Here is a 576,716-nt window from a genome sequence, read left to right as displayed (position 1 = left end):
TGACTGTAAATCCTGACTCTGCCCTCAGTAGCTGTATGCTCTTGGGCAGGTCACATGTCTCTCTGACCTTTGTTTCCTTCTCTGGAAATGAGGGCAGTACTTCCTGCCTGTGTGGGAAACCCGACAGAACTTCTAGCCAAGATGTGGCAAGGGCTCAATGCAAGAGATGTGTGATTTCAGCAACACTGAGAAGGACTCTTGGGCCAAAATAAATCCTTTCCAAACCAGCTTTCTGAAATAGTCTGGCCTCATCCTCAAACAAACAAAATATCCTCACTCTGCTTCCTTGAATAACGCCACACTTTCTCCCACAACAGGCTATCTATACCTGCTATTCCCTCTTCCTCGAATGTTGTTCCCTTCATACTTCCTTCCTGTTCATCTGGTTAGCATCTGCCTCTCGATCTCCTTAAACATCTCTGCTGCAAAGAAATCTTTCAAGGCTTCTCTGGCTCGGCCATTATTTTATTAATGTTTATTTATCAGTTATATGACAAACTATGGGTGAGACAAACATTAAATAATAAAAAAACCATCAAGATGCCTGTTTTCCTCACCAAAAACAAACAAACAAAAACCCGTTGACGTCAAGTCCTTTATGACTCGTAGAGACCCTATAGGACAGAGTGGAACTGCCCCATAGAGTTTCCAAGGAGTGCCTGGTGGATTTGAACTGCCAACCTTTTGATTAGCAGCCTAACTCTTAACCACTACACATCCAGGGTTCCCTTTTACTCACTGGTGCCTGGCATATACTAAAAACCAAAAACCTGTTGCCATCGAGATGATTTCGACAAACGGTGATGCCATGTGTTACAGAGTAGAACCACTCCATTATGTTTTCTTGGCTGTAATCTTTACTGAAGCCGTTTGCTAGGCCTTTCTTCCATGGTGCTGCTGAGTGGATTCTAACCACCCACCTTTAGGTTAGCAGCCAATTGCAAACAGCTTGTTTGTGGGACACAGGAACGCCAGCACATATTGGGCTCAATAAAAATTTGGTGAAAGAATTAATGAAGGAAGGAATGAATGAAAGATGCATTCATTTAACTGAAAGGAGCATATTTCTTACAATGCTAGTGTCCCCCAAAATGTTAATAGTCATTCTGCGAGAGAAAAGAGGTCCATGGTCAACTATGTTTGGACACTTTGGGTAAAACAAAACTAGGCAGGCTTCTTCTCTTTGGGGCATCTCAGATACTGTAATATGCTAACGTGCATTTGAATTTCTGGTAGAGAAAAGGTCAAAGCTATCCTTTCAACAGGAGCCTTATTTGTCATTTACGACCTCACTGTAAATGAGTTTAATCAAAACATTGCCATAGAGTGAATGGTGGGGAAGTTGTAGGCTCTGAAAGGGAGGAACTCTGCCTGCCTCCAGCCTGGCCCCAAACGCAGAGCCCCTGGGCTCCTGAGAGCAAAAATAACTTAAATTTTGTATACTTGAGGCAGGTGGCCTGTTCAGAACACAACTCCTCCCCGCCTCCCCCCTACAACTAAATTTTGGCCCGGTGATCTCAACCCAGACCTAACTTCTTCTTACTGCTATTCTTACCAAAAAACATTTTACTTACATCAGCTATGGGGAGATTTTATCTAACAAAATTCACTGTCATCTTCAATAAAAAGTGACTCTGACCACATAGTGTAAGGCTGATGTGTCCCAAGAAACAGACCTGTTCTCTGTCTGGTTTTGTTTTCTTTTATTGCTTTTCAAATCCAGCGTTCCTCTTTTCATTACTGGCTCAGGCTACAGGGCAGTGCTGGTTTTGCTCAAGTGGAATATCTATTTGGAGTTGATTGAAAAAAACGAAGAAGGGTCAGGCCAGTTCTAAACATAATTACAATGGAAATAAAAGGGTGACACATAAACCAGACGGCATCCAAACCTGAATAGTTTCTATATTCCAAATATTGACTTCTGAGAATTTATGTTTGAATGTGACTATAGGGCAACACCCGAAACCTCAACAATGGTTGAAGTATGTGAATGAAGTTGAGCTGAAAGGTTGGCTGTGATTTATTGTGCTTCCGAGATGGTCCCATAGTAGCAGGGATAGTATTTATAAAAAAAAATTATAGGCAGGGCAAAATGGCTAAGTAGGGAAGGTTTGTCTCTAGCCCTTATTTCTCGTCTTCTGGCTGGGGAACTCACACTGCTCTGTCACTAAAGTTACCCTCTATTGCCTCCCACCTTGTTGTTGTGTGCCATCTAATCAATTCCAATTCATAGCAACCCTATATAATAGAGAAGAACTTCCTCATATGGTTTCCTAGGCTATATAATCTTTACCAGAGCAGATGCCCAGGTCTTTTCTCCTGAGGAGCTGCTGGTGGGTTCCAACCACCAACCTTTTGGTTAGCAACCAAGTACTTAGCCATTGTGCCCACCAGGGTTCATTTTGTCTCCCACCATAAAAAAAAACCATAGCTACCCAAAAAACAAACGAACAAAAACCAAATCCATTGCCATTGGATCAACTCTGACTCATGGCGACCCCATGTGTTAGAGTAGGGTTTTCGTGGCTGTAATCTTTTTATTTTTTTAATTGAGCTTTAGGTGAAAGTTTACAGAGCAAATTTGTTTCTCATTCAACAATGTATACACAAATTGTTTTGTGACATTGGTTGCAATCCTTGAGATGTGTCAACACTCTCCTCTTCTCCACCCCATTCCCTGTTTCCATTCGTCCTGTTTTCCTGTCCCTTCCTGCCTTCTGTCTTTGCTTTTGGGCAAGTATTGCCTATTTGGCCTCATTTACATGGTCGAGCTAAGAAGCATGTTCCTCACGCATGTTATTTTTTGTTTTATAGACCTGTGTAATCTTTGGCTGAAGGTGAACTTCAGGAGTGACTTCAGTTCTGAGTTAAAAGGGTATCTGGGAGCCATAGTCTTGGGGTTCCTCCAGTCTCTATTAGACCAGTAGGTCTGGTCTTTTTTTGTGAATTTGAATTTTGTTTTACATTTTTCTGCCTTTCTGTTCAGGACCCTCTATTGTGATCCCTGTCAGAGAGGTCGGTGATGGTAGCCGGGCACCGTCAAGTTGTTCTGAGCTCAGGCTGGTAGAAGTTGTGGCGCTTGTGGCTCATTAGTCATTTTGGACTAACATTTCCTATATGTCTTTGGTTTTCTTCATTCTCCTTTGCTCTGGATGGGATGGGACCAGTAGATGTATCTTAGACAGCCACTTACAAGCTTTTAAGACCCCAGCTGGTACTCACCAAAGTCAGATGTAGAATATTCTCTTTATGAACTGTTATGCCAATTGAACTAGATGTCCTCCGAGACCATATTCCCCAGTCCTCAGCCCAGTAACTCAGTCCTTCAGGGTATTTGGATGTGTCTATTACGTTTCTATGACTTTGCCTTGGTCAAGTTGTGCTGCATTCCTCTATATTGTGTGTGTTTTTTTTTCCTTCGCCAAAGTTAACACAAGTCTGTTATCTAGTTAGTGATTTCCCCTCCCCACCCCTCCTGCCCCTCTTAACCATCAAAGATTGTTTCTTTGATGTGTGTAAACCTTTTCTTAAGTTTTTATAATAGTGGTCTCATACAGTATTTGTCTTTTTTTGATTGATTTATGTCACTTAGCATAAGGCCCCGCAGATTTATCTGTGTTGTGAGATGTTTTGAAGACTCATCATTGTTTTTTATTGTTGCATAGTATTCCATTGTATGTATGTACCATAATTTGTCTATCCATTCATCTGTTGATGGGCACTTACTGTTGTTTCCATCTTTTTGCTATTGTGAGTAATGCTGCAATGAACATAGGTGTGCTCTTGGCTGTAATCTTTACAGTAGAGATGGCCAGGCCTTTCTTCCACATTACTGCTGGATTGGTTTCAACCATCAACCTTTAGAATCTAATTTATTCCCGTCCTATTCATTCAAGGTCCTGATCCTGCCTTTTAAGCTAATCTAATAAACCGATTCACTGGCTGATCGATTCACTGGCTGATGGATAATGATTTAAAAATGCTACTTCCTGCCATGTGAGTTATTTGAATTTTAACAGGAGCCTTCTGGAGATATAATGCCTGAAACCAAACCAGTCACTCTAATGGTGAGAAGTTAGGCAGTGGGTAGGTGCTTCAGGGTGAGTTTCCTTCAGTTCCCTTCAAATCTTACACAGAGGCAGCTGCCTGCTTTGGCTTGGGTAGGGCTGGCGCCATTTCAGATCTCTGCTGTGGAGCAAAGGTAGGTTAAAGGTCAGCAGTGCACAGAGTGGAACTGAGAATAGAAAACAGCACATGGAGATGGTATTCTGTCCATGGATCAAGGATTACTATCCTAAGCAACCAGGATTTTTCCAGTAGAGTTTTATACAATAAATGTGTTCTGCACTTTTAGTGTTTAAGTAAACACGGATGATTTATTTCTACCCATAATGTAAATTGGTGATGTGGTAAGTTATGAAAAGAGAATGCATGCTAAAACTTCAGACCTCCTGGTTTCTGTCACTGCTTCATGTGCTTAAACAACGTTGATTTCTACATAAATAACTCACCCTTCATAAAATAGTTTTAAGATATTTTACTTTAAGAACTTTCTCTTTAAAAAATGATGCTGTTAATGTGAACTAAGTTTATGGAAACTAATATAAGTAAACCAAGGGCAAAGTGAAAAAATGTATATATTCATTGTAGCTTTTGATTTTCTATATTTGTGTTTAAAATTACAATAGAGCACTATGGCCCAGAATATCTATTCCTAGTGTGTGTCCTAGAATAGTGGCTTTCCAACTTTTTTAATACTTTGACCTGCAGTAATAAATCTGATCTATATTGTGATCCAAAACATACACACACACACACAACTAAAATAAATTTTCATCAAATAAAGTTTACACTTGTTATATGCAATGCATGCTAGTATTTTCCTTTTTATTCTGTTCTGTTTCTTTTTCTTTTCTTATTTATTTTTTAATTGATAGTACTACCCACCTAGACGCAAACATACCAAAGATCATGAAGATGACTCAGGATTGGGCAACATTTTATTCTGTTATACATAAGGTTGTCATGAGTTGAAGCCAATTAAACAGCAACTGACAACGGCATTCTTATCCACCAGCAGGTCAGGACCCATGGTTTGATAAATGTTCAGAGCATTACTGTTTAAAATAACAAAAAACTAGGAAAATGTATATGGTCAATGGTAGACATTGTGTATAAGGTAATGGCAGGGAAGATAACCTGAACGAGGTTGTTAGGAAAGGGCTTTCTGAGAAAATGACATTTAAATTTAGACTACAGGCAAACCCAGGCAGAGCACTGCACACTGAGCAGGCTTTGAGAAAGCAAAGAGCTTGGCATGCTTAAGGAATTGAAGAAGGCTAATGTGGTTGGCCACACTGAGCCAAGGGTAGAGATACGTGATGAAACCGGGATGGTGGGTGGGAGGCAAATTGTACAGTGCTGTGTAGGCAATATTAAAGATAGAGAATTTTATTTAAGTACAATGAATAGCCATAGAAAGGCTTTAAGCTGGAAAAAAAAGTCTGTCTTGGAAGAAGTACAGCCAGAATACTCCTTAGAAACAAGGATGGCGAGACTTTGTCTCACATACTTTGGACATATTATCAGGAAAGATAAGTCCCTAAAGAAGGACATCATGCTTGGTAAAGTGGAGGGTCAATGAAAAAGAGGAAGACCCTTAATGAGATGGACTGACACTGTGGCTACAACAGTGGGCTCAAGCATAACGACAATCATGAGGATGGCACAGAACTGGGCAGTGTTTTGTTCTCTTGTACATAGGGTTGTTGAGTCAGAACAGACTTGACAGCACCTAACAACAATAACAACAACAAGTTGAGAAACAGCATGATCAAAATTATCTTTTTCAACCATTGCCCTGGCTCCCGTGTGGAAAATGGATGAGAAAAACCAGTTAAGAAACTATCGTAAAAGTCTTTAGTGGCTTGGGTTGTGGTAACAGTGTAAACAAAGAGAAGTGGATTGATGCAGGGAACATTTTAGAGGTATAAACTATAGGACTTCATAATGGCTTATTTGGGACTGAGAATGGGATTGAGGAAGGCGAGATGAAGGTAAAAGCTAAATCCTCAGGTTTCTAGTAAGAGCATACGGGTAAATAAGAGAGTGTCATTTATTGATGTAGAAGACCAGAGGGGGAGCAAATTTTCGTGGGCAAAGATGAGTTTCATTTTATAAATTTTTAGTCTGAGATTCCTGTGAAACCTCCAAATAGAGACAACAAGTTAGCAGTTAACTATGCAAGCCTGGAACTCAGCAGGGGGAGGGAAGAGGGTATGGGAAAGATTAGACTGGAAATACACATTTGAGTCAGCAGTTCTGTATAGATAAGATCATCCTGGAATGACAGAATGAAGCACAAGAAGAGGGAGGAGCCCAGGATAGAAATATGAGAAGGCCCAACATCCAGAAACAACTTGAGAAGAAGATATCAGAACAGGAGTCTGAGAAGCCACAGCCATAGGGATGGTAGGAAACTAGCAGTGTATTGTATCACAGAAATGAAGAGAATGGTTTAAGAATTGGTCAGTGGTTAACAGTGTCAAATGCTGCTAAGAACTCAAATAAAATGAGACTGAGAAGTAGTCACTGGATTCAGTAACATGAATTTCACTGGGGACCTTAACAACTGCTATTTTTATAGATTGGTAAGGGTAGAAGAGGACCCCTGGTGGCGTAGTGGTTAAAGTGCTCAACTGCTGATCTAAAGGCCTGCAGTTCAAGCCCTCTAACCACTCTGTGGGAGAACAACATGATGATCTGCTTCTGTAAAGACTTACAGCCTCGGAAACCCTGTGGGGAAATTCTACTATGTCCTATAGCATTGCTATAAGTTGGTATCAACTTGATGGTGGTGAGTTTTAGGGGTAGAAGAATGAAAGGAAGAAGAAGTAGACAGAGTGAGTGCAGATGACTCTTGTGACCTTGGCTGGAAAGAGAAGAAGGGAGATGGGGATATAGCCAGAAAAGAATGTATAATCAAAGGAGAGTTTTTGTTTGAGAGTGGGAGTTATAAAAGCATGTTTGAATGTTCTTTGGAAAGTTTGGGTGGAGGAGAAGAGGCTAAAGATACAAAATAGAATGACCGCAAGAGCAAAGTCCTCTGATGGAAGGCAGACCACATGTGGTGAAATGACCACACTGCCCTACTCTACAATATATCTAAATTCAAAACATCCCAATATAGACCAAATACATCATTTCTAAAACCATGCTTCACCCTAATATAAATATATTATAAAGACATACATCATGGGTTTATGGTGCATTCATTAAAGGAAGTTTCTCTGATATCAATTTTTCAAAATATCCCTTTGTTTAGTACACCAAAGCTTTACATCATGGTACAATGCACCATGGTAAGGTTTAAGAATAGTGAGAGAAACATGGCACCCTACACAGACACATCATGCCATCCTTGTGCAGTAAAGACCTGAAAAACTAAGTAAAACAGATACAAATGACAATCCTGGAACCCTAAGCATCAAATGAAGGGATAAAGAACTAGATCAAACACCAAATGGAGAAGAAACTCAATGAAAAGAGAGAATGAGGAGAGATATGGAGTGGAGGTCACCCACCAACTAACAAGGCACAGCTTTGCCATCCTGGAGCACAGCCAGGAATGACACCAGACAAGCAGTATGGGAAGGCAACTCTGTGGAGCTCCCAGGAGGAAACAGAGCACTTGGTAACCGGAGAAACACACTTTCTTACTGCTCACCTTTCTACTCTGTATGAGGGAAGCAAGCTGGTACGCTCCCCGTCTGACACCCCTGCCTCTCTGGTGAGGGGCTGTGAATGTTCCCACACCACTGGACCAACACCAGGAGGCAGGCAGCACTTTCTCAGTCTGCCCTCATTCACTTCACTGAACCGGTGTACAGTGAAGTGGGCTCACCCTGCCTGCTGCTGCCCTGCCCAACCAGACAAGGAGGCGAGATCTGTCGTGCCCACAGACAAGCAAGTAGCGAAGCACACCAGGCCTGCCTGCCCTGACATATCAAAACAAAACAAAGAAGCAGGACAAAACAAACACACAATCAATAAATACAGAAAATAGTACCTTAAAGCCTTGGAGACAGCAGACGATATCAACATATATAAAAAAGCAGGACAATACAGCTCCAGTAAGTGACCAAAATAAAGAAACAGATGACCTTCTGGTAGAAAAAAGACAGTGGAACTACCTGATATGGAACTTAACAGGCTAATATTTAGGGGTCTCCAACAGATTAAGAAAGGGATCAAGGAACACACAGACAAAGCCAAGAAAAAAAATAGACAAAATCATGGAAAACAGAGATAAACCAACAAAAACTTTGCCAAAATCAAGAATAACACAGGCAAAGAAATAGAAGAACTCAGGAAAATAATACAAGTACAAAATGTGAAAATAAAAAAACAATTAGAAACTATACAAAAACAGCAACAAGAAATCCAAAGGATAAAAAAAAAATTCAAAATGGGCAACTCAATAGAAGGTTTTAGGAACAACTTTGAAACAGTGGAAGACAGAATCACCAAGATTGAAGACAAACCAATGGACACCATTTTGTTTGAGGAAAAATTAGAGAAAAGAATAAAGAAAAGCTAAGAATTATGTGGGACACAATCAAGAGCAAAAATTTGCTTGTGATCAGGGTTCCAGGACGGGAAGATAAAATGGAAAACACAGAGAAGATTATTGAAGATATGCTGTCAGAAAACTTCCCAAGTATCAAGAAAGAAGAAAAGCTGACCATCCAAGAAGCTCAACAAACTCTGTATAGGATAGACCCCCAAAAGAAAGTCACCAAGACATATCATAATCACACTTGCCAAAATCAAAGACAAAGAAAGGTTCCTGAGAGGAGCTCAAGAAAAATGGAAAGTCACTTACAAAGGGGAAAAAATAGGACTAAACTCTGATTACTCAGCAGAAATTATGTAGGCAAGCAGGCAATGGGATGACATATATAAAACTCTGAAAGAAAAAAACTGCCAAAGAAGAATAACATATCTGCAAAACTCTTTCTCAAATACAATGGTGAAATTAAGACAGTTCCAGATAAACAGAAATTCAGGGAATTTGTAAAAAACAAACCAAATTTACAAGAAATATTAAAGGGAGTCCTTTGGTTAGAGAACCAACACATCAGATAATATCTTGGGGTCTAGGACACAAGAAGCAACAGCCAGATACCAACCTAGGTAAAGAGCTCTCCATAATAAAACAAAGCTAAAAGACTTAAAATAGAGAAATAGAGACACTAATTTATAAATGACAACAATGTCAGGGCAACAAAAAGGGGAATAAACTGTGTAGGCATAGAACTTTCAAATAGAGAGTAAGTCAAGATGATATTGAGTAATAAAAGACTGGTTCAAACTTAGGAAGATGATAAAGGTAAATTCCAAAGTAACCACAACAAAATCTGACAAACCTACTCATCGGAATAAAAAAGAAGAAAAACATGAAGTCTCAGTAAACACAAAATCTACATAGATATGTATAAAAGAAAAGAAAATCCACTAACAAAAGGAACTCAGCACAGGAGAGTAAGAGGAACAAAGAAAATGTCAGCACCACAAAAAATGCACATGTCAGCAATAAACTCATTGATAATGACAATGAATGTAAATGACTTAAATGCGCCTGTAAAAAGGCAGAGTGGCAGAATGGATAAAAAAAACACGACCCATCATTATGCTTTCTACAAGATACATGCCTTAAACACAAAGGCATAAATACATTAAAAAATCAAAGGATGGAAAAATATCTCAAGCATAGAGTAACCAAAAAAGAGTAGGAGAGGCAATACTAATCTCAGCTAAAATAGACTTTAAGGCAAAACCCACCATAAAAGACAAGGAAGGATATTGTATAATGATTAAAGGGACAATCCACCAAGAAGACATAACCTAATAAATACCTATGTACCCAACGACAGGACTCCAAAATACATAAAACAAAGTCTAACAGCACTGAAAAGAGAAATAGACAGTTCCACAATAATAGCAGGAGACTTCAGTACACCACTGTCAGTAATGGACAGAACATCTAGAAAGAAACTCATCAAAGATACAGAACATCTAAAGGCCAAAACCAAACAACTTGACCTCATAGATATATATAGAGCACTGCACCCAACAGCAACAAAGTATACATTTTTTTCCAATACATATCAAACATTTTCCAGAATAGACCACATTTTAGGCCACAAGACAACCCTCAATAAAATCCAGAACATCAAAATAGTACAAGGCATCATCTCTGATCACAATGTCATAAAAGTAGAAATCAATAACATGAAAAAAAAAAAAAATAACATGAAGAGAAAGGGAAAAAAATTAAATGCATGGAAACTAAATAACACCTTGCTTAAAAATAACTGCGTAATAGAAGAAATCAAAAAAGGAATAAAAAAAAATTCTTAGAATCAAATGAGAATGAAAACATATCATACCGTAACCTTTGAGACACAGCAAAGGCAGTGTTCAGAGGTCAGTTTATAGCAATAAACACACATATCAAAAAAGAACAGGCCAAAATAAAAATGTTAGCCCTACAAGTTGAACAAATATAAAGAGAGAAGCAAAAGAAGCCCACAGCCACCAGAAGAAATAATAAAGTTTAGAGCAGAAATGAATGAAATAGAGTATAGAAAAACAATTGAAAGGGTCGACAAGACCAAAACTTGGTTCTCTGAAAAGATCAACAAAATCAACAAACCACTGGCCAAACTGACAAAAGAAATACAGGAGAGGAAGCAAATAACCCAAATAGGAAACAAGATGGGTGATATCACAATTGGCCCAACTGAAATAAAAAGCATGAGCACAGAATACTATGAAAAATAGTGCTCCAACGACTTTTAAAACCTAGAGGAAATGGACAAATTTCTAGAAACACACTACCTACCTAAGCTAACACAAACCAAGATGGAAAAACTGAATAAACCCATAACAAAAGAAGAGATTGAAGAGATAATAAAAACAAAACAAAACAAACCTCCCAACAAAAAAAAGCTATAGGCCAGATGGCTTCACTGGGGAATTTTGGCAAACATTCAGAAAAGAGCTCACACCAGTACTACTCAAACTATTTCAAGAACATATAAAAAGAAGGAATACTCCGAAATTCATTCTATGAAGCAGTATAACCCTGATACAAAAGCCATGCAAAAACACCACACACACAAAAAAGAAAATTACAGCCCAATCTCTGTTATGATTATAGATGCAAAAATTCTCAAAAAAATTCTCACCTATAGAATTCAACACCACGACAACCAAGTGGGATTCATAGCAGGTATGCAAGAATGGTTCAACAGTAGAAAATCAATCAATGTAATCTACCACATAAGTAGAACAAAAGAAAAGATTCACATGATCATCATAACTGAAAAGACATTTGATGCAATCTAACACTCATTTCTGATTAAAAAAAAAAAAAACTCTCAATAAAATAAGAATAGAGGCGAAATTCTTCAACATAAAAAGAAGCATCTATACAAAACCAACACCCAACATTATTCTCAATGGACACTGAAAGCACTCCCCCTGAGAACAGGAACAAGACAAGGATGCCTTTTAACACCACTCCTATTAAATACTGTGCTGGAAGTCCTAGCTAGAGAGCAATAAGGCAAGAAAAAGAAATAAAGAGCATGCATATTGAAAAGAAAGAAGTGAAACTATCCTTTCACAGATGTTATGATCCTATACATAGAGACCCTCAAAGATTCCACAAGAAAACTACTGGAACTAATAGAAAGATTCAGCAGAGTAGTGGGATATAAGATTAGCATACGAAAATCAGCTGGATTCCTATATACCAACAAAGAGAACTTCAAAAAAGGAAATCAGGAAAACAATACCACTAATAATAGCCCTAAAAAGATAAAATACTTACAAATAAATTTAACTGGGGACGTAAAAGAAAAGCAAACTACTAAACATTGTTGCAAGAAACCAAAAGAGACTTACATAAATGGAAAAACATACCATGTTCATGAATAGGAAGACTCAACATTGTGAAAATGTCTATCCTACCCAAAACAATCTACAGATATAACACATTCCCAATCCAGGTACCAACAGTATTCTTTATCGAGATGGAAAAACTAATCACCAACTTTATATGAAAAGGAAAGAGGCTCTGGATAAGCAATGCATTATTAAAGAAAAAGAACAAAGTAGGAGACCTCACACTACCTGATCTCAGAACTTACTCTACAGCCATGGTAGTCAAAACACCCTGGTACTGGTACAATGATGGACCTATGGACCATGAAACAGAATCAAGAACCAAGATGTAAATCCATCCACCTATGGTCAGCTGATCTTTGACAAAAGAACAAAGTCAATTAAATGGGGAAAAGACAGTCTTTTTAGCAAATGGTGCTGGCAAAATTGGATGTCCACCTGTGAAAAAATGAAACAGAACTCATACCTCACATTATACACAAAAACTTAATTGAAATGGGTCAAAGATCTAAATATAAAACCTAAAACAATAAAGATCATGAAAGAAAAATTAGGGACAATGCTAGGACCCTGACACATGGCATAAATTCAGTGTAAACCAGAACTAACAATACGTGAACACCAAAAGAGAAACTAGGTAACTGGGAGCTCCTGAAAATTAAGCACTTACGTTCTTTAAAAGATTTCGCCAAAAGAGTAAATAGAGAACCTAGAGACTGGGTACAAATTTTTGGTAACAAAGTATCCCACAAGAATCTAATCTGTAAAATCTATAGAACACTTCAACACCTCAATAACAAAAAGACAAATAATCCAATTAAAAAGTGAGCAAAGGGTATGAACAGACACCACCAAAGAAGACATCCAGGCAGCTAGCAGACACATGAGGAAATGCTTGTGATCACTGGCCATTAAAGAAGTGCAAATCAAAACTACAATGAGATACCATCTCATCCCGACTTTACTGGCATGAATTAAAAAAACAGAAAATAACAAATTTTGAAGAGGTTGCAAGGAGATTGGAAGTCTTATGCACTGCTGGTGGGAGTGTTAAACGGTACAACCATTATGAAAAATTTTCTCCTTAAAAAACTAGAAATACCATAAGATCCAGCAACCCCACTCCTAAGAATGTACCCTGGGGAAATAAGAGCCATCACACGAATAGACATATGCACACCCATGTTCACTGTAGCATTATTCACAATAGCAAAAAGATGGAAACAACCCAAGTGCCCATTAACAGATGAATAGATAAATCATGGTACATACACACAACGGAATACTATGCAATGATAAAGAACAATTATGAATCCACAAAACATCTTACAATATGGATGAATCTGGAGAGCATCATGCTGGGTGAAATAAGTCCATCACAAAAGGACAAATATTGTATAAGACCATTATTATAAAAACTCATGAAAAGGTTTACACACAGAAAAAAAAAATCTTTGATGGTTACAAGGGAGGGGACAGTTAGGGAGGGTAAATCACTAGATAGTAGACAAGTGTTAACTTTGCTGAAAGGAAAGTCAATAAACAGTATAGAGAAAGTCAGCACAACTTGACCAAGGTAAAGCCAGAGACGCTTTCTAGACACACCCAAAGAACTTGAGGAACAAGTTACTAGGCTGAGGACTGGGGACCATGGTCTCTGGGGGCATCTAGGTCAGTTGGCATAACATAGCTCAAAAAATGTTCCACATCCTACTTTGGTGAGTAGCATCTAGGGCCTTAAAAGCTCTCGAACAGCTATCTAAAATACATGTCTTAGTCCCATCAGGTTCAGAGCAAAGGAGCATGAAGAAAACCCAAGACACAAGGAAAAAATATCAGTCCAAAGAACTAATGGAAAGCATTAACTACAGCCTCCACCACCCTGATCCCAGAAGAACTAGGCGATGCCCAGCTACCACCACCAACAGCTCTGACAGGGATCACAACAGAGGGTTCTGGACAGAGTGGGAGAAAATGCAGAACCAAGTTCAAATTCATTAAAAAAGATCAGACTTCCTGGTCTGACAGAGACTGGAGGGACCCCTGAAACTATGGCCTCTTCTGAGCTAGACACCCTTAAGGATAACTCAGAACTGAAGCTATTCCTGAAGGCTGCCTTTCAGCCAAAGATTAGATAGGCCTAGAACCCTGGTGGCACAGTGGTTAAGCGCTCAGGCTGCTAATCAAAAAGTCGGCAGTTTGAATCCACCAGCCCCTCCTTGGAAACTCTATGGGGGCAGTTCTACTCTGTCCTATGGGGTCACTATGAGTTAGAATTGACTCAACAGCAGTGGGTTTTTTTTTCTGTTTTTTTAAATAAAACAAACAATAACACATGTGAGAAACATGCTTCTTAGTTCAATCCAGTATAGGAGACCAAATGGTCAACACCTGCCCAAAAGCAAAGATGAGAAAGTGGAAGAGACAGGAAACCTAGAAGAATGGCCAAGGGGAACCTGAGGTGTAAAGGGAAAGGGGGAGAGTGCTGACACATTGCAGGGATTACGATCAATGTCACAAAATGATTTGTGTATAAATTTTTGAACAAGGAACTAAATTGTGTTGTAAACTTTCACCTAAAACACACACACACACACACAAGAATGGTGAGAGGTATAAATTTCTTCTGTAAAATGGAGGAAGAGCAATATTGAAAGGAGAGTTGAGAACAGAGAACCAATAGAGAGTGCTTTCAGGCATTATCAGTTTAGAAAAATCTACAAAAGACAGTTGAGGATCTTTGTCCACATTCCCTTGAAAAATTTTTGCATTCCTCTGAAGGTCACACAATACAGTTTAAAAACTGCTGGCTTAGCCCAAAGGTGATTCCATGTCATTTAAGTAAAATTAGAATTCTATTAACAAGAACAAACCTGCAGTGTTGGTGATGGGTAGTCTTCTGAGAGTGAGGAGAAAGGGAGTCAGGATTAGTTGTTGGACAGAATGAGAACTCAAGCTTTCTAGAGAACAAACATAAGATTGCTGGGCCATGAACACCACCCACTGAAATCTGCAATCGAAATTTTATTGTGATTCCAATCTGGATTGTTTTTGTGATTTTTCTGGCACTGACACAGAGGAGGTGGTTAGTGGGCTCATCCAGGGCTGAGATCCTGTAGGGAGATGCTGTGAGAGGAGAAAAGGCCAAGGAATCACAGCATTTTTTAAATACGGTGATTGTAGTGATGGGGCCAGGAATCTAAGCTGGCATGGGGGAAGTGAAGGTAGGAGCCAATCATGAAAAGTGAGAAAATGGAAGGATCCATGGATCAGAAAGCTTTAAGAGGCCAAGCAGGAAAGCTCAAAAGAAGGGTTTATGGATGAGGAATAGGATGATTGTGATTTCCAAAGTGATGAACTTCTGCAGGTGACAAAGACCAGGCTGTGTCCAGGGACATAGGTAGCAACAGAAGAATTGAGGCGATCATCACAAACGAAGAGGTAAAGGAGCTGAGATGCAAAGGTCAACTTCATATTGACGTATTTAAGGGTAATGGCAGGAGTTAGGTGGAGAGGAAGGCTGTGAGCAATCAGTGTGAGCAGGGAAGAAAAGGGGTGATCCCAGATCATTAGTCCAAGGCGGGTGGAAGGTGGTATAGCTGTACAGTCTGAACCTAAGAGGAGAAGTGATTTTGTAAGAGGGTGAGATGAAGAGGATGGGTCCTGAAGTGGCTCTGGAGAGCAAGAAAGAGAACACTTCTCCTAACCCTAAGGGGTATGGTGCATGTCAGATTTCATGAGCTCTTTGTGCACAAAACAGAATCCCACTTCCTTGTCTATGTACACCATGATTGTTTGGAGCTCTTATGGGTAGGTAGGGCTGACACTGAGATTTTCCATATGTAACATTGAGAAATAAAATGGAAAAGATTAAAAAATTCATATTTTCCAAATGTATGGAAATGTATATCCTCTGCTTGTTAACAGAGGAAACTTGAAGAGTCTCCCTATATTTTTAAGTTTTCAACCACCTCTTTTGTACTGCTTCCTAGATTTAGGCCTTCTCTGTCTAGGAAATACATTTTTTTTTTTTCTTCAAATCTACCAACAGAATAATTTTGGATTCAGTAGCCTGTATCACCATGTATTTTCCTATTCTGCCTATATTTAACTGAACATGTGGTGAGTACCAGACACTGTTACAGCCACAGATTCAATGGTTAACAAGACAGTCCCTCTTCTCAAGAAGGGTAATTTAATAGGGAAGATACTGCGCACTGTCTATTAGATGCCTCATTCATTCATTTATTCATCTACTCATTGATTTATCCATCCATGCTTCCATTCCTCACCAAACATTTAAGTGCCCAATTTGGGCACAGCATTGCTTTAGCAACTTTGACCATTGTGCATCTATAGAGATCCATAAACTGTAATTGTGGGTATGATCAGCAGGGGTTCCTCAGTGAGGATAAATTACGGAATTCCTTAAAATAAAAAGCACATTTTAACTGATGCTTGACTTTGGGTAAAGAGCGTGTGGATGATCACAAAAATGCTCTGAGAGGCAGTATAATGCAGCTAAGAACGTGGACTCAAATTTTGGCTCTAACAGTTTTTAGCTGCTTGACTTCAGGCAAGTTTAATTTCTATGCTCCCCAGTTTCCTCATCTGTAGAATGTGAATAATATCTGTCTCGTGGAGTCGTTGAAATTGAGGAAGATAACATCTGCATAGTGTCTCGCCAACAAATGCTTACTAAATAGCATGATACCATCGAAAAAAAATCATTATTAAGGCAAACAGAAACAGATAATACCGTATGGTAGCACTCAATCCCCTCATGCTTGCCTTCTGGTCAAATTCAGTAATGACCACTTTGAAAAGAAAGGGTGTAAACACACACACACACACACACACACACACAATTTATAACACAAGAATCAGCAGGTAGAGTGGAAAGACCAGGGGTCCATGAAACCTCTGTCACACAAGACCTTTCCATTTTACTAGCAAATGAGCTGTTCACAGCACCCACAGTAAAATCCAATTGTCTAACGGAATTAGGATTTCATTGGCTAGATGCTTTACTTGGGGCTGACAAAGTCACTAGTTCAGATCCGGTAATGTCAGAAATTTGCCATGGTTCTGTTGGTAGGTGCTTTGGCATAAGGTATCATGGCTTCCACCTGCTAATGATAATAATGAATGGGAGTTTGTTCATTTCAGTGGTTTAACCAATACATTAGAGCCCTGGTGGCGCAGTTGTTAAGAGCTATGGCTATTAATAAAAAGGTCGACAGTTCAAATCCACCAGCCCCTCCTAGGAAACCCTAGGGTTGCTATGAATCAGAATTAATTCTACAGCAGTGGGTTTGTTTGTTTGTTTTGGTTTCACAGGAAGGCATTCTCCCTTCCTTCCTTCCAAAATAGCACCAAAGATAATTTACACCCGTAGTGTCTGAATGCACAAGCCATTGATGTGCTTGGCTATCCCAGGAAGATGCAAATAAGAAGGCCCCAATATAAACTGCTGGGATGTTTTAAAAGAAGGACTCCTCTTCGTGAGTCTCTTCTAAGACAGCAACGGCCAAAGATATGCCCTGAGATGTCACTTGGGCTTGACTTGCTATTGTCTGGGCTATTTTACAACTCTGTATGGGCAGAGGTTAACTTGTAGGTTTTAAAGTACAAGGAGTAGATCTTAAAAATAAAGTACAGATGTTTTTAAAGTTGCCAAAGTATAAATTTTCCCCAAAAAGGCAGTCATGACTCTCATGCAAATATTAAATAAAAAAGTGCTACAGATTTTATTCGAATTAATAGTTAAGAAGAGAATCAATAAGGTGTTAAAACCTGTCCAAAGGGCGTTTGAGAAGCTAGTCATTTTAGATGAACGGGTAGCATAAGATTGCTGGGTGATACACAAAACTGGTTCATGTCTGCAGGGCCATCAACTGTAAACTTTGGGCTTATCTGTTCCACCAGACAGGAATTCTTTGCATCTCTACTGGACAAGAATCTACAAGTGTACCTCCACCTCTACAGAGTTGTAAAATAGTTCAGAAAACAGAAAGTCGATCACAGTCCTGCACTGCAAAAGTACCCAATAATCTCTTTTGCCTCTTTGCAACTTTAATAGTAAACCAGGAACACAAAAATGTGAGAAATAAATATAGTAAACATAACTCATCTCTGAGAATGGAATCCATGAGTGGTGCAAATGGTTAACACTCAGATGCTAACTGAAAGGTTGGCAGTTCAAGTCCACCCAGAGGCATCTCAGAAGGAAGGCCTAGCCATCTACAAAAAAAACCCAGTGTACTTCCAAAAAATCAGCCGTTGAAAACCCTGTGGAGCACAGTTCTACTCTGACACACATGGGGTCACCATGAGTTGGAATCGACTCATTGGCAACTGGTTTGGTTTGGTTATTTCTGAGAATCCATTTCTAGAGCCTGGGGTCTGGAGCAGGTTGTAGGGATATCAAGGGGTGTAGAAGCAACCTTCACAATATCTTAGGAGGTTAAGAAACAAGAATTAGTGTCATTATTTTACAATTGAGGAAACTAAAGTCAGTGACAGTCTCCAGGTCTTAAGCTTTAAATGACAGATTTCAAACACACAGGTAATTGATACAATCTTTTGGTTCTCAGTAGAATGTTTAGTATTGGGCAGACTGTCCCTGCTGACCAATCAACTGAACAATTGATAGGTACTCTGCTTTCCAAGTCAGCAATGAGGAGGGCTCAATAGGGCTTAGCCTAAAATCTTCCTGAGCAGCAGTTTATACCCAGGGGACTGAGTCAGGTGGCCTCATAGGCCATAATACAAAAGCGGAAATGACAACCCTTCACTCTCACTACACTGATATCCTAGGTTTCATTTAAAATTTGTTGGAGTCCTGTTTCTAGGCCAACAGTCCATGGAAAGCTTCCCCCCCCTCCCCCCGCCCCATCTCAGAGTCTTTTTGTAGGTCACCCAGCCCTATGGGGATTAGCCAGTTAATAAACAGGCCTTTTTGCCTGGCTCTTCATCACAGTGATGGACAGCCCTAATTCAAACCCAGAAGCTGTAACTTCAGTTTCTCTGTTGGCAGGTCCATGTCTCCCTCTTGGATTTCTCGGTCAGTACTGGGTGGGGGTGAAGAGATAGGAGAGGGTACAAGCACCAACTTGTTGTCAGTTGCTGAGTTGATTCCAACTCATAGTGACCCTACAGGATGGGGTAGAGCTGCCCCCAGGGTTTCCTAGGCTGTAATTTTTATGGGAGCAGACCGCCGGGTTTTCTTTCTCACAGAGCAATTGGTGGGTTCAAACCTCTGACCTTTTGGTTAGGGGCCAAGCTCTTTAACCACTGTGCCACCAGGGCTCCTTAGGCATGAAGGCGCTTCTTCTTGTGTACCACGCATCATGGCCTGCAGAAGGCTCTCATTCCCACTGTTCAAAGGCACAATTTTTCAAAGGCATGATTCTTGATTGTCTAATATCTCCCTTAGAGGAATTCCAAAGATCACATTTATTCATTAAGTAGTGATTCTGAAACCATACTTCTCATTGATAGTAAAATTTCTGAGATGGTTCAAGGTCTTAACTAACTTCTCTGCCCTTTAACTCTCACTTCAATGACCTGTTTCTAGAAAAGTTGAATTCTTCACCCACTAATCCCCAACACATAGACCTTTTTGTCAGAGTCTCGTCTCTTTCTTTTTTAAAAATTATAAACTATAGCATACACAACTGTAACATACACAGAAAGGAGCATAAAACACAAACGTACCACTGTTTAATGCAAAAATTGTACAGCCAACAACTGTGAAATCACCATCTAACCAAGAAAGAACATTTCCAGGCCAGAATCCTTTATATCCCCTTTCCAAACACAGCCCCCTGTCTCCTTAGCACCCCAGACGTAACCACTATTTTGACATTTGTGATAATCATGCCTTTGCTTTATAGTTTTACCAACTTTGCATGCATCCCTAAATGAGAGTTTAATTTTGCCCGTTTTTAAACTCTTGATGAATGGAATCGTACCATAGACCTTGTTTCTTTCATTATGTTTACGAACTTCATCCATTTTGTTGTGTCTAACTGCTTTGTTTATATTCACTGTATAAAATATTTATAGTGGCATTATTCCTATCCATCTCTGTTTTTGATTGATAGGAATAGTGCCACTATAAATATTTTCATACGTATTTAGTGGTACACATGTGCCAATAATTTCTCCAGGGTGCGTACAAAGGAGTGGGGTTTTTGGGTCATAGGGAATGGATCTCTCCACCTTTACTAGCTAACACCAAAGAGACTTGCCAATTTACTCTCCCACCAGCAGTTCCCATTGCTCCACGTGAGCAGTTGTATTTTGATAGTTCTGTTAGAAAAGCCTATGTGGCCAGTGATTTTTTACAGTGACGTCTTTTCCCTTTGGCCCTGTGGTCCCATGCACACCAAAAGTAGTCAGGCCACCTAGAACCCAGATTGAGTCTAACGGTGCTACAAGACAATGGGTGTCAAAGTCATCTACACTGAGTAGATGGATATATTGCCATAATATCACTAAGACATGCCAAAGAGGAGAGATAATTTTGAACCCTTGAGAAAATTTTGTAAAATATATGAAGTTTTATTTTTTTAAAAATAAAAATAGTTGTTGCATGAAGCTACATTCACAGAAAACAAGAGCAAAATACTTATTGACAGCTTTACCACTCCACAATTCATACTATTTCCCTGTTTTCTTTCCAGACCTGGTTCAAATGACTAGTTCAAAATAAAAAAAAAAAAATTTTTTTTTTTTTTTTTTTATAGTCACAGCACAGGTATAATTCTCTGTTCTTTTTTATTCCCTTAATAAGATATCATAAGCTTTTTTTTTATATACATAAACTTCCTAATAATTATTCTATTCACTGTATAATATCCTACCAACAGTGGTAGCTCCGGGGAGATAGTTGGGGTAGACTTTAGTACCTCCAACCCCATTCTTTGTAGTCCCTACTGACTGGACAGCACTAACAACAATAAACCTCACTCTACATACCCCCACCCCACAAGCAACCCCAAATAAACATTCAGTCTAAGTGCAGCTTCAAGTTTCTTGGTCTCCTTCCAACAAAATCATGTGCCCTAAGCTTCTCCCAGGTGGTAATGTTGACACTCTACTGACCACCAAGGGTATACCATAACTGACATAACTCTTCCCCTGTTGGTGAACCGTTGGATTCTTTCTAATCTTGTTATTTTAAATTAAATTATGCATTAAGTGAAAATTTACAGAAAGAAAATTAGATTCCCATTCGATAGTTTGTACATAAAGTATTTCATGGCCTTGGTTTTACTCCCCAAATGTGTCAGCATTCTTCCCATTTCTGCCCTGGGTTCCCCATTCCCTTTTGTTCTGAGTTTTGGAAAAGGATTTAATGAGTCAATGGAAATATTTTTCTGGATCTTGATATGTAAAGCACCTTACAAAAATGCTGTTCCAATTTATATTTGCAGCAAGAATATATGAATGTACAGACTGTACTAATCAGGGTTCTTTGCTGCAAACTAAAGAATGTCTTGGCCCCTCCAGAGGTCTAGGGAGTAAGTCTTGAAAGCTATACAGCCATGAAGAACACCCAGACTATACTATGTAACTGCTCCAAGAAGACTATGTTGTTGTTATCATCGGGGGACACCATCACAGCTCTTCTGCTGAGGCTGAACATTGGCTGATGCTAGAAACTCTGCTGTCCCTAAACCTACACACTACTGCTGCCATCTGCCCAGCATCTGCCTCCTCCTATTGTCGTCTTCTACACTGAAGTCTCAATTGGCTGTACTTATTAGTGGAGTCCAGGTTACATGTCTACAACCCTGTTGAAAAGGAGGCTGGGAAAATGAGTTCTGTATTTTTCCTTATGAGACAGGACTCGTGATTCATTAACTTCCCCAAATATAAGAAGAGTGTTCAAAAGATCTTGGAGGCCACAGATGTAATATATGTCTAATCTTACCTTGCATAACCCTGCCAGCTTTAGATAATCAAACTGCTTTTGCTAGTCAATCATAAGATACGGGTAGTCCCACACTTAAGACGGAGTTCTGTTCTGATGACTCCCTCGTAAGTCAGTTCTAAGCCGAACACCTCATTTTTGTTTTAATTCTCATTTCTATTGTCTTTTGTTATCAATATCTTTATAAATTCAATCTTTAATTCTCTTTTGGGGGTTGGGAAAATGCAGATATATTTTAATACATGCATCAGAAAATACACAAATCATAAAATTTACTCCAATGAGGAAGGAGAGTTGGAAGACACTGGTATCTTGTCAGTTGCAGTAGCAACTCCACCTGTGGAAGGTTCTGGATCATCTGGATTATCCCTGAGAATGGGGATGGCATTTCTAGTCAGAAAATTAGTGAAAGTTGTCTATACGATCCTTTTCTTGTTTTATTTATGTACAGGTAGTGCCTGACTTACGGTGGGGTCCTGTTCCGACGACTCCATTGTAAGTCGGTTCTGACATAAGTCCAACACCTAAATTTTTTAAAGTTTTCATTAATATTGCCTTTTATTATCAGTATCTTCATAAATCATAACAGTGAACATCTGGGAATGATAACATCAGCAAATTACGAGCTGCACCACGGCAGGTAGTAAATATTACTAATGATAAGATGTACCAAAAAAAAAAAAAGACACTTCTAAGTGCAGTTCATGGTGACTTGAACATGTCGTAAGTCGGGGACTGCCTGTAGTTCATTTTTTAAATTTATCTGGTCACTAATAAAATTTTCCTTCAAGTTTTTATGTACTTTATTTCCAGTCACCTAAACTGTCAGCTCATGTTCTCTGCCAATTTTTCTATTAAAATATCTGTGAGTGTATTTTTTAATATATTTCTTATGGCTGTATAGGAACTTTTATATACTGCAGAGATTAACCTTAGCTGAGTTCCTCGGTGGTGCCACTGGCTAACATGCCTGGCTGCTAACCAAATGACTGGAGGTTCATGTCCACCCATAGGAACCTTAGAAGAAAGCCCTGGCAATCTACCTTTGAAAAGTCAGCCATTGAAAACTCCGTGGCTTTTTGATTCAACAACAGCTGGTTTTTTTTTTTTCCAATCAACTTTTCAGTTTTCCAACATCTACAGGCCAGAATAATTTCTACGCGAGGCAACGGTCAGGTAGGCTCAGCTTGTCCACCTCTGGCCCTTGTGCCCTTTCATTACCGTGATGTCATTTATTCTAAGAAGTTGCTGTTCTCTTTGTTCCCATAATTTGATGAATGCCAAGAGAATTTCAAGTAAGTCCGAAGAGAAGAAAAGGCAAATTCAAAATCACAAATATTCATTTTGTGCCAGTGCACATTTCATGAATCTAGTTATTTTAGGACGCATAAGAGCATTATGCCTTTAAGCGACTGAGATAGATGCTGATGTCTCAGATGGTATTTTTTGAACAAGGCAAACGTACTGACCTTGACATTTTTCTCCCATTTTCATCCTAAATTGATGAAACAGGCAAGGGAAATAATATTTGCTTTTTATATCTACTTTTTCTTGCAAAGAATTCATTAGTTTATAAACATTGACCTCAAACTGAGCCCAAGCCCTAATTCTCCGCTTCATAAAGGGCCATTTTAAAAATGGGGGACAGAAACCAGCTAAGTAATTTTATCTTTATTACTTTATTATACTTTAGCATCTGATTCAGAAATTGGATGTTCGTCACTTTGGGTCCCTTATTGTTACTAGTATGCCCTTTATACAGAATTGTAACTGCCAAGTCACATTCTCAGGAGCCAGGACATTAGGCAGCATTCTTTGGGGCACCTGGCCGTGTTTCTTTCTCCTCTACCAATAAAAGTAGAAAAGGTGCAAGTTACCTAATAGAACATTGGGCAACTGCCTAAATCCTCCTGGAGCAATCTTCCCCGATTTTCTGACACGCCAACGCTGCCCGTGATTGTTAACATCTCTGGGAGGACTTGGACAGATGAATGGTACTTTCTTACTGCTTGGTGAATTGTGCTCCTATGGATAATAAAAATAAATTCAACCAACATGATTGCATTTCAGAGGAGGGGGTGGTAGAGCAGGGAGCAACCAATCAAAAGTATCCAAAGCACCAATTTTGCCCCAGAGGAGTCGTCTTGTATAGCCTTCATTCTGTTTCCATGGTAGTAAGGATTGCTTGGGATATTCAAAGGCAATTTAAATGCATTTAGGCCACAGCTTACAAGGGGATAATCTTAGGAAAATCAGAAGTGAGCAAACATTAACATCCAGTAAAATAAGCAGTATGAAAAAACTGCACTCCATCTTGCTTGCTTTTCTATTCAGTAAAAAAATATATATATATATTTTTGACATCTGGAAATTATGTCTGCTTCTAATTTGGGCTTAAAATGACTCGTTTTAAGATTGTGCTATCATCACTATATATTCTAGAATACATAAATTTGGGGCTGCCTATTTTTTTAAACTTAATTTTTAAGCTCAAAGGTATGAATTCATATTACTGTTCTCCCCAGGGCCAGCCTCAGGAGTGTGCAGACCAGGCATGGGATGGTCTCCACCATCTGAAAATACAACTCCTTGCTGAGCGGCAGCGTTAGAAAGTCATTTTTCTGTGCTGTAGTGACTTTTTAGCCTTTCAGTCTCCCGGACAAATTCCAAGGTTCCTTGGAGAAGGATGGGGGAAAGACGTGGCAGTCTGCTCCCGTAAAAATTTACATCCTTGGAAACCCTGTGGGCGTAGTTCTCCTCTGTCCTATAGAGTTGCTACGAGCCAGAATTGACTCTATGGCAGTGGATTTGGTTTTGGGTTTTGGAGAAGGAAGGTCTGTGGGTGGCACAAATGGTTTGCACTTGGCTACTAACCTAAAGGTTGGCTGTTCGAACCCATGTAGTGGTGCTATGGAAGAAAGACCTGCTGATCTACTTCTATAAAGATTACAGCCAAGAAACCCTAGGAAGCAGTTCTACTCTGTCACACGCGGAGTTGCAATGAGTCAGAACAGGCTCCATGGCAAAGGTGTTTTTTTGTTTGTTTTGTTCTGTTTTTTTGAGAAGGAAACATACGCTGGCATCTCTAACATCGCCATTTGCTATCTGCTAAAAAAAAAAAAAAAAAACACCCTAGTAGGAATTGGAAAGGGTGTTCAAGATGGACCTAGAAAAATGAAGAAGGAAAGATGGAAGCGAGAGTAGTAAAGACAAAAGCCTATTTCCCAATTTTTCCCTAGGGCAATGTTTGATTGTAATAATGAAACAAAGGCCTCACATTGCTTTATTTATTTTATAATTTTAACAAGTACTTTTATAGCACTTGCTGTGTATAAGACACTATTTTATGTACTTTACAGATATTAACTTATTTACTCCTTCAGAAGTAGGTACTGCTAGCATGCTCATTGTACAGATGAGGAAACAGACATACTCAGAGGTCGAGGTGAGGGTCCCGAGGTCACAGAGCAAATAAATGGCAGAGCTGGGATCTGGATCCAGGATGTCTGACCCCAGAATCCCAGCCCTTAACCACTCCACTCTGCTCATCTACAAACCATGGATGTTTTCAACACTCTTTGAAAGCTGTGGTATAAGGGAATATGAATGAGGAGAGAGATCAGTTTAACAGTAACGTCTAGGTCCCAGGATTTAGCTTTCGGTTGGAGAATTTATAATAGTGTTTATAGAGAACTTGGAGACAGAGTCCTGGAATTCTATTCCTTGTGCTGTTTTGTATACATTTTAGAGCGTTACAGCCACTCACTACCACTGTATTCATCTTTGAATGAAGATTTTGATGTTGATCAGATAAGAATTTTAATTTTCAAACAAAAGAGAAGTTGAACTCCCCCAGAGGGCAATTGAGCACTAGCTCAATGACCTGTGAGGGAAACTTCGCTTTTTGTTCATTTGAAGGCAGAGAATGATGGGATGGGGGAAAAAAGAAGGGGACACGAAATATTTTGTGGATCTGAAACTCTTCTACGTAGCTTAGCATCATGGGAATTTTCTTGGCCTGTGTCGTGGAGGTAGCATGACTCTCTCCCTAGGAGGGATGTGAGTTATTCACCGTTTCCAAGGGTACAATTGCTTCAATATGTCCACACCCTCATTTTTCTGTTTACGGCCGAAGAAAAGACCCATTGTTGATACCAAATCACCACCTAAAAGCAAAAGTATCATAATTCACCTAAAATATCATGGACTTTTCTGGGGAACAGTGTATTTCATTTGAAACTGGAAAGCACGCTTCTATCACCCCTTATTTAACAAAAGTTGTTGAATCTTCCTAGGTCTTAAAAATAACTCTTCACACCCTTCAAAACTGTGTTTTACTTTTTAAGATGTCATGTGTTTTTGCATATTAGTGAGTTTATCCACATAAACTGGGGTCTGCAGCCCTTGAGAATAGCAGAAGATTTAAATGATTGCAAGACATTGTTCTACAGGCCCTGGTAGCGCAATGGTTAATTGCTAAGCTGGTAACAGGTAGGTTGGCAGTTCGAACCTACCCAGTGGCTCCTTAGGAGAAAGTCTTGGCAATCTGCCCCTACAGAGATTGTTGTTGTGTGATGTCAAGTTTATTCGGACTCAGCGATCCTATAGGACACGGTTAAACTGCCCTATAGGATTTCCTAGGCTGTAATCTATGGGAAGACATATGGGTTCGAACTACAGGCCTTTTGTTTAGCAGCTGAGAGCTTAACCATTGTGCCCCTAGGGTTCCTTCCCATAAAGATTACCAAAAACCAGAACAAACCCATTGCCCTCGAGTGGATTTCAACTCATAGTGACCCTATAGGACAGAATAGGACTTCCCCATAGGGTTTCCAAGGCTGTAAATCTTTTATGGAAGCAGACTGCCACATCTTCTGCCATTTCTCCTGGGGAATGACTGGTGGTTTGAACCATCAACCTTTCAGTTAGCAGCTGAGTGCTTTAACCACTGTGCCACCAGAGTCCCTTGATTCGTAAAGATTAAAAAAAAAAAAAAAAGATTACAGCCTAGAGAATCCTATGAGGCAGTTCTGTTCTGTCACATGCGGTCACTATGAGTCAAAATCGACTGGATGACACCTAACAACAACAGCAAAAAGACATCTTACAGAGATCGTACCACTCTAAAGTTTCAACAGAGAGTGGTTTTGGTCTCCCAGAAAACATTTGACAATGTCTGGAGACATTTTTGAATGTCATAGTGTTCAGCTGCTAACTGAAAGGCCACTGGTTGGAATCTACCAGAGCTTCCACGAGAGAAAAGAGTTGGAGATCTGTTCCCATTAAGATTTAAAAAAAAAAAAAAAAACCCACCGGTTGCCATTGAGTGGGTTCCAACACACAGTGACCCTATAATACAAAGTAGAACTGCCCCATAGGGTTTCCATGGAGCAGCTGGTGGATTTGAACTGCCCACCTTTTGATTAGCAGCTGAGCTCTTAACCACTGTGCAACTACAGCCTGGGAAGCCCTCTGGTCACTACAAGTCGGAATTGACTCAGTGGTACACAACAACAACAATAGCCTTGGGATGAACTTTTCGAAGGTTTTTGTTTGAAAAATGGACACTACTCTGTGTTTCTCAGTTTAAATCATTGCTCTTTACCCTCTAGGAATCCTGAAGAATAAGTCACTTGTGGAGAAATTGTAACCTTCTTCCATTGCTGGTGTTAATGTAAAATGGTGCAGCCATTGCAGAAAACAGTTTGTTGGTTTCTCAAAGAGTTAAACATAGAATTACCACATGATGCAGCAATTCCACTAATACATACCAAAAGAATTGAAAGCAGGAACTCAAACAGATACGTGTACATTCTGCATTACGCACATCGTGCATTGCAGCATTATTCACAATAGTCAAAATGTGGAAACAATCCAAGCGTCCATCAACAGATGAATGGATGAACAAAATGTGGTATACCCATACAATGGAATATCATGCAGTCATAAAGAGAAACAAAGTTCTGATACATGCTAAGACATGGATGAACTTTGAAAACATTATGTTGAGTGAAATAAGTCAGACACAAAAGGATGATACATAATGTATGATCCCACTTATATGAAATATCTAGAATAGGCAAATACATAGAGAAAAAAGCAGATTAGTGGTTACTGGTGGCTGGGGAGGTGCGGAATGGGGAGTTATTGTTTAATAGATACTGAGTTTCTGTTTCAGGTGATGAAAAACTTTCGGAAATATTGTTGATGGTTGTACAACATTGTGAAAGTAATTAATTCCACGGAATTGTATACTTATAAATGGTTAAAAAAGCAAATTTTATGTTATATATATTTTACCATAATAAATTTTAAAAAATTATTTGAGACCAAATAAAAGAAAAGCAATAGAATAAGTGACCACTAGTTTTTTTAGTAGGACCTTTTGTTGGAAGAGTATGAAGTTCCATGAGGTGGTGGTAAGATGACAGGCTTTGAATCCAGGCTGTACTTTTGAATGTGTGGTTTCTCCTGATCTAATCCTTAGTACACTCATCTGAAGATACTGACCTCAAGACTTGTTTGAGTTATATGATATGTATATATATCCAAGTCACATGCCTCAGTGCTTGGCACGTAGTAGATATTCGATTAATGTTAATTATCTTCTCTCCACCTGTTTTTTTTAAAATAATTTTTATTGTGCTTTAAGTGAAAGTTTACAAATCAAGTCACACAAAAAACCCATATACACCTTGCTACACAATCCCAATTACTCTCCCCCTAATGAGACAGCCTGCTCTCTCCCTCCACTCTCTCTTTTCGTGTCCTTTTCACCATCTTCTAACCCCCTCCACCCTCTCATCTCCCCTCCAGGCAGGAGATGCCAACATAGTCTCAAGTGTCCACCTGATCCAAGAAGCTCTCTCCTTACCAGCATCCCTCTCCAACCCATTGTCCACTCCAATCCATGTCTGAAGAGTTGGCTTCGGGAATGGTTCCTGTCCTGGGGCAACAGAAGGTCTGGGGGCTATGACCACCGGGGTCCTTCCAGTCTCAGTCAGACCATTAAGTCTGGTCTTATTAGAATTTGGGGTCTGCGTCCCACTGCTTTCCTGCTCCCTCAGGGGTGCTCTGTTGTGTTCCCTGTCAGAGCGGTCATCCGTTGTAGCCAGGCACCATCTAGTTCTTCTGGTCTCAGGATGATGTAGTCTCTGGTTCATGTGGCCCTTTCTGTCTCTTGGACTCATAATCACCTTGTGTCCTTGGTGTTCTTCATTCTCCTTTGATCCAGGTGGGTTGAGACCAATTGATGCATCTTAGATGGCTGCTTGCTAGTGTTTAAGACCCCAGACACCACTCTTCAAAGTGGGATGCAGAACGTTTTCTTAATAGATTTTATTATGTCAATTGACTTAGATGTCCCCTGAAACCATGGTCCCCAGCAGACCCCTGCCCCTGCTACGCTGGCCTTCAAAGCATTCAGTTTATTCAGGAAACTTCTTTGCTTTTGGTTTAGTCCAATTGTGCTGACCTCCCCTGTATTGTGTGCTGTCTTTCCCTTCACCTAAAGTAGTTCTCATCTACTATCTAATTAGTGAATCCACCTGATTTTCTTAGAGAGAACACTTCCCTTCCTTTCCTAGTGTTCCTACTTTAGTTTGTAAAATGAAACTTCCACCATTTGGAAAGTATTAGGAAGGGAGCTCCTATCTTCCACCTGTTATATTCCTCTCCAAGGAGGTGGAAAGATTCACCTGATCAGTGAGATTTGAGGGAAGCATATTTATCAGAGCCCTGTGAGTTCACAGGAGCTTTTCTGCAAATGAGGCACAAGGTCAGCCTTTGGGTGGACCCTAGCCCTCTGATCGCAAGGCTTGATGAGCAGAGGGTATCTTCGTGCAACACAGCCTCTGATCAGTGTGCCCAGCTTGGCTAGTGAGGTGTAGGCTGTATTTCAGCCTTCTCCCTGGCAACTTAGTTGGGCACTCATGGTAGGCAATCTCCCACGTAGGCTTTCAGTTTTAGGACTACCCTGCCTGCAAAGAGCATGCATTTCCCTCTGACCTTGATTCTGTGAGGTAAACACACCTGGCTTAGGGCCCAGGATGGCCTTGCAGAGGCAGGCCTTTCTGTACTCTGAACTTGATGGTTATGGGACAGGCAGTGGTTTCCCCTGTAGGAAGGTGGCTACTCAGCAAATCTTTCCAGACTTGCAAATTCTAGAAGTCTAAACTTGGGGGAAGGAATAGAAAGCCTGATGCTGGCTGCAGGTCCAGGGCGTATTCTTCCTCTGACTTCTGGTTCCTGCTCAATTCAGAATCCATAGAGGAAAGGGGAGAGACTAGCATTTCCGAAACTCTAGCAACATAGTCATTCAGTCAACCATTCATTTATTCATTTAATTCCACAAACTGTTTTTCAGCATCTTCATGAGGCAAGCACGATGCTAGAAGTTGATGTTAAAACTTTGGATAAGATACCATCTCTACACTAAAAAGGCTTGCAGCCCAGTAGAAGCCAAATCACAACAACGCTGTGTGACTAGTGTTCTGTTGTTAGGTGCTGACGAGTTGATTTTCAACATGACCCCATTCGACAGAGTAGAACTGCCCCATAGAGTTTTCTAGGCTGTAAACTCAAGCCATGGTGTTTCCAATTGCCTTACATGCATGCGAAAGCTGGATGATGAATAAGGAAGCTGGAAGAACTGATGCCTTTAAATTGTGGTATTGGTGAAGAATACTGAATATATCATGGACTACCAAAAGAAAGAACAAACTTGTCTTGGATGCAAGAATGGTGAGACTACGTCTCACATACTTTGGGCATGTTATCAGGAGAGACCAGTCCCTGGAGAAGGACGTCATGCTTGTTAAATAAGAGGGTCATCGAAAAAGAGGAAGACCCTCAACAAGATGAATTGACACAGTGGTTGCAATAATGGACTCATGCATAACAACGATTGTGAGGATGGCGCAGGACCGGGGAGTGTTTCGTTCTATTGTGCATGGGGTGGCTATGAGTCGAAACAAACTTGACAGCACCTAACAACAACAACCTACAAGGAAGCAGACCACCAGGCCTTTTTCCCACAGAGCAGCTGGGTAGGTTCAAACCACCAACCTTTCAGTTAGTAACCAAGTGCTTAACCATTGTGCTACCAGAGCTCCTTGGACTAGTTCTCTAGTAGACGTGCATATGGGGGTGCTTCAGGAATAGGGTGGGTAGAACAAGAACTTAACTCAGTCTAAGAGGAGCAGAGAACTCTAGGTTTCCCAGGAGAGGTGACACCTGAACTGAGTCTTAAAGGCAGAGCAGGAGTTTTTCAATCACATGTGGAAGGTGAGCAGGAGAATAGAATCTGGAGTGATGCTCAGGTCTCCAACTTGGTGCATCTAGGTGAATAACGGTGACAGTAATTATGACAGAGGGTGGAAAGGGAGAGGAGATTTGGACATGTTGCTTGGAGATGGCCTGTGTGAGTCACCTGGGGTCTCCAGTAGCCAGGTGAACATAAGAGTTTGGAGGGAAGAAAGAGAGAAAAAAAAATTTTTTTTTTAATCGAGAACCTAATGTAAGCCAGGTACTGTGTTAAGTGATTGATACACTTTACTTCATTTAATTTTCCCGAAACCCTGTGAGTTATGTATTTTATCTCCACCTTACGGTTTTTTTTTTTTTTACGGTTATAGAAAGCAAAGCCTTTCTCACAGCCACACAGTGGCAGAGGTAGAATTCAGGTCTGTTTACACCAATGCCCATGTTCTTTCCATCATCTGAGCCTGTCTCTGGGAGAGGCGATGGAGGTCAGGGCTGGTGAATCTGGTCTTTCATACAGAAATGATACCTCACTTTGCATTTGCATTTGTCTTATTAAAATCCTAGCCAGGCATCCCCGTCACAGTGATTTACAGCATAGCATGTAGTTTATACTAGATAATCCTTTTTTTTTTTTCTATGTAAGAGCTAGTTATGCAATGTCGTTGCTGTTATTAGGTGTCGTCAATTCGATTTCAACTCATAGCAACCCCATGTGACAGAGTGGAACTGCACTACCCCATAGGGTTCTCTAGGCTGTAATCTTTACTGAGCAGATTGCCAGGTCTTTCTCCGGAGAAGCCAATGGGAATGCTTAACCATTGTACCACCAGGGCTCCTTACTCAGGCAATAAGTAGTATCTTTTAATTATTGATTATTTTTCCTTACCTTGTAAGTGACAATTTTTGGCAGATCTCAGTCAGCTTTAATGCTGTGACTGCGCCGTGTACGACGGTTTGCTGGCTGACACCCAGTTAACCACGTTTTAATCTTCTCTGATAGAAGCAAAACATTTTCACAGCAGAAGTGATCATCATAGACAACTAATTTCACAGCTTAAATTTTGTCTCAGGAAGATAAAAGTTTATCACATGAGCTAGAATTAGCATACTCATTATAAGGACTGCCGGTGGTGATGTCACAAAGAAAGCATTTACTGGAGTTTATTTTTGAGGTTGCCAAAGTAGAAAAACACCACTCACTTATTCTGATAATTCTCCTCTCTCTTTCTCTTCCTCTTCTTTCTTAACACATTGGAATTCTTTTTTAATTTATAATCCTCAAAACTAGAAAATTAAGGCTTCTTTTGGAGTTGTGGAGCCCTGGTAGCTAGCGGCTAAAAGCTCAACTGCTAACCGAAACGTCAGCAGTTCGAATCCACCAGCTGCTCCTTGTAAACCCTATGGACTAGTTCTACTCTGTCCCATAGGGTCTCCCTGAGTCAGAATCGACTCCACAGCAACGGGTTTTTTGGTTTTGGTTTGGGGGCGTAATAATTTACGAGATTAGGTCCCCGGGTTAGTTGGCTTTGGGGAATATCTGGATAGCTTGATGTTTTGGTTTCCATGCATCTTTCATTGAAATCAGGAAAAAATATCATAAGCTCTATTTTAATCATCTTGGACACAACTGTTGCGCAAGAAATACAAACTATCCAGTAGAGGGCAGTGCTGACTTACTCACGGATGCGGTCAATAGAAAATGCAAATTTAGTGATGAAAGACTTTTCTTGACGTAAATTGTGCAACAAACATGCAGAGCGGATGATTCTTAACGCAATAAACCATATTAATTCATAGTCAGTTGAATCAGGTTTTGTGATAATTTGCCCAGGACTAAACTAAATAATAATAAAAAGAGCACTGGATGGGGAATTAGGAAATCTGCTTTCCTGTTTCTGCTCCACTCGGTTTTATGGCCTTCAGAAAGCCTTTTAAACTCTTGGAGCCTCACTTTTCTCAGGGAAAATGAAGCATCTGATCCTGATAACTGCTAGTTTCTCTTTTGCTCTTGTTACTGTTGTGTGCTGAGTTGATTCTCACAGCGACCCTATAGGACAGAGTAGAACGGTCCCATAGGGTTTCCTAGGCTATAATCTTTAAGGGCTTGCTGAAAGTGAAGAGGACTTGAAGCACTTACTGAAGAAAGATCAAAAACCACAGCCTTCAGTATGGATTACATCTCAACATAAAGAAAACAAAAATCCTCACAATTGGACCAATGAGCAACATCATGATAAACAGAAAAGATTGAGGTTGTCAAGGATTTCATTTTGCTTGGATCCATAATCTTCACCCATGGAAGCAGCAGTCAGGAAATCAAAAGAAACATTGCATTGGGCAAATCGGCTGCAAGAGATCTCTTTAAACTGTTAAAAAGCAAAGAAGTCACCTTGAGGACTAAGGTGCACCTAACCCAAGCCATGGTGTTTTCAGTCGCCTCATATGCATGCAAAAGCTGGACAACCAATAAGGAAGACTGAAGAAGAATTCACGCCTTTGAATTGTGGTGTTGGTGAAGAATATTGAATATACCACGGACTGCCAAAGGAATGAAGAAATCTGTCTTGGAAGAAGTACAACCAGAATGCTCCTTGGAACCAAGGATGGTGAGGCTATGTCTCACATACTTTGGACATCTTATCAGGAGGAATCAGTCCCTGGAGAAAGACATCATGCTTGGTAAAGTAGATGGTCATTGAAAAAGAGAAAAACCCTCAATGAGATGGATTGACACAGTGGCTGCAACAATGGGCTCAAGCATAGCAAAAAGTAGCAGGACCAGGCAATGTTTTGTTCTGTTGTGCGTAGGGTCGCTTTGAGTCAAAACTGACTTGACAGCACCTAACAACAACAACAACAATCTGTAAGGAAGCAGATGCCCAGATCTTTTCTCCTGCAGAGCCACTGGTGGGTTTGAACCACTGACCTTTCAGTTAGCAGCACTTTTGCTCTAAGAAGCATTTATTCTCTGACAGAATATGTTGAGCCAATTGATTCTGTAAAAGTATTTACCTGGAGATATTTAAACTGGTAATTCCCAAGACTAGCTGATCATCCGAATCACTGAGGTAATCTGACTCCAAAGCCCTTGTAAGGCTTTGCAGGAAGTAAATGGGACCAGGGTGTAAGTGGTGTGGGGAAACACCTATCACTGGACCTCCTAGACCTTCAACCTTTGTTCACTTAAGAGGAAGTTCTCAGGCCATACTAAGAAAGTGGTTTGCGTTCAAGATAGATCAGTATTTCATTTCTCCAGTGTGATAAACATTACTAGTGCTCACATATGTGCTTCTTGTCTCCTTACTGGGTTGTGGAAGACTGTACCTGCCAGCCCCTTGCTTTCAATCTCACATAGATCAAGGGTCAGCAAACTTTTTCTGTAAAGGACCAGATAGTCAATATATTAGACTCTGTGAGTCATATGGCCTCTTTTGCAATGATTCAACTCTAATGTTGTAGTGCAAAAGCATCTATATTAGTTATCTGTTGTGTGTAACAAATTGCCTGGACATTTAGTGGCTTAAAACAACATGCATTTATTATCTCACAGTTTCTGAGAGTCCTCTCCTTCGTTGTCTATCACAAGGCTGGAATCAAGGTATTGGGTGGTATTGAAGTCTCATCTGAAGTTTCAACTGGGAAAGGATCAGCTTTCAAGCTCACTTACATGGTTGTTGGCAGGATTCAGTTCCTCGTGGATGTTGGACCGAGACAGTAAATTCTTTGTTGGCTGTTGACCAGAAGTAACCTTTAGTTCCTTGCCTTGTGGGCTTTGCCAACATGGCAGCTTGCTTCAGCAAAGCATGCAAACTGAGAAGACAATAGAGAGAGTATCAGCAAGATGGAATCACAGAAGTGACATCCCAGCACTTTAGCTGTATTATATTTTTAGAAGCAAGTCATTAGGCTGAGCCCACACTCAAGGAGAGTGGATTACACAAGGACCTGAGTAGCAGGAGGCAGGGATCATTGGGAACCATGTCAGAAGCTGCCTAGCACAGCAGCCATAGACAATACATAAATGAATGAGCATAGCTGTGTTCCAATAAAGCTTTCTTTACAAAAACAGGCCAAGGGAGTGAGATCAGCAAAAATGGAGGAGTAGGTAGCTCCAAGGGTCTGTCTCTTCACAGAAATAGTAAAAACTCAGGCAAAAACTGTGAGGATCAATTTTGTCAGAATTTTGAAAAACACTCAAAGTTTACAACAAGATAAGTAAACAATGAATCAAGAAAGCCAAAACCCATTCCCGTCAAGTCAATTCCAACTCATAGCAACCCTATAGGACAGAGTATAACTGCCCCATATAGTCTCCGAGGAGTGCCTGGTGGATTCAAACTGCTGACCTTTTGGTTAGCAGCTGTAGCTCTTAACCACTACACTACCAGGGTTTCCAAATCAAGAAAAAGACAATGAAAAACAGTAGAAAAGTTCTGTGGCATTTTACGTGCCCTTGCCCCACCCACCTCACTGGCTTGGCAGAGACTGTGAAGATGGTGGCCCACTTTCCCAGTGTGGGACCCTGGAATCTGGTTCTGGAGGGAGTAGAGCAGACTTTATTCTCAAAGATTTGTGTCTGTCTGTTCTAACCTGTCTGGGGGCTACCTGAAGGACTGACAAAAGGTGCTTGTCTTTGTTCTACGTAACTTGGGACTTAGGGCAGAAAAGTGGCAGGCATATCTCAAAAACGTTGTAAGACAAATGAACAACTCATAGCTGCCTGAGGCAAAAGATTACATGGAGGCAAAAAATAGAGTGCCAAAAGCCTGGGAGGAAGAAAGTTAGGGAGAGACCTTCATATGGAAATTAGGGCATTCAAAACACTCATTTATACTGGGGAATTTAGAAAACGATGTGCATGCCTAGGAGAGGACTTATGTTCCAAAAAGACGTGAAAAGAACCTAAGCTTTCCCCACTGGTTGATCTCTAGGCTCAGTGGTATGACTAGGCTAAGACGGAGTTGTAAAAGGCACGGCTAAGTGTTGAAGGATTGCTCTAGCCACAGCCTATCTGCAAAGACTAGGAGAGTTTTTGTTTTCTCCTTTCTTTCTCTCTCTCTGTGTTCCTGGAATTCAAGAAAACTCTGTCAAAACACTAACTGAAAGCAAGCTAACGGAATAGAGACTTAAGAGACCACACACAACAAAGAATATAGACTGTTACGGATTGAATTGTGACTACCAAAAAGATATGTTTAAGTTCTAATCCTTAGTACCCATATGACCTCATTCAGAAATAGCATCTTTGAAGATGTTATCAGTTAACATGAGGTCATATGGGAGTATAGTGAGTTCTAATCCCATCTGAGTGCTATTCTTATAAAGGAGGAAAATATACACAGAGACAGGAGACAGAGGAAGAACACCATAGGAAGATATATCTAAAAGTCAAGAAATGGCAAGAAACACTTGGGACTACCAGAAGCTGGAAGAGATAAGGAAGGAGCTTCTAGAGTAGACAGAAAAATCATAGTTCTGCGACACACAGATTTTGGACTCCTAACCTCCTTTTTTTTTTAACCTCCAGAACTGTGAAATAATAAATTTCTATTGTTTAAAGCCACCCACTTTGTGGCATTTTATTATAGCAGCCCCTAGAAAACTAATACACAGGACTTACGAAAATAGTTTAGGAAAGGTCAGTTAACAAACAAATAGCTACAGCCCACAGCAAGCAACAAAAACAAGCCCTGAGGGCTGTGAGGACCATGGTCTTGGGGAACATCTGGCTCAATTGGCACAACATAGTTTATAAAGAAAATGTTCTACATTCTACTTTGGTGAGTAACCTCAGGGGTCTTAAAAGCCTGTGAGCAGCCATCTAGGATACTCCACTGTCCTCACCCCTTCGGGAGCAAGGAAGAATGAAGAAAACTAAAGATACAAGGGAAAGATGAGTCCAAAGGACTAATGGACCACATCTACCATGGTCTCCACCAGACTGAGTCCAGTACAACTAGATGGTGCCTGGCTACCACCACTGATTGCTCTGACAGGGATCACAATAGAGGGTCCCAGACAGAGCTGGAGAAAAATGTAGAACAAAATTCTAACTCACAAAAAAAGACCAGACTTACTGGCCTGACAGAGACTGGAGAAACCCTGAGAGTTAGGCCCCTGGAAACTCTTTTAGCTAAGTGATGAAGTCGCTTCTGAGGTTCACCCTTCAGGCAAAGATTAGACTGGCCTACAAAAAACAAAAGAAAACTAAAGCAGCATACCAGCCCAGGGGCAAGGACTAGAAGGCAAGAGGGTAGAGGAAAGCTGGTAACAGGGAACCCAGGGCCGAGAAGTGAGAGTGTTGACGTGTCGAGGGGTTGTTAACCGATGTCATAAAACAATATGTGTACTAACTCTCTAATGAGAAACTAGTTTGTTCTGTAAACCATCTAAAGTACAATAAAAACAAAAAAGAATTACACAATTAAAAAAACAAAAACAAGCCCTGAGGTGAAGGAAGAATCTGTTTTCCAGAGTTATCACACTATAATATTAAAGATTCCCAGTTATCAGTTGATGCAGGAAAAGCATTTGACAAAATCCAGTATGACTTCGTGATAAAAAAACATTCAGAGAACTAGAAAGAGACAGAACTTTTTGCAGGGAAATGCAAATCAAAACCACAATGAGATACCACTTTACACTTACTTAGTATGGCTATTAAAAAAATGGAAAATAACAAGTGTTGGTGAGAATGTGGAGAATCCGAAACCCTCACACATTGCACTATTCACAATAGCCAAAAGGTGGAAACAACACAAATGTCCCTCAATGTGGTATATCCATACAATGGAATATTATTCAAGCATAAAAAGGAATGAAGCCCTGATACATGCCACAGCATGGATAAATCTCTGAAACACCACACTAAGTGAAAGACCCACAAGTGAAAGAAGCCAGACAAAAAAGGCCATACATTATATGACTCCATTTGTTTGAAATATCCAGAATCAGTAAATCTATAGAGATAAAAAGCAGATTGGTGGTTATCAGGGACTAGGAGAGGGGACACTGAGAGAAACTACTCTGCTTAAGAGGTGTATGTCCTTTTAGAGTAGTAAAATGTCTTGAAACTAGATTTATGTGGTGATTATACAACATTGTGAATATAGCAAATGACACCGAATTGTCACTTTAAAATCGCTTATTTTATGTTATGTGAATTTTGCATCAATTTAATAAAACAAAGACAAAACAAGTGGAGGCCTGATTTGGCCCATAGTTTGTAGTTTGTCAACCCCTGACATAGATTATAAACTCCTTGAAGGTGGGGGCTGTTATCGCTCCAACGCTCAGCACCTATTGGCGCAGATAAAGTGTTCGGGTAATGCTATTCGAGGAGTATCTGTGCAACCTCCTCTAACAGCCTTATCTTTTTCTAACAGCTTGCTGCTCTTAATCTGTTGTAAACCAGGCAGACAAGACAGAAAATCAGATTCAGTAGGAATTCTGTGCTTGTGTGTTTTAAATGCAATGTGATTAACATAAAAGAAAAACAAATGAACAATGGGCGATATTTTAGAAGCTGAAAGGTGATACTAATAATATTAAGTAGTTAGTCTCTTTTACATATTTTCTTCAGATTTGGAGCATTGTGTTTTAATTAAAGAAACATGGAAAGTCAGTTTTGCATCCCAAAATATTTAATTATTAAAACTGTATTGTTTTTAAGAATCCTGATCAAAAGAGGGAAAATGTAGAACAGAATTTCAAATTCTCATGGAATCCAGATTTTATGGAGCCATGGAGACTGGTTGAATCCTAAAACTATTCCACTGAGATAACCTTTAAACCTTAAACCAAAAATATCCCCTGAAGTCTTCTTAAAACCAAACATAGTTTAATTAGTAAAGAAGGTCTGCCTTGAGCATTATGCTCTTTCAAGAACTATCTAAACCAAAAAACCAAACCCAGCGCCACTGAGTCGATTCCGACTCATAGTGACCCTATAGGACATAGTAGAACTGCCCCATAGAGTTTCCAAGGAGCGCCTGGCGGATTCGAACTTCTGATCCTTTGGTTAGCAGCCGTAGCACTTAACCACTAAGTCACCAGGGTTTCCTTCAAGAACTATCTATGTGGGATCAAATTAACAACAGCAACTCCAAAGGTTTGATAGGAACCTTAGGGGCCAGTGAGTTTGTGTTAATGATGGAGGAACAACTCAGAAAAGGAGTATGAGAATGGTTGCACAACTCAAAGAATGTAATCAATGTCTACTGAATTGTACATGTAGAAATTGTTGAATTGGTGTATGGTTTGCTATACATGTGCTCAACAACAACAAAATAAGTAATTTAAAAACTATATTATTTTTAATAAACTGTACAAATAAGGGAGAAAACAAATGTATGAAGTTTATACTATTGCTTATCCGTTAATGCCAGATATATAGAATTCTTGAGAAGTTTTTGGGTTAGCACAATCTCAGTCTGTGTGGACACAAAGCGAACACTTGCATCTATTCATCCAGCGTGGTTTTGCCCCTTTCCTTCTGAGGCGAATGTGCAAACCCAGTTGTCTGCTTCTTAAAGCACATATTTACCTTCTTTAGCTTCCAACTGTCGGAGGAGGACCAGGACCATGCTGGTGGTGATTGATTTGGCCCGTTCTTCACGTTGGTTTCTTGGTGGCCCTGATCCACCATCATATCTGGAATTAGATGAATTTCTGTAGGCTCCTCTCTGTCTTTCACCTCCTGCTAAAGCAGAGCATTATTTTTTCCTCTAAATTTTATTTATTTTGTTGTTGTTGAGAATATACACAACAAAAAACCAAAAACCCTTTGCGGTCAAGTCGATTCCCACTCATAGTGACCCTATAGGACAGAGTAGAACTGCTCCACAGGGTTTCCAACGAGCGCCTGGTGGATTTGAACTGCCGATCCTTTGGTTAACAGCCATAGCACTTAACCATTATATCACCAGAGTTTCCGTACACAACGAAACATACACCAATTCAAAAGTTTCTACATGTACAATTCAGTAAGATGGATTATGTTCTTCAAGTTGTGCAACAATTCTCATCCTCCTTTTCTGAGCTGTTCCTCTCCCATTAACATAAACTCTCTGCCCCCTAAGGTTCCTATCTAATCTCTGAAGTTGCTGTTGCTAACTTGATCCCATATAGATAGTTTTTAAAAGAGCATGATGCTCAAGACAGGCTAAAGAAGAGTTTTGAAAACCACAAGCGCAATCTTGGCTATTCCCCAGGAAAAATCTATTATCCTTGATAATCTCCAGGGGAAACTGATTCCAGCTGTCCAAAACTTGTCCATTTGAATTGTAAAACATTTTCCTTTCTGGTTCTCCCTTTTTTTAGAGACTGTGTGCGAGTGTTTAAATAAAAAATCTGACTGAGAGACTAAAGTCTTCTGTGGAATAGGTGTTAGTTCAAAACTTTGTGATAGTTGATTTGAGTTAACAAAGGCCTTTTTGGTCTGTTTGCTTATTTTTTAGTTCCTTAGCTATGTTTCAAATGACTGAGGTTGAGATTGTTGAAATTCTGGACACCAGTGTTACGGATTGAATTGTGTCCCCCAAAAATGTGTGTCAACTTGGCTAGCCCATGATTCTCAGTATTGTGTAATTGTCCACCATTTTGTCATCTGATACGATTTTTCTAGGTGTTGTAAATCCTACTTCTATGATGTTAATGAGCAAGGATTAAAGGCAGTTATGTTAATGAGGCAGGGCTCAATCTATAAGATTATGTTGTGTTTTGAGTCAATCTCTTTTGAGATATGAAAAAAAGAAGCAAGCAGAGAGACAGGGGGACCTCATACCACCAAGAAAGCAGCTCCAGAAGCAGAGCGTGTCCTTTGGACCTGGGGTTCTTGTGTTGAGAAGCTCCTAAACTGGGGCAAGACTGATGACAAGGACCTTTCCCCAGAGCTGACAGAAAGAGAAAGCCTTCCCCTGGAGCTGGCACCCTGAATTCAGATTTCTAGCCTCTTAGACAGTGAGAGAATAAAATTCTGTTTGTTAAAGCCATCCACTGGTGGTATTTCTGTTACAGCAGCACTAGATAACTAAGACAACCAGATCAATAGGCAAGTACAGTAAACATGAACTTGTATGGTCAATATAAACTAGCATAAACATCTTATATCTTGGGTGAGTGACTTTAGTCTTATGTTTCCATTGCCATGAAATTAAAGCAATGGTGAGCCAACATTTTAGCCCCTAAATTCTAGCCCAGTCATTTATAATAGGAGCTGTGCCACTCTCCAGAGGGCATTCAGGGAGTCCGTGGAGGCTTTTTGGCTGTCACAGTGCTGTGAAAGGGGTGCTACTGGTGGATATCAGGCTAGAACCAGGGATGCTAGATGTCCTGCAATGTATAGGACAATCGTGTATAAGTCTTCCTCATCTAACAAACTACGTGGCTTTCGAATGTCCAATAAAGCCTCAGTGTAACTGAAAAACCTATTTATAATTATCTGAGCCTAGGCTCAAACTATGTTTTACACATAAACACAGTTTTTTTGGCATGGTTTTAATATACACTGAATTTTTCAGGAATGCGACTTCACAGTGTATCAAAGGAAGATTATATTTTGTTTTCTTAGGGTTTGCTCACCATTTCAAAAAATCATATAACTGGTGGTGACTCCGTTGGTGTTATTTAAGTCACCAACACAGACACCTCTGTATGGGTCTACATTTGCCATTGTCGCATTCACGGTGGTTCTATGTAAAAACGCCAGCATCTGCCTGTTTCATTATCTGTACTGATGTAATCCTACCCAGGTCTTTTCATACTGAAATACATTTTATTTAGTTATAAATCACTTTCCTTCGATTTCCCCTTCATATTACAATTGTGGCAATGATATTGATTTTTTAAGCAGAAATATGTATGAAGGTAGGTTATTTTATCCATGACTTTTATTTCCAAATAGTAAGGACTTCGCAAAATATTTGTTATAAAAAGACGGCATTACCTCACAGAAATAGGTATATGCACACCCGTGTTCGTTGCAGCACTGTTTACAATAGCAAAAAGATGGAAACAACCAAGGTGCCCATTAAGGATAAATGGATAAACAAATTATGGTATATCCACTCAATGGAATACTACTCAGCGATAAAGAACAAGGGTGAATCTCTGAAACAAAACATGGAGGAATCTGGAAGGCATTATGTGGAGTGAAATTAGTCACAAAAGGACAAATATTGTATGAGACCACTATTATAAGAACTCAAGAAAAGGTTTAAACATAGAAGAAAACACTCTTTAATGGCTACGAGGGTGAGGAGGGAGGGGAAGGGGTATTCACTAATTAGATAGTAGACAAGAATTATTTTAGGTGACAGGAAGGACAACACACAATACAGGGGATGTCAGCACAACTGGAATAAACCAAAAGCTAAGAAATTTCCTGAATACAACCAAACACTTCTAGGGACAGAGTAGTAGGGGCAGGGGCCTGGGGACCATGGTTTCAGGGAACATCTAGATCAATTAGCACAACAAAGTGTGTTACGAAAATGTTCTGCATTCCACTTTGGTGAGTGGCATCTGGGGTCTTAAAAGCTTGCAAGCAGCTAAGATTCATCAATTGGTGTCAACCTACCTAGAGCAAAGGAGAATGAAGAACACCAAAGACACAAGGAAAATATGAGCCGAGGAGAGAGAAAGGGCCACACAAACCAGAGACTCCGTTAGCCTGAGACCGGAAGAGCTAAACACTACCTGGCTACCACCAATGACTGCCCTGACAGGGAACACAACAGAGTCCCTGACGGAGCAGGAGAAAAGTGGGATGAAGACCTCAAATTCACATAAAAGGACCAGACTTAACGGTCTGACTGAGGCTGGAGGGACTGCAGAGGTCATGGCACCTGGACTCTCTATTAGCCCAAAACGAAAACCATTTCCAAAGCTAACTCTTCAGATAAAGATTAGACTGGACTATATGACATAAAATGATACTGGTGAGGAGTGTATTTCTTAGCGCAAGTAGGCACATGAGACTATGTGGGCAGCTCCTGTCTGGAGATGAGATGAGAAGGCAGAGGGGAACAGGAGCTGACTGAAGAGACACAGGAAATACAGGGTAGAGAGAAGCGTGCTGTCACATTTTAGGGACAGCAACGTGGGTCACATAACAATGTGTGTTTAAAGTTTTTGTATGAGAGACTGACTTGAATTGTAAACTTTCACTTAGAGCATAATTAAAAAAGAGGGCAATAGCTCTGATAGTTCTGGGACCTAGTTTCAGCTCAGCTCTGGCGGGAGCCTACTGTTTCTCATAAAGATACAGATGCAAGGCCTCCTGCTACCTAGTGCTTTAGGGAGACCAACAGGTGGCCGGCTACTGTGTGAACTTGTTTGCAGGGTTCCTCCCCTTGCTAGCATTTTAAGGTGTTATGGCTAAGCTTTTTTTTTATGGCTAAGCTATTCTTTTATTGCTAAGCTATTTTTATAAAGCTTATATTTTTTATATTTATATTTTCATGAAGGTTGTTAGGAAATAAAATGTGGCCATGAGGAAACCCAGATTGTGGTGAAAATAAAACTATATCCTTAATAAAATATGTCTAAATCTTAACTTTGCTTTTATAGGCTAAATTAGGTTATTCAAGCAATTCTAAACTGATTATTATTCTAACTTTTAACAAGTTTCATAGTTTGTCATTAGACCAGAGTTTCTATAGCTCTTGGTTGTGGTGTTACACATGGCAATTATCTTACCTTTTGAACACGGGTGTTCTTAAAGCTTGACTTATAATTATTTCACCTTGGGTATATAAAGAAGAAAAACAGTAAAAGTCTGCCTGTGTTTTGAGTTTCTTTCTATAGAGTAGTGTTAAGATTTTTCTTAGAAAAAGAATTGGAGAAATCATTCCTGGTGTGTTTACAGCTGGACATTTTAATTTAAATTATATGAAGAATGGGGTTAATTTTGGATTGATAAGCATGAACTTGATATAAGATTATTTTGACTTTCTAAATTTGTCTTCTTATTTAGGTAAAGCATAATAATTTGACCCTCCCACTTCTCTGATTTTGAGGGACCAGACCAATAACTGTCTGCTCTTACTCCCTTACTTGGGTGGATGATAGCAGGGATCAGGCTGGTGCCCTATGCGATGCCCAAGGCTGGTCACAGACTTGCTTCTAGGTGGCAGTTGCATCAGGCCTCCTAGGATAATGATCTGAAAGCCAAACCTCCTCCACTGGTTTTCCAGAACATCACAACATGTTGGGAAGCCAGTCCTTCCCCGGCACCATCAGCCACTCATACCCTGAGGAAAAGAAGGCCCAGACACCCAGGGTGATCCAAGGTGAGGCAACGAGGCCAGGCTTTGGGTACCACTTTCTTCTGTATGTAATGGATGCAAACTGAATTTCTTGGTAGCTGGCACCATAATTCCTCTTAGCGAGAGAGCTGCCTTTGTGTGGGAGCTTGATAAATAGGAGATCTTAAGAGTAAGAGCTCAATCAGTGCAAAGAAAAATGAGAAGAAGTTTCTCTGTCTTTCTCCTGAGATGTTAGGGAGAGAGAAGGAAACTGGGGACTGCAGAAGTCGGGAGATGTGTGGAGTGAAAAGTCAGGGAGAAATTCCTGGATGCTGAGAGGCTCAATGGCATTTGAGAACAGTTCCGAGGTGTGAATTCCAGTTGTTTTGGGGCCTGTACCTGCATCCCTGCATGCCCCACCACTCCTCAATTCAGGGTTGGCTCTCCTCAACATTTCTTCTGTGTGGGGTGTTTTTGTGGACACAGATCCAGAAATGGTCACAGTTTTCTAGCTGGATCTGGGCCATTTTTATGTGGCAGCAGGAGCCCTTGATTCCCACCCCTGAAAGCTTTGAGGGGTGTCTCAGGGTTTCCAAATGGAATAACAAATTTGAAAAGATCCAGGAAGCCCCAACTGAAGCTAGGTTATACTTATTCAATCATCTAGGTAGAAAAGCTTATTTTGACCTTTTGTTCAGTGCCTGGCTTATCGATACATTTGAAATAGGAAGGCGTATTTGGGTGATCTAGGCTGAAGTCGTGGCAACCTCTTATTCCTGCAAAAACTTGGGCAAGTGCACGTGTTTGGCCTCAGTTCCCTCATTCATAAATTATGGGTAATATGATTATCTAATTCACAGTGTTATTGTAGGGTAAGGAGTCCTGGTGATGTAAACAGTTATTGCATTTGGCTGGTAACCAAAAAGTTGGAGATTCAAGTCCATGGAGAGGTTCTTGAAAGAAAGGCCAACTTCTGAAAAATCAGTCACTGAAAACCCTGTAGAGCACAGTTCTACTCTGACACACATGGGTTGCTATGAGTTGGAGTCAACAGGAAAGCAAGTGGTTTTTAACAGACCATCTTATACTCCATCCTGTTTGCGCTCATCAACATGATGGGGTTGGTCCAGAAGCCTCCGGGCCTGTTTTCTTCTCTGGCTCCTTCCAGGCTCTGGGCAAGGAGGATTGAGGTGGGTCACCTGGAGTGACCTGCGCTAGGTCCAGTGTGTGAGCTGGGAGCTAGCCGCCTGCCTTTTCCCATCCTAGTGTGTCCAGGGCCATGTTGTAAGACCACATAGTTTTTTCTTTTTTTATTATTGTGCTTTAGATGAAGGTTTTCAGAGCAGCTTAGTTTCTCATTAAACAATTAAGACACATACTGTTTTATGACATTAGTTGCCAATCCCACGATGTGTCAACACTCTTCCCTTCTCAACCTTGGGTTCCCCATTTCCATTCGTCCAGCTTTCCTGTCCCCTTCTGCCTTCTCGTTCTTACTCCTGGGATCGTGTGCCCATTTAGTCTCATATACATGGTTGAGCTATGTGTATTATTGTTTGTTTTATGGGCCTGTCTAATCTTTAGCTGAAGGATGAACCTCAGGAGTAACTTCAGTACTGAGTTAAAAGGAAGTCTGGGGGCCGCAGTCTTGGGGTTTCTCCAGTCTCTGTCACACCAGTAAGTCTGGTTCTATTTTTTCTTTTCTGAATTTCAGGGTGTGCCAAATCAGGAGGAATTAACTCTCTGAGATCTGTGAGTATGTAATACTGTGTGAAAAACTATGAATGCTAAAATATATGCTGAGTTGATTCGAGTTGATTTCCATGACAACAAATCATTCATTTATTTGCAGATTTTTTAATTGAGATAAAACACACATAACAAGAATTTGCCAGTAGTGGCATTTAGTACATTCACAGTGTTGTGCAACCACCACCACTATGTAGTTGCAGAAATTTTTATCACTCTCAAAGGAAACACTATACCCATTAAGCAGTCACTCCCCATTCCTCCCCCATCCCAGCCCCTGATAACCACTGATCTGCTTCCTGTCTTTATGGATTTGCTGACTCTGGATATTTCATATAAATAGAATTATACAGTATGTAAACTTTAGTATCTGGCATCTTTCAATTAGCAAAATGTTGTCAAGACTCATCCATATTGTAGCATCAGTACTTCATTCCTTCTGGGTGTGTGTGTATGTGTGTGTTTATTGTGGTTACGTATACACAGACACACGTGAAACGTTTGCTATTTCAACATTTTTTATACATACAATTCAGTGACATTAATTACGTTTCTCATGTTGTACAACCATCACCACTATCCGTTTCCAAATTTTTCTATCACTCTTAACGGAAGCCCAGTACCTCTTAAGCAACTCCCCATTTCTCCTCCCTCCTGCCCCTGGCAACTACTAATAAACTTTGGTCTCTATACAGCTGCTTGTTTTAAATATTTTATGTAGGTGAGATCATACAGTATTTGTTCTTTTGTGACTGATTTATTTCACTCAGTGTAATGTTTTCAAGGTTCATCCATGGTGATGAATCAGAACTTCATTTCTCTTTTATGGCTGAATAATATAATATTGCACAAATATACCACATTTTGTTTATCCATCCCTTGATGGATATTTGAGTTGTTTCCATATTTTGTCCCTTGTGGATAGTGCTGCTACAAATATTCATGTGCAGGTTTTTGTTTGAACATCTGATTTCAGTTATTTTGGGTAAATACCCAGGAGTGGAATTTTGGGTCATATGGTAATTTTAACTCATTGAGGAATTGCCGAACTATTTTCCAAAGTGGTTGTACCATTTTACATTCCCACTAGCAATGCACCAGGATTTCAAATATTCCACATCTTTGCTAACATTTTTTATTTACCTTTTTTAAAAATACATATCCATTCTAGTGGGTGTGAAGTAATATTTCACTGTGTTGTTCAATCCCCCTGTATAAGTCAATGTCCTGATCCTGCTGAGCCATGCCCCCTTGAGATGCCCTTCTCATATGGGCCACTGTCCCCTACTCTTCCTGCCTTCCTGTCCCTGTCTGCTGCTCTCATTGTGCAGACTCTGGCAGTTGCCAGGTTGCCTTCCCACTAAGAAGGAAGGAAAGAAGGCAGGTAGGTAAATATCTTTATTTTCAGGAGAGGGATGCTAAATATTTAGAGATGATTTTTCATGATGTCATCAATTTGCTTTCATGATTCAGCAAAAAGAAATATGTATATATACGTGTGCATATATATGTTGCTGTTGTTGTTAGGTGTCTTCGAATCTGTTCTGACTCACAGCGACCCTATGTACAACAGAATGAAACATTGCCCGGTCCTGTGCCATCCTCACAATCATTGCTACGCTTGAGCCCATTGTTGCAGCCATTCTGTCAATTCATCTCGTTGAGGGTCTTCCTCTTTTTCGATGACCCTCTAATTTACCAAGCATGATGTCCTTCTCCAGGGACTGATCCCTCCTGATAACATGTCCAAAGTATGTGAGACAAAGTATCACCATCTTCCCTTCTAAGAATCATTCTGGCTGTACTTTTTTCAAGACAGATTTGTTCTTTCTTCACCAACACCGTTATTCAAAGGCATCAGTTCTTCTTCAGTCTTCCTTATTCATTGTCCAGCCCTCGCATGCATATGAGGTGATTAAATGCTTATGCACCTGCAAAGCTCTCTTTTTTGTCATGGCTCTTTTGCTGATGCCCTTGTGCAGCAGACAGCCAAATCTGGTGTCTTTCTTTTGAGCAGCCATGTGAAAGTTCTTAGGAGGGTTCTGAGGAGCCTCCACCTTGCCTAGTTCCCTGACATCAGAGATTGGATTCTAATTCAACCTCTTCTAACCCCTCAGCTCCATCCCCACCATCGTATTGCTCTGGTCCCTGTGATTTGCTGCCGGCCCCTTGATGCCATGGCTCAAGCCTTGTTACCTCCCATTCTTGACCCTAAGGAGATCCCAGAGTCCTGCCACACCCAGTGGTGGTCATACAGGCAGCCCCCTGTGGCTCCTTTGTCCACCCTTCTGCCTCGCTCCATTCTCTTTTTTCCCCAGTTCCAGTCTGCTGCCTGAACAGGGGGGTTGACAGGGGAATGAACAACCCTATGAGCTTCCTGTTGCTCATCTTGGAGGAGAAAACACTCTCTTTCCCTCTTCGTGGGGACGGACTGAAAAAAACCACAGCCCTTTCTAGTAGGCGCTTGGCTCAGAGACAAGATTTCCCACAACTCTGACAATTTCTACCTTGGACTGGTCAGAAGACGTGGAAGGAATTTGTTGGAGCAGCCAAAGAGGTTCTGTGGCCTATGAATAACCCCAGGGAAAATGTCTGGCTCTTTAAATGTGAACTGTGAAATATATCTTTTTCTTCTGAATTGGATTCTAGTTGCCAATTCTGAGGCCACAGGAAAAGTCCCACTCAACATCCTATTAGGGATGACTCTGAGGTTTGGGACCTGTACAAATGTGGTATCATTTATTAAGATGGGGAATACTCAGGGTAGAAAAATTTAGGGGTGAGAATGAAGAGTATGCTGGACATCTTAAGTTTGAGATGCATATTAGGCAACAGGTGAAGATATGAATTTGGAACTCAAGGGGGAGGTCAGTGCCAGAGACCCTCTTCTGGGAGTCACCAGAGTATAGATGGTGTATAAAACCACCAGTCTGAAAGAAATCACCAGGATATGCTTTTTAAAAAATATTTTATTATGGTTTTGAAGAAAATTTACATAGCAAGTTAGGTTCTCCTTTAACAATCTCTATACATATTATTCAGTGACATCGGCTATGCTTTTCACAATGTGTCGGCATTCTCATTTCCCTTCTGGTTGTTCTGTTTCCATTAATCTAGCTTCCTTGTCCCCTTTAACTTCTCATCTTTCATCTAGCATAAGTGTTGACCATTAAGTCTTGGGGGTTCCTCTAGTCTCTGACACTCCAGTAAGTTTGGTCTTTTTTAGGAATTTGAGTTCTGTTCTACATTTTTCCCCCATTCTATCTGTCGTGTCCCTAGTCAGGATGGTCAGTAGTGGTAGCGCCATCTAATTCTTCTAGTCTCAAGGTAGGTAAGGCCATGGTTTGTGTAGACTATTAGTCCTGTAGAATAGTTTCTTCTCTGAATCTTTGGCTTCCTTCGTTTTCTTTTGCTCCAGACATATAGAGACCAATAGTTGTACCTTAGATGGCTGCTCGCAAGCTTTTAAGACCCCAAACGTTACTCACCAAACTAGAATGAAGAACATTATCTTTATGAGCTATGTTATGCCAACTGACCAAGTTGCTCCCCTGAGACTATGGTCCTAAGCCCTCAAATCCACTAACCCGATCCTGCAATGTGTTTTGCTATGTCTAAATATCCATCACCTTTCCCCCATGTGCTGTATTTTATGTATGAATATATATGCAGTTGCCTACAGAAACACCTGTACATGCACACACACATATTCATCTTTGCTTCCAAAAACCAAAACCAAACCCAGTGCCATCGAGTCAATTCCAACTCATAGCTACCCTATAGGACGGAGTAGAACTGCCCCATAGATTTTCCAAGGAGCGCCTGGCAGATTCGAACTGCCAACCTTTTGGTTAGCAGCCGTAGCACTTAACAACTACACCACCAGGGTTTCCCATATGTGCTTACCTGTACACACATAAGCATACATATCTATGTATCCACACACATTTTTTGTTATTGCCATTGTTGCAGAATTGTATGCATTGTGGCTTTTACCAAAACCTTCCCTTATTCTTGTATACTTCTTAGCATCACCCTTTTCCTTTGTCAAGCTGTGCTGACTTCACCCTTATTCAGTATTGCCTTACCCATCACGAAAACTAACGAGTATCTATTTTCTAGAAAGTGGTTCCCCCATCCTCTCGCTCTCACCCCTGGTAACCACCAAAGAATGTTGCTTTCTGTATGTATACCTATCCTTGTCTTTTTATAATAGTGAGATCATACAGTATTTGTTTGTTTGTGACTGACTTATTTCACTCAGCATAATGTCCTCCAGATTCATCCACATTATAGTATATTTTGAGAACTCATTATTTATGGCTGCATAGTATTCCATTGCATGTATGTACCAGGAAATGTTTTAAATGTGTGCAGTTTACTGTACTTCAATTATACAGACTTCGGTAAAGATGTGGACGAGAGAGTGAAAGACAGAAGCTGCAATGTCTTTTATGACCTATCCTTGGGAGTCACTTACTATCATTTTTGCAGTATGCTATTGGTTATGATGACCAACCATGGTACGACTCGGGAGGGCACTACCTGAGGGTGTGACTACCAGGTAGTAAAAGTCATTGGTGGCCGTCTTGGAGCCTGGCTATCCCTCTAGGTAGAAAGAAGAGTATGTGCAAAGGCCCTGAGGTGGGCTGGCATTCCAGAAAGCCTTAACTGATTAACCTCATTCAATTCTTCAATGAAGTATACTAATACCTAGTTTTAGGAGTCCCTGCAAGGTGCAAAGGGTTCAGCATGCAGCTACTAACCAAAAGGTTGATGGTTCGAACCCACCCAGAGGTACCTCAAAAGAAAGGCCTGGTGATCTGCTCCTGAAAGGTCATAGCCATGAAAACCCGATAGAGAGTAGTTCTATTCTGCCACTCACAGAGTTGCCATGAGTCAGAACTGACTTAAGGGCAGCTGGTACTGGTAATATCTGGTTTTACAATATGTTACAACATATTGTCTGTCACATGATAGTAGGCTTCAGGGTCTTGCTGATTTAGGACATATCTCATTCTAAGCCATCTTCCAAAATTTTAGTCCCAAATCCTCCAAAGCCTTAATGGGTTAGTCTGATAAACTAACTCCTTTCAATATCTAAGTCAGGTTCTCCTATAACATAATGCCTTGGTTTATATTCTTTTCCAGACCCAATTATATTCTGCTCTGAATTTTTGTTGATACCATGTGTTTTCATTAATGGAAGCATGTTGAATCATTGAGTGTTGTTGAATTTTTGGTAGGCCATATGGATTTTTTTTCCTTGCCCTCCCCCCCCAAGCCTATCCTTAGAGTTCAGAGGGACAGACATTGTCTCACTAATTCTACCCACACTCCAACCCCCGTCTGAGTACATTGGGACATATGCATCCCCCAAAAACTTTCCAAAGTTTCTATCTTCCCTACCAAAAATACACACACCTGATACAACACCCTGTAGAAACAGTTAATTGCAACACAGATCAGTTTTTTCAGTTTCAAGCAGTCATAAAGCCCCTGCCTTGTGACCGCTTGCACTGTCAATGAGAAAGCAGTTTCCCCATGAACCTGAGAGGCAGAACATGGTAATGGGAAACCATATATCCCATTAGTCATGAAAAAGATATAGAGTGAAATTATGAACGGTGTCAGCATGTTTACAGGCAGATGGGATGGAGTATGCGGTGCCTTTTCTTATTTCTTAAAACCAAAAGCATTAACTGCTGTTCACTCTCCTCACACCCAAGCCTGGCCCTGGCTGGAGAGAAGAGACAAAAAAGAGGAAGGAGGGAAAAAAGTATTGAGCAATAGAAGAGTTTTAAGAAAATATTTGCATTTTTTAGAACTTTTAACCTGATTTTTTTTTTTTAACTTTTTACTTTAAAATAGTTCTAGATGCATTGTTGTTGTTGTTAAGGTGCCATCGATTCAGTTCCGGCTCATAGTGAACCTATGTACAATAGAATAAAACGCTGCCCAGTCCTGTGCCATCCTCACAATCACTGCTGTGTGTGAGCCCTTTTTGCAGCCACTGTGTCAATCCATCTCATTGAGGGTCTTCCTCTAGATGCATAGGAAGTTGCAAAACATAGTACAGAGAGGTTTGGTGTATACCCTTCACCCAGTGTGCCCCACTGATAATGTCTTACATAATTACAGCACAATAACATCAACAGCACTGGGTTTTTTTTAACAGAACCAAAACCCATACTAGTTGCCATCAAATTGCTCATGATGCATGGCAACTCCATGTGTGTCAGAGTAGAACTTTTCTCCATAGGGTTTCCAGTGGCTGATTTTTCAGAAGTAGACCACCAGGCCTGTCTTCCAAGGTATCTCTGGGTGGACTCGAACTTCCAACCTTTTGCTTAGCACCTGAGTGCCTTAACCATTTGCACTGCCCAGGATGTCCATAACAGAGGCAGGAAATTGACATGGTACAATTCACGGATTTATTCAGATTTCACCAGTTTTACATACACTTATTTGTGTGTGTGTATATATAGTTCTATGCAATTTTATTACCTGTGTAGATTCAAGTAACCACCACCTAAATAATTTACTGAGATATGTAAAAGGAAGTTAGAAACAACGTAACTGATGTGAACTCTTCATGATGAAATGAGTCAAGAAAATGTGGAATTGACTAATCTAAAGGAAGAAGTAACACAATGTCAAGGGAACTGAATTCGGTGAAGAGTGTAATGAGATATTCTTATTGAGGGAGTCCATGAGATTGTTAAAGATAAGGGAAAAACTTATGTAAGAGACACAAGACTCTTCAGAGAAGGCCTTGCATTTTATCAGAACATCAGAACACTAAACAATAACCCGGACACATGTGCATGGAGTACCACCAAGCAGATGCAGATGGGGGCGGGGAGGAATGCTTCCCTTATTCAGTAAACAGATTGTGCAGCTTCTCTGCACCACAGCTAGGGTGCAGTGTTTCTCTACAGGGCGAGATGGTCATTTGGAGCACGACAGCTCTTTGTTGGTTTTGTCTTCACATGCTTCCCAGATCTTTAGCACTCCTGGTCCCTGGCCACCTGGCACTGTGACAACAAATACATCCCACACATTTCCAAAGGCATCTATGGTTGATGATAATGCACCCAATGGAGAACTACAAACTTCTTATTCTTCAGAGAGAATAGTCTCTCCCAAACATCTTCAGTCTGTTGCCACCTCCTAGGGTCTTTCTCTTTTTTTCAACAACTGCCATTCTTGGAGGATCTGGATTTTTAAAGTTACTTTTTTATTTGCTTTCATTATAAAACACAAAAAACCCACTGTTGTCGAGTGGATTTTGACTCACAGTGACCCTAAAAGAAAGAGCAGAACTGCCCCATAGAGTTTCCAAGGAGTGGCTGGTGGATTCAAACTGCCAACATTTTGGTTAGCAGCTGTAGCTCTTAACCACTACACCACCAGGCTTTCCTTATGGAAGGTGGCAATTTTCTTACACATCATTGCCTCCACCCTGGCCTGATCCCATACCATCAAAAGCAGCCATTACCAAAGCAGGGAGGTGGGGGACCATTCTGTCACAGCTGGAATTAAAAATGTTTTTGTTGTTGGTGGTGGTGGTGTCAGCCCCAGAATCATGGTGACTCCATGCACAATGGAACAAAATACTGCTGGTCCTGAGCTATTCCCATGAACAGTTGCTGTCATGTAGAATTTCAATACCTTAGAAAATTAACAGAGAGATGCTCAGGTCTGACATGCATAAACTCGTTTAGTTTATTGCAAGGTAGTCATAACAAGGCACGCAAATAAGACCTCACAACATTCAATCAGAGCCAGAAATCAGAATTAACAATTACAATGTTAGTTCCGTGATTACAGTCCAAATCTTTAGACTTCAGGCTTTTACCCTTAATGAGAGGTCTAGGGAGGAAGGCTTAACCACGGCTTGGCTCAAACTAGGTGGAAGTCCTTCATAGCTAGTGTTTGAGATTGGTGGCAGTGGACAGAATCTCAGTTCCATCTCTGCCTTCTCTCAGTGAGTGAACAGAAATTCAGGGTTTACATGTGAATTTGTTGACTGGCTCCACACAAAAAGGGGCAATGTGATGTCGAAGGCTAGCATGTTATGTCTTTTCTCCAGGGTTAGAGACCAGCTGATTGACACATCTTTTCTTCAAGGTAAGAGATTAGGAAGGTTGTTTAGAGGTTAACTATGTTCAGTTTTCTTGTGTCACAGCATGCTCAGTCAAAGTGAACTTAAAGGTTGTTTACCTTCTTTACATACTTCACTTCTATGTCTAAATTCAAAAAATTTAAAATAACTTTCTAGTGACTTACAGGTTTCTACTGACTTAAAGTTAATGTTAGAAAGCCTTACAAAGGTAGACATTTTTATTTCGAAGTTCATATCATGTGCATCTATATATATGTACTTGGAAAGCGTTAAATGAAGTAAAAACGGAGTCATATGGTTGACGAAATGGTTTCAGCAGTTGAGTGAACAATGCCCCTAACACTTATGTTTACCAAAATGTAAGCCTAGCTTTCCTGTAAATCAGGCCACCTTCACTGACCAATGAGATCCTGACAGCACTTGCACCCTTTTTGACCAATGAAATCCTGAGAGCACTTCCATAGTAAATTGTATAAGCCAATCAGAAATAAGCTTCCTTGCTTCTGCATTGCGTTTTGTCAATAAAAGCCAGTCACTGTTGATACTCAGCAGGGTACCTTTTCACATTCAGTTTGGTGCTATCTGATTCACACAACTTCTGCCCACATAAACCTCATCTAATTAATTAATTTTATTATTTACTCAGTTTCTTTTGACAAAAGCATGATTTTGTCTTATATCTTATGAGGGTTGAGATCACTGTAGGAACACAGAGAACAGATGCAGAAACCCTCGTGGTCCACAGGGTTTTCAATGGCTGATTTTAGGGGCAGATCACCAAGCCTTTCTTCCTAGTCTGTCTTAGTCTGGAAGCTCTGCTTCAACTTGTTCAGCATCATAGCAACACGCAACCGTCCACTGACAGACGTGTGGCTGTGCATGAGGTATGCTGGCCCCAAATCAAACCCGAGTGTTTGACATGGAAGGTGAGAAGTCTCCCACTGAACCAACAATGCCCCTGGATTTAAAACTACACTACAGTTCTCAATTTTACAAAAGGTTTTGGGGCCTGTGTAGTGAAGAATTTAACTTTGCCCCAAAAGAGGTCGGGCCTTTGTCCTCGGCTACTGGGAAGTGATCTCTAGCCCCTTGGAAAGTTATGCCTAATAGATGTGTCTTTGTTTGCCTGGGGGCCTTCAGTCATGCTGGATAATGTAACACTGTGATTGAGAGTGGAGGCTGACAGTGGGGAGGGAAGCTGCTATCTCTTTTACTTCCATTACTATTTTAAAGTCATATTTAACTTCAGGTAAGGAAGATTCCCAGTAAAGTTGCTAAATTGGGGACGCTTACCTCCATCTATTAATTATCCATTAATACCTGACACCTGTTTTAGAGGTATTTCATAGACAAAAAAATCAAGGTGGTGGCCTAGGCCTTGTGTTTTATGAATCCACTCTGGCAGTGGACCAAGTCTCACTGATGCTGACAGCATTTCCTGATTTACTGATGTTCGTCAGCTTTCACTTTCCTGGTCCACAAAATTAACTATGGAGAGAAGACAGCCCTATGATCCCATCCATCGTTCTGTTTCCTAAATAATACTGTTCTAACTTTTGCGGGATGTGCCATTTCATCTAAACACGGAAGTTCACATTTGAACTCTTCAGACTATTTCATAGTTGTAAAAGTTTGAACATTCAAACGTAAATTTATCCCCCAAAGATTTTCTAATGCGCGAAATGCCTTCCCACACAAGAACAGACTCTGACAAAAGGTCAGAGGTAAACTGGAGGGCCAGGAAGGTCCTGAGATTAAAAGGTTCTCTTTCATCATGCCTGAAATTCCACCACCATTACGGATTCAGTTCTTAGACTTAATAATTGCTTTCTCAACTCTGGGCTTTAAAAAATACAAATAAAAAAACATAAGGGAGATATTAAAATGCTATATTAACAAAAGAGGCGTATTAGTAATTTGAGATTATGCAACCACCTTTATCATATATCAAGCTTAAAATAAAAAGTAAATCATGAAGAAAATTGATATTGACACAAAGTTGATAGACAGTTTGTAGGTGAGGAAATAGAGTAAATCATTCCAGCCTAGCTAAATAAATGAAAATGGAATCAATGTAAGATGTAATTATGCTGTTACAGAATAGGAAGAAATATAATTCACAAAACAGCATGCGAAGGTGGCACGAGAGTGTTTCAAAAGTTCTTTCTTATAAAGGGATGGTTTAGTTGACTCTTACATTTTCACTGAGAAGGTTGAATTATATAACAACACGTTTGGAAACATCTTAACACCTGTTTTTTTTTTCCGTATATGGTTTCTTTTTCTTTTAAAAAAATTTTTTTTTTTACTGTTGTAAAAAATATATATGACACGACATTTGACAATTCCAAATTTATTTCATGCACTATTCCAGTATACCAATTACATTACTCATGTGCAACTATCACTAGTATCTGTTGCCACATTTTCCAACACCATCAACAGATAGTCAATGCTTCCTAAACAATGACGCCTATTTTCCCACTCGCCCCCCCGCCCCCCACGATGGCCACTAATAAACTTTGGTCTCTATACATTTGCTTATTCTAGATATTTCATGTAAGCAGGATCATACACCACCAGTTTGCTGTGCTGTGGTGGCTTGCATGTTGCTGTAATTGTGGAAGCTATGCCACCGGTATTTCAAATACCAGCAGGACCATTCATGGTGGATAGGTTTCAGCAGAGCTTCCAGACTAACACTAAGAAGAACCAGGTGGTCTACTTCTGAAGAAAAAAAATAGGCTAGTGAAAACCTTATGAATAGCAGTGGAACATTGTCTGATATAGTGCTGATATAGGTTGGAAGTCACTCAAAATACAACTGGGGAAGAGCAGCCGCCTCAGAGTGGAGTCAACCTTAATGATGGATGGAGTAAAGCTTTCGGGACCTTCATTTGCTGATGTAGCACAACTCAAAATGAGGCAAAACAGCTGCAAACATCCATGTGATGATTAAGCTCGTGTGTCAATGTGGCTGGGCCATGATTCTCAGTAGTTTGGCAGTTAGGGTGTAGTCTGGCAGTTATGTAATGAAGAAATCACCTCCATGATGAGATCCGATATAATGTAATCATCTCCATAATGAGATCTGCTATGAGCAGCCAGTCAGTTGAAAGGGAATTTCCTTGAAGATGTGGCCTGCATCCAATATATATGGACTTTCTGGCAAAGCTTGCTGGCTTTTGCTCTGCTCTGGATCCTGCATTTGCCTCGTCATCAAGTGACCTTTGGTTCTTGAGACTTGAGCTGACAGACTGCCATCTTATCTGCCGATCTCGAATTTGTCAGCCCCTGCATCGAAGTGAGTCAGCAGAAGCCTCCAACCTGACGCCTGATGCACGGACTTGGGATTTTCCAGCCTCTACAACTGTGCTAGCCAATTCCTTGAAATAAATCTCTCCCTACATATAAATAAATTAAAAAATGTTATTGTTAGGTCCCGTCGAGTTGGTTCCGACTTATAGTGACCCTATGTACCACAGAACGAAACACTGCTGGGTCCTGCACCATGCTCACAATCGTTGTTATGCTTGAGCCCACTGTTGCAGCCACCTTGTCAATCCATCTTGTGGATTTTCCTCTTTTCCGCTGACCCTGTACTTTACCCAGCATGATGTTCTTCTCCGGGGACTGATCCATCCTGACAGCATGTCCAAAGTGTCTAAGACACAGTCTCACCATCCTTGCTTCTAAGGGGCATTCTGGTTGTACTTCTTCCAAGAAAGATTTGTTCGTTCTTTCGGCAGTCCATGGTATATTCAATATTCTCTACCAACACCACAACTCAAAGGCATCAGTTCTCCTTGGAGCTTCCTTATTCATTGTCCAGCTTTCACATGCATATGATGTGATTGAAAATACCATGGCTTGGGTCAGGCACACCTTAGTCTTCAAGGTGACATCTTTGCTTTTCAACATTTCAAAGAGGTCCTTTGCAGCAGATTTGCCCAATGCAATGTGTCTTTTGTTTTCTTGACTGCTGCTTCCATGAGTGTTGATTGTGGATCCAAGTAAAATGAAATCCTTGACAACTTCAATCTTTTCTCCTTTTATCATAATGTGGCTTATTGGTCCAGTTGTGAGGATTTTTGTTTTCTTTATGTTGAGATGAAATCCATACTGAAGGCTGTGGTCTTTGATCTTCATCAGTAAGCGCTTCAAGTCCTCTTCACTTTCAGCAAGCAAGATTGTGTCATCTGCCTAACACAGGTTGTTAATGAGTCTTCCTCTAATCCTGATGCCTGCTTCTTCATACAGTCCAGCTTCTTGTATTATTTGCTCAGCATTCAGATTGAATAGGTATGGTAAAAGGATACAACTCTCATGCACAACTTTCCTGACTAAGCCACTCAGTATCCCCTTTTTCTGTCTGAACAACTGCCTCTTGATCTATGTATAGGTTCCTCATGAGCACAATTAAGTGCTCTGGAATTCCCAGTCTTCACAATGTTATCTATAATCTGTTAGGCTCCACACAGTCAGATGCCTTTGCATAGTCAATAAAACACAGGTAAACATCCTTCTGGTATTCTCTGCTTTCAGCCAGGATCCGTCTGACATCAGCAATGATATCCCTGGTTCCATGACCTCTTCTGAATCCGGCCTGAATTTCTGGCAGTTCCCTGTCAATAAGCTGCTGCAACCACTTTTGAATGATCTGCAAAATTTTGCTTGCATGTGATATTAATAATATTGTTCAATAACTTCCACATTCTGTTGGATCACCTTTCTTGGGAATAGGCATAAACATGGGTCTCTTCCAGTTGGTTGGCCAGGTAGCTGTCTTCCCAATTTTTTTTTTTAATTAAAAAAAAAAAATATAGATATATATACACACACATATATCCCGATTGCTATCAAGTTGATTCTGAGTCATAACAACCCTAGAGGACAGAGTAGAACTGCCCCATAGGGCTTCCAAGGAGCGACTTGTGGGTTTGAACTGCTGACCTTTTGGTTAGCAGCCAAATTCTTAACCATTGTGCCACCAGTGCTGTCTCTCTCTCTCTCTATGTAGGCTTCACTGAGAGAGAACTCAGTCTAAAACAATCCATTAATAATCAAAATGTGAAATGTATGAAGTATGAATCTAGGAAAATTAGAAGTTATAAAAAATGAAATGGAATGCATAAAGATCAATGTCCTAGGCTTTAGTGAGCTGAAATGGACCAGTATAAGCCATTTTGAATCATATGGTGTACTACGCCAGGAAGGACAAATTAAAGAGGGATGGCATCACACCCAAGTCTCAAAATTTTATCACTGCATTTCATTGTGATGATTTTCCAATATGAATGTCTCAATCATTCCAGTGTATATACCTGTTGTAAACTTACACACAGAATTAAATATCCCATTTATTAATTTACAAGCTATAATAAAACCAGACAGCCATTTCACCTCACCAGCAGTCAAACACTGGAAAAGGAAAACAATACACAAATTTCAACATCAGAAATTTCATTTTACCTGTTTTAGAGGCATAATTATTTTTTTAATTCAATGATATGTTTAAAGAACCAGTTACTATAATCAGAGAGACAATTTAATTATAACTAATATCTTTACAGAGCAAAATTATCTTCATTTGTTCTACTCATCCATGAGAAATTCAACCTTAGAAGTTGCTGCTTCTAGTGAAGAAATTACAATTACAATGGAAGCAATAAATAATTCATAATAATGATTAACGAATACTAAAAATCACAAAAGAATAAATACAATTACTTGTACCAGGCCCTGTGCATTTCACAGGTGTTTTTCGTTTAAAGTTCCCCACATGGCTTATAAGATGTCAGTTTGATGACTAAGGTGAGCCTGACCCAAGCCATGGTCTTTTCAATGGCCTCATATGAATGTGTAAACTGGACAATGAAACTGGAAAACCCAAGGAGAATTGATGTGTTTGAATGATGGTGTTGGTGAAGAACATTGACTGGCATGGACAGCCAAAAGAATGAACAAAACTGTCTTGGAAGAAGTACAGGCAGAATGCTTCTTAGAAGCGAGGATGGCAAGACTTGTCTCACGTACTTTGGACATGTTATCAGGAAGGACCAAACTCTGGAGAAGGATAGCATGCTTGGTAAAGTGGAGGGTCAACAAAAAAGAGGAAGACCCTCAACAAGAGGGATTTACACAGTTGCTACATCTATGGTCTCAAACATACCTACTTCTGTGAAGATGGCACAGAACCCAGCAACCTTTTGTTCTATTATACTTAAGGTCACTGTGAGTCTGAGCCAACTTGAAGGCATTTAACAAGAACATCAACAACATATTGTTTATGAGTACTGATAGGGGTACAGATAAAGCAATTTACTTGAGGTTGCAGACGGCAAAGCTATTGACTCCAACTTGGGTGGGTGCAGCTCCTGAGCCTGCCGTCCTACCCCTGCAGTTCACCTACAAGGTGGCTGTAAGACAGGGAGCAAAGGCCCTGAGATCAGAGTGTGCCTGCTTGAAAAATAACGAAGAGACTGGTGTCGTTAGAGGAGAAACAAGTAAAACAGAAAGACCATATTATAAGGGAGGTAATAGGGCATTGAGTGTAGAACCTAGAGACTTAGTAAGACAAGGAACAGAGGGGACCCCAAAATCTGCAAACAAAGTAACAAGAAATAGGCCAGGGCACAGAAACAAAGCCATTCCCCAGAACAATGGGACAGGGTATCTAAATATAGCCCACAAGCTTCTTTACAGTTGCCTTTCAGAAGCAGCTGGAGAAAACCACGCCCAGGGACAGGTCCAGAACATCCACCTGTGACCACTGTGTGATCTCCCACCAGGGGCAGTGAGGGGCTACAGCCCCAGGTGGGGAATCGAACCCGGGGAGCAGGAGACTGCGCAGGCGCGACATCCCATAAGTCCTGCTATGTTTTTTTTTTTTTTTTATGAATCCCAGAGGCCTCCAGGACAGGAGCCATCTTAGAAAGCTGTTGGCCTGCACCTTAGTTAACATATCCCCGCCTGTGCCTAGGAATAAACTTGAATCTTCCTTGCCCCCCACCCCCCAACCTTTAAAAACTTGGGCCTTTTATTCTGTGAGATGAGGGTATGCGTTGCTCCAGGCCCTCTTCTCCGCTTGCAAGCCTCTTCAATAAAGTTTTGCTCATGTGGAAAACTAAGTGCCTTATCTGCTCATTCTTGACCAGTGAGAGGCAAGAACCTTATTCTGGTAACAGCTGGAGCAACTCTTTCTCCTCCATCAGTGGTCAAGTGCCATTTGCTTTCCAAACTTTAGTTGACAGAGGCCAACTCAGGGACTGAATTAATTCGATGGAGGGGGGAAAAAAAAGGCAATCTAATGGTTTGTTCAGTTCATCTAGCTAAAATAAGAAAAAGATAAGAAGGAAGCTAAAGAGAAGGACAAAGTGAAGAAGGCTTTCAAAGGTTGGAACATTTATGTTTCCCTTGGTTTGGTTTTGGTTTTTGGTTTATAGACCCAACCTGAGGCTTGAAAACACTGAATATTTGCCCTCACAACAAGTAGCTGTTACACAATCATTCTTGCCATTACAAATCCTGTGGTACTGTCAAAAGTAACCTCTTGCCATGGAGCGGATTCCAATTCATAGCGACCCATAGGGTTTTCAAGGAGCGGCTCATGGATTCCAATTTCTGTCAACCTTTTGGTCAGCAGCCAAGCTCATAACCACTGCACCACCCGGGCTCCCACTGTATAGCTAAATAATAAAGCCACGCATATGCTTTGTTCCTATTTGCAACCGTTCTTGCAAGGTCCAAGGATCGCCCCTAGGGCGGGGACTCCCTCACCGCGCAGCGCGGCCCCGCCGGCCTCTGGGGAGGATCCGGACGTGCCCGGGCCGCCCCCCTTCTTGCCGGCGCTCTAGGCGGAGCCCGGGCTGCGCTGCTCCTCGCTAGGCCGTGATCCCTACGAGCTGCTGCGCGGCTCAGGCCCGGCCAGTCTTCCACCGGAGGAGCTGCGCGAGCACTGCCGCCATGAGCTGGGAGTTGCTGCTCGGGCTGTGTGCGCTGCTTCTGCTCGTGGTGCAGCTGCTGCGCTTCCTGCGGGCGGACGGCGACCTGACCTTAATGTGGGCCGAGTGGCAAGGGCGACGCCCAGGTGAGGCCCCGCCGCGACCCCTCAGAGCGGCGACGCTGCGCCTTTCCCAGGGGCTGCGGATGGGGGAGGAAGAGCCCGGGGCTGAGGAGGCTTTTTGCCCCTTTGTCTTCTCTCCTGGTCGGAAGATGGATTAAACACATTCTATGTTTTTTCTATGTGCTAGGCAGTGTACTTCAGACACATCATCTCTGACCTTTACAACAACCTTTACAGAGGCAGCATGACTGGCCTTATTTTCCAGATAAGGAAACTGTTGCTTAGAGAAATTAAATGACCTGTCAAGCCAGGCTCTGGATCCATAGGGGCTTGAAGATGGGAAGAGATGGAAGGGGAATGGCTTTTCCTGGACCAAGTTTTTGTATGAAAATACCCAAAGCATGTGACGAGGTTTGCTGAAGTGCTAGCTAGTAGCTCCGATGATGGATGCTTTCTACAAGTGTGGGGTGAGGTGGGTGGGGTCGTGGGGACCTTGGGGATGATGGGGACAGTGGTGTATATTGCTTCCAAGGAGGCGAAAATTGGCTTTTGGGGACCGAAAAAAAAATCTTAAATACTAGTATGATTTGTGTTCTTCCAAAGCTCAACCCTACCTGACAAAATCTTATTTCTTAGTATTTCATTTCTCCTTGGGGTATCACATACATGAGCAGCACTGACATTGACGAGTTCATGGAAGTTAGACAAAATGTGTGCAGGATCAGTGCTGCCAAACAATGGCAAATAGATGGCTGTGATTGGTGGACTTTGTCTCCATCAATTGCTCCATCTGAACTGCAGTGCTTTTGTGTTAACTTGGACTTTGAGATGTAAGTAAAAAGTTTATATTTTATTATTTAATTCTTCAAAAACTATTCAACCATCATAAGTGCTGAAGAGGAAAAATGCTGACAATATCTATATGACTGTTGTACCACTAATTTTGCTAGAAAAATAACAGTTTGCAGATTTTTAAGAAAAGTTTGATTACATTGCCATTATTATTTAAAAAAAAAAAAACAAAAAACCGTTGCCGTTGAGTCCGTCGTGACTCCTAGTGACCCTGTAGAACAGAGTAGAGCTGCCCCATAGAGTTTCCAAGGAGTCCCTGGTGGATTTGAAGTGCCCATCTTTTGGTTAGCAGCTGTAGCACTTAACCTCTAGGCCACCAGGGCTCCATTATTATTTTAGAGTTATATAAATTGCTAGTTTGTATATGTAATTTAATACTTTATAATTTATATAAACCTGTTACCGTTGAGTCCATTCTGACTTGTAGGGACCCTATAGGACAGAGTAAAACTGCCCTATAGGGTTTCCAAGGAGCAGCTGGTGAATTCAAAATGCCAGCCTTTTGGTTAACAGCTGAGCTCTTAACCACTGCGATAAGTAAATAAAAGTTGCTCGAAACATACAGATAGAAAGTTAAATGTTAATAGCTTTTAAATTTTAATTTAACTTTAATTTTTTAATTTAGCCTATTTTAAAGCATCATGGAATAAAAAGAATAAGCTTTATACATACCCCTTTAATGTATAAAGCATATACATTATAAAGTATAAAGCATAGATATATATAAACAGATATACAGTATGTGTGGTATTAATGTTTGATGAGCCAGTGATTAGGAAAAAAGTGTCTAAAAAAGCCCCCTTGTATGTGAGGGCATTGATGAAAAAAGGTTAAGTGAACATGGGGATAGGCTGGAAACATGGGCCGACTTTATCAAGGTACAAAAAATTATCTTCCTTGACTTCTTTATAAGTTTATCCTTTTTTTGTCACTTAAGAAAATAGATAACAATTACATAATATAAAATATATTTTAAAAATATAAAATTTTAAAAGTACAAAAGGATATATAGTGAAAAGTAAAGCTTTCTTCACCCTTGTTCCCCAGCCACCCAGTATGTCTTTCTGGCAGTAATTACCATTTCCTGCCTCTTGTGTATCCTGTCCTTCTAGGTCCCTGGGTGACACAAGTGGTTTGCAATCAGCTGCTAACCTAAAGGTCGGAGGTTTGAACCCACCCAGTGGCACCTCAGAATGAAGGCCTGGTGATAAAACCCTACGGAGCAGTTCTGTCCTGTAACATATGGGTCGCCATGAGTCAGAACTGATGCAATGGCAATGGGTTTGGTTTGGTTCTGGGTATCCTTCTAGAGGAATTCTCTGCATTTCCAAGCATTTACTTCACTTGTTGAAATATCAAAAAAAAAAACCAAACAAACCAACCCAGTGCTGTCGAGCTGATTCTGACTCAAAGACCCTACAGGACAGAGTAGAATTGCCCCATAGAGTTCCAAGGAGCACTTGGCGGATTCGAACTGCTGACCCTTTGGTTAGCAGCCGTAGCACTTAACCACTACACCACCATATAAGGATGACTAATTTTAGATATTACACTTAGATCCAGAAAGTGTGTTAAGATTAAGGCACAACACACATCCAAAAAGAAGAAAGGGCCAAAATCAAAGAATTAACCTTACAACTCGAACAAGTAGAAAGAAAGCAGCAAAAGAAGTCCTTGGGCACCAGAAGAAAGCAAATAATAAAAATTAGAGCAGAATTAAATGAAATAGAGAACAGAAAAACTACTGGAAGAGTTAATGAGACCAAAAGCTGATTCTTTGAAAAGAACAACAAAATCATTAAACTGTTGGCTAGACTGACAAAAGAAAAACAGTAGAGGAAGTAAAAAACCTGAATAAGAAATAAGATGGGCAATATCACAACAGACCCAACTGATATTAAAAGAATCATAACAGAATGCTATGAAAAATTGTACTCTAACAAATTTGAAAACCTAGAGGAAATGGACAAATTTCTAGATACACACTACCTACCTAAACTAATAAAAACAGAGGTAAGAACAACTAAATAAACTTATAACAAAAGAAGAGATTGAAAAGGTAATCAAAAAACTCCCAACAACAAAAAAAAAAGCCCTGGCCCTGATGGCTTCACTGGAGAATTCTTCCAAACTTCCAGAGAAGAGTTAACACCACTACTACTAAAAGTATGTCAGAACATAGTAAAGGATGGAATACTCTCATTCTATGAAGCCAGCATAACCCTGATACCAAAATTAGGAAAAGACATCACAAAAAAAGAAAATTACAGACCAATATCCCTAACGAATCCAGACGCAAATATCCTCAACAAAATTCTAGCCAATAGAATTCAACAACATATGAAAAAAATGATATATCATGAACCAGTGGGATTCTAACCAGGTATGCCGGGATGGTTTAACATTAGAAAAACAATCAGTGTAATCTATCACATAAATAAAACAAAAGAATCACATGCTCTCATCAATTGATGCAGAAAAGGTATTGGACAAAGTCCAACACCCATTCATGATAAAAACTGTTAGCAAAATAGAAATAGAAGGGAAATTTCTCAACATAATAAAGGGCATTTATATAAAGCCAACATCATTCTAAATGGAGAAAGTCTGAGAGCATTCTCCTTGAGAATGGGAACCAGACAAGGATGCCTGTTACCACCACTCATCCAACGTAGTGCTGGAGGTCCTAGCTAGAGCAGTTAGGCTAGAAAAAGAAATAAAGGGCACCCAAATTGGAAAGGAAGAAGTAAAAGTATCTATTTGCAGATGATATGACTTTATATACAGAAAACCCTGAAGAATCCACAAGAAAACTACTGGAACTAATAGATTTCAGGAGAGTATTGGTATACAAGATAAACATACAAAAATCAGTTGTATTCCTCTACACAAACAAAGAGAACTTTGAAGAGGAAATCACCAAATCAATACCATTTACAATGGACCCCAAGAAGCTAAAATACTTAGGAGTTAATCTAAGCAGAGACGTAAAAGACCTATACAAAGAAAGCTACAAGACACTACTGCAGGAAACCTGAAGAGAACTACATAAGTGGAAAAACATACCTTGCTCATGCATAGGAAGACTCAACATTGTGAAAATGCCTATTTTACCCAAAGCAATCTATAGATACAGTGCAGTCCTGATCCAAAATTCCAATGGCATTTTTTAATGAGGTGGAGAAACAAATCACCAACCTCACATGGAAAGGGAAGAGGCCCTGGATACGAAAAGCATTACTGAAAAGAACAAAGTGGGAGGCCTCTCACTACCTGATTTTAGAACCTCTTATACCCCCACAATAGTCAGAACAGCCTGGTACTGGTACAAGGACAGATATATAGACCAATGGAACAGAATCGAGAATCCAGACAAATTCATTCACCTATGAGCAACTGATATTTGACAAAGGCCCAAAGTGCATTAAATGGGGAAAAGACAGTCTCTTTAACAAATGGTGCTGACACAACTGGATATCCATCTGCAAAAAAATGAAACAAGACCCATACCTGCACACCATGCACAAAAACCAGCTCAAAATAGATCAAAGACCTAAATATAAAATCCAAAGCAATAAAGACCATGGAAGAAAAAATAGGGACAATGCTAGGAGCCCTAATACGTGGCATAAACAGTATACAAAACGTTACTAACAATGCACGACCACCAGAAGAGAAACTAGTTAACTGGGAGCTCCTAAAAATCAAATACTTACGCTCATCCAGAGACTTCATCAAAAGAGTAAAAAGACAACCTGCAGACTGGGAAAATTTTTTTGACTAGGACAAATCCGATCAGCCTCTGATGTCTAAAATCTATAAGGTACTGCAAAACCTCAACAACAAAAAGACAACCTAATTAAAAAATGGGCAAAGGATATAAACAGGCACTTCACCAAAGAAGACATTCACGCAGCTAACGGATACATAAGGAAATGCTCACGATCAGTAGCCATTAGAGAGATGCAAGTCAAAACTACAATGAGATACCATCTTACCCCAACAAGCCTGGCATTAATCCAAAAAACACAAAATAATAAATGTTGAAGAGGTTGTGCAGAGACTGGAACACTTATACACTGCTGGTGGGAGTGTAAAATGGTACAACCACTTTGGAAATCGATTTGGTACTTCCTTAAAAAGCTAGAAATAGAATTGCTATACGATCCAGCAGTCCTACTCCTTGGAATATATCCTACAGAAATGAGGGCCCTTATACGAATAGACACATGCACACCCATGTTCATTGCAGCACTGTTTATAATGGCAAAAAGATGGTAACAACCAAGGTGCCCAGCAATGGATGAATGGATAAATTATGGTATATTTTCACGATAGAATACTACGCAACGGTAAAGAACACTGATGAATCTGTGAAACATCTGATAACGTGGATGAATCTGGAAGGCATTATGCTGAGTGAAATTAGTCACAAAAGGACAAATACTGTATGAGACCACTATTATAAGAACTCAAGAAAAGGTTTAAATACAGAAGAAAACACTCTTTGATGGTTATGAGGGTGGGGAGGGAGGGAAAGGGGTATTCACTAATTAGATAGTAGACAAGAATTATTTTAGGTGACAGGAAGGACAACACACAATACAGGGGATGTCAGCACAACTGGAATAAACCAAAAGCTAAGAAGTTTCCTGAATACAAACACTTTGAGGGACAGAGTAGCAGGGGAAGTGGTCTGGGGACCATGGTTTTGGGGAACATCTAGGTCAATTGGCATAACAAAGTATATTAAGAAAAGGTTCTGCATCCCTCTTTGGTGAGTGGCATCTGGGGTCTTAAAAGCTAGCAAGTGGCCATGTGAGATGCATTAATTGGCCTCACCCCACCTAGAGCAAAAGAGGATGAAGAAGACCAAAGACACAAGGAAAGTATGAGCCCAAGAGACAGAAAGGGCCACATAAACCAGAGACTCCATCACCTGAGACTGGAAGAACTAGATGGTGCCAAGCTACCACCAGTGACCGCCATGACAGGGAAGGCAGTAGAGAACCCCTGATGGAGTAGGACAAAAGTGGGTTGCAGACCTCAAATTCTAATAAGACCAGACTGAACACTGGCCAACTAGAGCTTATGCAGGGGGTATGAGCAGAATAGTGAGGAAACCTGATGCCATGTCATGTGAGGGAAGGTAGTAGAAATTGGAGGTGTTTATTTAGCCTCAGAGAAGGAAGAGATGAGAGGGTTTAGGGAGGACTTCACAGCTGTCTTCAAATACATGGGGGGTTGTCATGGTAAGACAGGATTGGTTTATTATTTTTGACTCCAAAAGGGAAAACTGCTGCTGTTGGCTGCTGTTTGGTAGACGTTAAAGGCCCAGAGTCTGGGTATAAATAATGCGCTGATAACTGTTCTGAATATGGTTTGTGTACACACTCTTTTTTTTTATTAGGTAGGAGATATTTCCTTAGGATATTTAAATGTTTAACTCCAGACATTAAACCAAAAAAAAAAAAAAAACAAGCCCAGTGCTGTGGAGTCGATTCCAACTCATAGCAACCCTATAGGACAGAGTAGAACCACCCCATAGAGTTTCCAAAGAGTGCCTGGCGGATTTGAACTGCTGACCCTTTGGTTAGCAGCCGTAGCACTTAACCACTATGCCACCAGGGTTTCCCCCAGACATTATGTCTTCATATTTAATGGTGTTTTTTAAAGCTCTCCGATCTTTGATTTATAGGTGTAGTCCATAATCTCGTTTCTCACCTTAGTCCCCAATCCTTTCTTCATAGAATGGGAGCTGACTGATATGGTAGTGTGGGTGACTGGAGCATCAAGTGGAATTGGTGAGGAGCTGGCTTACCAGCTGTCTAAATTAGGAGTTTCTCTGGTGCTATCAGCCAGAAGAGTGGACGAGCTGGAAAGGGTGAAAAGAAAATGCCTTGGTAAGTAAATCTAAAACAATAATAATGCTTCCTAGAAATAAATCCTGGGTAACCAAAATCCAAACATAAATACAGTTTTGGGAATTTTAGGGGTAGAAGTAGGATTTTCTTGGGGAGAACTCTCCAGCTCTTAACATTCTAAGTGATTTGCCTGAAACCCTCTTTCTTTTGTTATCTCTTAATTGCCTGCCCTTCCCTTTTTCTTCTTTTTTTTTCTGCCACTTTTCTGCCTTGTTGCGTTAACTCTTGGCCTTGGAAAATGGCTACTGGTTCTCTCAAATGCTGTTGGATTTTTAGTGGCCGGGTGACTTTTAACATTCTTGTCTGAGGGGAAGCACAGTCTGATTTTTATGAATGGCATGTATGTATGTAAACATAAAATTTAATTAGAAAGCATCCTTACTAATTTTGCTAAAATGTCAGATATTAAAGTGACATGGGACATTGTAGGATTTTTTTGTTACAAAGGAAAAAAGAGCAGGAACGGAATTAGATATAAAAAATGCAACTTGGGTAATATCATTCATTTTCATATATAGGGCAACATTGTTAATATTTTTGCTTGTTTGTGTTTGGTGTAGTTATGTTCACATTGAAAGTAGCCTCAAGCAATATAGTTATTACTTGTCATGGAACATTTAGTACCTAAACTGAGATAATTTTGAATTTTTCAGCAGACCATTTTTGGTCTTCCACCTACCTGTCATGCTTTTAAAATCTGCTGATTGATCTAACCACTCCGAGACGGGAGTCAGTTGCCAGATTATAACTCAGTAAGGCCACAAGGCCTCTTTCACAGCATTGCTTTCAAAAGCCTCTTGTGTCATTGTCCTGGGCCACTTCTTAGTGTAGTTGCTCCTCCACTGCTGTGACCTGCAAGTCCCACACTGGCAGAATAGATGAACTGTGTCAGCATCTCTTAGCTGGAATAAAGCTGATTGGTTTCCTTTTATCTGTCAGCTCATTGGTGCAAACTTTTTCATTTCTTTTAATACATTTGATGTTTCTCAGTCTACTCTTTTGCGCATAAAGCCCTTATACCTCTTATTTTTTCTCTACTTTCTTTGTTTTTCTTATTGGCATTAGTTGTATTATTTCAAGGGTGGAGGCCCACAAAATTAGTTTCAGTTGTTCTTTTGATGAACAGAAATAAAACAGGGCCAGTCTTAGGCTGGGTTCTCTAGAGAAGCAAAATCAGTGAAATGTATGTGTGTGTGTGTGTGTATATATATATATGGAGAGAGAGAAAAATGGCTTGTGCAGTTGTAGAGGCTCAAAAGTCCTAAGTCTGTGGGTAAGGCTGGAGGATTCTCCTCACTCATGTAGCTGTACAGGCTGGCAAATCCAAGATTGGCAGGTCAGACAGCAGGCCTCTGGCTCACAGGCTGCAGGGGCCGATAAATCCCAAGATCAGCAGATAAGATGGCAGGCTGCTGGCTTACAGGCTTTGGAGGCTGACGAATCCCAAGATCAGCAGATAAAATGTCAGGCTGCTGGTTCACAGGCTGCGGAGGCTAATGAATCCTAAGATCGGCAGGTAAGCTGCTAGCTCAAGTCCCAAGAACTGGAGGTCAGATGAGGAGCCAGCTGTGGTATCCAGAGCGTGCAAGAGTGTGCAAGCTTTGCCAGAAAGTTCACATATATTGCATGCAGGCCACACCTCCAAGGAAACTCCCATTCAGCTGATTGGCTGCCCATAGCAGATATCATCATGGAGGTGGCTACGTCATTGAATAGCTGCCAAACTACATCATAATTGCCAAACCACTGAGAATCATGGCCCAGCCAAGTTGACACACAACCTTAACCATCACATCTTCGTTTGCCTTTTGGAATCTTAACCTCTGGAGGGAAGCTTGTATATATCATTTAGCTGTCAGACTCTGAGCTTCTTACTGATTTTAAGCATAATTAGAGAAGAATGTGTGTAAAAGAACAACAAATATTTGTGAGTTGATCACAAAACAAAATGCACTTTATACTTCTAAAGAAATTGTTCTAAAATGTTCAGTTTTTTTAGCTTGTAGTATAAGCTTGATTTCTGCAGTCTGTTCCAAGGTTAGACTGTATATTTTCAAGTTGAAGCGAGCCATCTCACTTACTGTGAACTCAGTCAGCTTTTTGCCCGATAAGGTGCCACCATATTTCCGCCAGTCCTCTTCTTCATCACTGAGAGAAACTCTTCCTTAGGGTCACCCAGAAATGAGTTAGTTGCCAATTCTCATTAAATAACTTAATGTGAGTAGCAAGGAGTATGATTGAATGATGGCATGACTTTCACACTAATTTTTAAGTATCTTTGTTTAGAGAATGGCAATTTAAAAGGAAAAGATATACTTGTTTTGCCCCTTGACCTGACCAACACAAGTTCCCATGAAGTGGCTACCAAAGCTGTTCTCCAGGAGTTTGGTAAAGTAAGTAGCATTTGGATTGATATGGTCTTGCTTTGAAGTAGCTGCAGGAGATTCCCATCTGTGGTGCTGTCATTAACGGGGCTTTAGGCAAACGAGATCCATGCAGTGACAGCTGGCCCATGAGTTGGGCATCTTAATCTTTTGTGAGTTTTTGACTTTAGGTAATGAGTACTTTCTATACCCTAACAAGCTCTAATTTCTCCGTGTAGAACAAAGGAAGCTGAAAGTTCATTGTTGCTTTGATTTTTATGATGTTTGTTACCTTTCATAAAGTCACTTAAAATGGGAATTTAATTCCATAGTTAATTTTATTGATTCTTCATTTTTTTCCATTTAGTTGTTTTGCTTAAATTGCTGACTTCTGGAACTACACCATTGTTCTGTTGATTCTTCAAGTTATACCCAAAGTGTCTCTTTTCTGATTTTATTTAACTAGATTGACATTCTGGTCAACAATGGTGGACGATCCCAGCGTTCTTTGTTTGTGGACACCAGCCTGGATGTCTACAAGGAGCTAATAGACCTTAACTATCTAGGGACAGTGTCCTTGACAAAGTGTGTTCTGCCTCACATGATTGAGAGGAAGCAAGGAAAGATTGTTACCGTAAACAGCCTCATGGGTATCCTTTCTGTGTCCCTTGCCAGTGGGTACTGCGCCAGCAAACACGCTCTTCGGGTAAGGCTGCTCAAATTACACTCCGATAGAACTGATATAAACATGTATATCTCTTGTGAGGTATATGGCCATCCCTGCATGAGATTATTGGAACTGGGAAGTGATGTAGGGAGACAGGAAGACAGATTTTGGTAGAGGGTGTCCCCTGTAGATGCTAAAAAACACTTGAGCCACACATGCCTCTGACTTACTCAGCACACATCTATTGAGTACTTACACTGGAGTATGCACTGTAATGGACCATGGGGATATAAAGATGAGAAGATACGGCCCCTGCCCTCAAGAAGTGTACAGTCTAGCCAGCATGTCACCCTTCACCTTATCTCATTCCTACCACATCTTCATGGCAAATTGGGCATCTGCCCTGCTCCCTTCTACACACACTTCAGGTGTAACTTTTCTCCTCATTTCTGTGACTTTTTCTCTCTTGTCCTTGGTGTTTATCTTACCTGGTTTAATTACATAAGCATGCCAGGAATAGGAAGAGTCCATTGGATGATTTGCCCTTGGCCTCGTATCTCTCCTGGTACTAGCCCTGACTCTATTTACCCTGGTTTTAGTGGAAGAGAGGCTAGGAGAAAAGATTTGGATTGTAGAACTTAGATGTATTAGAAATGAAAATATTTTTAATGTTAGCTTAAGAGTAGATAAGAAGAAATGTTATTAAACTATTTGAAAAAAAAAAAAAAACTCACCATCGAGTCGATTCTGACTCGTAAGACTGTATAGGACAGAGTAGGACTGCCCAATAGGCTTTTCACGGAGTGGTTGGTGGGTTCAAACTGCTGACCCTTTGGTTAGCAGCCGAGCTATTAACCACTGCACCACCAGGTCTCCGTATAATATGGAACAAACTAAGTCATAAGGCCAATAGGAGGAGAATGATGAGAGGGAATACAATTTATAATTAATGCTGTTGAAAGTTAACTGAAGTAGAAAGTTTCACTGTTGGAATGATGAGGTGCAGTAGCTAGATGGGCATCATAGTTTCATGAAAGTTTGAAGCTTTGAAACATCTTTCTGTTGTGAGGAGCAGACAACTGCAGAAATAAATGAAGCAGAATGCACTGATGATTTCTTCATATTTAGTAACGAGCTATCAGTCACTTCCTGCAGAGCAATAAGGGAGGGTAGTCACCCTGTCTTTTTGGCAACAAGCATCTCTTACGACAGGCAGGATGCTGTCAGTAAAACACAGGCAAGTTGCGTGGTCTGCCTTCTGCTCTCACTGTTTTCTTACCGGACTTGATCCTCTGATAGGACGTGGCAGGTTGAAACACTAGTTAGTTATACCAGTATCTGAACACAGAGATGAAGAGGCTCTTTTTGAGGAGTACGTTTCCTTCCCAGCTTCCCAGAAAAGTATAGAGTGAACTTGTTTATCATTGAAGAGTTTACATACTGTACTAGAAGTGATTTCAAACAAGGAGAGGTTTTTGTCTGATGCATTGGTTTGCATGGTCCTCTCTCCTCTTGCTATAAAAGAGCATAAGGTTAAAGGTATGGGAATTCTTCATTCATTAACCAAGAATTTTTTTGGGGGAGGGTCCATTTCTGAGTCAGGCACTGTGTTAGGCTCTGACAGCGTGAACCTTCCTCATAGGCCCTGTGTTGGGAGCGGCATTAATGTTTAATGTTGATGTATCACATATGAACGTGGGTGAGGTATTTAGGCTTTTCAGTAGTTAACCCAGCCTTGTAGCAACAATGTTGCTATTGTTTTTTTGTAGCAACAATGTTGCTATTGTTGTTAGGTGTTGTCCAGTGGGTTCCCACTCATAGTGACCCTGTGTGCAACAGAATGAGACACTGTCCGGTCTTGTGCCATCCTCAGAATGGTTGTTAAGCTTGAGCCCCTTGTTGCAGCCACTGTGTCAATCCATCTCATTGAGGGTCTTCCACTTTTTCGATGACCCTTTACTTTACCAAGCATGATGTCCTTCTCTAGGGACTGATCCCTCCTGATAGCATATCCAAAGTATGTGAGATGTAGTCCTGCCATCTTTGCTTCTAAGGAGCATTCTGGCTGTATTTCTTCCAAGAAAGATTTGTTCATTCATTTGGCAGCCCATGGTATATATATTTTTTGCCAGCACCATAATTCAAAGACGTCAGTTCTTCTTTCATCTTCCTTATTCATTGTCCAGCTTTTGCATGTGTATGAGGCGATTGAAAGCACCATGGCTTGGGTCAGGTGCACCTTTCTTCTCAAAATGGCATCTTTGCTTTTCAACACTTTAAGGAGGTCTTTTGCAGCAGATTTGCTCAATGCAATACGTCCTTTGACTTCTTGACTGCTTGGTTCCATGGGTGTTGATTGTGGATCCAAGTAAAATGAAATCCTTGACATCTTCAATTTTTTCTCCATTTATCATGATGTTGCTTATTGGTCCAGTTGTGAGGATTTTTGTTTTCTTTATGTTGAGGTGTAATCCAAATTTAAAGCTCTGGTCTTTGGTCTTCATCAGTAAGTGCTTCAAGTCCTCTTCACATTCAGCCAACAAGGTTGTGTCATCTGCATAACGCAGGTTATTAATGAGTCTTCCCCCAATCCTGATGCCCTGTTTTTCTTCATATAGTCCAGCTAGCTTCTCAGATTATTTACTCCGGATACAGATTGAATAAGTATGATGAAAGGATACAACTCTGACTTGCACCTTTCTTGACTTTAAACCACACAGTATCTCCTTGTTCTGTTTGAACAGTTGCGTCTTGATCTAAATGCAGGTTATTCATAAGCACAATTAAGCATTCTGGAACTCCCATTCTTTGCAGTATTATCCATAATTTGTTATGATCCACACAGTTAAATACCTTTGCATAGACAATGAAACACAGGTAAACTTCTTTCTGGTATTCTCTGCTTCTAGCCAGGATCTATCTGACATCAGCAGTGATATCCCTGGTTCCACGTCTTCTTCTGAATCCGGCTTGAGCTTCTGGCAGTTCCCTGTCCATGTACTGCTGCAGCTGCTGTTGAGTGATTGTTAGCAAAATTTTACTTGGGTGTGATAATGTAGTCTTGGAAAATTTCCCAATTTAGGAAAAGAAATGAGGGGAAATAGAATCTCTATTTACTACCTACTGATTTAATGATGTTCAACAAACAGACAAAAAAAAAAAAAAAGAAATGGCCAGTGTCTTTAATTTTAGAAGGGCTAGCTGGTTTTTACTGAAGTCATTCAGTAGACAGTCGTATTACATTTTTAACTACCTTCTTATTACCCAAAAAAGATAAAAGCTTGGTACCTTATTTATCTACTGCTGCTGTAACAGAAATTTATTTCCTCACAGTTTAGGGAGCTAAAAGTCCAAATTCAGGGTGCTGGCTCTAGGGGAAGGCTTTCTCTCTGTCAGCTCTGGGGGAAGGTCCTTATTCCTTGTCTCCTTCATGATCTTCATGGGGCATTATATCTATCTTCTCCCATCTCTGCTCCCCTCACCTGCTTCTTTAATCTGTTTTATCTCAAAAGAGATTGACTTAAGTTATACTCTACCGTAATATAGTCTCATTAACAACAACAACAATTCCTAAATGGAATTATAACCACAGGTATAGGGATTAGGATTTATAACACTTATTTTGCGGGACTTGATTCAATCCATAACATTTGGTGACACTAATTCAGTCTGTTGAAATAGTAAAATAATGAATTGAAAAAAATTGAGTTCTTCATGATAATTCGTCAAGTACTAACCCCTTCCTGTTCCTCCTTACGCCAAATGTTGGCACTTTAGACCACTGTGAGTGATAAAAATAAACCCAACCTCAGTGATTTTCAATGGAGAACATACACATGCCCCTTTTGGAGTGGGGACATGGGGACTGGTGTGAGGAGGGTGTATCAGAATCTCCAGGTATAGTTTTTCACCTCTCTAGGGCCTGCGTACTGTAGAAATCACTAATGTCAGGAGCAGACACAACCAAAGGGTTGTGGGTCATTCATATCCAGACAGAGCTGAGAATGTCTGTTTTAGATTGCCTTCAGTCTTCAGGTTAAAAATGCCTAATAAACTTGCACAGTTATACTATCTGTCCTTTACTCAGGCATTTCAGAACATATTTTTTGATAAATGGGTTACTGTTGTCCACCTGTAGAAAACATGAGATCTGTATCTGCATTTAATTTTATTTCTTAAAAAAAAATTTTTTTTTGGCCCGTTAGGGTTTTTTTAATGGCCTCCGATCTGAACTTGGTGCATATCCAGGTATAACAATTTCTAACATTTGCCCGGGACCTGTGCAATCAAATATTGTGAAGAATGCCTTGACTGAAGAAGTGATGAAGGTAAACAGTTCTAGCTGGGAAATAATTTGAATGCTTTAATAGGTACATATTGGTGTTGTATTACTACATCTTAGGGTTTTCTTGTTAGAACTGCTTATGAATTATTCACAAAACTTAAAATCATGAAAATTGTGAAGGTTAGCTGAATGCTTTGGCATCCAGTTTTAATAAAGGTTAATGAAATTGCTAAGCTATCCCTTATAAGTAATCCACAATTATTTAGTATTTGAGAAACCCAGTTTCTACCAATTCACAAATTGTAGCAACATTCAAAGAGTCTTTGTAGCTGAATTTGAGTATATTAAATCTTATCGGGAGTTTTTGAGGGATTCTGTTGCAGGCACTTAGAAAAAGCCTGTTGAACTGTGATTATTTTTGGTTTGCCTCACCAAGGCCTGTGCTCCCCTCAGCTCACGGATTACACACGGTGATCTATCAGATGCTAGCGGGTTTCTTGTGAAGAATCCAGTATCACTCAGTAATATGAAATCCCTTTCAAGATCACGAAGCTTCTTCCGTGCAGATTCATTTTTACTAGGCAGAAATATGCTTCTATGTAAATGTTCACAGATAGAATTTACATTTTCACTTTCTCTAGACACTCCGAGGTAAAAATGGAAAATGCACCTAATTGGAATCAAGACAAGGTCTGTGAAATAGCTTGGATAGATAACTCAGCATTCGCTTTAATTTTTTTGATTTTCTCAGTCTGTAGGTAACGATGGAGATCAGTCCTACAAGATGGCAACCAGTCGTTGTGTGCGGTTGATGTTAATCAGTATGGCCAATGATTTGAAAGAAGTTTGGATCTCGGATCACCCTTTTTTGTTATTGGCATATTTGGGCCAATATATGCCAACCTTGACCTGGTGGCTAAGCAGCAAGTTAGGGAAGAGAAGGATCGAGAATTTCAGGAGTGGTATGGTAAGACCAACTTACATGTTCCTTAATAGTGCATGTCAATCTTGCAGGAAAGTACAACATTTTCTAGTGCTTAAAAAACTTTTACTACCCCTCTGCCAACCTCATGATATAAATTTTAAAGAAGTATTTTATCCCTAGGCATATCTGCTGGTGTACTATAAATTATTACTGGTCTTGGAAAAAGAAGTTTTTTACAAGGTAAAATCAAAGATTGATTGGAATCAAAGACTGCAGATTTATGCTACACTTACTGTTCGACCAGTGCATGTTAAAATTTGCTCGTGGAGTACCTGAAACAGTGCTCCATAAATTTTTCGTTCAGAGCCATTTAGAATTTTAGGAAGGAGAGCATCTGCTTTAATTCAGGGATTCTGCCTACACTCTGTCTTTGACCACTTGCATTGTCTATTTCTGACTTCCCTCAGATCTAGTCTGTAACAGATGGGATTCCCTCTGCCCAAAATGCTCTTTTCTCTCTCCTTCCTGCAAAGTTCTACCTAACCTACAATCTCAGCTCAGGTGTCCCCTTGGGGTGATACTGTGCCTCCCCTCCTGCTTCTGCCGAGAACCGGGTGCACCTCAGACCCCGTGTTTGCCACTGTCAAAGTATTTACTGCACTGTCGAAACAGACACATTACACTGAGTAGTACTGCTTCCTTTTACCTTGTTCCGGAAGTTCCCTGCACATCTAAGACGTGCCTGTGTCCATGTCCAAGAAAATACACTGAGTACTCATTCCTTCAGCACTCATTCTTACAGCAAACGGGGAATATTATTAACTATTTCTGAGAAAATTAGGACTATGAAAAGAGCTTAATGTATACACAGCATAGGAAATGTTGAGTTAAGCCAGAACTTACAGATTATGGTTATACAAAGAAAGTTCATTGTTGCTCATGGCTTTTATTGTTAAAGAATTTTTTTCAGTGATTGTTAGTACCTTTTTTAGAAACCAACCAATAGGAATTGATATATATATAAAAGAATTAAAAAATGGGATATCTTATGTACCATTATATATAAAAAAATATATATATATATTTATATATACTCTACCATTATTTAAGCAATCTACTAATGGTTAGAAATTTAATTGTTCCAACTTTTTGCAGAACAGGTTAAATGGCTGAAAATGAATTACAGGAAAAAAAGTGAAAAACAAACAAATCTCTTACAGAGATTTAAACGTTATAAAACTGTTCCATGATGCACTAAAATGTCCAGAGCTTGAAAAATCATGAAAGGACTATTCATTTTCTACCAGGTTGTCACGTGGACCAGTGTGCTGGTGAAGGTGGGAGTTGGTAGTGTGGGGCTGGTTCTAAAGATAGAACTTCATCAAAGATTGCGCCTGAGTTTTAAATTTGGAGGACAGCTGATATAGTGCCATCCATCGTGTCCAGTGATGGATAAGGGTTGGGAGGGAAGGCCAACCTACTAAGTGAGGTGACAGGGCATCCTGGTAAAGAACAGGGAGCCTGATGCCAGGCTTAAAAAAAACCTAAAAAACAAACCAGTTGCTGTTGAGTCGATTCTGACTCATGGAGACTCCATGTTCAAATCCACCTCATGACCATAGGAAAGTTACTTCTCTATAACTCAATTTCCCCATCTGTAAAATGGAGACTGATGATGATACGGTTGTTATGGGAATTAAATGAGTTAGTACAGTAAACGGCACTGGTTTTTTTTAGTACAGTAAAAGCTGTGAAAGCCAGAACCTCTGTAAGGTGGAAATCTGTCAGAAGGAAAACTCGGGGGTGTTTATGAGGTAGGATTTTTAATAGAGAGCGATAGAAAAGTGGTAGGACTGTGTGCTCCCTGTCAAAGGCAGAAAGCTTTCGAGACCTGGATAAATAAGGCAGTCCCATCGAGTTCCTGCTCTCATTGGTTTCACTGTATGTGGAAAGCTCTTAAAAAACACAGTCTGGAGTGTTAGGCTAGTTTACTGTTAGCTGTTATGCTTTTATTTGCTTTCTGATCCTGAGTTTGATGGTAGCACCATCATTTTATATAGATAGTGAAGATGAAAGACCTAAATAATATGACAGAGAAAGAATGCATTATAGAAATAATTGTTTTGGAAGGGGAAGTGGGCCAGGGACTAGAGAGTTTCAGTCCCACCGTAGTAGTTGTTGGAGTTCCTATGTGGTGCAAATGGTTAATGTGCTTAGCTGCTAACTGAAAGGTTGGAGGTTTGAGTCTACCCAGAGGTGCCTTGGGAGAAAGGCCTGGTTATCTACTTCTGGAAAATCAGCGCTTGAAAGCCTGGGGAGCAGAGTTTTACTTTGACACCCATGGGGTTGCCATGAGCTGGAATGACATGACAGTAGCTGATTTTGTTAGGGATCAGGAACACTAGCTGTACTGAATTTTGTTATCACGGTTTTTTTTTCCTTAGTGCAAATTCTTAAAAGTGGCAAGTGTACATCCTCCCAAGTGAAATGTCATCTTAGGGATTATTAACTTGCCTTATTTTACTCTTTAAGCAATATACTAAAAGTTCACAAATCATTTTAGAATTACCCATCAAATATTTCAATTCTAAATACTCTGACCTATTTTTTGTATTAAGGCAAGTCAGTGTAGGTAGTATACACTGGCCCAAAAGAGTAATAATAGAGAATTCAGCATTTAAGAAATGGCATGAGCAGATGTTAGTATTTATTTCCAGAGAGAGAGAATGATGCTAAGAGATTTTTTTTTTTGGTAGATCTAGAATTTTGGTTGATTTTTATTCTAACGTAAGCATTTTCCCAGGTTTTGTAAACACTCATAACATGGAGTCATAATGAAGGAATTGTTGAAACTGGAGTAAATATAAGAAGGGACTGACTCATGTTACTGCCACTTTATTACAGGATGCAGATTTCTCTTACTTTAAACCCTTGAAGAAAAAACATGACTGAAGGAACACTTGGACTCTTCAGCCACTGGAGAGAGATGGAAAACATGAAAACAACAGTCTCATAGTCTGAAGACTAATCTGTAATTTTCCTTTTTAATAGATTTAACTTTCCTTTCAACATATAATAAATAATAAAAGATTGCCATGCATCTTGCAGTAAAGATATTAGTACATACTACATTCTTGGATAAAAAGAGCATTTTAAAATGCTCCAGTATAAAAAATAATAAAAGATTGCCATGCATCTTACAGTAAAGATATTAGTACATACTACATTCTTGGATAAAAAGAGCATTTTAAAATGCTCCAGTATATATACTAAAAATCTAGATTAGCAGAATGGTAACCAAAGAATTCATTTATCATACATGTATGGACTATTTCTCACGAGGCAGAGTGCTGGGTCATGTGCAAATACAAAGAAGTTTCTGAAACAGTTGATAATTACACAAGTGACTGTAATTTGAAACAGTAGGCAGGACTTATAGTAATTATTATTGTTACCCGAATAGGGTCTGTGCCCTGGAGCTGTTGAGCCAATGAAACTTACTCTAAGTCAGAAAGTGAAAAAGTTTATTCAGGAGATGGATACATCACCAGTTTACATTATAGCTTATATAGAATCTTACAAGGGTTACAAGTGTCTTTGTAGTCCCCTGCCAGACATTTCTTTATTAAGGCTAAAGATATTCATATCAGATAACTGGGCTCTGATTTTCCTGTGGGGGTTGTAGGCCACAGGTGCTTGGATATAACAAAAGGTTATTTCCATCAGTTTAAAACAAAGAACAAAGTCATTAACATTTGGTCAAAACAAAGTCATTAACAGACGTATGTGAAGGAGGCAGGCAGAGCAAGAACTTAATAGGTTCATCATGGCATTAGTTAGGTCAAGCTCTCAGTCACCCATTTTGAAAAAGGAGAAAACATGCTGGGGAGTATTGGGGTCACGTATTACCCCCTTTGAAACTTGGATGACCATATATATCTATATCAAGTTTCAACTTATTCTTTATAGATCAGCATGTTTCAGGCGAAAGGATTGGGCCTTCTGGTTGTGACAGGTTTGAGCCATCTGTTGGACAGTTTGACTCGGGACAGAATGTCATCTCATATACAGGTGTAAATTGGAGACAGCAACAGATTAACAGTCCTGTAACAACCAATCTAATTCCACTAATGAATAAAGTTTTTAGCCAGGTAAAATCTGGCAGCCATGAGGTCAGCCAGGAAAAATCAAATCTTTCATGAATCATTACTTTTTGTAGCTCATCTTTTACATATTTCACCTTTTTAAAGTAAGTTCAGAATTCTCACTAAGGTTAAGATAACACATTCTTTTGACCTCCTGACACCCGTGGTTGTGTCATAGAAGCAAGCAGTCTATAGTGGCCCTGTTTTCTGAAACAGCTTTCCTGACTTGTCCTACAACAAAAGACAAGTCCTAGTTTCTGGTTAATGGCAGCTATATATAGCCTGTGATGTGGCATTCAGTGATTTTGTAGTGAGGCAAGCTAGATGTTCTGTGTCTTGATAAGTCCTAATCGCTAAACCTGGGACACCAACCAGCATTGTAGCAAGGGAGATATATTCAGCTGCACTTAACAAGTGTAGATCATCATTACAAGTTGAATCTATTATAAGTTCTCTAGTGTCTGTATCTGTATTGTGGAGGAATCTCTTTTGAGGCAAGGTCAGAGTTAAACGCCCCACTGAACATTGTCTGTAGCATTAGCAGGGATATAGGAATAAACATTCTGCATAATAGGAACCAACCTGAAGGGAGCTTGGTATGATTAATTGTTTATGTCACTCTGTTACTGGAAAATGGTCTCGGTTCTTGTCTTCGGTGTAGGAAAGAATTCAAACACCGAGACAAATAGTGCCAAGCGAGCAGAGGTTTATTAGCAAGCAGAGGGTTAAAAGTACACATGACTAAAAAAAAAACCCCACTTGACTAAAAAACCCATTGCTGTCGACGGTTTCCAAGGAGCTCTTAACCACTACACTACCAGGGTTGACCACTTGACTAAAAAAAAAACTAGGAAGTGTCAAATGGGCTACTCAGGTAAAGAAAGAATCTGAGTGCCCGGATAGTCGTTTTCTCAGGGTGTTATACTCCTTTTGTCTTTGATCTGTCCCTATTAACATTTAAAAGCCAGGACAAGGCCCCCCTATGAAGACTATTTCCTTGGCTTAAGGTTTAATCACCAAGTTAGAGATCTTATCAAGTTAGGGACTTTATCAAGTTAAGGGCTTTTATCAAATCAAAGACCCCTGTAAAGATCATTTCCTTGGCTTAAAGTTTATGTAGGGACCATCTTATTGAGGAATGTGACCACCCCCCCCCCCGTCTCTTCCTTTGTTGGGATTGTCTTATTGAGGAATGTCACCATCCCCCTGCCTCTTCCTCTTCCCAAGTGCAAGCTCTCCCCGTCCGGCTCTCCCCCTCTCCCTTACAGTTACATTCAGGCTATTTCATCTTGCCTGGAAACCCTGGTGGTGTAGTGGATAAGAGCTATGGCTGGTAACCAAAAGGTTGGCAGTTTGAATCCACCGGGCGCTCCTTGGGAACTCTATGGGGCAGTTCTACTCTGTCCTATAGGGTCGTTATCGACTGGACAACAATGGGTTTGGTTTTCTGGTTTCGGTTCATCTTGCCTCAGTTTTAGTAGCTACTGGCTTCTAAGGAATTGGACCATTTCTTCTAAACTGTCAAATTTATGAGTATAAAGTTGTTTGTAGTATCCCTTTTTAATGGCTGTTTCATCTGTAGTGATACACTTTATCTCATTCCTGATACTGGTGTTTATGTCCTCTTTTTATCGGTCTTCCTAGAAGTTTAGCAATTTTATTTTTTTTGAAGAACGAGTTTTTTGATTTCTCTATTTTTTCTTATTTTCAATTTTATTGATTTCTGCTTTTTATTGTTTCCTTCTTTTTGCTGGCTTTGAGTTTCTTTTGCTAGTTTTTCTAGTTTAAGATAGGAATTTAGGCTGTTTTGCTAAGCCTTTTCTTCATTTCTAATGTTTTTTTTTCCTTAGTGGCTCTGTGGGAAAGACCTTGTGATCTGCTTCCATAGATACAGCCAAGAAAACTGTGTGGGGCAGTTCTACTCTGTCCTATAGGGTTGTTATGAGTCGGAATCAATTTGATTTTTTTTTTTTTAACCAATCTAAGGGGCTACTGTAGATTTAATAGGAAATAAAGGGATAGAGGAAACTGATGTCACACTTGATGCAGATTCATTGCTCATCCTCCTTATAAATACCTACAGAAAGTTCCTAAGCAGCAAGAGAATGGTAATAAAATTCCAATCATATTATGTAATTTTTCTTCTCTTTCTACCTTTAGATCAGATACCTTAACACACTAGTAATTGGTAATCATACTGGGTATGGCACTTTTCAGAAGCAGTACCTTCAGTTAAAATGAAATGCATAAGGAGTCGTATCTATGAAATGGTGTCTAGCAATCATATTCAGATAACCCTAATATTGCTAGTCCCATCAGTACTCACATGATGAATGGATGAATCTGTTTCCTTTCACATATTTAAAAAGGCTATTTGGAAAGGAATGATATCTAAGATATTATTAGAAGAAATTTTATTTTTTGATCATTTACTTCATTTTCTTTATAGTTTTACTTACTACATGCTTCTCTAAACAGTATGATTTAATTTCTCCTTTTAGCTTCATATAAATGGAACATATAAATGTATTGCTTTCTCTTGCTTTTTTTGTTCTATATTAGTAAGATCCACATAAGTTGTTTTGTTTATAGTTCACTTATTTTAATTGCTGAATAATATTTAGTAGAATGACTTTATCACAATTTCTTTATGCACTATACTGTTGATGGACTTCTGAGATGTTTTCAATTTCTGGTTATTCTGAACAGAGCTGCTATGCACATTCTGGCCCATGTCTCTGCTGTTCATGTGTAAGCATTTCTCTAAGGAACATACCTGGAGTGGAAGTGCTAGGTCATAGAGTTTGTATAACTGCAGGCTTAAATCAGATGATGCCAAACTCTTTTCCTACGTGGTTTTTACCAATTTATACTCCCACCAGCAGTGTATGAAATATTCTATTACCTCACATCCTTGCCAGAACTTGGTACTGGCAGACTTTTGATTTCTGTCAATTTGGTGGGTATGTAATGGTATTTCTTTGTTGTTTTAATTCATGTTTTTCTTACTACTAATGAAGTTGAACATCTTTTCATATTTAATGGCAATTTGAATTTCCTTTTTTGTGAAGTGGCTGTTCAAGTCTTTTATCTATTTTCCTATTGGACTGTTAAAAAGTTTTCAAGGTTTTTGAACTAAAGAATATGAAAAGAAAATACATTCAGACAGTGTTGAACATTAAAATAAAACAGCACAAAGTTTGAAAACACTATAAAAATTAATTATATTTCAAATAAATATATATACACATTACATTTACCTTCAAGAGGATCCATTATCATTACTTACAAACACTGATATATATATCTGTAAGTATGTAAAAATTATATAGCAATGTAAGTCACCTATCATACATTTAATAAAACATAAAAAATTCATTATCTAATCTTATACAAAGGAGTCCTAGTGGTGTACTTGGCTGATAACTGAATGGTTGGCAGTTTAAACCCACACATCAGCTCTGTAGGAGAAAAGAACTGGCGACCTGCTTCTGTAAAGATAATGGCCTAGAAAATCCTATGAGGCAGTTCTACTCTGTCACGTGGGGTTGCTATGAGTCAGAATCAACTCCACGGCACCTAACAACAACAACAATCTTATACAAATGGTATATCTATTTTCCAAAGCCTACCACAATCCACAGGGCACAAATACTGGCCAACTAGTTTTAACTTTTATGTCAGGCATAATTTTTTTTTTAAACCATTAAGAAAGCTAAGAGACTAACTTTATGGAGCTTAGCTTTTCTCAGGCATCTAACATGGGGTAAAAAGTCCAAGGAGGTTAAAGGGATCACATTGTTACTTTTCTAGGATGAAAAAAATATAAACATCTCATTTGAAGATATTATGTTTACAAATCAAAGTGGGCTCTAATACAAATGTATATGGAGAGGCTTTGAAGAATAAATTGGATATCCCAGGGGAGGATCAGCTGCTTGTACTGTAAGATTTCTTAAAAGTAGTGGATGAGCTTGTATACTGTAACGTTCTTCATCATCATTTGTGGCATACAGCAATTCCCATGAAAGATTGGCCCACTGTCCTCTAACAGCCTCAGCATTCAACTTCCCAACTTGGATCAATAGATCTTGAAGGGTAAGTACTCTTCCAGTATAAACTCCCTTAAGAGTTAAAAAAAAAAAAAAAAAAAAAACCATGGGGGAGGAAGAAGGAGAGAAAAAGAAATTACATTCAGTTTTCATACTTTATTTATACATTTTTGTGAAAAAAATCTCACTGCAAACTTTCTCCCAAGATCAAAAAAGAGAAAGTGGTGTATTAAAATGTACACACAAGTTGCTTGTCTTTAGAATCAAGAATCACTTTTATTTCCCTAGTTATCTGAGTAAGTATGAGAAGAAAAATTCCCTGGAAGCAATTCCATTTAATGACCAGAACAGCATAATGCCGGCTACTTCTCTTCCTTTCCTTTTTCTATTCCCTCATTCCGTCTGGCCTCAGTGATACATAAACCATATATACTAGTCAGTGGACCATCATGCAATCAGCTTTTAAAAAAAAAAAAAAAAAAGCTTTAATGAGATATAATTCACGTACCTTATAATTTACCCACTTAAAGTATACAGTTCAATGTTTTTTAGTATATTCACAGGTATGTGCAACCATTACCATAGTCAATTTTACAACATTTTCATGCTTCTCTGAGTAACACCCTGCCATTAGGAGATGAATGCTTGGTGGAGGTGGGGAAGTAGCCTTAGGTCTTCCAGGAATGGAACCTCTGCCTTGCCAGCTAGGGTAAGGGTGATCAAGGATAGTGCTCTCAGTGGTGCTACACCCAAGGTAGAACCTCTGTCCCATGAATGGGCTAGGCACCAGCAACAGGTAGCTGGAGGCAGGATGAGAAATGCTGAAGTCCTGCCTTTCCTGGGAAAACAGTCCTTCAACTGGAGCTGGAGTGAGAAGGAGCCCTGTGTTCTGGGCTGTATAGTCTAAGTGGAGTTCCGTTTTGCTCAGCTGGAGCCGGGTGGGTAGGGTGGGTAGAGAGTGGGTCTTAATTCAAATATCGAAGTCTCTTGCTGCTGTTACCGAGCTTTTGTACATTTTCTTTATTAAATGTTACTTCATTTGTGGTATACCCTTAGGACCACTTGAGGTTTTAAACAGTTACTTTTAAATCATTTTCATCAATTTCACTGGGAAGTGTGTGTGCTGAATTTCCCATGCTGCCATGCCAGAAGTGGAACCCACACTAGACTCTTAACATTGAAACTTGTGTATTGTGCACACTGGATGACATTTTAAATGTGATAAGAACAAGAACCAAATCATAGAAAATTTATGCTCTATTCTGAGTCTCTCTGAATTTTCCCAGGTCAGATTTGCTTCAAATAAGGTTTGCTTTAAAATACAGATGTCAGTGAAATACTTTGCCATATATAAATTACTCTTCCAGGAGTCAAATCCAAAGTGATAATTCATACACTTAAACTGGGCACAGGAATACAATCCATTTAAGTAAATATGCTATAGCAAATTCTGGTTACTTGGCTAACTTATAGGTCAGTTGTTGTACAATGGCTATACAATATTTTTAATTGGCTCCTATTAAGTTGGCAAAAGTGATTTAATCAGCCATTCTAGGGTTGGACTATATTGGGCACAAAGTCATCACTACAAATGCCTTAAAATTGTAATTAATATATATACTGCTAGAATGTTATATCTCTATCACTTCGTTGAAATACTTTATAACTGATTTCCATCCTTTAAATTTAATATATATAAAAAATGTTTAAAAACACATTTCTCAACTTACCATATTAGGATCATACCCCAGAGAAAATAAGTATGGCTTTTCTTGTAAAACTGCTTCCTTCCACTTTTCATCAGATACCAAACCAATGTACCAGTCACTTTCATATTCTTCAAGGCAGTTGGTCAGCTCTTTAAAGTCTTCTATTGGACCTAAACTTGCCTTATCAATCATTAGTTTCAGAGTATACCTAAAAAAAAAAAAAAGAGAACCAAAAATTTTAGAATCTTTTTATCATTGTCATAGATGGAATAGATTTTGTTATATTAATATTTTGAAGATGTTGATCTGCAATTGCAAATATTTCAGATGAAAAGATCAGGGAGGGAGGAATGATGCAGTTAAAGCGAACAAATCCAATATGCCATATGAAAAACAGGTCTTCTACATAAACAAAACCAAAGGAAGTACAAACTAAAAGTGTACTCTGGAAATAACCGTAATACATATTAAGCATTTTTTCCCCAATTTTAGGACAATTTGTTTTTTTCAATTAGCAATAAAAGTCATCTTCTGGTGAACTAAAAAAGCCAACATTTTCCTGCCAATGTTAACACTTTTAAATAATCAAAGTGAATTACCTGAACGCTTTCAGTGCTAGCTGGAATAGTTCTGGTTTTTCCACAAGCCAATCCAAGGCAACAGACCAAGGCAAAACGCCATTGTAAACTCTCAGTATGTGACCTGGACTAGGAGCCATATTGTCTGTTCCAAATAAACTAAAATAACAAGTCATTACTACATGAACATAAAAGTCTTTTAAAACTTTATCCTTTGCAATTTCTTCCAGTACATCTGAGGCCTCTTCTTCTGAATAAAAAGATTCCAACTGCCTTAAAACAAACTGGTACCAGTCTTCTGGAAATAGTGAGCTCATCTCCTTCATTTTGGAATCAGGCAAACAGTTAGACCTCCACTCTTTAGGAAAGCTTAACAAGTGAGAATGTGAACAACTGAACTCCATTAGAGGGATATATGCCATGTCTTGTTTTCCTTTGTCAACAGCAGGGTATCCCAATATAACTGTTTGATAAAGACTGTTTTCAGGAAGTTTGCCTGGATCACCAACCTTCCCTAGTTCTACTGATCCTGGAAGAGACAAATTTGTATCTGGCAAAACTTTCAATTGATCTTTTTCTTCTTTCCCTTTCTTGATGGTTAGCTCATCATCAAAAATATTATCATCAGACCAGTCATCAAAAGTTTCTGAATTTAAACTATCCATGTCTTCTGGGCAGTGGGGTTGTGGTGAAGGATTCAAAGTGGGTAGTATTACTACAGGTTCCTTCCCTTTATTTTCAGTTTTGTGAACATTCTCCTGCACGCTGGACCTTTTGGAGCAGTCATGAACAAGTATCCACACAAGTACTTTAACAAGGTCATCTTTAAATTCTTTCAAGTTTTCATGAGAATCAATTATGCCAGATAGGACATTCCTGGCATCAGAATATAGTTTCACAGGCAAAACTGTACAGGGTGTCAAGATATTTCCAAAGTGCTCATTAAGGGAACAAACTCTTGCATATTCTTCTTGCTCAAAGGCACCTTCAAAAACTTCATCAACTCTTCGAGCCTCAGCAGTGTGACAGGATGTCTCTTGCAATTCTAACCCCTAAAGAGGAAATAAAATGTACTTGAGTTCATGATCATTTAGTACAGAAAAAAGCAACTAGTTTCATAAATGCCCATGGATTCTTACAATAAAAATAATGGAAAATGCAAAAGTGTCTTTTAACTCAAGAGTTATACACCTTAATTCAAACTTAGTGGCACTTAACACCTTTGGTGCTGAATACAGATACTAAAATTAATACTACCATTATTTTAAAAGTTATTATAGAAAGTCCACTATAAATTGGCAGAACAACTTTACTGATTATAAACTCTATAGTGAAGCTGAATTACTTACTAAAAACTTTTTAGAACTATAAATGTTTTTTGGAAAAAAGCAAAATTGAAATTATACAGTCTGTATAGCAGTTTTGTATCCTTTCCACCCCATTTTATATGAGATTGAGAGCATTATTCTATTGTATGGATGCACCAGAATCTATTTAACCATTCTCCTGTTCCAGGTTTTTACTGTGATGATAAAATAATAACAGATTTATCTGATTATTGTTTTTCTCCTCCAATTACAATGTAAACTTTGTAAAGCAAGTCTCTTTTGATAACTACTAATATCTCCAGTGCCTAAGCCAATCCCTGGCACATAGCTGTCTGCAAGAAATATATGCTGAGTGAATGAATTTATGAGTATGCTCCTCTATGAATTCTGAACACATTTTGATTACTTCCCTAGAAGCAATCACTTGAAGAGGACATACCAGGTCACTGTTTACTATCATTACTGTTATTTATTTATATATTTTTACAAAACTATCAGTGCCATCAATAAAAGGTAATGCTGTCAGATTGTGTTATGATCCAGGGGAAAGAATATGGGATGTGATATCAGAACACATTTTTAAGTTATGGCTCCACCAGGTGCTGGCTATGTAATCTTGAGTAGGTCACTTACTCTCTCTGAGATTCCTTTTCCCTCTCTTTTGAAGAAAAACAATTCTAGTACTTAGGGTTGTGAAGATTAAACTAAGTAAGTAATAAAAGTGCTTTGTAAACTTTAAAGCATTATATTAATGTTACTAAATGGCATAGCTAAGCCAGTTTTTGCCAAAAAACAAAACAAAACAGACTTACACCAAAAAGTATGCCTTTATCCCACGTATGCTACAGCACACAGAAAATCAATAAAAGAACCCATGTTTTAGATATTATAAAATGACACCATTTTTTAAAAGAACAAAATTAAGCAATAAAACATCCTCAGTATTTTGCATGATTTTATGCCTTCTTCTATTTGTACACGTTAGACTAGAACAGTGATTCTCAAACCTTAGCTGAGTCAGAATCACCTGGGGGACTTGTTAAAACATAGATTGCTTGGCCCCACCCCCAGAGTTTTGATTTAGTAGGTCCAGAGTAGGGCCCAAGAAATTCCCTTTCTAACAAGTTCCCAGGTGACATTAATACTGCTGGTTTGAGGACTATTCTATGAGAATCAATGGTCTAAAGAAACTGCTTTAGTCACCAATTTTATCCAATCTGTGCTAAGACAAAAAATTCGTTTGTTCAAATATTTATTAAGGGCCCAGTAAATACCAGGTGCTCAGGATATATCCCCAAACAAAACAAAGAGTGCTACCCCTGTGACATTTACATTAGAGAATGGGGGAAGATGGAAAATCAATCATAAAACTAATTAATAAGTAAATTACATAGTGTGTTGGAAGGTATCAATGCTATGACAATTAAAAAAAAAAAAGGTAAAGCAAAGGGGATTGGGAGTGCAAGGATGGAGGTGGGGGCACAATTTTAAATAGAATGGCCATAGTAGACCTCACTGAGGTTACATTTGAGCACAGGCTTGAACGTAATGAGGGAGTTAGCCATTTGGCTGTCTGAAGGAAGAGTGGTCTAGGCAGAGGGAACAGCCAGTAGGCTGGAGTTGAGTGAGAGGGTTAAATAGTAGATGAGGCCAAAGAGGGGACAGGGAACCTGACCATTTAGGACACTGCTTTTACTCTGAATGAAACAGAGATCTACTACAGGGTTTTGAGCACAGAAATGACATGATCTAAGTTAGATTTTTTAAAAAGATCACTCTGGGTATTGTGTTGAGAATAGACTGTAAGGGGACAGAGAAACAGGGGACCAATTAGAAGGCCATTGCAATTATCCAGGCAAGGGAGAAGGTGGCTGGATCTAGGGTAGTGAGAAGAAGTGGGATACAGGATATGGTTTAAAGATGGAGTTAACAGGATTTCTCGATGTGGGTAGAGAAGTAAAAAAGGAATCAAATATTACTCCAGTGTTTTTGGCCTGAGCAACCAGAAGGATAGTGTTGTCACCAAGGACTGGGCTCTGAGGAACTCTGATGTAAAGAGGTTGAGGAAAAGAGATGGAATCATCAGAGGAAACTGACAAGGAGTGATGTGTAAAACAAGTGAAGAGAAGGAAGGGATAAACTGTGTCAAATGCTGCTGACAGGTCAAATTAGATAGGTCTGAGGGTTCAGCATTGGACTCAACAATGTGACAGTCACTGCAGACTTTGACAAGACCAGTTTTGGTGGAGTAATGGGGTCAAAAATCTAAAGCTGAAGAGAGAATGGAAGGAATGAAATTGGAGATTTGATTATAAGCAACTATACTAAGGCATTTTGCTCTAAAAGAAGAGAAATGTGATGTAGTAGGTAGGGTTTTATTGAGAATATTTATATGTTAAAATGATTATTTAACTAAGTCACATTTTTGAGATGCTTATGCTTAGCTAGTGAGAGACAAAAAAGGACAGGGCTGGAAGAAAGGGTAGCAGTTATGTTTTGTTACTATGCTCTATTATTAGCAGGTATGTTTTATCACTTTGCTCTATTATACAATCAATACTAGTCTGCCTATCAATACGTACATACTGGAATCCCTAGGTGTTTTCATAGGTAATTAAAAAGGTATTCTTCTTTGGATTGAGCTATTAACTGTTTGATACATACACAACAAATAAAATTTTACGCATGTACTATAAAAAACACTAAAGAGGTTTCAAATGAACATTGACCTTAATGTTAATACAGCAGTAAGTATAGCCTCGTTCTAGAATCATTATCCATATTAAACGATCCTGAAAACGGCCCAAGTAATGAGACCCCGGTAAGAGGAGACCTAAAACAAATGAGAAAAAAAGGGAATCATTTTTCAAGATTGTTTTATTTTGTCATGTGAATCTTTGAAATTGACAACACATTTAGAACTGATTCACTGTTCCTTCAACCCTCCCAGTAGGTCAAGGATAGCAACTATTCATTGTGTGTTAACCCATTGCCATCCACTCAACTCTGACTCACACAATCCCAGTGAGACCACTCACTGGATATTGTTGTTGTTGTGTGCTGTCAAGTAGCTTCTGACTTACAGTGACCCCGTGGGACACGACAGAATTGCCCCAGAGGGTTTCCTAGGTTGTAATCTTTATGAGAGCAGACTGCCAGGTCTTTTCTCCTAGCCAATACTTGGTAGCGTCAGACTTTTTAACTTTTGCCAGTCAGATGTGTGTGAAATGATATCTCATTATTGTTTCCCCCCAGGAAGTACTTTGTAACTTGCATCTTGGCTAAGTGTAATTGATTTGATAATAAAATATAATTTCTGTACTATTACTAAAATACTTCTTATTTCAGATATGAGTTTAACCCCACAGGTGTTTTTAAAAGTAGCAAAGCATTATACGATGAAAATTAACTGGAACTGGATAAAAGTGTTAAAAACATAGAATATTTTCTATAAGAAAATGATTATTCATAAAAAATCTATACTACAAAGATAATTTTTTCCTAAATTATCTAACATAATAATAAACAATAATAAAAGTTCACCCTGGGTGAGCACTTCACTAACATTCTGATCTAAAATTGCTACTCTACCTGGAATCAGTTTTTCAGAAAGTCATCTGTCATTTCTAAAACAAGCATATGGTAGGCGATTATACACTACTGCCATCACCTTGCACCTTTCTAAAACCAATGTTGAGAAGTACAATATACTGTAGCTGAATGTGCAGTTAGCTTACGGCTTTAGTCTCTACACAATAACTAGTAAAATATAAACCAGTTCCCTTGCCTTCTTGAATCCGATATTATGTAAAGCTAGTTTTCACTCTCTATGGCTCTAAGCTTTACATCCACTTAACATAAACTCGTTATAATAAATTCACGGAAATTTGGGGGAAAAAGTTGTTTCATGTTTTAATGGTAGGACTGTCACCTGGTTTCGTTAAAAAAAAATGTGTTTTACATCTAAGTCAACTGGCATAATAAAATCTATTAAGAAAACATTCTGCACCCCACTTTGGTGAGTAGCGTCTGGAGTCTTAAATGCTAGCAAGTGGCCATCTAAGATGCATCAATTTGTCTCAACCTACCTGGAGCAAAGGAGAATGAAGAACACCAAAGACACAAGGTAATTATGAGCCCAAGAAACAGAAAGGGCCACATAAATCAGAGACTATGTCAGTCTGAGACCAGAAGAACTGGATGGTGCCTGGCTACAACCAATGACTGCCCTGACAGGGTACACAACAGAGAATTTCTGATGGAGCAGGAGAACAGTGGGATGCAGACCTCAAATTCTCCAGGGTCCTTCTGAGAATAGAAGGACCCTGGAGGACATGGTCCCCAGACCTTCTGTTAGCCCAGAAATGGAATCATTCCCAAAGCCAACTCTTCAGACAGCACTGGACTGGACTATAAGATAGAAGATGATACTTGTGAGGAGTGAGCTTCTTGGCTCAAGTAGACATATGAGACTGTGGGCAGCTCCTGTCTGGAGGGGAGATGAGAAAGCAGAGGGGGACAGAAACTGGCTGAAAGGACACGGGCAATACAGGGTGGAAAGAAGGACTGTGCTGTCTCATTAGGGGGAGGGCAACTAGGAGTAGATAGCAAGGTGTACATAAATTTTTGTATGAGAGACTGACTTGATTTGTTAACTTTCACTAAAAGCACAATAAAAAATTTTTTTAAAAATGCGTTTTAAAAATTGTAAAATCACCTTAATGAAAATTTCCCTGAGTGTCTTTATTTTATACCTTTACCTTAAGAAGCAGGAGGTATATTTCTATTTCACGTTTAGTCTTTCTGCCTACGCATCAAAGTACTGGAATATGTTTTATAGCCCATTATACAGTTGGATAAAAAGGGAATTTTTTTTTTTTTTGGCACTTTATACTTAGAATTTTTTAAGCACAACCCATTTACTTACCTAAACTCCCAGCTGCCATTGCAGACTGCAGTGCAGCAGCCAAACTTGGGACCATCTGGTAGTAATACACTGTATCTGCACACACACAGGCTGCAGTGCCCACTGCTCCTGGCCAACTCTGAATAGGTCGGGGAAATCCAACCAAAAACACAGGAAGGGTGAAGAGAGGAAGTAAGGGAGAAGAGAGTAGTGTAGAAAAAACTATGAAGAGCAACACGAACGGAGAGAAGACAATGTTGAATATACATAAAGTGGCAGCTGACTTTCGACGTTGTTTTTTTTCCATCCACGATGCCAAAAGTACAGTCACAGCAAACTGTAGTTTAGAGATGAACTGAATCAGGCGATCACGCGCAAGACCAACCTGCAGAGATGTAAAAATGATTTGTATTTATTCTTAAAGACTTTTCATGAATTTTCAAGTCTACATAAGGAAATGACGAATAATAATTTCATTCTTGACCCAATACTTTTTTGGGGGAAATAACTCTCATATGAAATTCTGTTATAATTCTTTTCCAACCTCACAATAAATGAGACTGTATTTTCAAGTTTGGGATCTCATTAAGAAAAAAAAAAAAGTAACACTAAAGAGAACCAGAAAAGAGTGTTATCTGCATCTTAAGGTTGACCAAAATTTAAGTTATGAGACAAGAAGTTGTAGTTAAGCAACAGGTTTCTCGAGAAAAGTACAGATAAACTTTGGAAGCTGTTTCATCATTCTGTGTCCAGTGATCTTGACTGAGTTCATGACATTTTGATGGGGACATTTTAATGCAGTCTGAAAAAAGAAGCCATTACCTTTTCAGCTTTTAAAAACTGCTAAGTCCCTTGTGTACGAAGTATGAATCTAAGAAAACTGGAAATTGTGAAAAATGAAATGGAACACATAAACATTGATATCCTAGGCACTGGTGAGCTGAAATGGACTGGTATTGGCCATTTTGAATTGGACAATCATATGGTCTACTATGCCAGGAATGACAACTTGAAGAGGAATGGTGTTGCATTCACCATCAAAAAGAACACTTCAAGATCTATCTCGAAGCACAACGCTGTCAGTGATAGGATAATATCCATGCGCCCAGAAGGAAGATCAGTTAATACAACTATTATTCAAATTTATGCACCAGTCACTAAGGCCAAAGATGAGGAAATTGAAGCTTTTTACCAATTTCTGCAGTCTCAAATTGATCAAACATGCAATAAGGATGCACTGATAACTACTGGTGATTGGAATGCAAAGTTGGAAACGAAGAAGGATCGGCAGTTGGAAAATATGGCCTCGGTGATGGAGGTGACATGATAGAACTCTGTAAGATCAGTGGCTTCTTCATTGCAAATACCTTTTTTCACTAACATAAACGGTGACTTTTTTTTTTTATATACATAGACCTCACCAGATGGAATACGCAGGAATCAAATGGACTACATCTGGGGAAAGAGACCATGGAAAGCTCAATATCATCAGTCAGACCAAGGCCACGGGCCGATTGCGGAAAAGACCATCAACTGTTCATATGCAAGTTCAAGCTGAAACTGAAGAAAATTAGTACAAGTCTACAAGAGCCAAAGTACGACCTTAAGTATATCCCACCTGAATTTAGAAACTATCTCAAGAATAGATTTGATGCGTTGAACACTAAAGACCAAAGACCAGACGAGTTGTGGGATGACATCAAGGACATCATACATGAAGAAAACAAGAGGTCGTTAAAAAGACAAAAAGGAAGGAGCAAAAACGGATGTTATAAGAGATTCTGAAACTTGTTCTTGAACATTGAGTAGCTAAAGCGAAGGGAAGAAATGATGACGTAAAAAAGTTGAACAGAAGATTTCAAACAGTGGCTTGAAAAGGCAAAGTAAAGTATTATAATGAGATGTGCAAAGACCTGGAGTTAGAAAACCAAAAGGGAAGAATACGCTCAGCATTTCTCAAGCTGAAAGAACTGAAGAAAATATTCAAGCCTTGTGTTGCAATACTGAAGGATTCGATGGGAAAAATATTAAATGACGCAGGAAGCATCAACAGAAGATGGAATTAATACACAGAGTCACTATATCAAAAAGAACTGGTCGACGTTCAACCATTTCAGGAGGTAGTATATGATCAGGAAAGGGTACTTAAGGATGAGGTCCAAGCTGCACTGAAGGCATTGGTGAAAAACAAGTTCCAGGAATTGACAGTGTAACAATTGAGATATTTCAACAAATGGATGCAATGCTGTAAGTACTCACTTATCTATGCCAAGAAATTTGGAAGACAGCTACCTGGCCAAATGACTGGAAGAGATCCATATTTATGCCAATTCCCAAGAAAGGCGATCCAAGAGAATGTGGAAATGATCAAACTATGTCATTAGTATTACATGCAAGTAAAATTTTGCTGAAGACATTCAAAAGCAGCTGCAGCAGTGTATCTACATGGGACTGCCAGAAATTCAAGCCAGGTTCAGAAGAGGATGTGGAACCAGGGATATCACTGCTGATGTCAAACGGATCATGGCTGAAAGCAGAGAATACCAGAAAGATGTTTACCAGTGTTTTATTGACTATGCAAAGGCATTTGACGGTGTGGATCATAACAAACCATGAATAACATTGAGAAGAATGGGAATTCTAGAACACTTAATTGTGCTCGTGAGGAACCTGTAAGTAGATCAGGAGGCAGCTGTTCGAATAGAACAAGGGAATACTGCATGGTTTAAAGTCAGGAAAGGTGTGCATCAGAGCTGTATTCTTTCACCATACCTATTCAATCTGTATACAGAGCAAATAATCTGAGAAGCCGGCCTATATGAAGAAGAATGTGGCATCAAGATTGGAGGAAGACTCATGAACAATCTGCGTTGTCCAGATGACACAACCTTGCTTGCTGAACGTGAAGAGGACTTGAAGCCCTTACTGATGAAGATCAAAAACCACAGCCTTCAGTACGGATTACACCTCAACATAAAGAAAACAAAAATCCTTACAACTGGACCATGGATTCCATTTTACTTGGACCCACAATCAACACCCAAGGAAGCAGCAGTCAAGAAATCAAAAGACACATTGCATTGGGTAAATCTGCTGCAAAAGAACTCTTTAAAGTGTTGAAAAGCAAAGATGTCACCTTGAAGACTAAGGTACACCTGACCCAAGCCATGGCGTTTTCAATCACCTCATATGCATGCAAACGTTGGATGATGGATAAGGAAGACTGAAGAAGAACTGATGCCTTTGAATTGTGGTACTGGTGCAGAATATTGAATATACCATGGACTGTCAAAAGAACGGACAAATCTGTCTTGGAAGAAGTACAGGCTTATGCTTCTTAGAAGTGAGGATGACAAGACTTATCTCACATACTTTGGACATGTTATCAGGAAGGATCAGTCCCTGGAGGAAGACATCACGTTTGGTAGAGCGAAAAAGAAGAAGACACTTATCGAGATGGACTGACACAGTAGTTGCAACAATGGGCTCAAGCATAACGATTGTAAGGAAAGAGCAGGACTGGGCAGTGTTTTGTTCTATTGCACACAGGGTCACTCTAAGTCGGAACAAACTGGATGGCACCTAACAACAACAACAAGACACATGCAAAATATATACACTCATCCCATTGTTATCCCCAGCTCCCAGGATAGAAACAGGACTAAATTGATCAAAATCCACTGCGGTCCAGTCAATTTGGACTCATAGCGACCCTATAGGACAGAGTCGAACTGCCCCACAGGGTTTCCAAGGAGCGCCTGGTGGATCTGAACTGCCAACCTTTTGGATAGCAGCCGAACTCTTAACCACTATGCCACCAAGTTTTTCCAAACTGATCAGGGACATTTTCTTTTCATATGTTATGTGATGACCAAAAAGCTTACTTTACATTCTGATGCTGTTAAGTCAAAATGTTCAGTTTCCTCTAACTAGTAAAGACAAAGAAATTTCTATCTTGGGCCTAAAAGAATTGAAAAACCTTCTTTAAGAGGAAGCTTATTTTCATGATTATAAATTTTAGTTTGGAATTAAAAAAAAAAAAAATTTACAATCTAACAAATGAATTACCTCTAAGTAACTTTTTTTTAAAACTTTAATAATCTATTTAACACATCCAAAATATTATTTCAACTTGTCATCAATATTAACAAGTATTAACAAGATATTTTATATTCTTCCTTTTATACTAAGTCTTTGAAATGTGGGGTGTGTTTTATACTCACCAGTTGCTGTCGAGTTGATTCTCACTCATGGCGAGTCCATATATGTCAGAGTAGAACTGTGCTCCAGAGGGTTTTCAATGGCCGATTTTTTGGGAAGTAGACTGCCAGGTCTTTCTTCCGAGGTTAACTTTCTCTAGAATTTTTCTACCTCAAGGAAACATGGATTTATGAACAACTAAAAGTAAGGTTATTCAGGGTCTCCTGCACTGACATCACAGATTAAAAAACCTGTTGCTGTCGAGTCGATTCCGACTCATAGCAACCATATAGGACAGAGCAGAATTGCCCATAGAGTTTCCAAGGAGCACCTGGCGGATTCGAACTGCTGACCTTTTCGTTAGCAGCCACAGCACTTAACCACTACGACACCAGGGTTTCTCAGATAGTTCTAACCAAATTTCTCTTTTCATTGGGTTTCCCCATTTTCAAAACACAAAGCATTCTCTCCTAGGAGATCTGAAAACTCTTTTTCCCTAATCAAACCATTCAATGTTATAAATTACTTTACATTTTTGCTCCTGCATTGTATAATTAGTTGTGAAAAAAAATTACTTGCTTCCAAAATTTATATTGACATATCTGGCTTCAATCTTCTGCTAGAATTATTATTTACTTCCCCAAAGTATGTGTATTGTTTGTATACATAAACATGTATACAAACATTATTATTTACTTCCCCCAAAGTATGTATATTGTTTGTATACATAAAAAAATGATTTGTATAGTACAAAAACGTGGATGGCCACCTCAATGTTAACTGCAAACCCCTCCAAGCATTGCTCTTTCCCATCACGAAAATCATTCATGGCTTTACCTAAATCTTTTGAAATTTGTTTTCATTTTGTGCTACCATGTGGGGAAATGAGATTCAATGGTTTACTGGCTGCACTGTGTGGAGCTGAACTACTTCCTCCTTATCTGCTTTTTAAAACTGCTTCAAATCAAAGAAGTGAACAATAAAGTGCCCTTAGAGAGAAATGGGCATCTTCTTAATACTGCCGATGAGAATATAAAATAGAACAATCTTTCTGGAGGGCCATGTGGCAACATGGATCAAGAGCCCTAAAAATGTCCTTAACTCTTGGCTCAGCAATTTTACTTCTAGGAATTTATCCTAAAGAAATGATGATGAATATGTATAGTGATTCAGCTACAAGGATAATCGTTGCCTCTTTTAGTAAATATGTAACAGTTATTTTAACATCCGTAGGGTAGCTAATTAGATTATGTATACGGGAACAATGGATTATAATGCAATCACTACATAATGCTGAAGAGTAAGAATGACTGAAAAGCTGTTCACAGTATGTTGTTACATATTACATAATAACATGTATAGTGTGTATGATCCTACTTCTGTTGATAAATGAACACGTGAATATGAACAAAAAGGTATACACGAAAATGTTAAACTGTGATTATCTCTAAATTTCTGGTAGAATTAGAGATGACAAAACTGATAGCACTTTTGTTGTAACAAAAAACCAATAAGCTATTAAAACACCCATTTCACAGCAAAAGAAAAACAAAACAAACAAATTCAATAAAGTTTCATCCTCCAGGTTGCTATATATCAATTGCTCGGTTTGTCAAAGGGAAGGAACATGTGACAGAAAGCAGACATTGCCTCCTTGTGCTGTTACTTAGCTTAAACGTTGTCCAGATAGAATTATTCATTCCAAAGGATAATGAAAATGTTTACACTGCAAGTGAAACGAGAAATTTTATTAATTGGTATGTGTGGAGGGGAGTTCTCTGGAGTTTAGAACTGAACCATTGAGCTTGTTTGAGATTTCTGATGCACCTTAAATCAGCTTATGGTGAAGAATGATGGCTTTGGGTCTGAGATCTTTTTGTCCGGAAGTATGGGAATCTTACACCTCCAACCTCTCCAGTTTTACACCTCAGCTGTTACTTAAACTACCAGTGGCAACAATGGTTTAGATTCCTTGAAGCCCTTGGAATTCAAATAGGAATGTCCGGTGGACATTCTGTCTCTATGGATTTTCCTAGTATGGACATTTCACATAAATGGTTTGACCATAGTTTGACTATCTTGTTAGATGATTAAAAATTGCCATCTTAAGCCAGTGGTGGTCAAAATCTAGTATGAGTATGTCATTCCTTAGATCATGAAGCTATTCCATTTTTTCCCCTTTTGTTCTCTTTTCTCATTTCACTCCCTTTTCCCAGTCTCCTACTCTATCACTGACCTTTTCTCCTTCTCCTCTTCCTATGTTTTACATCTAAAGTGAGTTGCTTTTTCAATAGATTAATTTAGCCCTACTAGTATGAGAAGTGTTTGATTTATGTCATTTCATTTACTACTTCCAACAGCCCTCTGCAGTGGAGATTACTATCCTTATTTTAAGCTTATTTTACAGAGTATTTTATAAAGATTAAGGAATGAAGTCATGCCATAAGACAAAAACCTCAACAGACTGGTCATACAAAGTATGCATAAAAATCATATAAAGTATGTTTTTCTACCAGAATGGAATTAAATTAGAAATCAACTGCAGAAAAAATTTGAGATATACACAAATATTTAGAAATTAAAAAACATATTCCTAAATAACCAATGGGTCAAAAAAGAAATCATAAGAATAATTAGAATATGCTTTGAGATGAATGAAAACAAAAACACAACACACCAAAACATGAGCTATAGCTAAAGCAGTGTTCAGCTATATATGCCTATGTTAAAAGAGAAGAAAGATCTTACATCAACGACCTAGCCTTCCATCTTAGGAAACTAGAAAACAGAGCACACTAAACCTAAAGCAAGCAGAAGGAAGGAAATGATAAAGATTAGAGTAGAAATTAACAAAATAGAAAAACAAAAAATAGTAGAGAAAGTCAAGGAAATCAAAAGCTGGTTCTCTGAAGAGATGAACAAAATTGACAAACCTTTAGCTAGACTGACCATGAAAAAAAAAAATACTAAAATCAGGAAAGAAAGAGGGGACATTACTATCAGTCTTACAGAAAAAAAAAAAAAAAAAAGTTTAAGGGAATATTACCAACAACTGTATGTCAAAAAATTCCTTCAAAGTATTAAATACGGTTACTATGTGACCCAGAAATTCCACTACCAGCTACATACCCAAGAGAAATGAAAACCTAATGTTCTTATAAAAACTTGTACACAAATGTTCACAGCAGCACTATTTATAACAGTAAAGAAGTACAGACCATCTAACTATCCATCAACTAATAAATGGACCAAATGTGGTATATTCACACAATGGAATATTATTTGGCAATAGAAAAAATTAACGACTGATACATGTTAAAACATGGATGAACCTTGAAAATATTATATAAGTGAAAAACTTCAGGTATAAAAGATCACATATCATACCAGGTAAATCCATAGAGACAGAAAGTAGACTAGTGGTTGCTGTGACTGGAGTGGGGCGTGGGTGGGATGGAGAGCAGGAATGGGGAACGACAATAAATGTGTACGAGGTTTCTTTTGGGGGTGTTGAAAATATTCTAAAATTAGATTGTGACAGTGATGATGACTGCAAAACTAGGAGCATACACCACTGAACTGTACACTTTAAATGGGTAAGTTTTATGGTATATGCGACATATCTCAATAAAGTTGTTAAAAAAAAAAAAAAAGGTTTACCAGTAAGAGTCTAATTCCTGTATCCAGGCTTCTATTCCACCACAAGTCTTTACTGAAGATCAATGAGTGCACTACTGATACTGTGACTATCTCTGATAAAGCATTTTCTGTATTCTGCCATACCTGCAGTACACAAATATCCATATTATATAAAATTTGATAATCTAAGCAAACTGTTAACGTAAACATAATCAAAATTAAACTTGGCAACTGGAAAATACTATTCAGTACATATTATGATTACCATTCTAAAGGCTCTTGTGAATCCAATGGAGACAGCCACTGACTGGGGCCTTTGTAAGGAACTGTCCAACGAAAGAAATGCAATCATAGCAAAAGGTGACACTAAAACAAAAAAGAGACAAATTTAATTAATGCAAAATAACCCCACCTCCTATGTTTTATTTTGGCAAAAATAAGAATTTTTTATGAACACATTTAAGCAATTAACTTAAGAAACCAATAAAACAAAAACCAAAACATAAAAGAACAGTATTTCTACGGAGTATAAATCAAAAGACCAAACCCACTGCCACTGAGTCTATTCCTACTCATAGCCACCTTATACGACAAAGGAGAACTGCCACATAGGGTTTCTAAGGCTGTAATCTTTTCGGAAGCAGGCTGCCACATCTTTCTCCCACGGAGCTGCTGGTGGGTTTGAACCACCAGCCTTTTGGTTAGCAGCTGAGTGCTTGACCATTGCACTACCAGGGCCCCTTGTATGTAGTATAATACCACACAAATATGAGAATTCCATATTTTTGTATACTTCCTAGATATGGTTTGTAATATAAAGTCAGATTTTATCTTCCTACCTAAAGTCAGCAAAATCCGTCTAACAACACCAATCTTCAGGAGCCTTGTTTGCTTCTCTAAGAAAACAGTCACACTTTGCACATCCTTTGGATAGAAAGGGTTTCGGAAAATTCCCAGGATATAGACACTTTGAATTTCTCTAAGTATCCATAGTATTATAAGTAATATCATCAAAATATAGCCAACAATAGCCTGAGGATTGCTTCTGGAAATCTGTGAGAAATCAGCAAAGTGATGCAGCAAACTAGTTTCTAAGAGAGCCAAAACTAACATAATGATGTAGAAAACGCATTCCTTCCACGTAAACTGTGTTTCCGAGCCATTGGGTAAAGTTTTAGATTTGGTTCTAACTCTCTGTCTGGTCACACTGTGTTTGAAGACAAAACCCATCTCACTTAGGTTAAGACTAAGTAAGAAGCCAAGTCCAGTCATGAAAAGAACCACAGCGACAGTGCTGGGAATGAAATACGATGTTACAGCTGCTCCAGCAGAAGCCATGAACATTGCTAGTAACCTGCAGAGAAAAAAGAAGAAAAAAGGATTTGCTTTAAAAGAAAGATGTCCTTTAGGAATAAGCTACATGTAACTTCGATGATTTAAAAAGTTACCGTAGGTGGGTTGACATGGGTGAACCTCCAAGGCCAAACTCTAAGACCTGCTCCATTGCCCATAAGAAAAGTGCGTCAGGTGGGGGCAGGGTTCCCAGTGCCCAGAGAAAAGGTAAGAATATAAACAAGATGTGTAAAATCTGATTCATTTGTTCAAGAGCTGGCATATTTACCATAAACCTATAAGAAAAAGAAAACATTTAAATAAGATATAAAAATATATAGAAGAGAATCTTTTCAGGAAAAGCAAAATAACACAGAATACACCCACCCTCTCCCAACGCCCCTGCACCATAACAAAAGAACTACTTACAGAAAGTCCCTGGTTCCAACTTAAAAAAAGATATCAACACATAAAAATCGTGACCCTTGTCCTTCTCCTCTAACTAGCAACTATCCCAATTCAACTTTGTAGAGCTTAGCATTTAGAGAATATGTAGATTCAAATGTGCAAAGAAGACATAATTAAAAGCCATCACTGACTAGAAGTTAAATTGAATTTAGGGATTTGTAAAACTGAACAACTGAGCCCAGGGCAAAAATATTCCTTCCATCAATGTTTAAATTACATTGGCTGAAATTCTACCAATGATTCTTTAGAGTTGAAAACTTTTTAATTTAAAATCGCAAGTTTAACTCTAAGAAAGCTAAAGCCTTACTGACATTTACACATCAGTAGCTAGCAAAGGGAGAAAGCTCTTCTCTTCCTCCTACTCTGTCCTGTACTGCCCTGTCCTCAGGCCTCAATTTAAAGTCAGTATTGTGAGCCCTGGTGGTACAGTGGCTGAAGTGACTGACTGCTAACCAAAAGGTTGGTGGTTTTTAGCTAGCAAAGGGAGAAAGCTCTTCTCTTCCTCCTACTCTGTCCTGTACTGCCCTGTCCTCAGGCCTCAATTTAAAGTCAGTATTGTGAGCCCTGGTGGTACAGTGGCTGAAGTGACTGACTGCTAACCAAAAGGTTGGTGGTTGGAAACCACTAGAGGCTCTGTGGGAGAAAGATGTGGCAGTCTGCTTCCACAGAGATTTACGGCCTTGGAAACCCTATGGGGTTCAGAATCGACTCCAGGGCAGTGGGTTTGGTTTGGTTTTTTGGGTATGCTTAGTATCAGAGGAAATCCTGGTGGCATAGTGGTTAAGAGCTAACCAAAAGATTGGCAGTTTGAATCCACCAGGTGCTCTTTGGAAACCCTATGAGGCAGTTCTACAATGAGTCTACTATGAATCTACTGTATGGCAGCCCCTCTGGTTTTTTTTTTTTTTTAGTATCAGAAGTCAGTAACATTATGTTAGAAATGTCTCTGCCAGTTAGTCTGGGGACTTAATTAGCATTTATAACATTATTTCTATCTTATATAAGCAGTGGTATGTATTTGACAACACAAATTTGTACAATACAATCTCATAATTTATGGAGTTGCCTCTACTTTAAATAGAGAAATTAGTATGCAGTACTACACTTACCATTTAAGCATAACATCATTAAACTGTTCCAAATAATAAAAACTTTAAAGCCCAGAAGGTAAACATTGATATGTTGTTAATTTTTTGGAGCAAGGCTAGCCACACACCTTGTCTGGAGACCAAAAAGGTCAGAGTAGTTAAGAAGTTCCAAAGAGAACTGTCAATGGAGAGAACTAAATCTCAAACCCTATAGCATAATTATACTTGAACACCTGAGCTCCTGGAATCAAAGTCCAGGAGAAAGACAACTTCTGCAACAATTACCCACTTAAGTGTATGCTGACAACCCAGAAGCGAATGTATAGCAACTATGGCTACAATAACGGCATAACGCGTTTCCTCACACAGATACCAGGACCATGCCAGCTAATGCACTTGGCCTCATAATGTATGTCCTTCAAACTTTTATAAACAGAGAATTACTGAACACAAGGTTAACATGAATGCTGAATTAGCTGACAATACTTTCTATAACATAGTACTGAAATAAAGTTCATTTATCTCTAAGAAGAAAACATTCGTAATAAAAAAAATCAAACCACATACACTAAGCCACAGGAAGGTCGAGGAAAATAAGATTTGCATAAATTTTTTCTTTTTAAGGAAATACTTCTCTTGCTGACATATTCAAGGGTAGGATACCCTATGCAAAAATAATGTATGCTTGGGAAATATTTTACCCAAATTTGATTTAGCCCTACATCTCTTTTTGTTCCTCAAGTAAACAATAAGCAATGGCACAGAAAAGTATTTATATATAAGGATATCATAAATAAAGCACAACATAACTGAAGTAACCACAGACACTGTGATTACTCTCCTGTGGCCTAAGACTCAGACCCAAATAGACGATTATCGTGGTTAGATCTTCATATGGAAAAACATTTAAATTCTATTGTTCCTGATAACATAACAGGGGCTTTTTGAGGGTAAAAAAAATCTCAGACTTCAAGGAGGAAAAAAAAAATTTTTGCTTTGATGCTAACAACTACAAAAATATTTCAAACTCTATACACTAAGATCCACATGCCAAAAACAAAAGACCTTCTTTTTAGTGGCTAAGATGATACAAATATGCATCATTCATTCAAACAATTCCTGATGGTCTATAAGCAAAGCATTTTAGATTTAATGCTTCTCTTTGAGAAAATAAAAACGTGCAAGAAAAAGTTGTTTAAAATTATTAATATAACTGTAGTGGGTAGTGTCATGGATTGAATTTTAACCAAAACCAAAGTATCTACCAACGGCTAGGCCATGATTCCCAGTATTGTGTAACTGTCCACCATTTTGTCATTTGATGTGATTTTCCTATGTGTTGTAAAGCCTACCTCTATGATGTTAATGAGGTGGAATTAGAGAAAGTTATGTTAATGAGGCAGGACTCAATCTACAAGATTAGGTTGTGTTTTAAGTCAATCTCTTTCGAGACATAAAAGAGAGAAGTGAGCAGAGACATGGGACCTCATATCACTAAGAAACGAGATGGTGCAGATGGGAGAAGCAGCAGCAGCAGAGCCAGGAAACCAGTGCAATATAACGCGGGAGCTGATCCACCGAGTGAGAAGGCTGTCTTTGTGCAGCAGGCTTCCTGGTGGAGTGAGGTGCCTCTGGGCTCTTATCAGTGGAGCTAGACTTGCAAATTCATGGAGCGGGAGAGTTGAGTGCCTTCTAGCTGAAGTTTACTGACAGAGTGGGGCGCCTCTAGGCACTTATCAGTGGAGCTAGGCTTGCAGACTCATGGAGCAGGAGAGTTGAGTGCCTTCTAGCTGAAGTTTACTGACAGAGTGGGGTGCCTCTAGGCACTTATCAGTGCAGCTAAAGAGCTCTGAAGCATTTGCCCCAGCAGGGCACATGTACCAAGGCTAAGGGGCCAAGAGTCCAAGGAAGCAGAAGCTGAAGAGACAAGGAACACAGGAAGCAGAGCTGCCTAGGTCTCAGATGGACTAGAAGAATGGTGCCGCCCAAAGCTGAGGGGCCTCCACTCAGAATCTGGAAAGTATGGCCAATACCTAGAGTCTGGAGGGCACGGCCATTACATAAATTGTCTCAGCTAACAGAGGATTATTTTCAAGCCTTGAGAGCTAATGTAATGTTCTGCTGACTTGCTTGGTGCCTGTTATCTCTTCTTTCTGTCCAATTTCTTCCGTTTGTAATGGAAATGTCTAGCTTGTGGATGTTCTATCACCATACTTTGGAAGCAGACAACTTGTATTCTAGATTTCACATATGAATTTTTGGATTCTAGACTTAGAGTTGAATTAAGACTTTTGCTGTACGATATGATGGGGTGAATGTGTTTTACAAGTGGCAAGGACATGAATTTTGGGGGGCTAAACTAGGTTTTAAAGGGTAGAATGTCACAGATTGAATTGTGTCCCCCAAAATATTTGCCAACTTGGCTGGCCATGATTCCCCCAGTATTGTGAGACTGTCCACATTTTGTCATCTGATGTGATTTCCCTATGTGTTGTAAATCCTACCGCTATGATGTTAATGAGGTGGGATGAAAGGTGGTTATGTTAATGAGGCAGGACTCAATTTACAAGATTAGGTTGTTTCTTAAATCAATCTCTTTTGAGATATAAAAGAGAAAAGTGAGAAGAGAGATAGGGGGAACTCAAACCACCAAGAAACAAGGGCCAGGAGAACAGTGTTTCCCTTGGACCCAGGGTTCCTGTGCTGAGAAGCTCTATGACCCGGGAAGATTGATGACAAGGACATTCCCCCAGAGTCGACAGAGAGAAAAAGCCTGCCCCTGGAGCTGCCACCCTGAATTCAAACTTCTAGATTCCTAGGCTGTGAGGGAATAACTTTCTCTTTGTTAAAGCCATCCACTTGTGGTATTCTGTTATAGCAGCAGTAGATAACCAGGACACATACAATAAATAATGGCAAAAAAGAGAGGAGCACTACACTATGGGACTTCCATTTCATTTTGTTTCTTTGAAACAAAACTATTATGGATTGAATTGTGTCCCTTCAAAATACATGTTGTAAATTCTAGCCTCTATGTCTGTGGTTGGAGCCCTGGTGACACAGCAGTTAAGAGTTCGGTTGCTAACCAAATGGTCGGCAGTTTGAATTCACCAGCCACGCCTTGGAAACACTAGGGGGCAGTTCTACTCTGTCCTACAGGGTCACTATGAGTTGTAAGCAACTCCATGGCAAGAGCTTTTTTTTTTTTAATGCTCGTGGTTATAATTTCATTTGGGGATGGGTTGTCTTTGTTATGTTAATGAGAAGGATTAGTGTAGGGTGTATCTTAAATGAATCTCTTGAGATATAAAAGAGATCAAATGAGCAAAGAAGAGAAGCAGAGATGGCAAAACACATGAAGACCGCTCAGAAGCTCAGCGACAAGAACTTTCCTTTAGAACTGAAAGAGAGAGAAAGCCGTCCTCTAAAGCCAGTGCCCTGAACTGGGACTTCTAGCCTCCTATACTGTGAGAAAATAAGTTTGTTAAAGCCACTCATGTGTGGCTTATAGAAGCAGTAGATAACTAAGATAGAAACTAAGACAGAATATGATGTATCAGACAAGTGTCCAAATTTGAAAGCTATATACATTTGAAAAGTGCATGCATTTCATAACTCATTTAGCTGTAGCATAGTGCCTACTGTATAAAGATCACTTGATTATTAGATTAACTACAAGCCAACATTTTCTCTAAGTGGAGTGGGAGGTAATTCTGCACAAATATGTCATTTTTTTTTCTTTATAGATTTGGAAGCTGCCTTCGTCTTTTCTTTATAGTTGAAAACGATCTTTCTGCAATTATCAAACTTTAAACACTAAAACTGTATTAAATCCAACTAGTGTCTAGTAAAAATCATTTTCATTTGTTTTGATTTAGAAATGAGTAAAGCAGAAAGTCAAAGCAACCAAATTATAAATTAACAGATTTTTTTTTTTAACATAAAGAACTCAGAATTTATCACTTTCAATGCAAAAATACATCAGGTATACAAATATATCAGGTATATAAATAGCAAAGTGAGATGGTAACTTCAAGAATATGTATTTTTAAAATAATAATCTTATAAACTTAAATCTTATAAAAGAGGTCATATGTATACATCCATATTTAAATTAAAATTTACTGCTAAATTTTAAAAAATCAAGCACTTAATTATATTTCAGTTAGTAAATTTTTTTTACTAAGAAACCAATTATAAATCAATCTCCTATAAATTAATTTTCCCCTTATTTATCTGCTTAGGTGAAGAACTACATGGGTAATACAGCAGCCTCTGGTCCATAATTGTAACACAACTGGAAAAGAGTTAAGGAATAGCAAACAAATATCCAAGAATAGGTCAGTTTCAGTATATAAGCTGGCTAAATATTTTTAAACGCCTGTACAGTTCTACCTGGACACTAACCTGGGAAAGAGAAAGCTGCAATCTATAGAAACAGAGAAAGAAAAAGAGATTTAGAAAAGGCAAGCAAAAAAGATTATCAAATAATTTTGCAAACAATTTTGTTAAAAAATGCTATTTTCTGGTTTTCTTCTGCAATGAATTCATTAAAGAAATCATTATTAGTTGTTACAACAAAAAAATTAGAAATAAGTTCTTCTACTCATCTAAATTCACTCTATCTGTACATAATATTTATGTATAAAAATTTTTTAAATTCTTCCTCCCCGCCATGTGAAAGTTCCATCTCTTTTCAGACTTCGGCTAAGCTCTCTTACAGATTCAAAGCTCCTTATTCAAAATGAAACATAGGATTGAAAAAAATTTACTTATTTCTCATAAAAAGGATTTTTAAAAAACTCTTCAGTAACTTTGAATGACTGCTTTAGTATGAATATTTAACAGAGATTAGTCCTAAAAGATTAATCATAAAATAGCCTATCATCCAGTAGTTTGGTCTTGATGATTTTTAATTCACAGATTCATTTTCTTAATACTAAGGAAAGCTCTCTTACTATGTATACTTAAAAACAAAGCAAGTTATAAAGTATCTGATAGCTTTTTACCTGTGTGCAAGATCCACAGAAACAAAGAAAAAAATATAAAGAGGTCTCATAAGAGGAGTGATTTCATAAGTATCCTGGGTTTGGAAAGTTGCAGTCTCTGTAGCTGTGTTTACAATTAATGAATATTCTCCTATACATAATGTCATCCAGCCAAAGACAAACAGTAGAGCAGTACCTCCCACACTGCCATACAGCAAGGTTATTCTGTTGGGGAGCAGATACCACGTCCCAAGACCACACATTACCCCAGCAAGGACAGAATGAAAAACTGTATTGGCTATATATTTCTTGCCAGGAATTAGAAATTTGATGGTTTCAGCACCAGCACAACTTGTAAATTCATGCTCATCTTCCTCTGCTAAGACATCTGTGGTCAGCATTCTTTCCACTGTCACGGATTTGTTCCTAGCATATACACTTGTGCACTGGATGACAAACGCAGCGAAAAGCATCAGTCCACCTGAAAGTGCTGCGGTATGATAGTCTTCCAGGATGCCTAATTGGTACAAAAGTGTTCCTATTCCCCCCAAAACCCATGGCATCAGAAAAAGGATAATCTGATTAACATATATATAAGGAGGGGCACAAAAGCCTAATTTGAGTCGAGGGCCTCCAAGCACAGTCTGTGGAAAGCGCTTCAGAAAGAAGTCCTGTTTGTAGTCATTCAGCAGAGGTACATCTGGACTCATCCTTCTCATTTAGGAGTAATCTGAAAGTTACATCCTTTTCTGTATCACAGCAGTCTCTAAGAAAAAGAAAAAAAGTCTATTTGAAAATGTCCTACTTAAAATATGGGTGGAAAACACATTTCTATTTTCCTCCACAGCTAGACTGTTAGTTCCTTCAAGGGCAAGATCTATAACTTCACTTTCTCTCGCTAGTCCTCAGTGTCATGTGCACACACACCCATTGCCGTCGAGTCGACTCCCACTGATAGCAACCCTAGGACAGAGTAGAACTGTCCAACAAGGTTTCCAAATCCTGGTGGATTTGAACTGCTGGCCTTTGGTTAGCAGCCATAGCTCTTAACCACTACGCCACTAGGGTTTCCAAGTATGTGCCTGCACATACTTGGTACTAAACAAATGCTTGCTCTGTTCTATCTTTTTTCATTTATTTTAAATCATATTTATTATAAATTTATCTAGAACATAATACCTGGAATTAGATCTTACACTATCTCACATTTTTAGATTTTCAGGTCAAAGGAAATTTCAGAAGCCACTGCTCTCAATATAAACTTGCCAGTGGTTTAACTGGTCATTTCCCAGTGAGTTTTTATTTTAAAAAAAAAATCTTTTCCTTTATTACAGGAGTTTGCGGAACTTTTCTGTGAAGGGCCAGAGAATAAATATTTTAGGCTTTGTGGACCATATGGTCTCTGTTGCAAGGACTGAACTCTACTGTTATAAGACAAAAGCTGCCATAGACAACACATACATAAATGAATGAGGGTAGCTATGTTCCAATAAAACGTTATTTACCAAAAGATGTGGTGGGCCAGATTTAGCCCATGGGCCGTAGTTTGCCAACCCTTGCTCTATAAAATAGAATATTCCCTATAAAGGGAAAAGCATGGAAATAGGAACACTAAGCATTATTTATATCATGTAACGATAATAGTAAATTTAAGATTTTTTTTCCCCTTTTGATAATTTAAAAAGTTAAATCCTGTTAAAATAAACAGCATTGGAATAAAAATCTACATGTCTATTGGCAACTCAACATTTAATAGGAAGTTCAGTGACCTGAAAAGGAACAAGACTTTAGGTAGCAGTAGATCCTTATTAACCACATTAAAAAAAAAAATTTTTATTTTTTATTTTTTTTTTTACCATGGACAATTTACTTACAAGCCATTTTTCGGTCTCTCTGTTTAGGTTCTCTCCAGAGTTGACCAGAACTGTGGAAGCATGAAACAATAACAGACTTTGTACATGCTTTAGTCTACATTATTTTCATTTAAGGGCCACAAAAAGTCTAAGTTTCAAGTACCATGGATTCTCTTCAACTTTTCCTGTTCCTGGGATATATTCAGCAACTTATTCTGAAAAACAGTTGCCTGATACAAGATCAGCTAGCAAAATATTACTTCGGTGGATCATAAGTTGGGCTAGAAAAGAAAAATTAAATTTAAGGTCATCTTAAAATAGCATTTCTTCTAGTCAGTTTAAAATAGTCTTTCCGCCAGTCACTTCTACCAAACTAATAGAAGCCCTGAAAAGAGTTTTGGATATCATGAAAGGTTTTTGGGTCACATTTAAGAATTACTATCTTAGTGCACCTCTCTTGTTATACTCTTAGAAGTTCTTCAAACTATAAACACCTATTCTCATATCTTCCAGCCACTGGCCTTAGTTCTGCACAAAACGTATCATAGCTTTTACTCACATGATAGCCTTGCAAGTACTCACAAAATAATAGAACCACAGGGCCAAATGGGACTTTACTGGTCTTATGGTTCAATCTCAGGGAATGAAAAGATTGCCTCTCTGCCCTCAGTATGAGTTTATCTCCTGTACTGATCTCAGGCTAAGGAAACTGTTCTAACATGACTGTCCTGTAGAAGAAGCCAGGGGGCTAAGTAAGGTCACTTTCCTAAGGGTGGGGTAAACATTTCTCATTTCAATTATCTATGCAAGATGCCTTCAGACAGGAAAATGAACTTGGATGGCTGGCCTGGGCTTTGAAGAGTCTGGGTGTGCCTGAAATTCCCCCAGGGAGTTTGTTGAAAGCTGGCCCCTTCTGCTCCACTGAGGCAAGCCAGGAACAAGGTGGGGTGGCTTACTTATAAAAAAAATCCACAAACTGAAGATACCTTTTAAACCAGATTATACAACTGTAATCTTACTCTACATACCCATTTCCCTTTTTGTTCTTTTGAATCCTTTGTAAAGTTTAAAGTTCTCATCCATTTGACAGAATACTCTGTAATCATATTTTAAAACAGTGGAGCATTCTGAAGATCTACAGCTGGTGTAGAAACATAGAAAAATGTCCATTAAGAAGACAAGAAAGAAAGAAAAGACCAAAATGGTTACAGAAGAGACTCTGAAACTTACTCCTCAATGTAGAGTAGCTAAAACAAATGGAAGAAGTAAAAGAGCTGAACAGAAGATTTCAAAGGGCAGCTCAAGAAGATAAAGTAAATTATTATAACGAAATGTGCAAAGACCTGAAGTTAGAAAACCAAAAGGGAAGAACATGCTTAGCATTTCTCAAGCTGAAAGAAATGAAGAAAACATTCTAGTTTTGAGTTGCAATATTAAAGGATTCTATGGGGAAAACACTGAATGATGCAGGAAACATCAAAAGAATATGGAAGGAATACACAGAGTCAGTGTATCAAAAAGAATTCGATGACATTCAACCCTTTCAGGAGGTAGCATATGATCAAGAACTGATACTGCATCCTAGTTTAGTTAGTAGCATCTGGGGTCTTAAAAGCTTTCCAGCAGCCATTTAAGATAGAACCATTGGTTTCTACTTGCCTGAAGCTAAGGAGAAAGAAAGAAACTGAAGACTCAAAGAAGAAACTAGACTACAGCACTAAGAGTCTACACGAACAATGACATCACCTACCTTGAGACCAGAAGAACCAGATGGTGCCTGGCTACCACTACCGATCGCTCTAACCAGAGACTCAATAGATGGCCCCGGACAAAATGGGAGAAAAATGTAAAACAAAATGAAAATTCCTAAAAAAATATGCCAGACTTACTGGACTGGTAGAGACTAGATGAACTACCAAGACTACTGCCCTGAGCTATTCTTTAAACTTGGAACTGAAACCACTCCCGGAGGTCGTCTTTCAGCCAAATGACAGACTGGCCCATAAAATAAGTAATATCACCCGTGAGTACTGTGCTTCTGAAAATATTCATCTAGATGAAACCAAACGGTAAACATTCACCCTAGACCAAAGATGAGAAGACAATGCGGTACAGGAAAGCTAGATTAATGGAAGCAGAACAACCAAAATGGAATTAATGAGAATGCTGATATATTGTGAAGAATGTAACCAATGTCACGGAACAATATGAATAGAAATTGTTCAATGAGAACCTAATTTCCTGTGTAAGCTTTTACCAAAAACACAGTATTTTTTTTTAAAAAGGCAGTAGGGGCATATTGGTCCTATATCAAAAGATTGACAAATAAATTTAATTAAGTAATTTAAAATATAATTTAAATAAATAAATTTAATTGCCTAAAAAAAAGAACCAAAGTCCAAGCTGTACTGAAGGCACTGGCAAAAAACAAGGCTCTAGGAATTGGTGGAACATCAACGGATGTATGTTGAAAAACAGATGCAACACTGAAAATGCTCACTTGTCTATGCCAAGAAATTTGGTAGACAGCTATCTGGGCAACCAAACTGAAGTGATCCATATATGTGCCCATTACAAAGAAAGGTGATCCAACAGAATGCAGAAATTATTGAACAATATCATTAAAATCACACACAAGTAAAATTTTGTTAAAGATTATTCAAATCGATTGCCCAGTACATTGACGGGGAACTGCCAGAAATTCAAGCTAGATTCAGAAGAGGACATGTAATGAAGGATATCATAGCTGATGTCAGATGAATCTTGCCTGAAAGCAGAGAATACCAGAAAGATGTTTAGCTATATTTTATCGACTATGCAAAGGCATTTGATTGTGTGGATCATAATAAATTACAGATAACAATGCGAAGAATGGGAATCCCAGAACAGTTAATTGTGCTCATGAGGAGCCTGTACACAGGCAGTCATTCGAAAAGAACAAGGGGATACTGTGTGGTTTAAAATCAGGAAAGGTGTGTTTTAGAGTTGTATCCTTTCACCATACTTATTCAATCTGTATGCTGAACAAATAATCAGAGAAATAATCCAATCAGGATTGGTGGAAAACTCATTAACAACCTGCAGTATGCAGATGACATTAACCTTGTTTGCAGAATTTGAAGAGGACCTGAAGCACTTATTGATGAAGGTCAAATACCACAGTCTTCAGTATGGATTACACCTCAACATAAAGAAAACAAAAATCCTCACAACTGGACCAATAAGTGACATGATGATAAAGAGGGGCAATAACTGAAGTTGTCAAGGATTTCATTTTACTTGGATCCAAAATCAATGACCATGGAAGTAGCAGTCAAGAAATCAAACAATGTATTGAATTGGGCAAATCTGCTGCAGAAGACCTCTGCAGACCTCTGTAAAGTGTTCAAAAGCAAAGATGTCACTTTGAGGAGAAAAGTGCACCTGACGCAAGCCATGGTATCTTCGATCACCTCATATGCATGCGAGGGCTGGAGAATGAATAAGGAAGAATGAAGAAGAACTGATTCATTTGAATTATGGTGTTGGCAAAGAATACCGAATATACCATGGGCTGCTAGAAGAAAGAACAAATCTCTCTTGGAAGAAAAACAGCCAGAATGCTCCTTAGAAGTGAGGATGGTGAGACTTCGTCTCACGTACTTGGCACATGTTATTGGGAGGGACCAACCAGTCCCTACAGAAGGACATCAGGTTTGGTAAATGGGGGTTAGCGAAAGAGAAGAAGACCCTCAAGGAGATGAACTGACACAGTGGCTGCAATGATGGGCTCAAGCATAGCAAGGATTGTGAGGATGACGCGGGGCTGGTCAGTGTTTCTTTCTGTTGTACAAAAGGTCACTAGGAGTCGGAAGTGACTCGAAGGCACCTAACAACAACAGAGTTTGTATACACAAAAAGTTTCAGATGGGATACTCACTAAGCTGTGTGTATGCATGCATGTGTGTGCTTTCAAAATACCAGATGACCTCCAGAACTCTAAACCCCGTAGCCCTGCACATACATTGGGCACTGTTCCTCCTGGATGCTTTTGCTCATGCCCTCTCCTTTGCCTAGGATGCCCTTTCCTCCCTTCTTCTGATTAGTAATCTCACCCACTTTCAACACTTGGTATAATCCTTTCAGAGATTTTTACAGAGTACCTTGGTCTAGCTTTGCCTCTTCTCTCCATATACCAAAAGCACTGCTTCTTCATACTACTCATCTTGTACTGTGCATTAACACAGGGCATTGCTTGTAGTGATCTTCTGTAATATTCACCTCTTTTTATGTTATCTTTTCATGCGTACGCCTTTTCTCTAATGATATTACATTATTTGTGGGTAGGAGCCAAATCTTAGATTCTTCTGATTTCTCATGATATTTAGCAAAATACTTGGCATGGACAGGAATGTAATACACTAATGGCATAGCTTAAATAAGATGATTAAAGGTAGAAAACATAAGATATTGCTGTTTTAAAGAGAAGGTGAGAATATTTACCATTTTGAAAACTTCTCCTGCATCCTCTGCCCCAGGAAAAACAATAAACCCACAAACTCCTTATTCCTAGTTTAAAAGATTTTGGGACATATTTTATTTTTATTATGATTTTATGGAATAAAAATGGCATCTATTCAGAGTGTTATTGGCTCAGGTTAGACTCTGCCTAGAATAATATATCCCAAAGCAGCACAGGAATAGAATAGGCCTGAGGGAGAAATATGGCTGGGTTTTTCCTGTGGAGAAGGAATCAGCTACAGAATTTAAAGATGTCAGAAGTCCAATTTTAATTTGTTCCATGTCCTATGCTATGCTTTAATATCCTCCCCATCAGGAAAGGAAGAGCTGGTTCATACCCGGAGAAAAGGCAGAGAGAGAACAGGAAGCAGAAGACAAAATAAGGAAGGAACAATCAAGAATTTAGTGAGAGCAGACAAGGAGTACCAAGAGAACAAATGCTCCCTCAAGAAGCCTCAGAACTATGGGACAGGACACTGGGGTGCTGATTTGAGTTCTCTTAATGGGATATGAAAAGAAAGGCTGAAGGGCACAGGATCATTTGTCCCATAGAATGTTTCTGGAAAAAGGGCTCATGGTTAAAGAAGTTTGAGGAACTGTACACTAAACTACCACATTGAAGAATCACACTGCATATTAGCATACTAAAGGTTCTGAGGTATCTTTGACATTAAAAACACACCACAAATCTGCTTAAAATATATCTTTTGAGTTTTCCAAACTCATTTGACCACAGAATTTGGGAACTACTTTGAGGATAACCCTAGGGGCGTAGTGGATAAGTGCTACGGCTGCTAACCAAGAGGTTGGCAGTTTGAATCTGCCAGGTGCTCCTTGGAAACTCTACTGGGCAGTTCTACTCTGTCCTATAAGGTCGCTATGACTTGGAATTGACTCGACGACAGTGGGTTTGGTTTTGGTGGGTTTTTGAGAAATGCTGGCCTGTATTTCAATCAGCACCTGATTTAGCTAAGCCAAGGAAAACTGAGAAGGTATACCAATAAAGAAAGAATGCTGTGACAGCTACCACCACTGATTGCTCTGACAGGGATCACAACAGAGAGTCCTGGACAGAGCTAGAGAAAAATGTAGAACAAAATTCTAACTCACAAAAAAAGACCAGACTTACTGGCCTGACAGAGCCTGGAGGAACCCTGAGAGTATGGCCCCCGGTCACCCTTTTAGCTCAGTAATGAAGTCACTCTCATGGTTCATCCTTCAGCCAAAGACTAGACAGGCCCATAAAACAAAACTAAAGGGCTACACCACCCCAGGGGCAAGGACTAGAGGGCAGGAGGGGACAGAAAAGCTGGTAACAGGGAACCCAAGGTCGAGAAGAGAGAGTGTTGACATGTCGTGGGGTTGGTAACCAATGTCACAGAACAATATATATACTAATTGTTTAAGGAGAAACTAGTTTGTTATGTAAACCTTCATCTAAATTACAACAACAACAAAAAGATTATAGCCTTGGAAACCCTATGGGACAGTTCTACTCTGCCCTATAGGGTTGCTGTGAGTTGGAACTGACTCAACAGAAGTGGATTTATTTCTGTGAGGTAGATGAATACTGAAAAAAAAAAAAAAAAAGGATGCCATGAACCAAGGTATGCAAAGAAATAATTACAAGGAAAATTTGACAGCTGGCACGTATATCAGATTGGTGAAAGACTGACTTAAAGCATGGATTTTTTTTTTTTCTAATACTTTAAGGATAAAAGAGCATCCCATGATGAATACTGGAAATTCTGGTACCATTTGAGTTATAATTTTAATTACAGATCCTTGAATATTTAAAAAATATTTTCTTAGTAGAACACAACAGTTACACGTACGTAGAGAAATCTTCTAAATGCTAAACTGGATTACTAGCATAGAAAATAAAATTAGAACAATTACAACTTACTCCCTGAGTGTTTGGCATGCATTTCTGAAAGGCTGATTATTTATATATGTCTGCTACCTCCAACATGCTAAAATGAAAAACAGCTCAAGACTTAGGAAAAGAAAAGAAAAAAAAAAAGCTGTGAAAAGAGAGCTTAAGGGATAAAGACAGCATTGCAACACTGATTTATGCCATATGTTTTCTTCATATGCTACTCTGGAAGTGGGCCAACAAAATATCTACAGAAATGTTGCTTTATTTAAAATCTGAGTCATGTTTCTTATGTACTATTCAGAAAGATAGGAAACAGGAATCAATTTGGCAATCTACTGGGAGGGAATTCTTAGTTACCAAAACTCTAACTCAGCAATCATACATGACACCAGACTAAAAATCCTCTAAAACAAAAAAAGAAATAACAAAAAGTGGCAGTTTGGGGGAATTATACAAAAAAAAATTTTTTTTTTATTTTATACTAAATATACAAACAACCAAAAAACCCACTGCCGTTGAGTCAATTATGACTCATAGCGACCCTACAGGAGAGAGCAGAACTGCCCCATAAAGTTTCCAAGGAGCGCCTGGCAGATTTGAACTGCTGACCTCTTGGTTAGCAGCTGTAGCACTTAACCACTAAGCCACCAGGGTAAAAAAAACAAACCAAAAAAAGCCACCAGGGTAGTTCTCTAAATTCAGCAAAAGGAGCCCTGGTGGTGCAATGGTTAAGTGCCTGGCTGCTAACCCAGAGGCTGGTGGTTTGAAGGTACCCAGCAGTTCCGTGGGAGAAAGACCTGGTGATCTGCTTTCATGAAGATTACAACCAAGAAAACTCTATGAGGCAGTTCTACTCTGTCATATGAGGTCGTTCTGAGTCAAAATCAACTTGATGGCACCTAAAAAAGTTTAGCAAAAAGAGTTCATAGAAATAGAAGTTTTAGCAATTGTCTGATTTTTGTTTGGCAAAAGTTACTCAATTATTTTTATTGGTTGACTTAATTCATTAAATTCATTAAATCAACAAACATTTACTGAGCAATTCTGCACTCAGGCAGTGTGTATTTGTTGTAATTTTAGTAAATTTACTTTGTGTTCTTAATAGATCTGTTGAATTTTATTAACTTTTGTTCTCATCTTTTTAATTTCTAAAAGCCCTTCCTTAATCTCTAATGGTTCCTTTGTATAGTATCCTACTATTGTTTCAGGAGTATGTTCTGTCTCTCTGAGGATATCCATGGTGTGCATGTGTGTGTAGATAAATGCTGTTTATATTTTTTTGTAAATTACATCTTTAGGTCATTTGCCTATTTTTCTACTGGAGTGTTATGGATTGAACTGTGTCCCCCACAAACATGTTATCAACTTGGCCAGGCCATGATTCCCAGTATTATGTGACTACCCACCATCCTGTCATCTGATGTGATTTTCCTATATGTTGTAAATCCTACCTCTATGATGTTAATGAGGTGGGATTAGCAACAGTTATATTAACGAGGCAGGGCTCAATCTACGAGATTAGGTTTTGTCTTAAATCAATCGTTTTTGAGATCTAAAAGAGAAGAGAGCAGAGAGACAAGGGACCTTATACCACTAAGAAAGTAGTGCCAGGAGAAGAGAAGAGGGTGTCTTTTGGACCCAGGGTCCCTGTGCTGAGCAGCTTCTAGACCAGGGGAAGACTGATAATAAGGATCTTCCTTCAGAGCCGAGAAAGAAAGCATCCCCCTGGAGCTGGCGCCCTGAATTCAGACTCCTAACCTCTTATACTGTGAGACAATAAATCTCTCTTTGTTAAAGTCATTCACTTGTGGTATTTCTGTTATAGCAGCCCTAGACGACTAAGACACGGAGTGTTCATCTTTCCTTTTAATTTGAAGGAACTTTTTATATATAAAGGATATTAAGTCTTTAACATATGCTACATCTTTTTCCCTTCTATGTTAACTTGCTCTTGTGGGAAGATATTGGTGAGGATTAAACATTACATTTTGATAATTGTTTATATAGGCCAACTGTGTTTCTCCTTTTATATAGTAATAGCTAAATATTGGCATTCTCCACAAATTAAAACTTTTGAGTTACTTTTTAGTACTTACAATGGACCAAAACCAAACGAAACCCATTGCCGTTGAACAGATTCTGACTCACAGCGATCCTATAGGACACAAGAGAACTGCCCCATAGAGTTTCCAAGGAGTGCCTGGTGGATTCAATGGACCAAGTGATGGTAACAGGGCTAGTCTCTAACCAAAGGTTACAATCTGGTAAAGATTTTCCGTCAAATACTTGTTATTGATAGAAGAAAACTCAAATTGTTTTAATTATCATTATCAAGAGATTAAGTAAAAACCAAAAAGGCAGTTTATTAATAACTTGTCAAGAAAAACTAGTTATGGCTTATATTTAAAAATGACGACATAAACTTTGCCAGTAAAGCAACAGAGTGGAGACATAAAGAATAGAAAGCACTCGTACATGTTTCTAAAAAGTACCGCACAAAATTTGAAAGGAAATATACAAAAGCCTTATTTTTGTAAGCATCACCACCTTCCCTAATTTGGTAAAAAACAAAACAAAACTTTATGCCTGCAAAAGAAACAAACTGGCCTACATCTAAGTACTCAAAAAGCATGATATGAAACAACTTAATAACCGAGAAGTTCTAAAAGGCTTGTACATGTGGATTATTTATTTATTTATTTATTTTTGCTAATCTAGTGCTAACTGTTGAAGATACCAGTAGGAATCCAGAGATGAAAATATAGCTGCCTCTATAATTCTTACAATACGCCGGGATCTTAACTGAATCCCATGGCATGGACAATGGCTCGACTTTTGAAGTCTTTTGAAAGAGGTTTGGTGCTTAAGCCAGAGAAATACATTTCATACTTAAAACACACTTAGGTTTATGAAATTATGTGGGAAGCACCATAACCCTCCAAAAAATAAAGGAAAATCTGCCCAAGTATCTGGAAAGAAAATCTTAACAGAAACAAGTACCCTAACTATCTCTTTGGATCTACAAAATGGTATTTATTCAAATTCAAGACTTTTGGAAGGTCTTTGAATATAACAATTTTCTATAAATTCAGAGGAACTGGTTTATAAAGAAACCTACCACTGCATGGGAAGGATGACTGGATAGCTCAAAGGATATATTGCAGGTACTGGCAGCACTTTACAAATGGAATGATGAGTTGTTGGTTCTACGTTTCATCCTTCCCAAATACATGACACTAGAATACAAACTAACAGCCTCTGTTACGTATGGAAAACTAAGATAGTAGGAAACAGCCAAGAGCACATCAGAGCAGCATAAATATGCAGCAGGCCCAGCTGATGCTTCTACTGCTATCACTCTGAGCCCAATCTACCCTTCCCACACCTCATACACCCTTACCCATTATAAATTCAATTGGGTTGACAAGCTTTTCTCTCAAAGTATTGAGTAAAATCTATTGCTTACATGAATTATTAGACATAAATCAACTTATTTCACAAAAAAGAAAATTAAGAACCAGCAACATTAAGTGACTTACTCAAGACAATGTTTGTTGGTGGCAAACTGAGTTTTTGGCTATTGCCAAATGAAATGGAATTTTGAGCATAGAGAAATAGAAAGATAATTTAGAAGAAATGATACGTAAGGGAAAATCAGGCTGAGAGGAATCTACAAAATGCCATAATAGGAAGCTTTTGATAACTAAGTCCCATGAGGACACTGGCACCTAGGACTCCCTGGTAGGGGACAATGAAAGATTATCGATAAAGTGTCTAAAAGAAAAAAGTCCTTACCATCAAGAAAGTGAAAAGACAACCTACCAAATGGGTGAAAATACAAGTCATATGTCTGAAAGGGACTTGTACCTAGAATATATAAGGCACTCTGACAACTCAACAATAAAAAGACAAATAACCCAATATAAAAACAGGCAAAGAGGTGGGGCCAAGATGGCTGACTATGTAGACGCTACCTCGGATCCCTATTGCAACCAAAACTCAGAAAAACAAGTGAATCGATCACATACATGACAATCTATGAACCCTGACCACCAAACACAGACCTGAAGAGTTGACCTGAGTGACAGGTGAGCGAAAAGCTGCGCCCTGAACCAGCGACTGCTTCTGGAACCCGCAACCCACTACAGAGCCTCGAGCCGTCGCGGTTCCCTGGTGCCGAGTAGTGGGGCTGATAGCAGCTTCCTGAGGCGGGGCAGGCACGGGACACAGCCCTAACCCCTAACCCCCAGGGGTAACCTCCGTAGAGACTCAGCCATAGCAAGCAGGCTGCACACTGACGCAGCTAATGAGAGAACAAACAACCACGGGGAAGCAGGGACTGTTTTCGGAGCCTGGAGCCAGCGTCCCAGTCAGAAAACCTTGGCGATGGGTGTTGGACTGGGCAAAGGGGAGCTGAGCACGGCATCCTGAGATGGTGCAAACACAGGACGCAGCCCTAGCCCCCTGAAGTGACCTCGGGGGAAACCCAGCCAGTGCACGCAGGCAGCGCAGTGACGTGGCTGACAGGAGGAGAAGTCACCGGGAGGCAGTGACTGGTTTTGGAGCCGGGAGTGTGGCGTCCCAGCCAGGGAACCTTGATGCTGGGCTTTGGACTGGGAGCGGAGGAACTGACCACAGCTTCTGAGACAGCACATGCACACGACGCAGGACTGACTCTCAGGGGCAATCTTGACCCAGCCAATGCACACAGGCTACACACCCCTCGGGAATCTCAGATAAAAACAGTCCTCACCAAGCAAGATAAGTAACTTTGTCTGTATTCCTGGGTGCTACTCTCTCCTATCTATCTGATCCCTCCCCTCCCCTTCCCAGGCGGCTTCATTAACATTGGAATTTCCTGGGCCAGAGAGTGAACTGTTCTGCGGGTTTTTGTTTGCTTGTTTGTTTGTTTTGTCTTTTCCTAACCCATTCTCCTGGCCTGAGAGAAGCAGCTACAAAAAACCCAGGGACCAAGAATCCTTCCCTGACTTCCTGAAATTGGACTAAAAATACAGAACCAGCTCCAGCCAAGCATATGAGATCCATAGTCTTGGGCTTTCATCCCTACAGGGAACAAGATGGCTATTATAATGCAAAGGCCATTCTGATAGGGATCTGACTGTAACTGTTTTAGCGGATTACTGGAAAGACAAGTTTCCCAGGTCTGATATCTCTACCTATTAAACAGAGCCCTCACTGACCCACAGCGGGGAACTGAGGGCTGAAGCTCCCCCCAGATCTCCTAGCCTCCTGCCTCAGGGGTCTGAGGAAGGTGACATCTACCAATCTGTAGAGGTACATGCATTGGGTGCCTAAGGTATAGCTGCAGAGCCCACCCACCAAAGTGTTTTAGGAATAGAGACACACCCACCTCACTGGCACTTGGGGGAAGCCTGTCAGTATCCTGTCCCCCCGGAATGTGACCCCCTGCTGCTACTAGAATCTGGTGCACACAACTATCACTACTCCTCCTCTAAGCGAATAGGTGACAGTCTACCCCACACACTTGGTGACCCAAAATCAGATTCTACTCCAGAATAGTGAATGGACTCTTAGGCTTATATTTCTGGTAACAGCCCAAACCAGCTGGTAAGAGGACATAAGTGATTCAAAGGCTACAACAATCAAGACAGCGCAATCTAGTAGCCTAATGACGTATATTGAAAGAACACAAAACAAGATAAGACTCAGTGAGCAAATATAAAATAAATCATTACAATATCTTATACATGGCTCAGAGACAGAAGTCAATATCAAATCACATAAAAAAGCAGACCATGATTGCTTCTACAACTCCCCAAATTAAAGAATCAAAATCTTTCCCAAATGAAGATACAATCCTGGAATTCCCATATGCAGAATATAAAAAACTAATTTACAGAATGCTTCAAGACATCAGGGATGACCTCAAAAATGAAATAAGGCAAGCTACAGAAAAAGCCAAGGAACATACTGATAAAGCAGTTGAAGAACTCAAAAAGATTATTCAAGAACATAGTGGAAAAATTAATAAGCTACAAGAATCCATAGAGAGACAGCATTCAGAAATCCAAAAGAGTAACAATAAAATTACAGAATTAGACAACGCAATAGGAAGTCAGAGGAGCAGACTCGAGCAATTAGAATGCAGAGTGGGAAATCTGGAGGACCAGGGAATTAACACCAATACAGCTGAAAAAAAATCAGATAAAAGAATTAAAAAAAATGAAGAAACCCTAAGAATCATGTGGGACTCTATCAAGAAGAATAGCTTGGTGTGACTGGAGTTCCAGAACAAGGAGGGATAACAGAAAATACAGAGAGAATAGTTGAAGATCTGTTGGCAGAAAACTTCCCCAACATCACGAAAGACGAAAGGATATCTATCCAAGATGCTCATTGAACCCCATATAAGATTGATCCAAAAAGAAAATCACCAAGACATATTACCAACAAACTTGCCAAAACCAAAGATAAAGACAAAATTTTAAAAGTAGAAAGCAGAATCAATAAGAGTAAGTTCAGACTACTCAGCAGAAACCATGCAGTCAACAAGGCAATGGGATGACATACATAGAGCACTGAAGGAGAAAAACTGCCAGCCAAGGATCATTTATCCAGCCAAACTCTCTCTCAAATATGAAGGAGAAATTAAAACATTTACAGATACACACAAGCTTAGAGAATTTGCAAAAACCAAACCAAAGATACAAGAAATACTAAAGGAAATTGTTTGGTCAGAAAATCAATAACATCAGGTAACAACACAACACAAGGTCACAGAACAGAACATCCTGATATCAACTCAAAAAAGGAAATCACAAAAACAAATTAAGATTAATTTTAAAAAGAAAAAAATGCTCAAAACAGGGACTCATTGAAGTCATTATGTAAAAGATCACAATAATCAAAAAGAGGGACTAAATACAGGAGGCACAGAACTGCCATATGGAGAGGAAAACAAGGCGATATAGGACGATACAGGTTAAGTTTTTACTTAGAAAAATAGGGGTAAATATTAAGGTAACCACAAAGACGTCTAACAATTCCATAACTCAAAATAAAAACCAAGAAAAACATAACGACTCAGCAAACATAAATTCAACCACTATGAAAATGAGGAACACACAATTTACAAAGAAAAACGTCTCAGCACAAAAAAGTAAGTGGAGAAACGAAATTCTCAACAACACACACAAAAAGACATCAAAATGACAGCACTAAACACATACTTATCTATAATTACACTGAATGTAAATGGACTAAATGTACCAATAAAGAGACAGAGAGTCTCAGACTGGATAAAGAAACACGATCCGTCTGTATGCTGCCTACAAAAGACACACCTTAGACTTAGAAACACAAACAAACTAAAACTCAAAGGATGGAAAAAAATATATCAAACAAACAATAAGCAAAAAGAGCAGGAGTAGCAATATTAATTTCTGACAAAACAGACTTCAAAGTTAAATCCACCATAAAGGATAAAGACACTACATAATGAATAAAGGGACAATTGATCAGGAAGACATGACCATATTAAATATTTATGCACCCAATGACAGGGCTGCAAGATAAATAAAACAAACTTTAACAGAAATGGAAAGTGAGATAGACACCCCCACAATTAGAGTAGGAGACTTCAACACACCACTTTCAGAGAAGGATAGGACTTCCAGTAAGAAGCTCAGTGGAGACACGGAAGACCTAATTGCTACATTCAACCAACTTGACCTCATAGACCTATACAGAACACTCCACCCAAAAGCTGCAAAGTATATATTTTTTTCTAGTTCACATGAAACATTATCTAGAATACATCATATGTTAAGTCATAAAACAAACCTCTGCAGAATCCGAAACATCGAAATATTACCAAGCATCTTCTCAGACCACAAGGCCATAAAAGTGGAAATCAATAACAGAAAAATCAGGGAAAAGAAATCAAGTACTTGGAGACTGAACAATACCCTGCTGAAAAAAGACTGGGCTATAGACGACATTAAGGAAGCAATAAAGAAATTAATAGAATGCAACGAGAATGAAAACACTTCCTATCAAAACCTCTGGGATACAGCAAAAGCAGTGCTCAGAGCTCAATTTATATCAATAAATGCACACATACAAAAAGAAGAAAGAGCCCAAATCAGAGAACTGTCCCTACAACTTGAACAAATAGAAAGCGAGCAACAAATGAATCCATCAGGCACCAGAGGAAAACAAATAATAAAAATTAGAGCAGAACTAAATGAAATAGAGGACAGAAAAACAACTGAAAGAATTAACAAAGCCAAAAGGTGGTTCTTTGGAAAAATTAACAAAATTGATAAACCATTGGCCAGACTGACTAAAGAAATACAGGAAAGAAAACAAATAACCCGAATAAGAGATGAGATGGGCCATATCACAACAGACCCAACTGAAATTAAAAGAATCATATCAGATTATTACGAAAAATTACACTCGGACAAATTTGCAAACCTAGAAGAAATGGATGAATTCCTAGAAAAACACTACCTACCTAAACTAACACAATCAGAAGTAGAACAACTAAATAGACCCATAACAAGAAAAGAGATTGAAAAGGTAATCAAAAAACTTCCAACAAAAAAAAGCCTTGGCCCGGACAGCTTCATTGCACAGTTCTACCAAACTTTCAAAGAAGAGTTAACACCACTACTACTAAAGGTATTTCAAAGCATAGAAAATGATGGAATACTACCTAACTCATTCTATGAAGCCACCATATCCCTGATACCAAAACCAGGTAAAGACACCACAAAAAAAGAAAATTACAGACCTATATCCCTCATGAACATAGATGCAAAAATCCTCAACAAAATTCTAGCCAATAGAATTCAACAACATATCAAAAAAATAATCCACCATGACCAAGTGGGATTTACACCAGGTATGCAAGGCTGGTTTAATATTAGAAAAACCGTTAATGTAATACACCATATAAATTAAAAAAAAGACAAAAACCACATGATCTTATCAATTGATGCAGAAAAGGCATTTGACAAAGTCCAACACCCATTCATGATAAAAACTCTCAGCAAAATAGGAATTGAAGGAAAATTCCTCAACGTAATGAAGGGCATCTATACAAAGCCAACAGCCAACATCATTCTCAATGGAGAGAGCCTGAAAGCATTTCCCTTCAGATCGGGAACTAGACAAGGATGCCCTTTATCACCGCTCTTATTCAACATTGTGCTAGAGGTCCTAGCCAGAGCAATTAGGCTAGACAAAGAAATAAAGGGCATCTGGATTGGCAAGGAAGAATTAAAATTATCTCTATTTGCAGATGACATGATCTTATACACAGAAAACCCTAAGGAATCCTCCAGAAAACTACTGAAACTAATAGAAGAGTTCGGCAGAGTCTCAGGTTACAAGATAAACATACAAAAATCACTTGGATTCCTCGACATCAACAAAAAGAACATCGAAGAGGAAATCACCAAATCAATACCATTCACAGTAGCCCCCAAGAAAATAAAATACTTAGGAATAAATCTTACCAAAGATGTAAAAGACCTATACAAAGAAAACTACAAAGTACTAGTGCAAGAAACTAAAAGGGACCTACATAAGTGGAAAAACATACCTTGCTCATGGATAGGAAGACTTAACGTAGTAAAAATGTCTATTCTACCAAAAGCCATCTATACATACAATGCATTTCTGATCCAAATTCCAATGACATTTTTTAAAGTGATGGAGAAACAAATCACCAACTTCATATGGAAGAGAAAGCAGCCCCGGATAAGTAAAAAAAAAAAGCATTACTGAAAAAGAAGAAAGTGGGAGGCCTTACTCTACCTGATTTTAGAACATATTATATAGCCACAGTAGTCAACACAGCCTGGTACTGGTACAACAGGCACATAAACCAATGGAACAGAATTGAGAACCCAGATATAAATCCATCCACATATGAGCAGCTGATATTTGACAAAGGCCCAGTATCAGTTAAGTGGGGAAAAGTTAGTCTTTTTAACAAATGGTGCTGGCATAACTGGATATCCATTTGCAAAAAAATGAAACAGGACCCATACCTCACACCATGCACAAAAACTAACTCCAAGTGGATCAAAGACCTAAACATAAAGACTAAAATGATAAAGATCATGGAAGAAAAAATAGGGACAACGTTAGGAGCCCTAATACAAGGCATAAACAGAATACAAAACATTACTAAAAAATGACGAAGAGAAACCAGGTAACTGGGAGCTCCTAAAAATCAAACACCTATGCTCATCTAAGGACTTCACCAAAAGAGTAAAAAGACCACCTACAGATTGGGAAAAAATTTTCAGCTATGACATCTCTGACCAGCACCTGATCTCTAAAATCTGTATGATTCTGTTAAAACTCAACCACGAAAAGACAAACAACACAATCAAAAAGTAAGCAAAGGATATGAACATGCAGTTCACTAAAGAAGATATTGAGGCAGCTAACAGACACGTGAGAAAATGCTCTCGATCATTAGCCATTAGAGAAATGCAAATTAAAACTACGATGAGATTCCATCTCACTCCAACAAGGCTGGCATTAATCCAAAAAACACAAAATAATAAATGTTGGAGGGGCTGCAGAGAGATTGGAACTCTTATACACTGCTGGTGGGAATGTAAAATGGTACAATCACTTTGGAAATCTATCTGGCGTTTTCTTAAAAAGTTAGAAATAGAACTACCATACAACCCAGAAATCCCACTCCTCGGAATATATCCTAGAGAAATAAGAGCCTTTACACGAACAGATACATGCATACCCATGTTTGCCGCAGCACTGTTTACAATAGCAAAAACATGGAAGCAACCAAGGTGTCCATCAATAGATGAATGGTTAAATAAATTATGGTACATTCACACAATGGAGTACTATGCATCGATAAAGAACAGTGACGAATCTGTGAAACACTTCATAACATGGAGGAACCTGGAAGGCATTGTGCTGAGCGAGATTAGTCAGAGGCAAAAGGACAAATATTGTATAAGACCACTTATTATAAGTTCTTGAGAAACAGTATAAACTGAGAAGAACACATACTTTTGTGGTTACGAGGCGGGGAGGGAGGGAGGTGGGGAGAGGGTTTTTTTACTGATTAGCTGGTAGATAAGAACTACTTTAGGTGAAGGGAAGGACAATACTCAATACATGGAAGGTCAGCTCAACTGGACTGGACCAAAAGCAAAGACGTTTCCGGGATAAACTGAATGCTTCCAAGGTCAGGGAAGCAAGGGCTGAGGGTTTGGAGACTATGGCTTAAGGGGACTTCCGAGTCAATTGTCATAATAAACTCTATTATGAAAACATTCTGCATCCCACTTTGAACTGTGGCGTCTGGGTCTTAAATGCTAACAAGTGGCCATCTAAGATGCATCAATTGGTCTCAACCCACCTGGATCAAAGGAGAATGAAGAACACCAAGGTTGCATGATAACCATGAGCCCAAGAGACAGAAAGGGCCACACGAACTAGAGACTTACAGCATCCTGAGACCAGAAGAACTAGATGGTGCCCAGCCACAACCGATGACTGCCCTAACAGGGAACACAACAAAGAACTCCTGAGGGAGCAGGAGAACAGTGGGATGCAGACCCCAAATTCTCATAAAAAGACCAGACTTAATGGTCTGACTGAGACTAGAAGAACCCTGGCGGTCACGGTCCCCAAACTTTCTGTTGGCCCAGGACAGGAACCATTCCCGAAGACAACTCATCAGACATGGAAGGGAGAGGACAACGGGTTGGAGAGAGATGCTGATGAAGAGTGAGCTATTTGTATCAGGTGGACACTTGAGACTGTATTGGCATCTCCTGTCTGGAGGGGAGATGGGAGGGTAGAGAGGGTTAGAAACTGGCAAAATGGTCACAAAAGGAGAGACTGGAAGAAGGGAGCAGGCTGACTCATTAGGGGGAGAGTAAATGGGAGTATGTAGTAAGGTGTATATAAGCTTATATGTGACAGAGTGACTTGATTTGTAAACTTTCACTTAAAGCACAATAAAAATTATTTAAAAAAAAAAAAAGGGAAAAGATGTGAATAGACATTTCTCCAAAGATGAGAAACAAATGTCCAACAAGCACATGAAAAGATGCTCAACATATTTCCTCATTAACGAAATGCAAGTTAAAAATATAAGATACCACTTCTATCCACTAAGATGGTTAAAATAAAAAAAAATGGACAATAACAAGTGCTGCTGAGGATGTGGAAAAATTAGAACCCTCATACACTGTACGATGTGCAGGTGCTTTGGAAAACAGTTTAGCAGTTCCTCAACACAGAGTTACCTCGTCGCCCATCAATCCCATGCCTATGTATATACCCAAGAGACTTGAAAACATGTCTACACAAAAACCTGTACAGAAATGTTTATAACTGCATTATTCATAACAGTCAAAAAGTAGAAAGAACCCCAATGCCCATCAATTGATGAATGGATCAATGTGTTATAGCCACAAAATGGAATATTATTTGACTCTAAAAAGGAATGACATGTAATGGCATACATGCATAGGGAACTGCTAGAAATTCAAGCCAAATTCAGAAGAAAACATGGAACAAGGGTTATCACTGCTGATGTCAGATGGATCTTGGCTGAAAACAGAGAATAGCAGAAAGACAGTACCTGTGTTTTATTGACTATGCAAAGGTATCCAACTGTGTGGAGCATAACAAATTACGGATAACATCAAGAAGAATGGGAATTCCAGAACACTTAATGGTGCTCAGTGCGGAATCTATACCCAGACAAAGAGGCAATCATTTGAACAAGATGAGGGGATGCTATGTAGTTTAAAGTCAGGAGAGGTGTGCATCAGGGTTGTATCCTTTCATCATACTTATTCAACCTGCATGCTGAGCAAATAATCTGAGAAACTGGACTATATGAAGAAGGAGACACGAGGATTGAATGGAGGCTGATTAACAACTTGCGATATGCAGATGACACAATCTCGCTTGCTGAAAGTGAAGAGGACTTGAAGCACTTATTGATGAAGATCAAAGACCACTGCCTTCAGTATGGAGTACACCTCAACATAAAGCAAAAATCCTCACAACTGGACCAAAAAGGAACATCACGATAAATGGAGAAAAGACTGAAATTATCAAGAATTTAATTTTACTGAGATCCACGATCAATACCCATGGGAGCAGCAGTCAAGAAATCAAAAGATGCATTGCATTGGGTGAATCTGCTGCAAAAGACCTTTTTGAAGTGTTGAAAAGCAAAGATGTCACCTTGAGGACTAAGGTGGTGACTGACCCAAGCCATGGTATTTTGAATCACCTCATATGCATGCGAAAGCTGGACAATGAATAAGGAATACGGAAGAACTGATGCCTTTGAATTATGTTATTGGTGAAGAATACTGAATATACCATGGTGAACATGTCTGTCTTGGAAGAAATACAGCCAGAATGCTTCTTTGAAGCAAAGAGAGCAAGACTTTGTCTCATGTACTTCGGACATGTTATCAGGAGGGACCCGTCCCTGGAGAACGATATCATACTTGGAGAAGTAGAGGGTCATTGAAAAAGAGGAAGACCCTCAAGATGGGCTGACACTGTGGCTGCAACAATGGACTCAAACACAGCAACGTTACGTTAGTGTTTTATTCTGTTGTACACAGGGTCACTATCAGCCAGGACCTACTCTATGGCACCTAACAACAAAGTAATGCTACGACACGGATGAATCCTGAAAACAATGTGCTAAGTCAAAGACGACAGCCATAAAAGGCCACATATTGTATGATTCCACCTATATGAAATTCCCAGAGAAAGCAGAATAGTGGTTGCCTATGGCTGGTGGGGATGGGGAGAATGAACAGTGATTGCTAACCCGTACAGGGTTTCTTTTTTTGGGTGATGAAAATGTTCTAAAATTGATTGTGATGCTGATGTTTGCACAACTGTGAGTATATGAAAAACCACTGAACTGTACACTTTAAATAGGTTAACTGTATAGTATGTGAATTATATCTCAATAAAGTTACCAATAATAACAAAATAAAGAAAAGGTGCCTGATATAGTATTGTTTTCTGCAGCAGTTAATAACTAGTGGCCAGGTCCTGAAATAGGAAATTTAGGAAGAGTTAGTAGGTGCTCTAAACAGTTAAATTACTAAAATAGCAATACCTAAACTCGGAGTCTGCCTCTGGATGCTATGAAAAGGGTTTGGGGTAGCAGATACCAAATAATATCAGGGATGGTCTTGCCCTAATTGATTTAACCGGAGGGGGACGTGGGGGGAATCACCTAATATTACACAGCAGAGTAAGTGAAAAATGACTGGTACACAGCAGATAAGCAATTTAAGGGCAATTTTTTTTTTTTTACAATTGAAGTAAACTTTGGTCCTTGACAGACAGAAGGGTAGAGAGAAGAAGCAGATCAGTGGGGAACCATCTATTCATGTTCGGGGGCCTGTGGATGGACTACTCTGGGACAAACAGGGTTTAGGTGGAGATAAGGCGGTAAAAAAAAGGCTATAGCACTACCTAAAGGGCATAATTTGTAGACTTTATTGAGGGTAACAAAGCCATCTAAATCAAGGGACAAAAAGGCCATTGTTCCACTTTGGAAGGGTGTCTTAGAAATAAAATGGTATAAATCAACAAGCTAAAGTAGTCTTTCGGAGAAAAGTTAAAATCCCACTGGATTAACACCTCTAAATACTGAGTTCGCTTTGCCTCTTAAAAGTGCAATAAACGTACTTAAGGGTTTTATAACGAAGAAGAAAAAATATGTTTTTTGTGGCAACTAAAACTACAAGAACGTGGCTCTGCACAGGCTTGGAAATTAAGGGGGCGAAGACGTCCCAAGGTAGGTGCTGGGGATCTAACGTACCTCGAAGTCACCCCAGAGAAGGGGCGATGCGAAGGCATCCCGGGGACTGTATTTTTGCAGGTAAACCCGGGTTGGGCGCTTCCGCCGGGAGACTGGCAGTGGCCGGAAAGCGACGGCAGAGAGCTGCGGCGGCTCGGCAACCAGCTCTCGGCGCTCCCACCCAGGCCCGCTCCTGGTTTCCATGGCTAACGTCAACTCAGGCGGGCGCCGCCCAGCGCGGAGCAGTACGAGCGCGCACTCGGCACCGGCGCCAGGTTCGCCCCGCCCCTCTGCTCGCGCTCGCTCCCGACGCGGCCCGTGCCGTCCTGAGGCGCCGCAGTTCCCGTTGGGTCGGCCAGGCGAGGCCGAGAGTGGGGTAAGAGGCGCGCCTTGTTCGCCCCGGGCCAGAGCCTCCGCTCTCCTGGCCGCAGTGTTGGAAACCGCGTGGGCTGTAGCCTCGCACTGCAGCAGCTGGAAAGGGTCGCAGCACCAGTCCTGAACTTTTACCCGGGTCGTGCCCCCACGCAAGAACGTCGTTGCCCTGGTGACGTGACGTTTCACCGCGGGGCAGTGATTCTTGGGCGGGCAGACGCGCAGCCGCCATTTTGCAAGTGTCAGTCGCATGGGGTTGGGTCTGTTTCGTCGCGGATTGGGGCCTGCAGTAGAGCTCCCCCTGCATAGGGCACCGGGACTTCCACTGATGACGTCCACACTCTGACTGTCACTGCTCAACACACCGGCAGTAGTACTTATAACGCCCTATTCGGTTTGGAAGCTTTGGAACTGCGTATACGTGCTCGCTGACATCCCTTAATTGAATTCTTCTTTCCATGAGTGGATTTGTGGCTGCGTTTTTAAAATACGAGGAGCCAAGATGCCCATCATTGAAACACGTTACTAAGGTATTTGTTTATCAGTAAGATAAGGCAAAGTTCCCGTGTTTTAAAAAAGCCGCAGCAACTGTTACCGGTGTCCCCATGTTCTGGATACCTTCCAGATTGCCGGTTCGAAATCCTCAAGGCGTCCTGGAGAGCTTTAACACTGATTAGTCTCAACTCATTTAGAGGTTCCTGTAAGACAACTTTGAGGCTTGTCAGTCGGTATCAAGATACTTGCATGTCCCCGTGTGATTGATACTGTAGCAATATTGCACACTAGGGACTCCTGAGTGGTTTGAGGATGGTCTCATTTGGATCTCTTACCCCAAAACCATAAATACTGACACCGTTTTTCTTTTTTGCTGGAAATTTTTGATTAGTTCTTAATCATTTAGGTTTTCAGGCTATAATGGGAAAAAAAAAATCCTTGTGTTGGTTTTAAAAGTCAAGTCTTAAAGAAGATAAAACGCCAGCCCAGTGCCGTCGAGTCGATAAAAACTATCCAAAAGAGAAGTGTTATTGAAAGCACATGGACAAAAACTGTGTAGTATCTATGCTGCACATATACTTGTCTTCAACGATACAATCTACAGATAGAAGTTTTCATGGTAGTGTCTTTACTATTTGACAGATGAAGGGAAAATGGGCTCTTGGTCAATTCTGAATGTTTCCCTCTCTTTTGGGGAAGACATGGGTGAGCGTACCACATTAAACATCTTTGAAGTATCTACTATTGTGGGGATGGCATAGGATCGGGCAGCGTTTGGTTCTGTTATGCATGTGGTTGCTATAAGTCAGAACCAACTCCACAGCACCTGACAACAACTACTGTTAGGAAGTCTGAGTATAGTGTGGTTAAGATTAGAGGCTTTGGAGTCAGGAAACCTGTGTTGGAACCCTACCACCACTGCTCACTATTTGTGTGATATTGTGATTAGCTAATTTCTTTCAGATAAGGGCTCAGTTTTCTTATCTCATAAAATAGGGCTAATAATAAAACTTACAGAGAGTTGTGCAGCTTAAATCAACTATAAATTTCTGAGCACAGTAGTTGGCAAGATACTTAGTAAGGATGAGCTATTCTCTTTATGTGGAAGGCTGTATTTATAATGCCTGTTCTTATCATTCTGAATTACATATAACCAACCAAAATTACATTTTTTTGTTGAAATGCCTGCTGTAGATATTTTTTTCAAATATGTCAATTATGTTCCTATATTGCACTTTTTAAGAAGAAAACTACAAGGCCTTTTATAAAGTTTTCATTCAACATTCAAGTAATAGATGTTATTTGCCAGGGATCACACTTACTGCCCCAGATAAAAAGTCAAACATGATCCTTGTCCTCAAGGAGTTTACCAGACTATAACCTGAGAGACCAACAAGGAAGTCAGTAATTACAGAGTATGATAAACAATATAAGAGATATACACTGAAAGCTACAGAAACACAGGAGTGGGACATAAATCATTCTGGGGAAATTAAGGATGGCTACAGTTCAGGTTTAAAGGATAGGTAGCTGGATGAAGATGTGGGAGAGAAGGTATACCAGGTAGGGGAACATTAACCATTCATTCATTTAATAATTTGAATATACATAGAGTCAGGTGCTTTTTGTACCTCATTTCAACTTAATCTTTTACGTAGCTTGTTGTTATTTCAAATATAAAGGAATCGTAGGCACAGAAAAGTAAAATAAGTGATGAAATTTGGAATTGAACCCATATCTGTATGTCTGCAAGGTTCATATTCTGTTACTCTGCTGATTCAGTAAAATGGAATAGAGTCAAGAAAACCTAGAGCCACTTCTTCAGCTAGAAAAAATGTTTATTCAGGAATTATCCTTTAGCACATGTGTTTGTGCAATGGTAATGCCAAGTTTTAGTTCATACCCATTTACTCCTTTTGCTAGGAAAAAAAAAAAACCCTCACCCTGTCCCATTGCCCAGAGCTGCACAGAAGCTCTTGAAAACACAGTGCAAGGGTGAGATGGGTCAAAGAAGAGGCAAAAATGGCCTCAGAGAATTAGAAAACTCAGCTTCCAGGGTGAGGAGGTAGAATTCTAGAACTTGGTAGATGATTGGATGGAGGTTGAGGAGGGAAGGGGACCTAAGAGGAAAAGATAAAGATGAGCCCAATCTTCATTCAAGCTGGGGGATAGGAAAATTTGAGGTGCCCTAAAATAAGCACAGGAGGAAAAATAAGTTTTGGAAGAAAGATAATGAGTTCAGTTTGGGATTGTATGTGTTTGAGGGGCTAGTGGGAGATTCAGGTAGACATGTCCAGCTAGAAATACGGAATTGCACCTTGGGAGAGAGGTCAAGAGTAGAGATTTGGGAGTATTCTACATTAAGAAAAAGAAAAAGACACTTAAAGTCACGAGTGAGATTGGAAGAGAATGCCAAGGTTTAAAATTTAGCAGGCGGGAGGTAGCTCACAAAGAAGAAAACCAGGAGAAAAAGGAAAACCCAGCTCGTAGTGGAGTCTCTTCCAACTGATAGTGACCCTACAGGACAGAGTAGAATTGCCCCAGCGAGTTTCCAAGGCTGTAAATCTTTACCGAAGCAGACTGCCACGTCTTTCTCCCCTGGAGTGACTGGTGAATTTAAACAGCCAACCTTTATGTTAGCAGCCAACCACTTAACCACTGCACCACCAGGGTTCCTGAGAAAAGAAGAAGGGGACAATAAAATAAGATTGACTTCTTACACGGCTTGTTGAAATTCTCTGATTGCTTTATATCACAGATGATGTGCATATGAACACAAAGACCATGTGGATGAGCATGTGGTAGGTTGAAATTTTAGTACGTTCCAGCATATTTACAGGTATGTGGATTGAGTGACATTGGATTACAAGAATATTAAAGACAGGGAATGACTAATTCTTAATTATGAAATTTTATGTTGAAATTTCCTTCAATATAGAAAAAGGTCATACCCCATAAACATTTATAAATAGAACCATCAAAGTAAATGTATAATGTAATCATACCTTTGCCATTAGTTGGTTTTAAACTTTATTGTAAGATACAGTGTATTTCTTTTAGGTTGTAATAATGAAAAATTAATACTGTATTAATGGGGAGTTAGAGTGAAAGGATAGAGTGTCTCAGATTCGGGTTCTGATCAAGGGTTTTGAACTTTTATATAGCCCTTAAATTTCATTATTTTCCACATTAATAACTTGACAGATTAAATTTCTAATTAATATTATTTTAGAAAGTTATTACCAGTGGACTTCACTGGATGGAATACACAAGAATCAAATTGACTACAACTGTGGAAAAAAAAAAAAAAGTTTTTTTTTTTTTGTGGAAAGAGACAATGGAAAAGCTCAATATCATCAGAACAAGAACAGGGGCCAACTGTGGAACAGACCACCGATTGCTTCTTTGCAAATTCAATTTGAAGCTGAAGAAAATTAAGTCCACAAGAGCCGAAGTACGACCTTGAGTATATCCCATCTGAATTTAGAGACTATCTCAAGAATAGATTTGACGCATTGAACACTAATGACCAAAGACCAGACCAGTTATGGAATGACATCAAGGACATCATACACAAAGAAAGCAAGAGATCATTAAAAAGACAAGGAAGAAAAAAAGACCAAAATGTTTGTCAGAAGAGACTGAAACTTGCTCTTGAATGTCAGGTAGCTAAAGCAAATGGGAGAAACGATGAAATAAAAACTGAACAGAAGATTTCAAAGGGCAGCTTGAGAAGACAAAGTATTATGATGAGATGTGCAAAGACCTGGAGATAGGAAACCAAAAGGGAAGAACACTCTTGGCATTTCTCAGACTGAAAGAACTAAAGAAAAAGTTCAAGCCTCCAGATGCAATATTGAAGGATGCTACAGGGAAAATATTAAATGATGCAGGAAGCATCAAAAGAAGATGAAAGGAATACACGGAGTCACTATGCCAAAAAGAATTGGTCCATGTTCATCCATTTCAGGAGGTAGCATATGATCAGAAAGCGATGGTACCAAAGGAAGAAGTCCAAGCTGCATTGAAGGAGTTGGTGAAAAACAAGGCTCCAGGAGTTGATAGAATACCAAGTGAGATGTTTCAACAAATGGATGCAGCACTAGAAGTGCTCTTTCGTCTATGCCAAGAAATTTGGAAGACAGCTACCTGGCCAACTGACTGGAGGAGATCCATATTTATGCCTATTCCAAAGAAAAGTGTTCCAACCAAATTCAGAAATTAGTGTGAATAACATCAATTCAAGTAAAATTTTGCTGAAAATCATTCAGAAGTGTCTGCAGCAGTACATCGACAGGGAACTGCCAGAAATCCAAGCCAGATGCAGAAGAGGAGGTGGAACAAGGAATATCATTGCTGATACCAGATGGATCCTGGCTGAAAGCAGAGAATACCAGAAATATGTTTACCTGTGTTTTATTGACTATGCAAAGGCTTTCAACTGCATGTATCATCATAATAAATTGTGAATAACATTTCGAAGGATGAACATTCCAGGACACTTCATTGTGCTCATGAGGAACCTGTACATAGATCAAGAGGCAGTTGTTTGAACAGAACAAGGAGATACTGTGTGGTTTAAAGTCAGGAAACTCATGTGTTAGTGTTGTATCCTTCCACCATACCTATTCAATCTGTATACAGAGCATATAATCTGAGAAGCTGGACTATATGAAGAAGAATGTGGCATCAGGATTGTGGGGAGACTCATTAACAACCTACGTTATGCAGATGACACAACCTTGCTTGTTGAAAGTGAAGAGGACTTGAAGCACTTACTGATAAAGATCAAAGACTACAGCCTTCAGTATGGATTATACCTCAACAAAAAGAAAACAAAAATCCTCACAACTGGACCAATAAGCAACATCGTGATAAACGGGGAAAAGATTGAAGTTGTCAAGGTATCTTAGTCATCTAGTGCTCCCATAACAAATACCACAAGTGGATGGCATCAACAAAGAGAAATTTATTCTCTCACAGTCTAGTAGGTTACAAGTCAAAATTCAGGGCATCGGCTCCAGGGGAAGGCTTTCTCTCTCTGTTGGTTCTGGAGAAAGGTCCTTGTCCTCAATCTTCTCCTGGTAGAGGAGCTTCTCAGGCAGAGAGACAGAGTAGAACTGCCCTACTCTTAGGAGTGGCTGGTGGATTTGAACTGCCACCCTTTTGGTTAGCAGCCGTAGTTTGCCATAGCTCTTAATCACTGTGCCCCCAGGCTTCCTTAGAAGCAGTAAGTCCTGTCTAAGTATCCATGGGCATATATAGAATTTGACTCTATTTACAAAAATTAACTTACAGATTTGAATTATTAAAATGATTTTTTTTGGCACACAATTGAGAGTTGACTATGAAGATTTAATGGTTTCTGTCTACGTGAGTGGAAACCCTGGTGGTGTAGTGGTTAAGTGCTATGGCTGCTAACCAAAGGGTTGGCAGTTCAAATCCGGCAGGTGCTCCTTGGAAACTGTATGGGGCAGTTCTACTCTGTCCTATAGGGTTGCTATGAGTCGGAATTGACTTGATGGCACTGGTTTGTTTTGTGTTTTTCTTGGTCTACATGAGTTGGACTTGAGGGCAACTGTTTTTTTTTTTTTTTTTATCTCCAGCATCTAATATTAAGATTGGAATATCAGTTAATCTCTTCCACTGACAGTGTTATCAATGACATTATGTCTTATTATGTATCCTTTTATGTGTTCTTCAGAAATAAACATACACAAAGAATGCCCATGCATTAGGCTCTGAAGACATTAACTGGACCTGGAGTTTGATGGGAAGGGGGCCTTTTACTGCTTATCTTACTCTTGTACTATTAATATATTTTTAAATAATCAATATGCATTACTTTAATAATTTTTAAGTCATACAAACAAAATTACAAACAATGAAAAACAAATTGGCAATCAAAAATACACCCCCTCCAAAAAGCCCCATCATGCTATTAGATTATTTAGCCACTATGCAACCAGTAAAATGGCATAATGGATTTTCATTTTCATAATAGTGCCTTTATCCAGAAAATAATTTGGAAAATATAGTTGTTAGTTTTTCTGAATACAGAAGTAATTACTGTATTGATGCTTTCTTAGAGAGAAAAATGCTATTTTATAGTGTTCTATTATGGTTGAGAATTACAATAAGTTATTTGGTATGCCGGTAAATTTTGAGCTGTGATTACCAGAGACTGCTTAGACCCAGGACCACTACAGTGTTACATCAGTAGGTCATCCTTTGGAATCTTTAAAATTAATTAGTTTTAAGAAAATGAGAACATATGCTGAATTTTTGTATATGTTCTTAAGATTGTTAGGATTTTTTCAGTGTTGCATATAAAATCCTAATTTTTAATATACATGTAGAATATATATGCATGTATTCAGGTATATGTACAGATGGGGCATATGTAAAATATCCATACATGTAAGCTATATGTTACATATAATATGTAAGATAAAATATATGGAAATCCTATTTTATCAAACCAGCAATGACTAAGTATAAGTCACTTTAAGAAATTTTAATAACTGGTTTGTCTTTAACAGTATAATTTTGTTAGCCACCATTTTAACAAATTTTATGTGAGTAATTAAAATTTATCAAAGCTGCTTTTGAGGCTCAATTTAAATGAAAACCATTGTATAGAAATGTATATTAGAATAATTACTCATCTTACTGAATTAAAAAATTCTCTTGTTTATGTATTTTAAATCAAATATCAGATTCATGTTTTTTTAAACAGAAATTTTCCTTCTAAAAGACTTTGTACATAGTAGAAAGTATGTAACAGTAAAGAGCAGCATGCAAGTAAGGAATGCATTTGCTTGCAGAGGTAAGCATATAATAAGGAACAAACAAGAAACATTTTTATGTGTAGTTTTTATATAAAACTTACCTATAAATTTTTTCCCTTGTAACTATCTCCTGCCAACAGTAAATAACGTAATGAATAAAATTTTAGAGGCAAGCTTTCTTTCAAGGACATATATACGCTGCTTAATGCACGCAATAAAACCAGACAGATACTCATACAATCTATTGCAAAACTCAAATGAAAATATTTTATTTATGAATGACTCAATTAGAAGCATATACTACATTCCATGTTTCAGTATCCATGGGCAACTTGTTCCTTTATCGCCCATCTGTCCAAATGTACTCTGGGTCACAACAGTGAACTCTGAAAACCTAAAAGTTACATGTACTCTTGTGAAAAGACTTCCTTTGTTTATCTGTGCTTCCTTTCCCCGGTATACAAATTCTTCAAAAACAGTATATTTTGAAAATACTAACCTGAATGTGATGTGGACACTTCCAGAAAGAATTTTTATTCCTTTTATCCTGATGCACAGGAAGAATAGTATTTGCCTTATGAGGCAGTAAATAAAGAACAACAAAGTGGGTCCTGAGCCAGTATTTCCCTCCTTTTGATACATCACCGATACCTCATCCACTAATGCTTCCTCCCAGAGAGAATGACTCTATCGTGCAGAAACAAAAGCAGCCCGACCTGAGAACACTGGAGTACTTTTTGTCCTCTTTTCATGATCTTTATCTACTAGCCAATATTTTCCTCACTCGTCATCAAAGCCTGAACCCAGTAACTGATTTCTTCCTTGTTGGATAAATGGACATGGGAACCTTACTCCAGGCTAAATAGTGGAAATTGAAGAAAACAGCGCTCTTAGTCTGAAAGAAAAAAACAGTGATTTTCATAGTGCAATGGAAAGCATATTTAATCAGAAATAATGAGATCTGAGTTATAATTCAATCTCTTCAAGAAACTTGATATTTTATACTGAGCAAGGCGGTTATACTCTCTAGACTTCAGTTTCCTCCTTAGTAATATTAAGAGATTGGGCTAAACCTCTAAATTTCCATTTAATTCTATATTTCTGCTACTGTATTATTTTTTAGTTAAATTTATCATAGTCTGAGTAGAAATAAATCAAAGGAGGAAATTAAATATTTTTATGCAAATAAGGTTTTTTTCCTACATGTATAACTTTTCTAAGTAAACTACTTAAACATAACAGCTAGCTTTATTTATTGCTAAGCAGATCAAAACAAAACCTGGTTACCATGGAAAATTAAACTCTGTTAGGTTCACTACTGACCATTGTCCAGAGGTAGTGATTTCTGTCAATGTTAATATGGGTGATGTGTTACCTTAATCAGTATTCATTAAGTACTAACAATTTGCCTTCTGAGATCTCTCTCTTTAAAGTCAGTTAAATACCTTTAGAGCCACTATTTCGAAAATGTCTGCTATGTAATCGTTCGATTATTTTGTTTAGCCTCTTTTTGATTAAAAACATTAGTCAAAGATGTTGAAGCCCTTGCAGGTGATTTTGAAGATGGAGAAGTGCTGAAGTGACCCAGGCAGCAATCAGAAATAATTAAGAAAAATAAACCAAATACTTCATTCTTTCTGTAGACTGTGTGGTAAATTACATTTAATATTTCAGGCTTGTTGCATTTTAAAATAAGGCCTTCAACTAAGCAATTTTCAAGACAACTCCAATCAAAAGATATTGCTTAAAATTTTCTTATTGCTATAGAAATGAAAAGAGTGATTTCTATGTTGATTATCCTTGAAGATTGCTTTGGGAAGAATTTGACAGTTCTAGTAACATTCTCATTATAATTTACAATCTGTGAAGAATTGAATACTACATTGACTATCAGGATAGATTTAAGTCTTCCTTTTTATATGCTATTTTTTATTCTCCTTTAGACTAAGAGGGGATTCTTGTAGTGTTTATATTTTGAGTGCATATATAAATTATTTATCATGATTTAAAATTATTCTGAATTAGATCGAACAGAAAATAAATATATAACATAATAAATATCCAAAATATTGATGCCTACTGTGTGCAACATTTTGTGTTCGTTATTTTAGGCAGATACAAAGATGAAAAAGAGACATCATTTAACTTCAAAAAGCTTACAGTTTAATAGAAAATTCACAATAAACAAAATTAAACAAGAAAAATTTAGAACCAATTATGCTTCAGTTCTGATCACTTGAGTATTTGCTTATATATAAATGCTAAATAGGGGTAATATCTACCTGATGGCAGAAAACTTTGCCACTTAGGAAAGTGATCCCACAATAATATTTTATGTTTAGAAAGAGGGGTTATAGCTGACGGAAATTATGAGTTTTTATCTGAACACTTCGTAGTGTATAGAGAAGACTTTAAATATTGAGAAAGCCACTTGCGCTGGCAAGACTCATTTTTTAATTGACCTTCTGGTCCAAAGACCAAATTTTTAATTGTTGTAAAATATACTGGCTGTCTTAACTTAGCAAACAAAGTAAGAAGATAATATCCAGTAAATGGTATTCTCATTCATTCATTCAATTAGTAAACATTTATTGTGTGTTTACTAGGTGGTAGGCAATTTGTAAAAGAGCTATTGATGCAAAGAAGAATAACGGTACCTCCTTTCATGGTTTCCTCTGGCAAGAGTGCCGGAGTATAATGTTCTACATCCTAGTTTGGTAAGTAGCATCTGGGGTCTTAAAGCTCACGAGCGTTCATCCAAGATACAACTGTTGGTCTTTTCCCATCTGAAGAAAAGGGAAGTAAAGGAAACCAAAAACTCGGGAAGCAATTAGTCCATAGGACTAATGACCTACACAAATCACAGCCTCCTCCAGCCCGAGATCAGAAGAACTAGATGGTGCCTGGCTACCACTAATGGCTGCTCTGACGAAGGACACAATAGAAGGTTCCAGTTAGGATGAGAGAAAAATGTGGACCAAAACTCATGAAAAAGACCGGACTTACTGGACTGGTGAAAATTGGAGGAACCCCCCCAGACTATCACCCTAAGGCACCCATTTTACTTGGAATTGAAGCCACTCCTGGAGGTCACCTTTCAGTCAAATAATAGATTGGCCTATAAAATAATAACACTCATGAGGAATGTGCTTATTAGAACAATTAACGATACAAGATCAAACAAAAATATTTGCCCAAAAGCAAATATGAGAAGGCAAGGAGAGGCAGGGAAACTGAAGAAACAAATGGGGAGAGTGCTAACACATTGTGGGCATAGCAACCAATGTCACAGAACAAACTGTTTATAAATTGTTGAATGGCAAATTGGTGAAAGTGCTGTGTGAACTTTCACCTATAACATAAGAAAATGTTTAAAGAAAAAGAGAAGATAGTGTTGTGGTTGTAAAAAAAAGTATTGGAGTAATACAAATCTATATGATTCCTTTAAATAGAAATCTATCGACGTTTATCAACAAGTCCATAAAAATGTGCATACCTTTTGGCTGATTAATACTTTCCTAAAGAAATTATTTCAAAGAAGAGGATTTATGTACATGTGTTTATTGCATATTTGTAATGGTGTAGAACTGGAAGCAGCTTGAATGTTCCAAGATAAGAAGATGATTAAGCAAATTATAGTATTTCCCCTTGGTTGAATATAACACAAACGTCAAAGTAGTAATTATATTGGCTATGTAATACCATGGAAAATGTTTAGATGCATAATGTGATAAAACAGTAAAATTGTATAAAATATAATTCTTTAAAAATATACAAATGAGAAAAGCCTTGGGGATTAAAAAAATGATAGTTTTATTAGCATGATGGTGTTTTAGGTGATCATGTCAATGTTTTCTAAACAATGTAATATTTTAAAATAGTTGATAGAACATTTTAATATATAAAAAGTGATCCCAAAGCTATGGTTTTCTGTATATCTATCAGAAGTAGAAAAAGGGGTTAGCTAGTAGAGTACAGCATAATGAAAAATGAAATGCATAAAGGGGTTGGAAAAATAATTCTAAAGATAAATATCACCAGATTCTATTCTGTATTAAGTTCAGATCGAGTCACCTAAATTTGTCTATGTAGGAACTTGTAGGTTAAGATAGAAAGGAGAATGAATAACTCTTTCCAATTCCTACAAAATAAACTACAACAACGGAAACAAGAAAAAATTCACCAACAACACCCAAAGAGAAGAGGCTAATTCTAAACTTCAAATACTGGCTACCAATAAAGAAACAGAACAATTCTAGAGTATGGCTAAGAGGCATAGTTAATAAGCTCCAAGGGTAAAGAATAAAATTCTTTAGACTCCCAGCTAAAAATAGCAAATTACATTCAATCAGGAAAAAAAGGTCCACAGTATAGTTGGGAGAGAGTGGGATGAGTCTGAGTTTAATTAACTGGGTGCAAAACACTACAGATTGCTGTGCTACGCAGTAGGTGTGGTGGTTTAGTCAGGCATGGTGTTAAAGAGACTTTTTCAACCATGAAAATTGATTTGTGCATATCATCCACAAGAAAATTCTTGTCTTAGTCACCAGTGAAGATTGGTTTAAGGACAGGTTTCTGGGCTGATATTACATCTAAATATTCTGAATATTTCTCTGGAAAAACATTCACAAGAAGTTACACAGATGTATGGTTCACTTTACCTATTCCTAGAGAAATTATGTCTTTGCAAGTTTGGCAGGGTTAATCTCTGATTACCCTTTCTTATGCTGAAATTCCCTTTCTTATGCTGAAATTGATTTCCAGAAAACAAAGTGATGGCCTGTATGACACTTTTAATAATGTGGAGTTAAAGACTGAATGCCAAAAATGTTTACATGATTTCAAACTTTATGAAAACAAACTAACATTGGTTAGTCTTTCTTGATACTGATAGTGCAAATGAATAGTTATACATGGAGTTTAGTGAATTTAAAATTAAATAAAGTGACATTGGAATACACCCACTCCTCTCTTATAGACATAGTTAGGTTCCAAAGACCAGATCATTATGTGAAAATTGGCATTATGCGAATATGGAGGATGACCATAGAATATGGTCATACGTAACTGCCAAATTACATCATTACATAACTGCCAAACCACTGAGAACCATGGCCCAGTCAAGTTGACGCATAACCTTAATCATCACAGCCAGTGTTTCTCAGACCTCAGAATTCGTTACTGCCAGACATACATCATTAATGTGCAAAATAATCAGTATATTTTTTACTATTGCCATAAATGTGAAATGTCAGATAACAAGATAGTCGATAAGTGAGGAGTAGGTGTGCCAGAATTCTACAAACATTACAGGCATATAAAAACTCTTGTGCAAAGATTTTATCCATAATGGAAGCTTCTATCTTTGTGAATTTGTTTTTTTGTTATGAGACTAATTGAACATATAGCTTCCAGAATTCAACTATATTCCATGTGGTACATCCCAGCTCCAACTTGACATTTAATATTTTGCTATAGAAGATGTCAGATGTCCAGTCCCAAGCCAGAAAATTAACGAATTACAAAAGAAAACAATGAGATATTTTAGTTTTTCCATTGTTAATTTTCTGTTTTGAATTTAAAATATAATCCCTAACCTCATATGCTTATGTCACGTTAGGTACTACATGTACTAGGGTCTCAGCACAGTCAAATGGGGACATTATGGAGTTTAATAAAGGGACCAATCCAAAAGTGTGGGTAGGATTAAAGGAAACTACCAAAGTTGGTGGAGCATTCCGGGCTAGCAACACCCTTAGGCCTGAGGCATAAGGGGAGGAGGAGTTTGTTAGAACTCATCGAGTTTTAGAACCCAATGGGAGTTGTGGTCCTTGTAGAAGAATACTTTGTTATTGTGTGCTGTTGAGTTGATTCCGACTCATAGTGACCCTATACAGCAGGGTAGAACTGCATCATAGGATTTCCTAGGCTGTAAATCTTTACTGGAGTAGATTGCCAGGTCTTTTCTTCTGTGGAATGGCTGGTGGGTTCAAACCGCTGACACTTCTGTTAGCAGCCAAGTGTTAAACATTGTGCTACCAGGGCTCCATGTAGAGGAATGTAGTTAACTGCTAAAGCCCAAATCTCACTTTTCTCCCACTTTTGGATTTACTGCCGGTGTCTCCCATTGGCTAAACCCAACTGCTAGGTACAGACACAATGGTTGATGTGGTCCATAAAGGCCAATCTATGGACAGACAGACCCATTGCCATCAAGTCTATTCTGACTCATAGCGACCCTATAGGACAGAGTAGAACTTCCCCCATAGAGCTTCCAAGGAGTGCCTGGTGGATTCAAACTGTCGACCTTTTGGTTAGCAGCTGTAGCACTTAACCACTAGTGTTTCCTCATGCCACCAGTGTTTCCTCAGTCTGTGGATTGACTAGAATAGATATCATGTTGAGTGTTTCCCTTGTTTTCGTTGGCCTTCTACTTTACCAAACATGATGTCCTTTTCTAGTCACTCCATAGAATGAAAAGGACATCATGTTTGGTAAAGTAGAAGGCCAACGAAAACAAGGGAAACACTCAATGAGATGGATTGACATAATAGCCACAATAATGGACTAAGACATACCAACAATCATGAAGGTGGTACAAGACCAGGCAACATATCCTTCTATTATAGTTAAGATCATCATGAGTTGGAGCTGACAGCAACTAACAACAACAGAGTCACAGAGCAGGAGGAGAAATGTGGAGAGTATCTGGAAGAACAAATGGAGATTATCTAGCACATCACCATTTAGTAAAAGAGAGACAGATAGGGTTAACTGTGCTGGTGGAACAAAAGAGCTGTTAAAAGATTACAATCTAGAAGTTGGGTAAACAGGAACCACACTCTGTCAACATAAGGTTGAAACAACCCTTGAATTAGTGTTTTTCTAGTCCCTTCCCCCTTTACAGGCCCCTGCATGTGCGGAAGAACAAAGTGTGACTTGCTGCTTAACCTTCCTTAGCCCTCTGAAGATTAGGATGTAGTGCCAAAGATCAGTGTGTTTGTGCTATATCCCATAATAAGTGATGCCAAGGGTTACCTAGAGGACTCCATCTTGAATATCACTGGGTTCCATCTTGGATTCCAGATGCTTGTGCAACCTAATTAACATGCACCATCATTCTGAGAAGTACCTGCCCCTTGAAAGAAGCCCACTAAATATTCATTACTGTACTGTCTCCACTGTACCCATGTAAGCTGGTAACCTTGCTTCCTTTTTCGAGTCAGCCTTTTGGAGACGCTTAGACCCCTGCTGACTCCTTTTGCTTGACTCAAGCAAAATAAAGCTTGCTGAAGATAGTTTGTCTTTCGCGTGTATCCTTACTCAGGAAAAGACAAGGTCCTTTTGTGTCAGATTGGCAATTGGTAACAAAAGTACAGTGGATTGCATTTTTGGCAGTTGATTTTCTTATATCTGACCGCCTTCATTTAGGCTATATGGCAGGTCCCTGAAGTCTAAGTTTGCAACTCCTGGGGGAAAGAATCTTGGAGGTATTGGGAGTTCTGATATTGTTTTCTCTGTTACACTAGTGTCATGGTTTGAATTATGTCCCCCCAAAATGTGTGTTATCAATTTGGCTGGGCCATGATTTCCAGCATTGTGTGGCTGTCCTCCATTTTGTGATTGTAATTTTATGTTAACAGGATTAGGGTGGGATTGTAACACCCTTACGTAGGTCATATTCCTGATCCAACATAAAGGGAGTTTCCCTGGGGTGTGGCCTGTACCACCTTTTATCTCTCAAGAGATAAAAAGGAAAGGGAAGCAAGCAGAGAGTTGGGGACCTCATAACACCAAGAAAGCAGCACTAGGAGCAGAGTGTGTCCTTTGCACCTGAGGTCCCTGCACCTTAGAAGCTCCTCAACCATGTGAAGATTGAGGACAAGAATCTTCCTTAGAGAGCTGGCAGAAAGAGAAAGCCTTCCCCTGGAGCTGACGCCCTGAATTTGGACTTTTAACCTACTTTACTGTGAGGAAATAAATTTGTCTTTGTTAAAGCCATCCACTTGTGATATTTGTTATAGCAGCACTAGATGACTAAGACAACTGGTGTATTCAAGTGACTGTAGTTAGCTGATTTTTTAGTCTCCCAGATGGTAAAGCACACATTTTATAATGTAAAATAACAGTAAAAATATGTCATGAAATAAAAGTGATCTTTAATTTATATCATTCTTTTTGTCTCTTATGTATCCTCTATTCTCTATTGTAACATTACTCATATTCTTACCTCTTTAATACATAGGTCATTTGGTCATTTAGTTGTGGTAAGATTGATCATACATACAAATGCATAAATGGGTTTGTATCAAAGGGATAGTATCAATTTTCAAAAAAAATGTTTAAGTCCATAAGTGTTTAATGTTTTTTATGTGATCTTATACCTCCAAATTAAATTAGTGACAAGTAAATTTGATTTTAGAATTTAGAACCACCTGGGTTCTTTTTTCCCTAAATACCATGAAAAAACTCATTATAATGCATAAAATTTTAAAATTCAGTAGAAAACAAAACACTATGTAGATATTAAGAACTGATCTCATGATAAAATAAACTTAAAAATTTATGATCCAGTAAGGGAGTTCAAGCTTATTATAACCAAATATGAATAAAAGTACTCTAGGAATCATGGAGATAGAAAAATACTAAATAGACAGTAGGTAAGTGGTAACTTTGATGAAGGGTAAGACAGTACACAATACTGGGAAAACCAGCACAACTGGTCCAAGGCAAGGTCATGGAAGCTCCATAGACACATCCAAACTTCCTGAGGGACTGAATTACTAGGCTGAAGGCTGTGGAGATCATGGTCTGGGGAAACATCTAGTTCAATTGGCATACCATAGTTTACAAAGAAAATGTTCTATGTTCTACTTTGGTGAGTAGCATCTGGGGCCTTAAAAGCTTGTGAGCGGCCACCTAAGCTGCTCCACTGGTCTCACCCCTTCAGGAGCAAGGGAGAAGGAAGAAAACCACAGACACAAGGGAAAGATTAGTCCAAAGGATCACAGCTACCACAGCATCCACCAGAATAAGTCCAGCACAACGAGATGGTGCCCAGCTACCACCACTGACTGCTCTGACAGGTATCACAACAGAGGGTCCTGGACAGAGCGGGAGAAAAATGTAGAACAAAATTCTAACTCACAAAAAAAGACCAGACTTACTGGCCTGTCAGACACTGGAGAAACCCCAAAAGTATGGCCCTCGGGTGCCCTTTTAGCTCAGGAATAAAGTCACTCCTGAGGTCCACCCTTCATCCAAAGATTAAACAGGCCCATAAAACAAAACAAAGATTAAGGGGGCACAGCAGCCCAGAGGCAAGGACTAGAAGGCAGGAGGGGACAGGAATGCTGGTAAAAGGGAACCCAAGGTTGAGAAGGGAGAGTGTTGACATGTTGTGGGGTTGGTAGCCAATGTCACAAAACAATATGTGTACTAATTGTTTAACGAGAAGCTAGTTTGTTCTGTAAACCATCTAAAGCACAATTAAAAAAAGGCTCTGCAGTATTTTACTCTTTCCATGGTATCTGGCTTCCCTGAGTGCTTTGTTCACTGCATTTTACTTGTACTCTGTGTGCATATATATATACACACTTCCATTCAAACCATAATCTAACAATGTAGTAATGCTTCAATTAATTATACATGAAAATATTAGAGCCTTCAATTAACTAAAAAAAAAAAACGATCGGTTTCATAGTAACTGAAGGAAGAACAACAACAAGAAAAGCAAGCCAGAAGACAAAAGAACATATCAGAGATCTTACCCATAAGTAGCCTCTTGGCTGTATCAGTATACATTCTACCCAATTTTCTTCATCTACATTTCTCTGAAACTGTAAATCATGTATAACTATGACACTGAGGCACTGTAAATCATTCAAAATAAAATTGTGTTTGTCTAATTTATTGTACTTACTAAAGCAGGGAAGTATATCGATACATTTAAGAAACATTTTCCCAAAGTGTAGAAAATAAGTTTTCTGATTGACTTCCAGTTAATAAAAAATTAAGCCACTTAATGAAATCATTTCAAAGTACTCTATTCTTTGAGCAACAGGTGTTACACAGTTTAGTTTTCTTTTCAAGTTTTTGTAATTGTACTCTTACAGCTTTGCCCCTGAATCTAAATTAGCCTTTTTTTTTTTTTTTGGAGGGCAGGATTATAGATATAGTATACTGATTAATATAGACTATAATATTAAAATTATATGACACCTCCATGTTGTTTTTATTTGCATGTGTACATAATACATACATGTGTATGAATATGTAAAATTCAGTCATTTTGTACAATATGTTGAAGTTTAAAGACTTCAGTGGTGGCAGTTTCAAGACCATTTCATTACTACTAATGGCTTAATGCCTAAAAACAGAACAGAGTTCTTCACAAGGTAAATTAACCAGAGAAATATGCCAATTTTGACTTCATTTCCATCCCTTTGAATGACTGGCATTCATTCTCTTTAGATTTAAAGCTCTTCATTGTACTGTTCCTCAACACCCTTTATAGAATTCCAGTTTGCTTTTCACCTATCTTTTAACAGTTTAACATAGACGGCTGGATCAAGTCCATTGTTCCAATTGTATGTAGCTTAAAAAGCTCTGCGGTATTTTACTCTTTCCATTGTATCTGGCTTCCCTGAGTGCTCTGCTCACTGCATTTACTCGTACTCTCTCTGTTTTCTAAACCCATTTATGCCTATTCTTTCTGGACACTTGTTCATCTACAAGCTTAAATTGACTTCTCTCCATTCTATTTCCTTAACTAAAAATGCACCATTAAGGTTGATTGAACCCTTTTAAAGCACTACATAAAATATGAAAGGCCATAAGAAAGTAGGCTACCAGTGTTTGTAAATATCTGTTTTCAACCAAACTGATAGAAAGGAATAAGGAATCATTGGAAACTTAAAAATGTTATTGATTTTTTTTTTTTTTTTTTTTTTTACAGTTTAGTATATTTTGCTTGTTCTTTGAGAGACACACAAAAAAATTCTTGCCTGGGGTTGGGGAAGAAGGTATACTATGCTATAACTAAAGATGGAACAAATAAATAAGAGCCAAATTCCTAAAATTATTTAAAACATTTTGTAGAAAAAGATAAACTAATGTTTAATAAGCAAGATATAAGACATGGCAAGTCCATGATTAAAATCTACAGCTTTCTAATCACACCACCTTAATTTTTTATTGTTTAAAATAGTCATTGTTATTTTTACAGTTTACAAAAATAGTAAGACCATCACTAATCTTTTTTTTCCTATTGTATAATGTTTAAAAATAGAACTGTGCTGGTATGAAATATTTTTAAATATTTAGAAGTTAACTAGAATTATAAGATTAAAGACCTGATGAAACGTGGAATACTATTTGTGAAAAATACTTCACATTCATTTCTCAATGTTTGATAAAAATGTAATTAATTTCAAACGTTTACCAAAATATGTTACTTTGATGGATTTTTATTCAGAGCATCTGTAAATATTCTTATTTTTAATGATACAATATAAGAAAAATTTTGTTCAAACTTTAAAATAAGCATTTTATAATCACAGAATCTTATACGGAAAATGACATGTTGATGAATTGGCATTTACAACTGGTTAAATTTCTGCTATTTTCTTGATTTACCTCAAAAAGCATATAGTTATGGTAAGGCCTGACTAAAACGTAAATGATAAATAATTTTATTTCAGGTAATAAATACTTTGAAAACTGCTCCTAAGTTCCTTTGAATATGCCATTCTATTTCTAGGTTACAGAATTTCATCTTTTTGCTATAAAATCATTCATTTTGTGTTAATTTATAAGAAAAATTCATCACCCAAACAAAAAGTTTAAGATCTAAATATTCATAAATTGAGTGTGACAAATATCTTTTCAGTGATTTACAAAACAATTTTATTCACAATTGAAAGAAAAATAAAAAGAAAGCAAAAGTAAAATACTATAGTTCATATTTTATACGATAAAAATTTGTTGAAACAGAGTATTACTAATAAAATAACTGTGTACTCCTTCTTCGCCTAGTTATAGAAGATAACTGTGAACTAAAACTGTAATTCATACAAATTTTTCTTTAAAAATATTTTTAACACACTAGATGAAAAGTATAGAAAGATGAATAAGACCAGTAGCTAAGCACTTGAAGTTCATTCAGAAGCTAAGTTTTGTAGCAGAAGTATTAGAAAAACCAGTTAGTTTCTTCTATCCCACAAAGAAGCTCTGATTTTTTTAGATTTCTTTGAAGAATCAACGGAGTCTGGCCAAAAGTGCTTGCTCCTACTTACACGGAACAAAAAATAATTTATTTCCTTTTACGTAAGTAACATTTAATTGAAGCTAAAAGCCTACAGTATAAGAGTAAGATCTAATGTTTTAAAACATTAAACACTCCTGTTAATGTATGATATCTTATGAATAAGTGCTGAAATGGCGTGTTACTTAAATATAAAGATTATTTCTAAATTAGTCACGAGTGCCTGCAAACACACACACAGTGTACATTAAATATGTTGGGCAAAAACATGTTCACAACCATAGTTAATTCTGTGTCAACAGTCAGAAAATTCAGGATTATAAAAAAGTAGATCATTAAGTTTTTATTGAACAATCAATTATAGTTCATTTCATATCATCACTTTAACTCATCTATATTCAGTTCAGCATTGCAGGTTCCTAATCTTCGTTAAGGTGCCTTAACTAATCAAGCTTTCCAGGCTTCCTGTGGAATTGTCGTTAATTTAAAACCAGCCATATATTCATGCATATCACTGCCTGCAAAATAAACCTGTCAAGACATTTTCTATTCATTCTTTCCCAGTGTATTTAGCAAAGAAATAATCATTTTATTTACATTTTCCCTCAGCTAAATACACTGGAAGAGAATGACCAGTTTGCAGTTTTTACATGCATTAGGGCTTTAAAATTTTTTAGGGCTTTAAAATAACTGATAATTAAATAGTTCATTTGTAGGCTTTTTAAGGATTATTTGTCAGTTCACTTATAATCATGGAAAAAGCAATGAATTTGGAGTCGGAAAATCTAGGATTTGGTGTGATATCTACTTTTTCTTAAGTTACAGCTTTGTTATGTATAAATGCAGACAGTATATATTATGTCTACCTCATGCAGTTGTTATAAGGATAAATTGTTTAAACTCTGAGCCAGAGGTTGTCAATTCAAAGCACTACCAATACCTGCACACCTGCCTGTTGTGTTGCAATCAGTTGTAATGTGTCACAAATAATTTTTAACTATAACTTAAACATGTTTATTATTCTTAGTGTCACTATCAAATCACATATTAGAAATTATTTTAACTTTCAAGAAGAAATTCAGATGTAATTAAAATTTTATAATAAATATAAAATATCTCAAAATTTGACAACGTATATATTAAAATCAAACGATAAATCTCAAGTCTATTTAAAAATGCATAGGAAAAATGGCTTAAAACTATGCCAAACATTAAATGGGCACTGGATAATGAGTTTTTTTTTTTTCTTTACACTTTTTATTCTTGAAAATTATTCTCTAGTGAAAATCTGTTACATTTATCTTCCCACCTTCTTTGTCATTTAAGACACTTTTTATTACATAAGTAACACATATGCAGTACTTCATTTATACATATTTAAAAATGGGAAAAAAAAAGGCAAATGATGTCAACTGAGTAACAGTGAAGAGTAGATTCTATCACAATATTGTAATGAAAGCGACTATAAAAACTAAAGGGCAACAAAGACATCTTCTGGACATCTTAAGAACTGCATAAAAGAACTGCATAGTTGTGTTTTAAAGGATCACCATGAGTCAGAATCAATTCAATGGCAACTGCCAACAATATTCCCATGTAAATGTGACAGTTGTTCAAGAACCACAAATTAAGAACTGCAAAATCAATCTGTAATTTTCTTTGAAATTTCAAATAATACATGATTAAAGACATACAGCATTTAAAGAAGAAAATTACAAAATTTTGCATACACATTGGAATTACACAGCTTCCAAAATATCTTTAAAACTATTTCCAAATAGATTATAAAGTAGAAACGTGTTAATACAAATAATTTATTACCATGTAAGAAACATATAAAGTGTATGAAGCTATATACAGTGTTGAACCAACATTTGAAAACATTTAAATAGAATATGAATTACTGAGACCTTTTATATTAAAATATGAATTTAGTCATCAATATAAAGAACTGTACTTAACAAATAAACATGCAAATTCAAAACCATATTTGATAGATATATCATATATCTTACTACTACACAGTGTAATAGGAAACCCTGGTGGTGTAGTGGTTAAGAGCTATCTATGGCTGCTAACCAAAATGGTCGCCAGTTGAAATCTACCAGGCACTCCTTGGAAACCCTATGGGGCAGTTCTACTCTGTCCTACAGGGTCTCTATATTTTTGTCATACAATGTAATAGTTTAGAAAAACTATTTCAAGTGAAACGTAATTATTAAAGGTCTATGCTTAGTCTGAACATGTGTTTGTTTTAACATGAAGCTATCATTGTGCGCATAATACATACAATAAGGATTTGTATATGAAATTGTTCCTTTTCCTCTTTTTCTTGGAGCATAAGTGACTGGGTGGCCAAATTCAGGAGCTACTACTAATGCCCACGATTTATGTTTTTAAACAATTTTGGGGGCAGACTGTTTGAGGGTATATATATTTTTAAGCACTGCACTAAAACCTAATCTCTAGTTCAAATAGCAAAAATCATCTAGTTGTGTTTGGTAAGAAATGTACGCTTCAGTTTTATGTAACCCCAAATGAACAGATATTCCACACATTTTCATATGACGGGCCATAATGAGATTTGAGAACCGTTTCCAATACCAGAACTAGGTTTCTGATTCTCTGGACTTTGTTTCACGACACTTTTATCTTTTCAAATTGCTGTATGATAAAATAAGTTCATTATTTTTCTAACACAGAAATTCAAAAGAATAATTAAGATAACCATAAAGAAAGCTTCAAAGGGGTGATTTTAAGTAGAATTCACCAGGGGTGATAGATATTATCTTCTAATGGAGCTGAAGTGCTTCAGTAACATACCAAACCCAAACCAAACCTGCTGCTGTTGAGTCGAATTCCGACTCACAGTGACCTTATCGGACAGAGCAGAACTGCCCCATAGGGTTTCCAGGGCTGTAAATCTTTACGGAAGTAGACCACCACATCTTTCTCCCGTGGTCACTAACATATAAGTGACATGATCATTTTATTCATTTTTTTTTCCGCCCACACCATCTACTAGTTTTTGCACAACTACTAAACAGAAATAGATATCTTGCTGTATGTTCATTTCTCTTTAGGCAGTTACATTTGATTTGATCTGGGAACGTTGTTGCCAGGTATTCTGTAAGAAATAAAATATTTATGAGTGAAATTATGGTGGCTGAATTTCTTAGTGGGTCGGCTAACGAGGTAATTTGCACTAAACACTTTACGTACTTTATATGTGTACAATTTCAAGAAAACACTAACAAAATGAACATGATCCTATTTTTGCTATTTAAACATGGGGTTATCCTGGGGACTCAGTGGGACACAACAAGTTATACCAGGGGAGTCAGTGCAGCAAGAGCCAGGCCTAAGCTCGATCTGCTGCTGCGGGAGGGCAGTAGCTGAGACAGGTCATCCTAACAGAAGCTGGGGCAGGTAACACTTGGAAATCTAGGCAGACAGGCACCGGAGTGGATTCTTAATGAGAAGTAGCAGGTTCTCAGGCACTGAGCTGGGCTATAGGGCTAGGTTACAAGATGGGAGGGGAGACCAGGTAAAGAGGAGCTTGAATAATTTATAAAATGCTTGGTTGGCCCTCACAATTTCAGAGATTTAAATTTACCCGCTGTTCAAAATATAAGTTAATTGCTTTGCATATTAAATGAGCAGAGTGAGTTTGGGGAGTATGCAATTGAAAGTAGTTCCCATGTAATCATCTCAACCTTTCCATTAGCAGCCAGGTGCTTAACCACTATGACGCCAGGGCTCCTCACGTAATGGGACTATTCTACTGACAGCAATTTCTAAGCCGTTTTGAATTATGATAGAAATAAACTGGACTTTGGGAAAGGTTAGGTCAATGTGGGAGAAGCTTTATGCTAGTGCTGACAGCTTTTTCCTACTCCTAGAGTAAATATATAATAGTTAATAACAGTATTTCCTATTTTTATAAATGATCAGCAAATGTGGGGAGAATTTTCACAATGTGATGAGAAATAATATTAAAACACAGGGTAGCTTTACCTTCCCTCTTCTTGGTTGCTCTGGTATATTTGAGCAGTTTGAGATGCGATATTCTGTTGTGATAATAGAGTTGGAGAAAGATTTGCCCCTTTCAGTTGCCGAAAAGTTATTTCTGCATGGATGCTCCGAGGATTATCTGTCACAGTCCCTGCATTCTTGTTTTTTTTGTCTGAAATTAGAAATTCAGACACTTAAAATTATGCAACAATGAGAAGCATTAAGTAATATAAATGTCTGGCTGTCCTTCAGCTAAATATATGCTATATATGTTCGCAACACAAACGTAAAATTTTAAATAAAAATATGTATTGGAATATATTCTTAGCACTTCATACTGCATAAATTTCTCTGAGCTAGTGAATACCTTTGATTCTTTCTAGATAACTTTTTTAAAAATACAAATATCCAGAGATTCAAGCCATAATAAATTGACAGATAAAATGACCACAATTTTGAAAATAAAAATTGAGGCAACATAGTCAGAAAATACAAAAGAAACTATAAGACTTTTCTGGGAAATCCTAAAAAAATAGTTGCACACGAATTTTGAAGAAAGATGCCTCAGAAGGAAGTTATGGAGAAGAATACAGAGTTGAACTATTGATGAATTACTGAAGATGACATTGTACTGTTAAGGAGACTAAAAAGAATTTAGCAAGTCCAATTTCCACCACTCGTCTGTCAGTCTGTTGTACAGTGGTGGCTTTAGTATTGGTGTGATGCTGGAAGCTATACCAACCGTATTTCAAATACCAGCAGGGTCAACCATGGTGGACAGGTGTCAGCAAAGTTTCCAGACTAAGACCAGGAAGAAGGACCTGGCTATCTGCTTCTGAAAAAACTGACCAGTGGAAACTTTATGGATATCATTGAAACACTGTTTGATACAGTGTCAGAAGATGAGCCTCTCAGGTTGAAAGGCACTCAAAAGAGCTGACTCCTCAAAGTAGAGTTGATCTTAACGACGTGGATGGAGTAAAGCTTTTGGGACCTTCATTTGCTGTTGTGGCATGACTCAAAATGAGAAGAAACAGCTACAAACATCCATGGAATGTATGAAGTACAAATCAAGGAAAATTGGAAGTTGTCAAAAACGAAATGAAACTCTTGAAGATCAATATCCTAGGCATGAGTGAGCTGAAATGGCCTGGTATTGGCCATTATGAATCACACAATCACATGGTCTACTCTGCTGGGAATGACAAATTGAAGAGAAACAGTGTTGCATTCATCATCAAAAAGAACATTTCAAGATCCATCCTAAAGTACAATGCTGTCAGTGATAAGATAATATCCATATGTCTACAACGAAGACCAGATAACATGACTATTATTCAAATTTATGCACCAACCACTAATGCCAAAGGTGAGGAAATTGAAGATTTTTACCAACTTCTGCAGTCTAAAATTGACCAAACATGCAATCAAGATACATTGATAATTACTGGTGATTGGAATTCAAAAGTTGAAAACAAAGAAGAAGGATCAGTAGTTGGAAAATATGGCCTTGGTGATAGAAACGACATCAGAGTTTGCATGGTAGAATTTTGCAAGACCAAAGACTTATTCATTGCAAATACCTTTTTCAACAACATAAACAGCAACTATACACCAGGACCTTGTCGGATGGAATACACAGGAATAAAGTTGACTACAGCTGTGGAAAGAGATAATGGAGAAGCTCAATATCATCAGTCAGAAAAAGGCTTGAAGCCAGCTGCAGAACAGACCATCAATTACTCATATACAAGTTCAAGTTGAAGAAAATTAAAACAAGTCCATGAGAGCCAAAGTATGATGTTGGGTATATCCCACCTGAATTTAGAGACTATCTCAAGAATAGATTTGATGCATTGAAAACTAGTGACCAAAGACCAGACCAGTTGTGGGATGACATCAAGATATCATACATGAAGAAAGGAAGAGGCCATTAAAAAGAAGAAAAGATCAAAATGGATGTCAGAAGAGACTCCAAAATTTGATCTTGAACGTAAAGTGAAAGGAAGAAACGATGAAGTAAAAGGGCTCAACAGAAGATTTCAAAGGGTGACCCGAGAAGACAAAGTAAAGTATTATATTGAAACGTGCAAAGACCTGGACTTAGAAAACCAAAAAGGAAGAACATGCTTGGCATTTCTGAAGCTGAAAGAACTGAAGAAAAAATGCAAGCCTCGAGTTGCAATACTGAAGGATTCTTTGGGCAAAATATTGAATAATGCAGGAAGCATCAAAAGAAGATGGAAAGAATACACAAAGTCACTGTACCAAAAGAATCTGTCATGTTCAACAATTTTAGGAAGTAGCATATAATCAAGAACCGATAGTACTGAAGGAAGAAGTCCAAGCTGCACTAGAGGTAATGGCAAAAAACAAGGTTTCAGGAATTGATGGAATACCAGTTGCAAGCGCTCAGTCGTCTATGCCAAGAAATTTGGAAGAAAGCTATTTGGCCAACTGACTGGAAGATCCACATTTGTGCCCATTACAATGAAAACTGATCCAACAGAACGCTCAAATTATTTGAAAAATATTAATACCACATGCAAGTAAAATTTTCCTGAAGATAATTCAAAAGCAGTTGCAGCAGTACATGACAGGGAGCTGCCAGTAATTCAAGCTGGATTCAGAAGAGGACGTAGAATGAGGGATATCATTGCTGGTGTCAGGTGGATTTTGGCTGAAAGCAGAGAATAGCAGAAAGATGTTTACCTGTGTTTTACTGACTATGCAAAGGCATTCAACTGTGTGGATCATAACAAATTATAACATTTCGAGGAATGGGAATTCCAGGACATTTGATTTGTTCATTCAGAACCTGCACATAGACCAAGAGGCAGTAGTTTGAATAGAACAAAGAAACACCGCATGGTTTAAAATCAGGAAAGGCGTACATCAGGGTTATACACTTTCACCATGCTTATTCAATCTGTATGCTGAGGAAATAATCTGAGAAGGTGGACTGTATGAAGAAAAATGCAGCATCAGGACTGTAGAACTCACTGACAACCTGTGATATGCAGATGACACAACCTTGCTTGCTGAAAGTAAAGAGGTCTTAAAGCACTTGCTGATGACGATCAAAGACTACAGCCTTCAGTATGGATTACACCTCAACATAAAGAAAACAAAAATTCTCACAACTGGACCAATGAGCAACATCATGATTAGTGGAGAAAAGATTCAAGTTGTCAAGGATTTCATTTTACTGGGGTCCACAATCAACGCCCATGGAAGCAGCAATCAAGAAATTAAAAGACATACTGCTTCAGGCAAATCTGCTACAAAAGAACTTTTTCAAATGTTAAAAAGCAAAGATGTCACTTTGAGGACTAAGGTGCGCCTGACTCAAGCTATAGTATTTTCAATAGCCTCATGTGAAAAGTGGATAATGAATAAGGAAGAGCAAAGAAGAATTCATGCCTTTGAATTATGGTGTCGGCAAAGAATATTGAATATATCATGGAATGCCAGAAGGAACAAATCTGTCTTAGAAGTACAGCCAGAATGCTCCTTAGAAGTGAGAATGGCGAGACTTTGTCTCATGTACTCTGGACATGTTATTAGGAGGGACCAGTCCCTGGAGAATGACATCATGCTTGGTAAGTAGAGGGTCAGCGAACAGGAGGAAGATTCTCAACAAGATGTACTGACGCGGTTCTCCAACAATGGGCTCAAACACAGCAACGACTGCGAACATGGTGCAGGACAGGGAAGTGTATCCTTCTGTGGTACACCGGGTCTGTATGAGTCAGAACCCACTGACAGTACCTAACAACAAAATAACAACAAGTCCAGTTTTGCTCAGAATTAAATCTACTGCACAAAAGCATAAAGATCCTTACTATGATAAAAGTTTGAATCCATAAAAATGTAGAAGTATGAAAAATAAGTTGAACAAACTAAAACATCTTAGCAGGGTAAATTATGCTGTGTTTCTTTTAACTAGGTTTCCTTTAAATCCTTAAACCACATAGAGCAATCTACTATTTTTACTAGGCTCTTAGACCATTTTGCAATTATTGTGATACTCAGGTTTACTGTCTAACAGTGGTCTAACAGTGGACAAAGTGAGAAGTTAAAAGAAATGGAAGAGGTGGGCCCTCAGAAAAGGAGTAGCAGTGTTGCAGCTATCCCCATTTCTGCCAAGATGATAACCAGTGAAGATGTAGAATTTGGGAAAAGTCTTGTTTTAAGCTTGAACAAAAATGCATATGAAAATCCATTTTTGTGTCCTGTCCTTTTAATATATCTCCTCCTTTAAAGCTCTTTCCCTTGAATCTCTTGCCTACTATTAGCTTCATGAATATTTACTAGTGGTTTCAAGGAAAAAGTCTGACCTCCTCTTTGTACCCCAAGATTTTACTATTACCAATATTTTTTAACCTCTGACTTCTACTTTTAGCAGGACATACTGATGAACTGGTTTTAGTAGCAGTTTGCTCTGAAATACACAAAACCAAATAAAAGCTTTGGAAATAAGTCAGGAAATAATTGAGCAAGTATCACAGGGTTCAAATTGTGAGCAAATGTTTAGTTACAACGTATCAGTAGTTGAACAGAACCCCAAAATACTATAGTCTCTTTGGAATCAGAATGACCACATAAAACTTGGATATGCGATTTTAGGAAATGTAAACTTAAAACACGCAATTTTAAGAAATAATAGAAATCAAAGAGATTTTTGTTTTGAAAGTTTTTTTTTTTACATTCACTCTGAAACTCTTTGTCAAAATACCTTCAACTTCAGGAGTTAAAGTGAAGTCAGATCCCAAGAAATGGTTAAATTCACCAGGCAGAATTACATTGGTTATCTTTATGGGAGGAGCTTTCACTTGGCCCAAAGATCCACCATCCATCAGAGATTTGGTAACAGGAATGAACTACATAATAAAATAAAAGTTAAAAATGCCTCACCTCCAAAACTCAAACCAATAAGTTTAGTCCTTACCACAAGCATCAGCTGATAATCAATTTAAATTTTTTTTTAGTCAGGAGTTAAATGCTAGCCTACACATAGAGTTGGTACTAGGCAAAGCTGGAAAATAGAACCTCTGGGGTCCTCAACCTCCCTAGGAAACTTCTTTCTTTTCAGATTGCGTTGTACTCGTTACTAGAATCTAGTGTTTGATGGCACCACCTTCTTTCCAAGTTAACAAGGGTAAGCGTGGAATTGAAAAAAATGAGAATTAAGACGTTTCTCCTTTTATAATGTTTCTTCTATTTTTATGACTAGGAGTTCTGATGGTAAAAGTTATATCTTGTATATTTTTGTATTCCTAACACTACCTTATTAGGTGCTGTGCAGTTAACTAACTGTTCAAAACAAACAATAAAATGGGGACTAAGAAAAACATTTAACAGTCACTTTTAATGAATGTGCTAACTCTCCAAACAGTATTTAAATCTTAAGCTAGGCAAGGATTAAAAGGCTTTCAAAAGAATTCCAGGAATTAGCAAATGGAGGAGAGAAAGATTTTAGGTCTCATTCATTCTCATAGCGACCCTATAGGACAGAGTAGAACTGCCCCATAGAGTTTCCAACGAGCGCCTGGCAGATTTGAAACCGCCGACCTTTTGGTTAGCAGCCATAGCACTTAACCACTATGCCACTGTAGGTATGGCACTAAATTTCCCTAGAAATTTATGCCTGCTCTGCCTTCATTAAGACTGACCTTGCTTATATTTTTAAAAATATAAATTCAAAACATATGATCGAGCTCATTCAGACATATAGGTTTTGCCATTTGTGTAAAACTGTCATTTTCCTTATACCTCATTGTTACCAAGAATGCAGCTTTGTTCTGAGTTCTAAGATCACCAGCATTTTACGAAAACTCATCAGTACCAAATTTCCTAATTCCTTTGGCAGTGTCTTCTCATCATGAACCTAGAATGCTGTCAAATTTTCTTCTGAAACTAAAGCACCAGAATGTTTTGGTTTAAAAGAAAACTTTAGATTTCATTTAGTCTTTATCTTCTGTTAAAAAAGAAAGGACAACAGCAACTGAAACGAAGAAAAACACTAGATTAAACTGATAAAATTGAAAAGTTTTCTGTTTGTTTGCTGAACAGCTAGAAGTAATGGCTCATTTTTGTTCTAGACATGAAATTAAAAATTATTATTGAATCTTAAAATAGAGTTTTCCAAAATAAAGACTTAAAATACTCCCTTTATTTTACTAACCATGTATAACCCCTCCCCTCGCCCACAAAAAAACCAAACCCATTGCCATTGAGTCAATTCTGACCCATAGCAACCCTAGAGGACAGAAAAGAGCTGCCCCATAGGGTTTCCAGGGAACGATTCATGGATTTGAACTGGTGACCTTTTTGGTTAGTATCATTTAACCACTGCACCACCAGGGCTCCAACCATGTATAGATGAATCAAAAATATAAATTTTAAATAAAATATTTCCATATAGACTAAGTGGAAACATGGTTAAATTCTTACACATGACACTGATTCCTTTACCTAAACTAAAGAATCTTTATTAACACTGTACTCTGTAGCCACTTTGACCTATAACAGAAGCCCTCTGGTTAATCAAAATAAGTCAAGGTTAACAAAAAAAGTGAGGGTTAATCAAAAAGTCAGGGAATCATTAAAATTTTATATATAATTCATATTCATCTTTATTTTTATTTAAAACATACAAAAGTGCAGGTATTCACCAATCTTTTGATGAAGGGCCAAGGCTTTTTCTCTAAGTAAGGATCCCTTGATTGGTATTTTATCTGAGTTTTCTTTTTCTTTGATAAATCATGCCCTTAAGAGGTTTTGCCTCCATTTCTAATTTTGGTTTCTTTAAAGCAGCAAGAATTTAAAGATGTGTAGGAAATTTGAACATAAGAATCAAATTTTTTTTTTTTTACAATTTTCCCACTATTTTGTCTGAGTTTTAATATATTTTTCCCCATATTTTACAGGTTTTTTTTTCTCCCATACCTTATTTGACAGCGTGTGTGCGTGTGTGTGTGTATGTGTGTGTGTGTGTGTGATCTTCATCCAGACCTTCCAAAATATCTTACTTGGTTTTTACAGAAACATAGATCAATAAATTTTGCACTTATGATTTATATTTTCATTTAAAATAACAAGAACTGGCGTTATAACAGGTTTTTGAAAAATCACAGCCACCTCTTGATAAGTATATGAATCTACTGTTGAAGGCAGAGTGGACTAGGGAAGAGCCTACTCCGGTCACCTGTGAGTATTAAGAATTCAGTGCTCTCGGGATCAGCTAGCTTGTTTTACAGGGGGAATGGAGAATGCCAGTTAGTGAGGCCGTAAGTGAAAGACATCAGGACAGCATCTACAGTAGGCTTCTCACTTACCTCTTAAACATAACTTTTAAAAAGTAAACTTTGTTCACTGACTCCAATGTCCTTGCTCTCTGGCTTAGGCTTACAACAGAGGTTCACTTACACTTTCACCGCCCCACCCTAGGTCAGGTCTTTATAACATCTCTCCTCAATTATTATTATTTTAATTCTTTAAAATTTTTATTGTGCTTTAAGTGAAAGTTTACAAATCAAGTCAGTCTCTCCCACAAAAATTTATATACATCTTGCTATATACTCCTAGTTGCTCTCCCCCTAATGAGACAGCATACTCCTCTCCACTCTGTTTCTGTGTCCATTCAGCCAGCTTCTATCCCTCTGCCTTCTCATCTCCCCTCCAGACAGAAGCTGCTCACATAGTCTCATGTGTCTACTTGAGCCAAGAAGCTCACTCCTCACCAGGATCATTTTCTATCTTATCCAGTCCAATCCCTGTCTGAAGAGTTGTCTTTGGGAATGGTTCCTGTCTTGGGCTAACAGAAGGACTAGGGACCAAGACCTCCGGGGTCCTTCTAGTCTCAGTCAGACCATTAAGTCTGGCCTTCTTACAAGAATTTGAGGTCTGCATCTCACTGTTCTCCTGCTCCTTCAGGAGTTCTCTGTTGTGTTCCCTGTCAGGGCAGTCATCAGTTGTAGCCGGGCACGATCTAGTTCTTCTGGTCTCAGGCTGATGTAGTCTTTGATTTATGTGGCCCTTTCTGTCTCCTGGAAACCCTGGTGGCATAGTGGTTAAGTGCTACAGCTGCTAACCAAGAGGTCAGCAGTTCAAATCCGCCAGGTGCTCCTTGGAAACTCTATGGGGCAGTTCTATGCTGTTCTATAGGGTCGCTATGAGTCGGAATCGACTCGACGGTAGTGGGTTTGGTTTTTGGTTTGGTTTCTGTCTCTTGGGCTCATAATTACCTTGTGTCTTTGGTGTTCTTCATTCTCCTTTGCTCCAGGTGGGCTGAGACCAATTGAGACCAATTGATGCATCTTAGATGGCCACTTGCTAGCATTTAAGATCCCAGATGCCACTCTCCAAAGTGGGATGCAGAATGTCTTCTTAGTAGATTTTATTATGCCAATCAACCTAGATGTCCCCTGAAACCATGGTCTCCAAACTCCCGCCTCTGCTATGCTGGCCTTTGAAGCATTTGGTTTATTCAGGAAACTTCTTTGCTTTTGGCTTAGTCCAGTTGTGCTGACCTCTCCTGTATTGTGTGTTGTCTTTCCCTTCACCTAAAATAGTTCTTGACTACTATCTAATTAGTGAATACCCCATCCCTCCCTCCCTTCCTCAATTATTCTTGAAGTTTCTTAACTGGTTTCCTGCCTCCAGTTTCTCCTTCCTCAAACTCTGCAAAGGTACAGCTCTAATAATGTCACTTCTCTGTTCAAAAACCATAGGTGACAGCATTTCCTAATAATACGTTTTTATGATTTCTTCTCTCTAATCTCTTTCTTTCTGTGGCCATATACCTTTCTCAAGGTGTATGGGCAAAAGGCTCAATTATTCTGCCAGTATACAAGAGGGGCACTTCTTCCTTGTTGGGTGAACTATACAGTCCAGAGAGTTGAGGTCAGAATTCCTTCCTTACTTTCCTATCTGCCTAAATGGGAACAGTTTTATTGTTAGTTTCTGTTTATATAAGTGATATTTTATAGCTTCTTATCTTTTAGCATCATCTGAGATATTGAAGAAGATGCACAAATGTATTAAATAATTTGCCTTATGTTAAAGTCCATTATTAGAAAAAGGAACTTTCCTGGCATGTGTGTGTGTTTGTGTATGTGTGTATGCTCTCTTCACCAGATCAAGCTTTCTTTGATAATTATCCCAAAATAAATATTAATATAATATACAGAAATGTCATAGCCAAGATTTAAACATTTAAGTCAAAATTCACATACTAATAATTTATATATTTCAAAAGGAAAAAATTAAATAATATAATTGTTACCGAATTTCTCTTTGCCTGTAGTTCAGAGAAGTGAAATTCAGCTTTTGCTCTATCATCTGAATTCACAGGCGTTCCATCTAACATCTGTAAGTTTGGCAGTCGAAATATGAGCAAGTGGCGGTGTAGCACTTTCCTACAAATCTGAATAATGTTAAAAATAACATTCCTTAAAAAAAAAAAAACCTTTTATTTCAAAGATTAACATTGACAGAGCAGGAAATTTAGCACAGGCAGCAAGGAGAACCGGTTGTCAACATTATTGCCCCATTGTCGTCAAGTAGATTCCGACTCATAGCGACCCTAAAGGACAGAGTAGAACTGCCCCATAGAGTCTCCTACGAGTGCCTGGTGGATTTGAACTGTGACCTTTTGGTTAGCAGGCGTAGCTCTTAAGTCAACAGTATTAAAATGCTACAAATATTAGCTCTCTTTTTGAAACATATTTCGATCTCAGTTCCCTGTCATGCTAAATGAGGATAAGAACTTTTTTATTTCTTTTCTTTCTTTTTTTTTTTTTTTTATTAAGGCTACCCATTTGGAAGTGTAGTCTCTTTCTGGAGTATATGGTATTGTTCATTAACTACAGGCAATACCCAACTCATGAACAGAATTATATTACAAAAGTTCACTTATAAGTAATTGATTTGAAATAAATAATATTTTCCCACAGGCACTATCCAGTTTAGTTCAATACCTATCTTTGACCATATTATCCATCAATTCGTAGCATCAGTCTACCCTAAAGATATTTGCACATGCACATAGGAAGGTATGCAGAAAAGAGTCAACATAATAGGCCTGAGGCTATTATCTTTGGAAAGTTCTGTTTGCAAGGTTGGCTTTTGACTAGTGTCTGGGTACTTGGATTCTGGGAGTGTTCCCACCATTCCTTAACTCATAAGGGTGGCTCACTGTGCTTAGAGAATATACCCAACAATATGCTTAACACCTTCATTCCTCCTAGGAGTCTGCAATTTAAGTACATAATAGACAAAGAATGCCTAAGCGATCGGCCCCCAATAAAATCCTGGAACACTGAGTTTCTAATGAGCTACCCTGGGCAAAAACATCGTACACATGTTGCTACGTTTTTGTTGCTGGGAGAAGCTGGTGCTCTGTGTGACCCTTCATGGAAGAGAAAGGGCATAATGAAGCCTGCTCATGGATTCCTCCAGACTCTTTTCCTCTTAAAAAAGTCCCTGGGTGGCACAATTGATTAAGTGCTCCATTACTAACCTAAAGGTTGGTGGTTCAAACCCACTCAGAGGCAACTCAGAAGAAAGGCCTGGCAATCTGTTTCTGCAAGGTCATAGCCTTTAAAACTCTATGGAGCAGTCCTGCTCTGCACCTGGGGTCACCACAGGTATCCTTACTACATCACTACAATAAATCTTAGCTACATAACTACAACGCTACACTGAGTCCCATGCGTCCTTCCAGCAAATCTCTGACTGTGGGATGATCTTGGGGACTCCCAACACAAAAGGTATGCACAAGAATGTTTATTGCTACATTGTTTGTAATAGCAAAAGAGAGAGAGAGAGAAAAAAAAGAAGAAACAAATCAAAGCCTGTCAAAAGGGAATGAATAAACATTTTAAGAGAATGTGATAGATACATATACACTGAGAAAGAGCTTTAAGACACATAAAAACCAAAAACCAAACCTGTTGCCGCTGAGTCGATTCCAACACAGAGCAGCTTTGGTCACATAATTGATTAAAAAAAAAAAAAAAAATGACCGTATTCAGGGCCACGAAGAAAGTTCCATAAATACCAAAGAATATATAGATAGACTGTCTCCTCTGACTAAAGCATAACAACGTTAGAAATCAATGACAAAGCGGTAACTAAAAATACCTCATGAGTTTGAAATTAAACACTCATACACAACTCAACAATTCATAGATTAAAGAAGAAATCCTTTGGAAAGTAGAAGATTCTAAGAAATAAAGAACAGTAAAAACACTCACCAAAAGTTTTAGGGTGCTGCTAAAGCAGTCCTTTGAAACCTAGTGCAGAGGGGAAGCAGAGTGACTTAACTGTTGAATCTGGGGAAGATTACACTGGGCATGGTTGGCCCTTCCCTTTCCTCTTTGGAAGGAGCTTATTACTGGAAGAATGCATTCTGCTCCTTCAGAAGAAACTCTCCTCCCGTGAAGAAAGGCCCCAATCTAGTACTTCCTGTTACTGGGTGATTATGATGGTCGTTTCTGGGTTCAGTTAGCAGGCCCATTTGGCTTTCACCTCTCCATCTGCCACTGTCTTATTTCTCAATTTATCCAGATATTAGGTTAACAAGAATGCTATTTATCGAATTCCTTAAACAACTCCAACATGAAAGGTGGCAAATTTCTCAAAAAATTAATTTATAAATTCAATGCAATTCCAATTAAAATATCAACAAAATTCTCATGTAACTTGAGAAGCTATTCCTAAAACTCATAAGAAGTGTAAAGAGCCAAGAAGAGACAAGACAGTGAAGAAAGAGAAGTAGAAAAAGAAAGATGAGGAGAAGGAGGAGAGGGAAGAGGAGAAGAAGAATAAGAGGAGTTACTCTACAGGGAGGAACTCTAGTGGTACAGTGGTTAAGTGCTCGGTTGCTAACTGAAAGGTCAGTGGTTCAAACCTACCAGCCACTCCGTTGGAGAAAGCTGTGGCAGTCTGCTTCTGTAAAGATTTACAGCCTTGGAAGCCCTATGCGGCAGTTCTACTCTGTCCTACAGAGTCACTATGAGTCGGAATTGACGCCACAGCAAGAAATTTTACTCTACCAGACATCCAGACTTAATAGAAAACACTGGTAATTAACACAGTGAAAGAGGACTTGGAGAATTTATCGATGAAGATCAAAGACTACAGCCTTCAGTATGGATTACACCTCAACATAAAGAAAACCAAAATCCTCACAATTGGATCAATAAGCAACATCATGATAAACAGAGAAAATACTGAAGTTGTCAAGGATTTTATTTTACTTGGATTCACAATCAATGCCCATGGAAGCAGCAGTCAAGAAATAAAACAAAATATTGCATTGGGCAAATCTGCTGCAAAAGACCTCTTTAAAGTGTTCACTTTGAGGACTAAGGTGTGCTTGACTCAATCCACGGTATTTTGAATCACCTCATATGCATGTGAAAGCTGGACAATGAATAAGAAGGACCAAAGAAGAATTGATGCCTTTGAATTATGATGTTGGCAAAGAATATTGAATATATCATAGGCTTCAAGAAGAATGAACAAGTCTGTCTTGGAAGAAATACAGCCAGAATGCTCCCTGAAAGCAAGGATTGCAAAACTTTGCCTCATGTACTTTGGACATACTATCAGGAGGGATCAGGCCCTGGAGAAGGACATCATGCTTGGAAAGGTAGAGCGTCAGTGAAAAAGCGGAAGACCCTCGATGAGATGGATTGACACAGTGATTACAACAATGGGCTCAAACATTACAATGATTGTGAGGATGGCGCAGGACTGGGCAATCTGTCATTCTGTTGGACATAGGGTCACCGTGAGTCGGAACCAACTCAACAGCACATAATAATAATACTGGTGCAGGGATAAACAAATAGACCAATGAATACAGTATGGAAAAATGATCTATTGCCATCTAGTTGATTCCAACTCAAAGCAACCCTACAGGACAAAGTAGAACTGCCCCATAGAGTTTCCAAGGAGTGTCTGGTGGATTCGAAGTGCTGACATTTTGGTTTACAACCAAGCTCTTAACTACTGAACCACCATGGCTCCTGGATACAGTATATATATAAAACCAAACCTGTTGCCATTGTGTCGATTCCAATTCATAGCAACCCAACAGGACAGAATAGAACTACCCCCTAGAGTTTCCAAGGAATGGCTGGTGGATTTGAACTGCCAACCTTTTAATTATCAGCTAAGCTCTAATCAGTGCACCACCAGGGCTCTGAATACTGTACAGGACCCTGAAATAGACCCTATTATATATGACAGTGGCAGTATTGTAATCAGTTGGAAGACACTAAATTATACTGGTTTAACTGGTTATGCATATGGATATGCATTAAATTCCTTTCTCATACCATATAAAAATAAATTATATACAACTATCAATACATTGACTAATAGAAAGGTAACATACTCACTGGATTACCATAAACGGTAAGCTCTCTGAGAGAAGAGATGACATCAAGTTTTTCCAGTTCTGCCATATCCTATTGAAAAGATAATCAATAAATTATTATTTGCTTAGTTTCAACATCTTCCAATCTAGATAATCTGAAGTAATTATATGTAACTTCTGGGTTGCGTCTAGCTCACACTTGAATCCTCTGAAGTGAGCTTGTGTGACAACCTTCTGCACTGTTGATTAAAGACAGACCTGTGTGCTGTAGATTCCAAATACGTGATTGACAAAGATGACATTCTAACATGGAAATGGGCTACATAGCAGTCTCTTACAAGAAAGGACCAAATTTTTCTCAGAATAACTATGATCTGTTGCAGGACTCAGATTATGTTCAGTTAATCTCCCAAAGTACTGACCCAGAAGTGTGTAAAACTTAAATCCAGCCTAAACAATTTCAAAGGTACACATCAAATACAATCTTAGCCATAAAGGAGCATGTGATTTGGAGTAGACTGCATCACGATACACTTGCTGGGAGCACGTTAGCTGAAAAACAACTGTAAATAGCTGAATTATGTGCCTTCCCTATGGGATGTGGTTATTATCGTTCATTTAAAATCAGTCAAAGTCTGCAAATACATTTTAGTTTCTGCAAAATTATTTCTAAAATGCTACTTCTGACAAAAAAATTAGCCAACAAGTTTAGCTAAGGTTATTCCTAATAAAACCAAGTTATCTGGGAAGGAAGGACCTGAGAAGCCCCTGGAATATCACAGACCCTATGTATCCTTGAAATTACTGGTAAAACTTGATACTCAGTGAGATCTCTAATTTGTGTAAGTCTTATTTGACAATCCTTTGTTAGCTCAGTTGCCATCACAGGAAAGATTTCTCATAAGATAATAATTTTCCTCATTTAGATTTCTTCTGGATAGAGCTTTGGAAGAATCATTGCCAGTTCTGGCAGGTTTTTCTCAGAGGAGGATTGTTTGAACCCGGATAAATTAGTTGTATACCATTTTTCTCTGTATGTACATTCCTTAGTTGCCATGCAGAAAAGGGCACTGCCCATGATTTCCTTCCATCTTTAGACAGGATTTTTATATCACCCCAGAAAAGGCTTTCTGAAATACAGCCACAAACAAATATTTATCGATTACCTACTGTGTTTCAGGCACTAAAGATACAAATGTGGACAGGACAGACTTGGTCCCTGCCCTTGGCGAGCAATCCACAGCTCAGTCTGTCTTCAAGGTTATCTTAGAGGTAAGGGCAGATGTAGTAAAAGTGGTAAAAGGAGGGCTAACAGACCATCACTAAAACTCTGAAAGAATATAAGATTATGTCTGTAATTCTCTTATCTGAATATTCTCTCAGGAGAGAGTTTGGACTGGTTCAGTTGTGCTCTGAGCAGGTAAAATTAGAGCAAGATTCTATCCATGGAGTCCCTGAGTGGGGAAACAGTGAATATTAAAGCCAAGTCAAAGTCCATTATCAGGTGTTGATTCAAATGTCAGGTAGATCAAGCACTATGCCAAGTCTAAAGTCTGGAATTGAGATGCAGAAACAGCTTTCACCAAGAGCAGTCAGGAATTGGTGAGATTTCTCAAAGAGCACTGCTGAGAAGAGCCTTAGAACATTTAGAACTCACCTTTATTAGTGCGCGGGTTACGTATGAGTTGGTCAGGTTTGTAAGTCTAGAAGTAGGGTAGACATCTCTGTATCACAGAGTATTTATATTCCCTAAAACTTACAGGTTATATAAATGATAAATAACACACTAGCAAAATTTTCATTGGTGTGTTTAGAAGCTTTCTGTTCAGAGCTCAGAGTAATTAAGGCGTGTAAATCTCATAACAAGAAAACAAAATAATGTTACCTGGATTTTATTATATCCTAGGAAGAGTTTCTCTAGTTTTACCAAAGGCTGTAATTTGCTCAGCTCTCGAAGTCTGTTTTCCTCCAGGTGTAGCGCCATCAGAGAGCTTGGCTTAGCAAAGGCACTGTCATTAAATGCTCTGATGCGGTTATGGTCCACTACCAGTTCCTGAAGGACTACTAAATTGTCAAGCCCTTCAACTTGACTGATTTCATTCCCTGAAAAAAGATAATCATGATATGTCAAGTAAGCTCAAGCTTCCTGAATTAAATTTTATCTTCATTTAAATATTTTTAATCAAATGATTATTTTTAAGCAATGAAAAAGCACATGCTGTATTTCTATGTAAATAATGCATGCCATCTACATTTTCCAACCGTGCCCTCCTCTGAGTGGGATTCTCATAAGCTTTGCTAATTTTTTTTGCATGTTGCTATACAAAATTAGCATAGCATGTTTACTAAAATACCCTGCAGGGAGGTTGGGGAGAGGGCGAGGCTGGCAAACAAATGTAGAAGGTGCATGTTATTTGCTTAAAAATACAATATTTCCAAGGACAAATGGAACTGTAACTTATAGGAAAGTAGTAGCAACATCAATTAATATTTGGTAAAACTTCTCATCTGTGTATGAAAGATCAGGATGTGAGATACACAACGTACTGAATTGATCCACTCTCTCTTTTCAGTGATTAAGTGCCAAAATAGTTGATATTGACAAAAGAAGATCTATAAAAGTCCTGCAAAAGATTTGTTTCCTGGGTATATCTGATTATTCTAAAAGGTGTAGAACTTATTTCATAAAATAAGGTAATTTGTTGGGTTGTTAAGTTGGAAGAATTTCTATTAATCATGGTGCTCTTTCTTCAACATAATTTTGCACTGGAATCATGTTAAACAAATGAGACTTCATATTATTCTTTAAAGACCTACTGCCTTATTTTATAATGTATGATTTCTCTTCACTACATTAATCAGTAGTTTCATAAATACTAATGACAATTTATATGAGGATACTTGAGTTTACAAATGCTATGAGAATCTCAAAATAAGACAGAAAAAAAAAAAAAAAAACAACCCAGTGCTGTCCAGTCGATTCCGACTCATAGCGACCTTATAGGACAGAGTAGAACTGCCCCATAGAGTTTCCAAGGAGCGCCTGGTGGATTCAAACTGCCAAAGAAGACAGAGAAAATATTATTATCTTTTTTTGATGACCAGAAAATTGAGTGGCAGAGAAGTGAAATTACTGGATCAAAGACATAAAAGTGGCAACACCAGGCCTATCTTAAATCTCTTCCATTTTAATTTCAGTGCTCTTTCTACTGTGCCATACTGCATTTCCTTCCATATTCATCCTCCTATGTGACATGTGATCTCACAATCTTGGAATTTTCCTCCTTGAAATTTAACACAGTTCATCAAATTTAAGACACCAACAATTGTGAGATGGGCTAATAGTTCATGTATACTAAGAAAGAAAAGAAAACCCTGCTGGGTAAACCATACATGCCATCAATTAAGACACCAGATTTTAGACACATTAAAGTATGAAAAGTGGGTATCTCAGAACTAATGAAATAAGGTAAATCTGCCACATTCTTTTGCTCTATCCTTATAGGAAAATTGATAACAGCTTAAGACAATCTTCAATAAAATTGGCCACGTAACTAAATCACAGACTTTGAAACCAGTATCAGTGCCTTAGAAGTTTATTAAAGTCAGATTGAGAAAAATGACTCAGTTGTGCTAATATATTACTTTCATGAAACTACGCATTCTGAATGCTACTTTTAACAATTAAAGATAGGTAATTTTTTTTTTTTTAGGCATAGTGGTATAGAAGCCATATGGGTTTTAGCTTCAAGTGCTGAATAGTGTGTACAGTAGCATATTTTTGGTCATTATTCATTTTAGAATGTCAACTATACACATTTAAGAAAGAAACACAACCTTGCCTGCTGAAAGTGAAGAGGACTCGAAGAACGTACTGATGAAGATCAAAGACCACAGCCTTCGGTATGGATTATACCTCACAACTAGACCAATAAGCAACATCATGATAAATGGAGAAAAGAGTAAAGTTGTCGAGGATTTCGTTTTACTTGGATCCACAATCAATACCCATGGAAACAGCAGTCAAGAAATCAAATGATGTATTACATTGGGCAAATCTGCTGCAAAAGACCTCTTCAAAATGTCGAAAAGCAAAGATGTCACTTTGAGGACTAAGGTATGCTGGATCCAAGTCATGGTATTTTCAATCACCTTATATGCATGTGGAAGCTGGACAATGAATAAGAAGACAGATGAAGAATTGGTGCCTTTGAATTATGGTGTTGGCAAAAAATACTGAATATACCGTGGACTGCCAGAAGAACAAACAAGTCTGTCTTGGAAGAAGTATAGCCCCAATGCTCCTTAGAAGGATTGCAAGACTTCATCTCACATACTTTGGACATGTTATCAGGAGGGACCAGTCCCCTGGAGAAGAACATCACGCTTGGTAAAGTTGAGGGTCAGTGAAAAAGAGGAAGACCCTCAGTGAGATGGACTGACACAGTGGCTGCAACAATGGGCTCAAACACAGCAACGACTGTGAGGATGGCACAGGACCAGGCAACGTTTTGTTCTGTTGGACATAGGGTCGCTGTGAGCCAGAATTCACTCCACGACATATAACCACAGCAACAATAACAAGAAAGAAACCCCAAAACAACTAAGCTGAATGTGACTTTAGGGCTATTACATTTCTATAACTAAAGCATTTATCATTGTTTGAAAACCTCCCACTTATTTAAGTAAATTTTTAGATAACTGTGACTTTTAATCCTAAGCATTCTCACTTAACCTCCTGTATTCCTGCTCCACCTTCACCAGACTCCATCTTCCTGACCCTCCATCAAATTTAACACAATAGCTGAAATGTAGGTCTATAAGTTCCTTCATAAGGAGCTCTGGTGGCTCAGTGGTTAAGCACTCAGCTGCTAACCCAAAGGTTAGCAGTTCAAATTCACCAGCCACTCCAGGGGGAAAGACATGGCAGTCTACGTCTGTAAAGATTATAGCCTTGGAAACCCTGAAACTTGCTCTTGAATGTAGAGTAGCTAAAGTGAATGGAGGAAATGATGGCATAAAAGAGCTGAACCCAAGATTTCAAGGGGTGGCTTGAGAAGACAAAGTAAACTATTATGTTGAAATGTGCAAAAGACCTGGAGTAGAAAACCAAAAGGGAAGAACATGCTTGGCGTTTCTCAAGCTGAAAGAGCTGAAGAAAAAATTCAAGCCTCGAGTTGCAATAGTGAAGGTTCTATGGGCAAAAAATTGAACAATGTAGGAAGCATCAAAAGAAGATGGAAGGAATATACAGAGTCACTACCAAAAAGAATTGGCTGATATTCAACCATTTCAGGATACAGCATATGATCAAGAACTGAAGGAAGGAGTCCAAGCTGCACTGAAGGCACTGGAGAAAAACAAGGCTCCAGGAATTAATAGAATACCAACCGAGATGTTTCAACAAACAGATGCAATAGTGTAAGCACTCACTCATCCATGCCAAGAAATTTGGAAGACAGCTACCTGGTCAACCAACTGGAAGAGATCCGTACTTGTGCACTTTCCAAAGAAAGGTGATACAACAGAACGTGGGAATTATTGAACAGTATCATTAATACTGGCAGTCCCCGGGTTACAAACAAGGGCATTTCCAAGCCTGTCTTTAAGTCGAATTTGTACGTAAGTCAGAACAGTTAGGTATGGTTTGTATCTAATGCCAGCTAGTCAATTGGTATTTTGTCAATTCCTGGAGCCTTATTTTTCACCAGAAACTTTGGTGGTGTACTGGTAAGAGCTATGGCTGCTAACCAAAAGGTTGGCAGTTCAAATCCACCAGGCGCTCCTTGGAAACCCTACATGGCAGTTCTACTTTGTCCTTTAGGGTCACCATAAGTCAGAATCAACTGAAGGGCAATGGGTTTTGCTTGGGTTGTTTTTCACCAATGTGAAAAACAAGTAGCTAAAGCGAATGGAAGAAATGATGAAGTAAAAGAACTGAACAGAAGATTTTAAAGGGTGGCTCAAGAAACAAAGTAATAGCTAAAGGGAAAAGCAGTTAAAGCTAATGGAAGAAATAATGAAGTAAAATGGCTGAACAAAAGATTTCAAAGGACACCTAACAAAGACAACGACAATCTCCCTCATGGACCTTGACATCACCTCATCTTTCATGGCCTACACTTCTGTATTTCCCAAATGCCACATAAGGTTGCTGTGACCATTAAATGTGAAAATGTACACAAACACCTTGCTCAATGACTAGTTTGGTCGGCACTCAATAACTGATAGCCATTACAGTAAATAACCTTACTTCCTGCCTAAGGCTGCCCCACTCTGATTTGCCACTCTAGTCATGGCAACAGACACAGTCCTTCTTTACATTATTAGATGAAAACAGACCTTCCACAGTTAGGTTATTTGTTCTTTCTTAGGTCAATAAATCTTTTAAAAGATCTATCATTGCTATGCTCATTTTCTTGTTCTTTTAAGGCTAAGTATCCATGCCCTTGACCCAATTCACAAGTACCTTTGACAGGCAAAAAGAGACATTAAAAATGAAAAAAAAAAACATGGTTTAGAAAAGCTGATCTCTCGTAACAATTTCGGGTTCAAGAAATACTTGTCAACTACTGTTTACTTTTTTGTTGTTTTTTTAGTTGGCCAAGATACAAAAGGAGCCCTGGGGGTACGGTGGTTAAGAGCTACGGCAGCTAACCAAAAGGTCGGCAGTTTGAATCCACCAGCTGCTCCTTGGAAACCTATAGGGCAGATCTACTCTGTCCTATTGGGTCATTATGAGTCAGAATCAAGGTGACAGCAATGGGTTTGGTTTTTTTGGTTTGGATGATATGAAAAGTAAATTATGATGTAATACTGCAGACAGTCCTAGAATGGTATATTTCCCTTCAAAAGCAGTTTTAAAAAATATGTGAATAACCCAAGAAAAACTCATTTCTTGATTACTAAAATATTTTTGCCAATGAATCTGTTTGAAGTGAATGTTGATGCTTTTACATCTGTTTATAATGAGAATAATAAGCAAATCAGTCTGTAATAATAAAGATTTATACAGTAACAGTATTGCTACTCACCCTGTAGAAACAGGAACTTTAAATTTCTTAGTCTGTTAAGCTGTAGCTGAATTAAATTACAAATTCCATTGTAGCCCAAATGAAGAACTTCTAAACTGTGCATTATTGGAGGCAAATCTTCACTGACCACTGTTTCTCTGAAATGCATAGGTAAGTCTGAGACCATAAACTTAATTTCAAACCAGCTGTATCATAAAAAGACATTCTGGTATGTACCTACTATAAGTTGAAGTTAAGAAAAAAAAAAAAATGAATTTACTAATAAATCAGAATTAACTACATAGTATATAGCTTCTTTGTATTCCACATAATAATCTTTTTTATTCTTTTAAAAATATTTGTATATGGTAAAAAAATAAGGAAACACAGAAGGAGTTAAAATGAAAAGCAATACTACCATAGCCAGGCAAAAAAAATAAAATGCATCCAGATTGGAAAAGAATAAGTGAAACTTTTTATTTGAAGATGACATGATCCTGTATTTAGAAAATCTTAAGGAATCCACCAAAAAACTACCTGAATAAATGAGTTCAGCAAGGTCACAGGGTAAAAGATTACAAAAGCCAGTTGCATTTCTATATGCTGACAACAGAAATTCTGAAAATTAAATTAAGGAAACACTTTTATTCATTATAATATCAAAAAGGTAAAATACTTCAGAATAAGTTTAACAAAAAATGTGTAAGATTTGTACACTGAAAACTATAAAACATTGCTGAGAGAAATTGAAGATCTAAATAAATTGGGAAATATTTACGGTTTATGAATTAGAAGGGTCATTAGTATTAAGATGGCAATTCTCTCCAAATTGATCAATAGAGTCAATGCAATCACTATTAAAAACCCAACAGACTTTTTTTTTTCAGAAAATGACAAACTGATACCAAAATTTATATGAAAATACAAAGAACCCAGGATAATCAAAACTATCTTGAAAAAGAACAAAGTTGGAGGACTTACAATCCCTGATTTTAAAATTTACTATAAAGCTACAGTAATCAAACCAGTGTGGTATGGGCAAAAAAAAAAAAAAAAGACACATACAGGTTAATGGAATAGAGCTGAGAACCCAGAAAGAAACTCTTTTATGATCAATTAATTTTGAACAAAGGTGCCAAAGGCAATTCAGAGGGGGAAAGGATAGTGTTTTAAACAAATGGTGCTGGGACAATTGGACAACCACATGTAGAAAGAATTTAGACCTCACACCTTATCTCACAATGTATACAAGAATTAAAACAAAATGGATTATAAACCTAAATGTAAGAACAAAAGCATAAAACATTCTGAAGAAAACACGGGAAAATCTTAGTTTTTGTTTTGTTTTACAATATGGTCATGGGATGGTGGAAGTAGGGGAAAAAAGCAATGACAAATGAATATTTTGAGTATCTTTTTATTTGTGAAGCTTATTTTTGACTTGTGGCTATTAAGTAGGCAGCTGGATGGTGCAAATTGTTAACAACTCAACTGCTAGCCGAGGCTGGCAGCTGGAACCCATCCAGAGGCACCCTCAAGACAGGTTTGGTGATCTGCTTCTGAGAGGTCACAGCCTGGAAAACCCTATGGAGAAGTTCTACTCTACACACATGGGATAACAACAACAAAGCTATTAACTATTAAATAAGCTAGACCTATGAACTAGAATGTTTCACTGCTATAATTAATGTGACTAATTGCTTTTGTAATTCCCAATCAAAATTATTTATAATTGTTAAAAAAAAAAAAAGTTACCTGTTTGTTTTTGAAGCTCCTTGCTGTCCATAACCACTTGAGGGGACTTTATGGTAGAGTAGTTGTCTGTTCGTTAAGTGAGTCTGAGGCGTTAGTCTGGGCATGATTGATTCAATATGATTATAGTTGAGGCATAATACCTACAGAGAGGATACCTTATTAATCAGACATTAAAATATAAGTGCTGCTATAATGCTCTTTGGTTTGAGATTATCAAATACTAGAAACTATTAAAAATAGCATGGATAAGATTTGGAATATATAACATGATTTCATAATTTGTTAGCATTACAAATGATGTGCAACCAGGGATATCATTGCTGATGTCAGATGGATCCTTGCTGAAAGCAGAGAATACCAGAAAGATGTTTGCCTTGTTTTATTGACTGTGCTAAGGCATTCGACTGTGTGGATCATAACAAATTATGGATAACATTGTGAAGAATGGGAATTCTGGAACACTTCACTGTGCTCATTAGGAATCTGATCAAGAGGCAGTCACTCAAACAGAACAAGAGGATACTGCATGGTTTAAGTCAGGAAAGGTATATGTCAGGGTTGTATCCTTTCACCATACCTATTCAATCTGTATGCTGAGCAAATAACCTGAGAAGCTGGACTATATGAAGAAGAACATGGCATCAGAATTGGAGGAAGACTTATTTACAACCTGCGTTATGCAGACGACACAACCCTGCTTGCTGAAAGCGAAGAGGGCTTGAAGCACTTACTGAAGAAGATCAAAGATCACAGCTTTCGGTATGGATTACACCTCAACACAAAGAAAACAAAAATCCTTACAACTGGACCAATAAGCAACATCATGATAAATGGAGAAAAGATTGAAGTTGTCAAGGATTTCATTTTACTTGGATCCACAATCAATACCCATGGAAGCAGCAGTCAAGAAATCAAAAGATACATGGCACTGGGCAAATCAGCTGCAAGAGATCTCTTTAAAGTGTTAAAAAGCAAAGATGTCACCTTGAGAACTAAGATGCCCTGACCTAAGCCACGGTGTTTTCAATTGCCTCATATGCATGCAAAAAGCTGGATGATGTATAAGAAAGACCAAAGAATTGACGCCTTTGAATTGTAGTGTTGGCGAGGGGTGCTGAATATACTATGGACCACCAAAAGAACGAAAAAATCTGTCTTGGAAGAAGTACAACCAGAATGCTCCTTGGAAGCAAGGATGGTGATACTGTGTCTCATATACTTTGGACGTGTTGTCAGGAGGGATAAGGCCCTGGAGAAGGACATCATGCTTGGTAAAGTAGAGGGTCGGCGAAAAAGAGGAAGATCCTCAACGAGATGGACTGGCATAGTGGCTGCAACAATGGGCTCAAGCATACCAACAATTGTGAGGATGGTGCAGGACCTGGCAGTGTTTCGCTCCATTGTGCATAGGGTCGCTATGAGTTGGAACTGATTCAAGGGCACCTAACAACATTACAAATGACGTAAGTTTTTATATGTTTGAATTTAGCTTTAAAAGATGTTTTTGTATTATTGGACATGCTGGGAAATTACATTTCAAATGAAATAATGATGGCCCTAGAAAGCTGTTCAATTTTCTCAGTGTGTACTCCTATTTCTCCAAGCCTGATACAGATGAAATATTTCTTAGTTGGAGGGACAACTATTTCCCTAGGTTAAAAGGCCTTAAAAAAAAAAAAAAAAGCCTTAGTAGTATACTAATACCCAGTGCCGTCGAGTCGATTCAGACTGACCAAGAAAAAAAGAAGATTCAAATTACCAGAATCAGAAATAAGAGGGAACATTACTACCGACTTTACAGAAATAAAAAGGATTTTAAAGGAATAATATGAACAATTGTATGCCAATAAGTTAGATAGCTGAGATGAAATGGAAAACTTCCTAGAAAGGTACAAACTACCAACTGACTCAAGAAGAAAAAGACAATCTGCATAGACCTATAAGAAATGAAGAGATCGAATCAGCAATAAAAAAAACTACCCATACAGAAAAGCTCAGGCCCAGATGGCTTCACCACTGAATACTACCAAACATTCAAAAAAGAATAAACAGCAATGCTTCATAAATCTTTCCAAAAATTAGAAGAGGACAAAACTTTCCAACTCATTTTATGAAGCCAGAATTACCCTGATGCCAAAGCAAGACAAAGCTATCGCAGGAAAACTACTGAACAATATCTCTTATGAATATAAACTCAAAAATCTTCAACAAAAGACTAACAAACTGAATCCAGCAATATATTAAAAAGAATTATGCACCACGATCAAGTGGGATTTATTCCAGGAATTCAATGCTGGTTTAATGTTGGAAAATAAATTAATGTAATAATATATCATATAAATAGAATAAAAAACAAAAACCACATGATCAGCTCAATACAGCAGTAAAAGCAACTGACAGAAATCCAACACTGTTTCATGATGAAAACACTCAGCATACTAGGAACAGAAAGGAACTTCCTTAGCCTGATAAAAAAAAAAAAAAATCCTACAGTTAACATCGTACTTAATGATGAAAGATTACATGCTTTCCCCAAAGATCAGGAACAAGACAAAGAATCCACTCTCCCTACTTCTATGGAATATTGTACTGGAGGTTCTAGCCTGGGCAATTAGCCAAGAAAGAGAAACAAAAGGTATTTACATTGGAAAGGAAGAAGTAAAACTCTGCTTGTAGATAACAGAAAATCCTCCAGAATTTACTAAAAAACTATTAGAACTAATAAATGAGTTCAACAAGATTGCAGAATATAAGATCAATATACTGATGCTGCTAGTATATAAACAAATGCCTCATGGGGTTTGTTTCCTTGGTTCAAAGACCTAGGGTCATTGTTTTGTGGGTCATTTCAGTCATTTGGCCTTATATTCTATTTCTGTGTCTGAAGTCTTAAAAGCTGCAAGTGGCCATCCAAAGTGTAACAGCTGGTCCCTGTTCACATCTGGAGCAGCTGAGAAAAGGAGAACCCGGTGTAGGAGGGACTAGACTCCATGTTTGATTGCCTCTATTAACAACTGTCTCCCTTGCCACAAGGCCAGAAGAATCTGATGGTGTCCTGCTACAATTATTGAACATTTTTGATCAAAGATTCTATGGAAGAATCCCGATCAAAAGGGGGAACCGAGAAATGGTTTTAATTCTCCTGAAATCCAGATTTCTGGATTTCTTGAAGGTTGGGGTAACCCACCCAGGATGTTGCACTTAGGTGTCCTTTCGAACCTTGAGCTTTGAAGAAAATGGTCTCCTAAAATTCACCTTTAAGTCAAACGATGGTCTAGACAAACTAGTAAAAACTGGTTTGGCTTAGGCTTTGGGTTCTTTTGAAGAATTATCTATGCGCAGTCAGTTTCGAGAAACAGAAACTCCAAGGTCAGGCTATAGGCTGTATTTTAGGGTAAATCGTTATTATGTAAACACTGTTCTGGCTCTGTTTCCCTGGCAAGGCTGATAAGATGTGGTATAAAAATTCTGATAGTTCTTTTCATCTTCAGAACATTTTTGACTCCCTAGTTGAAATGTTACCCTGATTTTTAATCATATATTAAGTAAACTTTGATCAATCTCTATTATTGGCTTAACATGATTTTTGTTTTAACAAATGAAAAGTAGAAATTGATGCTTAAATATTGTCTCATTCTAGCAATGTTATGTTCATCCATGAATACATAAATTACTTCAAAAAAAGCTACATACATTTCATTGAAATACTGTTTCAATAAAATTGTTTGCTAAGTATTTATTAAAATTTTAATATAGTCTGATCAACTGAGTAGTAATAATTTTAATGAAAACTCAATAAAAAGAATTTTTATTTTTCATACTTTAACATATACATACAAAAAAAATCAATATACAAAAATCAACCGTATTCCTATACATTTGCAATGAACAATCCAAAAATGAAATTAAGAAAAAAATTCTACTCAAAAAGAATACTTAGAAACAAATTTAACAAAGTATAAATCTAAAACTTATACTCTGAAAAATATAAAACAGTGTTGAAATTAATTGAAAAAGATCCAATAAATGGAAAAACATCTCATGTCTATGGATTAGAAACTCAACACTGTTAAGATAGGCATATTCCTCAAACTGTTCTACAGATGGGATTCCCAGGAGGCTTTTTTGTGGAAATTGAGAGGACAATTGTAAAATTCATGTGAAATTGTAAGGGGCAGAGAATAACCAAAACAATCCTGAAAAAGAATAAAGTAAGAGGACTCACTAATTCTCAGGTTCAAGATTTACTATGAAGAAGCCATATTCATGAGAGAGTGGTACTGGCACAAAGATCAACATATAGATCAATGGAATAGAACTGAGATTCAAGTAGTAAACCATACTCCTACGGTCAACTTATTTTCAACAAGTGTGCCAAAACCATTCAATGGGGGAAAAAATAATCTTTTCAAGAAATGGTGCTGAGTTAACTGGAGAGTCACACGCAAAAGAATGAAGTTAGACCCTTACTACATACCATATACAAAACTTAACTCAAAATGGATTAAAGACTAAGTGTAAAAACAAAAACTATAAAAGTCCCAGAAGAAAACTTAGGGTAAATATTCATGACCTTGGATTCTTATATATGATGTCAAAAGTTTGAGCAGCAACCACAAAAATAGATAAATTTAAACCTCATCAAAATAATAAAAAAAAACTTTCCTGCTTCAAAAGAGAAAATATTTGCAAATCATGTATTTGATTAGGGAACTGTATCTCAAATACTTAAAAAAAAAAAAAAAAAAACCCTTACAATTCAATAAAAAAAAAAAAATCCAATAAAAAAATGGGTCAAGGATCTGAATAGATGTTTCTCCAAAGAAGATACATGAATGGCCAATAAACATACAAAAAGATGCTCTACATTATTAATAATCAGGGAAATACAAATCAAAGCCACAATGAGATGCCCATTGTTGTTGTTAGTTATGGTTGATTCCAACTCATAGTGACCCCATGTGTGCTCCACAGGGTTTTCATGGTTGTGACCTTTCAGAGGCAGATTTCCAGGCCTCTCTTCTGAGGCACCACTGGGTGGATTCCAATCGCCAAGCTTCTGGTTAGCAGCTGAGGGGTTACCTGCTTGCACCACCCAGGGACTCTGAGATACCCATTAAAAAAGCCTGCTGCCATTGAGTCGATGCCAACTCATAGCGACCCTATAGGACAGAGTAGAACTGCCCCATAGGGTTTCCAAGGAGCGCCTGGTAGATTCAAACTGCCAACCTTTTGGTTAGTAGCCATTAGGATGGCTCAAATAAAAGTCAGATAATAACAAATGTTGACAAGTATATGAAGAAATCGGAGCCCTCATACAATGCTGGTAGAACTGCCCCATAGAGTTTACAAGGATCGCCTGGTGGATTTGAACTGCTGACCTTTTGGTTAGCAGATGTAGCAAACACTTCACCACCATTCCACACAATGCTGGTAAGAATGTAAAATAGTCTCATTGGAAAACAGACCAGCTGTTCCTGTGAATAAACACAGAGTTACCATATAACCCAGTAATTCTACTCCTATGTAGATACCCAAGAGAAATGAAAATCTATGTCCTCACAGAAATGGATGTTCATAACAGCATTATTCCTAACAGCCAAAAGGTGGAAACATCCCAATGCCTATCAACAAACGAATGGATAAACAAAATGTGGTATATCCATGTAACAGAGTTATTATTCAGTCACAAAACAAAGAAGGATTAATAACATGCTACAGCATGGGTGAACCTTGAAAACATTATGCTAAATCCTGTCACAAAGACTACCCAGTATATGATTCTACTCATATGAAAGTCAATAATAGGGAAATCTATAGAAACAGAAAGTAGATCAGTGATTGCTTAGGGCTGGGGGTGGAAGTGGGACAGGGAAGGTCAAAGGGAAGTGATGGCTAAAAGGTATGGGTTTTTTTTTTTTGGTTCTAAAATTGACTGTCGTGATGATTGCACACACCTGTGAATACTAAAAACCAGTTAACAGTGTACCTGAAATGGGTGAACTGTATGGCATATGGTTGAGTCAACGCAATAGGGCAGGAGACAACTAGGCTCCTTTGAAAACTTTGGCGTCCTCCAACTTCATTCCATACCTGGAAGCCTCCCATCCCACCTTGTACTGCAGAGTAGATTTACTGCAGTTAAGACAATTACATGAAACCAAGGGCAAGCCAAAATAACTTCAGGAGGTTTCGAAGGTAATGTTTTTCACGTTTAATTAAAAAAAAAAGACTAACTTCTTTTTAATGATATGGAAATACATTTTAATCCAAAGTAAAGACACTTAATTTGCATTGAAAAAGCTGGAAGAAAAAATGGATACTTGTGAGCAACTCACCTTCACGTTAGGCAGATAGATTAACCCACTGAAGGAGGTAAGGTTATTGTTCTGTAGATTCACATTAGACACATTACTGAACTGATCAACTGGAATCAAATCCACAGTTCTGAATTTAGAAAAAGCAAATATAGTTATCATTTTAAAAGAACTGGAAAAATATCGGAAATGTTAAGTCCCTCCATATGCAACCCCAAAGGCATTAAAAAAAAAAAAAAGGTATCTGGCAAATGCTATGAAAAATAATTGCCTTGATGTAACATGTATGGCTCAAATGACAGGCTAACCACGCAGTTTTTGAGCACATATGTAAGAAAATGTGGACACAGAATTTAATTGCTTGAAAATAATCATATCTGTTACCACATAAACAGAGCACTATTATAAAAGAAACTTATAAGATGGGAATCTTCAATTTCTTTCTAAATTCATATACGTATTCCTGAAACGGTAGTGAAATTGACATGGTCAGTCGTAAGGTTTTCATGTTATCAACTGCAGAGGATACATGTGAAAGAGATTAATTCTGATGTGCCAGGAAGGGATTAGAGGTGGGAAAGAAAAGCAGGCAAGAACTTGGAAAAGAAAGTTTTCTGTTGTTTTTCTTGAAAAACTTTTGTGGCATTCCACCTTATAAGGATGTTTTGGTAATAGCAGAATGCTTGATTCCTAGTTCATAGCTTCACAATGGTTTCACCTTCATTTGAGCATCACAGAGGTGCATATAGCTACATCTCCTTTCCCTATGATAGGATAGCCACTTACTTAAATGAATCCTATACGTGAGATAACAGTTATGACATACTTTTATCCACTAAATACATCATTCATTCAACATTTTCATTAGTGTTTCCAAAGTGCAGGCTACGTGCTTGGAAAGGCTACAACAGAGATGAGAAGACACTGTCTCTGCCCTCAAGAAGCCTCTAGTCTTGTGGGAGTCAGAAAAATTAAAATAAAAAAGGAAAATTGCAACAATAGAGTTAGAAAACCTATTTGGGAAGTCATCAATGACTTGACGGAGGAGAAGGATTTTGAAAGGAGACCTGAAGGATTTGTAGACATTTGTCAGGCAAATTAGGATGAAAGGCATTCCTGGCCATAGTGAGGAACTGCGTACACAAGCCAAGGGAGAAATATGAAATAGCATGTTGTAACTGAGACTGAACTAGAAGCAGTTCAGAATTTCTGGAGTATAAAGCGTTACAGAGCAGTAAAGGTAGGGTTCATAACAGATAAAAGGGAACTAAAGAGTCTTTTATGCCATATAAAGGAATTTTCAATGTTACTCAACAGACAATGGAAAGCCCCTGAACAATTCTGAGTAAGGATGTGATTTGATAAAACTTGCCTGTTAGAAAGAAGTAGGGATAATAGATGAGTTTCCGGGGGAAGGTTTATATGAGACAAAAGGCTAAAAGGTCACCAAAAAAGTTTCTACAATAGTTTACTCCCTGACCTTGGCCAATGGCAGTGATTATCAAGAGAAGGGGAAAATTTGAGACTTAACCCATGGGCTCTGTAGAACTTAGTGATTAACTGAAAATGGGGGACAGAGGAGAAAAACAAATAACTCCTAGATTTTTGACTTGGGCACCAGGAAGATGTTGTCTCTAGATGCTGAGTGTGGAACACAGGAAAACGAGCGGGGGAGGAGATCAAAGTGGAGTAGTGATAAGGCATGTTGAAATTGGTTGTAGTCTAATGATACATTCAGGTGAAGATATCTAGAGAGCAACTGGATATTTAAGTGAAAAGCTCAACTTTGGGATAGAGGTTATAAATCTGGGCATCATTCATTGTAATTTAAAAGAACGGCAAAAGAGAAGTTACTCCATGAAGAGTACAGAAGAAGAAGATAGGAAAGAAAAAAAAAAGAGAGAATTATAGGAGAAGAGAAAGGAAGACGAAAGAGGAGAGGGCTGAGGATAGAATTCTGAGAACATCAGAAGTTACGAATTGAAAAAGAACCTGAGAGACTTATAGAAAAATCAGGATCTGAAATTATAGGGAAAAAAGGAATAATAAGTATAAGGGGTCCCTGGGTGGTGCAAATAGTTAATACACTTGGCTGCTAACCAGAAGATTGGAGGTTTGAGTCTACCCAGAGGTGCCTTGGAAGAAAGGTCTGGTGATCTACTTGAAAAAATCATTCAGGCATTGAAAACCCTAGGGAGCACAGTTCTACTCTGCTACACATGGGATCACCATGTGTCAGAATCAAGTTGATGGCAACTGGTTTAATAAGTACAAGGAGAGAGGGGTCAGCATTGTTATGTGCCTCAGAGAGGTCAAGTTGGTTAAGAATTAAAAACCCACTGGATTTATTAACTACAGTGATGACATTCATGAGAAGGGTATCAGTAGAACGGTGGCAAGGGCAGGTGGATTGCATTGGATTAGAGTGATAAGATGTGAGGAAGCAAACTTAGTAAGTACAGTCTAATTTTAAAAGCTTGCTTGTGAAAGAAAAGAGAAATGCAAGGGCTGAGAAAGAGATCAATGACATCTGTAATTGCAGTTCACATAATAAAAATTATTAATGCATTTCAAAGGATGGTAAAGTTAGTATAAGATTTTGAAACAGAATAGATGATTTTCTGAAAATTACTGGTTGTATTTGGATAAGATGTATAAATGTATGAACCTTATAAAAGTGATAATAGTTACATGTTTACTTATCATGTCAAAAAACACATAATAAAAAGACCACACCTGATGGATGATGAAGTCCAATTTAGTTCTTGCATTTGGGTGAAGTTTGAATGTCCCTGTCGTTCTGCAATCATGTCGGAAGTAAGTCTGCCACCAAACAAATCTTTTGCAGTCTCAGTCTCTGGTGGTTCCTATATGAAGACATTTAGAAAGAGATGTCCTTTTTTACAGATGACTAAATCACATTAATTCTCCAGTTCCAGGACAAAATGGAGAGGGCTGGAGGGGGCTCACTTCACCCTATTCTTTCCACTGAGTAGAGTTAAAAGCCCTGGACATTATACAGAAAACAAACATAAGAAGACTGAACCAACCAAAACCCACTGCTGTCGAGTTGATTCCAACTCACAGCGACCCTATAGGACAGAGTAGAACTGCCCATTAGAGTTTCCAAGGAGCGTCTGGCAGGTTTGAACTGCCCACCTCTTGGTTAGCAGCCGTAGTACTTAACCACTACGCCACCAGGGACTGAAAGGTGCAGAAAAGAAGGCAGATCAGCTAGGTAACTTGGGACTGCGAAAATGACACAAAAATGAGGTCTCTGTTTTTTGTTTTATTTTTACCTCAGATATGCTGGAGAAGGTGGCACCCTAAAAATGTAAACAAGAGCAGAGGAAATAAAACAAAACAAAAAACCCAACTCATAAAAAAGTCTGCTCCCTCTATTCGAAATTTAGCAAGACACAAAAATGTTTAGACAATAAAAGCCCTATTCTAGCCAAACACTACATAAGAAACTGTGGCCCCAACCCCACTAGCAAAAGCAGAATGGGTAGCCCAGACATACACCTTTGCCAAGGTGTAACAAGGTGCCCCTCCGACACTGCCCTGCTGAGTGGGGAGCCTTCAGTAACACCCCCTCCAAGCAAATATTACAAGAGATCAAGTGGGTAGGCTGGACTTCCATCTGGTGGTAAGGAGGTGTCAGTGCAGCAGTAATGAGGCATTCCTGACCTTCCCACCCAGCAAGGATCAGGCAGCAGAGGACTATGGGAACATGAACTCCTACTCTAGCCTAACAGTAATGAGGCACACCCCCCCCCCCCAGGGTATCAACAATGAGTGGAAAACTTGGAACTCTGACAGCAACAAAGTGGCGCCCCATTTTTGCACCGGTGCAAAGTCAGAGGAGGCTTGTTAAAATAGAAGGTTCAAATAGGATCCGTGGTCTCATGTCCAGAATACAACTGAAAATAACTCGCCATACCAAGAACTGGAAAAATCTCAACTTGAATGAAAAAAGTCTATTAACAAACACTAATACCAAAATGACTCAGATGTTAGAATTAACATACATTTACATCCCAAACACTATATTATATTGCTCTTTTTTAGTTTCTGTGGCTTATTTTCTTCTTCACATTTACTATATGAAAGTATTAAAGTCTCACTCAGATTTCTGTATTTTCTCTACTTTCTTGCTCTTATAATAGCCTCCTATGGGTCTTCCCTCTATCACTGTAAACACTGCAGTTATATAAAATTTCTTAATACAGTTCTGAGTATGTTACTCTCTTACTCAAAAATCTTCAATGTTTTCCCATTACCTCTCATTTGAAGTCTATATTTCTCTCCTGACAAGACAAAGTCTTCATTACCCATTATTAATTAATATATTTGTGTTCTACAATTCCACAAAGAATTTGTGGCAGCTTACAGGAAACACATGTCTTAGTTATCAAGTGCTGCTGTAACAGAAATACTACAAGTGGGTGGCTTTAACAAACAGAAATTTATTTTCCCATAGTTTAGGAGCCTAGATGTCCGAATTGAGGGTACTGGCTCTAGAGGAAGGCTTTCTCTCTCTGTCGGCTCTGGAGGAAGGTCTTTGTCTCTTTTGAGCTTCTTTCTGCTCCTGGGGAATCTTCATGTGGCTTGGCATCTCTTTTTCCCTGCCCAGGCTTGCTACAAATAAATCTCTTTTATATCTTAAAAGAGTTTGACTCAAGATACACCCTACACTAATCCTGTCTCATTAACATAACAAAGAAAACCCATTCCCAAATGGAATTATGAACACAGACATAGAGGTAAGGATTTAAAAAACATATTTTTTGAGGTCACCGTTCAATCCATAACTCTCTACTTCTTGGCCCCCAAAATTCACGTCCTTGTAATGTGCAAGGAAACCCTGGTGGTGTAGTGGTTAAGAGTTCAGCTGCTAACCAAAAGTTTGGCAGTTTGAATCCACCAGATGCTCCCTGGAAACCCTATGGAGCAGTTCTACTCTGTCCTGTAGGGTTGCGATGAGTTGGGATCGACTAGATGGCAGCAGGTTTTTTTTTTTTTTTTTTGTCACATGATAAACACATTCACCCCATCACATCATCCCAAAGTCTTAAATCAATTCCAATTCCAAAATCTCATCTTTCGAATCATCTAAATCAAATATGGGTGAGACTTTTGGCATATTCCATCCTGAGAAAAAATTCCTCTCCATTGGTGAACCTGTGAAATCTAGACTGCAAGTTATCTTTTTCCAAAGCACAATGGTGGAACAGGCACAAGGTAGACATTTCCGTTACAAACAGGAGCAACTTGAGAGAAAGAAAGGACCAAGCAAGTCCAAAATCCAGCAGAAAAAATTACATTAGCTCCTAAGGCTTGAAAATAATCTTCTCTTCTCTGACACCATCTGGGCAGTGGCCTCCCCCTCCAGACACTGGGTGTTTCCCATGGCTTCTGGATTCTGGGTGGAGGCCCCTCAGTCTGGGACTTTAGCTTTTGCCTTCAGGCCTACTGGGATAACAACTCTGCTCCCTGAACTTTGGGCAGCCCTATTCTCTCTCCTAGTCCATTTGAGTGGTGACCTCACCTGCTGAGCCCTCAGATGCCCCATTCTTCTGCCCTTTGGGCATAGCATCCCTGGCCCCTAGCTTTGGGTGGTAGGTAGCTCCATTCTCCTGGCACATCTCAACAGCAGCTCCACATTCCAGAATTGAGTTGGTGAAGATCAGACTCTTTGAAACCTAGGCGGCTGTGGCCCCACCCTTTGAGATCCATGAGACCATGGCCCCACCATTTGAAACCAAGAAGGCCCTGCTTCCTGTGTTCCTTCCAACAGTGCTGCTGATGTTCAAGCTGCTCCAGGGATGGTACTTTTCTTTTCTTGGAGGATAAAAGACGTAGCTCCTTTGGTCTATTTCCTGCCTGTAGAATTCCAAGAGGCAGACAACATTCTTTCCCTTCATGCTTTCTCTGTTCCCTTCAGTGTAAGCTGATGGGTGTTCCGCTGTAGCAGTTGGTTAGATCCATCAGCCACGGGCTTAATCTCTTTAAGAAAAGGTTGTGTACCCACATCTTTGGTTAAAATTCTAGGACACATGTCCTTAGTTTATATGACAGAATTTTTCAAATCTTTAAGTTTTGTTTTCAATTTGCACAGTTCATTTTTAAGCCCATCTCTTTCCTTTTGTATTCTACTATAAGTGGCAAGGAGAAGCCACATGACCCCTTTAAGATCTTCCTTAGAAATTTCCTCAGCCAAATATCTAAGTCCATCACTTACAAGTTCTACCTTTCACCAAACTTTTGAACATAATTCAAACAAATTCTTTGCCACTGTGTAAAAAGCAATGTCTTTCCTCCACTGTCGAATCAGGTGTTCATCACTTCCTTTTAAAGTCTCACTAAGAAGCACAATTAATGTTCACATTTCTAGCAATATTCTGTTGCTGGTGCCATATGTATTCTCTAAGAGGACAGAGAGTTTCTCTATGGCCCTCCGCACTTCCTTCTGAGTCCTCGCCAGAACTGCCTTTGATATCCATAATTCTATGAACGGTCTCTTTAAGGTAATCTAGGCTTTTTATTAACAGGCACTTTAAAACTCTCCCAGCCTCTACCAATTACCCAATTCCAAAACAAGTCCCACATTGTAGCCATTTGTTAGAGCAGCATCCTCATTTCCCTGTACTAAATTCTGTCTTAGTTACCTAGTGCTGTTATAACAGAAATACTAGAAGTGGGTGGCTTTAACAAACAAAAATTTATTTTCTCATAGTTTAGGAGGCTGGAAGTCCGAATTCAGGGTGCTAGTTCTAGGGGAAGGCTTTCTGTCTCTGTTGGCTCTGGAGGAAGGTCCTTGTTTCTTCTGAGCTTCCGCTCCTGGGCAATCTTCATGTGGGTTGGCATCTCTCTTCCCCAGTCTCTGCTTGCTAACTTGCATTTAGTCTCTCTTTTGTCTCAAAAGAGATCAACTCAAGATACATCCTACACTAATCCAGTCTCATTAACATAATAAAGAAAACCCATTCCCAAATATGATTGTAAGCACAGATATAGGGGTTAGGATTTATAACACATATTTTGGAGGGGACACAATTCAATCCATAACAACATATAATCAATAGTAAAATATAAATCATAAATAAAGAAAAAGAAGACCAAGAACAATATAGGTTAGAATAGATCACATGGGATAAGTATAGGGGATAGGGATAGACAGACCAAAAGATCCTACTGGGCTTCTATTATTGAGCCATAAATTTCGCACTGAGCTGTTAGGTAGTTGTCTTAGTTATGTAGTGCTGCTATAACAGAAATACCAAAGTGGATGGCTTTAACAAACAGATTTATTCTTTTACAGTCTAGGAGTCTAGAAGTCTGAATTCAGGGCAACAACTCCTAGGGAAGGCTTTCTCTCTGTCGGCTCTGGGGAAAAGCCCTTGTCATCAATCTCCCCCTGACCTACGAGTTTCTTGGTGCAGGGATCCCATGTCCAAAGGACACGCTTTGCTCTCGGTACTTCTTTCTTGGTGGCATGAGGAGGTCCCTATCTCTCTGCTCACTTATCTCTCCTTTCATCTCTTGTAAGATGAAAGGAGATACAGGCCACATCCCAGGGAAACTCCCTTTACATTGGATCAGAGATGTGACCTGAGTAAGGGTGATGCATTCCGTCCTAATCCTCTTTAACATAACCTAATCTTGCTCATTAATCGCAGGCAGAGATTAGGATTTACAACACATAGGAAAATTAAGATCAAATTACAAAATGGAGGACAACAATACTGGGACTCATAGCCTAGCCAAGCTGATACACATTTTGGGGGGACACAATTCAATCCATAACAGTAGTCAAAGTGAAAAGGAAAATAGTTAAATAACACTCATTGTCAGTGAGGAGAACATACCTGTCCTTAGGGGAAAATGTTTTTCTAACACTTTATCTCTAAAAGTACTTTCTCAAGTGGCCCTTCAAATGAGGGCACTGAGAGACATGCAGGGTAAGATCCTCAACAGCATCATTAGAACAAATGCACTACTAGTTTTATAAGACTATTTCTAAAACATCCCTCATGAAAATAAAACCCAGTGTACTAGATTCTAGGATACTTGTATGTGCTGGGAGGAGGCTGTTTTAGAATTTCCATCCCTGAGAAGGATCCTGAAACAAACAGGCCAAAGATAAGCAATCTTCTCAGTGTACCTCAAAGTTCTGAACAATCATAAGCTGCTGCTTAATTTTCTAGAAAATTTTATGAGTTTTGGCATCTGATGGGTGTGAGGCAAAGGAACACAGGAAATTCTTATATTCTTTACACATTTGTTACACATCTGTCATGGAAGACAGGAAACCTGTATGAACTTGCTTGTTATAGGATCCAAGTTTCCAAGTATTGATTTCCTATTCAGTCCTATGTTCTGTGTTCATTTTTCTTTACAGTTTATAGCAATGTTCATACACCATTTGTCAGTTCAAATATAATTTTCTTAAATATAAGCAACTGTATTTTTCAAAGAATAGGAAGTTATTTTTGGCCCAATTGGATGGTAGGGCCCCAGAGCATAGTTTCTTCTATTCTGTCCTATAGAACTGTGCCCTACATTTTAGGCACTGAATTCAGTGGGTGCAAATGTGAGCAGCAGCATCCCTCCTCCGCCACCTCAATTTAGACAACTGAGAACTGGCCAGAGGAAAAAAATTTTAAATATGGTTCTAAAATCTGCTTTCGAGACTTACATTTTAATAAACCTAGTAAATTTGAGTATTATATTAGTAATAAAGCCATGGTCAAAATGCTTATGGCCTATGAATATGTGAATATATGCTGGAACCAAATGCTATGTGTCAAAAAACAACTTACGATTGAGATTCCATCCAAAGCTTTCAGTTCTGGAAGATGAAATATTACAAATAATCGGTAGTTTTCTTGATTCCATACAATAACATTTCCATACATGTCTAGAATGACCAGGTTGTACAAACCCTAGGAAATAAAAATACATACGTATACATACATACATACGTATATATATGTAGCACACCCTAACTAGTTATTTTTTCCTTTTAAGAGTTTAACCATCCTTTAACTTTAATATTTGCATTTACCATTCCATAGTGATTTAGGTGTTTTTAAGTGTACTTCAAGAAATTTGTCAAGAAATATGGAAGACAGCTTCCTGGGCATTTGACTAGAAGAGACCCATATTTGTGCCCATTCCAAAGAAAGGTGATCCAGCTGAATGCGTAAATTATTGAACAATATCATTAATAGCACACACAAGTAAATTTTGCTGAAGATCATTCAATAGCGGTTGCAGCAGTACATTGACAAGGAACTGCCAGAAGTTCAAGCCAGTTTTAGAAGAGGACGTGCAACAGGGAATATCACTGCTGATGTCAGATGGATCTTGGCTGAAAGCAGAGAATACCAGAAAGATGTTTACCTGTGTTTTATTGACTATGCAAAGGCATTTGACTATGTGGATCATGACAAATTATGGATAACATTGCTAAGAAAGGGAATTCCAGAACACTTAATTGTGCTCATGAGGAGCCTGTACCTAGACCAAGAGGCAGTCATCCGAACAGAACAAGGGGATACTGTATGGTTTAAAGTCAGGAAAGGTGCACATCAGGGTTGTATTATTTCACCATACTTATACGATCTGTATGCTGAGCAAATAATCCGAAAAGCTGGACTGTATGAAGATGAATGGGACATCAGGATTGGAGGATGACTCATTAACAGTCTGCAATATGCAGATGATACAACCATGTTTGCAGAAAGTTAAGAGGACTTGAAGCACTTACTGATGAAGATCAAAGGCTATAGCCTTCAGTATGGATTTCACCTCAACATAAAGAAAACAAAAATCCTCACAAATGGACCAACAAGCAACATCATGATAAATGGGAAAAGATTGCAGTTGTCAAGGATTTCATTTTACTTGGATCCACAGTCAACACACATGGAGGCCAAAAAAAAAAAAAACCAAACTCATTGCTGTGGAGTCGATTCCAACTCATGGCGACCTTACAGGGCACAGTAGAACTGCCCCATAGGGTTTCCAAGGAACAGCTGGTGGATTTCAACTGCTGAGCTTTTGGTTAGCAGCCGAACTGTTAACCACTAAGACACCACGGCTCAGCAGTCAGGAAATCAAGTGACATGTTGCATTGAGCAAATCTGCTGCGAAAGTTCTCTTTAAAGTGCTGAAAAGCAGAGGTGTCATTTTGAAGACTCAGGTTTCTCGGTAGACAGGCCTGGTAATCTGCTTCTGAAAGGGTTACAGCCTTGAAAACACTATGAAGCAGTTCTATTCTGCACACGTGGAGTTGCCATGAGTGGGAATCAACTCCATGGTGACTAACAACAATAGGATGGAGAAGACACTACCCACTAAAAAAAAACCCACTGCCGTCGAGTTGATTCCGACTCATAGCGACCCTATAGGACAGAGTAGAACTGCCCCATAGAGTTTCCAAGGAGAAGACACTAAAATTTAAGAAAGGCAATAAATGGACACAAGTTTTTGGTTGGAGAGCATATCCTAGCAATATGGTACCAGCAACAGGAAAGAAGCCAGAGTGAGACTCACAGTGGTAGGAAATGGCCCCAAAACTTTAGAAACAATGAAGTCGGACGTTGCATTTAAAACGAATTCTTATTCTGTGCTACTAGTGCTCCATTTTGTTCAAACCCTCTGTAACGCCTGTTACACAGCAGCCTTGAATTAGAAGTACTTCAGTTGGGGAATCCTTAAAAATGGTGAGGAAGGTACTAGTTAGGGGTGACAGAGGTTGGGCTATTTTATTTAAGTATTAAAAAAAGTTACAAGGAGGGGGCCAAGATGGCTGACTAGGTAGACACTACCTCGGATCCCTCTTGCAACAAAGACTCGGAAAAGCAAGTGAATCGATCACATACATGACAATCTATGAACGCTGACCAACAAACACAGATTTAAAAAGTTGACCTGAGTGACAGAGACCAAGAACGAACAACTATGGGGAAGCAGCGACTGTTTTCGGAGCCTGGAGCCAGCGTCCCAGTCAGCGGATTTACTGGAAAGACAAGTTTCCCAGGTCTGATATCTCTGCATAATCAACAGAGCCCTCACTGACCCACAACAGGGAACTGAGGGCTGAAGCTCCCCCGAGACCACCTAGCCTCCTGCCTTAGGGGTCTAAAGAGGGTGACACCTACCAATCTGTAGAGTTACTTGCATTGGGGGCCTAAGGTACAGCTGCAGAGCCCACCCACCAAGATGCTTTAGGAATAGAGACACACCTACCTCACTGACACTTGGGGGAAGCCTGTCAGCATCCTGCCCTCCCGGAGTGTGAACCCCAGCTGCTACTAGAATCTGGTGCATACAACTATCACCACTACTCCTCAAGGTGGATAGGTGACAGGGTGCATCACACACTTGATGACCCAAAATCAGATTCTATTCAAGAATAGTGAATGGACTCAGGCATATATATCTGGTAACAGCCCAAACCAGCTAGTAATAGGTAATAAGTAAGTCAAGGGCTACAACAATCAAGACAGCACAATCTAGTATCCCATCCACGTACACTGAAAGAAAACAAAACAAGATAAGACTCAGTGAGCAAATATAGAATAAATCCACTACAATATCTTAGTGATGGCTCGGAGACAGCAGCCGATATCAAACCACATAAAGAAGCAGACCATGACTGCTTCTACAACCCCCCAAACAAAAGAATCAAAATCTTTCCCAAATGAAGATACGATCCTGGAATTATCAGATACAGAATATAAAAAACTAATTTACAGAATGCTTCAAGATATCAGGGATGACCTCAGAAATGAAATAAGGCAATCTGCAGAAAAAGCCAAGGAACACACTGATAAAACTGTTGAAGAACTCAAAAAGATTATTCAAGAACATAGTGGAAAAATTAATAAGTTGCAAGAATCCATAGAGAGACAGCATTCAGAAATCTAAAAGATTAACAATAAAATTAGAGAATTAGACAACGCAATAGGAAGTCAGAGGAGCAGACTCGAGCAATTAGAATGCAGAGTGGGAAATCTGGAGGACCAGGGAATTAACACCAACATAGCTGGAAAAAAATCAGATAAAAAAATTTTAAAAAATGAAGAAACCCTAAGAATCATGTGGGACTCTATCAAGAAGGATAACTTGCATGTGATTGGAGTCCCAGAACGGGGAGGGATAACAGAAAGCACAGAGAGAACTGTTGAAGATCTCCTGACAGAAAACTTCCCTGACATCATGAAAGACGAAAGGATATCTATCCAAGATGCTCATCGAACCCCATTTAAGATTGATCCAAAAAGAAAAGCACCAAGACATATTATCAACAAACTTGCCAAAACCAAAGATAGAAAGAAAATTTTAAAAGCAGCCAGGAATAAAAGAAAGGTCTCCTACAAGGGAGAATCAATAAGAATACGTCCAGACTACTCAACAGAAACCATGTAGACAAGAAGGCAATGGTATGACATATATAGAGCACTGAAGGAGAAAAACTGTCAGCCAAGGATCATATATCCAGCAAAACTCTCTCTGAAATATGAAGGCGAAATTAAGATATTTACAGATAAACACAAGCCTAGAGAATTTGCAAAAACCAAACCAAAGCTACAAGAAATACTAAAGGAAATTCTTTGGTCAGCAAACAATAATATCACATACAGGCACAACACAGGGTCACAGAACAGAACATCCTGATATCAACTCAAATAGGGAAATGATAAAAACAAATTAAGATTAATTAAAAAAAAATGCTCAAAACAGGGAATCATCGAAGTCAATATGTGAAAGATCACAATAATCAAAAAGAGGGACTAAATACAGGTGGCACAGAACTGCCATATGGAGCGGGATACAAGGCGATATACGACAATACAAGTTAGGTTTTTACTTAGAAAAATAGGGGTAAATGTTAATTAAGGTCGCCACAAAGAGGTATAACAACTCCATAACTCAAAATAAAAACCAGGAAAAACGTAACGACTCAGCAAACATAAAGTCAAATACTATGAAAATGAGGAACACACAATTTACAAAGAAAAACGTCTCAGCACAAAAAAGTAAGTGGAAAAATGAAATTGTCAACAACACACATAAAAAGGCATCAAAATGACAACACTAAACACATACTTATCTATAATTACGCTGAATGTAAATGGACTAAATGCACCAATAAAGAGACAGAGAGTCTCAGACTGGATAAAGAAACACGATCCGTCTATATGCTGCCTACAAGAGACACACCTTAGACTTAGAGACACAAACAAACTAAAACTCAAAGGATGGAAAAAAATATATCAAGCAAACAATAAGCTAAAAAGAGCAGGAGTAGCAATATTAATTTCTGACAAAATAGACTTTAAAGTTAAATCCACCACAAAGGATAAAGAAGGAAACTACATAATGATAAAAGGGACAATTGACCAGGAAGATATAACCATATTAAATATTTATGCACCCAGTGACAGGGCTGCAAGATACATAAATCAAATTTTAACAGAATTGAAAAGTGAGATAGACACCTCCACAATTACAGTAGGAGACTTCAACACACCACCTTCGGAGAAGGACAGGACATCCAGTAAGAAGCTCAACAGAGACATGGAAGACCTAATTACAACAATCAACCAACTTGACCTCATTGACTTATACAGAACTCTCCACCCAACCGCTGCAAAGTATACTTTTTTTTCTAGCGCACATGGAACATTCTCTAGAATAGACCACATATTAGGTCATAAAACAAACCTTTGCAGAATCCAAAACATCGAAATATTACAAAGCATCTTCTCAGACCACAAGGCCATAAAAGACAAAATCAATAACAGAAAAATTAGGGAAAAGAAATCAAATACTTGGAAACTGAACAATACCCTCCAAAAAAGACTGGGTTATAGAAGACATCAAGGAGGGAATAAGGAAATTCATAGAATGCAACGAGAATGAAAATACTTCCTATCAAAACCTCTGGGACACAGCAAAAGCAGTGCTTAGAGGCCAATTTATATCAATAAATGCACATATACAAAAAGAAGAGCCCAAATCAGAGAACTGTCCCTACAACTTGAATAGAAAGTGAGCAACAAAAGAATCCATCAGGCACCAGAAGAAAAAAAATAATAAAAATTAGAGCTGAACTAAATGAATTGGAGAACAGAAAAACAATTGAAAGAATTAACAAAGCCAAAAGCTGGTTCTTTGAAAAAATTAACAAAATTGATAAACCATTGGCCAGACTGACTAAAGAAATACAGGAAAGGAAACAAATAACCCGAATAAGAAACGAGATGGGCCACATCACAAAAGACCCAACTGAAATTAAAAGAATCACATCAGATTATTACGAAAAATTATACTCGAACAAATTTGCAAACCTAGAAGAAATGGATGAATTCCTAGAAAAACACTACCTACCTAAACTAACACAATCAGAAGGAGAACAACTAAATAGACCCAAAACAAAAAAAGAGATTGAAACAGTAATCAAAAAAACTCCCAACAAAAAAAAGCCCTGGCCCAGATGGCTTTACTGCAGAGTTCTACCGAACTTTCAGAGAAGAGTTAACACTGCTACTACTAAAAGTATTTCAAAGCATAGAAAATGACGGAATACTACCTAACTCATTCTATGAAGCCACCATTTCCCTGATACCAAAACCAGGTAAAGATATCATAAAAAAAGAAAATTACAGACCTATATCCCTCATGAACATAGATGCAAAAATCCTCAACAAAATTCTAGCCAATAGAATTCAACAACATATCAAAAAAATAATCCACCATGACCAAGTTGGATTTATACCAGGTATGCAAGGCTGGTTTAATATTAGAAAAACCATTAATGTAATCCACCATATAAATAAAACAAAAGACAAAAACCACATGATCTTATCAATTGATGCAGAAAAGGCATTTGACAAAGTCCAACACCCATTCATGATAAAAACTCTCAGCAAAATAGGAATTGAAGGAAAATTCCTCAACATAATAAAGGGCATCTATACAAAGCCAACAGCCAACATCACTCTAAATGGAAAGAGCCTGGAAGCTTTCCCTTGAGATCGGGAACCAGACAATGATGCCCTTTATCACCGCTCTTATTCAACATTGTGCTAGAGGTCCTAGCCAGAGCAATTAGGCTAGACAAAGAAATAAAGGGCATCCGGATTGGCAAGGAGGAAGTAAAATTATCTCTATTTGCAGATGACATGATCTTATACACAGAAAACCCTTAGGAATCCTCCAGAAAACTACTGAAACTAATAGAAGAGTTTGGCAGAGTCTCAGGTTATAAGATAAACATACAAAAATCACTTGGATTCCTCTACATCAATAAAAAGAACATCGAAGAGGAAATAACCAAATCAATACCATTCACAGTAGCCCCCAAGAAGATAAAATACTTAGGAATAAATCTTACCAAAGATGTAAAAGACCTATACAAAGAAAACTACAAAGTACTAGTGCAAGAAACTAAAAAGGACCTACATAAGTGGAAAAACATACCTTGCTCATGGATAGGAAGACTTAACGTAGTAAAAATGTCTATTCTACCAAAAGCCATCTATACATACAATGCACTTTCGATCCAAATTCCAATGACATTTTTTAATGTGATGGAGAAACAAATCACCAACTTCATATGGAAGGGAAAGAAGCCTTGGATAAGTAAAGCATTACTGAAAAGGAAGAAGAAAATGGGAGGCCTCACTCTACCTGATTTCAGAACCTATTATACAGCCACAGTAGTCAAAACAGCCTGGTACTGGTACAACAACAGGCACATAGACCAATGGAACAGAATTGAGAACCCAGATATAAATCCATCCACATATGAGCAGCTGATATTTGACAAAGGCCCAGTGTCAGTTAATTGGGGAAAAGATTGTCTTTTTAACAAATGGTGCTGGCATAACTGGATATCCATTTGCAAAAAAATGAAACAGGACCCATACCTCACACCATGCACAAAAACTAACTCCAAGTGGATCAAAGACCTAAACATAAAGACTAAAACGATAAAGATCATGGAAGAAAAAACAGGGACAACCCTAGGAGCCCTAATACAGGGCATAAACAGAATACAAAACATTACCAAAACTGATGAAGAGAAACCAGATAACTGGGAGCTCCTAAAAATCAAACACCTATGCTCATCTAAAGACTTCACCAAAAGAGTAAAAAGACCACCTACAGACTGGGAAAGAGTTTTCAGCTATGACATCTCCGACCAGCGCCTAATCTCTAAAATCTACATGATTCTGTTAAAATTCAACCACAAAAAGACAAACAACCCAGTGAAGAAGTGGGCAAAGGATATGAACACACACTTCACTAAAGAAGATATTCAGGCAGCTAACAGATACATGAGAAAATGCTCTCGATCGTTAGCCATTAGAGAAATGCAAATTAAAACTAGGATGAGATTCCATCTCACTCCAACAAGGCTGGCATTAATCCAAAAAACACAAAATAATAAATGTTGGAGAGGCTGCAGAGAGATTGGAACTCTTATACACTGCTGGTGGGAATGTAAAATGGTACAACCACTTTGGAAATCTATCTGGTGTTATCTTAAACAGTTAGAAATAGAACTACCATACAACCCAGAAATCCCACTCCTCGGAATATACCCTAGAGAAATAAGGGCCTTCACACAAACAGATACATGCACACCCATGTTTATTGCAGCTCTGTTTACAATAGCAAAAAGCTGGAAGCAACCAAGGTGTTCAACAATGGATGAATGGATAAATAAATTGTGGTATATTCACACGATGGAATACTATGCATCGATAAAGAACAGTGACGAATCTGTGAAACATTTCATAACATGGAGGAACCTGGAAGGCATTATGCTGAGTGAAATTAGTCAGAGGCAAAAGGACAAATATTGTATAAGACCACTATTATAAGATCTTGAGAAATAGTATAAACTGAGAAGAACACATACTTTTGTGGTTACGAGGTGGGGAGGGAGGGAGCGGGGGAGAGGGTTTTTTACTGATTAGTTAGTAGATAAGAACTACTTTAGGTGAAGGGAAGGACAATACTCAATACATGGAAGGTCAGCTGAACTGGACTGGACCAAAAGCAAATAAGTTTCCGGGATAAACTGAATGCTTCAAAGGTCAGCGGACCAAGGGCGGGGGTTTGGGGAACATGGTTTAAGGGGACTTCTAAGTCAACTGGCAAAATAATTCTATTATGAAAACATTCTGCATCCCACTTAGAAATGTGGCGTCTGGGGTCTTAAATGCTAACAAGCGGCCATCTATGAAGCATTAATTGGTCTCAACCCACCTGGATCAAAGGAGAATGAAGAACACCAAGGTCACACAATAACTATGAGCCCAAGAGACAGAAAGGGCCCCATGAACCAGAGACTTACACCATCCTGAGACCAGAAGAACTAGTGGGTGCCCGGCCACAACTGATGACTGCCCTGACAGGGAGCACAACAGAGAACCCCTGAGGGAGCAGGAGATCAGTGGGATGCAAACCCCAAATTCTCATAAAAAGATCGTACTTAATGGTCTGACTGAGACTAGAGGAATCCCTGTGGTCATGGTCCCCAAACCTTCTGTTGGCCCAGGATAGGAACCATTCCCGAAGACAACTCATCAGACATGGAAGGGACTGGACAGTGGGTAGGAGAGAGATGCTGATGAAGAGTGAGCTATTTGTATCAGGTGGACACTTGAGACTGTATTGGCATCTGTCTGGAGGGGGAATGGGAGGATAGAGAGAGTTGGAAGCTGGCAAAATTGTCAGGAAAGGAGAGACTGGAAGGGCTGACTCATTAGGGGAAGAGCAAGTGGGAGTATGGAGTAAGGTGTATATAAACTTATATGTGACAGTCTGACTTGATTTGTAAATGTTTACTTGAAGCTCAATAAAAGTTAAAAAAAAATGAAACAAAATAATATTAAAAAAAAAAAGTTACTCCAGAAGGCTATCAACTAGGGAACATATGGCTGCACATATATATATGTCTATATGTATATTTAAGTTAAACACAAATACATTCTAATAGACTTTGCTACTCTTAATTTTTATATTTTCTAAATTATGTGCAGTGAACATGCATTACTTTTATAGTGTAAAGAAACAGTAAATATTAAAAAAAAACTTCCCCAAAATGACCACGCCAGATACTCACCTTTAAATTGTAGATCTCCTGGCTGAGAGAAATATAGTTATTGCTTACATATAATTCGATTAGAGTAAAAGCTTTCTGCAAACCAATCAATGAAGTGATTCTGTTGCTCTCAAGAGAAAGGGAGTGAAGATGAAGCATGTTATCAAAAGTATGCTTTTCCACACCACTGAGAAGATTATTATTCATGCTGAGTCGAGTTAATTTGGTCAGCTTTGATATGCCTAGGAAAATAAGCAAATTCAAGGAAAGGTTCAGACAGCATTGAAAGGTTAATTTAAAATATAACCTGCTTGTCATTTCACTCTTACTCTTTTTTTAAGTTCAAGTGGTTTTAAGGACTGTATAGTATTAACCATCACTGTTTTTTCTTATTTTTCAGAAGTATATTATCTGTGTATAAAGTTCTATCTGACACATTAAATTCCATTTTTTAGATTTCTAAGTAGATTCATTCTTCCCTAGGTAATAAGAAAAGGCAGCATATAGAAAACATTGAATTTTGCTTTCAATTCACCTTCAAATGATAAAATAAAGATTTTCACCACCACGACTACACAAATCTTCACACAAAGCTCAAGATAATCAACAGCTCTCATTTTAAAACCTCGAGGGTAAGGAACTAGCATATGCTGCTCTGGAAAATATTCCTCATTATGGCACCATATGGATGGAAAGAATGATTTAACTTGATTCTTTTACATTTGTATGCCTGGAAGTACGCTTAGGCAGAAGTTTAGAAAATGGCACCTCTTAAACCACAGTCTAACCCCTTACACACAGTGTGTACTGTAGGCATTTTATAACTTTAGGTAGAATGATGCAGTTGAAAAAACCAAGATATATAACCTGGTATATTTCAGAACATGTCCTCTAAACAATTTTTTTTTAGCTGCGGGTGAGTATAGACCCAGCCTCAGTTCCTCATTAATAAAACAGACATACTAAAATGTACTTCTAAGGGGTTATGGAATTAAATAGAATGAAGTTTGAAAAACATTAGCTATAAAAAAAAAAAAGGTTTTGGCAAATAATTGATCCTCGACAAATTTGATTCAGCTTCCTTTTCATACAAGCCCCGCCCAATGCTGAAAGTAAATCAATCTAGGCAAAGGTAGGATAAAATCATCAAAACAAAAATTCTTAAATGGATATTAAATCCTTAACTGGATATTATCCTTAAATGGATATTCACATCTAGAGAAAAATAAGAAAAATCTCTGTTCAAGTTCAGTGAAGTAGCTTCTATCCTATCCTCCCTAAAAAGCAGTGTAGAAAAATACACGTTGGAGCTTCCCTTCAGCAGGTTATAAAAAGAAAAAAAAAGCAGTGTAGAAAAATATGCGTTGGAGCTTCCCTTCAGTAGGTTATAGAGGGAATGAAAAGGAAATAGGTTCTCGACTGTAAATACCAAGTGAAAGGAACAACCTATTGCATGGGAATAGAATGGAAGACTAGGGACGATTCTAGACAAAGGTAACTAAACTACCCTAGGTTTTCTCAATTGAGATCTACAGAGGAGAGGTCTGTCAATCTGTATAATCAGCAAGTACCCCAAGTGATTCTTAGGATCAAGCAAGTTTTAGAAACATTGTCAACAGTTATTAAAATAAAATTTAACAAATGTTATACACATGGTTAAACTTTTTAAATACTTGCTTTTGTATATATAATTTTTTGAAATCAGATTTTCTATTTTAGGAAAAAAGGAGTAGATATATATGCTAAAAAACAATCTGACAATGCAAGAGTGAATAGTCTCTTCCCTGGCTATGGTTTCCAATTTTTACTTTCCCTCCTCAACGGCAATCATGTTATCAAAATGCATATCCAGAAATATTCTATACCCAAATAAGTATATATGTTTGTGTGTGTATACCCAAATCTGTGTATACGTATTCCCGTTTTCAATCCAATAATGTATACTTGTGGACTTTTTTTTTTTTTTTTTTTTAATTCCTAGAAGTTAGTTATCCCTTTGAGGAGAGGGAGAGTCAGAGGAAATTATCAGTAAGCCATGGAAGGTTGCTTTCAGTTTCTTTTCAGGTTCAGTGATTTAAATAGGGGTAAGAATAAAACAAAGCTGGGAGGGAGTCAGAAAATACTTAACTTAGTATATCCCAGAAAATGTCCTCTAAACTCATGTTTTTTTAAGCTGCAGGTGAGCATAGACTCAACTGCAGTGAAGGATCTAGGTAGCTTAAAAGGGGGTAGGGAGTGAAAGTCTGTCATTCTCCCTGGCCCAGAAAGATATGTTTTAATTCTGAACTTTAAAAAGCCAAATAAAATATATTATATCGGTCCCATTATTACTGAGAGTTAAGTAAAGCTGCTTAATTATACTTGTTCGTGGATCATATAAAAGATTATAGAGTATATTTGATTTTCAACTTCTAGTGAGTGTAAATTTTCATTTTCATTAGTTTTTAACTTTCAAATGTAACCTTAATTCTGTATTTTGAAAAGTGAACTGGGGTGCTTTATCTTTTTCAAAAGCACACCTCATTCATTCACCTATTCAACTCTACAGACATTAATGACTACCTAGTTTGTATGTGCTAGGTTTGGCAAGAGATGGTAACCACTGGCACAGAGGAGAGAAGAGCAGTGGAGGAGGTGAAAGTCAGCTAGCTGAACTCATTATATATAGCAATGAACCACTGATTCCACAAATAGGTGTTTAGAATACTCTGTCCCAAACTTCTTGAAACTTCCCTAGAAGTTTAGAAATTCTGTCTTCAGTTTTATTACGTTTTTGCTCTTGTTAATTTAGGCATTCAAAGTTCCTAAGTCCTTTACCTTCTATCTTTGAGATGAAGTTTCCATCTAACGTGAGCTCTTCCAAGTTAATACAAGATTCCAAGCCTTCCATTTTAGTGAGATTGTTGTTGCTGAATGATGCCCACTTTAGATTTTCCAATTTTTCTAAATTTGTAATTTCAAAGAGATTTTGCCCATCCAAATTTAGGGCAGTTATCTGTAGAATAATTTGCATTATATGTTACTTCTGAATTTCGCCAGTAAATACAATCAAGGTCATAAGATAAAAAGGCTAAAGAAACAATTCAAATGTGACAAGTAAGCATGAAAGGAATTCCTTCAGGAATTAAGGATATTGTACAGCTCTTACTTTTCAACAAAGTAAAATTTGACATGACTGTAATTCCAAAGAGGCACTTACATGGTGTTATGGACACTGTGATGTGCCAGTCAGATGCCCCTCAGTGAAGGACTTGTCCCAGCTTCTGAGGGTGATGTCAGCAACAGCCTTCAGCTGAGGGGCTGCCTCTGCTGCAAAGAGCCACCTCACCCAAGGTCATGTTCCTTTCCAGGGTGGCCCACATCCAATAATGGAGGGATATAAAAGCTTGGCCATCTCAACCCTACTTGGGACAAATTTAAAGAGCCATCGTGCTTCCAGAACTCCTCGTGGGGTCTGCTAAAACTATCATTATGTCTGCATCACAGCTCATTTTCTGTCTATATTCTATAATAAAAATAAAGACACTAATAGCTTTCATTTTCAAGGGTCATCTTTTCTTATTCCAGTTTCTATCTTTGTCAAGAGGTAGAATGGCTCCTTATGCAACAAGAATATGCTGTCATTCTATAAACTTTTCCCTTATCCTTGGCTGAATTCTGACCAGTTTCCCTATCTGCTTGCCAGGGTTCCTGATCCATTTTCCCTTAACACCCAGACTTGCTCTCTGGCTATGAGCCTTTAAATTTGCTTGCCTTTTTTGACCTATTATCAGACTCTATCCTTCGGTTTTGTGGTGCACCTTGCCATAAATCCCCAATTATATGGTGACCACCTTCCAGGCCTAGTTCTTGTGATGTAACTAATCACTACTTGACCTCTCTATTTTAATTTGGCTCTTCTACTTTTCTACCCTCTCTCTGTTTGTTCCCGCTTTATGATAAACAGATCAAAGCTAACTAAAAATTAACTGAAATTAAGCTTTTATATTAGGTTTAATAGAATTAGCCTTTACCTTCAAGTGCCAGTTTCCATTTAGATGTGAATATGGTCCTGACTTTGAAAACTGTGTCAGAATTTTGGCAGAAGGCCATGTACTAAGTACCCGTGGTCTTTCCTCTTTAGTACTAGAATGCCGTAAAAGAGAGAACTAAAAAAAAAAAACCCAAAATATATATACATATATATATAATGAATAAAGGAAACAAGATAGATTCGTTCATATGTAGCTAAAATATTGTATCCAAATATACTTTTAATATTTCACTTTTTATTGTTTTAGTGAATACCGAACCATACAAAATAATATTTATAAAACTGCGAAAGGACTAGTACAATACAAACACCCACATACTCACCCATGAAACCAGGCCAAGCTAGAGTATCACTAATCCCCTAGAAGCTCCCTATGGGCCCCACCCTAAATCCCTTTCACCTTCTTCCCCTCAGAGGCTATTTCTATCTCAAATTTTGTATCTACCATTTCCTTGCTTTATAGTTTTAATATCTATGTTTAAGCCCATGGACATTATATCATTTAGTCTTGCACACGTCTGAACTTTATGTAAATTGAATCATATTTTACTGCTGTATAGCTATCCCTTATCAATTCTCTTATCAATGGACAATGAGTTTGAGCTCAGTGTTTCGCTATTATAAACACTGTGACCTGGGAATACCTGCAGTTTAGAGTCTATGCCCAGAAGGAAAATCGCTGAGCTGCAGGGTGTACATATATTCAGTTTTACTAGAAAATACCAAATTGTTTTTCAAAGTGGTTGTACCAGTTTAACCTTTACTTCACATCTTTGCTAAAGCTTGGTATTGTTAATCTAGTGGCTATAAATTGGTAGGTCATTGTGGTTTTTATATTTCATTTCTTGATTACCAATATGGTGGAACATCTTTTCACAAGTTAATTCAATGTTCTGATTTCCTCTTCTGTGAGGTGTCTTTTCAACTCTTTTGCCCATTTTTTCTATTTGGTTGGTTGTCTTTTTCTTTATATATTCTGATTATAAAAGGATTTTTTTTTTTAATCAGATGTTGCTAATTTCTTTCCCCAATATGTAGCTTGTATTTTCACTTCCTTTATGGTGGTGTCCCTTGAGGAATGGCTATATTAATTTTAATGAAGACAAATCCAATTGCTTATGATTTACGCTCTTTGTTTCTTGTCTAGTAAATTCTTCCCTAACTCAAGGCATTGATGATAATCTCTGATATTTTCTTCTAAGACATTTTTGGTTTTGTCTTTTACATTGAAGTCCTTAACGCACTTGTCCCAGCACCTTTTAATGAATGGTTTCCCCTGATCTACAAATGTAGCTGTCACTTATTAGGTTTCCATGTATATGTGGGTCTGTTTTAGGTTCTTTATTCTGATCCATTGGTCTACCTGTCTAACTCCATGACAATATCATCTTAAAGGATTTTCATGGGTTTTGATTTTGTGTAAAGTAAATCCCTAACTCCTCATCAGAAGTGTTAGCTAATTTTTATCAACAAGAAACTTTCTTTCCCTCATTTTGAATAGATTCAGAATTAAACATTACGCTGTTTGAGGAATATTCAAATACCCCATGAAAGTTAAATATTTACGTAACTAGAGTAGAGATACTTACAATGTTGAAACTACTTTGTCCGAAGTGTGGGATTCTTAATATAAATGATATAGGTATGCTTCCCCTCTATGTTAACAGGTTTTGGTGTTTTTAGCCAGATACATACAATGTCGATGCTAGGAAAATACTTCACCTAATGCTTTTGCAAGGCCTCTAGCTTACCTTATCCACAGAAAGTTGCTTAATTTCATGTAGGTTCTAGAAAAGGATTCTGGGGAGTTCAGGTGACTAGGAGAAAAACAGCTACCCTAGAGGTATTTTGGAAGTAGTGTGCAAGGATGTATCTAGAGAATCCACATAACCAGTTGGTATTTATATAGGGTACATTTGAACAGAGAAAAAAATTCAAGTGATACGGTGGTTACACATTAATTAATTCTTTTTATTAACACTCTGAGAATATAAAATCTTAATAACAGAAAAGAGTATGTGAAGTGTTATTTGTATGTTATAAATAGCACAAGAAATATTAAACGGTAATATCCAACCTGAGTAATCTTTGTTCCATTAATAAATTTCATAGCTGCAGTTGTCTCTTCTTCAGAAATAAGGATTCCATCTAAATGAGTGAGAGTCTTTAATCTGCCAACAACACTCAGCCTCAATGTGGCTGGCTTGAGAAAAACAGGAAAAAGTTAATTTTTATAAAATATTACATATGTTTTGGCATGGAAAAGGAGTACTTCTTCATTCCTTTCCGTATAATTCAAAATTATGCATCTCTAGGAATATTATGCACATCTAGAAAAATTATGTGTATCTAGAAATAAAGGCTTAACATTTAAAACAACAGTTGAAATTAAAATTATATTTAAGAATTAATCTGTTATAGTTGAAGTTGGATGATTCTATTCTTAGGAAGGAGGGAATCCCACATGTTGTTATTGAAAAATGTGCCTTTGGTGAAAAATGTTAAAAGAACAACTGCAATGACTATACTGTTTATCCGGATCAGCAGTAAGCTAGCAGCTCCATGTGTGATTCAATATGGATCTGTAGCCCTTGACAGCCAATTTGGCAACTGGAAAATAGCTACACTGTGATCACCCAGGGAGTATGCTTTAGCAAAAGAAAAAATATTCTTCAATTTTACTGAGCAAAAAAGAAACACAACATAAACATAGTAGTATAGTCAATTTAATAGAACCAATTATGCTTTAGTCCCTTTTTAAAATGTTGAACGTGGTCTTATGTACATCTTTTAAAAGCAGGGAAAGGAAGATTCTGGAGACTATGAACTTGGGGCTCATTTTAAATACTTGAAAATACCCTTAGTTAAATTAATTGAATATTGAAATACTTATCATTAGCCTACATATTTTTGTGATGAGAAAAAATAATGATCAATTTCCTTTTATAACAGAATTCTAAGACTTTTATAATTCAGGTCTATGTGAGGAGGTAACTTTTGGACTTAAAGCAGAGAACAAATAATGCAAAATACCATTGTAAAAGTTGTTTTGTAAGTTGTTCACGAAAGTTGTAAAAAATGTTTCTCAATTACAGATTAGAGTATATTATAAATCAAATTATGTTTCCCTCTTAATAGTATGCTTCTCTCACTGTATTATTTTATTCTTGTTTCTTATGCTCATTACAGTACGGTTCTAGCACACTGAGCTATATAAACTCTCTGGGGGCTTACAAATGGCAATAACATTGAGCACCCTTAAAGCCATAATGTTCTTAAACTGTTCAAGTTTACAAAACATGAAATGTAATTATAACTTTTTATTATAGTAATATTTGATTAATTTGATCACTACACTGAATTCAACTTATGAGAGACTTAAAGGAATTCTAGGAAAACAAAGATAGTTCACCTTTTCTGAACAGTACAGTAAGAAAATTGTTAGGAAAGAAAAATGACTGTTTTTTAATAAACTTGTCTGGTGCCTACCTTTTGCCATGGATTATGGTGAATATCAAGAGTGAGAAGGCTTGTGGTTTGCTTGCATAATATATTTATTTCATCACCAGATTTTTTCAGTTGATTCCAGCTCAAGTCTAAGTGTTTTAGTTTCATCAGACCTCTGAAACCCTCAAGGGTTATCACGTGGTTATGACTTGCATCCAAATACTCAAGGTTATACTGCAATGCATACAAATAGAAATGATGCTACAATACCCATGGTTTGTACTTACATAGTTCTTCTCTCTAGGTTCTCTAAGTGCTTTACATGCTTTTTGGTATAAACAGTAGTTATCCTGTAATAATGATATCAACATGTGAATTTTTCTAAAGAGCTACAAGTATTTCATTTTAGTCATTCTCTTAATTCTCACCTCAACCTTGTAACATAGAGTGGCAATGTTTGCTTTCGTAGAAGAGAAGGCATAGAAAAACTGAGCAAGTTAATTAGTCCCCAACAAACAAGGAATATATTTGTTTATATCTAGTATTCTGGTTTATACCTTTAAACCCACAGCCTGGTGAAAAAAGGTTGATCTTCAAAAGTAGAAAGTAAGCTTATCAATTCTATAATTTTATTTTTTTAAAAGTGCATGATTTTAAATATTTTTTTAAATCATAAAAGTAACACATGTTCTTTCTTGGAAATTGGGAAAATACAGGAACTAAAAAGGAAAATAGAAAGCATATATAATCTTATCACTCAGAAAGAACAACCAAAAACATTGTTTTTTAATTATACGCACATATTCTTAATATAAAACAGATCATATTATATGAATTTTCTATACTTTTAACATTTTTACACATCATTAAGTATTCTTCAAAATTATTTTTCATGGCTGCATAATATTCTATTATGTACGTGACTATATAATTACTTTAAACATTTTACTATGGGCCTTTATGTTGTTTCTAATTGTTGGCAACACTGCACTACACATCCACGAGCATGATGCTTTAACAGCAACACTGATGACTGTTTTCAGAACAGCTTCTTGGAAATAAGATTACTGGTCTAAGGCTCTCTGTATTGTTAAGGCTTTTGATAAATGCTGCCAAACAGATTTCCAGGAAGTTGGTACCAATTTACTTTTCCAACAGTAGAATATGAGAATGCCCATTTCCTCAAATATCTACCCATCTACCTGACTTAATTTACATTATTTATTACCAGTGAAGTTGAACATCTTTTCATTTGTTTATATCCACCATTTTTAAAGTTCACTTTTTGTTTACTGCCCTTCTCGACTTTGGCCGTCTATCTATTAAGATGATAGGTTTACTTGTTTGTAATAAGTTATTAAAACTTTATTTTGTTACATATATTTGTTGCAAATAAAATTTGCTTTTGAGGTATATACTAACTCAGATACAGGGCAAGGAAGAAATAAAGAGAACTTTAAGAAGATATTTTGCAATACATTTTTAAAAATTAAAATATCACTATAGATTAAAAAGAAATTTGGTTTCTTCACAGCTTTATTTAAACAACTCTTAAAGTTTAGCATAGAATTAGTCACTCCTTTGTAACTGATAGTTTATACTGTTGGAATAGCACTTATCATAGTGATTCGGGTTTCAAGGGTTAGATGCACAGATCATTAAAACCTAAAAAAAAAATTCTGGAAACGAAAACAGGGCCACTAACTTTTCATTCTCAGAAATAAGCATAGGAAAACAAAACAAAAACTACCATCACCATTTTGAACAAAAGGATATTTGGCAGTAAAAAAGTCTGAAGGCCATAATCTTATACAGGACAGTCTTTTAAAGGAAATAAATTTAGCTTTATAAAAATTTACTACACAGTACCTCTTTCATAGACCCGTGAAAACTTGTTCCACAGACTGGCACTTGCCTGAAGCTAAACATTTGGGAACCATGTATCATAAAAAGATAACTCTCTCGTTCCCTTGAAAACAGGGGTGGGATCTTCACTTTTGTATTCCCCAGGATGTAAAACAGACACCATGAGCTCAGTAAATATTCATGGAACACTATTTTCAGTTTTGCAGCAGCATTTTCTATTTTAATATTTCTTCTTCTTTAAGTTCAAATTTCTCTTAGTCCAACTTAATAAGATTAAAATCCAGAACACATCTTTTAAATTTCCTTTTGGGATAATAGTTCATTCTCTAAATATGGATTAGCTGTCTCTAGATATCAAGAGGATTTTAACAACAGGTTTTGCATTCAAAAAGATAAGCCAGTGAAAAGTATTGCTTCAGTAAAAAGTTAAGGATGTAGAATAGATTAAGGCTGCAAATAGCCATACATATTTGTCTTTCCCTGATCAACTCTGAGTATGGTGGAACTATTTTCAGAGGAAAATATCTTTCCTACTCATTTCTCTCAGACATTCTCTTTTCCTGATAGTTCAGGTGGGTGAATCACAGATATGCTGCTGAATACATTTTAATTTACTTTTCATGTGGACTCCTTGCTTAGATTTTAGTCTTACCAGAGGGTTTAAGTCTGAGTCTGATCCAATTTCTGGATTCAGTTGCCTATTTGTAGGAAATACGGAGGATAGAGGGAGGGTTGTGTTTTAAGCATGCAAATCAGCAGGGTGCAGACTGTGGGAAACTCCTTGGGACAGGCGGCCCAAGAGTTTCTATAGATAAACAATGGCAAGTGGAAGGGGTAGAGAAGGAGTCTATAAATTAAGAGACTTAAAAGATACAGTAATTTTTTAAAGATGCAAAACCAAACTTGTGCTAGGGATGAACATTTGGATGATGGAACTATAAAAAAAAAAAAAAATGCTTAAGCCTGCCCAAAGAAACAGAGAAGGTTTAATCCTAGAATCTAAGGCTAATAACCAATGTAACAGCACCTACCAAAATGCAAGGACTTTGGTATGGCTGCAGGGAGACAGAGCAGAGAAGGAACAAGAGCTGAGTATGATGATAAATTCTGAAAAGGAATGTGAATGACCTGGGACCCATGGAAACAGGGGATACTAGGTTGGTGTTCTGGAACCCCATATGAAATTATTTTGTTACATGATATATAAGAAAGAAACTGTGAGTGAGAAAAAATTCATGCCTATGTGCACATATGCATTACTGTATTTTTCCTATGATGTATGAGAAGGTAAACACAAGTCAAACAAGATATATGTGTGTGAAGTCCAGGTAGAAAGAATAAGGGAGACAGAAAGAGAAATAATAATCTGGTTAATGAACAGATGGGAAGAACTGTCAACATTAGACATAAAACGGTACACCAGGAAATGAAGAAGAATTAAGTACTCATAAGACGGAGAAAAAGAAGGGTGGGAAAACAAGAGCAGAAGAAGAAAAAGGAAAAGACACTTTTCAATGGACATTTTAAAAACATACTGGGGTAATTTTAGCATATTTATTTTAAAGCAGGAATAAGCTATGACCACAGGTGTATATTTGGTCTGCAAATGGATTCTAAATCTATTTTAAAGAAAGTAACATAATAAAGTGGATGTATGCTTTGTTCCTGATTTGGGCTTGAATACAGTATGTATAAGGTCATACTTATACAAATATTTTATCCATTAAACTAGTACTTTTATTTTACTTAAGTAAGTAATTTTAAAAGGATACGTCTTACCAAATGGTATACATCATCTAAACAAGTAAATTCATTAAAGCTGATATTAAGTTTTCGAAGTCCTGTTAGCTTGGAGAGGTCTCTTAATTTACTCAAGCTGTTTCCATGTAGATTCAGACTCTGAAGTAAAATAAAATAAAAACAAAAACAAAAAATAATAAAAGCAAATACATTCTACCATATTTAAGTGTGGATATCTAAAATGTCAGGAACAGTTACTTGAGGCAATATAACAAAAAACAAGAAAGTATTTTAAATAACATTGAGAGAGCCAGTAAGAAAAAAAAGCTAAAACGCATGATGTTAAAAGGTATAAATAGTAATAATAGTATCATTGGATTGTATTCTCCGTTAATTTGACTTTCCACTTGGCTTAAGTTTATCAGCAATGGGCATGAAATTCTTTTCAAAATATTTATTAGGGCAGATCTATTTCTCAGGCTAACCAGTGAACAATGTAGGCCATGAAGAGTTCATGAACAGGCCAGGCATTCACAGGAGAGAGGATGGCAAAGATACACCCTGATTATAGGAAACCATAGGAGGGCACTGGGACCAAGGAAAAAAGACTGAGGGTTATACTACGGTGGGTACTGAAAGAGGACAGAATGCCAAAGAAGTAACTGGGAGAGTGTCTAAGATAACTGCTATAACAAAATTTGGTCCAGATTTCATCCTAGGCTATATAAAAACAAATGTTATTAAATTTTTATATTTGAGATCCTGATAAGTACATATTTTTCTGCTTTTAAAACTACAGCATTTGAATGATATCAAGTGAAGACTGTATTTATGTATAAGCTACAGTCTTCACAACACGTGGGATTATCGTGGTAAAATCGGGTGTCTACCTTACAACCATCTTCGTTTACCACCACCATTTTATACCCTATCCTATGGACACAGCCATTTCTGGCAAGCAGAAAAAACTGAATTTCTAATCATCATTAAAACTTAGCTAAAATTGTTAAGAATGGCCATATTTATGCATCAGCGCCTTAGTTCAGACTATTACTTCTCTGGACCTCTACAATCTTTTTTTTTTTTTTAACTGGGTCTTCCTACCACCAGTCTGACTTTAGTTAAATCCATCCACAAGTTGCCAGAGTTAGGGTCTTTAAAAACAGGAGGCTGTGCCTTAAGGAAAAGAATCCAAGTTTTTTTATTTGGCTTCCAAAATCTGTCCTAAAGTGGCTACAGCCTCCTATTCTTCCAGTTTCAGCTTCACCTACCTTCTTTGTATTCCAACCTACACCTCTACCTTCCAACATCGTGCATCCTGTTCCTGTCACTGACTCTCTCGGTGTTCCCTGAGGACACCAGAATCATTCAAAGCCCTGTGCCTATGCATAGTCTTTCTTCTACCTAGAAGAAGTAAACTAAATTTCTCATGTCTTCTAAAACTCAGGTCAAAACTCACCTCTTTCTCTGAAGCTCTTCCAACTTCAAGCTTCCTACATCTGTTTATATATCTGTCTCCTCCACTAAACTGATGTCCCTGAGGCAGGGAAAATAATTTACTCATTTTGAACCCTCAATACTTACCTCACTGTCTGAAACATACTAAGTTCTCTGTAAATGCTAAGTGAATAAATCACTGCAAATCCAGGTATATAACTGAGAACTCAGATTTTAAGTATTTAATTGTGCTATACGAGAATATAAAATTATATGCTATATACCCTGGGATTTTTATTCCTATATAATGTCCTCATAAAACTCTATTTATTGAAGAAAACTGATAACAATATAACAGGTGTGTATGCTGAATTTCTCTTATAGTAATAACACAAACAAGGGAGTACAAAGGCTGTGATGTCTAAACATTCTTGCAGTATCTACTAATCTTAGAAGCCCTAGAAAATTTGCTGGCTTTTAAACAACATAGGCAAATTAAAAAAAAATATTTCCATTCATATGTTATAGGTGTTGACTAATGAGAAGTCACCTAGGGGTCACAAAGCAGTGTTTGTGTTTTATACCTTACAAACTAAAAATGAATGATCAAGAGACCTGCCTTCAGGTGCTAGCTTTTTACTTTTATCCAATACCTTTAATCCTACAGGAATACATGGTGAGAAAACTTAATTTAATCAGAACATGCATTTCTTTAAAGTTTTCATTACTGAAATTTTGTTATTAAAAGCTATTACTCAAATATTAAATCTTGACATTATAGTGCAGAAAAAATAATTTCTCAGCACTGTCAGCTCCTGCAATCACTATACTGCACATTCATGACCAAGATGGGGTTACTATTACCATGTTACAAAGTTTTCCTTCCTGTCTAATGACCAGCTGAGGAAAAGACTTAACCTCCTGGTTACTTCCCGTACTTGAAGATTTGGTGAATTGTGATGATTTAGTTTCACCAAAGCGATCCAATAACTTCTTAAAGATGATGCTTTCTGAATATTTTCAGAAGCAGACTTAAAACTATTGACCTGAGTTATTATTTAAAAAAATTTTTTTTTGCATTCCCTTTGTTTCACATGATCACTTGAAAAAATCTGTCATTTTGAACAATCTAGATCTAGAAGAAGTATAACCAGAATGCTCTTTAGAAGCAAGGATGGCAAGACTACATCTTACATACTTTGGACATGTTGTCAGGAGGGATCAGTCCCTGGAGAAGGACATCATGCTTGGCAAAGTACAGGATCAGAGGAAAAGAGGAAGACCCTCAACGAGGTGGACTGACACGGTGGCTGCAACAATGAGCTTAAGCATAGCTAAGATTATAAGGATGGCGCAGGACCCAGCAGTGCTTCGTTCTGTTGTGCATAGGGCCGCTGTGAGTCGGAACTGACTCGATGGCACCTGACAACAACAACAACAGGTCTAGAAACATTAACAATGGGGCTGGGTAATTGACTTTAAAGGTAACAAAGATAATCTAAACGTTTATCTGTATCTCAGCTTTCAGTGTGCACTTAGAAGGAGGGCAGTATCTATTTGACAGGTGTCATGTAAGGATAACTTGTCTTCTAAACACATCAATTTGTTTACTTTTTCTGCAGGTTCAAGCAAACAACCCATTTTCTCTGCAAGAACCACTGGTTGTTTGTAAAGAATACATTCATTTTTTTCAACAAATATCTAATAAGTGTCAATGTGTGCCAGCTAACGTGGTAGGGTACTGGTACAGCTGATGCTAGCCTATAGAGTGCTTATGAGTAAAGCAGAAAAAGTCAACCTTTCCTCAAGACACTTTCTTTCTAGCTTTTAGAAAACTGTCACACAATACTGATTTTGTTAAACAAGAAATTTTACCAATAACTGTCAGAAAGTTGTAGCAGACATACTACTCAATGATGTCAAAGATGCCCCTTAGTTGTGGCCCTCTTGTGCAATGCACAACCTTATGTAATTCCCCTGATGCTGGTGACAGGAATGACTAAGAACAGTCATAGCCTCTGCCCCCATGGAATTTATAGCCTATGAAGAATACATAGTATATGACAAAGAAATCTGGCCTAGACTCCGAGGTCAGGAAAGTCTTTAATGCTTACGTATAGACCTAAAAGGTGAGTGGGTGTTAACTAGAAGAAGAGAGTCAGGAGAAAATTTCACGCAGAACAACAAGCTAGTGCAGAGGCCCTATGTAGGCAGGAGCAAGCATGGTGTATTTAAGAAACAGAAAGGAGGCTAAATCCAGAGAGCCAGAGGCAGAGTAACAGGAAAAAGGGTTGGAAAGGTAGGCCAGGTAGGCTTGGGACGAGGCCATGTGAAACACTGTAGGATATATTAAAGACTTTGGTTTTATTTTAAAAGCAATGGAAAACCTTTTGAAGATTTTAGGTGGGAGTTGTAAGGGGTGATAGAGGTAATATGATCAGATTTGAATTATGAAAAGATTAGCTTCAGTATGGGGTGTAAATTGGGGGCTCAAACTGGAAACAGGACAGGGCCTCTGTTCATAATTCTAGAAGGCACTTCCACCTTGTATTCAGTTATACAGTGAATAACATCCTAAGAGCACATTAACAGGAAATAAAATAAATGGTGCCTCCTGGAGTTGTGCAATTATGATGGCAAAGTGCAGGGAGCCCAGTTACAGGGCTATGATGGTGGTGGTCTAGGTCAGAGATGATGGTAGTCTGTATACAATAATAGCAGCAGATCTGAAATGGACACAACTGAGAGTTAGATAAGGACAAAGGTTTAATATCTCAATAGAACGGCCCCAGCGTAAAGTAAGTAGCTTTAAAAAGTAACTCAAATCCTGTCAGTTAATTTTGTAAAGATAACACTCCCATATTCTATGTCGATTAATCCTAGAAACTGATTTGAAACTTGTCTGTCTTCATCTTAATCATTTAAAGAGAGCTTAGTGGTTATTCAGGAATAAAATCCCTTGTAAGCTAGAAGGCTACCTCTAGCCCTGCACTGTCCTGCATAGTAGCCATTAGCCACATGTGGTCATTGAGCAGGTGAAATGTGGCTAGCCTGAATGGAGATGTGCTGTAAGTGTAAAATACACTCCAGATTTCAAAGGCTTAGTATGAAAATACAGGTAGTCCCCAAGTTACAGCAAGCTTCACTTATGACTGTTTGTTTTTTGGACATCTTATCATTAGTAATATGTACTACATACAATGTTGCAGCATGTATCTGTAATGTTTCCAACCTCCTAATACAAATAAAGATTGGATTTATAAAGATACTAATAATGAAAGCCAATAGTGATGAAAACTAAAAAAAAAAGGTATTCGACTTATGTCAGAACTGACTTAAAACGGGGTTCTGTTCTGATGATCCTGTTGTAAGTCAACGGAACCCTGTTGTAAGTTGGGGACTACCTGCATCTCGTTAATGAGTCTTCATATTGATTGTGTGTTGAAATGATATTTTGGATACATTGGGTTAAGTAACATATATTATTAAAATTAATTTCATGTATTTCTTTTTTAATGTGGCCACTAGCAAATTTAAAATTATGTACGTAGTTCATGTTGTATTACTATTGGACAGCACTGCTCTAGTCTCATGGAAGGAGAGGGCTGGGCACTTTTAATTTTGATAGTACAATACCTGGAGTCATCACATAGGTGATTTAATATCTTTAGACTTCACATGATAGACTCTGATTCCAAGCCCAAAGTCCCAGCCCCCAAATTTTATTCTTCATAATACTCACCACAATATGACTGTAAACGCTAGTTCTGGCAATAGAAAGTATGGTTTTATCATCCAAACTAATAAGTTTTGGTCTAGGCTTGATCCTGGGCTCCATTTTCATAACTTCATCATCAAGTTTCAAATCATGGGATAATATCAATCCTTCAGAATTTTTTTTGCTTTCTTCTAGAATAATATTGTTGAATGAAGAATATAAAGAGTGAGCCTTGACCTAAAAAATTTATCAAAAATGTTGAAAATTTGGTTGCTGTGTTTATCATTTTGAAAAAGAGATAGGCTATGTAGGTAAGATGAATTAACTTCTTTCAGTTACGTGGTAATAGCTATGATGATCAGAATCAAAATCTATTAGGATATATTAAGACTGTAGACTAAGCATGGGTGTGTCCATTCCCTCCCACTGAAAATTCCTTGAAAAAGATATTTTTTAAAATATGTCAGGTAACAGTAGAGAGACTGCCAACAAAGGGCTTGAAATTGTGAGACATAAAGTAGAAGGGACTAAATTGATGAAGAAATATGTGCAGAAATGTAACCTCTGGTCAAAATATATGCAGAAGATAACTACTTTGAGGCGCAGATCCAGAGAGACTCAACATTTCAGCGTGAACATGTAAAAGAGCAGGATGATGCACTAGGAAAGTATCAGGCAGTTAAATAATTACAGTAAGAATTGTGAATGAGTAAGCAAGAACTATATGAACAAACAGAGTAACTGGTTCTAGAAGAAACCAAAACAGTTCAGGAGAGAATTTTTAAAAATCGAGGAGAATAAAACATCTACAATAAAAGAATAGTTTGCTATGGAGAAGAATAAAGAACAGAGTAAAGACTTCAAAGTTAAAATAAAAACACTTATAGAAATAAAAATATTCCATAAATGATCTGAGAAATTAATGGATATGGCAGCAGATCAAATTAGCATTCTGGAAGATTATAATGAGGAAGTCCCCCAGAACAAAGAATTAAAAAATGGAGATGTAAATATGAAAGAAAAAGTTAAAAGAGGGGGAGGATCAATTCAGAATGTCCAACATTTAATTAATGAAGCTTCCAGGGGGCTTAATAGAGAATGGAAAAGAAGAAATAATCAAGGAGCTAAGAGAAGAAAACTTTCTAAAAATGGAAAGAACTGAATGAGACAGCAAGCAGAAGGATGATGGAGCTAAGCTCCTTGATGACATTAAATAGTCACAACACCCAGAGATTGCCCACCTCTATCCTTCTTGTTACGTGATTAAAGTGAAGCTCCATTTACTATTTGTCAGGGTTTCTGTCTCATGCTGAAAGCATATTGGACTAATGCAATCCCATTCACAGCAGTAATACAAAATATAAATGCTCAGAACTATACTTAAGAAATATTTAAGACCTATAGAAAGAAAAATATAACAGAGGATCCAAGTAAATGGAGTAACTTATCATGTTTGGATGAAAGACCCACTACTGCAAATATGTCAGTTCACTCAAATTAAGTTTTAAATTCAATATAATCTCAATCAAATCTTAATAGGATTTTTAAAATAGAACTTGATAACCTGATTCTAAAACTTATTTGGGAAAAAAAAAAGCGCCACAATAGCCAAGAAAAATTTAAAAAAGATGAATGTGGGCAGAGTAGGGGAATTTGTCTTATCACAGTTCAAAACATATCAAAAAGTTGTAATAACCAAAACAATGTGGTACAGGTCCAAGATTAGACAAGGAGAACAATGGAATAGAACAGAAAGATCTAAAAACAGGCCCATTGTATATGAAAATAGTTTTAATAATAAAGATAATATTTCCCAATTGAGCAAAAAGGTGATGCTTAGGTAACTGGCTATCCATTTTTAAGAAAAAAATTGTCTGATCTTCCATCAATGGGGAAAGAACAGTCTCTTCAATAAATGGTGCTGGTACAACTGTATCTCCACACATAAAGGGATGAAGTTGGACCCATACCTCACACCATATATAAAAATTAATTCAAAATGGATCAAAGACCTAAACAGAAAAAATAAAACATTAAAGTCTTAAAACGAAACATAGGGGTAATGCTTTGCTCAACAATGGATTCTTAGATATGATACCAGAAGCACAAGGAATAAAAGGCAAAAATAGATAAAATGGAATTCATTAAAATTAAGAACTTTGGTGCATCAAAAGGACTTTATCAGCAAAGTAAAGAGATAACCTACAGAATGGGAGAAAATATTTGGGAGCCGTATATCTAATAAGGGTTTAATATCCAGAATATATAAAGAAATAATACAACTCAACAACAAAAGACAAACCATCCAATTTAAAAACGGGCAAAGGAATTGAATAAACATTTCTCCTAGGAAGATATACAAAGGGCCTATAAACACATGAAAAGACGTGCAATGCCATTAGATTGCAAATCAAAACTACAATGAGATGCTATTTCATCTCCACTAGGATAGCTATTATCAGAACAACGGAAAATAACAAGTGTTGGTGAGGATGTGGAGAAATTGGAACCTTCATGCGCCGCTGGTGGGAATGTAAAAATGGTGCAACCACTATGGAAAACAGTTTGGTACCCAAAATCCATTGCTGTTGAGTCAATTCTGACTCATAGCGACCCTAAAGCACAGAGTAGAACTGCCCCATAGAGTTTCCAAGCAGCACCTGATGGATTCAAACTGCAGACCTTTTGGTTAGCAGCTGTAGCTCTTAACCACTGTGCCACCAGGGTTTCCAACAGTTTTGTAGTTCCTCAAAAAGTTAAACATAGTATTACTATATGACCAAGCAATTCCACTCCAAGGTCAAGTGACTTGAAAGCAGGGACTCAGACAGATTTGTTACACCAATGTTCAATGTTCATTCACGATATACAAAAGGTGGAAACAACCCAAGCATCCATCAACAGATGAATGAATAAGCAAAATATGGTATATACACACAATGGAATATAATTCAGCTATAAAAAGGAATGAAGTACTGATTCATGCTGTGATGGGGATAAACCTTGAAAACATTATGTTGTGTAAAATAAAGCAGACATAAAAGTGTATGATCCCACTTACATGAAATAGATATTTCATAGGCAAATGTATGGAGACAGAAAGTATGATGGTTTCTGGGGTTGGAGGTAGAGACAGATGGGAAGTTACTGCTTAGTGGCTACAGAGTTTATGTATGGAGTGACGAAAAACTTTTGGAAATGGATAATGGTGATGGTAGCATAACATGATGAATGCAATTAATATCACTGAATTGTATACTTAAAAATATTAAAATGGTAAACTTTTTGTTATATATAGTTTACTACATAATTGTTTTTCAAGTTATAGGTTTTAAAACAAGCTATTTAAGTATTGAAAACAATGAAGGGGAATATTTATATAAGCCTTCTGCAACAAAACATAAAATTAGGAATCCATATAGGAAAAGATTGAGAGGTTTGACCTCTTAGACGTTAACCTGCAAATTACAAATTAAAATGACAAATAGTTTTTTTGTTACAAATAACAAAATTAAGAGACAAGTGGGAGGAAATACTTGCAACACATGCACCAGATAAAGGATTAATATCCAGAATGTATATAAGGGTTTTTCTAGTCAATATGAAAAATACAGAGTCCATGGAAAAATGATCAAAGGATATGACTCACAGAATCACCATAAATTACAGGCGATTCACAAAACTATAATATATAAGCATATTAAAGAAAATATTCTTTCTTTTTTGCCCATCAGAGCAGCAAAAAAAAGATTGACAATGTCTAGTGCTGACAAGATGCAAAGAAACAAGTACTGCCATACATTGTAGGAAATTTGTAAAATGCTCAAGGATTTGTGGAAGGATATTTGGTAAAATCTAATAAACTTTAAAATGCACATGTCCTTTGTCTCTCCAACTCTTCTACAATTTTTTTCTGCAGAGAAACTTCCATATTTATATAAAGATGCATCTGTAACAATATTCACTACAATAACTTTTTAATAGTAAAAACCTGGAAACAACCTGTATGTTTCATCAGCAAGGGAAGAGTTAAATAAATCATAATATTACTGAAGAGTATGCAGCCACCAAAAGAATCAAGTGTACATCTATATGTACTAAAGTGGAAATGTGTCCAAAACATATTAAGGCCAGAAAGCTTCACAGAATACTCAGATCTTGATTCCATTATGTAAAATGATATGTGTGCTATATAGTAAAAGCTGCGGAAGCCAGAACCTGTGTAAGGTGGAAACCTGTTGGAGGAGGAAAACTCAAACATTTTCCACTAAAATGAGCGATAGAAAAACTGTAAGACTGCAGCCTGTCAAAAGCGGAGAACTTTTGAGACCTGGAAAACCAAGGGACTCCCACTGAGTTCTGGCTTTCGTAAGTTTCACTGTATACGTAAATACACAGAAAAAGGAATGTAAGCAAACCCACAAAGCTGTTAACAGTGGATGCCAGGACAAAAAGGAGTGGTGGTAGGGTTGAAGTGAACGCAGATTTTCATGTTTTCTTCTATACAGTTTTCAATGAATTTTGAAGATTCTTGAATCTTTTCTTATGAAGCTATAGCCATATATTACTTGTGCAATATAGTTGTTTAATAAAAATATTTAGGTGTCATAATGACTTGATTTGAAACTTAAGCCCTTCACAGAATATCATTATATATATGTATATACCCATAAAACAAAACAAACAAAAAAAAACACTGTCATTGATTCCAACTCATAGCGACCCTACAGGACATAGCAGAATTGCCCCAAGGCAATTATTTAAAGAAGCAGATTGTCACAGCTTTCTCCTGCAGAGTGGCTGGAGGGTTCGAACCAGAGAGCGGTTGGTCGCCACTCTAGCACTTTAACCACTGTACCACCAGGGCTCCTTTATAGTTTTATTAAGTTTGACATAACATTATTAGACTTCAAATTACTGTTCTGCTTCCATTTTAAAAACTCCAGTTTTAAAAACTATGTAACAACTCATACCATTGTAATATATTCAAATTCAACGACGTATTCTGGCAAAACAAGTTCATGATCAAAGACAAACCACTTGCACTGCCGAAAGCTGCAATCACAGTTTCTTTGTCCCACGACAGAATCTAGAGTACAAATAAAAACAAAACAAACAGAACTGAAAACATAATACACTTTTTTTTACTTTTACCTAGATTAATAAAAAACAAACTCACTAAGCTCTAATTATTATTGAGGTCCTATTTTCTTTTCTCTCCTACCCACCAAGAGACTTCTTAAGTGCAAATATTTACTAGTCATTCTTTCACTGCATAGACTAAGTAGGATTTAACTTTATTTATGTTCTTTTTCTTTTCATACTTTTTCACTTTTCTATTCAATGTGTGGGCATATATTTTTGACAGATTAATACATCAAAATATTTTTTGCTAAAAGTTGGGTGTTTTCTTCCATTCTTTGAGGACTAGTAATTATATATACGTAAAAAAACAACAAAAAAAACTTTTTTGTTTTTTTATGTGTATATATACATACATGCACACACAATTGATAAAATATAAACTAAAGTTTTGCAAAATAAAACATTTGTACATATACATCCATATATAAATATGTCATTAAGGTAGGGAACAGAGAAACAGAAGCTCATTAGTAGCTAGGAACAGATTTTTGTAGAAAAGTCTAAACCTTTGTTAAGCAGGGGCTAAAATATAAGCATCTGAATTAAATACAAACATTTTGTATTCCAAAAGATGAAAACATGTTTCCCTTTATGGTATACATACTTAGTAAATATTTCCGAGGAATGAACACTGAATTAACCATTGGATAGTTGGCTTGACTAATGGAGTCTACTTCCTGAGCCTGAACACTCCGACCAAGAAAAACCTTTGTAATGAGGAGGATGCCTAAATGTGAAAAAACAGAAATCATATTTAATATTAATTCATCTTAATATTTTATCCATATCTTTCTTTACTGGCCCCAGATTTGACTCTGTGTTCTGTAAAGGCAGAGATTCTAGCTATCTTGCTTGCCGCTGTATAGCCCATAGCATCTGCCTTGACCCAAAACAGGAACTCAAAAAATATTTGTTAATAAAATGAAATAGTTATAAAAAAGGATTCCACAGTGTCCTATGATTATACCAAGCAAAGCTTTAAAGAAAACAAAGAAGGAAAGAACACAACAATTTAGCAATGTTTTTCATTAAGTAGTTTAAAGTAAGAAAAGCTTTCTGTTGTTAACTGGGTAAATATTCATCTCTGTATCATCAGCACCTACTAGCACATGGCTAGGGAGGTACTCAATGCATGTCTGTAAATTGAATGAATATAAACACCTCTTCCCTTTTGATTCTTAGGGAACTTTAGTATTCATTAAATCCTAAGGATTTCTAGGAATCACTGATTTCTAAAAAATAACTTTTGGTGACTACACATAAAACATTTGTTTTTTGTTTTTTTTTTTTACTATATACAAGTTACAAAATGTAAATTGGGATATTGTGGAATATATCAATCTAATTATTTTTGAAAAACATATTCCGGAAGGATCTTATAAGCATCATGAGGTTATTCCTTTAGATGGGAATATGTAAGAACAAGAAAAAAGAAGCAAATTGTTTTTTCAAGTAATGAGCTCTTTCTAGATTCAATAGCCTGCTTAATTTCCTTAATTACCTGATAATTATTAATTAAATGGAAGATTCAAATTACATATAGCTTAGTTCCCCCATGTGTCTGTCAGTTTGTCATACTGTGGGGGCTTGCGTGTTGCTGTGATGCTGGAGACTATGCCACCAGTATTGAAACGCCAGCAGGGTCACCCATGGCAGACAGATTTCACCTGAGCTTCCAGACTATGTCAGACTAGGAAGAAGGACCTGGCAGTCTACTTCTGAAAAGAATTAGCCAGTGAAATGTTATGAATAGCAGCAGAACCTTGTCTGATATAGTGCTGGAAGATGTTGGAAGGCACTCAAAAGACAACTATGCCAGGGGTGACAACTTGAAGAGGAATGGCGTTGCATTATTGCCAAAGGAACATTTCAAGATCTATCCTGAAGTACAACACTCTTAGTGATAGAATAATATCCCTACGCCTATAAGACCTGTTAATATGACTATTATTCAAATTTACACACCAACCACTGAGGCCAAAGATGAAGAAATTCAAGATTTTTACCAACTTCTGCAATCTGAGATTGATTGAACATGCAATCAGGATGCATTGATAATTACTGGTGATTGGAATGTGAAAGTCGGAAACAAAGAAGGGTTGGTGGCTAGAAAATATGGTCTTGGTGATAGAAACCATTTTGGATAGCGGATGACAGAATTTTGCAAGACCAACAACTTCTTCATTGCAAATACCTTTTTTGCCAATGTAAATGGCGACTATACATGCGGACCTCACCAGATAGAATACACAAGAATCAATTGACTACATCTGTGGAGAGAGATGATAGAAAAGTGCACTATATCATCAGGCAGAACAAGGCCAGAGTCAGACTGTAGAACAGACCATCAATTGCTCATATGCAAATTCAAGTTGAAACCAAAGAAAATTAGAACAAGTCCACAAAAGCCAAAGTACGACCTTGAGTATATCCCACCTGAATTTAAAGACCATCTCAAGAACAGATTTTACTCATTGAACACTAATGATTGAAGGCCAGATGAGTTGTGCAATGACATCAAAGATATCATACATGAACAAAGTCATTAAAAAAACAGAAAAGAAAGAAAAGACCAAAATGGGTGTCAGAAGAGACTCTGAAACTTGCTCTTGAATGTTTAGTAGCTAAAGCAAAAGGAAGAAATAATGAAGTAAAAGAACTGATCAGAAGATTTCAAAGGGCGGCTCAAGAAGACAAAATAAAGTATCATAATGGCATGTGCAAAGAGCTGGAGATAGAAAACCAAAAGGGAAGAACACACTTGTCATCTCTCAAGCTGAAAGAACTGAAATTAAAATTCAAGTCTTGAGTTGCAACAGTTAAGGATTCTATGGAAGCATCAAAAGATGATGGAAGAAATACACAGAGTCACCGTACCAAAAAGAATTGGTCGATGTTCAATCATTTTAGGAGGTAGCATATGATCAAGGAAACCCTGGTGGCGTGGTGGTTAAGTGCTACAGCTGCTAACCAAAGGGTCAACAGTTCAAATCCACCAGGCACTCCTTGGAAACTCTACGGGGCAGTTCTACTTTGTCTTATAGTCGCTATGAGTCGGAACTGACTCGATGGCACTGGGTTGGCTTGTTTTTTTTTTTATGATCAGGAACCGATGGTACTGAAGGAAGAAGTTCAAGCTGCACTGAAGGCATTGGCGAAAACCAAGGGTCCAGGAATTGATGGAATATCAATTGAGATGTTTCAACAAATGGATGCTGCGCTGGAAGTGCTCACTCATCTATGCCAAGAAATTTGGAAGACAGCTATCTGGTCAATCGACTGGAAGAGATCCATATTTATACCTATTCCCATGAAAGATGATTCAGTTGAATGCTGAAATTATGGAGCAATATCATTAATATCACACGGAAGTAAAATTTTGCTGAAGATCATTCAAAAGTGGCTGCAGCATATAGACAAGGAACTGCCGGAAATTCAAACTGGATTCAGACCAGGGCGTGGAACCAGGGATATCACTGCTGATGTCAGATGGATCCTGGCTGAAAGCAGGGAATACCAGAAAGATGTTTACCTGTGTTTTGACTATGCAAAGGCATTTGATTGTGTGGATCATAACAAGCTATGGATAACATTGCAAAAAACGGGAATTCCAGAACACTTAATTGTGCTCATGAGGAACCTGTACATAGATCAAGAGGCAGCTGCTCAAACAGAACAAGGGGATACTGCAGGAAAGATGTGTGTCAGGGTTGTATTCTTTCACCATACCTATTCAATCTGTATATTGAACATATAATCCAAGACGCTGGACTCAATGAAGAAGAACGGGACGTCAAGATTGGAGGAAGATGTGTTAAGAACCTGCGTTATGCAGATGACACAACCTTGCTTGCTGAAAGTGAAGAGGACTTGAAGCACTTAGTGATGATCAAAGACCACAGCCTTCAGTATGGATTATACCTCAACATAAAGAAAGCAAAAATCTTCACAAGTGGACCAATAAGCAACATCATGATAAACGGAGAAGACTGAAGTTGTCAAGGATTTCATTTTACTTGGATCCACAATCAATACTCATGCAAGCGGCAGTCAAGAGATCAAAATATGCATTGCATTGGGCAAATCAGCTGCAAGAGGCCTCTTTAAAGTGTTGAAAAGCAGAGATGTCACCTTGAAGAATAAGATGCGCCTGACCCAAGCCATGGTATTTTCAATCGCATCATATGCATGTAAAAGCTGTACAGTGAATAAGGAAGACAGAAAAAGAATTGACACCTTGAATTGCAGTGTTGGCGAAGAATATTAAATATACCATGGACTGCCGAAAGAACAAACAAATCTGTCTTGGAAGAGGTACAGCCGGAATGTTCCTTAGAAGCAAGGGTGGTGAGACTACATCTCACATACTTTGGACATGTTATCAAGTGGGATTAGTCTCTGGAGAAGCACATTATGCCTGGTAAAGAGTCATCAAAAAACAGGAAGACCCTCAATGAAATGGATTGACACAGTGGCTGCAACGATGACCTCAAGCATAACAACGATTATGAGGACGATGCAGGACTGGGCAGCGTTTCATTCTGTTGTACACCGGGTTGCTACGAGTTGGAGTCAACTGGGTGGCACCTGACAACAACAACATAGCTTAGTTTAGCATGAATCATCTTAGCAGAGCTAGAGTCTGGAACCTAGTGCAATTCTATTATAGAAGTATGTTAACCAAATTTCCCACTGCCCAGTCTTCACTAGTCAGAATGGTTGAGACCAAAGAATAGGGTTCCTTATTGGCTCAATTAATTCTCCGTATTATACATTAGTGATCCTAAAGGACAGAGTAGAACTGCCCCTAGGGTTTCCAAGGAGCAGCTGGTGGATTTGAACTGCTGATATTTTGGTTAGCAGCCTGAGCTCTTAACCATGGAGCTACCAGGACTCACATTCTTTTTACTATTTATTAATACTTCAGCTTTGTAGTCCTTATAATAATTTTACATTTACCTATGTGATTAACTGTGTCTAGTCGTGCATAGACTGTACCCCATCACCTACCAAGTGCCTAGAATACAGTAAGCATTTAATATATACTTGTGGAATTGAAAAATGAATGGTGGAAGATGGTGAGGCAAGAAAGAATGTGATGAGCTTATCTTTTTCCACAGTCTGTGGGTAACAGAATCTTCTCCCAAAAGCATCGCACAAATTAGAATATTTATATCTATACATACAGTAAAATCTGTGAAAGTCAGAACCTGTTAAAGGCAAAAACTTACCATAGAAGGAAAACTCAAATATTTCCCACTAAAACAAGTGATAGAATAGTTCTAAGCCTGCACCCTATCAAAGGCAGAAAACTTTTGAAACCTGGAAAAACAAGAGAGTCTGGTCAAGTTCTGGCTCTCACAGGTTTCACTGTATAGATATATATATATATATTCAGGCTGCAAATAAGTTACTGATAATTATGAATAAATCAAAATACCAAAAGTTAATTTTTTTATATAGTTTATAAAGCAAGTCATACATTTCACAATTCATCTTTAGCCATTTTAAGCAATAACTGATTTGTCATACATTTCACAATTCATCTTTAGCCATTTTAAGCAATAACTGATTTGTGGCTACCAATCCATTATACAGAAGAAAGGCCTGGCAATCTACTACCAAAAATCAGCTATTAAAAGCCCCGTGGAGCACAGTTCTACTCTGTATGCACGCGATCGCCATGAGTCAGAGTCAACTCGATGGCGGCTAGTTTAATCCATTACATAGCTGTCGTCACAAACCAGGTTTTCTTATCACTTTATATTTATGACTCAGAACAAACAAGGCCCATCTTCCCAGGTGTTTTGTATGATTATCACATACATGGACCAAGTTCTTTTTTTCTCTTTCTTATGAATTTGGGGTGTGTGTGTGTGTGTATACATACATACACAAGGCCCCTAGTTGGCATAATCAGTTAGTGCTAAAGATTATAGCCAAGAAAACTCCATCCAGCAGTTCTACTCTGCAACATATGGGATCAGCATGAGTCAAAACTGATTTAAGGACAACCAACAACACACAACACATATACACATTTACGTATGTATATGTTAAGTTTATTTTTAGGATACAACATAATGAACAAAAGCAGACTCTGAAAGTATTTATTTCATATGTTAGATTAAATATCTGAGTAACAGACCAGTCTCTTTCTACTAACACTGACACATAATAATTGCTCCGTAAATATCTGTTGACAGCCTGAGTGAAGAAATCTGAAAGTTATATATCGCACAGTGGCAAATATTAAATAAAATGCTTTACAGAAAATCTCCTGGGTTGATAAAGCCAAGTATGAAAAATGATATGAAAATGATTAATGAATCTGGAGACTTAGAACGTAAAAGTCTAATTACAAAAATATTGTATTTTTATACTACCATGTCTGAAGAGCTCAGGATCAAGAGAATTTTTCTTCTCATTCTTGTACTTTTGCTGTAGAAATTCAATTCTGGGACACTCACACAGACTTAGGCTGTTAGTGAGAATAACAGCTTCTTTTCTGAGAGGCAGCTGCAAAGAAAAAACAGTCTGAGTATTTTTATAAAATTGACATTACTTCACCTTCGATACAGATGTTTTACTATTTTATGTTTATGTGTCTGGGCAAGAAATCTGCAAGCCAGACTCACTGAAAAGAAGTGGATAACCTTCAGGTGCAACTTCATTCCATAAAGTTTTATATATATGTATATATGTGTGTGTGTGTGTGTATATATATGGAAACCCTGGTGGCGTAGTGGTTAAGTGCTACAGCTGCTAACCAAAAGTTTGGCAGTTCAAATCCGCCAGGTGTTCTTTGGAAACTCTATGGGGCAGTTCTAGTCTGTCCTATAGGGTCGCTATGAGTCAGAATTGACTCGTCGGCAGTGGGTTTTATATATATATATGTAACTTATATGCAAATAGGTTTATGAAAAGTGACACAGAACAAAATTTGTTCCCAGAAAAGCAGTCAAAGTCAAGACTGAGCACTCTGTGGTTCAGAAGCAACAATTTTACCCATTTTTAGTAAGTATTCCACTTTCAGTCCTGCAAAATCCAAAAAGAAAATCCTGTGGCAATGAGATATTAGACTCATTCAGCATCAGTGATACTTCTTGTTTATATCGTAAATTTCTGTCTAATAATCTACATTATTATCCCGAAACAAAACATTACTCATTGAGCTAATGCACTGTGACTAGCTTTATTTCTTGAAAGTGTTGCATCAGTAATATCCATATTACCTGGTGTGAAAACAACTCTAAAAAGCAAACAAAAACCTCTATTTTATTGTAGCAAGAAAACTAGAGCTAAGAGAGATTATATGATTTGTTCAAGAACAGACTAGAACTGGTAAAGTCACGATTTGAACTCAGTTCTACTCTTCCTTGTTAGTATCTCAGAGCTGTGAAATTATCATTAGTTTAATATTAATAATCAAGTGATTTAAAAATGTCTTTCCTATAAATGCTAAATTGCCTACATATTTTTTCTTACTGAAATGTGTCACCCAAAAATTGTTTTTAAAAATTGAATACTGATTGATCGAAGATGGCGGACTAGGCAGACGCTACCTCGGATCCCTCTTACAACAAAGACACGGAAAAACAAGTGAATCGATCACATACATAACAATCTACGAACCCTGAACAACAAACACAGATTTAGAGATGGACAACAAACTAATATGGGGAAGCAGCGATTGTTTTCAGAGCCTGGAGCCAGCGCACCAGTCAGGTACGGCACAAGCACAGAGACCTGCTCCACCCCCCTGAACTAACCCCGGGAGGGGGACCAGCCGGTTCCACGGGCGGCATGGGACGCAGCCGGTAGGAGAAGTCCCCGGGAGGCCGTGACTGGTCTTGGAGCAGAAAGAGCAGCATCCGAGCCGGGGAACCGTCCCGCAGGGATTTGGACTGGACGCAGGTACGCCATAAACACGGAGAGTTGCTCCACCCCCCTGAACTAACCCCAGGAAGGGGACCAGCCGGGTCGCGCGGGCGGCGTGGGACGCAGCCGGTAGGAGAAGTCCCCGGGAGGCAGCGACTGGTATTGGAGTGGGGAGAACAGCGTCCCAGCCGGGACACTCGGTCACGGCACAAGCATGGGGAGCTGCTCTACCCATCTGAACTAACCCCGGGAGGAGGCCCAACTGGTTCTTAGGGGCGGCACGGCCACGCGGCTGGAGGGACGAGAAGTCCCCAGGAGGCAGCGACTGATTTTGGAGTCGAGAGTGCACCGTCCCAGTAGGGGAGCCTTGACGCTGGGCGTGGGGCTGGAAGCGGAGGATCTGACCGTGACTCCAGCGGGCCAGACCCCCTGGGGGCAATCTCCACACAGCCAGCACACATAGGCGGCGCGCCCACGGGAATCTCAGATATAATAGTCATTCCAAGCAAGACAAGCAACTCTGGCTATATTCTGAGGTGCTACTCTCCTATCTCTCTGTTCCCTCCCCCACCCTCCCCAGGCGGCTTCATTAACATCTGAATAGCCTGAGCCAGAGGGAGAACTCTGATAGGGATCTGACTGCATTTTTTTTTTAGCGGATTTTCTGGAAAAACTAGTTTCCCGGTGATGGCTCGAAGACAACAATCCATATCAAACCACTTAAAGAAGCAGACCGGGACAGCTTCTCCAACCCCCCAAACAAAAGAATCAAAACCTTTCCCAAATGAAGATACAATCTTGGAATTATCAGATACAGAATATAAAAAACTAATTTACAGAATGCTTAATGATATCACAAATGAAATTAGGATAACTGCAGAAAAAGCCAAGGAACACACTGATAAAACTGTTGAAGAACTCAAAAAGATTATTCAAGAACATACTGGAAAAATTAATAAGTTGCAAGAATCCATAGAGAGACAACATGTAGAAATCCAAAAGATTAACAATAAAATAACAGAATTAGACAACGCACTAGGAAGTCAGAGGAGCAGACTCGAGCAATTAGAATGCAGACTGGGACATCTGGAGGACCAGGGAATCAACACCAACATAGCTGAAAAAAAATCAGATAAAAGAATTTAAAAAAATGAAGAAACCCTAAGAATTATGTGGGACTCTATCAAGAAGGATAACCTGCGGGTGATTGGAGTCCCAGAACAGGGAAGGGGGACAGAAAACACAGAGAAAATAGTTGAAGAACTCCTGACAGAAAACTTCCCTGACATCATGAAAGATGAAAGGATAGCTATCCAAGATGCTCATCGAACCCCATTTAAGATTGATCCAAAAAGAAAAACACCAAGACATATTATCATCAAACTCACCAAAACCAAAGATAAACAGAAAATTTTAAAAGCAGCCAGGGAGAAAAGAAAGGTTTCCTTCAAGGGAGAATCAATAAGAATATGTTCTGACTACTCAGCAGAAACCATGCAGGCAAGAAGGGAATGGGACGACATATACAGAACACTGAAGGAGAAAAACTGCCAGCCAAGGATCATATATCCAGCAAAACTCTCTCTGAAATATGAAGGCGAAATTAAGATATTTACAGACAAACACAGGTTTAGAGAATTTGCAAAAACCAAACCAAAGCTACAACAAATACTAAAGGATATTGTTTGGTCAGAGAACCAATAATATCAGATATCAGCACAACACAAGGTCACAAAACAGAACGTCCTGATATCAACTCAAATAGGGAAATCACAAAAACAAACAAATTAAGATTAATTAAAAAAAAATACACATAACAGGGAATCATGGAAGTCAATAGGTAAAAGATCACAATAATCAAAAAGAGGGACTAAATACAGGAGGCATTGAACTGCCATATGGAGAGTGGTACAAGGCAATATAGAACAATACAAGTTAGGTTTTTACTTAGAAAACTAGGGGTAAATAATAAGGTAACCACAAAAAGGTATAACAACTCTATAACTCAAGATAAAAACCAAGAAAAACGTAACGACTCAACTAACATAAAGTCAAGCACTATGAAAATGAGGATCTCACAATTTACTAAGAAAAACGCCTCAGCACAAAAAAGTATGTGGAAAAATGAAATTGTCAACAATACACATAAAAAGGCATCAAAATGACAGCACTAAAAACTTATTTATCTATAATTACGCTGAATGTAAATGGACTAAATGCACCAATAAAGAGACAGAGAGTCACAGACTGGATAAAGAAACACGATCCATCTATATGCTGCCTACAAGAGACACACCTTAGACTTAGAGACACAAACAAACTAAAACTCAAAGGATGGAAAAAAGTATATCAAGCAAACAATAAGCAAAAAAGAAGAGGAGTAGCAATATTAATTTCTGACAAAATAGACTTTAGACTTAAATCCACCACAAAGGATAAAGAAGGACACTATATAATGATAAAAGGGACAATTGATCAGGAAGACATAACCATATTAAATATTTACGCACCCAATGACAGGGCTGCAAGATACATAAATCAAATTTTAACAGAATTGAAAAGCGAGATAGATACCTCCACAATTATAGTAGGAGACTTCAACACACCACTTTCGGAGAAGGACAGGACATCCAGTAAAAAGCTCAACAGAGACACGGAAGATCTAATTACAACAATCAACCAACTTGACCTCATTGACTTATACAGAACTCTCCACCCAACTGCTGCAAAATATACTTTTTTTTCTAGCGCACATGGAACATTCTCTAGAATAGACCACATATTAGGTCATAAAACAAACCTTTGCAGAGTCCAAAACATCGAAATATTACAAAGCATCTTCTCAGACCACAAGGCAATAAAACTAGAGATCAATAACAGAAAAACTAGGGAAAAGAAATCAAATACTTGGAAAATGAACAATACCCTCCTGAAAAAAGACTGGGTTATAGAAGACATCAAGGAGGGAATAAGGAAATTCTTAGAAAGCAACGAGAATGAAAATACTTCCTATCAAAACCTCTGGGACACAGCAAAAGCAGTGCTCAGAGGCCAATTTGTATCAATAAATGCACACATACAAAAAGAAGAAAGAGCCAAAATCAGAGAACTGTCCCTACAACTTGAACAAATAGAAACTGAGCAACCAAAGAATCCATCAGGCACCAGAAGAAAACAAATAATAAAAATTAGAGCTGAACTAAATGAATTAGAGAACAGAAAAACAATTGAAAGAATTAACAAAGCCAAAAGCTGGTTCTTTGAAAAAATTAACAAAATTGATAAACCATTGGCCAGACTGACTAAAGAAATACAGGAAAGGAAACAAATAACCCGAATAAGAAACGAGAAGGACCACATCACAACAGAACCAAATGAAATTAAAAGAATCATTTCAGATTATTATGAAAAATTGTACTCTAACAAATTTGAAAACCTAGAAGAAATGGATGAATTCCTGGAAAAACACTACCTACCTAAACTAACACATTCAGAAGTAGAACAACTAAATAGACCCATAACAAAAAAAGAGATTGAAACGGTAATCAAAAAACTCCCAACAAAAAAAAGCCCTGGCCCGGACGGCTTCACTGCAGAGTTCTACCAAACTTTCAGAGAAGAGTTAACACCACTACTACTAAAGGTATTCCAAAGCATAGAAAATGACGGAATACTACCCAACTCATTCTATGAAGCCACCATCTCCCTGATACCAAAACCAGGTAAAGACATTACAAAAAAAGAAAATTATAGACCTATATCCCTCATGAACATTGATGCAAAAATCCTCAACAAAATTCTAGCCAATAGAATCCAACAACGCATCAAAAAAATAATCCACCCTGATCAAGTGGGATTTATACCAGGTATGCAAGGCTGGTTTAATATCAGAAAAACCATTAATGTAATCCATCACATAAATAAAACAGAAGACAAAAACCACATGATCTTATCAATTGATGCAGAAAAGGCATTTGACAAAGTCCAACACCCATTCATGATAAAAACTCTTACCAAAATAGGAATTGAAGGAAAATTCCTCAACATAATAAAGGGCATCTATGCAAAGCCAACAGCCAATATCACTCTAAATAGAGAGAACCTGAAAGCATTTCCCTTGAGAACGGGAACCAGACAAGGATGCCCTTTATCACCGCTCTTATTCAACATCGTACTTGAAGTCCTAGCCAGGGCAATTAGGCTAGACAAAGAAATAAAAGGTATCCGGATTGGCAAGGAAGAAGTAAAGTTATCACTATTTGCAGATGACATGATTATATACACAGAAAACCCTAAGGAATCCTCCAGAAAACTACTGAAACTAATAGAAGAGTTTGGCAGAGTCTCAGGTTATAAAATAAACATACAAAAATCACTTGGATTCCTCTACATCAACAAAAAGAACACCGAAGAGGAAATAACCAAATCAATACCATTCACGGGAGCCCCCAAGAAGATAGGATACTTAGGAATAAATCTTACCAAGGATGTAAAAGACCTATACAAAGAAAACTACAAAGCTCTACTACAAGAAATTCAAAAGGACATACTTAAGTGGAAAAACATACCTTGCTCATGGATAGGAAGACTTAACATGGTAAAAATGTCTATTCTACCAAAAGCCATCTATACATTTAACGCACTTCCGATCCAAATTCCAATGTCTTATTTTAAGGGGATAGAGAAACAAATCACCAATTTCATATGGAAGGGAAAGAAGCCCCGGATAAGCAAAGCACTACTGAAAAAGAAGAAGAAAGTGGGCGGCCTCACCTTACCTGACTTCAGAACCTATTATACAGCCACAGTAGTCAAAACAGCCTGGTATTGGTACAACAACAGACACATAGACCAATGGAACAGAATTGAGAACCCAGACATAGACCCATCCACGTATGAGCAGCTGATATTTGACAAAGGACCAGTGCCAATTAACTGGGGAAAAGATAGCCTTTTTAACAAATGGTGCTGGCATAACTGGATATCCATTTGCAAAAAAATGAAACAGGACCCATACCTCACACCATGCACAAAAACTAACTCCAAGTGGATCAAAGACCTAAACATAAAGACTAAAATGATAAAGATCATGGAAGAAAAAATTGGGAGAACCCTAGGAGCCCTAATACAAGGTATAAACAGAATACAAAACATAACCAAAAATGATGAAGAGAAACCTGATAACTGGGAGCTCCTAAAAATCAAACACCTATGCTCATCTAAAGACTTCACCAAAAGAGTAAAAAGACCACCTACAGATTGGGAAAGAATTTTCAGCTATGACATCTCCGACCAGCGCCTGATCTCTAAAATCTACATGATTCTGTCAAAACTCAACCACAAAAAGACAAACAACCCAATCAAGAAGTGGGCAAAGGATATGAACACACATTTCACTAAAGAAGATATTCAGGCAGCCAACAGATACATGAGAAAATGCTCTCGATCATTAGCCATTAGAGAAATGCAAATTAAAACTACGATGAGATTCCATCTCACACCAGCAAGGCTGGCATTAATCCAAAAAACACAAAATAATGAATGTTGGAGAGGCTGCGGAGAGATTGGAACTCTCATACACTGCTGGTGGGAATGTAAAATGGTACAATCACTTTGGAAATCTATCTGGCGTTATCTTAAACAGTTAGAAATAGAACTACCATACAACCCAGAAATCCCACTCCTAGGAATATACCCTAGAGATACAAGAGCCTTCACACAAACAGATATATGCACACCCATGTTTATTGCAGCTCTGTTTACAATAGCAAAAAGTTGGAAGCAACCAAGGTGTCCAGCAACGGATGAATGGGTAAATAAATTGTGGTATATTCACACAATGGAATATCACGCATCAATAAAGAACAGTGACGAATCTCTGAAACATTTCATAACATGGAGGAACCTGGAAGGCATTATGCTGAGCGAAATTAGTCAGAGGCAAAAGGACAAATATTGTATAAGACCACTATTATAAGATCTTGAGAAATAGTAAACCTGAGAACACATACTTTTGTGGTTACGAGGTGGGGAGGGAGGGAGGGTGGGAGAGGGTTTTTTATTGATTAATCAGTAGATAAGAACTGCTTTAGGTGAAGGGAAAGACAACACTCAATACATGGAAGGTCAGCTCAATTGGACTGGACCAAAAGCAAAGAAGTTTCCGGGATAAAATGAATGCTTCAAAGGTCAGTGGAGCAAGCGCGGGGGTCTGGGGAACATGGTTTGAGGGGACTTCTAAGTCAATTGGCAAAATAATTCTATTATGAAATCATTCTGCATCCCACTTTGAAATGTGGCGTCTGGGGTCTTAAATGCTAACAAGCGGCCATCTAAGATGCAGCAATTGGTCTCAACCCACCTGGAGCAAAGGAAAATGAAGAACACCAAGGCCACACGACAACTAAGAGCCCAAGAGACAGAAAGGGCCACATGAACCAGAGACCTACATCATCCTGAGACCAGAAGAACTAGTTGGTGCCCGGCCACAATCGATGACTGCCCTGACAGGGAGCACAGCAGAGGACCCCTGAGGGAGCAGGAGATCAGTGGGATGCAGACCCCAAATTCTCATAAAAAGACCATACTTAATGGTCTGACTGAGACTGGAGGAATCCCGGCGGCCATGCTCCCCAGACCTTCTGTTGACACAGGACAGGAACCATCCCCGAAGACAACTCATCAAAAATGAAAGGGACTGGTCAGCGGGTGGGAGAGAGACGCTGATGAAGAGTGAGCTAATTATATCAGGTGGACACTTGAGATTGTGTTGGCAACTCTTGTCTGGAGGGGGGATGGGAGGGTAGAGAGAGAGGGAAGCAGGCAAAATTGTCAAGAAAGGAGAGACTGAAAGGGCTGACTCAAGAGGGGGAGAGTAAGTGGGAGTAGGGAGTGAGATGTATGTAAATTTATATGTGACAGACTGATTGGATTTGTAAACGTTCACTTGAAGCTTAATAAAAGTTATTAAAAAAAAAAATTGAATACTAAAATGTGGCTCATATGACCACAAATTCCACATTCCAGTAAGTAACCTCAGACTTCCAATGAACATCATTAAATATTCATTGGATACAACCTATGTGCATGGCACTGTGAGGCTATCCCATGGTCTTGGTTCTCAATTAAAAGAAAGAAAGACAGGAAATATACTCAATAATTAAAAATAGAGGCCATCAAAAGATGTGTTAAATACACTTTTTAACTGAAGTAAACAGGAAAGAGTTCGTAGTGACAACGGCATCGTGACTAGGCCTTAAAGATTAGGTATGATTCAAATAATCAGAAAATTAAAAGGAAAGTATTTTTAAGAGAAGGAAACATATGAAGGCACAAAAATAGGTGTGACTGTCATTATCCATCAACCCAACAGTCCATCCATTGATTCATCAGATTTCTAAAGAGAAATTACTCTAAAACAAAGTCCCGTAAAGAAATGCATACAAATGATTACATTTCAACATAATGAATGTACTACAATAAAAATTCTCAACTGACCTCTTGTAATCAACCTCCACTTAGCCAAATTGCACAATTGACCAGTATTTTCCATTCTCTCTATAACCCACAGTATGGTGATAGTTCAGGAAAAGGGTATTTTTTAAAACACTGACGTACTTCTATTACACCCAGTTGTATTTTATGCTTACCAAGAGTCAGTTCATTTTGTCCCCAAACTTGTTTAGGTTAGTCATACTTGTTGATGAAATTATGCACATTACATAAAACACGGAATATGTGAAAGAATAAGAGTTCTTTCTAAGAAAACTAAGTGGAAAACTTTGGTAAGACTCAATGAAGGCTAATCACTAAAAACTTCTGAGGATGTATGTCTGTCGTCGTCGTCGTTGTTAGGTGCCATCGAGTCGGTTCCAACTCATAGTGATCCTATGTACAACAGAATGAAACACTGTCCCGTCCTGCTCTATCCTCAATCGTTATGCTTGAGCCCACTATTGCAGCCACTGTGTCAATCCATCTCGTTGAGGGTCTTCTCTTTTTCGATGACCTTCACTTTACCAAGCACCATGTCTTTCTCCAGGCACTGGTCCCTCCTTATAACATGTCCAAAGTACGTGAGGATAAGTTTTGCCATCCTTGCTTCCAAGTAGCACTCTGGCTGTACTTCTTCCAAGACAGACTTGTTAGTTCTTCTGGCAGTCCATGGTACACTCAACGTTGTTTGCCAACACCATAATTTAAAAGCATCAATTCTTCTTTGGTCTTCCTTATTCATTGTCGAGCTTTCCCATGCATATGAGGCAACTGAAAATATCATGGCTTGGGTCAGGCATACCTTAGTCCTCAAAGTGACATCTTTGCTTTTCAACACTTGACTGCTGCTTCTATGGGTGATGATTGTGGACTCAAGTAAAATAAATCCTTGACAACTTCAATATTTTCTCCATTTATCATGATTTTGCTTATTGGCCCAGTTGTGAGGATGTCTGTTTTCTTTATGTTGAGGTATAATCCATATTGTAGTCTTTGATCTTTGAGTCTAAGTCTTCAAGTCCTCTTTGCTTTCAGCAAGCAAGGTTGTGTCATCTGCCTAATGCAGGTTGTTTAATGAGTCTTCCATCAATCCTGATGCTGCGTCCTTCTTCATAAAGCCCAGCTTCTCGGATTATTTGCTCAGCATACAGACTGAATAAGTATGGTGAAAGGATACAACCCTGACACACACCTTTCCTGATTTTAAACCATGTAGCATGCCCTTGTTCTGTTCAAGCAACTGTCTCTTGGTCTATGTGCAGGTTCCTCATGAGTACAATTAAGTGTTCTGGAATTCCCATTCTTTGCAATGCCATCCATAATTTGTTCTGATCCACACAATTGAATGCCTTTGCATAGTCAGTAAGATACAGGTAAGTATCTTTCTGGTATTCTCTGCTTTCAGCCAAGATCTGTCTGACATCAGCAATGATATCCCTCACTCCACATCTTTTTCTGAATCTGGCTTGAATTACTGGCAGTTCCCTGTTGATGTAATGCTGCAACCGATTTTGAATTACCTTCAGCAGAATTTTACTTGGGTGTGATATTAATGATATTATTTGATAATTTCTGCATTCTGTTGGATCACCTTTTTTTTGGAATGGACACAAATATGGACCTCTTCCAGTTGGTTGCCCAGGTAGCTGTCTTCCAAATATCTTGGCATAGACGAGTGGACACTTCCAGTGCTGCATCCGTTTCTTGAAACATCTCAACTGGTATTCTGTTAATTTCTGGAGCCACGTCTTTCATCAGTGCCTTCAGTGCAGCTTGGACTTCTTCCTTCAATACCACTGGTTCTCGATCATATGCTACCTCGATCAAGTGGCTGAACATCGACCGATTCCTTTTGGTTAGTGACTCTGTGTATTCCCCTCATCCTCCTTTGATACTTCCTGCATCATTCAGTATTTTGCCCATAGAATCCTTCCATATTTCAACTTGAGGCTTGAATTTTTTCTTCAGTTCATTTAGCTTGAAAAATGTTGAGCATGTTCTTCTCCTCTGGTTTTCTAACTCCAGATCTTTGTACATTTTACCATAGTACTTTACTTCGTCTTCTCAAGCTGTGTGTATAAAAAAGGCAAATGCAAAAGTTTGTTGGTAGCAGGGGGGTTACGCAAACTGGATCAATTCTTGCACTCAAATAAATTGCTTTGCAGGAATCTTTAAGTTCATGTTCAACTTTAAAGAAACCAAAACTAATGTGCAGTATACTTGTGGTTGATGTAAGAAAGACTACCCAGAATTCCAATATCATACTCAAAGGCTTTGGCCCTACATAAAGATGGACAAATGAATGTAAATTTATGATTTAAGTTATAATAAAAGGTTTGTTAAGTAAATCATTTGTTTAGAGTTTCACATTTTAATTGACTTTCTGATTAACCTGAAAACTAGGTAAGAGAGTTCCTAATGTTTACAAATTCAAGAAAGACTTCAAAGAGGAGGAACTCCTGGAGCTGAGTAAGTTTGCCACAGGGAAAAAGTAGGAGACAGCATTTCTTCAAAAGGAAGAATGGCATTGAGGTGTGTTTAGGAGAATCACATTAAGTACATACTTCATTTGGGACAGTTGGTGTATTTGGGAACGCGGAGTTAGGTGGAAGCTAGCTAAGAGGCCTTAAATGCCAGGCAAAGCAATTTGGACTTCATAGTTGTTTGTAATAGGGGAATTACTGAAGGTTTCTCATCATGGGCAAAACACAATGTGCACAGTGAAGGTAATATCTTAGGAAACATTCATCTGCCTGTACTGGGAAAGACAGAAGGAATAGAGAGTGGCCAAGGGCCGGGTTGCCTGTTAGGGAACTACTAACAAAGACTAGAAGGAATGTTCTAAGGGATCAATGTGGCAGCTGGCAATGAGAATACGGAGGGAAAGAAAGAGTTCAAGTGATATGGTAAGGGAAGAGTTGCTAGAAATAGTAAATGATTAGGGAGGGAATGACAGCATTGCTAGTAGAAATAAGAAAGAAGGTTGGGAAAGAGATGCTTATGGGCAAAAGATTAAAGGCTGGTTTAAAACATATGGTATAAGAAGATAAAACAGATGAGCCGTGCAGGAGTGGCAGCTGTGAGTGTTCGAGTAGGGATCAGGAGATACGCTGGCTGAAAATTTAGAGTCTGGAGAATGCCAAAGTCCTTGGGTATCAATGAAAATATTTGAAAGGTATAAACTTGAGCCACGTAAGAAAATTTAGTCAAGAATCCACACTCTCCCACCCTCAAAACTCAGGTTATCCTCCTCTTCAGCCTAGAGGTGGACTCAACTTCAAATGTCTTCCAGTCACTGCTTGCATTCTTCTTTTCCATCAGAACCCATATCTAAAACAATGCAGAACTTAAGTGTTTATCTTTACTCATTCTGTGAACATCATAGCATAGAAATTTAGCTTACCTGATCTTCTATATGCTACACAGTAGTTTTCTAGTCAATTATGTTTCCACATTTCTAGGATCTTAACAATGAGAATAATTGATGGTGTGTGGAGAAAAAAAGCACATAAAGAAGCCTTGGAAATCCTGGTGGTGTAGTGGTTAAGCGCTACAGCTGTTAACCAAAAAGGCTGGCAGTTCGAATCCACCAGGTGCTCCCTGGAAACTTCGGGGCAGTTCTACCCTGTCCTGTAGGGTCGCTACGAGTTGGAATCGACTCGACGGCAGCAGGTTTGGTTTTTTTTTAAGGAAACCTTAATTTGTGGGGTTCTTTTTTTATGTTTAGAGGTAAGATGAAGAACTAAAAGGAGACAATAACAGGACAATCAAAAACAGAGGAGAGTAACGGCAGCGCAATATCCTGGATGACAGGAAGAGTTTCAAAAATGAGAGAGCAGTCAATAGTATCAAATGTTTCAGACAATAAGGGTAAAATTTATTAAAATTTTCTATGTGCCAGGCATTGGTCTAAGAACTTTTTCATAGATTATTTCACTAAATCCTAACACCAGTTCTTTGAAGTAGATGCTATTATTATCTTTATTCTACCACTTACCAGCTTCACACAGCTGGTGCGTGGTAAAGCCAGGGTTCAAATGCAGTAATATCCTTTTATGTTTGCCATGATGTAAAAAAAAGGGCTAGGTAGTACTGTTCTATACCAGTGTTGATATGGTTGTTTCACCAAGAGGGTGGGACTAAGGAGAGGTTGATTGAATATTTTGGAGATCAAGAGTAAACAGGGATAAGTTACATCAGCAGCAAGGGGGGGATAATAAAGCAGAGAATAAAAAATGGTGGCAGTGAAAGGAAAGAGAAAAACAGGATGATAGCTAGAAAGCTCAGCAGAGTTAAATGAATGGATTTCTTCAAGATGGAGAAGATTCCAGAGAGTTTATTATGACATAGTAAAGACATATTTATAACAGATTAAAGAAGTAAATTTTAAAAATAAGATGTCAAGAAAGATTAAGTAGAGTGAGGCAAATAAAGTAATTAACAGACTTACCTTGGTACAGTCCAAAGAGGGAAGATACTATGCCTTCTACCATAACACTAAGCTTTTTGTAAAACAGCAGAAGTTTGCTATAAATACGAATAAAATGATTGGAAATCATGCTTAGCCAGTGGCAAGGAAGAATGCATTATTCTAAGAAATATTTTATGCTACCTTGCTTGTTTCACTGTCTTTGAATCCTTTTTCAAGTGTTTGCAGTAAATGCTTTTTCTTCACTGTAACTTCAGGATCAAAAACACAAAAAAGGCATTCCAGCATCTTTCGATAGCTCCTTAAAAAAAATTGAAATAGAGAAAATTTTAGAATTGATTTCATAATATCTTAACCATACTTAAGATGACCACCTGTCCTGCTTGTGGTATTTTCCATTTACATCAGATACTCCAGCATCATCATTAATACCGCCACCCCTCTCCACTCTCAAAAAGAGGCCCAGTGAGGTCATACTAGCCATGAGAGGTGCATGTAAAGGAAATGTTTTCAATGTTGTAAACTTTTAAAGCAGACTTTTTTTTTTTACAAAATAAAATCGAACTTTGTAAAGATGTTCCTTATAAAATTTAAGTTCTTACTCTGAATCATGCATATCTTCGTTGTCCAAAAACTTCTGGAATTTGTCTTCAAATTTTAGTCTCAGAATACGGTTGTTAACTTTAACGACACGCTTTACTTTCACTCCTGTAATGCCATACATTCTGAAGTCCCATGTACAAAAACGTGACAGAATTAATTCATAGCAGGAATTAAACCTATGTGGAAATACAGAACATACGCAAGGAAAATAACATATTTTCCTTAATATGTTGAAGAACACAAAGTTACACATAATAAAATTTAAAAGTTAAAGCTCAGATTTTGTGCTTTTACTGAAGATTTACAGTCATATAATAACTTTGTTCTGGTTCAAATGTTGTTGTGTGCCATCAAGTCTATTCCAATTCATTGTGATATACAGGACAGAGTAGAACTGCCCCATAGGGCTTCCTAGGCTGAAATTTTTATGAGAGCAAACTGCCAGGTCTTTTCCCCTTCAAATCATCCAAATAGGGAAGATTTATTCAATCACTAGAAGAGATGCTCAATTTTGAAACATAAAAAATAATGACCATTTTTATTATTTATTATATATTTATTCTGACTAAAAGATATGTTGGTTGAGCAATCCTCTCTACACTTTTTTTGGCTATAGTGAACCTACATATTCCTGGCTTTCCTCTTATTGGCTGCCCCCTCATGGTTTTCTTTATACCAGTTCTTTTTCCTCTGACAGACTTCTAAATGTTGGAATGACCCAGGGATCAACCTTTGGCTCTCCTTTTGTTTCCATGAATATGCTCCCCTAGGTGATTTCACCTGGTACTTTTGCTTTATCTATATAAATTTCAACATTTTATTTCCACTGTTGATCACTACTCAACTGAAAGATAGTTTTTTTTTTTTCTTGAAATACCGTTTTGATCCAGTTTTGAAGCCGAGCTAAAGTCCAGTCAGTCTACAGTTCAACCAGTTCTTTTATTGGGTTCTCACACTCTGGAGCTACTATGCACCTGTCCTAATTGCCCCAAGGCCTGGTACCAAACATCTAGGGACCGCCCCTATGCCCTGAACTGCAGAATTATTCAAAATACCCAATCCCCAGGAAGCTTGTGAAACCTATCTAGCCCCAAACTTCTTGCCATACAGAAGATGTCTCCCACAATTCCAGCTTGCTATTACCCTGTCTCTGGGTAAAACTCCCTGTGTGGCCCTGCTTGGTAGCATTCTCTGGTTTGGAGCTATAACTAATGAGCCTTCCTTTCATCTATCTGAGTGTGTTTACATTGTGTCCCACCAAACCAAGAACCTACAATCATACCTAGTATCATATGATTATAAAACACTTACTTAGCTGGATATAGCCAGACTTGAATATCCAACTGCCTATTTGATATGTCCACTTGTATATGTAATAGCCCTCTCCAACTAACTTATACAACACTTGTCCCCAAACCTGCTCCTCCTGAGTGTTCTCCATCACAGTCCATGGCACCATCATCTCACTGGTAACTTAGGTTAAAAAACCCAGGAATAATCCTTGTCTCTTCTCTTTCTCACCAATACCCAATTTTTCAGCAAGTCTATTTGGCTCTACATCTAAAATACTTCCTGAATACAGACATGTTTCATCAACGCCACTGTTACAACCCCAGTCCAATTCACCATCATCTCTCAGTTGAACCACTGCAATAATTTCCCAACTAGAGTCTCTGCTCTCATAGAGCCTAGATTCCAAGGGGGGTAGCCAAAAATAAAGACATAGAACAATTTCCAAACTTATAGGTGTTTTTAAGAAAGAGAAGGTTGCCGTAAAGAATGGAGTGGGGCTACTTTAGACAGGGTCCCAGGAAAGACCTTTCAGAGGAGATATTTGAGCTAAGAACTGGAGAAGAAGGAAGAACCAAGTATGCGTAGAACTCAAGAAAAAGTACTGAAGCACTGGGTTGCTCTCTGCTGCCTTCACCTGGCCATGCTCACAATAATTCTGGCCCTGTCTTAAAGTAGCATAGAATTTAGATTAAGATGAGATCAGAAAATGGATCAATTTGAGAACAAAGTGATTCTACACAGGAAACATTTGCCTTAGATAAAATGTCTAGGTTCTCACCTACATAATCAACCAGGGCCTGAATCTGGGTGTTAGCTATGATCACAGAGGTAAGCTTCCTGATGGGTGGTCTCTCTCTGAGTCTAGAATTTGAGCACCTAACTTAGAGCATCTGCCTTTTTCACTAGCAAAGGCTGAACCAGTACCAGTGCAACCAGGAGTTGTCCAATTACTCCTCCTTTAGAGCTGAGAGGAGCTCACAGTCTGATAGAGAAGACAGATATAAACACTGTTGCAATCCAGAACAACGTCTACTAGCTTGTTCAGAGCTATGGCTAAACAGCCACTTCATCATCTGGCATGAAGAACTTACTGTCCCTCCTATAGAGGGATCATCTGTTGGTGCTAAATCAGTCAACTGAGAAAACCAAACCCACTGCCATCAAGTGGATTCCAACTCATAGTTACCCTGCAGGACAGAGTAAAACTGCCCCATAGGATTTCCAAGGAGTGCCTGGTTAGCAGCCGTAGCATTTAACAACTATACACCAGGGTTTCCAAATCAGTCAAGTCTCCCTAAATAACACCTCCTGCAACCATTGGAACTCTCAGATAGAAATTAGTGCTATAGGCATTTTAGATAAGGTTTAAATTACATAGTGGACATTTTTGTAGGGTTTGAGAGCTCCCAAAAATTAGTGGAAATGATGAATGGACAGTGACTAGATTTTAGTACATTCCCCCGGGAATGCAGGAACCAGTAATGGGTACAGGGAAACTCCATGGGGTATGATCCTTCCACAGAGCTTTTCTTTGCCTAGGAATTCAGTAGGTACATCCTATATTACATGGAATTCGTGCTGTTGTTGTTGCTGAGTGCCACTGAGCTGATTCTGGTTCATAGTGACCTCATGAGACAGAGTAGAACTACCCCATAGGGTTTTCTTGGCTGTAATCTTTCCAGAAGTAGATCATCAGGTCTTTCTTCTGCAGAGCTCTTGGGTGGGTTTGAACTGCCAGCCTTTCAGTTAGCAGCCAGGTGCTTAACCATTTGTGCCACCAGGGCTCCTTAAGCCCTCCATATAGGAAACCCTAGTGCTAAGAGGGCATGGACTCTGTGCTATCTAAGGATGTAGAAGTAAGGTAATTAATCACTGAAATTCAGCTACCTGACCATACTGGGGGTGAGAATACATCACTCACAGGGAGAACTAGATTTATGCTGATAGAGATGCAGTGCAACTTTCAATATTATCAATACCTCACAGAGGATGACAACTTCCAACAGCACTGCTGAAAACTGTGCTAATTGAGAGCATGTCATTCCTGGCCCAAGGCATATCCAGTTTTTTAGTGTGAATCTTAAATGCTGACTTTCTGGGAATTATATAAAATAATATCTAAACCTGCCACGCCTTTACTTCAAAGAACCCCCTGTCTTTAAAAAGGCAAAATTCAAACTAATAGCCCAGCCCACCAGCCCTTAATAATCAGACCCCTCTTATGTGAAACTACTGGTAGTTCCCCAAATGTATTACACTATTTACATACCTTTGTACATGCTGTTTCCCTTCTCTGGGAAGTCCTTCCTCCAATTCTTTATATAGTTAACTGCTATCTGCTTTGGAGTCCCCACTTCAAAACTCAGATCCAGGCACCTTCCTCAAGTGTTCCCACTTCCATTAAACTTTCTGTAAACCCCTATTCTGCTTTAAATGTTCTTATTCTCCATACCTACAATTATCCTAGAACTTATAACTGTTTTGATGACATAGTCTCCCCCACCAGATTACAGACTCGATGAGGATAGGAACCATGTCTAACTTCACTTTTACCTCTAGCATGTAACATGGCATCTGGTCCATAATAGAAGCTTAGTAGATGTGTGCTCAGCAAATGAACAAACTAAAAATGTTAGTATCTATCTTCATTGAGTTTATAAACCAGTGGGGAGGAAAAGTAGTTGGACAAGTATAAGCAAAACTATAGTACCGAATAGGAGAGATTCAATTCAGTCTATGAAGATTCAAAAACAATAATAAGTATATCTGATGGAGATGATAAGAACATGCCTCACGGAAGAGTGGCTCTTGATGTGAGTCTTGAAGAAAAATAAGTTTTGACAGACAGTGATGGAATGAGAGTGAGGGATATAAAAGTATTCAGGGTAAAGGAAGCTGAACAAACAAAACCACTTGCGTGGTCAAGTACCAAGTATGTTCCCAGAGCAGTAAGGTACACACAGTTCAGTCAACTCTGAAGAGGCCTGAAAGGAGTTAGGGTAGTTTAGAGACCATAAAGTAGAGGACACTGAATGCTGAAGTGAAGAGTCTGAATGTAATTTAGAAGGTAACAGGTAGCTACCAGAGGGATTTTTGTCATTAACGCAGTGCTCTGTATAGGAAGCATGTCAGCAGGGATCATATGGGAGACCATTTAGGAACCTGTATTCATTAATTAATGAATACTAAGTGCCCACTACATGCAGGCACTGTGCTCGGTGTTGTACCAGTAGTCTAGGTGGGGATTATGAAGGCCTTGTGGAAGTCACAATGGACAGAAGGGAATGAATACAAGAGACATTATAAAGGAGAACCTGTGGGTCTTGGCACCTCCTTGGATGTGGAGATTATGGGAGAGAATGGAGTCAGGAATGGCTTCAGGGTTTATTGAGCCTGGACAGGAATAAGGGAATCAGAAGGAAGGCATGGTTTGTAAGCAGGAAAATGAAAACAAAAACATAAAAATTGAGAACTATTTAGTTTTATTTAACATTATTGTGTCTAATATACCAGCAACCTTTTGAAGTAGATTTTTTTTTCCCTCTCATTTTACAGATGAGGTTCATTCTGGTTAAATAATTGATTCAAGATCAAACAGTTTACACTTAGGCTTTCTGACTCTAACTCCATTATATATCCCATTACTTCACAGCTGAGTTCCCTTTTGAATGTGTTGAGTTGCTAGTTGGACATCCAGATAGAAATGTCTGTCAGAAATTCAGCAGTGAAGTCTAGGACAGAGGTTCTAACTATAAGCAATTTGTGAACGTGTAGAAGAGGCTGCCAAGGGAGAGCATAAAAAGAAAATAGAAAATGCAGAAGTACAAAAAACAAAAGAGGTGAAATTACAAGGAAGGAATGGTCAATAGCATCAAAGACTGCCTGATGTCAATGGGTAACTGAACTGGCAATACACAGGTAAATAATATGAATCTATAATGATAATGCTATAGTGGCAATAATCCACTCAACTAGCAAGTCTCTGTAAAATAACAGATTTTTTTTAAACTGAAAAATACAATAATCATTGAATTTCATAAAAGAAACAAAGAAATACCGAATGATATACAATTATAAATCCACAATGCTGTTTTCCTAAAGAAATAAACAAAGGCTGTTTTGATAAAAAACCTTTATATTTGAGTCCTAGCTCTATACACGAGTACTTTTTACTTTAATGCTAAACCCTTGGCTTTAAAAAAAATTAATAAAAGAGAAGTCAGTGTTTAAATAAAACTACTAGAAATGGAGCACACAGCAAATTAAAGCATTTCAGTAATTTCTTAACATACATAAAAGACCACAGCTAAGGTGGCCAGGCTCGTAAGTACACTAAAACTAAAACTAAAAAACAGTCCTTGAAATCCTGCCAACATACATTTTCTCCTTCAAATGGATCAAGGTTATTCTTATTAAAACCAAGTAAACAATTGTTAATACTTATCAAAGTCAATCAAAGCAATCTAGAAATTCACTATCAGGCTGACATAGTTATCTAAATGGATTTTTTAGTCATTTTGCTTTGATATATTTTTTCTTTCACTAATCTACTTGTTTCGTAAAGGGCTTCCTTTGCAATAAGTTAGAAAGTCACGAATAATAAAAAAACAATTCTGTTTAGATTGAGTGAATACAAATGAAAGACTGGAAAATGATCTGTGAACCCTACAGAGATAGAGAGACACCCTCCAATTTTTGCCCTTGAAAAAAGTCAAGGCCTTTACTTATTTACATGGGAACTGGGATAAATGCCTTTTATATCTTTGTATGTAAAAACCAAGTATTGTGGTAAGGCAAACAGTGGTAACTGCTTGGCAAATAAATGTATTGATACAAAAGAAAGTATTTTAAAAGATTTCTTTCTCTCTTGGGCAGTGCTTCTCACTCTTTTCCACCAAAGTACCCGCAAGGCCCTTGAGAAGCTTTTACTCACAGAGGTGAGTAAAAAGCCACATCTAATAGAAATTAGGGGGCTTGGTTTAAAGTAATCCATAACAATCACACTTTTTTTTTTCTAAAAAGTTAATGGAACTATTTCATTCTACTCCATAAAAATCAGTGTTTGTTTCAATACTGACTGAGTAAAGTTATTCTCCAAGGTAATGTGCCCAGTCCATTCTATAGCTTCATGTGACTCCTGGTGCACTCAAGTTCACAGTATGGCTCTAGGGCAATCTCTGGCTATTTCATGGGCTCTTTAATTTTGAGAAAATGATTTTAGAAAGGTGAAAGTCATAATTAGTGATTTTTCTTGGCAATGGTTTCTTTTTTTTTTTTTTTTAGGATGTTATTTGTTTGTGCTCTCTAGTTAAGGTAATACAACCACTTCTTTGTTTCTACCAGTAGGCCTTGATTCTGAAGTATGGACGTCTGCTTCCTACTTGTTTCTGGTAGTTCTCTCCATTTCTGTTTAAATAGGTTTTTGACTTGAATTCCTGATTTAAGGGTATACCTTATTCTAACCCACAGTATCCATGTTCATCCTGACTCTATGTAGCTCTGAACGACTGGTTCCACTTTGACCATGAACCCCCAGGGAGAGTTGCCAGGCAGCCTCCTTCTATGTCAGCAACCTGCTCTTGCCAATCCTGCTTTGACTTTCCTGCTGTCCTAGCTTCTCACCTCATATTCATGATCTACTGCTATACCGAGTCCAGAAACAGACAGTATAAGCACACATAATACTTGACCATGAACTATTTCTTTTTCTAAATTATACTCTGCTCTTAGGCTCAGGAAAATTGGGTAAAGAGCAATGAAATACCATTAGGACATTTTTAAGGTTAGCTCCGAGCAATGTAAAAACAGATATGTATAGCTCTAAAGCAGGTAACTATCAATTTTCAGTGAATAAATATTCTACATGAGAAGTGTTTTAAAAGTGGGACATACAAAAAATTTTATAAGTTGATATATTGGTTGATGATTCTAAGCACTTAAAATTATTTTTAACGTGATAATTAAATTTCAAACAGATTTACCAGTCATCAGATCGAGTGCCTTCTTCAAAATGGATATTTCCCACAGTCTCCAACTCAATTAACAAAAATGGGATCAATAAGCTATGACTTTTCTTCTTTTGCTTTCTTTCAATAAGATAAATGGCTTCAATCCTATTGAAGAAAAATACTTAAAGCCATTAGAACGATCTAAAGATCACAACATGAAAATTCACGATAGATTTTTTTTTTTAAACTTGTGTTGAAATACGAGGTTATTTCAATAGATAAAGAAAGTTTGATGTTTAACAATTAAACGAAGTAAAAGACATTCTATCTTTTGGCAATTAAAATCACTTCAAATTTTGTTAATCTCAGAATTTGTGAGGGTTAGAATACCATCCTGGCTCCAGCACTCCACCACTTATGGCTCTAAGATCTTAGACAAGTTACTTAACCTTTTTATGCCTCAGTGTGCTCAGTAAAATAATATTACCTACACCTCAAAAGGCTGTTTTGCGGACTGTATGCAAAATACACGTAAAGCTCTTAGCAAACAGTTTGGTCACAGAGTAAGAATCCAAGAAATATTAGTCATTATTACTGGTAGTATTATTACAGGGCTAACCAACTTACCTACTTAGTGCCTTAGTAAATAGAAAAATTCTCTGTACTTTACTAAACTTCCTTGCTGCATATTCCTATACTCAACTTGAACATGTTTCTACATGATTCCAGACAACAGTGTCTATGATTTGCTTGATCTCATTTATGTGGTCAGTTTCTGCACCAGCAGCAGCTCTAATGTTTTTTAGTTTGCAAGCATTAGATGGGTACTGTGACAGGAAGCCTCTCAGAGGTAAGCTTCTTGTTCCTAAATAAGAACTGTCTCTGTATAAACTATAAGCCAGCTTTGAATCAATGATGCCTATATGTAATAGGAAATTGGATTAGAAATACATTTGTTTTAGTTTACTGTTATCATACTATAATTAAAATTTACTCCTGTAAACAGGGACCTGAGCTCAACTGATAGGCCTCTTGCCTCCAATTTTAACTAGACCATCATTAAACATACTCATCTATTTTTTTGTTCCAGAATGCTATCCTTTCATTCAATGCATTTAGTTTTATCAACATCTTCTGTTGAAGACTTGGTTCTTCTGCAACGGTTTCACAGCTCTTTGAGTTTTCAAATTTAGATACTTTACTGTTACTGGATCTGTCACTGTGCCATTTGCCAGATCTCTTAAGCTCAGCCAGTTCTCGTTCCAACTGTTGAAAAGAAAGTACCAGAGAGCAAAATTAAAATAAAACATAGTAAAATCAAAGCCTGAGTTCATGTATTAATTTTTTAATGGAATCTATTATACATAATAAAAAACAAAACTCATTGCCATCAAGTCAATTCTGACTCATTGCAACCATACATATAAAAAGAAATAGTTAATTTAAATTAACGAATTAAAGATTTAAGGTAAGAAATAGACCAAATTTCATAAAAGCATGTCAAACAAGTGATTATATCTTTGGTGCAAGTTTAGTCAGCCAATTTCTCTTGATTAACCGATGATATTAAGTACTGCAAACATGACAATTCTCTCCACTTAAAATGAGAAAAGCTCATGAGTTTGCTTCTATTAAAGCCAGAACATAAAATTATACTAAATCCTGTTTTTGGTATAAATGGAATATTTAAATTTCAAGTAATGTTGTGACTTTTAACACATCTACATTTCATTTTTTCAGTAACTTTTCAACTAAAATGTTCTGCAAAAAATCAACCATAAAATATGCAGAAACAAATACATGGGGTGCACATTTTTCTTTTTGCCCCTGTTCCTCTATGGCTCAGCATAGCACTGGTCTTTATTTAAAATTTCAATATTTTGCTCCTCATGGATTTTTTTGCATTAATTTTTATTTTTAAAAATATTGCTTAAATATTATTTATCTTGATTACCGAGGTTTAGGACACTCCCTTAAATCCTGGGCTCAAGACAAGTGCCTTGACTGCCTCACCTAATCTCAGCCTTACACAATTTCAAGACAAACTGTATTGTACAATCAATGCCCACAGAAGTTGACAGTCAAGGTGTATATGAATATAAACTTATGAATTATGTGTACTCCTCTATAATGGCTACATATCCAGCTATTAAAAGACAAATTAACCATATTTATAAAAAAGTCTGTAGGTTCTTGTTGTTAGCTACCATAGAGTTAGTTCTGACTCACAGCGATCCGTGTTCAACAGAATGAAACGTGGCTGGGTCCTGTACCATCCTCAAATTAGTAGGTATGTTTGAGCCCACTGTTGCAGCCACTGTGTCATCTCGTTGAGGGTCTTCTTCATTTTTGCTGACCCTTTTCTTTAGCCAGCGTGACGTCTTTCTCCAATGACTGGTCCCTCCTGATAACATGTCCAAAGTAAGCAAGATGAAGTCTCACCAACCTCACTTCTAAGGAGCATTCTGGCTGTACTTCTTCCAAGACAGATTTGTTTGTTCTTCTGGCAGTCCATGGTACTCTCAATATTCTTTGCCAACACTGTAATTCAAATGTATCAATTCATTGGTCTTCCTTATTCATTGTCCAGCTTTCACACGCCTATGAGGCAACTGAAAAGATTATGGCTTGGATCGGGTGCACCTCAGGCATCAAAGTGACATCTTTGCTTTTTAAGATTTTAGAAGCCTTTTGCAGCAGATACGTTGTTTGTTTTCTTGACTGCTGCTTCCATGGGTGTTGACTGTGGATCCAAGTAAAATGAAATCCTTGACAACTTTAATCTGTTCTGTTTATCATAATGTTGCTTATTGGTCCATTTGCGAGGATTTTTGCTTTATGTTGAAGTGTAATTCATACTGAAGGCTGTGGTCTTTGATCTTCATCAGTAAGTGCTTCAAGTACCCCCCACTTTCAGCGAGCAAGGTTGTATCATCTGCATATCACAGGTTGTTAATGAGTTTTCCTCCAAACCTGATGCTGCGTCTTCTTCATATAGTCCAGATTCTTGGATTATTTGCTCAGCATATAGACTGAATAAGTATGGTAAAAGAATATAAGCCTGGCTCACACCTTTTCTGATTTTAAACCATGTAGTATCCCTTGTACTGTTCAAACAACTGCCTCTTGGTCTATGAACAGGTTTCACATGAGCACAATTGTTATGTAGTCTGTATAATCTATAGTTAGTATTTTTCATATTTTTAGATTTTATTTAATACATGGACTTGCATGTATTAAGTGGAAATCATTTGTACATCAAAATGACAGATATAAAATGATTTCCACATAATAGCCTCCTGTGATTTTAATTAAATGACTTTAATTAAAATGATTTAAATTTTATTAATTTTTAAATTTGAGAATCTTTTTTCTAATTATAATAGCAATTAAAACATGCTGATTTTAGAAAAATACTAAATATATTTCAAAAACTTGGTTTGTTAAATTGTGTTTTAGGTGAAGGTTTATACAGCAAATTAGTTTCTCATTAAACAATTCATATATGTATTATTTTATGACATTGGTTGCCCACCCAGTGATGTGTCAACACTCTCCCCTTCTCCCAAGAAAGAGAAGGCAAAAACTTGGTTTTTAATGGCTACCTACTATTTCATCTTAAGAATAAATAATATTTCTCCTGCTGTTAAACATTTAGATAATTTTCAATTTTTTATTGTTATCAATAATGCCGTGATAAACATCATTTTATATAAACCTTTATCCAAACCTTTAAAATAGAGTGCTGGTTCAAAGGCTGTGAATATTTTTAGGCTCTTGATATGTACGACCAAAGTTATACTTCCATCAGTGGTGTAATAGTGTTGCACCCATCTTCACCAGACTCAGCACTACCATGTGCTAAGCTTTGACAGTTCTATAGGTAAAAATGGTTTCCTGTTAATTAGCATTTGGAAATTAATAATGAGGTTGAATTCTACTCTCAAATGTTTATCAATAACTTTTTATTTCTACTTTGTAAAATGCTAGCTTATGTACTTTGCTCAATTTTCTTATTTGGATATTTGCTTTTTCTCTTATTTTACAAGAATAATTTTATACTAAGGACACCAAACCTTCATTTATCATGTTTGTTGAAAACAATTTTTTTAGGTTGTCAATTGTTGCTTAATTTTATTAAAAATTACTTTTTAGTACACAAGAGTTTATTTACTTATTGATTGACTGACTGATCAATCACAGTTAAATCTATCTACCCTATTCCTTTCTGATTTCTAGCATTTCTTTTTTCTGGCAAGCTGAGATCAGTTAGATATCCATCTATATATTCTTCAATTTTTTTAGGTTTTCATTTTTACATTTCATTCTTTTATCCAACTGGTATTTACTTTTGGTATAGTGTAAAGATTCAACTTCCCTACTCCCAAATAGTTGGACTATTTTTCTAATATCATTTGTTGAGTAATTATTATTTTCTCAAATCCCTCTTTTACAATATAAGTTCTCATACATACAAGTTTCTGCTCTGAACTAAATAATCTTTAGTTTTTCAGGGTCTGCTCTTAGTAAAGGAAATCCAATTTATTCTAAATAAACAAGCACACATAATATAGACTACTAAAGCATAGCTTCATTTAAAGTTTCCATCTATTAGTAAAGCTATATCTTAGGATTTTAAAAAAGAAAATGAATTTTGAGTACAGCCTGCTGGTGTCTAATAAAAATGCAGCTGGAATAAGTCTAACAGATCTCTTATAACTCTCTGACTGAATCACAGTAACTACACATCTTTTGAAAAATTTCATAAATATGGAGAAACCCCAAGAGTATATCCCCAGACATCCTTTTAACTCAGTACTGAAGTCACTCCTGAAGTTCAGCCTTCGGTCAAAGATTAGGCAGTAAAACAAACAATAACATGCATAGTTCAACCAAGTATATGAGACTAAGTGGGCACACCAGTTCAGAAGCAAGGACGAGAAGGCAGGAGGGGAAAGGAAAGCTGGACAAATGGAAATGGGGAACACAAGGTCAAGAAGGGAAGAGCGTTGACACATTGCGGGGTTAGCAACCAATGTCACAAAACAATATGTGTATTAATTGTTTAATGAGAAACTAATTTGCTCTGTAAACTTTCACCTAAAACAGAATTTTAAAAAAATCAGGAAGTTGACACTGCTATTAAAAAGAATTTCATAAATAAATATAGCCTACACAGTTTTTGAATTGTATATTTCTAAGCACAGAATGGCGCCCTGGTGGCATAGTGATTAAGACTTTGTCTGTTAACCAAAAGGTCGGCAGTTCGAATCCACCAAGCACTTGTGCAAACCCCAGGGGGCAGTTCTACTCTGTCCTATAGGGTTGCTACGAGTCCGAATCGACTCTACAACAACAGGTAAGCTCAGAACGTAGTTTAAAGTTAAGTTCCTAGAATCTAAACATTGTCTTGAGGGCATACTTAACTTGAAATTCAGTATTAATTTAAAAAAATTATATATATATACAAGTATATAATTTAAAAGACAATGTTACTTTATCTGGTAGTTTTCTTAAAAAGTGACCACTTAAATTTTACAATATTAACGCTTACATTTTTTCTAGCAAAGCTGAATAATTTTATTCGTTCTTCTGGCAACTTTTGCAATTTGGATTTTCGATCTTTCAGTTTTTCAAGGTCTTCATTAAGATGTCTCTGCACAGTTTTTATGCGCATACTGTAATACATTATTTTTTTCATTGTCGTGGTCTAGAAGTAAGACAAAACACAAATTTAGCTAAAACAAGCAAAATTATTTGTTAGTAGTATATGTTACTAGTGGTATTATTATGAGTGTGCCATGTCCTATATAACAATAGAAAGTTTTGCATGTTCAATTACTTATGATAATGACGGAATGATAATGGTTATACAAATTTCCGTATTTAAACTTAATTAGCAAAAAATAATATTCCAAAGATTTTCTTTATGCATAATATTTTAAATGTGAGGCATATTCTCATTTATTCCTAGGGTGACTGCAGAAAGAGACTACAGAAAAATTCAGTTTATACAACAGGATCATTTAGCTAATGAAACAGTATTACTAAAGCAAATATATAATTACATTAATCCTATTTGATCAACTTGGGGAAAAGTAAAGAAATTTAAAAATGTTAAAAGCAAATATAAGGTTACTTAATTCATTTCTTAAAAGTATGGCTAAAAAATAGCACTTAATGTTTCATGCTCCAAATGAATTGGCTTTAGACTGAGAAAATTACTAAATGGTCAATCTAATCTAATTACCTTGAATTTCTTAATACCAATGGATCATTCAAGTATTAATAGGTCTATTATAATAAACTGGTTAAATCCACCATTAAAAAATATCAGTTAACTAGTGCTTGAGACTTAGATAGTCAAAAAGAACCATACAAGGAGAAAACAAACATACCAGGTGCACTATAAAAATATGACCTAGTTTTATGCATTTATCTGAAACAATAAAGCCATTTCTCTTTATCAGGAAATCTGTACTTCAAATAAGTTATAAGGTTTGTACGCTGTTCTGGACATGTATTTTCAATAGATGCAGGCTCTATTTAGTGTTATCTATTTATTGTGATGATTTGAAATAGAGTGAAAAATCAAGCTCCCTCTGAATTATCTGGCATAAAATACTGAATAGAAACAAACATATGGCATGATGAACAAGCCAAATATAATTTTTTCCCCCATGTTCTGACTGCAAATTATGAAGTTCTGGAGCTGAAATCGCTAAGTTCCTCTGTCAAAAACAAGGAATTCATATTCATAGAACAAGTTAAGAAAAAAGTTTCTTTTAGGATGATGCAATATTTTAGGACTGACAGAAAAGTCTCTGATGAGGAAGAGCTTGATTTCTGAGGTGCAAATGAATTAGCTAAATGTAACCAAGGAAATGGCAAATGGTGTTTTTTGATTTTTTGCCTATTTGGAGAAAATGAAAAATCCAATTAAAAATGTTTTGTCAGTGACAACTAAAAAAACTTCTAATGAATTCTTAAATCTAAGATACCAAGAGAACACGGGGTGGAGGTAGGGTTGCCGGATAAAACACAAGATGCCAAGTTAAATTTGAATTTCAGATAAACAATAAGTAATGTTTAATATCATAGTTACTGAACTTACTTTTACTTACATACTTATACTAAAACATTATTGGTTGTTTATCTCAAATTCAAATTTAACTTGGAGTCCCCGAGTCGGGGGGGAACCCTTACTTTTATTTGTTTTTTTAATAAGTTATATAGTGACATGTTTAAAAAAAAAAATTAAAAGATATACAATGAGAAGTCTACTTCCCACACCACCTTCCCATCTCCCCAGTCACAGATAACCACTGATATTAATTTCTAGTGTGTCCCTCCACAGTGTCTTCCAATTTATTTTTCTATTTTATTAAGAATATACATACATCTGAATATAGAAACATAAGTTTTGATATTTTATTGAACTCTTCAAAACTACTTAGTGTGTTGTAGCAATAAAAGCAATAAATAAGGGGTTATCAATACGGGTTTCGGGTCCTTGTTTGAGGGTATATACTAAGATCTTGGAGAAATAGGGAAGAACTTCTTGTAAACTGTAGATATGTAGCAAATCAACTTTGTAGGTTGACTATATATTCCATTTGTGTGTGTGTGTGTGTGTGTGTGTGTTTGGACTTTTGAGAATTAATAATCAATAGAAAGTAATTGTCAAAGTCATTTTCAGGGACTTAGGTAGAACTACTTGCCTGTTTAAGTAGAAAAGTTTTTTATTTTTTTATCTTCAGCAAGCTTTATTTTGCTTGAGTCAAGTAAAAGGAGTCAGCGAGGATCTAAGCCTCTTTGAAAGACTGACTCAAAAAGGGAAACAAGGTTAGGGGTTATATGGGTTCAGGGGAGACAAGACAGTAATGAATATTTAGTAGGCTTCTTCCAAGGGGCGTGTACCTCTCAGAATTGTGGTGTATGCTAATTAGGTTTCACACTCATCTGGAATCTAAGATGGAACCCCCTGATATTCAAGATGGAGTCCTCTGTGCAGCCCTTGGCATCACTTATTATGAGATATAGCGCAAGCGCACTTGATCTTCAGCACTATATTGCCATCTTCACAGGGCTAAGGAAGGTTAAACAACGGTCACACTTTGTTCTTTCGTGCATGTGGAGCCTGTAAAGGAGGAGGGGACTAGAAAAACACTAAGAAGGAGATAGCAATGCATGGGTTGTTTCAATCTTATCTCATGTTGACAGGGTGGGTTCCTGTTTACCCAACTCCTAGATAGTAAAGCTGGTGGCATAGTGGTTAAGTGCTACGACTGCTGACCAAGAGGTCAGCAGTTTGAATCCGCCAGGCGCTCCTTGGAAACTCTATTGGGCAGTTCTACTCTGTCCTATAGGGTCACTATGAATCGGAATCGACTTGATGGCAGTGGGTTTGGTTTGGGTTTTTTTTTGGTTTGTTCAGCCACTGGCACATTTAACCCTATCTGTCTCAATCTCCCCTGAGAGATTTCATACTCATGATTCTTTACGAGGGTGTAGGGGTGGTGGTCTCTTCTATAACTTCTTCAAGCTGACACCAGGTTGTTGGCCTGCCTAGTAGAGTAGAAATCTCTCCCTATCCGGTCTAAAGTTTTGTAAGGACTGGCGGTCTCACTTTCAGGAATGGGCTGGAAACCCTGCATCATCTTGGAATTGTTGTAACCCAGAGGACACAAACTTTATCAGAAGCTTGAGGGGACAAGGCCCAAAAATCAGAAGTATAGCAACTAGGGGGCTCAAAAAGGGTAGAAACCAAGTAATTGCGGGGAGTGCCTCCCGCACTGTCCACCAAATATCTTGGCCTCCCCTTCTTTTGTTTCTCAATCTCACACTATTCTTTAAAAAAGTTTTTTTTAATTAGACTTCAATTATAATGCTAAATTCAGTTTCATGTTTGTACTAAGTTAAAACAAAATCTGATTCATTTACTTCTGTGATGACCAAAAAGAAATTATATTAACATTCAGATATAGAAATACACTCAACTACAATTACAAAAAGATTATTTTTTATAATACTTAATGCTTAAAATGAACTTTTATACATATTAATTCACTGGACCCCACAATAATCCTGTGATGAAGGGTAGGTACTATTACTGTCAAAACCATTTTAATAGTTCAGAAAACTCAAGTTCAGAGAAGTGAAGGACCCTGCCTACGTGATAGGTAGTGACAGATGCAGTAGGGCTTGAACCCAAGTCTTCTGATCTCAAACCCCATGTTCTTCCCTCTGTCCCATACTGAGTCCCTGGAGGTCCTCCTGGTGAGACCTGAATTTACTTGCCGTTTGCAGTTTACACATACTACTGTTTATACAGTCCCTGTATAGCATAGGGGGGAATTTTAAGAATCAACATCACTTTGGTCAAGGCTTCATCACATCAGAGAATTGCCACAACCTGTCATCTTATGAATAGCAATGAAGAAAGCATCCTGGAAGATTATACAAATTCTTAAATTAAAAATACTTTGAGTTTGAAAAATCACTTTGGTTTGAATCAAAAGTTGAGCTATATTATATAATTTTATTTGGACCTTAGAAGGTAAAAATAGGGTAAGCATTTTACCATGGAAAAACTGAAATATAATGACATATAATATAATGACATGAAATATAATGTCAGCAATTACATAACGATTCCTTATTTTGTTCTTTAAACTACACCACCCATAACAGATACATGACTGAGCCAAACACATGAGTATCTCAGACAGAACATCAGAAGAACTTGCTGCTTTTACTTATTTTTCTCAGTTTCCTCCCCTCCCCAACCTCTAACTCCCAAGTAACACACTTCTCCATCCACACCATTCCCTTGGTGATTCATCTAGCCCGTGACTTTAAGTACCATCTTTCTGCTTTCAATTCCCATTTTATATCTCCAACATGGACTTTTCAGCAGATGAGTATATTCAATTACTTACTGAACATCTCCATTTGGATGCTCAAAAGACCACTCAAACTTAACATGCTTAAATTTAGACAGTGATTCTTCCTCCTAAATCTATTCCCATGTTCTTCTTTATCTCATCAAATAGTAAATCTTGCCTTCAGTTGCTTTGGTCAGTATTTTGACATTACTTCTTTCCTCTACACCTCGCACTCAATCTATCAGCAAATCTGGAGGGGTTCCACCTTCTAAATACCATCAGGATTTGATCACTTCTTACCACCTCCTCTACTAACACCCTGTATTAAACCATCACATCTCCCATCTAAGTTACTAGAATTGTCTCCTAACTGGTCTCTGTGCTTTCACTTGTGTCCCTTTAATTGTCTATTTTTAATACATCAGCTGGAAGAATCTTTTTTTTAAAACATAAGGTATCTTGGAGGTATCCCTCTTTTACTCAGAATTTTCCAGTGGCTCCTATCTCACTTAGAGTAAAAGCCAATATCCTCAAAACATTCTACAGAGTCTCACATAATCTGAGCCCTGCCACTCCTGCTTTATCTCTTACTTCTCTCCCCTCACTCGGCTCTAACCACACTAGCCTCCTTGTTCTTCAAATATGGGATGGACTGTCCTGCCTCAAGGTCTTTGCATTTACTGATTCCTGAAAAGCAAGATATTCACATGGTTTGCTCCCCTACTTTCTTCAGGTCACTACTTGAATGTAACCTTATCAGTGAAGCTTTTTCCTAATAATTTTATATAAAATAGCCAACACCCTTCCCCTGTCCCTACCAACAATCCCCTTTCCTTCACTCTTGCTTTATTTTTCTCCATAGTATTTATCACCATCTAACATACTATTTACTCATTTAGTTGCCTATCTGTCTTCTTTCATTAAAATGTATGTGCCAAGAGAGCAGATCTTGTCTGTTTTGGTCATTCTGTATCTCTAGCACCTTGAACTGTGCTTCAGATCTAACAGCCATAAAATATTTGTAAGATAAATGAATTAATCAAATAACTTCTTGAAGCATGTTCACCCTGTTCACCTTCACAGAATCTTTGCTTGATATAAAACTACATAGATGATGATGATGGAAATTTCAAAAATATGGTTGTCACTGCAGAAATTTTGCCTTTAATTTTTTACTATTAGAGGAGATACTGAACCCTAGCCCGCCAATGACTTCGAACATCTGATAATAGACAAGACTCTAGCTCTTTGCTCAGTATTGCAAGACACTTCATTTCTTAGGCTGGGGGCGGGAGAGAGGACAATCTCAATCTTGGAAAAAAAAAAAAGGAGACTGAGAATAAATCCTCAGTTAAGCCAGCAAGAGAAGATAACCAAGTTAAGTTAAATGGACAGACATTCCTATCTATGTTAAGACGATGAATGAGCAACAGGAAAGGATGGGAGGACTTCATCGTAGCAGCATCCACATGCTTAAATGCTTGGCATATATTAAATACTCAAAAACTATTTATTGGGTAATGAACTGAATGAACACAACAAATGGGCAAGATGGGTGGCTCACTGGATTGGAAATATAATGTGGAAAGAATATTAATAAACATGGCGAAACCCTATGAACTCCATTTTGAAATTATAGATCTCTTGGTGATATGTCAACGTGGCCCCCTTATAGGGGTGGTTGGCTGTCAGTGGTAGCCCAGAAACAGCTCTCTTCCAGATTCCAGAGTTGTTATGGTAGCGTGGGTAGATCTACCTATACTTCCAGGGAACCCAAAATCATTAAATTAATAAATAATTAGATTAAATTCTACTTAATCCTCGGCATACTATCATCAATCGTATATATCCTCCTATTTTGATATACAGCATTCCAAATAAAAAGTTACTTGTTTCATTTCTATTTCTATTTAGGCTTAATTAATTTTTATACATGTAGCACCAGTCTAATTACTCTAAACATTGATGATAATTTTTCAGACTTCTTTGCTTTAGTTTTGTATAGATTATAAACAATGTTTTCTATTATTTCAGCTTCCAATACTACCACTGAAATTAAAATTCTAGTAATAATGTTATTATTTATATACTTTTATGTGAAATATGCAGCTCACTGAGACAAAAATACATTTGGTGATAAGAAGTGACAGATAATACTACTTAATTTATGTGGACACAGCCAGAAAGAAAGTTAATTAATTGAACTTCAGTCACAGATACCTGATTAAGGATGTACTTACATCTGCCAGTTCCTTGATTTGCTTTGATGACACATCAAATGTGTCAAGTCTTTGAAGAGAAGGCAAGTGATACAATATATGTGTGGAATAATTACACAGCAGACAAACTGGATTGGTTTTATACTGAGGATCATTCAGTGACAAATCCTTTAAGCGACGCAGCCTGGTTAAGTTAGTGAGGTCCTAAAACAACAGCAATGATAATGTTTAATTAATTAATTGTGACTGCCCATTCTGAAAGGAGGCATTTGAACACTTAAGATCATCTGTAATCTAATATAATGAGTTCTAATTATGAGCTTAAATGTATTAAAGTGATTTAGGTAGCTAAATGTTTTTCTTAATCAACACCCATGGAAGCAGCAGTCAAGAAACCAAATGATGCATTAAATTGGGCAAATCAGCTGCAAAAGACCTCTTTAAAGTGTTAAAAAGCAAAGATGTCACTTTGAAGACTAAGGTGTGCCTGACCCAAGCCATGGTGTTTTCAATCACCTCATATGCATGCAAAAGCTGGCCAATGACTAAGGAAGGCCAAAGAAGAATCAATGCCTTTGAATTATGGTGTTAGTGAAGAATATTGAATATACCGTAGATTGCCAGAAAAACAAATAAATTTGTCTTGGAAGAAGCACAGCCAGAATGCTTCTTAGAAGCGAGGATGGCAAGACTACATCTCACATACTTTGGACATGTTATCAGGAGGGATTAGTCCCTGCAGAAGGACATCATGTTGGTAAAGTAGAGGGCCAGCACGAAAGAGACAAGATGGACTGACAGTGGCTGCAACAATGAGCTCAAGCATAATAACAATTGTAAGGATGGCACAGGACTGGGCAGTGTCTTGTTCGATTGTACGCAGGGTTGCTATGAGTTGGAACCAACTGCACCTAACAACAGCGAAAAAAAGCTAGATACATAAAAAACAGATCAACAATAAAGAGCAAACTCTATCCAACTGTACATTTTAAACACAAAAGATTAAAAAATATTTGCTAAATCATGTATTCCAACCTTGAAGCCAGTCACCTGAGCTCATGTATGCGTGAAGACAACTTTGCCTCCTTTACACAATTCCTCCTGCTAACAATTGCCCCAGGGTACCTGTTGGTCTTCTGCTTCCTTCACCCTTAGTCCCCATACTTACCACCTAGGAGTACTGCTCTCCATTTTCCTCTGCTTCCATATCTGCTCTACTTATCAAAGGCTATGGGGCCCCTGTTCTATTTTGTACAATCACTATGTTATCTTCTCTGGGGACCTTCTTTCATCCCCCCAGGTTGGGGTAGATGCTCCTCCTATGAGCTGTCTTAGCCACTGGCCTTTAGCTTTGTTGCAGATTTATCATACCCTATTGACAAATGCTTGTGCATGCCACAGGGGTCTGTATGGGCTTTGGTCCTAAGTGTACCAACTAAAAACGGTTTTAAAATTTTTAACGTGTTCTAAAAACATATACATATATATGTGTGTGTGTATATATATATGTACATACACACACACATTCAACAGAGAGCATATGTGGCCCTCAAACCAAAAAACCAAACCCATTGTGAGTTGATTCTGATTCATAGCAACCCTGTAGGACAGAGTAGAACTGCCCCATAGGGTTTCCAAGCCTCTAATCTTTATGAAGTAGACCGCTACATTTTTCCTCTGTGGAGTAGCTGATGGGTTTGAACCACCAGTCTTTTGGTTAGCAGCCAAGCACTTAACCACTACACCACCAGGGCTCCTTGTATGTGGCCCACAACTCCTAAAATAATTACTATCTGGCCCTTTACAGAAAAAGTTTGCTAATGCCTGAGATAAACTAACCCTTGAGAGCAGGGCTAGTGTCTTGTATTAATATTGTACTCCCAACACTTATGACTCACATCACAGAAGGTACTAAATTAACATGTGAGTTGAATTGAAGGCTGAATGATTATTGCTTTCCACTAACCTCCGAGAATCCTTCCATCTTCCTCAATATTAGCATTACTGGGGTGATGCCTGGGGTAGGAGGGTGCTACGGTAGGGTTTAATTCGAAAAGATGCAACACCAGTTATGAGAGTCAGAATCAGAGTCAAGGTAAATCCAAAGAACCAGGAGGCATCAGTTTTGAAGATGAAGTACAAATGGAATGGGAAAGCGAGTAGTGAAATCAATGGCGCTAGAGTCAAGAGTAAGACAGGGACAAGTGGCTAATGTGTGTCCAAACTCTCTTTCTGTACCAGTGACAAGTTGGGTCACCGGACTGACCTGGGAGTAGGGCTGAATCCATGGCAACAGTGGGACTACACATAGTTGCTCTGAGAGGAAGATGTCTAGTCAAATTCTGTAGGGGTGAGGAAGATAAGTATAGAACTATTTGTAGCAGGAGCCCTGGTGGTGCAATGGTTAAAGCTATGTGAAAGGCTAGTGGTTTGAAACCATCGGTGGCTCTTTAGGAGAAGGATGAGGCAGTCTGCCTCCGTAGAGATTTACAGCTTTGGAAACCCTGTGGGGTCACTACGACTCAGAGCTGATTTGACAGGACAGGGTCTGTTTGTTTGTTTTCTGGCAGTAAAGTTGCTCTTTGATTATCAGGTGGATATGTTACATCTGACCATCAGTCTGGGGTAGGAGACAGTGAGTGTGAACTCTGAAGTCCTATACAGAAACCTCCCCCCACCTCATCGATACTTAGAAGTCACATGACACTGGAGTTATAGGCACGAAGTCTCTTTGAAAATTAGTATTGTGGTGCCTGGTGTCTATGGAAGGCTGGCACAAAAGTTCTTTCTTATCTAGTCTCATCATGGTTCTTTTCCTCACTCTGTCCCAGCCACACAGGATTTCTAGTTCTTTGAATTTGCCGTGCTCCCTTCTACCACTTAGGACCATCACACGTGCTTCACTTTTGCCTGGAATGCTCTTTCCCTAGGCAATACCCACTCGTGTTCCCTATGTTAGCTTTAACATTACCTCCTCAAGGATGTTTTGACCTGATCTCCCAAACAGGGCTAGACTACACTTCTAAATGCTAACACAGCACTCTGAATTTGTCTTTCATAGCTCCCTCTGATCTTTTCTGCAATTTAAACATACTTAAGTATAAAGCTTTGTTCAAATTTCACATTATTTTCTTGGGATAGATTCCTAAAAGGGAAATTGAGATCAAAGAATATAAACCTTTTTAAAGAATTTGGCATATACTGCCTAAGGAGCCCTGGTGGCGCAGTGGTTAAACATGTGGCTGCTAATCAAAAGTGCTCAGCAGTTTGAACGAACCAGCTGCTCCACTGGAGAAAGATGTGGCAGTCTTGGAAATCCCATGGGGCAGCTCTACTCTGCCCTATATGGCTGCTCTGAGTCGGAATTGACTCAATGCCAATGGGTTTATACATTGCCTAAATGCGTCCTAGAAAGCTCTACTAGTTTAAACTTCTATTGACAGCATATCAGTGTCTGTAACATCCAGTCTTGCTAGCACAGAACAGTATGTCCATAAAAATCCTTATTATTTAAAATATCACTAGTTAAAAGTTGAGTTAAAAGTTAGTTCATATTTATACTTTACTCATTTGCAGTAAGACTGGGAATTGTTTTACGAGTTTACTAGCCATATGAAGTTCAATTCTACAAACTATCAGCTCATTTGCTCTTTTTCTATTGGTGAATTAGGTTTTTTCTTTAATGGATTTAAAAGGACTCTTTCAACAGGATATTAATCCTTAGCTTACTGTATTCACTGAAAATGTAACTTCCCAGGCATTTTTTTTTTTGCCCTTTAATTTTATTATGTGTCTAACAGATCAAAGTTCTACATTTCTAAGCACTTAGTTTGACTTGAAGATTCAGTATATCATGATCTGGCAAAATTTAGAGGGAGAATACAAATATTAATTAATTATCTATTTATTTGTTTACTACTTAGTGATTCATTCATTCATTTGTCTATCACTGGCTATTACCTGTGCTAAGGACCCAGTCCTTGCTACTACTGTCTAAGTGTTTCCGGTTTCAATCATAGCTTATTGCCCACATGTCTAGTCTATGGTCATCTACAACTTTATCATTGCATCAATGTTGGGAGAGACAACTCATCAAGGGCCCTGAGTGTCCCTTCACTTTCTTGCTGGGTATGCTCTTTACCCATTTCTCAGGGTTGAGTTTGTAGTGAACAACCTATACGAATGAGGTAATGTCTCCCCTCACCCTTCGAAAAAGTTCAGGCTTGCTTCTGCTTGTTGTTAAAGAAGTAGATTCCCAAATTCAGTTTTCCTTCATTGTGATGCAAATCCACTTTATGTTCAGCACTTATCTAGGTCTACCAGCATCACCCTCATGGGACTTAGGGGGCATGAAGGATCAAAGCAAGTTAACATCATGCTTATGCTGCTTGTTATGTCATGAATAAAAAAATCCTTTGTCTCTTACTCAGGACTTGTTTCTTCTACAAACATCCATGAAATAGTAACAGGCTAGCTTGTTAGCTTACCAGTAGGGTGAATTCCCAGACCCTTCACAGTTCTTGGCACTCAGTATCTGCCTTTCTTCTTTCTCCATTCAGTAAGGAGCTCATCTACTTGCCTGAATAAGTGCTTGCTGGGTTCTGGGTTTAACCCAGTTTGCTAATTAACCAATCTGCTAAGAGTCAGCAAGCAATCTTGTTGCCCAGCAGATAGAGACCCATGACCATGGCTCTTCCTTGAGACATGGCCTGGCATAATCTTTTTCTAGTATTAACATCCAGTATTTCCATATATACTCTATACTCCAATCAAACAATAATGCTCATGTTACTCAAATATACCCCTTGCTTTCTTACCTTTATACCTTTTTTCATATTGTTCTCTCCTCTTAGAATTCCTAACCTCACCTACCCTTCTCCCCCGCTCCCCACCCGTCCCGGTCTAGAATAGCCTCCTACAATGTCTGTTGAAATTCTGTCTACCCTTCAAGGTTCAAATCAAGTATCTCCTCTTGAGCTGACAAAGAAAATAAAATTTTGTTTATATCTACTTTTAAGATACTTATAATAGTCTGCCTTGTTCTATAGTTTTTTGTTGTCTTCTTATGTTATTTCCTATGATACTGATGAACTAAAAATGATGTCTATGGTGAATTTATTCTTCTTCATTATTTTATAGAGGAAGTGTTTGAAGATGTACTTACAGTCTGAAACTATCAAAATTATGAATGCCATATTTTTAATCCACATTATATGCCATAACATTAAGCCATTTTGTTTTTTTTTTTTCTCTTTCATTCATTTAAAAAAAATATTTATTGACATTTACTACATCGAGTACTGTTTTAAGCACTGAAGATACAGCAGTGAACAAAACAGGCAAAGTTCCGTACTCATGGAGCTTGTAGTCTAGTAAAGGATAAAGATAAGTGCTAAGAAGAAAACTAAACCAGGGAATGATAGGGAGAGTTGCAAGTAGGGAAGAGTAGTGGGGGTTGTTGCTATTTTATCTAAAGTAGGCAGGGAAGGTGACACTAAGAATAGAACATTTGAACTATGACCCAAAAGAAATGAGGGAGTGATCTATGCAGGTATCTGGGACAAGAATATTCCAGCCAGTGTAAACACCCTATGATGAGTGGTGCTAGATATATTCAAGGGACAGTGAGGGGACCAATGTGGCTTGAATAGAGTAAGGAAAGGGGAGAGTGGTAGTTACAGAGACAGTAGGGGCTGGATGTTAGAGTCCTGTAGGCTACTGTAACAATTGGATTTTACTCTGAATAAGATGAGAAGCCAAGAGAGGGTTTTGAGCAGAAGAGTGACTAGATCTGATTTATATTTTAAAAAGATCAGCCTACTGTGTGGATAACAGATTGATAGTAGGTGTTATGGATTGAATCGTGTCCCTCAAAAATATATGTTGAAGTACTAACCCCTGGTACCTGTGAATGTGACCTTATTTGGGAATAGAGACTTTAACTCTATCAGTTAACATTATCAGTTAAGTTAACATGAGGTCATCCTAGAGTAGGTTGTGTCCTAATCCTATATGACTGGTATCCTTATAAAACAGGAGTAGATATACAGAAACAGACACACAGGGGAAAGAAGGCCATGTGAAGATACATCTATAAGCCAAGGAATGCCAAGAAAAGCTTGGAGGTACCAGAAGCCGGAAGAGACAAGGAAGGATCTTACCCTAGAGCCTTCAGAGAGAGCCCTGCTGAGTTCTGAAGCAGGCTTCCAGACTCTAGAACTGTGAGACAATAAATTTCTGTTCTTATAAGCCACACAGTTTGTGGCTTTTGTTATGGCAGTCCTAGAGAACTAGTACAGTAGGGAAGGGGTAAAGAGGGAGACCTGTTAGTAGGCTTTTTCAATAATGCAGGTTAAGGATGATGGTGTCTTCAGCTAGGTTGGTAGTGATGCACGTGGTAAGAAGTAGTCAGACTCTGGACATACTCTGACAGTGGTGCCAATAGAATTTGCTGATGGATTGGATCTGGGCTATGGCAGAATGAGAGAAGTCAAGAATGATTTAGATTTTGGCTTAAGTTACTAGAAACGGAGATGGCATTTAGAGAGGTGGGGAAGCCTGCAGAAGAAGGTTTGGTGCAGAGAAAGTCAGTTTGGGTTAGGACAGGAGATGTCTGTAGTTCTGGTGAGTCCTCAGGGAAAGCAGTAGTATCAATCAAGGGATAATCAGTAGATAAAGGACACTTAAAGTCAAAAACAAGATGAGATTATCCAGAGAAATGAGATAGAATGATAGAAATGAGAAGAGATCCCAGGACTAATGTCGGGAAATCTATTTGGGTGCTACAAGGGGACAAGAAATCAGGAAACTGAAAAATTATAGCCAGAAAGACTAGAGGAAAACTAAGAGAAAGCGGTGTTCTAAAAGCCAAGTAAATAGTTATTTACTTGGTTTTAATAGTTTTAGAACATCAGGACCAATTTAATTTGGCTAGCTCTAAAGCTTCCTAGAGGGTCAGGTATCCCAAAATAATTAAATTATTCCTTAAACAGGGGTTATTTAGTCCATTTCTTCAATAAGATGATTCACTACCTAGGTTGAAAAATAAAAATGAATTATTCCATTTAAACATACCTTGAAAGAACATATTTGGTTTCCAGAAAGGTTTAATCTTTCCAGTTGTTCATTTGGGTCAAGACATCGACCTTTAATTTAAAAATAACATTAAAGAAATATTAAATTTCTTGTTTTAACTCCTGTTCATATCCTGTCATGTTTGAGTTAGATATAATCATTTCTACATATGAATACCCCACGTGTCTGTCAGTTTTTCATCCTGTAGGGGCTTGTGTGTTGCTGTGATGCTGGAAGCTATGCCACCGGTATTCAGATAACAGCAGGGTCACCCATGGAGGACAGGTTTCAGCTGAGCTTCCAGACTAAGACAGACTAGGAAGAAGGACCCAGCAGTCTACTTCTGAAAAGCATTAGCCAGTGAAAACCTTATAAAGAGCAGTGGAACACTGTCTGATACAGTGCTGGAAGATGAGCCCCCCAAGTTGGAAGGCACTCAAAAGATGACTGGGGAAGAGCTGCCTCCTCAAAGTAGAGTTGACCTTAATGATGTGGATGGAGTAAAGCTTTCGGGACCTTCACTTGCTGGTGTGGCATGATTCAAAATGAGAAGAAACAGCTACAAACATCCATTAATAATCGGAACCTAGAATGTACGAAGTATGAATCTAGGAAAATTGGAAATTGTCAAAAATAAAAATGGAATGCATAAACATCGATATCCTAGGCATCAGTGAGCTGAAATGGACTGGTATTGGCCATTTTGAATCAGACAATCATATAGTCTGCTATGCTGGAAATGACAACTCGAAGAGGAATGGTGTTGCATTCATCATCAAAAAGAACATTTCAAGATCTATCCTGAAGTACAGCACTGTCAGTGATAGGATAATATCCATACACCTACAAGGAAGAGCAGTTAATACGACTATTATTCAAATTTATGCACCAACCACTAGGGCCAAAGATGAAGAAATAGAAGATTTTTTTATCAGCTGCTGCAGTCTGAAATTGATCGAACATGCAGTCAAGATGCATTGATAATCACTGGAGATTGGAATGCGAAAGTTGGAAACAAAGAAGAAGGATCAGTAGTTGGAAAATATGGCCTTGGTGATACAAACAATGCCGGAGATCGAATGATAGAATTTTTCAAGACCAATGACTTCTTCATTGCAAATACCTTCTTTCACCAACATAAACAGCGACTATTTTTTTATACATATGGACCTCGCTAGGTGGAACACACAGAAATCAAATTGACTACATCTGTGGAAAGAGACGATGGCCGACTGTGGAACAGACCATCAATTGCTCATATGTGAGTTCAAGATGAAACTGAAGAAAATCAGAGCAGGTCCACGAGAGCCAAAATATGACCTTGAGTATATCCCACCTGAATTTAGAAACCATCTCAAGAATAGATTTGACACATTGAACACTAGTGACCGAAGACCAGACAAGCTGTGGAATGAAATCAAGGACATCATCCATGAAGAAAGCAAGAGGTCACTGAAAAGACAGAAAAGAAAGAAAAGACCAAGGTGGGTATCAGAGGAGACTCTGAAACTTGCTCTTGAGTGTGGTTCAGCTAAAGCAAAAGGAAGAATACATGAAGTAAAAGAACTGAACAGAAGATTTCAAAGGGCCTCTCGAAAAGACAAAATAAAGTATTATAATGACATGTGCAAAGAGCTGGAGATGGAAAACCAAAAGGGAAGAACACGCTTGGCGTTTCTCAAGCTGAAAGAACTGAAGAAAAAATTCAAGCCTCGAGTTGCGATAGTGAAGGATTCCATGGGGAAAATATTAAATGATGCAGGAAGCATCAAAAGAAGATGGAAGGAATACACAGAGTCATTCATTATACCAAAAAGAACTAGTCAATATTCAACCATTTCAAGAGATGGCATATGATCAGGAACTGATGGTACTGAAGGAAGAAGTCCAAGCTGCTCTGAAGGCATTGACGAAAAACAAGGCTCCAGAAATTGATGGCATATCAATTGAGATGTTTCAACAAACAGATGCAGCGCTGGAGGTGCTCACTCATTTATGCCAAGAAATATGGAAGACAGCTTCCTGGCCAACTGATTGGCAAGATCCATATTTATGCCTATTCCCAAGAAAGGTGATCCAACCGAATGTGGAAATTATAGAACGATATCATTAATATCACATGTAAGCAAAATTCTGCTGAAGATCATTCAAAAATGGCTGCAGGAGTGTATCGACGTGGAACTGCCAGAAATTCAGGCCGGTTTCAGAAGGGGACGTGGAACCAGGGATATCATTGCTGATGTCAGATGGATCCTGGCCGAAAGCAGAGAATACCAGAAGGATGTTTACCTGTGTTTTGTCGATTATGCAAAGGTATTTGACTGTGTGGATCATAACAAAATTATGGATAACACTGCGAAGAATGGGAATTCCAGAACACTTAATTGTGCTCATGAGCAACCTTTACATAGATCAAGAGGCAATTGTTCGGACAGAACAAGGGGATACTGATTGGTTTAAAGTCAGGAAAGGTGTGCATCAAGGTTGTATTCTTTCACCATACCTATTTAATCTGTATGATGAACAACTAATACGAGAAGCTGGACTATATGAAGAAGAACAGGGCATCAAGATTGGAGGAAGGCTCATTAACAACCAGCGTTATGCAGATGACACAACCTTGCTTGCTGAAAGTGAAAAGGACTTACTAATGAAGATCAAAGACCACAGCCTTCAGTATGGATTACACCTCAACATAAAGAAAACAAAAATCCTCACAACTGGACCAATGAGCAAGAAAAGATCATGATAAATGGAGAAAAGATTGAAGTTGTCAAGGATTTCATTTTACTTGGATCCACAATCAACAGCCATGAAGCAGCAGTCAAGAATCAAAAGACGCATTGCGTTGGACAAATCTGCTGCAAAGGACCTCTTCAAAGTGTTGAAGAACAAAGATGTCACCCTGAACACTAAGGTGCGCCTGACCCAAGCCATGGTATTTTCAATCACATCATATGCATGTGAAAGCTGGACAATGAATAAGGAAGACTGAAGAAGAGCTGACGCCTTTGAATTGTGGTATTGGCGAAGAATATTGAATATACCATGGACTGCCAAAAGAACGAACAAATCTGCCTTAGAAGAAGTACAACCACAATGCTCCTTAGAAGCAAGGATGGCGAGACTGCGTCTTACATACTTTGGACATGTTGTCAGGAGGGATCAGTCTCTGGAGAAGGACATCATGCTTGGCAGAGTACAGGGTCAGCGGAAAAGAGGAAGACCCTCAACGAGGTGGATTGACACAGTGGCTGCAACAATGGGCTCAAGCAAAACAACGATTGTAAGGATGGTGCAGGACTGGGCAGTGTTTCATTCTGTTGTGCATAGGGTCGCTATGAGTCGGAACTGACTTGACGGCACCTAACAACAACAATAACATATGAATAAGATTAACAGTATCATTGTATAATTAATTACAAGTGATTAATGGGCAATACTTTCACATCGTATAATCAAAGGTTTAGAAACGCTTTGTTAAGATATCTTATAAAAAAGTCTAAAAGAAATCTAATTGGGTACTTTTTATATTGATAGCAAATGACTGCAGCATTATCACAGACTCCAAATGAAACAGTACATACCAATGCTACTTATTAGATTTCCAGCAAGGTTGAGATCACTTAACTTCTTCAAAGTTTGTAAGCCCTAAAAATTTAGAGGACAAATAGTTTAGGAAAAAATCATTAAAATCTGTAGTTACAAACCATCTGATCAATCTAGTTAGTTCACTGGCTGTGCTGAGCACTGGGTGCTGTGCACTTCACAAGCAAGAGGGAAGTAGGTGCCTCACTGAAGCCATCCTTGTTTCTCTATACTGGAACCTGGAGAGAATTACTGGAGGAGAAGGGAACGGGGAGGGGAATAGAGAGAAAAAGACGAGGAGAAGAAGGAAAAAGAACACACCACACAGCGTGTTGTATAATCTTTGGTAAGTTATAGTCTCTCTTAACTTTTTTAAAACCTGCAAAGCAGGAATAATAACGTCTACTTCTCAGATTTGGTGTGAAGAGTAAAGAAAATGATGTATACAAAGCCTTTTGTACCTTATAAAATGCTATATCCATGTTGGAAACCCTGGTGGCACAGTGGTTAGGAGCTACCTCTGCTAACCAAAAGGTTGACAGCTCAAATCCATCTGGGAAACTCTATGGGGCAGTTCTACTCTATGGGGTGGAACTGACTCCATGGCAACAGGTTTGGTTTTTGGTTTCGGTACATACATGTTATTATTAACGATAATTATAAGTCATGAATATTTCATTTCTTAAACATAATATGACGTGGACATTGTGGTTTAAACTCCACAATAGTTATTTACCTTACATATAAATCATTGAAATTATCTTACCTCAATATTTTTAATTGCATTGTGGTTTAGCCAAAGAACCTCCAATCTGATTAATCTCTCTAAATTTTCTATTTTGGAAATTTTATTATAATATAAATATAGTTTTTCCAAATTTCTACATCCTTGAAGATCTTCAATTTTCTGTTAAAAAAAAAAGGAGACTGAATAGTATTAGTTTAAGTTTCATCATTAATCCTTTGATTTTTAAAAGAAAATACAATTATAAACTTTTTTGTTAAAATAAACTATTTTACTGTACATTTTCTTTTTAAAATCACATTTTATTGCAAAATCAATATCCAGCAAAATGAACTAAAATTTTTAAAGGAAAAAATACAATTTATCTTCCTAAAAACAACTATTTTCAATTCGGCATATTCCCCTTCAATTTTAATCAACTCTAGGCGCATTTTTATATGGTTACAATCATAATGCATGTACAATTTTTTTTACTTAAGATCATCTAAAATGTTTTTATTTATTTATTTTTATTGTGCTTTAAGTGGAAGTTTACAAGTCAGTCTCTCATACAAAAATTTACATACACTTTGCTATGTACTCCTAGTTGCTCTCCCCCTAATGAGACAGCACATTCCTCCTCTCCACACTGTACTCCTCGTGTCCATTCAGCCAGCTCCTATTCCCCTCTGCCGTCTCAACTGCCCTCCAGACAGGAGCTGCCCACATAGTCTCATGTGTCTACTGGAGCCAAGAAGCTCACTCCTTACCAGTATCATTTTCTGTCTCATAGTCTAGTCCAATCCCTGTATGAAGAGTTGGCTTTGGGAATGGTTCCTGTCTTGGGCTAAGAGAAGGCCTGGGGACCATGACCTCCAGGGTCTTTCTACTCTCAGTCAGACCATTAAGTCTGGTTTTTTAATAAGAATTTGAGGTCTGCATCCCACTGTTCACCTGCTCCATCAGGGATTCTCTGTTGTGTTCCCTGTCAGGGCCTTCATTGGTCATAGCCTGGCACCATCCAGTTCTTCTGGTCTCAGGCTGATGTACTGTCTGATTTATGTGGCCCTTTCCGTCTCTTGGGCTCATAATTACCTTTTGTCTCTGGTGTTCTTCATTATCCTTTGCCCCAGGTGGGTTGAGACCCATTGATGCATCTTAGATGGCTCCTTGCTAGTGTTTAAGACCCCAGACGCCACTCACCAAAGTGGGATGCAGAATGTTTTCTTAACACATTTTGTTATGCCAATTGACCTAGGTATCCCCTGAAACCATGGTCCCCAGGCCCCCATCCCTGCTACTCTGGCCTTCAAAGCATTTGGTTGTATTCAGGAAACTTCTTTGCTTTTGGTTTAGTCCATTTGTGCCGACCTCTCTTGTATTGTGTGTTGTCTTTCCCTTCACCTAAAATACGTCTTGTCCACTATCTAATTAGTGAATACCCCCTCCCCCACTCTCCACCCTGTAATCATCAAAGAGTATTTTCTTCTGTGTTTAAACTATTTCGTGAGTGGTATCATACAATATTTGTCCTTTTGCACCTGACTAATTTCACTCAGAATAATCCCTTCTAGGTTCCTCTACGTTATGAAATGTTTCACAGATTCATGGTTGTTCTTTATCACTGCAAAGTATTCCATTGTGTGAATATACCATAATTTATGTACCCCTGCATCTGCTGTTGGGAGCCTTGGTTGCTTCCATCTTTTTGCTATTGTAAACAGTGCTGCAATGAACATCGTGTACATATATCTGTTCGTGCAAAGGTTCTTCTCGAGAATGTATTCTGAGTAATGGGATTGGTGGATTGTATGGTAGTTCTATTTCTAGCTTTTTAAGGAAGCACCAAATGGATTTCCAAAGTGGTTGTACCATTTTACATTCCCACCAGCAGTGTATAAGTGTTCCAGTCTCTCCACAACATTTATTATTTTGTGTTTTTTGGATTAATGCCAGCCTTGTTGGAGTGAGATGCTAGCTCACTGTAGTTTTGATTTGCATTTCTCTAATGACTCGACGGCACTGGGTCTGGGTTAATGGCTAATGATCGTGAGCATTTCCTCATGTATCTGTTAGCTGGCTGAATGTCTTCTTTGGTGAAGTACCTGTTCATATCCTTTGCCCATTTTTTAATTGGGTTGTCTTTTTGTTGTTGAGTTTTTGCAGTGTCATGTAGATTTCGGAGATCAGACGCTGATTGGAATTGCCCTAGCTAAAAAATTTTTCTCACTCTTTAGGTTGTCTTTTTACTCCATTGGTGAAGTCTTTGGATGAGCATAAGTTTTGATTTTTAGGAACTCCCAGGTATCTGGTTTCTCTTCTGGTGTTTGTGCATTGTTAGTAATCTTTTGTATACTGTTTATGCCATGTATTAGGGCTTCTAGCATTGTCCCTATTTTTTCTTCCATGATCTTTATCATTTTAGAGTCAGTATTTAGGGCTTTGATCCATTTTCAGTTAGTTTTTGTGCACGGTGTGAGTTATGGGTCTTGTTTCATTTTTTTGCAGATGGATATCCAGTTATGCCAGCACCATTTGTTAAAGAGACTGTCTTTTCCGCCATTTAATGCACTTTGGGCCTTTGTCAAATATCAGCTGCACATGTGGATGGATGGATTTATGTCTGGATTCTCAATTCCATTCCACTGGTCTATGTATCTGTTGCTGTACCAGTACCAGGCTGTTTTGACTAGTGTGGCAGTATAATATGTTCTAAATCAGGTAGTACGAGGCCTTCCACTTTGTTCTTCTTTTTCATTAAAGCTTTACTTATTTGGGTTGTCTTTCCCTTCCATATGAAGTTGATGATTTGTCTCTCCATCTCATTAAAAAGTGTTGTTGGAATTTGGATTGGAATCGCATTGTACCTATACATCATTTTGGGTAGAATAAACATTTTCACAATGCTGAGTCTTCCTATCCATGAGCAAGGTCTGCTTTTCCACATATGTACATCTTTTTTGGTTTCTTGCAGTAGTGCCTTGTAGTTTTTTTTGTACAGGTCTTTTACGTCTGGTTAGATTTATTCCGAAGTACATTATCTTCTTGGGGGCTATTGTAAATGGTACTGATTTGGTGATTTCCTCTTTGGCGTTCTCTTTGTTGGTGTAGAGGAATCCAACTGATTTTTGTATGTTTACCTCATAACCTGATACTCTGCTAAACTCTTCTATTAGTTTCAGTAGTTTTCTTGAGAATTCTTTAGGGTTTTCTGTGTAAGATCATATCATCTGCAAACAGAGATACTTTTACTTCTTCCTTAACAATTTAGATGTCTTTTATTCCTTTACCTAACCTAATTGCTAGGACCTCCAGCACAATGTTGAATAAGAGTGGTGATAAAGGGATCCTTGTCTGATTCCTGTTCTCAAGGGGAATGCTTTCAGACTTTCCATTTAAGATGATGTTGGCTGTTAGCTTTGTATAAATGCCCTTTATTATGTTGAGGAATTTCCTTTCGACTCTTATTTTGCTGAGAGTTTTTATCATGAAAGGGTATGGGACTTTGTCAAATGCCTTTTCTGCATATTGATAAGATCATGTGGTTCTTGTCTTTTGTTTTATTTATATGACAGATTACATTAATTGTTTTTCTAATGTTGAACCATACCTGGTATGAATCCCACTTGGTCATGGTGAATTATTTTTTTGATGTGTTGTTGAATTCTGTTGGCTAGAATTTTTGCATCTAAGTTCATGAGGGATATAAAAAACCAAACCCGTTGCTGTCAAGTTGATTCTAGCTCATAGCGACCCTATAAGGACAGAGTAGAACTGCCCCTTAGAGTTTCCAAGGAGTGCCTGGTAGGTTCAAATTGCCGACCTTTTGCTTAGCAGCCCTAGCAATTAACCACTACACCATCATATAGCTCTATAATTTTCATTTTTTGTGGTGTCTTTACCTGTTTTTTTGGATTGGGGATATGGTGGCTTCATAGAATGAGTTTGGGAGTACTCCATCCTTTTCTATGCTCTGAAATACCTTTAGTAGTAGTGGCGTTAACTCTTCTCTGAAAGTTTTGCAGAATTCTTCAGTGACGCAGTCAGGGCCAGGGCTTTCTTTGGTTGGGAGTTTTTTAATTACTTTTTTCAATCTCTTCTTTTGTTATGTGTTTATTTAATTGTTCTACCTCTGTTTGTATTAAAGTAGGTAGTGTGTTTCTAGAAATTCATCCATTTCTTCTAGGTTTTCAAATTTGTTAGAATACAATTTTTCTTAGTAATCTGATACGATTCCTGTAATTTCAGTTGGTCTGTTGTGATATTGCCCATCTCATTTCTTATTCGGGTTATGTGCTTCCTCTCCTGTTTTTCTTTTGTCAGTTTGGCCAATGGTTTATCGATTTTGTTAACTTTTTCAAAGAACCAGCTTTTGGTCTTGTTAATGCTTTCAATTGTTTTTCTGTACTCTATTTCATTTAATTCTGCTCTAATTTTTATTATTTGTTTTCTTCTGGTGCCGGAGGGCTTCTTTTGTTGCTCTATTTCTATTGTTCAAGTTGAAGGGATAATTCTTTGATTTGATAATTCTTCTATTTCTATGTGTGCATTTATTGCTGTAAATTAACCTCTGAGCACTGCTTTACCTGTGTCCCAAAGGCTCTGATAGGAAGTGTTTTCATTCTCATTGGATTCTATGAATTTCTTTATTCCATCCTTAATGTCTTCTATAACCTGGTCGTTTTTGAGCAAGGTGTTGTTCAGTTTCCAAGTGTTTGATTTCTTTTCCCTGCTTTTTCTGTTACTGAATTCCACTTTTATGGCTTTATCGTCAGAGAAAGATGTTTTGTAATGTTCCAATGTTTTGGATTCTGTTAAGGCTTGCTTTGTGACCTAATAAGTGGTCTGTTCTAAAGGATGTTCCATGTGCATTGGAAAAGAAAGTATACTTTGCTGCTTTTGGGTGGAGTGTTCTGTATACGTTTATGAGGTCAAATTGGTTGATTATGGTATTCAGATCTTCCATGGCTTTACTGAGCTTCTTTCTGGATGTTCTGTCCTTCACTGAAAGTGGTGTGTTAAAGTATCCTATTATTATTATGGAGCTAACTATCTCACTTTTCAGTGCTGTTAGAGTTTGTTTTATGTATCTTGAAGCGCTGTATTTAATATGGTCATATCCTCCTGGTATACTGTCCCTTTAATCATTATATAGTGTCCTTCCTTATCCTTTGTGGTGGGTTTTACTTTAAAGTCTATTCTGTCTGAAATTAATATTGCCACTCCTGCTCTTTTTTGATTGTTGTTTGATATATTTTTTTCCATCCTTTGAGTTTTTTTTGAGTTTTAGTTTGTTTGCATCTTTAAGTCTAAGGTGTGTCTCTTGTAGGCAGCATAGAGATGGATCATGTTTTTTAAATCCATTCTGCCACTCTGTCTCTTTACTGGTGCATTTAGTCCATTTACATTCAGCATAATAATAGAGAGGTATGAGTTTAGTGCTGTTATTTTGATGTCCTTTTTTGTGTGCTGTTGACAGTTTATTTTTTCTACTTAATTTTTTGTGCAGAGTAGTTTTTCCTTATATATTTTCTTTTCCTCTTTTTCACTGTCGTTGCTTTTGTTTTCGTTGAGTCTTTACATTTTTCTTGTATTTAATTTGATGTGTAGGATTGTTAGCCTCCTTTGTGGTTACCTTAATATTTACCCCTATTTTCCTAAGTTTAAACCAAACTTTTATTTCTTTATGTCATCTTGAGTTCCTTTCCATATGAAAGATCTGTGACTACATTTTTTAGTCCCTCTTTATTGATTTAATGCTGTCATCTTTTACATTATGACATCGCTGTTTCCCTGTTTTGAGTGTTCTTTTTAATCTTTATTTATTTTTGTGATTGCCCTATCTGGGTTGATATCTGGGTGCTCTGTCCTGTGTTCCAGTCTTGGGTTGATATCTGATATTATTGTTTTTCTAACCAGAGGACTCCCTTTAGTATTTCTCGTGGTTTTGGTTTGGTTTTTGCAAATTCCTTAAAATTCTGTTTATCTGGGAATGTCCTAATTTCACCCTCATATTTGAGAGACAGTTTTGCTGGATATATGATTCTGGGCTGGCAGTTTTTTTTTCCTTCAATGCTTTATATAAGTTATCCCATTGCCTTCTTGCCTGCATGGTTTCTGCCAAGTAGCCCGAGCTTATTCTTATTGACTATCCTTTGTAGGTGACTTTTTTTTTTTTTTTTTTTTTTAATCTCTAGCCGCTCTTAAAATTCTCTTTGGTTTTGGAAAGTTTGATTATAATACATTTTGGTGACTTTCTTTTGGGATCTACCTTATGTGGGGTTCGATGAGCATCTTAGATATCTTCTCATCTTTCACCATATCAGGTAAGTTTTTTACCAACAAATCTTCAACAATTCTCTCTGTATTTTTTGTTTTCCCTTCTTGTTCTGCTACTTCAATCACTTGTAGGTTATTTCTCTTGATAGAGTCCCACATGATTCTAAAAGTTTCTTCATTTTTTTTAATTCTTTTGTCTGATTTTTCTTCAAATATATTGGTGCCAAGTGTTTTATCTTCCACGTCACTAATTCTGTCTTCCAGCTCCTCAATTCTGCTCCTTTGACTTTCTATTGCGCTAATTCTGAAATTTTATTGTTAATCTTCTGAATTTCTGATTGCTGTCTCTCTATGGATTCTTGCAGACTATTAAATTTTTCATTATGCTCTTGAATAACCTTCTTAATTTCCTCCACTGCTTTATCTATGTGTTCCTTGGCTTGTTCTGTGTTTTGCCTGATCTCTTGAAGAGTTCTGTAAATTAATCTTTTGTATTCTGCCTCTAGTAATTTCAGGAAGACCTCTACATCCAGAAGAGTCCTTGACTCTTTAAGAGCTTGCTGATGTGATCATGGTCTGCTTCTTTATGTGATTTGATATTGACTGCTGTCTCCAAGCCATCTATAAGTTATTGCATTAATTTATTTTATGTTTGCTTACCATATCCTAGCTTCTTGCTTTGTTCTGTTTTGATATACCCAGATAGGCTGCTTGAGAGAGCACCTCTGAAGCTCTAGGAAACCTTGGTGGTGTACTGGTTAAGTGCTACAGTTGTTAACCAAAGGGTTAGCAGTTTGAATTCACCAGGCGGTCCTTGGAATCTCTATGGGGGAGTTCTACTCTGTCCTAAGGGTCACTATGAATCAGAATTGACTCAACAGCAATGGGTTTGGGGTTTTTGGGTTTTTGAAGCTCTACTGTCCTGTAACCTGGTGGCTATAGCTGTTTCCACATATATGAGCCTAGGAGTCCCTTCACTTTTATTTTATGGGTTCAGCTCAGGTGTCCAGGTAGTCAGTCACCAAGTATGTGGTGCAGGTTCTGTCCTACAGTCTTAGATGGGCAGGGGTGACTGGTGTAGGCACAGGTATCTGGTCGCAGCAGTGGATCATGCTCTGAACAAGGCAGGGGGCTGACAACCATCCCCCAAGCGTCTGTGAGGAAACCGCATCCCTGTTCCCTAGAGCACACAGGTGGTTGGATTATGCAGCTGAACCATGGGCACCCATTGCTTTTGGCTGTAAGGACTCCGACGCACCATTTATCCTTGGACCCCTGTCGTGGGTGGCTAGGTGGTATGGGGGGAGCCTCCAGCCCTCAGGCCCCTGATATGGGTAGGTGAGGACCCTGTTTAATAGGCAGAGCACTGTCAAATGTCAAAAACCCACCTCTTCACCACATAGCTGAAACAGTTAAAATCAGATCTCAGGCACATATAATGTTGCAGTCTGCCAACAAGGGTCTAATCTCCTGAAATGGGCCCACGCAGGTCCACGCAGGGGTGAACGGCATTCAAAGCCTGCGGATCATTTCTGCCTGGACTGCAGCTGATTCTGCCCTGAGTTCTTAGCTTGGGGAGCCAGCAGATTATCTTTTCACCCTGTTTTTAATTTATTCCTTCTCCAAGGCCAGGAGAATGGCTGAGGGCTTGTAGCAGGACCTATCTCAGGCCCAGGGAAATCGACCATCACTGAAGCTGGCTTGGGGGTTGGGGGTGCAATAAAATAGACACAAGTACTTAGCTTCTGCTGAGAGCGCTATTCTCTGATTCTGGAGGTGTGAGTAGACTGTGCAACTCGCTGTCTCTCCCTGAGGAACTCGTGTCCTGAACACCACCAGCCTCGCTGAGGTCACATCAGGGAATCGTGCCTGAGGCACTCTGGTTCCTGTCAAGTTAGGTCCAGCAACTCCTCACTGCTTCTGAACCATCTCTCCCTCTCCCTGTGGCTCAGTCTGATTTCCTAACTTTGCCTTTGATGTTCAGGGCTCCTAGCTTGACATATAAATAATTGCTTCACTTGTTTTTTCGGGTCTTTGTTGTAAGAGGGATCACTGGAAGCATCAGGCTACTCCACCATCTTTGACCTGCCTCTAAAATGTTTTTATAATTTTTAAAATTATAATATTTAATACCTCTAAAATATTTCATGAAGTTGATGACTTAAAGAATTACTTCACGTATGGCAAATACATTTCAAATTTTTAGCTATTATAAATACTTCTGCAACAAATACCTTCATGAACACAGTTTTTTTTTTTTTTTTTTTTTTGCTGTTGGATTAATTCTCTAGGATAAAATCTTAGACTAAGGATTTCTGAGTTAAAAAAAAAAATTTGTGGCTCTTGATATATTCTGCTTTACTGCTTTTCAACATAAATGTTCTACTATACTACATATAAAAGTCAACTCAAAATGGATCAATGACCTATCTAAGACCTAAACTTTAAATCTGTTAGAAGAAAACATAGGTGAAAATCTCCCTGAATTGGATTTGGCAGTGGATTCTTAGATATGACACTAAAAGCACAGGCAACAAAACAGAAAAACTGGACTTCATCAAAATTAAAAACTTTAGGGCATCAAAGAACACTATCAAGAGAGTGAAAAGACAACCCACAGAAAGAAAATATTTGCAAATCATGTATCTGATAAGGGATTAATACCCAGAATATATAAAGAATCCCTACAATTCAACAGCAACAAAAAAAAACAACATCAACAACCCAGCTAAAAAATGGGTAAAGGACTTGAATAGCATTTGTCCAAAAAAGATAAGAAGTGGCCAACAAGCACATGAAAAGATGCTCATCATCCTTAGTCATTAGGAAAATGCAAATCTAAACCACAAGGAGACATCATTTCACAACTATAGGATGACAACTACAAAAAAAGAAAAATAACTGTGTTGGTGAGGATGTGGAGAAATTTGAACCAAACACTGGTACATTACCAGAAGGAATTTAAAATGGCTCAGCCACTGTGGAAAAGAGTTTAGTGGTTCCTCAAAAAGTACAACATAGAATTACCAGATCCAACAATTCTACTCAAAAGAACTGAAAACAGGGACTCAAACATGTATTTGTACACTCATGTTCATTGCAGCATTATTCACAAGAGGCAGAAAGTAGAAACAATCCAAGTGTCCATCAACAGGTGTTAAGCAAAATGTGGTATATACACACAATGGAATATCATTCAGCCATGAAAAGTAATGAAATTCTGTAGAGGTTACAGCACGGATGAGCCATGAAAACATTATGCTAAGTAAAATAAGCCAGACACAAAACTACAAATGATTCCACTTACTTGAGGTATCTAGAACAGGCAAATTCATAGAGACAGAAAGAATAGTAGTTACCAGGGGCTGGAGGGAGGGGGGATTGGGAGTTATTGCTTAATGGGTATAGGGTTTCTGTTTGGGATGATGGGAATGTTCTGGAAACAGATAATGATGAGGTTTACACAACACTGTGAATGTAATTAATGCCAACTGCACCTTTAAAAAAGGTTAAAAGGGTACATTTTCTGTTATACATATTTTACCACAAAAAAAATTTTTTTTTTAAGTAGCATAAGATCTATACAAAGATTCCCTGAGAGTATCCACCTTGAAATAATCTTTAAACCTTGGACCGAAACTATTCCATGAGGACACCTTTTAGCTAAATAACAGATTGGCTCATAAAATAAACAATGACATCCATGAATACTGTGCGTCTTTAAAAAATCACTGATATGAGACAAAATGGTCAATATTTATTCAAAAGCAAAGACAAGAAGGCAAGGAGACAGGGAAACTAGATTACTGGAAACGAAACAACCAGAATGGAAATAACGAGAAAGTTGACATGCTACGAAAAATGTAACCACTGTCTCTGAACAAATTGTGTAGAAATTGTTAAATAGGAACCTAATTTTATGTGTCACTGTTCACCGAAAACACAATAAAACATTTTAATTTAAAAAAAAAAGATCTATACAAAGAAACTCTGTGAAAAAGGGAAAAAAGCTTATTTAAGAACCCTCCTGAGAAAAGAGTATATCAAAAGGCATAAAAATTATGATCAAAGTTTGGCAACAATGACTGAACATAAGGAAGTCACTACCATTACAAACATAAGACAAATGCAGAGATCCCAGCTCAGTCAAGAGGGCAAGACAACAAAAAGAGCTGAAATATAGGTAGCAGATCTCAGGAAACAAAAAATAAGTAAGAAACAGCAAACAATGAAAGAGTTTTCTTGTAAAGAAGAAAAATAATGAGATGAAGGGAATAAAGGGACTCTTTTTTCTCATAAGAATTCCAGAATGATTTAATACTTTAATGTGAATGTATAATTTGATTTCATAGAAGGCATTAAACAATTGAACAGCTTTTTGTTTTCTTTCATCTATCTCTTTTTTTTTAATTGTACTTCAGATGAAGGTTTACAGAACAAACTAGCTTCTCATTAAAGAGTTAGTACTGTTTTATGACATTGGTTAACAACCCCACGACATGTCAGCGTCCTCCTCTCTCAATCTTGGGTTGTGTCCCTTTAGTCTCGTTCTGTTTTATGGCCTGTCTAATCTTTGGCTGAAGGGTGAACCTCAGGAGTGACTTCATTACTAAGCTAAAAGGGTGTCTGGGGGGCATCCTCTTCGGGTTTCTCCAGTCTCTGTCAGGCCAGTAAGTTTGGTCTTTTTTTTGTGAGTTTGAGTTTTGTTCTACACTTTTCTCCAGCTCTGTCCGGGACCCTCTATTATGACCCTTGTCAGAGCAGTCAGCAGTGACAGCCAGCCACCATCTAGTTGTATTGGACTCAGTCTGGTGGAGGCCATGGTAGGTGCGGTCCATTAGTCCTTTGGACTAACCTTTCCCTTGTATCTTTAATTTTCTTCATTCTCACCTCACTTGCTCCCAAAGAGATGAGACCAGTGGAGTATTTTAGATGGCTGTTCACAGGCTTTTAAGACCCCAGGTGCTATTCACCGAAGTAGAAAGTAGAACATTTTCTTTATAAGCTATGTTATGCCAACTGAGCTAGATGTTCCCCGAGATTATGGTCCCCACAGCCCTCAGCCCAGCAATGCAGTCCCTCAGGGAGTTTGGATGTGTCTCTGGAGCTTCCGTGACCTTGCCTTGTACAAGTTGTGCTGGCTTCCCCAGAATTGTGTACTGTCTTACACTTCAACAAAGTTTCCACTTATCTATTGTCTATTAAGTGTTTTTCCATCCCCACCCTTGCCCTCCCTCGTAACCATCAAAGATTCGTTTTGTATGTAAACCTTTTCATGAGTATTTAAAGTAGTGGTCTCATACAATATTTCCCCGTTTGTGATTGACTTATTTCACTCAGCATAATGTCCTCCAGATTCATCTATGTTATGAGATGCTTCACAGATTTATCATTGTTATCGTTGCGTAATACTTCATTTTGTGTATGTACCACAGTTTGTTTATCCATTCATCTGTTGATAGGCATCTAGGTTGTTTCCATCTTTTTGCTATTGTGAACAACGAACATGGGTGTGCATTGTTTATTTGTGTAACGACTCTTAATTCTCTAAGATATATTCATAGGGTGAGATTGTTGGATCATATAGTATTTCTATTTCTAGCTTTCTAAGGAAGTGCCATATCGTTTTCCAAAATGGTTGTATCATTTTGCATTTCTACTAGCAGTGCATAAGAGTTCCGATCTCCCTGAAGCCTCTCCAACATTTGTTATTTCCTGTTTTTTTTGATTCGTGCCAGTAATGCAGGGGTGAGATGGTATCTCATGGTGGTTTTGATTTGCATTTCTCTAATGGCTTTTTTTAATGGCTAGTGGGAAACCCTGGTGGCGTAGTGGTTAAGTGCTACCTCTGAAAACCAAACGACTGGCTGTTCGAATCCGTCAGCCACTCCTTGGGAACTCTATGGGGCAGTTCTACTCTGTCCTACAGGGTTGCTATGAGTCGGAATCGACTCGACGGCACTGGGTTTCAGGTTAATGGCTAGTGATCGTGAGCATCTCCTCACGTGTCTGTTGGCTGCTTAAATGTCTTCTTTGGTGAAGTGTCTGTTCATTTCCTTTGCCCATTTTTTAATTGGATTATTTGTCTTTCTGTCGTAGAGGTGTTGGATTTTCTTGTAGATTTTAGAGATTAGACCTTTGTCTGGTTTGTAATAGCCAAAAATATTTTTCCAGTCTGTAGGTTCTCTTTTACTCTTTTGGTGAAGCCTTTTGATGAGCATAAGTATTTAATTTTTAGAAGATCCCAGTTATTTAGCTTATCTCTGGAATTTGTGTGTTGTTGGTTATGGTTTGTATCCTGTTAATGCCATTAGGGCCTCTAGCATTGATTCTATCTTTTCTTGTATGAATTTTGCAGTTTTTGACTTTATGTTTAAGTCTTTGATTCAGTTTGAATTAGTTTTTGCATATGGTATGAGGTATGGGTTCTGTTTCATTTTTTTGCAGATGGACATCCAGTTTTGCCAGCATCATTTATTAAAAAGACTGTCTTTTCCCCATTTGATGGACTTTGGGCTCTTGTTGAAGATCAGGTGACCAGAGGTGGATGGATTTACATCTGGGTTCTCAATTCTGTTCCATTGGTAAATGTATCTGTCATTGTACCAGTACCAGGCTGTTTTGACTACAGTAGCTGTACAGCAGGTCCTGAGGTCAGGTACTTACTGCAAGTCCTCCTACTTTATTCTTCTTCAATAGTGCTTTACTTATCCAGGGCTTCTTCCCTTTCCATATAAAGTTAATGATTAATTTTTCCATCTCTTTAAAGAATGTTGCTTGTATTTGGATCAGGATTACACTGTATTTGTAAATTGCTTTGGGTAGAACTGCATTTTCACAATGTTGAGTCTGCCTATCCATGAGCATCATATGTTTTTCCATTTGTGTAGATCTCTTGGTTTCTTGGAGTAATGTTTTGTAGTTTTCTTTGTATAGGTCTTTTACAACCCTGGTTAGTATTTTATTTTTTTAGGAGCTATTATAAATGGTATTGTTGTCCTGATTTCCTTTTCATCGTTCTCTTTATTGGTGTATAGGAATCCAAATGATTTTTGTATTAAATGGCCCTTTTTGAAAAAAATAAAAGCTCTAATTTCTACACAACCAACAGCGTCTAAATAAACCGGATTTCACTAAGTAAGGAATCAAAACAAACTAGTTGCTATTGAGTTGATTTCAACTCATAGTGACCCCATGTGTTGTAGAGTAGAACCATGTTCCAAGGGTTTTCAAGGCTGTGACCTTTTGGAAGCAGATCACCAGGCCTCTGGATGAGTTCAAACTATATACTCCAGTGCTCAACCTTTTGCACGACTCAGGGACTCCTACTAGGTAATACTGGGTAATTTGATAAAAAAGCAGAATATGTTTATGTTTTGGTTCCTTATTTATATTTTCTCCTTTGCATAAATCTGTTTCTATCTTTTGCCCACTTATCTGTTTTAACCTACGCCAAAGAATTCAGGATAAAAGCTTTCATGTAAGGTCGTATGTTTAGACTTACCTCTATGAAGCATTCAGCAATCCAAAGTTCTTTAAGTAGTAAACAAGTCTCTAACCCTGAAATTTCTTTTATATCTTGAGCAATAATTGTGAGACTTGTTAAATTAGGAAATAATGATAATCCAACTATACGGGGATACCCTGAGAAAAACATCTCCAGTTTTGTAGTATCTGATCCTTCTTGTCCAACCATCTCATAAGATAAACCATTGCATAAACACTGTTTGAAAAAAAAAAGAATTTGGGTTATTACCTATTTTAAAAAAACCAAAAATTATTTTTGCCATTAGAAATTATAAACTGTCAATTGCACTGATGCTATTTTTATACCCTGACTAGAGGGAGAGTTGTACCACACATATGACTTTCCTTTGCTTTCAAAAGCTATGGGATAGAACAGATCTCTAGATAATCCTTCCACTTCCGAAAAGATGTGCAAAAACGTTCCTTTTAATATCCTCACCACTGTTGTTGAAAGAAATTTAGCTTTGACTCACCAATTCTTTAATTATTTCTTCTTGGCTTAGGTTTTCACTTTCAATCATCTTCCATTAAAAATAACGGTCATAATAATAATCTGTTAAGGAAAACAAAAAATTACAATAACTACTAGAGCCATGTCATTCCAAGTTGAAAGGGCTCTTAAAGTTATTTAGGTTGAACCACCCAATTTTGAAATCTTCACACAGCACATTACCAAGTGCCTGTTTGGACCCTAAAGCTGTCCATTCTATCTTAATTTTTCTGTTAGAAAGTTATTTTTTATTCTGAGTTTAATTCTTTCTCCCCATAAGTCTTCTACATTTGTTGTTATTCTACTTCCTGGGTTCAAATAAAATAAGTGTAATTCCTCTTCCATACAATGGGCCTTTAATACTTGAAGACAGCAGTCATCTCCAGTCTACCCATTACCTAGCTCCCAGTTCCTGTCTTTTAATTCTCTCACTAGACATCCCTTGTTTCTCTCTTCTGAACAAGCTTCCGTTTATCCTTCTTACACTGTGATGTTCAAAAATGAAGAGCTCTCTACGTGTATTTACAGAGCAAAGAGATGATTCCTCAGGGCTTAGCAACATACTTGGCTTGGTAATAAATGTTTATTAAAATGCATTCACCAACTTTTCTTTCATTCTTGATGACATGAATTGATTAATATTTAAATAGCTGCAACACAATTTAACCAAATTTTTCATAATTTTTAGTACTTTCATTATATTATCCAAGATATATGCTATTTAAATATATAGCAATTACAGTTTTGACACGATGACATGACACGTTATTGCCAAGTTAGAAAAGCAAGGTGTAGTAAACAGTGTATACTGTGATCTCACTTTTTACAATAACAAATTCCCTGTAAGTCCCCTATACCAATGGTCATGAAGATGGTGCTGGACCGGGCAATGTTTCATTTTGCTATACATGATATGGGTAAGATGGAAAGCTATATGAAGGTTTTTGAGTGAAGGAGTAACATGAGCTGTCTTAAGCTCTGAAAAGGATTACTCTAGGTGCTATGCTGAAAAGAGATTATAGGAGTCAAAGGCAGAATCAAGGAGACCAGTTAGAGTGCCATTGTAATAATAAAGGTGAAAGAGGATGGTGGTTTGGAGTAGGGTGGTAGTAGTGGGAGTGGTGAGAAGTTGTGCATGATGGATCTATATGGAAGGTAATGTCAACCATTTCTTCTCCACTTCCCTTTGTCAAATAAATACATCTTTACCCCCATTCTTGGACATCCCCAAGAGATTAAAGTATAGGCTGCAGGAGAGGCAGGCAAGGGGGCATTTAGCAAGGAATAAACTTAAAGAATATAGCTATGCCATCAAAGGCCCATACACAGAGGTAGGCCTTAGTCTTAACCTCCCTTAATCCTGGATGGTACACAAGAAATAGGGGGCTTTGTAGCACCTCTACTCATGAAAAGGGGAGCCCCCACCTTCTTAGTTAATAGTCTGTGAGTACCAGAGGAAAGCCCACCTTCCCACCACCACACAAGGGGCAAGGCCTGCCCTCAAGAATGCCCAAAGCCGACTAATAGTTGTTCAAGTTATCTAGACTATGTCCAAGATATTTATTCCAGAAGGAATTAAACTGTTCCATTTATTGTATACTAAATTGCCATATATAAACCCTCGACTGTCCAGTCAATTCTGACTCATAACAATCCTATAGGAGAGGGTAGAACTCCCTATAGGGTTTCCAAGGAGCAGCTGGTGGATTTGAACTGCTGACCTTTTGGTCAGCAGCCGAGCTGTAACCACTGTGCAACCAGAGCTCCAAATTATCAAATACACGTGGGCCTAATTTTGGACTTTCTAATCCACGCTTTTCCTTAGCTCTATTACTGGACCAGTACCACCCTGCTTTAATTACTGTGATTTATACTATAAATACCCACATCATCTTTTTCAGAGATTGGTGGAGTGGTTAAAATTCAGCTTCTAATAATCTAAGTCAGAAACCTGGGACTTATCCTCAACTATCCTTTTACTCTTTCCCTCACATTCATTCGTTATGTCCTTCTGCACATACCTCTCAAACATCTACCAAAATTGTTTCTTCCTTTCCATCCCAATTGCGTTTGCTTTGGTTCAGGCCCTCATCATTTCACCTTAACTGGATGCCCAATCTGTAATTTCACCACCCTCCAATCTATCCTCTCTGCACTACTGACAGTCAGCCTCCTGAAAGATAAATCTGCTCACACTATTTCCCTTGAAAACTATTAATAACTTCCATGCTCTGACTCCTGCCTACCTCTCAAGCTCATTTCCCTCCACCTTCCCAGGGCACCCCAGGCTTCGGCCACTACTATATTTTTCTGAATGAGCTGGGATACTGCTGTACTTTGACATATATTGTTTCCCCTCCCTAAAATGCCTTTTCCCTTGACTTTATGGTATACTCCGTACATCTTTAAAGATTTAAGTCAAGAGTCTTCTCTGTGAAGACTTTAATTCCCTCTGGTAGTATTATATTCATTCTGTTCCTGTGACTTCAGTTAATGCTTGCACCAGTCACCCTGTATTGTGATGTTTGAAGGTCTTTCCTCCGTACTAGGTTCCATGTTGAGGGCAGGGACTATGAACTTATCACAGTGCCTGGGACATGGTAAGTGTTCAACAAAAGTTTGTTGAGTGGTTTGAATTGTCATACCACAGACTCCTATATGGAGTAACAAAAAAATATTTGCTCTACGTGACCAACTGGAGTATAACAATGATCATGTTTCTATTTGCCATAAGGGTTGGGTACAATGTCGCTCTGAGAAAAACAAATTTCTTTTCTGCAAACTAGAAGCCCTGTATGATTAAATTGTTTCTCTGCTTGGGTATAAAGGGATCAGAGTCCATCTCACCCATGGTCCAAACAAATGCCTTTCCCGCGTTTGGTTAGCAATGCTAGGTTTGGCCCAGGAGCATTTGGTTCTCTCAGCCCAGGACCTTTACGTGTTCAGTAAAGGCTGCACAGGTGGTTGTGAGTCACAGTCCTTTCTCTCCTCTTCTTAAGCTTTGCTCCAGTCACCCTGACGGCCTCAGAAAAGCCACATCACTGTCTCTCATTTTTATTTGCAATGCACCATTACAGGGATCCCCTGACCTCAATGACGCTTCACTCCTTCTTCCCAGGTTGGTTGGGAAGGGAGGAGAAGGGCACAAAGAGTCCCAGCCTGCCTACAGATGATGTACACCCGAAGGCCGCCAGGTGACAGATACTCACCTTATCCCCGAGAGAAGAGGGATTCCGGGGCCATCCGAGACCGGTCAAACCCTAGTCAGACCTCCCAATACCTGTCTTGTAGCAACAGGCACAACACCCTCTCTAGGCGCGGGCCTGGTGTGTACACACGGCCCGCTGCGGTTGCCTAGGAAACCCGCTATGCGCTTCGGGCGACCTCCGGGTGCGGAGGGGGATGAAGGGGCGGGGAAACGGACCAGTCTAAGTCACGTGGCAGCGACCTCCAGCCAATCAGTAGAGTCAGGGGTCCACCCGGAACATCCCGCTGGTGTTCCTGGGAAATGGCAAGGAGATTTTCACTGCCGGTTGGCAAGTCTTAACCTGTGCTCCTGTTTTACTTCAGACCTGCCTTTACTAGAGTCTGAACTGGAAGCAATGAGTTATGGGCATTGTGGCGGGGGACCTAGGCGGTTCGCTGCCTTGTCATTTCCCTGGCTGTCTGCCATTGAAAATCTTTTACTCTCAGGGCCTGTTAGCCCGGAGGCTTGCCAGACTTGAGCCCCAAAGGAATGGCGCTATGATGTCACAAGGTGCCCCGACGACTTGGATGGGCTCTGATCCCCCAGAGTCGCCTCCCTCCGGTGGCCCATGCACCGCGGTTTTCCAGGCCTCCCAGCGCCGGACCGCAGCCCGAAGCTGCTGTGCGCCGAGCGAGCCGAATGGAAGGACAGACCAGCAAACGCTCTGGTGCCCTCTGGAGAAGAGATGGACTGTTGACCTCTATGGGTCTACTCAGTGTTCGCGGACTGGCTTTTGAGTGGCATTTAAGTATTCTAAAATACTCGGGAAGCAAAATTTATTTAAGAAATAAACTAGAATTTAAAGGGGGAAAGGGAAAAACTTTTTGAAAGAGTGGGGAGAGGGATGGAGATATGAATTAACTTAGTAAAAAAAAAAAAGAAAAACCCGTTGCAGTGAGTGGATTCCAACTCAGCGACTCTATAAGGCAGAGTAGAACTGCCCCATAGGGTTTCCGAGGAGCGCCTGGTGGATTCGAACTGCTGACCTTTTGGTAAGCAGCCACTAGGCCACCAGGGTTTCCAACTTAGTAAAACGCAAACTAAAGTAACTGCAGCTTTTGATCCTCTATGTCTGCTCTGTCCAACATGGAAGCCCCCGGCCGCATGTGGCAATTGAATGTATGAAATGTGGCTAGCCGACATTGAGATGTGCTGTAAGATATGCATCGTATTTCAAAGACTTAGTATGAAAAAGTAGAATGTAAACACTTGCTAATAGTTTTTATACTGGTTACATGCTGAAATAGTATTTTTGATATTTTGGGTTAAATAAAAATGTATTAATTTCACCAGTTTCATTTGACTTTTTAAATATGGCTACTAGAAAATTTTTTATTACATATGGCTTTTTGCTAGAGCCTGCTCAATTTTTTTGTGGTTTACGCAGCAGTGTTGAATATTTATGACATTCCAAAACCAAAAACCAAACCTGTTGTCATGGAGTTGATTCCGACTCATAGCGACCCTATAAGACAGAGAACTGCCCCATAGGGTTTCCAAGGAGCGCGTGGTGGCTTCTAGCTGCCAACCTTTTGGTCAGCGTGGGTAGCTCTTAACCAGTGCTTCCAAGATTTTGAGTTCATGCAAAATAATGCCTGTAGTGCTTTTTTCCGTCACCAGATGGCCTCCTCATTCAATAGTTTTGAACTTTCTCAAGAAAAATACAGGAGTGCAGATTTTTAAAAAATATTTTCACTTATCTAACATCAACATATTTGCAATGTTTCAATTAATTTTGTTGTCTATAATATTAACTAAACATCATGCTTGCCAAAATACAGGGTCAGCGGAAAAGAGGAAGACCCTCGAGGTGGATTGACACAGCGGCTACAACAATGTGCTCTGGCATAACAACCATTGTAAGGATGGCGCAGGATGGGGCAGTGTTTCCTTCTGTTGTACATAGGGTTGCTATGAGTTGGAACCGACTAGATGGCACCTAACAACAACAACAAACATAGATAAACAGAAAAGTGTAAACTCTGATTTTCCCTCTACATTTTTATTTCTCAGAAATTTCAGGTTCCCTCTCTCATAAGTAAATAGATGTTAATTACTTGAATACTGTGGCTCAGGGGTTTAAAATAAATGCCAGAAAAGTCTGATTCATACTTGGAATTTTAATTTTATCCTCTCTGAAAATCTAGTTCAACAAGGATGACTTTTCTTTGGGAGAAATTTACTACATAGTGTATAAAGACTAATTAGAAGACAATAATTTAGATTTCTATACTTTTAGTTAAAGAAATTGGGTTAGAAATCTAGTAGATGAATTGTCTACATAATGCTCCTCATTTTGGGGATGCAACTCTTTTGGACAGAAGAATGTTGTTGTTGGTTGCCCTTGAGTTGGTTCTGACTCATAATGACCCTATAGGACAGAGTGGAACTGCCTCTAGGGATTCCCAGGCTATAATCTCTAGGGGAGCAAATCACCAGGTCTTTTCTCCCAGTAAAAGACCCTGGGAGAAAGCTAACACACAATGTTCTTCATATAAACATGTAATTTTTCAAATGTTACTATTTTTCAGTGAAGCTCAAGGATTTGACCAGTCAGTAATTGAGTCAGAGTTCTTGGATAGCTGTAGACTAATAACCATTGGTGTCTTGCCAAACTAATGCCTTTGTCCAGAGTAATTCTTAAAGGGATTAACATATTCCAGGTGATATTTAGAACAAAAGATGCTTACAGTTAAAAGCCCTAAGGAGAAATGCAAACAGACCATTTCTTTTCTCACTTTAAAGTTTCTTTATGATATGGTTTTGTGTCTATAAAAGAAGCAATGGAAACTGAAACCACTAGAAGTCAAGCAAATTAAATAAACATTCAAAGTGAAATAAGACCTCATTTCATTTATCCCTCTGTGCATATTCCTAGACAAAGGTCAAACCATATGCATTTAAATCGATTATTCATGGGTAAAGCCATCTTGCATCTGAAAATTATTGGGAAGATAGATGATCACTGATCATAGCAAACTTACTGCATCACTGACTGAATTAAAGAATTGTTTAACAAAATAGAGGTGACTTTTCAAATCCAAATGAGAAAACTTGAATTGCATAGTAATTTGTTAATCAAGATCTTTTGAATTGGTTGTTAAATTTATTTCTTAAAAAAGCCCTATCTTTGTTAATAAAGAACTGTGGAAACATCTAATCACGGTTCAGCTTTTTAATTTCAGTGAATTAAAGGCCTGGAAATCTTCAGTGCTAATGTGATTTTTGGATGTTTGTAGACATTTGATACTTAAGTAAATGAGTATTTTCAAGCTAATGATTTTATTAGATTGTTCTTGAAAAGCCACTTCCTGCAGTTGAATTTGATGTATCATAAAATCATGAATGCAGCACAACTTGGTATTTACTTTGCCAGTGGAATAGATAACCATGTGGCACTATAGTCATCAACAGAGACTGTTATTATTGTCTGGCAATGAACATATATTAAGGTCCAGTGGAAAGTTAAGAGTTGTTCTGAAGTAAAGTTTTACTTAGAACAACAGAATACTATTTCTGATGGTTCTATCTAAAAGGCTTAAGTAGCCTTTGTCCATGGCTTTATTTGTTGATATATAATTAATGGACAAGCTTTTCTTAAAGGGCAGCCAGGAAGGAATTGTAAAGAGGCCTCATTCTGTCTCAGATAATTTAATCCCCTTGTTTTACCATCCCAGTTATATTTACATTTGGCTCCCAAGCAGCAAATTGAGGGGCAGTGGATTTAAGCAGGGGCAGTGAATTAAAGCAGGAGTAGTACTCCTACTTCACTAAGATAGCTTTCCAATTCACTGTATGGGAGAATCTTTTCCTCCCTCCTTTCCTTTCTGTCTCATCTTTAGACGCCAGGCTCAGAAAGTTATTGTTTCCTCAGGTCATGGCACAATATCATCATTGTTCTGTACAGGGCTCTTACTTTACTTTATTTTCAATTTTTTATCCAGCCCCTGAAGCCTACTCCAACCATAGGCACAAATTCTTGAATTTTGCATATGCCTTTGGGGGGAAAAAAACTTGCTGTTTTGTGTGTTTGTATTTTTAATTTACATGATTGATATCATATGGTAAATTCTACTCTTTTTCATTTAGTACTATTTTTAAGATCTATCCATGTTTATGTATATCTAGTTCATTGTTTCTGTTCTCCGCACAGTATTTTTTAATATGATCTACCACATTTTATCTCTTGTTCCTCTTTTAATGGTTGACTTCAACAAACAACACTGTAATGGACAGCCTTGTCATTGTTCTCTTAAGGACAATTTCTCAGGGATATATACCGGGAATAGAATTATTGGGTAAAAGTCATACACATTTAATTTTATTAAATACCATCTGATTTCTTTCCAAAATGACTGTCCCAGATTACCTTCCCACCAGCTGTGCATGAGAATTTTCATTACCCATATCTTGGAGCTCTGTGAGGGCTGTCTCTCTCTCACTCACCGTTTTATTCCCAGCATTTAGCTTAGTGACTGTCACATAGCAAGTGCTCCAGAAATATTTGCTGAGTGTATGTAATGTGCTTAGTGCTTTCCACAAACTATTTCATATTTTTATGAATTTGTTGCATTGGGCCTCTAGAATGTTCAAAGAATCCTATTCCTCCATTTTCTTTGCAAAAGTAAGATGTTAACAGATAAATTTGTTTTCTGCAAACTTAGAGCAAATTCTAAGTTTCCTCCATTTTAGGCAAACTAAATACCACACAAAGATTACGATTTATAAAACCCAAATTGACAATGATGGTTTGTAGATGTCCACTTCCTCTTTCTGGAAGACGGTAGAGCTAGGGTGGACAAAACATTATTAAGTAGCCTGTATGAGGACAGTGTTTGGGGCCTACAATTGGGGCAAGTATTTACCTGTAGTAATTCAGAGTCAGAAAATCTGGAGCAGTATTTTAAACCAAAATTCACCAAGAAAGCTTCCTACCATACCCTGGGAAGAATAAATACCAAGACCAAGGATTTGTAGTCAAATAGGGAAGGGGAACTAGTCAGGAGAGTTCAGTGTAATGCAGTAAATATCTAAGACTGCCTACCTTATCTGTTAGTAAAATTGGTGTATGTTGTATGAATATGTTAGACTGGCTTAAGAGACTAGAGATGGACTCCCCCCACTTCAGTTCAGGTTCTCTTTGACAGGAATTTTTTAAGGACCTCTCACACCCTGTAACATTCTTGAGGAGGGTTTGTCACTACCCTTCCTATTGTTAGGTATAAAAGCTAACTGTGGTGTCAGTAAGGGCCTAGTACCTTGTTCATTGTGTACTCTAGGTCACTGTCTCTGACTGTTAAGGCTTCAGATGAAGGGCAAGGCTGAATGGATGGGGATAAATGGAAGCAGAATGCCACAAGGTTAATTACCTCAGGATGGCTTTAGGAAGTAATCTTCAGGAGTTTTTTTTTTTAAATAACTTGTTGAAGTAAAATCCACACAACATAAAATTAACCATATTAATTTTGTGCATTCACGATGTAGTGCAACCACCACCTCTTCAGGGTTTTTTGGCAGGGGCAAGGATTATATACATGTTGAGAGGTTAATTAGATTGTTGGACTTGCAAGAACTATATTAGGGGAAAGACCAGGAGAAGGCAGGAAGAGTCTTCAGGTCACAATGCAGATCTGATATCTATGGAAGGAGACAAGGAAGGAAGGAGGATTGATTGGAAAAATCAAGGACTGTTCAAAGAAATATTTCCCAGGTCAGTGGGGAGTAATTCAGCCAAAGTTGTCCGTTGGAGGAATCTTACATTCAACTTGTATTTTCTTCCTTAGTGCCCATTCTCAGTCACTGAATGTTTCTTTTTCTTCCTGCTGCATCAAAGCCTGTCCCACAGATCTTCCCTGTATGGACCAAAGCTGAGACTTTGGTGATACTCATTGATTCACAGAAGTAGCATCTACGGAAAACATTTTCTGTGTAATGCTTTGTTTGGGTTGGGGGGCTGGGATTCAGGCTGAATCTGCAGGGTAGAAGAGAGAGGGTAACAAAAAGGATTCTTGAGTGGTTCTATACATTTTTCATGCCTTATCTCAGAGCAACTCCGTGAAGTGTGTGTTATCACCATTTCTACTTCACAAACGAGGAGTGAGGCACGGAGAAGCTGAGTAACCTGCAGGAGGGTCACATCAATGGCAGCAGAGCGAGGTCCCAGGCCTTCTGACCCAGAGCCAGACTCTCAACCAGAAAAGTCCACATAACTTCTAATGAACAGAAGTATTTATCACTTTTTGGCCTCAGGACATTGTAAAGGATTCCTCGTAGGATTCCTCCTTTTTAAATAAATGAATCATAGCATCTGTTTAACAGTTGTTGGTAAAAATCAAGTAATGGGAATCATAGATTTTGACCGTAAGTCAAGGTTGCACAATTAGAAAGCAGACAGAACCAAAGAAATGTAAATATTTTTTTTTCTCTTAATCGAAATGGATCGAGGACAATTCCAATTCAAGTACTCCAAGTCAGGGCCCTGATGACATCTAAAGCACCTTTGTAGAAACTAGAAAAGAGAATTCCTTCTGGGAAGACACAGCTAAAGGATGGCACCTGTGAGCCAAGGAAAAGTCCCTTCCTCTTGGCAGATAAAGATCAGCTGTACAGAGAGAAATTGCTGAGTGCAGGCTAGTATCCACTGGATCCTTGGCCTAGACCCTTGCCCAGACTTCACAGGCTGTAGCCCTGTCCAGCGTGAAATGGGAGAGGTGACAACTGTTGACTGTACCAGGCACATGTGAGTTTCTGGCAACTTAAGAAGACCATGTGCGGGAAAGCCCATGTGAGGTATTGTTCAGGACAGAGGTGACTCCCAAAACTGCAGGGTTCACTATACTGGACACATTAGTCAGGATTTAAGAGCAGGTGGAGTAAGGCTGAAGACACCAGCATCTGTGACAACCAAGCAGACCAGTGAGGAGTCTCCTTTTGCCTCTACTATTGCCTTTCACGCGTTCTTTCCAATAAATGTAATAACCTTTTTTTCATGCATTTACATACCACCTAGGCGCTTTGATATGCATGTCATTCTTTAATAAAATAGTCAGAAGGGGTTAGAATATCCTCCTAGATTAATCTAGTTTTATTTTGTTTATCTCATTTCTAGCAGTTAAGGGGAAGACCCTCAGTGATATGGATTCTCACAGTGGCTGCAACATTGGGCTCAGATCTAACAACGACTGTGAGCATGGTGCAGGACTGGGCAGTGTTTTGTTCTGTGGTACATAGGGTTGCTATGAGTTGGAACCAACTCGATGGCAGCTGACAATAACAACATTTAACTAGCTTCTGTCACTTCAAAGTTGTGATCAACAAGTAGAAGAGTACAAATAATCTGAACCATTTTTATAGTGAGATGTAGATCTGAAATGCTCTTCTTCTTTGTCAGCTTGAGATGGTATTTACCCAGTGGAATGGACAGGGGTAGGGCTTGAGGAGGGTGGTAGTCACAATAGCCATAGGGGCTGCACTTCACATCTAGGTCCTGTTCCCCCTTGCCATTCCTCAGCTGGCCAAACTTTTTTGCCCATCAATAGCATCAGAGCCAGGTCCCAGGCCTTCTGACCCAGAGCCAGACCCTCAACCAGAAAAGTCTACACAACTTCTAAAGAACAGAAGTATTCATCATTTTTTGGCCTCAGGACATTGTAAAGGATTCTCTTTACATGAGGCAGATTAAGAATTATTAATACCTCCTCTTCACATACCATGACCACCCCTTTGACTTTTCTAGTCTAAACTCTAGCTGATCCAGCCCATCTCCTTCTGTGTTTCTACTACCACTGCCTTACTTTAAGGGGCAACACCTCTTACCAATAGCTCTATCCTCATTACCTCCAGGGTTAGCATCCTATTGTGCAAATCAATAAAGCCATGATTTTTTATAACACACCTCCATGGCATCAGTTTACATGTTGATTCATTTGTGCATTCAACAAATATTATTGAACTTGTACAGTGTGCCAAGCACTCTTTTAGGCACTAAGGGATATAGCAGTGAGCAAAAAAGGCAAAAATTTCTGTCTTTATGTAGCTTGCCTTGCAATGGAGAGAAGACAATAATTACGAAAAGTAAAATATGTAGCAGGTTAGATAGTGATAAGCATTAAGAAGAAAAGTAAAGCAGAAAAGGGGGATAGGAAGTAATGTATGTGTGAAGGTAGAACTTTAAATTGGATGTCCAGGAAAGGTCACATTCAGAAGATGATATATGATTAATGGCCTGAAGCAGGAGAGGAGTGAGTCATGATGATATCTGGGAGAAGAACATCAGGAAGAAAGAAAAGCAAGGGCAAATGCCCCATGATAGAGATGTGCTGGGCATTTTCCAAGAACAGTAAGGACAGCAGAGCTGGAGCTGAATGGTAAGAAATTGACTCATAGGAGATTAGGTCAGAGAAGAAATGGGAAGCCTTGTAGGCTGTAATATGGACTTTAGCCTTCACTCTGAACGTAATAGGGAGCCATTGAGGGATTTTGAGCAGAGGAGTGACTTGATCTGACTCAGTGTTAACATGATCACTCTGGCTTCTGTGTGAAAAACAGACTGAAAGGGGCAGCTGCGAATGGCAATGGGTTTGGTTTTTGGGCTTTAACAGGGGAAAAAAAAAAACATTAATAATTATGCCAGGACAAAGTGCATAAATTGGCTGTGCTTTTATAGGAAGCCTAGGATGTGGGGTCATTTTCGGTATGTGGCTATTGCAATAATCCAGACAGGAGATGTTGTTGGCTTGGACCAAGGTAGTAGCAACAGAGGAGGTATAAGGTGGTTGGATATATTTTGAAGGTGGTATCAACAGTTTTACAAGGGATTGAATGTGTGGCGTAAGAGAGGGATGATTCAAGGCTTTTGGCCTGAACAACTGGAGAAATGAGTTGGCATTTATTGAAATGGGAAAGCTGCAAAAGGTGCAGGCTTCAGGGGATAAGAGGGTGGGATATCAGGACTTAGTTTTAGACATGTTGAATTTGAGATGCCCGTTAGAAGTGCAAGTAGAGATGTTAAGGAGCAAGTTGAACTTACAAGTCTGGAGTTCAGGGGAGAGGGCCTGGCCGAAAATATAAATTTGAGTTTCATCAGCCTAAAAAAAAAAAAAAAGGTGATTTTAAACCCAAGATATTGGATGAAATTGCCGAAAAAGTGAGTATGGGTAGAAAAGAAAAGAAGTTGAAAGACTGAGCTCTGGGGGACTGTATTATTTAAAGGTGAGACAGATGATAAGGAACCAGCAAAGACTAAGAAGTAGCAGCAAGAAAAGTAGGAGGAAAACCAGGAGGATGTGGTCCGCTAGAAGTCTAATGAAGAAAATAGAGTGATGATAGGTCAAGGAAGACGAGCCTGAGAATTAAGTTCATGGATGCCACTGAAAAGAACAGTATCTATAGAGTGGGTTCAAGAAGTGTGGAAGGGAAAGAATTGGAGACCATGGGTATTATATAAAACTCTTTCAAGGAGTTTTGTTATAAACAGAAGAGAAATGGGGCATAATCTAGAGGAAAAGTAGGAAAAACGAGGTGATTTTTTTTTTAAGGTGGGGATAATAACAGAATGCTTTTATGCTAAAGAGAGTGATCCAGTAGGGAGCAAAAATTATTCGGGAGATAGAGGGAGAATTGTTAGGGCAATGTTCTTAAGGAGTTGAGAGAAGTTGGATGTGTACAACTAGCAGAATTAGCCTTAACTTATAGCTTGGACAGGAGAGAAGGTAGGGTAGTTGGGCACAAAGCAGGTAGTTGGATATGGGTGGTGTTAGAGGTATGTGGAAGTCCTCTCCTGATAACTTCAGTTTTCTCAGTGAAGTAAAAAGCAAGATCATCTGAGAGGGAGGATATGGGACGTGTTAGAAGTTTGAGAAGAGATGGCAAATATGATTTAGAGGTCCAGGACAGTGGACGAGTGGATGGGCTAGTGTAATAAAGTATGATTGCCTGGCAGCATTATTCTTTGTGAGTTTAGTGATGAATAATATAAGGTGAGATCAGTCAGTATGGTTGTTATTTCCTCCATCTACATTCATCTGATGTATGGTTGAAGGGAGGACAAGGGGAGTTGAATTTAACCACAGTTGTGATTTAGCCAAATATATGCACCACAGTGGAGTCCTGGTGGCGTAGTGGTTAAGAGCAAGGCTGCTAATCAAAAAGTTGGCAGTTAGAATTCACCAGCGGCTCCTTGGAAACTCAACAGCAACAGGTTTCATTTTCAGATATGCACCAAAGTAAAAGCAGCAGGGGCACAAGGATTGAGAGTATACTCAAAGGAAAGATAATAATGATTGGCCTTGGAGTCTTTGCTGGGTATGGAGGAGAGTGACTTCATGAGGAGAGCAGAGGGTAAAGGTGGTGGGATCAACAGATTATGTATGCCAGTAGAGTCACATGAAATACAAATCCCAAATCCTTAGCATTTCATAAAATCAAAGCCCAAATTATCCCTCTGACTTCCTCACCCTTCATTCTCTACCTCACAGCAATTCCTCCATCCGTAATAAACTTACAATTTCCAGAATATTCCAAGGCCTTTCATCAAACAACACTTTTGTATCCACTAGTTCCTAGGCCTCAAATGCTTATTTTCCATTCCAACTCGTTTATCCCTATAACTCCTTTTCCACTGTCTCCTATTTGAAATCTTCTCTCAATACCCCAGCAAAGTAAGCTAGTCTCTCTTCCCAACTTGTCCATCCAGATCTTGGTTCATGTTTCCTTAGAGACATAGCCCATTGCTCTGTAGTCAGTCCCTCCAACCAGGTTGTGAGCTCTTTATAAGTCACAGCTACACCTCATTCACAGTCCCTGGGTGGTACAAATGGTTACGCATTTGACTCCTAGCTGAAAGGTTGCAGTTTGAACCCACCCTGAGGCACCTGGGAAGACAGTCTTGGGGATCTATTTCTGAAAATTGACAACCTTGAAAACCTAGTGGAATCACCTCAATAGGAGCTAACAACAGCAACATTTCTCATTCATCTTTGCATACCCAGTGTCTGTAACAAAAGAGGAATCTAAAATTATTGACTGACTGAATAAATGAATGAATGAGTCCTATTAGCATGAATTACCTCTACCTTGGTCCAAACAAACACTTGGCAAAGCTGTCTGATTATTAGGAAGAGCTGCAAAGTTTTTTTAAGATTCTAAGGCCATGTCCTAGAGAATTGATTCAGTAGGTTAGGAGTGGGGTTCATAAATTTATGTTTTTAAAAAGTTTCCAAGGATACGGAGGCAGGGCCAAGATGGCTGACTAGGTAGAAGCTACCTCGGATCCCTATTGCAACAAAGACTCGGAAAAACAAGTGAATCGATCACATACATGACAATCTACAAACCCTGACCATAAAACACAGGTCTAAAGAGTTGACCTGAGTGACAGGTGAGCGAAAAGCTGTGCCCTGAACCAATGGCCGCTTCTGGAACCTGCCACCTGCTCCACAGCCTTGAGCCCCCGAGGTTCCCTGGTGCTGAGTGGTGGGGCTGATTGCGGCTTGCTGAGGTGAGACAAGCACGGGACACGGCCCTAACCCCTAACCCCCTGGGGTAACCTCCATAGAGACTCAGCCAGCCCAAGCAGGCTGCACACTGATGTGGCTAACAAGAGAATGAACAACCACGGGGAAGCAGCGACTGTTTTCGGAGCCTGGAGCCAGCGTCCCAGTCAGAAAACCTTGGCGCTGGGCTTTGGGCTGGGCACAGGGGAGCTGAGCTCGGCTTGCTGAGATGGCACAAACACCGGACACAGCCCTAGCCCCCTGAAGTGACCTCGGGGGAAACCCAGCCAGTGCACACGGTCAGCGCAGCAACGCGGCTAACAGGAGAAGAAGTCACTGGGAGGCAGCAACTGGTTTTGGAGCTGGGAAACCTTGGCGCTGGGCTTTGGACTGGGAGCAGAGGAACCGACCATGGCTTCTGAGACAGCACAAGCACAGGACACAGGCCTGACCCTCGGAGGTGATCTTGACCCAGCCAGCACACACTGTCTACACGCCCCTCCCCAGGAATCTCAGATAAAACAGTCATCACCAAGCAAGATAAGTAACTTTGTCTATATTCCTAGGTGCTACTCTCTCCTATCTATCTGATCCCACCCCCCCCTTCCCAGGCTGCGACATTAACATTGGAATTTCCTGGGCCAGGGAGTGAAGTGCTCTGCAGTTTTTTTGTTTTTGTTTTTTCTTTTCCTAACCCATTCTCCTGGCCTGAGAGAAGCAGCTACAAAAAACCCAGGGACCAAAATCCTTCCCTGACTTCCCAAAATTGGACTCAAAATACAGAGCCAGTTCCAGACAAGCATATGAGATCCACAGTCTTGGGCTTTCGTCCCTACAGGGAACAAGGTGGCTATTATAATGCAAAGGCATTCTGATAGTGATCTGACTGTAATTGTTTTAGCAGATTACTGGAAAGACAAGTTTCCCAAGTCTGATATCTCTACCTATTAAACAGAGCCCTCACTGACCCACAACAGAGAACTGAGGGCTGAAGCTCCACCCAAACCACCTAGCCTCCTTCCATAGGGGTCTGAGGATAGTGACACCTACCAATCTGTAGAGGTACATTCATTGGGTGCCTAAGGTACAGCTGCAGAGCCCACCCACCAAAGTGCTTTAGGAATAGAGACACACCTACCTCACAGGCACTTGGGGGAAGCCTGTCAACATCCTGCCCCCCCTGGAGTGTGACCCCCTGCTGCTACTAGAATCTGGTGCACACAACTATCACCACTACTCCTCTAAGTGAATAGGTGACAGTCTACACCACACACTTGGTGACCCAAAATCAGATTCTACTCCACAATAGTGAATGGACTCTTAGGCTTATATTTCTGGTAACAGTCCAAACCAGCTGGTAAGAGGACATAAGTGATTCAAAGGCTACAACAATCAAGACAGCACAATCTAATAGCCCATCTATGTATATTGAAAGAAAACAAAGCAACATAAGACTCAGTGAGCAAATATACAATAAATCATTACAATATCTTATAAATGGCTTGGAGACAGCAGTCGATATCAAACCACATAAAGAAGCAGACCATGATTGCTCCTACAACTCCCCAAATTAAAGAATCAAATCTTCCCCAAATGAAGATACAATCCCGAAATTGCCAGATGCAGAATATAAAAAACTGATTTACAGAATGCTTCAAGACATCAGGGATGACCTCAGAAATGAAGTAATACAGTCTACAGAAAAAGCCAAGGAACACACTGAAAAACCAGTTGAAGAAATCAAAAAGATTATTCAAGAACATAGTGGAAAAATTAACAAGCTGCAAGAATCCATAGAGAGACAGCATTCAGAAATCCAAAAGATTAACAGTAAAATTACAGAATTAGACAACTCAATAGCAAGTCAGAGAAGCAGAATCGAGCAATTGGAATGCAGAGTGGGGGAGCTGGAGGATAAGGCAATTGACACCAATATAGTTGAAGAAAAAATCAGATAAAAAAATTAAAAAAAATGAAGGAACCCTAAGATTCATGTGGGACTCTATCAAGAAGAATAACTTGCACGTGATTGGAGTTCCAGAATAAGGAGGGATAACAGAAAATACAGAGAGAATAGTTGAAGATCTGTTGGCAGAAAACTTCCCTGACATCATGAAAGACAAAAGGATATCTATCCAAGATGCTCATTGAACTCCATATAAGATTGATCCAAAAAGAAAATCACCAAGACATATTATCAACAAACTTGCCAAAACCAAAGATAAAGACAAAATTTTAAAAGTAGCCAGGGATAAGAGAAAGGTCTCTTACAAAGGAGAATCAAAAAGAAAAAGTTCAGACTACTCAGCAGAAACCATGCAGTCAAGAAGGCAATGGGATGACATATGTAGAGCACTGAAGGAGAAAAACTGCCAGCCAAGGATCATATATCCAGCAAAACTCTCTCGCAAATATGAAGGTGAAATTAAAACATTTACAAATAAACACAAACTTAGAGAATTTGCAAAAACCAAACCAAAGCTACAAGAAATACTAAAGAAAATTGTTTGGTCAGAAAATGAATAACATCAGATACCAACACAACGCAAGGTCACAGAACAGAACATCCTGATATCAACTCAAATAGGGAAACCACAAAAACAAATTAAGATTAATTTTAAACAGAAAAAGATGCTCAAAACAGGGAATCATTGAAGTCATTATGTAAAAGATCACAATAATCAAAAAGAGGGACTAAATACAGGAGGCATAGAACTGCCATATGGAGAGGAAAACAAGGCAATACAGGATGATACAAGCTAGGTTTTTATTTAGAAAAATAGGAGTAAATATTAAGGTAACCACAAAGAGGTCTAACAATTCCATAACTCAAAATAAAAACCAAGAAAAACATAACGACTCGGCAAACACAAATTCGACTACAATGAAAATGAGGAACACACGATTTACAAAGAAAAACATCTCAGCACAAAAAAGTAAGTGGACAAATGAAATTGTCAACAACACACACAAAAAGGCATCAAAATGACAGCACTAAACACATCCTTATCTATAATTACACTGAAGGTAAATGGACTAAATGCACCAATAAAGAGACAGAGAGTCTCAGACTGGATAAAGAAACACGATCCGTCTATATGCTACCTACAAGAGACACTCCTTAGACTTAGAGACACAAACAAACTAAAACTCAAAGGATGGAAAAAAATATATCAAGCAAACAACAATCAAAAAAGAGCAGGAGTAGCAATATTAATTTCTGACAAAATAGACTTTAAAGATAAATCCACCACAAAGGATAAAGAAGGACACTACATAATGATTAAAGGGACAATTGACCAGAAGATATAACCATATTAAATATTTATGGACCCAGTGACAGGGCTGCAAGATGCATAAAACAAACTTTAACAAAACTGAAAAGTGAGATAGACACCTCCACAATTATAGTAGGAGACTTCAACACACCACTTTCGGAGAAGGATAGGACTTCCAGTAAGAAGCTCAATAGAGACAAGGAAGACCTAATTACTACAATTAACCAACTTGACCTCATAGACTTATACAGAACACTCCACCCAACAGCTGCAAAGTATACTTTTTTTTCTAGTGCACATGGAACATTCTCTAGAATAGATCACATATTAGGTCATAAAATAAACCTTTGCAGAATCGAAAACATCAAAATGTTACAAAGCATCTTCTCAGACCACAAGGCCATAAAAGTAGAAATCAGTAAGAGAAAAATCAGGGAAAAGAAATCAAATACTTGGAAACTGAACAATACCCTGCTCAAAAAAGACTGGGTTATAGAAGACGTTAAGGAGGGAATAAAGAAATTCGTAGAATGCAACGAGAATGAAAACACTTCCTATCAAAACCTCTGGGACAGAGCAAAAGCAGTGCTCAGAGGTTGATTTATATCGATAAGTGTACACATATATAGAGAAAAAGAAGAGCCAAAATCAGAGAACTGTCCCTACAACTTGAACAAACAGAAAGTGAGCAACAAAAGAATCCATCAGGCACCAGAGGAAAACAAATAATAAAAATTAGAGCTGAACTAAATGAAATAAAGAACAGAAAAACAATTGAAAGAATTAACAAAGCCAAAAGGTGGTTCTTTGAAAAAATTAACAAAATTGATAAACCATTGGCCAGACTGACTAAAGAAATACAGGAAAGGAAAAAAATAACCCAAATAAGAAACGAGATGGGCCATATCACAACAGACCCAAATGAAATTAAAAGAATCATATCAGATTATTACAAAAAATTGTACTCTAACAAATTTGCAAACCTAGAAGAAATGGATGAATTCCTAGAAAAACACTACCTACCTAAACTAACACAATCAGAAGTAGAACAACTAAATAGACCCATAACAAAAAAAGAGATTGAAAAGGTAATCAAAAAAAACTGCCAACAAAAAAAAAGCCCTGGCCCGGATGGCTTCACTGCAGAGTTCTACCAAACTTTCAGAGAAGAGTTAACACCACTACTACTAAAGGTATTTCAAAGCATAGAAAATGATGGAATACTACCTAACTCATTCTATGAAGCCACCATATCCCTGATACCAAAACCAGGTAAAGACACCACAAAAAAAGAAAATTACAGACCTATATCCCTCATGAACATAGATGCAAAAATCCTCAACAAAATTCTAGCCAATAGAATTCAACAACATATCAAAAAAATAATCCACCATGACCAAGTGGGCTTTATACCATGTATGCAAGGCTGGTTTAATATGAGAAAAACCATTAATTTAATCCACCAAAATAAATAATAAAAAAAGACAAAAACCACATGATCTTATCAATTGATGCAGAAAAGGCATTTGACAAAGTCCAACACCCATTCATGATAAAAACTCTCAGCAAAATAGGAATTGAAGGAAAACTCCTCAGCATAATAAAGGGCACCTACACAAAGCCAACAGCCAACATCATTGTAAATGGAGGCAGCCCGAAAGCATTTCCCTTAAGAACGGGAACCAGACAAGGATGCCCTTTATCACCGCTCTTATTCAACATTGTGCTAGAGGTCCTAGCCAGAGCAATAAGGCTAGACAAAGAAATAAAGGGCATCCAGATTGGCAAAGAAGAAGTAAAATTATCTCTATTTGCAGATGATATGATCTTATACACAGAAAACCCTAAGGAATCCTCCAGAAAACTACTGAAACTAATAGAAGAGTTCGGCAGAGTCTCAGATTACAAGATAAACATACAAAAATCACTTGGATTCCTCTACATCAACAAAAAGAACATTGAAGAGGAAATCAACAAATCAATACCATTCACAGTAACCCCCAAGAAGATAAAATACTTAGGAATAAATCTTACCAAAGATGTAAAAGACCTATACAAAGAAAACTACAAAGTACTAGTGCAAGAAACTAAAAGGGATCTACATAAGTGGAAAAACATACCTTACTCATGGATAGGAAGATTTAACGTAGTAAAAATGTCTATTCTACCAAAAGCCGTCTATACATACAATGCACTTCCGATCCAAATTCCAATGACATTTTTTAAAGTGATGGAGAAACAAATCACCAACTTCATATGGAAGGGAAAGAAGCCCCAGATAAGTAAAGCATTACTGAAAAAGAAGAAGAAAGTGGGAGGCCTCACTCTACCTGATGTTAGAACATGTTATACAGCCACAGTAGTCAAAACAGCCTGGTACTGGTACAACAGACACATAGATCAGTGGAACAGAATTGAGAACCCAGATATAAATCCATCCACATATGAGCAGCTGATATTTGACAAAAGCCCAGTGTCAGTTAATTGGGGAAAAGATTGTCTTTTTAACAAATGGTGCTGGCATAACTGGATATCCATTTGCAAAAAAATGAAACAGGACCCATACCTCACACCATGCACAAAAACTAACTCCAAGTGGATCAAAGACCTAAACATAAAGACTAAAACGATAAAGATCATGGAAGAAAAAACAGGGACAACATTAGGAGCCCTAATACAAGGCATAAACAGAATACAAAACATCACTAAAAATGACGAAGAGAAACCAGACAACTGGGAGCTCCTAAAAATCAAACACCTATGCTCATCTAAGGACTTCACCAAAAGAGTAAAAAGACCACCTACAGATTGGGAAAAAATTTTCAGCCATGACATCTCTGACCAGTGCCTGATCTCTAAAATCTATATGATTCTGTTAAAACTGAACCACAAAAAGACAAACAACCCAATCAAGAAGTGGGCAAAGGATATGAACACACACTTCACTAAAGGAGACATTCAGGCAGCTAACAGATACAAGAGAAAATGCTCTTGATAATTAGCCATTAGAGAAATGCAAATTAAAACTACGATGAGATTCCATCTCACTCCAACAAGGCTGGCATTAATCCAAAAAACACAAAATAATAAATGTTGGAGAGGCTGCAGAGAGATTGGAACTCTTATACACTGCTGATGGGAATGTAAAATGGTACAACCACTTTGGAAATCCATCTGGCGTTTTCTTAAAAAGTTAGAAATAGAACTACCATACAACCCAGAAATCCCACTCCTCGGAATATACCCTAGAGAAATAAGAGCCTTTACACAGATATATGCACACCCATGTTTAGTGCACGACTCAAAATGAGAAGAAAGAGCCCCAAACATCCACTAATAATAGAAGCATGAAATGTATGAAGTATGAATCTAGGAAAATTGAGAGTCGTCAAAAATGAAATGGAACACATAAATTGATATCCTAGGCATTAGCGAGCTGTAGTAGACTGATATTGGCCATTCCGAACTGGACAATCATATTGTCTACTATGTCGGTGTGAAAAATTGAAGACGAATGGTGTCACATTCATTGTCAAAAAGAACATTTCAATGGAGAAACTCTGAGAGTATGGCCCCCAGACACCCTTTTTAACTTAGTAATGAAGTCGCTCCTGAGGTTCATTCTTCAGCTGAAGATTAGACAGACCCATAAAACAAAACAAGATTAAAGGGGCACACCAGCCTAGAGCAAGGACTAGAAGGCAGGAGGGGACGGGAAAGCTGGTAAAAGGAAACCCAAGGTCGAGAAGGGAGAGTGTTGACATGTCGTGGGGTTGGTAACCAGTATCACAAAACAATATGTGCACTAATTTTTTAATGAGAAGTTAGTTTGTTCTGTAAACATTTATTTAAAGTATAATAATTAAAAAAAAAAAAAAGGAAGATGTGGAGCAGAATTTAAAATTCTCATGGAATCCAGACTTTCTGGAGCCTTAGAGGCTGAATGAGCTCCTGAAATTATTGCCCTGAGATAATATTTAAAACTTAAACCAAAAATATCCCCTGAAGTCTTCTTAAAACCAAAGAATAGTTTAGCTTAACTAGTAAAACATGGCTGCCTTGAGCATTACGCCCTTTTAAGAACTACCTGTATGGGATCAAATTGACAATAGCAATTTGAAAGATTAGATAGGATCCTTAGAGGACAATGAGTTTATGTTAACGGGGGAAGAACAACTCAGAAAAGGAGGGTGAAAATAGTCACACAGCTCAAAAAACGTAATCAATGTTACTGAATTGTATATGTAGAAATTATTGAATTGGTGTATGTTTTTCTGTTTATACTGTCAACAACATCAAAATAAACAAAATTTTAAAAAAAGAACATTTCAAAACACATCCTGAAATACAATGGCCACTAGTGATAGGATAATATCCATACGCCTACAAAGACCATTTAATACAACTATTTTTCAATTTCACACACCAACTACTAATGACAAAGATGAAGAAATTGAAGATTTTTACCAACTTCTGCAGTCTGAAGTTAATCAAACATGCAACCAAGATGCATTGATAATTATTGATGGTTGGAATGCGAAAGTTGGAAACAAAGGAGGATCAGTAGTTGGAAAATATGGCCTTGGCAATGGAAATGATGCCAGAGATTGCATGATGGAATTTTGCAAAACCAAAGATTTCTTCGTTGCAAATGCATTTTTTTTTTCAAACAACGTAAACCGCAACTATACACATGGACCTCTCTGGATGGAATACGCAGGAATCAAATTGACAATATCTGTGGAAAATGAGACAATAGAGAAGCTCAATATCACCAATCAGAACAAGGCCATGGGTTGACTATGGAACAAACCATCTATTGCTCATATGGAAGCTCAAGTTGAAGCTGAAGAAAATTAAAACAAGTCCGCAAGAGCCAAAGTACAACCTTGAGTATACCCCACCTGAATTTAGAGACCATCTCAAGAATAGATATGATGCATTGAACACTAATGACTGAAGACCAGGTGAGTTATAGGATGGCGTCAAGGACATGATGCATGAAGAAAGCAAAAGGTCATTAAAAAGACAGGAAAGAAAGAAAAGACCAAAATGGATGTCAGAAGAGACTCTGAAACTTTCTGTTGCATGTAGGACAGGTAAAGTAAAGTGAATGGAAGGAATAATGAAGTAAAAGAGCTGAACAGAAGATTTCAAAGGGTCGCTCAAGAAGACAAAGTACTGTTATGAAATGTGCAAAGGCCTGAAGTTAGAAAACCAAAGGGAAGGACACACAGCATTTCTCAAGCTGAAATAACTGAGGAAATTCAAGCCTCAAATGGCAATATTAAAGCATTAAATGGGAAGAATATTGAATGATGCAAGAAGTATTAAAAAAAGATAGAAGAAATACACAGAGTCACAGTACCAAATAGAACTGGCTGATGTTCAGTCATTTCAGGAGGTAGCATAAGAGCAAGAACCAGTGGTACTGAAGGAAGAAGTCCAAGCTGCACTGAAGGCATTGCCCAAAAACAAGGATCTAGGAATTGATGGAATACCAATAGAGATATTTCTACAAATGGATGCAATACTGCAGGTGCTCACTCGTCTATGCCAAGAAAAGTTTTGGTGATTACCTTAGTGACTTTTAATATCACTTATTTTTTTCCTTAGACAATTCAGAAAAGACGAAAAATTTAAAGAAGAAAAGAAAAATTTCACAATCTTAGAGACAACTTCTGTTGCAGTATTGCAATCTTAAAGGATTGTTGAGCGTTGGTGGGTGGTGGAGCATGTTTAAAGTTTGTTGAAATATATTCAGTTCTGGGGAAGCTGAAGTATTTATTTCTTCTGGCTCTCAAAGACCTGCAATTACAATCAGCCAGGCCATCTTCCCTGGGCAAAGTACAGCGCTTTGACCTTTAGACTTTGCTCCTTATCAAAACCTAAGTTTAGCTTAGTAAAGCCGTCTGATAACTGACTGAGATATTAATGATTGTTAATGCCAAGTTACCTTTCCTGGGGATCCTGCCATTTTTTAACAGCACTGAATTAAATATATAAAATCAAAATGTTGAATTTCCAATATCAATGACAGGCTAGAGTAGGAACAATATTTGGCAGGAAGACCTTTCTAAAGTCCCTGAAATTAAGCTGCATAGGAATCCATGGTTGTTTAAGAATAGGGTCATTCCAGAGGATCATCTAGCTCTTTCTGCTGTATAAGGTAGCCATCCTATCGCTTTTTTTAAACAGAAAAACAGCCCCTGGACTGATGCTCTAATACGCTATCCCCAATCAAAGGTTAAGATCCTTTTTTCCTCACATTTCTTCAAGTGAAATGAAACAGGCCCAAAGTGTTTCTGTCTCTTTACTATGTACTAGGTATCCTGGAATATTTTCATACCAAGGACTTTTGTTTGGAATCTATTATTATCATCAGGAGCTTCACTTAAGTTGTTTTTCCAGTCATGATAGCTTTATCCTGATTTATCAATGTCTTACAGCTGTAACCAAATAGAACTATTGTGGGACAGATAACCAAATGCTGTACATTAATGCATACAAACCACTGCTTGTGTGGTCCTATCTGCTCTGTGACACCTGTGGTCATACTTGTATTATGGTGCATGTGGGCTATAAATACAGCTTAGCATGAACTCTTAAACTTTTACATCATTATTTCTCTCAATTATACTTGGCACTCTAAGGTAAACATAAGCTTCTGACCAGTATTGTTTCAGGACCCTATTTATAGTCCAGGTTCTGCCTGCTCCCTAAATTTGGATAGATAGGCAGCTTAAGGGGTAAAGAGCTTCAAGAAAGGAAAGAAAGAAAATAATTCTTTTTTTTGGATCAACCTAACCTCCTCCTACCAAAAACAAAACAAAACCTAGGGACATGGGATTTGAACAAAAAATTTATTAGGCCAGAAGATGAGGCCACATTTTCCCCAGAGTAGGCTGGGTCCATAGTAATAAGGCCAGAGATCTTTAAACTGAAATTACGCTCATAAATCTTTGTATCAAAGTTACCAACCAACCACCAACCTGTGATTTCAATGAGTATAGCTTGAGGTCAGCAGGAAAACCCTCGTTTTCCAGCCTAATGCGCTCTTTGAGCTGTCCAGGGTTCTGACCACCATGTGGAACGTCAGAATCTTTCCTATCCTTCGTCTTGATGCTGGCACTTTTGCCTTACATTCTGATACTTTGGATATAGCCTGTAATCACTGATCTTGACTACCTTTGTAGTTCATCTCGAGCTTCATTGAGCCAGGCTGTTGTTAATAGCATGCTGTGTACAAACGGAAAAGCTGATTATACTATGTTAGGAATTCTAAACTGAGAAGCATGATGCATAGGGTCAGAAGACTTAGACTTCAGTAACAGCTGTACCACATAGACTTTGGAGAAGTCTCTAAATTTTTCAGGACTTCGGTTTTCTCATCATCCCTAAGCAATAAAATGTGAAAAAATCTGCAATGTAAATGACAAAAATAAAATACAAAGAACATTTTAAATTATATGAGAAAAAGAAAAATACCTGATTAAACACAGAACACAAAAGGCAAATTGACAAACACAAATTACCCACACCATAAAAAAGTTAATTAAACTGGACAAAAGACCTAAATGTGAGACCTAAAACTATAAAGCACTGAAAATAAAGTACAGGTGTAAATTTTCATGACCTTGGATTATGCGATGGATTCTTAGATATGACAACAAAAGAACAAAGATTAAAAGAAAAAATAGATAAATTGAACATCAAAATTGTGCTGCAAAAGATACCACCAAGATAGTGAAGAGACAATCCACAGAATGGGAGAAAATATTACTAATCATATATATGATAAGGCACCTGTGTCTAGGATATATAAAGAATTCCTACAACTCAACAAATTACCTAATTAAAAATGGGCAAAGGATCTGAATTGACGTATCTCCAAAGATTATACACAAAATGACAAATAAACACATGAAAAGATGCTCTACATCGTTAGTCGTCAGGGAAATGCACCTCAAAACAATAGGCACTAGGATGGCTAACATTAAAAAAAAAATCAGATATAACAAGTGTTGGTGAGGATATGGAGAACACTTAACTGTGCTTATGAGGAACCTGTACACAGATCAAGAAGCAGTGGTTTAAAGTCAGGAAAGGTGTGTGTCAGGTTGCATTCTATTCAATCTGTATGCTGAGCAAATAATATGAGAAGCTGGACTATATGAAGAAGAATGAAGCATCAAGATTGGAGGAAGATGCATTAACAGCATGCGATATGCAGATCACCCAACCTTGCTTGCTGAAAGTGAAGAGGGCTTGAAGCACTTACTTATGAAGATCAAAGACCACAGCCTTCAGTATGGATTGCACCTCAACACAAGGAAAACAAAAATCCTCACTACTGGACCAATGAACAACATAACAATAAATGGAGAAAAGATGGAAGATGTCAAGGATTTCATTTCACTTGGATCCACAGTCTATGGAAGCAGCATTCAGGAAGTCAAAGAATGTGTTGCATTGGTCAAATCTGTTGCAAAAGACCTCTTTAAAATGTTAAAAAGCAAGGTGCACCTGACCCAAGCCATGGTGTTTTTTTAAAATAATTTTTATTGAGCTTTAAGTGAACGTTTACAAATCAAGTCAGTCTGTGACATATAAACTTATATACACCTTACTCCATACTCCCACTTAATCTCCCCCTAATGAGTCAGCCCTTCCAGTCTCTCCTTTAGTGACAATTTTGCCAGTTTCTAACCCTCTCTACCCTCCTATCTCCCCTCCAGACAGGAGATGCCAACACAGTCTCAAGTGTCCACCTGATTCAAGTAGCTCACTCTTCATCAGCATCTCTCTCCAACCCATTGTCCAGTCCCTTCCATGTCTGATGAGTTGTCTTCAGGAATGGTTCCTGTCCTGGGCCAACAGAAGGTTTGGGGATCATGACCGCCAGGATTCTTCTAGTCTCAGTCAGACCATTAAGTCTGGTCTTTTTATGAGAATTTGGGGTCTGCATCCCACTGATATTCTGCTCCCTCAGGGGTTTTCTGATGTGCTCCCTGTCAGGGCAGTCATCGGTTGTGGCTGGGCACCATCTAGTTCTTCTGGTCTCAGGACGATGTAAGTCTCTGGTTCATGTGGCCCTTTCTGTCTCTTGGGCTCATAGTTATTGTGTGATCTTGGTGTTCTTCATTCTCCTTTGATCCAGGTGGGTTGAGACCAATTGATGCATCTTAGACAGCCGCTTGTTAGCATTTAAGACCCCAGATGCCTCATTTCAAAGTGGGATGCAGAATGCTTTCATAATAGAATTAATTTGCCAATTGACTTAGAAGTCCCCTTAACCCATAGTCCCCAAACCCCTGCCCTTGCTCCACTGTCCTTCGAAGCATTCAGTTTATCCCGGAAACTTCTTTGCTTTTGGTCCAGTCCAGTTGAGCTGACCTTCCCTGTATTGAGTATTGTCCTTCCCTTCACCTAAAGTAGTTCTTATCTACTAACTAATCAGTAAGTAACCCTCTCCCACCCTCCCTCCCTTCCCCCCTCGTAACCACAAAAGTATGTGTTCTTCTCAGTTTATACTATTTCTCAAGATCTTATAATAGTGGTCTTATACAATATTTGTCCTTTTGCCTCTGACTAATTTCACTCAGCATAATGCCTTCCAGGTTCCTCGCCACGGTGTTTTTAATCGCCTCATATGTGCATGTGAAAGCTGGGCGATGAATAAGGAAGACGGGAGAAGAATTGGCACCTCTGAATCCTGGTATTGATGAAGAATATTGAATATATCATGGACCGCCAAAAGAACAAACAAATCTATCTTGGAAAAAGCACAACCATAATGCTCCTTAGAAGGCAGGATGGCGAGACTATGTCTCACATACATTGGACATGCTATCAGAAGGAATCAGTCCATGGAAAAGGACATCATGCTTAGTAAAATAGAGGGTCACCAAGAAAAAGGAAGATCCTCACCAAGATGGATTGACAGAGTGCCTGCAACAAGGGGCTCAAGCATAACAATTGTGAGGATGGTGCAGGACAGGGCAGTGTCTCTTTCTGTTGTACGTAGGGTTGCTATGAGTGGAACTGACGATGGCACCAAACAACAAAAACAACAATAACTAAGACTGATGAATAGTGGTCAGGAGTGGAGTGCTGTGGCCAAATCACCTCTGCGATAGCTCTGCCCAGCTGAGTGACATATCCCAGCTCTGCTAAGCTCTATGACGTTGGTAAGCCTCTCTGCTCCTCAGTTTCCTGAGGTAACTATCTCACGATATTATTAGGAGAAATGAGTTAATATACACTTCCTTCACACTCAATAAATGTTAGCTATTTTTATTATTGTTTTTCTATTAGGAAAATATTTTCTATTCAAATACTCTGATTATAAGATTTTTGTGAGAATTAAATGAAACCTATATTTGTATGTACTTTGTAAACTGCCCTTTGTAAACAAATAATCTCTATCATGTATATTTTGGTTTGTTTCTCAAGCTCAGAGTATCTTAAAAGGTGTTTTTATTGTTAGTCCAAAGGATGGATGCTTCAAGTTACAGATCTCCTAAATCATGCTTTGCCCAAAGGGAAAAAATAATGTTCACAGTTTTATTCAACTGTACAAATTACGTAAAGAAAAAATGAAACTGGGTTCAATAAAAGTGATCAACTCTTATCTTCCCACCACTCCTAGAGGACACTGGAAGCATCTGTTCTTTACCCCCCTGAATGGCAGACTAAGTAACAGAGGCCAGCCTCCACAGACAGAAGGAGCCTGGTGTGTTCTGAATGTGTGGTCTACTTTTGTGAGTGCTGTAGTGGTCTCATGGAGAAAATGCAGCTGTCTTGTGCACCAGCCTGTGGCCTCAATATATTAGTTTCAATCTAAACATTGTTTTACTGAAGTAGGAAATGGAGAACTCTTTTCCATATCAAATTCAAGAGCTTCCACACATTAAAAACCAAAAACCAAACCCATTGTTGTCGAGTCAACTCTGACTCATAGCCACCTTATAGGACAGAGTAGAACTATCCTAAACGGTTTCCAAGGAGTGGCTGGTGGATTCAAACTGCCAACCTTTTGGTCAGCAGCCATAGCTCTTAACCACTGCACCACCAGGGCTCCATTGTTGTTGTTGTTAGGTGCCATTTAGTCAGTTCTGACTCATAGCGAGCCCATGCACAACAGAACTAAACACTGCCTGGTCCTGTGCCATCCTCACAATTGACACTGTGCTTGAGCCCATTGCTGCAGCCACTGTGTCAATCCATCTTATTGAGGGTCTTCTCCTTTTCCATTGACCCTGTATTTTACCAAGCATGATGTCCTTCTCCAGGGACTGATCCCTCCTGATAACATGTCCAAAGTATGAGACATAGTTTCACCATCCTTGCTTCTAAGGAGCATTCTGGCTGCACTTCTTCCAATACAGACTTGTTCATTCTTTCAGCAGTCCATGGTATATTCAATATTCTTCACCAACACCACAATTCAAAGATGTCAATTCTCCTTTGGTCTTCCTTATTCATTGCCCAGCTTTCGCATGCATACGAGGCAATTGAAAACACCATGGCTTGGGTCAGGCACATCTTAGTCCTCAAGGTGACACCTTTACTTTTCAACACTTTAAAGAGGTCTCTTGCAGCTGATTTGCTCAATGCAATGTGTCTTTTGATTTCTTGACTGCTGTTTCCATGAATGTTGATTGTGGATCCAAGTAAAACGAAATCCTTGACAACTTCAATCTTTTTTCCGTTTATCATTATGTTGCTTACTGGTCCAGGAGTGAGGATTTTTGTTTTCTTTATGTTGAGGTATAATCTGTACTGAAGGCTGTGGTCTTTGATCTTCATCAGAAGTGCTTCAAGGCCTCTTCACTTTCAGCAAGCAAGGTTGGGTGATCTTCATAATGCAGGTTGTTAATGAGTCTTCTTCCAATCCTGATGCTTCATTCTTCTTCATATAGTCCAGCTTCTCGGATTATTTGCTCAGCATACAGATTGAATAGGTATGGTGAAAGGATACAACCCTGATGCACACCTTTCCTGACTTTAAACCTTGTGGTATCTCCTTGTTCTGTTCGAATGACTGCCTCTTGATCCATATACAGATTCCTCATGAGCACAATTAAGTGTTCTGGATTTCCCATTCTTTGCAATGTTATCCATAATTTGTTATGATCTACACAGTCCAATGCCTTAGCATAGTCAATAAAACACAGGTAAACATCTTTCTGGTATTGTCTGCTTTCAGCCAGGATCCATCTGACATCAGCAATGATATCCCTGGTTCTACGTCCTCTTCTGAATCCAGCTTGAATTTGTGGCAGTTTCCTGTCGATATACTGCTGCAGCCACTTTTGAATTATCTTCAGCCAAATTTTGCTTGCAGGCCATATTAATGATATTGTTCTATAATTTCTGCATTCGGTTGGAACAATAAATATGAATCTCTTACAGTCGGTTGGCCAGGTAGCTCTTTCAAATTTCTTAACAAAGACTAGTGAGTATTTCCAGTGCTGCATCTGTTGGCTGAAACATCTCCATATTCTGTCAATTCCTGGAGCCTTGTTTTTCGCCAATGCTTTTAGGGCAGCTTGGACTTCTTCCTTCAGTACCATCAGTTCCTGATCATATGTTATTTCCTGAAATGGTTGAACGCTGACCAATTCTTTTTGGTATAGTAACTCTGTGTTTTCCTCCCATCTTCTTTTGGTTCTTCCTGTACCATTCAATATTTTCCCCTTAGAATCCTTCAGTATTGGAACTCGAGGTTTGAATTTTTTTTTCAGCTTGAGAAATGAAGCACGCGTTCTTCCCTTTTGGTTTTCTATCTCCAGGTCTTTGGACATGTCTTCATAATACTTTACTTTGTCCTCTTGAGCCATTCTTTGAAATCTCCTGTTCAGCTCTTCTACTTCATCATTTTTTTCCTTTTGATTTAGCTACTTGATGTTCAAGAACAAGTTTCAGAGTTTCATCTGACATCCATTTAGGTCCTTTCTTTCCTGTCTTTTTGATGACCTCTTGCTTTCTTCATGTATGATATCCTTGACGTCATTCCACAACTCGTTTGGTCTTCGGTCATTAGTGTTCAACGCGTCAAATCTTTTCTTTAGGTGGGCTCTTAATTCAGGTGGGATATACTCAAGGTCCTTCTTTGTCTCTCCTCGACTTATTCTAATTTTCTTCAGTTTCTACTTGAACTTGCATATGAGTAATTGATGGTCTGATCCACAGTTGGCCCCTGGCCTTGTTCTGGCTGATACTGAACTTTTCCATCATCTGTTTCCACAGATGCAGCTGATTTGATTCCTGTATATTCCATCTGGTGGGGTCCATGTGTATTGTTGCATTTATGCTGGTGAAAAAAGGTATTTGTAATGAAGAAGTCGTTGGCCCTGCAAAATTCAATCATGTTATCTCTGGCATGGTTTCTATCACCAAGGCCACATTTTCCAACTACCAATCCTTCTTCTTTGTTTCCAACTTTCAAATTCCAATCACTAGTAATTATCAGTACATCCTGATTGCATGTTCAATCAATTTCAGACTGCAGAAGTTGGTAGCGATCTTCAATTTCTTCATCTTTGGCCTTACTGGTTGGTGGATAAATTTGAAGTACAATGCTGTCAGTGATAGGATAATATTCATATGCCTACAAGGGCTCCACAGAAGAGTGAAAATTATGTTCCAAAATGACCTGGATGCTACATAGCCAAATTAAGCCCTGAAAAAATCCCAAAAGATTTCAGAGAAATTGGAGGCCCCAGAGTGAGTCTCATTAGTCAATGGGAATGATTTCACAGTTGATTTCTATCCTAAAATGGCTCTCTAAAATGGAGCATTTTGGCAGAGAAGGCAAATATTTAGCACAGGTCTCCACGACCCCTTCAGTTGCCTGAGTGTAGCTATTGCTTATCCTTCTAGACACACAGTCTTTCCTACTGATCTTGATCATGGCCCTAGACTTTTTCTCAGTACAGCCCTCCAAGCATTCAATACTAATCAGTCAACAAACCTATTTGCCATTCCTGATATAAGCTATTCCAAGTTGAAATATATGTAATATATTTAGATTCAACTACATATAACAACCTTTGAGGCATATTTATCCTCATATACGGCTTGTCTTATATAAAAGAATGTAGAAATTACAAGTGGAAACAGCTCAGTCGCCACTCAATAGGGGAAAATTCTTCATCTAATCTGTTTTGACTGCCTGAAGTGGTTTCTACTGACTTTTGGGTTTACAAATATAGATACCCGGGCAGAGGTTTCACCATTATAAGCCATTTTTTAAAAATAATTTGGTATGTACTATTATCAGCTTGGAGCTCTGGTGGCACATTGTTTAAGAGATTGGCTGTTAACCAAAAGGTTGGCAGTTCGAATCCACCAGCTGCTTGTTGGAAACCCTATGAGCAGTTCTACTCTGTCCTATACGGTCACTATGAGTTGGAATGGACTCAATGACAACGGGTTTATGGGTATTATTAGCATAATTAATAACGTGCTTTACATATGTCAATCTGTTCAGTGCTCACCCAAACCTATGTAGGAGGTATTATCAAAAGTTCCAGGTCACACTTGAGGAAACTGAGATACTTTAATATTGTGGCTGGAAAAAACTTCATCTTGGTTGAAATTAGTTACCCCTGGTGGTCTTCCTGCATGTCCCCACTTTCCTTTCCCTATGACATAGGTTTGGCCCAAGTTAAGAAGCTAGTGCTAAAAGAAAACAAAACAAAAAAACTCCTCACCAGATTTCTTTCTTTTGACATGATGAACAAAACTTTTTTCCAAAAAAAAAAAAAATAGCTAAAGACAAAACCTGACAGTTTTTTTGTCTCAACTCTTCTTGCTAAGAATCCTTTAAAAGTGCCGACACCATTTTTTTTGTCTCAAAGCATTTTAGCGCAATTAATAACTTAGAACTATGCAAGTCCTGGAATTCCAAAGCTGACTGTGGGTTATGCACATAAATCTTCATATTAGTCAAGCCTTATTTTGTCAATTCATAGGAGTGCAAGTGCAAATGGAAAATAAATAATACTGCCAAACCATAGCATAAACCTGAAAACTTCCCCGAAATAGATAATTATTTGTATATATTCAAAGATAAAATCTAACAAGTAAATATAGATTTGAAAATGGATAAAGCTGAAACATTGTTCACAACTCTTTTCAACAGAGCAGAATAGAATAATTTATCAGAATGAAATTGTCAATTTTCTTTAACAAGTAAAATCTAAATATACTTTACTGGCTATTTCCCTGATGCTTTCTCAATTATTGATCAGCCTCTGATGAAACATGGAAAATAAACAGAATCATATCCCCAAACTCCATGTCTATATAAGCAACAGGGAGCTAAGAGGTTTGTATAGGTATTCCAATATTTTGATGATAACTTTCATTAGTTTTTCTTCAAGAAAAAATACTCTGTATTCTGAATGTAACATCCTCAACCATAGCAATTGTCAAATATTGAGTAGCCATCAATAACCGCTTAAAACTATATCATTAGCATTGTGTTCTTGGCATGTTATCAGTAATGAAACTGAAAAAATTTCATCTGGTATTTCTGATCCTTCAGAGGGTTCTAAACAATAATAAAAAAAAACCAATAGATTTGAAAAAAAGCTCAGAAGTTAAACAATAGGTTTAAGCTCCATGGAAAAAACAGCTGTGAAATAAGCCTTTTATCTTAAACGAGTTCTTAAGCATTCTTTTGTTTTCCCATGGAATAGATTTCAAAAACTATAAGGGTTCATGATACCCAAACAGTTTTTGTTGTTGTTGTTGGAGTTGGCATTTAAAAAAAAAAAAAGCTTTTTTGAGGCATAATTGACATACACTAAATTACACATATTTACAGTGAGCAATTTGATGAGTTTTGACATATGAATACATTTGCGAAACCATCACTACAATGAAGGTAACAAAAAAATCCATTATGGGAGACCATTTTTGAAGATACCAATAATGTGAAATGGTGAGCATTATATTCCCAGGGCATCTGGCACAAAGAAGGCCATATCTGTTGCGTACTGAGTGAACACGTTTTCTCTTGTTTATTGTAACAGAATATGTTTTGAACATTAGCACACTAGCAGGACTAAGGAATGGGCAGAATCTAGGCCTTTTAGTTTCAATATTTTTGAAGAGCATCTGAATGGTGCTGAAGCTGGCCTTTGAATATATACTTTAGTAAGTATGAAACCCTCAGTGAGCATACGATGGTTTAGAGTCCCACAAAGCCTCACAGTACCCTGTACACCACACCCCATATTTTCTAGAGAAGGAGCAGAGAAGCTTATTCTTTCACCCTGTGGGTTGAACTGAATCTTATTTTTTCAAGCCACATCATTTTATAGATGATTCAGGAACCCAGAAAACACAGGCTTGTTTGAAACTCCCGTTGCCATCCAGCCAATTCTGATTCATGGCGATCCGATCTGTGTCAGAGTAGAACTGTGCTCCACAGGGTTTTCAATGGCTGATTTTTCAGAAGTAGATTTCCAGGCCTTCTTGGCCAGCTACCTCTCCGTGGACTCCAATCTCCATCCTTTCTTTTAGCAGAGAAAAGTGCATTACATAACCGTTTGTACCACCCAGGGACTCCTTTGTTTGAAAACCCAGACCCAACCCAGTGCCCTCGAGTCGATTAGGACTCATAGCGACCCTATAGGACGGAGTAGAACTGCCCCATAGAGTTTCCATGGAGCGCCTGAAAAGAAGGGGCTAAATATGAGAATAATGCATTAAAAGGAAAGTAGCTTCCCTCCTATGAGTTTCAATTTATCCGTCAAATATCTTCCATCTTATCAGAGGCAGCTGTATACGAAAAAAGAAAATAAAGAAAACAAACAAAAAAAGAAGCTTCTTGGAATGTCCAAAGTTTCAAATAAAATAGACTCTGCAAAGACAGTTCATACTTTGCAATACCTTGGCTCAGTATTTCTGAAAGAAACCATAGCTCTGCTTTTTGTTCTGCCTATTTACATCCCGTTAAGCGCTTGACAACTAACCAAAGGTTAGTGGTTGGAATCCACCCAGAAGCATGTGGAAGAAAGGCCCGGTGAGCGCCCCAAACGTGACAGCCTTGAAAACCCTTTGGAATACAGTACTGCTTTGCACACATGGGGTCGCCATGAATCAGAATCGACTCTGCAGCAACTTTTTTTTTTTTTGGCGGGGGGCAGTTTATTTACATTCTATTTGCTCTCAGGGCTGGTAGGGATACGGCCTTTCTTTCTTTCTTTCTTTTTGAGGCTCTCAGATAGCTCTTTCCAGTAACTTCATTATTTTCAGCCTGGTTCTGCAAACAACAGTTTAAGGACGCAGGATTTAACCTCGGAGCTGCAGGTTCTCCTGTCTCTGTCTGCTACCAACACCCATCTCCACCCCACCTCTCCCACCCGCAGACCTATAGCCCTTCCACAGTGGACACTGGTCACCCTCAGAGCTGTGACCCTAAGGTCTCCAGCTTCCCTTCCTTGCCTCTGGTCCCGGGACACCAGTCAGGGTTTAACTTCGTTAGTTGGGAGGGCGGCTTTTGTCTGCTGGTCCTCTCCTTTCACCCCTCCACAAATGGGAGGAAGATTCAAGTGGACTTGGCACATCCCCCAATCGGGACCTGCCACTAGCAGGCCGGGGGCTGACGTGTGCGGAGAAGAGACCCAGACGAAGCAGGCCATTTTCACCTGCGTAATCACAGGCTTGGGAGCAGTGAGGCAGCAGTAGCAGCGGCAGCGGCAGCGGCAGCGGCAGCAGCAGCAGCAGCCACGACAGCGCCGGGAGGAGGAGGAGGAGCGCAGGCAGCGGCCGCGGCGGCGGGAGGAGGAGGAGCTGAAGCGGGAAGAGCGGCAGGCAGCGGCGCGGCCGGAGTTGCAGCAGCGGCGTCGGCGCCGAGACACCGCAGCCTCCCCAAGTCCCGAGCCCGGAGGGGGCAGCAGCAGGGAGCGCCCGGCCGCCCAGCCACCGCACCTCGGGCCCGCGAAGCCGCGCTCGCCGCGCTCCGGGGGCCGTCAGCCATGGCCACTCCGCCGGATCCGCGAGACGAGCTGCTGCCGCTGGCCGGCCCCGGGTCCCAGTGGTTCGGGGACCGGGGGGAGGGGGAGGACGAGGCGGTGACGCTGAAAGGGGGCAAGCCGACGCCGCCGGCGGGGGAGCCCGGCCGGGGCTCGGACGCCGGGGCCGGGGAAGAGGGGACGCTGGAACCGGGCGCGGGCTCCGCCCGGCCGCCGCCCGTTGCCATGGAAACTGCATCCACAGGTAAGGCAGGAGGGCGCCGCTGCCCGGCAAATGGCGTCGGGGACCCGGGTCCGCAGCTGGTCCCCTTCTCCGCAGCTCTGTGCACCTTCATCGCGCTCTACCTTAAGCACCAACCCCACCCCCCGCCCCCGCTTCGCCGTGGGCTGACTGGTAGAAAACAGCAGTGGTATTTTTCCAAAGACTCGGAAGAAGACAAAATACTAATTGATCCTGTATCTTATTATTTTCCCGTCTTTTAAAATTTTCCTCATAAGCAATCGCAGCATCTTGGTAACTGGCGCCAGGGTACAAGTTTCTTTCCCCCGCCAGAGGGTTGGGGGTTGTACGGCCAGCTTGCCGGTTGTGAGGATTTTTTGGGGCGTGTATGCGCGCAGCGCGCGCGACAGCAACAGGGGACGCTGACAACAAAGCGGCGGGCAGACCCGCTGGCTGTAGAACCAGCTTGGTACAGGGCGGAGATGTGGCTTTAACTCTCCCTTATCCGTTCCCTGCACGAATCGCCTCTCCCTTATTGCTCCAGCTCCCTCTCCCACCCTCCACCTTTCTCCTACCCACCCTTGGAAAACAGAAATCCCAAGGGGTGTGTTTGTTATTCAGGAGAGGCAGCGTTGCAAGCGGGTTGGGAGCTGTGGTAGCCCCCACCCAGAGCCTGTTTTCTTTCCAATTGCCCGGATGCCCCCATCCTGCAGAAAGCGTTGAAACTTGGAACCGCTAAGGGTGGCGGGTCTGCTGCGGTGTTAGAGGGCTTGGGTGGTGGAGAGCGGGAGACACAGTTTATCAGCCGCTTGGACCCCCCCGGGCATTTGAAAGTTGCCCTGGGGTCAGCCTGCTTTAGCCACGGTAGACTCCTCCTTAGGAGCCACGGCGTGCGGGTGCCTGGTGGGAGTCCGGGGCCCAGGTGCATCTCCCACACCCCACTCCCTGAGGGCTGGGAGAGGCGCGCTTTGAGGAATGGCTGGCTGCCTGGTTAGCTCTGTGTTTCCGGGGAGTGGGGTAGAGGGTGCTATGTTGTGTGTTATTCTCAGAGCTTTGCTGGGATGGGATGGGATGGGAGTGGTGTAGTTTTGGAAAGCTGGAAGGTCTGGGGTGGTGGGTGTGCCCTGAGGAGAAAGGGAGGGGGAATGAGACTGGCTTGAGTGCTCTTGGCCGCTGATTTAGGGGAACACCTTTCTTAAGGCAACGCCTCTATTGAAGGGTCGTATGGAGTGCCTTAGGCAATCTTAACTCTGCCCTTGTACAAAAGATCTGAGTTCTGGAAAGGAGGTTTGGGGAATGAGTTGAGTAAAAGATGGCAACATTTATATTGAAGGGGAGAGGAAAAGTGGGGGACCATATACAAAAAGAAAAAGATTCAAAAGCAGGAAAATCCCTTGGTCATATATTAAGTAGTATATCTCAGAGCCGGAAAGGATATAAATCTAAGGGTTGCTGCCCAGACTCTCTTTCAACTTCTGGATCTGAATAAACAGGAAACAGAACTCTTCATAACGGTAAAAGAAGATAGGTTTAATGAAAAGGAAGGTAGTTTTTGTCATTACTACTCTTTGTTGAGGGTAGCTCAAAGTTCAGAACCTTTACCCACTCTAAATTATCTCTTTATAAATGTTACCCACCTGCCATTAGTGTCACCAAGGTTAGGTGCACTAGGTAAAGGAGCTAGGTGCCTTGTGTTCAGTAACATACTATCCACTGTATGCTTAGAACAATTCCTGTCACTCATTAGGCATTTGCTGTTGTAAACATTATTATTAGTATAAAAGTTATTTTACTTTGTTAAACTGTTAGGGGATTGGTATCCTAGGCAACAAATACACTGGAAATATTAGGCATGAAGCTTAGTTTGGGTGGGAGGAGAATGAGGGAGAAAGGAGCACACATTTTGCATATTAATGTAGACATATTTTAGTTTATTATTGCTACTGGAAGGAATTTCTCACGTAGTTGAATTGTTTAATGTTTTAAATCTGAATGCTTCTTGTTAAGTAGGCTGGGAGGGCTGTTACAAGAGACTGAGATGCCAGAAATGATATCTAAATAAATAACTAGATCTTGGTAAATCAGAATTAAATCTGGGCCAGCTTCCTTATCTCTTACTTCAGCAGTTTTATTGCTATGTGAAAAGTCAGCAGGGGAATCCTTAAATTTGTCACAGACAGAACTCAGAGGAAGCCTGTTAAGCACACTGCTTTACTTTTTTAAAAAGAAAGATGTTCTTTGAGACTTAAGAAAAATTAAAAAATAACTTGGAATTTGAGGGCGATACAATGTAAGCAGGTTTTGTTTCTTTTTCATATGGAATATTAAAATGTAAGACAGATATTGATGTTTTAAAGCCTGTTTTTCTGAAAAATACCACCAACCGTGCCATCTGGACACAAGTTCTGTTATATTTTATACATTGATGGTAGTTAAAGTTCCCAAAGCAACATTTCCAAAAATATTTCTCAGTAATCTCCTGAAATGATATTAGCATCATTGAAGCAGCACTATAAAGCTCCATCCACACTGTAATTTCATTGCTTCTGTCTTTTTTGTGGAAGGGAAATTATCTCACAAAAAGTAACATGTTCTTCTAAAGCTATAGTATTTCATGTCTAAAAGTTATAATGGCCATGTGAAATGATGTCTGTTGCCAAAGGAATGTTTAATATACCATATGTAGGCTACAGCATGTTAGAGTTATTAATCATGAATCAGTGCCATCACCTAATAACTTTATACAAAGGATGTTAAGAACAATTGCTTTGTTTTTTCATGATCAGTTATTTTATTCCCGGAAACTATTCAAAAAGAGCATACAATAACAAAAAGATAGAAGAATGGCCCTCTGTTTAAAGAAAGAATTTAAAATAAAACATTTGAACAAAATGAAATGGGAAGAAATTAACTCCTTGGCTGCTTTGGAAGTTTAACCCATTGGCTACTTTGTGCATGGGAGGCAAAATAGAGTACAGAATGGAGAATGGTCTGGAGAAATAGGTCCAGTATGGTTTGCTTCACTAATCTTGAGTTATAGATAATTCTACTTAAATTCCTAGATAATTGCAAGAAAAATATTTTCCCAGTTTATTTTACTTTGCCCACAGGGCTTGCAATTATGCATTTTATCTATCTGTGTCTATATTATGGTGCCCTAGTTTTTTTTAGTGGTGCAGTGATGTGGCTGCTAAACAAAAGGCTGGCAGTTCAAATCCATCAGCTGTTCCTTGGGGATGCTATGGGGCCGTTCTGCTCTATCCTAAAGGGTTGCTATGAATTGACTCAACAGCAATGGGTGTATGTATATTATGTGTATTATCTTATATGTTGTAAGAGGCTAATGCTCTTTCTTACTGGAAAAGCTGTACTTAGTCTTTCACAGTTTCAATAACCTTCAGAATCATTTACATATCCTGTGTTTATTATGTTTAATATAAATCTACAGAGCCATAGCATCACCAATCATCCTATAAAGTCCATATGAAGACTAAATTGACTGTCTTCACTTCTGGGTGTGTTTGACAGATGTGTGCTCTTGTTGTTGATAGTTGCTGTCAAGTGGACTCCCACTCGCAGTGACCTTAAGTATAACCGAACTGAGTGTTGCCCAGTCTTGCACCATCCTCACAGTCGTTGGTATGTCTGAGCCCATTTTTGCAACTACTGTGTCAATCCATTTCATGGAGGGTTTTCCTCTTTTTTCGCTGATTCTGCCCTTTACCAAGCATGATGTCCTCCAGTGATTGGTCCTACCTGATGATGTATCCAAAGTAAATGAGATGAAGTTTTGCCATCCTCTCTTCTAAGGAACATTCTGGCTGAACTCCTCTGAGACTAATTTATCATGGTAATCCATACTATATTCAGTATTCTTTGCCAGCATCACGATTTGAATGTGCCAACTGTTGTTTGGTCTTCCTTTTTCATTGTCCACCTTCACATGCATATGAGGCGATTGAAAAGACCAGGGCTTGGGTCTGGTGCACCTTACTCATTGAAGTGACATCTTTGCTTTTTGAACTTTAAAGGGTCTTTACAGCAGATTTACCCAATATAATACGTTGTTTGGTTTCTTGACTGCTTCTTCTGGGGTGTTGATTATTGATCCAAGTAAAATGAAATCCTTGATAACTTCAGTTTCTTCACCATTTGTCATGGTGTTGTTTATGGGCCCAGGATTTTTGTTTTTTTTACATTGAGGTGTAATCCATACTGAAGGCAGCATAATGAGCAATGCTTCTCCAAACCCTCAAAATTAGAAGTAGATGGACAGCCTAGAAAAGATGGAAAGAGGAAACTGTAAACATTTTTTAAATTTAGAGTCATTTCCAGAAATTTCCTTCAGAAGTTGTAAATGTCAACCTTCTGTTTTCGTTCATCATTTGAGAAAGCTACAGTGCTACTTAAATAGGAAGAAAAGTACATTTTGTTTTACAATATTTTAAAAAATATATATAAAAAGAATAAAAGAGTTTGGAAACCTAATGTAATTTAGTTTTCTGGACATAGCTTCTGGATACAATAAATAACATTTTTGGCAGAGAGTAAGATATGTGTCCTTTTTTATACAAGGAATTCAAATTAGGTTAGACTAAAATTTAGAAACACTTACATACCCTAAAAATACATTCATAAATGGATTTTTGTTAAGGCTTTCAGCATAATTTTCCTTTCATGCACTTGCTGTTCCAGGAAACTCATCCCACTTATTGCCCCTCAAATACACCATAGGCTTGCCTGCTTGCATCTCTTTTCTAGGCTATCCATCTACTTCCAATTCTGAGGGTTTGGAGAAGAGTTGTTGATTACCTTGCTCATTATGCTGTCTGTTCTGGATAGCATAGGTTATGGAAAGTTTTTATTATCTGTAAAGTGAGAAACCATTGTGGTTCAATTCAACTTAGTAAGCATATATTGAATGCTTCCTTTGTGCAAGGATCTGTGTTAAATACAGGTTGCAGTTTCCTAGAAAAGCACGTTTCTATTTCATATTAATGGTTAGTTTAGCCAAATAGTTTCTTTTGTGTCATTTTTCATTTTCTTCATTCTCAAGTTATTGCTGGAAGCTTGACTAGAAGCGCATTGTAATAATCTAACCATATGGGTACAAGGGCGTGTGTTAGTTTTCTGAGGTCAACAAAAGGATAAATAAATGTGAGTACAACTTGCTGAGACTGCATAGTTGGGGGAAAATAAAATCCATCCATCTCTTTCTTTATATCTATGTATCTATCTACCTGCCCGCTTACCTCTTTCATTCCATGGTTCTTCACAGAAATAAATGCAGCTGAATATTACTCCAAGATCTTTGGATTAGTTGGTATTAGTTGATATTTTTTAAATTAGACTATTTCAATGGCGACTGAAAGAATTTGAGGGGGCTTAAAATGTCTTGTGTTTTTGCTGTCCTTCACATTTTACAGTACCTTTTTTTTTTTGAAAAAGGTACTGTAAAATGTGAAGGACAGCAAAAACACAAGACATTTTTAAAGAAAACAATACATCCCCTTAGGAGTGCTCACTAAAGTCATGGTAAAGAACATGGAAAAAAAAAAATGAAAGACAAACAACCAAGTTTTGTTTATTTAAATAATATTTAAGGGCAAAAAGAACAATGAGGAGAGCATGACCGGGAGATGCCCACTGCTTGTGGAGGATGCCATAGTGATAGTATATGACAAAACAGAAGGAAAAGCTTCTCCATTCAAATTTAGCCTGTATTATTTACACCAGGTAGTGAGTCTTAAGTTGGGAAGTCTAAAATTCACAAAGAGAGACTGCAAGCCCTGAGTTAGTAAAAACCCATTGCCATTGAGTCAATTCTCACTAATAACGACCCAAAAGGACAGAGTAGAACTGCCACACAAGGTCTCCAAGGCTGTAAATCTTTACGGAAGCAAACTGCCACATCTTTCTCCACAGAGCAGCCGGTGGTTTGAACCACCAGCCTTTCTGTTGGCAGCCGAGCACTTTACCACTGCGCCACTAGATGGTAAAATTCCGTATCACTGCTTTAATGATATCGGTTCTTGAGATCCAACCACTTTACATCTAGTGGTATTGAATGAATTTGCTGAGCAGTTTGAAAGTCATTGCCAGTATATTTTGAGAATAAAACTAAGGCTAGAAAAGTTGAAATGGGTAAGTGATTTCAAAAAAGAGGAAAATGGTGGATTCCTAAAACTCACAAGTCCAGCACGTTTGATGTGGATTACTGGTAGAATTTAGGAGTGTATTATTATACCAAATATTCGTAAGCCCTTAGAAAAGAATATGTTGATCATCAGAAATTCCCATTGGTTCACTTAAAAAAAAAAAAAATCCCATACAACATAACTTCCTTTTTTCCAGATTTGGAATGACCGATATATGTATAGCACTTACTATGCCCAGCAATTCTGTGAAGCACTCAACTTACGTAAAGACATAGAAAACATATGCTTTAGTTTTGAAAATGCACGAAGTTTCAAAGAATGGTTCATGTACCACAGAGAAGAATTGCTATTAAAATTTTTTGGTTTTAATGTTAATACAACAGATAACTCTCTTTTCATTAAAATAATTTCTTTCCCTAATTTTTAAATTTCCTTTTTGGAGTAGATAATATATACAGGTAGTATAAAGTTTAGAAGATACAAAAGGGTGTGTAGAGAAGGGCAGTCTTCTTCCCACCCTGTCCTCCCGCCAACTATTGCTCCTCCTCAGAGGTAATCATGGTTATCAGTTTCAGCAAGACAACATTACATTAATTCATTCACTCATGATTATACTATTATTTATTAAACCCCTGCTCTATACCAGGCATTGTTCTAAGCACTGAGGATGAAATAGAGAAAAAGACAGATAAACGCCTCTCTCCCATGAAGTTTATGTTCCTTTTTTGGGGAGGGGGGGAGGAAGAAGGGGAAAAGAGAGAGAGGACACAGAGAAAAAAAACCATATTGGGCGTGTAAGTACTATGGAGAAAGTGAAAACATAGTAACCAGAAAGGCAGTGGAGGGATAGTCAAAGAAGTCTTCTTTGATAAGGTGACATTAAAGCAAAGACATGAGAGAGAGCAGGTCATGAGGTCATGCAGATATCTAGGGGAAGACCATTTTAGGCAGCAGAAACAGCCTATGCAAAGGCCCTGGGCGAGAGTGTGCATGGCATGTTCAAGGACCAGCAGGGAGGCCAGTGAAGCAGAGCGAGCAAAGAAGATTGGTAGGAGAAGAGCTCAAAGAAGTTGAAGGTGATGGGCAGATTAGGTAAAGTCCTACAGGCTGTTGTAAGAACTTTGGAAATTCTTCTGCCTGCAGTGAGAGCCACTGGAGGGTTTTCAGTAGAGGAGGAGCATGGTTAGAGTTAAGTTTTAGTTTAACAAATCGATCACTCTGGTCACTGTGTTTAGAATCTAATATGTGGGTGTTGCTGGGGAGGGAGTGGGGCAAGAATGACTAACTAGAAGGCTGCTGCCATAATCCATGCAAGAGATAATGGTAGCTTGCACCGGGGTCATTGCACAGGAGGAGGTAAAAAGTGGTTATAAGCTGAATGTAGAACTAACAGGATATTTTAAAAGATTGAATGTGGGATGTGAGAGAAGGGAGTCAAAGATGATGCCATGATTTTGGCCTGAGCAAATACTAGAATGGAGTTGCTATTAACTAGTGTTGGGAAGACTCTAGGAGTAGTAGGTTTCAGGGAAAAATCAAGAATTCAGTTTTTAAATGCTGATTTTGAAATGCCTGTTAGACATCCAAGTGGAGATGTCAAGTAGGTATTGTAGAGTTTGGGAGTGGGGAGTAATCTGGTTTGGGTATATAAATTTGATAGTTGTTGGCATAGAGATGAGATTACCAAGGGAGTGGGTGTTGATGGTGAAGAGGCCAAAGAGTCCTGGTCCACTTGAATATTTAGAGGTACGGCTAAGGAGTGCCCAATAAAGTAGAAGGAGAACTGAAAGAGTGGGACCCCAAAAACCAGTAGAAGTGTATGTCAGGAGGGGTAGAATGATCAACTGTGTCAAATGCTGCTTGTATGAGAATTTGCTAGTATGAGATGAGGATTGGGAATTGGGCCATTGGATTTGACAGTGAAGAGGTCATTATGATTTTGATGAGATTGGTTTTTTTTTTTGTGAAGTGTTGGAGAAAAAACCTTGGTTGGGATGGGTTTTAGAGAAAATGGGAGGAAAGAACATTACAGACAGCTTCTATAAAAAAAAAATTAAATAGACGTAACAATTTTGAGGAGTTTTGTTATAAAAGAAACTGAAAAATGGGAAGTACGTATAGAAGGAATTGGGATCAAGGAAAAGGAAAGTTTTAGTTTTTTAAAGATGGGGGTAGTGAAGCACATTTGTAAGATAATGCAAATGGTTCTGTAGGATAGTGCAGGAGAGAACGGGGACAATTCCTGCAACTATGTCCCTGAGTAGGTGAGGGGAAGATGGATCCAGTGCACAAATGGAAGGTTGATGTTAGAAGTACAAACAGTTCATGAATATAATTGGAGCAAAGACAGGGAGGGAGTACAGGCTCAGGCAGGGCTGGATTAAGGCATGTGAAGGCCCTAAACACTGATAACCTGTGGTGCCCCTTCTCTGCTTACGCATTCAAACAGGACATGTGAGTTATACATGTATACACATACGTTGCTGTTAGGTGCTGTCAAGTCAGTTTTGACTCATAGTGACCCTATGTAAAACAGAATGAAACACTGCCTGTATAGCTAAGACACACACATATCTGTGTGTGTGTTTGTGTGTATGTGTCTTAGCTATACAGGATGTGACTTCTTTTTAAATGCGACTATAATAAAAAAAATTTTTTTTTTTATAATAGCGATTGTAAAAGTGGAGTATGCTGTTTTTGCAGAATGAAATAAACTGGATTATAAAATTTTTATTGGATGCAGGGTACTAATATTGTTGCTATATACCACACTTTCTACGAAAAGAATATTCCACATGTTCTACAACAATTAAAATGAGCCAGTGAACTTATTTGTTTCAACAATCAATGTGAAATTCTATTGATTTCCCACAGCAAAAAATTGACTTTCACCAATTTTGCTTTAAATGGTTCATACTTCAGTTTTGATGTTTATTTTGTAATAACTGTTATAAATGAACAAATGAAAGATGTCATAAAAAAATTCAATGATTAAAACAAATGTTACAGCAAATTACTATGTCTTTAGATAGATCTTTCATGCCTAACATGTTATAACTAAAAACATTTCTGTTCTTTGCTCTTATGAATTCTTCAATGATTTCATCACAGTTAAGCTGCTGAACAGCATCTACTTCCATATATAATAAGGATAATGAATCAAGTCTTTCTTGAATCATTGCTGTGCATTCACTTTTCCTTGTGTCCTATCTGCTTGGCATCTATGAGTTTTTGTTTGGATGACTGGTGTCCTTGTTTGTTGATGCCCTAAGCACATGCTTACCTTGCTTATTGGGTAGTCTGTCCCTGGGTGCAGGGAGTGGGCGGGTGTGGGGCTAAGAACTGGTGAAAATTCTCTTCTGACTGCGTGTATTTTACCAATGAAATAGGAACCAAGGTTAGAGTGAAGGCAGGAGTGAGGTTGTTGGAAGTTTGAGAAGAGGGAAGAAGGTATAAAATTGTTTTCTAGGAAATAGGGAGGCCAAGTCAAAATTGTAGGGCTTACTTGGATGAACTTAAAGTGAGGCCAGTCATCACATGTACGTATTGTTTTTAAAAGTTTCAGTCATGTTCAGCTGCCTGAATGTTGATTTGGAATAGGAGAATAATTGTATTGAACCATGGTTGGCTTTTTTTTTTTTTTTCCTTCCCAGAGAGTATGATACGAAGAGAGGTGTAATGGAGTTGAGTGTGTATGCAAGGTGGTGAGTATAGTGATGGGCCATGGAATCTGGCAAGGAGGAAAGGAAGACAGGAGCGGGGTGAAGCACAGTGAAAAGATGATAGGAATAGTGGACTGTAATTGCTGGTGGGGTTGGGGAACTGCTGTAGTAAGGGTGCTAGAGGGAGGGAGCTGAAAACATAGGAAGTGATGTTTCGAGAGTGTGATGTTTGAGATAGAGATCATGAGGGGAATGCAGTTATTGAGGGGAGTGGGAGACTGAGATGGGGTGAAGAACAAGGACATTGGGGGAGGGGAGTCCAGAAGAACGGAGAGGCCAAGGGTGAAATAATCACCCATGTGATTAATAAAATCACGAAGAACTATGACAGATATTAAAGAGTGAGTGAAGGTGCTACGATCTTTAGGAAAGAACATAATGGCAGGAACTTCAAAGCTAGGCCTTTGAGAGGGGAAGGAAGAACAGAAGCCTGTAAAATTAAAAATGTAAAATCTTGACTATAAATTCAGAAAACTCTATTTAATATGTACAGAATGTAAGAGACACAATTTAAAATAGTTCATGGTGGGGGATGGGAACTGGGAGGGTTGTAATTAATCGTAAGCTAGTGGTACAGTTAAATTACTAAAATATCTTATGTAATTTTAGGTAGTATTAATAGAAGTCTTACACATTTTAAGAGGTAATGTAAGAGTTCCTCTAGGTTCTGTTCTAGGCAGGCCAAATATGGAGTCTCATACTAAATGGTAGGTGCCTCAAAACAGCCTGGTACTGGTACAACAATAAATACATAGACCAATGGAACAGAATTGAGAATCCAGACATAAATCCATCCACAAATGAGCAGCTGATATTTGACAAGGGCCCACAATCAGTTAAATGGGGGAAAAGACAGTCTCTTTAACAAATGGTGCTGGCATAGCTGGATATTCTTCTGCAAAAAAAAGGAAACAAGACCCATACCTCACACCATGTACAAAAATTAACTCAAAATGGATCAAAGACCTAATTATAAAATCTAAAATGATAAAGATCATGGAAGAAATAGGGATAATGCTAGGAGCCCTAATACATGGCATAAACAGTCTATAAAACATTACTAACAACGCAAAAGAGTAACTAGATAACAGGGAGCTCCTAAAAATCAAACGCCTATGCTCATCCAAAGACTTCACCAAAGGAGTAAAAAGATTACCTACAGACTGGGAAAAAGTTTTTAGCTATGGCATTTCTGATCAGTGTCTGATCTCTGAAATCTACATGATACTATAAAAACTCAACTACAAAAAGACAAATAACCCAATTAAAAAAATGGGCAAAGGATATGAATAGGCCCTTCACTAAAGAAGACATTCGGGTAGCTAACAGATACGTGAGGAAAAGCTCACAATCATTAGCCATTAGAGAAATACAAATCAAAACTACAATGAGATTCCATCTTACTCCAAGAAGGCTGGCATTAATCCAAAAAACACAAAATAATAAATGTTGGAGAGGTTGTGGAGAGATTGGAACACTTATACACTGCTGGTGGAATGTAAAATGGTACAACCACTTTGGAAATTGATTTGGTGCTTCCTTAAAAAACTAGAAATAGAACTACCATATGATCCAGCAGTCCCACTCCTTGGAAAAATTCCTAGAGAAATAAGAGCCTTCACACGAACAGATATGTGCACACCCATGTTCATTGCAACAATGTTTACAATAGCAAAAAGATGGAAGCAACCAAGGTGCTCATCAACAGATGAATGGATAAAAAATTATGGTATATTCACACAATGGAATACTACGCATTGATAAAGAACAGTGATGAATCTGTGAAACATTTCATAACATGGAGGAATATGGAAGGCATTATGCTGAGTGAAATTAGTCAGTTGGAAAAGGACAAATACTGTATGAGACCACTATTATAAGAACTCGAAAAATAGTTCAAACAGAGAAGAAAATATTCTTTGATGGTTATGAGAATGGGGAGGGAGGGAAGGAGAGGGGTTTTCACTAATTAGATAGTAGATAAGAACTATTTTAGGTGAAGGGAAAGACAACACACAATACCGGAGAGGTCAGCATAACTGGACTAAACCAAAAGCAAAGAAGTTTCCTGAATAAACAGAATACTTCGAAGGCCAGTGTAGCAGGGGCGGGGGTTTGGGGACCATGGTTTCAGGGAACATCTAAGTCAATTGGCATAATAAAATCTATTAAGAAATCATTCTGTATCCCACTTTGGAGAGTGGCGTCTGGGGCCTTAAATGCTAGCAAGTGTCCATCTAAGATGCATCAGTCCACCTGGAGCAAAGGAGAATGAACAACACAAAAGACACAAGGTAATTATGAGCCCAAGAGACAGAAAGGGCCACATAAAGCAGAGACTACACCAGCCTGAGACCAGAACAACTAGATGGTGCCTGGCTACAACAGATGACTGCCCTGACAGGGAATACAACAGAGAACCCCTGAGGGAGCAGGAGAGCAGTGGGATGCAGACCTCAAATTCTCATAAAAAGGCCAGACTTAATGGTCTGACCGAGACTAGAAGAACCCCAGAAGTCATGGTCCCCAGACCTTCTGTTCCCCAAGACAGGAACCATTCCCAAAGCCAACTCTTCAGACAGGAATTGGACTGGACTATGGGATAGAAAATGATACTGGTGAAGAGTGAGCTTCTTGAATCAAGTAGACACATGAGACTATGTGGGTGGCCCCTGTCTGGAGGGGAGATGAGAGGGTGGAGGGGGTCAGAAGCTGGCTGAATGGACACAAAAATAGAGAGTGGAGGGAAGTAGTGTGCTGTCTCATTACGGGGAGAGCAACTAGGAGTATATAACCCACTCACCGCCGTCGAGTCAATTCCGACTCAATATAGCAAGGTGTATATAAATTTTTGTATGAGAGACTGACTTGATTTGTAAAGTTTCACTTAAAGCAACACAATAAAAATTATAAATAAATAAATGGTAGGTGGCATGCTTTGGGAAATATTGATGCGTTATAGTATGGTAAGAGAAGGATGACTAGATTGGAAAGGCTTCTAGAATGTTTGAGAAATTGTTGAAGAAGTTAAGGATTTTCAGCCAGAAAAAGACAAGAATTAAAGGAGATCTGAAAGTAAATTACCAGAAGAATTATTATGAAGCAAAGGAAAACCTGACACAGATGGTTTCACAGGGCAAAGTTGGGACTGGTAGGTAAATTGGAGAAGCAGATTTCTGCTTAATAAGGGAGACCATTCTAATAATTAGAACTGCCCAGTAAAGAGATAGACCACCTACCAGTTACTGATGTTCCAGAAAAAGTATGGTTGCTGTTTTAATGGGGGAAAAGTAGAAAGGAAGTGTTAGGTGTTCTAAGGTCCTTATCCCTTCCTAGAAGAGAACAAATCTTCTGCTTTGCGTTGTTGTTGTTATGTGGGTATATTTCTTAAAAATGAACAGCATATTAATGAAACCAGAAATAAAGTTAATCACAAAAACCACAGTTAACCCCAAATTGACCATCTGAAAGGCACTCTCCGCACAATAGTGACCTTCTTTAAATTCTTCTCTGGTTCTCCATTGTCCAAAGGAACCCATGCAACACACTTATTTTTTGTCACCTACATGGTTTTATCTAATTCTGGTTTATGAATCTAAACGTGAAACATATTATCTGCAAGTATCTCTTTTATTTCTTTATTTTCCCGAACTATCTTATTCATTTATTACTACTGGATCTAATTCTGTAAATATTCAGCATATTCTATAATATTTTAGGAGTTCATTAGGTAATTCTATAATGAGAAAAGCATCATGTGGTTATATCCTTAGTTCTCTGTTCCACTATCTATATATTTATGACAGATTATTTATTGTAAAACCATGTTTTGCTGGGTTGCTTAATGAATTGCATTTTTAACTGGAACAGTTCTATATTCTAATTTCCATGTCCAGTTCCCAAATGGATTTTCTAATTCCTCTACTGCTTGAGATTATTATAAAACTAGTTCATGGACCACATTCTTGCTTCTTGAATGTGGAGAATTGTTGAATATCTCACATCCTTCAAAATACTATACTGAGAATTTTGTTTTATGCATAGCAAATCTTCATTTATTGTTTTAAATAAGTCTTGAATAACAGAAAATTGTGTTTATTCAAGTAATTGCTGATCTAGTTAATAGGCACTTTTTTTAGTTAGAATAAGAATAAAAGCCAACGTCACACCTACCTTTGGTATGAATTATTCAGCTGATCCTGAAAAATCAGGCCTTTTCAAAATGTGATCTGTAGACTATCTGTGTCTAGATCACATGGGATGATTCATAGCCCTCAACCCAGGGAAACAAACCTGCCAAACCCGTGAAAACCAAGTTGGTTGCCATTGAGTCGGTTCTGACTCATAGCAATCCTAATGCATATTAACGTTTAAGCAGCACTGGTTTATTGAGTTGCTACCTTATACTCAGCATTTTATTAGGAGCTGTGGGAACAGGGGTATGAGCTATGCTCACTTTCCCCATTTGCTCTTGAGCTTACTGTCTAGTTGGGAGACCTGACTAATTCACACAAGAGTAAACAACCCAGGTCAGGGTGAAGTTCAATGTTGCATGTGTGGTTCAAGCTGTAAGTGCTGGAGGCATTTCATGATTTTATGGGGCCCAGGTCTTTTGAAAGAGGTGGAGTGTGAATTACATCTAAAGGACAGATAGTATAGAAATTGGCAGGAGTGAGCAGAAAGGCAGCCCAAGGGGAGGGGAGAAGCATGGGTAATAGCATGCAGATGAGCAGTAGCTAGAATGGTTTAACTTGCCTAGCCAGGTTGGGAGAAGACAGATGGGAGGTGGGCTTAAAAGCCCCTTATAGGACTCTAGACTCCTTTTACATCATTTGGGGACTGTTTAAGGTTTCTGCATGGGGGAGTAATAATATAATGCTGTGTTAAGGAAGATTAGTCTGACAGTGGCATAGAAGATGAACTCAAAGAGGATGATCCCGAAACCTGGGAATTATGCTGAAAGAAGCTTGACCCAATAACATTAGCACCAGGGCCTTGAATAAATAAACATGAGACTAAAGAGGAAGGTACAGATATAAGTGGCTTCCTAGGAACATTCAGTAAAACTATGTGACTGGCAGGATATGGGGGATGAAGGAAGGAATGAGTCGAAGATGAATAAAGTTTTGTGCCCTATGGCTGGGAGAATGTTGGTGCTGTAGAGAGGTGAGAAGGGAACTGGTTAGGGGATGTGGATAATGAATTCATTTTTAATCATTTAAGGTTTGAAATGATGACAAGGCATTTGAGTAGAAATCTCTACTTGCCAACTGTAGATTAAGAAATGGATTTTGGAGATGAAAACAGGATTGTTGATACAGATTTAGAAAATAAGGATAGAAGCCACAGAATAAGTTAGTTTTTGAAAGAGAGGTTATGTAGTATGGGAAGTACTGATGGCCAAGGACTGAGCAAAAGCTCCTTGCCTTTCACTAGACAAGGGACCTTAGGCAAGCTACTTAACTTCCCTGAGCCTCAGATTCTGTAGTGTGTGTATATGGTATTAGGTCTTATAGAGTGTCTGGCAATCAAATGGTAACTACCATCAGTATTATTGTATCACAGAAGCCAAGACATCATGGTATAAAATAAGCACTGACTGACACACCAGAAGATTTATTTAGTTTTGGCTTTGGCACCTAATCCCATGTAAATATGGCAAGTCATATGACTGCTTTATGTTTCAGATTCTTCATATATAAAATGAGCACAATACAGTTGTTCTGACTATCTTATAGGACTGCTGTGAAGATAAAATGAGATAATATGAGGAAGAGTCAGAATATGAAGGAGTATATGCAAATTGCAAAGAACTATGTATCTGCAAGGTACTATTAATAGGAAGCCTGTTCAGCAGTGTTAGATGCAGACGAGAGGTCCAGGAGAACAAAGTTGAAGGAAAAGTCATGCTACCTCAGCTCTAGATGTTTTAATGGAAAATGCTTGCTGTGCTTAGCTGGATCTCAGCCAAACATCAGTGGGGAATGGCAGGAGTGTGAGGAAGAATGAAAATGAGGAAGAGTCAGTTCTGGCATTCATATTGGAAGACATTTAGGCTAGGAGGAGTACAGTTGGAGTGGTGACTTACGCCATTTACATGCCCTAATGAATGATCTGTGACTGGGGCGGGGCTGAAGTGTATCCATGGGGGCCAGCTGGAGTGAGGGAGGACAGCAGATGGGATCTATTCTGACTCTCCTATTCAGTGGAAGGGTAACAAGTGTAGGAAGCTGTCCAGGTACACATGGGAGTTGGTCTGGAAGAGGCAGCTTCTCTACCAGAGAGCACCGCAATGAAGGTCAGCTCGTGCCACCCAGGAGGGCAGGGTTAAATCAGCTGGCCTTGTGGGCTTACAGCTATCTGCAGGATGCTCTTAATAGCTCCGAAGGTTAAGATCTTCATTTAAAAGGGAATAAATAGACTAATGCTTCCGGAAAGATAAAGTAGATATATTTTTCTCTATCCTACCTGCTACATCATACAGCTAAAGAACCCTGGACATTATATGTAAAACATAAAAAGACTTAAAGGTAGAGAGAAGAAGCAAGACTTACTAAGGGTTGGGACCTGAAGAACAACAGGTGGTGAGTTCCTTGGGATTTCTTTTTGCCTCATATACCCTAGGCTATGTACTGAAGAAGCTGGTAACCTGGAAAAACCAATGGGTACAAACAAAAAAACATCCAAGAAAAGCCTGATCTTTAGCCAAAGGACTAGGAAAGCGGCGGCCTAGCAAGACAGAACATTTTTAAACAATAACTGCTCTATTCAAGTCAAACACCACAGAAGAAACTGTGACCCCACCCCCACTCCTGCCAGTAAAGTTGGAGTCAAGAGCCTAGAACTCTACCCTGGGTAGGCTATAAGGAGGTGCCCAAGCCCTTTATCCCCTGCAGTACCAGTGGAGACCGCAAAGGAAGCCTGGACTTCTACCTCCACCCAGCAGTAATAAGGCTTGGACATCTTATATACCCACTACTTAGCATGGTGCCAGTGGAGAGTTAGGAGTTTCACCACTGCTCAGTGTAAAGAGACCAAGCAGAGAAAGTGGACTTTTACCCCACTTGGCGGACCTCTCTTCCCCCACTGGTATGATGTCATAGGAGGCCTGCTAAAACACAAGGCTTAAACAAGATCCAGGGTCTCATAACTTTATACCCAAAATGACCAGGTTTCATTTGAAAATCACTTGTCATACCAAGAACCAGGAAGATCTCAACTTGAATGACAAAATGCAATCAATGGATGCAAACACCGAGATGACACAGATGTTAGAATTGTCTGACAAGTACTTTAAATCAACCTTCATAAAAATGCTCCACTGAGCGATTACAAACATGCTTGAGACAAATGAAAAAAATTGAAAGTCTTAGCAAAGAAATAGAAAATATAAAGAATGAATTGGAAGTATTAGAACTGAAAAATACAAAAACCTAAATAAAAAGCTCAGTGGATGGACTCAACAGCAGAATGGAGAGGGCAGAGGAAAGAATTTGTATCTTGCAGACAGAACAAGAGAAATCATCAAACTGAACAACAGAGAGAAAATAGACTAAAAATAAAAGGGGGTAAATAATAAAATACTTCTACTCTGCAGTACAGGAATGTTTACAGGACTCATTCTGTTCCTCAAATGTCCACTGAATGTTTATGCCAACAGAATACAGTGAAAACTGACTGAGAGGAGTGTTGCCTCATGTTTGCTAAATCCATAAAATCTAAGCTGCATTGGTCTAGATATGGGCCTCAGGTAGAATAACCAAGTAGTGGTGCTTTAAGTTCTTGAGTTATTTTCCACACATATAATACTTACTAATTTCTAATCCTATTATACTTAGATAACTAAATATATGCAAAATAAATTAATATTTATTTAGCACACACTTATATGGTCTTTACAATGTGCTCTAAGCTCTTTACACATGATCCTCATAACCACCCAGTGAAGTAGGTATGGTTATTTCCCCCATTTTACAGATGAGGAAACTGAGGTAGAGAGAGGCTAAGTGGCTTGCCTAAGGTCTCACAGATGGTAAATGGCAGCACAAAGATTTGTACCTTGGCATTCTGACTCTAGAGTCCATGCCCTTTATTACCATACCCTGTTCTAGGCTTTTATTGTTTTTATTCTCTTTTTTTAATGATCTGTGCAGTAAAAATTGCATATGAAGTAAGGTGTTAACCAGCATGAAAAACTTTCTGAACTAGAGTGAGAAAAAGGTAGGTGCCATGGCTAAAACTTGAGTTGATCGAGCTTGAGAATCCATTAAGAACCTCAACCAAAAGGAACAGTTACATTTAAAAAGTAGAAATTTAACAGGGATAATTGAAAAATACTGCAAATGGATCCCCAAACTAACTGCATGAACAGAATGGGAGGGCCATGGATGGTGAAACTGTGGCACATATAGAGAAAGAACATAGGGGTTTTAGTTAATTATAAGTTCAAGTTCACTCTCAGTCAGTTGGGTGAAGCTGCTGCCTCCAAGATGATGCACTGCTAGTCTGTGTTGCCTAGTGATGCCCCGGGTGTGGATGTGAGGGTTGTGCTCTGCTCTGGGACAATTGGGCCACATGCAGTCCTGGGTGCAGTGAGTGCTAGGGTGGAAGTGGGAATAGAACCTTGACTCCAGTTGAAAGAACAGAGGATTTACAGCCTGTATAAGATAGGATGGGTTATGACAGCTCTCTAAAAATACATGAGGGGCTATCAAGTGGCACAGAGGCTGAGCCTGTTCTAAGTGACTCTGGAGGACGGAACAGTGACCAATCAGAAGTTACAGCAAAAGGATTTGGGGTTCAGTATTCATCAGAGCTGTGAAATATGAAAATAGCTGGGGCTTCCTCATATGGGAGTGAGTTTCTTGTCACTGAAGGTATGTAAGCAGAGTTGGGTTGGCCATTTATATAACAGAGGAAAAAGGAAAGAGGATACATTAGATTAGTAATATTTTTATCTTTTCAGGATCACATATCCCGTTTAAGAATCTAATGAAAACTTTGAAATCTCTGCCCAGGAAAATGCACTTAAACACACCAGCATGCACACAAATTCTGGGATTTCTCAGAGGGCTTACATGGGTGGGAGAATTAAATTAAATGATTCCAGACACTCTTATATAGGTTATTGTTTATACACGAGCAATAGTTTCATGGTTCGGTAAAATCGCACTGAATCATTATTTATTCAACATATATTTATTGCGCATTTGCATATGTTTGTATACACACACAAGGTATGTAGTTGATTAGATGATATTTAAACACATAACAAAAATATAAAAATAAGTTCTGTAAAATTCTGATATAAGGGAAAGGTCTATATTCCATAAATGCTATTTTGTTAATTTCAAGAATATACTGTAACTTGAATTTGTGACTCTCCAGGAGAGTAGTGCTCTTTCCAAACCAGCTACGGTGAAGTGAGAGAAAGAGCGTGGACTTGGAGACACGGTAACTGGATCCTAGTCCCAGCGCTTCCGTTAGCCAGTAGCTCGTCTCCACCTCTGTGGAAAACGCTAGATAGATGATGGGTGAAATCAATCTGTGATTTGTGTGAAACTCCAGTGTCCAGATAAATGATTTGCCATTTGTCTACTCACTTCTTCTGTGCATACTGTACGCACTTTAAAACCAAAAAAACAAACAAACCCGTTGCCATCAAGTCGATTCCACTCATGGTGACCCTATAGGACAGAGTAGAACTGCCCCGTAGGGTTTCCAAGGAGTGGCTGATGGACTCCAGGCAACATCCTTGTACTGTTATTATCAAGAGATGCCTGGAATGGGTTAGGGAGAGATGTTAATCCTCCCTGTAATAACCCTCCTCAGCCATCTAATATCGCACTACCTAAAAATCTGGATATTCTTCAGTATGAACAATTGATATTTTCCCAGTTTTGTGTAAAATGTGCATAATTTTTTTTTTTTTAAATCTGTGCTACTTTTATGTATCCGTGAACATGCCATCAAAGTAAAAATAGGAGGCTTCCTGTGCAAATGCTGCTTCAAAATGTGTCGCCTGGCTTCTCCTCCAACCAGGCTATGGCCGCTAAGCACCAGTATATAGAGAAATTTTGGAGTTGTCACTGCTTAATTCATGCTATTAATTTCTTTAGCAAAGCTTTTATTATAGATGATTCAAGGGTAAATTGCAACCCAGTATGTTTGAATTATCAGAATTGAACTTGTGGGAGTTTAGTTTTAAATTAAAGCCATGGCATTGAAAGGTGTTCCTATTTTATGTTGCTAGAGGTTTGAGAAAGAACAAATACCTGATATTGTTTCCTAGAAATTGTAAAATCTTTTAAAGCCAAGCAGTTCCTATGTATAATTTTAACGTTTGCATATCAGGAGTCTTGGAAGAATTGGTTTCAGTTCTGTTGATGATATGAAGGAGTACCATGCTAGAATTTTAAAAAGATATATTTTTAAGAAGAGAGATAACACACTTTCTGGAAAAACGAGCCCCTGAAATACCCTGTATTGAAAATAAATGTGTATTAGGAGTTGATAGTTGCTGCTGAGTTAACTCTGACTCATGGTGACCCCATGTACAACAGAATGAAATGTTGCCCTGTCCTGTGCCATCTTCATGATGGTTGTATGCTCGAGTCCAGGGTTGCAGACACTGTGCATTTTGAGTGCCCTCCAACCGAGGGGCCTCATTGTCTAGCACTATATCAGACAATATTCTGTTGTGGTCCACAGGGTTTTCACTGGCTAATTTTTGGAAGTAGATCACCTGTCTGTCTTAGTCTAGAAGCTCTGCTGAAACCTGTCAGCCATGGGTGAACTTGCTTGTATTTTAAATACTGGTGGCATACCTTCCAAATCGTAGTAACATGCCATTCACCACAGTATGACAGACTGAGGGATGGTGAGTATTTGGAGTAGGGAACAATTTGTAGCGGCCCATCAAGGCCATTTGTGTTACTTTTTAAAAAAGTGTCATAATCTGCTTTGTGCGTAGTACTAATTTAACCACTACAATAACTCCCAGGAACATTGTTCCTAAAAGGAATCTTTATCAATCTGTTAAAAACAAAAAAGTTCTGTCACTCTGCCGGAAGGGGACAACAGGTCAACGCTTAACTGTATTACGTAGCACGTAATGATTATGTTTCCACTGTAATTGTTCATATAAGAATTGTCTTTTGGATACTGAATGATATGATCCATTGTATAATCACTTATTATAAATCTTGTGAAGCATTATTTTTAGCTAATAAAGGAGAAAGCTGATATATAGATCTAGAGCAAAACCCTGGAACCTTTATTTTATTTTTTATTTAATTGAAGGCCTTGTCTTATAGGAAAAGTCAGCAGATGACTGTGTACAAGTAATTTCACAATCTAGTTTTAAAATTGTGCAAATAATGGTAAACAAAATGCTTGCAAAAGAAAAACTTATTTAGGATCCTACCGTCTTTGCACAAAACCAAAAAAAACCCAAGTCCACTGCTGTCCAGTTGATTCTGACTCATAGTGACCCTATAGGACAGAGTAGAACTGCCCCATAGGGTTTCCAAGGCTGTAATCTTTTTTAATCTTTATGAAAGCAGACTGCTACATCTTTCCCCCCTGGAGTACCTGGTGGGTCCCAACTACCAGCCTTTCCATTAGCAGTGAGTGCTTTAAGCACTGCACATCAGGGCTTCTTCCCACTTTGCACAAGTCTTTTTAATGTCTTTCCTGTAGAGTTTTTTTTTTTTTTTTTGTAGAGTGGCTGTGAGGAGTCAATGAGTTAATATTTGTTTGACTCATAGTAAGGACTATATAAATGTTTACTATTCTCTTTATTACTGTTAATTTTCTGTCAGTCTTTGTTCATTTGCATGATAATCACTAAAAAAAACAAAACAAAAACCCAGTGCTGTTGAGTCGATTCCGACTCATAGCGACCGTATAGGACAGAGTAGAACTGCCCCATAGAGTTTCCAACGAGTGCCTAAAGCCTAAATTGCTTTAGGGTGGATGAATCACTGATGTCATTTACAGAGTGGACCTCATTTTATAGATACAGGTTCTGAGCAAGACCAAAGCTGCACCTCTGGCTCCAAGTCTCATGTTCTCTCTGTTGCCCCACACTGGCTTCCTGCCTTTGAAATAAAACATAAGGAAAAACAAAAGTGCCTCACAGGACAGCAAAGCCAGTACATGGAATCAGCTTTGCTTAGCAGGAAGGGAAGGAAGCAATAGGAGTGTCAGCTGGAGAGGCTGGGAGAAGAGACACAAGGAGAAAAGGTGAACGTGGAGAGAAGAGAGGTGATGGGGATGGAGAGAGATGGGGTTGGAGGGAGGAAGCCTGACCTTGGAATGGACACAGATGAAAGCAGAGGGGAAGTGGAGAACACATTGAAAAGGAGAGAGTTAAGGAAGAGAGAAGTACACGGGGGTGGGGTGGGGGAGGCCCTTTGAAGAAGCAAAAGAAATTGAAAAAGGGATAGATTTGTAAAAAAGAGGAAAAAAAGAAACAGATAAAAAAGGTTTCCTAAATTCTAGAAACTAGAATAAGTATGAGTTGGAGTTCTTGGCTTTACTTTCCTTTCAAATTATAATTCATGTCTTTACAACTGCTTACATTTTTAAACCCTGGGGGACTTTTCTAAATGGAGTGACTCAGCAGGCTCCCGGGGCTTGGGGATGGTAGCTGTTCTCCTCCCTTCAGGGTTGACCAGAGCTGTCTCATTCCTTGGCTGAATGAAATCAGACTTCAGGCTATGTCAGCACTTGGGCAGGGTCTGGGTGATTTTCCAAAGGACTTGCATAAACTTTATCTAAATGGAGGAAGAATTTAGCTCAGGGGTTTCCCTCACATAGTAAAGGTTATTTATAAGCTTTTCTCCTCTGCACAACTTGTACTGAAGTTTCCAACTGCAGTGACTTACCTTGACTGGGGAATAGAGAGCAGTTAAGGAAAAGGAAGAGGGAACAAATAAAAATGAAGGAAGTTAACATTTATTTAGCACCTAGTGTAGAGCCCTGGTGGCACAGTGGTTAAGTGCTCAGCTGCTAACTGAAAAGTTAGTGGTTCCAGTGCTCTGCTGGAGAAAGATGGGGCGGTCCAATTCTGTAAAGATTACAGCCTTGGAAACCCTTTGGGGGCAGTTCTACTCTGTCCTATAAGGTCATGAGTCAAAGAATATTCCAGGTAATGTGATAAACAAGTTATATACTTTCTTAGATTAACTTTATGATCCAACTGAATAAAATCAGGGGATTGAACTATCATTTAGTTCATTTGAGTAGTGGTAACAAATGAAGAGCGAAGATGTCACCTTGAAGATTAAGGTGATTTTCAGTTGCATCATATGCATGTGAAAGCTGGACAATGAATAAGGAAGACAGAAGAAGAATTGACCCCTTTGAATTGTGGTGTTGGCGAAGAATATTGAATATACCATGGGCTGCGAAGAAATCTGTCTTAGAAGAAGTACAACCAGAATGCTCCTTAGAAGCAAGGGTGGTGAGACTGTGTCGTACATAGTTTGGACATGTCAGGAGGGATCAGTCCCTGGAGAAGGACATCATGCATGGCAGAGTACAGGGTCAGCGAAAAAGAGGAAGACCCACAATGAGTTGGATTGACACAGTGGCTGCAACAATGAGCTCAAGCATAACAACGATTGTAAGGATGGCGCAGGACCAGGCAGTGTTTCGTTCTGTTGTGCGTAGGGTTGCTATGAGTTGGAACCGACTCTACGGCACCTAACAACAACAACATCAACTGATTTGCATAATTCTTCCAGCCAAGGCCGTAAACTAGACATGGAAAAGGAGTTTTTCAGTGAGGCCCTCATTGGTGGATCAAAATGGGGCACCAGACATTGGGGGTCAAGTTCTAGCTGGTAATAAATGTGCATTTTCAGGAATGGTTGTTTTAACCACATTGTTTTCCTATTGAAATAGCCTGCTAAAGATTTGGGTCCTTCCTATCCTTTCATCAATTATGATTTATGTACATATACTTGTTCTTATTGTTTCAAGTGGATTAATGTTTGTTCCTCCTTGTCTAGACTGAAAGCCCTTTGAGGTAGATGTTCTGTCTCCAGGAGTTCTTAAAATTCCTAACAGAGGGTCAAATGATGTCAGAATTTCATCATTTGATGATTTGCTTTATTTTTTCTTTTCTTTGACTTCATTGAGCGGTTTTAATACCATGTTGGAATCACACCATAATTTCACAAGCTTTCAAAGTTCACAGGATCAATGATGATTCAAGGATTTTAAAAGTAGGTGTTGGATGTGTTATATGGCTTTACTGTAAATCACTGGAGCCCTGGTGGCGTGGTGGTTAAGAGCTACCGCTGCTAACCAAAAGGTCAGCAGTTCAAACCCACAAGTTGCTCCTCGGAAATCCTACAGGGCAGTTCCACTCTGTCTTATAGGGTCACTGTGAGTCAGCAATGGGTTTGGTTTTTTGGTTTGGACTGTAAATCATTAACCACAGGTGTAACTCATGTGACCAATAGTTAATCAATTACAGTGAAAATCCTTGCACCTATGTGTATGAGTTATAAGAATAATCAGCAAAAAATGCTTCACTCAAGTCATACCACTTAGAATTTCTTAAAAATTCTAGAGTGCTAACTTAAAAAATAAAAACAACTCTTGACAATTACAATTAAAAATATCTTATGATAACTGACTTCTGTTAACGTTTATAAAATTAATTAGATGGGTGTCCTTGATACAGTGTTCAATTATCCTGAGGATTTACATAATAAAATGCAATAGTTTGTGCTGAGATTAGTTGGCACAATTGCCATTAACAGCTCCTCCTTCTTAGCATCTCTCAGCTCGTCTGGCAGCTCTGCCCTTGAAACGGGGATGCTGCCTTCAGGTGGGGACCATTACAAGTTTGACACTCATTTCTATTAATAATAGGACTAATAATTGCAAATTAACCTTCCATTAGTTTGTAGGGAGAAAGACATTACTATCTTTTCAATTTAATTCTAGCCCTTTGAAATCTGAGCACTTAAGAAACTTCAGTGAAGTGGGGCTGAAAAAAGCAGGTTTGGGTCTGGTAAAAAGATTATCTTAGGTGCCCAGCAAAGATGGCCTTGCTAAAAACTTCATCTGGGATTTGTAAACAAAGTCAGGCCCTGGGCCCACTTCCTGACTGGTGGGATGGCTAATCAAATCCATGCCCACTTCCTCCATCTCTGCAGACCACTGCCTATATGTGTTGCTAACTCTTCATATGACAGGAAGAGTCTACAGGAGTTGGAACTATTTAAAAAGGAGTGTTGTATAAAGTAGGGCGTTCTCTGCCACTGGAATGGTTCAAGCAGAGACTGCATGGTCACTTAGGGTTGTTTAGACAGAGGCTTATTTCTTTGTGCGGGAAATTGAACTAGATTCCCTCAAATATTCTTTAATGCCTTTGTCTCAGGATTCCATGATTTTATGATAAAAGCAGGGAATGACTTCCTGTGAATGACTTTGAAATAGTCATATTTAAATGTGTTGATACTGAAGTTGTCAAAGATTTCATTTTACTTGGATCCCACAATCAATGCCCATGAAAGCAGCAGCCAAGAAATCAAATTACCTATTGTGTTGGGAAGATATGCTGCAAAACACACCTCTACAGTGTTAAAGAGCAAAGATGTCACTTTGAGGACTAAGTTGCCCCTGACCTAGACATGGTATTTTCAATTGCCCCACATGCACATGAAAGCTGGACAATGAATAAGGAAGATCGAAGAAGAATTAATGCCTTTGAATTATGGTGTTGTCGAAGAATATCGCATATACCATGGACTGCTAAAAGAATGAACAAATCTGTCTTGGAAGAAGTACAGCTAGAATGCTGTACTGAAGCAAAGATGGTAAGACTTGTCTCACATACTTTGGACATGTTATCAGGAGGGATCAGTCCCTGGAGAGGGATATCATGCTTGGTAGAGTAGAGGGTCAGTGAAAAAGAGGAAGACCCTCAATGAGATGGACGACACAGTGGATGCAACAAAGGGCTTAAATATATTGTGAGGATGGCACATGACTGGGCAGTGTTTCATTCTGTTGTACATAGGGTTGCTGTGAGTCAGAACTGACTCTACGGTGCCTAATAACAACAAACATTTTTAACAATACATTAATTTACACCTTTAGTTAAAACTTGTGTGAGCCTGTGGTATAAAGAATTTAACTTTACTGAAAGTAATGTGGTCTTGCCTTGTTTCCTGAGGGATAACTCTAAACCCATGGGATTTCCTGAGTAACTGAGGCACCTTTGTTAATCTATACAACACCTGAGGATTTCTACAAATGACTTGGGGGCTGGCCTGACCAGAAAGACCGATGCTAGCCTAATTCCAGGTGACCTCAGGAAGGGAGGGGAGCATGACTGAACCAGTCATATCTACATAATGAAGCCAATAAAGGCTCTGGACACAGAAACCCCGTGAATGTCCTGGTTGGTGACAGGCATCCATACAGGTGGGAGGGTAGTATGCCCTTTCTGGGACACCAGAGCTTAATGTTATGTCCCTTCTTTATGTTGATCTTGATCTGTATCCTTTTGCTATAATAAACCTGTAATTTTAAGTATAGTACTTCCTGTGAGTTCTGTGAGTTGTTCCAGTGAATCATAGAACCCAAAGGAGTAGTGGGAGCCAGCAGGGGAAAGTGAAGGCGTCATGTGGGCTCCTGAGCTTTTGGCTGGCATCTGCCTATTTGACAGTCGGAAGGATGATGTCCTTCTAACTTGTGAGTTGCTACCTAGCTCTGGGTGGCTAGGGTCAGAGATAGAAAGTGCTTTAAGGGTAGCTGGTGTCAGAGATGACTGAGGAGTAGGAAGGTGGAGGTTTGATTAAGCCTCGCATTTTGGGGATTAGATTTATGTCGATTTTTATCTGTGAAGAATCCATGGTCATCATTACTCCATATGAACAAACCAATCTAACAATCTAACTTAGTGAGTAATTTTAACACAAAATTTTTTCATTATTTTTATGCCGTGCTCAAATCAAATGTCTTTGATTAATGAAATGGGAACATTTATTACTCATTAGTACTTTAAAATGCTATTGATAAGCAAAAATATTTTATAGTGGTGCCCATGGGGGATGATAATAAAGGCTTGGGGACTAACTATTATTATTATACACTTATATGCCAGGTATTATGCTAAGTGCTATGGGTATACCATGTAAAAAGATGCTTTGCTCCAGAAGGCAATAATCTAATACCCAACCAAAAACCAAATCCACTGCTGTAGAGTCCACTCTGAGTCATAGTGACCCCATAGGGTTTCCAAGGCTGAAAATCTCTATGGAAGCAGACTGCCATATCTTTCTCCCACGGAGCTGCTGGTGGTTTTGAACCGCAAATCTTTCGGTTAGCAGTCAAGTGCTTTATCCATGGCGCCAGTAGGGATCCTTGATAGTCTAATGGAGGAGATAAATAAAGCAACAGTTATATTTTAATGTGCAGAAATATGATAGAAGTTAGTACAAGGTGCTCTGTCAAGCATCTAAACAGAAGAGGTCATAAAAAGCTTTTTATTGCAGGTGCTTCTGGAACTGAGTTTTAAGGGTGAGAAATTAGCCAGACTGGGCATGGGGAAGACTATTCAGACAGAGAGAACAGCACTGCTTAAAACCATATTTCTCCTTCTTGGCTTTTCATAAAAGACATTTTTTTTTTTTCTTGCCTCTCAGCCTCTAGGTTTCTAGAATGGTGCTGAAGAGGTACAGACACTTGATTTGCATCGGTCTTAAAATCCCCATGTTATTCCTGGTTCATAAAAAAAATTGGTCTCTTCAAAGTGTCTTCTTCTGTGTCTGTGCATACAGCTATCAGAATTGGACAAATACTCTGCATCTCAAACAGGTATGTTGAGACCTGGCTGAGAACCAAGGCCTCTCAAAGCCGTACTAGACAAAGTCAATTTTGTCTAGTCGTAAGCCTCTTAAAATTCTAGTTTCTTTTTACAATTAAATGGATGCATTGTGGAGTAAATTCACATGCAGTTTTAAAATGTGAGACTTTAAATAAACTTCCTGCATACCGTGCCAGGGCCACTCGGGGCTGTATCCAAGACCTTTGGGATATGCACTGTTGATTTTTCCGTTTTGCTTACTTAGTTGGAAACATTTGAGAAACACTGGCCAGAAAGGTATCTAGGTAGGTGCTCTGGGGTGAGTACTGAAAGCCTCGGGGACAAGGTGGCAGTTGAGTGTGAATGTGCGTGTGTGTATACATATGCATATGCATCTGCCAACTTTGACAGTTGGGTTCGGACAGCATGGATGTGATTGTTGGGATGAGAATTCTGAAACTGACTGGCGATACCTGCCATGGGTGCAAGGTTAGATGGAGAGAAGCAGCAGCTGGGCCAGGATTTATCATCTCAGATCATTCTGATTCTCCTTCCTCACAAAAGCACCAGTAAGCCTGTCACCAGGAAGGGGTAGAGGTAATGTCACAGCTCTGGTCCTGGTTCTCTCCTTTCACTATCCACGTTTTGCAACACCACTGACCTTTTCTCGTACCCCAATCTCTTTCACATTCCATAATGACCCATTCCTGGCTGGTTGTTTACAGGCATCAGGGCTGTAATTACAGAGTTCTCAGTTTTTCTTCATTTGTTTCAAGTTCAGATTTTAAATATAGAAACTTCATCAACTAAGTTTATAGTTCCCACTACGGTTGTTCCTATAATCTACTGCAGTACAGATATGTATGATGCTGGAACTTAGGAGTTTGTTTATTATTTTTCCCTCCTCTAGCAGGCCCTCTATAGAATTGCCTGTGGTAGTTGTCTGAAGTGGCTTCTTTTTTCTGTATTAAATGTGGCATGGGGGCAGGGCAGGTGGTGGTGGTGATGTTGTGACCATTAGAGGCAGGAGTATCATGACTGATTTACTGAAAATGTTGGAAAATTTACAGAAAAACTTCTCAGTTGAATCCTACCTGAAGAAGTTTCCTTCACGATGAGAAAGTTATTTACTTTGGGTTCACTTCAATCCTTAGGTGCAATGGCTGAGTTGTATTTTTGTTGTTGCCTTTTTTTTTTTTTTGTCCTTTTCAAGCCTACTTCTGTGTGGACTACATTTAAAACAAATAATGAATATACAAAGTGACAAGTTATGTGACAGAGACATTTGAAAAATGATATGGATGGGCAGTGAATTGAGGAACCAGCTCAACCAGGGGGATCAGGGAACCCTTCACAGAGGAAGTGATATTTCAGCTGGGCCTTGAAGGATGTCAAATGCTGGAAAATTCCTGGGAAAGGACCTAGCCAGGGTGTTCACTGAGTACAAATAAATAGAGTTGTAAAGGTGGCATGATTGGATTGTGCCAAGCAGTCCTGTGTGTGACTAGATTGTTGTGGTAAAAGAGAAGATGAGAATGAAATGGTGGGTAGGGACAGGATTGTAAAAAATTTAAAGCTGTTGGATGCCGTGTTAGGCACTTCATATCTTATTCTATGTTGACAGTGGAGAGCCATTTGAAGTTTTTGCAGCAAGATGGGAGCTGTCTCTGATTTGTGGTAAGAAAGGGCACTCTGGCAATGTGGATGGTTGGAGTGGGGTGCCTGGCAGGGCGTGGATGGTTAGTTAAGAGGCTTCCACCACAGTCCCAACAAGACATGGTGAAAGAAGCCTGAGCTGTGGTGTTAGAGAGCAGGAGGGTTGGGATGGAAAGATTTTTGTGATGTACAGTGGATAAAACTTGGAGATGAAAAAGACTTAAGAATGATTTTAGGTTTTGGCTCGGGAATGTGGGTGGATAGTGATACTGTTAAGTGATGCGGATGCAGGAAGAGAGAATCAATGCAAAAACACTTAAGAATATAATAGCACTCCATTACATATGTAATGTATTAATATTAAAATCATATTTCACTGAAGTTACCTTTAAGTTAATGGTCATCAACAGTATTGATTATGCAGACTTAGACCATTAGAAATCACAAAGCTAGTGCTTTTAAGACCTTTTACAAAAGATGCAAACCATGAGCCGTTTGAATTTAAATTTTTTAACTGATAGAGGTAATATGTCATGTTAAGTTCACTTATTAGGTGATTAAATTTTACTATGGCTATAGATTTTACTTTATTAGCACTTGCTGATAAGGAGAAACATTTCTACCAATTGAATAAGGAGCCCCAGTGGTGCAATGGTTAAGTAAGTGTTCGGTTGCTAACCAGAAGAGTGGTGTTAGAACCCAGCCAGTGGCTTCTTGGGAGAAAGACCTGGCAATTACAGACAAGAAGATCCTAGGGGCAGTTCTACTCTGTCAGATGGGGTCACTAGGAGTTGGAATCGACTCAACAGCACACAACAAAAACAACATCAATTGAATATAGGGTGAATACACAATTGCATTCATATCATCTCATTATTTATCTGTAATGAGACTACGCCTGAAACAGTTAAGTCTTAGAGAGCAAAACAAAGTTTGCTAAGTGCTAATAGGAAACCCTGGTGGCATAGTGCTTAAGAGCTACGGCTGCTAACCCAAAGGTCGGCAGTTTGAATCCACCACGCACTCCTTGGAAACCCTATGGAGCAGTTCTACTCTGTCCTATAGGGTCGCTATGAATCAGAATCAACTCAAAGGCAATGGGTTTGGGTTTGGTTTTGGTTAAGTGCTGATAAGATGTATCAAAAAGATCCCTGATTATATAGTAACCCATTTAATAATTTATTAAGTAAAACAACAGGAGGATTCACTATTTTTTGAGCAAAAGAAAATAATATGGTTTCTCTAGAACCTCTTATTGATTCTCTGTGTTGGCTCACGTGTAACTGACTGCATGGGTGGAATAACCTTTTAAAGGTTTGAAAGCAGCATAGTGCATTGGGCTTGGTAAGAAAGTAGTGCATCATCACTTTTGTACAAGCCCTTTAGATGCTTCTCAGTATAGATTGGGAACTAAGGGGAAATAACCAGGCTCCTCTGACAGGCAGTAAGTGAGAATAGTGTTTGAGAGCCTAGCTTTTGGGGTAGCTTTGTCTGAGTGTGAACCCTGGGCTACCATTTTCTAATTGTGCAACCTTGGGCAAGTTCATTGACTGAGCTCCCTGAGTCTCAGTTTTTTGATCTATAAATCAGTAAAACCTGCTTTACAGGATTGATGTAAGAATTCAACAAATTATTACATGTAAAAACGTTCAGAACAGAGCCTGGCAAACCGTAAGCATTGAATCAATGTTAATGACTATTATTTCTCAGATAAGTTGTTACTCCTGATACCTTGTATGTCAGTCTGAGCTGATCGGGGAGCATGATTGAACAACAGCTATGGGATATTTGAAGACCTTACCACAGTGCTTCTTGAAATCAGCTAGAAATGGAATGTAAAGTATGTTCGTAGCTAGTAAATTTTCTAGTGTTTTACTTTTGACCTAATGGAATAATTGACCTAATGTTTTAATTTTGACAATGGAAGTATGAAGTGTGAAAATTCTTGTGGTCTTAACATGGTGACTCACAACCCTGTATTTGTACTATCCAAAAAGATTGTGAATTAGATATCGGGACAAAATCTGTGCATGTGATAGATTGTGACTCCCGGTTGGGATTTTTCCTTTATGTTAATTGAAATGCACCACTACCACCTCTAAAAAAAAAAAAAAAATTGCCGTTGAGTCAATTCCGACTCATAGCAACCCTATATGAAAGAGTAGAACCGCCCCATAGGGTTTCCAAGAGCGGCTGGTGGATTTGGACTGCCGATCTTTTGGTTAGCAGCCAGAAACTTAACTACTGCACCACCACCCTCCCCTTAGTAGAAGAAATTGATTGCTCTGGTTGAAAACAAAAGAGGTCTTCTCCACCCCACTCTGTCACAATTTCTTTCCCATTCATGATTCACAGACTAAAACCAGGGTTGTTCTCGCTCCAAGAAAAGAAGTTTTGACCTCTATTTTTTCCCCATCTTTTCTGATTGACATGGTGAGGCAAGGAAGCATTACTACTATCTCAGTCATCTAGTGTTGCTATAACAGAAATACCACAAGAGGATGGCTTTAACAAAGAGAAATTATTTTCCCGCAGTCTAGTAAGCTAGAAGTCCAAATTCAGGGTGTCAGCTCTAGGGAAAGGCTTTCTCAACCCTGGAGGAAGGTTCTTCTCATCAATCTTCCCCTGGACTAGGAGTTTCTCCTTGCAGGAGCCCTGGGTCCAAATGACGTGCTCTGCTCCCAGTGTTGCTTTCGTGGTGATCTGAGGTCCCCACTCTGCTTGCTTCTCTTTCCTTTTATCTCTTGTAAGATAAAAGGTGGTGCAGGCCACACTCCAGGGAAACTCACTTTACGTTGGATCAGGGATGTGACCTTAGTAAGGGTGTTACAATCCCACCCTAATCCTCTTTAACATAAAATTACAATCACAAAATGGAGGACAACCATACAATACTGGGAATCATGGCCTAACCAAGTTGACACGTAGTTTTGGGGGACACAATTCAGTCCATGTCAACTACCTTAGCAACTCTGCATTAAGGAATTTGAGGTAACAACTCAGCTTTGAAGGCCCGATTCATTTGTGTGTATGTGTGTATATGGAGTCTTTATGTTTCCTGAGGGCTTTGTCTGATTCTCACTATTGTATCTCCAGTGCCTAGAACAATGTTTGGCATATACCAATAAATATGTTTTGAATACTCTTATATGTTTGGCATATAAGAGTATTCAAAATATATTTATTAAATGAAAGAATCAATGAATGATTAACGACTGGCCAGTTTTCTTTGGTAGAGTACCGGGGAAGGTACAGTTTTGTGTCTGGCTTTTTTTACTCAAGACGGTGTTTTTGAGATTTGTCTGTGTTTTTTTTAGTTTTTATTGTGTGTATCAATAGCTTGTTACTGTGTATTTAGAAGCAGAACATTTTAAGAAGTCCTAAAATTTCCAAGTGCTCCATATAGTTCTTCCATGTTCAGAGAAAGTCATGTGCTTCTTCACTGCACCTTGCCCATTTTATTTTTGTAGTTTTCTGTTTTAGAAACACTTTTTTTCTACATAATAATCACTCAGTCTTCTTTTTTTCAAATAGCAAGGCAACTATTACAGTCTGGGTTTAGTACCCCTTCTGTCTCCAAAATTGTGTTTATAAGACCTGTGTGATGGTGCTCATGAGAACACCCCACACTCCTTTCTTGCTGCTTCTGCTCAGACGGCACTCACTCTACTGCTAAACCAGCTTGTATTCTTGTGGAGAGACAGGGAGCAAGGGAGTCCCAAGAGGATGCTGAGACTCTCAAAGCAGCGTTTTTCATGGAGCAAATTAAGGACAAACACAAGTCATTTTGGGATTTCGACCTAAATCTTAACCCATTTATTTTCTTAAAATAAATCTCTTTTTTTCCTAGTACTTTTAAAATGTTTGTGATAAAAACAGCATGCTATAATTGTTGCTTTCTAAATTGAAAACTTTGAAAACAAAGGACAGTATTGACAAAACTGTAATGGCTATGTAATTTATGCAATTTATTATGTAATAATGTTTTCTAACGCTTATAGGACATGGGCTCTACGAGGTGTATTATTTCTTCCAGTACTTTAGTGAAATTTTTCTCACAGTTTTCCCCACTTGTTCACAAATGCCCTTCTCAAATCACATGTGCCTTCCCTTTTCAATTCATATTAGCTTATCTTTCAAGGGTGTACAGTTACACTTGTTTAGCAGATGTTCCTAAAAGGTGTTTGATTTAAAGTAACAACAATAGCTACAATTTATCAAGCATCACCATGCGTTAGGCTGATTCTATGATTTAACTTAATTATACCATTTATTTTAAATTGACATATAATTTACATATACAAAATTACAGGAATCTCATTTGTACAGCTCAGCAATACACAGCTTCTTAACCATCACCCAGATCAAGACACAGGACACTTACATTGCTTGGGAAGCCTCCATCATTCATGTCCCTTCTCCCGGTTAAACTCCCATCCCTGGAAGCAACCATTATTCTATCACCATAGGTAGTTTTAACTGTTTTTGAACATCACAGGAAGGGAATAATTTTCTATCTGGCTTCTTTTGCTCTGAATGATGTTTTTGAGATCATCCATGTAATTTTGTGTATTGATTGTTACCACTATTTTTTTTTTTTGTATCACTGTGTGATAGTGTACAATACGAAGTTTCACAGTTTGTTATCTATTCATTTGTTGATGGACATTTAGGTTCTATCCAGATTTTTTTTTAGATGTTATGAATAGCCTTGAACATATTATTTTGTGGATTGTGCAAGTATTTCCTGAGTATCTAAGTAGGAGTATGGTTGAAAAGTTGCCGTTTGAAGCTGTTTTATGTGAATTTTGCCTCCTTTTCAGAGCAAATAAGTTTTTTTTTGTCATTTTATTCCTTTTTTATTGTACTTTAGAGGAAGGGTTACAGAACAAACTAGCTTCTCATTGAACAATTAGTACATATATTGTTTTGTGACATTGGTTACTAACACCACAGCATGTCAACATTTTCCCCTTCTCTACCTTGAGTTCCATACTACCAGCTTTCCTGTCTCCTCCTGCCTTTTAGTTTTTGATCCTGAGCCTGTCTAATCTTTGGCTGAAGGGTGAACCTCAGGAGTGACTTCATTACTGAGCTAAAAGGGTGTCTGGGGGCATACTCTTGGGGTTTCTACAGTCTCTGTCAGGCCAGTAAATCAGGTCTTTTTTTGTGAGCTAGAATTTTGCTCTACATTTTTCTCCAGCCCTGTCCGAGACCCTTTGTTGTGATCCCTGTCAGAGCAGTCGGTGGTGGTAGCTGGGCACAATGTGGTTGTGCTGGACTCAGTCTTCTGGAGGCTGTGGTAGTTGTGGTCCATTAGTCCTTTGGACTAATCTTTCCCTTGTATCTTTGGTTTTCTTCATTCTCCCTTGCTCCCAATGGGATGAGATCAGTAGAGTATCTTAGATGGTTGCTCACAAGTTTTTAAGACCCCAGACACTACTCTCAAATAATTTTTTTTTAGTACTTAAATCTCTCACAGAACTCTAGTTCAGGAATCTGTTCTTTATCCTTATTACAGTTTGTCTACTTGTTTTACTGATTACTGAAAAAAGGGTTTTAAAATCCCTACTTATGATTGTAAGCTTTTTAAAAGTTTTATCCCTTTAGTTTTCTCAGTTTTGGCTTTATGTAGGTGAAACTCTCTTATGAATGTTATGTCTTTCTGATAAATTGACTCTTGTATCGTTACAAAAGTATGTTAATACTCCATGTTTTGAAGTGTACCTTGTCTGCTGGTTTTCTTGTGCTTATTGTTTGCATGTATATCTTTGTCCACTCTTAAACTCACAACCTAAGTATTTATATTTAATGTGTGTTTCATATAGATGACATACCATCAAGCCTTCCTGTTTAATCCAGTCTGATAATCTCTTCTTTTTAACTGGAGTGTTTAAACATCTACTTTTGTATTATTATTGACATGGTTTAGCTTAAATCTACCATCTTTCTTTTTGTTTGTCTCATCTGGTTTCTGTTTCTCTGTTACTTTGTGCTTACTTCATTTTGAGTTAATCAAATATTTATTACTATCCATTTTATTTCCTCTCTTGGCCTTTTAGCTATACATCTTTTATTATTTTTAATGGTTGCTCTATGGCTAACATAAGTAACTCACCAAATTCTACTTAAAGTGGAAATTTAGCACTTTATACTATTTAACCTTCACATCTTCACTATGGAGAATTATTATTCACACTTTTCAGATAGATTAAAAAACTGAAAGTACCAAAAGAGGGTAAGTAATTTGCTTAAAATCACACCTGAGGAGAAGTGGAGCCATCTAAAGAATGCTAGACACTCAAATGGCCCTGATAATATTTGATTTGGTGGTTCTCACTATATAGCGATAAACTTTACGAATGGCATAAGAAAAGTATTTGTGCTAAGGATTTTAGTGAAAGTTCCATGTGATTCAGTCATCAAATGTTTCTAGATAATGAAAGAGATTGACATCTCAGAGGCTACAAAATTAGCTGCTTTCTCAGTGAAAAATGTCCTAGTGGAAACATTGAGAAGGTTCCCAGGAGGAAGTCCATAAGTGAGGAATTACACAGAGAAAATGGTGAATGTTTTGAAGGATGGGGATGGATGGATATTTTAGCTTTGAATTTATTATGAGAGTAAAAGGCTGAAATGATATAAAAATAAAGGTTAACCAGCACTTATAGATCACATACTGTGTACTATGAGCTTTTCCAGCCACATGTGGTAAGTACTTTAAAAAAAAAAACTCCAATATGCAGATGAAGAAATTGAGGCACAGAGAAGATAAGACTTTTTCCCAGATCACATAGCTGGAAAAAAGTAGAAGTAGTCAGTTTTGAAAGCCTGGGCTCTTAACCACTATACAAACTAAAGGTGGAAAAAAGGAAGAGGTTGTTTAGTTTCTAGCTCTTCTGGACTCTGTATAAGCCTTTCAACAAGTTTCTGAAGTTGATAAGTACGATTCTCATTTTTCATGATGGGAGAATGGATGTGGTAGTTAGATGAACTCACCAACATCCAACACTTCTGTAACTGAAAGTCTGCATGTCCAAGTCTCCTCCAAGTGATCAGGATAGGCCAATTCTGGAGGGGAGGAGAATCAGAGGAAGCGGATCCATATGGGATGATGCCTAGAGCATGTAGTAGGTTCTGAAGGCTGAAAGTTGAAGAGTTTGGAAATGATTCTAGAAACTTATTTTTACAAGTTTAGGAGAGGAAAAAAAGAAAGCAGAACATGGAAATGAAGTCTAATTATAGAATACCAAGAATTGGGGTAATTTTAGTACAGAGAGGAAAAATTAGTTCATGAGAAGAGAAGAACCAATTTAAATGTTTTCATTGCATATTTAACACACACAAAAAAATCTCAATTAACTTTTGTGTGAATGATAATTCTTCAAAGGAAATTCAGTTAGATATATTAGAGAAAACAACAACAACAACAACAAAGTGAGTTTTCTATGTGGGTCAAACTGAATTTGTTAAAATTTTAGCCTTAATTTATGGAAAAGATTTCTGGCTTCACAATTGGAATTGGTAAAGATTTTGAATCACTTTCTATCCATTTGTATTGATTTTATTATAAATATGTAGACTGATACTTTGCAAAACCACAATAGATTTTTCTGAAGGTCTGAACTCTTACTTTTTTAAGCCTGTAAAACAAGTGTTGAGAGGTTGCCAAAGGTTGACTGTCAATAGGTAACCTCAGTTCCACAGGAGAGGGGAGTTGGGGTGGAGGAGGAAGATTATCAACTTTTGTTTTGTTTTCATCTTAGTTGCTTGACAGGTTGCAATAAGCAGACATTATTTTGAAATAGCAATAATTATAGCAACAATGAAAGAAAATTGTAATATATTTTATGAGTTGAAAATAAGACAAGATGTGTACTTTGGAAATTCTTAGAGGAAAAATAGGGTTTCTGTAATCAGAAAGTATTTTTTGAGTAATAGACATATAAAACTATGATTTCTAGTGTAAATTGGGTTTCATGCCTGCATGTGTGTGTTAGGGACATGAAAAAAATGAGAAAAAACCCCCCAAAACTAAAGATTACCCATTTAAATAAATTTAGTGATAATCCAACTCAGTCTGATTGATCACTTTCAGTCTTTCTTCTTGATTCATAGTGAGGATTTTTAGCTTGAAATCTGGAAGATTTTGCTAATAAGATAGTCTGGAGGAAGCTTCTCTTTATTTTGATCTAATGTTGCTTTTTTACTAAACTTTAGTAATACATACTATACTTGAAAGTTAATGGAAATGTCTAAATAAACAAAACTAACATTCTAGAGAGAAATGGCAATATTTGACATAAGCAAATACAGGCTCATAGGAGATTTTCTAGATTAGAAACACAGCTGCATTTCAGTAATTTTAAGCTCCTCAATTGTATGTACCTTTAATGACCACAATGTTACATTTGATTTTTTTCGCACCCTTTCAATTTTCATATGAAATGAAATCTTACGGTGCAGTGCCTGTGGTTATATACCCTGGAGAACTTCAGTAGATGAAGTAAATTAGTATTTTGTTGTATATCTTCTGAGTCTTACAGACACACACACACGCCAAAAACATTGGAGATCATCTTCTACATACTGTACTGTGACTTATTTTTTTCACTTTACAGGATATTGTCAACATCTGATATGATCATTTGAAAGTCTGCCTACTCTTCCATCCTGTACATCTACTACAGTCATTGTTTGTTTTCATTTTCCCCCTGATTAAAATACCCCTGATATTGGACATCCTTACACATGATCTTTGTGCACTTCTCTGGTTATTTCCTGTGGCTGAATTCTGAAAGGGGAATTTCTGGGTCAAAAGACTGTGAATGTTTTTAAGACTTTTGTTACAAATTATCAAATTTCCTTCAGAAATGTTGAAATACTGTGTATTCCCAACAGCACTATATGAGATTGTTAATCCTTAAAAAAGGTGTTGTCAATAACATAATCTATATAGATTTAATAGGTAAAAATATAATTGTTGTTTTCATTTTTGCTTTATAGTAAAACCAGATTTTTTTTTGTATGTTTGTTGCCATCTGAATTTGTTTATGAATTCTTAGTTTCCGTCTTTTGCTTAGATTTCTGTAGGAGTGTTTGTCTTTTTTTTTATTATCTTTTTATGTTTCATATACTTTACTAATATTCTTAGTTTTTTATTTGATGCTTTTAAGGGTGTTTTTAACATGTAGAAATGTTAGTGTGTGTGTGCGCGTGCGCACGCATGTGCATGTCCATGCCCGCCCGTGCATGATGCGAGCCTATGCTTAAATCTATCATTGGTTTCGTTCCTGTTTCTTCCTTTACTATTTTGCTTAAAAAAGAATTCCTCACCTTAAGGTTAAGAAATATTTACCACATTTTTCTATTTCCTTTATTGTTTTGTTTTTTTACATTTCACCATATAACAAACTTTGAATTCCTTTTATTTAATGTTTCCAAGTTAACCTATCATTTCAGCACCGTTTGCTCATCGTCTGTCAGCATCCTCTGATTTGAATTGCTACCCTTAAAAAAAAAAAAAATTTTTTTTTAGCACCTACTAAATACTTGTATTTACTTAATCTGTTTCTAGGCTTTCTTTTCTGTTACATTGATCTACCTACTACTATACTTGTTCCATGTTATTTTAATTATTGTAGCTTGATAATATATTTTATTATGAAGTACTATTGTTTCCCCTTAATTCTCATTTTTACCTCCTTATTCTTCTACATAACCTTAGAATTCTTTTCCTTAGGCTACAAAAAAAAAAAAAGTCAGCAGAGATTTTGATCGAAATTTCAGGCACATGATATGCTATTTATTCAAGTATTCTTATTTTTTTTTTTCAGAAAAGTTTGAGAGCTTTCTTCATATGTCTTCTGTACATTTCTCCCTCATCACTCCCCTTCTTTCCATATAGTACCTTCTGGATTAATTTGCCTAAAGCACTCCTATGATCGTGTCATCCCCAGCTCAGTGTTGGCTTCATTTCTCCCTGACTCATCTTTACCCACCTAAGTCCAACTCCTTTTCCTTTCCAGTATGGCTTCCTTCCCTGCTTTCCAGCCTTAAGCCAAAAAAACTAAACCCATTGTTGTGGAGTCGATTCCGACTCATGGCAACCCTACCTCCTATTAACTCCCCAACACACACCTTTTGCCCTGGGTTCCTTGTGTTTTCTAGAGGAATTTTTGCTTTCTTCCTTCCACCCTTTTGTTCATATTATTTTCTGTGTCTCGGATGTGACCCTTCTGTTTTCATCAGTTTCTCCTGCTAACAAGAAGTTGTATGTAGCAAATCTGTAGATGAAAACAAGAAATTGAAACCTTTGAAAATCATGACTCATATAGAAGAGTTGTAAAAACTAACAAAATTAGTTGTGTGACATGAGAAGTTCCTTAATATTCTGAGCCCCAGAGTCCTCATCTGTAAAATGGGGACCATAGGCCCTACCTCACAATATTGTTGGAATGATTAAATAGGATGATGCCTACAAAATACCTGTTTGACACCTAGTGAATACAGCAAACGCTAAAATTGTTAACTGCTGTGGTAGGCTGAATAACCCACATCCTCCCCGCCAAAAAGATGTCTGCTTTCTAATCCCTGGAACCTGTAAACATGTTACCTTACATGGCAAAAGGAACTTCGCAGATGTAATTAAGGATCTTGAGATAAGGAGATTATTCTGAATTATCTAGGTAAACCCGGTGTGATCACAAAGTTTCTTATAAAACAGTAAGCTGGAGGGTCAGAGTCAGAGAAGGAGATGTGATGAAAGAAGCAGAGATTGGAGAAATGTGAGAAAGGAATGGAGCCAAGGAATGCAGGCAGCCTCTAAAATCTGGGAAAAGCAAGGAAATGATTGTCTAAAAGGACTGTCGACATTTTGATTTTAGACCAGTGAGACCCATGTCAGACTTCTGACCTCCAGAGCTGTAAGATAATACATTTGTTTTAATCCCCTAAATTTGTGGTAATTCATTATAGTAGTAACAGGAGGCTAAAACAACTGCTATTGCTAATTTTATCATCGTCATTAGAATAGTTTTTATCAACCCTGGAAAAGAGAAGCCTTAGGACATGATCACTGTCTTAATACAATTAAGGAATTTTCACATGGAAGAGAGACTCTGGGTAGCCCAGGGTGCAGAACTAAGGTCAGTGGTTGGAAGTCACAAAGAAGGACATTTGGAGCCAATTTAAGAAAAAGCCGCCTGAAAATAAACTAACACAGTAAATTGCTGATAACATTGGAGGAGTTCAAGCGGGCATGGGGTGACCTCATATTAGATAAATTGAATATGTGTCTTGTAAAGTGTCAGGCTAAATTTCACCATCCTCCAGATATTAGCTTTAATGCCTCTGCTTTTATTATGTTTTCCATTATCATGTCAGCCAAGGCCATCTCTTATATATGCTCATTCTCTCTGCTTTATTCCCATTACTCTTAGCTGTCCCACTTCTGTGGTGTTATCTCATATGCCTTTGTGTTTAATATCTAGATTCTAGCTTTCTTGAGGACCAGGAACATGTCTTCCACAACTTAGTAGTTTAACACAATTTGGAACAGTTTCTTAAGCTCACCAAAAAATGTGTTGAAAGAAGGAATTAATTCATAACAGTTCAAGTGTGTAAAATATGGAAATTATTATTCATCTTCTTTTGAATAAGAGGAAACCCTGATGGTATAGTGGTTAAGCGCTACGGCTGATAATTACAAGGTTGGCAGTTCAAACCTACCAGGCACTTCTTGGAAACTCTGTGGGGCAGTTCTACTCTGTCTTACAGGGTCGCTATGAGTCGGAATTGACTAGATGGCAACGGGTTTTGAATAGGAGAAAAAATAGAGAATTATTTCACAGAATTAGAGACTATTTATGTAGTTCTTTCTGTGTTGATTCAGATGTTTATTTTGATGAAGTTATGAAATCCAAGATATACGGGTAATGCCTATTGAAAGGAATGCCTATTTCTCTGCCTCATGAGAAACAATTGCTTACTTCTCATTTATCTTTTATGTGATTTGCACATAGGATTTTTAAAATAAGTGGTCTCCAAGAAACCTGAATTCTATTTCTGATCTGTGCCACCCTTTAGACCTGGGACGGGGACTCTCTAGACTGGATCCTGTTCTTAGGAGGTCCTGCATATCACAAACATTGAGAGGCAAAGCCTTTTTTTCTCCTTCATCTTGTAAAACAAATGTTTTCTTCAAGTTCAGAAACTAGTGAGAGCAAATGAGGGGGCTGCTTGAACCTGTTTCCTTGGGCAAGGATACAGACGTGAGAGCAAAGGAGCACGTTAGCAGGAAGTTAAAAATTGAAGCCTCTTTTGCAGGACACCACGGAATGCCAAGTCAGACCTGAAACCATTGCCGTCTAGTCGGTTCCAACTCATAGCAACCCTATAGGACAGGTAGAACTGCCCCACAGGGTTTCCAAGGAGTGCCAGAAGAACTGCCGACCTTTTGGTTAGCAGCCATAGCTCTTAACCATTACGCCACCAGGGTTTCCGTAGTCAGACCAGAGTTCCCAGATAACTGCACTCTCGCCCTGCCCTCTGCTCAGGCAGTGTAATTTTTGGGAGACACCTTAGAACTAACTACCTGGAAATCCAGTCTGGAAAGTGAGGCCTGGGGAGGAGCATGGCCTGATCAGTCAAGGTTCACATAGGCCTAGCTTCTGCCGTGCCCCAGCCTTCTCATATCCTGGTTTAGGCTTTCGGGGGGGGGGGGCGGGGGGAGGGTTGGTCCAGGGAGAGCAGCTCCTGAGCCTCTGGTACATGGTGGCCAAGGAGCAAATGTGGGCTGTGCAGTGGCACTGCTTGATTTGTCCCTTTTATATTTCAAATATGTAGTGTTGGCTGTTTGTATTCTTGCCTCAAGTCTGGCACATGTTAGGAGAGGACCTGCTGCTGACTCTTCCAGTTTCCAGTTTTTGGGGGCGGACTTAAGAAAATAATTTCATCTGTAAAAATGGAGGTAATATTTTTATTTAGAGAGGACCACAGAAGGGATTTTTGTCTAGTTTGTTCACTATTGTATCCCAGTGCTATAATTTTGCCAGGCACAGAGCATTTGTTGAGTAAATAAATAAAATGATTTTTATTTCTTTTGAAAATCAGTTTGAAGTATAATTGACATACAATAAACTGCACATATTTAAAGAGTACAGTAAGTTTTGACATATATAAAGTTGTGAAACCATCACCACAATCAAGATAAGGAACACACCCATCTCCCCAAAATTTTCTCAGGTCTTTTTGTAATCTCCCTCCCTCCCCTGCCCTCGAACCTATGTTCTGTCACTGTACATTAGTTGGCATTTCCTAGAATTTCATCTAAATGGAATCATGCAGTGCCTTAGTTTCCTAGTGCTGCTCTTACACAAATACCACAAGTGGATGGGTTTAAAGAACAGAAATATTTTTTCACAGTTCTGGAGGCTAAAAGTCCAAATCAGGGTCTCAGTCGGCCATGTTGATTTCCTCCCCGTCAGTTGCCCTGGGTGTTCATTAGTTCGTTGGTGATCCTCACATGATATCTGTCTTTCCCCAGGTGTGCATATTTTTGTGTCTAATCTGCTCTTTTTATAACTCAGAAGTGAGTGGTTTCAGGGCACATCTTATGCTGATATGGCCTTACTAACATAACAAAGAAGACCCTATTTCCAAACAGAATTATACTGCAAGCATAGGGGTTAGGATTCCAACACAGATTTTGGAGGAACACAGTTCAATCCATATCATATGGTGTGTATTGTTTATCATCTAGGTTCTTTTACTCAGCACAATTACTTTGAGATTCATACACGTTATGTGTATCATTATTTCATTTCCTTTTGCCACTGAGTAGTATTCCATTGTATGGATATATCACATTTCATTTATCTAATGACCTGTTGATGGCCATTTGGTTTGTTTTAAAATTTTGACTATTACACATAAAACCGAAAAAACCAAACCCGTTGCCGTCGAGTCGATTCTGACCCATAGTGACCCCATAGGACCAGGTGGAACTACCTCATAAGGTTTCTGAGGAGCAACTGGTGGACTCGAACTGCTGACCTTTCAGTTAGCAGCCAAGCTTTTAACCACCGCACCACCAGGGCTCCATTACAAATAAAGCCACTATGAATATTATGTACGTGTCTTTATAATGAACACATGCTTTCATTTATTTTAACTAAATGCCTGGGAATAGAACGGCTAGATCATAAGGTAGGTGTACATCTAACCTTAAACTGTTTTCCAAAGCAATTGTATTATTTTTACATACCCACCACTAGTATATGATAGTTTCAGTTCCTCCATATCCTTATTAACACTTGATATTGTCAGTCTTTTTAATTTTGGTCATTCTAATAGGTATGTAGTGATATTTCATTGTGGTTTTAACTTAAATTTCTCTGATTGCTCATGAGCATCTTTTATATGCTTATTTGACAGCCATGTGTCTTCTTTTTTTTTTTTTTAGATTCAATGAGGGATTCTTCTGAATACTTTTATTATTTTAAATTAGCAAACATTCTCATTTTCAGTAAGAAATTGCTTTTTTAAAAATCATTTCCCACCAAGAAAAAATTTTTACTTTTTTAATTGGCATCTTTGTGAGCCATTCCATTTGGAACAACACAAGCTGAGATGGAATTTAACTGAAAAGGTAAATTATCTTGTAATAATGTGCCATATCAAACTTATAAGCAGCAGTATTAACATTTTACTTCCTTTTTTTAGTTGGATTTCCTAGGAATAATCTATAACCTTTGAATACACTTAAAAAAAATTATCCTTTGTTGTTTTTTGTCAGTGTGGCACTTTAGGAATTTCAGGAAGCCTGTAATTTTGGTGGGGAGCCCTGGCAGGGGAATTCTTTAACTCCTCAAAGGATGCAGTACCTCCTGGCTCCCGTTTCTTGGTGGTAGGAGGTCCCCCCAAATTCATGTCTTTGCCACATGTAAAATATATTCACCCCATTCCTGGTACCAAATTCTGTCTTAGTTATCTAGTATTGCTCTAACAGATACATAAAATGTGGAAGCAGTTTTGAAACTGTGAATGGATAGAGGCTGAAAGAGTTTTAAAGTTCCTAATAGTAAAACTTAGATTGTCTTGAAGAGACTTTTGGTGGAATTAGGGACATCAAAGACAATTCTGGTGAGGACTCAGAAGGAAATGAGGAGAGCTGTTATACCAGAGATGGCACAGATGGCAAGAAGCAGCAGCAGAGAAATGACAGCAGCAGAGAAATGTCAGCAGCAGAACCAGGAGACCAGCACAAGACAGTGCTGGAGCTGACCCACAAGCAAGAGAGCTCAGTGCCTTTGTGCAGCAGGATTCCAGGTAGAGTGGGGCACCTTTGGACACTTATTGGTGGAGCTAGGCTTGCTGACCCACGGAGCAAGAGAGCTGAGTGCCTTCCAGCTGAAGTTTACTGGCAGAGTGGGGTGCCTCCAGGCACTTATCAGTGGAGCCACAGACCTCTGGAACATTTGTCCCAGCAGGGCAGACTTGGGTGGTAAGGCCTGAGGAGCAAGAGGCCAAGAAACCAGGAAGCAGAAGCTGAACAGGCAAGGAGCACAGGAAACTGTGCTGCCTCAGTCTCGAAGGGTTAGGGCTGTGACCTCTGGGGTCTCAAAGGGTGCAATCAACACTCAGATGGACTAGGAGAATAGCGTGTCCTTTGGTTCTGGGGTCACTGTGCTGAGAAGCTGTTAGACCAGGGGAAGATAGATGACAAGGACCTTCCCCCAGAGCCAACAGAGAGAAAAAGCCTTCTCCTGGAACTGGCACCCTGAATTCAGACTTCCAGCCTACTAGACTGTGAGAGAATAAATTTCTCTGTGTTAAAGCCATCCACTTGTGGTATTTCTGTGATAGCAGCACTAGATAACTAAGACAGCTTATAACTTCCATATGATTCATGTGGATATAAATGTCCTATTTTCAGATAAATCTCTGAGTTATGAAGTGCTTCTCTATGTTTGTAGGTTCTGCTTCTTGGAAAATATTTATTCAACCTTCAGTTTGACAGTTACCCATATATGTCTTATCATTTATTTTTCTCCTCTTGTTGTATTCCCTTCCAGACATGCTTGTATGCCTCAGTTATAAATATGTTTCCTGATGTGTAATCTTTTTGAGTGCAATCTTGGTTCACTCTGCATAGCTCTTTTCTTGACTCCTCATGATCTAAGGGGAATGAAGAGAAAAGTGAGGAAGCGGATTCCATGACTATTTTCTGTTCTGGGAATTTATAGGTAAATAAGGTACAGTCCTCTTCATCCTCAAAGAGCACTGGGACAAATAATAATTGTAATTCAGGATATGAAGGGCTGATAGTGGTAATTGCACGTGCTGAAAACAGTGAAGAGGGAGTTCCTGTGACTAACCAGTAGATGGTAAAACGAAAGAATGAACCTAGGACAGTGCACATCTAGGCCCTGCACAGAATGAGGACACACTAAAAGTGTGTTTAAATAATGACACCACAACATCTCTATTTCTCTTTTCACAAGAGGTAAATGTAAAGGGGAAAATTACCCTCTGCCCCCCAATCTATGTGAGGAGAGATAGTGTGGTTGCTAGGCAGTACCTCTACTGTGCATTGCTAAACATTACCTCCACAACGCATTCTGGAGAATTTCCTTAAGCCATTTCATCCATGCTGTAGAAAGATGTAGGTTTCTCTATAAATGATGATGAAAAGTAAATGGATTGTCCTTTAGAAGCATTGGACCTCTGGCCTGGTCTAAGGGAGAAGAGCAGGTAGGTGCAGGTGGAGGCAGCTCCCTGAGGAGTACTCCCTGGCCCCCTTGCACTCCATAAACAGGCAAGGGGGAGCCTCTTGGGCTTCGACCAGGGATCCTGTGTCATGGCCATATTCTAGGATTGCCAGGAGAGCAGCGGAGAGAAAGAAAAGGAGATGTAGTGAGTTCTTTTTTTTCTTCAAATCTAGGAGATTATATAAGCGAATTATTTTTTAATGTGTTGTTGTTGTGTGCCATCAAGTAAATTCCGACTCATTCTTTAATATGAGGAGGGCTTATTTATTATATTCTACTACCTCAATCTCCCAGGTCCCAGGATCTGAAGACAATGTCCTACATAGAGCTTTTATTATTATTATTTTTTGTCCATATGTACTTAATTTTGAAAGTACAATATCCCAGGGAATGTATAACTAAACCCGGAGTTGAAAGTGCTTATTAACCCTTTTCAAGGATCCATCGTAGCACAGTGGTTAAAGCGCTTGGCTGCTAACTGAAAGGTTGGCTGTTTGAACCCACCAGCTGCTCCACAGGAGAAAGATGTGGCAGTCTGCTTCCATAAGGATTTACAGCCTTGGAAATCCTTTGGGGCAAGTTCTATTTTGTCCTTACGGGTCGTTATGAGTCGAAATCGACTCAATGGCAATGGGCCTGGTTTATTTGGTATTGACCCTTTTCAGATCACTGTAACCCCACTTTCAGATTATAATTGTTTCCATCTCTGCTCTTCAGGTGCCTGGAAAGTACTGTGACTCTCAGAAGCCTCTGATCTTGATTCCAGTCAGATCTGCCAGACAGTTGCAAGATCATGGGTGCGACACCAGGGAAATGTTGCCACAAAAGGTCCCAACTGTGGCAGGAGCATCCTCTGTGCCACAGAGCATGAGGGGTGAACAAAGCAGAGTGAGTTAGCTGCGGAAAGGCAGTATGGTCCTCCTTTCAAGTGTGGGTAGAGGAATTTGAATTTTATAATGGCAAGAAGCTAGCAAAATAATAATTTAACAACTTTTCTTTTGACTATAACCCATAATTTTAGTTTTTATCTTTTAACCCATACTCATTGGGAAGCTAACCTGAGACTGTCTTAGTTATCTAGTGCTGCTATAACTGAAATATCACAAGTAGGGGCTTTAACAAACAGAAATTTATTCTCTCACAGGTTAGTAGGCTAGAAATCCAAATTCACACACTGGCTATAGGGGAAGACTCGCTCTCTCTGTTGGCTCTGCAGAAGGTCCTTGTGTCTTCAGCTTCTATTCCTTGGCTCCTTGGTGATCTTCATGTGGTGTATCTTCCTCCAACTCTGCTTGCTTAATTTGTGTTTGACTCAAAACACACCCTACACTAATCCTGCCTCATTAGCATAACAAAGAGAACTCATTCCCAAATAAGATTATAACCACAGACATAGAGGTTAAGATTTACAACACATATATTCTTTTTTTTTTTAATTTTTATTGTGCTTTAAGTGAAAGTTTACAAATCAAGTCAGTCTCTCATACAAAAACTTATATACGCATTGCTATATACTCCTAATTGCTCTCCCCCTAATGAGACAGCAAACTCCTTCCCTCCACTCTCTCTCTCTGTGTCCATTCCATCAGCTTCTGACCCCCTCTGCCCTCTCATCTCCCCTACAGATAGGAGATACCAACATAGTCTCATGTGTCTACTTAATCCAAGAAGCTCATTCTTCGCTAGTATCATTTTCTATCCCATTGTCCAGTCCAATCCCTGTCTGAAGAGTTGGCTTTGGGAATGGTTCCTGTCTTAGGCTAACAGAAGGTCTGGGGACCATGACCATGGGGGTCCTTCTAGTCTCAATCAGACCATTAAGTCTGGTCTTTTTATGAGAATTTGGGGTCTGCATCTCACTGCTCTCCTGCTCTCTCAGGGGTTCTCTGTTGTGTTCCCTGTCAGGGCAGTCATCAGTTGTAGCCGGGCACCATCTAGTTCTCCTGGTCTCAGGCTGATGTAGTCTCTGGTTTATGTGGCCCTTTCTGTCTCTTGGGCTAGTAATTACCTTGCGTCTTTTGTGTTGTTCATTCTCCTTTGCTCCAGGTGGGTTGACACCAATTGATGCATCTTAGATGGCTGCTTGCTAGTGTTTAAGACCCCAGATGCCACTTTCCAAAATACAACACATATTTTGGGGGGACAGAATTCAATCTGTACCAGAGGCACACTTGTATCTTTTCATGAACTAGTGGAGGACATGGAGGCTGAGAGCTCTGAGTGTTGCTTTTGTGTCTTCCTCTTTGATTAATAATAGTAATAACAACAATAATAGATAGTAATTATTCAGCCCTTACTACATGCCAGGCACTGTTCTCAGGGCTTTGCATATGTTAGTTCATTTATTCCTTACAACCACCCTGTGAGCTAAGTCCTTTACTATCCTCCTTTTACAGATGAGGAAATTGAGGCACAGAGATGTTAACTACTTGTTGAAGATCTCACTGAGTTAGAGACAGATTTGTTATTCAAATACAAACAATTTGTCTCTTAATTATGAAGGGCTCAGGATGATCCAGCGCAATCCCTGATTTCAAAGATGAAGAAAATGAGACTTGGAGAGTGTAGGCTATTTGCCCAGAGCCACAGGACCTCTAGGAGAAGAGCTGGGATTTGTCCTTAAGCTTGTAATCCCCTCCTGGGTTCTTTCCTGGGGTACTGCCTCTGCTACCGTCTGTAGACCTGACTATAGCCACCTTCCCTCTGGGCTCCTCAGTCCTCATTCAGCTTTCCTTTATTGCTACCTTGGCCCAACTCTTTAAGCTTCCTTAATTTGATGAAAGGGTGCTAATGTTGCAGACTTTGGGGATGAGGGTATTTCATTAGGGCTTGGTGTTTGATAATCTTCGGTGTGTACTTGAAGAGTCAGCACAAAGCATCATCTTTAATGTTAGCACTGAAGATATTTGGCCGGCGCCCTGAATTCAGACTTCTAGTCTACTAAACTCTGAGAAAATAAATTTCCATTAGTTAAAGCCACCCACTTGTGGCATTTCTGCTATAGCAGCACTAGATAACTAAGACAACCACTTTAAAATCTAGACTCATATCCGATGTAGCTGGGATTGCTTTCTCTTCAGCATAGGGACTCTGTTCCTGTGTGGCGACTGTGTCCCTGTCTTGGCCAGCAGCATAAGCAAGAAGGGAAACATCATTTCTTTGTTGTTTTTCTCTCATTTACTTATTTAAACTTTTTAATGTTTAACTATAGATTTACGGGAAGTTGCAAAAATAGTACAGAAAGTTTCTATATACCCTTCACTCAGTTTCCCCTAATGTTTACATCTTAAACCAGGTACTGTGGAGTTGATTTCCACTCATGGCGACCCCATGTGGGTCAGAGTAGAACTGTGTTCCATAGATTTTTCAATGGCTGATTTTAAAAAGTAAACCCCGTGGCCTTTTTTCTGGGGTACCTCCGGGTGACTTGAACCACCAGCCTTTCAATTAGCAGTTGAGTATGTCAACCATTTATACCACCCAGGAACCCCTCTTAGGTAGTAACAATGGGAAATAAGAAGCTCATTTGGGGACCTAGAAAGAGTTAACTCTTAAAGTTCATCTCAATCCAGCTGCTTCCATATTGAGTTATGAGATCAACAAGGGATGTGGTGAAAGACTGGGAGGTTGTGTAATAAAATAGTTGACAGAATGGGGGAAGAGATAAGGCACTTACAACGCAGTTTCACTCCATTAGGTATGGAATTCTACCTTGTGCCATTTATAGGCCACCTTGCTTCCTTATTTGCCACATAGGACTATAGCTTTCCAGTGCCTTAAACATTTATCTGTGAACATATTTCTCTTTAGTGTCAATGTTTTCATTCTGAAATCATGACACTCCTCTCCCCCAGTTTTGCAACCATCTACCTTCAGGCCTGAGGGGGTGAAAAATTGCACTGCGAGGTGCAGCCAGGAGGGTATTTTCCCCCATGAGATGGCAATGAGCAGTTGGGCAGGTGTTTTATGGCAGAGACTCCTCTCCACCCCGTAGCCATATCTGCAGCAGGCCATTGTCTAAGACAAAATCTGGGGAATAATGGGACCACTGGTGTCTGGTTTTAAGGCTGTTGTTAGTTCCTGTGCTGCTGGTGTGCAAATGGACGTTCTGCAGCCTTCCCTCCTGCCGTACAATACCCACTCATCCTCATCAATCTCTTCTTTCAGGCCTCTGTCATCTTCCCTCTTTTCTCTGCCCGGTATTCTCCAAATCCTCTTAAGGTGGGTTTTGTCTAGCCTGGAAATGAGCACAACACTCTAGGGAGTGTCGGGCTAGTCTGAACACAATCCCTGGCTTCTGTTTCAGTGTTACCGCCAGTCTCGGTGTCTCTCTCTCTCTCTCTGCATCATAATGATATACTTAACCCCGTACTTCAATACTGAGAGAATGATTAGATCAGGGGTAGGCTTAATCATATTTGTTTAATTCTTTAGCTCCCCTTTTAGAGTAATACCCAAGGGCTAACGTTTGAATGTCTTCAGGAAACGATTGCAAAGATATACAGAAGAATGTCAACATCAAGAGAGATGATTCTCAGTTATCATTACAGATGTAAGACTGTACTGCGAAGCCAGATTCCAGTGTGAGGTGAACAAAAGTAAATAAATCTCCCCTGGAGTCACTTCCTGTGTGATAAATAGGGTGGTAACTTGTTTTTGTCCTGCATGGCTCATTAAACATGAAGTATCCTGTTCATCTGCTTGTATGGGGGATCTTAAATTAAATACCACCAAATGAATAGGAATAAACCTGACATAGGCTGCAACATCTGGGAGTATGTCCTACAGAAATATTTGAAATCAAAAGGTTTGTCCCAAATGTAGATCTATCTAGAGAGAAAACCCAGAGAAGTTTGACAGCAAAGGCGTAGAGAAGGACATCATGTGGTGTTGGACAGGGCTGTTCTAGGTCATTTGCATGGCTGACCCCAGCCTTTTATTGAAAGAAAGGTAGAAACTGGGTTGAGAAGGCCAAACTATTTGTGAAGGGTAGGCAATGACTGAGAATTTCTCCTGAGACAGGGCTGCCTGATTTATTTCCAGATACAGACGAATAGTCCTTGGAGCTGATGTAAAGAGTTATGGAGTCTATTGTTTTCTAAATAATGTTTCCATGACTAGTTGCTAGGATTGGGCGTACACTGACTTTGGACTGGTGAGTGACTGGGTGGGCAAGATAAAAAGCCTGGGTTGCTATGGTAGCCAGCAGGAGGGCAAGTCCAGCGAGGAAATGAAGCCAAGAGGTGCAGAGAAGAAAACCGTAAGAACTGCATATCCATGTGTCCTTGCTGACTGTGAATTCATTTAGTGCCCTGAATCTTCACCTGGCTGGATGCTCCTTGTCATTTAGATTCCAGCTGGAGTGTCCCCTCCTCCAAGAAGTCCTTTCTGACCACCCAGTCTAAACAGCATGCCCTCTACCTCCCATCATTCTCTATCAACCAAACCTATTCTGTTATCTTCTTTGCACTCATTATTAGCTGATTTTGTGTTTTGTTTATTAGTTTATTATCTTCCCTACCCTAGAATATAAGAATCATGAAAGCAGGGGCCTGTCCTTTTATCATGGCATCCCCAGAGCCTGGGATTGATCCTGGTACAGAATGGCTGCCCAATAAACATTTGCTAGGTGAAAAGCTGTATGCTGCTTGTGGTGAAAGACTGTATTTTATTTATCTTTGAATTTTCAGCTCAGAAATGTTTACTGAGCAAAAGTGGGCTGCCATAAAGCTGGGGGAGTACCTGGGTGGTGCAAATGGTTAACATGCTTGGCTGCTAACCAAAAGGAAAGGGTGTGGTGATCTACTTCTGAAACATCAGCCATTGAAGCACAGTTCTACTCTGACACACATGGGGTTGCCATGAGTTGGAATCAACTTGGCAGCAACTGATACAAAGCTGAGAGATTATCCCTGTGACCTTTTTCTTCCTCATGGCTTGTTCACAGGAGCCATTAGTCAATGGGAAGTCACAGGAAGGAACTCTGAGATTTCTAATGAGCGGCTCTAAATTATGGTGTTATATGGCCAGAATGGGACTGGAAACATGGGTTTCTGAAAATGGAGGTAAACCAGACACAACTCGTCTCTCTTCTCGTTGATGCTTTTTTGACCTCTTGACGTTGTAGTTCCATGCTTTCCTGTGAACTACTCCTTTTCCAACTATGTGTTGGGGAGGTAGAAGTCCACTCTGGTCTGTTTAATAATGCTAAACATGAGGAAAAGTGCAAATAGAAAAGTCAGTGCTAAAGAATGAAATGCATGAATTAGGATATTAAGAATGAGAACAATAAACTCTTAAGTGCATGCTCCCACCATGCTTGGAAGTAGTAGCATGTAATGAGGTTACAGACTCTTGCCTGAATTCAGCAGCTAAATAGCTTTGCGACCTTAGACATGTCATTCAGCCTCTGTAGGTCTCTGTTTTAGCCTCTCTAAAACTGACAGTAAGTTGGGGCACTGAGGCAGGTACGGTATAAAATTCTTGGTAATTGGAAGAGCACATGATAACAATGTTCTGTGTCCTTTTGTGTTTTGTGTGGTCTCAATGGTCTGATGCTGCACTGGCCTGTCTTTCCAGTGGAGGTGCTGCTGGAAACCAGAGGCCCAGATGTGGCACAGCTTCCCCCTTCTCAGACTGCTGGCTGCATAGCAGGCAGCTCCCCCTAGGGTTAATACAACTTTGGAAAAACAAAAACAAAAAATGCACTTTATTATTGTTTTACAATAACTTGCTCTGAGTTACAGCATTTTCCTGGACACCCTAGGCTTTGGACAGTAGGGGAAGGCTATGATAAGAGGGTAGATAAAGTATGATGGGGTAGAGGATCAAAGAAAAAGAAGACCCTCATCAAGATGGACTGACACAGTGGCTGCAACAGTAGGCTTAAACATAGCAATGATTATGAGCATGGTGTAGGACTGGAAAGTGCTTTGTTCTGTTGTACATAGGGCCACTATAAGTTGGAACCAACTTGATGGCACCTAACAACAACAATAACATGATAAGAGTAAGAATCAAACAAACCAACGACCCATTGCTGTCCAGTCGATTCTGACTCATAGCAACCCTAAAGGACAGAGTAGAACTGCCCCATAGGGTTTCCAAGGAGCACCTGGTGGAAATGAACTGCCAACCTTTTGTTTAGCAGCTATAGCTCTTAACTACTATGTCACAGGGTTTCCAAGATAAGAATAGTGTTTGCTTAAGACATGTTAAGGCTGGCAAGCAAGAGCCACTGATCAGGTAGCTCAGAAGTCAGGCTCGGAATGATTAGCTAAGATTTTCAACCAAGGGGCAGGGGCTGATTTTTCTCACCAGGGGACGTTTGTCAATGTTTGGAGACATTTTGGATGACATGACATCTAGTGGGTAGAGGCTAGTGATGCTGCTAAACATTCTGCAATACACATGACAGTACTGAAACAAAGACTTATCTGGCCCAAGATGGCAGTAGTGCCGAGGCTGAGAATCCCTTTTAAGGCAGGAGGAGCAAAGAGTCACATCTAGAAAATCCAAAGTCAGAGATCAGAAAGTAGGCAAGCATACTGAATAACAACAGTCCAGGCAGTTCAAGGTAGGACATTTGCACCTCAAAGATTCAGGAGCCCAACCAAGGATTAGAATTTAAGCCTGACATCTGGAAATAGGCACAGGGCACCAACAGCATGCAACTCCCAATGTGCCATCTGCTACCTCAAACAGAAGCTTTTTTTATTTTGAAGAATCTTTTGATGCTAGCTACTTGCTTGGAGTCAAATCTAACATCAAGAAATAGGCATACTTCTAACATCTGATTCTCACTACAGCTGTTCAAGATAGGCATGACCAGCATTATTTCTTTTGTTGCTGGACCCTCTGAGGCTGAGATGGGTTAAGTGATTGCCATATATTCTACAGTCAGTCAGTGATCCAGTCTTCTGACCTCGAGTCTTGGGCTTGATTGCTTGAGAGGGAGGGGTCAAAGTTAGATCATGTGATGGGAGCAGGGGAAGAAGAGAGTTAGGTTATAGGTAGTTCTCCAAAACCCTCCCCCATCAAAGCTGAAAGGCATGAAGGAAGTGGTTATAGAGGGGGTGTGTGATATATGCTTAGATTCTAGCACATAGGACTTCTAGAGAGTTTTGCCATTTTTTTACTGAACAAGCCTCATTCATGAAATCAGAAGTTTCACATATTATGACAACTTTAATCCCAAAGATATCTTGAAATCAGAGATCTAGACTTCACAGCTGGTGAATAAAAATTAAAAAAATAAAATGCCATCCAGTGGCTTTTTCAGCTGGTTGCCTGCCAAAACCTTTGTGTTGCTGTAGTCCCTAGATGTATATTTTGAAAAAAAAAATTAGCTATCTCTTGGATAAAGATGAAGGACTTCAGCACAGAGCTGTCACCACATCTTCCTGCAGGTGCTGCCTGATCAAGTGGAAGCAAGGGGGGTATTTGTCTGAACTACCTCAGTTTCAATAGGCTACAGGAGCCACCACAAATACAAACATTTCCATGGTAAGTAGTATACCAAAACCAAATCAAAGCCATTGCCTTTGAGTCATTTCTGATTCATAGCAACCCTACAGGACAGAGTAGAACTGCTATGGGGTTTCCAATGCTATAAATCTTTACAGAAGCCTACTAGAGCTGTTGGTGGGTTCAAACTGCCAACCTTTCAGTTGGCAGCCAAGTACTTAGTTACTGTGCCACTGGGGCTTCTTGGTAAATATTATGCAACACCTAAAAAGTAACTTTTTGGGAAATGATTGTGAACTGAAAAGTGAACTCCCTACTCCCCCAACCAAATTTAAGCCATCAGAACAGGTGTCACAGAATCCAGAAATTAAAGCTGAAATATCAGGCTAAGTCCACAGGTCCTCCTTCAAAATGTATTTATTTTACAAAGACTTCTATGCAATAAGAACAGGTAAAATTAAGATACTAACGAAAATCATAGAGTGGGAAAATATTTTCAATCATTTTACCAGATTAAAATATAGGAAGAGTAATAAGAGTACATACAAATATGGAAGAATATCACTAAATTGATAATGAGTAAAAAGAAAGAATATTTATCATCTAATGAATGTTTGGAAACCCTGGTGGTGTAGTGTTTAAGTGCTATGGCTGCTAACCAAAGGGTTGGCAGTTCGATCCACCAGGGGCTCCTGGGAAACTCTGTGGGGCAGTTCTACTCTGTCCTATAGGGTCGCTATGGGTTGGAATCGACTCGACAGCACTGGGTTTGGTTTTGGGTATTGAATGTTTACCGTATTTAAACACTGGGCTTAGCATTATAAGAACATTATTTCATTTGATTCTTAACTGAGGAGGTGGGTCCTGTTATTGCCCATATTGATATATAAGCTTAAAAACCAAAAAACCAAACCCAGTGGCGTTGAGTTGATTCAGACTCATAGCGACCCTATAGGGCAGAGTAGAACTGCCCCATAGAGTTTCCAAAGAGCAACTGGTGGATTCGAACTGTTGACCCTTTGGTTAGCAGCTGTAGCACTTAACCACTGTGCCACCAGGGTTTCCATACCAGCTTAGAGAGGGTAAATATTTTGTCCAAAATGATGAAAAAGAAAAATACAAATGACAGAGTAAGTCAGCTTTTGAAACTGTTTTAGCTTCACAATAAAGAATCCAGAATTAGGCACTGGCTTATATCTATTTGGAGCCCTAGTGGCATAGTGGCTAAGAGCTCGGCTGCTAACCAGAAGTTGGAATCCACCAGTTGTTCCTTGGAAACCCTACAGGGCAGTTCTGTTCTGTCACTGAGTTGGAATCAACTTGATGGCAACGGGTTTGGTTTTTTTTTTTAATATCCAATTGACAAAAATAGAGAAAACAATGAAACACACAACTGATATAGCTGTGGTCAAATTGGTCCACTCTGCCACTGTGCATTGCGGGGTCTAGAATAGCAGGATGTTCTGAGAGCATAGGAAATGGTTACAGTCTGCAACCACTACTTACAACCTTCAGAATTTTTCTTAAATGTAAAATAATCAAAAGGAAAATAGAGTTATCAATAGACAGATGCTTTAGCATATTAACAAAAGTTAAATACTGATAACCCATTAATTACAAGGTGGTTAAGGGCATTATGGCATATTTATTGGGAGGGATACATGACCATCTTTACAATCAAGAAACACGAAGATTATCTTGTTCATGGCACCCTCCTTGTCAGGATCATGAAATGTAAGGCTATTTTGACAGTTGGAGAAGACTTTAAGAAAGACATAGAGGACAACATGATAACTCTTAAGAAACAGATCCAAGTACATCTCTTTTGCTGCCATTTTTAAAATGCAATTTTCCCCTTAACAAACATCAGCTTACTCAGGTGCTCCTGTCTATGGGTTCATGATACCCTATACTTTTTCTTCATAACACTTATCACAGTTTGCAATTACGTTTTTACTTTCATTACTACTAGTTAATGTCTGTTTCCCCCACTAGACTGTAAGCACCACAAGGACAAGGACCATCACTGTTGTAACCCAGTGCTTGGCTCAGTGCCTCGCACATATAAGAACTCAGTATGAATTTTCTGAATAAATGGGTGCATACATATTTAGAGCTTAAACTCTATGTTTGACCATTGCCTTTAGAACAAGTGTTTCAGATGCCCTCTCCTGCCTTCTCTTAAGCTCACCATATACTGTTCATCACACTGAAAGAATTTGCCTTTAAACCATACATAAAACAACCCTATTGGCACTGGGAATTTTATAATTTAATCCTTCATAGTATTATTATTGGAGATCCTGGTGGCATAATGGTTAAGTACTACAGCTGCTAACTAAAAGGTTGGCAGTTTGAATCTACCAGGTGCTCCTTGGAAACCCTATGGGGGCAGTTCTACTCTGTCCTATAGGGTTGTTATGAGTTGGAATCGACTCGATGGTAATGGGTTTGTTTTTTTTCTTCCTTTGGTTTATATTATTATTGCATGACTCCCCCACCCCTCAAATCTTGGTTTTATCCTGAATGGTAGTCACAAGGAAACCCTGGTGGCATAATGGTTAAGTGCTACGGCTGTTAATCAAAAGGCCGGCAGTTCGAATCCACCAGGTGCTCCTTGGAAACTCTACGGGGCACTTCTGCTCTGTCCTATAGGGTCACTATGAGTTGGAATTGACTCGATGGCAATGGGTTTGGTTCTTTTTGGTTTGGTGTCACAACTAAGTGTGGGTCTTCATTCTCAAAACTCACTTCTGTGTGCTATAAACCTTTATTAAGTCCTCTACGCTGTGTCATGAAACTGTGTGAGATGCTGGAAATACAGAACAAAATCTTATTTAATTCTTGTTCCCTTACAGCACCCTGGGTATTGGGGAAGGCAGGTAATTAGGCATACTACCATGTGGTCAGTTCTAGGTAATAGAGAAACAGACAAGGTGCTAGTGGGGATGGGTGAGGTAGGCAGTGGCTTCCAGGAGTGGTTGTTTTGTTCTTTACACAAGGTCTGAGTCAAAATTAATTAACTGCCTCAGCACCTATTGTGTTTGCATATATGTGTGTGTTTGCGCACCTTTCTCTATAGCTATGCATGTGGCATTAAAGATAACTGTAAAAGTAATGAAACAAGGGCCCTACATTCAGAACCAGGGAGAGAAAAATTGTGCTGCTACGTGTTAGGGGATGTTGAGTAAAATAACCAGTGTGGGGATTAATCAGGGAAGGCTGGATGGGAATATTTCATATCTCGGTCTAAGAACAGGTGGTACAAGTGATTGACACAGTGGTGGGGACAGAGGCACTGCTAGCAGGGTAAGTGCCCTGAGCAAAGGCATGAAGGTTGGAGTTAGTAAACTACAAAGGAAATAGCAGATTAGCTCTGCAACTGGATAGGTTTACAGATATACCAGGGGCCCAGGAGATGAAGGCCCTTGGATGCTAAAATCTCAACCATTCTGAGAGCTCTGCCTTTACATTTAATCAGGCTAATCAAAGGACTGTTAATGTGGGACCCTGTATAGTAAGAAAATGTACTTGTAAGAACTCCAGAGCTTATTCAGTTCAGATACTTCTGTGTTCAAGGCATAAGGCTAGGAACTGCTGGGGAAGCAAAGGTGAAAAAGACTCCATCGTTAATCTCAAGGAATTTGCATCATAGTAGAAGAGTAAGATTAATGTACAAAGAAAACTTCTGTTTTGTTTAATCCACTTTTATGCTGTATTTTCCTGTTGCACGCAGCCAGATCTTATCCTAACTAACGCACCAGCTAAAGGAGAGCCACTGCGTGTGTGTTGGGTATGGGGGGGGGCGGTGGTAGTGAAGAGAGCAGGGGGTCCCTCAAGGTCTGGGATTCAGCAGTATGGAAGTAATGAAGGAAGGAGGACTCTAAGAAGGAAGAAATGGCATTGAAAAGGCAGACTGAGTTGGGAAGGGAGGAATATAAAGTCAGTATGGGAGAAGGGATAAAAGATGAAGAACTGGGATGAGGAAGGAAAACCCACCATGGAGTACTTTTGTGTCCCTATGAAGGACACAGAGGAATTAAGGTTCCATAGGTGCCATTGGTTGAATGATAAATGGATGGAGTGGAGAATTTAAGATGGCCAGCAGATGTGTGGTGAGAGTGGTAGTTCCGGAGGTGAAGACAGACAGTGAAGGCTACTATTTAAGAAGCATGGTGTGAAGAGAATGAAATAAAGAGACCGTGGCAACTGTGAAAGTACATAAGATTGAAGAGGGAATTTTTAAAGTGGAGAGAGAGATTTAAATATTAGAGGGAGAGGAAATGAGCAATGGCGAGAAGTCTTCCAGAAAGTGGTATAGAGGGCTCCCATATGCTGGAGGGAGACTTGCACCCTGTATTGTGAGGCCTCAAACACTGTACTTCAGTTCTCTAGAGCTGTTGCCTTCAGGATGCAAACTCCAAGAGGCAACATTCTATTTCTGTTTCAGGTGATAGAATGGAGCTTTACCCAGTGTCACGTGCAGGAGGGCAGAGAATAAACATCAGGATGGTCATCAGTGTCCATCACAGTGACCTTAAAGAAGAAAGCTCTCTGAGAAGAAATCATTTTTCAGAGTAAATAGGAACTGTCTTTCTCTAAGTGGTTGCATCTCAGCATTGATTTATTACAGGCCCTGTTTGCAGTAAATGAATAATGCATAAGACTTTTGAGTCTTCAGTAGTATAAAATTGCCCAGACACACTGTTGTGAAATATAAGTAATCTCGGCCCCAAATTTTACTACTTCTGCTGTTTAAACAAAGTGGCTGACTCTGCCTATTGCAGAGTAAAAATACTACTTTAGAGAAAATCAGGCAGAACATGAATCAGGTAACCTTTCCTGTTCAGGGTAAAATTATCCCAGAGAACTTGGCTGTTCTAACCTGTAGACATTCTGTATTTATTTGCTTAGGTTGCATCCTGTAGTAGCCTATAATCATTAAGGTTGTTCTTCATGAGTGAATGATTGAGTCATTCCGAGATTAATGTTCAGAATCACCAATCAGGGTTTTCCTGAAGAATATTTCAGAGTAAGCACCAATCTGGTTTTTAAAATTATAGATGCCCAGATATACCACTGATCACCAAATGAATTAAATTTTAGAAAAGAGAGCAAGTGGGACTTTAAAAAATCTCTTTTAGCTTTTTCTTTTCATAGTCTTCCCCTACATTGAGCTGATGACTCTTTCCAGAGAAGTTGCTGACTTTTTTCTCCAGAGCCTGTGCTTTCAGGTGTAGAGAAGGCTTCAGGCTACTGCATGGTGTGGACCCCTCCCCACACCTGCCCGGGCCCCAGTCTAGGGCAAGGTATACCTTGGCCCCTTACTGCCAATATGTAGCCAGCTAGCAATTGGGCTTTCTGCTTACTTCTCCATAGTAACTCTTGTTGATGTCCACCTTCAGACTCTGACTCTACTGCTTGCTTTTGATATAGATAGATAGATAGATAGATAGATAGATAGATAGATAGATAGATAGATAGATAGATAGATAGATAGATAGATAGATAGATAGATAGATAGATAGATAGATAGGTAGGTAGGTAGACAGACAGACAGACAGACAGACAGACAGACAGACAGACAGACAGATAGATAGATAGATAATTATTGTTGTTGTGTGCCATCAAGATGATTCCAGCTTATAGCAACGGTATAGTACAGAGTAGAGCTGCCCCATAGGGCTTCCAAGGCTATAATCATTACGGAAGCAGACTGCTACATCCTTCCCCTGTGGAACAGCTGATGGTTTTGATCTACCTACCTTTTGGTTTGCAGTTGAATGCTTCATCACTCCACCACTAGGGCTCCATGAGGGCAAAAGACATAAATTAAATAAGACTGTTTGAAAAGATGGAAGAGTCTGGGTCTTGCGTGAGTCCTGACCCTGGTCTGCCTGTATCTTGCCTTATTTTACATGAGAAAATTAATCCTCTATTTGGTTAAGGCATAAAGTGGAGTTTCTGATAACACATATTTGAACACAATCCCAACTGCTTCATCTCCTCATTGCCTCTAGCAGTAACCACTTTTTTTTTATCATGATGGCTATCAGTAAAAAAAAAAAAAAAGAACACATTGTATTTACATGTATTCCTTTGTATTTATTTATAAATTATACAGAAACCCTGGTGGCATAGTGGTTAATTATACACATTTACTAATCTACAGAAAAAGGTATGTTAAAGACAAAAACAAATTTTAAAATACTTTTGTATCTTACTCCATTAATATTAATGATATAAAATCTTTTTGGCTGTCAATAGTGAGCATAATAGGGAACAATGTGATGTAATATGTTTTCATGATTTTTTTCCAAAATTTTTGAAAATCTTTGCTTAATGCTCTGTGATGAAATGATCTGAAGGTCTGTCTCCATGGTTATAGTATATCTCTATGGTTGGTTTTAATGGCTGTCAAGTCTGAAAAAGATTTATATATATAGTGTATGTATATTTACATGCAATAAGTAGATCATTGGTTGAATTTACTAAGTGAACTAGGTGCTCGTTCTTCAATCCCATCCATCAATATTGCAAAGGAGTTGATTAAATTTGGCTAGTAAACCTCCATCTTTTCTGATGACTTTATCTGGCAACTAATTGGGAGTGATGCTTTTTATACTCCTAACAATTGATTTCAAAACCCACAAAAACTCTTCATGTGGAAGATTTTGAGATGCACTGGAAAATTCGGTCTCCAATTTAATGTGTCAGATATGAGCGTTCTCATATGTGACATATATCATTTTCAGCAAAAAATTACTAAAAATGGAATCCTTTCCAGTTATTCATTTTCAAAGTGCTCCCTCAACAGCCAAGCTCAGGTCTCTTTTGAAAAACCTTTACTGTCTTCCTCATGGTTAAAACGCCACCTTTATAATGAAGAGAGGGATTGTGTGTGTTCATTTTTACTAAAATATCTACTTGCCACAGTATTATATGGAAGACAATTGTTATCCCAGAAGAGGTCTGCAAATTTAGATCACTCATCTTTTTGTAAAAAAAAAGGAGGTGACTTAACTTGACGTTCAACAATTCTCTTATTTTTTTTGCGGTGCTAACTAGCAAAGCCTCATGTGCTGCAGAAGACTTTCTTACTCTCCATCTCATTGCAAATTATTGAAAGATTATACTGTATTTCAATTTGTTGTTTCTGTAATTTTAAGTACACTCAGTTGTCATATCAAGCCTGTTTTGAAAATGTGAGTCTCTTCCAATTGGTATTCTAGGGATATATTAACAATATATATTGATATATTAGGGATAACAGTTTGAGTATAACACAAACTTTGTGGTTGCTTATGCACAGTTTCATCCATTAGAAACTCTCCGTGAACCTAGGTAAAAGCAGAAAACCACAGCCAGGGGGATCAAGCCGCATAGAGATACACAACACACACACTTCAAACAACTACCAGCTACCTCATTTTATTATGTTTTGTTCATGTGTGTTATGAGCCACACCCATGTACATCTGGTGTTATTACTTCCACCACATTTCCAATAAGCCTCCCATGGCTTCACAGTAGCCTGCAACCTGCAACCCCTCCAATGCTCACTTCCACAAGCCTTTGGTCCTTTTTGAGGTACAGCGCCAAGTTTATTATAGTATTTACAAATTTCTTAATCATTTAACACATGTAAAACGGTGCTACCATTTTTTTTTTATTAAGCTCTGTTTCTTAAACATGTCACTGACCAGTGTTGTGGGTCCTCCCGGCTTCCCCCTCCAAGCCCAGTGGTTTTTGTTGCAATTTGGCATAGTGTGGTGATTTTCAGAAACAAGTATGTCATGTTATAGCAAAACCGACTCACATTATGACCTTTTTGAGTGCATTCCTGGCTTTGAACTTCTTTGTAGCAATGGCTTGCTTGTGATTTAGTGAATGGATTTCACACTGTGGTGCTGTTCCTGCAACCTTCCTTCCTTTTCCCTTCCTTGTGAGAGAAATATTTACAGCCATTCTCATTTAACTGGTCTGGGAAGGAACCTGGTGATTGACATGTTTTAAAGGTACCTAGTAAAGGAGCCCTGGTGGTTAATCACAAGGCTGCTAATAGAAAGGTTGGCAGTTCAAACCTACCCACCCACTCCATGGGGAAAAAGACCTGGTGGTCTGTTTCCGTAAAAATTACAGCCAAGAAAACCCTACGGGGCAGTTTTATTCTGTCACGTGGGGTCTCTATGAGTTAGAATCAACTCGACAGCACCCAACAACAAACAACAGTAAATCCTAATGTGCAGTGTTGGGAATCACTGATTTGGTGCTTTGCGAAAAGTTGCTTTTTGTGCATTTTATCATTGAAACAGATATTAGCAAATACCATAAGCTGAGACATGTTGAAACTCCAGCACTTTCATCCAACTGTGTAGCAAACCTCCCACATTGTATAATTTGTACTAATACAAATCTCCTTAAACTTGCAGCAATATTTTTTACGCATCTTCCAACAATATTTGCTCAATCAAGGCATATATAACTTTAAGCAGCACTGCAAAACTTGTAATGGTTAACAAGAAAATTAATTCCTATGGTCAAATCTAATTAAATTATTTTCACTTATGATGTGGCCGAAGAAGGGACCAGACTGGGAGGAATATTAGCTTTGCCATTTTTGGGTTGTTTGCTTATGTTTGCATCATTAGTGCTATTATCAGTCTGTGGTTCCTTTGCTGGAATCTTTTTAAGCCACTTATCTGTTTTGTGAATGTTGGTTTAATTAAAACTAGATAATATAATCTGCAAATATTCTTAATGTAGACTGGAATATCACAACATGTTAAAAGCTTACTAGTGATTGAGGGGCTTCCCACCTTTGTTTTAGGAATCCCTTCATATACATTGTGATACATAAGCATCAAAAATACGGATCAATCTATATATTAGATGATCAATAGTTGGATGGATGGATGGATAGCTAGTGTCGAGTTAACTGACTCATGGTGACCTTATGTATGACAGAACAAAATGTTGACTGGTCCTTTGTCTCCTCAGGATCGCCAGCGTGTTTGAGTCCACTGTTGCAGCTACTGTGCCAATCTGTGTCACCAAAGGTCTCCCTCACCCTCACTCATCCTCTACTTCAGCAAGCATGATGTCGTTCTCCAGCAATTGATTTCTTCTGATGACATGTCCAAAGCAAGCAAGTCAGACAGTGTTCTGTTCTGATCCGTAAGGTTTTCACTGGCTAATTTTCAGAAGTAGATCACCAGACCTTTCTTCCTAGTCTGTCTTAGTCTGGAAGCTCTGCTGAAACCTGTCCATCATATTTGACCCTGCTGGTATTTGAAATACTGGTGGCATAGCTTCCAGCATCACAGCAACACATGAGCCACCACCGTATGACAAACTGTCAAACAGGTGGTGGATATTAGATATTAGTAGAGTTAAATTATTTTTTAGTAAAACTTACATATAAATAGAAATTCCAGTGTATTTCTTCCAGAACCACAGTGAATTGCCTTGTATGCTTCCCTTTGGAGACCACTGGACTACAGCTAAAGTCCAGGCTTCTCTAGTGAGGTATGAGGGCTTTCATGATCTAGTTGCCATTCCAGCCCCACTCTGGGTCAGTTCCAGGTTCACACTTGATGCTGAAGTGTTCACAGTCGATGCTCCAGCATCAGTGAAACATTATTTTCCTGTACACACCATGTTGTTTTGCCGCCATACCTTTGCTTATGCTTGCCTTTTCTTCACCTGGCTTACTCCTACAAGTGCTTGAAGATTCTGTTCAGGTATCATTATTTTCTGGAAATCTTTCTTATCTGTCCATCCCTACTGATTTTGCAATGCTCCTTTAACACCTTATGCGTAGTTCTATTTCTCCATGTACCATATTGTTTTACAACTTTTTGTTGATTTTACCTCCCCAAAACACCTAGAGCTCTCCGAGGTAAGGGATTGGGTGTCAAGAACTGTGAAGATGCAGCATCATCCACAATAGCCGAAAGGTGGGAATAGATGAATGGATAAACAAAAATGTGGTATGTGCGTAAATGGAATATTATTTAGCTGTAAAGAGAAATGAAGTTCTGATACATGCCACCAAATGCGTAAACCTTGAAAACATTATGCTAAGTGAAATTAGCCAGGTACAAAAGGGTAAATATTGTATGCTCTCACTCATATAAAATATCTGGAATAGGTAAATACACTGAGACCAAAAAAAAAAAAAAAAGAGTGGTTACAAGGGAAAGGGGAAGAGGAGAATGAGAAGTTAAAAAAAAAAAAAAAGAAAAAGAAAAAGAACCGTGAAGATGTGAAGGTCTGAGATTTCACCTTATTTGCAAGCTAACAAGTAAGCCTGCCACAGTTTCATGGATGCTGGCAGAAGACACAGATACCTGGGTTAGAGACAAAGAACTTTATTATTCACGGCACAGTAATCTTCATGAGCTTCACGTTTGCATTGGTTCCTTTTGCTCCTCAGGTCCCACAGGGGTGATGCAGAGGTGTCCCGGTGGATGCTGCACACACAGTGGTTTGTGTCACAGCCCAGAAACCTGAGTTTCCTCCAATGTTATACAGGAATGCTAGCAAACCCGTTCAACCTTTGCCCCAAAGAGAGACATTATTAAGTTCTGGTCAGGGAACAAACCTACCCTCTGCCCAGGATGGAGAACTATCTCTGTCTTCCAAGGCTGTTTGTTATACTAACATTTTGAACATATAATTCGGAACAAAACTGTCAATGCCTCTTGATAAGACAAGCAGAAAAGCGAGACATCCATGGAGAATTATTTCCCAACATTAGGTCTTAATCTTTTTTCTCTCTGGCAGCCAGCAAAGGAGCAGAAACATAGGAAGTACTCAGTAAATACTTGTTGAATGAACTAATGGAAGCAGGTGGAAACTTAAAAAAACAAATCTTGAGTGGAAATTAGATAGTGCTCATTTTAGATTCCCTTCAAAGTCTCTGAACCATTTCCTTTTACAATACAAAAGCATGAAAATGAGCATGAAACTCTCTTACTACCTTAATTAGGGACACGCAGCCTTTATTTAGCTACTTTGAAGAGAGTATGACCCAAGGTAGTCAGATCTTCATAGGGAAAAACCTCTGACCAAACTTCTAGGCAGCCTATGGAACTGTGTTATTTCCAGTCCAGTGGATATGTTAAAGCTAAAAAAAAGCTAAGTAAGGAATTCTGATACTTGCAACGAGAAAGAACAATTAGCAGATTTATTAATTAAGCTTCTGTTTACCCTTCTATCCCACTAAGCTATTTATTTGTATAATTATGGCCTTTTGCATTGGGTCAGTGATATCAGCATAAGAAAGTGTTTGCTGAACCTGGATCCCTGGTGTGAAATGTTGCAAAATTCTAACATGTTCATAGAGATGAAAGCACTTTTATTTATTACAAGTAAGAACCAATTAATAGTATACTTTAAAGTATATCGAAGGAGCAGGACTCATAGCGTTCAAACCAAAGCAACTTTTTTGTTACCCCCTCAGTCCTTTTAGATCTGCTGTGTGGGACTTGTTCCTCCCTGCTTTTTGAATGAATACTAGAGTGGGTTCCATAAGTTGTCTGGTTATTGTTGGATAATGAAATGTCCTCCAGACAATTCAAGTGACAAAAACGTAATCACATTTCCCAAATATAATGTCATCTCCCCTATAAATTTCATCCCAATTACATTTGAAGTTAAAGCTTTGCCCTGCCTTGATTCAGGGTTACTCCAGGTGGAAAGCTACAGTAGAAAGGAGGGGCCGATCAGCTTTTCTGTTAGGTCTGCCGTGCCCTGGTGGCCGCTGGTGAACCTTCCTGGGTTGAAAAGGGGAAGGGTAGATAAAGGATCAGGAAAGGTTCCACCTGAATAGCACTGATGTCATAAGCTATTGACTTACTCTGAGTGTGGCAGATGTTTAAAGCTCATACAGGATATTATTAATTCTTTGGAGACTGCCCCCATCTTTATCTCCTATGGATTTTCACATCCTGCACACCAACTCCAGCCTCACTGTGCTGAGGTTTTGAAGAGGTTCTAAGCTGAATTCTGGGCCTGGATCTAAGACAACACCAGGTCAACTTTCCTTTGACCATAGTAGATGCAATGTATTTACTTCCCAAACTCAGCTCTCCACTTTGCAGCCACAAACTACCTCACTGGCACCCAGCCCTTTGGATTTCTTCGGCAGGGAGTCAGACACCAGCCCAGTGTGCTCCCAGGAAATAGAACATAAACCAAGCTTGAATAGTGTCTCACGGAAGGCCCTCTCATTCAACTTGAAGTCATCCATACACCTTTCTTTTTTGAAATCTTCCTTTGTCAATTCTCTCAATGTCTCCAACTTTAACACTTTTATCACATTGGATGAGTTAGGGGCAAAGAGTTGCAAAAAATTTTTTTTCCATTTCCTTTGGAATTTGGGAGTATTGGCTACCTATTGTTTGTTTTCAGTCTTCTGAGGCCTTAACCAAAACTGAGATAAAGAATCCCATTTCACAATTTAGCTCTGAAAGATAAAATATAAAAATATATTGTAATCTATATTTGTTCATTTTTTTTCTGCTGGATTATATTCAGACTTTTTTTCTGTAAACAATTATGTCTCCACAGAAAAATGTTCAGAAGAGAAATGTGTGATAGTGTGAAGAGAAAAAAAATAACATTTTATGGGCTGTGATTCATAATTTTGTCAACTCAAACATATGTAATTATTTAAGCTTTTAATTCATATCATGCATAGCAGACATCCTCTGGTCCCAGTGCTATGAAAGTTCCTCAAGTAGGATTGAAGTCAGTAAGCAAAATGAAAGGCATTATGGATTTTTGTCTTGTTCTCTTTCCTTTTTGGGTCTTTTTAATGTAATTTGAGAAAGTACCTAATAATGTGGGAATCATAACGTTCCCTTAAATTGTAAGAATTGGGAGTTATCGTCTAGGAAACCTGACTGATTAAGAATGAAGACCTTCAGTGGGAGAAAATTTTTACATTTAAGCCAAACTTCTGTGGAATAATCAAGGTTTATGACAATAGGTAAACCTTCTGGGGAAAGATCTCTGTATGATTAATTCTGAGCATCAGTGGTTTTAGTCTCAAGCTATTATATGGTCCTGTTAATGGTTAGTTCTTTAATATCAGGGCCTTGTGGAGAGGCAGGTGGACTGCCATGTTAGTGGTTCAGTCTCATTCAGTATTTTCAGAGGTAAACACTTGGCCAGACGTAGCTAGGTTCTTAGGTGCTCCAAGCTGGTGACCTCCCTCTCTTGCCCTACTTTGCTCAAGCCTGTGGTCCTGAATTCTGTGCCAAAACTACTTTGGAATTTGGGAACAGAGCAGTGAAAAAGGAAAGGTCCCTGCTACTATGGAGTTTACATTCTAGTTAGAAAGGGGGAGGAGTATAATAAACAAACAATGGCAGAGTGTGATAAGTGTCAAAAAGAATAATGACTACGATGAGATAGAGACTATGGCTTGGGGGTGCTATTTTTGATGGGTTAGGCTAGGAAGGCCTGAAGTGCAGAGTCCCTGAGAGAGGAATGGGCTTGGTGTATTTGGAGATCACCCTATGCAAATAATTCTCTGGCGCTGCCTTTCTGAAGACCTTCTGATCTGTAACCCTTAGGGAGTGGAGGCAGTGTCACTGAGAAAGTCATGGTCTGCAAAATCATCACCTCCACCTAAATGCCATGTCTTTAATTGCAAAATTAAGCACTAAGTAAATAAGCTGATTCATGCCAACATGCTGGCGGCTTGTCAAATTCATCTTTTCCTCATGATCAGAGCCACTAAAGCATCTTGCGCTTGTGTCATGTCTTGAATTATGTTCCCCCCTCCCCCCAAAATATGTGGATTAACTTGGTTAGGCCATGATTCCCAGCATTCTGTGGTAGTCCTCCATTTTGTGATTATAATTTTATGTTAGGATTAGGGTGGGATTGTAACACTCTTACCAGGTCACATTCCTGATTCAATGTAAAGGGAGTTCCCCTGGGGGTGTGGCCTGCACCACCTTTTATCTGAAGAGATAAAAGGAAAGGGAAGTGAGCAGAGAGTTGGGGGCCTCATACCACCAAGAAAGCAGCACAGGGAACAGATCACGTCCTTTGGACCTGGGGTCCCTGTGGCTGAGAAGCTTCTCGACCAGGGGAAGACTGATGACAAGGAATCTCCCTCCAGAGCTGACAGAGAGAAAGCCTTTCCCTGGAGCTGACAGCCTGAATTTGGACTTCTAACCACCTACACTGTGAGAGAATAAATTTCTCTTTGTTAAAGCCATCTACTTGTGGTATCTCTGTTATAGCAGCACTAGATGAGTGAGACAGCTAGCTTGGCACCCAAAAATCTGCTGAATTTCCGGGAGGAAATTTACCTCCTACCCAGTTTTGCCAGGGGCTAGCCTTCTAGTTTGTTTTTTTTTTCCCTAAAAATCTAAATTTTTCCATACAAAGGACTGCCTTCACCTTGAAAGCTTAGTCTTCATGCTTTTTTCTCTTTTAATAATTCATTGTGTTTAAAGTGAAAGTTTACAGAGCAATTTAGTTTCCCATTTAACAAATTGCACACAAAATGTTCCATGGCATTGGTTGCAGTCTGCATACGGCGTCAACACCGTCCTCCACTCTGGTTCCCTGTTTCTTTCGTCTGGTCTTTTTACCCCTTTCTGCCTTCTCATCTTTGTTTTTGGGCAAATGTTGCCCTTTTGGTCTCCGTATTGCTTTTTATAATAATTCCAATGACCCCCCGCCAAACACACACCAGACATTTATCAATACAATTTGTAAACCCAGGATGTGAACGAGCATTCATGCCCTCAGTGAGTTCTTGGGACTCTAGATTCACTGGATAGATAGGAGTTCTATAATTAAAAAAAAGAAAAATTTACTGTATTTATCCTTACGTGATTGACTTGTTTCACTTAGCGTTATATCCTCCAGATCCATCCATGTTATAATATGTTTCATGGACTCATCATTTTCTTTATGGTTGCATAGTACTCCATTGTTTGCATATACCACATTTTGCTTATCCATTCATACATTGAAGGGCACTTAGGCTGTTTCCATTTTTTTGTTATTGTGAATAATGCTGCAATGAACATAGGTGTGCATGTGTCTGTTTGTGTCACTTCTATTAGCTCTCTAGGGTACCTACCTAGGAGTGGGATTGCTGGATCATAAGGTAGTTCTATTTCTAGTTTTTTTGAGGAAGTGCCATAGTGTTTTCCATAGTGGTTGTACCATTTTACAGTCCTACCAGCAATGGATAAGCCTTCCAGTCTCCCTGCATCTTTGTCAAGATTTTTTGTTGTCTGTTTTTTTAATCAGTGCTATTCTATGATCCCATTTTTATTAGAAGACATGAATAGATATATATACAGAGACCCATATTCATTGGTGGTTACCAGGGATGAACGGGGTTGCGGGGTCCACTCTCTAGATTGTAGATACTTGTAATTTTTGGTGATGGGGAAAGTAGCACAGAATATGGGTGTAATGAACACAGCTTAATCAAAGTAAATGACGTCACTAAGAAGCGCATAAGAGGAAGGATTTTTGGCTAAAGAATATTAAATATATAATTTGGCAACAACACCACAATAACCAATAAATGAGAGTATGGTCACATATGTAGGTGTATAGGCATATATGTGTATAGGTAGGTACACCAAAAATCCCACTGCCATTGAGTTGGTTCTGACTCATACCGACCCTGTAGAACAGAGGAGAACTGCCCCATAGGGTTTCCAAGGCTATAAATCTTTACAAAAGCAGACTGCCATATCTTTCTCCTGCAGAGCAGCTAATAGGCTCAAACTGCTGATTTTTTGGTCAGCAGCCCAATGTTTTAACCACTGTGCCAGGTGAGAACATATGTGTACACAGACAGAAGTATCTATATGTATGTGTACATACAAATATGTGTGTGCATGCATATATATTCACAGAGAACACAGTTAAAGATACTTCTCAAACATAACCAAACACCTTACAAAAATGGTTTTCTGAGTTTGAAGGCTTAGGTCCTTAGTCTCGTGGGACAACTCAATCGGCACCACAAAATTCACATTCTGCCTCCTAGTTAGGTGAGTAGTGTGTGGGGTCCAAAGCTTGCAAGTGGCCATCTAAGGTACAACTATTGTTCTCTACTCATTAGGAGAAAAAGAGACAGAAAGAAACCAAAATCTCAGAGAAGAAACTAGTCTACCGGGGTAATAACCTACATAAGCCACAGCCTCATCTACCCTGAGACCAGAAGAACTAGATGGTCCCCGACTACCACTACTGACCGTTCTGATCAGGGCCACAATAGAGTGAGACAGAACAGGAGAAAAACACAAAACAGAGCTCAAATTCCTAAAAACTCCAGACTTAGTGGACCAGTTGACACTGGAGGACTCCCTGAGACTATCATCCCAAGATACTCTTTAAGCCTTAAACCAAAAGTATCCCTTGAGGGTGCCTTTTAGCCAGTTAACAGATTGGCACGCAAAATAAAGGATATCATCTGTGAGTACGGGGCTCCATTAAAAAACTTTCTATGTGAGACCAAAAGCTCAACAATTACTCTAAAGTAAAGATGATAAAATAAAGGACAGGGAAACCAGAGTAATGGAAATGGAACAACCAGAATGCAATTAATGAGAATGTTGACATAATGTAGAGAATGGAACTAATGTCACTGAACAACTTGTATCCCCCCCCCCAAAAAAAAACCCAGTACCATTGAGTTGATTCCGACTCATAGCGACTCTATAGGACAACAGAGTAGAATTTCCCCATAGAGTTTCCAAGGAGCTCCTGGCAGATTCGAACTGCCGAACCTTTGGTTAGCAGCTGTAGCACTTAACCACTACGCCACCAGGGTTTCTGAACAACTTGTATAGAAATGGTCAAATGAGGACATAATTTGCTGTGTAAACTTATCCTGAAAACACAATAAAATATACAATAAATTAATTAATTATTGTAAAGGAGTATTAAAATATATTTTATATAGATTGATATATATATATGTTTACAATCAGTGTGACATTAAAAGAGTTTCTATCAGTAACTTCATGGTGTAGTTACCTGGAAAACACTACCTCAGGTGATCAAGGCCAATATCACCAGTGATAACCCACTGCCATCAAGTAGATTCTTACTCATCATGACCCTGTATCTCTACAGAAGCAGACTACCCTATGTTTCTCCCGTGGAGCTGCTGGTGGTTTTGAACTGCTGACCTGCTGGTTAGCAGCCGATCTCTTTAACCACTGTGCCACCAGGGCTCCTTTACCAGTGATAAGCCATGTTGATGTGCATTCCTTGCGTGATGAGAATAGCACTTTACTAACGTTGGTATTTTTTCCCAAAAGTCCATAACCCCAGGTTAGTCATGAGAAAAACATCAAACAAACCCCAATTGATGGACATCCTGCAAAATACCTGACCACTATTTCCCAAAAAAACAAGGGAAGTCTGAGAAACTATCACAGCCAAGAGGCACCTAAGGAGACATAAGTAAATGCAGTGTGTTATCTTGGATATAGATCCTCATACAGAAAAATGACATTAGGTGAAAACTAAGGAAATCTGAATAAAGTAAAGACTTTATTTAATAATAATGTATCAATATTGGTTCATTAGTTGTAACTAATATGCCACACTCATGTAAGATGTTAATAACAGGGAAAACTGGGCGCGAGGTGTATGGGAACTCTCTGTATTATCTTTGCAACTTTTCTGTAAATCTAAGATTATTCTAAAATAAAAAGTTTAAATAAATATTTAATAAGCACATAATTACAAATAAATGCCTAAATGTAAAAAAATGAGTGTCAATCACATATAGATAATAAAGCATAGGGTTCTGGGGCATCAGATTTCTGAATCTCCAAGTCTAGAGACCTAAACAACTCAACTGCTTATTGCCTCATTTTCTATTTAGCACTGTTTCTTCCCCAGGCCACAGGTAGTCCAGCTTAGGAAAGTGCTGTTTAGAAGGTAATATATTCAGACAGAAAGAGCTGGAGAAGAGATGTTAAGTAGGTCTCATTAATACTCTTAGCTCTTGGCTTGTCTGAGGCAGGATGATCCTGACTTCTCAAAGTAAGAAAATGCTGGGCATCTTGATTCACTTCAATTATTTGGGTGACCAGGTTGCACAGGATCTTGCTATTTAACTTTAATAATTCAGGCCAGAGTAGATTTGGGTGGCCTGAATTGTGTGGATAGTTGCCCTAATTCTTTGTTTTGACTGTGGAGACCTGGCCTTTGAGGGAAGTAGGCCATTCATTCTGAGATACTAGTTCCTTTCCTAGAGGATGAAAACTTATTTAAAGGTCTGAAAATTTTTCACATGTGGATTGAATTATTTGTTTGTAAGGGGATTTTCTTGATTGTAAATGCCATGAGAGCAGAGACAAGTCATACACAGCTCAGTGTCTTGTGCAGAACTGATTGTTGCTATCTATTCAACAGATGGTCAAGTGAATGGCCAGAATCACAGCTCCAGGACTCTGATTAGATGTCCTCTCTCCAGCTGTTTTTAGTTAAATAAAAATAGAAGACAGCCTCTCCTTGTGACTGCATTTAGATAACAGCTATTTTCTGCCTGGTCTGTGTGTTTATTCCAGAGTATATGACATACTATATCAGTTGTACCAAAACCAAATGCTTACCTTCTATGAAATCACATATAAACATTAAGTGTAAGTAGTGTTTCTATTAACAGTCAGGATTTGAATTAACAGTTGTTTTCTAATAGTTATTGAAGCAAATGCACACTCAGACTCTTACAGCTCAGATTTGTTGTTGTCGTTGTTGTTAGGTGCCGTCAAGTCAGTTCTGCCTCAGAGCAACCCTGGTACAACAGAATGAAAGGCTGCACAGTCCTTTGCCATCCTCACAATCATTGCTATGTTTGAGCCCATTGTTGCAATCCACCTCGTTGAAGGTCTTTCTCTTTTTTGCTGACCTTCTACTTTACAAAGCATGATGTCCCTCTTCAGGGACTGATCCCTCCTGGTAACATGTCTAAAGGACATGAAATGAAGTTTTACGATCCTCGCCTCTAAGGAGCATTCTGGCTGTACTTCTTCTTGTCTGTACCACCACTCATCTGTCAGTTTGTTATACTGTGGTGGCTTGCATGTTGCTGTGATGCTAGAAGCTATGGCACCAGTATTTCAAGTACCAGCAGGGTCACTCATGGTAGACAGGTTTCAGTGGAGCTTCCAGACTAAGACAGACTAGGAAGAAGGACCTGGCGATCTACTTCTTAAAGAATTGGCCAGTGAAAACCTAATGAATAGCCGTGGAACAGCTCAGATTTAGATAGCTGATATATTTAAATCACATCCCCCTATGTATAATGACATACAGAAATTTATGCACAGTGGTTAAGCATTTGGCTGTTAACCAAAAGGTTGGCAGTTCGAATCCACCAGGCGCTCCTTGGAAACCCTATGGGGCAGTTCTACTCTGTCCTATAGGGTCACTAGGAGCTGGAATCAACTTGATGGCAGTGGGTTTGGTTTGTTTTGGTTTTATATCTCTTCATGTATAGTGTAATAACCTTATAAGAGTATACTTCTATTCCTTACTCACATCCTTTGTGCTATTTTGACTAAGAATACATCCTTAACTATTTTTGCTTCAGTAAATTATGTTTTAAAATGTCTTTTATATTTAACCTCATTTTTACCACTTCCTAAGCTCTTTATTGTATATACCTGAAATCGTATATGTCTGAATTTCCATCTTTTATTGTATTCCTTCTGCCTGAAGAACTTCCTATAACATTTCTTGTATTGCTTGTCTGCTGGCAATGAATTATCCCAACTGTAGTTTATCTGAAAAAGGCCTTACTTTTTTTTTTTTGTCTTCATTTGTGAAAGATATTTTTCCTGGTAAAATTTTGGGATGATAGCTGTTTTTTTTTTTCTTTTAGCACTTTAACAATATTGTTCTATTGTATTCTGACTTGCATAGTTTCAGAAAAAGATATCTGTTGTAATTTTTCTTTGCTCATCTGTATGTAATGGTCTGTTCTGTGTGTCTGCTTTCAGGATTTTCTCTTTCTCTTTAGTTCTCAGTGGTTTGACTATAGTATATCTAGGTGCATTATTTTGTTCTGTTTTTAATTTTGCCTTCTTGGCATTCCCTGAGATTCTTGGGTCTGTGATTTGTTGTCTTTTATTAATTTTAGAAGAATCTCAGCCATTATCTTTTCAAATATTTTTTTCATTCTGTCTCTCTCTTCTTCTGAGACTCTAATTACATGCATGTTAGACTATCTGAGGTTATTCCATAGATCTTGGAAGCTCTCTTCAGTTTTCTTTTTCTTCCTCAAACTACTACTGTTTCCTTCCTCTTGCTTCTTATTTGTCTTCTATAATTTTTTCTCTTTGGGTTTCAGTTTGAGTAGCTTCTATTTACTTATCTTCTAGTTCATTGATTCTTTCCTCAGTGTGTTCAATAAGCTGATGAGCTTGTTGAAGAAATTTTTAATTTTTTACAGTTTATTTCTACCTTTCATTTAAATGTTTTGTATTATTTCCATCTCTCTGCTAAAGTTTCCTTTCTGTTCATTGTTTTCTGTCACCTTTTCTACTAGATCCTTTATCATATTAATCATAGTTATTTTAATGTCCCTGTGTGATAGTTTTGACATCTGTGCCAGCTCTGAGTGTGGTTTTGTTGATTGTTTTATCTCTTGATAATGTTTTTTTAAAAAAACAATTCAAATTTTGTTGCCTACAAGTTTTGATTAAATGCCAGTCATTTGTGTGTAGAAGAATAGAAAACGAGGTAAACAGCATTTATGCTCAGAAGTGGGCATGCCTTTTGCTTTGTAAGGCTGTTGGCATGAGGGGGTTGAGTCAATTTCTTCAGTAGTTGAACTGAGCTAGGGATTTGTTGTTTCTATAGTTACCTTCATTGCCCCACAAACTTCAAATTCCTCTCACAGTGGGCTATTGTTACCTTGTTCTTACTGTGGTCCTATAGTGACAATTATTCCAATCTTATGCTTTTTTTTTTTTTTAATGCACTAGCCCACATTCACCCTCTATGAGTTTGTTAAAATTTTAGCTGATTTCTTCTTTTATGGTAGCTGTTCTTCATCCCTTGCTCTGCCAAAGGTGAAATAGTTCATGTCTCAGCTCTCCTTGGAGGAGTGTATTGGTTTCCTAGGGCTGATAAGCAAAATACCACAAACTGGGTGTCTCATAAGAAAAGAAATTATTGCCTTACAGTTCTGGAGTTGGGAATCTGAGATCAGAGTGTCAGCCATGTCAGCCTTCTGAGGCTTTGAGGGAAATCAGTTCCATGCCTTGCTTCTAACTTCTGATAGCTCCAGGCATTCCTTGGCATGTAGCTGCAGCATTACATGGCATCCTTCATATGTATCTCCATCCCTGTGTATCTTCTCCTTTTTTATAAGGACACCAGCCATATAGGATTAGAACTCACTCTACTCCAATATGTCCTCCTGTTAATCTAACTGATAACACCTGTCTTAGTCATCTAGTGCTGCTATAACAGAAATATCACAAGTGAATGGCTTTAACAAAGAGAAATTTATTCTCTCACAGTCTAGTAGGCTAGAAGTTCAAGTTCAGGACATCAGCTCCAGTGGAAGGCTTTCTCTGCCAGCTCTAGGGGATGGTCCTTGTCATCAATCTTCCCCTGGACTAGGAGCTTCTCTGTGCAGGAATCCTGGGTCCAAAGGATGTGCTCTGCTCCTGGCACTGCTTTATTGGTGGTGTGAGGTTCCCCATTTCTCTGCTTGCTTCTGTCTTTTATATCTCCAAAGAAATTGGCTCAAGACACAATCCAATCTTGTAGATTGACTCTTGTCTCATTAACATAACTGCTGCCTATTTCACCTCATTAACATCATAGAAGTAGGATTTACAACACATAGGAAAATCACATCAGATGACAAAATGGTGGACAGTCACACGATACTGGAAGTCATGGCCTAGCCAAATTGATACACATATTTTTGGGAAACACAATTCAATCCATGACATTCCGCCCTTTGGCTTCCCAAAATTCATGTCCTGGACACGTGTAAAACACTTTCATCCCATCATATCATAGCAAAAGCCTTAACTCCAAGTCCCAAATCCAAAAATTCTTCTCCACCTGTGAAATCTACAATACGAGTTATCTGCTTCTAAAGTAGAATGGCAGAACAGGCACAAGCTAGACATTTCCATTACAAATGGGAGAAATTGGAGGGAAAGAAGTCATAACAGGCACCAAGCAAGCTAGCAGAACACATTACATTAGCCCTCAAGGCTTGAAAATAATCCTCTGTTCTCTGAGACCATACACACAATAGCCCTGCTTCCTGACTCTTGGTATTGGCTATACTCTCTGGTTCAGAGTGGAGGCCTCTCGGCCCTGTTCTTCAGCTCCAGGCCCACTGGGACAGCAACTCTGCTTCCTCAGCTTTAGGTGAACCATTTTCCTAGTCCATCTGAGTGGCAACTTCACCCTTAGAAACACCAGAGGCCATGGCTCCATACTTTGAGACACCGGAGGTCGTGGCCATACCCTTTGAGACTGAGGTCGCTTGGGTTCCTGTGTTCTTTGTCTCTTCAGCTTCTGCTTCCTGGTTCCTTGGCCTCTTGGTCCTCAGGCCTCATCCCCACATCTACCCTGCTGGAGCAAGTGTTCCAAAGCTCTGTAGCTCCACTGATAAGTGCCTGGAGGCACCCCACTCTGCCAGTAAACTTTGAGTGGAAGGCACTCAGCTCTCTTGCTCCATGGGTTGGCAAGCCTAACTCCACCAATAAGTGCTCAGCTGCACCCTACCAGGAAGCCTCCTGTGCACGGGTACTCAGCTCTCTTGCTCTGTGGGTTGGCTGTAGCACTGCCTGTTGCTGGCCTCCTGGTTCTGCTGCTGCAGGTCCTCTGCCTCTGTGGGTCCTCTGCTGCTGCCTGTCTTCTATCCATTCACAGTTTTGAAACTGCTTCCACATTTTAGGTATCTGTTAGAGCAGCACCCCACTCCTGGTACCAAATTCTGTCTTAATCATCTAGTGCTGCTATAACAGAAATACCACAAGAGGATGGCCTTAACAAAGAGAAATTTATCCTCTCAGGCCTAGTAGGCTAGAAGTCCAAATTCAGGACATCGGCTCCAGTGGAAGGCTTTCTCTCTCTATTGGCTCTAGGAGAAGGTCCTTGCCATCAATCTTCCCCTGAACTAGGAGCTTCTCTGTGCAGAAACCCCAGATCCAAAGGATGCACTCCACTCCCAGTGCTGCTTTTTTGGTGGAATGAGGTCCCCCGTATCTCTGCTCGCTTTTCTCTTTCGTATCTCAATAGAGATTGCCTCAAGACACAATCCAGTCTTGTAGATTGACTCTTGCCTCATTAACATAACTACCACCTATCCCACCTCATTAACATTATAGAGGGAGGATTTACAATACGTAGGAAAATCACATCAGATGACAAAATGGTGGACAATCACACAATACAGGAAATCATGGCCTAGTCGCATTGATACACGTACTTTTGGGGGACACAATTCAATCCATGACAACATCTTTAACAACATGTTTCCAAACAAGATCAAATTTACAGGTACAGGGGTTAGGACTTCAGCGTATCTTTTGGGGGGACACAATTCAATCCATACTAAGGGGGGTATACTCTTTAAAATTCACTCCACTTGATTGCCTTGCGACCTCAGCTTCTCTGATGGCCTTGAGGAAAATAATGATTTTGTAGATTATCCAAATTTTTCTCACTATTAAAATGGGAGCATCTCTTGAAGCTTTCTACAGCTTAAGCAGAAGAAGAGCTTCCTCCATCACGATTCTTAGGTTGAATGGAATTTGATGAGTGTGGCTCATCAGCTTTCAGCTTCATTCCATAAGGCATTTTGTTTCTATTCAGACTGAGTCTACCATCCTTGGACTCTTCTGTAAGTACCATTTCAAAAGAATTTAAAACCCTTTTCTTTTGTCTCAAATCATGAGGTAATACCCTAACTAAAAAGCAAGTCATGTTTAGAATAGTATCATACTTATTTGTGTAGTCAAGTCATTCATTTGAACTCATTGGGATTAAATTAATACATTTTTAGAGAATTCAGACACACTGCTTGAAAAGGCTTGGATTTGTTTTCCAAGTGACCTTGCCAAAACTGACTGTAACTGGGAGCTAAGAATCCTTTGCTGTTATCATTTTAATAGCTTGAGTCACTTGTAAAGTTGCTAGTGCTTGAAATGTTTTATCTTTAAATTTATTAGTTTCAATATTGTGGTAGACAGTATAATGGCCCTCACAAAGTTGTCTATGTCCTAATCCATGGAACCTATGAATGTGTTGTCTTCCATGGCAAGAGGGACTTTGCAGATGTGATTTAGTTAAGGACATAAAAATGGAGAGATTATCTTGAATTATCCAATTGGGTCCAGTATAATCACAAAAGTCTTGTTAAGACTCAGAAGGCAAGAAGGTCAGAGTCAGGGAAGGAGATGTGTCTGTGGAAATAGGAGTTGTAATTAGAGAGAGCAATTTGGAGATGCTATGCTGCTGGTTTTGAAGATGAAATGTTCAGCCATGAGCCAAGGAATGCAGGCAGCCTCTAGAAGCTAGAAAAGGCAAGGAAACATTCTCTATGAGAGTCTCTAGAAGGATTGCAGCCGTGCTGACGCCTTGATTTTATGACTTCTGACCTCCATAACGGTAAGATAATAAATGTGTTTTGTTTTAAACAGCTATGTTTGTGGTGATTTCTTACAGCAATAGTAGCAAAATAATATAAAGATTCAGAATTTTAAAAGGCCAGAATCCAATTTGCTTTCACAATATAAAAAAAGAAATTATTCCATGTTTGTCATTATCTTAAAGGACTTTCAGTGAATGAGCATTTATTTGGTAATTCTGATTTTGGTGCTTTGTAATATCACTTGAGCCTTTTAATAGATTTTGTCCTGTGATTTTAGCAGATATAAATTCATGATAAAAATCCATTTTAAGAGGAGGAAAAATAGTTATGATATTTAGTGGCCTCTTATCCTGGGCAAGTGGATATTTCACCCTTTATTCCAGAGATATACTATGTTGCCCTGTTATAGCATGGATAATAATAGACAAAATTCTATCCTCATATGAGAAACCTATTTCCTAAGTTTTTCTGACCAACAGTGCAATATTTAATACATTATCTCTTTACTGCAGACCTTGTGGCCAAGATGAGTTAATGCCCCTCTCAAAGCTGAGCTATCAGTAGTAGTTATAGTAGTAGCAGTAGTAGTAAGTTTCCGTTCACTGTGAGCCATATAAGGAATCCTGGTGGAGCAGTGGTTAAGCTCTTGGCAGCTAACGGAAAGGTTGGCACTTTGAACCCTCCAGATGCTCGGTGGGAGAAAAATGTGGCGTTTGCTTCCTTAAAGATTTGTTGTTGTTAGGTGCCATTGAGTCGGTTCTGACTCATAGCAACCCCATGTACAGTAGGACGAAACATTGCCCAGTCCCGTACCATCCTCACAATCATTGCTATGTTTGCGCCCATTGTTGCAGCCACTATGTCAATCCCTCTTGTGGAGGGTCTTCCTCTTTTTTTGTTGATCCTCTACTTAATCAAGCATGATGTCCTTCTCCAGGGGCTGGTCTCTCCTGATAACACATCTAAAGTACATGAGATGAAGTCTCGCCATCCTGCTTCTAAGGAGCGTTCTGGCTGTACTTCTTCCAAGACAGATTTGTGAGTTCTTCTGGCAGTCCATGATGTATTCAGGATTCTTCACCAACACCATATTTCAAAAGCATCAATTCTTCTTTGATCTTCCTTATTCATTGTCCAGCTTTACAGCCTTGGAAACCCTATGAGGCAGTTCTACTCTGTCCTATAGGGTTGCTATGAGTAGGAATCGACTATAGGGCAATTGTTTTTTCTTGGCTTTGGTATGAGCCGTATATGACTAGAACTTATATTTGACTCATATAATCCTCACAACTTTAAAAGAAATAATTATTTCTATCCCATCTTACAGGTAATTGAAGCTCAGAAATCTGATGTAACTTTCCCAAGGTCATGTAAAACTAGTAAATGGAAGAGCTAAATTTGAACTCGGAGCCATCTGCCTCCAAACCTTGTGGCTAATCACTATAAAACACTAGCCAAGGATGGCACTAGGTAAAGCTACTGAAACAGGCAAAATCTTATCTTTAATATGACTCTTTGCCTCTACTTCCATGCAAGGAAGGAGTAGACCTAATGCTTTAACTTAAAAGAATGGCTCTAATGATGGAATATTCAGACCCTGTATCAGGGCATTAGGACATACATTTGGTAGCATTTAGACTTTTTGATATGTCTCTAATGTCATGCCATGTAGATAGCTGACTCTTTTGACTATTCTGAGAAGCATCCCTGGATTATTATTCTTACTAAATAGTAGGTTCTGCCTACTGGTTGCACAATGGACTTTTGAATAGCCAAGGAGAAGATCCTCCTGCAACCTTACCGGAGAGAAGACTCCCGGATGTTTTACTGTGTTTTCCAAATTAGAATCTTTGACTCTTTTCAATATTGATTTTTAAATAGCACAGTGGATTGTATTACCATTACAATGAGCCTCTTTGGATTAGGGAACCCAAGATGGTTGTTGAACAAGGAGATCTTTTTTTCCCATAGTAAATCACTATCTCATGCTCCTTTTGCTTGTAGAAGTTGCTCAGAAAATGTTGGGGAGTGATGGTGATGATGGTTTATTTTGCTTTTAGTAATAGTTTATTACATAGAATAAGAAGTTCAAATTGCTTCATAGACAATAATAATTTTTCCAAAAGAACCTTCCATGGAAGCCAAAATCTTGTGTTCATCAAAACAATGACAGGGGAAAAGGTTCAGAGAGTTCAAGTGACTCGAGTTTGAAGAAGTTACACGATACTTTGCATTGAGTTTATTTAAAACCTTAACACACTTGATGCTTTATTCAGTCACTCAACAAACTTTTATTGAGTCCCCTACTTTGTGCCAGGCACTAATCTAAGCACTGCTGATATGAAGGTGGATAGGATACAATCACTGCCTGCCAGGAGCCCACAGTCTAGTAGGGGAAGGAGGTCAGTAAATAAACAAAAATCATGCGATGAATACAACCAGAGAGATATTCAACTGCTTCTTTTGAAGAGAATTAGAACTCTTAAGGGGTTGGGAAAAACTTACTTCCCGGTAGAGGTGAAACCAGAGCTGGATCTTTAAGATTGGGTAAGAATTCATCAGACTAGGAGACAAACCATTACAGGTAGAGATAGATGTTTATATAAAGTCATGGAAGTGTGAAACAAGATGGAATGCTCGTGCAACTGCAAGTACTGATGTAAGAATGGGGTATAGAATGTTATAGAGAAGTGCTAAATAAACGGAAGCCAAGAGGAGGCGTCCTGTATATGATGCTAAGAATTATGAGTATTTTCCGCAACTGGGGGACATTGAAGGTTTTATATAAAAAAAATATGATATGGGCAATGTTATGCTGATGCTGGAAACCCTGGTGGGATAGTGGTTAAGTGTTACAGCTGCTAACCAAAAAGTCTGCAGTTTGAGTCCACCAGGTGCTCTTTGGAAACTCTATGGGGCAGTTCTGCTCTGTCCTATAGGGTTGCTATGAGTTGGAATCGACTTGATGGCAACAGGTTTGTTTTTGGTTTTATGTTGATACCTAGCATTGCCTGTGATTCTGGACTGAACACACTGTAGGGGCAGGGACCTTGTTTCATTCTTCCTTATCTGTCCCAGTGCCCAGTAGAGTACTTAGGACATGGTGATTAAGATATAATTTTTGATTGATACAGTTTATTTTAATGATCATATTTATTATAAAACCCAATTCTAGTCTCTTTCTCATCCTATATGCACATTACGTCCCTGAGTAGGGTTCTCACTGGGGCATTTGGATGAGACGAAACTCATCTTCTGTGACATTAATAAGCAACAGTTATATGTATATACATCTTGATCTGTCAGTCCAGGTACATATGTACTGAACATGTGTCCAACATTAATGTTCAGGTTTGGCCCTTCATTTTTTAGTGAACATGTTTATAAGTTGTTCGTTTTAAACCTTTAGCTATGAATGCAGTTACCCAGGTACTGGAAAGTTGTTTACAATGAATTACAAGGATGAACACTAGCAGATGATATAAACAGATATATTTTACATATTAGAAAAAGCCCAAAATTATATCATTGTCTACTATAAAAACTCATTGCCATTAAGTCAATTCCGACTCACAGTGACACTATCAAACCAAAAACCAAACCCACTGCCGTCGATTCCGACTCATAGCGACCCTATAGGATGGAGTATAACTGCCCAATAGAGTTTCCTGGGAGCGCCTGGTGGGTAGGAACCTCTGACCTTTTGGGTAGCAGCTGTAGCACTTAACCACTACGCCACCAGAGTTTCCAGTGACCCTATGGGACAGAGTAAAGCTGCCCCATAGGATTTCCAAGGAGTGTCTTGTGGATTTGAACTGCTGACCTTTTGGTTAGCAGCTGAACTCTTAATCACTATGCCACCAGGGTTAATCTGGTTATTTTGAAATGGTTCAAAGAACAAAGCATTCTTCCACTACCTAGGCTTAGAGAATCATTGCCTGCGGTGGTTAAAGCTCTTGGCTGCTGACGGAAAAGTTGACAGTTTGAAACCCACCAGCCACTTCGTGGGAGAAAGACGTGGCATTCTGCTTGTGTAAAGATTTATAGTGAAACATGTGGCATTTTGCTTGTGTAAAGATTTATAGCATAGAAAACCCTATGGGGCATAGTAACCTTACTATGAGTCAAAATTGACTTGACACCAATGGGTTATTATTTTTATTTAATGTTTTCAAATGAAAACAATTTGATCTAATTTGAATTTGTCCTCTCAAAGATTAAAATTAGTACAGAATATTGAAATTATCCAAAGTTTGAACTTTAGCTGGAATGCATACAAATATACACACAATATGGAGTTATTTTCATGTAGAACTCAGCAGATGGGATTGAAATTCTTCTAAATTGGTGTGGATATTAAATAGGTTTAAAAGAACAGATTCAAATGATTTGGTAGATGTTGGGAGATAGATTGTACCCATGTGGGACAATCTGTGGAAAGATCAGGGTGCTGAGGCTGCTGGTTGTCCTGCAGTATCCATTCTTCTCTTATCCTTTCAATGACCATTTCCACAGCAGAATGGATACATGGATGCCCAGATAAAGACTACATATCCCAGTCTCCCTTATAGGTATATGAGGCAGTGTAACTTTCCTCTGGTCCTGGAATATTGAGGTGATGTGTGCTACTTCTGACTCGTGCTCTTAAAACAAAAAGTTGTGTCTTTCCTTCTTCCTTTTCCTCTTCCTCATCCTGCTCCAAGAACAATGGCTTGGTGATGACCCACTTTCAACCATACAGATAACAAACAACCAAACTAGGTGTGACAGAGTAGCAAGATAGAGGGAACCTGGCTTCCAATATTACGGAGCTGTCATATTGGCCATGGACTAAATGCTTTTATTTTGGCTCTTTATTAACAGCAGCTAAAACTTTGTCCTAAGTAATTCAGTCGGCAAGTAGGAGGGAGATGTGTCCATCAAGTGTCTTTGTGTTGTAAATAAAAGAACCATGATTCAGACTGGTGAGAACAATAAGGAAATCTACTGGATGAAACTGGAAAGTCAGGCCTCAGGGGTGATTGATCCAGTGGCTCATAATGCATTCAGGGCTGTGATGCTTTTTGTCTGTAATTCCTTCCATATACCTTCATGTACAAGTCAACAAGATGCTGCAAGCAGCTCCTAGGATGACATATATTTTTGTTAACAACCAGGGAGAGAGAGAGCTTCTTGTCCCTCAATCACTGAAAAAAGTTAGTTTAATTTTGATTTGGACAATTTAGTTATATATTGTTTTAGGGTAAAAACATCACAAAAATTAGTAAAGCAAAAATAAAGTTTTATTTGGCATATGTTCAAAGAGGCAAAAATGGGATGTGGGACAAGCATGCTGCCAGAGCCGATGTCTGCTCAAATCCAAGGAGTATTACACAATAGACAAAAGCGAGAAAACGGACAAGCATGATGCTAGATCCTTGTCTGCCTGAGTCTGAGGGACATTACAGAATGCTCAGCATGTATTAACATTACAAATGGGCAAAACCATTGAAAACTTCACCGTTTCACGGACTGGCTAGAAACCCTGATCGTACATTTTGTATAGTCTTTCTTAACAATCACTGGTACAGGTTTCAGTAAAGACAGTCAGGAGGGTCCTCAGTGTTCCAAAAAAATCTTACTATTCACTAAACGCTAGTGAAGAAAGAGAAGAGTGGAAAGTCTGTCGGTCTTTTGTGCTTTGTTTTATGATTTGTTTATGTGAAAGCTTCCCTAAAAGATGTTTTCCAAAATTGTCCTAGCTATTATCTTTATACCTCAGGTCTCAGTTGATGTGTTGTTCTGAGTCCAGCTCCAGCTGGGTCACATTCTAGGACAGGGAATAATGGCTCCAATATTATCTCCTAAATCAATGTGTAGATCTGATTTAATCACTATAGCCATGATGGTGCCACTTACTTACTGCCTTATCTTTGGGTTATTGGTAATTGTGGTAAAGAAGATGGTACCATCCTGATTGGCCTAAGGCAGTCAGAATCCTCTAGCTCAAAGTTCAAGGCTGCTATTCTGTGGAAGGAGAGGAATGTAATGGATGCTGGGGAGGCATCCTGCATGCACATTATCCATTACTAAAGGTGAACAGACCTGAGGAGAGAGCATGGGGTTTATGTGGCATGGAGTGAAGTACATAAGCTGTGGTGTAGGGGCTATGTGTATGTTAGAGTTGGATGGGGCTGCTACATAAAGCATTTGAAAGTCGTGATAAGGATTTTGTAGATAGGATTTGGGCTAAGGCTAGAGCAGGTCTGGATGAAGGTGATTTTTGATAATGGCATAACAGTAAGTGCAAATTATTGTAACTCCTAAGATAGCCTATGGAATGTGTGTCTGGATAGCTTTTTGAACTCATCGCTCTGTGTGCATATATGCGTTATCTTGAGAAGATAATAAATAGAATTTTTGTGAGTTCCCTGATAAAAGGCCCTGAGCCCAGGAAATGCAACATATGTGATTAAAAATAGCTCCTCTGCCATATACATACTTACATACAGTAATTAATATTTTACTAGATTTATAAGATTATGGATTGGGTATTATTTTTGTTGTTGTTTTGGTTTTATCTAAATTATACAGGCAATTGACTTAAGTACTCATCTACTTTGCCTTGGCTGAACAGACTTGGAATGGAGCTCAGTGCTTCCGTACTTAAGAAATAAAAATTGTATGTATAGTTTAGCCTCACCTTTGATGCTCAGGACAGCTGGAGGCAAACGAGGAGACCATAGTTTACATATCCTGTAAATCCTATTAGTTACTTGGTTGGAGGAACATAAATGGATGATCAGTTTTTTGTAAAAAAAAAAAAAAAAAATCATAGTTTTGTGTAGAACAAAGTAAAACATACAGTCTGTCTTAATAAGTAGAGGCAGATGTGTTAATACCAAGTCTTTGTTTCTCAGTGGAATTACTATAATGTGAGCTCTTTAGATTTTAATTTTTTTACTTTTAATAGTTACATTCTGTTCCTAAGGTTGTCGTGGACACTGAAGTCAGAGTGGATCGATTGCTTGAAACAGTATTTTTAGCACCTTTAAAAAAGTATCAAGCTTATTATATGATTTCTGGGAAATTTTCATCATCTTAGTATCTTCCTCTTGACACATGAAGCACTATAGATCATTTCAATCCAACATGGCATAGGACGAAAAAGAAACTTTTCATTCTGTCTTAGTATCACTAGGGAATTTAAACCGGGTTTAATAACACCCTTTATTGCTCAATTCTGAAAGGGGAGGTGGTGGTGGTGCTGGTGGTCAAAATCCTCTATTTCATGTTTTCTTTTTATTTCTTGTCAGAGGGAGGAAAAGCATCAGGACTAACCTTTATGGAATTGACCAGGTAGAAAGAAAGCTGAGAAGAAGTAGGGAGTGACTGTTATTACCTGAGCTAATTATCTCCAGCACTAGTCAGTGGTTTAGTTGACTAGAGGATAAAGGTTAAAGTAAGACAGGCCCTTCTGAGAAAGGCAGAGGCCCAGAGGAAGAGACCATAGTAGGAAGAAGAGGGATGATGTTAGTGTGGCCAAAATGTACTTCTTTGTTAGCTGGGAAGAGAGTGGGATCTACTGTTAGGTAGACGAGGGTGAAGCAGAGAAAGTAGACACCTGGATAGGTCTAAACGAAGCTTCCTTGGCTCTGCCCTGAATTGGGAAAATCAAGATTTAACACCCCTTGGCAGAGGTTCTTCCCAGACTAGATGGTGTGAACCCAGACTGAGGACCTTTATTAAATAGGTGCTCAGATGGGAGAGCAGTGGCCAGGGCTACTAACCATAGCGGTCTATAGTCCGAGCGGAACTGACACCTGGATAGAACCTGAAATTCCCAGCCCTCAGACTGAAAATAAAAGACCAAGAGGTGTCAGATAATACGGAGGAGATGCAAGAAGCAATTATCTGGTCTCGACAGAACTGCTCAGGTTAAACATGGGTGAGCTGGAAAGAAAACACAAAGAAGCTACACAGCAGTAATGGAGCAAAAAATAAAAGAGGGGAGGATAGAATGCCAAGGAGAGATGAATTTTTTTCTGGAAGAAAACTAGCTATGAAATGGAAGTATATTACCTCAATGGTTGCTTTTTCTATAAGGAGCTTAAAAAGAGCACCAGTTCGGTGAAAAGGGAGAACAAAGACAAGATGATAAAGCTACAGTATGAAGTAAAAATGTAAGTGCCAGAGCCAAGGAGATGAAGTGAGGGACAAAACAACATTTTTACCAAAGTGTTAAATAAGTTAGAAATAGGAAGAAGAGGATAGAGATGGCTCAAACCAGTTGTAGTGACATAGAAGGAAAGTTAGGAAAAATCAGTGGATGTAAAAGGGAAAGATAGAGATTTAAGTATTAGAAGATAGGAACTGAAAGATGATATAGCAAAAAAGAAAATATGGTATAATTGAAGTAGAAAATAGAACAAATGGGACAGAAAAAATAAATTATCAAAAAAAAGTTTTTCTGAAATAACAGATTCTTCAGATCAAAAGAACTTACTGTTGTTCCAGAAAATTTGGTACAGCAGCCTCAGTGCCAAGACATACACCAGGTTAAGATATGAAGGTGGAGTTCTTCAGGCATTCACACATAAAAACAAGCCACCTACCAGTTGTCAGAATCAGGCTCACCTCAGATTTCTCCAAGGAAACAAAGCCAAAAGACAATGGAGCAAATTGTATAGAGTCCTGAAGAAAGAGAGTGACTCAAGAAATTCATGTTATTGTTAGTTTTAAATTTAAATATAAAAAATAAGAAAGAACACAAATCCCTCTGTCTTCTTGTTGTTGTTAGGTGCTGTCCAGTCGGTTCTGACTGATAGCGACCCTATGCACAACAGAACGAAACACTGCCCGGTCCTGAGCCATCCTCGCAAACGTTGTTATGCTTGAGCTCATTGTTGCAGCCACTGTGTCAGTCCACCTCGTTGAGGGTCTTCCTCTTTTCCGCTGACCCTGTACTCTACCAAGCATGATGTCCTTCTCCAGGGACTGATCCCTCCTGACAACATGTCCAAAGTATGTAAGATGCAGTCTCGCCATCCTTTCTTCTAAGGAGCATTCTGGTTGTACTTCTTCCAAGACAGATTTGTTCATTCTTTTGGCAGTTCGTGGTATATTCCATATTCTTTGCCAACACCACAATTCAAAGATGTCAGTTCTTTTTAGCCTTCCTTATTCATTTTTTATCCCTATGTCTACCACTCAGAAATATCTACTGTTAATGTTTTTGTCAAATTGTCACCACTTTTTCCTGTGTATGTCTGTGTATATCATACATACCAAATGGCTACATGGTTGCGATTTAAAGTTACAAGATTACAGGTAAAGTTAAACTCTCCCAAGACATCTAGACTGTATTACAAGTTTAGTATGTGTATCACTCCAGTCTTCATTTTCATACTTTTATATGATAAAAGTCATACAGTATTTTTATGTGTTTTCCTTGATGTATATAAATGGTATAATGCTGTGTCTTAGGCTGGATTCTCTAGAGGAGCAAAACCAGTGAGACATATACATATGAGAGAGAGAGATTTAATTCAAGGAAATGGCTCCTGTAGTAGTGGAGATTGGCAAGTCCCAAATCCATGGGTCACATGTCAGGCTGGAGGCTTCTCTTGACTCACATGGTTACAGGGGCTGATGAATCCCAGAAATGGCAGGTCAGGAAAGAGGCTGTCACATGCCAAAAACCAGAAGTCAGGGAATGATGAGTGGGGTGTAGGATCCAGACATAGTGAGCCTTGCTGGAACATCCATTTATATACTGGAGTAGGCCACACCCCCAAGGAAACTCCCTTTTCAACCAATGGCTGCTCATATCAGATCTCATCAAGGAGGTGATTATATTACATTATGGAAGAGCAATCTGTTCAATGTCTGCCAAACCACATGAATCATAGCCTAGCCATCTTGACACATAGCATTATCCATCACATGTTGTATGATCATTTTACAACTTACATTATTTTTTAACAAGATTTTTTTAGATATGTCCTCATTATTGTCTATCAGTGTTCTTTATTCTTAATTCCCTTAATTTACTGTGATTTTCATGACAACAACAGGTATTATGTAGATATTTAAATCATTCCCAATTTTGTTAGTTTTACAAATAAAGTTGCAATGGGCATCCTATAGTATCTCCTTGTGCACACATGTGAGTGTTCCTATAAAGTAAACATTAGAAGCAAAAGTTTTGAGTCACAGGATTTGTGTATTTTGATACAAGAATGTTATGCCCAGCCAAACTGTCATTGCCCTCTAAAGACAACAGAACATTTTCAGATAAGCAAGATCTTCAGACGTATAGTTCCTAGTTGTTGTTATTAGTTGATGTCTAGTTGATTCTAACTCATGGCAACCCCAAGTACGCAGAGCAGAACTGCACTCCCTAGGGTTTTCAAGGCTGTGACCTTTTGGAAGCACATTGCCAGGCTTGTCTTCTAAGTTGGCTCTGGGTGAGTTTGAACTGCCAACCTTTCGGCTAGAAGTTCCTAGAGAAGCATCCATTTCATCTAGGCTGTCAAACTCATTTGCATAAAAGTTTGCAAAGTGTTCTCTTATGATTCATTTTATTTTCCTTTGTCAGACTTTTTTAAGCATATGATCATTTTAATATATGCAAATGAACACTTGATTAAATTCAGTCCTGACAAAAAGGAAGATGTAACTTTTAGCAAAACAGAAAACATAGGAATATTTTCCTAACATTAGTTAAAAAAAAAAAATAAATAAATCTTGCAACACTAAATATTTTCCCTTTAAAATCATGAACAAATGCCATCTACCATAATTTTTTAGCATTTTCCAGTATTGGGATGAAATAAACAGTGGTAGAAAGGAAGAGGCAAAATCTTATGTATCAAGGAAACCTGAGAGAATCAACTAAGAAACTATGTGAGAAGAATATGGTAGGTGGCTGATTACATAATTAAGTTAAAGATATAAATAACAAAAAATCTAAAGAAGAGATTCCATTTATGATAACAACCAAATGATAAAAATATGTAGGAGTAAAATTAATAATAATATACAAGGTCTATGAAAAGTTAACAAAAATTTACCAAGGGATATAAAAGAAAACTTAAGTAAATGCAAATTTGTACCTTGTTCTTGACTAGGAAGACACTAAGATAAAGATGTTAGTTTTCTCTAAATTAATTTCTAAATTAAATACTAACGAGAAATCAAAGTACCCTTTTTTTTTTGGAACTCGAAAAAATGATAATCAACTTCACCTGGAAAAATAAATCTATTAGAATAATCAGAAGATTACAGAGAGGGAAGCAATTGGCAGTCAAGATATTAAACTATGAAGCCATCAATATCAAAACAGTGTCGTGCTGAAAAAGAAATTGATCAGTGGGAAACAGTAAAGTACCTAGAAGTAAACTCAAACTTATATAAATATTTCTGATTAAACACTGCTAAGAACTATGGCTGCTAACCAAAAGGTCAGCAGTTCAAATCCACCAGGCACTCCCTGGAAACTCTATGGGGCAGTTGTACTCTGTCCTATAGGGTTGCTATGAGTTGGAATCAACTGGAAGGCAACGGGTTTGATTTTGTGGTTGGTTATAGCAAATATTTGGTATTAAAACATGCAGCAATTTGAATTTGTAGAAAAAAAAGATGAACTGTTTGTCAGATGGTTTAGGGGATATTTACTAAACATTTGGGGAAAAAAGCTGAATCCCTATGTTAACTCATAAAACAACTCATAGACGAAAATAAATTCCAGAAGGCCCAAAGATTTAAACACACAAAAACGAAGCTGTAAAAGTACTGAAAGAAACAGGGGTGACTGTATTCAAAATTAATTTGAATTTATTCATATCCAGAAATCATAAGTAGTGAGTTTGGTAATATTGACTTTGTTAAAATATAAAACATTTGTTTAGCAATTAGCACTAAAATGAAAATAACAAAAACATTGATAGAGAAATTTTTAAAAAAATATGTGATAAATGGCCAATTAAGTGACAAAGGGAATGAACAAATCCTTTAAAAATAGAGAACTGGACAAGGAATATGAACAGGAATTTCATAGAAAGAAATGGCAAAGAAATGTGAAAAACAAACAAATATTGTGATTCATAATTAAAGAAATGCCAAATAAAATGAGATGTTACTTTTTGTGTATCTGATGGTAACATTTTCAGAGTTTGCTAATACTCGTTGTTGGCCAGGTTGAGGGGAAGCAGGAACTCTTATTCTGGCTGTAGTATTTCTCCACAGAGAAAAAGCACATACTCTTTAATTTAGCAGTCCCATTACTGGAAATTTGTCCTCTAAATAAACTTGCAACAACATATCAGTGTATGTGTCCAAGGATGTTTATTCAAGTGTTGATATTACAGAATGCTGGAGGAAAAAATTAAATGTCCAGTGATAGGAGTCAGGTTAAAAAACTTGAATGTATATTCATCCATTGGGATACTCATTAATCATTACAGAGAATGAGGCAGATCTGTGTTTGCAGATGTGGAAAGAGCTTGAAGATGTATTATTTAGTGAAAAAAAGAGATGGAAAAGATCACAGATAGTACAATCCCTTTGTATAAATAAGAAATAAAAAGTAAATAAAGAAAAGAATACAGATATAGTAATAGGAAATGATATAGCAATTGATTTAGGCTAATGTACCATGGACTGCCAAAAGAACGAACAAATCTGTCTTAGAAGAAGTACAGCTAGAATGCTCCTAGAGGCAAGGATGGCAAGACTGCGTCTTACATACTTTGGACATGTTGTCAGGAGGGATCAGTCCCTGGAGAAGGACATCATGCTTGGCAAAGTACAGGGTCAGTGGAAAAGAAGAAGACCCTCAACGAGGTGGATTGACACAGTGGCTGCGACCATGGGCTCAAGCATAACAACGATTGTAAGGATGGCGCAGGACTGGGCAGTGTTTCGTTCTGTTGTGCATAAGGTCGCTATGAGTTGGAACTGACTCGACAGCACCTAACAGCAACAACAACACAGATGGAAACCCTGGTGGCGTAGTGGTTAAGTGCTATGCCTGCTAAACAAAAGGTTGGCAGTTTGGATCCACCAGGTGCTCCTCAGAAACTCTACTCTGTCCTGTAGGGGCACTATGAGTAGGAATCAACTCGAGGGCAATGGGTATGTGCGGGTAACAGACACATACAATAATTTCTTAAAGAACACCCAAGATTATATAGCGATATGGGTTTAGGGATGGGCAGGAAACATTTTTCTTTTCATCTTCTGCCTTTTGTCCTGGTTTCATTCTAACCATGTGCATGTGTAAGTATTATACAAATAACCCAGTCTACAAGTGGCCCTAGCCCCATTAGCCCTGTTCTCCCTGTCCCGGCACTGTAGGTATGGACACTTTTGCCACATTCTTCACTTAATTCCTCCATGTCAGGAGAGTACAGTTCTTCCATACATGCATGCTTCTTTCTTTAGTTCTGACTTTGCACTGGCAAGTAAAAACTGCATACAAGAAAGAGAAGATCAGGCCTGTACTTCTGCTGTTAGACTAATAAAAACCAGCTGACATGGAGCTTATTGTGACTCACGGCCACCCTATGTGTGTTAGAGTAAAACTGTGCTCTTCCAATTTTTTGGAAGTAGATCACCAGGCCTTTCTCCTATGGTTCCTCCGAGTGGACTCTAACTGCCAATCTTTTGGTTGTCAGCCAAGCGTGTTAAGTGTTTGTACCACTCAAGGACTCCAGTTGTATTAATCCAACCAGTTTCCATCCAGTCAGTGCCACCTAATGGCGACTCCATGTGTGTCGGTTATAAAAACCAAACCAAACCCAGTGCCATTGAGTCAATTCCGACTCATAGTGACCCTGTAGGACAGAGTAGAACTGCCCCACAGAGTTTCCAAGGAGCGCCTGGCGGATTTGAACTGCCGACCCTTTGGTTAGCAGCCGTAGCAGTTAACCACTACACGTCAGTTATATAATACAAAAAAACCCACCCTGTTGCTGTTGATTCTGACTCATAGTGACCCTGTAGAACAGAGTAGAACTGCCCCTTGGGGTTTCCAAGGAGCAGCTGGGGGATTAGAGCTGGCAACCTTTTGGTTAGCAGCTGTAGCTTTTAGCCACTGCGCCACCAGGGATCCCAGTTACATAAAAAATCTCGCCACCGTCAGGTTGATTCCGACTCAACAACCCTACAGGACAGAGTAGAACTGCCCTGTAGGTTTTCCAAGGAGCGTCTGGTGGATTCAGACTGTTGACCTTTTGGTTAGCAACCAAATGCTTAACCTCTGTGCCACCAGGGCTCCCAGTTATATAATAGTCACTGTCATTTACCAAGTGTTGTCTAAGTACAGACCAAGTTCTGGGCATTGTGCTGAGCACTTCATAGACATGGTCTCAGTTACTACTTTTCATACAGACCCATGAGGTTAGGCCTATTTTTATGCCCATTTGACAGAAGAGTAACCTGAGGATTGTAGAGAGGCAGTTACTTGTCTAGCACCCTACATCTAGTAAGAGGCAGTTCAAGGACTTACACCCTGGTGGACCTAACTCAGAGCCAGAGCTTTTGACGGCTGTTTCATTACCTTTGTAGCACTCTCCATAGGACAACTCAGCTGTGTGGTGAGCCAAATAGGTTTTCCCAGGCCAAAGCAAGCCACCATTTATAACTTTTTTTTTTCTAGATGAGGAAATGTATTTCAGATTCCAAATAATGACTCAAAGTGGACTTTTGGGAATGCAACTCCTTTATAAGCTGAGGACCATTTAAAGTTAATGTTCCTTTTCTCTTCACTAATACATGTACAGCATTTGCTTTCCCCAAATAATTTCTGACTGCTCAATTTTATAGTTGTTAGGACTATTTTTGGCACTTCCAAGGTGTATTTTTGGTATTACACATCTTGCTGCAGTTGGGTTACTAAGTTCTGACATGATGACTCTTACAGCTGAACAGTCACAGGCAAGTTACTATTTTTCTCTCAGCGATGGTTGCAGCGCTAGCCAGAAGTTTACGCCAGTGTTGGGGTGTTAGCCTACGGATTCATCAGACCTTCTGAACAGAAATGAAAACAGTTTTCCATAAGTTCTAAATGCCCTTTTGTCTTCTCCTCACTTCCCCATCCTCCCTCTTTATCCCACCCACTTACCTTTTCTCCTGCCCTTCCCTTAAAATCCAGAACCTGAAAGCGTCTCTTACCAAGGTCAGTTATATTCCTTATAGAAAATAGTAATAATAGCAGTAACCGTTGCTGTTGTTAGTTGCTGTCGAGTCAGCTCTGACTCATGGTGATCTTCTGTTTAACAGAACGAAAAGTCGCCCAGCCCTGTGCTGTCTTCATGACTGGCTTGTTTGAGTCCATTGTTGCAGCTATGGGGTCAGTACATCTCCTTGAGGGTTTCCCTTGTTTTCGCTGACCCTCTACTTTACCGATCACGATGTCCTTAATAAAACAACAGCAACAACAAAAACCAAATCAGTTGCTACCAAGTTGATTCAGACTCCTGGTGACCTCAAGTGCTTCAGGGTAGAACTCCATTCCATAGATTTTCAGCGGATATGATCTTTCAGAAATAAATCATCAGGCCTTTCTTCTGTTGTGCCTCTGGGTAGATTTGAGCTGCTAACCTTTTGGTTAGTAGCTGAGGCTTAGCTGTTTGTGCCACCCATGGGCTCCTATGTCCTTGATATTTGTCGTACGTCCATTATAGGTCAGGCATTTTTGCAAGTACTTTGTCTGGTATTATTTATTTATTAAAGAAACTCTCTGAGGTGGTTTTATTCATCCCATTTTGCATCTAAATAAAGGCTCCAAACATTTGCTAGTACTCTACTCCATCTTGTTAGGCCTATCTGACTGTAAAACCTGTGTCTTTTCTATGTATTCTGGTCGAGATAGGATTTCAGCTGGACCACCTGAGACAAATAGGTGAGGGTCCTTCTTTCTACTGTATATGTCCTGTGATCATCACTGGGGCATTGATTTCTGTGGGCTATTGATGGGCTTTTCTACCTGCTAAGTCATGAAACATAGAGTCTTTCTATACCTTCCTGTTTTCTGATTGGAGGGAACGTTTTCTTTGACTATGTGGTCAGGAAGAGAAAGCACAGGAAAGGCTTTGGGAAGGAAGAGGAAAGGACTTGATTCTGTGGATACCCCAGCTGTTGTCCATGCCTGCTGAGGCTTCAGCTTTTAAAACTCCCTGAGACATACTTTCTCCTAAGAGGACTCCTGGAGTCGGAGTCAAATAACAAACACCATAATGACCTTCATGGATGAGTGGAAAGGTGAAAGTGTTGCGTATTGGAGGAAAGAGCCAGGGGGTGAGAAGCTAAAAGAGCCTAGATCAAGTTCCAGCTACACTGCTTAAAAATTGTATGACTTTAGGCAACTGCTTTACCTTTCATCAGACTCAGTTTCTTTGTCTGTATGATGGAGATAACAATAGTTATAGCCTAGAGGGTGTGGTGGAAACTTAGTAATAAAGTATGCAAAGTTTCTTCAAATAAAAATATTTGCCATTTGATACGGAAGCCAGATTAATTCTGGGAGAAATGTTAATTTACTTAAATGAGTTTCCAAACAGATGGGAGAGAAACAAATGTACTTAGGTAGAGACAAAGCACCAGATGACAAAATTTATCTTGGCAGTCAGATCTTAGGAGTTTTACTTTTGTTATAACATTTCTTATGGATTTTAGCAATGTAATTCCTTCATTAGACACTAAAATTAACTCTCATAATACAAAAAGAAACTTTTTTTTTAAGAAGGAAAAATGAAACCAGTTTTGGAGGAAGAATTCAGAAGAAACAGTTTGAGGATTGATGAGTTTCATGAATGAGATTAACATAAATGTTTGGGAAATACATTATTTTATAAATGCAGAAGTGTTCAAAGCAGAATCTGCATTATTAGGGTTGGTAAAACTCAGCTGTTTGGAATATAAGCCAGGATATTTACAGTTGTAAGTCACAGGCACTTCTCCATTTGAAGCGATTACTGCAGGATGTACCCAGTGAGGTAAACATTAGATCAACTTCTGCAGTGTTCTAGAATCTCTAAAAACAGGTTCAATGAGAAATAAAAGGTGACAGTCAGAAGTAGATCTAAATCTATCAAGTGGCTCAGGAAGCCTTTCTGTGATTAAAATATATTCATTAAGAATGGAACTACATAGCTTGACAAGTTCAAGAAGTTCACCAGTTCCCATATATTTGCCATCCTGGATCATAACAAATTATGGATAACATTGCAAGGAACAGGAATTCCAGAACACTTAATTGTGCTCATGAGGAACCTTTACATAGATCAAGAAGCAGTTGTTGAGCAAATAATCTGAGAAGCTGGACTACATGAGGAACGGGGCATGAGGATTGGAGGAAGACTCGTTAACAACCTGCATTATGCAGATGACACAACCTTGATTGCTGAAAGTGAAAAGGACCTGAAGCATTTACTAATGAAGATCAAAGACAACAGCCTTCAGTATGGATTGCACAAGAAAACAAAAATCCTCACAACTGGACCAATGAGCAACATCATGATAAATGGAGAAAAGATTGAAGTTGTCAAGGATTTCATTTTACTTGGATCCACAATCAATAGCCATGAAGCAGCAGTCAAGAAACCCAAAGACGCACTGCATTGGGTAAATCTGCTGCAAAGGACCTCTTCAAAGTGTTGAAGAGCAAAGATGTCACCCTGAAGGCTAAGGTGCGCCTGACCCAAGCCATGGTATTTTCAATCGCATCATATGCATGTGAAAGCTGGACAATGAATAAGGAAGACTGAAGAAGAGCTGACGCCTTTGAATTGTGGTGTTGGCGAAGAATATTGAATATACCATGGACTGCCAAAAGAACGAACAAATCTGCCTTAGAAGAAGTACAACCGGAATGCTCCTTAGAAGCAAGGATGGCGAGACTGCATCTTACATACTTTGGACATGCCGTCAGGAGGGATCAGTCCCTGGAGAAGGACATCATGCTTGGCAGAGTACAGGGTCAGCGGAAAAGAGGAAGACCCTCAACGAGGTGGATTGACACAGTAGCTGTAACAATGAGCTCAAGCATAACAATGATTGTAAGGATGGCGCAGGACCGGGCAGAGGACCAGGCAGTGTTGTGTTCCGTTGTGCATAGGGTCACTATGAGTCGGAACCGACTCGATGGCACCTAACAACAACAATATATGGCTGTGTGTTATAAATCAAAAGTACCATTGTTTACTTAATATTCACCCACTAAGTCACCTACCTATCACAGCAGATATGAATTTGCATATGGTATGTGGTTTCTTCTATAAAATAATCAAACAAAGGGACTAACTGCTTCACAAAAGTGATTTTTCAGTATGAGAAAGAAACACTGCTGAATTTCCCTCATGAAGGCAATACGAATGTACACTCACAAAGTATACTCTAAAGTATTAGAGTAATATTTCCCCCACACTCCACAGGAAACCGAAAGACATAATGGCAAAGATCTACATTTGACCATATACAAACTAAAACTTCTGTACAGCAGAAAATACTGTATTATCTTACCTCATCCATTTGCTTACATTTTGGCTCTTTATTGGTTCTTAATAATTAATTTAAGTAAGAGGCTTAGGATAAAAAGCTGACTTAACTTCTTTCCATTTCTGCAACTGTGTGCAGAGAAGTTTATTGATGTTTTAAAGTGTTCCTAGCGTTGTCAACCCAGGGGGAAACTGCTCGATCTAAATGGATAGAAAGTTATTTAATCTCTTCAGCTGTATCTCTGGCTCCTAGCTACTTTTCATTGCAAAAGAAAAGTTCAAAACCAAAGGATTAAAACACTAATCTACTTTCTCCATCTCTGACATAGATTTTGTTGGATATTGTTGCTGGGTAGCTGATCTTCCAATAAGAATGTCTCATTACCCATCTTTCTTTACTGTGAGGCTATCTCTCCTCTCCTCTTATCTTCAAGAAATGGTTATCTCTCATTCCAGGGATTTTTTAAAGCTGTCTTCTTATTTATTTATTTTTTAGATCTTAGCTAGCCTGCCAATCTACTCACTTCAGCATCTTTGCAGTATTAATCAAGTTATGTTTCCAAGGAACTCAATGTACAGGGAAAGTAAATTTTAAATTATAGGCACTTTAGGAAATCTTATAATTTGTAAACACCTCAAGGGAGAAAAAAAAGTGGGAACATGGGAAGGGTACATGAATACTAGATGTGGTTATTTGGAAAGAAACCAAATAATAGCCAGAATGGAGTAGTTTATGACCATTAAAATGACAAGTGGAGTGAACCATGTCAGAACATGGGGCCAGTTTTTGAAATAACATTGAGTAGGAAAAGCAGAGACTCAAAAATATATCCTGATTACAACTGAATAAAACATCAGCATATACAGTAACAGTAATTGGAAAAGAACAGTAACAGGAACATAAATAGTCATTTACTAAAATGTTAGAGATTCTTTTTGTTTCTATAAAGATAGTAAAAGTCTACAATGAAGTTATTAAAAAGAAAGATCTGATGGTCTAAGAGATCTGCTCTGGTCTTCATTCAGTGAAGAAAGGAGAAGGGAGTTGACTGGGTGATGGAGAGGGCAGGGGCTCAAATCCCAGCTCTACCATCCTGTTCCTGTGAACACCTCAGTTTTCTTATCTGAAAATGGGGTTATGATGCCATTTCCACAGGGTTATTGAGGGACTAAATGAAATGATGGATGTAAAAAGTGCCTTGGACACTATTATTATGTAATTACTACGTATTATTATATACTAATAAGTGTGCCTTCAATACAGGCACTTCTCCCCGGAGTGGCATCCAGTAATGGTGCAATAGGGAAGATGGGAGATGGAGTCAGAATTTGAGAGGCTCCCACTCTATTTCCAAGCCAAGTGCCTCTACCTCTAACATCATATTTATTGCTGTTACAAGGTGCTTGTGCAGTGAATAAATATTTATGTGATGAATGATACTGCAGTACCTTCCTGTGTTTACCTTTCTGTCTATGATAAAATTGGATTCACTGCTACCATACCAAAATGAACTTATGTTGTGGCAGTTTACAGTCTCCTCAGTTCTTTTTTTGAGATACAACAACAAAAAACAAATAAAAATGAAGTTGCCCTTAAATGGTGAAGAAACAAAAAAATGTAACAACAACAACTGGTGAAGAGCATGAGATCTGCACTAGACCCCAGCTCTCTACTTTCCATAGCTTCTTCATTCTGGCTGAAAATGGTTGTGTTCCATGTTTGCTTTCAAGTTCGATAATCACCAGCTTTGATTACTGCCTGGTTGGTCAGCACCACTAGGTAATGCTTCCTTCTGTTATGATTTTTTCCATTTCCTCCTATTTTCCCTCTAGAGCTTCCTCTTGGTTTCAAAACTATTCAGATATAAATCCAAGTTGATGCTGAGTTTTCTTAATATTGGTCATAGCCTCTCTTTCTTTTATTTGAATTTCTTTGCCTTCATGGTTACGTTTTCATGCTAAGAAAGTCAGGTTTCAGAACAAGCATTGCATCCCCTGAAAATCTTTTCCAGACCCCAGGATAGATAGAGTTCAACACCATTTCTCCATCCTTTGTGGCACCCAGCAAAGACCTCTTTCACAGCATAAATCAGTGTCTGCTAATTGTCAGTTTGCCAGGCTAGGCTCCCACCAGCCCAGGAGTTCCTTAAGGACCTTGTCTTTTCATTTTTTATCCCTGGCACTTACTGCACCTGTCACAGGTGATGAATGAAGGGCCAAGGCCAGAATACACAAGAAATGCCAATTTGTGCAGGGTTATCTAAGGATTTTTCTTTTAAGCTCTAGTAGAACTGAAGTGTAGGAAGGGAAACTCAATCATCCTGGGTTTAAATTCCTGCCCTGCTATTGACTAGTGATGTAATCCTCGCTAAATCATTTAACATCTTTACCTTAATGCTCTCCTCTAGGATGGCGGGGTCGAGGTAGGGGGAGGAAGAAAAGCAATGAGGTTATGAACAATAATTGAAGAACTTAGAAATATATACCCGCCTGCTATAGACAATTTAAATTAAATATGTATCCTCAGAGTTGGACTCTGTTCTCTAGAAGAGGTCAGGCAAATTTTCAGGATCACTAAGCAGCCTGCTACGAATGTGCCAAAACTCCATAAAAATGCCCAGAAAAGAATATAATGCATCAGGAGATGAGTATGAGTTTCCTTCTATGTTAGGAACAGTTTTCCATTTCTATTGTTTAAGATAAAATGGTGGAAATTGTCATGGATTGAATTATGTTCCCCTAAAAATTTGTGTATCAACTTGGTTAGGCCATGATTCCCAGTATTATGTGGTTGTCCTCCATTTTGTGATTGTAATTTTATGTTGAGAAGATTAGGGTGGGATTATAACACCACCCTTACTCAGGTCACCTCCCTGATCCAATGTAAAGAGAGTTTCCCTGGGGTGTGGCCTGCACCACAAGAGATAAAAGGAAAGGGAAGCAAGCGAAGAGTTGGGGACTTCATACCACCAAGCAAGCAGCATCAGGAGCAGAGTGTGTCCTTTGGACACAGGGTACCTGTGCCTGAGAAGCTCCTTGACCAGGGGAAGATTGAGGACAAGGACCGTCCTCCACAGCCAACAGAGAGCCTTCCCCTGCAGCTGATGCCCCAGATTTGGACTTGTAACCTACTGGACTGTGAGAGAATATATTTCTCTTTGTTAAAGCCATCCATTTGTGGTATTTCTGTTATAGCAGTATTAGATGACTAAGACAGGAATCTTTGTTTCCTTTGCTGGCTCCAGCTCCAGTCCACACCTTAAATGCAGGTTTGGTTCTTTGGCATTCTGCCTTCCCTCTCTGCAACCTCTCCCCATGACCTTATTCACAGCCATGGCCCACCTACCACCACCAGCTAAGTTTTGCCACAATCATTTTTCTAGCCCAGTGAGAAGCTCCACTCCTATCTCCCAGGCAGGCCAAGCTCAATGGACCCAAAATAGCACTTATTTTCTGTCTTCCCAAGCCTCTTTCTGACGTTTGTATGTGACAAAGTTATAGTACCATCTCCCAACCCGCCAAGCCCCCAACCCAGATATCACCATAGAATCCTTCCTCATTCTCAGTGTTCATACCCTCTGGGCATCAAATCCCATTGAGTTCTCTTTCTTAAACATTTTTTGTATCTACTTTCTCCCCCCCTCCCCGCCCCGTAGCCCTACTATGGTCTTTATCACCACTCCCCTGGACCACTGCTGGATCCTCTATGCTGATCTTTCTTTCCCAGACTTACCTGTCCCTAATCTGCCCAACGTTCTCTCCTTTCATGGTGAGTTCTTGAGATCTGATCAGCTATCCCTTGCTAAGGCTCTACTGTGACTCTGCATTGCTACAGTGTAATATTCAAAGTCTTTATGTGGCCGATAAGGCTCTCCATGACCTGACCCTACCACTCTCTCTAGCCTCATAACCTGTTCCTGCACCTCCAGTCTGCTTGCTCTATCTCAGGTGTCTCACTCTCAAGTTCTTCCATGCCTTTGCTCCAGGGCTCCCTCGTGCCTATTTAGTAAACACTGGCTTATATTTCAGGATTCACTGCCCTTCTAATTAACCTGCCCACTCTCTCCAGCCTGCTGTATTCTAGGAAAACATCCTAACACATGCAATATCTTATTTGACGCATTTGTTTACAAAGCTTTCTAGCTCAAATAGATGAAGAGCTCCTGAAAAGGACTGTGATTTATTTGTTGTTTTATCCCAGTGTCTGGTACACAGCAAAGCATGCTGTGGGCTTTCAATAAATGTGGGATGAAGGCATGAATAAGTGTGATCTCAGACTCTGTCATATACTGTGACTTGGGAAAATCATTTAACCCAGAAAACAGAGCTTCATTCATTCAGTAATTCAACACTTTTTTTGTGTGTGACTATTATGTTTCAGGCACTATGCTTACAATATCATGCTGAACAAAAATATAGTCCCTGCCATCACAAAATACACAGTTTAGTTAGAGAGAGAGAAAATAATTACAAAAATAAATATAAAGTATAACTCTGATCAGTACTTCAATGCCGCAAAGCAGAGCCACATAGGGCCAGGACAATCTATGAACAAGGTACTGACCTGGTCAGAGAAGTCAGGGAAGCCTTCCCAGAGGAAACAATGAGTGAACATATATCTGAAATACAAGGAGGAATTGTCAGGTGAAGAGGGAGGAAAATGTTTTTCCAGGAAAGGGAAAGCACATGCAAAAGCCCATTAGAGCACAGCACATTCAAGAAACAGAAAGTCAGTGTGTCTGGGATCAGACAGCAAGGGTGAGCATGGAGCAAGAAGAGGCTGAAGAGACAGGTGAAGGCTGTATCATGCCTGGCTTGGCACAGGAGAGATACGAAATAAATTGCTATTTCTCCTTGTCTTGCCTTTCCCCCATATTTGATTTCCAAAGACTTAGAAAAAACTGTATTTATGCCTGTTCCCAAGAAAGGCAATCCAACTGAACACAGGAATTACCAAACATTGTCAATATCACATGCAAGTAAAATTTTGCTGAAGATCATTTAAAAGCAGCTGCCAGAAATTCAAGCCAGATTCAGAAGAGGATGTGGAACAAGGGATATCATTGCTGATGTCAGCCGCATCCTGGCTGAAAGCAGAGAATACCAGAAAGATGTTTACCTGTGTTTCATTGACTACACAAGGGCATTCGACTGTGTGGATCATAACAAATTATGGATAACATTGGGAGTGGGAATTCCAGAACACTTAATTGTGCTCATGAGGAACCTGTACATAGACCAAAAGGCAGTGATTTGAACAGAACAAGGGAATACTGCATGGTTTAAAGTCAGGAAAGGTGTGTGTCAGGGTTGTATCCTATCACCATACTTATTCAATCTGTATACTGAACAAGTAATCTGAGAAGCTGAACTATATAAATAAGAACGGGCATCAGGATTGGAGGAAGACTCATTAACAACCTGCAATATGCAGATGACACAACCTTGATTGCTGAAAGTGAAGAGGACTTGAAGCACTTACTAACGAAGATCAAAGACTACAGCTTTCAGTGTGGATTACACCTCAGCATAAAGAAAACAAAAATCCTCACAACTGGACCAATAAGCAACATCATGATAAACGGAGAAAAGATTGAAGTTGTCGAGGATTTCATTTTACTTGGATCCACAATCAATGCCCATGGAAGCAGCAGTCAAGAAATCAAAAGACGCGTTGAATCAGGCAAATCTGCTGCAAAAGACCTCTTTAAAGTGTTGAAAAGCAAAGATGTCACATTGAGGACTAAGGTGTGCTTGACCCAAGCCATGGTGTTTTCAATTGCCTCATATGTATGCGAAAGCTGAATGATGAATATGGAAGACCAAGGAATTATTGACGCCTTTGAATTGTGGTGTTGGCGAAGAATATTGAATATACCATGGACTGCCAAAAGAATGAACAAATCTGTCTTGGAAGAAGTACAACCAGAATGCTTCTTAGAAGCAAGGATAGTGACACTATGTGTCATATACTTTGGACATGTTATCAGGAGGGAACTGTCCCTGGAGAAAGACATCATGCTTGGTAAAGTAGAGGGTCAGTGAAAAAGAGGAATACCCTTAACAAGGTGGATTGACACAGTGGCTACAACAAAAAGCATAACAACGACTGTGAAGATGGCACAGGATCAGGCAGTGTTTTGTTCTGTGGTACACAGGGTGGCTATGAGTAGGAACTGACTTGATGGCGCCTAAAAAAAAAAAAAAATTTTTTTTTTTTTTTTTTTTTAACAACAACAGAAAAAACTGAAGGGAAAAACTGTCACTCTGTTTTGCTGAAAATGTAATGTCAATCTCGTTAGGCAACACCCCCCCCCCCCGCCGCCCCGCCCCAAGAAAGGGAGACACTCCTTTGGTCCAAAGAGGGCTCCTAGAAAAAAAAAGCAAAAAGACTGGGATTCAGAGTCTACCATTAAAAGTTTCTTCAGCTGAGTCAAAGAAGCATTCATAAACTTATATTTTATTCCAGAAAGATTATTTGGAAGGAGTGCCTCCAAGTTAATGGCTAAAGGGAAGAAAGCATCAGCACAACATACTAATCATAATAAAAGGGCATTTCCACAACAAAGCCACAGGGTTGGCACAAACATAAAAGGAGGTATTGCTAAAATGGTATGTGGTCTCCTTATTTCAGCTTTAGCAAATGTCTTCGTTTCCTAGTGCTGCTGTAACAGAAGTACCACAGGAATTTATTTTCTCACAGTTCGGGAGACTAGAAGTCCAAAGTCAGGGTACTTACTCCAGGGAAGGCTGTCTCTCTCTCTTGGCTCTCAGGAAAGATCTTTATCTCTTTCAGCTTCTGTAGCCCTCACATTCCTTGGTACCTTGGCAGTCTTCATGTGGCATATATCTTCCTTTGTAGGCACTTGCTCCTGTGTCTAATCTGCTCTTTTATAACTCAGAAGTGATTAGGTTTACAATATACTCTAAACTGTTACATCATTAACATAACAAAGGAAACCTTATTCCCAGATGGGATTACATCTAAAGGTGTAGGGCTTAGAATTCCAATGCATATTTTTGGGTGACACAATTTAATCCATAAGAGCAAGTATAATGTACTGTATTTCCAGTGGATGAGTAACTAGTACTGGGAGAAGGAGAGTTGACGGGTATGAAGAAGTAAAAAGACTGGCTCAAGATGGCAGCCAAATAAACACAAAAATTAAGCAGACACCCAGGAAAAGGACTTAAGCGTATGTCCCTAAGCCAGGAGACAATGAGTGAATCATTGTGCCCATGATGATGGCATGTAGAGTTTGCTCTCCTCAAATAACTTGCTGTCAGACAAACGAGAGTACAGAGTAAAAGCTGCATACTTTGCTGCGTTGTGAGCAGGATTCCATGACTGAGGTTTCCAGGCCAGAAGGACCAAGTTTGCTCATGGTGACATGTTCACTCTTCCCAGGTGAGGTGCGTATCACCCCATATTTTCATACTCGCTCACTGTAGCATGTCAGCAATGGCAGGTGGAATATTTTTAGTTTGGGATCTAAAATTGAATAAATAATTTAGGATATATGTGGGAGTTTTAAAGTACTTATTAATCTCACTCCTTCCTCTCTGAGCTCCGAACCAATCCAGTTGGATATGAGTCTACTTCATTGCTTTATTTCTGGTAAATCTGGGTTGGAGGGCACAGCCTTGGCATGGTGCTGGTAACATGGGTTTCTTACTCTTTCCTCCTGAAATGAGTTTTTCCATTTGGTCTCCAGCAGAGCCTTCTACTTGATGGAGAGGAGTGGGTGAGAGAGGGAGGTCACAGGGGAAGGCAGATTGAAGCTCCTTTGCACCACCTAGCAGAGGAAAGAAAGGTCTGCCTCTTTTGTTGTTGGGTCCCTTCAAGTCGATTTTCAACTCATGATGACCCCATGTGACACAGTAGAACTGCCCCATAGGGTTGTCTACGCTGTAATATTTACAGAAGCAGATCACCAGGGGGAATTTCAATGAAGGCCTCGAACTGTTACTGAGACTTTGCATCTCCACCCATGGATATACTGAATCAGAATCTACATTTTAGCAAGATCCGCAGGTGACTCTTATGTATAACTTCCTGGGAACTTTTTAGAAATGCAAATTCTCGGCAGGGGTTCGAACCCTGGTTTGAACCATCACTCTTTCAGTTAGCAGCTGAGCACTTAACTGTTGCACCACGAGGGCTGCTTGCAGGAGTAGATGAGGTGGAAAAAAGGCTAAAGGTTTTTTTTTTCCCAAACACTTTGAAGATGAAGGAAGTTCCTGACCTATGTATGGGCCAAGTCAGAAACAAAGCAAGAGAAGAACAATGGTTCAGCAACATCATTGAACATTTTCTAAATAAATGCTTGTACAAAGTGCTTATTCTGAAAGATGCAATGGGCCTTTGGCTGTGGAATAAAAAGGAAAGTGATAGAAATGTGTTAACCTTTATTATGATATGGCCTCTTGTTTAATCAGATTTATTTCATTTTTCTATTATTGGATGTTATTTATATTGACTGATCTCTGTTACCCCTAATGGAAAATTTCTTATTTCTTCTTCAAATAGCTTCTCTTCTTCAGTTTTTTTTTTTTTTTAACATTTTATTGTGCTTTAGGTGAAAGTTTACATAGTAAATTAGTTTTCCGTTCAATAAATCATACACAAATTGCTCTGTGACATTGGTTGTGATCCCCGCAATGTATCAAGCCTCTCCCCATTTCCACCCTGGGTTCCCCATCTCCACTGATTTTATTTCCCTGCCTCTTGCTGCCTTCTCTTCTTTGCTTTTGGGCAAATGTTGCCTGTTGGGTCTTGTATGGTTGATTGTTCTAAGGAGCACCTTCCTCATGGGTGTTATTGTTTATTTTATAGGCCTGTCTATTATTTGGTGAAAGGTGATCTCATTTCCAGGAGTGGCTTCAGTTCCACGTCATAAGGGTCTCTTAGGGCCATAGCCTCGGTGGTTCGTCTGGCCTCTATCAGGCCACTAAGTCTGGTCTTTTTTATGAATTTGAATTTTGTTCTACATTTTTCTTCCACTCTTAACTGGGGCCTTCTATTGTGTTCCTGGTCAGAGCTATCAGTAGTGGTAGCCAGGCACTGCCTAGTTCTTCTGGTCTCAGTTTAGTGGAGCCTGTGGTTCATATGGGCCATTAGTCCTTTGGACTAATTGCTTCCTTGAGTCTTTGATTTTCTTCATTCTCCTTTGCTCCAGACGGAAAGACACCAATGGTTCTAGCTTAGCTGGCCACTCACAAGCTTTTAAGACCCCAGATGCTACTCACCACAGTAGGATGTAGAACATTATCTTTATGAACTGTGTTTTGCAGTTGACCTAGGTGTCCCCAAGACTATGGTCCTCAGCCTTCAATTCCAGTATCTCAGACCTGCAAGGTGTTTGGGTATGTCTAAGAACTTTCCTTAACTTCATCCCCTATGTGCTTTATTATATATATGAGTATACATGTAGCACATATAAATATGTATATAGAAATATCCACAACCATACTGATATTTGCACACTGGTGTACTCCTGTAGAACTTTATTTCAGTTTTTAGAGACAACTTACTGTTCCATGAATGAGTGGTCTTTGTAATAAGCCAGATTATTAGTTCACATTTTTTATAGCCTATCTGCAGAATGTATTAAAATATGCATTGAAATAGAAGACTTTGATATTTGTCATCCAAAATATAGAGTAGAAAAGCGCCTTATTTTTGGTTGAGAGATGCATCATCTCTTATCTGGTATTTCAGTTCAGTTTCTGTTACTGTGTGATCTCAACCTCATTGTGCCTCAATTTTCTTATCTGTAAAATGGCAATAATTTGTGGTACCCACTTCACATGGTGTTTTAAGAGTCCGGTGAGCTGATACCTGTAAAGAGCTTAGGATAGCATGTGACCACAGTAAGCAGTTCAGAAGTGTATCATCTAGTGAAGAAAGACCCCTAGAGAGAGACATCCTGTTCAAAATGCTGGCATATGATTTGCCTAAGAATAATGTAAAAGAATAATGTTAAAAAAAAAAAAAGAATAATATTAGCTACTATAAAAACAAACCAAAGATGTATAATTGCTCAAACACAGTAGAGGTTTATTTCTCATTCACATAAAGTCTAACATGGATGTTCCTAATCAGCAGGCAGCTGTCCCTCAAAAGGTGATTCAAGGACCCAGGTCCCTTCCATCTTTTGTTTCTAACATCATGAACATCAGGTTTTTAAGGTTGCCTGGGATAAAGACTTCCAACCAGTAAGCAGAATAGAGATGGCAGACATACTCTCTTTTTAACCACTCCAGTCTGGAGGTGACACACATTACTTATGTTTACATTCTACAGTCAAGAACTACCCAGAAAGGGAGCTGGGAAACATAGTCCCTGGCTGGGCAACTATATCCCAGCAATACCTATATAACATGAAGGGGCATCATGAATAGGTGGAGAGCTAGCCATTTCTGCCCTAGAGTTGAAGGTGGTTTCTGTTCATTATTGTAACAATTTTCCCCTGAAATGTTAATTCAGTAAATTAGTATAGAAGTGGTTGCTTGGCTCACTTAGCCTTCTCAGTTAAAGAGAAAAAGATGATAACTTAATTATCAGGAAAGTTTCTCAGAGGAAAGACTTCTGATCATATACCTCCCTGAGAGGGTGCTTTTAGGTGTGTTGGGAGTTGGCTCTTGCCTGATTTCACCGTATGATTCCCCAAATCTCAACCATGGTGGTGGTGAACTGTCATGACCAGATATATCTATGTTGATCATAGTTTATTCAGAAGGGACATTAAGAAGATATCTATAAATATAGAATGCCTAATGAAAATTACTTGAATTCCATTGACCTCACATATTTTTGTTGGTGGCCTTTGGGGGGAAAAATGTAAAGAATTGGACTATTGTGAACTGACTTTAATCGGTGTAGAGAGAGACTGCCAAATAGCGTCTTTCTCAGTCGTATTTTTGGCCTGAATTCTTTGTCTGGTTACTTCAGCTCTCAAATCTGCCCATTTTGACACATCTAAGATAGTAGGTGACACAACCAAAGTTGCAGAGGTTGAAAGAAACCAACCCTCAGAGCCAAACTGTAATGATCTATGCAGTGTTTTACAGAGACAAATCACTTTCACATGCTTTTTGTTCAGAGTTGATTCCACATTCTACCAAGTGGGATGCACAATACTTTGGGGGAAAATTCAGCAATTTTAAAAGTCATTTTAGTAAGAAACTTACATTCTCTGCCATAGAACAATAAAGAGCTCTACCATTATTAACTCAACAGCTTCATTAAGTTTTAATTATGCTACTTAAGGAATTTAAAGCTTCCCTATCATTTAAATGGAAATGATAGTTCAATAAGCATATTTTTTTACCATAGGATGTATATTTGCCCAAATTGGTAAATCTCACATTTTGAGTACCTGGGTGGTGCAAACATTTAACACACTCAGCTGACAACCAAAAGATTGGAGGTTTGAGTCCACTCAGACATACCTCAGAAGAAAGGCCTGGCTATCTACTTCCAAAAAAATCAACCATTGAAAACCCTATGGAGTACAATTCTATTCTGACACACACGGAGTTGCCATGAGTCAGCATCGACTTGATGGCAACTGGTTGGTTTATTTAGCCAACAGATTTATCCTGATCTTTCAATAATGGAGAAATAACAATAATTCTCCTATATTCACACAAAAGAGAGAAAAGAGGGCTTAGATGAGTCAGACCTTAAGATAATCTAAAACCCTCATTTTAGTCACCATATTTCATCATCCTCTTACTATATCCCTTCCTGGCAGTGCCAACAGAGAGGTACCAGAGATGGGCTGAACGATCTTTTCCTGTCTCCTGTCCTTTCCTTTCATCTTCTCTCAAGAAAAATAATTAATGAGATGGCCAAAAAGCTGGGTAGAAGGAAGAAAAAAACCAAAAGTATAAGGTCAATATAAATCTGGCTCTGAATAATTGAGAACTGACAGTGCTTTCACACGCTTTTAACCTCATGTTCTTGCCCCCATTAACTCCTAGATGTAGAGGTATGAGTTGGCAACTCCAGTATAGCCATTGCAGTGTCTTCAGGAGACTCTCAACTAGATGGAAAAACTACTTCTGATTCTAAATTATGGAAAATTTAGCTTTTATGAGACATTTGCAGGCTTAATCCAAAAGGAGAATATTTATCATCTGTAGATGAATGTTATTGGTTTAACATGAGTCTCTTTTTTTGTACTGGCTTATTTATCAGAAATTAGCTTTTGGCATCAGAATGCACGTAACAGATACATGATAATACTTCTTTTACACGTATTCATGTAACCACAGCAGTAAATTACATGATATGGCACTAATGTTGGAAACCCTAGTAGCATAGTGGTTAAGTGCTACGACTGCTAACCAAAGAGTCGGCAGTTCGAATCTGCCAGGCACTCCTTGGAAATTCTGTGGGGCAGTTCTACTCTGTCCTATAGGGTCGCTATGAGTTGGAATCGACTCGACGGCACTGGGTTTGGTTTTTTGGTTTTGGCACTAATGTTACTTTTTTCTTGAATAAACTTAACAAGATACTGTTTTTACCATAACAAGAAATGAATGAGGAGATTTTTAAAAAATATAACTAAATTTGGTATTAGTAATGAGAGAGAGTACCCTTTGATATATGCCTTATAGATTCACCCTTTACTGTCGTCAGGGATCTTAAGTGAGAAGCCACTTCAAATAAAATGCTGAGGGAAAGAATAATGCATTTAAGGTGTAATTTATGAACTACTTTAAGGTAAGGAATAACATCCTTAATTAACAAATTTGCCATTATATAAATTAACAGCAAACCATCTGAAATTAATTGCTTTGGAGTTTTACTATCACGTTATTCATTAGAGACAGAGTGCAGTACAAGTTGGGCATAAATTGTACCTCATCCAAAGGAGTGCAATGGCTGACGTGCCAAAGAACTCTACTATCAGGTGAGCCATTTACCTGGAGTTTATTCACAGGGACTCTGGAGACATAACCACAGGGTTTCATAAGTAACACACCTTTTAATTTTTTCTAAGTTCCGAATCCCGCATCTCTAAAATGGCACAAAGAAACCTTTGTTGATTAATAAGAATATTATCAGTGGGTTGCCCAAGTGCTTTGAGAACCAGAGATGCTAAGCAAGGGCTGCGTCTTAGTCTCATTCTTTTTTGTGGGGGGCAGGGGAAAGGGGGAGATGAGTGTTTTGCACAGCCCAGAAGCTCCCTAGAGTAGAAGGGGAATAACCTAAAAGATGCACAATCATAGTTTTGTGACTTAGCGTCATGTTAGCTAAGGAGTCAACCAGCAGAAAAAATTTCCCCTACTGCCCTTTTTTAAAATTTTTAAATCTTGAGAAGGAAGAGGGAAGAATTAGGTTGTAATGGTACTTTACTTAGAAAGATGTGAGCTTTTCTTCTTTTGACCTTCTTTAGCTTCTTCCATAGCCCTAAAATTACCTAATAAATGGTGAGCACACTTGTTGTTAGATGCCATTGAGTTGATTTTGACTTAGAGTGACCCATGTGACAGAGTAGAACTGCCTTATAGGGTTTTCCGGGTTGTAATCTTTATAGGGACCCTTGGTGGTGCAGTGGTTAAGACCTCAGCTGCCAACCAAAAGGTCAGCAGTTCAAATTCACCAGCCGTTCCTTGGAAATCCTATAGGGCAGTTCTACTTTGTCCTGTAGGGTTGGAATTGACTTGATGGCAAAGGGTTTTTGTTTGTTTGTTTGTTTGTTTTTAATCTTTGCAGGAGCAGATTGCCAGGTCTTTCTCCCGAAGAGCCACTGGGTGGGTTCAAACCTCCAACCTTTTGGTTAGCTGCCAAGCACACTAAAGGCAGTTAAATGTACCTGTTGATAACTTTAACACTGAAATTGGCATTTAATGAGCACATTTGTAAATCAGGGTGACTAAGGAGTCAAAAAAAGCGGATAACGTAACCCACTCAAATTTCGGAAACCCTGGTGGGTTATGGCCGCTAACCAAAAGGTCGGCAGTTCGAATTTTAAATCATCTCAGGGTTTTTCTAGAAGATGTAGAAACAACAGGTTGATTGGTACAGTTTGGCTTTTCCAAGGTCAATTACATGATATAAAAGCAAACACATTGTTTTAACGTTGTGTAGACAAAACACCAGTTGACTGACTAAAATTTTTATCTTTCAGCCATTTGTGTGTATCCTCACTCACCAGATACAAAATGTAATTTCAGAACAGTTGCCTATTTGCTCAGCTTTTATGAATTCTTTTATAGTCTGAGTATTCTCCCAAGTAATTGCAAAAGGCAATAACAATTAATAATGAATAGTGTAATCATGAGTATAAAATAAAATGGTTCTTTGGCAACTTAAATGGAGGCATTTTTTCTTACTCTGTATTTAATTGTCTTATAATTTGAAAAGGCAGAGTGCAAAGTGACATGTATCCGTACATGAGTAATTCTCCAGAGAATGCCTTGTCATAGCCACAAGAAGCAGAATTTGAATTGCATATAAGTCTTTTGTTTACTGATAAGGATAATTGAATATGAAGCACTTCAGTGAAGATTTCACCGTATGGAAGAAGTTAGAGCGTTCCACTGTTTATTTAAAATTCATGATGGAAATATTCGCAGCAAAAGAGTAATCTTTATGACCTCCAGCAGCAGTTTGGCATTCTATTATGAAGTATTTTCATGGCTGTGAAGATACAGCATTGCTAATGTACCTCACATACTGCCACGTGTATGCAGTGTGTGGGTGTTTAATAAATACTATTTGATGGTAAGACTTAATTTAAGCATGACATTTTATGAATGCTTATGATTCATATACCTCCATGGTGCTCACAGATGCACTTGGGTTTTAATTTTGTAGAAGAAGCCAACTTGGCACCTTAAAAAGTGATGCCTGCACTTCTTGCATATAGTTCTAACTGATGGATTTACCAGCAACCCTTAGTTATTCTTAGTTCATTTGTTAAGAAACCTGTTGATAAACACTGTTGAAGTCTGTTGTTCTGATTGATTCAGTGGTCACAGGTAACATGCTATTTCAAGTCAACCATTTTGCAAACATGGCGCCAAAATGTCATTTGGGGAACGAGAATGTAAATGGATCATCACAAATCCATCACAACAATTATGGAAATAATTCCAAATACATATCCTGTTAACGATGAGTGATTTTGCTAAGGGAAGGAAAGCTCACATCATTACATAATTCTTAAGTATTCAAGGCTGGCAAGTCTCCAGGGGAATAAACCTGGTTTGAAAATCTAAGTCTATTTTTGAATATCTGTAATTGATTTTGCCAAACCCATTGCCATCAAGTCAATTCCAACTCATAATGACCCTATAGAGCAGAGTAGAACTGCCCCATAGGGTTTCTAAGGAGCAGATGGTGGATTCCAACTGCTGACCTTTTGGTGGAGAGCTGAGAGCTTGGCTGCTAACAAAAAGGTCAGCAGTTCAAATCCATCAGCCACTCCTTGGAAACCCTGTGGGGCAGTTCTACTCTGTCCTACAGGGTCACTATGAGTTGAAATTGACTTGACAACAACAGGTAACTGATCTAATCAATATTAATTCCAATGAAGTTCTGGTTTATGAAAATAATTCAATCCTACGTATACACATACATACATACATAAAGCTTGACTATAACAAAGTTTTCAGTGATATGTTTTGGGAAAACCATAGAAACAGGTAGAGTTCTGTGAATATTGAATTGGCCTTGACACAGATCTGATGCATTTCCAAAACCCAGACATCTAAACAAAATGAAACTGTGAATTAGTCTTTGAAATCCCAAGTTCTGTATTGCTGTTAACTTTTGATTTGTTTATTTGTTTTGTGTTCCCTGTATGTAGTGTCAACTACACGGGCAATCTTTTTTTTCTTAGGACTTGTTAGACTTTCTCACAGCTTTGCTCGTTCATTCCGTTTTCTCTACTTGAGGAGGGTGGGGCTTCTTATCTCCTCCTGTTGCCATCGTATCCATCCACCCCAACACCAACTTTTCTGGGAAACTCCATCACATCCCACAAGTCACATATGAGGCCTCCCTCCTCTGCATGTCCACAACATTTTCTCCTTCATCTATATTTTGTTCCTTACCTTTCAACATAGCTTTAGCCAATGCATTGGGCAGGGAACTCTATCTTACCTTGGTATCATGATAAGTGTTTATTAATGTGGTCTCTTTGAAGATGAGCTCCCAGCGACCATGTAAGGAATTGAAGCAGTTGGTTCCCTAATAGAGCCAAGAGGTGCCTTGGTTTTTGATATTGCTCAGGATTATGTACTGTTGTGTGATAAAGGCAAAGAGGAAAAACGCTTTTGCTTTTTCTTTAATTCTGTTTCAGTTTAATCTTAATGCACAAGAGGCAAGCATGGCAGATCTCATAAGACTGCATTTCAGTGTTCTGCTTTCTCAGCCTTGTTCTGCAAGCAGCACAGTTCTCATCCTTTATTGTGGGGCTCCAGTGGCAAAACAACTCATTGCTGGGGAGAGTGTTCATGAAAAATGTATCTCATTTATAATGAGGCTTAGCAGTGAACTTTTTCATAGTCACGTTCTTATCATGGATACGCAAGTGCTTTAAGCCTCAGAAATGCTTGGTATGCATTGATATTGACTATCTCCAGGTGCCAAATCAAAAGGCATCTTTTTCAAAGTGCCTATGCTGATAGCATTTTGAAAAACACACTGATGGAGATTGCAGTGCAGAATGGCATGACCTCTTGTAAGAGACTTCCTGGCTATCACTGCTTTTATTTAACATTTGCCAGATGCCCTAGAGAGAACTTCTTTTTTTTTTTTTTTTTCTTTGTAGTAATGAACACTTAAAAAAAAATGAGCAGTGTAACAGAAAGATTAAGAGCAACTGCTTTCAAATCCAACTACCTAGGTTTAAATTCTTCTTCAGCTACTCATATGGTGAACAACTCATCCTGATTTGCCTGGAATTCTCCCAGTTTTAGCACTGAAAGCTCCCCGTCCTGGGAAACCCCTCGGTCCAGTTCACCCTAGAACTGTGATACCTTGTTCAAGGCTTTCACTTTCTCTGTTTCCTCACCTATAAAATGGGAATAATAGTAGTGCTTGCTTCATAAGGTTTTACAGAGCTGAAATAAGTTAATGCATGTGCCAAGGATTGAATTATGTTCCCCCCAAAATGTGTGTATCAACTTGATTAGGCCATGATTCTCCCAGTATTGTGTGGTTGTCCTCCATTTTGTGATTGTAATTTTATGTTAAGAGGATTAGGTGGGATTGTAACACCACCCTTACTCAGGTCACATCCCAGATTCAATATAAAGGGAGTTTCCCTGGGGTGTGGCCTGAACCACCTTTTATCTCTTAAGAGATAAAAAGAAAGAGAAGCAAGCAGAGAGTTGGGAACTTCATAGCACCAAGGAAGTAGTGCCAGGAGCAGAGCGTGTCCTTTGGACCCGAGGCTCCTGCACAAAGAAGCTCCTAGTCTGGGGGAAGATTGATGAGAAAGCTGGCAGAGAAAGCCTTCCCCTGGAGCTGACACCCTGAATTTGGACTTTTAGCCTATTTTACTGTGAAGAAATAAATTTCTCTATGTTAAATCCACTCACTTGTATTTCTGTTCTAGCAGCACTAGATGACTAAGACAGCATGTACAACAGTTAGCACGGTGTATGGCACATAACCAAACCCACTGCCGTCAAGTCAATTCTAACTCATAGCGACTCTAGAGGACAGAGTAGAACTGCACCATGGAGTTTCCAAGAAGCATCTGGTGGATTTGAACTGCTGACCTTTTGGTTAGCAGCTGTAGCACTTAGCCACTACACCACCAGGGTTTTCATGGCACATAAGGAATATTTAAATAAATATTCTCATTATTATTAGCTAGGATGGGTTTGTGTTTTCTTTAACAGGGAGACATATAGAGTTAAATGAAAGGAGGGGAAAAGAAACATATTAGGATGTTATTGTCAAAGTTCTAGGCCCTGATACAATGTCATCTTGTACCTAAAGCCACCCACATCCCTGAATGAATGATGGGACAGAAACTGGAGGTGGGATAATGGCGGCTACTGTGATTGCTTAGCCCTTCTAACCACAGTCATCCAGGGCTCTGTGACATGTGGCATTTTTGTTTCTTAAAATTATACTTTGTGCAGTGGTGACAAAAACAGACCAGCTCAAGAGCCATGATGCATCCAGCATTCTAGGGATAAGGCCACACCTCAGTTACTGCTAGTTGTCCAACCCAGGAATGGGCAGGGCAGAAGATCTAAATCCTGATTTTCATCATTAGAGCATTACCAAACCTTTGGAAGAGCTATCTTACACAAAATAGGTGCTATGAGGTCCTATCTCTGTGTTGCCAAAGGTCTGTAGCAAGATAAAGCCACTCACAGGTAAATTTATTCAAACATTTGCCAAATCTTACTTTGTAAACCTAACCAGTTGCCATCAAGCTGATTATGACTTATGGCAGCCTCATGTGTGTCAGAGCAGAACTGTGCTCCATACAGTTTTCAATGACTGGTTTTTCTAAGGTGGATCACCAGGCCATTCTTCTGAGGTGTCTCTAGGTGGGCTTGAACTACCAGCCTTTCAGTTAGCAGCCAAATGCTTAACCATTTGCACCATCCAAGGACTCCCTTGTAATCCTAGTAAATATTTATTGAACTTCTACTAAGTGCTAGGCATTGTGCTAGGGATACAGAGATAAATAGGACAATTCTTGCCCTCGGTTATTTCCTGGTCTAGTGTGACTATAACACAAGGTAGACAACACCATTCAGTAAGGTTTGTCACTGGGTGGTTGACTGACTTAACGCAGTTTTTCACATGGAGAAGATAGCCTTGGCACATTGAGAAAGATCAGGAATACCAGTAATGGTATTTGTACCATATACCATATACTCATGGGCAAGGATGAGAAGAACAAAACAGTCAAAACATAGAGAGGGAGCACGAATTGAAGGAAGGGACCATGGAAAAATACAAAAGTTGCGTATTACCTCTTTTCACCTTTTAGGTTTCAGCTTCAGTGTCACCTCCTCAGAGAGGCCTGAGCATCTTATTTAAAGTAATCCACCCCTTCCCAGTGATACCATTTTATTCTTTCCCTTATCCAATTGTTTGTTTCCTTCAGAGCACTTGTTATAATTGTCAATTATTTTATTCATCTGTTGTATTAGTTAAGGTATAGACTAAGCTCTTACAACAAACATGTAAAAATAGAGTGGCTCGAACAAGTTAGAAGTTTATTTCTCTCTCATGTTAACAGTCCAGAGGTAGGTGAGTGGTCAGGTAGGTGTCTGTTCCACGAGGTCATCAGGACTCTTTCTATCTTGTTGCTCATTAGGTGTTGCCCTCATCTGCATTGTTACAACCGGTTCACCAATACCATTTCATGTTCTGGCTCACAAGAAGGGCAAAAAAAGAGTGAAGGGCAAGTGGCTTCTTCTTTAAGGATGTGATTCAGAAACAGCACATCCTAGCTACGTGTCCACACCTAGGGGGAGGCTGAGAAGTATAGTCTTTAGCTGGGTGCTATATGCTAAAATGCCTTGGGATGGGGAAGTGTCTATTGCTAAAGGGAAAAAGGGCGAGAAGGACACTGGGAGACAGTTGGCTGTCTCTATTACATTGGCATGCTTGTGTGTTTGTATGTTTGTTAATTTGTCTCTGCCTTCCATGGGACCAGGACAGTGTCTATCTCGTTCACTGTTACATCTACAGAAACTTGAATAGTGCCAAGTACATGGTAGGTATTCAGTATACATTGGATGGATGAATGAATGAATAAATGAAGTTAAATAAACACTGAAAAACATCAGGCTTGTTATATCATTGTTAGGTTTGTCATGCCTTCGTAATTCTCACGGTATTACCAAATACCTATTTTAGAATTTCCACTTTTTTAGTGATTGGCGTCGTTGAGATTTTAAACACCTACCATGGTAATTACCATGTACCAAGTAAATGTTTTTAGTTTTGTGTCTTATAAAACAGTCCTTCCAAAGGCATGATAATGGTCCAATGATGAAAATCAGAAAGTAGTTCAATTTCCTTCCATTTCTTTGAACCTAGAACAAAAGATTCAGTTATAGGATATAAAAATATGTTGAAAAATAATATTGAAACTATTGTTATCTTTACAGCCAGAGAAAGAATCTGGAGTGTTTTCACGTAAAGACTTTCTTTAAAGGCTATCTTTTAAAAAAAATCAGCTCCCTCTGGGGTCATGTGACAAACAATGGCCAGCAGATAATAGGCAATTTGATAGCTTGGTTTTAACCCTTGGTTTCTGTCCAAATAGAGGAACTTTACTAACTCACAAGTAATTAAAAAAATAATATGTTGTATAATAGACATAAGTTTGGAGCAAAAAAATCATTAAAGAAATAGAAGTTATACATCAACCAAGGCCTATTTCTACACACTTAAGAAAGGAAAATTATTGATCCTGTTTTCTTTCCAACTGCTCTTTTCAAGGAGCATTTATTTTGAAAACCATATTGTGTTGACGGACAGATTAAAACTCCAGCTGATTGTTAAAAAAATTAAAAACGAAACAAAACACTTAAATAGAATTGACTTTTATTTGTTGCCGCATCTGCTCTTTCATTTCTTAACTAGAACAAAGTACAACCCTTAGGAACCATGATTTCGGGACTCTTAACACTTTTTTTTTTTTTTTTAACACTAGACATAATAGATAATAATAATAGTAATATAATAAGTAACAGTAATAGATAATAATAATAGATAATGTCCTGTAGATTGTTTTTATGAGTTTTTTTTAAAAAACATGAAAATTTAATGCTCGTATTGAATTATTGACATAATAATTGAGTGCTGGTTCCTTTTCCAGGGTACATTTGGTTTTGGCTTCTACTTGCATTTTATGAAATCTTAGAGAACAAACAAATCAGTGTCTTCTGCAAGCTCTTATTTATAGAGGTGGATTTTCCCCAGACTATTTTAACTGTTCACATACTAGCTCATTTATGGAGTCTGTTTTGCCCTCACATATGACACATTCATTTCTGACTGCTCAAAAGAAGGATGATTGTAAGATGGTATCCAAAGTTTAGATGGAATATATAGAAATTCAAAAAACTATCTGAATTTATTTGAATATCAAAGCATCAACACTTCTGTCCCTGAGAATTCATTACTTATTCTTTAGCCTATACAAATCCTTCACATCCTTTAAGATTGAGCTCAGATCTCTTTATTTCTGCAAGACTTCCTTAACCAGCCACTTTTGTAGTAAAAGGACTTTCTTTTCAGCTCATCTGCTCCAGTCCCTGATCACACAGCCTAGTGCTCCAGGCTACACTTAAATGAGAGTTGCTGTGAAATGTTCACTTTTTCTTCATATCATATGCTTAAGTCACTCACTCCTTTTCTCAGCCTCTAAAAAAAAAAAAAAAAACTTTTAAGTTTTTTTTTTATATTGTTGAATCCTGCTCCTTATCTGCTATATTTTCTCCGAGTTTGTCCAATCTGACATACAGGTTTGACACAAAGAAGAGCATTTTACTAGGCCGTTTTCAAATACCTGTGTTGTAAAGTAAAAATATTAAAAAATATATACATCCCTGAGCCTCACTGGCCTCATCAAAAACTCACATACTTTAAGGATGTTCATTCCAGCATTATTTATAATAGCAAAAAAACTGGAGAAAATGTAAGTGTCCAACATAAGGGGAATGTTTAAATGAATCTTTGAACATTTATTTTATGGAATACTGACTTTAAAAAATATATAAGGTAGATCTCTATATATCTAAATGGAAGTATGGCCTTGATATAGTGCAGAAAGTAAAAAGCACGTTTTAAAGCAATGTATATGATTCCATTCGTATAGAAAATAGTAAAATGCCTACAACTCCCTAAATATTATCTGTATGTTATTTCTGAGAAATGGGGGTAGGGATAGAGACTTTAACTTTTTTTTTTTTAATAATTTTTATTGTGCTTTGAGTGAAAGTTTACAAATCAAGTCAGTCTCTCACATAAAAACTTACATACACCTAGCTACATACTCCCGATTACTCTCCCCCTAATGAGACAACCCGTTCTCTCCCTCCACTCTCTTTTTGTGTCCGTTTCGCCAGCTTCTAGCCCCCTCTACCCTCTCATCTCCCCCCCTGGCAGGAGATGCCAACATAGTCTCAAGTGTCCACCTGATCCAAGAAGCTCACTCCTTACCAGCATCCCTCTCCAACCCACTGTCCAGTCCAATCCAAGTCTGAAGAGTTGGGTTTGGGAATGGTTCCTGTCCCTGGCCAGCAGGAGCCCTGGGGGCCATGACCACCAGGGTCCTTCCAGTCTCAGTCAGACCATTAAGTCTGGTCTTTTTATGAGAATTTGGGGTCTGCAACCCACTGCTCTCCTGCTCCCTCAGGGGTTCTCTGTTGTGTTCCCTGTCAGGGCACTCATTGGTTGTAGCTGGGCACCATCTAGTTCTTCTTGAGAGACTTTAACTTTTAAATTTACCCCATATTTTTATGCAAATAACACACACCTACTTCCTTTGTTTGCCAAGCATGCCCTCCCTCCATGAGGTATTTTTGTGTAAGTGCACTATGCTATATTTTTTATAGCAACACGTTAAAAAAAAAAAAAATTTGGCATAGTGGTGCTTACAAAATACCCTGTAGGGGAGGGTGTGGTTGGCAAACAAATGCAGAAGGTGCACGTTATTTGCATAAAAATACGTTAAGTATGTCTGTATTTAAAAAATGTTTTATAGTCATCATGTATTATTACTTCTATAATTTAAAAAAACTTGCATACTTAGTTTGACATAACCCCAAAACTTGAAGGCTGCCATTGTGGAAATTATTATTTGACTAATTGTTCAAGTCACTTAAGTTCTCTAAAACAGTCACTGGATACTTGTTTCTTACTACCTCTTCAAATCCTCGTGCTAAACCCATAACCCCAGCCATCCCTTCTGGCCTGAGCTGCTGAGTCCTCACACTTCCCAAGCTCTCCATTCAGAGTCAGGATACTTACCTACTCATTACTTCTCCTTTGCCTTTTCTATCATTTCTGCCACTGAAATGACCTCCTGACTCGTCCCTCTGCCTGTGCAAAATCAAATGTCTGTTAAAGCCCCAGTGCAAGTCTCACTTTCATCACAACAGCAGCCCTTCTCAAGTTCCTAAAGACAGTGTATTTTTATTATCATGTAGGCAGGTTACAATGTGGCAATGCAATATTTTAATTGCCCCCTTAGAATGTGCAATTAATTGAAAATTTGCATTAATGTCAGAAGTTGTGCATGTTTTGAATTCATTGCTAATTATTTATTGTCCTTTTTCTTCCTGGAGATAAAAGGAAAGAAAGTGGGAAGAAAAGAAATCCTGACATGGTCTCCTGGCTAATTACTCAGAGCCACTTGGATCAATATTCCCAAACTCTGGCACTTCGATGGCTGAGTTATTGTCCTGCTTTAAACACACAGTTTACCTGGGTCTGTAGGTCAGATAGATCAGAGGCACAAAATGAATGCGGTTGTTAATGAAGGACATTAATCTTCCTTGTCACTTTCCTTGATTAGTATGGTTACCTCTGAGGCCCATTTTCTGTACCCTTGTGGGATGAATTTTCTGCATATATTTTAATCTTGACAGCATGTAAGTGTGTGTGTGTCTTTCTTAGAGGGGTTTTCCTTTGGGTCTAACAAGTGGTATGTACTGAATTTCAGTTTTATTCTAAGTTATCCCAAGATGTCATTCACCTGCCCCTGTTTTAATAGCCTGCATTCCATCATGAGGATAAGCTTGAAGTTAGGCACTTTCAAAACCCAAATTTAAATCTCAAATATTGCATTACTAGCAGAACACGTGAGTTAGGTTTTGAAAACTTGAGAAAGAAGGAGGCATACCGTAGAAAAGCAAAATGGTAGCTAACGATAATTACATTTCAAAATGAAAGCATTCTCTTACGTACCGGTACTCAAACACATATTCAGCCTAAGAGTTTTTGAAATCCACTTTGCAGTACTCCCAGTAAAATATAAGTTCTGGCGTACACACTTTTTGCCACAACCACTTAACAATTTATGTAAGGAACAAACATTGACCCAGCATTGAGTCTACTTTGTGTGGAGATGGTTTCTTTCTGCTTTACTGCATCATTAGCTGTGACGTGACTTCAGATCCAGATCCAACTAGCTTTGCTTAAGAAGCCTGTCTCCTTTAATCCTCCCAGCAATCTCAAGAATACTGCCAATAGCATCAGCTTTGCAGTCAGTGCTCTAAATCCAAGTTCTGATTCTGCCATTTTTGGCAGTGAGAGCAAATTTCTTAACCTCTCTAAACATCGGTTTCTCCTTCTATAACAAAAAAAAGGGCATGATAAAAACAAGCCTCATAGAATGTTGTAAGGATTAAATGAGATAATCTATTTAATTATCTCATTAACATAGTGAGCACAGTAGTAAGCATGTAGTTTAAATGTTAATTGTTGTTGCCTTCATTTTGCAAGTGAGGAAACTGGCTCAGAGAGTTTAGTGACATTGAAGGTCAGTAATTGATGGAGAAGGAGCTCCAGTCCAGGTCCTCTGATTCCTGGGATTTTTCTACCACAGCATGCCACACCCTAAAGCACACTCTACCATTTTTTTTTTTTTTCAAGGTATCATGTGGGCTGGTGGTAACCCTGTAAGGGGTGAACTTGTGCTCCGCAGCCTTAAATTTCCCTTTCTAAAACCCATTCTAATGGAAAGACCCCAACTCCAGCTTCCGCTTGATCTTAGGGATGACTCCAGGCTGAGGTAAAGCCCCTTTCTAGCGTCTCTTCTTCAGTCTGCTCTAAACGATAGATGTGAATCTGAGACAATGTGAAGATTCTTTGCTTATGACTTTAATGTCTTTCAAACTTACAAAATATGTCCAGGGCTGTGGCTAAAAGAGCATTTTGAAACTATGCAATTGTTAATAAAAAACAAAAAACTAATGTGCCCATTTGATGTTTTAGTCAGCCGCAAATGCAACACTCGAGTTAACCATGTGGGCAGATGTAAAAGTGTGGGACTGAAAATAGGAAGTACAATTCAAGGGAATCAAAACTGGTAGGAGAAATAATCTCACTGTCCCTCTCTGTCCTCATCAGTTTAGGTCAGATTTTAGAGGAACATTGCAATCTTGAGCATATGCCCTGATCATAATCAGCAAGAGGATGAATCTGGACACCTACTCACTGAGTTGTTCCATAAGTACTTACTAAACAAACTCCATGTGTGCCAGGCAGCGTGCTTTGCACAACGGAAACAGTGAGACAAAAGGTGCATATTTTCTAGGAGCTCACAAACAGTGTGAGGAAAGCAAACCTGTGAAAAAAGAATGAAGAGGGTTCTCACCTGAACCATGAGACTAAGAGACCATATCTGTCTTCAAATGTTCGACAGTCTCATGTAGAAGAAAGGATCTGGGCTGGGGCTTTCCTTCATAGCTTGTGCAGCATTCATGCTGTCATCCCACATTGCTTTCTTTTTCTTTGTTTTTAAATGAAGTTGAATGTTTGAATGGTAATACATTCAACTGATTCAGGACGAATTTTTTTTTTTTTTAAAAAAAAAGAAGTCCGTAATGAAAAGTCTCGCTTTCGTTTCTATCACTCTCTATCCTGTCCTGGCCCCCCGCAGTTAACCACTTTGTTTCTTGTATATTCTCCCACTGTTTCTTTATGCAGATACAAACAAATGCAAACATATATTCTTATTTTTCCCCTTTCCTTATGTGTGAGTTAAAATTCTGTATATCTTTATCTAAACACACATATTTGGCCTCTTTTCACTTAATACTTATCTTGGAAATCCTTCCGTATGAGCTCATGGAGATCTCTCTCATTCTTTCAGACAACTACATAACATCCTACGTGTAGAGGTACATAGTTTGTTTAACTAGGCCATGATGATGGATATTTTAGTTGTTTCCAATTTATGTTATTGCAAACTATTCTGTAATGAATAATCTTTTGCATGTTCATTTTGTGCATGGGCAGGTGTGTCTACAGAATAATTTCCGGTGAGATTGTTGCTTCAAAGAGAAAGTGCATTTGTAATTTGGATAGACATTGTCAAATTGCCCTCTATAGGAATTATATCATGTTGCATCCCTACCAGCCTCTTCCCAGTAAGAGAGTGCCTGTTTTCCCCTAGCTTCACCAAAAGAGTGTGCTGTCAAACTTTTAAAAAGTGTTTCCCAATCTGATATGGGGAGAAAAGCCATCTTGTTTTGATTTGCAATTTTATGATACAGGGTCATTTATATTGTTCTTCCTATGAAAAGTGAAGGTCTTTTTCTTCTTGATTTTTAGGAGCTCTTTATGCATTAGGGAGATTAGGCCTTTATGCAAAGTATTGTTTTCTTGTTATTTGCTGAAGTATCTGTTTCCGCTAATACAAGACAAAACTGGGACTTAAAATGATGGGAAGCAACAGTGAGGCATATTAAAGTTCAACTAAAAAAATAATACTGGTCAGTATTTAATGAATCCTTAATAAGAATCAGAAATGATTCTTAGTGGATTGATTCCACTATCTCGTTTCGTCTTCATATCACAAGGAAACTGAAGCACAGAAATATTAAAAGCTTATCCAAGGTAAGCATAGTATTCAAAGCCATACATTTTGACTCCTAGGCATAGGCTGTTCACCACAGTGCTTACTAATAAGTAGGCTTGCATAGCAAAGCAGTGAGATCCCCATCAATGGTGGTACTCAAACTAAGGTTGGGAGGTGATCTGTCAAGAATTTTGTAGATGAGATCCTGGTATTTGGGAGAGGATTGAATTAGATGACAAGGAGCCCTGGTGGCACAGTGGTTAAGTGCTTGGCTGCTAACTGAAAGATTGGTGATTCGAACCTACAGCTGCTCCATGGGAGAAAGATGTTAACATTCTGCTTCTGTAAAGATTACTGCCTTGGAAATCCTATGGGTTGATTCTGCTCTGTCCTGTAGGGTTGCTAAAGTGGCGTCACTAGGTGGGTGTGGGGGCTGGGGACCATACTGAGTGACACTGTTGGAGGGGGTGACACCAAAATGACTGTCTATATGCTTTATGCTTTCCAAGGCACAGCCGAGAACTGTCAAAGAAACTTAGATGGAGTCTGTCTGCTGGGCCAGATTTTTCCTTTAACAAAATTTTCTGCCTAAGTGAAAACCCTGTAGGTTGTGCAAGCCAGGCTCTTCATAGAAAAACCAAACATAAAAACTTGCTGAATCATTTTTTATTAAACATTAATTTTGCAGTCCCAGCAGCTAAATCTGTTATTTTGGCAGACAAGCGTTAAATAAGGCAGCAAGTTGGGGAAAGAAAGAGTAGTTATTCATATTCTTAAACCCCCTACACATGTCACCAGCTTTGGCTTAGAGTCTGTTGCTAGAGAATGCAGGCTCATTTTTTTTTTTTTTTAACTCTTAACTAATTTTCATCACTCATAGGTAAAAAATTGGTAAAAAATGAGTGTACCTAGATTTTTCAGAGCCCATTTATCATGTTAAATTACAGCCAGCTTAATTATAGGAGGAGAATGGTTTCTAGGTGACATAGTGGCTCCTAGAGCCTCCCTGGCATATCCATCCCTCATTAGTGGCTCTGTTGTCCAGTGTGTCACATCCTCCACACTCGGGGCCTACTGATTGTTTAGCGCTCAGGAAAGATGAGTGGGAGTCTTCAGGGAAAAAGCCATGCAGCCTAACTGTCCAGACTACAGCCATCCATCATACGGGCAGCCTAAGGGCTAAGGATTCTGGGATAGGTGCATTCAGCTCCCTGATTCTGGCCTTTATTTATTACTTTGTTGTATTTTTAGTGCGATTGCACACAGCAAAATAAGTTCCCATTCAACAATTTCTGCATGTATGGTTCAGTGACATTGGTTACATTCTTCACATTGTATCATGGACTTTAATTTTTTAGTTTTAATATTTACTTCTCTCCTCACCCCTACTGTCACTCCAGTTTTTTGTTTTGTCCTCTTTTTTGATATTTCTGAATGGAATAGGACTAATATCCCTTATCTCTTCAGTTGCTGTGGATTCAATTCCGGCTCACAGCAACCGTTTGTGTGTCAGAGTAGAACTGTGCTCCAGAAGGGTTTTTTTTTTAATAATTTGTTTTATTTATTTTTGTTGTTGTTGTTGAAAACATACACAGCAGAACATACACCGGTTGTACAATTTCTACATGTACAATTCAGTGACATTAATCACATGCTTCAAGTCGTACAACCATTTTCACCCTCCCTTTCCAAATTCTTCCTCCTCCATTAACGTGATGTCACTGCCCCCTAAGCTTCCTATCTAACCTTTCAGGTTGCTGTTGTCAGTTTGATCCCATATAGATAGTTCTTTAAGGGAGACATACTTTACTAATTAAGTTAAACTATGGTTTAAAGAAGACTTCAGGGGCTATTTTTGGTTTAAGGTTTAAAGATTATCTCGGGGCAATAGTGTCAGGCTGTATGAACAGCCTCTGTGGCTCCAGAAAATCTGGATTCCACGAGGACCTGAAATTCTGTTCTCCATTTTCTTCTTTTTGATCAGGATCCTTCTATAGAACCTTTGATCAAAACACGCAATACTGGTAGCGGGGCACCATCCAGTTCTTCTGGTCTCATGGCAAAGGAGGTAGTTGTTCACGGAGGGAAAAAGCCACCCATTGCATTTCCTCTTCCTGTTCCTGACTCGTCTTCTTCCTCCGTTGCTCTAGAGGGTTTTCAATGGCTGATTTTTCAGAAGGTCACCAGGACTTTCTTCCTTGGTGCCTCTGGGTGGACTTGGACCAACTACCTTTCAGTTAGCAGCTGAATGCTTAACTGTTCGCACCACCCAGGGACTCCAATGTCCCCTGTACCCTGTTAGTATTGCCTTTACGCAAATAATTATTTGTCTTTTTTTTTTTTTCCAATCCAGGGAGAAGGGTAAGCCAGATGTTTCTCTAAGAGCATTTCTACATCTGTCCTCAGAAAACCTTTTGGTATAGCTAGTCTTTCTGTTTTGACATTCTCTTTGTTCCCATTTCAGGATACACAGAGCAGTAAGAGAGTTACAGAAACATTGTCTTAAGCCAGAGACCCCTTACCTCAGTCCTGAGAGGTCCGAGTTAGCTCAGTTCACAAGGGAGAAAGCTTACCCCCGGGCACTGAACACCTCCATGCCTGTATGTCCATTGTCTTAGCAAATTTTAACTCTCATGCTCAGGTCAGAGTCATCACCACATTTGTGATAGAACCCATGGCAGTTGCGTTCACTAGAAAGTACATAATGAACAACCACCTGCTCATGGAGCTGTGCAGACAGCTGCTGCCTTGCACTCTGGGGACTTTCCCATCTAAGGCATACCCCAAAGCTGTGTATGAGTGTGGATTGGCCATATTTAACTCCTTCTGGCCCAAACTTCCCTGATCTCGTGTCATTAAAGATAAAAGAACAGACTAATGGACAGCTGGTAATATGTGGCAAAGGCCTAGCATCTTCCTGCAAAATAAATGATAATACAATCAACAGCTCTCATTTATTGAGTGTGTAATATGTTCTGTGCATAGAGCCAAGTGCATTATCTCATTTAATTCTCATAACAACCCAATAAGGTAGGATTATTGTCCCCATTTTAAAGATGAATAAACTGAGGATCAGAGAGGCTAACTTGCCCAGAGCCTCCCAAGTGTTAATTAGTGTTAGAGCCAGAATACAAACTAAGCTGTAAGCCAACCAATTGGATGAGGTTGATTGTTTGACAATGAATCACAGAGCTAGAAAATAAGGCTTTAGGGCTGAAGGTTTCCTTGAAAAAATGAACTTGAGCAAGTCATCATCTCATTCCTTACTATGGCCAGAGAGCTAAAATAATAATAATAATAACAGAACAGTCACCCTTTGAGATGTTGCTGAACTTGCCTATCTCATGACTAGTTCCGATCTATGACATCAGTGGATACAAAAATCCTGATTTTATCAGCACATGTTGTGATTTAATGGCAATGGTTTCAGCTCATTGTCATCTTTCTTGCACTTATTTTTGGCTAAAAATAGTGACCTATGGATCCATCAATTTTTATTATAAGTACTTTCCTGAGAAGTTTCTTGTAAGTTGAAAATCAATCCCATTTGAAATGTATCCAGGAACTGAATTTGCTGTGACCTCCCTGTCCAGCCACCTCCTGAGTGGGCAAGCATCTGTGGGTCCACGCATTGACTCTCTATGTACATCCACCTCAGTATAAATCAGACTTCTAAGTGGCCAGGAAACAGCCAGAGAGAATGAAGAAGTCAGATGTTTCAAGGAATTCTTGGTTGCACAGAAAGGTAGTAACATCTAGCCTAGACAAGGAAGGCACTCTGATTTAGTAGATTTGTATTTAACAGTGTCGCAATATTCGTTCCTGTCTGGGGCAGCTGGCTTGTGCTCTCTGCCTCAGTGCCCACATCTGTCATCTCTGCAGGAAGCACTGACAAGAATTGATGGGTTTTCCCGAGCCCCAAGGCTCCGTTCTGCCTCCTGGTTCCAACAATCCTCACAGGACGCTGCTCTCACATAATTTCCTGTCTAGAAGAATTTTCTGTTTCCAAAAGTTTTATGTACATTTGTATATACCTTTATATACATTTTCAATTTCTGTTAAAACTCTAAAAATCAGGGTATTTAGATCAGTTTAAGAAAATGGGACGTGACCACCTTCAAAATATTTAGATTATCCATTGCTTTCAAGAGGATTCTAACACGGTGCTGTTTAAAATGTATGGTTTACAGAAATGGCTTTATTTCTCTTCCTCTACTTGGTGGCATTTGTAGAATGTGGCAGAGGAGTCCTTCCAATATCATCCTGGGCTCTCTGAGCAAGACATAGCTGTCAGGATAAGAAATTCAAGGGTAAGGGTTCTTCCCACTTGTTGGCTTTATTTCTAGCCTCTCAAATAGTGTAAATGTAATCTAGGTCCTGCTCCCTCAGTTATTACCATACATCTGGGAGGCCCCTATTCTCTGAGGTATCACCTTGGGGAAATTATATTGATACCGTTTTATAAGAAGGGAAGAAGTAAAGGAAGTTGCATCAGACTACAAGGTCAGCCAATCGGTACAAAATCATAGAAAGTTGGAGGGGATTTCTACAGTTGACTCATCTAACTTCCTACAAAGTTCGGGTTTCTGTCCATGACCTGCCATAGACACTGAGTTTCTCTCTGCCTGAGTTTCCAACATGACCAGAAACACTCAAATTTTTAGACCATTCTTTCATATGACAGATTGAAAACATCCTCTCCGTAATTTGCATGAGTTAGTCTTCGTTTGTTCTCAGTAGCTGTATAGAATAAGTCTAGTCATTGATTGGTTGATCCATTATTCATTCATTTATTCATTTTGTATGGGTGTCTTTTATGCACAATACAGTGTGCAAAGCATAAGCCTAAAACTCCAGGATCTGACAGGTTAGTAGGAGATAACACGGACATATATGACATATGTCATACATGACTCATGAGTGGTATAAATTGTTACATGAAGGAGGAGGGAGAACAGTAGGAACGGTCAGCAAATTCATCATGGAGGTGGTGGCACTTAAAGATATTTATCTTGAATGGTTTGAGGTTAAAAGGCAGAGATTTGAATGTGGAGCTTGGAAGGACAGAGTGTTGGAGGAGTGATGGGTATTTTATGTTAGCCAGAGTTTGAGATGGAGAGTGACAGACAGAACTAGAAAAGCCTAGAAGAGCTGGTTGAGTAAGTGCAAGGTTGAGAGTGGCTTTGTATGCCTAGTAAAGAAACAAACCCATTGCCTGCGAGTCAATTCCGATTCATAGTGACCCTATAGGACAGAGTAAAACTACCCCATAGGGTTTCCAAGGCTGTAATCTTTATGGAAGCAGACTGCCACATCTTCCTCCTGCAGAGTGGCTGGTGGGTTAGAACCGCTGACCTTTTGGTTAGCAGCTGAACACTTAACTACTGTGCCATCAGGGCTCCTTGAATGCCTGGAGTGGAGGGTAAGTGAAAGGAGCAGTGTTATGGATTGGATTGTGTTCCTGCAAAGTATTTGTTGAAATCCTAACCCCTATACCTGTGGAGGGGTCTGGTGGTGCGGTGGTTAAGTGTTTGGCTGCTAACCAAAAGGTTGGCAGTTCGAATCCATCAGCCGCTCCTTGAAAACCCTATGAGACAGTTCTGCTCTGTCCCTATAGGGTCTCTATGAGTTGGAATCGACTTGATGGCAATGGGTAATACCTGTGGATGTAATCATGTTTGGAAATAGGGTTTTGTTTTGTTAATGAGGCCATACCATGTAGGCTCAGTCCTGAACCCAGTCACTTCGGAGTTATAAAGAGAGCAGATGAGACACAAATGTGAGTACACACTGGGGAAGAAGATGCCATACGAGGGTCACGAAGAACCAAGGAATGCTCGAGGCTATCAACAAAGAAGGAATCCACATGGCAGAAACCCTGATTTGGACTTTTAGCCTCCAGAACTATGAGAAAATAAGTTTGTGTTCTTTAAAGCCGCCTACTTGTGACATTTGTGTTACAGCGGAACTAGAAAAGTAAGACAAGCTGTGAGACAGGGCTGCGATGCCAGGTGAAATTCATGTCATCTCAAATGCCAGGCTTTGAAGCTTCAGGATTATCCACTGAGGTGGGGCAGAATCCTTGGTGGTTGCTTAGCAGATGGCAGTTGTGTTTAATGTGATAACTCTGGTGGCAGAAGACAGTGGGCTGGAGGGCTATGCAGCATGCCAGGTATCGGGATGAGGGCCAGAAGTTCTGTGGTCGCTCCTGAAAAGGAAGAATGGAGTGGTAAATGATAATGACTGTAACACAGCGCTAGAAACCACCTCTATGTTGTGTGTTCTCTGGGAGAGCATCTTCTTCCCTACTCCCCAAGCCCCAGACTATTTATAGCCATGGGCAAAATTTTCCTTACTTTCTAGTGGATAACGACTTATTAAAACCTGGAGGTTGCAAATAATTGTGGCAGAGAACCAGGGCCCAAATGTCTACAGTGGAATATCTCAGAATTGATCCCCCTGCTTCCAGTGAGGCCTTCTTTCAAGCTAAGCCCATGTAATAAAGAGCTTTAAGAACTCTTTAGGATAAAAAGTGCGTGTGCATACAAGGATTTAAATCTAATAGCTTTTCCTTTGGTGCTCTGTGTATGCTTAGGCAATACGGCCCATCATTGTTATTATTCCTTTTTTTAATTGAGTACCTACTAATGTGCCAGGTCCTGTTCTAGGTATTGGGTAACATTAGTAAGCAAAATAGTCAAAAAGCCCTGTGCTCATGGAGCTTGCCTAGCAAGGGGAGACAAACAATAAATAAGTAAATTATACAGTGTCATTGAAGGAGGTTAGTGATGCAGGGAAAAGAAGAGCTAGAGAAGGGTAGAGGAGAATGAGAGGACCAAGGAACAGAGAGGGGAGGGCAGGTTACCATTTTAGAGAGGGTGATCAGGTAGTCCTCAGTGAGAAGATAGCATTTGAGCAAAGACATGGGGGTAAGGGAGTTAGGTGTGCAGATATCTGGGAGAATGGTGTTCCAAGCAAAGGAAATAGCCAGTGCAAAGGGGCTGAGGTAAGAGAGTGGTGAATCAGCAAAGAAGCTTTGTGCTTTTCCATTCCCCATAGACAAAGCTAGGAAAGGACAAAAGTTAAGTTTAATTATAAAAATACTGATTCAAAATTACTTTAAAAAGATGCACAAGCTGATTTAAAAAGATGCAAAGGGCACGAGGGGAGGTTTCTTGGCTTCTGGACTGCTTGGGCTTGAATTCTAGCTCTGTCACTTCCTGTCTGTGAAATCTTAGGCAAGTTATCTAGCCCTTCTGTTCCTCAGTTTCCTCATCTGTAAAATGAGACTAATAACAGTATCAACCTTCTAAGATTGCTTTGATGATCAAATGAGTCAATATTAATAAAAAGCTTGGAACTATGTCTAATGCATAGCAAGCACTCGAATGTTAGCTATTAATATCATCATATTACTGTGCAGTTCGAACCCACCCAGTGACTCTGCAGAAGAAAGACCTGGCAATCTGCTTCCATAAAGATTACAGCCAAGAAAACCCTTTGGGACAGTTCTGCTCTGTCACATGGAGTTGCTATGAGCCAGAATCAACTCGATGGCACCTAATGACAACAACAACTATTTTTTATTCCTCTTATATCAGTTGGTGCCCTAATCTGGATTATTTTGGAATGTGTCTTAAGGGTTTTTATGTTGTGTGTGCTGTGTGTGTATGTGTGATATGTTTGTGTATGTGTTGTGAGTGTGGGGCTTACTTATTTCACAGGTAAAATCACATTGCTTAACACATAGTAAAACCTCAGTAAATGTTAATTTTCTTCTTCTCTGACAGTATTTTACAGCAAAGAAAAACAATAGGGGGCTCTCATTTTCTCACTCTGAATGAATTTCTTGGTGTGTTTATTAGTAGAATGAAGGCCAGGTGCAAACATTTTATGGACTGACTTGGAAACTTGCTTTGTCCTTAGCATCACCAGCGAAACTAAGAAGTCTCTAGTGGGTCATTTTGCATCCTACTGGAAGGCAAAGAATGGGTAGTAGAGGAGTGAAAGAGGATGGGAAACAAAATGAGGGGAAACTGAATAATTAAGGAAGCATGCCATTAAGGTACTACTACTTTGGGATGGGGCCATCAGGAAACTAGGAGTCCTTTCTTTGAGGACCTTTAAATAAAGAATGGATGGTATAAATCCAGGAAGGGGCAGGAGTCTATGAACACCAGGACTGGACCAGAAGGTCTCTTGAGGCATCTTCCAGCTCAGTGAGTGTCCAAAACTGGGTTCCCTCCCACTCCCCAGTTTACTATCCTCTTGTTGCATTTACAAACCTGAATTAGCCCACATTTCAGCCACTATTTAAAGAGTCATTCATACTTTGACACAAAGAGATTTTCTCTTTAATAATACTCAGTAAGATCAAGTCGTTGTGCATTGAGGTAGTAGATGTCGAAAATCAATTTTCTTGTCCTCTGTAATCTCTTCCCAACTTATCTGGGCATGGCAGCTTGTGTGGGCCTCTGTGGTTTGCTGCCAGGAAAATTCTGTGTGCTAAATTATCAGAGAGACAAGGCAAATTAACATGCCAGTGCTCCAAGAGAACTCTGAGGTCTCTCTGGGGGGAAAGGTGCCAGGTCTCCGCAGACTATGGAACAGGTAGTGGGTTATAGGACAGGGAACTGAAGCCAAGCCCGCACTCACTGTGTGCTGTTGTTTTGATTCATAGGTGTGCCAGATGCCCCCAGGTTCATGGATCATACCTTTTCAACAACATTAAGAGATGGAGAAGGAACCTGTTACACGTCTCTTATTTCCGACATCCGTTACCCACCTCAGGTGGATTCTACGTATTTCACTGGAATTCTGCAGAAGGAAAATGGCCATGTCACCAGTTCAGAGAGCCCTGAAGAGTTGTGTACTGCTGGACCCTCCTTGCCAGATGTGCCTAGCACAGAGCCTCTTGGCTTATTTAGTTCTGATTCCGGAATAGAGATGACTCCTGCAGAGTCTATGGAAGTGAACAAGATCTTAGCAGACCCTCTGGACCAGATGAAAGCAGAAGCCTATAAATACATTGACATAACCAGGCCAGAAGAAGTCAAGCAACAGGAGCAATGTCACTCCAAGTTGGAGGATAAAGACTTAGACTTCAAGAATAAAGACACGGGGAGCTCAACAAAATTAGAAGGGGTCCGTGAACCCGAGAAACCAGTTCCTGTGGAAGGAAAGATCATCAAGGACCATTTATTTGAAGAGTCAACATATGCACCTTATGTGGATGATCTCCGTGAAGAACAGCACAGTGCTGCTCCTGTGATCACAGCCCCCGTCAAAATCACGCTGACTGAGATCGAGCCTTCAGTTGAGGCTGCTACCCAGGAGAAGACCCCTGAGAAGCAAGACATCTGCCTGAAACCAAGTCCCGACACAGTCCCCACTGTCACTGTCTCAGAGCCTGAGGATGACAGTCCAGGATCTGTCACTCCTCCATCTTCTGGAACAGGTAAAGGAGCTGGTGTGCCCTTCCTTGGGAAAACCCGTCACATGGAAATCTGAATTCCTAAACCACTTATTAACAAATGAAGATTGACACTCAAAATACTTTACTGTATGACTTTCCCTTAAATATCATTTAGTTTAACCAATTTAGTAAACAAACAACTTTTTTATCCATTGCATAAAATTTGAGATCTGGAATTTTCCTTAAAGTCCTATCAGATTTGCTTAGTAAAATGTTTCTTTCTTCATTTGACGGGAGAGGCATGAGAACATTGAAAACCTTAAGATCCCCATGTGGTCCTACTGTTCAGATCACAGAGGGAGGTATTGCTTGCTTCTGGGTTGGCTCTCCTTCCCAGACCTGGTACCTTCCGGGGGCATCATGGGGAGAGCGCCCTTACTGTTCTCTCCAGACCTCTTCTCCCCAGACCAACTGGAGCTCTTTGAGGAGCGCATTTTACATTCCGGGCCCCAGTTCTAAGTTTGACAATGTTGGGGGAGATGTCAATGTATATTGGTAGGGGGTAGGATTGGACAGTGAGAAGAAACCTAAAAGAAGGATACTCCTCCCCTTGCAACTCAGCATTGCCATATTTATCTTTTTAGTTTATTGAAGTTCTGCATGCAATTTTATTTTTCAAAACTAAAGGATTTTATTTTGGTTAAAAAGGTTTGGAATCCACTAAACTGTGATCTTTTTCAATGTAAACATTCTCCTGCTCTGACTCAAGGCAAAATGTTAAACCACTCTTGGACTCATTCTTTTAAGCGGCCTCCTGTATCCTAGGTGGCCGAGTGGCAGCAGGAAGTTCCATACCTACCCTGTCCCACCCCATCCTGTGTGGGAGGAGCAGAGGCAGCCCCCACATCCCCGCCTCCTCTAGCCTTTGCATCTCTAACTTTTGCATCTTCACATTTGGATACTGGCATCTGCCACTTGCTAAACAGGCCCATGTTCACCTTTCTATTTCTCCCTCTTAATTATGTCATCATAATTATCATCATCCATAAAAACATCTCTGCAGGTGGGTGGTCTAACTTCTCCAGATTTATAGCTATTTGATTATTTTAGTTGACTGTTTGTAGTTTTGCTGTGTCAGTCTTGACACATAATAACCACTATCTTAACTGAGACCCACAAAGCTTTAAACAAGGGTAAGAAAACTTCTGTTCTAAATGTCTGCCACGTTCCTTCTAGCATTTTGTTAAACTTTTAGTGCCCCTTAAGAATGAAGGAAACTGTCCTCAAGCACTACAGTTTCCTTTGACTCATACTAAGTATGGATTAAGGGGTGTACAGTGGTTAAAGCGATTCACTGCTAATCGAGAGGTCCACGGTTTGAAACCACCAGTGGCTCTGTGGGAGAAAGATGTGGCAGTCTGCTTCCTGAGAGATTTACAGCCTTGGAAACCCTATGGGGTCACTATGAGTTGGAATTGAGTCTGTGGCAGAGGAGGTGGGTTAAGTATGGACTATTTTTAATGTGGCACCTTCACTTACGATTAAACTCATCAGGCCCTTTCCTCCCATACCCCACAGCTATCTGATATCATTCTTTCTTGTGAGTAAATAAAGTTAAACCCTGTAGCCATCTTTTCTGAATGCTCTAGAACAGTCATTTTCACCTGGAGGTAGTGTTGCCAGATGTTGTTGTTGTTAGGTGCCATTGAGTTGGTTCTGACTCACAGTGACCCTGTATACAACAGAATGAAACACTGCCTGGTCCTGCGTCATCCCCCCAATCGTTGCTATGTTTGAGCCCATTATTACAGCCACTGAGTCAGTCCATCTCATTGAGGGTCTTCCTCTTTTTCGTTGACCTTGTACTCTACCAAGCATGATGTTCATCTCCTGGCACTGATCCCTCCCGATAACATGTCTAAGGCCATCTTCACCCCCACTGCCATCTTCACATCTAAGGAGCATTCTGGCTGTACTTCTTTCAAGACAGATTTGTTTGTTCTTCTGGCAGTCCATGGTATATTCAGTATTCTTCGCCAACACCATAATTCAAAGTCTCAGATAAAATACAAATATTTCATGGGACATACTTATGCTAAAAAGTATTCATTGTTTAGCTGAAATTCAAATGTATCTGGGCATCCTGTATTTTCATTGTCTAAATCTGGAAATCTTAACTGGAGGTGAATGTTAGAATTACCCTTAGAGTTAGAAAATGCGGTTGTCTGGGCCCTATCCAGAGCTATTTATACTAAGTTGGACTCTCTGAGGGCGGTTTTGAGCCACATGCCTGATTAAGATTAAGAACTGTTCTAAAGATTTGAGGTAGCTTTCACGTGAGTGCTATTTGTTGTGTACCTACTGTATGCCAAGCACTGTGTGAGGTGTTGAGCATATGATAGCATACCTTGGCTGGGCCTTGCCCTCATGGTGCTTTCAGTCTGGACTCAGGGAAGATGACAAAGGGTGAAGAGGCAAACATAAATCAAATCATCACGCAAACAAATATAAAGCTGCTTGGGGCTCCTGGTTGTAAGGAATGAGTGAACGCCGGCCCATCTCCTGAACTACGCAGCATCCAGCCAGCTGGCATGCAGGGTGGGCTGCCCTGCAGGACCACTTGTGGCCCTCTGAGCTCATGCTCTATCTGCTTGCTATATGGTATTCTAGAAATGTTGTACAAGCAGGAGTTTAATCAGATCTAGTAGTTTGGGTGGTCAGACAGAGGCTTCTAGTATGAGAAACTGGAAGGATGTATTGGAGCCCTGGTGGCTCGGTGGTTAAGAACTTGGCTGCTAACCAAACGGTCGGCAGTTTGAATCCACCAGCTGCTTCTTGGAAACCCTGTGGGGCAGTTCTGCTCTGTGCTATATGGCTGCTATGAGTCAAAATCAACTTGATGGCAGCCAGTTTGGTTTGGTTTTGATTTATGCCACGGGGAGGGAAGACACATCCAACATAAAAATTTCCATCCCTGTTCTCATCAAACCAGCTCATTCTACTGACTTCCATGTTTCTGGGTATGGAGCCCTCATTCATTTTACTCTTCTAGGCTCACTGTTGCTAAGCGATGTTTGACATCCTTCCTATTCTCACCTGTCACATGAATCAGACCCAATGTCTATTGTTTCCCTCTCTTTAGTGTCTCTAGAGTTTTCATCTCCTTTCCATCCTTTTGGAAACCCTGGTGGTGTAGTGGTTCAGAGCTACAGCTGCTAACCAAAAGGTTGGCAGTTCAAATCCACCAGGTGCTCTTTGGAAACCATATGGGGCAGTTCTACTCTGTCCTATGGGGTCGCTATGAGTCAGAACAGACTCGACAGCAATGGGTTTGGTTTTCCATCCTTTCAGCACTACTACCCTTTAAAAAAAAAAATTTAAAAAAAACCCTTTACGTTATCATAATTCCTCCTCTCAACTATTGCATTGTCCTCTTAGTGGATCCTCCTCCTTCTACTTTTTTCTCTCCTAAGCTCATTCTAACTCTTGCAGAACCCACTAGTGCCTGCCTGATGAACTACTGACTCTTAAATCAGCTTTCAAGGCCCTACATGAACAAGGGCCTGCTTACGTTTCCGGTCGCATCACCCTGTATCAGCCCCCACAATACTCCAGTTAAACTTTTGAATTTGCTGCTCTTTGAACGTACTCCATATCTTTGCTCATGTAGTTTATTCTTCTTGGCCTAGTTCTGCATTTCAAAGCTCTATTTGTATTTCAAGACTAATTGAAATGAAACTTCCTCCATTATCCCTTCTAAGTGCCTCTAGTACTTTGTACTATACAGTTGCACTTAGCCCATTCTGCCTTGTTTTCTTCTTATTCTCTGGGAGAGCCAAGTTGTGAGTCATTAGCATGCTGTTGTTGTTATTATTAGTTGCCATTGAGTGGATTCAGAATATACAGAATAGAACTGTTCTATAGGGTTTTCAAGGCCTTTCAGAAGCAGATCTCCAGGCCTGTCTTCTGAGGTGCCTCTGGGTAGGTTCAAATCACCAACATTTTGGTTGGTAGTCAAGCACTTTGTGCCACCCAGAGACTTTGAGTCATCAGCACAGTGATGGTAATTGAGACCTATTGATAGCAGAAGTGGGTGAAATCACCTTGAGATAGAATGTAAAGTGAGAAGAGAGCATAGGGTAGAGTTTTGGGGAAGACCAACAGATAATGGCTGGAAAGAGAAAAGATAAGGGGCTCACGAAGATGATTGAGAGCGAGAAGAAAATCTGAAGAGGATAGTGTTGCAGAAGCCAAAGGAAGAGAGGACAATATGTCAAGTGCTGTTGAGAAATCAAATAAGATAATTCAAAAGTGAATTGGAGGTCATCAGGGAACTTGGGCAAGCAGAGAGGGCAGAATCCAGATTGAAGTGGTATATTCCACTAGCTTCTATAACAGATAAAAAAACCCAAATCTCAGTAGCTTAACCTAACTAAATTTACTTCTCACTCATGGCATAGTTCAATGTAGATTGGACAATTCTATATGTGCTAATTCAGGGACCAAGTCTCCTTCCATCTTTTTTTTTAAATAACTTTATTGAGATATAATTCACATACCATACAAGTCATCCACTTAAAGTATGTATTTGGTGCCTTTTAGTATATTCACAGAATTGTGAATCTATCACCACAATAAATTTTAGAACATTTTCATTACCCCAAAAAGAAACCCTGTACCTCTTAACCATCACCACCAAATTCCCCCACTCCACCCCTGCCCCCAGCCCTAACCCAGCCCCCAGCCCTAGGCAACCACTAATCTATTTTCTTTATAGATTTGCCTATTCTGGAAATTTCATATAAATGGAATCATACACTATATGATCCTCTGTAACTGGCTTATTTCACTTAGCATATTGTTTTCAAGGCTCATTTATGTTCTAGTGTGTATCTAATTCATGTCTTTGCATTGCTGAATAATATTCTATTGTATAAATATGCTACATTTTATTTATGTATCCACCAGTTGAATGATATTGGGTTGTTTCCACTTTTTGGATACCATGGAATAATGCTGTTGTAAACATTTGTGTACAAGTTTTTGTGTGGGTATATGTTTTCATTTTTTGGGAGGTAGATACCTTTTTTTTTAGATACCTAGGAGTGCAATTGCTGGGTCATATGATGACTCTGTGTTTAATGGGGGAAACCCTGGTGGCGCAGTGGTTAAGTGCTATGGCTGCTAACCAAAAAGGTTGGCAGTTCGAATCCACCAGGCATGCTCCTTGTAAACTCTGTGGGGCAGTTCTATTCTGTCCTATAAGGTTGCTGTGAGTTAGAATCTACTCAACAGCAGTGGGTTTTTTTTTTTTTAATGTTTAATGGCTTAAGGAATTGCCACATAGTTTTCCAAAGCAATCGCACCATTTTACGTTCCCACCAGCAGTGTATTAGGTGTTCGATTTCTCAACATCTTCGCCAATACTTGTTAATATCTCCTATATAGCCATCCTAGTGAGTGTGAACTGGTCTCTCATTTATGATTTTGATTTGCATTTCCTTAATGACTAAACAAGGTGAGAATTAGTCACGTGCTCATTGACCATTTGTATATCTTCTTTGGAGAACTTTCTATTCAAGTCCTTTCCCATGTTTTAAATTGAGTTATTTGTCTTTTTATTGTTGAGTTGTAATTGTTTTTTATATATTCTAGATACAAGTCCCTTGTCAGATATATCATTTGTAAACTTTCTCCCATTCTGTGGATGGTGTTTTCATTTTCTTTTTTGTCATATATTATTAGCTTTCATATATTATGAACAACTACAATAATATAGGATGAAGGACAACAGAGGGAGTATTGAAATACAACATGGACATTTCAAAGCAGCATTTGGAAACAGCTCATGCTGCTCACCATTAGCAGGCAGAAGGAACAGGAAAAAAATAAACAAAAGTGAGGCTGTCACAGAGAAAACAAGCTTATGTTAGTTAGGTTTCATGGGAGACTGTAGGTCATATATTAGGTGTTAGCAGTCTCACTAATAATGTGACCACATCTGCAATCAACATTTTAAAAAATGAAAACATATATATATACACATATATATGATAGATAATATATGATATATTTTGTCTATCCTTTTATTTTGAAAGTATGCTCATTCACATTTTGACTGACTGATAGTACACAAAACATTCTTTTACACTATTCCAGGACATCTACATTATACATCCTGATTATACAAAAATAGATGCAAAATAGTTTAAAGGGATTTTCTTGCCTGAAATTATAAGACAAAGTGGGAATATATTTTTTAAATCCCTTTATTCCTCTTCCATCCTTTCAGCTGAGCTTTATTCATATAATATCTGCCTTTCTTCTTACATTCTCCCCTCTTGTGAAAGGCATCACTGTGCAGTCATCTACCCCATACCTCACCAGCCCCCACCTCTAGGCAGCAAGTATTAACAAGACATCTTCCTAAATTTCTCTGGAATCAATCTCTTCTCCATTAGAGTTCCCTTTTGCAAGTCCATTTCTTCATAAGTCTGGCATTAAGACTTTAATTGCTTTTCTGCAGTTTTCTTCAGTCAGTGGTGACAGCTCCAGGTCTGTTAGCTTTTGTAGTTCTTGTATCATGGTCATAGTCTTGTTCAAAGTAACACAAATGTAGCCCTTTGTCTCTTTCTGTTCAAAAGCAGTTGGTTTAAACCATGTATGCAAAGTCTGATATTGAGACTTTACTGCTGACAATTCCTTTAAGAGTGTAACAGGATTTTTCACACCAGCAGCATCAGGATAATTGTTCTGGTTTCATATTCCAGCTTGTACAGAATACAATCCAAATCAGAATCAGCTTTCTGGAACATCTACCCCATGTTGAATAGTTGACATTCCTCCTGTGTTTTCATTTTCTTTGATGGTTTCCTTTGCAGCACAGAACTTCTTAATTTTGACGAAGTCCAATTTATCTATTATTTTCTTTTGTTACTTGTGTTTTTGGTGTCATATCTCAGAAACCATTGCCTAATCCAAGGTCTAGAAGGTTTACACCTATGATTTCTTGTAAGAGTTTTAGCTCTTACATATGCATTTTGTATATGGTGTGAGCTTAAGGATCTAACTTCATTCTTTTTTATGTGAATATCCAGTTCCCTTTTCCTTTTCATCTCATCCATCAAAATATAACTTACCCCATCTCAGACCCTGCCTCTTTTATAAAAGGTGCAGTGTAATGTAGTAGAAAGCATATGGAACAGAAAGACCTGAGTTTAATATCAAGCCATGTCATTCTTAACCATGGGGCTCTTTCAGTCCAAGTTCCTTGCAGTAGACTCTAAGTTCCGTGTGCCTGGCACCCAGCAAATGGAGCTATGACGATGCTACTGCTGACAGTTCTCTGGAGGTATAGATTCTTTCTTAACGTACACTAGTCTTTACTCCTTATCTTCTTCCTCCTTTTTCTAGTCTACCATTTCGAAATGTAGTTTTTACATCTTTATGGTGTTTACATATCAAAGAACTATGTGCACAACTTATTAAGGAACTAAAAAAAAAAAAAAAAACCTCTATAAAAAATAGGGTTTGGAGTCATGCAATAAATCTTTTAAACGCCCATGTCTCTGACCTCCTCTCCTATTGTTCTCCTCCTTGTTCATTTTGCCCCAGACACAATGGCCTCCTTGGAATACCTAGAAATCATTGCAGTTCTCAGCTCCAAGTCTTTTCACTGTTTAGTCCCTCTTCTTGGCATGATTTTCCTGTGGAAATCTTCATGAGTCATTTTCTTACCTCCTTCAAGTTTTGAACATACATTACCTTCTCATTGACTCCTGTCTTGACTTCTTTATTTAAAATTACAAACCTATCGCAAACCCATCTCACCACTCCTGATCCCCTTACCCTGCTCCACTTTTTTTTCATAGCACTTACCCTTATAACATAGCATGTAATTTACTTATGTGCTGTGTTCACCTCCCACTGGAATATAGCAGGAATTTTATTATCTATTTCATTCATGAATATTTCCCGAGTGCTTAGAAGAGGGCCTAACACATAGTTGGTTCTCAATAAATAATAGATGAATGAATGATATGTGGGTAAAGGATAAAATCAATTCTGCTTTATAGAAAATTAGAGAAGTCTAAAATGTTTTATCCGTTGGGGTTTTCCCACAATCCTAAAGCGACAGATTACCTAACCACTTCCTCCCCCCCACATCTCCCCAGTGACCTCAGAGCTTTGTAGAAATGACAAATAGTTCTTGCTCACAAAAGGGCCAGAGACCATTGTCTCGAATATTCTGAAATAAGGCCCCGCTGTGTGGCAAGGGAATACAAAGCTCCTGAACACTGTTGTCATGGTAATCCCAGGTAGTCTCTCATCCAAGGCAGAGAAATCTCAGCAAGATTGACAGTGTGGCTTATAGACCATCTGGATAAACATCAGGCAGAAGGCAGGCATTCACCCAGGGCACTGAGGGTGACTCTTGGGTTTTGTTTTTCTCAGCAGGAACTGCAGACAGGGGAAATAATGGCAGTGGGCTTCCACCCTTGGAAGGCCTGCAGGCTGCGCATTATGGTAATCTGCACAGCCTGCTTGGTGAAACTGGCAAAAAGCATTTCTTACATTGCTCCACCCAGTTGCACTTCACACTAAAAAAAAAAAAAAAAAGTAAAAATACTGATTCTTACAAGAAATGTAAACCTCAGAATTCAAGTTGTATAAAAGGATCCAAAGTTGCCTTGGTCTTATTAAAGGAGGAACTAGGGAACATGAACAGCAACGGGTAAGGAGTAATGGATTTTCAGATGTTGCTTATGTTGGTGGGCCAAATTAGAGAGTTATGTATATCAGATTATCTGAAGCCACCTCTGTGAAATGAAACACCTCATTGAAGGAATGAATCAGAAATTAAAACAATGACTTCTAGAATCTTTGCCGCTTCAAAGCAGAAAAACCACCCAAGGTTCTGTTGCTAAGAAATTGCTGGGTCATTTTTAAAAATAGCTAGATTAAGAAAGATAGGTATGTAAAACACTGATTAATTGGGCCATAAAGGTAATTAGCCTTTTAGTTCAGGTGGCCTGTCGTTCCAGCACAGCCCTGGAAACAGACATTTTTGTGCTAATAAGATATGTGTTTCTCAAGCAACAACAAAACATCTCCTCTAATGGAAGTTTGTTTTATTTCTTCTCTCTCTGTCCATCTGTCTGTCTGTGTGTGTGCCTCTCTGGCTCTTCTGCCTTCTGTGGGACGACAGAACCATCTGCTGCAGAATCGCAGGGGAAATGCAGCATCTCTGAGGATGAGCTGATCACTGCCATTAAAGAAGCAAAGGGGTTATCATATGAAACCACAGAGAGCCCACGGCCGGTGGGCCAGGTGGCCGACAGGCCTGAGGCCAAGGCTAAGTCCGGGCTGCCGGCTATCCCCAGCCCCCTGGACCATGAGGCCAGCAGCGCGGAGTCGGGAGACTCGGAGATAGAGCTGGTGTCCGAGGACCCGCTGGCTGCTGAGGACGCACTGGCCTCGGGCTACGTGACCTTTGGCCACTTGAGTGGCCCGCCGCCCTCGCCGGCCTCCCCGTCCATCCAGTACAGCATCCTCAGGGAGGAACGCGAGGCTGAGCTGGACAGCGAGCTCATCATCGAGTCGTGCGATGCCTCCTCAGCCTCAGAGGAGAGCCCCAAGCGGGAGCAGGACTCGCCCCCGGTGAAGCCGGGCGCCCTGGACGCCATCCGGGAGGAGACGGGCGCCCGGGCCGAGGAGGGCGCGCCGAGCCGGCGGGGCCAGGCCGAGCCCGACCCCGGCCCCTTCAAGTTCCCCTCGGCTGCCCCCGAGACCCGCCCCGAGCTGCCCTCCGGAGACCAAGCCGCGGCGCCCGAGGGGCCCACGTCGCCGCGGAGACCTGCGGAAGATGCGAGTTCAAGCCCAAGTCCCGTGGCCGCAAAGGGCCCAGGGCCGCGAGGGGCCGACGCAGCGCCCTCTCTGCTGTTTCTAAATAAGCAAAAAGGTAAAGTGAAAGCTCTGCAGACTGTAGCAAGGTTGTCTCCTGTGTGTTCCCTCTCGGGGCGCTCTGAGGGGCGATCTGCCTCAGTCCGGTAGTCATCACTGGGCCGGTCAGTCAACCGGAGAACAATTCCAAGGTGGGTGGGGAGGAGATGCCAGAATTCAGATTTGCCTCTGGAACTTCCATGGAAGAACCACGTGCCCTGAGCGGCGATGGGCTGGCTGAACCCAAGTCTCCGCGATAATGAGGGGTTTGTGTGCACTCCCAGATCTCCGGAATGGAGTGAGTGCGACCCCCTTTCATTCCAGGGCTGGGCTTCCTCACTTAAAGAGGGATAGTTTTCTTGTTATTGTCCAGGCTCATTTCCAGTTTCCTACCCATTCAGTGATGAAAGTGGGCTACAGTCTCTCTAGGTGCTAGAACCCATCATTAGCACGTTCCATTTTGCCAGCCAAGCATGTTTCTTAAATGGGTCAGAGTTACCCAAGAAGCAAGAGAATTGGACCTTGGTAAGATTTTTTTGGCCAAGCTAGTCAGGGACCAAAGTTGGTTCTAGAGTTTCTCTTGTCCCTGAGGAAGACCTAAGGTGACTTGCTGATTTTTAAAGTAGCTTATAACTTAGAATGAGTTTAATTTGGTCATTGAGGCTTTCCCTATGAAGAAATCTTAAGTTGAGGTCTTCAAATGCAGGAAAATGGAGGTCACCATTTTCTCTTCCAGACACTGTATGTGTACAGGGGATTCTTCCCAAAAAATCCTCCACCACATCTGATTACAGTTGTCTTATGAAATTCAGAAAAGGAATGAAAGCATCGCATGAATAAATAAGGCCCACCTCATTCTAGTTTTGTTAATGGACTATAGTGGGTGAAGGCTTAGTCTCCTGTAGAGAACACCCAGGTAGAACTTTAAAATAGACCCTAAAAGCACAACTTTATTCAGGTCCCCTTGCAGCTATCCCCTCTGCTTTCTGCTTCTTTAGAAATATTTTGCCTTTGGGGGTTAAATGATTTCAAGTGTACAGTCTCCTTCCTGTGTATATGCTAACTTCAGTTATGTTAGTAAAAATTGAAGTGCTTTATATAAAAATAGAGGACCAGATCTTTCTCAATATGGACCGGAAGCTAGCTTCTAAATTCTTCAAAATTAATGCACTGGAATGAGGGAACCTGAAGGAATATAATAAAAAAATAATCCTGCTGCTTGGTTGCGGTGGCTTCGACAAGTAGCATTGTGTGGGGGCTGAGTTAATTGACTCTTGATTTCCTAAATAACTCTCCTCAGCGTTTAAAATGCATTTAGTGTGTGTGTGAAGGACAATATGTGACACAGATTCAACACTAGGAATGTGTATTTGTTAGGTGACTATTAGAACTAATTCTGATTCTTTTGTCACCACTCAGAATGTAGTGGAAAAGGACCGCTCGGCTTGCAGGGAGCCAAGGGCAACAGCCCTAGCATGACCCACCTGCTGTCCCTGCTGGTCCTGAAGAAACCGAGCTTGAGTCATGCTAAGTGTGTGTTCACATTACTTACTGTAACAGGCCTGTATCTCCATTTCATTGCCCAACAAATATTCCTGAAATAATCACCATGTGCACTGTGCTGTTTGAATATATTTATTCTCAAAAGTAAATAAATTTGAGGGTTAAAGAGAAATGCAATGTCACTGGCCTCCCCCCTACCCCCGCTGTAAATTTTAGAGACAAGTACAACAGCTGGGACTGACTGATTGGACGTCAGATGAAGAGGTAAAGGAATAGAAAACTGCAACAGCTGTGGCTGTGAAGGCTTCAGAGAATCTTTTATGATCAGTTCTGGCGTCATTCGAATCTCTGTGCAAGTTGCCCCATATAGCTTGGAAACTTTGCTGCCTACTTTAGAAGTTAGGAGAGAGCAGCAGTCTTTTCAAAAGGTTAAGGCATGCCAGGGTGAATAACCTCTGTTCTACTCTGTACTTAGGGGTCCTTTGAAATCCAGTCTCCCTCTGAAACTCACTGCTTAGCAGCATTACCACTGAAGAGAGTCTAAAAGGCCATACTGGGGCAGCTAACCACTGGTGGGCCTAGGTGGATGACTCAGCACTGCTACAAGGTTATTTGAGCTCTGAGGTTCCTTCTGGCCTCACCTGCTCCATCTCAGCAGGTGAGAAAGGAACAGTGTTGCCCAGCCTCCCCCAGGCTGTTCTTAATTACTGTCCATGGACAGCAGGGTTGTGCTCCTGTCAAGCATGACTTTCCTCAGCAGTGAGGTCAGGGCAGCTTCTGTGGTTTTCTGCTAAAGTCTCTGGTAGTATAAATGCATTCAGGTTTATGTATTCAGAAGTATGCTCATCTCTTTGGCTTTGAGCAGTCCTGCTAATGCTGGGCTAAGTTTCAGAAGGGTCCAGAGATATTTAGAATAAGGTTTGGAAGATACTTGATGGCTTCATAGCACGCACTGTCAAGGAGCATCAGCTTTACTGGTGTACATGCTGTAGCATGGTCTGCTTTTGGAGATTTTTACCTTTAGACCTCTGCCGTTGTTACACTGGATGGTTCTTCTTAATTTTCTAGTTTTCTTCTTCCTGAGCTCCTGTTTATGTTTCTGCTCCCCTATACATCCCAGGATGGCCAGTTATGAACTGTAGACCCTGAAGGGGTAGATAACTTTTTATTTCTGGAAGGTTAGTCCTAACCTTGGAGTTCCTGGGTGGTGCAGATGGTTCACACTCTTGGTTAGTTTGAGTCCACTTTATTCCAAGGGTACCTTGGAAGAAAGGCCTAGTGACCTAATTCCAAAAAGTCAACCATTGAAAACCCTACGGAGCATGATTCTACTCTGACACACATGGGTCACCATCAGTCATAGTCAACGCGAAGGTAATTCACTTAGCTTTTAGCTCTAACTGTTAGGAATAGCTGCCTGGAAAGCCAATAAAAATCCTCAATAAAACACTGATACTCAATGTGACTCATCAGAAATGGGTGTGTGGTATTTCTCAAACCTATTTGACTGCAGATTCCTTTTTATTAAAGCGTGCCTCAGGGTTCATCTTCTAGGGAGCATACTTTGGGAAATTGTCGTCTCTTCCAACTCACTCCTAGTCCCTGCATTCTGATTGCTTTACCTTGCAACCCAAAAATACAGTACTTGAGCCAGCCACTTCAACAGGATGTGGGAGCTTGTTAGACACAGACAATCGTAGGCTCTGTTCTAGACCAACTGAATCAGAATCTGCACTGTAACAAGATCCCCTAGGGGTTTCTAATAAGGCAGCTTGAGAAGCAGTGTTTTAGACTATGGCAGTCAGCTTTCACATTCATGCACGAAACCATTCTGATAAAAGCCACCCACGACTCTTTTCTCACCAAACTTTTCTTGTCCTCTCTGGTAATTTAATATGATGGTGCTGACCAGCCTTTTAAACCTTAGTAAGAAAGTAATGCATGCTCATGATAATAAATTCAAATTGTACAAAGTGGTGGAAAATAAAAAGTTCAAGTTCCCCTACAAAAAAGTTCAAGTTCCCCTACTCCCATTCCTAATTCCCAGAGATAACCACAGGATTCGTTGTTGTTTGTTGTTCTTTTTGTTGTATCTGTTCAGAAATCTTCTCTTTAAGTATTGGGGTATATATATATATATATATGTATAAAAATTTTTTTATACATATATACATATATGTATACATTTTTTATACATATATAGTGCTTTAGAAGAAGGTTTACAGAGCAAATTAGTTTCTCATTAAACAATTCACATATTGTTTTGTGACATTGCCAACCCCACGACATGTCAACACTCTTCCCTTCTCAACCTTGGGTTCACCATTACCAGCTACCCTGTCCACTCCTGCCTTCTCGTCCTTGCCCCTGGGCTGGTGTGCACATTTAGTCTCCTTTTGTTTCATGGGCGTTTTAGTTGTTGGCTGAAGGGTGAACCTCAGAAGGGGGCATATGTAATTTTTTATTGCACAAGTGATACCATATTGAACATACTGTTCTGTGACTTAATTCATTTAACAGTAAAATTGGAGGCAGTATCAGTTCACATGGAGTTGCTCACTTCTCAGAACTTTTTCCTCCCTTATCTCCCTGGTGTATCTCCTTCCTGGTTCTCCTCTTACTTGCTGACCTCTTTTTAATCTCTTTTGCTGCCTCCCTTCCAGTTCTTCTGTCCTTGTCTTTCTTCACCTCTCATATCCACGTTCTCGGGTTTGTTCTCACCTACCCAGGTTTTCAGCCATTGCGTTATGGGTGGAACCTCCCAGATCTCTCGCTTTGGAGCAGTCCTTTCTTTTGGGCTCCAAGCCCATTTTCCCCACTGTTGGTTGAACATCCTATAGACTCCCCAAATCCAGTATGTACAAGTTATTTGTCAAAACCTGCTCCTTACCTTCTTTGGAGAGAATGGCATATCCTGCACCAGTCACCAAAGCCAGAGACCTGGAAGCCAGCTCATCTTCTTTTTTTCACAGTATTTGCCACATTTGGAGCCCTGGTGGCACATTGGTTAAGAGCTCAGCTACTTACCAAAAAGGTCAGCAGTTTGAATACACCAGTCACTCCTTGGAAACCCTATGGGGCAGTTCTACCCTGTCCTATAGGGTCACTGTGAGTTGTAATTGACTCAACTGCAATGAGTTATTTTTCGCTTTGGCTGCATTTGGTGGATCACCAAGTTCTGTCTTCTGTTCTTCCTTAACATCTCTTAAACCTATCCTATTTTTCTTCATTTCCAGTGCTTAATTGTAGTATGCTGCTTTCATTTACAAGAGTCCTTTGACCGGTGAGTCACATCATCTGACTGCCCACCACACTGCTTCCCATCATCTGTCTAAACACTCATCTGCTTTAAACTCTCCAGTGCCTTGAAGGTAGATCCCAAACTTCTTAGCATGATGGATAGTACCTTGCAAGATCTTTTCTTTTCCTCACCACCTGAGCCTTTGCTTTGCCCCACCTCAGAGCCTTTGCTCTAGCCAAGCCAAATGACTGGCAGTCCTTGGGTGGCATAAGTGGTTAAGTGCTCTGCTACTAGCAGAAAGGTTGGCAGTTTGGACCCACCCAGAGGTGTCTGAGAAGACAGGCTTGACATTCTGCTTCTGAAAGGTCACAACCTTGAAAATGATATGGAGCAGTTCTATTCTGCCCATGAGTTGGAATTGACTTGATGGCAACTAACAACAGCTTTCGAATCTCAGGTTACTCTGCCTCTGTATCTTTTCTCCCACTGCTCCCTTCTCCTCCATCCCCACTTCCAGTTGCTCGGACTCTTATCTGTTATTGGCTTCATGGGACTGATCTATTATGCTCTGCTTTTCACATTCTCTCTAGCACCTCTCACCTCTATGGTAATTTGTATTCAGCCCTAGGACAGTGCTTTTTTTTTGTTTTGTTTTTTTAGCAAATATAAATTTTTTTCTTTACATTTTATTGTGCTTTAGATGAAGGTTTACAGGGCAAATTAGTTTCTCGTTACACAATTAATATACATGCTGTTTTGTGACATTGGTTGCCAGTACCACGACATGTCAATACTACCCCCTTCTTGACCTTGGGTTCCCCCTTACTAGCTTTCCTGTCCCTTCCTGCCTTCCTGAAGGACAATGCTATTTATAAATCCAGGGACAGAGCCTCACCTTCAGTACTTAAGCAGCTGTTAGTTTCATTTTTTATATTAATACACTAAACAGCATAACGTGAAACACACACACTCTCTCTCTTAGCTTAAAGGGACATGGTTTTGTAGGAATACCTTTTATATAGTCATTGTGTATGTATCCATACATACTCATGTAGACCCCCTTGAAACTAACAGCCTGTGTTTCTGAGGCAGGAGCTGCTACTGGGGAGGCAGGCTGTTGTCTTTGGTTAAATCCTAAGTATACTAAGGTGCCTTGGTCTTGTTAGCACCAAGCTCAAATATTCTTCAAACTTGAGAAATACGCTTTTTTTTTGGTTTTGAAAGAAAAAATGTATAAAAATAATTTTATCATCATTTTACCAACAAAATCCACTTTTGCTCATAATGCTTATATAAATACAAAACCAAAAAAATTTACAAATTTTGTACAAATAAAACTACAAAGCTAATAAAATTTAAATTGACAACATTCAATTCAGTGTGATAAATGACAGTTTTTCCGAATTAAGTCACCTCTTTCAAGGTGAAAATGGTATTGACTATTAAGTCGTGGTGATTTTGGAGTCTCTGAATGCTGAAAGGTGATTCAGTTATTCCTCCACTTATAAACTGTTTTGAAAAACATTCCTTCGTCCAGCATGAAGTTATGGCATTCAGGCTTCACTTCGGTTTGAGTACTCAAAACAGTCTTGATCTGAGTAAAGACTCATTAATGAGTCCAAAACAAAGTTAAGAATATTTCGTGCCAACCTGATTATGAACACTTTAGTGCAAGTGTTGAGGTAGTGCTTGGCTATAAAATTGTCATCCAATGACCTAGAATGTACTTAGTATTTGAAAAATTATCAAAATAAAATTATAAAATATAAAAATGTAGTGTATAAAATGTAAAAAAAAAAAAAAAACCTCAAAAACGTATCCAGAGACCCCCATTTGAAAAATAGTGCTTTCAGCCAGTAATCCCCAAGGAGTTGCCTGGGCACATGCCTCTGAATCTTCTGGAGTACTTGTTAAAAATGCAAGTTTCTGCTCTACCCCCACCATAGAAGGAGTCAGAATGGGCCACGACAGACCTGTTCTTTTTTTAATTGTACTTTAGATGAAGGCTTACAGAACAAACTAGTTTCTCATCAAACAGTTTGTACACACATTGTTATATGACATTGGTTAACAACCCCATGACATGTCAACAGTCTCCCTTCTTAACCCTGGGTTCCCTATTACCAGCTTTCCTGTTCCCTCCTACTTTCCAGTCCTCATCCCAGGGCTGATGTGCCACTTTAGTCTTGTTTTGTTCCATGGGCCTGTTCAATCTTTGGCTGAAGGGCGAACCTCAGGAGTGACTTCATCACTGAACTGAACAGGTGTCCGGGAGCCATACTCTCAGGGTTTCCCCAGTCTCTGTCAGGCCAGCAAGTCTGGTCTTCCTTTTTGAGTTAGAATTTTGTTCTACTTTTTTCTCCAGCTCTGTCCAGGACCCTCTGTTGTGATCCCTGTCAGAGTGGTCAGTGGTGTTAGCCAGGCACCATCACGTAGTATTGGACTCAGTCTGGAAGAGGCCGTGGCGGATGTGGTCCATTAGTCCTTTAGACTAATCTTTCACTTGTATATTTAATTTTCTTCTTTCTTCCTTGCATCCGAAGGGGTGAGACCAGCGGAGTATCCTAGATGGCCGCTCACAGGCTTTTAAGACCCCAGATGCTACTCACCAAAGTAGAATGTAGAACATATTCTTTATAACCTATGTTATGCCAGTTGAGCTAGATGTTCCCTGAGACCACGGTCCCCACAGCTCTCAGCCCAGCAATTGAGTCCTTCAGGGAGTTTGGATGTGTCTGTGAAGCTACCATGACCTTGCCTTTTACAGGTTGTGCTGGCTTCCCCAGTATTGTAAGACTTATATTTTTAACAAACACTGAAGCATGAAAATTTTGGTTGTAAGCCAGATGAGCTAAGCAGCCCAGTCCTGTAGTTAAAAACAAACAAAAAACACCTTGGTGAGTACCCCCTAGGCATATTGTTTTTAGTTGTCATCTAGTGGGTTCCAACTCATGATGATCCTTTGTATAACAGAATGAATGAGCGAAACATTGCATGGTCCCGTACCATCTTCATGATCATTGGTATTTTTGAGTCCATCGTTGTGGCTGTTGTGTAGTGCCTTCCAACCTAGAGTACTCATCTTCCAGCACTATATCAAACAATATTCTGTTGTAATCCATAAGGCTTTCATTGGCTAATTTTTGGAAGTAGATTGGAAGGCTTTTCTTCCTAGTCTGTCTTAGCCTGGAAGCTCTGCTGAAACCTGTCCACTGTGGATGACCCTGCTGGTATTTGAAACACGTTGGCATAACTTCCAGTATCATAGCAACACACAAGGTACCACAGTACAACAAGCTGACAGATGGGTGGTGGCTCTAGGCATATAGTGTTTTTTTAATTACTCAGGGGCACTCGGGTGTTGCGATTTCTTCTGGTTAGAGAGGTACCTGTCTTATGCCCTGGGAGACAGGCCTCTGCATCCTTCTCACTGGCAACCTCCTCTCTACGGACTCCAGCTGCAGCAGCCTGAGCTTGGAGGGTTCAGCCTTTTGTGGTAGGGAAAAGCCTACCTCTTCCCTGGAGGAGTGATTTGCAGTAAGATTACCAGATGGATAGCTTCTCAAATACAGTAGATTTTTCACCTGCCAAACATTTAAGATGTTTATTATTATTTTTTATTATTATACCAGATATTGCTCTGTCCTAAAATATTTTGGAGAGAGCCAAAGTCAATGTGACTCATTTACCTTTCTTCCTATAATTAAAAAAAAAAAAAAAGTTTCAATACTCTAGTCCATGAGAATGAATTCATAAAACAGGCTATAAGGATTCTTGGAAAGCCTCTTCCTTTCATGATGTAAATCTCAGAATCATCCCAAGGACTTATGCCTCTTCTGTAGCTGCTGTATCAGTGCCAGCTTTCAGCAACATGGATCAGTGTCTGCTGGATAAAGTATGGACCCTGTGTGGACATATGCTGTTTAGGTACTTAGATATAGACACTGAGACTATTCAGAGCAACTAAGTTCCTTTTGTGAGTCTTTGCCCACTGATGGAAGGTGCTCTCTTGGTATAGGCATTCAAGGAATGAGGCTGCTGGTAGCCTACTCAGCTTACTGGCTTTTCTTTCTGAAGCAGTCACAAGGTTACCATTGTTCCACATTGCATATATATATATATTTTTTATTATTATTTATTTATTTCTTATTGTGCTTTAAGTGAAACTTTACAGCTTAAGTTAGTTTCTCATACAAAAATTTATACACACATTGTTATGTGACCCTAGTTTCTATCCCTATGATATGTCCGCACACTCCTCCTTTCCACCCTGGATTTCCCATGTCCATTCAACCAGCTCCTGTCCCTTTCTGCCTTATCATCTCACCTCCAGCAGGAGCTGCCCATTTAGTCTCAAGTATCTACTTGAACTAGAAGCACTTTCTTGACGAGTATCATTTTATGTCTTATAGTCCAGTCTAATCTTTGTCTGAAGAGTTGGCTTCGGGAATGGTTTTGGTTCTGGGTTAACAGAGAGTCTGGGGGCTTTGTATTCTGGGGTTCCTCCAGTCTCAGTCAGACCATTAAGTCTGGTATTTTTACTAGAATTTGAGTTCTGTGTTCCACTTTTTTTCCACTCCATCAGGGACTCTCTGTTGTGTTTCCTGTCAGGGTGGTCATTGGTAGTAGCAAGGCACCGTCTAGATCTTCTAGTCTCAGGCCGATGGAGCCTCTGGTTTATGTGGCCCTTTTTGGTCTCTTGAGCTAATATTTTCCTTGTGTCTTTGATATTGTTCAATTCTCCTTTGCTCCAGGTGGGTTGGGACCAATTAATGCATCTTAGATGACCCCTTGCAAGGTTTTAAGACCCCCAGATGCCACTCACTGAAGTGGGATGCAGAACATCTTCTTAATATACTTTGTTCTTACACTTGGCCTAGATGTCCCCTGAAACCATGGTCACCAGACTCCTGACCCTGCTGCTGTGTCTCTTGAAGTATATGGTTGTATTGAGGAAACTTCTTAGCTTTTGGTTCAGTCCGCTTTTACTAACTTCCCCTGCATTGTGTGTTGTCCTTCCCTTCGCCTAAGATAATTCTTATTTCCTGTCTAGTTAGTGAATGCCCCTCTCCCTCCCTCTCCACCCTCATAACCATCAAAGGATGTTTTCTTCTATGTTTAAACCTTTTCTTGATTTCTTATAATAATGGTCTCATACAATATTTGTCCTTTTGAGACTGACTAATTTCACTCAGCATAGTGCCTTCCAGATTAATCCATGTCCACATTGCATATTAATCTTTGCTTTTAAATGGTGGGTTCAGGGCACTGTTATGGTTTCCTTCTGAGCCTTGCTCAGTTACTGCAAATCTTGGTGGGCCCCCAAACCAAAACCCACTGCATTTGAGTCTATTCTGACTTATAGCAGCCCTCTCGGACAGAGTAGAACTGCCCCCATAGGGTTTCTAAGGCTGTAAATCTTTACAGAAGCAGACTGCTACATCTTTCATGTGTGGAGTGGCTAGTGGGTTCAAACTGCTGACCTTTCGGTTAACTGCCGAGCGCTTAACGAACTGCGCCACCAGGACTCCTTGATGGCCCATAGCACATATTATTTCTAGAGACAGATATCCTTGACCCTTCATCTCCAGGGTGTGTATAAAGACTTAGAATGGCTATTGTAGTCCCTGTAATATTTCAATGCTAACTCTCTGGGACAAAACAAACCCCAGCTCCCTAATAAATTTGGCCTAGGCATAGATTGGGACATAGATTAGCTCCTAAAAAAAATGGATTCAAGTCAACTTTGAATTTGCCTGTAGTCATAGAGTTCACAGATGGCAAACATCCTGGTGCCTCCAAGAAATAATGACCCTGTTTAGGTGGTGATCTTGATTCCTTACTGAACCCTTTTATCTCTTTCTCATAAATCGATGTGACTTGGGGGATATAACTCACATAATTCTCAGAGACAAGATTGATTCTCCACCCCTTGCAAATGCTAACCTCGCTGCCCTCTAAAGTCTGGGTGGGACACTCGTAGACATTGTCTCTGTACTTCTGGATTCTATCTTTATGACTCTGCCAGACACTCATGTAATACAGAATGACATAAATTTCACTCAGGATTTTGCCAGCCCAGCCAAAGCAAGACTTCACCAATACATTCATTCATTCTTCCGTATCTTCAACCCATACGGCATACTATATGACTGGCACTAGGAATATAGCGATGACCAAGGCAGACATAGAATCCTCATGGGGATTATATTCAGGTAGGGTTGGGGTTGGGAGAAAGACATTAAAAAAGTAAATATTAATAAGATAACTATAAATTATGATTATTTTATTAGAAATAGAGTGAAGTGTGAGAGAATACCTGGGGTGAATGGCACTTAGGAAGATCAGAGAAGGCCTCTCTGAGAAGGAGTCATCTATGGCAAGAGCTGATTGAAGAGTGCTCCAGACAGAATTCAAAATTCAAAGGCCAAAGCTAGGAAGCATCTGGGAGTATCATCTAGATCTTGAAAAAAGATTGATATAGCTAAAATGTGGTTGATAAAATGGAGAGTGGCAAGAGATGGGGTTGGAAGATCGGCAGTGCTTCTTCGTACCAAGCTGCATAGACCATGGCGCAGAGTTTGGTCTTTATCCCAAACACAGGAAGAACCTGCTGAAAGATTTTTAAACTAGGAAGTGACATGACCTGCCTTGTGTTATTTAAAGATCACATTGGCTGCTGTAAGGAGAAAGGATTGGAGAAGGACAAGCATAGAAGCAGGAAGACCAATTAGGAAGCTATTACAGTAGTGTGGGCATAAGATGAGGGTGGCTGGGGGGGGGGGCATAGCAGTGAAGATGAGGAGGAATGGATGAATTTGACGATTAACTTAATAAGACTTACTGATACATTAGATTGGTGGTGGGAGTGACTTTATCCCTAAGACCTCTCAAATTATGTTTCAGTTTTTTCACTAAGAGAATAACAAATAGGTATAAAAATATTTTAAATGGGAAACAGATACCCTAAACCTTGATGCTACTTTATCAGTCATTGAACTCATTATTTTATGTCTGCTGTTGGAAAATCATTCGAGTTCTGATGGCCCTGAAATGTTCTCACAGTTCGAGCTGCATTTCTAGCATACTTCCATGGCCAAACATCTGAGGTTTAATGGCCACTGATGTGTTTAGGTGACAGTGATATTTGGGTGGCTGACACTGGAGCTGGAATCAGAGTCAAATATGGTACCTCAGGTTAAATAAGATGTGTGAAATGGGGATTTTGGACAACCATGTTGATTATTTAAATACAGTTAGATACAAATTTGGCTAGGGCCAGTGGAAAAGAAAAAAGGGCCAGGAACTCACAAAATCTTCAGAAGGTCTAAAGCATGGTCCCCCAAACTAATCAAAATTATACTAACAGGCAAAGAAAAGACCTCAGCCTGCCAGAGAGCAGAGGCTAAAGTCAAAGCAAAGGAAGCTTTAAGGTAGACACTTAGACTGGGGCCTGGGATGGACCCCCCATTGTTCTACCCACTGGATCTTGTTACTTCAGCACAAGGTCATGGTCTTTATCTGTAATTACTCTGAGCTTCCTGAGTCAACACTGTCTCTGGAATGGTCCTTCTAGGTCTTGATGATCTAGCCCTGAGACTGTAGTCCTCTTCTGCCAGGTAAAGCACAGATCCAGGACTTTTCTCTCTCTTTGTGTAAATTGAGGGCAGGTAGCAGGGGGAGTAGATTAGGGGTCTGAGGAACCTTTTTTTTTTTTTTAGACAATGTTTCTCAAAATGTGGTTGGTGGACCATTTACATCAGAAGTAACTTGCTAAAATGCAGATTCCTAGGCTCACATCAGGATCTCCTAGGGAGGGGCTGAGGAATTTACTTTGTTAACATGAATCCTAGGCACACCAGAATTTGAGAATTACTGTCCTGGGGACTGTGTGGAGGCTACTCTCTCAGAGTCCTCAGGGTAATCTCTGGCAGGTTTTCCCTCTAGTGCCCCAACTTTCTCCAGGGCCTGGGCCAGGCTGGTGAAAGTTTTGTGTGTGGGGCGGGGGGCGGTGGGTGGGTGGGTGGGGCTTGGATGTTAGCTAAAATGGCTCATGTGTGGGGTGTAATATGAAATTGTACTGTTAAGTCTGAGAACTCTGTCTCCTCACTTGAGAAGTAGAAGGGAAGTAGTGTAAGCATACCCTTGCCTCACCAGTTCACTCTGGAGGATGCTACATAATTTCCCTCACCCCACAAAGCCTCCAGAACAAGGGCCCTAAGGGACTGGCTGGGGATACAGAGGAGCTAACCATTCACTTTCCTGGTAGTCTGGCGCCTCTCTGTCCACAACTTAGAGAATTCAGTGTAGAGGAAGGAAGCCGGAGGGTGGGGTTGAGCTGCATGTCTCCAGACACGAAAGGGAGTAGCAAGCCTGATCTTATTAAACAAGAGCAAAAATTTCACCACCACTAATAAATAATTCAGTCTAGAGCCACATATTCTGATAAATACAACATCCTGGCTTAAATCTTCCCTCTGGCAGGTGTTTCATTCCTTACAATTCTTGGCAAACCCTGAAATCTTGGGGGATTATCCGCACACAGAACACTTGCAAAATAAGAAATGTGTTTGTAAAAATGGTGTGGCCGCAGCAAAGTCGGACTTCCTCATCTAACTTCACAGTGGGGAGGAGAATCATTCTCAGCGTCAACAGCCCCAGGCAGGTTGCTATGAGATGGAGGTCAGGCATACCGCCTCTCTCCATCCTTTTTACTAATCTTCACACCAGCCATCCCTCCCACGGCACTCTCTACTTCTCTGCTGGGTTCGATAAGTCATTGCACTGGCCACACAAAACTCACAGACCATACTCACAGTGTGGGTTTTATTAGGGAAGTAACAGGTTACAATTCAGGATCAGGAATGACTCAGGATACAGTTCTTTGATCAGTACAGCTTCTTGTCAGCCATACCCACAGGCAGGCCTCACTTGCCCTTGGCCTCTCTGGCCCTCAGCCCCTTGGCCTGGTCTCTGCCCTGCTCAGGCAAGTGTTACAAAGCCTTTAGCTCTGCCAGTAAGTACCCAGGCACCCCACTCCACCAGAATGCTTCCTACCCAAAGGCGCTCCAGCTCTCTTGCTCCATGGGTCAGCACATGCACTGTAACCACCCACATTGCTCCCTGGGCCGAGAAGCCCACTGTGCTGTCTTGTGCTGGTCTCTGGTTGTACTGCCACTGTTTCTCTGCCACCGTTTTTTGCCATCTTGCACCATCTCTGGTGTTACAGCTCTCTCTCTCTCTCTCTGTCTCCTAGGTCTAGGGTGTTCTCAGTGCAGGGACCTAGGTCCAAAGGACATGCACCACTCCCATCTCTTCTCCTTGGTGATAGTGAGGTCCCTCTGGTCAGCCTCTGGGATGGCACATTTTAAGGCTAGCAGGATGGCAAAACTGACCAATCCCTTCGTTAGGGTTCCATACACCTTATTTTATGGTCCCACTCCCATAAGGGTATCATGCACCTTACTTGCATTATTAGCAATCTAACCAGTCCCTTTGGTGGGCCACAAACACCTCATCTACATAGTCCCACCCAGTCATTTGGTGGGAGTTACAAGACCATGGCAATATAAAAGTGGTCTATCACACTGCAGTGTTCTAAAACCTAGTTCTTTTACTTCCAAATTCACTATTGTTTGCCTTCCTTAGTATCTCCAGGATATCTGATTTTACATTTAAAAATGCAGAGAAAGCCAAGTAAAGCAGAAAGTGGCTTTCATGTTGATTATCTCCACTTACTGTTTAATGTCTGTTGCCATCCAGTGGTTGTGATGAAAATACCCAGCCTCTACTTTTTAAGCTCACACCAAACCACCGTGATTTGACATTTACAACCAGATCTCCTGGGTTACACTGTAAGGAAATATGTCTTTGAATGAGTTTACAGTGTCCACATAGCTAGATCATTTATGTGCTGGTTGATCATTTAAATCACCACCCATGTTTTTCTGGAACAAGCATAAGGACAGTTTCAAAAAAAAAAATCCTAAAAGGGTAACTTAATTTTTACCAGAATTAATTTTAAGGTAGATCATTGGCCTCTACCAAAACGTAAAATATGTAACTATTTAGAATTTATAGACCATAGTTTGCTACTAGTTGGAGTTTTTGGATCAACACCCTCATTTTAAATTGAAGTCAAGGGCTGAGATAGAATAAGTTGTTCAAGAAGCACCACTACAGTGAGAGAACCAGGATTTGAAATAAAATCCTAGTCCTGTGCCCTTTTCCAACTAAATTAATTTCCAAGTAGTTGACTTGCTGATAAGCACACCTAAATGTTTTCCTATGTCAAATTGATTTAGAATTTGGAGTTTCAATGTTTAATATCATAAATGTATATTGACATAAATAGGATTTTTATAATGGTATGTAATATGCACAGCTACTTCAAGTGCTATGGACAGTCAGCTGGAAGTTCAGTCCAATCACCAAAAAGGATTTCTTTTTTTTTTTAATTTTAGCTTAGCCAACTGATGGTTCAATCAATGTTAAAAGAATCACAGTTTTATAAAATGTTTGGAGGTAAAGAAAATTATAAATTGACTCCAGCAATGATATAAGTCAAATGACCTCATTTCAAGTTGTCCCTTTCATTTTCTTCCTCTTCTCTTTGTTGAGATCCACACTTTCATGCCCTTTCTTGTCCCTCTAAAAACAGAATCCTGAAGAAATTTTGTGTAGGTTTTGTATATTCCATTAAGATGTGCTGTCATTCCAAAGCCAAAAACTTTGGCTTTGACTTTAATTTATAAAACCTCACATGGTTTATATCCTGGTTCCCATGGAGACTGTTTTTCCCTTGAATCCTGCTTAAAACCAAAATTAAAAAAAAAAGTTGCTGCCGTAAAGTCGATTCTAAGTCATGGCAACATGATATGCTAACAGAGTATTACTGCTCCATAGATTTTTCTTGGCTGTACTCTTTATGGAAGCAGATTGCCAGGCCTTTCTTCTGTGGTGCAGCTGGGTGGGTTCGAACTGCTAAGCTTTAGGTTAGCAACCAATTGCAAACCATTTGTGCCACCCAAGGACCTTTTGGAGCCTGCTGCTATGGGTAAAATCATAGGGGAATCTGTAGATGGAGAAGTTCCTGATTTGAATCCTGCAGGCGGAAGGCAAAGTCCTCTGTAAAAGAGACACTTTTCAGCCTTAACTTTGCTTCTAGAATGAGTTAAGATCATTCGTCTGAACTGGAAGTTTGATCTCTTCCGTTCATAATCTTAGCCCCTGCAATTTATATGATGCTTATTTTATATCTGTAAAAGGTGGGTAACTTTCCACCAGACTGATACTTCCTCTTTGGTATTATAAAGTTGTTTCTGGGAAGAGGCTGCTCAGCCTTAGGCTGCGTTTCCAGCTCTCCCTGCATCTACTGGAAGCCATAAACCTAGTTTTTATCAAAGAATGTGAGTGGAAGTGATGAGGATCACATGTGAGCAAACTAGGTAAGATGCTTGTGCCTTCTCATTCTCTTTTCCCTTCCACTGGTGATAACAAGGCTGTGGACCTAGGTGATGACAGTGATAGAAAATAGAAGAAACCTGGGTCCCTGGAGGAAAGCGGCCAGCTAATGAACACTCGTACTGGTCTATTAAGTTAGCCAAAAATGAATTTCTCTTAGTTAAGCCACTGAAAATTTGAGCTTGTTACTGTAGCCAGCATTATCCTGCCTAATAAGCTAACCCATGATGTAACATGAGGTTGAGAATGAACGTCTGTAATTAGAAAGTAGGTCGGAGCATATATCCCATAGTTGCATAGTTTTATAAGCCCCAGTTTTCTTTCTCTATACCTTCCTCCTTTGTAGTCGTCTTTGTTGGTGCTAACCCACTCTACTGCTAGAATAGTGAGCATATTGCAAAAACACAACCCTGTCCTCAGGACATTTTATTGCTACCTATTAAAAAAAAAACTCGTAAAAACTATACAAATCTGTAATAACCACAAAGTGTGCAGCCGATGCCCTCTGGAGTTGTACAAAGTAAGCAGCAGCCTTGGTGGTGACCATTCAGGTCCATCAGAGAAGAGCAAAAGAAGTTTCTGTGAGACATAGCACTGGGAGAATTGGAAAAGTCCGTCTGTCTGGGGCTAGCTGCAGGCAAAATTGGGAAATAGGCACAGTATCCTGGTGTCCCCTGCTTCTCGCCACTATTTTACCCCGTCTCCACGCTGGCCCTCAGGTACTCAAGGCCCTCGCTTTGGAACCTAGTGCTCCTGCTTCCCTTTCAAAACACACATTCCCTGAATCCTGTTTCCTTGGGATCCCTGATGCTCGCCATTTCTTCATAGAGTACACTATATAGCTTTAATTTGTTAAATCAATTCTTTTCTATATGCTAGTTAGCTAGCATGTGATTCCTCCTGTATAAGAGCCTCTTAACTTGGATGAAGTGCCCAGATCTCTAGAATACTGTGAAGACTCCTTTACCACAGGGGTAAGGTTGGCCCACTGCTTTACACAGAAACCTTCTCTGTCCAAGTTCCATTCTCAGCAATGACTGTTCTGCAATTTAAATATATCTAAATCTGGTATAAACCAGAATGCCCATTTATGAATTTACACTAGAGACGTACCAAGGGAACTCCATCCTAGTGGGGAGATCAGCTCATCATTGCATGAGAATAAAATTGGAGCAAGAACAGTGGATTTTTCTCATCGGAAATTTCTGTTACACTTTGGTGACCTGTGAGTGTTCTGCTCTCCAGAGACTGGGATGCTCAACTAGAATCAGAGCCGCTGCTCCTTAAGCCCATGCTAAGGTCCTTTCCTCCTCCTATGATCTTGTGTCTAGATTCCCCTCCTCTAGACTCTGCATCCTTTAGGTGGCATGGTGCCTCTTCACTGAGACAAAGAATCATGGACCAACTGGGTTTGGAGCCTAGCTCCACCACTTATTACTGTCTGTGTGACTTTGGGCAAGTTAACCTGTCTGCACTGTGATTTTTTTTATCTGTACAAAGATGGTAATAGTACCTACATCACAGGATTAATGTGAGGATCAATTGAGATAATTTAGGTTAAGTACTTACCCTTTTTTCATTTTATTACTATTTCCATATTTATGTTAATAATAATTAAACAATGAGAAGGGGATTTGGAATAATCTAGTTCAGTTACTCATTTAATGTAGAAATTCTTTCTGTAACATATACTTTTGTAAAATTTCAGTGAATAAATTTACACATTTTCTTTATATGTCAAGTTTGATTGGCTACTTTCCAATGATACAGGAAGTCGACTTGATTTTACCAGTAAGCTCTTTCTCAAGCATATTGTGGGACAATTGCCTCCTAGGAGGTTTCCTAAAGTGAGCTGACCCACTTTTCCATCTTCTGTTGAGTGTTATCAAAATATAGATGCTTAGGTCCCACCCTAAGTATCCCAGGTTTTAATCTTTGGGTGTGACATCTATAGATCAGTATTTTTAAATGTCCCCCAACTGGTTTAAAATGTCTAGCCAGGATTAACAAACAACTGTTTTAACCCCATCTTGGGTGTATGGACTGTTGTTAACTTTGGTCTCATTTGTTGTCCCTCTTCAGGCTCAGGCATTCTATACTTTTTGACTCTGTTAGCCCAACCTGCGGTAACACACCCTTCCCCTCCACCAAATCTCAATGGCTCAGCTCAGCATAAGTTATTTTTATTTATTTCTAGCTTATATAAATCCGATGCTAGTTGGTGGGGACTATCTTTTATACAGTTACAAAAAAATCCAGGCTTCCTCCCTCCTCTGCCACTGAATATCAGCATATGGTTTCCCTGGTTGCTGTGCCAAGGGAAGAGAGAGCTGGAAGGGGCACACTAGCTCTTAAAAGCCTGAAAATGGCACAGGTCACTTTTGCTCAGTTCATTGGCCGGAATTAATAACACGACTCTACCTTGATGCAGGGTTATACTGGAAATTCGATGAGCCTTAGGTCCTTATCACATCCTTATCACATACCTCTTTCGCAGTCATCTCTTGTCTTAGATCTTCATGGCACTTGCGATCATCTGATACATTATGTGGGCATTTCCTTATTTGTTTGTTGCCTGTTTTCCCAACTAGTATTTAAGCTTCTTGAGATCATAGGCTTTTGCTCACTGCTGTATATCCAGTCTCTATGAGGATGCCTGGTAAGTCGTAGAAACTCAATAACATTTGATGACTAAATGAATGGTGGCTCTAGACACATAGATGAAGCCACTGAAGTATATTATAGGATTTTATTGTATGTCAGTGTGTTTTATAGCTTGTGCTGTTTTCCAAAAGTTCACTTAAATGTTATTGAGTCCAGTGAAAGTCAAAGAATAATAGACCAATTAAGAAGAGAACATTGTGTGTGGATCCCCTGCTGTTACTAGTGAAGAGTGTCTACCTCTTGGTTCTGTGCTCCTGGAGTGATTAGCCCGGGAAAGGGCAAATGGAGTCAGCAGAGCAAGATGCTCTCCTAGGTTCAGCTGACATAGTCAGTAATAGATTTGAGTTGACAAAGCAGAAGGTGACATCAGTGTAGGCCTGTGTTCAGCCTTTTATATGCTGAGCTGTGGAATTTGCACAAGACCAGTCTGTTGAAACTTTACAACCTCAGGGACCCTATAAAATAGGAAAACTCTCTGCGAGGAATGCTTCTTGTTATTTTAAATACAGGAGAACCCAATTAAAAGCAGGACTTGTTACTAAGGTGGGCATAGAGACAGACTATTACATAGTGATTAAGTCATGAGCTGTGGTATAAGAAAGATGAGAGTTTGAACCTGAGTTCACTACTTTCTGGCCTAAAACTTCCCAAGCTTCCTCTGTAAAATGTGGCTAATATTTCCTACTCTGTAATATTATAATGAGATTTAGGTTGAATAATATTTTTAAGACACATGGGTTAATAGAAGACCTAGCAAATCGTAACTGACAGCAGTTATTATCATATTCTTTGACCGGATCATGTTTTCTGTGCTTGGTAGAACTATAAGGAAGAGATGGACCCAGGTTACATTCAGTAGTGGGGGTTAGTTATGGATCTAAGATGGGCTGTCCTTGGTCGATTGGCCCCCTGGCTTAGTGCTTCTGAGGCTGGCTGTGTATAGAACAGGCGTATAGAGCGAGACCATGGCAGCCTGGCCATGCACCTGAGCTCAGTCAGCAGACCTGCCCTCCTCTGTGGCACTCAACTGCTTCATCGCTATTACCATCCAGTGTGGAGCTCACTTGTCATAGGTCACTTCAGGGACCTTTGTTTTCCTCCATGATCAACATGTAGCTCAAGCCCTCAACTCTGTTCTTACTAGTTATGGCCAGATAGCGGGACTGATACCTCTCCTCACAGAATAATGACAGGGAGGGACCATAGCAACTTTAGCAGAAAGAACTCTCAAGACCACTAATCCTTTAAAAGGGTTTGAGTTCATGGCAAGTGTGGAACTTCGCAGACTCCTCTCCATCATTTGCCAAAGAATACCTCTATACACAAAGAAGGTTCATACCCCTGGTGATTTTTATGGGAAAAAACCTTCTGAACAATCAGATTCTTTAGTAATATTTGAAATAATGTATGGGGACAAGGTTTTGTAATGTTCTCATGGTGATAAACACAGAATAACCCATTTATAGTGGATAGACAAATCCTTGAAGGTTTATTTCTTACAAAAAATGCCTCAGATAACTACCCATTTCTCTCAAAGAGCTCACCCATTTTTATTATACGCTGTCGGTTATCCTATGTGGGAAGTAAGCTTTGGTGTGCTTCCAATTCAGGAAGTCTCTTATGTCCAAGGACCCCTACAGGCATGCAGATTGGCATCAGGCAGGGGGCAAGATTTATGCTGAATTTCTATTTACTTAATAGGGAGGTTTTTTGTAACAGCTTGTTCAGTGCGTTCTGCTTCATTTTTTTTTTTCCCACCATTTTCATGCTTTCTAAAATAGTTGTGTATCAACTCACTCTGAAAGTCCACACAAAGTATTTCATAAGCGCTGACAAGGAATTGACATCCATAAAATAGTATGTATTTTAATCATTCTTGAAAGAAGATAAAGGAGTCCTTGGGCAGTACAGTCAACACAATCAGCTGTTAACTGAAAGGTTGGTGGTTCAAGTCCAGCCAGAAGCACCTCCGAAGAAAGGCCTGGTGATCTACTTCTGAAAAATCAGCCATTGAAAGCTCTGCAGAGCACAGTTCTACTCTGACACGTGGAGTTGCCAAGAGTCAGAACTGACTCCACGGCAGCTTATTTAAAGAAGACAAGGTAAGTGCTGGCCCTTCATAGAGAAGTTTAACTCTTATCTATGATTTCAAAATTAATACTCATGGTTCTATTTTCTCAATATATTTTAGATTGTTATGGAAAGTTGCATACATAATGCGGAGAGAATTATATAATGAACTTCCATATACTGATCAACAAAATGTAACAATTATTACCATTTGGTCAAATTTGTTTTATTTACTTTCAAGGGAAGCATTTTAAAATTAAGTCATAACCATCATGATATTTCGTCCTTAAATCCTTCAGGGTACATTGCTAAAAATAAGATCATTTTCTTATATAACCACAAGACTCTTATTAACATCTAATACAACAAACACCTAACATCGTCTGTATTTAAAGTCTCCCTGGAGTCCTCCAGATGCTTTTTTCAGGTGGTCAGTTTTAATTAGCCAATGAACAAATGCCTTTCAACTTCTATTCATCCACTGTATTAACTGTAATAAGAGCATGGAGCAGTGGGAAGTTCTCTCAGTCTGTCTACTCTGTGATGAGAAGATAATTTTTTCTCTAATATTTTATTATGAAAAATTTCAAACATATAGATTAGTTGAAAGAATTCTTCAGTGTACACCTGTTTACATGGTTCTATTTTTAATTCTCTTCCTGACTTTTTGAAGCCCTGGTGGTACAGTGGATAAGAGCTACGGCTGCTAACCTAAAGTTAGGCAGTTTCCAGCCACCCCTTGGAAACCCTATGGGACAGTTCTGCCCTGTCCTGTAGGGTCACTATGAGTTGGAATTGACTCAATAGCAATGAACGGGTTTGGTTGTGTTTGTTTTTTCTCTGGCTTTTTGGTGACTCAGTCTTGATAGTCTCTACAGACCTCAGATTCATCAAGAAATTAAATGAGTATATTCTACGGCTTCTTCTTAGGTGGAAGCCTTAAATAATATTTGCAAAGCAGATGGGGATAATATGCTGATTACTTTGTGTGGTTTATAAATCTTGCGAGTGTCCTCTCCTCCAGCTGGGTAGCTCTTGCCAGCCTATAAATACCATCTAGCCTCCACTTGCAGTTGACAGTACTTATCTGGGACCTCCCTAGAGCGCCAGGTACTGCACTGTGCTGCTACTGTTGGGTTAAGTGAGAAAATGACAAGCCACCATCTCTAATACTGAAGCAATTGGAGCAGGCAGTATGTTTACAGCTTATGCAATGTCAGCTGTATTTCAACATTACCCAAAAATTTCATGCAAAGGTATTTTGGAAAGGAGAAAAACAAATCTGGATTTAAAAGCGTCTGTCTGAGGGTTGCTGCAGTTGCTATGGAGATCAGAGAAGCAGATTTCCACAGTTTTACCATTCTGAACTTGTTTTTGAGCAGATTCCTGAGAATGTGGGCTTCCCCTCTGCCCCCCATTCTGGGTGGTTTTGTTAGACATATCCTTGCCTGAGTAATATTAACATAGCTTTGTGTGAAAGCACATTAGGTGAGATGCTAATGCTTGGAGTTGTTTTTAGCAGAATGATTTAACAATACAGAATTTGTTTTTCATCTTCGTGTTTTTAAATAGACTGACTCCCGGAATCAGCGTTAACATGGAACTCTGCTTGGAGCATAAGGAAATGTTAGTTTAATATTTGAGTGCCATCTGCTGTTAAGTTTCATGGCATTCTACTCCATCTGGCTTACTTGCAGCAATTCTCTTTTTTTAGTCTTAGTAAAAATGCAGCAAATCCATTTTCAAGTCTTTCATACGTATTGGTCCTACTTCTTCCTGCTGATCACTGGACGAGGCTGTTGTCACAGGACTATGTTCCCTTGGCTCTCGGTGTTAACTTCCTGAAGGCTTGTGTTTTGCTTTGTGTGTGTGTTAATTATCAAGCAGTTAACATGCTCCTAGTCCTCTCTGCCTGATCTCAAATGACAGCCTGACTCTTGGTGAGTGAACATTTATAAATTCAGTGACATCATTAAATAATTGTTGAGAACCTGTTACATGCCAGGTTCTTTCCTAGGCACTGGGCAGATGGTAAAGAACAAAGCAGGCTCCGTGCTGTCATGGAGTTCTGTTAGTGAAGGAGACTAATAGTATACAAATAAACACACATAATATAGTATCAGGTTGTGGTAAGTGCTGGTAATAATGGAAGGAGAGCTATTTTAAATGGGATGGCCAAGGGAGGATAGATAAATAATAGAGTTAAAATATTGGCACGGATATCTCTATAAAGTGTTGGTTGTTGTTGTCTTGAGGGTTGCGACCCTATGTCTTGAGGCTCTTGTTAAAGACAGATTCATCTTGTTGCAACTTAATTAGTTATATTTCAACATTAACCAGAAACATTGTTTAACAGATGAAAAAAAAATCTGTTCTTTAAAAGCCATCAGAGTTTCTGCCGTTGCAATGGAACTAGGTAGACCTTGAGCTTGATTCAGCTTGGCAGTTCTTCAGTTCACCACATGGTTAGAGTACCTGTATATGTCTCGTTCTTTGATGGGTTCCATGGGGAGTACCACGGAGTTAAAAGTCACAGAGCCTGCTCTGTAAGAGTTGCTTTTAACCGATTGCTTTACCAGCTCTGAACCCCTCAAGTAGATAGAATAAATTCATATGGAATATTTAGATAATAATGTCATATGCCATTATGATTGACTCATTACAGCTGCCGTCAACCTTAAATGCTACTGGATATCAGAGGAAGGAGAAGTGTTACGATGTCTAGTGCATTTACCTCTTTAAAGGTCAGTCTAAGCTGAACAATAAGCATCTTGGAGATTAGTTATATTCCTGTCACTAGAAACCAAGAAGATTCTGATGTTAGGTCATTGAAATCATGGGCAACACATGTGGGTTCCTGTGTGTGTGTGCACATGTATGCACGTGCGTCCATGTGCACTCACATTTGCATATGCTCAGTCATTCAGGAATCAAGTCTCAGGCCTCTACTATGTTTGAGTAACTATGCTATGGTTGAGGAAACTAAGATGAGTGAAAACAGAGCTTTGCCCACAAGGCATTTACAGAGACACAAGAATAAACAAATTAGTATAATAGAGTGCTACAGGAGCAGTGTTATTGATTTACATTGAGGTTATCGAGATGTTGTATGAGTATTCTGACCTTTCTGTGCCCATTTGCCCATATCTTAAAAAAATTGGGGGCAGGGACAAGCATTAGCAGAATAAGAATTCCTATCCCTTTCTTACCGTAGGGAGAGGTTTAGTTGTTCCTAAGTAATAACAGTATTTGTCTGTTTTCCTGGGAAATGAGCCACATAAATAGAGCCATTGCTTTAATAGCTTGAGCACCATTATCAGATGCTGTAGTGATAGCGCGCCAGTGGAAGAGACGTAAATGGGAAGAGTACATTTTCTCTCTGTTTTCCTGTTTATACGATGTACTTGGATAACTTAGAGACCCATTATCCCTCTGTACAATTAAATGTAAATGCTCACCTCAGCAAAGGCTGATCACAGGGTAGATTCAAAGTGGGGGGCAGCAGGGAGTGCACTGCAGCTCTTCTCACTCCTAAGTATGCACAGTGCTACCTGCCCCTGGCCTTGGGATCCTGTGGTAGCCTGCATGGAAGTAAAAATAAAATTGATTTTGGCAATATGGGGAGGCTGTTGAATTCTTTTTTAGCCTCTACTCTAGGGAGTGCTTTCAATAAGGTACTTCTGGGCAAAAAGGAGGAATTTAAGTCCCTCATATTTCCCTTACTGTATGTAATATTTCCATTCATTTGAGTCTCACTTCGTAAACCCAGGAAAGTATTTGTCAGGCTAACCATAAGCTGTAAATTCTGCTTTTTGCTGAGTGTTTATATTGATGATCCAGCTCTCTGATTACCCACTTCTCATCCCTCCCCTCAACCAATATGCTCACTTGGCATGAACATGATATTTGTATGGTCTATGGCGCAGCCTTTGTGAGACGTGGATTTTCCTCCTGATCACAGTGTCAGGGAGAATCACCATCAGCAGCAGCAGCAGCAAGTCAAACTCCAGGAGCAGTGCTGCTCTCCCCAGTCCCCTTCACTGCCATTTCCATAGCCTTCCCCTCTTCTCCTCTGTCTCAGTGATTGGCGGTTTGATTGTTTCTCCAATTTCCCATACTTCTGCACTGTCTATACAAAACAATGCTGACTTCAGAAAAGAAAAAGCCAGCCATTGCTCCATCCTAATGGAGGGACACCCTGTCAATGGAACCAAGGACTAGTATGTAAGTTGTAGTGACGAATAGGCCTTTGAAGCTCTGAAAACTGACTCTTTTAGGTGCCTTTTTTTTTTTTTTTTTTTTTTTAGGTTTTCAAAGCTCTGAATATTTCCATTTCCCCTGCTCCTGATGGTGGCCCATATTGTACCTACTGCTCTTTCATTCATCCTCACAAAGACATAAGGAGGAATTTGCTGAGAAGGAACGTTGTTAAATATTGTATGGGATTTCTGAGCAATGTTGCATCATCTTCTCAGTAGGTCTCTGAACCTGTCAGAAATTTGACTGCTCTTGAGGGTGTTCTGGAAACCTTGGTGGCGTAGTGGTTAAGAGCTACGGCTGCTAACCAAAAGGTTGGCAGTTCGAATCCACAAGGTGCTCCTTGGAAACCCTGTGGGGCATTTCTACTCTGTCCTTTAGGGTTGCTATGAGTTGGAATTGACTTGACAGTAGTGGGTTTGGTTTTTGGGTTGGGGGTGTTCTTAAAGCGATTAGAATCCAGGAATTCTTATGCTAGGACCAGGAGTCCCTGGAGGGCCTGAAATTGTGCAGAGAATATTTCAGGAGCATTTTCCTAAATAAGGATCCACAGTTTTCATCAGATTCTCAGTGGAACCTGTGATTCAAAGAAAAGGGTTTAAATAGAAAAAGAAAACACTGGACTAGATACTCTTCTAGCACCATGCTGTTAAACCTGAATCTGATTTCCTTAGTATTATTCTCCTAAGGGAATTCATTGAGTAGGATATAATCATCTCTGTTTTTCCAGAAGCTTCGAAATCTGTGGAAGCAAATCCCTGATGAACAGGCCCCCGGCTGAATCACTAGTGGTTACAACGTGATATCTGACCCAGCAGTGTGCCATTTCAAATAATGATAGGATAAGTGCTTGCTAATAATAAAAATTTTAGTTAAATCATTATATATAGATGGTTGGCTGGTTTATTTATTCAACAAATATTTGTCATTGTGCCAATTATATGTTATGTACTGTTTGAGGCACGTCAGGTACTTATATGAACTAAAGATTCCTGCCCTCATGGAATTTACGTTCTTATAGAGAAAGATTAAATGCTTGTTGGATGAGTGAGAGAATAAATGTATGCACAATGAAATTCCCTATCAGTTGTTTAAATGACATGCAAAGAACAAGTTGAGATAAAATATACATGATTTATACACGCCATTTCTCATCCCAGGCACATGTCTATAAAAGTTGCTTCTGCATTTACCTTTGAACCCAAAATGAAGGTTAATCAGAGGAAAAGAAATTGCCAAGGAAAATATTTTTCTGGCACTCATCTTGTCTTAAAAAACCTTCACCAATGAATTACTCTCCAGGAGCATTCAGTTCTGATATATGCAGAACCAAGAAGGAAGCTAGGCTGTGGCTCTAGAGGCAGAGATGGAAGAAGCAACTAGTACTTGTCACTTTCCTTCCACTGGACCATGAGTTCCTTCAAGTCAAGGAAGACACCGTGCTAGGTAGTGAGCTTTTCAAACGATGAAAACATGGCCCATGCCCTCAGGGAGTTTACACTCTGGTCAGGGACACAATCGCTGAACAAATGAATACAGGGATAAATATATAAGTAAATATCATGATGCTACTGTTGTTAGCTGCAGTTGAGTCAACTCTGACTCATGACAACCCCATGTGTTACAGAGTAGAACTGTTCCAATAGTCCCATTAACCGGTCTTCCTTGTAGGCATATGGATATTATCACTGACAACATTGCACTTCAGGATAGACCTTGGAACGTTCTTTTTGATAATAGATGCAACACCATTGCTCTTCCAGTTGTCATTTCTGGCATAGTAGACCATATGATTACCCAATTCAGAATGGTCAATATCAGTCCATTTTAGCTCACTAATGCCTAGGATATCAATGTTTATGCCTTCCATTTCATTTTTGATGATTTCCAATTTTCCTAGATGATACTTCATACATTTCACATTCTGATTATTAATGGTTGTTTGCAGCTGTTTCTTCTCATTTTGAGTCATGCCACATCAGCAAATGAAGGTCCGGAAAGTTCGACTCCATCCACGTCATTAAGGTCAACTCTACTTTGAGGAGGCAGCTCTTCCGCAGTTGTCTTTTGAGTGCCTTCCAAACTGAGGAGCTCATCTTCCAGCACTGTGTCAAACAATGTTCTGCTGCTATTCCTAAGGCTTCACTGGTTAAATATTTTCAGAAGTAGACTGCCGGGTCCTTCTTCCTAGTCTTTCTTAGTCTGGAAGCTCAGCTGAAACCTGTCCTCCATGGATGACCCTGCTGGTGTTTGAATACCAGTGGCATAGCTTCCACCATCACAGCAACATGCAAGCCACCACAGTATGACATACTGACAGACACATTTTGTTTCATAGGTCTGCCTAAACATTGGCTGAAGGATGAACCTCAGGAGTGACTTCAGAACTGAGTTAAAAGGGTGTCCGGGGGCCATACTCTTAGGATTGCTCCAGTTTCTGTCAGACTACTAAGTCTTGTCTTGTTTTCAATTTCATTCTACATTTTTCTCCTGCTCTCTCAGAGACCCTCTGTTTGGATCCCTGTCAGAGCAGTCAGTGGCGCTAGTCAGGCACTATCTAGTTGTGCTGGACTCAGTCTGGCACAGGCAGTAGTACTTGTGGTCCATTAGTCCTCTGGACTAATCCTTGCCTTGTCTCTTTGGTTTTCTTCATTCTGCCTTGCTTCTGACAAGGTGAGACCAGTGGAGTATCTAAGATGGTCGCTCACAAGCTTTTAATACTCCAGGTGCAACTCACCAAAGGAGGAGGTAGAACATTTTCACTCTAAACTGTGCTATGCAGTTGAGCTAGATATTCTACGAGACCATGGTCCCCAACTCTCAGCCCAGTAGTTCTGTCCCTCAGGGATTTTGGATGTTTTTATGAAGCTTCTATGACTTTACTTTGGTCAAGTTGTGCCGACTTCTCCAGTACTGTGTACGGTCTTACCCTTCACCAAAGTCATCACTTATTATTATCTAGTGTTTTTCCCTCTCCACCACTTCACTGCCTCTTAACCATCAAAGATTGTTTCTTTCTGTGTGTAAACCTTTTCATGAGTTTTTATAATAATGGTTTCATAAGCATTTGTCCTTTTGTGATTGACTTATTTCAGTCAGCATAATGCCCTCCAGATTCACCCATGTTGTGAGATGTTTCACAGGTTCTTCATTGTTCTTTATTGTTTCATAGTATTGCACTGTGTCTATGTACCATAGTTTGTTTATCCATTCATCTGTTGATGGGCACTTAGGTAGTTTCCATCTTTTTGCTATTGTGAATAATGATGCAGTGAACATGGGTGTGCATATCTCTATTCATGTGACAGCTCTTATTTCTCTAGGATGTATTCCTAGGAGTGAGATTTTTGGATTGTACGGTATTTCTATTTCTAGTTTTTTAAGGAAGCACCGTATCATTTTCCAAAATGGTTGTACTGTTTTGAAAATGCTAGAATATTTTGATTAATTTTACACACACATATACGTAATCAAAGGTAGATTTAGAAACCAAAAGCTAAAATCAGACACACAGAAAAAAAAAAAATTATTCTTAATCTGTATGCATAAAACAGATTTTAGTTTTTTTTTTTTTTTTTTGTCACCCAGTAAGTCAGAGATTTCTTTAGCTTTTGTTAGGTTATGACGAATAAGCCCCAGGTCTCAGTGGCTTACAATAAGAACTTTTTTTTTCTTCTGCACATTGTATTAGGGTTTACTCTGCTAAACTCAGCTGGACTCTATCAGCTTGGCTCAGCTCATGTGTCTTTTCATTCTGGAATCCAGGATAAAGGAAGAGTCCCTATCTAGGACATGCTGTTCTCCTGATTCAAAGATGAAACAAGAGGAGCCCAGCCAAGCTGAGCTGCACAGTCACATTTAAGTTTCTGCTCAAATGTGCCAAATATCATGTTCCCTCACATTCCATTAGTCAAAGCCTGTCACGTGGTAAAGCACAAAGTCAGCGAGTGGGTAAACATGGTGAAGGAAAGGAGGGAGCAAATAATGTGAACAAGTAATTTTACAACCTACCACAGTCAGCATTTGAGCTGAAGTCAGCCTCCTTGAGCTTTCTGATCCATTGCTCCATTGTTGTTTAGAATGACGTTCTCTATTGAGAATATACTTAACTGAAAATGAAAACCTTTTACTTTAATATGCATTGGAGGGATTTGTGAGGCTTTAGCTTATATAGCACTATGCTTGAAGTCTTAAAGAAACATTACTGTGTGTTATGGATTGAATTGTGTCCCCCGCAAAATGTGTGTCAGCTTGATTAAGCCATGATTCCCAGTATTGTGTGATTGTCCACCATTTTGTCATCTGATGTGACTTTCCTATGTGTTGTAAATCCTACCTCTATGATATCAATGAGGTGGGAATATCGGCAGTTATATTAATGAGGCAGGACTCAATCTACAAGATTAGGTTGTGTCTTAAGTCAATCTCTTTTGAGATATACAAGAGAGAAGCGAGCAGAGAGACAGGGGACTTCATACCACCAAGAAAGCAGCACTAGGAGCAGAATGCATCCTTTGGACTCAGGGTTACTGCTTGGAGAAGCTCCTAGACCAAGGGAGGATCGATGACAAGGAGCTTCCCCTAGAGCTGATAGAGAAAGCCTTCTCCTGGAGCTGGCGCCTTGAATTCAGACTGCTAGCCTACTAGACTGTGAGAAAGGAGCCTTCATGGTGCAGTGGTTAAGTGTTCGACTGGTAACCAAAAGGTTGGCAGCTTGAATCCACCAGCCACTCTTTGTAAACTCTATGTGACATTTCTACCCTGTCCTATAGGTTTGCTATGAGTTGGAATTGGCTCGTGGCAATGGATATATATTATAAAGTATAGACTGTTAAGAGAACAAACTTCTGTTTGTTAAAGCCATCCATTTATAGTATTTCTATTATAGCAGCATTAGATAAGTAAGACACTGTGTGATCTGATTTTTCTGATTTATAGAGCAAAACTTCTGCATTGTTTACACTCTTCTGTTATTACTGGGGTTGATCGTTTTGCTACAAAGCAAAAGCCTTCTGACATCCCTTTAAGAAAAACTAGGACAAGCATCTATAACCATACCAAGGTGTACTATGTAGTTATATGAAGAGACTGAAGCTAGATAATATTAGTGTTGCCCAAAACTAGTGGATAAAAATGGGAATGACCAAGCAGTCACTCATAGTTTGAGCAATATTTGAATAATGTCCACATCAGTGACTAATGTTGACATAGGGTTAAATACCTTCTTGAAATGTTTAATTCATGAATTTAATACATTTAAGTCAGCATTAATTAAACTGTCTTTATGACCATGATGAATATGATCCAGAAAACACAGAAATGTCCCATTTTAGACTAAACTGATCTTACAGAGAAATCAGCTGTGGGTCATTACAACAAATTCATCAGTACTGTAGTCATTTCCAATGAAGGCTGTAATGCAAGGTCCAGGAAAATATATTACCAGAGTATTCCATATTATTTAAGGCATTTTTTTAAACATATTAATTAATTTACTGTGCATTAGGTGAAAGTTTAGAGAGCAAATTAGATTCCCATTTGATAGTTTGTACATGAAGTATTTCATGGCCTTGGCTTCATTTCCTACAATGTGTCAGCATTCTCCCCACTTCCGCCCTGGGCTCCCCATTTCCTTTCATCCTGATTTTCTACCCCTTCCTGCCTTCTCATCCTTGCCCTTGGGCAAATATTGCCCTCTTGATCTTGCATAATTGATTGTTCAAGGAGCATGCTTCCCTGGGTGTTATTGTTTATTTTATGGGCTTGTCTATTATTTGGCTGGAAGGTGGTTTCAGGGAATGGCTTCAGTTTCAGGTCAGAAGGGGGTCTTAGGACCACAGTCTTGGGGGTTCTTCCAGTCTCTGTCAGACCAGTAAGTCTGGTCTTTTTTGTGAATTTGATTTTTTGTTCTGTTTTTCTCCCGCTCTGTCTGGGACCCTCTGTTGTGATCCTAGTCAGAGCTATTGGTACTGGTAGCTGAGCACTGGGCACCATTTAGTTCTTCTGGTCTCGGAGTCATATAGGCTGTGGTTCATGTGGTCCATTAGTCCTTTGGACTTATTGCTCCCTTGAGTCTTTTTTTGTTTGTTTGTTTTGCTCTCCTTTGTTCTGGACTAAAAGAGACCAATACCCACTGACCAATAGCTGTATTTTATTTATTTATTTTGTGCTTTAGGTGAGAGTTCACAGAGCAAATTAGTTTCTCATTAAACAATTAGGACACAGATTGTTTTGTGACATTGGTTGCCAGCCCCTCGATGTGTTAACACTCTCCCCTTCTTCAGTGCTCTTCTGTTAAGAGTTGGAATTGACTCCATGGCAATGGATTTGGTTTTGTTTTATGAGTGTGAAGAAGCTAAATCTTCCTTTAATATCGAAGCCTCAATTTTTTTCCCTAGGCATATGGTTAAAATGTTGGGTGGATAGCTTTTTATTGGTGGTGGGTGGAAGAAAGACACTCCTCAAATGCAGAGACACAAGTTAATCATCTTTGTTGCGATGACCATCAGCCAGTGAAAGGCCTCTCTCTTATTTTATATTAATTTGTTTTACTCCTTCTTTTCAGTTACTAGCTCCTACTCCTGTCTACTTCACAGCACCCACTGTAAGGGAATTGGTATACACCCTTGGATTTGTATGTATAAAATGTTAATGTTTGATGTATTTTTTATTTTAAAAAGTGGTATTGTGCTACAGTTATCACTGTTTCTTAGACTTTCCATTTCAGCTGTTACTGAGACAATGATGTGTGTGCGTTTAGTTCATTGCTTCCAGCTATTGCACAACGTTTCATTGTCTGCCTCCATCAGATGTCACTTACTCCATCAGATGTCACTTACTCCATCAGATGTCACTTACTCCATCAGATGTCACCCCATCAGATGTCACTTACCCCATCAGATGTCACTCCCTGGTCCCAGATGATGAACTCCCAGGTTACCTCCAGCCCCCCACTGCCATCCATATACAGTGCTTTCAGAAACATTCACACATGTCTTTATAACCTATAGCAGTTTATCTAATCTATACATCATATGATGGGATTGCTGCCTCATCAGATATTCAGATATTTGCATCTGTTTCACTAAATACTGCCAGATTTTTCTCCAAATTGGCCGAATCAGTTTACATTCCTACTAGCAGGTCATGGAAAGGTTTCATTTCCTACCCCCCCACCACAATTCTTGCCAACATTATGTATTATCCAAAATTCTAATTTTAGTCAATCTGACAGAAGTAAATGATTTTTTTCTCTCTCTTTTTTTAAAATTTTACCTTAAATGAAGGTTTATAGAGCAAATTAGCTTCTCATTAAACAATACACATATTGTTTTGTGACACTGGATTTTTCTCTTTTTAACTACTAGCAAGGTTAAGCATTTCTTCATATACTGTTATCTACTCAGTTTTCCACATCTATGAGTCGATTAATTATGTCTTTCTCCCTTGTTTCTATTTGGTTTTCCATTTTTCTCTTGTTTAACTGCTGGAATTTCTTATTTATTCTTGATGTTAATCTCCTATTTCTTTTAATCTGTCACTCATTTGTTAACTCTGTGGTGTCGTTTGTTGAACAAAAATCCTTATTTTGATGTGGTCACATATACAAAGTTTTTACCTGTGGTTTGTGCTTTTTGGTTCATATTTTCTTAAAAAAGTCCCCCCCCCCCCCGCCCCAGGTCACAAAGTTACTTCCTTGCATTATCTTTTATTAACTATCTAGATATATCTTTTATATTTAAATCCTAATCCACCTGTAGTTTACCTTTGAATATACTATGAGTTAGGAATTGAGCATTACTTTTCTTCGTATAATGAGCCTGTTTTCTCAACAGAATTTGAACAATTTATCCTTTCCCCATTGTATTATAGTATCACTTTATTATATATCAAGTTTCAGTATCTATGGTTCTGTATATGAGCTCCTGATTATGTTCCATTGTTGTATTTTTATGCTCTTGTATCGGAACTACATTTGTTTTTATTATTATTGTAGTTTGTCTTAATATTTGATAGAATGAGTTTACCCTCTTTTATTCCCCCCAAAATTGACTTAGTTACACATGGTTCGTTATTATTCTATATACATTTTTCAAGTTGCTGGGGGGGGAAAGCATATAGGAATTTTGATTGGAATTGAATTTATACGTTTACCTGGAGAGAATTGCCATTTTTATAATGTTGTCTCTCATTTATACATACAGTATGTATTTCCACTTATTTGAGAGTTTTTGTGTATTGTTTTGTCATTCAATGGAGTTTTACATTTTGCTACATAAAGGTTTTATGAGTTACCTTTGCAGTTAATTCCAATAGTTTCCACTGCTATTGTAAATACAACAACATATTCTTGTTGCTTATTGCTGGTATAGAGGAATGCTCTCTAGAAGCTCTCTCTATGTATCTTGTATCTGACAAGCTTACAAAAGTCACATATTAGTTCCATATCTTACCTGTTGAAACTTTTGGAGTTTCTATATAGATGATATCATTGCTGATGTCAGATGGATCCCGGCTGAAAGCAGAGAATACCAGAAGGATGTTTACCTGTGTTTTATTGACTGTGCAAAGGCATTCGACTGTGTGGATCATAACAAACTATGAATAACACTGCAAAGAATGGGAATTCCAGAATACTTAATTTGCTCATGAGGAACCTTTACATAGATCAAAAGGCAGTTGTTAGGACAGAACAAGGGGATACTGATTGGTTTAAAGTCAGGAAAGGTGTGCATCAGGGTTGTATTCTTTCACCATACCTATTTAATCTGTATGCTGAGCAAGTAATCTGAGAAGCTGGACTATATGAAGAAGAATGGGGCATTAAGATTGGAGGAAGACTCGTTAACAGCCTGCATTATGCAGATGACACAACCTTGCTTGCTGAAAGTGAAGAGGACCTGAAGCACTTACTAATGAAGATCAAAGACCACAGCCTTCAGTATGGATTACACCTCAACATAAAGAAAACAAAAATCCTCACAACTGGACCAGTAAACAACATCATGATAAACGGAGAAAAGATTGAAGTTGTCAAGGATTTCATTTTACTTGGATCCACAATCAACAGCCATGGAAGCAGCAGTCAAGAAATCAAAAGATGTGTTGCATTGGGTAAATCTGCTGCAAAGGACCTCTTCAAAGTGTTGAAGAACCAAGATGTCACCCTGAAGGCTAAGGTGCGCCAGACCCAAGCCATGGTATTTTCAATCACATCATATGCATGTGAAAGCTGGACAATGAATAAGGAAGACCGAAGAAGAGTTGATGCCTTCGAATTGTGGTGTTGGCAAAGAATATTGAATATACCATGGACTGCCAAAAGAACGAACAAATCTGTCTTGGAAGAAGTGTGGCCAGAATGCTCCTTAGAGGCAAGGATGGCGAGACTGTATCTTACATACTTTGTACGTGTTATTAGGAGGGATCAGTCCCTGGAGAAGGGTACCATGCTTGGCAGAGTACAGGGTCAGCAGAAAAGAAGAAGACCCTCAACGAGGTGGAGTGACACGGTGGCTGCAACAATAAGCTCAAGCATAACAACAATTGTAAGGATGGCGCAGGACCGGGCAGTGTTTCGTTCTGTTGTGTATAGGGTCACTATGAGTTGGAACCAACTCAACAGCACCTAACAACAACAACAACATGTAGATGGTCACAACATATAAAAAATAATTACAGGTTTATCTCTTCCATTACAATCCTAATCTGTCTCTCTCTTTTTTTTCTTGTCTTATTGCATTGACTAAGAGCTCAGTATTAGTTTGAATCTAATGCTTAACAGCTGCATACTTGTCTTATTGCTGATCATAAAGGGGATGGATCTAAACTGTCTTATTAAGCATGATATTTATAATTTGATTTTGATATGTAGTCTTTGTCAGGGAATTTGCCTTATATTCCTACTTCTCTAGTAAGTTTTACTCATAGATAGATACTTAACTTTAAGCACTTTATCTGCATCTACTGAAATAATCATGATTTTTCTTTTAGTCAATTAATATAGTGAATGAAACTGATAGTTAAACTATTCTTGCATTCCTGAAATAAAACTATTGATGTAATTAACTTCTTTTTTATGTAGCATGTTAATATCTGTTTGATAGCTAATATTTTATTTATAATTTTAATATTCATGTAAATGTTAATAATATCTAATATGTTTAGAATGTATACTCTACACCGGACACGGGCCAAGAACTTTACATATCTTAACTCATTTAATCCTTATATCAACCCTAGAACATCCTCATTTTACTGTTGAGAAAACTGAGGCTGTAAGTTAAGCAACACAGATAGTAAGTGGTCAATATGGAATCTGAAGCTAGATAGCCTGTCTCTGGAATCAGTGTTCCTAGATATTGTGCTTTATTACTTCCCATAAATAAATGAAGCCTATAAAGATATTTTCGTCATACTGACTTCACCCCATTTTGAAATCAAAATCATATAGCATAAAATGACTTGGGTAGCTTTCCTTCTCTGTTTCTGGAACACCTTTATAAAACAGACATCACTGAAAGTGTGATGGAACTGAAATGTAAAACCATCTGGAACTTGTGGGTTTCTTTTGTGAAGGAAGACTTTGATTAGCATTTCAGTTTATTTAATGATTATTGTTTACTGTAAGATTTTGAGTTTTTTCTTTTTTTTTTGGTATTCATTTTTTATATTTTCCCAGTGAATCCATTTTATTCTAGTTTTCAAATTATTTATGTTTAACGGTTCATAATATTATTTTTAATCTCTGTTGTATCTATAGCTATTTCGTCTTTGTCATGCTGCATCTTGTTTATTTGCTTCTTCTCTCTCCTTTTCTTGACCAGTGCTGTCTTATGAATCTTTTGAAGGAACAGCTTTTGGTTTTATTGATCTTCCCTATTTTTATTTTGTTGTTTTCTCTATTTCATTGATTTTTTTTGGTACCAATATTATTTTCCTTCCTCCTTGTTTCTTTTGATTTACTCTGTTGCTGTTCTAACACCTAAGTTGAAAATTTATCTCATTTCCTTTTACTTTCTTATTTTCTGACAAATATATCTAAACTCTCACAAATTTTGATGTCTGTTTTCACTGTCATTCAGATCTAAGTATTTTATAATACTTATAAGTATATTAAAAGTATATTTTAAAAGTATTATAAAATATTTATGATTTTTTATTTTACTATGTTTTGGTTGGTGGGTAACCTCCATAATGTTGATTCTGTGGTATTTGTTAAGATCTTGATCATGCTGTAGCAAATAGCTGATTTTTTTTTTACATGCATGCTTAAAGAAAAAAATGGATATTTTCTGTTGGGTGTACAGTTCTATAATAGTTTGAGCTTCTTAATTGTGATATTTAAATAACTTTATCTTTGCTAAGTTTTCTCTTCTTAATCTATGAATTTCTGAGAATTTGTTCAGCTTTCCAATTTCAATTTGTATTTTTACACAAATAACATGCACCTCCTACAGTTGTCTGCCAACCGTCCCCTCCCCTCCACAAGGTATTTTCATCAGCACTCTATGCTAATTTTTTTTACAGCAACATTTAAAAAAAAATTGGTATAGTGGTGCTTATGAAAATATTTGGCCCTACCTGGGGTGGGGTCAGCAAGGGAGAGGTTGGCAAACAAATGTAGAAAGTGCACTTTATTTGCATAAAAATACATAGTCTATTTCCATATGCCCTTTTTTTTTCTGCCTCATGGTAGTGACGGCAGACAGTGACCTATCCAGGGCAATAAGAGGAAAAGGAAATCAGGAAGCTTCACGCTAATCTTCCTTCTTTCTGTGGGTGTCCACCCTTTTCCTTTTTGGACTTCTGTTTGTCATCCACACTACTCTTCCCTGAAGGGTTTCCCAGTTTGTATATGAGTTTCTGAGATCCTTAATCTTCCTTTCCCTTTCTGTAGCACCTCCAGGGTTTGGGGTAGGGAGTAAGTAGCTGATGTAAGTTCACAATCTTGTCAGGCTACCTAAAAAAAGTTGTATAATTAGAAATTTGCATATGCTAGTTATAAATTGATCTTAGCAGTCAATTTTGGATGGCATAGAAGGTATAAGAATGTAACAGAAATTTTCTTTTCAGCCTGAAGCTTTGAGGTTCTATACCATATGGCATTTTCTCAGTTTTGGTAACTGATGTGCTTTAATGTTTTTTCACCATGCAAAATTTCAGAATTACGTTTGGAAGCCTGCAATTAATGTTTCTTGAAAAAGATATTTAATTATCCTTTGTCATATGAAATATATTGTGATGAGACTCATTCTCAAGAGTGCTATGTATAAATAGGTACACACACACTCACATACGGTATTTTTTCCTTCCTTCCTTGTGGTGTTTGCCAATCATTTATGCCTATTGGGAGCAATTTTCCTTTCCTTCCATCTGTCTTGAACTGTGGCTTTCTTTGTTTCTGGAGAGAAACATGTTGTGAGTGAAGGGTCATAATCTGCCGTGTTTAATTGTCATGCTTGTATTACCCTTCATTAAGAGTTGAATATGATCAGTATTTTATTGAAGTAAAGTAACAAATCCTGATTTCAAAAGCAAAATAGTGAGTGGCCAACTGAAGAATAAGAGCTGTGTAACCAGAACTCCTGGCTAAAGTAGGCAAATACAGTGAAGACCTTATGTTGAAAGGTGGTATGTAGAAATCAAACGAGGTTTCTGAACCCAGATGGATCATTTGCTTTGAGATTCATCTCCTTGAAAGCAAACTGAGGTGTGGACAAAAGTGAAGGGAACTGAAAATGAATCTGGTTCTGAGTAGATTCCGAGTCTGGTGAAAACCATCTTGTGGGTGAATTGCCATGGAGCAGGCCAAGTTCCTTTTTTTGGCTGAACTCCACCGACCTGCTGTGGTATCGACCAGCCTTTATTTAGATTCTCAGGGATTCATTTATTGCCTGTGTTTTCTGTAGTAGAATTGCCTAGATGCTTTGTAGGCAAAAATAAGCCACAGGGAGAGAGACAGCTTTGGAGGGCAGCATCCATATTGAATTGGACTTGGAGTCAAGTTATAGCATATTCTCTATAAAACAGTAAAAAACCAGGAACCATATTCAGTTAAACAAACATAGAAATGTCCATTAATATATTAGTAAGTGCTGTAGAAGATGAATTGTGCAAAACTGAACTGTGAGGGGTGTTTTTGTTTTGTTTATTTGTTTTTTAACAGCTTTATTGAGGTGTAATTGACATACAGTAAACTGCACATATTTAAAGTGTACGGTTTGAGAAGTTTTGACATAGATCTATACCCAGGAAACCAGCACCACATTCAAGATTATGAATGTATTTATCACTCCTAAAGTTTCCTTCTGCCTCTTGGTGATCCCTCCCTGCTGTCCCCCCGCCTCTTCACTGTCTTCTGATCTTTGTTTTCAACATACGTAATTATTGCTCAAGCAGTCCCTGGGTGGCGCAAATGGTTAAGCACCCAGCTGGTAACCGAAAGGTTGGCAGTTTGAACCCACCCAGAGACACTCTGAAAGAAAGACCTGGTGACCTGCTTCTGAAAATTCACAGCCATGAAACTCTGTAGAGCAAACTTGTACTCTGCAGTGCATGGGGTCACCATGAGTCAGAATTGATCGTTGGCAACTGGCTTATTGGTTTAGTTGTTGCTTATTACTTCTTAGTCGTCTCCCTGCTTCCACCCTTGCCCCTTACAGGCTGTTCTCCACATGGCAGCTACAGAACTGTAATTCACAAGATGTCAGTGGCCAGCTGAGAACCATTCATTGTCTTCCCAATCTTTTCAGAATAAAGTCCAAACTCTTTACTGTGGTTTAAAAGGTCCTGGGAGATCTGGTTCCTTCCTCACTCCCTGACTTCATTTTCTACCACTTTCCGCCTCAGGCATCATTTCCCAGCCACATTGTCCTTCTGTGTATTTTTCAAACATACCACATTTGTTCCTGTCTCAGAGCATTTTAGCTAGCTGTTTACTTGGCCCAGCTAGGTCTCCTTTCCTGGTATTTCTAAGACTTCCTCTGTCTTCTTATTCCCTTCTCAGCCTACGTTTCACTGCCTCAGAAAGGCCTAATGTGACCGTTAAATTGAAAGTAGCCACCAGCTTAGTTACTTGTACATTAACCAAAACTAATCCATTGCCATTGAGTCGATTTTGACTCCTAGCAATCCTATAGACCAGAGTAGAACTGCCCCATAGGTTTCCAAGAAGCGGCTGGTGAATTTGAACTGCTGACATTTTGGTTAGCAGCCAAGCTCTTAACTGCACCACCAGGGCTCCTGCCACCAGGGCCCCTGCTTGTACATTGTTGTTGTTAGGTGCTGTTGAGTCAGTTCCGACCCACAGCGACCCCATACGCAAGAGAATGAAACATTGCCTGGTCCTACGCCATCCTCACAATTGTTATGGTCGAGCCCGTTGTTGGAGCCACTGTGTCAATCCATCTCATTGAAGGTCTTCCTCATTTTCACTGACCCTCTCCTTTACCAAGCACTATGTCCTTCTCCAGTGACTGATCCCTCCTGATAACATGTCCAAACTATGTAAAACATAGTCTTCCCATTCTTGCATCTAAGGAGCATTCTGGCTGTACATCTTCCAAGACAGATTTGTTCGTTCTTTTGGCAGTCCATGGTATATTCAATATTCTTCGCCAACACCACCATTCAAAGGCGTCATCCTTCTTTGGTCTTCCTTACTCACTGTCCAGCTTTCACAAGCATATGAAGCGATTGAAAACACCATGGCTTGGGTCAGGCACAGCTTAGACTTCAAGGTGACATCTTTGCTTTTCAACCCTTTAAAGAGATCTTTTGAAGCAGATTTGCCCAACGCAGTGTCTTTTGATTTCTTGACTGCTGTTTCCATGTGTGTTGATGGTGGATCTGAGTAAAATGAAATCCTTGACAACTTCAATCTTTTCTCCATTTATCATAATGTTGCTCATTGGTCCAGTTGTGAGGATTTTTGTTTTCTTTATGTTGAGGTATAATCTATACTGAAGGCTATGGTCTTTGATCTTCATCAGTAAGGGCTTCAAATCCTCTTCACTGTCAGCGAGGTTGTGTCATCTGCATATCTCAGGTTGTTAATGAGTCTTCCTCCAATCCTGATGCCCTACTCTCCTTCATATAATCCAGCTTTTTGGATTATTTGCTCAGCATACAGATTGAATAAGTATGGTGAAAGGCTACAACTCTGACACACACCTTTCCTGACTTTAAACCACACAGTATCCCCTTGTTCTGTTTGAACCACTGCCTCTTAATCTATGTACAGGTTCCTCATGAGCACAATTAAGTGTTCTGGAATTATCATTCTTCTCAATGTTATCCATAATTTGTTATGATCCACACAGTCAGATGCCTTTGCATAGTCAATAAGACACAGCTAAACATTTTTCTGGTATTCTCTGCTTTCAGCCAGGATCTATCTGACATCAGCAATGATATCCCTGGTTCCACATCCTCTTCTGAATCTGGCTGGAAGTTCTGGCAGTTCCCTGTTGATGTGCCACTGCAGCCGCTTTTGAATGATCTTCAGCAAAATTTGACTTGTGTGTAATATTAAGGATATTGTTCCATACTTTCTGCATTCAGTTGGATCATCTTTCTTTGGAATAAGGATAAATAGGCATCTCTTCCAGTTGGTTGGCCAAGTAGGTGTCTTCTAGTGGGGAGCCAGTAGAATTCTAGGTATGTAATTAGGCTCTGCTTCCCCATGTTAAATAAATTTTCATATAACAGCAGAATCCTATGGAAGCTAAGAAAGAAATTTAGAAAATTTTTATTAGACTTTCTGCATTTAAAATAAAGGAGGCTCAAAGATGTTAAATGACTTGACCAATATTACAGTTAATTTATAGCAAAGCCAAGTGCATACATGTATTATTAAAACAATGATTGCATATTCAAAGCAAAGTTTGCCAACAGAGTTAAACTTTTACTTTAGAAGTTATCCAGGAAGACTTAAGGGGCTTTCAGTTCAAAGTGATAAAGCAAGCAGTTGCAGCCACCTTTCCTCCCTCCCATTTTTCCATTGAGATAACAGAAAAAAATTTTTTTTAATAATGAATTTATATAAGTACTGGAAAATAAGAACTGGTGGAATCAGTAGATAAGAAGTTTTGAAGAATTCCAGAAAAAGCAAATGGGATTGAATTGGCAGGGGAATTGCACAGGAAACCATAGTTCAAGATACCAGATGCAGGTCAGTTTTTCCCAAGAGAGCCCAGAGAGGCTCCCAGCTTAACAAGTTCCGTGGGCAGAAATAGGCTAAGGTGATCTATCTGTGTGCATTGGTAAAGACAACAGGGCTCACTTCCACGCCTAAGTAGGGCTGGTAACGGGGACTTTCTCCCTTTGCCTAAAACCAGAAAACCCTTTCTAAAGACAGTGCTCATTCCTACTGGCAAAGGTACCTACTAAGAGCACTGCAGTTTCAGAGAGAAAGAGAAGAGTCTGAGGAAACTCCAGACCCCCATCACAGATGTAGAGGGAGAAATAAAAATAGGATAGGTATTACTCTCCAGAAACAAAACACTCTGAACACTTCCCTTCTCAAACAAAAGTCCTGAAAGTTCACCACTCAGTGTCCCATATGAAAAAAAAAATTCTTTTTAAAAAAATTTTATTGTGTTTCAGGTGAAAGTTTACAATGCAAATAAGTTTCTCATTCGGAAATTTTATACACAAATTGTTTTGTGACATTAGTTGTAACCCCTGCAATTTATCAGCACTCTACCACTTTCCCTTTCCACCCTAAGTTCTCAGTGACCATTCATCCAGTTTTCCTGTCCCTTCCTGACTTCTTGTCTTTGCTTTGAGGCAGGCGTTGTCCATTTAGTCTCGTATACTTGATTGAACTATGAAGCACGTTCCTCACATGTGTTATTGTTTGTTTTATAGGCCTGTCTAATCTTTGGCTGAAAGGTGGACTTTGGGAGTGGCTTCAGCTCTGAGTTATCACGGTGTCTGAAGGCCATAATTTCAGGGGTTCCTCCAGTCACCACCAGACCAATAACTCTGGTCTTTTTTTGTGAGTTTGAATTTTGTTCTACATTTTTCTCCCACTGTCTGGGACAATCTATTGTGCTCCCTGTCAGAGCAGTCAGTGGTGGTAGCCGGGCACCATCTAGTTCTTCTGGGTGCAGTATGGTGGAGACTTTGGTTCATGTGGTCCCTTAGTCCTTTGGACTAATATTTTCCTTGTGTCTTTGGTTTTTTTCATTCTCCTTTGTGCCAAAGGTGCTAGAACCAATAGATGTATCTTAGATGGCCACTCACAAGCTTTTAGGACCCCAGACACTATTCATCAAAGTAGAGTGTAAAACATTTTCTTTATGAACTATGGTATGCTGTAGTTGTCCTAGATGTACCTGAGACCATGGTTCCAAGACTTCAGCCCCAGTAACGCAGTCCCTCAAGGTGTTTGCATGTGTCTAGGAAGCTTCTATGACTTTGCCTTGGTGAAGTTGTGCTGACTTCCCCTGTATTGTGTGTTGTTTTTCCCTTCACCAAAGTTAACACTTGCCTACTGTCTAGTTAGTGATTTCCCCTCTCTGTCCCCTCCCATAACCATCAAAGATTTTTTTGTGTGTGTAAATCTATTTTTGAGTTATTATAATAGTGATCTCGTACAATATCTGTCCTTTTATGGTTGACTTACTTCACTCAGCATAATGCCCTTCAGATTCATCCATGTTGTGAGATGTTTTGTGGATTTATCATTGTGTAGTATTACGTTGTGTGTATGTACCGTAATTTGGTTATCCATTCATCTGTTGATAAGCACTTAGGTTGTTTCCATCTTTTTGCTATTGTGAATAATGCTGCAATGAACATGGATGTGCACAAAAAAAAAAATTCTTAAGGCGGGAGTCTAACAAAACAAAAGTAAATTCAAGGAAGAAGATAGAATAAAATACAAGAAGCAATGACAGTCAAATATGACTATAAAAAGCAAAGAAAGTTGAAAAGAAATTAGTAGAAAATTCAGTGGATTTAATGCTTTTTCTGTTGTTCAGTGGGAGATTTAGTGATGTGGGATTATACTTCCTTTTCTTTGGGTTGAAACACATTACTTATTTCTGTAATAAATAATATTTAGATAATATGATCGTATAATACTATAAATGCTATTAAAAAACAAAGCAAAAAATTTGCTGTCAAGTTGATTCCAACTTATGGTGACCTCATACATATCAGCACAGAACTGTGTTTCACGGGATTTTCAATGGCTCATTTTTCAAAATTAGATTGCCAGGCTTTTCTTCCAGGACACCTCCGGGTGAACTCAAACCTCCCACCTTTTGGTTAGCAGCCAAGCACATGTTGACTGTAACACCTGAGGGCTCCATAAATGCTACAAAGTAATATAAATTTTAGAACCATTCAATAGGCAAGGCAGAGACATTCTAATTATAGCCCTTGAAAAGAATAAGTAGTAAAAGTACATTAATTTTTTAAATTTTTATATTATAGCTACAGACTAAAATTAATAAAGCAAACAATACTTGCAAAATAGATCAGTATTTAAATAGTTCCTAGTAACCACCATAACTGAACAACAGAGACACTATTAAGAATAGTGGGGTCGTGCATACATATATAGGTATGGTAGTAGGTATTTGCACATACATATTTGTAAATGCTACATGTATACTCATATATATTAGAGTGCACAGTGGGTACAGCTACAGAAACCACTTATACATCGGACTGACCTACTGGACTTGAAGGCTGAGGACCATAGTCTTGGGGGACATCTAGGTCATTTGTAAAACATAGTTCATAAAGATAATGTTCTACATTCTAGCATGGTGAGTAGCATCTGGGATCGTAAAAGCTTGCAAGCAGTCACCTAAGAAGCAACTTCTGGTCTCTTCCCACCTGGAGCAAAGGATAACGAAGAAAACCCAAGACTCAAGGAAGCAATTAGTTCAAAGAACTAATGGCCCACATGAACCACAACCTCCTCTAACCTGAGACCAGAAGAACTAGATGGTGCCCAGCTACCGCGACCAACCACTCTGACTGGGATCACAATAGAAAGTTAAGGTTAGAATGGGTAAAAAATGTAGAACAAAATTCAAATTAAAAAAAAGAGAGACCAGACTTACTGGTCTGAAAGAGACTGGATAAACTCCTGAGACTATTGCCCTAAGACAGTCTTCTAACCTGAAACTAAAGATACTCCCGGAGGCTACCTTTCAGCCAAATAATAGATACGGCTATAAAAGAAACAATCATACCCATGGAGAATGGGCTTCTTAGAACAATTAACTATACAAGACCAAAAAGGCAACATTTGCCCAAAAACAAAGATGAGGAGGCAGGGAGAAACAGAGAACAGAACTAATGGAAAGGAGGAACCCAGGGAGGAAATGGGGAGAGTGCTGACACATTGCAGGAATAGCAACCAATGTCAAAGAACAATTTGTGTAAGAACCATAGATTGGAAAACTAACTTGCCATGTAAACTTTCACCTAAAGCACAAAAAATGTTTGAAAAAAACAATAGTGGGTTGGAGTAAGGAAAACTTTAACTTAAAAAAGATTTTTTTAAAGCCTTATTCTAATTAAAACCCATGAAGTCTTTCTCAGCTCTATCATTACACATTGCAAACTAAATGCGCACTATATTTTCCGTGATTCATTACAAAAATGTAAATGCAGGAGCGTTCTGATCCTGTGAAGATCGACCACTAAAATATATTTAAGAGAGTAACTCAAAGCACGGTATTTGAATGCTCAAAGAATCACACAAAAGTATCAAAACACTAGGGTACTCTTCATAGTAAAAGGAGTTGGCTTTGGCAAGAATGAAAACCAAAGAAGAATAAATTAGATGGGTCATCAGTTTTCCTTCATGGTAGGCAAAAACCAAAAACACTTTTCTGTCTAATAAGGTCAACTACCTGAAACCAAAGAGAGTAAAGAAATAAGAGAGTAATTCTAAAGAAAAAGAAAGGAGCCCTTCAAGGGACCTGCTGTTGAGCTAGTGCATCTAACCTTTCAGGAAACAGAAATGAGTAAACAGATTTGCAACTTAGCTCACCTGATTTGAGGAACAAAGGAAGTTTTCAGAAGGTGTGGTAAAAAGCCATCATTTGTGACATTTAATTCTACAATAAATGGATCTTAGGAAAGCACATTGTGAAGTGTTTTGGGACTGACCAGAGACATCCTCTAACCAAGCTTCTTTCAGTTTTCTAAAAGAGAGTTAAAAATAAGGAGAGCCCTAGTATTAAATGTTCACTAAATTAACAGTAAGAATTTATACTGAATCCATGTTGTTAGGTGTCGTCGAGTTGGTTCGGACTCATAGTGACCCTATGCACAACACAACGAAACACTGCCCGATCCTGAGCCATCCTTACAATCGTTGTTATGCTTGAACTCACTGTTGCAGCCACTGTGTCGATCCACCCCATTGAGGGTCCTCCTCTTTTCCATTGACCCTGTACTCTGCCAAACATAATGTCCTTCTCCAGGGACTTATCCCTCCTGACAACATGTCCAAAGTATGTAAGACGCAATCTTGCCATCCTTTCTTCTAAGGGGCATTCTGGTTGTACTTCTTCTAAGACAGATTTGTTCATTCTTTTGGCAGTCCATGGCATATTCAGTATTCTTCGCCAACACCACAGTTCAAAGACATCAACTCTTCTTTGGTGTTCCTTATTCATTGTCCAGCTTTCACATGCATATGATGCAATTGAAAATACCATGGCTTGGGTCAGCCGCACCTTAGTCTTCAAGGTGATATTTTTGCTCTTCAACACTTTAAAGAGGTCCTTTGCAGCAGATTTACCCAATGCAATGCATCTTTTGATTTCTTGACTGCTGCTTCCATGGCTGTTGATTGTGGATCCAAGTAAAATGAAATCCTTGACAACGTCAATCTTTTGTCCATTTATTAAGATGTTGCTCACTGGTCCAGTTGTGAGGATTTTTGTTTTCTTTATGTTGAGGTGTAATCCATACTGAAGGCTGTGGTCTTTGATCTTCATCAGTAAGTGCTGCAAGTCCTCTTCACTTTCAGCAAGCAAGGTTGTGTCATCTGCATAACTCAGGTTGTTAATGAGTCTTCCTCCAATCCTGATGCCCCGTTCTTCTTCATATAGTCCAACTTCTTGTATTATTTGCTCAGCAACTGAATCCATATCATGTCAAATATGTAAATATATTTTCCATGTGAACACTATTGCAAATGTACTATTTCTCACTTTTCTTATCGTAAGATGATTTTGGAAATATTTATGTCAGAAAATAAGTCATGGTGTTAACTCACGAAAATTAATACCACCTTAATATATTTTTTAACTGATTAATATATTTATTCAGTGAAATAACGCAAAAGGTGGATGCCAACTAGTGATTTCAAATGAAGCAGAGCATGAGATAGAGTTTGGAACAAGTCACAGTGTAAAACCAAAAGATTGCCTTAGTAAGGGAGAGTGAGGGTTAGCAGAATCATATATCAACCAGAGTGAATGTCACCAAATATTTTGTCTTTTAACTTCTTAATATTAATGAGGAACCAAAATGTTATCCCCTTAGCTACAAATCAAGCTTCTATTCCTTTCCCCAGTCTATACCCTTAAACACTGAATACCCTCACTAGTAAGATTTCTATCACACAAATAATTACAGCATAGATTAGAAATCACAATTTCTAGAGTTGACTAAAGTGGGACCAAATATATTCCCTGCTGTTGATCACTTTAATCATAGGATTATGAGAGAACTCAGAATTTATCCACTAATCTCCCCAAAGCATCTTTAAGGACTTATTTGTGGAAAGTACTGAACCATGTGGTCTACAAATACAGTGACCTTGTTCCATAGAAACTTAGAGTTGTTGTGCTTCCCTCTTACCAAATATCAAACACTACTTACTAGAAATTTTGCTCTATTGGTGTAGCCAAAACACTTTAGTTCATTTCAGTTAGATCAACACACGTTTATTAAGTACTTACTTTTGCCACGTTCTGGGACGCAAAGATGATTACAATTGAATCCTTTGCCCTTAAGCAGTTCAGGAGAAATGGGTTTAAATAAAAAAGGACAGTACAGGTGATGGGAGTCACCTGTAGGGGGAGAGCTAGCCTGTATACCCAGCAGCTAGCATAGCACTTGGCATAATATTGGATGCTTAGTAAATTTTGAATGAGTGCATAAAATATTTTGGTGCCACAAAAGAGGGAGTGGATCAGTTGTTTGAGGAGACAAGAGTAGTTGAATCTTGAGCTAAGTCATGAAAAAAGTGTGGTTTGCAGAGAGATGCTGAGAAGTCTTCTACCTTCCTGAAAGGGAGCACCATGATCAGGTTTACATTTTAGAAAGGTGTCTCCATGTGAAGGATAGATCTGAGTGACCGATTTGAGTGACTTTGTGAAAGGCAGTGCTAGTAACTAGTGCACTACTTAGAGGAGAAGGTGATGCAGGAAAGATGAGTTCATAGATTTCTAAGACACATTCAGGAAGAGATAAGTATTAAGTGATTGATGACCTGAGTCTGGAACTTGAGAAAAAGATTTAGGCTGGACATATAGAGTTAGTGGTAACCATGTCTGGTGGTAACCACAAGCATGGGTGAGGTAACCCAGGGGAAGAATATAGAATGTGTAATTCAGGTTCATTTTTTCCTGGTGCCTACTGAGTGTATGATAAACATCTGGAGATGGAATTGATATGACACTCATAGTTAATCATCATTATTGGAGATAGAAGAAGAGATTGAAATAAAGTAGGTTAGAGAACATTTTGGTATTATTCAGTTATTTTTCAAGTTTAGAATTTTTTCTACTGAAGGATAGTAACTCAGGAAGAAAAATCAATCAAGAACCAAGTAAATTAAAAGAAAAGTAACTGATTTTTTTTGTTAGAGAAAATACTTGTTCATATGCCCAAATTAAGAATAGTTCTCACCACATGATAGATGGTCAATAAAAGTTTGATGGATGGATGCATGTAGAATTCTAAATTATACTCAGTAAATATTCAGATGACAAAGTAAATTTTAGTTTTATTTATGGACACTCAGAGTGGAAGGAAGACAGAGAAAAGAAGAGAGAATGAGAAATATAGTGATAGGCACACAAATACTATTAGGAAAGAAAGTATAAAGGACAAAATAACTATCATCCACAGTCCAATCTAGGGGTGACCACCCTCAAAATTTCAAAATATTTTCCAGCAATTTTCTATACATATTTTATGTGCTTGTTATTGTACTGTGTATATAGTTTTATATGCTGATTTTTTTACTTAACAGCATATGAAAACCATTTGCCTAAGTCATTAAAAACCCTTCATGAACATAATTTTTTTAATGACAGCATAACTATGTCCATCACCTCACACATTTGCTATTGATGAACATTTGGGCTTTGTATTTTTCTATTTTAAATACGGCTCCATTGAGCATCTTTGTATATATTTCAAATTTGGCGGGGGGCGGCGGGGGGGGTCAATTCCTCTAAATGGAATTACCATATTAAAAGGTATGAACATTTTAAGGCTCCTGTTGCCAAATTAGAGCCCTGGTGGCACACTGGTTAAGAGCTTGGCTGCTCCAAGTATACTTTCCTTTCTAGTGCACATGGAACATTCTCTAAAATAGACCACATATTAGGTCATAAAGCAAGCCTTAGCAGAATATAAAACATTGAAATATTGCAAAGCATCTTCTCTGACCATAAGGCCATAAAAGTAGAAATCAATAACAGAAAAAGCAGGGGAAAGAAATCAAGCACTTGGAAACTGAACAATACCCTGCTCAAAAAAGACTGGGTTATAGAAGACCTTAAGGACGGAATAAAGAAATTCCTTGAATCCAGTGAGAATGAAAACACTTTCTGTCAGAACCTTTGGGACACAGTGGAAGCACTGCTCAGAGGTCAATTTATATCAATAAATGCACACACAGAAAAGAAGAAAGGGCCGAAATCAAAGCATTATCCCTACAACTTGAACAAATAGAAAGAGAGCAACAAAAGAAACCCACAGGCACCAAAAGAAAGCAAATAATAAAAATTAGAGCAGAATTAAATGAAATAGAAAACAGAGAAACAATTGAAAGAATAACAAGACCAAAAGCTGGCTCTTCGAAAAAATTAACAAAATTGATAAACCACTGGCCAAAGTGACAAAAGAAAAACAGGAGGGGAGGCAAATAACCCGAATAAGAAATAAGATGGGTGATATTACAACAGACCCAACTGAAATTCAAAGAATCATATCAGATCACTATCAAAAATTGTACTCCAACAAATTCGAAAATGTAGAAGAAATGAATAAATTGCTAGAAACATACTACCTACCTAAACTAACGCAACAGAGGCAGAACAACTAAAGAGACCCATAACAAAAGAAGGGGTTGAAAAGCTAATAAACTCCCAAAAAAAAAAGCCCTGGACCGGACAGCTTCACTGCAGAGTTCTACCAAACTTTCAGAGAAGAATTAACACCACTACTACTAAAAGTATTTCAGAGCATAGAAAAGGACGGAATACTCCCAAACGCATTCTATGAAGCCAGCATATCCCTGATACCAAAACCAGGTAAAGACACCACAAAAAAAGAAAATTACAGACCTATATCCCTTATGAGCTGAGATGCAAAAATCCTCAACAAAATTCTAGCCAATAGAATTCAACAACATATCAAAAAAAATAATTTACCATGACCATGTGGGATTCATACCAGGTATGCAGGGCTGGCTCAACATTAGAAAAACAATTAATGTAATCCATCATATAAATAAAACAAGTGACAAGAATCACATGATTTTGTCAATTGATGCAGAAAAGGCATTTGACAAAGTTCAACACCTATTCATGATAAAAACTCTCAGCAAAATAGGAATAGAAGGAAAATTCCTCAGCATAATAAAGGGCAATTATACAAAGCCAACAGCCGACATCATCCCAAATGGAGAGAGTCTGAAAGCATTCCCCTTGAGATCGAGAACCAGACAAGGATGCCCTTAATCACCATTCTTATTCAACATTGTGCTGGAGGTCCTAGCCAAAGCAATTAGGCTAGATAAAGAAATTAAGGGCATCTAGATGGGCAAGGAAGAAGTAAAAGTATCTTTATTTGCAAATGACATGATCTTATACACAGAAAACCCTAGAGAATCCTCAAGAAAACTACTGAAACTAATAGAAGAGTTCAGCAGAGTCTCACGATACAAGATAAACATACAAAAATCAGTTGGCTTCCTCTATACCAACAAAAAGAACATCGAAGAGGAGATCACCAAATCAATACCATTTATAGTAGCCCCCAAGAAGATAAAATACTTAGGAATAAATCCTACCAGAGATGTAAAAGACCTATACAAAGAAAACTACAAGACACTACTGCGAGAAACCAAAAGAGGCCTACCTAAGTAGAAAAACATACCTTGCTCTTAGATAGGAAGACTTAACATTGTAAGAACGTCTATTCTACCAAAACCAAACTGTAGATATAATGTAATTCTGATCCAAATTCCAATGACATTTTTTAATGAGATTGAGAAACAAATCACCAACTTCATATGGAAGGGAAACCCAAAAAAGGCCCCAAATAAGTAAAGCAATATTGACACAGAAGAACAAAATGGAAGGCCTCACTGTACCTGGTTTTAGAACCTATTATACCCCCACAGTAGTCAAAACAGCCTGGTACTGGTACAACAACAGATACATAGACCAATGGAACAGAATTGAGAATCCAGACATAAATCCATCCACATATGAGCAGCTGATATTTGACAAAGGCCCAAAGTCAGTTAAATGGGGGAAAAGACAGTCTTTTTAACAAATGGTGCTGGCATAACTGGATATCCATCTCCAAAAAAATGAAACAAGACCCATACCTCACACCATGCACAAAAACGAGATCAAAATGGATCAAAAACCTAAATATAAAATCTAAAATGATAAAGATCATGGAAGAAAAAATAGAGACAATGTTAGGAGCCCTAATACATGGCATAAACAGTATACAAAACATTACCAACAATGCAGAAAAGAAACTAGATAACTGGGAGCTCCTAAAAATCAAACCCCTATACTCTTTTTGGTAAAAGAGTAAAAAGATTACCTACAGACTGGGAAAACATTTTTAGCTATGACTTTTCTGATCAGCGCCTGATCTCTAAAATCTATAAATAAATTTAAAAAAATCTATATGATACTGCAAAAACTCAGCTACAAAAAGACAAATAACCCAATTAAAAAATGGGCAAAAGATATGAACAGACACTTCACTAAAGAAGACATTCAGGTAGCTAACAGATACATGAGGAAATGCTCATGATCATTAGCCATTAGAGAAATGCAAATCAAAACTACAGTGAGATTCCATCTCACTCCTACAAGGCTAGCATTAATCCAAAATTCACAAATAATAAATGTTGGGGAGGCTGTGGAGAGACTGGAACACTTATATACTGCCAGTGGGAATGTAAAATGGTACAACCACTTTGGAAATCAATTTGGTGCTTCCTTAAAAAGCTCGAAATAGAACTGCCATATGATCCAGCAATCCCACTCACTGGAATATATCCTAGAGAAATAAGAGCCTTTACACAAACAGATATATGTACACCCATGTTTATTGCAGCACTGTTTACAATAGCAAAAAGATGGAAGCAACCAGGATGCCCATCAATGGATGAATGGATAAATAAATTGTGGTATATTCACTCAATGGAATACCACCCAATGATAAAGAACAATGATAGAACCATGAATCATTTCATAATATATAGGAATCTGGAAGGCATTATGCTGAGTGAAATTAGTCAGCTGCAAAAGGACAAATATTGTATAAGACCACTATTATAAGAACTCGGGAAATAGTTTAAATAGAGAAGAAAATATTCTTTGATGGTTACAGGAAGGAGGACGGAGGGAAGGAGACGGGTTTTCATTAATTAGATAGTAAAAAATTAGATAGTAGATAAGAACTATTTTAGACAAAGGGGAGACAATACACAATACAGGAGAAATCAGCACAACTGGACTCAAGCAAAAGCAAAGAAGTTTCCTGAATAAACAAAGTTTCGAAGGCCAGCATAGCAGGGGCAGGGGTTTAGGGACCATGGTTTCAGGGGACATCTAAGTCAATTGGCATAGTAAAATCTATTAAGAAATCATTCTGCATCCCACTTTGGAGAGTGGCGTCTGGGGTCTTAAATGCTAGCAAGTGGCCATCTAAGATGCATCAATTGGTCTCAACCCACCTGGAGCAAAGGAGAATGAAGAACACCAAAGACACAAGGTAATTATGAGCCCAAGAGACAGAAAGGGCCACATAAACTAGAGACTACTTCAGCCTGAGACCAGAAGAACTAGATGGTACCCGGCTACAATCAATGACTGCCCTGACAGGGAACACAAAAGAGAACCCCTGAGGGAGCAGGAGAGCAGTGGGATGCAGACCCCAAATTCTCATAAAAAGATCAGACTTAATGGTCTGACTGAGACCAGAAGGACCCCAGTGGTCATGGTCCCCAGACCTTCTGTTAGCCCAAGGCAGGAACCATTCCCAAAGCTAACTGTTCAGACAGGGATTGGACTGGACAATGGGATAGAAAATGATACTAGTGAGGAATGAGCTTCTTGGATTAAGTAGATACATGAGACTATGTTGGCATCTCCTGCCTGGAGATGAGATGAGAGGGCAGAGGGGGTTAGAAGCTGGCCAAATGGACATGAAAGAGAGTGGAGGGAAGGAGTGTGGTGTCTCATTAGAGGGAAACAATTAGTAGTACATAGCAAGGTGTATATAAATTTTTGTATGAGAGACTGAATGATTTGTAAACTTTCACTTAAAGCACAATAAAAAAAAAAAAAAAAGAGCTCGGCTGCTAACCAAAGGCCAACAGTTCAAAACCACTGGCAACTTCTTGGAAGCCTTATGGGGCAGTTCTACTCTGTCCTGTAGGGTTGCTATGAGTCAGAATCGACTCGAAGGGAACAGGTTTGGGGGTGTTTTGTTTTTTATTGCCAAATTGTTTTTTAGAAAGATAATATCAATTTATACTTCCATCCACTGCTTAGTTCGATGCCTGGAGAGAGTAATTATGAAGTGTGTTATAAGGACTGCATTTTGGGTTCATTGGGAAATTAGGAATTGGCAATATCCTTGTATTTTATTGTTCGATGAATTGATTAGTTTAAATTAGTGTAAAGGTGGCCTTATCGTAAACAATCACTGCTCCTTTTCTTATTTGAGTTGCATGAAAGATAACCTTAGAGTTCAAAGCATAGTACGCTTCTGAACGTTTTGCATGGCCATGAAGCTTGGAGAAAAGACAGAAACAAGAAGGGCTTCTCTAACTGGTATGGTGGGGAAGAGGGTTTGTTTTGTTTTAGGTTTTATTATTAAAGAGTAATTAAGCAGTATTTGGCAACAGTTGTCTATTTTGGAAGGGTTTTTATGGCTTCTTTAAAAAAACAAAAACCAGAAACTGTCTCATTCATACAAGAGCAAAGCTTTTAGGAGGCAGTAGCCAAGGGTTACATGACTGACGTGATTGTTCCAGGAGGAGTGCTGCCCAGCCACCATGGGAACAGGTGCCATGGAAATAGACACACTTGGTCTGTCAGGTGTATTGTAAACGCGTTTGAGTCTGAGGGTAGCAGTTGCAGGGCAAATGTCGTTGTTGTTACCTTGTACAGGTTATACAACATACCAAGGCTTACTTAGATTCTGTTGATAGGTCTGACCTAGATTAAAAGAAAATGTTTTATTTTTTTAAATAAAATAACAAAACAAACTCCAACTTATTAGACCTGAGATTAAATAAGAGCAATTTGCAAGGTTCACCATCATCCTTTGAGAGAAAAAGCAGGTCTGTGTGGAAACTCCAGAAAATTATATGATATACTGCAAACCTGTAAACTTTAAATATCTGTGGCAATAGGTGATAGGCAGAGTGTAAATAAGTTAAACCCACAAATAATGCAGTTTAACTTCTCCCCATTGATTGGAACAATGTTAATTCTTAGTGATAATGTAAAATTATTAACAATGATTATTATATTAAGGCATTAATACCCTGTTTTGTGCCCTACTTTTTCAATGCTCAGCCCTCTTTAACAACCCTTAAAAGGTACATATGACCAGTATTGTAAGCATGGTCATTCCATATGGAGACATTTAGGCATAGAGAAGAAATAAAGGCTGAATGGTCTCAGCTGGCAAGGAGGGAGTTTGGATTGATAAAAGTCAGAGCCCCCACCCCAGCCTTATTTTACGAACACTGGTACAGTGGCAAAGCTGAAATTAAGCCAAAGGGGGTACTGGTTATCAACAGTGGTTATTTAATAGATGATGCCCTTCAGCCAAAGAGCCTGCAGTGTTGTTTGATTTTGGATCACCTATGCAACTCCTGACACTTAAATGAGAAATCCAGAATACTTCCCCAATTAATACTCAAGCCTCCCTAACAATTGTACCAAGACATACTACTTGATACAATCAAGTTGGGAATTATTTTGCCTTTTTTTTTCTGCTTAGTCCCTACCTGTTCTCTCTTCTACCCAAATACCATTATCCCTCACAATCCAATCTTTCTCTTTCCAAACCCCGAGAACTAACAAGATTCAGATATTATCTCTCACTTTTTTAATTTGCCATATGAATTCTGGAACCAAATAGATATACATGCGAAGACCTTACACCTATGCTTATGGTTCTTAAACCTCTCTGTGCATAAGAATTACCTGGACAGCATATCAAAAATACAGATTCCCACTTTTCATTCTGACTCAGTAGGTCTGGAGTGGGACCCAGGAAGCTGCATTTTTAATAAGCTCCTCTGATTCTTCTGAAACAGATGGTCTGGGGGTTGAACTTTGGGAAATCTAGGGAACAGCTTGTCAGTCTGTTAAAAGCCTCATCCACACTCGTGGTCCTAAGCTTGATGGAGACAGTGGTAGGGTGGAGAGGGGTTGGAAGAGAGGTGCGCTATGCCTCTGTGTCTAGGAGACCAGCAGTGAGCCTTTTGCACTATCACAAGGCCAGTTTCTTCTTGAGGTCCCAGTATGTACTCTGGCCCAGACTGGAGCTGTCTATATGTGGAAAAGCAAGGAGGCTTCAGTATTCAAAGAGGAAGAGGTAGAAAAACAGGGACCTAGTGATGTGCATTCTGAGTAATTGGCCCTGAGTCAATGGAAACCAAAACCTGTTGCCATCAAGTGGATTCCAACTTATAGTGACCCTATAGGACAGAGTAGAACTGCCCCAATAGGGTTCCCAAGGAGTGCCTGGTATATTTGAACTGCCAGCCTTTTGGTTAGCAGCCATAGCTCTCAATCACTGTGCCACCTGGCCTCCTACCTAAGTGTTTAAGTCAGCTTTCTTCTCACAGATAGTGGAAACCATATCATACATTAAACAAAGACAAGGCCTCAGTCTTTTGGAGAAAGGAAAAGTTTTGTAACTCGTTGATGTCTTCTTACTTGCTGTTACAGGAAGGCCACACCAGAGTAGCAAAGATAATTGAGCTGAGTCACTTTAGCATTAGCATTCAATCTTTAAATAAACTTTGAGGAAAGATCCTGTCTTAGTTATCTAGCACTGCTATAACAGAAATACCACAAATGGATGGCTTTAACAGAAACTTTATTCTCTCACAGTCTAGGAGACTAAAAGTCCAAATTCAGGGTGCCAGCTCCAGGAAGGCTTTCTCATGCGTTGGCTCTGGAGGAAGGTTCTTGTCATCTATCTTCCCCTGGTTTAGAAGCTTCTCAGCTCAGGAGCCTTGGGTCCAAAAGATGAGCTCCCCTCCTGGTTCTCCATTTTCTGGAGGCATGAGGTCCCTATCCTCTCTGCCCGATTCCCCCTTTTAATATCTCAAAAGAGATTGACACAACATACAACCTAAACCTATAAATTGAGTCCTGCCTTATTAACATAACTGCCTCTTATCCTGCCTCATTAACATTATAGAGATAGGATTTATAACACAAAGGAAAATCATATTAGATCACAAAATGGTGGACAGTCACACACAATACTAGGAATCATGGCCTAGCCAAGTTGACACATATTTTTGGGGGACATAATTCAATCCATAACAGACCCCTTTTCCCATTCCCCGCGTGCCCCCACCTCCACTGCCTAAGCTTTGGCAGCCTTCCAAATCCTCCCTGAGCCCGAAGCAGGACTTGTCTCCTGGACTTGTTTTCCAGGGCTTATATGACACCCATGTTGCCTTCTTGGCAACTAAAGTGAAACTCTCTATCTCTGGCCGCAGCAGTGGCAGTCATTGTAAATAGCTTGACTATTTCATCTTTCTAGAATACCTAGAATAGCATTTGGATGCTAAGATACTTTGAGTGGGAAAAGAATGTTATTTTTGTAAGAAATACTATTTTAGGGGATTGTTCTAACATTAAAAAACAGAAATGGGCCATGTGGTTTGTTAGGAAATTTCCTTCCAAAGCTAAAATCCATTTTACTGCCCTTCACAAATGGGATAGTTAGTCACTTTTTTGCTTTCTCTTAAATGAGGTCATGGTTCCTGAACTACTGTCACCTCCTGAGGCTAGAAGGGTGCTTGAACCTGGCCAAGTGCTTTGAATGAACTCAACAGAAAGCCTACATAGGTTTCATTCTTTCCATTACCTTTGGAAGTCGGGTCCATATCTTCCTTTGGCTGAGTAATTATGCCTGCACCTTGCATCATCTCCCTCCTCAGGGGCAAGTTTTTTGTTTGTTGGTTTTGCCTTGTTTTGTCATTTATTGTTGTAAAAATATAGAGAACACATTTGCCAATTCGACAGTCTTCACATTTACAGTTTAATAAAACCAATTACTTCAGTCATGTTGTGCAACCATCACTGCTATCCTTTGCCAAATTTTCCATCCCCATAAACAAAAACCGAATGCCACCTAAACAATGATGCCCTCCTTTCCCCATCCTTTCCCCTCCTTGTAACCACTATTAAACTCTAATCTCTATACATTTGCCTATTCTAGGTATTTCATATTAGTGAGATTATACAATATTTGTCCTTTTGTGATTAACTAATTTCACTCAGCATAATGTTTTCAAGGTTCATCCATATTGTGGCATGTGTCAGGACTTCATTTCTTTTTATGGCAGAGGATATTCCATTGTATGTATGTACCATGTTGGTTTTGTTTTATTAACAATTTCCAGTGTTAATATCAGTTTTTTTTTTAAACATCATACCCTGTGCCCTAAATGCAGCATTGGATCTCTTCAGCTACATTTTACATTGTAAATCTCTCCTGATGCCTCCTAAAAACCTGGTTTTTTCTTATGCCTTTTTTTCTTGCTTTTGTCCCCAGATTATAACCACTGTTTCCTCATTGACCAGAGAGATGAGGTACCATCATCCCTGGAGAAAGATGTTCTGAATAGCCTACAGTGAAAATCAAGTAGAGAGACGCTTTGCCTGTTAGGGTCTCAAAATCTGAGAGAAATCAAACTGATGTTGCTTTTAAAACTCAGAGACATAGTGACCATGAATATATAGAATCAATATAACTTAAACATTGGGACCTATGGGTATGTTCTTTATAGAAGGAGTCAAAGACTGGTATTTTGGAGGAAGAGGTGGTCAGATAGCACATCAGAAGGAAGGCGAAGCAAGACCTGAGACAGCTCTCCTCACTCAGGGAAATGTGGACTTGTGGCACCAGGAGAGCTGCAGAACAAGGGCACATATGTAGATTTGTGTGACATCTGCTTTCCCAAGTAGGGTATGATGAATATGATGAATTTGTTCCCATCACCTAAATTCATAATGCCTACCCAGTGAAACCTCTTTGGGCTATTCATCTCACCTCTTAGAGAACAAGTATATATGAACCTTACTACTTTTCTATGCTGTGGTTGTCATTTATCACGTTTCATGGATTTAAGAACTAGTAGTTCACTATTTTTTTTCAGTGCTTAAGAATCACCTGAGAAACCTGTTAAAATGCAATTCCAGGGCTTCATTCCCAGCAATTCTGACTTTGTTAATCAGGGATAGAGCCACAAATTTTTATTTTTTAATGAGCATACCAAATGACTCTAATGCAGGTATAGTGGAGTCAACAGAGCCACACTGCCATACACTATTTGCTTCCTTTTACCTCCATCTTTCATATGTCCTGTCTCTTTGACATTCTTTTCCCAACAAATACATGTTTGTTCATGTGCACTTGACCCTCACAAGTCTTTTCTAAACTTCAGTTAGCTTGGCACCTATTTAAACTATGGCCTGTCTTTTAGGCTTTACACAGAAACTCGTTAATGTTTCCTTGCATCAAACTCTGACTTAGACCATAAAACTACTTAAACCAAAACCAAATGCAGTGCTGTCGAGTCGATTCTGACTTATAGCGACCCTATAGGACAGAGTCGAACTGCCCCATAGAGTTTCCAAGGAGCACCTGGCAGATTTGAACTGCTGACCCTTTGGTTAGCAGCCATAGCACCTAACCACTATGCCACCAGGGTTTCCATAAAACTACTTACTCGTGATTAATTGAACCTGTTCTCTAATTGCCGCCACTGCAGTTACAAATGAGGATGATGATATACTCAACGTCACCTGTATACCACAGAAAATAAACAGTTGTATTCACTATATACACAGGACCTGGTATACACAGAAGACTCCTATTCATTAACCTTTACAATCTCTTTGTGCAAAACTTCTTTTACTTCCGTCGAAGAAAATTGGTCGTAAGTACACATTCTAACATTAATTTTTTCCTATTATCCTTGGAAATAGGAAGGTAATAGAATATTCATTTATTCACTTAATGGATATTTATGGAATATCTTGGTTAAGTGCTACAGCTGCTAGCCAAAGGGTCGGCAGTTCGAATCTGCCAGGCGCTCCTTGGAAACTCTATGGGGCAGTTGTACTCCGTCCTATGGGGTCGCTATGAGTCGGAATTGACTCGACGGCACTGGGTTTTTTTGTGTGTGTGTGTGTCACATGGAGTTGCCGTGAGTCAAAAATCAACTTGACAGCACCTAACAACAACAACTGTCATATGTACGGCACTGTGCTGGGTGCTAGTGATAAAATGATGAACCAGCCCTCATCAAGCTTAGTCTTGTTGAGTAACTGGCAAGAGAACAAAGAGAGTTATGACAGCATACATGGTGGCACCTGACCCAGTACTGAATGGAGAGGAAGTGACAGGGAGGCTTCTTAGAGAATATGATGCTTAAAATGAGATAAAAAGTTGAAGAAGACTAAAGGTCTGAATGCACGCTGAACGTGTTAACCCAGATCATGCCCTTGATGGTTGGCTGCATTTTAAACTGAATCCCAGCCATCATGAACTTGTTTTCTTATGATTTGTCTCTTAATTATAAAATTGGAATGGAAATTAGATGAAAACAGCCTAGTTAACTGAAGATGCTAGGTGTTGAAATTGGACCACTCTGAGTTTAAATCCAAGTTCTGCCACATATATGTGATGTGCTTTTGGACAAGTTTCTTAACCTCTCCAAATCTTAGGCTCCTAATCTGTAAATCCGAAATAGTAATCCCTAAATCACTAGGGTTGTTGTGAGAATTCAATGAGATAAACGTATGAAAAATATCTGGTGCAGTGTCCAGGACGTAGTAAATTCTCAATAAATTTTAGTGCTCAGCTCCCCCATATCCACCATACCTGCGGGTTTAAAGTAATTAAATTTTTTTACTTTACTTAGTCCCCTGACTCCCAAATTAGCCTTTTGGCTTCCTGCTTAGCACTCTGACTTCTGTTTCCAAACACTTTGGCCTCAAGGACTTGGCACCTGCTTTTCCCTGTCTCTCTTCCCACGTGCTGTTCCCTATCTCTCTTAATAGTGCTTTACTTGCTACTATGAAATGGCTTTTTATGTTGAGGTGCACTGTTAATTTCGCCCTCTTCCAAATGCTACCAGCTGCTATTATTGAGCACCACAGGTGCTGGTCTGTTTACATATGGCAGACTATTTCAGCCCTGTGGGTAAGCATTATCTTCTTTTTTCTGGTGAAGAACCCAAAGGTCAGAGGAGTTACACATGTCTGAAGTCTTAAAGCCAGTGAGTGGCAGAGCCAAGACTCTTTACTCTGCATGTTGCTGCATTTTAACCCCGCTAGATTCACTTCCCAAAGCCCAGAGAGAAAGCAAGAGTGACTTTAGACACTCTAACACGTGTGCTTCCACCTAATCACTTCCTTATCACTGCAGCATTAGGTTTTGTAGTGTCTATTTCAAGAAAGAGAAAACAGGAACTAAATGTCAGAAATGTAATATCTCAATTTTGTCATTTGTATTTTGTTGGCAGTAGCCAAAGAATAATCAAAACAAAACAAAATGGCACACACAGTGTCCTATCTCTGCGTTGAATTCTGCCCAGGTCCAGTTCCATAGAGCGGACACACTGGGAAGATTTGTAGCTGTTCCCTACCTCAGGATTGGCCTTGTCAGGTTCAGAAGCTTTAGACTCTTTGTTTGCCCAGCCTGTGGCTTGTCTGGTACAGACAGTAAGTAGTTGTTAGGAAAGGTCAGTAGGCAGTAAAGTATCCTGGATAACAGCTTAAGTTCTGAAGGGAGGCAACCCCGGGTCTGAAACCCAACTCTGCCGCTGAGGGGCTTTGGAATCTTAGTCAAGTTTCCAACCTGAGCCTCAGTTCCCCGTGTGGTAGAATCGGAGCATTAGTGCCCCTTCTTCCTAGTTTTTTGTGAGAATTAAATGAGATAATTCATCTAAAACACTTAACCGAGTGTCTGTCACTTGGTATATGTTAATAAATATTAACCATTACTGAATAAGAGTATTACTCTTATTCTTTTCGGTGTGAAATGCTTTTCTCTGCTGTTTGATTTATGTTTGTTACATATAATCTTCATTCATGCTATCTGACAGTTGCAAAAGGAAAACTGAGAACTTTTTTCACAAAATCCTGATGGTTCGTCTTTAACTAAAGGAGGTTAAATAAAAATAGGAAGTAAGACTCCTCCAAATTTTCAATAGACTTATATAAAGAAGGATGTTCAAAGAGGGAAGACTTTTGACTCTTGAAGTTTCCTTTTTTTTTTCCCCACTAGTTTGACTCTTTGACATATGTCTTTGCAAGCAAACATATCCTAAGAAACTTAAATAACAACTCTCTTCTCCATGTAGACTCACATGCATATACAAACACAGAGCCAGTAGACTCATGTATAATTCCCCACTTAGAAAGTGATAAGAGGGAGTGATGTGTGTTTATTATGATATCAGTGAAGGCACTGTTCTTAGCTGGGTGTAGTGGCTGAGATTTCAAAAGTCTGCAAAGGTGTACTGTGGAAGTATAGCTTGCCAAATTCACCTGTGTTTTCACGGGAATTGCTTAAGAAGACTTGGTTAATAACCATATTGATATTATAGGATCATTCCAAGAAAACTGTTTATTTTAAACATCTGAAATGGCTCAAAATACACCTGCAAAAATATATCAGACATTATTTATGGCGAGTGGATGTCATTTACCTTTTTTGAGTATAATAAATTAGTAGATGGAACTCTTATTCAACCTATAACAACACATATTTTTCATCTTTAAGCCAATGAACAGCCTGATTTATATAGGTCCTGAAATACAGTTGAAGGCAAAGGTCAAAACTTGCCAGAGTTCTTATCACTTCAAGTTTAACATCAGGTGTGAATTTTGCTAATTATCTTTTAAGCTTCGAGACATTTTAAGAACATATTCAATTAGACTTAAAGTAAATTAAAGTAAAAATACGAGTATATTTGTAGCATAGTTCTATATTTTATACTACAAGAGTAAGTCTATGCTAAGAATTCTAAAACTGAATCAAGAAGTATCCCTAACACTATAGTTGAGATCACCAGATCTGTGTAGGTCTAAGGAGGCCTGGTGGTACAGTGGTTAAGCACTTGGGTTCTAACTGAAAGGTTGGCGGTTCAAACCCACCAGCCGCTCTGCAGGAGAAAGATGTGGCAGTCTGCTTGTGCAAAGATTTACAACCTTGGAAGCCTTATGGGGCAGTTCTACTCTCTCCTACAGGGTTGCTATGAGTTGGAATCAACTTGACTGGACAGCATTAGGTTTGGTTTTTTGGTATGTCGGTCTAGACTCATCTGTCTCAATCTCCATGTTAACTGACTTTGAAAGCATTCCTCCAAGGTCACTGGACGACAGCAACAGTCAGTATAAAGCATCTTTTTAGACTCGCTTGATGTGAGTTTTAAGCCTAGGACTTGTCATCACCATCTATTATTGAAGAAAGAAGTCCTTCTGGTCCCTGAAACTTTTAGACTCCCTGTAATACAGAGACACTATTCTACACACACACACAAAATTAAAGTTAAATGATCGTTAGCTAAGGTTGGAGAAATATTCATATATTAAGAAGCATATTGGTTTAATCTTAATTTTTGTTTCTTTTGAGTACCGATGGTTGTGTGCTACTGAATTTTAGAGTGGGTTTGTCCTAGAACACTTTCCCCACAATAATCCACTATTCTAACCCTTACTTTTTTCCTGATACAAAAGCCCTCTTCTGAAATTCCAAATTTTAAATAGTGAGATTCTGGTTTTATGGGCTCAGGTTACCCCTTGCTGAGACAAAAATTTCAGTGCTGCTTCAGCAACTTCTGGGCTTTCCTATTAGTATTTTTTAAAAATTTCCTCCCAGATAGGTTAGGGATGGTTTGTAGAATTGCAAGTGTTTCAAAAAGGTACTACTGTGTTGTAAATGTTTAATGAGATCATTATTTTTAATCCAGTTTCTGGTCTTTGTTCTTTAGTGCATGTTCAGCAGAGGAAACTTTTGTGTGTGTATTGTGTGACTTTGTACAAATGACACAATATTGCAAAATCATCAGTATCTCCCTTTGATCCTGATTTACTGAGATGTTTCTTTTACATTGATGTACAAGGCAGTAGTAGTGCACTCATTTAGTTACTCTATTTGCTGTAGTGCTATAGTATTCTGTCAAAGTGGTCAATTATGACCTAGAAAGAAAATGGATGAAAATTTCCAACTGTTTCATGGTGAAAGGACTGAGTGGAAAATGGAGATATAAGGTGCCTATTACTCTTCACTGGAACAAGAAATCTGTATAAAGAAGGGAGCAAGAAAAAGGCACAACAGTGTTAACCCTGCTACTGAACCTCAGTTAATAGCTTTCAGCTACAAGGGACTGAAAACCCCACCAACATCAGTTTGAACAGTAGGGACATTCATTGTTTACTTAGTAAGAAGTTTAGAGATAGGAGGTTCCAGAGACGTAGGTAACACAATATATTCACAGTGTTAGGACAGTAGACTGTTTACTGTTCTGCTGGCCTTCTCTTCGTGATGGCTGCAACAATTCCAACATCATGTCCTTATAGCAAGTGTGGGTACCAGGATGACATTAGAGTTCTCTCTGCTTTTCATCAGTAAAATAACTTTCCCTGAAACCTTCCAGCAAAGTTTTCTTACATGTCATAGACTAGAATCTGCTACATTGCAACCCTTACTATAAGGCATTTTGGAAAAGCAACTTTTTTTTTTTTTTTAACAGATTTTATAGCACGAGGAGGGCATAAGAGAAGGGAATTTGAAGTGACTGTGGCATATGCCACAATGGGCCAAACACATTTTAGGGTATCCATCACATGCAGATTCTTTGCCACCACCTCATCTTCCTACTTGTTGCAGGCTTTCCCTCTCAGGACTTGTCAGTTTCTTTAGAGCAACTTTGAAAATAACACAATATCCCTTTACAAAAGCAAACAAAAATGTATTTTGTTAGCTTTTTTATCCCAGCCTTCTGTCTTTCCTGGATACAAGATTATCAGTGGATGCTCAAGCAGTAATTCAAACTCAGAATGCTAAAAGTAAATCACAGAGCCAATCTGCATTAAATTAATCAACAGAAACAAAGAGAATAAATTAGAATATTGCTGGAGATGATGGCAGTATTTAGAAAAATGTTGTAGAAGACTCTTAATTTCAGTGACCAGTTTTCTTTAAAAAAAAAATTAATGGCGCTTTGGGTCTGAACAAGATGCCATACACTTATTTCTTTCTGCTCCTTTCTGGTAAGAACAACTGTAAACCCTGGAAATAACAGAAGAGAAAGCCAAAAGAGAATTCTGAAATGTGGTAAGAAGAAGGCAGACTAATTTGGTAGCCCAGGATTAGAGGAACAGCAAGAGGCAGGGTGTCTTATGTCCCTCCATCCAATAAGGCCACCAGACCCAGTATTTTAAAACCCCAGATCTAGCAACAAAAGGAAATCCAGGTAGGTTGACTTCTCCCCCAGAATGCAGGGGAGTCTGACAACATTAGCTGTGCTTGGCAGAACTGGCAAGGGAGGTCAACTGAGAACCGCAACAACAATAGCCATCCAGGAGAAGTGCTGTCCTTCTCTGCTGAGCCTGAGATTCCTCTTTTCTGCCAGGAGATACCAAGGCTGATCAGTGAAAACAGCAAGAAGGATCCAACTACAGCAAATGGCCCAGTCTGGGAAACTTTTTTTGTCACATTGGTCTTGAGATTTTCTTCTCCCAGGGACACTGGGAAAGCCAGGAGTATCAGGAGGGGTATTCCACTGTAACCCTCCCCCACTGATAGACAGTCAGACAGGCCTGGTGAAGCTCCTTCTGCTAGTACTTAAGCAGTAGAATCCCCAGCAGCACCACATGAATAACGCAGACTAAAATAGCCCCACAAGATCCTGAAAATTACACTGATGTTGGAACTGCAGCTTACAAATGTAGGCCAAGACCCCCAAGCTAAACCTAAACAGGGTGACGGCCTGTTTAAAAAAAATGACTTAAATAAGACTCAGAGTCTCCTAACATAGTAGACAAATTGTCAAGGATACAATAAAAAAAAAATCATCCATCAGATGTAGGGACCATAGTCTTGGGGAACATCTAGCTCAATTGGCATAACTAGTTTATAAAGAAAATGTTCTACATTCTACTTTGGTAAGTAGCATCAGGGGCCGCATGAGCGGCCATCTAAGATACTCCACTGGTCTCACCCCTTCAGGAGCAAGGAAAAATGAAGAAAACTAAACATACAAGGGAAAGATTAGTCCAAAGGACTAATGGACCACATCTACCACAGCCTCCACCAGACTGAGTCTAATACAGCTAGTTGGTGCCCAGCTACCACCATTGATTGCTCTGACAGGAATCACAATAGAGGGTCCTGGACAGAGCTGCAGAAAAATGTAGAACAAAATTCTAACTCACAAAAAAAGACCAGACTTACTGGCCTGACGGAGACTGGAAAAACCCTGAGAGTATTGCCCCTGGACACCCTTTTAGCTCAGTAATGAAGTCATTCGCGAGGTTCACCCTATAGCCAAAGATTAAAACCAAAAAAACCAAACTTGTTGCTGTCCAGTCAATTCCAACTCATAATGACCCTATAGGACAGAGTAGAGCTGCCCCATATGGTTTCCAAGGAGCTTCTGGTAGATTCAAACTGCTGACCTTTTGGTTAGCAGCTGCAGCTCTTAACCACTACGCCACCATGGTTTTCAGCCAAAGATTAGACAGGCCTATAAAACAAAATGAGACTAAAGGGGCACAACAGCCCAGGAGAAAGAACTAGAAGGGAGGAGGGGACAGGAAAGCTGGCAATAGGGAACCGAAGGTCGAGAAGAGAGAGTGTTGATATGTTGTGGGGTTGTTAACCAACGTCATAAAATAATATGTGTACTAGTTAATGAGAAACTAGTTTGTTCTATAAACCTTCATCTAAAGTACAATAAAAAAAAAATCCCTCAAACCAAGAACCATGAAAATCACAAATTGAATGAGAAAAGATAAGCAACTGACACCAGTGCCAAGATGAATTAGATGTTGGAATTACTTGACAAGGATTTCAAATAAGCCATCATAAAAATGTTTCAACAACCAATTGTATATTTCCTTGAAACAACTGAAAATATAGGAAAATCTCAGAAAAGAAAAGTTATATATAAAAAGGAACCAAACAGAAATAGCAGAACTGAAAAATACAATGACAGAAATAAACACTTACTGGAAAACTCAATACTGAGGTGGTGATGGCAGAGGAGAGAATCAATAAACTTGAGGACAAAAAAAAAAAAAAAGGACAATGGAGTTTACCTAGTCTGAACAAGAGAAAGAAAGTAGACTGAAATTATATACATATATATATGTATATGAAATGTGCAAAGGCCTGGAGTTAGAAACCAAAGGGAAAACACACTTGGCATTTCTCAAACTGAAAGAACTAAAGAAAATATTCATATCTCAAGTTGCAATATTGAAGGATCCTATGGGTAAAATATTGAACGACGCAGGAGCATCAAAAGGAGATGGAATGAATACACAGTCACTGTGCCAAAAAGAATTGGTCAGTGTTCAGACATTTCAGGATCTAGCATATGATCAAGAAACGATGGTACTGAAGGAAGAAGTCCAAGCTGCACTGAAGGCATTGGTGAAAAACAAGGCTCCAGGAAGTGATGGTGCACCAATTGAGATGTTTCAGCAAACAGGTGCAGTGCTGGAAGTGCTCGTTGGTCTATGCAAAGAAATTTGGAAGAGAGCTGCCTGGCCAACTGATTGGAAGAGATCCATATTTGTAACCATTCCAAAGAAAGGTGAACCACCAGAATGCAGAAATTATCAAACAATATCATTAATATCATGCACAATTAAAATTTTGTTTAAGATAATTAAAAAACAGTTGCAACAGTATATCAACAGGGAACTGCCAGAAATTCAAGCTGGATTAAGAAGAGGATATGGGATGAGGGGTATCATTACTGATGTCATATGAATCTTGGCTGAAAGCAGAGAATAACAGAAAGATGTTTACCTGTGTTTCATTGACTATGTAAAGTAATCTGACTGTGTGGATCATAACAAATTATGGATAACTTTCCAAAGAATGGGAATTCCAGAACACTTAATTGTGCTCATGAGGAAACTGTACATAGACCAAGAGGCAGTTGTTTGAACAGAACAAGGGTATACTGCATGATTTAAAATCAGGAAAGGTGTGCAACAGGGTTGTATCCTTTCACCATACTTACTCAATTTGTATGCTGAGCAAATAATCTGAGAAAATAGACTATACGAAGAAGAACATGGCATCAGAATTGGAGGAAGACTCAATAACAACCTCTGATATGCAGATAACACACCCTTGCTTGCTGAAAGTAAAGAGGACTTGAAATACTTACTGATGAAGATCAAAGACTGCAGCCTTCAGTATGGATTACACCTCAATCTAAAGAAAACAAAAATCCTCACAACTGGACCAATAAGCAACATTGTGATAAATGGAGAAAATATTGAAATTGTCAAAGATTTCATTTTACTTAGATCTCCAATCCATACCCATGGACGCAGCACTCAAGAAGTCAAAGGATGTGTTGCATTGGGCAAATCTGTTGCAAAAGACCTCTTTAAAGTGTTAAAAAGCAACGATGTCACTTTGAAGTCTAAGGTGCACCTGACCCAAGCCATGGTATTTCCAATCGCTTCCTATCTATGTGAAAGCTGGACAATAAATAAGGAAGACTGAAGAATTGATGCCTTTGAATTAAGCTGTTGGTGAAGAATATTGAATATACCATAGCCAGAAGAACAAACAAGGCTGTCTTGGAAGTACAGCCAGGATGCTCCTTAGAAGTGAGGATTGTGAGATTTCATCTCACATACTTTGGACATATTATCAGGAGGGACCAATCCCTGAAGAAGGACATCGTGCTTGGTAAAGTTGAGGGTCAGTGAAAAAGAGCAAGACCGTCTATGAGGTGGATAGACACAGTGGCTGCTACAATGGACTCAAACATAGCAATGATTGTGAGCATGGTGCATGACTGGGCAGTGTTTCCTTCTGTTGTACATAGGGCCGCTATGAGTTGGAACTAACAACAACAACAACAATCCTTTCTTTGAGTATATTCATTTCTTTTCTGATTTCTCAAATTGACTATTCAGCTCATTAATTTTCTATTCATTCTTCTTTTCTAAGATGTGCATTTAAAGATACAATTTCCCAGTAAGTACTGCTTTAGCTTTATCCCCAAAAATGTATATATAGTATTTTAATGTCCTTTATTTTAAAATTATTTTTAATTTTCAGTATGATTTTTCTTTGACTAACCAGCTATTTAAAATTGTGTTTAACTCTGTAAATTTATAGCTTTAAATTCCAGGTAGGATAGAGTTGATAGCAGTAGGCCATCATTCCTGCTTGTAACAACTAGAAAAAATGAATAGAGTATTAGAATCATATTTGTAAAGGCATTAGACAGATGTGGAGTAATGAGGATGAAAAGAACTAAAATTCTGGAGAGAATATACTAGGTGAACAGATATTGCTGATTATTTTCTTCTGTAAAAGCATTTGCCAAACTTAGACGCTGGCTGAAAATAAGACTTGACCAAGGTTGAGGAACCATACTGGTAGAAAGAAAACTAAAGAAACTTTTGACAATTGTATGGCTTGACATGATGGATTGGAATCTTGAGGACCTCCAAATACGTGAATGTTTTTCTACAGGATATTTAATGAGTACTGGGTGGTGCAAATAGTTAAGTGCTTGGCTACTAACCAAAAGGTTGGTGGTTCAAATCCACCCAGAGATGCCTCAGAAGAAAGGCCTGGTGATTTATCTCTGAAAGATCATAGCCATTGCAAACCGTATGTGCAGTTCTACTCCGAAACACATAGGGTTGCCATGAGTTAGAATCTACCCAGCAACTGGTTGGGTTTTGGGGTGGGGGGAGGGAGATAGCACAGGAGACTGGGGAACTGTTTGTTATAGGCCCACTGGAGGGACAGCCTAAAACAATTATATGACATGTTTCATTCACAAGACAATTTAAACCAGAGGTGGTTTGAGTCTCATTAAAATTTCAACCGATTCATGATTCAGCTCAGTTCCTGATTGGAATGATGTGATCAGCATCTCACCTAGGAGTTTAACAGAGGAAATGTGAACCCTCTCTGTGGTAAAATAGCATTAACTTCAGTCTTTGTGATGTTTTTAATACGTAATATCCATCATACTATTAAAAAAAAAATTACTAGATATTAGAAGAGGCAAGAACATATGACCGATTAAAAAAAAGAAAACCTATTGCTGTTGAGTTGATTCTGACTTGTAACAGCCCTATAGGACAAGAGTAGAAATGCCCCATAGGATTCCCAAGGAGCAGCTGGTAGATTCAGACTGCCAACCTTTCAATGTGTAGCCCAGCTCTTAACTATTGTGCCATCAGGGCTCCATATGACCAATACTCAAGCCAAAAAAGGAAACAATGAAAGCATACCCACAGATGATGCAGATATTGGAGTTAGCAAAGACTTTAAAATAACTATTACAAATATGTGAAAGAAAATGGATAAAAGGATGGAGAATTTCAAGAGAGAAATGAAACCTATTTTTAGAAAAAAAAAAAAAGAATCAAATGACTATCCTAGAACTGAAAAAGCACACTTTTTTGAATTATGACTTTTTTAGCTGCATGTAATAGGACTCTGGACACAGAAGAAGACAGTGTTAGTGAACTCAGAGATAAGTCAATATGAAATTTCCAAACTGCTTCATAAAGAGAATAAAAACACAGGAAGAACATAACAGAAAAAAAGAAACTTGTGGAACACTTTCAAAGGGCCTAACGTATGAAAAATTAGAATCATAGAAGGAGAAATCCATTGCCATTGAGTTGATTCCAACTTATAGGAACCCTATAGGACAGAACAGAACTGTCCCAAAGGGTTTTCAAGGCTGTAATCTTTACAGAAGCAGACTCACATCTTTTTTCTGCATAGAAAGAGAGTAGAGTGAAAATGGGGCAGACAGAATGTTTGAAGAAATAATGACTGAGATTTTTTTCCCAAAAAATTTATAAAAAGGCATCAACACAGAGATGGAAGAAGCTCAACAGACCCCAAAGGAAACCTAAGGTTATCAGAATACAGACTTCAGAAAACCAAGGTTAAAGAGCATATCTTAATAATGGCCAAAGAAATAAGACACATTACCATAAAAGAAACCAGAAGACTGTTAACTTTTCAACAGAAACTATGAAGATCAGAAGACAATAGAATAAAAACCTTAAATCCTGAAAGAAAAAACCCCAGCAAATTAGAGCTCTTTGCCCAGTGGAATTATCATTCAAAAATGACAGTAAAATAAAGATGTTGTAAGACAAACAAGCTGAGAGAATTTGTCACCATTAGACCTGCACTAAGAGAAATACTAAAGAAAATTCTTTGGGCTCACTTTCCCCTTTGACTTCTATTTGTTTGATTGAGTTTATTAATTCCCTTTTATCCAGTTTATTCATTTGGAGGGTATATGTTCTACTTCTTTTCTTTTAGTGGTGACCCTTAAGTGTTTAACACACAAACTTGACTTTTCAAAATCTGAACCAAGTGCTAATTTGTTACTTGAATTTCCACAATTCATGAATTATTTTGGTATAATGAATTATGCATCAAATTGATTGTATCTTTAAATTTTCTTACTCAGTATGGCATTAAGTAGAGTTCTTGGTGTTCTTTGATCATAATGCAGTATATTTTTGGTTCTGTGACTTTTCTTTCAATTGCTATACTTTTTACCAGTTGCTATCTAGTCAATTCCAACTCATGACGACCCCATGTGTGTCAGATTAGAACTATGCTTCATAGAGTTTTCAATGCTCTTTTGGAAGCAGACCACGAGGCCATTCTTCTGAGGCACCTCTGAATGGATTTGAAACTCCAGCCATTTGGTTAGCAGCTGAGTGCATTAACCATTTACACAGCCCAGGGACTTAAGAGTACTAACGTAAAAATCAAGTAGTTCTATATAAGTGCTTGATATAGTTTACCAGCTATAACATTCTGCCATGAAAACTCAGTACATCCGGGAATGCTCTTCTCCCATGTATCTTAATAGCTTTCTCCTCTCCCTTTAGGTGTCTGCTCCAATTTTATTTTTTTAGGACTTAACCTCCTACTGTGTATAAAACTTCTACCTATCCCCATTCTCCCTATTCTTTTTACCTGCCTTCTTTTCCCCCATACACTTGTCCACGCATGAAATTTTTGTTTCTTTGTTTTTATTATTATCTGTGAGATGCACACACTAGCATATTGTTATGGATTGAATTGTCCCCCCCAAAATATGTGTTGTAAATCCTAACCTCTACACCTGTGGTTTATAATCCCTTTAGGAATGGGTTTTTGTTGTTTTTGTTAAGAGGCCATTATCAGTGTAGAGTGTGTTTTAAGCCGGTCATCTTTGAGACATAAAAAGAGCAGATTAGGCATAGAGAAGCAAGCAGAGATGGGGGAAGACAGATGCCACACCACATGAAGATCACCAGGGAACCAAAGAGCAAGGACCTTCCCCCAGAGCCTTCCTCTAGAGCCGGTGCCCTGATTAGAACTTCTAGCCTCCTAAACTGTGAGAAAATAAATTTCCGTTTGTTAAAGACACCCGCCCACTTGTGGTACTTATGTTATAGCAGCACTAGATAACTAAGACATATATAAACTTCTTGAAGACAGGAACTTTGTTTTATGGCTATGACAGTGTCCAGCACACAGTAGGTGCTTAATAAATATTTGTTGATTAAGTGTATCAATGTAGGCTCTGCTGATTCTCTTAAGTAAAATCCTGGTGCTACAGGAGACAGACATGATACAGCCACTCTGGGCATCTTGATCTGGGATGAGATTACAAAACTTAACTACTTTGCTTTTCATTAGAACAGACTGCCTAATGCATTATTTCATCCTGAAAATGAAAGAAATCACTTCCTTTCCTGGCAGGCACCTAAACTAAGTTCTAAGCTGGCATACAAAGCCCCTCTGTTTTCTCCTGGTTTAGATTGTGGCAGTTCCTGCCACTTTTAGCAAACTTTGCTTTCTGTTTTCTTTCACTGCTCAAGGACAATTTAACATATCTTTTTTTTTTTTTCCTACTGATTTTATCATTTTGATCTTGACAAGAACTTTCAATTAATACTTTGTGGGCACTTGTTTACAATGTTTATAGGCTATAAACTCATATTATTTCACAGAAACAAACATCTAAAGCTGTTACTCCTTTGTATATTATGAGAGAGAGGTCCAGAGATGATAAATGATTTGCTGAAGACCATGTAACTTTTATAACATAAGTAGGTCTAGCACCCATATCCTCAGATTCCCAATTGGTTGTTCTTCATATTCTTCTGCCTAATTTTCTTTTAATAAGTTCATTTTTGTTCCTCTTACCACCTAGGCATGAATCTACAGCCCCCAATTCCTATTTCATTAGCATGATTTTGTGTCTGTGGCATTGGATTCTTATCTCCTCAGGCTTCAACTACCAAATGCTATAAATAATATTGGTGTTTCAGGTGCCATCTAACTTCTTTCTGCAGACATAGCGTGACTGGAGAATGTGATCTTTTAACTAAGTTGACTTTCCAAGATTCATTTTGTGGTCAGTGAACACTTGGTCCAAGGAGTCTGACACAATCTACCCTCCACTTGAGGGAGAACTTGCTTCTGCCTGCTCTTCCTTGTTAGGGGTGTGCTGCGCTCAGTTTGCTATTCACACTGGCTCTGGTAATGTGGTGGACACTGAATACTCACCACTAAAGGTACTTGCTGTCACCTTCTGGACTTTGAGCTGATGACCTGGGCTATCATTGGACTGGCAGTGCCTCCTAGTGGCCAAAGCTCCAAAAGTTTCCAAGTGAAAGGTAGCCAGGGCATCGAGAGCCCACCTGGACAACCCCTGTACTCTCCTTCCTTCTGAATCTTGTCCAGCTGTTTGTCATTAATCCAGCCCCACATCATGCAGTGAGAGCTCAGTGCTGATGAGATCATCATCTTGTACCAGTCTTTTCGTTTTTTGATGACTGAATTCCCAAACATGACCATGATAATGAAAAAAAAAAATTTTGTAAGGAATGTAAATATAGAAAAGTCACTGATGTCTCTAGAGTAGGTTAGTTTGAAAAAGTGCTTTGTAATAATGTGGTCACTATTTTTCCTATTAGCCCTGTGGGAGCTCTTGATGCCCTCCTCTTATAGGAGACTTTAGTCATCCAGAGGTACCAAATCACCCTTCTGAAGTCATACTTAATAAGCTTCCTCAAGAATAAGTTTACAAGATAGGGTAATAAAAGGCATCCAAATTGGTAAGGAAAAAGTAAAATTATCCCTATTTGCAGATGACATGATCCTATACACAGAAAATCCCAGAGACTCCACAAGAAAGCTACTAGAACTAATAGAAGGAAATAGTTACATGATGGGGTACAAGGTTTACATACAGAAAATCAGTTGGATTCCTCTACGCCAACCTAGAGAACACTGAAAAGGAAATCAGGAAAACAATACCATCTATGATATCCCCCCAAAATATAAAATACTTGGGAATAAATCTAACTAGGGATGTAAAAGACTTATACAAAGAAAACTGCTAAACACTGCTGCAAAAAAACAAGAGACTTATATAAATGGAAAAATATACTATGCTCATGAATGGTAAGACTTAACATTGTGAAAATTAATAATATAATGATATCCTGATCCAAATTCCAACAACATTCTTTAATAAGATGTAAAAACTAATCACCAACTTTACATGGAAAGGAAAGCAGGCCCAGATAAGTAAAGCATTACTGAAGAGGAAGAACAAAGTGGGAGACTCACACTCCCTGATCTCAGAATCTACTATACCGCCATGGTAGTCAAAACAGCCTGATAAGTACAACAGTAGTCAATAGACCAATGGAATAGAATTGAGAGCCCAGAAATAAATCCATCCACCTATGGACAGTTAATCTTCAACAAAGGGTCAAAATCCATTAAATGGGGAAAAGATAGTCTTTTTAACAAATAGTGCTGGCAAAACTGGATATTCATTTGCATAAAAATGAAACAGGATCCACACCTCACACGAAACACAAAAACTAACTCAAGATGGATCAAAGACCTAAATGTAAAACCTAAAACCATGAAGATCATAGAAGACAAATGGGGGCAAACATAGGAGCCCTAATTTTATGGCATAAATAGTCTCTCAAACATAACTAAAAAAGCACAAATAGCAGAAGATACACTAGATGATTGGGACCTCCTGAAAATCAAATACTTATGCTCATCAAAAGACTTTTCCAAAAGAGTCAAAGAGAAACCACAGGCTGGGAAAAAAAGTTTTTTTTTTTGTCTATGACATACCTAACAAGGGTCTAATTGCAAAATTTACAGAAGAATCCAACAACTTAACAACAAAAAGACAAACAACCCAATTAAAAAATGGGCAAAGGGCATGAACAGGCACTTAACCAGAGAACATACAGAGGCAGCCAGCAAATACATGAAGAGGTATTCTTGATCATTACCCATTAAACCCCAAAATCCGATGCCACTGAGTTGCTTCTGACTCATAGTGACCCTACAGGGCAGAGTAAAACTGCCAAGGATGCAAATCAAAACTACAACAAGATACCATCTCATACCAATAATAATGGCAGTGATCAAAAAAACAGAAAACAACAAATGCTGGAGAGGCTGTGGGGAGATTGGAACACACATACACTGCTGATGGGAATGTAAAATGGTGCAACCACTATGGAAAATGATATGATACTTCCTCAAAAAACTAGAAATAAAAATAGCATATGATACAGCAATCCCACTCATGGGTATATACCTTAGAGAAATAAAAGCTATGACACAAATAGGCATATGAACACCCAGATTCATTGCAGCCTTATTTACAATAGCAAAAAGATGGAAATAGTCTAAGTGCCAATTAACAGATTAATGGATAAACACTGTATAAAGACACAATGGAATACTATGCAATGTTAAAGAATAAGAACAAATCCATGAAACATCTCACAACATGGATAAACCTGGAAGACATTATGCTGAGTGAAATAAGTCAATCACAAAAGGACAAATATTGTGTGAGCCCACTATTATAAAAAAGTCAAGAAAAGGTTTTCACATAGAAACATTCTTTGATGGTTACCAGGAATGGGGGGGGCAGGCAGGGCAGTAACTAGATAATAGACATGTACTAACTTTGACGAAAGTAGAGGTAATACAGAATATAGGGGAAGTCAGCACAACATAATCAAGGTAAAGGAAGATACAAGAGTAAAAGGCAACATCAGTAAATACTAATTAATACACAATCCTGCAACAACAGTAATAACAAACAGTAATGTACAAGTGGATACATAGGTATGTGAGCTGAACAGGGGTGGGAGGGCTTATGGAAGTATACCCATGTACACATATATGTGTACATGCTGCAAATGTCCCCATGTATGCAATAGTGCACAAAGGGAACACAGCCATGCAAACTTCTTAGCCATAACCATACACCTCCTAGGACTGAGATACTGGGCTTGAGGGCTAGAGACCATAGTTTTGGGGGTCATCTAGGTCAATTGGCATATCATAGTCTGTATAGACAATGTTCTACTTCCTATCTTGGTGAGTAGCGACTGAGGTCTTAAAAGCTTGCAAGCGGTCATCTAAGATACAACAAGTGTTCTCTTCCCATCTAAAGCAAAGAAGAGTGAAGAAAACCAGACTCAAGGAAACAATTAGGCCAAAGGACTAATGGTTCACATGAATCACGGCCTCCACTAGCCTAGGACCAGAAGAACTAGTTGGTGACCGGCTGACACTACCGACCGCTCTGACCCAGACTGCAACAGTAGGTTATGGACAGAGTGGGAGAGAAATGTAGAACAAAATTGAAACTCATAAATAAGATCAGACTTACTGATCTGGCAGAGACTGGTGGAACCCACAAAACTATGGCCCTTAGACACCCTTCAAACTCGGAAATGAAATCACTCCCGGAGATTACCTTATAGCCATACAAAAGACAGGTCTATAAAATGAACAGTAACACCAGTGAGGAATGTACACCTCAGAACAATCAACTATGTGAGACCTAAAGGGCAGCATTTGCCTCAAAGCAAAGTTCAGAAGAAAGGTAGGGGCAGGAAAGCTGGGACACAGGGAACTAAGGGAGGAAGGGGGTGAGTGCGATAAATTCAGGGGTTTACAACCAGTGTTACAAAACAAGCTGGGTATAAATTGTTGATTGGGAAACTAATTTCTTCTGTAAACTTTCACCTAAACCACAATAAAATGTTTAAAAAATAATAATTGTACTGCTCTCATACAATTGCTATAAGAACTGAGGGTGCTGCATGGGGTGGACCTTTGGGGGGAAAAAAAAAGTTCTAATGTGTTGCAAAGATATGCAGAGAGGCTCAGCTGGTTTCTCTAGAGGCTTTTACCCTGGAAAAAATATGCATGATCCCAAAGATGATACTTTAAAAAGTGTATATACTTTATAAAATAAAAAATAAATCATGTCTGTCAGCATAGCCTTGAGATTACTGTCGTCAGGCCCTTGCTGGTGTAGGATGTGCAAATATAGATTTGGGGTTGGGAAAGAACACCTCTGGGAACTGTGGAGGAATCATGGAGAAGGTGCCAATTCTCCATGACAGAAAGAGAAATGCTGTGTAATGGATAAGGCCGTACCACAGCAAAATGAAGTGGGAAGTTTTTCTTTGGTGCCCAGTAACTCTTCCTTCTTTTTGCCAGTATTACCCCAAGGCATCCCCTGTCCTCATGCTGTCTCTTCTCCTCAAGTGACCTCCCCTCCACCAGACTTTCTTTTCCAGACAATGCCCCCATTCCAGTCCTTTTTCTTTACTAATTCTACCTTTTCCTCTTTAAGAGATACATATCCCTGGTCCATTCTCTCAAGGCCTTGATGTATAATCTGCAAAAGTATTTCATGCTAAGATTTGAATAGTGGGTCACCACCCATTGCTCTTTTCCTTTAGTTGGCATTTGCAGTTTAACTGGGAACTCCTTACACCCTGGACTAACTGGGCTTGGAAACCAATGTTACCTCCCACAATGGACACACTGTTCACCTCCCAACCCTCAATCCCAAAGATGTGGTTGAGGCAGAATGTCCTCAGCTTTGCTGAGTTCGGTTTCATGTTCCCACAGCTGACCACCCTTGGAGTGGCTCTGCAATGACCAATGACTCAGTGTGCCAGAGTCAAAGGACTTTGATCAGGAGTCTACAAGCACCACATTTTGATACTTATTCATTGAAATGGCAAAGAGCAGAAGAAGAGGGGCAAATACACAAGCCCTCAGGGCCTGAGCAGTAGGATTCCCCTCCAGTGATTGTTGCTTGACAACAAAGGTTTTGGAAAACCGTGGAATATTCCAGAGGTGGGTGGATGGGTGTATTTGGCAATTTTTTGGAAGATTCAGGCAATTAAAATTCAGTGTACCCAGAATTTTAAGGATTGAGGGAGAGATGAATGAGCAGTGCGGACAATTGGGGGCATTACACTGAACGCCTAACATTTGTACTGCCATTGACTATGTCTTGTCCAACAGGTTTCTAAGAAATTTCCAGAATAGGTACCCTCCCAGGCAGGAGCAGCCCAGAGCCCGTTGACTCTCATCCCCACCTCGTCTTTTGTTTCCCTTCTCCCACACCTAGTCTGTATCTGTGTCTTCCTGGTCAGAACCGGTTTCACTATCTCCAGGGCAGCACCGCCAGGGCTACCTAGCCTGTGCTCTCCGGTCGAGCCGCGCCAGCGTCCCCGTGGGCACAGGCGACTCCATAGCCCCGCAGCGCTGATTCGCTGCCGCGGAGACTGCGGCGCCCGCGACGCGCCCGCCCCTCACGCGCGCTGCCTGGTGCAGCCTCAGTCTGTCTGCAGCCGCGCGGCGACCGCGAGCCCAGCCTCTGCAGCTCGGGCAGGAACGCCTGAGTGCAAGCTCAGCGCCCCCGAGGAAGGCAACCGCGAGCTCCCAAAGTCCACAAGATGCAGGCCACTGCCGATTCCACTAAGATGGACTGTGTGTGGAGCAACTGGAAAAGTCAGGGTATTCTCTTTTTTTCAGTACTGCATGCCTGCGGTCCACGGGAAACCGGGAGCCGGACTCGTCCATTGTGCATCATTTCACCTGTAGGACCTTTGCATGCTTTATACCAAGAGCTTTCCGTTGGGGGAAGTAAACCTGTTATTGCAAAATCAAAATTGATGGTGTTTGATTTCATTTTTCTTTCTTTTTTTAAACCCCACCCCCACCTCTTTGTTTTCTTTTTGTACTGCTAGTATTTTAAATAATGCATCATTTGCCTCCCTCCGGGAGCTCCTTTGGGATCCAGTAATCATTAATACTTGTTTAATCGCTTCTCATCCCCAGAGTTAAAATGCTCTCTTATTGTGCCATGCATCCTCGTGCATTTATTTCTGCTGACAGGTTGAAATATTCTGATAGAATCATTAACTGAGAAGACTCTAATACACCCTTTTAAGACGGACACACCCATTTCAGGGTTGTTATTTGTGGTCACACAAAGGAGACTGGAAATTTCAGACTAGCTCTCGAAATCTCGAAAATATGATGGCGTAGCCACATATTAGGATGGATCACTGAAATATTTTGGGGTTTTTGTTTGTCATTAAGGTAACCTGTAACTACTGTTTATTAATTATGGGTATTTATGGAACAAATGGAGGGAAGTAAAAAACAGTGGGGGTTGCCCTCTGGTATAACAGATTTATTTTGCAACAGTCCATATTAGCACTGGGTGTGGCCGCCCTCCAGCCTTGCTTGGATTGCTTTTCAGCCATTTTTATTCAGCCTCTTATTTCACACATCCATCTCTCCTTTGTTACATTAAGATTCTCTCCTTCACCTCCTTCAGTTAGAGACGAAGAAGAGAAAGAGATAATTTGCAAGAATGAATTATGTATGGTAAAGTTGGGTGTTTGTAAGATGAAGTGTGTTTTAATATTTAACAAATTTGGCTCTGAAGAAGGCGCGTTTGACTAAAATCTGCAGGGTTTGCAGCATCCCTCAAGGCACCACGATTACCTTGGAGCAGCGGCTGATTTTTTTTACCAAACCTGGGCATCTCCCCCTTGTAATTATTTATCACAGAAAGAATAGGGCACCTTTTCATCTTTAGTGCCTGTGAGAGCATTGGTTGGGAGGAGGGATTAAGCTAAGAAAAAGTAAACATAAACCTCAAAATTAAGAGCCCCTTTGCTTTTCCTCTTGTTTGTTGGTTTGGGTGACAATGACACAAAATGCAATTGTCTAGTTTAAATTATATGGGGTCTGTTGGAAATACGATTGTTCAGAGTAAATAGATGGACCTGATAAATTTAAAAGCCAGGAAATAAATGTATGGCAATTGAGGGGCATAATTTTCAAAAATAATGACAACTACATGGAATAAAGCATATATTTAATACAGAAGGCAGCTGGGAAAAATCTTTGTAACATTTCATTCTTGGTATGTGTTTGGACTCATCCAGTTTATTTGATATTTGACGGACAACTATGGCTTAGTTGTTTGTTAGACTTAAAGACTGGTTTTTAAACTGTGAATATGGGTTGCCTCTATTCTTACCAAAGTAGGTATCAAAAGATGGCATTTTTTTTCTATTTTGTTTGTATAAGATAGTGAACACTTTCATCATTCAAACAATCCTTTGTGCCTCAGTTGACCTTCTCACTGAAAGTAAAAAAAAAACAAAAAACTCATGAACAAATATAATTGGAAAATAACACAAAATGACATAATTTGCCCATTGAAGGCAATCCTATTCGTTGCCAATATACAGCTACTTGTGAAGATTAATTCAAGATCATTAAGGGTCTTTGACACTCAGTGACCTTTGGTAGTCTTCAGTGCCATTGATTTACCTTTGTCAGATAGAATAAAGCCATTACCTTGAAAATTAACTGGGTGGGTGTTTATATGCACACACACAAAAAAAATGATACGTGAATTATTCCCCTTTTTTTACCCCAGTGGAAGAACTTTTCATCTAAACTAAATTTACAGTAAGATTTTTTTTTGTTTCACATTTTTAATATGTCTTCTTCACCGTGGTTCCTGTACCATAAAAAACAGTTGTTCTTCACATTGGCTGCACACTAGAATCACTTGGGAAGTTTTAAAAAACATAAAAGGTGCCTGGGCCCCACTTCAGAGATTCTGATTCAATTGGGCCCTGCATCAGTATTTTTTAAAAGCCCCATAGTGTTTCCAAGGAGCGCCTGGTGGGTTTGAACTGCCGATATTTTGATTAGCAGCTGTTAGCTCTTAACCACAACTCTACCAGGGCTTCCAAAAGCTCCTCAAGTGAGTTTAATTCATAACCAGGGTTGAAGCCACTGGTGTGTAATAATTCTTAGTGAGTCCAATCCATAGACCATCAGAGCAAAGGTCCAATATACAAATGATGAAATGGGTGTGATTTAGGAGGAGCTGTGAATGCAGTTAAAAAAAATCTGTAGCATCCTAGATAATGTGTTCTGGGTGTGAAAAAGATGAAAGTTTTCTTGAAAAAGGGAATAAAGAATGTAAGTTTTAGGTTTCCTCCATATTATATTCCATGGGAAAATTACAGCACATTGAATACTTCACGAAGACTCTACTAGAGCTAATTACGATGTGTCATAAAAGCTGTGGTGCACATGCAAAAGGAACCTTATATTTATTTTATTAACATAAAATTATTTATGATTCTTCGGAATTATTTCAGCATAAACAAGAATGTTTAAATAAAGCAGGACTTCGAACTGGCTCAGTCATGGCTGACAAAGCTAAACTCAAAGAGACCCAAATTTTTTAAATTTGGGTAATCCAGAACCATAACCGAAATGGGAAAAACTACAGGTCAAAGCCTTGGAAAGGGAGGCTCAGAAGTGTTGTGGTGAGCCCTTTCAGAAGCCTGATGCATGAGATTGGATTATTGCTAGGACAGAAGAGAGTGACACATTCAAAGCAGCACAGTGAGCCGCCATCTTTGAGCTGGGGACTGCTGTTTCCGACTCTGCTCAGAATCTGAAGTCAAGAGATTTGATTGCTATACGACACCTATACTACCCTTGTTTTCTAAGAGTGAGAATATGTTTCTAGCAGGGCTTTGACCTGTAATTTTTCCCGTTCCAGTTATAGTTCCCGTTCACCCAAATTTTAAAAAATTCGGGTCTGTTCTATTGTCACTGCCTTGGCCAAGATTGAATTGGGAAGAGCTGGTTCCAAGCCTTGAAAGGAATCTAAAGGCCACCTTATACTACATTACACAGCTTCTGCTTCCCGTTAAAAAAAAAAAAAAAAGATAATTAATCAAAACTTGTTTCTATGTTGTTTCTATGTAGTTACAATGAAATGAAAAGAAGTCAATAACTTAATTGTTGTTAGGCGACATTGAGTCACTTCTGACTCATAGCGACCCCATATACAACAGAACTAAACACTGCCTGGTCTTGCACTATCCTCACCATCATTGTTATGCTAGGTCCTATTGTTGCAGCCACTGTATCAGTCCACCTCACTGAGGGTCTTTCTCCTTTTTCATTGACCCTGTACTTTACCAAGCATGATGACCTTCTCCAGGGACTGATTCCTCCTGATAGCATGTCTAAAGTACGTGAGACAAGTCTCACCATCCTAGCTTCTAAGGAGTATTCTGGCTGTACTTTTTCCGAGACAGATTTGTTTGTTCTTCTGGCAGCCCGTGGTATGTTCGGCATTCTTTGCCAACACCATAATTCAAAGGCATCAATTCTTCTTTAGTCTTCTTTACTCATTTTCCAGCTTTCGCATGCATATGAGGCAATTGAAAAATACCATGACTTGAGTCAGGCGTAGCTTAGTCCTCAAAGTGACATCTTTGCTATTCAACACTTTAAAGAGGTTTTTTGTTTTTTTGCAGCAGCAGCAGCAGATTTGCCCAATGCAAATAATTTTTTTTTAAATAATTTTTATTGAGCTTTAGGTGAACGTTTACAAATCAAGTCAGTCTGTCACCTATAAGCTTATATACACCTTACTCCATACTCCCACTTACTCTTCCCCTAATGAGTCAGCCCTTCCAGTCTCTCCTTTCGTGACAGTTTTGCCAGTTTCTAACCCTCTCTACCCTCCTATCTCCCCTCCAGACAGGAGATGCCGACAGTCTCAAGTGTCCACCTGATCCAATGCAAATAATTCTTTAAATGAGCAAATAATAACCTAATAAAACACGTATATAGATAGTAATCATACAGTTAATAACAATACTAACATTTGTTAAGCACTTGTGTGCTTTACTTGTATAATTGCATTTTATCTTCACAAATTCTGTAAGGTTTAAGTTTTATTATTATTCCTACTTTACAGGTGATGAACTGAGGCTTTCTTCAGAGCACACAGCTAGTAAGTGGCAGAGGCTGAATTCAAGCCTGAGCTGTCTGATCCCAGGACCACTCACTTTTCATTATTTTGCCATCTGCCATCTGCCTCTGAGGTGGATGGTTTTTTCCTCAGTGGCTTTTCTAAAAATATGAACAAGCTAGATAATGGTGGTTATGTGGGTGTAATAACCCCTCATGTTTATATACTTTTTTGTTTTGCCAAACATCATCTCATTGGAGCTTTTCACTTCACTGTTGGACATTATGAGGCTCAAAGAGGTCAAGTGACTTGCCCAGGGTTTTAGGGTAAGTGGCAAATTGAGTAGTAAAACGTGACATTCCTGGCTTAAAGTCTAGAACTCTTTCCATCTCAACACTTACTATTTTGAGTTACAAAATGTGAACTCTCATTTACCTCTTCCAAGATAACATTCACATAGGTTAATCTTTATAGGATAGGAAAATCAAAATTTAGCAACAAGGAAGTTATCTTGATAAACATATGCCGTTTTTTGTCACATTATAATCATCCTAAATTCTCCATAAATATTATCTATGTACCAGTTGCTTTCCTAAGCTCTTGTTACATGTGTTGTGTTACTTACGCCTCCATGAGACTATTGTTACTTTCATTTTATAGATGGGGAAACTGAGGGTATTAAGACTGAGGTCAGTAATTTGTCTTAGGGTATATCTGGATCCTGAACACAGGGCAGTCTGATCCTAAAGCTTATACTTTTTTTTGGTGAAAATACACACATACACCAATTCAACAATTTCTACGTGTACATGTCAGTGACATTGATTACATTCTTCAGGTTGTGCAAACATCCTTGCCATCCTTCTCCTTATTGTTCCACCACCATTGACTTAAACTCATTGTCCCCTAAGCTTCTCATCTAACTTTTCAAGTTGCTATTGTCTATTTGATCTCACATAGATAATTCTTTAAATGAGCACAATGCTCAAGGCAGGCATTCTGTACTAATTAAGCTAAACTCTTTTTTTTTATTGTTTGGATCAGAGAAGACTTTAGGGGATAATTTTGGCTTAAGATTTAAAGATTATCTCAGGGTAATAACTTCAGGGGTTCAGCCAGTCTCAATGGCTTTAGAAAGTCTAGATTCCATTGAGAAGTTAAAATTCTGTTCCACATTCTTCCCCCTTTTGATCAGGATTCTTCTGTAGAATCTTTGATCAAAATGACCAGTAATGCTAGCTGGGCACCATGCAGTTCTTCGGTTCTCATGGCAAAGGAGGCAGTTGCTCACAGAGGTAACCAGACATGCAATCTACCAAAGCCTATACTTTTAACTACTGTACCATACTACTCAAATCCAAATGGCACTGTGAGAGGGAAACAAGGTTTGGCCAGAACCATCCATCCACATCATTCAGTTTGTGCTCTAAAACTGATTTTTTCCAGATTTTACTGTTATTCAACAAATTCGTCTGGTAGTGGGTTGATCTCTGTCAGGCAAAACAGTGGCAGGGAATGAAACATTTCCCAGAGAATATAACCTAAAAGCATTTGTTTTTGTTTTTTTACAAAATAAAATATTTTGAAAACTCTCTGCTGACCTAACAAATGCTCTGTGGAAACACTTCTTTGGAGTAGTCCATTCTGAAAGCAGTTAGTTCAAATCATTTATTAAACAGCCAAACCTCCCAGCATACACAGAGGAAATGTCTGCTGTAGCCACAGTAAAGCAAAGAAATATTTGTCTTCTGAAAATGTCATTTGGTAGAAACAATTTTATATACACACATAAAAGCAGACTAATAGCATCTTTTATCAAAATCAGCTTTTATAGAAAATAGTGATATCAAGTCTAACTATTTGGACTTGATATTACTAAAATATTGTACAAATATTACAACATAAATATTATCTTTTCAAATTCCCTCTCTACAGATTCTAATAAGATACAGTGGGAAAACTGACTTAGCTGGGAATTTTTTTTTTAAATGAAAGAAAACTCATTATGCCAAGAGTGTACCAAATGTAGGTAGTCAGTTATTCAATTGCAAATAAAGGTCTCCTTTTTATCACAATTTATGATCATTTTCAAGAAAATCCTTATACAGGTAATATTTCAAAGTTTTGGGAGACAATAATGGCTTTATAGTTTTTCTAAAAATTCACATTGTGAAAATTTCAGTTGATAAAAGAAAGATTCAAAATAAAACCACAAGTCAACCAGTCCTACCACCCAGAATTAAGCAATGTTAATATTTGATAAATATTGTACAATTTCCTTTTTCAGTAGAAAATGAAGCTAGAAGGCTAGGTAGGCAACAAGAACAGTTTTTATAAGACAAGGTTGTACACATTTCAAAAAGTATTTAAAATGATTTTTGCCTGCATTTAACAGAAGTTTTAAAAGAAGTTGACATGAAACTGAAAGAATTACAGAATTTCTGATATGTTCCTTTACTATCTGAGCAATTCCTTCCTAAAATTAAGAAAACAACTATGATATACATCAATTGTGTAGAATAATTTTTAGTTTTAGACTATGTAGATGGATCTCTCTAACTTCCTTTTTTTTTTAAAGGAAAATTCACCATGGTGAGAAAACACACCGCCATCGAGTTGATTCCGACTCATATTGACCCCATAGGGTTTCCAAGGCTGTAAATCTCCGCGAAAGCAGACTGCCACATCTTTCTCCCATGGAGCTGCTGGTGGTTTCGAACAGCCAACCTTTTGGTTAGCAGTTGATCACTTTAACCACTGTGCCACCAAGACTCCCTAGGGGTGAGGAAGATTAACAAAAATGCTGATCTAAATCTACATCTTCAAATCTATTATTTTTCTCAGATTTCAACAAATTAATATGGAGTTCCTGAGTGGCACAAATGGTTAAGTGCTCAGCTACTAACTGAAAGGCTGGCAATTAATCGACCCAGAAGTGCCTCAGAAGAAAGGCCTGGGGATCAAATTCCAAAAGATCACAGCATGAAAACCCTACGGAGCACAGCTCTACTCTGAAACACGTGGGGTTGCCAGGAGTCAGAATCGGTCCCACGGCAACTAGTTTGGGTTTTTTGTTTTGTTTTGTTTTCATTAAAGATAGTAATAATCCTGACACTCTCAGACTAAAGCGTTATGATTACTGTATATTAATACCGATTGTGGATGAAACCTCCCATCATAGTCAGCAGATCCTTTCTTCTTCATCATTTTAAAGAGACCTCTCTCTATCTCTCTGTTTATATTTGAAATGATATTCTGTGCTCATTTCTAGCCAATGCATTCGGGAACAGAATCTGTGAAGTAATTTATATATTTTAAATTACCTAACAATAGAATTCTAAAATCCACTGAATCCAGCAAAATGAAATCAGACAAGAGATAGATCTTTAGTGAATAGCTTTCAATATCACCTTCATTTTTTAAATAATTAAATGTATGTCACAAGCAAATTGTTCATGCTTCTCAACCTGCTGTCCTACATTGTGCACATATTTGGCCCATGTGTTAATATCTCAAAGCTAAGAATTTGGTATTAATTGTTGTTTAAAAGCCATCTTCTTGCCTAAGTGACATTTAGTAATAATAACTATTTTAAAACCTTGATAGTTGTAATTGTATTCTCAGTAGCATTCATTTCAAATAAGACAGGAAAATTGTTAGGCGTTTTAGAACATAGAAGTATAGAATTCTGTTTCCCCAAAGTGTGTTTTAAGTTTTATTTTTTAAGTTAAATCAAAATAAAGTTATTTTATTGCTTCACAAAAATAGAATCTTTAAATCTTATCTTCTGCATTGCCAAAGGCAGGGGGGAATTATTCCAACATAATTTTCAAATTTTTTGCTAAAACTGGTGTTAATTATGAACAAATGAAAAGCACAATTTAACAAGTTTTGACTTTTAGGATTCATTTCAGTTCCATCCATGGGGATGATTGAAGTGTGGTCATATTCCATCTCCTTCCTTCAGAAGCATTTCACCAAACTGCGGATTTGCAAACCTCAAATCTAGTAACAGTCAGCATTAGGAAGGACGTATTTTATTGAACAGAGTAGAGATACTGTGAAGGATTATTACTTTTCATTTTCTTCTTTTCAAGAGACATTTTTTTGTCATTATGGGCTTGTTCAGAAGATTGAAATATATTCTTTTTTTTTTTTTTTAAAGCCAACAACTGTCTACCTCTATGGCTCTTGTCTAGGCATTACTTCCGCTAAAACGATAACAATGGCTTTTTAAAAGATATGGCACAGGCTTAAAATTTTGTAGTTAATTATGACCAATGACCAGTAACCCAAATGAACTGGTTTCATACTTTGTTTTGATTAGAAAACCTAAAGAAAAAGTAGATGAAGATGTTCATTACTCAATACCTTGAAAATTACATGCCTCAATTACTATGTGCCCAAAGCTTCTTTTTTCCTTCATGGGGTAATCTCTCCCTTTGACCAGTTGCCCTTTAGAGACCCTTCCAAGTGAGCCCCCTGGATTCGCTGGAGACTTAGCAAACCCTGGTGGCATAGTGGTTAAGAGCTATGGCTTTTGATCAAAAGGTCGGTAGTTCAGATCCACCAGGAATTCCTTGGAAGCTCTATGAGGCAGTTCTACTCAGTCCTATACGGTCTCAATGAGTTGGAATTGACTCGATGGCAATGGATTTGGTTTTTTGTTTTGTGTGTTTTTAGCAGGAGAAGCTGGCCACCCTTTCTTAAATTCGTGGTCCTGATGCTTCACTTTCTGGCCAGGCCCACTCCATCACTGTGACAAAGAGCCTAAGCACCACCATGTTAACTTTGTAGCACTGAGAATATGACAAAAAAACCCCACTGCCGTAGAGTCGATTCCGACTTATAGCAACCCTATAGGACAGAGTATAACTGCCCCATAGAATTTCCAAGGAGCACCTGGTAGATTCAAACTGCCGACCTTTTGGTTAGCAGCCGTAGCTCTTAACCACTACGCCACCAGGGTTTCCAAATGAAATAAATCTTTAAGTGCATCGGCTGGGAATCAAACCCGGGTTTTTCTCATGGGAGGCGAGAATTCTACCATTGAGCCACCAATGTTTCCCGAGAATGTGGGAATGTGCTTTCATAGCAGTTAGAGCTAGCAGGAATAAATAGTTAGCCCTTCCGGGGCATAAAAGCAGTTTTTTGCCCTCAGTCCAATCTGAGGGATAAATCGTGTGTTTGCTCTTGTCTTCCATGGAAGAATAGTACCAGAGACGGATGCTGGCTGCGGTTTCGGCAAGCAAGTCTTTCATTTTCCTTCGTGCCACCAAAGCTCACTGGAAGTAGAGGATCATCCATGTGGACGCTGTGCTCTTTTACTGTCTGTGGGAAACACCAGAGTTAATGTCTTCCCTTTAAAGAAATCTGCAAAATTACTGAAACGTCTAGAAATAGATAGTGTTGGCATTTTTCTCTTGACAGCCATATTGCCTACATTTAGAAGGTATGAAAGAATCGCCTTGAAAATGGAATCACTGTAGGTGTCTTATCAGCAAAAATCCCTCCCAGCAGGTTCTTCTTTGGGTTCTGGGATACTGGATTGGATTACCATTTAAAGTTTTAATTTATATGGGAAATTGTCTCATAGTAAATGAAACTCAGATTAATTGACTAGAAGATATTATCTTTAAATGTCTCTGTATGTTTAAAGTATTTTATTACATCTACTTTCGTTACGTTTCTCCAATTTTACAGTAAAATAAGGGAAAGTTAAAATAGAGAAAATTACTACTATCTATTCTTGTTAACATTTTGTGGTGATATTTTGTTTGCCCCATAAAAATCAGTCAGAGAAGCTGGCTTTTCTATCAATGCTTTGGACTCAGCTGCTTTAACTCAATGTTTTTCTAGCCTTCTAATAATTTTCACAAAACCAAAACCAAACCCATTGCCGTAGGGTGGATTCCATGACTCATAGTGACCCACCCTATAGGACAGAGTAGAACTTGCCCCATAGGGTTTCCAAGGAGCGGCTGGTGGATTCGAGCAGCCAATCTTTTGGTTAGCAGCCAACCTAGTCAATTGGAAGCTTGCTAAAAAGTAAATAAAAGTGAATAGCATATCATTTTTCAGTGATTCTTTTATTGAAATACTGATGTTGTCTATGAACAATAATTTCTCATATTTTTTTACTTGGCCTTTTAAAAAGTAGCATTACTTGTCATGTAGCAAGTGATATAATGCCACCCAAAATCTTTTCTGAACTAAGATGGAACATAAATAAATACATTTAAGAATATGGTGCAATAATTAAGATAATTGTGCACAATCTATGGCCATTTTATATTATATACTTATGCCATATTTTGCTTTATACATAAAATATGAATGGTCATACCACTGTCTTTTAAATTTATGAATTTTTAATAAACTTTCTGAGTGCTGCCGTCACTTTTGGGTCATATAATTGAATACATTTAAAATAGTATTCCAAACAAAAAAATTGGACTGCAGCAAAGGACTTTCTTTTTAGAAATTTGACATAGGATTTAATTTACATTTAGCTATTAACTCAACCCTTGGATCACTTTTATTTTTCTTTTCTGTTCTTGATTAGAATGCAGAAATAAGAGTAACACTAGCTTCAGCATCTGATATTAGGATTCTTCAAGTCTGCCAGTTCACCCTTCACTAAATTAGCTCTAAGCCAATGCCACGCAAGCTACAGTGTTTGCTCACACCTGTGCTTTGGAGGACTTAGATGAGGTCACCAAAGCCCAGTCTTTTTATCAAATTGATAGGACACACTGATCTCTCATTTCAGAATCTTTTTTACAAAATGCTCTTGGTTTTTAGCAAAGTAACTTTAATATTTATGATTAGCAAATCAATACAGTAATATACATGTCCTACCGAGCAAGCATAGTGAATGTGTGCTCAGCTGTTTAAACTATCCCATGACCTTTCTGCATTACAAAGTTGTTGGAAGAAGAGAAAGGCTTTCTTTACTTTGGTATACCTGAAGACTAAAAAAATAAACCCATTGCTGTCCAGTCGATTCGGACTCGTAATGACCCTATAGGACAGAGCAGAGCTGCCCCCATAGGGTTCCCAGGGCTGTAAATCTTTACAGAAGCAGATTGCCATATCTTTCTCCCGAGAAGTGGCTGGTGGGTTCGAGTACTTGGGATAATCGTTGCACTTAAAGAATTATATCTTTCTTACATGTGTTCTCGGGAAACTTTATTCAAAAGCCTATTTTTGTGGATTGAATACTATAAAGCTTCCTATACCAGATTTCATCACTCTAAGCAAAATTAAAATATGAGAAATTGGCATTTACACATTAGATTTGGAACACAAAAATTCTCTGATCACTTCATCACCTCCCACTGACTCATCAGACCTTCGGGCCATTAGCCTGTACTCTGACCACAAATAGCCATTGCCATTCTCCCAGCCCCTCAATTCCCTGCTGCCTTAACCATTTGTCATTCCCAGCCTGGGCCCCAGGGCTGGTCATTTCAATTTTGTCCTCTTGGATCTTAGACTCCTCTGGCCATGTATCTTATACCGATTCATAGCCCTTGGTCAGCCCTACTGTCTGTTGCTCAAAACAGCTAGCATGTAACCCTGTTGACTGAACCCACCAGGAACTGTTAACTCTAACCAAACCCCTTTACTTTTTGACATTCCTTTTATTCATTCCTCTTTTGAATCCTTAGTGTGTTTTCTAGATCAGCACCATTCAATAGTAGGGTAATTGTAAGCCGTAGATGTAATTTTAAATTTTCTAGTAGCCACATTAAAAGCAGAAAGAAATAAGTGAAATTTATTTTGATAATATATTTTATTTAACTCAAAATATCCAAAGTATTATCTTTTCAACACATAATCAATATAAGAAGCATTAATGAGATATTTTACATTCTTTTCTTTGAACTAGGTCTTCGTATGTACTTTATACTTACAGCACATCTCAATTGGGACCAGACACATTTCAAGTGCCTGGTAGCCACATGTGGCTCATCACAACTCTATTGGGTACTGTAAGTCCTGACTCTTTCTACTGTCTTAAAGCCGTACCCTTAACCTCCTCAGTCTCTGGAAGACTTCATGACTCATTTTCCAGAGAATATTTGAGTTAATCTACTTAAAACCTCTTTATATTGTTCCCTTTTCACCTCAAAACATACCTGTAGCCTCTCTCACAAGTTCCCAAATGTTTCTGTATCTTTACTCATCCCTCTTTCCTCTCCTTTGAAAAGGAAGAGCTATGATTAATCCTATCCTTTCCTACCTTCTCTAAGACTTTGTTTCATCAAATATCTCCTCTTTCCAGAATTCTCACTCCCTCCCTTTCCACTAACATTCCCAGTTTTTGCTCACCCTAAAAGGTTACTAGTTGCTTTTACTCCCCAAACTACTTTTCTATTGATCATTATTACTTAGAACTTCCCGCCACCTACCCAGCCCCTCACAACATGGCTTCCATCCCCACTACTCCTAAATCTCCTCTCTCCAGTTGTGAATGACCTTCCAGCCTCCAAATCCAGTGTTCATTTCTCAGTCTCATTTTCCTCGTTCTGGCTATATCATTCCACACTGTAACCTACGCTTTTCTTCCGAAAAGTCTTCTGCTTGACTGCTATGACCTAAACTATTGTAGTTCCCCTTCTAACACTCAGAACCCTCTTTTTATAGCTCCATTTACTCCTTTGACCTATGAAATATAGTCCTATCCTAAAATGTGTTCTTTAGCCTCCATTCCCATGGAGGCATAATCCCTTCTCATGACTTAAATAATCATTATTTCCATTCATAAGACACCCAAATATAAATATTCAACCCCTCTTTATTAAATTTCGAAGCCCTGGTGGCACAGTGGTTAAGAGCTCAGCTGCTAACCAAAAGGTCGGCAGTTTGAATTCACCAAGCCACTTCTTGGAAACCCTATGGGGCAGTTCTAACCTGTCCTATGGGGTCACTATGAGTCAGAATCTGTGGCAGTGGGTTTTTTTTTTTTTAATTAAAATTCAGCCCCACATTTCCAATTATCTCCTATATATATTCATTCATTGAATATATATATTACTGGCCATTTTAATGCAGTGCTGCTCTGACAAAGCCTAAAAGGCAAATTTAAGTTCCCTGCTTTAAAAAAATATTAGGAAGAATTGTATATTATAGCCTCATTCATGATCCCTATTCCAGCTCTGCCCCAAGCTATGTCAAAATACCCTGCTTTAAACATCATCATGTCAGAATCTGTAGGTTTAAAAACAAATGACAGCTTTTTCCCAAACCATTTCGCCCCCAGATTTCCTATTTTGTCAATCATACTAATCACTCATTCACCTAAGTTTGAAATGTTGCTTTCACCCTTAATTAGCTCTTACTCCTTTCTCTCACAGCTAATTAGTCACCATTCTTGTCAAGTAATCCTTCATAATATTTCCCTTTTATTCCCCCATTTCCTTAATAAATTGTTCACTGCATTCATAAACCAACTTAACCCTTTGCTTGGAGTTAATTCTGACTCATAGCCACACTATAGGCAGAGTAGAACTGCCCCACAACGTTTTCAAAGTTGTACTCTTTATGGAAGAAGGTTGCCACATCTTTCATCTCCCAAGCAGCTGATGGGTTTGAACTGCTGACCTTTTGGTTAGCAGTCGAGCACTTAACCACTGCACCACCAGGGCTCCTACATCCACTTTCTTCTGTCATTTCCGGTACTATCCAATTAACTTTGGCCACCTCCAACAGCACAAGATATATTGGCATTGTTTCAACATTTTTTTTTTAAATGAATGGCCAGTCTTCCCAACTATGCCTCGAATTCCTTAAAAACAGTACCAAATTTTATAATCTCTTCATTCCTGTGCTTACTAGATAGTAGATGATGAGTAACTTCTTGCTATTGATATGACTAACTTTCCCTTAAAAAGAAAAGTTTCACTTTCAATATCTACCTCTAGAATCAGATTTAAATATAGTTCAAGTTAACCCAAATTAATTTTGCATGGTTTTGGGGATATTTAACATATAACAAAAAGAGAGGCAACCGTTTTGGAAAAAGCATCAAACTTAGAATTTGATCCTGCTTTTCCTATTAACTAGTCAGGATGCAAGTTTCTTAACTTTTAGCCTCCTCACCTGTTATATAGCTCTCTAAAGGAGTTTATTGTGAAGATTAAATGAGATAACGTATGAAGGTGCTTTGAATATTTCCAAATCTACATAAACAGATTGTCATGTCTCAAAGAATCAACATCCTACTGTTTTAAGATAATCATTCTTTTGTTAACCTTATAATTAGAAACACCCAGCAATCTTATCAAGTTCATTGAAAAACCTGTTGTGTGATGGTTCCACACCAAATTAATGTTACTTAGTTAACACTGTCTTATCTTCAGCTTCTTCAGGTAAAGCCCCAGCCTACCATCCTTGGGTGAACGGGTGACTGTAGATTCCCATGGTTTTTCTAGTGGGCATAACATTTTTACCAGGGTTCAGGCAATTCACTTGAAATTAGAAAATTACATCCCTTCTTTGCCTTAAATTTACTTGCAGGTCCTCCCACGTACCTTCATATCTAATGAATGGGTGTGTTTGCCTTCCCTAGCTGCCTTGTGGAAACCCTGGTGGCGTAGTGGTTAAGTGCTACAGCTGCTAACCAAAGGGTCAGCAGTTCAAATCTACCAGGCACTCCTTGGAAACTCTATGGGGCCTTTCTACTCTGTCCTATAGGGTCGTTATGAGTCAGAATTGACTCGATGGCACTGGGTTTTGGGTAGCTGCCTTGTGATGTATTTGTTTCCAAATATGTCTGCCATGTAAGCCTGAGGGTTTTTTTAATTTTTTTTTTTTACAGTTCATTTATTTTATATCCCTGGCACCTAGCACAAAGGCTGGCACTTAGTTCTTGCTCAGCATATACTGAATAGAGGAGCCCTGGTGCCACAAGCGTTAAGCGCTCAGCTGCTAACTGAATGGTTGGGGGTTGAAAACCACCCAGTGGCTCTGTGGGAGTAAGACCTGGTGATCCTATAAAGATTACTGCCTAGAAAACTCTATAGGGAAGTTCTGCTCTGTCACATGGGGTTACTATGAGTCAAAAATTGACTCGACGATACCTAACAACAATGTATGCTGAATAAATGAGTGAATGTGGAAAAGGTAACACTTCAGATAATGATGATGTTTTAGTCCCTTTTTATTCCCCACTTTTCCCTTCCCCTGCACAAAACAGTATAAATACTGGGAGGCTCTAGTGCCCCAAGGACCTTCAGTTCAATTGACAAGACCATGGGGAGCCAGGCATCTGTGGCAATCCCTTCCCCTTTCTATCATCTACCCTTAGGGTCCCAGGGGTTTCTTACAGGTCATGCCTTCCAAAAGATCCCTCTTCTCTGCTTAAAAAGGATCATAATTTTTGTGTTCTGTTATCAATAAACTCTTCTAAAAGGACAACCATTTGGTGAACTCATTCCAATTTTGTTGTTGATGACAAGCAACTCTGTAATGCATTATCTCATTCTGGAATATTTGCATTAAAAAAAAGAGATGAAGAATACTTTGAAGATAAATAGGATTGAGCCAAAGGAATGATTTTCTGATGGTGGGATGTCAGAGTGACTGGTGGCTGGGGGAGGGAGAGGAGGGAGGCTTTAGAGCAGGAGGGCTTTTCCTTTGCTCTGCAAACCTACTTGTAGGACCAGCTCTACTCAAAGAGAAAAAAAAATCTTTGTTACAGCCTACTCTGTGCTTGTGGTCCCCTCCTCTATTTCCTGCATTACAGAGCATTGTAGGGGAAAGGGAACAAATTTATCCCGAACAAAATGACTGCCTACTGGAATCTTTCTGAGTTAATATCATTGATGGACCAGGTTGGGGCCTGGGAGGAGAAGAGAAGGTGCAGATAAAAGGTGGATCAGCTCAAAAGAAACTCTTTCTCCAGCTTTAGATTGCTGGGGGTATCCTCAGTCTATTATAAAAGAGCTGTCCGGACTTTAAACCCTTGATTTATTCTCCAGCCAGCCTGAGCAAATACTCTGAGGAAGGAGTTAATTCTCTGCAACATTTCTTATGTCACCTTGATAGTCTCAGAGTTGTCATCAGGCTATGTGATTTTTCCAGTACTGTTCATTCAGCTAACTGCACACCCATGTATGCTGGGAGCAGCTCCCTGATCTCTTCAACCTGGCCACCTCTGCTTTCCTTTGAGCCAATGACTGGTATCTAATTCTGCATCTCCAGGTGCACTCCACATGAATCAGTGTAAGCAAATGCCACTTTCATTGAATTTTGCCTCTTTTTTCTCTTCTTGAAAATTGGCAAAATATTGTATAAAAACCATTTTTCCTTGTCTAACTGGAGAAGGATTTTGCGTACATTCTTCAGCAACGTTTTTATGCTTTTTTTCATATTCTGGTGACAGGAATATTCTAAATATTTTGCATTTTATATCACATTTGAAGCACCATGGCTTTATCCTTTTGGATTTTTGTTTCTAAATTGAAAGAGGGTAATAACTGAATGATGGATGTGATATAGATTTTAAAGCTTGCACCCAGAGTTTTAAATCACAGAATGTAAGCAAACAAATCATGTTGTACAAAATGGCCTAATCCAAATGTCACCCTCAGGTTCTTTGGGACAACCCGTAGCCCCTTGGTTTTGCTCTTATTTTGGTTGCAGCGGTACCTTGGTCCAGATGCTTTTGGAACTGGCTGAGGTCTCCTGGGCTTCCTCCATGTTGCTAACGGCACTACTGTTCCAACCACCTCTCAGCAGCTGGGGGATTTGCATCGCTGTTGTATATACATCAATAGGCTACAATTGAGACATGAAATGATCAGCAGAGAAGCAAGATCCCCATATAATTAATACCATTTTAAAGAAGAGAACAGAAACCCTGGTGGCGTAGTGGTGAAGTGCTACAGCTGCTAACCAAAGGTCGGCAGTTCAAATCCACCAGGTGCTCCTTGGAAACTCTATGGGGTGGTTCTACTCTGAGCTGTAGGGTCGCTATGAGTCGGAATTGACTCGACGGCAACAGGTTTGGTTCTTTGATTTGGTAGAGAACCGGTACTTCACAGAGGCCTGTGCATTTCCAATTTGTTTCAAAGTCACATGGTTAGGGCCTCTGGAGGAATGGCATAACTCATAGAGATACACTCAGAAATACAGTCCCTGGAGATTCAACTGCTTTTTCTTACCTGTAAATTTGAGAACTGTCCTCAGGGATGGAAAAGATTCTTCCAAACCCAAATGACTGAAACGCCCTTGGCATAGTCATGTATCGACTCGCTGTGTTTAGGAACCAAATGCCAGGTGAGAATCTGCAGCAACTGTAGCTTTGAGGAACCAGCTGCAGTAGCTCGCCTAGTGGTGTTTCCAGTGTTGAGCGGGTATGTGTTTTGTGTCTCCTCCCCACAGCTATTGACCTGCTCTACTGGCGGGACATCAAGCAGACAGGAATAGTGTTTGGGAGCTTCCTGCTGCTGCTCTTCTCCCTGACCCAGTTCAGCGTTGTGAGTGTCGTGGCCTATCTGGCCCTTGCTGCGCTCTCAGCCACCATCAGTTTCCGCATCTACAAGTCTGTTTTACAAGCTGTGCAGAAGACCGACGAGGGCCACCCTTTCAAGTGAGTGCCCCAGGTTTCCAGCCCTTCCCCAAGTCTCCCATTGCTCTTCCCCTCTGGCTCTGTTTCAGATCACAGACTTACTTTCCATCATGTTTGTCTGAGACATAACAGACCGGTTAGAGATTTTCTTAATACCCTGTCTTTTAATAGCTAATATTTCTGGTGAATTTCTGGAAAAAACTCAATTATCCTTATTCCAACACTAATTGCTTTATTGAGGTTTTCCAAAGAGTGGCTGGTAGATTTGAACTGCCGACTTTTGGGTTAGTAGCCAAGCTCTTAACCATTGCACCAGCAGGGCTCCACATTTTAATTACTCCTACAACTAGTAGAAATCATAATCCATTCTAAGTGTGCAATGTTCTATAATCTAAAGAGTGTTTCAACAGTTACTTAATCTTCTCAACCCTGTGCAGAAGGCAGGGTGGGCATTACAATACCTATTTACAGGTGGAAAAACTAAGGCTCCAAGAAGAGAAGTGGCTTGCCCAAGTTCACATGGCCAGTGAATATCACAGAGCTAGGACTAGGGTGTTTGATTTTTATTTTCATGTTCTTTCTGGTTCCTGAAGGGCCAGCCCTCTGAGGGGCACAAGGTTCAGGAAGAGCCTCCTAATGTGCCCTCCTCTGCATTTTTATACTGAAGACATCTGATTAGAAGGACGGTGAGGAGGAAGAAATCTCTAAAAAGGCAATGTACTGAGAGAATATGTATAATGTGTTAGAGGGGAGTATTAGCATTGCCAGCTGCATGCCTCTCAACTCCACCCCCAGTTTATCTCCCAGTGCTAACTTATAAACCCTGGGAGCTTTGGGCACTGTCTGTCAGTCTCACCCCCTTTCCTGGTACCTGGCCCCAGAGTGTAGGCTCCACTGCAGGTGTCTTCACTCCTCTATCCAAGGGACAGTTCTGAGTCCCAGATAACAGATGGAAATAAATGATGCTGCAGAATCTCTTCTGGGCCAGCCTTAGTCACTCACCCACAACTTCTCTGAGTCCTCCATGACTCACCTTCTCACCCTCACCAGTCAGCTGAATCAAGGCCTCAGCAACACCAGGCTCTTAAAAAGGGAAAAGACACCTGCTTACGGGGGCAAAAGGCTGTATATCAGAGTCCCTTCCCAGTTGGATTCCTGGGCTCAGGGTAGAAGACAGTTATAGTCTGGACATCCTTGCCCTTGGTATATATTTGGGCTTGTAATGCAGCGTTAATGCATCTTCTGGGCTATAGCTTGGCCACACAAGTTCCCATCCCCAAACGTGAGAAGAGCCGCAGAAGCGGAGTGTCATCTCAACAGGGCATATGTATGCGTTGTCTGCTTCAGTGGCCCTAGCTTGTGATCAGAGTCCATACCTTTAGAGTCCTCCCCTGGCCCCTTCTCTGCCCTTAGCCATTTGAGCAAGACTTCTTTCTCACAAGGTCTTGGTACCAAGGCTGTTATGTTAAATGGAGAACTTAACCTCTCATTTAGCTTGTATCTTCAAGTACCCAGTTATAGGAACAAGAGTCTAACAATTAGTCTACAATTAGCTCAACTGGCTTATCTTCCTTAAGGTGACAAATTTGAAATTTAAAACTTTCCTCTGACTAAGTCATTTTGATCAGTGAAAGGAATATTTGACTCAGAGTACATTTTGAACTGGAACACACTATCTTGACAAATCAGTATTTTTCTATTTTTATTAAAGGGGCAAAAAAAACACATTATTTAAACATAAAGTCCCTAAAACTCACACCAAACTCTGCTTTACCCTTTTCACCTCAATTCCCAGAGTTAGATACAGGGCTTCAAACCAGTTAGTTCTGGTTCCAGCCCCTGCTAAGAATTTGCATTTCTAATAAGTTCCCAGGCAATGCTAATACTTCTGATTAGGGAACAGTTCTGAGAACCATTAGTAGAGAAGTGATTCTCAAAATTTAGTGTACATAAGAATCACCTGGGGATCTTGTTAATTCAGTATTTCTGGGGTGGAAATGCAAATTCTCAGCAGGGGTTTGAACTGGAATGAACAGGTTTGAAGCCCTGGTTAGATAAGCATTGTAAGAACCATAGGGATGTCTTGGAGGCAGACAACAAGACAACATGGCACTGTTGTAAAACGGTGGAGGGCAGGTCATGAAAGAACGGAGGGAAGAAGAGAGGGAAAGTTGATGTCTGTGGGTTAGCATGGAACAGGAAGATGCTGAGCTGGATTGCCTTATATATATTTGGGAAGCCTGGTTTATTCACCCAAAAATTAAATTTAACCATTTGAATAAATAAAAAATGTAATTACTAAAACAGAACCAATGAGTATTTTAACATGGCCCAGACTGAGTTTTCAGTGCTCTCTAAATAGAACCTGGAAGTAAATTCTGGAATTTAAACATGAACTCTTAGAGTTTCGATGAGCAGCCAGAATTGGCAGTTAGGATTTTCGGGTATCTCGCCTATTTAAAAAGATTCATCTCCATGCAACCAAGAAAAGTGCAGGTTTTACCAACTGCCTAGTGGGCCAGGAATATAAGAGAATTCAACAAATAAGCTAATTTGGGCTGACTTTTCTCTAGTCCCTGCCAGTTTTCCTGAATTGGCAGCTCACACTTTCTCTTTGGTACAGAGAAACAGTTACAATGCCCCACTACGAGCCATGATCCTGTGTTCTCCAGTGTACTAGAAGAGGGGCGTACAGTGCCTTGTGGCCTACTTGATTGTATAAACCCCTGAGATGACCACCTGTCATCTTCAGAGTGAGAGAAGGAAAGCTTAGCGGTTAATGGGGTACAGTGCCAGCCAGCCTGTTTCATGATCCCCTCTGATGGTTCCCTGTGGGGATGGTGGGTTTTGACAGGGCCTACTTGGAGCTCGAGATCACCCTTTCTCAGGAGCAGATTCAGAAGTACACCGACTGCCTGCAGTTCTACGTGAACAACACGCTTAAAGAGCTGAGGAGGCTCTTTCTCGTCCAGGACCTGGTGGATTCCTTAAAAGTATGATTGCTTACACCATTCACTTTACAGTCTTGATTTTATTTTCCCTAAAGACTTTTTTTTTTTTTTAAAGACATAGTATTATAAGCTACCACGTAATGAAGAATAAAAAGTAAATGCTAATCATGGTCTAGAGTTAGAAAACCTCCAGCTAAATGCCACCTTGGAGATCATTTAATTTAATCTCTTCATTTTACAGTTAACAAAGTTATGGCTCAGAGAGGTTAAGACACTTGTCTGAGGTTGCCCAGTGAGTTACTGGAAGAGCTAGAATCAAACCAGGGTCACACAGCTTCTAGTTCTGCACTTTTTACAACACACCAAGCTGCCTTTTCTTACCATTTGTAATTCCTCAGGCAATTTTCTAAAATTAATTAAAAAATAAAAACCTAGTTTGAGGATGCAAAGAATACATGCAATTTTTCACTGAAAGAAATGCTGGAGTCTGCCAAAAAACAAGACCTCCAAGTGTCCCCTCACAGTTGCCACTGAGAGGCTGAGCAATCTGAAGGATTGAGGTCTGGCAGATCCAGCACTCAGCCAGCACCTGGACCCTGAGGTTTTATTCCTGCTGCTCTCGTGAATTCAGTGGATTTCTTTGGGCATGCTGCTTTCACCTCCCTATGATTTACCTGTCAAATGGAAGTCAATCCATCATGATTTGTCAAGGCCATGAGCAGGGTAGGGGAAAGCTCCAGTAAGGTTGTGAGTTTTCTGTGTCCCCAGAGCACTTTGTACACACCCTGCCAGGCGTCTTGTACACAGGGGCTGCCTAGTAACTATTCAAGGAAAGGCAGAGGGAAAAGTGAGCGATGTGATCTTGACCCGTAGTGCTCTACTGGAATATGACTTGCCAAGTAATACTGACGAGAGGTGCCAGGGAGATTTAAGGAGACATTTCTATTTGTATTTAAAATGTAAAAATTGTGGCCTAGATCCAGTGTCCACAAATCTTTTTTGTAAAGGCCCAGATAGTAAATATTTTAGTCTTTGTGGGGCACAGTCACTGTCACAACTACTCTACTTTTCCATTATTGCCTGAAAGCAGCCAGAGACAATAGGTAAATGAATGGCCATGGTTGTGTTCCAGTAAAACTTTACCGAAACCGAAAATTGAATTTCATATTTTTACCCATCACAAAATATTATTCTTGTGTTAATTTTTTTTTTATCCTGTAAAAATGTAAAAACCTTTTTTAACTGATGGGCCCATATAAAAACAGACAGAGGACATAGTTTGCCGATCCCTGGACTGGGTTATTTCATTCAGTCCCTCAGATTTCTTAACAAAGAGTTTCGCAGGTTTCCAGGAGGGCTAAGGGATGGAGCCTCTTTCACTGACTCTCTGATGAGCTTGAAACACCTTGTTGCTCTTATATTTTCTATCAAAATTATCATGTATTTTGCTTCAAATTTTAATCTAAAAAAAGTCAGTAAAATGAGATTCTTGTATGTGCCACTGTTTTAGAAGCTCTGATAATCCTTTCATTCTTCAGTTTGCAGTGCTGATGTGGCTCCTGACTTATGTTGGCGCTCTCTTCAACGGCCTGACCCTGCTGCTCATGGGTAAACACCGACAAGAGCCTATTATGTCTCGTTTCACACATGTAGAGAATGACATACTGTTAGCTTTCAGATTGTCTTGGTAGATTCCTAGGCACAAATGCCACAGATACCCTTGAGTACAGATCATTTCCCTTACCATCATAGTTTTATTAAAGATTATCATAATAATAATGAATTTATTATTCTGAAGTTTTTTTGTTTGTCTTCAACCACAACTGGTTTTATTTGGCTTCTAATATATACTTATTCACAATGGAAGCTATAGATAGAGATTAATTTTCACCTTGGAGGGCACAGTAGTCCGGGAATGATGACATAATGTCTGTAAAGAGCTTATATTATAAAAATAATCTTTTTATTTTCCTGGTGAACTGCCCTGTCATCATTTATCTAGAATGCTGGTTATTATAACTAATGCTATAGTATTATTAGAGTATATATTATACTAACTGTATAAAAATATGTATGTAAACTTATTCTTACTGATAACTCTCAGAATTTAATACTGTATTTGTTTTTCATCCCAGCTGTGGTTTCAATGTTTACTCTACCTGTAGTGTATGTTAAACACCAGGTAAGTTCTGTGTGATGTCAAACATTCGTGGTAAATTTTGACCTCGTGACCTTTGGATGTGCTCATGATTTCTTTCTTTTCATAGGCACAGATTGACCAATATCTGGGACTTGTGAGGACTCACATAAATTCGATTGTGGCAAAGTAAGTTACATAGTGTAATTCATAAACAGGAGAGATTATTTTGGGCAGGCGTTTGAGTGGATTAGGTAGGGGTAATAAAAAGGTAGCAAAATAATAGGTTGACTTATGATTTTCACTCACTTATTTAAGTAATATATTCATTCCCTTCCCAATTAGATTATTTCAGAAAACAAGTGTAAATTTTAAAACTCTCAATTAAACCAAACCTTCGGTGGGTTATTTCAGGTATCATAATGAATGGGTATGATAAAGATATTAAGGACTCTCTGGGGACTGGGCCATGTCCATGAATGAGATTGGCTGTTGGAAAGAACGATACCTGATTTGGAAAAATAAAATTAATTTATAACAATTTAATTGAAATAAAAACAAGTTAAAAACATTACTAATTTTTAAGTAATATTACTAATTTTTTTAAACCATTAAAATTATTTTCTAAAAACTTTAAATGTTTTAAGATCTGTAAAATTTCTATTACCTAAGTGTTTTAAATTATGTCATTTCACCTCGACAAGTATGTATGTGTGTTTGTTTAATTAAGTCAGAATCGACTCAAAAGCAGCTAACAACAACAATAACTTTATGGGATACCTTACGTATTAAAAGATTAAGATTCTAGTTACAAGTATCCACGGCTGACATGGTCATTAAACTTTGCAGTTTTCCCTTATTCTTAAATTGGTAATTCTCGATTTATCTTCATCTAAAATAGAGCCCTCATGGTGCAGTGGTTAAGCATTTGGCTGCTAACCAAAAGGTTAAAATCTACCAGCTGTTCCTTGGAAACGCTATGAGGCAGCTCTATTCTGTCCTATAGGGTCACTATGAGTTGGAATCAACTCTGTAGCAACAGGTTTGTCATTTTTTGTCGTCTAAAATGATAGTTTTTATGTTGTAGTTATTATTCAAAATGTTATTTTAACCAAAAGCTGACCGAGGTTTCAACTACAAATATATGTCACGAGGGGATCAGACTTTGTCAACATAAACTCTCATGTGGTTGGACCTAGGTGATGGTTAGATTTAAAGAGAAGTATTTTAAACACTCAAAGATGGATAAAACAAATAGGAAAAACAACCATTTTAAACTAAAGTTCCTCTGTATTAGGCTACTCAACAATCAGATGGTCATAGTGTGGTGGCTTGCATGAATGCTGTGATGCTGGAAGCTATGCCACCAGTATTTCAAATATCAGCAGGGTTGCCCATGGTGGACAGGTTTCAGCAGAGCTTCCAGACTAAGAAAGACTAAGAAGAGGCACCTGGAAATCCACTTCTAAAAAAACTGACCAGTGAAAACCTTATGAATAGCAGCAGAATATTGTCTCATATAGTGCTGGAAGAAGAGCCCCTCAGGTTGGAAGGCACACAAAATACGACTAGGGAAGAGCTGCCTCCTCAAAGTAGAGTCAACCTTAATGACATACATACAGTAAAGCTTTTGGGACCTTCATTTGCTGATGTAGCATGACTCAAAATGAGAAGAAACAACTGCAAACATCCATTAATAATCAGAACGTGGAATGTACGAAGTCTGAATCTAGGAAAATTAGAAGTCGCCAAAAATGAAATGGAATGCATAAAGATTGATATCCTAGGCATTAGTGAGCTGAAATGAACTGGTATTGACCATTCTGAATCAGACAATCTTGTGGCCTACTGTGCTGGGAGTGATAAATTGAAGAGGAATGGCATTGCGTTCATTGCCAAAAAGAACATTTCAAGATCTATCCTGAAGTACAACACTGTCAGTGACAGGATAACATCCATATGCCTGCAAGGAAGACTAGTTAATACAATTATATTCAAATTTATGCACCAACTACTAAGGCCAAAGATGAAGAAACTGAAGATTTTTACCAACTTCTGCAGTCTGAAATTGATCAAATCTTCTCAATCAAGATGCATTGATAATTACTGGTGAAAGGAATGAGAAAGTTGGAAACAAAGAAGAAGGATCAATATAGTTGGAAAAAACTGACCTTGGTGACAGAAACAGCGCCAGATATCGCGTGATAGAATTTTGCAAGACCAACAACCTATTAATTAGAAATACCTTTTTTCAACAACATAAACGAGGACTATACACTTGGACCTCACCAGATGGAATAAACAGGAATCAGATTGGCTACATCTGTGGAAAGAAAAGATGGAGAAGCTCAACATCATCAGTTAGAACAAGGCCAGGGGTCGACTTCAAAACAGACCATTAATTGCTCCTAAGCAACTTCAATCAAGTTGAAACTGAAGAAAATTCAAACAAGTCCGCAAGAGCTAAAATACAACCTTGAGTATGTCCAACCTGAATTTAGAGACCACCTCAGGAATAGAGTTCACTCATTGAACACTAATGACCAAAGACCAGAAGAGTTGTGGGAAGACATTAAGGACATCATACATGAAGAAAGCAAGAGGTCATTAAAAAGACAGAAAGGAAAGAAAAGACCAAAATGGATGTCAGAAGAGACTCTGAAACTTGCTTTTGAACACAGAGCAGCTAAAGTGAATGGAAGAAATGATGAAGTAAAAGAGCTGAACAGAAGATTTCAAATGGTGGCTCGAGAAGACCAAGTGAAGTGTTAAATAATGAAATGTGCAAAGACCTGGAGATAGAAAACCAAAAGGGAAGTACACTCTCGGCATTTCTCAAGCTGAAAAAAACTGAACAAAAAATTCAAGCCTCGAGTTATAAAATTGAAGGATTCTACAGGGAAAATATTAAACAACACAGGAAGCATCCAGATAAGATGGAAGGAATATACAGAGTAACTATACCAAAAAGAATTGGTCAACATTCAGCCATTTCAGGGGTTAGCATATGACCAAGAATGCATGGTACTTAAAGGAAGAAATCTAAGCTGCTCTGAAGGCATTGGAAAAAAGCAAGGCTCAGGAATTGATGGAATACCAATTGAGATGTTTCAACAAACAGATGCAGCGGTGGAAGTGCTCACTCATCTGTGCCAAGAAATTTGGAAGACAACTATGTGACCAACCAACTGGAGGAGATCCATATTTATGCCTATTCCCAAGAAAGGTGATCCAATTGAATGTGGAAATTATCAAACAATATCATGTATATCATACTCAAGTAAATTTTGCCGAAGATCATTCAAAAGTGGCTGTAGCAGTATATCAACAGGGAACTGCCAGAAATTCAGGCTGGATTCAGAAGATGACATGGAACCAGGGATATCATAGCTCATGTCAGATGAATCCTGGCTGAAAGCAGAGAATACCAGAAAGATATTTACCTTTGTTTTCTTGACTATGCGAAGGCATTTGACTGTGTGGATCATAACAAATTATGGATAACATTGCAAAGAATGAATTCCAGAACACTTAATTGTGCTCCTGTACATAGATCAAGAGGCAGTTGTTCAAACAGAAAAAAGGGGATACTGCGTGGTTTAAAGTCAGGAAAGGTGTGTGTCAGGGTTGTATCCTTTCACTACACCTATTCAGTCTGTGCACTGAGCAAATAATCTGAGAAGTTGGGCTCTGTGAAGAAGAACAGGGCATCAGGATTGGAGGAAGACTCATCAACAACCTTGCTTGCTGAAAGTGAAGAGGACTTGAAGCACTTACTGATGAAGATCAAAGAGTACCGCCTTCAGTATGGATTACACCTCAACATAAAGAAAACAAAAATCCTCACAACTGGACCAATAAGCAATATGATGATAATCGAAGAAAAGGTTGATGTTGTCAAGGATTTCATTTTACTTGGATCTACAATCAGCCCCTCTGGAAGCAGCAGTCAAGAAGTCAAATGATGCATTGCATTGGGCAAATCTGCTGCAAAAGATCTCTTTAAAGTGTTGAAAAGCAAAGATGTCACCTTGAAGGACCAAGATGTGCCTGACCCGAGCCGTGGTGTTTTCAGTCACCTCATATGCGTGTGGAAGCAGGTGCTAAGTTGAGCCTTTTTGATCTTCTTGGAGGATATGTCCTCCTTGTTGAGGAAGAGCACAATGGATGTGGTGGCAGAGTAGCAGTGGTTGGAGATGCTGTTGAACAGGTACAAGCTCTCATCCATGTGGTTCCGGGGGGACAGATACTGTTGGACACCCGGGGACATGGCAGCTGCCCCCACGTGGGCCCTGTCCCACAGGCCAAACCCTCCTCCCCAGGCTCCTGGGCATGAGAGGCCTCCCCACTCAGACAGCTTCAAGAGCACCTCCCCTACCGGACACTCCCTGTGTGGCTCTGCCCCCCTCAGGTGAGGCTGCTGGCTGCCTCCTCTCCTCCTTAGACAGCTCTGGAATGAACCTCCCCTCTCAGACGCTCCTCCTTCTGCAGCACTTCCCCTCCTTTAAAGCGGGCAGTAGCCTACTTTGAGTTGTGGTGTTGGCAAAGAATATTGAACATACCATGGACTACCAAAACCCTGGTGGTATAGTGGTTAAGTGCTATGGCTGCTAACCAAGAGGTTGGCAGTTTGAATCCACCAGGCGCTCCTTGGAAACTTTATCAGGCAGTTCTGCTCAGTCCTATAGGGTCGCTATGAGTCGGAATCGACTCAACGGCAGTGGGTTTGGGTTTTTTTTTTGGACCAAAAGAAAGAAAAACACTGCTTTGGAAGAAGTACAACCGGAATGCTCCTTAGAAGCAAGGATGGCGAGACTACGTCTCACATACTTTGAACATGTTGTCAGGAAGGATCAGTCCCTGGAGAAGGACATCATGCTTGGTAACGTAGAGGGTCAGTGAAAAAGAGGAAGACCCTCAACGAGATGGATTGACACAGTGGCTGCAACAATGGGCTCAAACATAGCAACAATTGTGAGGATGGCTCAGGACTGGGTAGTGTTTTGTCCAGTTGTACATAGGGTTGTTATGAGTCGGAAGGGACTTGATGGCACTTAAGAAACAACAACTGCTATTAGGTTGCATGTCATCAGTTAGAGTTCCCTGCTGCAGTATATGAAGATTTTGTTTTTTACTGTGTACTATTTACATTCCTGTTAAAGTCATTAGGGACTCACAGTGTACTATGGGGAATTTGAATCTGTATCAGATCTACAACACATTTCAGAATGCCTGGAATTGTCAGCTTGGACCCAAGTATAACCAACATCTAGTGAATATCAACAAATTAAGGGTAAAATAGTCATTATTTTTTATTCAGTTATGACAGCATTGTATAGCATGAAACTTAGTGGTGCCCAAACCTGAGGAACCTATTAAAAAATTTATTTCCCAGACTCCATAACAAACCTACAGATTTAGAATATCTGAGGGTGGGTACCTGAAATCTATATTATAATGAACTTCCTGTGACTTTTTGGCAGCTAGAGGTGTGTATGGGACTATGGCAAAGAACACTACATAGGAGTTTGGAAACTGGGAGATAGACGATCTGGTTTCTAGTCCTAAGTTGTC

General features: G+C 38.9%; 4 protein-coding genes across 8 annotated transcripts; 2 read left to right on the top strand and 2 right to left on the bottom strand.

Moving 5' to 3' along the window:
* The first annotated feature begins 62,165 nt into the window (after positions 1-62,165).
* DHRS7 (dehydrogenase/reductase 7) lies at positions 62,166-80,867 on the top strand. Its single transcript, XM_003408687.4, has 7 exons — positions 62,166-62,393; positions 68,972-69,124; positions 71,432-71,538; positions 71,975-72,214; positions 76,381-76,503; positions 77,212-77,427; positions 80,290-80,867. The coding sequence occupies exons 1-7, from the start codon at positions 62,270-62,272 to the stop codon at positions 80,335-80,337; spliced, it is 1,011 nt and encodes a 336-aa protein (XP_003408735.1). The 5' UTR covers positions 62,166-62,269; the 3' UTR covers positions 80,338-80,867.
* Positions 80,868-84,560: 3,693 nt separating this feature from the next.
* Positions 84,561-111,939, bottom strand: PCNX4 (pecanex 4). 5 transcript variants are annotated; one of them, XM_064292548.1, is made up of 12 exons: positions 111,835-111,917; positions 111,693-111,742; positions 109,840-110,584; positions 103,391-103,570; positions 102,782-103,296; positions 102,208-102,308; positions 101,964-102,086; positions 94,125-94,488; positions 91,927-92,030; positions 87,891-88,921; positions 87,313-87,499; positions 84,561-85,654 (listed from the first exon to the last, which is right to left on the bottom strand). In XM_064292548.1, the coding sequence occupies exons 3-12, from the start codon at positions 110,535-110,537 to the stop codon at positions 85,403-85,405; spliced, it is 3,555 nt and encodes a 1,184-aa protein (XP_064148618.1). In that variant the 5' UTR covers positions 110,538-110,584; positions 111,693-111,742; positions 111,835-111,917; the 3' UTR covers positions 84,561-85,402. The 5 variants fall into 5 exon arrangements, with proteins under 5 accessions (XP_064148618.1, XP_023401985.1, XP_064148620.1 ...); XM_023546217.2 differs by lacking the exon at positions 111,693-111,742 and having other exon boundaries at positions 111,835-111,939; XM_064292550.1 differs by lacking the exon at positions 111,693-111,742 and having other exon boundaries at positions 103,178-103,296; positions 111,835-111,939.
* A 43,881-nt stretch (positions 111,940-155,820) lies between these two features.
* On the bottom strand, positions 155,821-290,791 carry LRRC9 (leucine rich repeat containing 9). The gene is made up of 32 exons (XM_064292546.1): positions 290,237-290,791; positions 289,741-289,959; positions 276,000-276,140; positions 275,233-275,296; positions 271,646-271,716; positions 264,593-264,775; positions 258,020-258,175; positions 253,535-253,731; positions 252,499-252,630; positions 245,224-245,400; positions 244,805-244,922; positions 231,204-231,336; positions 225,422-225,544; positions 224,646-224,761; positions 219,697-219,909; positions 214,557-214,676; positions 210,954-211,145; positions 209,542-209,667; positions 207,445-207,579; positions 206,249-206,426; positions 203,453-203,673; positions 194,124-194,246; positions 188,035-188,165; positions 185,320-185,428; positions 178,982-179,121; positions 177,248-177,384; positions 172,099-172,316; positions 170,236-170,304; positions 166,110-166,250; positions 161,559-161,703; positions 156,824-156,992; positions 155,821-155,933 (listed from the first exon to the last, which is right to left on the bottom strand). The coding sequence occupies exons 1-32, from the start codon at positions 290,282-290,284 to the stop codon at positions 155,894-155,896; spliced, it is 4,485 nt and encodes a 1,494-aa protein (XP_064148616.1). The 5' UTR covers positions 290,285-290,791; the 3' UTR covers positions 155,821-155,893.
* Positions 290,792-326,266: 35,475 nt separating this feature from the next.
* RTN1 (reticulon 1) lies at positions 326,267-571,992 on the top strand. Its single transcript, XM_064292545.1, has 8 exons — positions 326,267-326,507; positions 459,429-460,205; positions 469,372-470,124; positions 565,868-566,075; positions 568,909-569,047; positions 570,544-570,613; positions 571,141-571,187; positions 571,273-571,992. Exons 1-8 carry the CDS (start codon positions 326,267-326,269, stop codon positions 571,333-571,335), a joined length of 2,298 nt encoding a protein of 765 aa, XP_064148615.1. The 3' UTR covers positions 571,336-571,992.
* Positions 571,993-576,716: the final 4,724 nt, after the last annotated feature.

The sequence above is a fragment of the Loxodonta africana genome, chromosome 10, assembly GCF_030014295.1.
Source record: "Loxodonta africana isolate mLoxAfr1 chromosome 10, mLoxAfr1.hap2, whole genome shotgun sequence".
NCBI classification, from domain to species: Eukaryota; Metazoa; Chordata; class Mammalia; order Proboscidea; family Elephantidae; genus Loxodonta; species Loxodonta africana.
This window is presented reverse-complemented; position numbering and strand designations above follow the sequence as displayed.

What these genes read in the sequence shown, in the direction of transcription:
- PCNX4 (XM_023546217.2), bottom strand. Translation starts at nt 110,537, where the DNA reads ATGAGAAGGATGAGTCCAGATGTACCTCTGCTGAATGACTACAAACAG. An exon ending in TCTGTGGATCTTGCACACAG is followed by an intron (nt 103,571 to 109,839) that starts GTAAAAAGCTAT and finishes TTTTTCTTATAG; the next exon opens with GTTTATGGTAAATATGCCAG. An exon ending in ACGGATTTTGCTGACTTTAG is followed by an intron (nt 102,309 to 102,781) that starts GTAGGAAGATAA and finishes TTTTTGTTTTAG; the next exon opens with TGTCACCTTTTGCTATGATT.
- DHRS7 (XM_003408687.4), top strand. Translation starts at nt 62,270, where the DNA reads ATGAGCTGGGAGTTGCTGCTCGGGCTGTGTGCGCTGCTTCTGCTCGTG. An exon ending in GTGGCAAGGGCGACGCCCAG is followed by an intron (nt 62,394 to 68,971) that starts GTGAGGCCCCGC and finishes CTTTCTTCATAG; the next exon opens with AATGGGAGCTGACTGATATG. An exon ending in CCAGCAAACACGCTCTTCGG is followed by an intron (nt 72,215 to 76,380) that starts GTAAGGCTGCTC and finishes TTGGCCCGTTAG; the next exon opens with GGTTTTTTTAATGGCCTCCG.
- LRRC9 (XM_064292546.1), bottom strand. Translation starts at nt 290,284, where the DNA reads ATGATTGAAAGTGAAAACCTAAGCCAAGAAGAAATAATTAAAGAATTG. An exon ending in AAGAAATAATTAAAGAATTG is followed by an intron (nt 289,960 to 290,236) that starts GTGAGTCAAAGC and finishes TTTTTCAAACAG; the next exon opens with TGTTTATGCAATGGTTTATC. An exon ending in AAGACAGTGAAACAAGCAAG is followed by an intron (nt 231,337 to 244,804) that starts GTAGCATAAAAT and finishes TTTTCTTTGCAG; the next exon opens with CTGCCTCTCAGAAAAGAAGC.
- RTN1 (XM_064292545.1), top strand. Translation starts at nt 326,267, where the DNA reads ATGGCCACTCCGCCGGATCCGCGAGACGAGCTGCTGCCGCTGGCCGGC. An exon ending in ACCTGGTGGATTCCTTAAAA is followed by an intron (nt 569,048 to 570,543) that starts GTATGATTGCTT and finishes TTCATTCTTCAG; the next exon opens with TTTGCAGTGCTGATGTGGCT. An exon ending in TAGTGTATGTTAAACACCAG is followed by an intron (nt 571,188 to 571,272) that starts GTAAGTTCTGTG and finishes TTCTTTTCATAG; the next exon opens with GCACAGATTGACCAATATCT.